Source organism: Globicephala melas, chromosome 15, assembly GCF_963455315.2.
Source record: "Globicephala melas chromosome 15, mGloMel1.2, whole genome shotgun sequence".
Taxonomy (NCBI): domain Eukaryota; kingdom Metazoa; phylum Chordata; class Mammalia; order Artiodactyla; family Delphinidae; genus Globicephala; species Globicephala melas.
The window spans coordinates 7662288-8199183 of record NC_083328.1 but is presented as its reverse complement, the minus strand read 5'-3'; the positions used below and the strand labels follow the sequence as shown (position 1 = coordinate 8199183).

Sequence of the window (536896 nt, the reverse complement as noted above, 5' to 3'; positions counted from 1 at the left end):
TTCTTGATGAGTCTGGCTAATGGTTAATCAAGTTTGTTTATCTTCTGAAAGAACCAGCTTTTAGTTTTAGTGATCTTTGTTATTGTTTTCTTTGTTTCTATTTCATTTATTTCTGCTCCGATCTTTATGATTTCTTTCCTTCTGCTAACTTTGGGTTGTGTTTGTTCTTTTCTCTCTAGTTCCTTTAGGTGTAAGGTTAGTTTGTTTACTTGAGATTTTTCTTGTTTCTTGAGGTAGGCTTGTATAGCTATAAACTTCCCTCTTAGAACTGCTTTTGTTGCATCCCATAGGTTTTGGATCGTCGTGTTTTCATTGTCATTTGTCTCTAGGTGTTTTTTGATCTCCTCTTTGGTTTCTTCAGTGATCTCTTGGTTATTTAGTAACGTACTGTTTAGCCTCCATGTGTTTGTGTTTTTACGGTTTTTTCCCTGTAATTCATTTCTAATCTCATAGCATTGTGGTCAGAAAAGATGCTTGATATGATTTCAATTTTCTTAAATTTACTGAGGCTTGATTTGTGACCCAAGATGTGATCTATCCTGGAGAATGTTCCATGTGCACTTGAGAAGAAATTGTAATCTGCTGTTTTTGGATGGAACGTCCTATAAATATCAATTAAATCTATCTGGTCTATTGTGTCATTTAAAGCTTCTGTTTCCTTATTTATTTAAATTTTGGATGATCTGTCCATTGATGTAAGTGAGGTGTTAAGGTCCCCCACTATTATTGTGTTACTGTCGATTTCCTCTTTTATAGCTGTTAGCAGTTGCCTTATGTATTGAGGTGCTCCTATGTTGGGTGCATATATACTTATAATTGTTATATCTTCTTCTTGGATTGATCCCTTGATCATTATGTAATATCCTTCCTTGTCTCTTGTAACATTCTTTATTTTAAAGTCTATTTTATCTGATATGCTTTCTTTTGATTTCTATTTGCATGGAATATCTTTTTCCATCCCCTCACTTTCAGTCTGTATGTGTCCCTAGGTCTGAAGTGGGTCTCTTGTAGACAGCATATATATGGGTCTTGTTTTTGTATCCATTCACGAAGCCTGTGTCTTTTGGTTGGAGCATTTAATCCATTCACGTTTAAGGTAATTATCTATATGTATGTTCCTATGACCATTTTCTTAATTGTTTTGGGTTTTTGTAGATCCTTTTCTTCTCTTGTGTTTCCCACTTAGAGAAGGTCCTTTAGCATTTGTTGTAGAGCTGGTTTGGTGGTGCTGAATTCTCTTAGCCTTTGCTTGTTTGTAAAGCTTTTGATTTCTCCATCAAATCTGAAAGAGATCCTTGCCGGTAGAGTAATCTTGGTTGTAGGTTCTTCCCTTTCATCACTTTAAGTATATCGTGCCACTCCTTTCTGGCTTGTAGAGATTCTGCTGAGAAATCAGCTGTTAACCTTATGGGAGTTCCCGTGTATGTTTTTTTTGTCATTTTTCCCTTGCTGCTTTCAATAATTTTTCTTTGTCTTTAATTTTTTGCCAGTTTGATTTACTGTGTGTCTCAGCGTGTTTCTCTTTGGGTTTATCTTGTATGGGACTCGCTGTGCTTCCTGGACTTGGGTGGCTCTTTCCTTTCCCATGCTAGGGAAGTTTTTGACTATAATCTCTTCATATATTTTCTCTGGTCCTTTCTCTCTCTCTTCGCCTTCGGGGACCCCCTATAATGTGAATGTTGGTTGTGTTTAATGTTGTCCTAGAGGTCTCTTAGGCTGTCTTCATTTCTTTTCATTCTTTTTTCTTTATTCTGTTCCACAGCAGTGAATTCCACCATTCTGTCTTCCAGGTCACTTATCCGTTCTTCTGCCTCAGTTGTTCTGCTATTGATTCCGTCTAGTGTAGTTTTCATTTCAGTTATGGTATTGTTCATCTCTGTTTGTTTGTTCTTTAATTCTTCTAGGTCTTTGTTAAACATTTCTTGCATCTTCTCGATCTTTGCCTCCATTCTTTTTCTGAGGTCCTGGATCATCTTCACTATCAATATTCTGAATTCTTTTTCTGGAAGGTTGCCTATCCCCACTTCATTTAGTTGTTTTTCTGGGATTTTATCTTGTTCCTTCATCTGGTACATAGCCCTCTGCCTTTTCTGCCTTTTCATCTTGTCTATCTTTCTGTGAATGTGGTTTTTGTTCCACAGGCTGCAGAATTGTAGTTCTTCTTGCTTCTGCTGTCTGCCCTCTGGTGGATGAGGCTATCTAAGAGGCTTGATGGGAGGGACTGGTGGTGGGTAGAGCTGACTGTTGCTCTGGTGGGCAGAGCTCAGTAAAACTTTAATCCACTTGACTGTTGATGGGTGGGGCTGGGTTCCCTCCCTGTTGGTTGTTTGGCCTGAGGCAACCCAACACTGGAACCTACCTGGGCGCTTTGGTGGGGCTAATGACAGACTCTGGGAAGGCTCACACCAAGGATTACTTCCCAGAACTTCTGCTGCCAGTGTCCTTGTCCCCACAGTGAGCCACAGCCACCCCCACCCCACCTCTGCAGGAGACCCTCCAACACTAGCAGGTAGGTCTGGGTAGTCTCCCCTGGGGCCCCTGCTCCTTCCCCTGGGTTCCGATTCGCACACTACTTTGTGTGTGCCCTCCAAGAGTGGAGTCTCTGTTTCCCGCGGTCCTGTTGAATTCCTGCAATCAATTCCCACTAGGCTTCCAAGTCTGATTCTCTAGGAACTCCTCCTCCCATTGCCGGACCCCCAGGTTGGGAAGCCTGACGTGGGGCTCAGAACCTTCAGTCCAGTGGGTGGACTTCTGTGGTATAAGTGTTCTCCAGTCTCTGAGTCACCCACCCAGTCGTTACGGGATTTGATTTTACTGTCATTGCGCCCCTCCTACTGTCTCATTGTGCCTTCTCCTTTGTCTTTGGAAGTGGGGTATCTTTTCTGGTGAGTTCCAGTGCCTTCCTGTTGATGACTGTCCAGCAGCTAGTTGTGATTCTGGTGTTCTTGCAAGAGGGAGTGAGAGCACGTCCTTCTACTCCACCATCTTGGTTCCTCCTCTCCATTATGGTTTGTCATAGGATATTGAATATAGTTCCCTGTGCTACACAGTAGGACCTTGGTGTTTATCCATCCTGTATATAATACATCCGCTAACCCCAACCTCCCACTCCATCCCTCCGCCAACCCCCCGCCTAGCCCAACCACCAATCTGTTTTCTATGTCCGTGATTCTGTTTCATAGATAGGTTCCTTTGTGTCATAGTTTAGATTCCAGATATAAGTGGTATCATATTGTATTTGGCTTTCTGACTTACTTCACTTAGTATGATAATTTCTAGGTCCATCCATGTTGCTGCAAATGGCATTATTTCATTCTTTTTCGTGGCTGAATAGTATTCCATCGTATGTGTGTGTGTGTGTGTGTGTGTGTATATATAACATCTTTATGCATTCATCTGTTGATGGACATTTAGGTTGTTTCATTGTCTTGGCTATTGTGAATAGTGCTGCTATGAACATAGGGGTGAATGTAGCTTTTAAAATTATAGTTTTGTGTGGATATATTCCCAGGAGTAGGATTGCTGGATCATATGGTAATTCCTTTTTTTTTTTTGGCTGCACCACATGGCATTTGGGATCTTAGTTCCCTGACCAGGGATTGAACCTGTGCCCCCTGCAGTGGAAGTGCAGAGTCTTAACCACTGGACTGCCAGGGAAGTCCCTCATATATGTGGTAATTCTATGTTTAGTTTTCTGAGGAACCTCCATACTGTTTTCCAAAGTGGCCGCACCAACTTACCTTCCCACCGACAGTGTAGGAGTGTTCGCTTTTCCAAAGAACAAATTTAATGAGATTGAGAAAATGCAGAAACAAAGGAAACCAGTCAAGCAAGACAAAATAATAGTTTAGCCATAAAACAAAGTCGAGAACCTTGAGTTCCTCCTCCAGGGATACAGATAATATCCTGAGCCATACCCTTGGGTTCTTTTGCAGAAACCCCCACCAGGTGGAGGAAGTTAACCGCATGCTGACCACCAGCACATAGACCCCAGACCAGTTGGAACCAGAAGGTTGATAACTGAGATTCTCGAAACATCATCCTGTTATGTCATCATCAACCAGAGAATTGTACAGGAGCTGATTACCAAACTGTGACCCTTTCCCTCACACCGTTTTTTTTGTTTTGTTTTTGTTTTTTTTGTACGTGGGCCTCTCACCACTGTGGCATCTCCCGTTGTGGAACACAGGCTCCAGACGCGCAGGCTCAGCAGCTATGGCTCACGGGCCCAGCCGCTCTGCGGTACATGGGATCCTCCTGGACCAGGGCACGAACCCACGTCCTCCACATTGGCAGGTGGGCTCCCAACAACTGTGCCACCAGGGAAGCCCCATCACACTTTTTTTTTTTTTTTTTTGTGGTACGTGGGCCTCTCATGTGACCACACCAGGATATTCTTCCCTACTGGGTTGCCTTGAATGGAATTTTTCCTTTGGGAGGTGGGGTGGGAGAAAGCATAGGACTTGGTGGTCTGGTTCTGAGCAAAATGCTTTTTTAAAAAAACTATATTTATTTTGGCTGCACCAGGTCTTTGTTGTGGCGTGTGGGATCTTTTAGTTGTGGCACACGGACTCTTAGTTGCAGCCTGCTTGTGGGATCTAGTTCCCCGACCAGGGATCGAACCCAGGGCCCCAGCACTGGGAGCACTGAGTCTTACCCACTGGGCCACCAGAGGAGTCCCCCAAATGCTGCTTTAATTGGAGTGTTCTCTTCTGGGTTGAGGAATGCTTCAGCCATCCCACACTGCCCTTGCGGTGACTGGGAAAGTCCCTGTTAAACCAGGGCTCGTTGGTACCCCCATCTGGAACAACAGGTAGGAATCTTCCATTCTTGTGCCAGGGAACTGTGATCCTGAGAGGCCTCTCAGCACTGGGTTGCCTGGTTCTGATCTGTTTCTGGTAATACCAGCTGTATGACAAAAAGGGAAATCAGAGCTCTATTGCATCTTGTAGTCCTCTGGGGTGTATTTTACAAAACTGGGAAATCTTCAGCTATGTTTCTATGAAAAGAAAGATGACTTTTTTTTTTTTTTAGAAACATGACTTTGTTCTAATACCACATGGCCAGAATGTTTAAACTGGAGAAAAATGGCTTTGCATTGTGGTGGACTCTCTTGTTGGGAGCATGGGCTCTAGGCGCGTGGGCTTCAGTAGTTGTGGCACACGGGCTCAGTAGCTGTGGCTCGCAGGCTCCAGAACGCAGGCTCAGTAGCTGTGGCCCACAGGCTTAGTTGTTCTGCGGCATGTGGGATCTTCCCAGACCAGGGCTCGAGCCCGTATCTCCTGCGTCGGCAGGTGGATTCTTAATCAGTGTGCCACCAGGGAAGCCCCAAAACTTTTTTTTTTTTTTTTTTTGCATATGCAGTTAGGGACGTCTGGCTTGATTTAAAAAAAAAATTCTTTTTTTGGGGGTGATGGTGGTAGGATGAATTGGGAGATTGGGATTGACATATATACACTAATATGTATACAACAGATAACTAATAACCTGCTGTATAAAGAAAGTAAAATTAAAAAAAAATTCTTTTCAAAATTCTGGCCCTGAGAGAGCAAAAGTTCTCCTAGGTAAAAGGTTAAGTTATAACTTATTTCCTTGAAATGCAAACACAGCTCACATTGTCTGAGACTATGGTCTCAGCTTACCTGGTAGAACCTGAAACTGAGAGGAAATGGGAGAAGAAGCGTTTTAAAACTCAAGTAAACTTATTCCAACTGTTATAAATTAATGTGTTTTAGACATCTAATTCATGACTGTTTTAAAATGAAACTATGGGATCTCTAGTTCTGTCTTTAAAAATTAATTTGTAAATGAGCTCTAATTGATTGGCTCAAAGGGAATTAAGTGCTTATATAAATTCTCAGGAATACAACAGAAATTAACCCAAATGAATTTCAAGTTCATGTGATCTGGGGGAATATTCAGTATTAACCTAAGTTTAATACCAGATATTAAGTTTGGTTTAATACAGACCTGTCTCTAGAGTCATCAATATTAAGTATAATACTTTTATTGTACTTAGGTTTACTGAAAATCAAATTCTCATTATCCCTGTTGCAAATTTTGTCAGCAAGAAAAGATTAACTTGGTATGATATTGTTATAAGTAATAGAGATAAATGGGATAAAAGCTTTTAGGTGAACTCTTTAGGAATAGTTGTTTGTTTTTCCAGATTTTTGGTAACTTGAGTTTTCCTAAATGAAGGTAAAATGATGAAAATTAACTGAATGTCTAAATCATTTTAAAATAAGATGAAATACTGGAACACTTGCTAAACAAGTCTGTTTACAGCAAGTTTGTTTACCTAATTTAGTTTTTCTCTAACGAGGACAAAGGTATGTCTAATAAACCCAAACATATTTTGTACCACATTGAAGAAACTGTGCTATGAGAAAATGTTTTTAGGTTATAGAAGATGTTCCTAAGTTTGCTAGTCAGAAAATGCTGGTATGATAAACATTTCACAGTTGCTTGCTTCTTGGTTTTTGCTAGAGATTAGTTTTTAAGGGTTAAAAATTGTGATAGGTAATTAAAAAGTACTAGAAATAAGGGAAACATTTCAGTATGTAAAGGAAGTAGGATATATGTTGTTGGCAAGAAGGTATGAAAAATGGAGATATTTTTGTTAAAGAGTAGATTTGTCCTAGAGCTGGTTGTTTCTGGATGGGGAAAGAATAAGGGACAAACTCATATGGATATAGGAAGTTGTGGAAGAGGAACCTTGAGAAAAGTTTTGTTCATGATCAGAACTGGATAAGATTAGACTGAATTCAATCTAAGTAAATTAATTTTATTATTAAAAGTAAGCTGATAGGGCTTCCCTGGTGGCGTGGTGGTTAACAATCCGCCTGCCAATGCAGGGGACACTGGTTCGAGCCCTGGTCCAGGAAGATCCCACATGCCGTGGAGCAACTAAGCCTGTGTGCCACACCTACTGAGCCTGTGCTCTGGAGCCTGTGAGCCACAACTCCTGAAGCCCATGTGCCTAGAGCCTGTGCCCTGCAACGAGAAGCCACTGCAATGAGAAGCTGATGCGCTGCATCAAAAAGTAGCCCCCCATCGCCGCAACTAGAGAAAGCCTGCATGCAACAACGACGACCCAATGCAGCCAAAAAGAAATTTATTTTAAAAAGTATGTTATTTATTTAAGCTGATACAAGACTGGAGCTTTTTTTTTTTTTTTTTTGCAGTACACGGGTCTCTCATTGTTGTGGCCTCTCCCGTTGCAGAGCACAGGCTCCAGACGCGCAGGCTCAGTGGCCATGGCTCACGGGCGTAGCCGCTCCGCGGTATGTGGGATCTTCCTGGACCAGGGCAAGAACCCATGTCCCCTGCATTGGCAGGTGGTCTCTGAACCACTGTGCCAACAGGGAAGCACTGGAGTTTGATTTTTTGTTATATGAGACAGTGTTCTTGCAATATTGAGCTACTTTAAGTAAGACTGTCTTTTATTATTTTTTAATATTTTGTCCGCACCATGCGGCTTATGGGATCTCAGTTCCCTGACCAGGGATTGAGCCTGGACCACAGCACAGTGACAGTGCTGAATCCTAACCACTAGAACACCATGGAACTCCCAATAAGACTTTCTTACGTGATCTGTTGTAACCTTCTGTATTTGCCTTTGAAATCTTCTCTGTCACTTTAGTTAAGTGAATACTTTCACAATACTTACGATTCTACTTGACCAAGTGTTTTAAAACTTTATTAAAAAAAAACTTTATTGAAATATAGTTGATTTAGAGTGCTGTTCGTTTCAGGTGTACAGCAAAGTGATTCAGTTATATATGTGTGTGTATATATGTATGAATACGTGTATTCTTTTTTAGACTCTTTTCCATTATAGTTCTTACAAGGTATTTTTAAAAAATTATTTTTGGCTGCGTTGAGTCTTCTTTGTGGTGAGCGGGAGCTACTCTTCATTGTGGTGTGTAGGCTTCTCATTGCAGTGGCTTCTCTTGTTGTGGAGCATGGGCTCTAGGTGCACGGACTTCAGTAGTTTTGGCTCGTGGACTCTAGAGTGCAGGCTCAGTAGTTGTGGCGCATGGGCTTAGTTGCTCTGTGGCATGTGGGATTGTCCCGGACCAGGGCTTGAACCCCCGTCCCCTGCATTAGCAGGTGGATTCTTTTTTTTTTCTTTGAAATAGGATTTACTTTTTTTTTTCTTTCTTTCTTTCTTTTGGCTGTGTTGGGTCTTCGTTTCTGTGCGAGGGCTTTCTTTAGTTGTGGCAAGCGGGGGCCACTCTTCATCACGGTGCGCAGGCCTCTCGCTATCGCGGCCTCTCGTTGCGGAGCGCAGGCTCCAGACGCGCAGGCTCAGTAGTTGTGGCGCACGGGCCTAGTTGCTCCGCGGCATGTGGGATCTTCCCAGACCAGGGCTTGGACCCGTGTCCCCTGCATTAGCAGGCAGATTCTCAACCACTGCGCCACCAGGGAAGCCCCTGGCAGGTGGATTCTTAACGACTGCACCACCAGAGAAGCCCCATTACAAGATATTGAGTACAGTTCCCTGTACTATACAGTAGGTCCTTGTTGGTTACCTATTTTATATTATAGATAGTAGTGTATATATTTTAATCCCAAACTTCTAATGTATCCCCCCCACTCCATTTCCCCTTTGGTAACCATACGTTTGTTTTCTATGTTTGAGTCTGTTTGTAAAATAAGTTCATTTGTAGGATTTTTTTAGATTCCACATATAAGCAATATCATATATTTGTCTTTCTCTGACTTTAGTATAATAATCTCTAGGTCTATCCATGTTGCTGCAAATGGCATTATCTCATTCTTTTTTATGGCTAATATTCCACTGTGTATATATATACCATATCGTCTTTATCCATTCGTTTGTCCATGGACACTTAGGTTATTTCCATGTCTTGGCTATTGTGAATAGTGCTCCTATGAACATTAGAGTGTGTGTATCTTTTTGAATTAATTTCTCCAGGTCACCAGATCATATGGTAACTCTATTTAGTCTCTTTTAAGGAACCTCCAAACTGTTCTCCATAGTGGCTGCACCAATCTACGTTCCTACCAACAGTGTAAGGCGTTTCCTTTTTCTCCACACCCTCTCCAGCATTTATTATTTGTAGACTTTTAAAAATTAATTAATTATGGCTCTGCGGGCTCTTCATTGCGGTGCACTGGCTTCTCTAGTTGTGGCACGCGGCCTTTAGAGGGCATGGGCTCTAGAGCGTGTGGGCTCAGTAGCTGCACCACAAGGGCTTAGTTGTGGTATGTGGGATCTTAGTGACCAGGGATGGAATCTGGGCCCCCTGCATTGGGCACATGGAGTCTTAACCCTGGACCACCAGGGAAATCCCTGTAGACTTCTTGATAGCCAATCTGACTGGTGTGAGATGATACCTCATTATAGTTTTGATTTGTATTTCTCTAATAATTAGTGATATTGAACATCTTTTCATGTACCTGTCGGCCACCTGTATGTCTTCTTTGGAGAAATGTCTATTTAAATCTTCTGCCCGTTTTTTGATTGGGTTGTTTTTTGGATATTGGGCTGTATGTATATTTTGGAAATTAAGCCCTGGTCAATCTCATCATTTGCAAATATTTTTTCCCATTCTGTAGGTTGTCTTTTCGTAAAGCTTTATTTTTTAAATATTTTCCTTATTTTTTTGGCTGCATTGGGTCTTAGTTGTGGCACATGGGATCTTTGTTGAGGAATATGGGATCTTTTTCGTTATGGCCCATGGTCTGCTTGGGTTTCTCTCTAGTTGTGGCACGCGGGCTCCAGAGTGCATGGGCTCTGTAGTATGTGGCACGCGGGTTCTCTCATTGAGGCACGTGGGTTCTCTCATTGAGGCACGCGAGCTCAATAGTTGCAGCACGTGGGATCTTAGTTTCCCAACCAGGGATGGAACCTGCGTCCCCGGCATTGGAAGGCAGATTCTTTACCACTGGACCACCAGGGGAGTCCCAGTAAAACTTTATTTTTGACAAACTTCCTCAAATCAAATTCTAAATTGAAGTTCTTTTGACCTCTAATTTGGGACCTTTCAAAGGCCCCTGAGGCATCTCAGAGAGAAAAATATTAAACTAATTCAGATTATTTGGTATGTTAAATTACACGAGAAGCAGTATCAAATGAGTGGTGATAAAACCTTCTTAGGTGGGCTTCCCTGGTGGCGCAGTGGTTGAGAGTCCGCCTGCCGATGCGGGGGACGCAGGTTCGTGCCCCGGTCCGGGAAGATCCCACATGCCGTGGAGCGGCTGGGCCTGTGAGCCATGGCCGCTGAGCGTGCACGTCCAGAGCTTGTGCTCTGCAACGGGAGAGGCCACAACAGTGAGAGGCCCGCCGTACTGCAACAAACAAACAAACAAAAACCTTCTTAGTTAATTTCTTAGGTAATACTGTATGGGTAAACATCATCAAGTGTTCTAAAAATTATATGAAGTTCCTAAAATTTGGAGATGTCCTGGTATTGTTATCAGTCTTAATTCTAGTTATCTGTAAAAGATTATATGTCACAGCAACTTGGTTAAGCTTCTTTGTCAATTGCATTGTAATCAGATCCTTAACTGTGCCTTTTCAAGTCTTCTGTCATTCACAGATAGTTCACTCATGCTTTTGCAAAATCTTAAGATTCACAGAAAGGACCTTTTGGCAAGTAAAAGATTGATAACTTCCAGATCATACTGCTGAACTAGTTAAGAAATTCTAATGGAAACCCTGATTGTTTCATAAAACTGTTAACAAGATTAAGATCAAGATTAGTTACATAGTACTGAGTAAACTAATGAATATGGTTATGTTTTTGTCTGAAACACTGCTGGCTTTTAGTCTGTGTTTTCTAGACATAAGGAAACCTTTCCCTTTATAACAATTTGGTAAGTTTGACCTCTGTAAGTGGAATTAAAACATTTATCTTTTCTCTTGACCTGATCCCTCCAGGAGTTGGAAACTCAGAGTCCCAACAGCTTTATCAGCTGAATAAGGAAGGTCACCTCCTGGCAGGAGCAGGAATATTGAGATATTTTAGGAACCTTGAGAAGGGAGGAATTCTCTCATATCTACGGATACTGCAGGCAAAATCCGATGGCACGTTGTTGATGATTTTCCTGGCCTCAAGAGGTTTTTAAAAGTTCAATTGATATTCCTTAAGAAAAGGTCTAGCACAGCCAACTGAAAGAGCCTATACGACCAGTTACACTTAGGTAAATCAGGCTGTTTACTGAAACTAGACTTAATTTGGCCCAATTTGGTAGAAAATGAGGATAAATTAGAGATTATGTTTTGATAATATACCTTTTGGATATTGAGGTTTTGTATATACTGAGGGTTTATTATCTACATCCAAGATGACCTTATTGCTATATTATAAAGTATTTTAATTAAGTTACTAAAGGAATATTCTAAGCTTGTTTCTGAAACTGATCATGGTAACCTATCTTTGGATGAAGATCAGATGCCCCATGACCCACAACCAGGAGATTATACGTACTGGAAAGGACATCACTTGTAAGGCTCCAACCTAAATGAAAGAGCCCCTTTCTCAGGTACTAAGTAGCTCATGCACAGTGAAACTGACTCTTGAATTAATATTTCCCACTCAAGGCCTTCTGTACTAGACTGGTCGATAGAAAGGACTGCTGACCTCAACACCCGCAAGAGAAAAAGACAACAGCAGTGGTAGACAGCAACCCAGGAATCTGGACCAGGTCTGTTAAGATCCATCCTAATTCAATGGAACTGTTCACCAAACGTGTCTCCCTACCAAAATGGAAAGTTTTTGTTTTATTTCTAATATACTTCTGACTCCAATGTTCAGGAAAGAAAGGAAATTCTCCAGTGAAGCTGAATAACTGCTCACGATGTGTATCACTGCTTGCTACTGAAAGGTCTGCAAACAAAGGGAAAATGATGGAGGAAACTTTCACGTATTGAGGTATGGAGAAGTCATTCTGGCTTATAAGGTAAGGCTGTTCTAGTTTATCAAACATACATTGTACATCTGCTTTAACCATTAAAGAATGCATTTAAAAAATCAGAATGAAGTAACTGTGGTTCAGGTATCCCAAATGGATCGGGGTGCCTAGTATGGACATGGTTTCAGACACACTCCTACATTACTGAGAACTTGAACGTTCTGAACTGTATCAGACTCAAGGACACTATCAGCTGCTATGAAACCTTTCTCTAGGAATGGTAACAAGCAAGACAGCTCCAGCTATAGCCTCCCAGCAGAAGGCACTAGATTCTTTAGGCAGAATAGTACTAGATACTAAAATTGCTTTAAATTATATTTTGACAACAAAAAAGACAGGTAGGGCTTCATACCTCCTGTTATGTATATGTTAATACCCTTATAGAGTTAATTCGAAATCCTGCTTACAGAATTTACATAAAAAGGACCCACTCTGAAACCTATCTTCCTGGCTGCCATCTGTAACAGGAAGACTTCTGGGGTATGTAGTACACGGGTGCATTTCGATCATTATCCTCATTATAATATGTCTACTAATTTTCACATGTTTGTCCAGGTGCTGTGACAAAGCAGTCAGAGAGAGAGGTAATGTTTTATAATACAGAATATTGATGCTAAGCAACTTGAGAATTGTTTAAAAATGAAGAGTCAGGGACTCGGGACTTCCCTCGTGGTCCACTGACTAAGACTCCGTGCTCCCAATGCAGGGAACTAGATCACACATGCTGTGACTAAGACCCGGTGCAGACAAATAAACATATTAAAAAAGTCAGTGACTCTCTCCTCTAATCCTGAAAAAGGTTGTTGCCTCTCTTCCCCTCAGGCTTGAGGTGTATCAAAGAAAGAGGCTGACTAAAACCAAACAGGACCCTGTGGGCCTTCCTAGAGAAAGACCCCCTGCCATGTCCCCTGTTTTAGCCTCCCAGGCCTTCCCTGAGTTCCAAAGAGCAAATTTAATTAGAAGAAAATGCAGAAACAAAGGAAAGCAGTCAACTAAGGCAAAATAATTTAGCCATAAAACAAAGTCAAGGACCTTTAGTGCCTCAAGGGCTATAACTAGTATCCTGAGCCATGCCCTTGAGTTGTTTTGCAGATATCAAGACCCCCACCAGGTAAAAGAAGTTAACTGCATGCTGACTACCAGCGTGTAGACCCCAGACTGGTTGGAACCAAAAGGCTGAGATTCCCAAAACATCACCCAATTATTCACCATTAACCAATCAGAACTGTATGAGCTGATTGCCCATCCTGTGACCTCTCCCTCCTCAGTCTTCAAAAGCCCTTCTCTGAAAGCCGCTGGGGAGTTTGGGTCTTTTGAGCACGAGCTGCCCATTCTCCTTGCTTGGCACCCTGCAAAAAACTGGGTTGTGATAACAAAGTACAATGTTAGTTGCTGAGCGTTGGGTGACCTGATCCAAGTTTCTGGTTGGTAACAGAAATACTAAGAGTCATTCAACCTAAGGTACTAATAACCCCCTAAATATCATCAGAAACCGTTGGAGGACGTTTTCCTCCTGAACATCATCTTCTGACATCTAGTAAAGGTAAAAACAACTCTCCAGTCTGGCACCCTCTCATCTGTCTAGTCATTTGCCCACCTGTCCAGCACATATGTGCTTTGGTATCTCATTGAGCTCTTGGCCAGGGGCACTGGGCAGATGCAGGGAGTGCCTCCAGTGTGAGAGACTCACTGAAGTGTGTGTCGTAACTCTTACTTTGAATCTGGGGAGAGAGAAAGAAACCAACAGTTCAAAGATAGGAGGGCTTCCCTGGTGGCGCAGTGGTTGGGAGTCCGCCTGCTGATGCAGGGGACACGGGTTCGTGCCCCGGTCCGGGAGGATCCCACATGCCGTGGAGCGGCTGGGCCTGCGTGTCCGGAGCCTGTGCTCCACAACGGGAGAGGCCACAGCAGTGAGAGGCCCACGTACTGCAAAAAAAAAAAAAAAAAAAAAGAGAGGAGGACACAAAACTAACCAGCCAGTCCCCAATGAAAGACAAACACGGCTTTCAAGATGTACAGTTAGGGTGTGTGCTAGTTTATTATGGCTGACTTGCCATTTCAGCTTCCTGGGAAAGAAAAATTCCTGTGACTTGAACTGCGGAAAGACAGAAGTTATCACAGATGTCACATGGCTCAGGGTGGAGCCAAGGAAATCAAGAAAAGTAAGATGTTTCTTAGTTTCCCTTCACTCAAAACCACTATTTTCCTAATTCTATCAAACTCCATAAAAGGCACAAAATAGAGCTAGAAACTTGGAAATATCCAAAAAGTGAGCAAAGGCTCTAAAATTAAGAGACCATCCCTGTTCCTCCTGTTGGCCCAAAAAGACACCCTCAGTCACCTCCCATTTTCTGTTTAGATCCCCTCTTAACTCCAGATGAAAATGCAGCTTTTGGCCAATGCATCTGCTTCCCCTGCAGTGCAGCTAGGATCCCCCAGGCCATCTCCTCTGCTCCAGCCCAGGCTGGATTCTCTCCCTGCTTATTTTCTACTCACCAGTTGTTTTTCCGAAGTTCCTCTCACACGTTAAGGTCCTCTCTTCTGGCTCAGCCTCAGTTAAGTCCCACATCTCCCTCTGCACATGTGTGCTGCGAGGGAGCATGTGTTCTGGGGTGCAGTCTGCACTCTCCGTTGAAGGAAATGGAGGTCATGTGCCCTGCAGTGAGTTAGCTCCACGGCCAAGGCCATTTCCTTCAACGAGTCTGGGAACAGGCCCCATCCCTCTCATGTCGTTTCACAGCCTTCTCTACAGTTTCTGTAATTAACATTCACAGGTCAGAACAAAACCTGGAGTTTTTCTGTTCTTTACTAAATAAACATTAGCTTCACAGAAACCAGCCCCAAACTCATCAGTGTCCAATTATGTGAGAACAGGCCCCAGGGGGACCAGGTCATACATCTCCCCCCTTGCAGCGAGAACATTAACGAACCCTGCCTGGCAGTGCCCTTGAGTGTCCAGGAGACGGTCCTCTCTCCCACAGGCCCAGTCCTGCCAACACGGGGGCTGTGAGCCCTTAGGGTGGACTCCTACTTGCTTCTATCCAGTGAGGCTTTGGGAGGGAAACTGAGCTGAAACAGATTGCTCCCTTCCCCTTGAGGCCTGTGGAGGATTTTCTGGGGTCCCGGTCACAGAGCGGGCCAGGCTCCAGACAGCTGCCGTGGCCAACCTCGTCATCGCCCCATGATGAAACTGGGCTCGTCCTCCTCCTCTGTTCCAGATGCCGCCTCAGAGCCACTGGATGACTGCTCCTGGGACTGACTGGATCCTGTAATCACACGACATTTGGATTAGAGAGGTACAAATCTTCGAGTATCCCCTGATTAGCAAATCAAGGGGTACTCCAAGAAAGGACTGCTGAGGAAAACCCAGGAACCAGCTGTTCCTGGACTGTACAGGGAGGAGCCAGAGAGGTCCTCATGTCCATCAGTCCCCAGTGCCACTCCCGGGTATAAAGGGCCAGTCACAGAACTGACCTACCACTGCTGGAGGATGGGCCTCATCCTTATGAAAAGGTCCAGCACACATGAGATCCTGACGCCCAGTAAATCAGGCCTCACTGCTTTTTATATGATCCCCCCAAAGTCTGTCACCTTGGCAGGGCGACGTCCACAGCAGCCCTTTAACATTTAGCGCTAGGCTGACAACACTCCTGCTGACGTCTCCAGCTCTCACCCCAGTCTGCAAAAGGAGTCTCAAAAACCTTGTAGCAGAGGGCTCTGCCTGCAACAGATATGTCAGCTTCCCGGCTCTTCCCACAGACGCAGAACGCCTCTCTGACACTCCCCGTGCAGCTCTGAATCCCACTGTCTTCCCTGGCGGTCTGCCAGTCTACCCTCAGTGCAGCTGAGCTGGCTAAGAGCAGAGCACAAAGACTACTTGTTCCCAACTCCTCCTCCCCTCTTCTCGGGAGCAGGGCAGCAGGCGAGAGCTGGGACGAGCCAGAGCCCACACCAGTCCTCCGGCTCCCCGTCCACGCCAGGAGGCCACTTGCAGGCACCGTGGGCCTCCTCCTGCAGACATGCAGAAACCCACAGGCACCCAGAGCTTTGCTACTGCTGTTGTCACAGGGCCGAAGAGCTTCAAGGCCTGGGGGTGCCCAGGGCACAGCACAGTCACCTGCATACCCTAGGATGGGACACTAAAGAGCACTCATGGCAAGGGGTTGACATCATCTCTATGATTCAATTATTTAGGAACTTTCCTCCATCTTAACCTCATGCCAAAAAGAACGAGAAATTTTGAAAGTACAAATGAGGAGCACGTTTTAGTAGCTAAGATTTGTTGAACATCTATTATGTGCCAGGCACTGTGCTTATTGTCTTTGCATATACGTACCGTCTTAACTCTAAACAACAGTCTATGAGATAAGTAACACTCCTCTATATCCATTTTACAGATGAGGAATAAAGCTCAGAGAGGTTAAGTAATTTGTTAACCAAGGTCTCATAACCAGTAAAACCAGGACCGAGGATTCAAACCTGGACTATCTGACTTTCAAGCCTCTGGTACCTTGCCTGCAGAAATGCATAAGGAAATGGAGGCAAAAGAAAAATGGCATGACAGCCATAGAAAAGAATGAAATAATGCCATCCACGGCAACATGGATGGACCTAGAGATTGTCATACTAAGTGAAGTCAGACAAAGACAAATACTATATGGTATCACTTATACGTGGAATCTAAAAAAAATGATACAAATGAACTTATTTACAAAACAAACAGACTTCAAAAACAAACTTATGGTTACCAAAAGGGAAGGGGGGGAGGGATAAGTTAGGAGGCTGGGATTAACATATACACACTACTATATATAAAACAGATAATCAACAAGAACCTACTATATAGCACAGGGAACTCTACTCAATCCTCTGTAATAACCTATATGGGAAACGAATCTGAAAAAGAATAGATATATGTATAACTGAATCACTTTGCTGTACACCTGAAACTAACAACGTTGTAAATCAACTATACTCCAATATAAAAAAGAAAAATGAAGTGAAAACAGGAATGAGGTGGGCCTACTGAATGGATAAGGAAAATGTGGTCTCTTCATACAGTGCAATGATTCAGCCTTTAAAAGGAAAAAAATTCTGACACAGGCTACAACATGGATGAACCCTGAGAACATTATGCTGAGTGAAACAGGCCAGTCACAGAATGACAAATACTATATGATCTCTCTTATAGGAGGTATTTAGGGTACCCAAATTCAGAGACAAAGTAGAAGGGGTGGTTGCTGGTGCTGGGAGGAGCAGGAAGTGGGGAGTTGTTGTTTAAAAGACAGTTTTTGTTTTACTAGATGGAAAGAGTTACGGGAATAGATGATGATAATGGTTGCACAATTTGTATTTAGTGCCACTGAACTGTACACTTAAAAATGGTTAAGATGATGAATTCCGTGTTATGTGTATTTTACCAAAATTTTACAAAAAGGAGGGGAAGAAAGAAAAAAAGGGAGAGAGAGAGGGAAGGGAGGAAGGGAGGGAGGGAGGGAGGGAGGGAATGCTATGCAGAGACTGAGTGAAAAACTACAGATGGATCAAAAACATAGCTCTGAGCTCCCTGAACTCCTAGGGCAGAACTCCCTAAGCGCTCTCATGTCATGGCACTCATGGAAAAGGACAGTATTTCTATGGCATGTGGGGCAACGGTCCAAGGCCATGGGCACTCAGTCTCCACCCTGAAGGCAAGGGGAGCCATGTGTAGTCCATTCCCCATATACCAGCGGGGGAGCTCTGCTCTAGAACCTGGGCTCCAAGGCTGAAACTGCTGCGTACTTGTTTTGTTCCATAACTTAGTCATACTTGGTCAGCCTGAAGCCTCTCTAAGGACCACCCGCCATATCCATAGAGATCTGAACACAGCAGGACAAGAGCATAGGCTTTGATCTTTCATTCTGATCTTAAAGAGACAGTAAAACAGGAGGCATCTTTGAGCTCACCGAGTAGACATCAAGAGCAAGGCTCCCCCTCCTGAGTGGAAGAAATTTGTGGAGAAGTTATCACTAAAATTAAGTGGTGGCAGACATGTCCAAGGAATATTGTGGGGCTCTGATCCCTTTATGAATCTTGTGATAGTTGAATGTGTGGAGGTGGAAACTAGTGGGCAACAGAATACTGGAGTGGTGGTAACACGAGGAAACAGTATCATCATGTTAGAAGCCCTGGAACCAGTATGAACAATGGCTGTGTTCAGCAGAGAAATCAACTGCTTCCACATGTCCCCTCCACATTTTACTATGATAAAAACTGGCTCGTGTACATTTTATTACTGAACATTTTTATTAAATAAACTTTTGTAATAGGGGAAAAATACTCATTAACCTGGATGTTTATGGAATGGGGTGTTCCGGATGCCTGAAGTGCTGACTGATAGAGGAGGACTCAAAGCACTCCTTGTGACTGAAAAGCTCCTGAAAATGTAATACCTCAATTAATAGTAAACAATTGTTTCCTGTGTGTCGGGTGTTGGGGCCTGGAAGTATCTCTCTCAAAGAGGAGAAACCTAGGAATCTGCTGCACATTCAAGTAACTTGGTAATTCAACAAAATCATTTCATTCTCCAATGAAAAGAAATAGGACTTAGAGAAAAAGCTGATTCTAGGTTAGGGACAGGAAATACACAAGACAAGTCTGGACTATCTTGTAGTACCAGAAACTAAGGAAGTGCTGTTAAAAACAAAACAAAACCCCTCAAAACACCAATAATGGGAGTACGTAAAAGGCACACGGGCCAGAAAGAGCTCCCAATGGCCAAAGCTGGAAGAGTTTGGGCAAGAAAATGAAGTAGTACTGGATTAAACCTAAAATATAAAATAAACAGCCCAGAGTCCATACTGATATAAAGAAATGAGGGAGAAGACAAATCCATGCAGAACAATTTCAAATAGCTTCTGTAGCTACCCCGCCCTCATGGAGGGGCTGTATAACCCGCCACGCCTTAAGCATGGGCTACGCATAGTGAATTCTTTCCGAAGAGTACAGCGTGGTAAGGGGAAGAAAAGAGTCACTTTACACACAGAACCCTGAAGAGCACTGCCTGAGCAGGTGATCAAGGGCAACATCAACTGTGACAAGCCATCCTGACAAGCACCCAGCCCTGACATAAGAATGGTACTTTATCTCTGTGGTCTTCCTCCCAAAAATAAATAACTCATGAGAAAAACGTCAGACAAATCCCAACTGAGGGACATTCTACAGAACATCTGACCCTCAAAACTCTCAAGGTCATCAAAACAAAGTCTGAGAAACTGTCAGCGCTAACAGGAGCCCAAGGCTACATGATGACTAAATGTAATGTGATATCCTACGTGGGATTCTGCAACAAGAAAAAGGCATTAGTTAAAAATTAAGGAAATGTAAATAAAGTATGGACTTTAGCTGCTCCATGTATCAACATTGGTTCATTAGCTACAGAGGAAACTGGGTATATGGGACTTCTTTGTACTATACTATCTTCGTAATATTTCAGTAAATCTAAAATCATTCTATCACACAGTTTATTTTAAAAAAAGACACTGCCTACCCTCATGGAACTGAGACTGCAACTGAATAGATAAGCACGTTATGTGATTCAGCAGATTCTGCAACCAAATATGTGCAAAACCCTGTGGAGCAAGGTGGAGGCTGGGTGGGGAGGGCGGCTCGAAAAGGCTTTACAAAGAGAGGAGGGTGCACGAGGAGAGGTGGGAGAACAGAGATGTTAAGCTTGGTGAGAGTAGAGGACACGTGCAAGGGAGTGGCCAGAACAAAATAGTGGAGAGACCAGAAAGGGCAGGAATGCAGGAGCTACTGGCTAGGTTTCAAGCAGGATCACCTCGCAGGTAAGCACAAGGCCCGTGGAGACACATTATCTGGGATCAAATCCCGGCCTGTCACTCACTCCCGCTAGCTCTACGGGTGCCATTGCCACTTGGTCCCTAAGGTCAACTGTAAAATGGGGATAACGTCACTGCCTATCTCACAGGGACGCTGTGAGGATTATGTTAGTTAATACCTGCAAAGCACCTTAGAACTGGGGCTACACAATCAATGTTCAATAAATGCTAAGTATTGTTATTGTACAAGCAGAAGAATGAATGACAATCCAATCTCTGTTTTAAAAGAGCTTTGGAGGCTGTTCAAGGTGGGCAGCGTCGGAGGGGTGGGAAGAGAGTGGAGGCTGCTACCATAGTCCTGACACATCTGGAGATATAGACATATACTGACTGATTGGCTGTGCCGGGTCTTAGTTGCAGCATGTGGACTTCTTAGCTGCGGCATGCATGTGGGATCTAGTTCCCCGACCAGGGATCGAACCTGGGTCCCTGCATTGGGAGCACGGAGTCTTACCCACTGGACCACCAGGGAAGTCCCCTGGATCTATATTTTTGTAAGGTTTTTTACTAAGTCCTCAATGAGACCTTGACTTCCTCTGAAATCATTCTTATCCATGTGGAGGAATACGGCAAGGATATGGTAAAAGTGTACACCATTGCACACTGCTGATGGCAGTAAAAACTGGTACTACTCCTTTGGTGAGAAACTGCCACTACTCCTCTGGAAAGAAACTGGCAATACATTTCAAGGGCCAGGAACTCTTTTTACACTCTGTGATCTAATTATTCCCACTGCTGGAAATTTATCTCAAGAAAATGACCCAGAAAGGGGGAAGGGAGACAGGTGCATAAATTCACTAAAATATCTTTTAAAGAGAAAAACTGGAATCAATCTAATGTCTAACAAAAGGGAAAATGTTAGCTGTATCATGGTGTGTCAATTGCTGGATATTATCAGTCACTTAAAAAATTATGAAGGACCAGAAATGCTTATAATGTTAAATAAAAACAAGCAAAGGGGAAACTGTTCATACACTACAATTGTCATTACATACAAATGACATGTGCATATGGAGAGATTAAAAGAAAATGGACAGAAAGAAAGGTGATCTATGAGGATGGTAATATTTGAGCTTTTTCCATTACTCTTATGCTACTGTTTACATAAAATTTTAAAATCTAAGAATCTGAGATTTTATTTAGACTATAGGAATACTAGGTAAAATGCCACTGAGTGTAATTGAAACTGATGTTAACTTTAAAAAAAAAAAAACCAGATGAATGGGGACTTCCCTGGTGGTCCAGTGGTAAAGAAGCTGCCCTCCAATGCAGGGGATGTGGGTTCGATCCCTGGTCAGGAAACTAGGTTCCTATATGCCGTGGGGCAGTTAAGTCTGCACACCGCAACTATTGAGCTCACGCGCCTCAACTAGAGAGCCTGCGTGCCACAAACTACAGAGCCCATATGCTCTCGTGCCCACGCGCCACAACTGTAGACCCATGCATCCTGGAGCCTGTGCACTACAACTACAGAAGAGAAGACCTACACGCCACAACTAGAGAAGCCTTCGCACCACAATGAAGAGCCCACACCACATTGAAAGATCCCGCATGCCGCAAATGAGACTTGGACAAAAAAATAACAAAGCAAAAACAAACAAACAGATGAATGAATACACTAGGGAAAATAAATCCTTTTGTACTATGGAATTGCAAGGACGTGGGAAAATATTTGTGATACAGTGTTATATGAAAAAGTAGGACAACTGTAAATATGATAATTATATAAATAGGTTTATATAATATTAAAATTGAAATAAAAACATCATGAAAATGTTAAAGTGATTATTTTTAGTAAGAATTATGGATAATTTTTATTTTTGGCTTTATTTTCTGCATATTCTAAAAATTTCTAAAATGATCATACATTACCTTTATTCTCAAAAGACACAAAGGCTATGGATAGTTTTCCAACATAATATGTATAAGAGTTTTGGCACTGAAACAAATGGTTCAATCCAAAACATAAATTGAGGGGCTTCCCTGGTGGTGCAGTGGTTAAGAATCCGCCTGCCAGTGCAGGGGACACGGGTTCGAGCCCTGGTCTGGGAAAACCCCATATACCGCGGAGCAACGGGGCACGTGCACCACAACTACTGAGCCTGTGCTCTAGAGCCCGCGAGCCACAGATACTGAGCCTGCGTGCCACAACTACTGAAGCCCGCGTGCCTAGAGCCCGTGCTCCACAAGAGAAGCCACTGCAACAAGAAGCCTGCGCACCGCAATGAACAGTAGCCCCCACTCGCCGCAACTAGAGAAATCCTGAGTGCAGCAACAAAGATCCAGTGCAGCCATAAATAAATAAATTAATTAATTAAAAAAAAACCCACATAAATTGAGTGCCTTTCAAACACCAGATACCAGCTGAGATACGAATTTTATTAGCTAGGGACAATTTTGCCCCCCTCCCCCACGAGGGAACACTTGGCAATGTCTGGGGACATTTTTGATTGTCAATAACTGAGGGGAGGGTGGGTGCTGCTGGCATCTAGTGGGTAGAAGCCATGATTCCCTTAAACATCCTACAATGAACAGGATATAGTCCCTTACAACAAAGAATTATCTGGCCCAAAGTGTCAACAGTGCTGAGGCTGAGAAACTGCTTCCCCCCACCCCCAGTTTTGAAATGATTACAACAGGTTTAGGGAACATCCATCATCTCATATAGATACAGCATTAAAGAAACAGAAAAAAAATTCTTGCTTTTGATGAGAAGTCTCTTAACTTTCATTCATGATGTACAGCAGTATTAATTATCCTTATCATGTTGTACATTACATCTCCGGTACTTATTTATCTTGTAACCAGAAGTTTGTACCTTTTGACTACCTTCATCTAATTCCCCTTCCTCCCATTCACCCACCTCTGTAGCCACAAATCTGATCTCTTTTCCTATGAGTGTTTGTTTGCTTGTTTTTGAAGTATAATTGACCTACAACATTATATTAGTTCCTAGTACACAACACAGTGATTCAATATTTCTATACATTTCAAAACGATCACCACGATAAATCTAGTTGTCGTCTGACACCATACAAAGATATTACACAGTTACTGACAATATTCCCCACATTTACACATTTCATAGCTGTGACTCATTTATTTTTTATTTATTTTAATTTTTTTTTTTTTTTGCGGTACGCGGGCCTCTCACTGTTGCGGCCTCTCCCGTTGCGGAGCACAGGCTCCGGACGCGCAGGCTCAGCGGCCATGGCTCACGGGCCCAGCCGCTCCGCGGCATGTGGGATCTTCCCGGACCGGGGCGCGAACCCATGTCCCCTGCATCGGCAGGTGGACTCTCAACCACTGCGCCACCAGGGAAACCCCGACTCATTTATTTTGTAACTGAAAGTCTGTACCTCAATCTCCCTCACCTATTTCTCTCCTCCCCGCCACTGTCAAGAAACTGCCCTTGACGTACTTAGTAACAAATCACCTTAAGGTCACCCTGGGTTTCTCTGGTAGGTGAGCCTGTGTCCGGATAAGTAACATTGGTATCAGAATACATCATTTTAGGAGTTCAAGGCGTCACAATAATCCAAACTGGCTTAACACCATCCTGTGGTATCATTCAGAGAAGTCCCGCACTGCAGGGCGTCTTCACTGAACTGCTGGACCAGCACGGACAATAGTGGGGATATTTCCTCTCCAACAACAGAACGGAACTCCTAGCCAGCTGCCCCTTACCACTTTATAGGAGAAGAGCCAAAAAGGTCGAGTAATTTATCTCCAAGTCCCTCAAGAACCCAGAAGTGCACAGAAGCCACCTTGTGGCACAACTGATCATCACCACACTAAATTTCTGTTCACTTCAACCACCTAGAAAACCTACTTTCCCTTTCACAAAATGAAAAATAAGGAAGGAAACTGACAGGGTGAGGTAAAAGGCACACAGAGCATCCTTATGAAGTTATCCCTACAGCACTCTCCATCCAGCTCATCTGGTGCGAAGCATATACAACCATGTATTATTATTAATCATTTTTTTAATAGGTACAGGTGCTAACTTCACAAGTAGACGAGCAGGGCTCATGAATCATAACAATGATTTTCAAATCTGTTTGACTGCACCACAGCCCACATAGCAACTGAAAGAAAATTTCACAAAACAGTTATTCAGGGTGTGATGCATTCTGATATTTTCTAGTCTATTTTATGTATGTTTGAAAAAACCAACATCTGTAACCTCTAAGCTGATTTCATGACCCAGTGAATAAAGGATCACATCCCTCAGTCTGAAAAAACGCTGTGCTACTATGATGCAACATGGGCACAAACATCTATCTTTCTGATAGAACTGAAGCTCAGGATGGGGGAGACCCAGTGAGAGGGCACAAGGCCGTTTTAAACAGGTTAGAGGTTCTGGATGAAATCTACCATCTCATATACTCTTCATAGCCTTGGGCAAATTAAAGAAAAGTGACTGAAAACTGCACGATCACATGCAACTAATGTGTAAGAGGGGCTAGAAAAGGGGGATTTAAGAAACCTCAGCTCTGGGGACTTCCCTGGTGGCGCAGTGGTTACGACTCTGTGCTCCCAGTTGCAGGGGGCCTGGGTTTGATCCCTGGTCAGGGAACTAGATCCCAGGGAACTAGATCCCACATGCATGCTGCAACTAAGGAGCCTGCCTGCCGCAACCAAAAGACCCAGCACAACCAAATAAATATTAAAAGAAAAGAAAAAGAAACCTCAGCTCTGGGATGTTGCCTCCTGTCTCCTTCAATTCTAGAACTGATTACTAAAAAGTTATTAAGTGATTCCAAAGACCCACTACAGGTTCATTTAAGTACAAATTCAGAGCAAACTAACCTGTTTCTTGTTCTGAAAGGGTTCTTAGATTTACTGGTGAGGGAACCGCCCCTCTTGCTGCCCAAATATGCTATATCTTCATTACAGCAAGGCGTTTGGAAAAGTTATCAAGCTGTGGAATTTTAGATCTAGAAAGAGTTTATCATTTTACAGACTAAAATTAAAAAAAAAACATCTGCTCAAACAGGAGATGCTAAGGTCAGGGTGAGCCAGAGTGAGAGCTGAGCCTAGAATCTATGCCTACTGTACTTACTCCCTGACCTCAAATTATCTTAGTTTAGAATGACACCTCTGTGGGTAAGAGGAAAGAAGAGTGAGTCTAGCTGATTCTTAGCTGGAGAATAACTCCACCCAGAGTTTTAGTGAACAGGTCCATGTTGGCCTAGATGGAGCTCACTAGTGGATGCTGCAGGGCTCTGGCCCTGGCCCTGTCTGGCTCAGCATTTTTACCAATGACAAAAGGAGGTATGTTTATCAAACCTGCCCCTGACATGGTAACATGGTTAATTCGAGAATCAGAATTCAGAAGGATTTTGGAAACCTGAATCAACGGAGCCAATAACACCAAGCTGAAATGCACAAGAGCTAAATATCAAGTCCTGTAATTGGATTCAAAAAACCAAATAGAGGGTGGGTTCCAGGTAAGACAGAGCAAGCACGTTTGACCCCGTTTCTCCACTGAACACAGCTATAGAACCTGGATAGAATGCATGGACTCTGAAAAGCACACAGACTGGGGAAAAAGACCAGAATACAAAGTACCACAATATTGTGTTTCCTGCTTTTTTCTTTCTTCCCTCCAGTATCCCCCAGCCTGGACTCAAGGTGATCCAATACGCAGAAGTGGAAACTGGGCACAGACACAGTTCCAAGAGAAACCTTCTACTTCTGATTCAAGGAGTGAGAAAGCGGACTCTTAATGCTCAGAGGAAGGGAAATTCTTGTGTTTCTTCTTTTCTCTCCATTCTCTCACACCCTAGCTCCCAGGCAATCCTGCCAGTGTCAGGATGGCCACAGCGACTGCGGTGCAATAGGGGCTTGCATGTGCAAAAACTTTGAAGGAGGGGAACCTTCCTCTCTGATCAGAGGAGCTGTGGTCCTAAGATGGCTGGGCAAACTCTGTTGCTTTTCTTCTCTGTCCTCCCACCACTCAGCCCTGGATGCAGGGGCAGCTGTACAAAGTATGTGGCAGAGTAGGTAACTAAAGCCCCAACTTTCTTAAATATTTATTTATTTGGCTGCGCCAGGTCTTAGTTGTGGCATGTGGAACCTTTAGTTTTGGCATGTGGGATCTAGTTTCCTGACCAGGGATCAAACCCGGACCCCCTGCATTGGGAGCTTGGAGTCTTAGCCACTGGACCACCAGGGAAGTCTCCATACAGGATCTTTTGTTTTAGTTGCGTCATGTGGGATCCAGTTTCCTGACGAGGGATTGAACCCAGGCCCCCTGCATTGGGAGCTTGGAGTCTTAACCACTGGACCGCCAGGAAAGTCCCAAGCCCCAGCTTTCTGGCTGGAGGTCTGAAAAGGGGAGCCCCAAGAAACCAGAACCTACAGGGGAGATCATGGAGAGAGGATTAGAAGAGACATCATAAAGTTGTTTGTAAACTCCTGGGCCCGCCCTGACAGCACATGCATGGATCTGGCCCTAATCGTCACGCCAAACACTTTGAGAACCGAACTCAAAGAACTAAACCCTGACTGGCCACTGGGTGGCACACACAGGACACACCTGAGAGCACAGCAAAAGCTTTAAAAGCCAAACTGACACAGGAACCACAATCTACAGAAGGCTGGTCAGAACCTGTGCTCCGAACACAACCAGGCTGACTGTCTGCTAAAACAAAATATCAGCAAGACCAGAGCCTCACGATATAATATTCAAAATGTCCCGGATCCACAGACAGTTACTCGACACGTGAAGAATCAGGGAAATCGCAGCTAGCGTGGGGAGAGACAATCAACAAATGCCAATGTCAAGATGCCCCAGATCCGGAAGTACCAAATACTTGAAAGTAGCTATTTAAATATCTTTCCTGGAAGAGTGAAGACTCTTGAAACAAATGGAAAGATAGAAGACTGCAGCAAAGAAATAGAAGGTATAAAGAAGAATCGAATGGAAATTGAAAAACTTTTCTGAAAAACATAATTCACTGGATAGAATCGATAAGCAGAATGGAGGTGACACAGGGAAGACACAGCTCAAAGTCAGATCAGTAGGACTTATCCAATGTGAACAACAGAGACAAAAAAAGATGGGAAAAAAAAAATCCCCTGGGCTTCCCTGGTGGCACAGTGGTTGAGAATCTGCCTGCCAATGCAGGGGACACGGGTTCGAGCCCTGGTCTGGGAAGATCCCACATGCTGCGGAGCAACTAGGCCGGTGAGCCACAACTGCTGAGCCTGCACGTCTGGAGCCTGTGCTCCACAACAAGAGAGGCCGCGATAGTGAGAGGCCCGCGCACCGCGATGAAGAGTGGCTCCCGCTTGCCACAACTAGAGAAAGCCCTCGCACAGAAACGAAGACCCAATACAGCAAAAATAAATAAATTAAAAAAAAAAATCCCCAATTTGACAAAGATACATGCTTACAGATTCAACTAGCTCAGTGAACTCCAAACCCAACTCCAGGATAAACCCAAGGAAATCCATGTGCAGACATATCATAATCAAATTCTCAAATTCCTGACATCTAAGGATCTTGAAAGCAGCCAGAGAAAAACAATGATAGGAGAACAATTTGAATAACTACATATTTTTAAAAAATCAGAAATCATGGAGGCCAGAGGAAATGGAACAGCATTTCAAAAGTGCTGAAATAAAAACTGCCAACCCAGAATTCTGTATCTAGTGAGAATGTCCTATAGGAATGAAGGTGAAATAAAGATAGCCTCATATGAAGAAAAGCTAAGATAGTTTATAGCCAGCAGACCTGTTCTAACTGAATGACTAAAGGAAGTTCTTCAGACATACGGGAAACAATACCAGATAGAGGTCTGGAACATCAGGAACAAAGAAAAAGCAACAGAAATGATAACTATCTGGTTACTATTCAAGACTATTCTCTTGAGATTTCTGAAATATATTTGATGACTGAAAACAAAAACAGTAACATCATAAAAACAGAACCACCATATGATCCAGCAGTTCCACTTCTGGGTATTTATCTGAAGAAAATGAAAACACTAATTCAAAAAGATATGTGCATCCCAATGCTCAGTGCAGCATTATCTACAATAACCAAGATATGGAAGCAACCTAAGTGTTCACTGACAGATGAATGGATAAAGATGTACACACACACACACGAATATTACTCAGCCATAAAAAAGAATGAAGTCTTGCCATTTGCAAGAACATGGATGAACCTAGAGGATATTACGCTAAGTGAAATAAGTCAGACAGAGAAAGACAAATACTGCATGTTTTCACTTATATGTGGAATCTAAAAAACAAACCAGAAACAGACTCCACTGACAGAACAAACTAGTGGTTGCCAGAGGGGAGGAGGATGGGGGAATGGGCAAAATAGGTGAAGGGGATTAACAGTTACAAACTACCAGTTATATAGTAAATACGTCACAGGGATGTAATGTATTGGGTTGGCCAAAAAGTTCGTTCGTTTCCCCATAAGGGGAAGGTGTTATGGAAAACCCCGAACACACTTTTTGGCCAACCCATACAGCATCAGGAATATAGCCAAAAATATTATAATAACTGTACAGTGCACAATCTATGAAAATATCAAGTCATTATGCTGTACACCTGAAACTGAAATAATATTGTGAGTCAACTATAGGTCAATTAAAAAAAAGTAAAATTATCTGAAGGAGTTTTCAATGTATGGAGATGTAATACCTAAGACAACTATAACATACAGAGTAAAGAAATCTATGTGATGAAAAGTTCTACATTCTACTTAAAGTGGTGAAATGCTGATTCCAAATAGACTGTGAAAGTGGTATAAATATAGTAATCTCTAGAGGAACAACTAAAAGACTATAAAAAAGGAAACAGTTAAAAACACAATAGATAAATTAAAATAGAATAATAATAATGTTCAAATAAATCCAAAAGAAGACAGGAAAGGAGAAGCAGAGAAACAAAAAACCAGAGAGAACAGGACTTCCCTGGTGGCACAGCGGTTAAGAATCCACCTGCCACTGCAGAGGACATGGGTTCGAGCCCTGGTCCCGGAAGATCCCACATGCTGCGGAGCAACTAAGCCCATGCACCACAACTACTGAGCCTGTGCTCTAGAGCCCGTGCTCTGCAACAAGAGAAGCCACCGCAATGAGAAGCCCGCACACTGCAACGAAGAGTAGCCCCCGCTCGCCACAACTAGAGAAAGCCCGCGCACAGCAACGAAGGTCCAACACAGCCAATAATAAATAAATAAAATAAATTTGTTTTAAAAAAAATTTGCCCTATTTCCTACTCCCTCGCCGCAGATCCAAGGTAGCCTCCCAATCAATAGCCTCCTACTCCCAGTAGCTGTGAAAACCAGCAGCCCAGCAGCCACTGGAGGAAGGAAACTGCCCTGGGACTTCCTCAGAAGTCCCACACCCAGAGCACTGTCCCTATTTGACCTGTCTGGCAGCTCTCCGGAAACTTCCACTGGCAAGGCTTGTCTTGTCTTTATTCAACCTGACTCAGTGAGAACAGCCTTTTCCTCAACGTATTTGTCAAAAACAATCAGTGGCAACTGTTTATCATCATAGCTGCCTGAGGCAGTGATAACAGTGGAAGCAAACAAGAAACTGACCAACAGTTTAAGAGGAAATGCTGGTAATCTAGAAGGCCACAGGCATGTGTAGAGCTGTGCACACGTCTAAGACAGACAAGTGATGGCCCTAATCTCACCTCTGGCTAAACTTGAGGCTCTGTGCAAGAAGGAAGTGAAGGCTAAGGCAAAACTGTAAACCGCCTGCCAGAATGGTGAAGGCATGCTCCACCACACACAGAAAGCCCCTTGGCAAAGATCAGGAGACTTACTGGTTCAAAGCATTTCAGGAAATCTCTGATCTTCAGCTGACCACTAAGCTAACCAAGCAAAGACTTCAGTTGCCACACACAACAAAGAATATAAGCTGTACAGAGTTAATTCAGGAAAGTCACTAAACACATAAACAGCAACAAAGACAACAAGCAGCAAAAACAACAAACCCTGGGCAGGGAGGGTCAGATTACCAACAGCCAAGGAGTCCTTTCTATTTCCCAATATAATGGGGTCCAAGCCACAGTACCTCCTTCAACGGAACATGAGACTGGTGGGCTGCCCAATCCTCCTGCCCTTGGACCAAGTACTTCCACATTCCTGTGTGTGGGGGGTGGCGGAAGGGCAGGGAACGTGATGAGGTGGCTTATTTGAGGGATGATGTCCTAGCAATCACATTTTGGTACTGTAAAATAATTTCTTTTCGGAAATGGTAGGGAACAGGCTAAAACCATACCATGTATAGTGTGTCACACAGTACATTTACAACTCATAAGCAAACTGGTCCTGGAAGGGGCCAATCATATTTCCGTATGTCAGTGCAGGTCTGATTTTATCTTAAGACCAAAAATCACAATTAGGAATCATGTCTGGTCAATCAGGGAACAGCCACCAATTCAGAGATGTGGCGACCAGTTGTCATTGTTCCGTCTCTTAGCATCCTTGGTCCTTTCCATCTGGGACCTCTCTCTCCCTGGTCTGCAGCCCAGGGGTTCCCAAAGGAGTGGCTGGCACCACTGGCCTTGTGATGGGTTCGGAAGTGGGCAGGAATGGCAGCATTGTGGGATGCTGACACATTACTCACCCCCTATTCCTCCTTCTAACAAATCTCAATTCTGTCTAGGGTGACAACGTACCCAGCATCCAGTGATGGATCACGATACGTTAAAGATAGTCATGACAATTCTGTCTTCTTTTCATCTAGCCTGATGACAGCAAGGGATGGCAAAGTGACCTATTACTGACCAATGAGATACAAGGTAATACGCGATGGGGGACATTTTGCTCTTCAGTTTAAAAAAAAAAACCACAACAGACAAGTACCACTTCTTTCCCCTCTTCTTCCTGCTTTAAACGTAAGTACGATGCCAGGAGCTGCAGCAGCCGTCTCATGCCCACAGGATAAAGGCCAAAAGAACCGCAGGGGTACTGGGCCTGACACTGCTGAGCTACTCAACCACACTGGGCTGCCACCTACCACCAGATTTCTTGTTATATGAGAAAAATAATTCCTCTTTGCTTAACTACTGCTAGTTTTCTATTTCTTGTAGCCAAAAGAATTCTTAACTGATTTGCCAAGTGACTCGATAAGAGCCAAAGAGACACAAAAACTCTTTTGCTAGGGACACCCCCGCAGTCTTTCCTACTAGGCAAGAATGAGCCAGGGTGTGGCCCGGAGCAGCTACTGGTACCTCACCACCACAAGGAGGAAACGAGCCTCCCTGAGGACAGGGAGCCAGGGGACAGAAGGAGACAGTGAATGCCAACATCAGAGCTCCTTTACCAGCCAGGCCCAAGAGGAGGTCTGTCCTGGACTAAACGTGAGGCAGTAGCTTTCTTTTTTGCTTAAACCAGTTTGGCTTCCTGACACTTGCAATTAAATGAGTCGAAACTAATAGAAACAAGCCGTCATTTCTTCAGAGGCCAGCCAACCTACTCCAAACTCTAAATCTCATTCTTGACAGGTCAACCACTGTGATCAGCACTAAGAAAGGTCATGAAAGAAAAGTGGGTACCACTCACCTTCTTTCTGTTTCTTCTGTTCAAGTTTCATCTTCTTTGCCAATAATTTCTTCTCTTTTAACTTCTGGCTGCAAATGCAAAATAATTAATTCCTTAACTACCTATTTTATATTTTAGAAAATAAACATCTACTTACAGAACCTTTAGCAACTTAGTAATTACACGAATACTATGATAAAATGAAAGAAATACTTCCTCATGACTCTGCTACTCCAACATCATCAACATTATCAACCTGTTTCCTTCATGAATCAAGATCAGATTCTTTGGAGTCCTGAGGTGATTAGCGCAATCCAGAAATACTGGAGATACTTTCTCATTCAGAGATATTTAGGGACTGTTTGTTTTTTTTTTCTTTTTTGCAGTACGCGGGCCTCTCACTGTTGCGGCCTCTCCCATTGCGGAGCACAGGCTCCGGACGCGCAGGCTCAGCGGCCATGGCTCACGGGCCCAGCCGCTCCGCGGCATGTGGGATCTTCCCGGACCGGGGCATGAACCCGTGTCCCCTGCATCGGCAGGCAGACTCTCAACCACTGTGCCACCAGGGAAGCCCTAGGGACTGTTTTTAGAATCCTGCTCAGCTCTCTGAAAGTTGAAGGAGCATTTATTAAAACAACACATACACATGCACGGGTGCAGTCTGTATACTCATGTAGTCACTTAGGGAGGTTACAGACCCTCCTTTAAGGGAGAAGCTAATCGGGAAGTTTGCTCATAGCAACTTATTAAACCTGATGTTAAAATACCGACATGGGACTTCCCTGGTGGCGCAAGTGGTTGGGAGTCCGCCTGCCGATGCAGGGGGCACGGGTTCGTGCCCCGGTCCAGGAGGATCCCGCATGCTGCAGAGTGGCTGGGCCCGTGAGCCATGGCCACTGAGCCTGCGCGTCCGGAGCCTGTGCTCCACAATGGGAGAGACCACTGCAGTGAGAGGCCTGCGTACCGCAGGAAAAAAAAAAAAAATACGGACATGAAGGAGACACAGAAATCCATGCGCTCACCACCAAAGTGCTGACCAGCAAGCTTTGGAGAATCTGTAGCAAGCTGGGGGCAGGGGCAGGGGGCAGTAAGTGACTTGATCTCTCCCCAGGTACTGGAAGAAAAGCCATTACTCTACGGGGGTGCTCCACTGTGGGTTTTTTTTTTTTTTTTTAGCTGCGTTGCACAGCATACGGGATCTTAGCTCCCCGACCAGGGATCAAACCCGCGCCCCCTGCATTGAAAGCATGGAGTCTTAACAACTGGACCGCCAGGGAAGTCCCCACTGTGGATCTTCACACCCAAGACCTATACAGGCCATACAGGTAAACTTTTGACTACAAGAAGGACTCGTTCACCAACTATTTACTTTTACATTTCCCGCCCTAAGTCTCAGTAGTTATGGGATGCCACAAAGCCCTCACCGCTTTTTCCGACGCTTTGCAGTCTGCTCCTCCGCAGCAATTTTATTCTTTTCCAGTCTTTTCTGAAATTCTGCATCCAATTTTTGCTGCAAAAAACCACATCAGTTAGACAAACTCTGGCCTGCCTGGGTATGAAAACTCTAGAAGTCGCACCACTGGGGGTGCTACAGGTACATCCAGGTCTCCAGGGCCACTTAAAGAAGTTGCCTCACAGGTGAGGCAGGAAATCAATATATGGATCTCTGATGGTGAAATAAGTCAGTTCATTAAGATACCGTTCGTGCACAAGTAAATGTAAGAGAGAGTAAGTATGAGAGGGAGCACGCTGAGGATTCCCTGAAGGCAGAGGCAGCACTACTGGCTCTGTTTCGCCAGGGCCTTGGAAAATGTGATACTGTGACTTGTAATATATACATATTTGGTCTTCATCTACTGTTTTTGGCACATTAAAACTCTTACAAATTTCCTATATGAGAGCCACAGGGGGATCTTTTATTATAATATTTAGTTTTGTTCCCAGTTCCTGAAATAACTCCAGAAATAAAGATGAAATGGGTATCTTTTGTTATTCATAACCAGCCCCTTTCAAGCACAGGAGTTTGAGTGACGTTGGGAAAGCACCTAAGGAACGGGGCTGGTTGCCAAGGGAACTTTCTGCTCCACCTCCTTGACCTCCAGGGAGGGGAGAGGGGCTGAGGGTTGAACTAATCACCAACAGTCAGTGATTTAATCATGTCCACATAATGAAGCCTTCAAAAACCCCAAAAGGCTGCGTTTGGATAGCTCCTGGGTTGGTGAACACTGGAGATGCTGGGAGAAGGAACGGAAGCTCTGCATCCCTTCCTCCATGCAGCTGTTCTGAGTTATATCCTTTTATACGACACCGGAAAACTAGTAAGCTGTTTTCCTGACTTCTGTGAGCCCCTCTAAGCCAATTACTTGAACCTGAGGACGGGGTCATGGGAAACCTCTGATTTATAGCCAGTGGGTCAGAAGCACAGGTGACAACGGGGACTTGTGGCTGGCCTCTGAAGTTGGGGGTGGGGCTCAGTCTTGCAGGACTGAGTCTTAACCTTCGAGATATGGCGCCATCTCCACGTAGACAGGGTCACAATTGAGTTGAATTGTAGGATACTCACCTGGTGTCACAGAACTGCTTGGTGTGGGGAAAATCCCCACACATCCGGTGCCCAGAAGTGTCAGAAATGCAGCAGAGTACTGACAGTAAGGAGACACACAGGAGTGTTGCTTCTTCAGAGACGGTGATGGGGGCTCACTGGGTGGAGCGGCCAGAGGGCTGCGACCATGGAATTTTCAAGTCCTAACTCGCTACGGTTATCAAATGACCGATTCTAAGGCAGCATAACATGCATTGCCATCACCTGCTACTAAACACACCTACACGTGTACATACGTATATGTGAGTACGTACATAAGTACAAATAAATATATATATCCATCCCTTGTGTTATTTCTTCCTAGCAGCTCCCTGTTTCTAAGCCTCAGCTTCCTCATCTATAAAATGGGGGAAACAATAATTTCTCTTTCCCTGAGCCTTTAGGAAGACTAATGAACTGCAATAACCTACAGGAAAGATCTTGTAAACTAAAGACATCTACTGATAAAAAACAAGCGCCATCCTTATTTCTTCTAGTTACAGCCATAAAGGCTGATGGAGCAAACAAGGAGCCAGCAGAGGAGACAGAGGTGGCTTCAACACCTCTGCTGGCCTGCACTGCCAGGCTCTGTGGATCTGCTCAGACGGATGCAGAAACTCTCTCTGAGAGCAGAATTATGAAATTAGAAAGAAGGGTCTCCCTTCCAAGAAAGGAATCAGCTTTAATTAGAGTTCAGCTAGAAAGCAATGACTTCAAACTAAAAGCACCTGATCTGTTTAGAAGCTGAGCTGGAAATGTCTGAAGCGCGACCAAAACAGAGCTCCCTGCTGGCTGCTGACCCCGCCAAGGGCTCAAGCAGGAGTCAGATGTGCTCTGTCAGTGGTGACAACCTATCAGTCGCTGTGGAAGGTAAGGATTCTCTTGCATCTCTTTTTTTCTTCTAACCTCAGAGCCTCTCTTTCACCACGTGAAATAAAACCTTTGCATTTGTGTGGTTTCAAGGTTTGTGAAACATTTTTCTGTATTTTCTCTGGGTCGTTAATCAATACATAAAAGCTTCAGACTAACTGATGGCATTTGAGACAACCGTCTACTCTATTTCCTCCCCTCTAAAGTAGTTTAAAAATAAAAAAGTGCTTCTGTTAGTTTCTACATACAGAGTTCTGTTTATTCCTAACAGCGCAAATCCTTCAGTGATCCTGTATAGCTGTGTGACAAGTCACCTGAAACTCCTCACTGGGATTGAGAAGCAGCTGGAGAAGAACCACCGACACCTGGGGGCCGAGTAAGGGCTGCAGGACAAGCAAATACCAGGTGAAAACCACCATGGCAATGATCCCTTCTGTTCAAAAATCATACAGGTATTTTTCAAACTCAATTTTGGCCATTCAAATAAATTTTTAAGGGACCACTCACCACCACTGCAATCAAAACACTTAAAATATCTTTGAAAAAACGTGGTGAGACATATGTAAAATCTCTATATATGATCACTGATACAAAAAGATTAGACAAAGAAAGAAGACAAAGTTTTAGAGGGGATGACTAAACACTATGACATCCATTCTCATTCAAGTTAAGTTACAGATTCAATTTAAATCTAGTAAAAAAAAAATCAAACAAAACTTTTGGAGTGGATAAAATGACTCCAAAACTCAATTCCAGAAAGAAGACAAGTGAAATGTCCAAAAGAATATTTCTTAAGAGCAATAGGAAAGAGGTTTCTGGCCTTTCCCATCAATCAATGGAGAGCTTAACAGTTCTTACAGTACAATTTCAAAAGCAATTCTCAATTCTTTAAAAAAATTTTTTTAATTTTAATTTTTATCTTTATTTATTTTTGCCACACTGCATGGCTTGCAAGATCTCAGTTCCCTGACCAGGGACTGAACCCGGGCCATAGCAGTGAAAGCACTGAATCCTAACCACTAGACCAGCAGGAAGCTGCCAGTAATTCTCCATTCTTAATCAATTATTATTTGACACCTGTCATGAAGAAATGCCAGTCTCAAAGCTAGAAAACTCAAAGAGGCAAAAACACCGGAAAGCACACCACTACTAGCACCAAACACACAGCTAACTGGAATTACAGGCATTCAGCCAAAAACAGAAACTATAAAGAAATGATAACTCAAGAGGTGTGAGATCCTGCTTCTATTCCATGGCAAATGGCCTGGAGGGGAAAGGGGACTCTGCTGGGCTCTCCACCACCTGGAAGACTCCCTCCCCTCATTCATTTCCTAGTGTGAGCATCCTGCCATGCTGGATCTGACCTAGAAGTACCCTGGACTCCACCTGACATCTGTTTCTCCTGCTGACTTTACAAGGCGGCCCTCACACAAGCCACAACCAGGTGTATCTACTCTTCTTCAAGTGTTTTTTTCTAAGGTTTAAGTGCACACTGCCTAAACCCAAGGGTTCAGCCAGCGTCCTGGCTCACTAACCTTCTCAGCCATGGCATCCATGTAGTCCTGTCGCTGGTACTCTCTCCGGCGCAGATGCCTGTACACATGGAACTCTCCGCTGCCAGCCCCAGCGCTTGAACCTAAAGCCAGGACAGTCCAGAGCTTTTGATGATATCCAGTTACCAACACAGGCTACTCTTAATCACAGGGAACCAAAGAAAGGTACTAGAAGTGATGGAAGGGACCAAGCCTGCCCTATTCCCCATTGTACCCCAGAAGCTAGCACACTGGCTGGTATATTGTAAATATCTGTTGTGTGAATGTTGAATGTGAAGTCACCAAAAATTCCACTCTAGCGCAGTATTAGGAGGACAAGCAGACTATCGTTCAGCGACCAGAAACCTAAAAGAGAGCCTGTGACCTTTCCCTCCCCCACCAGATGATTTCACATTTGACATGCTTTTCTACTTAGTTGAAAAGATGTCCATGATATATGAAGTGAAAAAAAGTAGATTATCAAATAGTATGTGTAGAACAACCATATTCTTGTAAACATTTTTTCTTAAGCATGAGTGGTTTTGACTATAAAGAGGTTTGGAGGACTACATCAAAATGTTACAAATAGAATGATAGATAACAGGTGGCTCTAATTTTTTACACCTGTTATTTATTCTCTTTATAGTTAGTTAACTTACAACCCAACAAAATAAAAACTGTTTCCATTTTGAAAAAACAAGGTATTAAAAACAATGCAGAAGAAAGTTCTCTAATGCCAGACCACAAGCAACAATACCCCTTCATTGTAAGAGCAAAATACTGGAAAAGCAAAGAACTTTTTTTTCTTCCTATCAGGGGTGTAATTAACAAATGCTAACTGCAGAGTTTTTAATACCTACACTTTAAAAACTGTATTTAAACACACACCCACATCCAAAAGACATTACCCATTACATCTCGGACAAATTCTGGGGGAGGTCGAGGTGCCCATTCACTCATTTTTTCTGGAATTGGAACTGCTTTGTCCTGCAACATTTAAACACGAAAGCGTTTGTATGTATAAACCGGCTGACAAAGTGACATCTTTTTCAACCAAAAAACTTTAACTGAAGTAGTGAAGTAAGGCTGCTTTGCTTCCTGGACCCAAAGCTGAGTTTGTTTTCTTCCCTCTGCCTTTACTTCATCCTGTATACTCTGGGTCCTATCAGAGCCCACAGCCTTGCCAGGGCTACACTCAACTTTTCAGGGCAGAACTCAGAAACGCGACTCATCGTTTATGGCTGGAAACCTCCAACCCCAGGTGTCTTGGCCAATGCCTCTCTAACAATTAGTGCTGTTTAGAAGAAAATAAACCCTTGTGCTAACCCACGGATTATATCTTTCCAGTCTAAGACTTCTGTTCACAAAGTTAAAGGGTCTTAGAGCACGAAAAGCCGCTTCGCAGCGCCCTCATCCAGGCTTGGCTCTAACATGAGAGCAGAAAATAGCTCACTATCTCCAGGGCCGCCTGCTCCTTCCTAAGGTCTGACCCTGGGGTTCGGGTACCGAGTTCCAGAGTTCGGAAGCGCGGAAAGAGGGCCCGCTAGCGCCCAGAGACGCCAGAAAGGAAGGGGGTAGGACTCGGAAGGGCCGTCAGCCCGCGCCTCGTCTCACCGGGTTCTTCATTAGCCGTTCCAGCTTGAGCTTCTGCTCCTCCGCCGCATTCTTGGGAATGACGAGCGCCTGCGGCTCTTTCTTGGGCCTCGGCGGTCGCACGGATGAGGCAGCCGGGCTCGCCATGAGAGCTCTGCAGCCGTCCGCTGCGCGCGTGCGTATGACGACAAAGCCGCGCGCCAGCGACGCAAGCGCAGTCTCCTAGCTGGGCGGGGCTGGAGCGGAGTTGCCAGCCGGAAGCAGGATGCTGAAAATTAATGAGCTTGAAGCCCCGGTGGGTTATTTTGATTAAAGCTGCTTGATTTCTTTTCATGTTTCTGAGCAATCAGCGCAGCGAATGCCCACGTCCCTGGGGGAGAGGTTGGCCCTGCGTGCCCGAGGGTCCGACCCCAGGCGACCTCTCCGACCCCAGGCGACCTCTCCAGCCCTCAACCCCGACCTCTTAGCATCCCCCACCCCCGCCCCCAGGCCTTTGTCCTGGTGGTTCCTTGGATCTGGTCCACTCCCCTTGCCATTTCTGACAACGTGTTTAAGACGGCACAGACGTCACTGCGAGCTCCCTTAGGACTGGGGCCGAATCTCTTTTGTCCACCTCGAATTACTCTGCACCTGGCTCCCAGCAAATATACCTCGGTCGAGTGAATGGGCCTTTCTTATGAGAAAGAGAACAGTTGCTCCTCGCATCTGGGAACTAGCCTGGTACTCACAGCTAGGCCTTGGTATTCTCCTGTTGGACATAAAACAATTTCCCAGAACACCACGGTAGTGCAAGGCCATTCCGAGACCATGATGGAGCAAGGCATAAACAAGACTGCTCTGTAATCATGTTCAAAGCCAGATGAAAACAAGAATATTGTTGGAACCAGAAAAAGACCAACTGTTTCCCCATTCTGACTTAAGTAACTGCTGCTTCCTTACAGCATTAGCCTTTCACTTTAAAGATTTAAGACTTGCAGTCGTAGAATTGTCCCCTCTTCCTGACATCTATTCCAGAGTAAAAGCCCACTTACTTGAACCCTCCCCCAAATCACCTAACGCGGGCCCAAATTCTATAAAAAGCCTTCCCCCCACCCCCAGATTTATTTATTTATTTATTTATTTTTGGCTGTGTTGGGTATTCGTTGATGCACATGGGCTTTCTCTAGTTGTGGCAAGCGGGCGCTACTCTTCGTTGCGGTGCGCAGGCTTCTTATTGCAGTGGCTTCTCGTTGCGGAGCACGGGCTCTAGGCACGTGGGCTTCAGTAGTTGTGGCACGTGGGCTCAGTAGTTGCGGCTCTCGGGCCCTAGAGTGTAGGCTCAGTAGTTGTGGCACACGGGCTTAGGTGCTCCGTGGCATCTTCCTGCACCAGGGCTCGAACCCGTGTCCTCTGCATTGGCAAGTCCCTATAATAAGCCTTTTTAAACACTTTTTTTTTTTGGCCACGCAGTGGGGCTTGCAGGATCTTCGTTCCCTGACCAGGGATCGAACCTGGACCCTAGGCAGTGAAAGCTCTGAGACCCAACCACTGGACTGCCAGGGAATCCCCTAAACACCCTCTTACTGAGGTACATGCTGTCTTCCTTCTCAAAAGAGGCAATAAACCCAATTCGTTCAACTACAGGTGTGTTCCTGGTGGTCTTCATAATTGCTTTTCTTGTTTATCATTTGTCAGCCCCTAGAGAGTGGGAGTTCTGTCCTGTTCATTGCTGCATTTCCAGTTATCTGGGGCAAGTCCTGGCCCACAGCCAGACACTCATGTTGCTGGATGAACATGGGATCTTGGGAGCCAGGCACCTCAGATACTACTGCTGCTGTTGCCTGCTCAGCCCGCCCAGCCTAGGACAGCTCTCCCACTGAGTCCCCAGAGGATGGACAGGTGGACAGGTGGTGGTTGCTTGGAGGGTGCTCTATTAATGCCCTAAGGCCATTCCTGGCCACTTGATAGTGGATGGTTTTCCAGGGGCCAAGGTTGCTGAATTAGGGGAAGTCCTTGAGTGACCCACGTCTGTCACTGGAACCCAGGGAGGGCTTGGTCTGGGTTGGGTCATGCACACATGACCCTACATCACAAACCCCAGGCACCTCACTTTTCCCCAAACACACCACGAGACAAAAACTAGGAGTGCCTTTTCCTCCCTGGAGAACTCCCCTACACCCTCCTTTGCCTGGCTTAAATGCTACTTCCTCCATGAAGCCTTCTCTGATTGCCCCCACCCAGCCTCCTCCTCCAGGCAGTCAGTTGCTCCCGTCTTGGTGCTCCCCCTGCTCTGAGTCCCAGTGGCTGGCATGTGGTAGTTACAGGGTGTCTTCACCATCTGCCTACCCACATGTCTGGGAGAGGGTTGTGCCAGAATCCCAGCATCTAATTCTGGCTTAGAGTGGTGCTTCCAGAATGTTTGCAGAACAGAGGATTGAGGGAGGGAGGGAGGAAGGAAGAGTCTGAAAAAATAAAGAATGAGTGAATGTGCAAATGAGATAACCTAGTGATGGATGAATGAGTGAATGAGGAAGTCAGTGCCTACGAGAAAGAATGAATGAACACTCAACAAAGAAATGGATACTCCATGAATGAAAGAGCACACAATACAGTGGATGAGCAGACAGTTACAGAGCTAGCAGGGCAACCGTCTCGATGATACCCCCAGCTCAGGGTCTGGCCCAGAGCTGGTACTTGGCAGACAGCTGCTGGATGGAAGTTAAATGAATGAATGAAATGAATGCGTGCACCAAGATGGGGGAGAGTTAAGGCATGTAGTTGTGAAGGAGCTGATAATAGCAACCTCAATGTCTAAGCCTAGTATAAGAGTGTTGACATGTTTGTCGTCCTGTTAAGGAACTGAGAGCCCCAGAGGGGTGAGTGACTGGCTCAGGGTCACCCAGACTCCAACCCAGCAGGCTGGGGCTGTGAGGGCCTGAGTGATCACATGACTCATGGATAGATGGACCAAGGCCCTCAAGCAGACCATGGTGGGGCCATCCAGGTGGCACCCTCCTAGGGCTGAAGCCAGATTTGAGGTCCTGCTCCCTGGGAGGAAAGGGTGCCTACCCACCCCCACTCCTCACCAACTGTCCCACAAGAGTGGACTCAGACTCTGAGTGACATCCTGTCCGCCACCAGAGGGCAGCAAAGCTCCACCCAGGCCCACGTGCCAGCAGCTGGTGCCCCTGAGGCACCAGCACTGGGCACTTAGGGAATGACGTCTACCGACCTGAAAGACACCAATGCTGTGGAGTCTGGCAGATCTGACGGCAAAGTTTGGCTCCACCTGCTCTGAAGCGTGGGCTGGGCAAGCAACCTAACCTCTCAAAGGCTGTTTCCTTACGTGCAGGCTGCGGACAAGCAAACCTACCCTTGACACTGGCCAGCGGATAAGATGATGTGACAGATGTGCAGCGCCCAGCACAGCGCCTGACACTCAATAACAGGGTGATCACCTGTCCCAGTTTGGTTCCAAGACTGAGAGATTTCCCAGGATGCCGGACTTCCAGTGCTAAAATGGGGAGAGTCTCGGGCAAAGCAGCACAGTTGGTCACCCAGGGGTGGGAATTCCCACCTCAATCCTTTGAGTTGCGATTGATACTTAAAGAACTAAAACAGCAAAAATGTTCACAACTATTCCATAGTTTCAGCTTCTCACTGAATTAGTGACTCAACGGTCTTTCTACAATGGTCTCTGTCAGTGACTAGAGAACAGTTCCACCAATGGAGATAAAAACAAAGAATACACCCACTTCAGAAAAGAGTTTGTCAGTTTCCTATAAAGATAAGTACCACACAACCCAGCAATCTCATTCCTAGAGAAATAAAGATATATGTCCACCAAGACCTGTATGTGAATACATACAGCAGCTTGATTCAAAACTGCCCCAAAACTGGAGACAACCCAAGTGTCCATCAAACTGTGATGTATCCATTCAGTGACACACACCTCAGCAATAAAAAGGAGGGAACCGTTGGTACTTGCAGCAGCATGGATGGATTTCAAAAGCATTATGCTTAAGGACTTCCCTGGCAGTCCAGTGGTTAAAGACTTCGCCTTCCAGGGCAGGGGGTGCGGGTTCGGTCCCTGGTTGGGGAGCTGAGATTCCACATGCCTTGCGGCCAAAAAAACCAAAACATAAAACAGAAGCAATATTGTAACAAATTCAATACAGACTTTAAAAATGGTCCACATTAAAAAAAAAAATCTTAAAAAAACCCCAACGTTATGCTTAGTGAATAAAGCCTGATCCAAAAGGCTACAACCTGAATGATTCCGTTACTTGACACTCTGGAAAGGGCAAAATGATAGAACACAGATCAGCAGTCACCACAGGCCAAGGATACGGGAAGGGGATAGACTGTAAAGGGCCCGAAGGAACTTTCTGGGGTGATGAACACGTTGTGTATCTGGATTGTGGTGGTAGGTACACAAACACACAATCTGTCCAACTCATTGAACTCTATACTTAAAAAGGGTGAATTTAATTGTATGAAAATGATAGATCTCAATAAACTAGATTTAGTTTATGTGCAATGATGACACTTGAAAGGCATGGGGGCGATGGAAAGTGTAAGTATTGTGCTGTTGGCTGCTTTTTGTTAACTGCTTTACAAGACTTGAAAGGAGAACATGCATGTTTAGGTTAACCAACCATCAACTCAAGGCATGAAGGTCAGAAGGCATCCAGATTGGCAGTCTGCACAGAGGCGGCGTTCATCACCGGGTAGACGAGATGGCTTGTTTAGTGGAGGTCATCCAGCCCTGTCCTAAGCCACTCCAGTGATTGTGCAATTAGTCCATGAACAGAGTAGCCATATGAAGGGTATGCACGGGCACAACAGATGGGCTCCCTCTCACCACGGCTGATATATTGCTGCTGCTGCTGAATGCCTGAGTGGAATGATCCTTCGTGTAGCATTATCCTTTAAGGAGCCCAGTCAACCTCCTGATGGCAAGTTTGTTACACTGACCACCTTTCGCCCTAGAGGCATTTGTCTTACTGTAATTTATTCTGTGCCATATAAGGGTTTGCCTCCCCTACCTGCAGTACCTCTGCCAGCACCATCATTCAAGGGCTTGCAGAATGTATTGGATTTGCCAGCAAGGGACCCGGCACAATATCTCTTTAGACCAGGGGATCATTTTATGGTAAAGGAGATGCAACATGGTGATGGGATTGTACACACCACAATACCCGAAAGCAGCTGACCTAATAGAACATAGAGTGGACTGTTATATTCTTAGATGAGGTGTGAGAGGTTGAAGGGATATCCACCAGGACGTGAAGTGTGCATGGAACCTACAGCTGATACATGGCCCTGCATGCCCTATAGTTAGAATTCATGGATTAGGGAACCAAAAGGTGGAAGAAGTAAGTGGTTCCTTTCACTACCACCCCTGAAATCTGCTTGCAAACCTGTACTTCTCATTTTTTCAAACTTAGTCTCGGCTGGATGAGAAATTCCGATTCCTACTAAATATTTGGTGGTGAGAACACTGTAGGGTACATAGAAGTAGAAACAGAATGTTGGGACTTCCCGGGTGGCACAGTGGTTGCGAATTGCCTGCCAATGCAGGGGACACGGGTTCGAGCCCGGGTCCAGGAAGATCCCACATGCCACGGAGCAACTAAGCCTGTGCGACACAGCTACTGAGCCTGTGCTCTACAGCCCACAAGCCACAACTACTGAGCCTGCGTGCCACAACTACTGAAGCCCACATGCCTAGAGCCTGTGCTCCGCAACAAAGAGAAGCGACCACAATGAGAAGCCTGTGCACTGCAATGAAGAATAGCCCCTGCTCGCTGCAACTAGAGAAAGCCCGCGTGCAGCAACGAAGACCCAATGCAGCCAAAAAGAAAGAAATAAACTAATTTTTAAAAAAAGAAATAGAATGTTGTACACATGAAACTTATATAATGCTATAAACCAATGTTACCTCAATACAAAAGTAAATCTAAAATAAAAAAGAAAAGAAATTCTGATTCCTGGGGGTCATGGAACACTGGGGGACACAGTAAGGGTTCCAGTGGATTTGAAGCTCTGATTACCACCTGTTCATTTGGGGCTTTTTGGCCCGGGGAAATAGCAGCAAAGGAAGGGGTGGGAATAAATGACCTTAATTATCGTGAGGAGCTAGGCAGCTACTGCATGATGGGGCTGTGGAGGAGTATGTCTAGAACTTGAGGGATTTATTAGGGACCATTTCATTCTTTTTTTTGCACCCATGTTTCTTGAAGCTGCAGCAGAGTGGGAAGGGGCCACGACAGGGACCTGATAATTCTCCCTGCTGAATTTCCTTGTGGGGATACCTCTGTCTCACTGGTGGGCCCAGATCGTCCTGGAACCGGAATGTGACTCACTCCTCTTCAGCTCCTTGGCAGCCCCAGAATGATGAGTAGGGCCTGCACCCTTGTCCTTAAGTGCCTCCCACCCAGCTTCAAGGAGCAGAGGCCACCAGACATCAGCCATAAGGCTGAATGTACTGCTCCCTCTTTCCCCTCCAATGGTTGAAATGTTACCCCCCCACCTTTCAGCCTGTCTCACAGCTATAAAGACCAGAAGATCTGGAGTATAGAAACTTTGTTTTAAATCCTGGATCTGCTATTTACTGATTATTTGACCCTGAGTGAGTCATCAATCTTTATAAGCCTTAATTCCTTATCTCTAAAATGGGAATAATTACACTCATTTCATGGAATAGTTGTAAGGGCCAATGAAGATGAAATTTGTGAACAGGACACAAGCTGGAATTCAGCTGATGGAGGCTGGAATATAATGTTACCCTTGACAAGGAAAAGCCTGCCACCTGGGTCCAGCATCCTATTTCCAAGGACCTTCCAGAACTGGCTCCATCAGTGATTTCATCTTTTCCCAGTGTTCTCACTCTCTCCTTCAGCATATGCTCCATCTCCCCAGACTCTACGTCCTTCTCTACATACTCTCCTTCCCTCTACCATCAAATCGCTTTTCAAAAATTTTAATTATGAAGATAAAAAGTAGCCGTAAGAAGAGCAAATACAAAGTAATTCCCATGCACCCATCACCTAACTTCAACAATTATCAACATTTTCCATCCTGCCCTTTCCCCCTTCCTGCTGGTAAAACAAATTCCAGAGATCAGATTATTTCATCTGTAAATGATTCTGGATGTATCCATAACAAATAAAAACCTTAAAAAATCCAGTATATTACTATCACACCTAAAAATATTAACAATAATTCCTTAGCATCAACTAATAGCCAATTTTTAAAATTTCCCAATTGTCTCAAAAAATTTTCTTTTACAGTTGGATTATCATCTTTAGTTCCCGTGTCTTATCTTACCCATATCATTTCCCCTCCTTCTTTCTTTTTCATGACAATTATTTGTTGAAGAAACAGAATATTTTTTCCTATAGAATTTCTCACTTTGGGATTTGGACAAATGCTTTTTTTGGCATCCTTTCATATGTCCTTCTATCCCCTTATTATTATTTATTTATTTATTTTTTTGCGGTACACGGGCCTCTCACTGTTGTGGCCTCTCCTGTTGCGGAGCACAGGCTCCGGACACGCAGGCTCAGCGGCCATGGCTCACGGGCCCAGCCGCTCCACAGCACGTGGGATTCTCCCGGACCAGGCACGAACCCATGTCCCCTGCATCGGCAGGCGGACTCTCAACCACTGCGCCACCAGGGAAGCCCCTATTATTATTTATTTTTGGGGTAAACTCATAATTAGATCTAGAGACTTGATTAAATTCAGGTTCAATTTTTGTTTGTTTGTGTGCTTCATAAGAGGTGCTGTGTTCTTTCCATCATCTAACCTCAGGATCCCCATTGTGACTGTTTGTCCTGCTTTTAGTCATGTTAGGATTGATTGGGGGTTAGACATTGGCAGTCTAATCTATCCATTAGAAAGCTCCAAAAATCTTACCTAATGGTTTTTGCAGCCTGTAATGGCTGTTCCTGGATCCATTATTTCATTGTGTGCTACAAAATGTTGAACTTCTAATTTCAGCATTCCTTATGCATTTTTAAGCTGGTATTTTTCTCTAAAGAACTTTCCTCATTGCCCATTATCCTGTATAGAAGATGCTATTTTTTCCTTTTTTTTGGCTGCATTGGGTCTTCATTGCTGCGCACGGGCTTTCTCTAGTTGCTGTGAGCAGGGGCTACTCTTCCTTGCGGGGCATGGTCTTCTCATTGCAGTGGTTTCTCTTGTTGCGAAGCATGGGCTCTAGGTGTGCGGGCTTCAGTAGTTGTGGCACGCGGGCTCAGCAGTTGTGGCTCTAGGGCTCTAGAGTGCAGGCTCAGTAGTTGTGGCACATAGGCTTAGTTGCTCTGCGGCATGTAGGATCTTCCTGGACTAGGGCTCAACCTGTGTCCCCAGCATTGGCAGGCGGATTCGCCACCAGGGAAGTCCCTAGAAGATGCTATTGATGCCACAACCCACGTCTCTTTGGCTTCCCTTTGAGTTTACTATATACACGGACAGCTGCCCACCTCAAGTGCCCATGTCTTTTTCTTCTCTGGATAGAGCATCACAGTTGCTAAGAATCTCACCTGAGGTGGATCACTTATGTTGTAGCCTTAGATCTTGAAGTATATGAAGGAAATGGCAATTATATGAGTTGTGGAGTTGCCTGGTTTTTCTTTACTGCCCTATAATATTTGAAAAAAGAGAATAACAGACTCAGGGCAGCCAATGAAACCCAGCACTAAAAGGCTGCCTACATAGCAACACCTAGAGAGACTCTCATCTCCAGTATCTGGAGGAAAGTCTATGCTGAAAATCAGACCCTGCAGGAGAGGATAGAAAGAAGGCAACAAAGTGATATTTGAGGAGATAATGGGACTTCCCTGGTGGCACAGTGGTTAAGAATACACTTGCCAATGCAGGGGACACAGGTTTGAGCCCTGGTCCTGGAAGATCCCACATTGCATGGAGCAGCTAAGCCCATGAGCCACAACTACTGAGCCTGTGCTCTAGAGCCTGTGAGCCACAACTACTGAGCCCATGTGCTGCAACTACTGAAGCCTGCTCACCTAGAGCCCGTGCTCCACAACGAGAAGCCACTGCAATGAGAAGCCTGCGCACCGCAACGAAGAGTAGCCCCCACTGGCTGCAAATAGAGAAGGCCCACGTGCAGCAACAAAGACCCAACACAGCCAAAGATAAAAATAAATAAATGAATTAAAAAAAAGAGATAATGGCTGAGAAATTTCTAAAATTAATGAAAGACATGAATCCACATATTCAAGAAGCTCAGTAAACTCTAAGCAGGATAAATACCAAAAAACCATACTTAGGCATTCCAGAGTCAAACTTCTGAAAGCCAAAGACATAAAGAGAAAATTCTAAAATAGCCAAAGGGACTTCCCTAGTGGTCCACTGGCTAAGAATCTGTGCTCCCAATGCAGGGGGCCCAGATTCGATCCCTGGTTAAGGAACTAGATCCCACATGCTGCAACTAAGACCCGGAGCAGCCAAATAAATAAATACTTAAAAATAAATAAATAAATAAAATAGCCAGAGGAAAAAAGACACATTATATTCAGGTGAACAATAACAACAATGGCTTACTCCTTAAGAGTAATTATAGAAATCAGAAGGAATGGAATGACATCTTTAAAGTGCTGAAAGGAGAAAACCCTGCTAACCTAACCATCTATGCCCAGTGAAAACATTCTTCAAAAACTAAGGCAAAATGTTTTAGACAAACAAAAGCTGAGAGTCTTTGTTTCTAGCAGACCCACACTATGAGACCCCCAGCTAGCTTGTATCTTCAGGAAGGAAAGAAGAAACCTGGAATGGGTAAGTAAATGGGAAAAAATTTTCAAGATATGGAAAATAGCACGGCAGTTCCTCAAAAAATTAAACACAGAATTCGCATATGATCCAGCAATTCAACTTCTGGGTATATACTTAAAAGAACTGAAAGCAGGGACTTGGACAGATAACTTGAACCCCAATATTCATAGCAGGTATTATTCACAATAGCCAAAAGTTGGAAAGCAGCTAAATGTCCAGCGACAGATGAATGGATAAACAAAGGTGGTATAAAAGCAGAAACTAACACACCATTGTAAAGCAATTATACCTCAATAAAGATGTTAAAAAAAAACAAAAAAAACAAAGGTGGTATATACATACAGTGGAATATTATTCAGCCTTAAAAAGGAAGGAAAGTCTGACACATGCTACAACATGGATAAACCTTAAAGCCACTATGTAAATGAAATAAGGCAGACACAGAAGACAAATATTGCATGTTCCTCTTATCTGAGGTACTTAGAGTAGCCAAATTCCTAGAGACAGAAAGTAGAATGGTGGCTGCTAGGAGCTGGGGGAGTGGGGAATGGGGAGTTAATGTTTAATGGGTACAGAGTTTTAGTTTGGGAAGATAGAAGGTTTTGGAAATTGATGGTCGTGTTGATTAAACAACGTCAATGTACTTAATGCCACTAAACTGTACACTTAAAAATGGTTAAAATGGTATACCTTATGTTTTGTATATTTTCCCACAGTAAAAAAAATGAAAAAGACTACCAACTGTTTAGGGCAACAATGATTACAGTGTATACTGAGGTTTCTAACACATGTAGAAGTAAACTATATGACAACACAGAAAGCTGGGGAAAGGAAGTGTAAATGGAATTGTACTATCAAGTTCTTACATTTTTCCTGAAGTTGCAAAATACGGTTTTAAGGTAGATTGTAATAAGGTAAAAGGCATATTATAATCTCCAGATTAACCATTTGAAAGAATTATAAAAAGGTATAACTAAAATGCCACAGAGGAGATAAAATAGAAGAAGAAAAATAATGCTTGATTCATCCAAAAGATTCAATAAAGGAAAGGAAGAACAAAAAACCAGATGGAACAAATGGAAAACAAGTAGTAAGATGATAGACATTAAATTTAGTGTTGTAAATAATGCAGTCTCCAAAAGACAGAGCTTGCCCAACTGGATTAAAAAAAATCAACAACAAACCAATTGTATGCTTTTTACAAGTGACATGCTTCAAGTATAAGGACATAGAGAGATTGAAAATATAAAGATACAAAAAGATATACTCGGGCTTCCCTGGTGGTGCAGTGGTTGAGAGTCCGCCTGCCGATGCAGGGGACACGGGTCCGTGGCCCGGTCCGGGAGGATCCCACATGCCGCGGAGCGGCTGGGCCCGTGAGCCATGGCCGCTGAGCCTGCGCGTCCGGAGCCTGTGCTCCGCAACGGGAGAGGCCACGACAGTGAGAGGCCCGCGTACCGCAAAAAAAAAAAAAGATATACTCTACGAAAAGCAACTATAAGAAAGCTGGGGTGATTCTATTAATAACAAAGTAGACTGTAAGACAGAATACGATCAGAGATAAAGAGGGACAGTTCTTAATGATAAAAGGGTCAGCTCAACAGAATGACATAACAAACCTAAACGTGTATAGTCTAATAACAGAGCGTCAAAGTACGGGGAGAAAAAAACCTGGCAGAACTAAAAGGAGAAACAGGCAAACCCACAATCGTATTTGGACATTTTAACGCTGCTCCCTTGGCAATTAGTTCAAAAAAAAGTAGACAAAAACATCAATGAGTATACAGAAGATTTGAACAGTACTCTCAATTAACTTGACCTAATTGACATTTATAGAACATTTCACCCAAGAAGAGCAGAATGCACATTCTTTTCAAGTGTACATGGAACAGCCACCAAGATAGACCAGGTACTTGGGTCATAAAACAAGTCTCACTATATTTCAAAAGAGTGAAATCATACCAAGCATATTTTCTGACCACAATGGAATTAAAGTAGAAATCAATAACAGAAGGATAACTGGAAAAATCCCTAACAGTTTGGAAATTAAGTAAAGCAGCTTCTGGTAGGCTACTAAGTCTCTGGAAGAAATTGAGTCTGTCTGTGGGAATCATGGTCAATGCAACCGGAGTGGCTGTCATGAGCTGGATACTATTAGATCCACTACGTCATAAGGTTAGGTGGGCACAGTACAATCATTGTATGATGGAAATGGTACCTTTGGGATCTGATTCAAGCAGGTCCGAAGGACACAAGTAAACAAAATGAATAGGCAGCTCACTTCTCTTCTGGTACACTAAGCACCTCTTAGTGTTCACCTATGTAGGAAGGGGTGGGTAATACCAAGACCGGCTGATGGAGGACGAAAAGTCTGGGCCTAGTTCAAAGTAGGTTGTCTTGATACGCTGGTGTGAGCCAAAAATGGCCTGCTGCTACACTACCTGCCCCACTCAGGGGTATCCCAAGTGGAGAATGGAATAGAAATTCTCCCAGTGGGCAGAACTTTGAGCACTACAGCTGCCATCAACTCTGTGTTCAGGGAGAAGTGGTCAGAGGCCAGGCTATACACAGACTCTTGGGTAGTGATGGATAGCTTGGCTGGGAAAAAGATTTGTAGATGATGTAGGGGAGTGGATACAAAAATGTATGGTTTCGGGCTTCCCTCGTGGCGCAGTGGTTAAGAATCCGCCTGCCAATGCAGGAGACACGGGTTTGAGCCCTGGTCCAGGAAGATCCCACATGACGCGGAAAGCCCATGTGCCACAACTACTGAGCCTGCGCTCTAGAGCCCGTGAGCCATAACTACTGAGCCTGTGTGCCACAACTACTGAAGCCCACACGCCCTAGAGCCCGTGCTCTGCAACAAGAGAAGCCACCGCAATGAGAAGCCTGTGCACTGCAACGAAGAGTAGCCCCCGCTCACTGCAACTAGAGAAGGCCCGCGTGCAGCAACGAAGACCCAATGCAGCCAAAAAAAAAAAAAAAAAAAAAAGTATGGTTTCTTGGAACTTCCCTCGTGGTCCAGTGGCTAAGATTCCATGCTCCCAATGCAGGGGGCCCAGGTTTGATCCCCATTCAGGAAACTAGATCCCACATGCTGCGACTAAGAGTTCGCATGCCGCAACTAAAGGATCTCGCAGGCCGCAACAAAGATCAAAGATCCCAAGTGCTGCAACTAAGACCCGGTGCAAACAAATAAATATTTTTTATAAGTATGGTTTCTTATGTCTCATGCCAATGCCCATCAGAATACACCTAGTACAGAGAGCGCACCTAACAAACAGAACAGGATGACTTGTCTGGTACACGTCAGCCAGCTTCTGTCCTTGGCCACCCCAGCGCTTGCACAGCAGAATAGCCACGGTAGCAGAGATGTAGGCTATGCATGGAGCCAATGGTGCAGGTTCCCTCTCACCAAGGCTGATCTAGATTCTGCAGCTACCGAGTGTTAAAACTATCAGTAGCAGAAACCAACACTGAGCCTTTGATATGGTACCTTATCTTGAGGAGACCAGGCCACTATTTTTTTTTAATTTATTTTATTTTTGGCTGCGTTGGGTCTTTGTTGCTGCGCGCAGGCTTTCTCTAGTTGCGGCGAGCGGGGGCTACTCTTCGTTGCGGTGCGCGGGCTTCTCACTGCAGTGGCTTCTCTTGTTGTGGAGCACAGGCTCTAGGCCTGCAGGCTTGTGGCTTGCGGGCTCTAGAGTGCAGGCTCAGTAGTTGTGGCGCACGGGCTTAGTTGCTCCGCAGCATGTGGGATCTTCCTGGACCAGGGCTCGAACCCGTGTCCCCTGCACTGGCAGGCGGATTCTTAACCACTGCGCCACCAGGGAAGCCCCCGGGCCACTATTGGATGGCACTTGAGTTTGTCTACCTTAGAAGAGGTAGAAATTCATCTTTACTAGGACTGAAAATTATTCAGGATATTGGCTTGCCTTCCCTACCTACAGTACCTCTCCCAGCTTACAGGGTACCTCATTTAGGGAATTCACATAATATTGCCTCGGAAAAGGGGGAACATTTTATTTTACTTTATCTTCTTTTTTGCCTTCTTTGGATTCACTGAATTTTTTTCAAGTTTAATGGAGATGTAATTGACATACATCACTGTTTAAGTTTAAGGTGTACAGCATAATGGTTTGAACTTACATATATTGTGAAATAATTCCAGCAAAATTTAATTAGCATCCATCACCCCTTATGGATACAATAAAAAAAAGTCCTCTTGTCCCTCTAAGTCACAGGACACAGCCCAATTCAGTGTGAGTTATGACTCCACCTCAAACTCACTAAGGGGTATCGAGCAAGGCTGGCAGATTTGGCTGGTAAAGCAACAAACCTTTTCAGATTCAGACAGTTCATCATTTACATCAGGAGCAAAAGCAAGGTCAGCCAAGGTGGCAGCTCCCTGGGACCCTTCTTCAACAGGATGACACCAAAACAAGAGAGGACAATGCAACACGAGGGGTGGGGCACCCTGATACTGAGGAGTCAGTTCTGTGTAGTTTGATAGCTGGCGGCTGTACCCTAAGACGGGGAACCTCATACCTCATTAGAACCCAGGAGGTAATGAGAAAATGTCTTCCTGGAAGATGGGGAGGCAGCTTCCTAAGTTCTCATGTTCTGGGAGGGCCACAGGGCATTCTGCCAAGCTTCAGGTCAGCTGTGGTTAAGTCTTGCCTACATGGCTCATGTAGAGACGCGCATGGTCGTCAGGGCAACAAGGAGGAAACTTTTCCTTTTCAGAGTTAAGATTTCTCTTCCTTCCCCAGCTAAGGCTGGTGGCAGGAGAAAGCCTTCAGTCCAGGAAGGTGATTGTGGGTGGATTCTGCCCCCTCTCCCTGCTTACATCCTCACTTACTAGTTACTGTTTTGATCCTGGTAGGGGCAAAAAAAGAGGAGGTAAGGGGATGAGATGGTTCCTCCCTGGCTGGATGCCTCGGCATTTCCTTAGCCTGGCCAGAGCCTAGAGCGGACTCCGCTTGTGGGCACCTTCTTGTATCCTTCAGAGGACCAAATACTGGGTCTTTCTGAGGCACTTCCTGTGATGTGATCTAAACGCTTTCCCGGAGAAACTCCACACATGCAGACTCCTCTATCCTGAAGCCGCAGGCTCCTTTAGCTTTTTCACACATGAGATGGAGAACAGGTCAGGCTTTCTCAACCTCAAGGGAGCAAGTGGAAAGCACCTCTCTCCTTGGGAGGAACTCAGCACAGCTGTAGCTCCCATCCTCCTTTTTCCTTCTCTCAACTCTTCCTTGTGCTTGAAATAGGGGAGTGGATTCGGAAGACCCAGAGTCAGCCCATGACCATTTCCTTTGTAAATTCTGCATTTGATGATCTGCCTCTGGAATTTCACATCTATTGAAATGTTGAGCCTCAGTGGAAATTTTTAACATCACGTTACTGACCTCCAAAAATATTTGTCTCTTTTGAGTATCACGGACTCACGGTCTGTCACAAACTCAACTTACTCCCATTGACCATAATTTTATTTTTGCTTTTGGCCAGTGGATAGCCCTTGAAGCTGGCTCTTTGTTCTTTGTAGTGATGGATCCCCAGTTAGCCTTGAAAGCCTTCTTGCTTTCTGACAGCAAGACGTTTTAGGCCCAGTTCGAGGTTTTCTGCCTCAAACATGGAATCAGCTACTCTTTCCAAGGAGCCTTGGTCTTGTATATTCAAACATGGTATTAGAGACCAAAACTTGGGCCTTAGGAATGCAGACTTTATGGTGTCACAGGAGTACTGGGGGCAATGCAGGATGACAGAACAGAAAAATTATCTTTTATTTAAAAACAAAAACGATCATCAATTTATGTAAATATTTTAAACTTAATTACAATTTTACTAAGCCCTTTCTTATACTGATATCAAAGTCTTTTAATTTTCTCCTCTTTTCTGAGAACACTTCCTCCCCTCTGTGACATATAACATCTTTTTACCAAATTTTATGTACTTTGCTTTAATATATTATACCAAATCATGTGTTTAAATAATAATGCTATTTAAAACTTCAGAAGGTTTTACTTTTCTAAAACAAAATTGGATCTTATCCAAGAGAATTATAAAAGAATACCCGTAATCTCTTAGCTGTTTTGCTATTTCATTTTTTAACAGCTTTACTGAGGTAAAATTGATACACAATAAACTGCATGTTTATAGTGTATAATTTGATAAGTTGTGACATATGTATACACTGTGAAACCATTAGCACATTCCAGATAATGAACATGGGCATTACCCGCAATAGTTTGTTTATACCCTTTTGTAATCTCTCCTTTTTGTTCCCCTCCCTGCCCACCCCCCATCTCCAGGCAACCACTGGTCTGCTTTCTGTCATTATAGATGGCCTTTTCTAGAATTTTATAGAAATGAAGCCATACAGTATGTACTCTCTTTTTGTCTGGCTACTTTTTTTTTTTTTTAATTAATTTATTTTATTTTTGGCTGCGTTGGGTCTTCGTTGCTGTACACGGGCTTTCTTCAGTTGCAGAGAGCGGGGGTTACGCTTCCTTTCGGTGTGCGGGCTTCTCATTGTGGTGGCTTCTCTTGTTGCCGAGCACGGGCTCTAGGTGCGTGGGCTTCAGGAGTTGTGGTGTGCGGGCTCAGTAGTTGTGGCTCGTGGGCTCTAGAGTGAAGGCTCAGTAGTTGTGGCACATGGGTTAGTTGCTCCGCGGCACGTGGGATCTTCCCGGACCAGGGCTTGAACCCGTGTCTCCTGCATTGGCAGGAGGCTTCTTAACCACTGCGCCACCAGGGAAGTCCCTGGCTACTTCCATTTAGAATAATCATGATGAGATTCATCCAAGTTGTTCATTCCCTTTTACTGATGAATAGTATTCCACTGTATAGTCACAGCATAATTTATTCATCTACTCAACTACTGATATACCTTTGAGCTGTTTCCAGTTTTTGGTCACAACAAATAAAGCTGCTATGGACATTCACGTGCAAGTCTTTCTATGGACAAATGCTTTCATCTATTTTGGTTGACTACTTTGGAGTGGAATGGCTGGGTCGTATGGTACTTATATTTTTAACTTTTTAAGAAGCTACTAAACTGTTTTCCAAAGCATTTTAAACATTTTACATTCCCACCAGCTGATGATGAGAATTCCAGTTGTTCCAGTCCTCACCAACACTCAGTACGTCAGTCTTTTTAATTTTAGACATTATACAGGTGCTTCAATTTGCATTTCGCTAACGACTAACGATGTTGAGCATCGTTGCATGTGCTTACTTGCCATCCATACATCCTGGATGAAGTGTCATTAAACGTTTGGTAGAATTTAGGAGTGAAACCATCTGGGTCTGGAGTCTTCTTTGTGGGGAGGTTTTAAGCCACATTGTCAAACTCTTTAATAGATATTAGGACTACTGGTATCTGTTATCTAATTTTTCTCAAATGAGCTTTGGTAGTTTGCATCTTTCAGGGAATTTGTCCATTTCATTTAAGCTGTCGAATTTATTGGCATAAAGTTGTTCACAATATTCCTTTATTATCCTTTAATTATCTGTAGAGCCTATAGTAATGTCACCTCTCTTGTTCCTGATGTTAATCTACTGTCTTTTTGCTTGCATTATTTCCAGTGAGAAAACTATTGTCATCCTAATACGTAATGTGTCTTTTTTCTCTGACTGCTTTTAAGATTTTCTCTTTATCACTGACTTTAAGCAATTTCAGTATGATATGTCTTGATATAATTTTCTTCATGTTTCTCGCACTTAGGGTTTGTTGAGTTTCTTGGATCTGTAGGTTTCCAGTTTGCATCAATTTTTGAAAAATTTTAGCCATTATTTCTTCATTTTGGGGGGTCCTCTTATCTCTTTCCTCTTCCCTCCTTTGGGGACTCCAATTACATGTATCAATATATTTAGCTGCTTGAAGTTGCCCCACATTTCACTGATGCGCTGGTCATTTTAAAACAGCTTATCTTACTTAATTTTATTTATTTTTACTGTGAATACATATTTCTCATAAAAGATGCCACTTCAAGCCATTTAAAAAATTGTATATGATACCATTCTTTATAGATTGGAAAAAGTAACCCTTTTTGTGAGTACATGATGAAAATTAATAAATTGTTCTCCTTACTAGGCAAAACGAAAGCAATACATTGTTGCTATTGTGAGGTTAAAACATTTCAACTTTTTAAACAGTGGAGCCGCAGCCCCTTCTAGATATAAGATCAATGTCTGATTATTGCTTTCTTTTTTTTTGATGTTAGCAGTTGTTGAAGCTTAATGCCTAGGTTCATTTATTTATTGGGAGTTGCAAAATAATATTCAAGTTATATCCCTTTTTCTTATTTATTAGCCGGAATAGATTTATAAAGAGATGCTTCCTCTCACCCACTAAAAAATATGGAACGCTTCACAAATTTGCATGTCATCCTTGCGCAGGGGCCACGCTAATCTTCTCTATATCGTTATAATTTTAGTATATGTGCTGCCAAAGCGAGCACCATTTTAGCCATTTTTAAGTGTACAATTCAGTGGCATTAATTACATTCATAATGTTGTGTAACCATCACCACAGCTATTTCCAGAACTTTTTCAACACCCCACACAGAAATTCTGTACCCATTAAGCAATAACTCTCTGCTTCCCTTTTCCCCAGACCCTGGTAACCTCTAATCTACTGTCTGTCTCTACGGATTGGATGGTGTTCTTTAAAGCTCCTGAGCACCAAATATCAGTCTCAATTAGTTTCCAAAACATTTGTCCAACTTAAAAAGCTCCAAGTTGAAAATTATAATACATAAACGACATGGGCATAAAACCTTTAATTTTGGGACTTCCCTGGTGGTTCAGTGGGTAAGACTCCGTGCTCCCAAGGCAGGGGGCCTGGGGTTCGATCGCTGGTCGGAGAACTAGATCCCACATGCATGCCGCAACTAAGAAGTCTGCATGTCACAACTAAAAGATCCCACATGCCGCAACTAAAGAAAAAAAAGAAGATCCCACATGCCATAACAAAGATCCGGCGTGCCACAACTAAGACCCGGCACAACCAAAATAAATAAAGAAATTTAAAAATAAAAACCTCTAATTTTTTTCCCCTTTAATTAGCTTTCTCCATCCAGTCCCAAACAGGGAGAACAAGCTCAGTGCGAGATCACACACAAGCCTCCTCTCCCTTCTAAGACCGGCTCCTTGTCCAATTTGTTTTGTAAGATCAGGATTCTTGATCATGTTAAAGTAGGAACCAGGAGGTTAATTCATGCTACAAGCCAACTGTTAGATCAGGGACCAGCTGAGGGCTTTTTTGATTCCTCATCACACCGTTTTTTTCTCTGCTATTTCTGAACATTCTATTTCAAATACAGGCAATGTATCTTCATTCTTTAGAGCAGGGCTGTTAACCTGAGGTCCTGGGATGGTCTGTGGATAAACCATTCAGTAAGTCCATTTACTTCAAGGGGAATAAAATGACATCTTTATTTTAATTAACCTCTAACTAAAAACTACGTTTCCTTCATTTAAGGAGAAACCACAGCAGTAGCAACAGCACCTGTCACTTGAGAAGCCCTCGTAGAAATCCGTGATATTTTCGTCGTACATCTTGGTTGCTGCAGAAACTCTGAAGTATCATTTACACTAACCCTACCTTGAAATCACCTTAATCCATAGACGCGCCACCAGAACTTGCTATTTAAAGTGTGAGTAAACAAACACATATATGATCACATCACAAGTTAAAAAAAATGTATTTTGATTACTTTTTGATTATGTTTAGTGTTTTGACTGAATTTCAGGATAATTGGTTTTCTCTGCAAGCCTACTTCATGAGTTTTAAAAAATGCTTCAAAACTGTGCGGGGGTCTCTATGCTTCACCAGGCTGCCAAGGGGTCTGAGGCACAAAAGAGGTTAAGAGCCCCTGGCCTTTGAGGGGGTCACTGTAGAGAACTTCCTACTTGCAGGATGGCAGTTTGGGCCAGATGCATCTTTTTTTTGGCCGTACGCGGGCCGCTCACCATTGTGGCCTCTCCCATTGCGGAGCACAGGCTCTGGACGCACAGGCTCAGCGGCCATGGCTCACGGGCCCAGCCCCTCCGCGGACCGGGGCACGAACCCGCGTCCCCTGCATTGGCAGGCGGACTCCCAACCGCTGCGCCACCAGGGAAGCCCCAGATGCATCTTTTTAAAGGATTTTGGGGGAATGATTGAGATTCACTACTCAACATTTACATTAGTGCACTACGCTGCTGTCTCTTAACACGAGGCATATAAGAACACTTCTTGGTGCCAGGAATTTTACTTCTTCTACCCCAAAAGGGCTCACACTTGGCTGAGTTAGAAGCGCCTGCCAGAAGAAAACGATTTGAATCATCACTGGTACACCAGTTCCATTTCGAAGGAAACTGACACCTTCAGGGCCATAAAATACCCAGCTTTCCATTTTGATGGGGCAGGCACAAGTGTGGACCCTCGTCCTCCCCCAGCATACATACCTCAATTCTATGGCAGTGACCTCCTTGGAGCAAGGTCAGCCTTATGTCTGGAGGCAGGACACAGCATTTGCCACTTCTTGGTCTGGCTGGGGGGTGGCTGCAGAAGGGAAAACCCACCCCATGTGGTCAGGCCTGGGCGCCCTCCCAGGGAGACCCTGCACCCTTGGTTTACCCTGGAACCCTGTTTCCAGGTCACCCTGGGTCAAGTGCAAGGGCCCAGATCTAGCCTCAGTGTGGATCTGCCTCTGGGTCGAGGGCCCCCTCCCAGAAGAGTGCATTGATGGTAGTGGCTTGCCTCTCCACGGCTCTGAGTGCTTTATCTTGGAGATTTTGGGGTAGCTGAAAGCATCCTTCTGTGGCTTATGTAGGGGGACATCTAACCCCACCTCTTACCTGAAGGAGAGCTGGGAGAGGACAGAAAAGGTTTGGATGGTGTAGTCCCGGGCTGGAGAGAGACCGACAGTCCTTTGGAGCTGCTTGGTGAAGACGGCAGACGTCTCTTCCTTCTCTTTAGGCATGGGGTTGGAGCTCGTGTTCTCCACAGCCCCCTTCAGGTGGAGCAATCCAAGTGGGTCCAGTAAGGGCTGTACTGTCCTCCGAAGCCTCAAACCGGAGATTCCCTTGCACCTCCCCCATCCTCCCCCTTCCCCGCTTCCATCAGTCTAGGGATGGTCTTTCCTCCATCACTGGTCTCCTCCTCACTCCCTTCTATCCTGGTCCAGCTCATCACCCCTCACCCCTCACTGCAGACTCCCTGGCCTCATTTTTGCCCCTTCCAATCCATCCTCTCCTCATCCTTGGGTCCCAGGGTGATCCGTCTCAAATAGAAAACTGCCCATCTCAGCCCCCATTTCAAACTGGCTCTGGTCCCCCCAAACCCTCCATCCCTCTCTGGCCTGGCACTCAAGGCCCTCTCAACCCAGCTGGTCTCATCTCCCACTCCCTGCCCCGGCCTCTGAAGGCTGCCATGTCCTCCCAGTCACCAGGGCACGTCCTCTGTGTGGTCCCAGCGCACGGCTCCTCTCTCTGGCCACCCACCCCCCTACCCCACGGGCCTGGCCGTGCATCAAGCAGGCATCTGAAATGCTTGCTGAGGGGCAAAATCTTGAGAATGTCGCCACCATCTGTGCAATTGCTATGGCTTCCCCAGAGTCCCGCCAAGTCTGGGCTTTCTGGAAGCACCACTTTGAGTGACAGCCCTGAGGGTCTCACCCTGGGGGCCACGCTGTGGAGACAGCGCCTCTTTTCCCTTGACCCCTTGCGGCCGGGCCTCCGTGCCACAGCCCTTGGAGAGCCCTCGGAGACGGCCATCCTCTCTTCCACCATTCTGCCCTGAATCCACTTTACCCTGGGAACACCTTAGGAACAGTGCCTGACTGCCGTCTTCAGAGTGGGCACAGTCCCTTTCCCACTTTGTCACGCTCTGGGTCCCTGGTTCAGCCTTCAGTGCCTTTTGCTTTCACTCCTGGGCCGATTCCTGCCTTGAGCTCTCAGCAGGTAAAGTGGCCTCCAAGGGGGCTGACTGTGTCAGGAGGGAGAGGCAGGAGGGCTGAAGAACGGCAGACCCCGTGTTCGAGTCTCAACGCCACCCCTGAGGCCACTGAACCCTTCCACTGAGGGAGCAAGGATGAAGCCTCAGGCTTGGGGGTGATGTCTGGGGCTCGGCCGTCTTGCCACTGGGGAGACTCCCGCTGCCGGAGAGGTAGAAGGCAGCCAAGCAGAGCTCTCACCAGCCCGCTGTCCTCTGCCCAGCCTGAGCCTCATCCCCACGACCCCCGAGGAGGATGGGGGCTTGCACTTGGCCTGGCACAGACCCCAAACCACCACGGCACACGGGCAACGGCACGGAGCAGCTCCAGCCGCAAGGATGGAGATGCCGGAAGCTGAGGTACGGGCTGTTCTGAGCACCAGCCTTGTACTCCCTCACCGTGATGGCAACAGGAGTACTGCTCGGTCACTTCCTGGTCATTTGGTGAGTCGGGACTGGGTAACTCAAGCAGAAAAGCTCTGGGAGCCCCCCAGGGGCGCTGGTGCCCCTCATACCGGGAAGGGCTTGCAGGTGCTGCAGTAGCAGTCCCAGGAGGATTAACTGTCTGGGAAATGCACATCATGGATGCAAGCCCTACAAGGGCGCTCCTGGGCAGAGGGACCGTGGGTCCATGGCCCCAGGCGGCGAGGCAGAGTTTGGACTTGGGGAGGGGAGGGTGCTTTGGTGCAGCAGGCACAAGATCCTTCTCAGGACCACTGCCTGAGGGCTGGGGTGCTGGGACCTCGAGCAGGCTGTGTCTCCAGGCAGGAGCCACAGCTGGACCTCCACCTGCAGGGCGGCAAGGGGTTGGGGTGGGGGGTGGGAGGACCCTCTAGGCCACTTGCAAGTTTGAATCTAGGTCAAAGGTGAGAAGCCCAGCCTCTTCCACTGCCCAATCCCCAAGTGGGCTCATGTGGGAAAATCCTGTCCACACTGCCAGGACCTCAATGACGAGCCCAAGGACACAGTTATTCTCTCCTCACCAGAGTCCAGCTCCTCACGCTGGCATTCAAGGCCCCCCATACCTGGCCTCGCTCCCATCCTTCACTGTGTCCCAGGATGAACCCTCCTTTCTCAGCTTTCCTCTACCCTCCCCTCATTCTTGCCCCCAAAGCCTCTGCTCAGTTATCCCTCCCCCCTTCCTCTCTCACAGCTCCGCCAAAGCCCCCTCCCCAATCCCTGTGGGCCTCTTGGGCCCAGCGCTTTAGCTCTGCACCTCCTTCAGGACTGCCGGTTTTCTCCCGGTTTCACTCGCCCAACGGGGTGCCGGGTCCCCTAAGACAGACCTGGGTGGGGGCCGGGCAGGCGCCAGGCCACGGTGGGCTTTACACGGGGGCCCGTGTGTGGCTCTCCCTCCTCCCTGGCAGGCCCAGGAGGAGCCGTGCCTGAGGCCAAGGCAGGAGAAAGGACGACGGAGAGCCAGGTGCAGTCCCTAAAACAGGCTCTTTAATAACATTATGTCTTCACTGAAGAGCTTCGCTTTTCCCACCCAGCGCCGGGCGGGGGCCGGCAGGGTCCGTGGGACGGACGGCCACGTGGGCCATCGCCCCGCGGCCGGGCGGGTCCGGGTGGCCCCAGGGCCTTGGCGCCGCCCGCGCCGGCCTAGTAGAAGGAGTACTGGTTCTCGACCGCGCGCGTGCGGCCCCGGGCGCCCTCTCCCGGCCCGGTCTCTGGGGGCTCGTCGGCGCCCCCGCCCGCCGCCTCCAGCAGGCGCTCGGCGCTGTTGCTGCGGCTGCGCGCGCTCAGCGGGCCCTCGACCGGGCGCGAGGCGCCGGGCACAGACGCTGCCGAGGACGACGAGGCGGATGAGGACGAGGCGCCGCCGGCCTCCGAGGGCGAGGCGGGCGGGCAGGCAGCCGCGGCGAGGCTGGAGAAGTAGTGCTGGCCGGCCGGCTCGCTCCAGCAGGTGGGGGGCGCGGGCGCGGCGCTGGGCGAGGGCCCCGGGTCTGCAACGGGAGACCGCGGGCCGTCAGCGCCAAGCCTGGGCCCTGGCCACCCCCCGACCCCCAGTCCCGGCGTGCAGACAAGGGCCAGAGCCCCGGAGGAACGGGATGGCCTGGCATCACACAGGGAGCCGGGAACCCGAATTCAGCGCGCCGGGTTCCAGCCCACCTCCCCGATAACTAAAGTCATGGGTATAGGCGACACCCGCGTGCCAGGCACCCTCACTCACCCCTCCAAGGCTTCCTTCCTTCAACAGCTCAGCGCTGAGCCCCACCTGCGCAGGGATCTAAGGGACTCCACCCCCTTCCACCTGCCGGGAATTACTCAGGACACGGCTCCCTCAGGGCTGCCACTCTCCCGCCAGTCCTGATGCCCGGGTTGCTTACAACTCGCCCAAGACCGGGTGCTCATCCCGCGGGTCTAGCAGGGTGGCAGCCTGAGGGTGACTCCCCCACTGCCCACCTGTCTGTTTGCACGGGCCAGGTAGGGGCGTCTTACCAGGTGGGGGGTCCTGGGCCCGCACATAGCTGCGAAGGGTGATGTCTGCAGAGCCCCCGGACTCCAGCGGGATGGGGTGGGTGTGGAAGTGGCGGAGCATGTCGAGCACAGACTGGAACCACAGGTGCTGCACATGGCACTGCCCGTGGCCGTTCAAGGACAGGCGCAGGTGCTGTGGGCACAGATGGGTGTGGTCAGTGTGGGGTGCGGGGGTCTCGGACTGGCCCCACGCTTGGCAAGTGCCTTGGAAGGTCACGGGGAGGACCAGGTCTCACAGAGGCCACAGGGGTGGTGTCAGAGTGGGGGCGCCTGACACATGAGCCCATCTTAGGGGGGGTCATGCCTATGGCGGGGATGGGGAATGAGGGCCACAGAGCCAGGCTGGGACTGGAGGGAGCATGCATCTGTCCCTATGCTGGAAGCGCCCACATCAGGCCCTTCGCACACCCCCTCCATCCCTAGTCTCCAAAAGCCCTAGAAGGTAGAGATTACAGCCTCCATATTAGAGATGGGGAAACCCAGGCCCAGGGAGGGGGAGACTCGCCCGCAGCCGCAGAGCACAGAGCTAGGAAGAGAACTCGTGTTTGGGTGACCCTCCCACCCCAGCAGCTAGGGGTCTGCCCACTGTCCCCGTACAGGCAAAGCCCAGCAGGCTGCAGACAACCCCCAGGGTGGCTGGGGACGAATGGCTGCAGACGCTGCTCAACTGTGCTGCAGCGGGAGAGCGTGCAGCACGGAGGAACAGTGCCCACCCGGGCCAGGCGCCTCAGGGAGAGAGGAGCCACAGGCCTGCGGTCTCTAGTGGTGAGCCACAGGTCTCTGGCTTCAGCCCTTTTTTGCTCCATGTGTATCTCACAAGGGGAAGAGTGGCCGTCTCTGGGGTGTGTGTGGCAACAGGGGTCATGATAGGAGGGTGCATGCGATGGGGGAGCTGGCCTCCTAGTACAGGAGAGAGAAACCCTGGGGAGGAGGGGAGTGTTCCCACGAGTGAGTTCTGCCACTCGGCAGGGCCAGAAGTTGCCAGAACAGTGTGGGCAAACCCGGGGAGCACTCATGGCAGCCCAGGGAAGGGGCTCAGCCCAAACCAGCATAGTGGGGTCACACCACAGCCTCAAGTCGGGGTGGGGCCTTTGGGGACAGAGACCCAGGGCAGAGCTGGGCCCCAGGGAGCGTGTGCCTCTCAGTCTTTGGAAAAACATTCCAGACATTTCTTATCTGAAGGTGAAAAGTGAGGCCTGGGAAGGCAGAGGTCTTCCTTCCCCGGAGGTGTATGAGTAGGAAGCGGCTCTATCCCACCACTAACTTCTCTAGCTCTGCACAGGACTCTGGACAGACACCGTGCTCTGAGAGGCACCAGCTGTGGTGAGTACAAAGTTCAGGGCTGGGTTTTGCCCTGGAAAGAGTGGAGCCTCCGGCTCTGTCTCCCCTCCAAACATCCTGACCCCACCCCCCGACCCCACCCGCCTGCCCCATGCCCCACGGTGGGCTGGGCACCATCTGAGCCTCTGGCTTGGGCAGGCATCAGACCCGGGCCCTCCGAGGAGGCTGCCCTGGGGCCGTGCTGGTTGAGAAGTAAACTCCGGGTCAGGCTGCCGGGGACAGCGTAAAGCGCCTGGTTGTCAGAGGAGCTGGTGAGAGCAGCTGCTTTCCAAGGAGGAGTCCCTAGGGAAGCGCTGCCCATGGGGCCAGCCGGGGGCTGGGACACTGGCTACCAGTGCAGGCCTGGAGCAGGAGTCCTAGGGTGCCCCCTCCTCCAGCAAGGACTGACGGGAACTGTGTCCTGGGCGGAGCCAGGGCTGGGTCTGTTTCCTTAGCGGAAACTCGGGATGGGGGGAGGGGAGTTTGAGGTTCCTGCCCACTCTGTCACACTGAAACCCCCCACGGTCACTGGACTTTCTGTCATGTGTTCCTTTGTGCCTTAGGTCTTTATTAGCACGCAGTGCCCTTCCTTGAGAGCCCGCCTTCTGGGTTCACAGCCGTGCCTTTGCCCTGCCCTGTCTGGACCACCCTTCCACTTGTCTTCACCTCAAGGATTCTCTGTCCATTGCACGTCTCAGGTCAAGGTCCTCTCCTACTCTGGCTGGTGGGGTCAGGAGCCTCCTCTGGCGCCCCCTGCTCTGTGGCCCTCCTGCCGGGCCCAGCTCCTCCTCTTCTGCCTGGTTCTCTAGGGCCCACTGTATGTGGTTCCCTTCCACAACCCCGGGCCTGGTCTGAGCACAGGCCTGGCCCGCAGCTGGGGACCACGAGGGGCTGGTGAGCTGTGCTGAGCAGGGGACAAGAGGGGCTCTTGCGTGCTTGGAGCACTGGTGGACCCCAGCCTTGTACGGAGGTGGCTCTCGGTGGAGACCCTCAGAAGCCCTAGTGCTACGTGATCCCCAATGCACAGGGTCAAAGTCAAACCCTCAGAAGGGCCCAGCCTCCTGGGGGCTCGGCCACCAGCAGAGAGGTGCAGGAGGGAGGCGAGTGATTCGGAGCATGGCCGGGGTAGGCCTGGCCTGTGGGAAGCCATGCCACCCCTACACCCGTGGAGCCTCCTCCTGGGCGCAGGTGCAGCCTCAGGACCAGGGCCACCTCAGCCCGCCTCCCCCTGGGCTGGATACTTCCCCGCTGTGCCCCCCACCCGCCTTCCCTGACTTACCTTGGCCTTGCCCTGGAAGTTGAAGGTCAGCACGTACTCGCCAGGCCGAGTCTCACTCTGGCGGATCACGAAGAGGCCGTGGCTCCGGGGCCCGCCTGCCAGAACCAGCTGAGCTGCCTTGACCCGTGACAGTGTCCCGTGGAACCAGGGGTAGTCAGAGAGCTCCAGCTCGGGCTCAGCCTCGGGCTCCGGCTCTGCTCCGTCCTCCACTGCAGAGGGATGACAGTGTGAGAGGCGTGGGGGAGAGAGGGGGCACGTAAACGAGAAAAGGGATGCATCATCTTGTTGGGTTTTTGCATGTAAGATGCTGCTGAGTAATTTAGAACGAGGCAGGGAGCTGACCCACCCACTAAACATGTGAGGTAAACTGAGGCACGGAGAGGAGAAAATGATAGAATAAGAGAATGTAGATTTAAGCTACAGACTGGTTTAGCAAATAGTTTAATGATAAGAATGTATCACGTGATGGAATGGGTGCCTTTTGTCTCAAGGAAAGACCATTAATAGCAATTGGTGGGATTTCCCTGGTGGCGCAGTGGTTAAGAATCCGCCTGCCAATGCAGGAGACACAGGTTCGAGCCCTGGTCCGGGAATATCCCATGTGCCGCGGAGCAACTAAGCCCGTGCGCCACAACTACCGAGCCTGCGCTCTAGAGCCCGCGAACCACAACTACTGAGCCCACGTGCCACAACTACGGAAGCCCACGCATCTAGAGCCCGTGCTCTGCAACAAGAGAAGCCACTGCAACGAAGAGTAGCCCCCGCTTGCTGCAACTAAAGAAAGCCTGCACGCAGCAACGAAGACCCAACACAGGCAAAAATAAATAAATTAATTAAAAAAAAAACAACTGGCAAATGGTTTCTGCTCTCACATAACACACATTAAATGTTTTTGCACCTCCTGAACCAGTAACAAAACTCCTCAGTACCCCAGCTGTGTCTGCTTGTATGTATAACATCAGAACATGCTTATTTCATAGTCATCGTCCGGTTTTCTCTGGTTTGGTGGGATCACTTAGTTTCCTGGGGTCACTCTCTAAGTCGGCAACAAACCTGGGAACAGATCAAGTGTCTGTGTCCCCAAGCCCTCGTTACAACCCTTTGCACCCCTTTCTGTGAGCGTTTTCTACTGAAACCAGGGCCCGTGGGAGGGGTCACATTCCCGGACTAGCCTGCAAAAGCCAGAACAACCGAGTAGCTGTGCAAAGGACCCAGTGGGATGAAATGTCACTGCTTCTGAGGCTCAGGAAGCGCTTGGGAGAGGCCTGGGGGTGCCTGTGGCCTCGGGCGGGGGCGCAGGGAGGGGCAGCAGGAAGAGTGCAGCCCCACTGCACCTGTGTTATTGCTGTCACTGCCGCTGCCACCTGGGGACTCCAGGGTCTCCAGGAAGGTCTCCAGTGGGACATGGACCAGGGACTCCCCGACGGCATCTCGAGCTCGGCTGTGTGGGGCTGTCACCACGGCTGCCGTTGTCTCTAGGGGCCGGGGCAGGTCCGCTGCTGGAGAAATGGCAGGTGAGAAGCACGTCTGTCTGTCTGACCATCTTTGAGCGACCGTCCCCTCCGACCCTGCCTCCACTACTCCAGCCAGCTCTGTCCCCACCTACCATCCGTCAGGAGCTCACAGCTGCAAGAGGCCACACGGCTGGCCAGACAGCTTCCCCGGGCACAGGGGAGATCGGCATCTTCCTCGCTGTCCCTGCGAAGGCAAGAAAGCGCAACCACGTCCTGCCATGGGACTCGGACCGCAGGCTCATGGAGCCGGGAGTGGCAGACAGTCCCGCGGCCAGCATCAGCCCTGTCCCTCTGCCACACCCTCAGCTTGCTCTGTGGCCGCCATGTGAGTGACCGGGCCATATGGAGATGTCTCCTGGTGGGTGCAGCTCTCCTGGAGGTCACATGACCCCTGCCCCCTAACCCTCGACAGGCTGCCCTCCTCCTAGGATCCCACGGAGGCCCTCATACAGGGGCAGGGCGGGGTGGGGGGGGGCCCTGGGAGGCGCTCAGGACTTTAATTGTGCTTCCTTAAATGAAGCTCTTAATCAGGAGGCAGCAGCCCCTCCCCCGGGGCCTGGCTCACCCCAGTAGCCGGAGCTCCTGCCAAGTGCTCAGCCTGCTGGCCTGCTGCCCCTCCTCCTCCGGCCTCGGGCCTCTCCCGCGCGGCGCCGCCAGCCTCCCTGCTGTTCCTCCCGCACACGGCTGACCACAGCTGCCCTTATTACCAGCCATGGCTCCCCACTGCCCCAACCTACCAGCTTCCGGCGCCCTCACGGAAGTCTCCTCCTCACGGGCTCTAATTCCAGTCACCCGAGGGCCTGACATTCCCTGCGAGTCCCAGGTCCTCGCACACCTCCACAGCCTTTGCTGGGCTGTTCTCTCTCTTCTTCCTCCCTGCCGCCCCCAGCCCCCTCTGCCAGGCTCAGGCCCGCCCTTTGTTTAAGCCGCAGAGAAGGGGGGCACCTCTACCACTACAGCTTCTCGGAGCCCCAGGACTGGGTTAGGGGCCTCCCGGTTGGTCCCCCACCCCTGGCACTTTGGGCTCACCCCATCACTACCCCTGTCCTAGTGGTTTCAGCCTCCCCTGGAGTGAGAACAAGACTTGATTTAACTTCCCTCCAGGTCCCCAGACCCTGAACCTACAGGGCCTGCTGGGAATGGGAGTGTGGGCGTTCTGGCCAGCACCCACCTGAGTTGGACTGCAATGGGAGAAGCCCATGTGTCAAGCTCAGCTCCTGCCCTCCCCGTGGAGGCTGGACCAAGGGCACAGCCGAGCTAGGCGCCCCCCACCCCGTCTTCCCATCCTAGGAGCACTTGGGCACTCACCCAGGGTCCACACAGCCCTGGATGTCAGCTACCCACGAGTGCTTCTGCAGGGAGTCGATGGTCTCCAGGATGTACTCTGCTCCGTTCTCCACCTGGGGAGGGGGTGGCGAGAGTCCAGATCACAGTCAGCACCCTCGGCAGGAGGCTCCGGAGCCCGGGACAAATGGCTCATCCCACCCCTCCCCCCTGGGGGCTCACTGGTGAGGGCAGCAGGAAAGACAATGGGGGCCCTGGGTGGAGCCCACACTCTCAGCAGCCCCTTCCTCCTGGGCCCCCCACTGGGGATCATGGAGATGATGTCCAGCCCTGCTGAGCTCAGGTCCTCAGGCCCTGGAGGAGGCCATGCTGGCTGGGCAAGGGATGGGGAGGTGGGGTGGAAGGGCATCACAACCCTCAAGTCTGTGAGGGGCCGGCTGGCCCAGCAGCGAGTTGAGGGCCCACACGCTTTTGCGCCTGGAACTCCACCTCTGTGGCCACGCCCCTGGGATAAGAAGCCTCCAGAAGGGAAACAAGGAGGAGAAAGCCGGGCCCAGAGTGTGATCCTGCACATACATTGTCTGATGAACTCTTCCCAACAGCCCCGTGAGGGGGGTGATGCTTTCCCCGTCGTACAGATGAGAAGACTGACGTTCAGAGGTTCAGGTAACTCGCTCAAAGTCACACTAGCGCTCGGTGGAGGTGTTGGGGCCCGAACCCAGGTCTCTAAGGCCAAGGCCTGGGCTCTGAGCTTCTTGTCGCGTGTCTCAGTAAAGAGCAGTTGGACTCCCAGCATCTCAGAGCTGGGACGGTCCTCGGAACTTCCTTCATCCCCTCTCTGAATGGATGGGGAAACTGAGGCCCACAGCGGGCCGGCAGGTGAGCCCGTTGGCCTCAGGTCTCCTGAGCATAATCAGAGACACAGAGGCCACCCAGCTGTCGGGGGCGAGGCTCTGACCTGTCTCATCCAGCAGATGAGAGTGCCAGGCAGGGAGGGGCCGTGTCCTCAGTCACCCGTCTGGGGTGACTCAGGGTATGGGGTTGGCAAACGTTTGCTAAATGAATAAGAGAGTTCATGACTAAACAAACAGGGACAGTAAAAACATAAACCCAACCGGGAGCCTGGAGAGGAGGTGCGGGGGGCCTCCATGCAGCTTCGGGTGGGTAGAACCAGGCCTCCTTGGGGACTTGGCCTCACAAACACGCTCTAATCCTCCAAGGAGGCACAGGGCCACAGCCCTGGCAGCCCGGAGCCGTGTCCTCAGCAACCCAAGCAGGCCACCCCGGCGATGTGGAGCCTGGGAAAAAGAGGAGCTGCCCCCAGACTCACTGGGGTGCCCCCCTGCCCACCCTCAGGGCCTTTGTGCCCTCTGTGGGACCAGGCAGGTTCCCACACTCCAGTGCTGGCGACAGGAGCATTTGCATAACTGCTGCAGGCTGGCTACCAGTTCCTGTCTGTGGGGTGGGTGCTCGCTGACTCCAGTGGGGGAAGGGAGGGGAGGAAGTGAAACTCAGGACCTTCACCCAGGCGCAGGAGGAAATGGGAACGGGGCCGCACATGGTGGACTTGGACGACACCTGGGGCATTTGGCTTTGGAGCCCAGGCCAGGATTCACATCCTAGCCATGTGCTTGACATCTGCGTAGGATCCTGGGACCCCCAACCAGGGCTCCCTCCCCCTGCCCTGCTGCTGGTCCTTTACCCTCACCTCCCCCGACACTGCCCTCAAGCTCTGCCACCCATGAGGGATCTGTGGGGCCCGGGGTGGGGCTCACCTTGAGCACGAACGTGTTGTCCTTCTCCGGCATCTCCAGGGGCATGGTGGTGCGGACCTCAATGATGGCCGACAGAGGGATGCTGACTTTGGGCCTGGAGGCCTGGGAGGCCAGAGGAAAGGGCAGTGAGACAGCGGCCCCAGGGCCTCCTGAAGCCCTCTCCCCCGTCCCCACTCCCAGAGGTCAGAGCAGCCCTCAGCTTAGGATGTCAGGCAGCCCTGGCACAGAGGTGTCCCAATCCCCATTTCACAGATGGGTAAGTTGAGGGAGTTCCTGGGAAACAGAGGGACCTCCCCATATAGTCACACAGCAAGTCAGGGACAGAGCTGGGACTGACATAAGTCTCCCACCTCTGAGCCCTGAGGGGGTGAACTCTGCCCCAGCTGCCCTTCCGCCCAGCGCACCTACCGGATCTGTGGTTTTCACATTTTTCACCTTGACCCATAGTAAGAAATACATTTGACGTTGTGACCCAGTACACACACACAGGTAAAAATATCTCTGAAACACATGTTTCACCAGACAATATTTACCCTGACTGTGTGATGGAGTGTGAGATTTTCTATTCTATTCTAGTTCATTTAAAAAAAAATGCTCATCTCCCCCTTCAGACTAGATTTTCCACAGCACAGGTCTGGAGCCTCAACTCAGAACAGGACTCCTGGAGCCGGGCAGGCCGTGTCTCTAGGTGGAGGCAAAGGGACCAGTGTGGGATTTAACCAAGGTGAGCTGGCAGGACTCCTGGGGACGGCCCTCTGCCCCAAAGCTCCTGGCCCTGGCCTGAAGGCCCCCCGGGGCTGCCTTGAGACTGAGATTCCTGGCAGGGCTTGGGCTTTGGGACAGGGGCTTTCTTAGGAGGAAAGGGAAGGGCCACACGTTGGGTGGGCAGGCGGATGGGAATTCCTGGCAGCACTGGCTGCCATCCAGCAGAGCAGGGCTGCGCTTGGGGCGGTGACTGCGAGGCTCGGCTGACCATGGCAGGCCACCAAGCCAGCCGGCGGGGCAGGGGCCGCGGTCCTGGAGTGGGTGGAGCGGACAGGTCTGCAGTGAAGGCTGGTCTGGGAACTACCGCTGGGCTCCCGCTGGCCACAGGCGGTGATTCCTCTGCCTTGCACTTGAGGCCCGTCTGTCCTGGCCTAGCTGCCTCTCACCCGGCTCCAGCTCACTGTTACCACTTCCCTGGACGGAGCCATCAGGATGTTTCACGACCCCAGACCTTGGCTCACTCAGCTTGAGTCTCCAGAAATGCCTGTCCTGGGGCCCTGCCACCTGGTGAGCACTCATGAAGCTTCTCCTCCTTGTGGCCCCCCGAGCATCCTGTGCTCACCCCACTGAGGTTTATTTTACCATCCAGTCCAGCAAATATCACTTGTCTGGTGGTTCCCTAATGGCAGGGGGCCAGCGTCATTGCTCCCTGGGCCCCAGGGCTGGCCGGCCTAGGGCTATGAGGGCACCTGGGGTCCAGGAGACTTTTCCTGCAGGGTGAGTGAGAGGGCAGGATGCTGGAAGCCTGACACACGGGGCTGTATGAAAGAGCAGGCTGGGGGTCCCCGAAACAGCCCCTAAGCCTGCAGACCCCAAGCCCCGGTCTGCTCCAAGGGTGCAGCTAGGCCTTCAGGGGCCAGAGGAGGAAGAAATCTGGACTGCGGATGGGTGAACAGGACTCAAAAGCAGGGGGAGTGTCAGCAGGGGCTCCCCGTGGGGCTCATACACCCTGGAACCAAACATATTTGGGAAACCGGACCTGAGCCCTCACCAGGCATGCTTCCCACCTGGCTCACTCCTGAATTCACAAACATTTGCACGAAAAAAGGAGGGTCTGAGGCCAGATCTGGGATAGGAACCCACCTGCCTTTCGCAGAGGTTGGGAAAGTGACCCCTCAGGAAGCCTGCCCTCTGCCCGTGGTGAATGGTGGGCTGCAGGGGGCACCGGCTGCTGTGTCCCCTCCCTCGAGGGCAGCAGACATGCTATTTACAGCTGAGCAGCTGTGGTTGCCACTCAGGGCCCAGAGGCATTGAAGCCCTGCCCTGTGGGTGACCTTGGGCAAGCCCCACCCCACTTCCCACCCCTCACTGGGCCTCGCTCTCCCTGTCTGACAAACGGTGGAGTTGGGCTTAGTGGCCCATGACTCTCTCAGGGACCTAAAGGTGGGGGCCTGGGCAGGCAAAAAGTTCTTGGTGAGTCTGGGCATCCTGGGACTTGGGGAGAAAGCTCTTCAGAGAGTCAGTGTGTCCCTGGGAGATCACCTCTCATGCGGCTCATGGGCACCCCGCCTTGGGGAGCCCACATCCTGCACCTCCAGGGGAGAAAGGCAAGGGGGAGCATCCAGCGTCCCGACAGACAGGGAGATGGAGAAGGAGGCGAGACGCAGGGTGGCTAAAGACAGCGGGGAAAGAATGGGCCCAGAGGTGGGTGAGGGCCCTGGGCGGACAACCCCGCACTCTTCCAAACCTCCCAGTGCACAAGGAGCTCCCAGCTCCACGCTCCTTTCATTCCCGAGACCACCAGGGTGATGGGTATAATTAGCTCAGCTCTGCCTCCTGCGAGCTGCGTGACTTTGGGCAGCCCACACCCCCTCCCTTCGTTCTCTTCTCTTCTTCTGTGACCTGGGGACCATGCTGCCCGCCTTGCCGGGGCAACTGGGAGGATGAGGGCTCTCAGAAAGCGGGCACTATTGTTAGAGTTATTCCCTCTTCCCAAATAAGGCAGATTTGCTCTGCTGGAGGAGACCCAAAGCTGCCCTCAGGGCTCTGACATTGAGCCCCCAAGAGAGGGGAGGGCACGGTGCACTCAGGTGAGCGGCCATGCTGGTGACAGCCAGGAGAAGCTTATGAAATCTGGGCCGGAAAGGGGCCACCTGGGCAGGGGCTGGGCTGGAGCGTGGCAGCTAAGCTGGGGGACAAGTAGATTTCCCCTGAGAAGGATGCAGACCCCCGGCAGGCCCTCTGTGAGTGTGCCAATGTCATTGCCTCCTTTCCTCTCTGGGGAGGCTCCAGCCACCCAGGGGCCCCAGGTGAGGAAGAGGAGTCCAGGCAGCCAGGCTCTCCAATACCTCCAAGAACAGTACCCAGAACCCCTTCTGTAGCCAGAGGGCCCTTCTGACACCTCACAAGCAGAAAAAGAGGGCCTGAGGGGTGACTCATCCCAGAGGCAGAGGGGGGCCCCTGGCATCCCAGGTTCCTGACCCTGAATACTCCATCCTGCCCATCAGATCAGGCAGTGCGGTCCCCGAAGCCAGCCCCTCCACGGTCCCCCCAGGTGGCGGTGGGCACTCACCTTGGGCGGCACGAAGAACTCTAGGCGGAAGCGCTCGCCTGCCACGGCCCTGCGCAGGAGCAGGCGACACTTCTGCCACTGGGCGACGCCCCCGGGACCCGCGGCCGCGTCGTCGGCCACCATGAAGCGCAGCGCGCCCTCGCGCTGGATGTCCAGCAGCTCCACCTTGGCCGCTAGCGTCCGCGACAGCCGCAGGCGCCGCGTCCACTTGTCGCGCGGCTCGGCTGGGGGCTCGGCGGCCCGCGGGGCGGCGTCGGGCTCGGGCGAGGAGCGCCGGTGCCACATGTCGCGCACGCCGTCCACCACGCACAGGCTCATATTGCGCAACGAGAAGCCCTTGCGGACGCGGGCCTTGGCCGCCGCGTGCGCCGACACGTCCTCGGAGCTCCGCGAGTGGCCGTAGGGCGCGGCTTTGAGCGCCGGGGTCCCCGAGGGCTCGGGCTCCATGGCGTCTGGGGGCTCGGCCGCTCCCCGGGGCGCCGGCCCGGCCACCAGCACGCGGCGCACCTCCTCGCTGAACACGTCCAGGAAGTTGGCGGCAAAGTGGCGGGAGAAGGAGGCCCCGGCGTCGGGCGTGTCGTAGGCCGGGTTGTCCCGCAGGAAACGGCAGAACTTGTGCGCGAAATCCACGGCGGCCGCCTGCGCGTGCAGTTCACAGAACTGCCGCCAGTCCGGGACCGGGGCGGCGGCGGCGGCGGGGCCGGGGGCGGCACCATTCATGGCTCCTGTCCCATCGCAGCCCCCGGAGGCTGCAGGTGAGAGGAGCGAGTGAGTGAATTCCTGACCCACGTCCAGAGCGCCCACCAGCCCCACTCCCCCAGGGCTGTGTGCAAGCTTCAATGTGTGAGGACAACCAGGCAGGGGGGACACGTGTCTGCAAGAGGGGCACTCTCCTTCAAGCAGCAGTCTCAGGGAACCCCAAGGTCATTCCTGGGCTTGGCGAGGGAGGCTGGGATGACAGACGCCTTCAAGTGGGGTCCCCAATGAGCCTCCAAGTGACCTCGCTTCCCTGAGTACCCTCTTCTGAGGGTCCCCAAAGTTTGGTGGACAGAAAGAAGTCATGCACAATCCTCTTGGCTCTGCCTTTGAAATATACCAGGAACCCCACCGCTCCGCTGCTCCCCGCCATCCGTGCTGCTGGCCTGGGACCCACACAACCCTTTCTCCTGCCTGCAGTATTTTAGCAGCCTCTTCATTGGTCCCCCGGAACCTGACCTCACCCCCTATAGCCTGTTCTCCACCCAGGAACCCAGTCATTTCTGAAACATAAGACAGATCAGGCCCTCCGCTGCTCAGAATCCTGCAATGGTTTCCCACCCCACTCAGAGTAGAAGCCAAAGTCCTACCCATGGCCCCCAAGGCCTCACGTGATCTGCCTCCATTTGACTCTCTGAGCTTATCTCCCGCCACTCTTCTTGCCCACTCTGCTCTGGTCACACCTAAGTCCCACCCCAGGGCCTTTGCACTTGCGATTTTCTTTTGTATTTGCCTGGAATGTCCTTTCCCCACACCCCCTCACGTTTTTCAGGTTTCTGTTCAAATACCATCTTGTCCGATAGCTCTCCTTGCCCACCGCTCTATTTAGAATAAGAAATTCTCCACCCAGCGCTGGTGTCTCCGTGCCCTCTGCCTGCTTACTTTTCTCCACAGTGCTTATCCCCATCTGACAGTCTGTTTATCCACTTGCTTCGTCTCGTTCCACCCCCCCCCCCCGGACCGCCACCCCCCCAAGCACCACACCCTCCCCGGAGAATACCAACTCCACAAGGCAGCGGTTTTGACAGTCTCATATGTGGCTGTGTCCCCAGTGCTGGGCACATGGCAGGCACTCAGTAAATGCTGAATGAATGAATGAACAAATGAATGTGCTCAGCACACCAGGCATGTCACAGCTGTCACTGCCCAAGCCGTCACATGGGGCCTGAGAACACACAGCTTGTTAGTGACACACCAGGGATTCTCACGCTGACTCTGAGACTTTGGGCGTCACCTCCCAGTGTGGATCCAGTATGACCAGTGTTTCAAACTGGCATTGAAGGTGCCGCCTCTTCAGACTCCTTTCCCTCACCGTGGACTGGCTGCCTGCTCTCCTTATGTTCCCCCCTCCTGGCACCCTGTTCCCTCCAGAGCTCCCATCCAAACAGGACCTTCCTGAAGAGGCCCTGACCGGGGAATCCCACCTTTCTCCTCCTGTCCCCAGGTGCCCCCACGCTTCCTCACTCCGGATCGCCAAACTGCATGGTGTGTGTCTAGTCATCTGGGGGCCTTGCCTCCTCATGCCCCATCACTCCTGGGGGCACAGGCCCAGCCATTCTGTTTATGCATCTCCTCCCCAACAGGCCAGGGTGAAAATTACTGGTGGAGAAGAAGTGGGGTGCTGCGGTCCTGCCCTGCCTTAGGGAGCCCCTGTCTGAGGGGGCCGGCCAGTGTTAGGGGAACTGAGACAGGGGGTCATGCCCTCGCCTGCCTTTGCAGGATCCCCACAATTCCAGCATGGCCCTTCCCTCACAGCTCCTGGCACCATCTCCTCTCTCCTCTGGGATCCAAACTCTGTAACTAATCACCAGGTGAAAATAGCTGCCCCACTTCTGTGAGATCATCTTTGGGGCCTCTGGGCCATAGGGTACCGTGGGAGTTCCCTCTCACCTTGGGGCAACCTCGGCCATCGATCTGCAGTCGATAACCACAGGACAGCCCCAGGGAGGAAACAGGCCACTTAGCACTGAGGACAGTTTTCCTTCCAAACCAGCAGGTCTCCTCAGAGGCTCTCACCCCAGCACTGGCGGGAGAGTAGCAGGGAGTTCAGAGAGCTTCCTGGAGGAGGCAGGGCTTGCACTGGGCTTCATGCTGGCAAAGAGGATGAAGAGTGACTTCACTGCAGCCATGAGCAGTAACTCGGAGGCAGACTTTTCAGGACATGGGGAAGGGGCTGGGGGAGAACAGGGGCTGAGGCACCCATGAATATGGCTCATTCTGGGCCTCTCTCCTGCCCTGCGCTTCCTCCTCATCTAGCTAACTCCTACTCATCCTTCAAGAATGAATCCAGCGGCCACTTCCTCCAGGAAGCCTTCCCTGACCTCCCCTGCCTCCCCAGCCCAGGAGACAGGTGTTTCCTCTGAGCTCCCACAGTCCCTGCCTGTGCACCCCTCTAACGAGGCGCCCACTGCAGGGTGCCCCAGGTATCTGCTTCCATGTCTGTCTCCCACCTGGCACAGGCACTCCTTGGGGGCAGAAGGCAGGCCTGAGTCATATGCCCGGAATGGGGGTGGAGGCAGGAATGCACCTGCCACCATCACCAAGGCCTTGGCCTGACCTGTGGAGAGCGGGCGTTTCTGAGGGTGGGGCGAGGACGAGGCCCTGCAGCTGAGTTTGTGAAGCCCCGTCCCTGGGCTCCAAGCCCATCCATTTACCCAGCAGGGCAGTGCTCCCCACAGGGGCCATCTCTCTCCCTCCTGAGACCACCAGGAGGGTCAGACTAGGTGACAGGGCAGCCTGGGAAGGGTTAGCACTGGAGCCAGCAGCGAAGTGTGCCCCACTTGCCATAATTTTGCCCTCCATGGGGCAGGTGGGGACAGGGAGGAAGTCGGTCCCAGTGCCACATCCTCAAGCGTCAGTCCCCGTCCCTCCCACCCTTCCTGCTGGTTGAGAATATTCCTGGCACGAAGGGGTAGAGCGGAGGGACAGGACCCAGGGCAGAGGCTTTCACTGGGTGAGGGGCAGGGGGAGGGTCCCATCTAGGCCGCACTGGAGGCAGGGGTGGAACTCGGAGAGGAATTTGCCAAGGGTAGGGGGCACATGCCCTAGGCAGGCACTGGCCTGGGATGCACAGAGGCTGGGGCTGCCTTGACCTCCCCCCTCCCCTGCCCTGACCTCTTGCTGACTGGCCAGGAGCCTATGGGCCCGATGCCCAGCACAGCAGCCCTCACTGTCCCCTGGGTCCAGCTGGGGCTACACAGAAGTGGCAGGGGCTGTACAGCCAGGGCTAGAAGTCACAAGCAGCCGGGCCAGCCCGGGAGCCCCAGCCCTAGTTACAGACCCAGGCCCAGGCATGGCTCTCTGTAAAGGGGGGGCCGCAAGCCAAGAGGAAGACGGCTCAGCCCCAGCAGGGCACGGGTGTGCTGCCCCCCTCATTTTTAAAGTGAGGAAACTGAGGGCCGTGGGCCAGAACTGGGGAGGAGACCGAGTGCAGGTACTCTGCTGACCTGGGCTCCAGGCCTGACCCCACTGCTCTCTGGGTGAAGGACGTTGACCTCAACTCCAGCCTCTGGGCCTCAGTTTCCTCACTTTAAAAATGAGGATGAGGGAATTCCCTGGCCGTCCAGTGGTTAGGAGTCCGCGCTTCCACTGCAGGGAGCACAGGTTCGATCCCTGGTCGGGGAACTAAGATCCCGCAAGCTGCGTGGCATGGTGAAGAAAAAAAAAAAAATGAGGATGAGGGGCCGCCCCTTCCTGGAAGGACAGCACAGGAAGTGGTCTCTGCTGTGTTATAATCCATGTGTACCTGTGGGCAGGACTAGGGCTCTCCAAACCTTTGGGTGGAGCCAGGAGGTCTCCAGGGACCAGTCAGTGTGACACCCAATCAATCATTCTGCAGGTAACCACAGACCCAGATGTGGGAAAAGCAGAGCTTCAGGGGGAGGGGAACCCAGAGGTACCAGAAGCAGGGTAGACGAACTCACCGGGCTCCTACTGTCTGGCCTGTCCGGGAAGGCTTATGGATTGACTCCAGCAGGCCCTGGGCTCTCCCTCCTCCAGTGGCTCCTTGGGAATTTCCGCCCGAGTCTCTGCCTGTGTCACTCTCCAGCCGGCTGGAACTTTCTTCCTCACTCCGCTGACTAGTCAAATTCTGCCCCACCTTTAGGCTATGTAAAACACTCTCCTCTTCCAGGAAGCCTTCCCCCTACACTGGCCCTTCCATCCTGAGCTCCCATGGCCCCTGTGGTCCTTGGCCCTCTCGCTTCCATGGGCCGGGTCCCAGCTCCCCCTCCTCTGGCCCCAGGGAGCCAGAAGAAACCTGCCGAGTCCGTGCAGGACAGCAATGGACTGGCCGGTGGGAGATGTGGGCTCTGTCTTGGGCTAGGCCCTATGTCTCCCGAGGCCTCGGCTTCCCATGGGGGGCTGGAGCAGTGGCCTCCAGCGGCCCCTGTCATGGCCCTTGGACACTGAAGACTGGGGCCCTACAGTCCCTCCAGGAGTGGGACCAGAGGCAGGCAGGAGGTTGCCTCTCACCTTCACGGGCTTCTTCTATGAGGACTCCGGTGGAGACAAAGCGAGCCCCACCCCCATTCCGCCTGGCCTGGGGATCAGGTGGTGGCCCCCCAGCGGCCCTGGGTGGGCAAACTACCCTCCCCAATCCATCACCCTGGGGTTCTTCCAGGCTCAGCTGGGCTGTCTGGCTTCTCCTCCTGGAGCAATGTTTTTTGTTCCCATCTTGCCAGGGCCAGAGGGTGATGGGATGGGGCTTCAGGGAGGCAGGGCAGGGGGTGGGATGGGGAGGGAAGCATAATCCAGTCCCTGCCTGTTGCCTTTCCAAGCCATGGACTCTCCTAACCCCTCTGCCAAGAACCAGACGGGAGAATCCCCCAACCCCCACCCGGTTAGACGCCTGGGAGAGGGGGCGGCTGGCCTTCCGGTGGTAAAAATAGCACTGACAATTGGAAAAGAGGAAAGAAAGCCAGCCATCAGCCCCCAGTGGCACGCAGTTCCGGACCCCATGGCCAGGTCATTCCTTAAAATATTAATGAGGCGGCCTAGCCACCCTGCTAATGGGCCGGTGACCAATCGATCCAGCGCACAGTGGGCAGTGGCCTGGAGGGGCGGGGAGGCACCGGCGTGGTCCAGGCCCACACCTGCGGGGGAGGGGGAGTGTTCCAGGGAGCCCCAGCTGGAGCTGGCCTCCCTACCACAGTCTCCTGCCCCCAGGGAGGGAAGGAGGCCCCCAGGGAGGGAAGGAGGCCCTGCAGAGCACACCAGCCGCCCGGCAACCTGAAAGGCTGCCCTCTGGGTGGGGGGCAAGGCCTGAGTGGCATCCTCCTCTGTGCTGTGTTCCGGGCTGGGCTGGACAGTGCTACCCGCCCTACCGCGAACCACTCCCGATGGGGAAACCGAGGCCTCTTCTTGGGGCCCCCCCAACACAAGGAGAGGAAAGAAGGCCTCCCTCGGCTGCCCCCTGCCCTCCAGGAAGCTGGCCCCTACCATGCTCACCGATGTCCTGTCCTCCAGGCTTCTCAGGACCACCGGCCCGGCCCAGCCCAGCCGACTGAGCACTTTACCACCAAGCCTCCTCCCAGCTGCCGTCCTGGCCTCTGTGGGACCGTAACCCCCGGTCGCCCCTCTGCACCCCGCCCCCTGCAGCACACAGACAACCTTCTGGCCCGCGACGGAGGCAGAGTACCCAGGGCTCAGTCTGTTTCACTGTTGGCGCCTGGGCGTTGGTTCTTAAGTCTACTCCCTCCCCCCTCCCCCCCCAGAAAGTGTCCTCACAGGGCAGGCCCTGAACCAAGGCCTCCTGCAAGAAGGACGTGCGGCTGGAATTCCCTGACCTTCCCCACCCAGAATATCTGTGCTCGACCCATGACCCTGGCAGGAGGCAGGAGTGGGCGTGATTTCTGGTCTTAATACTCTTGAACTGGCTGGGTCTTTGCTGCAGAGTGGGTCTGGGGAGGAGCTGATTAGCGACAGGGACAGGTGTGGATTAAGAACCCTTGGGACTCTGCCCCTGTCTGTGGGGGTCGGGGTGGGCGGAGGGAGGGGTGGCGCGGGACTCAGCTGGCCCTGGCTTTTCTGAGTATCAGTTTCCGCAGCTGTAAAGTGGGACCATCCTGCTCGCCCACTTAGGCCTGCCTGCTTCGTGGTCCAAGGCCTGTGCTGAGGAGCGTCGCTGGGAGGCGGCTGCTAAAAGCTGGCGGAGCAGCTCTGTGCCCTCACGCCTTCCACGCGACTGCCAGCCTTTGCCACCGTGGGAGTGGGGAAGCCCTTCTGCTGAGCCCCCGAGCTTTCACTGATGCCCCCGAGCCTGACAAGCCCCTCTGGCTCTGGGACCTGCAGACCCCTGGTCCGAGGGGGCCCCACAGCTGCTTCCATCACGGGGGCCCCGTGGCCGGGGCGTCTCCCCTCCTCCACATCTGACCATCTGACACATGGGACAGTGGAGTGGTTAAAAGCCTGAGATCTGGAGCCAGACCGGCTGGCTTTGCATCCCAGCTCCCCTGCTTCCTAGCCGTGTGACTCAGCCTCCTGGGGCCTCAGTTTCCTCATCTGTTAAAACAGAGGGTAAAAGAGCAATGACCTCAAAGGCTGTCATGAGGATTAAACAAGTGATTTGTTTAAGAATCAAAGCTCCTCTGCTTCTATTTCCTAAGTGTCTTGTATTCATTCCCTCTTTTCCTCCCACTCCTCTGGGCGGAGGACTCCTCCCAAACCTCCTTGTTTCTCACGATCCCCCCCAACCCCTGACAAATCCAGGCTCCACAGTGTGGCCAAGGTCAACTTTCTAGGACTCACATCCAATTGGGCTATGCCCCTGTTTAAAGCCCTTCTCCCCTCACATCTTCCCTGCCAGGAAGTGAGGATTCTCCCGTCATACAGATGAGGAAATGAGGTTCTGGCGAGGGAGGTGACGAGCCCATCATTCACTGGATTTGTACTGAACTCCCACCATGTGCCGAGAGCCATGCTGGCGGGTCCAGGGCCACAGACTGGTGAGGGGGGGAGTGTGAAGCCAAGTTCACATCTGTCCCTTTCTGTAGCACATGCTACTCCCAGCAGGGCTTTGTCACTGGGGAGCTCTCACTCTTGAGGGCACAGTAGGGGGACCCAGGCCCTGCCTGGGGAAAGGAGATGGCCATCCTCAGAGGAGAGGGCTCTCTGACAGGCTGGAGGGCAGGGGAATCCAGGGCTGGGCCCTGCAGGAAGTCGACATCAGATGAGCAGGGAGCGGGGGCCCCAGGACAATAAGCTGTGCCGGGGCCTGGGGGCTCAGGAGGGAAGCCTATCCTCCTTCAGGAGCACCTGGTGCTGGACAGCTCCTGGACAGGCTCTGTAGGTGGAGAGCAGGCTGGGATGGCTCTAGCTGCACTGGCCCTGCCATCCTGGCACTGCAGAGCAGACGCACCAACCCCTCTCCATCCTTGGCCTGAGCCTCGCGGTCTCTCCCTCTCTCCCGGTGTCATGGATCTCACCTAGGCCCTGATTCATAACCCTCCCAGACCTCCCTGGGCCATGGCCCAGCCCCGCAAATCTGCCGGACACCCCGTCAACCCCTTAGCCCACCAGTCTGCCTTCCGGCTTTTTTCACGATACACATACCAGCGACTCCTAACTGAGACCTCCAGTGCCTCCCCTCGGTTCTGAGTATCCCAGAACTCGGTACTGCAGATGCTTATAAAGCTTCCCCAGGCCTTTTCCCAAACAACTGAACTCCCAGCCTGGCTGAGCTCCGCCACCTCAAACTCCCCACATCCAAGTTTTAGTACATCCTCTTCCTCCAACCCCTGCTTGTCCACTGCTCGGAGTCTCAACGTGCAGCCCGGCACTGCCCCACCTGCTTCTCTGCCCCAGTAGCTGGCAGGCCCCTGAGCCCAAGGGGGCCCCGGGAACGCCCCCCTTTGTCCTGTCCCGGCCTCCACTCTGCCCCCCCTGCCCCTCGTCCCTCTACAACACCACATGGCTTGTGGCCTGTCTTCTCTACCAAACCGTGAGTCCCCAGCTGGGTGTTATACCCGCCCCTAGGTGGGCCCTAGACACAGAGGGTCGGAAGTATCTGGAGAATGGAGCCCAAACCCTGCTTCACCCAGAGGAGCCAAAAGATGCCGTACTCCCACACACTGCTCTGCCCAAACAGGTGTGGGCCGTGACCTCCTCTAGATGTTGAAGAGTCAGCCCTGCTCTCCCCTGGGACAGAGCACAGCCATAAAAACAGACGCACCCGGGCTTCCCTGGTGGCGCAGTGGTTGAGCGTCCGCCTGCTGATGCAGGGCACGCGGGTTCGTGCCCCGGTCCGGGAAGATCCACATGCCGCGGAGCGGCTGGGCCCGTGGGCCATGGCTGCTGAGCCTGCGCGTCCGGAGCCTGTGCTCCGCAGCGGGAGAGGCCACAACAGTGAGAGGCCCGCGTACCGCAAAACAAAACAAAACAAAAAACCCCAAAAAACAGACCCACACAGGTGAGTGGGGAAGAGAAACCTCCCCAGTTTCCAAAGCTGCCGCCGCCCCTCCAGCCCCACGTGGACAGTGAAAGAGCAGGAAGCGAGGCAGGCTCTAAGACTGGACCCGAATGGCATGGGGACAGCTGCCAGGAGGCCCAGTATACCTAAACTCCCAAGTCCCTACAACCCAGAATAGACAAGCAGTGCAGGAGGTAGAAACCAGATTCTTGTCAGAGAGAAGCGGTTTGGAAGCCTGGCTTGTTGGTTGAGTGACTTTGGGCAAGTCATTTCACTTCCTTGAATCTGTTTCCTTCTCTGCAAAATGGGGATAATAATAGAACCAAACCCCCAGGGTTGTTGTGAAGATTACATGAGAAACGCCACAGAGGCCCTTAGCCTGGCACGAGTCAGCTCGAAACCAAATGCTCAGCCCTGGGGGTCCAGGCTCCACCTGAGTGGGGGTCCCACCTCCTAGGGAAGCTCACCCTTGGGTATGTGCGGGGGGTTCTCCCTGGGAGACCCACAAAGTAGGGAGGAGGGGTCTAGAAATTTTAGACAGAGTTTTCACAGTAAGGGTAAGAAAAAAAGCATATGCATTAACTCGATTCCTCAGAACCATTCAATTATCCCGCATCAGGATCTCCTGCCCATCATCACTGACGCCCTCTAGAGGGGGAGAGGAGGCAGTCTGTGGGAAACTGTCTCTGAGAACCCCATAAACGCCCTGAACCTTGCCACTGCCCCCACGGCCAGACCTCCTCCAAAGTTCTTAGAGCTGAAGGGTTCTAGGTCACTCCCAGCCGACGGCCTCCTGGATGGGGCAGGGAGGCCAGGATGGAAGAGGTTTGTTCAAAGTGGGGGGCAAGGTTGGGGGGTGGTTCAGTTCACACCCCCAACAGAGGCAGCCAAAGTGTCTTAGGGTAGGCATCCCCTGGCTCCTCCGTTCTCTTAGGGGTGCCCTTTCACCCATGCTCAGCGACCTGTGCTGGAGGGGGCAGCTCTTGCTGGTCACCCAGCTAGGAGGTAGGCAGCACCATCCCCATTTCACAGGGTATTTAATGGAGGCTCAAAGGGCAGAGGTAGGGTTCAGTCCAGGTTTGACTCCCGGCCCTGAGGCTCTCCCCTGCACCTTGTCCACGGTCACTCCTGGGGCTGTCCAGTCAGCCCCGCGCGGCTCCTGAGGGGTCCCAGTCATTGCAGACTCCTCCCCCTGAAGACTTCACTTCGTGGGCTGCTGGGGTCCCTGCCTCTGCCCGGTCCTGGCCCGCTGGTTTGGCGCGGTGCCGGGCCCCGCGCTGCCCGCAGGTTCATCAATGGCCGAGGCCGAAGGGACTGAATGGAGGGCATGAACCCGCCCCTTCTTAAAGGCGCCGGCCTCTCCGGCACCCTCAGCGATCCTCCCCCCTACCGAGAGCTGCAGGAGAGTTCCCAGGGTGGGCGGGTCGAGAATGGAGACCGTGAGAAAGAAGGCCTGGGCCAAATGGAGGGCGTGCCGGCCCAGCGACGGTGGTCTGGGTAGGGTCCCTCCCGTGGCCGGCACCCTCCTTCCAGGTTGGCCCTCCCCCAGCCCCCGCAGCCTAGGGAAGAGACCCCAGCGCTCCAGCCCCCCCAGCCCCCAGCCAGAGACCCCTCCTCCAGGGGGCCCGCTGCGCTCGCCCCACCAAGGGGCCTGGGCCCTGGGAAGGGGCCTGGGCGCAGCTGCTCCGGAGGCGGCTCGGCCCCTCCCGCCACTCCCGCCCGGCCCGGCATGGGGGTCGGAGAGCCGATCCCCGCCGGGGGGCGCGTCTCCTCCGTCGCGCTCCCTCCCACCCGCGCACACAAAGACAACACGCGCGGACCGGGGCGCGTGCGGCCGCGCTCCCCAGAGCAGCAGTGCGCACACACACGCGCGCCCTCAGGGACGGATGGAGTCCGGGGTGATGGACGGGGGGACGAGGGAACTGAGGACAAGCAGGCCATACCTACAGGCGCGCAGCTGTGGCCGGGAGGGCCGGGGCGCCGGAGGAGCGCTGCCCGGACCGCGGCCGGCCTCCCGGGGCCCGGCGGCTCATGGCCAGCGGGGGGTTCGGGGTCCCTCCGGGAGGGAGCTGGCGTTGGCGGCGGCTCCTCCCTCCGTCGTCCACAACCTCGAAGGCTCGTGCGCTCCTCACTGGCCCAGCGCGGCCCCGGTTTGGCTCTCTCGGCGGCCGAGCCCGGCGCGCTCCGAGCCCAGCCCCGCGCAGCGCGCGCCCCGCCCGCTCCCCCTCCTACCCTCTGCCCGTGCGGCGCGCGCCTTCCCGGCCCCGCCCCCGCCTCGGGCTCGGCCCCCTCGCCCCTCGCAGGTCCCGCCCCCGCCGCGCCCCCCGCCCTCAGCACGAGCCTGTTCGGCGCCCGCCGCTGCTGCTCGCTGCCTCCGGGTGGCGGCGGTGGCGGCGGCTGGACTGCCGAGCCTTGGGGCCCAGAGGGGTTAGGAGCTGGCTTGCAGCCGCTGCATTTGGGGCGAGAGTCCGCGGCTGCCGGGTCTCGCGGAGCAGGCTCCAAGCCAGGCTCCGGAATCCCCGCCGTGCAGAGGCGTCCCCCGGAGCCGGGGGTGGCGGCCCCGGGAGCGTGGCGGGTGGAGGCCGGGTGGGTGGCCTGAGTAGTAGGGTAGTGGGGTGTATGGGGCGTGGGCGCCCGGCGGGGGCCCCAGACCCTCCGGCGTGGGGACAGTGGGCGTCTCGAGAAAGCCCAGATGTCGCAACGGGAGAAGTCAACGTCTGGTTCTCATAAATCCCAAGGGCGAGCACCACGCCCCCTCCCCCCAGCGCTCCGGTGCAGGAAATAGCCCCGGGGCTACAGGGCAGGGAAGACCCGAGCACAGGTCCCACCTCCCCACCTTCACAGTGATGGGGACACTGACGCCACCCGGGTAGGTCTTCAGAGGTCACACAGGGCTGATGGGGGGAGGGGAACACAGCCCTGTCTTCCTCACCCCTGCTTGGTTCTGCAACTCCAAAACCCGGGGCATAGGTTAGGGCAGATCCCAGTCTGGCTGAAAGAACAAAGACTGCTGCTGGCCTTTGCGAAAGCTTGTGGACTAACCCCTGGGGAGCTGGGGACCTCCAGGAGGCTTCCCAGAAGAGATGGAGGGGCTCCAGCAGGCCTGGAAGGCGCCCAAGAGGAGCAGAAGGGCATCAGTGTGAGCAGAAGTGTGGAAGGGCTGCTCAGAGATGAGACCTATTGCTTGCTCCTTGGGGGGTGCCGGACTCCTCCCCTCCTCTCCATTCTTGCCCCTGCCCCAGGCCCTCAGCTCCCACAGGCAGTTAGATCTGCGTCTCCCTGCCTTTGCTAAACTCTCTGCAACCCCACCTCTGGCCGTTCTGTGATCTACCATGGTCTTCCTGCTAGCTGGGAGTGCCTCCATATGTTGCCCTCCCCCACCCATGGTGACCTCTGACCTGTAGAGAGCTCTTTAACCTTTCCCAAAGCCATTTCGCATCTCTAATTTCCCAGCAAGCAGGACAGGCAAAGAAGGTTTTCTTCCCAGTCTTGTGGATGGAAAGGGTGGGGCCTAGAGAGGAGCGGTGGGCTGGTGAAGGTGGAGACTGCCCCGGAGTCCTCACCTCCGGCCTGCCAGCCCTGGGCTGCCCTCCACAGGGGCTCTAAAGCAAGGCAGGCCTGGTCTGAGGCCCTGGTACCCGGCCCCTACCCTTCCACACACAGACCGGCTGCTCTCTCGCCAGGACCTGGCTAGCAAACACTTCATGAAAGCTTAGGTGCGGACCAAACACCGTTTGGAGCTGCACAGAGGCCTGGACATCTGTCTGGGAACCTGACCTATGAAGGGGGCTGGGAGGCGTGTGGGAGTGTAGGGGTGGGTGCGTGACCGCCTGCAGAGTGGGAGAGAGGGAGGGAGGCTCCACGCTGCGGCCTGGCTGTGGACCCCACCCTCATGGGAGATGGGAGAGCCTGGTCCCCCAGTGGACTAACCTGGTTCCGAGTAGTGGGCTGAGCTCCACTGGTGGGCTGTCATTGGCCAGGGAGGGTCGTGGGGTGTGGAGCCCCGGGCAGGACAAGAGCGCTGATCGCCAGGGAGGAGGAAGTGAGGGGTACTCTGACCTACAAGGAGGAACTGGTGGGAGAAGTGGAAGTGGCTGGGGTGGGGAAAGGGCGGGCGGGGAGTGATTAACCAAGGGTAGCTCTGTCATGGGGACAGGAGCGAGGGTCAGGGAGGAGAGGTCTATCTGGTGTCCCCAAGGGCAGGAGGCTCTGTGGCCTTAGAGGACGTTCTGATGGGATAGATGATGAGGGACGCTGGGGTGGGACCCCAAAGGGGACCCCTGGAGTCACAAACTCTAGAGCATTCAGGGCTAAAGCTCAGACAGGGATAGCATGGGGGACTCTGGCCTGGTGGACTGCAGGGTGGGAGCTGGGTGTGGAGCCAGTCTCATGGGCCACCTGTCCAGTGGGATAACGCCAGCCACCACAGACCAAGAGGAAGCCTGGTGTCTGGGTGGGAGGGGACCCACACCAGTGGGGCTGGGCTGGAGGCCAGGTGGCCTAGAACCTGTGACTCAGCGGTGTCCCCATGCAAGCCTGGCACAGGGGGCTTGGTGGGCATGGGCTCTGCAGTGCGTGGCAGGCAGGGCCCAAGGGAAAGGGAGAGTACACGGCTCCAGGGTACACAGAAAGGGAAGCAGGTGTTCCCTAGGAGTTGACATCACACATCCAACCACAGCCTGACAGGCAGTTCTTAAAAAAGGAATGGATTTCTCTTTTTGATTGGGTTGTCTGCTCAAGAGAACTCAGACAAGGAATTCCCTGGCAGTCCAGCGGTTGCAGCTCTGCGCTTCCACTGCAGGGGTCACGGGTTTGATCCCTGGTTGGGGAACTAGGATCCCACATGCCGCGCAGTGTGGCCAAAAAAAAAAAAAAAGAGAACTCAGACACTGTGGGTTTGGGTTTGGGTTTCCACAAAGCTCTGGACCCACTCAGGGAATTCTTGGGGATGAGAAAAGGGGGAGAGGCCTCCCACGTGTGGGGGACTGTGCCCCATGTCAGCCGAGCAGCTGTGAGGTCTAGCCATAGCTCCTGGGGGTGTCGCTGCAGGAACCTGCCCACCAGCCTCCTGTACACTCAGAGTCACAGTGGGCAGGACACCGGCGTGGCTGCAACAATGGGTTTATTCAAAATTTGCAAAGCTGAACACGCAAGTGCAAATCTAAATTAGGAAGATCTGCCAGTGGCCCCAGGGTGGCCAGGCTAGGATGGCCCACAGCCAGTTCTGCTTGGCCAAGAAGCACTTGGGCCCCTCAGGCCAGTCCTTGGGTCTGAAGAGCCTGGGGCGTGGGTGCTCTTCCTCACCTAAAAGCCAGAAGAATACCTTGCTAAAGAAGAAAGCAAAAATCATAGTGTGTCTAAGGGGCTGGGAGCGGGTAAGAGAAACTATCCTGCCCTCTGGGGCTCCCTCTCTTCTTGGGGTGGGGTGGGGCCATGATAAAGGCAGGTGGCGGGGCTGGACTCAAAGCCTGCCGGCCTGCAAGGAAGGGCTTCCATGACTTGGTGGGATGGTGATGGATCCTAGGGGAGCCCAAGGGGATCCCGGGGCCTGGCACAGAGAGGCCCAGGGGATCCCAACTGGATTAACCACAGGCAGAATCAGTGGGAAAGCAGCATCATGGCTGGGAGGTCTCTGCCACCAGGGCTAGTGGTCAGGCTGCGGGTGGGACCCAGGCTGGGTCACCAGCCTGAGATGGGCCTGAAGGGGTCCCTTTGGCTCAATCTGGCTTGGCCTTGGGAGCTTTCTGGATTTAGGGAGCCGGATGTGGCTGAGACCATCTTTTAAGGGAGTCCAAGGAGACCTGGGGACCTCTGGCACTGGTGGCTGGAGGGCAAGGGCAGTCTACATTGGGGATTCTCCAGGGAAGCCTAAGTCATTAGAAGCAGCTGGACAAGCAGGGGTGGGGAGTACAGCCATCGCTGTCGTGTCGGGGAAGCCCCGGGACATCACTGCCACAGGTCACCGGCTGCCGCCCCGTTGTCATTCTCGTGGAACTTGTGCAGGTGATCGGCGAACCTGTGGGTCACAGAAACCTTTGCTGAGGCCGAGTGTGAAAAAGAGAGAAATGTAGGGGGTGGTGGGGGCCACGGAGATCTCCAAGGGGCGTGCACCTTGTGCTGGCATGGGGGCCGGGGACAGTGGGCTTGGCAGGGGCCGTGGGGTGGACCAGATGGGGGCAGTGATAGAAGGCTGGGGAAAGGCAGGGAGCATAAGAACGCGGTGGTGCTGGGGGCCGAGGGTGGGTCCTCACTTCTTGGCACAGAAGGTGGCACAGTCCCGCTCCACGCTCTCGCTCCACGCCAGCTTGTAGAGCACCTGCCCAAGGAGAGACATGGTGAGCTGCCTGGGCTGCTCACGGCCGCTCCTGCAGTCCACCTGTGGCCCCTGGGCTTGGCTTCCTGACACGGGAAGCTGCTCGTGGCCCAGGCTCCAGGATGGGTGGGCCTTAGAGATGCTCTCGGGCCCACCGGTTTCACAGATGGTCAGACAGGCCTGGGGATGCAGCTGCCACCCCTAGTGTTGCTGGGTGCACCACTGGCAGGGCCAGGACCTCTTGGGCCCTGGGGTCAGAGTGGAAGCCCAGGCTAGCCACGTAGGGGCCATCTTGACTGCCCTCGCTGGGGGCGGGGATCCCTGAGGCTGGAGCCTTCCGTAGGCGTGCCCTACCCCCACCTCTCCCCACACGTGGTGGACGCGCAGGCATCACTAGGCCCCTGTATGTGCTGTGTTCACTAACTGGAATGCCCCTCTGTACCTGAGGAGATTCAGCTCAAGATGTCCCTTCTCTGTGCAGCCCACCTGGCTGTCCCTCAGTAGAGTCAATTAGACCTGTCTTCCCACCTGTCAGCCTCCCACAGCGGCCCTTCCCTCTACCAAGCCCCTCCGGGACTGGGCCCTGGGTGGAGTCAGCCGGGCTGCTGCCCCGGCCAAAGAGCCTGATGGGTGGGCTTGTGGTCCCCAGGGTGGGATGAGGCCCCTGATGGGGAGAGAAGTAGCCAAGAGCAGACGCTGTGCCTGGGGGTAGATGGGGGGAGCGTGGTGAATGCATCCCTGGCCGCGCCTGGACACTCACCAGGAAGACCAGGCAGTGCAGGAAGAGTGTGTAGAAGAAGCCGATGGTGCGGGCCATCTTGTTGGAGAGAACCAGCCTCCCCTGGGGAACAAGCGAGGCGTGAGTAGGGCTGGGGCAGGCCTCACCCACCCCTGCAGGGCTCACCCATCCCAGGGCAGCAAGGGGAGGGAAGGGCAGGCAGCTGGCCTTTCACTCCAGTGTTTAGGCTGGGAACTTGGGCCACAGGAATTCTAGGGAAGGGCGCCCCCTGCGGCACAGTTCCAGAACCTACCATGAGTTATGCTGCTTTCCCTGTTTCGGGTCGCATAGCTACTCCTTTTTTTTTTTTTTTGCGGTACGTGGGCCTCTCACTGTTGTGGCCTCTCCCGCTGCGGAGCGCAGGCTCCGGACGCGCAGGCTCAGCGGCCATGGCTCTTCCCGGACCGGGGCACGAACCTGTGTCCCCTGCATCGGCAGGCAGACTCTCAACCACTGCGCCACCAGGGAAGCTCTCGCATAGCTACTCTTGACGGAGCCTGTGAGGGGCAGCGGGGTCCCTGGGGCTTTCCAGACTGGGCTGGAGGGCAGGTGACAAGGTGCCCAGAGTCAGAGGCCCAGGCCTGACACGGCGAGGGCATGGGGGCGGGGGGGGGGGGGACTCACCATGCTGAGTGTGGCCTTGTCCCAGGGGCTTAGGCTCAGGTATTTCCGCTGCCGCTCCTGAAGGAGGAGGAGGGATGAGGAGAGGACCCCAAAGGCTCCCCAATGCTCCAGCTCACTGCGGAGAGGGACCCTGCCCTGCTGTCCCTGCAGAATCCCGGGGGCCTTCCAGGGGCTCCCTGGTGCCCAGCCCCACTCAGGGTGACATCCTAGGCTCCCCCAACCTCTGTGTGAGCAGGGCCAGTGACGGGAGCTGCTGCCCCCTCTGCAGTGGCCGATTCTGCCTACAGCAGGAATGTCTTCAGGGCAGGGGGAGGGGGAGTTACAAGCTCCCCGCCCCCCCACCATTAAGTCACCTGACACTGGGAGCTCTTTGCTTGTCTGCCTACCCCCAGAGTGTGCACCCAGGGCTAAGCCGGTCGCTGTCACACACCCTCCCATAGCCCTCAGCGTGTGTTCCTGGCACTCTGGGCCCACCCGGGGTGGACCCCGGGCCTTCACGGTACCATAGCGAGCCTGGGGGCTGCCCTGATGGTCTGGTGTGTAAGGGTGCAGTGTGGGGGGCTGCAGGGTGAGACTGGGGCTGGCGGGGGGTGGGTCTGGAGGGAGGCTGAGGCCAGGTGAGCTGGTGGCGGCCGGGTCCACGCACCCGCTTGCTGAAGGACGAGAAGGGGTCCAGGCGTTCCTCGTATTGGGTCGAGTACCGCAGCTCTGTGTCGTCGCTGCCGCCGCCCTGCGAGCAAAGGAGGAGGAGAGACCCCTGTCCCAGTCAAGGGACCCAACAGGAAGGCCAGGGCCGAGGAGTGCAGGCCGACAGCATCATAGGGAACCCCAGTTTCCTCCTTAGCACGGTGGGGGCGGGGAGAAGGCCCCGGGTGACAGTGTGACATGGATGGTGCCACGTGTCCAGGGGCACTGCCCAGGGTCAGAGGTCTCCGCCTGGGGTCAGGGCCACGGTGCCTCAGGGCAGGTAGGGGAACTAAGGCCCAGAGGGGGGCTGGAATGTATAAGATGGACAGGGCGGGGCGCCGTACAGGGAGGTGGGTTTGGATGGGGCTTCGCTGGGAGTGTGCAGGGTCGCCGTGGAGCCCAGGCCAGCACCTGGGAGAGGAGGGAGCCCCAGACCTGCAGCGGGCCACCCACGGTGTAGTTTGCACGGAGTCTGGGCGCCCTCTGGTGGCCTGAGAACGGCTCCAACCGGTGGTTTGGGGGCCGGTGGCCGAGTCTTGTCCCAGGGAGGCCCCCAGCCAGCGTGTCACCGCTCCCTATCCTTCTACTGCCCATTCTGCCTCCCCACAGTCTCAGAAGGGTTTTCTTGCACAAGGTGGTCCCCTGTGAGGCCCGGGGGCTGAGAGAAGCCAGGGAGGGCCCTCCAGCTCAGAGCAGAATGGGTAGCTTTCTGTTGCATTCTCTTGATAGGTTTTTGGAATGTTGGACCAAATTCTGTTCTTTTGTTTTTTAATATAAGTTTAAAAGATAAGAATTCCCCCGGCCCAGGGACTTCCCTGGTGGCGCAGTGGTTAAGAATCCGCCTGCCAATGCAGGGGACACGGGTTCGAGCCCTGGTCCGGGCAGATCCCACATGCCACAGAGCAACTAAACCCGTGTGCCACAACTACTGAGCCCGCGCTCTAGATCCCGTGAACCACAACTACTGAGCCCGCGTGCCACAACTACGGAGCCTACGCTCTAGAGCCCGTGAGTCACAACTACTGAAGCCCGCACGCCTAGACCCCGTGCTCCGCAACAAGAGAAGCCACTGCAATGAGAAGCCCGCGCACCGCAACGAAGAGTAGCCCCTCCTCGCCGCAACTAGAGAAAGCCCGTGCGCAGCAACGAAGACCCAATGCAGCCAAAAATAAATAAATTAATTTATTAAAAAAAAAAAAAAAGAATTCCCCAGGCCTGTCCTGTATGTTCAACATCCCTGGGGTTAAATTCCCACATCCTGGGGTCAACTAGTGGGTCACCCCCATTTCACAGAGGAGTCACTGTGACTCCTGTGGGCCTGAGTCCTGTGAACCCCTGCCTCTTGCTGGACCTCACCACCTCCTGGCTGGTTCTGAGGAACGAACCTCCATAAGGGCTCCACTGTGGGAGGCTCTCCCCAGCCTAGGGAGGACAGCTGGCAGGCACGGGGGGTGGGGGGGTCGGATGCCCTCTGAGGGCCCTAGCAGGTCACTGCCCCGAAGCCTCCCGCCTGGATATGCCCGGACCACCCCTCTCCCTTGCCTGGTACACCTGGGGCTGAACTTGTGGAGGGCACTTACCCGGCCAGGGTAGCTCTGCAGGAACTTGATCTTCTCGAAGAGCTTGATGTTGTCAGCACGCAGGCTGTCCAACTCGCTCTGCAGGGCTTGGATGGTGTGCTGCGCCAGGCGGTTCTCCTGGGGGCAGGCGGGTGGGCAGGTGGGCAGGTGGGCAGGGCCAGCAGTGGAAAGCGTGTGGGGAGAGGCCTCTGTGCTGGCACAGGTCCTGCTCTGTCTACCTGGAACCCCTGCTTGGCCCGGGGCCATGTCCTTGACCTGCCAGCCTCTGCTCAGAGCTGCCTGCTTCGGGGAGACCCCGCACCAGGCAGAAGTCACAGTTCTCGGATCACTTTCTTCACGTTGTTTGTTTATGGTATTATCAGCTTAAAAATTATTACCGAGATATAATTCATATAACATAAACATCACCATTTTAATGTGTACAACTCAGTTTTTTTTTTTTTTGGTATATTCACAGTGTTATGTAACCATCCCCACTATTTAATTCCGGAATATCTCTATCACCCCAATAAGAAACCCCACACCCGTCATCAGTCGCTCCCCGTCCCCTCCTGCCCCAGCCCCCGGCAACCACTGATCCACTTCCTGCCTCTGTGGAATTGCCTCTTCTGGACATTTGGTATAAACGGAACCATACAATACGTGACTTTAATGTTTGCCAATCTAGGGGCCAAGTGAAATGTGAACTCATTTTCCAACTTATTAAAATGCTTAAACAGGTGTTTTCTTCACACTGCGAAAAATTCAAAAGGACAAGAAAAGTCCGTGGTAGTGTGGCAGTTCCTCAAAAAATTAAAAATAAAATTACCATATGATCCGGCAATTCCACTCTGGGCATACGCCCCAAAGAACTGAAAGCAGGGACTTTGAGATAATTTGCCTGCCCGTGTTCATAGCAGCATTATTCACAATAGCGAAAAAGGTGGAAGCAACCCAAGTGTCCATGGAAAGATGAAAGGATAAACAAAATGTGGTCCATCAATACAATGGAATATTATTCAGCCTGAAAAAGGAAGGAAGTTCTGACACACGCCATGACATGGATGACCCTGGAGGACATTATGCTGGGTGAAATAAGCTAGTCACAAAAAGACAAATGTTCTATGATTCCACCTATATGAGATGCCTAGAATAGTCAAATTCATAGAGTCAGGGTAGAATGGTGGTTACAGGAGGACAGGGGGACGGAAATGGGGAGTGAGTGTTTAATCGGTACAGAGTTTCAGTTTGGGATGATGAAGAAGTTCTGGGAATGGATGGTGGTGACTGTTGCCTAACAATGTGAATGTTCTTAATGCCACTGAGCTGTACACTTAAAAAGGGTTAAGATGGGGGCTTCCCTGGTGGCGCAGTGGTTGAGAGTCCGCCTGCCAATGCGGGGGACACGGGTTCGTGCCCCGGTCTGGGAAGATCCCACATGCCGCGGAGCGGCTAGGCCCGTGAGCCATGGCCGTTGAGCCTGCGTGTCCGGAGCCTGTGCTCCGCAACGGGAGAGGCCACAGCAGTGAGACGCCCGCGTACCGCAAAAGAAAAAAAAAAAAAAGGTTAAGATGGTAATTTTTTTTTTTGCGGTGCGCGGGCCTCTCACTGCTGTGGCCTCTCCCGTTGCGGAGCACAGGCTCCGGACGCGCAGGCTCAGCTGCACGTGGGATCTTCCCCGACCGGGGCACGATCCCACGTCCCCCGCATCGGCAGGCGGACTCTTAACCACTGTGCCACCAGGGAAGCCCTAAGATGGTAAATTTTAAGTGATGTGTCCTTTACCATGACTTAATACAAGTACATCGTAAAAAATCTAGATTTTTAAAGCAAAAGGTAGACTATTATAAATACTCTTTCCTCCCTATTTGATCTAATTTGAAGACCTTCTTTTAAGGGCTGTCTAGCCTTCCACAGTGACTGTCCCCTGTCCCCCAGGTGCGTGTGGGTATTCCCCGTCCACTGTCCATGAAGGCAGCTGTGAGGGGAGCAGTCCTGACGGCCCTTCATTTGAAGCCTCTTGCTCCAGAGCCCACATCACAGAGGGTCCCACTGGATCTGGTCCACCCTTGTCACCGGACCAGCACTGGGCCTGGCCCGCAGTGGGCGTTCAGTGAATGTCTCCCTCCCCAGGACCGCAGCCTGGAAACCCCATGGGGGAAGCTGTGGGTGTGGAGAGCAAGGGTCTAGACATTCCACCAACCACTCAAGCCGTGACTCTTTGAGAAGACAGAAACCTTCTTGACTCCTCTTTCTACTGGGAGAGTGATCGGGGGACCTGGGCTGGCTCTGTGGGATGCAGGGGGTGTGGGGGGGTCTGCAGAGTCCCTAAGGAGGCAGTGTGTGTGAGAGACTCACGTGCAGTCGGACGGTCACCTTTGCGGACTAGACTGCCCCTTTCCCTACGGGGCTCCTCCAGGAGGGCCACCAGCTGGGTGCTTGGCAGCCAGCAAGCTCTCTCAGACCCCACAGAGCTCCTGGCATCTGTACGCTCTTCCTCTTCATAGGGTTCAAAGACTCTCTTCCCTGGGACCTGCCCCTGCTAACTCCCACCTGACTGAGATGTTTCTTCCTGGATGATGGTGACCACCCCCAAATCGTCTTCCTGGGCCAGGCTTCTGTCCTGAACTGGCTGCCTGAGTGACCTTCTTACCATCCATCCTGGCAGTGTTGGTCCCCTGCTTAAACCCTTCGGTGGCGCCCCAGCCTGGCACTAGGGACCTTGCCTGGTGACTCTCTGTTTTGTCCCTGCACTCCCTTCCGGCTCCTTGGCCCCATGTTTCCACTCACTCCTTTACCTTGAATGTCTGAATCTTCTTTCAAAGCCCAGCGTGGCATCACCTCCTCTAGGAAGCCCTCCCTGATTGCACAGAACAAATCTAATCCCACTGAGGTTTATGGTCTGTGACACATCTTTCTCCCCCAAGCTTGTGTGTCCTCTACGGTGTCCTCAGGTCCAAGGAGTGTAGGGGAGAGAAGGATGTGACTCACAGACTCCAGCTCCTGGTTCCGGGCCCGGAAGCGCTCCCTCTGGCTGGAGATGATGCAGAGCAGCGAGTCCACCTGGCCCTCGGGGAGGGTGCTGCTGGCTGGTGCTGAGGGTCCTAGGAGGGAGGGGACAGTGGCTTGGAGTAGCGGGAGGCACAGCTCAGCAGTGGGCCCTCGGGTCACCAGCCCCGAGGGAGCTCAGGCCAAGTGCCATGGGGTGGAAGCCACAAGATGCTGAGAGGCCGGGGAAGGGGGAGAGGGGCCAGGGGAGCAGCAAGGGGTGGGGCATGAGAATAGGGGCCTCGGGAGGGGGGTGTCCCTGAGGTGGGCCCCTCCTGCCTGCACTGTCCGAGGGCCAGGCGCCAGTGACCCTCCCCTCGTTCTATACTTGGATCTGAGACCCTTGTATCTGTCAGACTGGGCCCCCACTTCCTGGGGAAAGCAAAGGGACACGGAGGGGACTGGGTACCCCCTACCACCGCCACCGTGTCCTGGCCCAGCAGCCCCGGGCTCTGGCCTCGACACCCAAGGAGGCACCTCCCCTCCAGTTCTCTGGCTGCATCTCAGGGCTGAGGCCTCCCCAGGGAGCCAATGCCCACCAGCCTTCTATGGCCCCTGGCAGGGCCGAGGGCGTCAGGGTCCCATGGTGGGGGGGTGAGGCCTAGAAGGGCAAGTGGGGGGCTCACCCCCTCTTTTAGGTTTCTGCTGCATTGCTGGCGTCGAGGCCTGACCTTTGAGGGAGGAGAGCGCTCTTTAGGGCCCAGGGCCCAGGCCATACCGCCTCTTCTCCCTTCCCGCCCTGCCCATCACTGCCTAGGCCCCTCCTCACCATAGAACAGGGCGGTGGCCTCCTTGATGGGCTCGGGGATCTTCTCCAGGCCGAGCTCGGCTGCGCCCTGCAGGTGAGAGGAAGAGGTCAGGGGGGCGCCTCCACACTGGGCACTGAGCACAGCCTCCCAGGGGGCCAAGCAAATAGGGGGCAAGGAGCAGAAGGGGCGGGCTGGAGGCAGGGGTTGGGCACAGCGGTGGCAGGACCTAAGAGGATGCCTCATGTGGGCCACTGAAGATAAGGCTGGGCCCCAGGTTCACCCCAAGGACAGAGCTCAGCGGTGGGGTTCACACTGGGTCTTTTGGCCCTGACGGGCGTCAGAGGCCGGGCGAACCGGGCCCTGCCAGCCAGCCTGCTGTGTGGCCCTGGGCCAGCCCAGCTTCTCTCCCTGAGCCCCATTTCTTCATCTGTAAAATGAGGTGGGTGATGTGATGACCTCTAAGGGTCCTTAGGGCTCCAGCCTTCCCTGACCTCGGGGCCTCAGGTCCTCTAGCTGTGAGATGGGTGGATAATCCCGGCCTTGCTTCGCCCAGAGCTCCCAGGGCAGAGGTCCAAGCCAGTGCCCGCACGCAGGGGGCTTCGTGCCCTGTGCCCTGTGGCTGGGCATCCCGAATTGGGCCTTTGTGGTGAGGTGAGCAGACGAAACCCAGAGGCTGTAGGTGACGGTCCCTGTGGGGCGGGGGGCGGGTCAGGCGGACACCAGCTGCCTGAGGAACGGGCCCGTATCCAGTGAGGCCGAGAGAGCCCTGGGCAGGTGGTGAGGGGGCGGGGTGGGGGGTGGGCTCACCTCGGCGTCCGGCCGCTGGATGGACTGGATGGTGCTGAGGTCCTGCTCCAGGCGGGCGATCAGGTCCCTCTGCTCGGCTGCTGTGGCCATGACCTCAGTGACGTGGACCTGCAGCTCTGCACAGCGCCCTGTGCCAAAGGAAGACGTGGCCGTCAGAGGCAGCCTGGTGGGACCCGCGGCGCTCTCCCGGCTCTGTGCCTCCCAGCCCACAGCCTGTGCCCCTGCCCGAGGGACCAGCATTAGCCCAGCCGGCAGGGGTGGGGCACTCCTGGCATGAGCTGCTCATGGAATTCTCTGAGTAGGGGAAGGGGCCCATGTCAAAGATTTAGGAGCAATGGGCAGCCCCCTCTCCGGCTCCGCTGTGACCAGCCCCTCTCCGTCTCCAGGCTTCACTGCTTCTGTCAAGCAGGGCAAGGAAGCTGAACCCAATGAGCCCCAAGTTTCTTCCCCCTGGGATAATGACCAGAGAGAGGCCGTGGTGGGGGTAGGAGTGGGGAGAAAGGTAAGGGAGGTGCAGAGGGGCGCAGGCCGGCCTCCCTCAGACCGAGCAGGGGCCGGGGGAATGAGGGCTCCCACTGACACCAGACTTGCACGGCCCCCTTCAGCGCAGCGTTAGGGGTGGAGCAGCTCCCTCAGGACTCCCCTGGCCCACAGCCCCGTCCCTCTCTCCCAGCCCGGTGCCAGGTGTCTTTACAACAAAGCGAATCCAAAATAATTCTGTGTGGGGACTTTCCTGCCTTTCTGGAGGGTGGGAGATGTTGCCGAGTCTCCCAGCACAGCCCCCGTGGGCGCCTTCAGCTGCTGTCGGCAGGGCGGACGGCGGTGGCCTGGCAGCTGGGCAGACCCGAGTTTGAGGTCTGGCCCTACTTCTGGTTGGCTGTGTGACGCTGGGCAGCGACTTGCCCTTTCTGGGCCTAATTTATAAAATGGCGACAGTAAACCCTGCTCAGAGCCGCGGAGAGGGTAGCAGAGGCCTGAGGCCTGAGGCCTGGAGTGCTGTGCTTTGGGGTAGACTGGGTGGCCACCAGGGGGCACTGTTGCCTCAGAAATGCCCCAAGGCCTCAGGCTGTGGGCAGTGCCAGGAGACTGGCCCAGGGCCCTCCTGGGCAGACTCACCCCTCACGGTGTGGCCTGCTCACTGGACAGCCTCACCCCCACCTGCTCCATCTCCTGGGTGCCTGCTGCACACCCAGCCCTTTACACACCTCACGACAGTCCCATCAGTCAGATCAGATGATTTCCATTTTACAGATGGAGGAACCGAGGCTTCCCGGCCTGGGACCGTCCAGACCCCAAGGTGTGCACCGCCGACTCTGTCTAAGCCCTCCCCACATCAGGGTCTCCTCGCTTCAGGCTCTGAGTGGATTTCTTCCATCAGACACCACTGAGCTCCTTCTGTACCTGGCGGGTAGGTGGTGTCGGCCGAAGTGAGGGGTCCAGTGGGGCTGGGGAAAGAGGCTGGAGCCGAGGGCAGGGCTGGGGTACGGGGGAGGAGAGTGGCTGGCAGGGCCGGGGCCTCCAGGAGCTTTAAGCAGAGCCCAGAGGGGAGAGGCCCAGAGAGGCCCCCCAAGTGTCATCACCCGCCAGCCTGGGCGACGGGGCCTTGGTGACCATCCCACATGCACAGGAGGAAGGTGGACGGGAGTCATGGTGAGGTGTATGTAGGGAGAGGGCATCATGATTAATTTTAAAAAATTAAAAAAAAATATTTTTTTTTCCACCGTACCGCACAGCATGTGGGATCTTAGTTCCCTGACTGGGGATCGAACCCACGCCCCCTGCAGTGGAAGCGTGGAGTCCTAACCACTGGACTGCCGGGGAAGTCTGAGGGCATCATTATTAGTGGTGAAGGACCTGGACTGAGGGAGGCGACAGGTTCAGTTCTGGGCACCGGGCGTCCATAGGGACAGCCACAAACAGGACCATGTCCAAAAATGGCTCTGGGTGGACAGACCCCCACCCCCCCACCCCGGGGATGAGTGGTAGGTGTGGAGCTCAGAGAGGGCTCAGGTGGGCAGCCTCCCACCTTGAGGGATGAGGGCCCCGGGGACACAAGGGACGGGGTGGAGGTCGGGGAGCCCGTGGAGAGGTGGCCTGCTGCTCAGTCCCGGGAGGTGTGCATGCAGCGTGGTTCCGAGGGGACCCAAGCACGGCACAAACGTTGGCTAAAATGTCAGTGAGACCATTCCTCGGCAGGCCCCTGGGTAAGGAGCGGCTTGAAGCTCCAGGAGCCGTCCGTGGGCGGAGGGGAGACGAGGGGACATCCGGGCCGGGTTCCCTGCATGTCTGTACCTGTCTGGTGCTGGGGGGTGGGTATCCAGGTCCCTGCCCGGGCACACGTGACACCCTGAGCACGTGTGACGGCCCTGCCAGCAAGCCCTCTGTGCTAGGCTGCCCCAGCCAGTGGGTGCCAGGCCACTCGCTTAGGCTGGTCTAGAGGGCCGGCCTCAGCCACTGCTGCAGACGCTGCCAGGCAGCGGGTGAGCGGCTGAGGAGACCTCCGGGGGTGCACGGCTGAGTGATGGCGGTGGCTGTTCCCCAAGAGGTGGCTCTGGGTGAACCTGAGGGCCGGCTGGCGTGCCCTCACGGCGCGTGCGGGGGTAGCTGCCCGTGGGGCACCGGGAAGAAGCCGGGCAAAGGCGGGGCAGCGGAGGTGATGGGGCAAGGCTGCGGGAAGGCGCTGGGTGGGCCCCGCCTCCCCTCACTTCCTTCCGTCTCCTCTGCTGGGGGCGGGAACGTGCAGACCCAGATTTGGGATCACGTCTCTGGGTGGCCACTTGGTGTCAAGGGAGCGTCCTGAGCTGGAGTCTGGCCGACCTGGGCTTGAATTCTGGCCCTGGGGCAAGGCAGTAGAAGGCCCTGGAAAGAGTCGTGACCCCCATTGTTGCGGAGAACCCAGGAGGGTAGGCCCGTGCTTGGAAGTGGCCGCCCAGATGGGGAAGGGGCGAGCCGCTGGGTGGTTGGGCTATGGCAGGTCTGAAGCGCTAGCGGAACGGCTAAGGGGACGTGTATGGCGGGGAGCGGGACCCACAGGCTGCAGATGCAGGCTGCGGAGACCTCCGGGTCTTGGGGTGACTGAGCGCCCAGCAGCGGACGTGGATGCCCAGAGCGTGCTGCGTGAGAACGGCCAGAACTTCTGGGGATGCTGACCTTTTCAGGAGTGTCCCGGAAAAGACCCGGAGAAGAGGTAGCAGGAAGCAGCGGGGAGATCAGGAGGAAGCGTGTTAAGACACCAAGTTGAACAGGGACCGTCAGTGAGTAAGGAGGGGTCACCGGGGTCTCAAGAAAGGCTGGAGCGTTCGGGCAGGGTCGTGGCGGAGCGGGGGAGCAGTAGGGGTGCAGAGGTGGGGACAAGCCCGCTCTGGACGGACGCCAGATGGGGGGGCGGCATGCTCAAGAGATGCTGCAGGATGGAGTGTCTGCAACCTGGGGAAAAGCCTGTGCAGAGAGACAGGCTGCGTCTTGGAGGGGGAGGGGCAACAGAGGGATGAGCGCGGGGCTTGGGGCTGGGGTGGTGGAGAGAGACCCCTCGCCTCTGAAAGGTGGCCCACGTCAGGTGGGTCTGAAGCTTTATGGGACCTCGTCCTTCTGGGAGAATCCGGGAAGGGCTTTCTAGGGGGTGCATTTCAATTTCACAGAGGGGAGAAAGAAAGCAAAGCGACGTCAAGGTCAAGACTTAAGAAGACAGGACTACGACTGCGGGTCAAGGCCTGATTTCTGAGTGCAGGGCGATCAAAGGCACAAACGTACCCCAATCGCGATCGGGTGGTGTCATACCCAGGGCTTTCCCGAACACGGGGGACCCCTTTATTAAATCAGCCACCTGCGAGCCAGGCGGGAGATGTGCACTGTCTCTGTGCCTGGAGGGATCTGAGGGGAGGTGAGCCGCTAGCACACCCGCCCCCTCCCCACCTCTGTGCCCGGGTATCCCCACGGGCGGCCAGAGATGCCTCCCTGTGCCTGCAGATGCCAGCGCCTCGCTCTGTGCGTCCTCAGCAAGTCTCCTCCGTGTCCTGCGGCCCTTGCTTCTCCCCACAAGCACACAAGCACATTATCCTCCCATCTGAAATGCACACCCTCCCATTCTCTTGACCCCACTGACCCCTCCAGCCAAACTCCCTGAAGAAGGTGCCTCGTCTCGAGTGTCCACTTCCGTAAACCCTCCCCGTCAGACTTGGACGCCCACTCCACCAACCGTCCTCGCCAAGGTCCCTGATGGCCTCACACCTCACTCCGTCCTCCTTTCTCAGCCCTCATCTTACTGAGCCATCAGCACCTGTTTCCAGGGAACTGTCCCGGGCCTCCTGCCCTGCTGGCCGCTCCTTCTCGGGTTCCTGTGCTGGCCCTTCTCCCCTCTACGGTCTGAACGGTGCTGCGCCCAGTGCGCCGCCCCTGCACGCTTTTCTCTCTCCTCTCATTCACTCTGGCCACCTCGGGCGCCATTTATAAGCCGATGACCTTCCAATGCACGCACATCCCCAGTCTACGCCTTCTCCTGGGCTTATCCTCCACTTGGCTGTCTAAGTGACGTCTCAAACTTAACGGGTCCGAACTGAAGCCTGATTCCGCCCCCCCACACCGCCCCACAGTCTGCTTCGCCCCAGCAGGAGCCCCAGTCCCATGGCCCTCTGGGCTGAGAGGAGCAGAAGCAAGGCCATTCTTCAGTGGCTCAGACCAAACCCCTGGGGCCATCCTTGCCCTTCTCCAACACTCCTTACATCTCATCTGTCACATGTCCTGCTTTTGGCTTTCTCTTCCAGATAGATCCAGAATCCAATCAGGTTCACCACTGCCACCACCTGGTCCGGGTCACAACCTCCCATCTGGATTGTGGCAACAGCCCCCGCACTGGCCTCCCTTCCTCCACCCTCACCCCTTCAATCTAGTCACGAAGCAACAGCCAGAGAGTCTTTTAAACAGTAAGATCAGACCACCCTCTGTCCAAATCCTACAGGCCCCCGCATCCCTCAGGGTAACAACAGCCAGAGCCGTACCAGGCCCCACCTGCCGCGCCTCCCCCTTGCCGCTCCGACCTCGTCGCCTCCCGCCCCTCCCCTTGGTCACTGTGCTCCAGCTGTACTGGTTTCCAGGCACGTTTGTACCACAGGACCTTTGCACTTGCTGTTCCCTCTGCCTGAAACGTTCTTCCCTTGGGCGTCTGTATGGTTCATTCCCTCACCTCTGTCAAGACTCCATCCACATGTTACCTTCTTAGTGGGGCCTACCCTGACCGCCTGTTTAAAACTTTAACCCCTCCACTTGCTCTTCCTGTCCCCTTGCCTGGTTTTACTCCCATAACACTTAGCACCGTCTAAGTGGCCATGTGATTCACTTATTCATTGATTATGTCTATCATCTTCCTCCCCCCACTAGAAGGTCAGCTCCTTGTTTGTCTCCTGCTATAACCCCAGCGCCCAGAGCAGTGGTCCACAGTGAACCCTCAGTGTGCGATTCGCTGGTGGATTCCGCCCAGCGGGGAAGCACCATTTCCTCTAGGTGGGAGGTTGCACAGGGATCCCCAGGGCTGCAGGGTCTCCCAGGTTGGGGCAGAGGTGGCTGGGCACAGGCGGCAGGAGCCTGGCAGGGCCAGCTGGCCTCTGCTGGACCCACCACCTGATAACTGCTCAGGCCTCACCCGGATCCCTCCAGGCTGTGCCCTGGCACTGGGCCAGCAGATCTGCCAGCGCAGAGCCCCAGGGCGACCCTGCACCCCAATCAGTGAGTGCATACTTGCTGGGGGGCTACAGGGGGTGGAGGGCACGTCCTCCCTGGCTGGGGCCCCCTCACTCCAAGTATGGTTGCAGACTCTGTCGGCTGCACCCGAATCTTTCCTGACATCAGAGAACAAGCATCACCTAGGGAAGCATCCCTCCAGACCTGGCTTTGTTCTTACGAACAGTACGGTCATCCGCCTCCCACCTCGCACGCCCTACCGCAGCACCGCGGCTTCCTGCTCCACTGACCCGACAGGTTGTCGCCCTTCTTCTGTGCACGTGCTGCCCCTCGATTTGGGTGTCCTCCCTGCCTGTCCGTCACAAATGCCACCTCCCACGTCAAGGCCACTCTGGTGAAATCTGCTAGCCTTTTCCCAAGTGCCCACCAACGTCACAACAGTTCTCCACAGCCCTCTGGGTTCTCACCCTGGCTCCCCACACGTGGGCCTGCAAATTGCGTGCCCCCCAAATCCAGCATCTAGGGCCATGGAGGAGATAGCAACACACCCCAAGGCAGCCACTTGAAAGCCCTTTGAAACACCAGCAGACCGACTGCTGTGGACGACTCACGCACTTTAATAATTACATCATCGTGTCGCCTTACCCCGTATAAACCTGCAATTCCCCAGTGCATCAAATAAGACACATAATTTTGCCCAGAGCCACTTAACCAGAGAGAAAGGAGAAAGGCCGCGCACAGGGAGGCGGAACGCTCTGCCTCCGTGGGGGCAGCACCCGACTGCAGTCAGAGCGTGAAATCTTGCTTGTTCTTCTGCCTCTGGAGCTGCCCGTTTACAAAAACAAGAGTCAGCCCTGCAAAACCATGTGCAACTGCAGTTCTGCTTAATTAAATCTCACGGCAAAAGCACTTGGGGGAGATCTTCTGGGTAAAAGGAGTTTGTGCTAAGTGCTTTTTTTTTTTTTTTACATTATATCTTTTAATTTAGTTAAAGGGTCTTTAAAAAGTGGGGGTGTGCCTCAACTAGAAACAGAAAAGGTTCCCAGTGAGGTTTAAGTTTCTCAGCGCCAACCTGGGAGAGCCTTACTGGTTTTATGCCAACTTCTCCCATGGAGGGTGGGTGGGCAGACACTCGGGGACAGCTCTACACTTCCACACCCGAGTGACGGGTTGAGACAGGGGCTGCTGGGAGCCCCTAGCGCGGGTGGGAGACTCTCCCTGCTCTGGGGTCTCCTATGGAGGGGAAATTGAGTCTCGTTTAGCTCACGGTTCTGTATCACGTGTGGCAGCTTCACATGCTGAAACCTACACATCAAGGCGCAACGAACTAATATACCCCCTCCACCCCCCGCACCAGTCATACATTGGTAAGGATGGCAATGCTTTTCCAATCCTGTAAATCTCGAGACGAGAAGCCTCCTCGGTCACAAGCGCATAGCAGCCAACTCTGCAGGGCTCTCCCACCTCCAGCCCCGAGCGCTGGCTGGAGAGGCCCTTTCTCAGGAGCCGATCATGCTGGAAGCCCACAAGACACGGTTCCTGCCTCCGTCTTCCCACCCATTCGCCTGTATTCACAGGTGCCCTGAGTTTGTCCTTCTTCACGTCACAGGAGTCAGGGACGAAGCAAGAGACCCCACAGAGCAGGCTGAGGCCAGGCCGCCGGCGCCACACCCTACACGGTCGCCCGCCATTCCTGGTCCTGTGAGACTCGCGATGGTACCCCCATTTCACAGACAAGGAGGCGGCTGCCAGGAGGGCCAGCGCTTCAAAGGTACCCGAACGGTAAGGGCGACACAACAGCAAGCAGCGATGCAGGCCGCGACGGGGCACGTCACCGTGTGCCCAGACGGCGACCTGAGGACCGCAGGGCCTGCTGGTCCCCAGATCCCCGCGCATCCTTCCCCCGGCCCAGGTTCCGGCCGACGCCTGCCCCGACGCCACACGCCCCAGGAAGCACGGGAAGGCGATTCTCGAGGTGCCCTTTGGACCCAAAATCAAAGTGTTTGCTGCTCCTCCTCAGGCCAGAGCCCTTTAAATAAAAACGACCCACACGTTCTTGTGTTTGTATAAAAGATATTTACTTCAATTATCACACCTACGGTGCTAGTGAATAATAATAATACATGGTGTGAGTTTCATACAGTGATATTGCTTCTCCATATCATATAGGGACCGTTGTACAGTGCTGAGAACAAACATCGTATGGCTAACCAAAGACAGAAGGGACAACGCCCAGGGGCCGACGGGTGCCTCCCCCACCCCCATGCCAGGCGGATCAACTTTTGACTTACCGTGTCGAAAACAAATAGCAGAAATAAAATGTTACTAGAGATGGCTCACAGCAACACAACAGAGACCTTCTCAAAGCTATTTGTACAAAAATGATGGTTTTTTTTTTTTTTTTTTTTTTTTTTGGTCAATCGGGTCGTTGTGAGGATTAAAAAAAAAAAGTCTGTGATTGTGAGTATGAACAAATGAGCTCTAAAAACATCTAAGACTTAGTGCATTACAGAAAATATAAAATACTGCTAAAATGTAAGACACCACAAGACACGGGGTGCGGGGGGGAAGCTGAGCTTATTAGGAGTCATCTGGAAGAGGCCCGCCGTGCGGCCGGCCGTCCTGCGCTGTGTTAGTTAGTAGTCTGGGCAGGAGCGTGGCCACCCGCTCTCATGGCAAGTAGTTTATTGCACAATCGCAAAGAGCTAGGTCTTACTCAGTGGAAAGGGACGTGGGGGACACCGCGTTTTCTTTTGCTTTTTCCCGCTTTTATTTTATAACAAGCTATCCGCAAATGCTTTTGGAAGTTTGAACGAATCCTCATGCCTCCAAACTGCACAGCATTTTCTGAGGGGGTCTCAGAGGGTGGGACATGAGATGCCCGTTTTTCCGAGGAGGCAGAAAACGGTTTGAGAGTGAGTGAGTGAGAGAGAGAGAGAGAGAGAGAGAGAGAGAGAGAGAGAGAGATGCATAGACTACTTGGAGGGAAATGAAAACCCTTTGGCGGGGGAGGGATGGGGGCCGTTATTTCATCAGAGGGCTTTCTTTCAAAGAGACAAGGACAGAAGCAGGACCCCAAATGACGTCAGAGGAGGGAAAGTCACGGCACGGAGAGTGAGTCGGCGGTCGGTGGGCCCTTTGGGAGCCCCACCTTGGCCTCCACCACCAGTCCCACTGCACCCCAACACCCGATGAGCAAGCAACTGGGTGTCTTGCTGGCTGTGCCTCTAGCCACAGAAAGCTGTGCCCCTGGTCCAAACTTCCTCCGCACTTGACCACGTGAAAGGGGATAAGGGACTCCACCCCACCCCCCTGGGGTGGGTCCTTAAGCCGCAGCCGGACTAAGAAACACGGTTGTTCCTCAAGAAGGTTCTGACCAACTTTGCAGGCAAGGAAAACAACAACAACAGAAACAAAAGCCAACCGAAACCTGTCAGCCCATGTGAGCCTTGCCGGAAACCTCTCTCACCCGAAGTCAGGCTCGACCAGGCCGCCGCACCCGCTCTGCCCGGGGCTCCTGAAACGTCATGAACCCAGAAGTCTGACCAGAGGCTCTAGGAGGCTTTGGGGAACTGAGCTTTGCTTTTTCTAAGTCTCCTCTATAGCTCCTCACGCAAGCGTCCTTCAACCCGCGTTTCCTTACATTGGTACATTTTTTTTTTTTTTTGTTCATCAACTCTCTCATTTTGAAAAGTTAGACGTGTGGAGACCACCAGTGTTTGGGTGGCTGCCCTGGAGACAGATGTCTGATTCTGCTGGAGAAGCCCCCGCTGGCCCCCCCCCGCCCCCGCATCTTCAGACCCTTGGGTTCTTTGGGGCGGGGGAGGGCAGGGGGCAGAAGACGGTAACCACTGGAGTGATAGCAAAAAGCATTTATGACAACAACAACGACACAAAATAACAATATACTCCTGGTAAGTACTTAAAGGACTAACCTAATAATAAATAGAAGAGGCTAGAAATAATTTTTTTTTTTTTCTCAAGGAAACATCCTTTTATAATTATCCTCACGCACGCTGGCGGGTCAGTAGCAATCCATCTCAACAAGAAAAGGTTAAGTGCTGGAAGGGATAGCTGTGGTCTCACACTGGGGAAGGTTCTCAGCTGCTGAGTCACAGACCCCCTCCGCCCGCCCTGCCACCCAGCCAGTTCTGGTGGGTGCCCGTGGGCCCTACACGCCTAGCTTGGCGGTCAGCAAGAGGCAAGCTGAGATGGGGGTGGGGGGGGATGCCGGGGAGGCCCGTTTTCCCTTCAGTTCATGAACACACGGAACTACAGTGGACAAACTTGTCCTACTCCTCCACAACCTGAATCGCCCTGGTCTAAAGCTTACTTTGAGTCATTTGGTGTGCAATACGTTACCTCTTAAAAATGAAGAAAAGTGATTTCTATTGCACAGAGCTTTCACACATAGTCATCTATTTAAGTGCTTTCTGTTTAAAGCAAAGTAGGCAAAAAAAAAAAAAAAAAAAAAAGAGAGAGAGAGAAAAGAACAAAAAAAGGAAAACGAAAAGGAGAAAAAAGGGAACCAGAAAACAAAAGCAGCCCCGTGCCACTTCAATGCATCTCGCTGACTGGTGTCTGGTTTCACCAACGGAAGTCCCAATGCTTCCGTACACACTGTGCTTCTGATTATTCTCCATAGGGGTGTAGCCATGACATTGGGATATAAGGCACCTTTCCTTTCTGATCACAGAAAGCTTGATTCATAGCATATAGCATATTTTGTGGTAGAGATGAAAGCCTAAACACTACAGAAATTACAGTAACACAGACTCTACACTATTGGATAAGCTAAGATGATCCATGAAAAGCAACTCAGAGCTGTTTTAGATGTTGAATGGCGGGGATGGAAGTGCGTATTTATGCCTAGCCTAATGTCTTTCTCTCACTAGCCTTTTTTTTTTTTTTAAGGTCCTTCACCTACAATGCCCAACTTTTAAAATTAGCATTTTGGAGGAGACTAGGCGCTTTGGAAATGTCTTGTTAAAGCTAAATGTCACTTCATCCAAAAATGAAAATGGGGAGGATGCCACTGACAGCGTGGACACAGTCTCTTTGGAGGGAAGGTGGTGACGGAAGGGGTGGTAGCAGGGCCTGGGCTGGTGGGGGCACTTCCTGCGATGGGACAGACGGTGGTGGTGGTGGTGGTGGGGAATTGCATGTCCTTCTTCCCAGGGATGAGGCGCCCAGGCTGCTAGGGCAGGGCAGACTCCAGGGCAGGGCTCATTTTATGCTCAGCTCGGCACTGCCCACGCCCCTTCCTCTGCCACCTCGATCAGCCCCGAGCGCTCTGGCCTCGGTTTTCTGCACATCTCTAAGGGTCTCAAAGCCTTGATCTTTTTGGAACTTTAATTTGCTTTCCCTTCGTTTCCCAGTAGTTTTCATCTACCAAAAGGCAGCGACGGATGGGAATGGGAATGAACATTGCCAAACTGGACCATCCTCTTAGCAAGCAGGTGTGCTGGCCGGACCGACATTCAGTGCACTGGGGAAACAGACGTACGGCATGTTGGAGTCCCAGGCCATCACCTTGACACTTAGGGCAGGAGCTCTGCCTCGGGGGGTCACAAAGGCTACCCTAACGCCATCAAGGCCCAAACGAGACCGCAGCAGCAGCCGGGGGATTTCTAAATGTAAGCTCCTCCTGGCGAGCGCTTCCAAGTTCTTTCCATCAGAACGCTCTGGCCACCACACCTAACCAGCAGCCCTAGGAGCTGGTTTTCTTCAGCACGGGGCGGAAACTGGCCTATTCTCTGGGGAAGAAAGGGTCACGTGACTGAAGACTGGGCATGAGGGCTGGAGAAGGCCGTATTCTCTCCTGTCCTTCAGAAGATTCCCACGGAGGTGCTGAAACGATAACCTCCCAGTGCCAGAGACAACAGAGCTCCCCGAGGCCAAGTGGGAATCCTGGGGAAGTGACCTCACGTGGCCATGGAGGGGCAGCCCAGGGCAAGGGAAATGGCTGTGACGGATCTTAACAGCTGACCAGGAATGGACAGAGTGCAGAGGCGGCCAAAGGCAAGGCCCTCTGAGGCCCGAGACGGCCCCTGCCTGCAAAGGAAACAGCTGTGAGAGCTTCAGGAACAGGTGGAAGCCACGAGGAGAGCCCCCGTGCCTCACAGAGAACAGCTGTCTGTCCGTGTTGTGCAAGAGCGAAGCCGCCTGGACTCACGGACGCCACGCCTCTAGGTTTTCCCTTCCCGGATCCCACTTGCCACACGCTTCTGAGGGGTGAGGGGTGAGATCGAGTGGGAGCATGGTTAGTGAGGTAGAAGGGGACACATGAGTGTGACAACAAAGGACATCAGGGAGGGAGCCACACCTCCAGGCTGAAGGGGCGCGGCCACCAGCCCACCACGCTGGCCAGGACCTCGCCCTGCTCTACCCCCTCCCTCCACGCAGCTGGCTTACTGGCCTCAGAGAGGAGCAGCTTGGGACGGCTAAGGACAGACTCTTGTTTTCACCGGCTCGTCGAGAGGTGCCTGCCACAGTGCATTTAAGGCAAAGGCTACTGTCCCCAAGTTCAAGACCTAGTAAATCACCATCGCTCTTTCACTCTGTGCTCATCCCTGAAGGACGGCCCGTTATGCTCCCCCTGGCTCCTCTGCTATTTTCAGGGAGGTTTGTTTTCCTACAATCAGAGGAATGAAAAACATTGCATAGAAAGTCAATAGAGTTCATTGATCACCCCTGCATGTAAGGACATGAATTCAGGGAGAACAAAGAAACCCAGGCCAACTTTAGCCGGAAAGGCACCTGCCTGCGGACAGAGCTGTCCGGTGACTCTCGTCCCGACCTCTTAGGGCACGACTGCTGGGTGATCTGAGGGTAGTTAGCTGATGCCAGAGCTTGCGTACAACCTGCCCTCTGCTTGGTCTGCTCAGGGCTGTGGGCTGATGTGGCCCCAGGCATGGAGGCGTTCGGGTGTTTCCTTCCTCCTGGAGCTGGCGGCTGGGCCTGGGGCTGGCTGGGGAGGGTCTCTCGCAGCCAGAGGGAGAACAGACGCACACTTAACCCAAAGCTCTGTCGTACTGTGGGTCGGGACCAACAACCAGCGTATCTGGCTTTTAAACGGGGGGAAAACAAAGAGGCCCACAGGAGGGAGGTGAGCAGGGAGGCATTTGTGCTTTGGAAGTTCAGGGAAACTGTCCCAGGGAGGCCATGAACTCTCATCTTTTTGCCTCGGTCACTTTCCCAGACGTAGTGGCCATGGCTTGAGAGTAGTCATACAAGATCCTGGCATTTCCTGGAGACTTCTCCCCAGTCTGCTGACCGTAAGCCACCTTGTGTCGTGATGTGCTTTGGGAAGGTAGGCTCTGAGGAAAACCGAGTTAGAGCTAGATGGCTGCGGTAATCCTTCCTAAAGAAGGGCGGTCTGGTAGACAGAGATCACAGACAACCGCAGGGCTGGGACAGAACCCACACCCCTTCCACCTCAGACACCACAGGAGAATGTGGGCGGGAACCAAGGGTCGAGAGGCTGAACGTGAACACTGATTGTATGCGGAGCCTCCACTCAGCCAGCTAAGTAATGGCAAAAACCTTAACTTACGAACACTGCCTTCAATTAACAAAAAGAAGCCATTTAAAATGGTATAATGGAGCTTGTAATTAAGTGTTAGTGTTTTGTACGAAACCGTTTTCCCCAGGGGAGAGGTACAAATCAGCTTTTTAAACTGATGGAGCGGAAAGAGGAAGAGGTCGGCTGCCTGTGGGAGCTGCTGCTTGGAACGCCAGCCAGCTGAAGGTAAAGCCCACGGAGAGGATGCTGTTCAAGGCACTTGAATATTGCTTCTCAGGATGAAAGACCAACCCTGGACTCAGAATGAGGGGCGCAAAGAGGAGGGGGACACTCCCCCCCGCCAGGTTTCTGTTATTTAGTGGCAGCTCTTAAAAGTATTATAGTGACAGCTTAACACAAGAGATCATAGTGTTGGGATCGCAATCAAAAAAAAAAAAAATAAAATAAATAGAGAAAAAATACAAACATGGAACTGCAAGCAAAATTTAACCAACTGATTGTATCGAGCACCCAGATGTAAGCCTGGCAAGAAAGATAGAATGGAAATCAACAATAACCTAGTTTAAAAACAAAGAAACGACAACAAAAATGACTAAATTGCCTGAAAGAGCCAAAGCGGCTGTTTTAGACGGTACTATTTGGCCACTAGGATGGACAGATTTATACTTTTTCAATTTCCTCAGATTTCACACCTTAGTAGGTAACAGTCATGCCTTTAAAACGAAAATACTACCCTAGTATTCCCTGTTAACGCCCTGCTTTTCGTTCTAATGAAAATCAGGCATTTGGAGATTGAGCGCACGTGGTGACCGCATCCCTCCGCGAGGTTTTCGTGGAGAGGGCCACACAGTGCTGTCAGGGGCTCTGCTGCTTGCTGTCCTGAGGGTCACGAATGCAAACTCGCTCTTCTCACCGCACCTGGATTCAGCCAGATGTGAATCCGTTTTCCCCTTAAGCTCCTCCATGTTGAATTCTCTGCTCACCGAACCAGATTTCAAGTTCAGAGATGATATGCAACCATCAAAAGACAAACGGCCTGCCTCCCAGCCTCCTAGAGCCTTCTGCAAACTTCTTATTCATGAAAAGGCATAGTCTTTAGTGTAGTGACTCTTAAACTTGTGAAAACTTGAACTAAGTGCTGCAGTTGCAGGTTAAAAGACTGTAAATGAAATACATAATTTCTAAAACATCATGCAAGAAATGTGGTTTCACATCTTACAGTCAAAGTCCTACAAGTTAATTAATACAAGCACACTGAGGTGTAATAGCGGGAGCATACCTTTAAAATTAGAACTCCCTCCCACCCCCCCAAATCAAAAAAAGGTAATATTAATTAAACGTAAGAAATAATGAATGCACCATTAAAATGTCATCCAAAGATGTTGACCTAAGACAAAGGTTTCAATGATACACAATACGGTCAAAAAGGTTTCAATCAGTAATATACAGTATGACAACTACATCTTGTAAATTATACCCAATACTGCCGGCAGTCTATCCCGCTAAAGAATATTTGCCCCTCTCATCCCTTCCTAACAATCAGATAATAAAATACAGCACCTATAAATAAGCAAAAAAAAAATATATATATATACCGAAATCATCTATTGTTAGTTTAAAGATATGGCAATAAAGGAGTCTAAATTAGCAAACTTGTAGAAGCCATAACTGATAAAACAGCTTATTGAAAAAAGGTGGCAGTAATGCACTCTATGTGTGCACAGGTACTTAAGAAAATACACAGACGTATAAAATTGCACACACGCACACACGCACACTCTCATCCACCTCTGTTCTCACGCATATACACATAGACGACAGGAGGAATCAGAGACAAGTTAGACTTTTGATTTGTACTTAGACTGCCCTAAACTGTGCATAAAAGAACGTTCCAAGAGGCAAAATGAATGGAGGGCCAACGGTCTGGTCTGGAAGTGAAGAGCATCAGCGTTTTGGTGTGAGTTTGGGCCATCTCTACGGGGGTGGGAGCCGAGCCCAGACTGCCACGTTCTCTCTTCTGCAGGGAAGGAAGGAGGCTTCCCACGACGTCAACAGTCATCAGTGCTTGTGGTGGGAAGAAAGGGAAGGAGGGAGGGAGGGAGGGAGGGAGGGAGGGGGAGGGGGGGAGAGAGAGAGAGAGAGAGAGAGAGAGAGAGAGAGAAAGAGAGAAAGGGAGGGAAGGAGGGAGGGAGGGAGGGGGGGAGAGAGAAAGAGAGATAGAGAGAGCGCGTGTGCGCATGCGCAAGCCCTGCCCAGGCCCAGGGAGCGGCGTCCCCTGGTGGGGCTCAGTCCATCAGGTGCCCGGGAGAGTGGTGTGAGGTGCGGTGCCTTCTGTGTCGTGGAAAGACTGCTGCCTACGAGGGGCCCTGTGTGGCCCCAGATCTGCCTGCGGCGACCTTCGCGGCCTACTCTTTCCTCCTTTCTTTCAACGCTCGTACGTGTGCAGGACGCACTAACACAGACGTAAGACACCATAAATTAAACAAAATGAACGGGTACATGCTACAGTTCTAACTTGTCTCCTACACCTCCGAGATATGAGGTCTGATCAGCGTGCTCTGCGGTTAGAGGTTAAAAAGCAGATTATAAAATACCTAGATTCGGATCTTTTCTTTTTGTCCTGATTTGGCCTAGAATGGAGTGTATTGAACAAACCCTGGTCAGCAAAAGCCCAGAGTCAGTTAAAGCTATGGATCAATGTGCACTACGTGTCAGGATTCTATTCACGCACGAGAAAACACTACGTCAGCTACCACAAAATCAGAGAGTTTCCTGATGTGACTTTTCTTTTTGTTAAAAAATATGTGAAGTAAATGTGTTTTACTTTAATTCAAAGTTTCAAAGGAGAAGATTCTTTGCTTGAAAATATTTAGGAATCCAAACTAGTGTGTTTAGAGTCGGTTTGACTGTGCAATCTCTTAGTGGCAACTGAACAGCTACAAAAACTTTCTTTTTAAATTTTTCTGAAAAATCCCCCCCCCCTTTTTTTCCTGGTTTAAGAAGATAATAGTGTATTATCGCTCTGAAGCCATTAGATGGCAGATAAAAAGCCCCCTTTTAATATGTGGGTTTGATTTTTTTTTTTTTTTAAAGCCCACACGAAAGAGGAGGGCGCAAGGCAAAGCTGTAAGAGTTATTCCAGAACCTGTGGAAATCACTTAGGGCAATAAAAAAAACACTTCAGGGTACAAAAAAGCTCGACTACACACTTCCGTTTTCTTCCTTGAAAACACGACATAGATTGGGCTTAATGCTCCTTTGTTTTCTATATGCACCTTGGCCTATGGCGATTTTGCCCTGTGGCCCGCAGGGCGGTAAGTGCGCAACAAGGTCCAGGCCGCGGAGTCGGCGCCCCCCCTCCTGCCCGGCCCGGTTCGGCCCGGCTCGGCCAGACTTGGCTCGACTCGGCCCAGCTCGGCTCGACTAGGCCCAGCTCGGCCCGACTCTGCCCTGCCCGGTCAGGCGCGGCCCGGCTCGGCCAGACTCGGCCCGGCTCGGCGGGACGGGCGGGCGGCGCCCTCTCAGAACTCCCATTCGATGGGCTCCTCCCGGCTGGCGGCCTTCTCCAGGCGGTGGATTATGCTGTTCAAGTTCGCGGCCTTCTTCTTCCTCAAGGGGTTGTCTCGCGAGTCCCTGGCGCCCGCTGCCTCCGGGAGGCCGAAGAGGCTCTGCAGCGAGCTGGGCCTGCGGGCGGCCGCGGGCGCGCTGGTGCTTGGCAAAGCGGAACTCCTGTCGGCGCCGTCCCGGGCCCTGCACGGGCCCTCCCCCGGCGGGGCGGCTGAGGTAGCGGCGTCCTCCCCGGCCGCGGGCGCGGCGGCGGCGGGGTTTGGCACGGGCCCCGGGCCGTCCGCGGGGCCCTCGGGCGGCGGCGGTGGCGCCTGGGGCCGGCTCTCGTCGGTGGCGGCGTCCGGGGCCGGGGTCCCCGAGGGCGGCGGCTCCGCCTTCTCCGCCGGCCGCGGCGCCTCCTCCCGCTCCTCCGGGGCCGCGGCTGCGGCCGCCTCGGCCGGCCCTCCTCCCTGAGACTTGGCGGCGGCCGCGGGGCCGCCCGACTCTTCGGCATCCGCGGCGCCCGGGCCCTCGGCGGCCTCCACGCCGTCGCAGCTGTCGCCCTCCGAGCTGGGCGCTGCCCGGCCGCTCCGGGCCGACGGCGAGTCGCTGGCCCCGGCCTGGCCCTGGCTCCCGGCCTGAATCTCCTCAATAAACAGTTCTCTGCGGATCCGAGACCTACGAGACACAAGCAGGGGGGCGCCATGAGGGGGCCGCCGCGCACGGGCGCTCTGCGCCCCTTCCCTTGCGGCCTGAGCCTCCTGCCATCTCCGCCCCGAGACGCCCTCTCTCCATCCACCGCACCGCATCTCACACTCCCACCCGCCGAACAGCCATTGAGGCCCCTGTGGGCCCCAGAGCAGAGCAGGGCCCGCTCCTGGGCGGCCCCTCTTTGAAGCCGCCCCGCCCTTCCCAGCCAGGAGCCAGCAAAGACCCCGCGGTTTCCTAAACTCGGTGCCTCTGCGTAACCTGTCCCTTGGCTGGCACGCCAGTCCCCTCTTCACAAGGATGGAGCGCCAGCGTTACTTATTTAATGGCACGGTTCCTCCGCCTCCGTGCCAGTCGACCTCCAACCAGGCTGGGAATGGCGAGGTCCCATTCTTAGCACACCCCAGGCTAGCATGGTGCTTGGTGTACAGTGATCAAGGGCGACTGAATTCATATGTGGAAGGAGAGCATGAACGATAACCACTGCTTCCTCATCTGGACTTCGTGACAGAGAACCAATTACTAGACGGCGCCCAAAGTGAAAATCTTCAGTGTCCCGCTCTGAGCCACGGGCCAGGCAGGGCCTCTGGTCAAGGCTGAGGCGGGATTCTGACAAATTATGTATTTCAACTAACTCCCTCGTCTAAAAGAAAACCAGGAAAGGGTCATTTCTGATCAAGCAGGAAGGAGACCAAATAACGTGCTCCAACGCACCAAGCATGTTTTAATCAAGCTGAGTTCAGCCTACGGTGGAAGGTGTGCTTCACTGTTTTGTGGGGTCTGGAGGAAACAGCTACAGAAGGGCCCTGGCCTTCCCTGTTTTTTTTTTTTTTTTTTTTTGCGGTACGCGGGCTTCTCACTGTTGTGGCCTCTCCGGCTGCGGAGCACAGGCTCCGGACGGGCAGGCTCAGCGGCCATGGTTCACGGGCCCAGCCGCTCTGCGGCATGTGGGATCCTCCCGGACCGGGGCACGAACCCGCGTCCCCTGCATCGGCAGGTGGACTCCCAACCGCTGCGCCACCAGGAACGGCCTGGCCTTCCCTGTTTTGGAGCCTTTGTGACGTGATGAAAGGGCTGTTGTTAAGTCTGTTTTGTCTTGTGTTGGAATTTCTCTTCCCATCACGCTCACAGTACTGGGCTCAATCAGAAGTCTCCCTAGGTGTTTCTTCCAAAGAGCTGAAAGAGCCTCTGATCGTGAGCCAACTGTTCGTGGAAAAGCATCTTCAGGGAAATGAGCACCAAGCCCAGTGTCCTGCAGAGACTGGGCCTGCAGAAAGCCCTGGGGTTAGGCATACACGAAGATATTTTATACGGTGCCTATAACTCAATAAAGGTAACATTTTTTGAGAACCCACGATATGCCAGCTCCTGTGCTGGACGTAGGGAGGCTGGGGCCAGGGAGAATCCGGCTGTAGTTGAGTCCAGTATATCAGAACTCTGGTCACGGTTATCTGCTACATAGTTTTTTGCTCCACGCATAGGGTGAGCTCTGACCCTTGTCCTGAAGATGATTCCTGAGCCAGAGCTACCCGGGTGAGATCCTGAGGCCCCCCAGAAGTTCCCAGGGATAACGGAAGACTTTTCTCCTTCCCTTGGGTGCCCTTGGGAGCCCGTGAAATGGCAGCTCCCATAAACGGGTTCCTGGGCACTTTGCTGGGAGGGCGAACCTGCTCTTTACTGGCTTTTATGCCCTTTGGCAGCCAGAAATGCCCATTCCACCCTGGTTACGGAGGTGGGAGGCTAGCCGGGCAGCTGAGGGTTTGGTCCCATCCAGGCCACAGGCCCACCCTGGACTAACTCTGAGTCTCAGGGGCAGCCTGGCCCGGCTTGGGGAACAGGCCTTTTGGAACCAGGCAAAACCTGGGTTTGAAATCTGGCTTGTCACTCCCTAGCCGGGCAACTTGGGCAAGTTCCTTAACCTTTATGAGCTTCAGTTTCCTTAGCAGAAAAATATGGAGAATAGTGTCTTCCCTGCAGAGATGTTACAATTAAATATTGATGTATACTACAGGACACAAAGTAGACCAGAAAAGAAAAAAAAAAAAGGAACTATTCTTCTGTTCTTACCATCTAGCTGCCTTTTTAACGACAAAGTCCCCGTTGTAAGCACTGAGGCTGAGACAGAAGGGCTGAGGGAGGAAAGGGACAACTTCATGCCCAGGGCCTGGGATCCAGGCTGCCACCCTCGCTGGCTCGGCTAACGTGTATAATAAATAACCTTTCTCTGTAGAACGGGGCTGGCAGCAAGCACTGAATTCGACTGCTGATCAGAGGAAGTGATGAGATAACATCTACAAAGCTCTTGGCCTGGTGCCTGGCACATGTTATATGCTCAGCAGATACGAGACGTCATCCTTCTTAGCCTAGATTTGTCTCCATGTCCCTGAGGAGGATCATCTTCTGGTCTAGAAAGATCAGGTCCCAGAAACAAATCTGCTTTTCAGACACACGTCATGCAAGGCTGACAGGACGCCATGGCTTTTAGGGCTTGGAAGAGTTTCTTCTAATGGACCTGTTCTTCTGCAGGAGACCAGGTGTCCTGTGCTGTGTTGCTCTGAAATTCCTGGGTAAATGGTCACCCTAGAGTACTTCTAAGTTCCTTAGGGTGAAAGGATAAGAGGAAGTAAAGTTTTATTTTATTTTTTTGATGGGGGCAAAAATCGACCCCAAACATTACGAAGGGTTCCAGTGGCGCAGTAAAAAATAAGTCAAGTTCTGTTTAACTCCTGTGGAAAGAACCTAAGAAACTGCCCTCTCGCTTAGGAATTAAAACGCGTTCAGCGCACGTGTGCTGAGTGCTACTGTGCGCTCGTCCTCGTGTGAATCTCTGAGGGATGTACCAGGTAAGCGGGTCTAGTCTAAGCATTTAAGCGGAAGAGCTAAAGCCACGGAGAGAGTGCTCGCTCAGCTGGAATCTCTGCTCTGCACTCTTCCTTTGGGTGACCTTAGGCAAGGGACTGCAATTCTTTGGGCTTTATGCCAGTTCTGAATGACCTGGTGTCGCTTCTCATCCAGCCTATTTTGTGGCTTATAAAATTCTTCTCTAGTTCAGTTCTTCTTTCAAGACTCTGCCGTATCATACCTCTTCCAGGATATTCCATCCAGATCTCTGCAGGTGAAACTCACCTCTGCCCTCGGTTGTGCCACTTGACTTCCCAGCCTGCTTTGTTGTGGAGTATGTTTGACAGAAAGCATTTATTGCGCATCCACCTACTCTAGGTCCGGACCTGAGCTCATGGCTAGCTTTTGAGGTTCTACTGCTATTCCTCCCATCTCCCCCTTCTCTCTTTATAGTTGAACTTGCTTAAATGCTCAAGCGAGGCATCTCCACAATGACCAGCTGGCATTACTGTGGTGGTCAGGAGGCCAGCTGGGAAACGTGGAGAGCACGTGCCCTGGCCAGGAGGCAGTGACTGCCACTCGACTGAGGCCTGTAGGAGGATCTGGAAAAAAAAAAAAGGTGGCCCCAGCAGGGCCGGGGGAAATGGCTTTGGAGATGTTTTGTGCGACTGGTAGCACCTTTACCCAGATACTCAGCCATCTACAGCTCCCGGCACCCCTGTCCAGGGTTATGATTCTTGGATTAAAATGGACATAACTCGCAGAAGACTCAAAAGTACACATTCAAACGCACCTTTGTGTCTAGAAAGTGAAAGGACGCCTGGCAAGGAGAGGCTCGGGTGAGCTTCTGCCCACGTTTCCATTCACTAGCCTTCACTGCACTTTAGTTTACTACTTCGGAGGTTTCCTTCCGTGCAGAGGGAGCTCTCCGTTATTGTAACTGCTGACCTTACTCTGCCTCTGTTTTCATCGGATTGGTAAGTTTAGGATGATAAGCTAGCCGTGCTCCGCTCATGTACTTTGTCTTCTTGGGAGCCAGCCTACACACGGGGAGGCCTGCGGGGGCCAGTGGTGCCGTGACGGATAAACTGGCCTGGTTTTCAGGGTCAGGGAGCAAGGCTGTTTGGCTCTCACACTAAGCTACATCTGCTAACGTGGCCTTCATCAGCAATAAAGGTATTATTTTGACTCCCATCTAATAGTTAAAAATTTTCCAATTTGTTCAGAACCTGGGAACAATTGTGCCCTGTCAGAAGCTCCAGCAGAGCCTATCCGATGAGGCAGGCCCCAGTCTGAGACACAACTCCTCCCTCTAGCCCCTGACCGTCTGTGATCTTCTGTTACCTGCCACTTACTTCAGGTGAGGAACCATGAGGGCTCCGCCTGCACTGGTTATACATGTGTACTTGTCACCTTGGTATAACCAGGAGCACCTACCCCAGTTCTGCTGAGCCCTAGGGAAAATGATGTTTTGATGGGAACTAGCGATCGAGATGGCCGCATACAAGGCACTAAACAGGCAGGAATTTCCATCAGGCCACTGAGAGTTCTTGGTTTCTAGCAGTAGGGAGTCTTGGTTTTAGCGGTGATCGCCAATTCATTATCTGTCAGTGGATCTCCGTTATCTAATCCAAACATTTTACCCCAGTCCTTTGTTCTAGAGGAGAGCACTGGGCCCTTCCCTCCTCAGGTAAGTTATTTAACCCCTCTGCGCTTTATGTTTTCATCTATAAAACGTGGAAAAAACTATATCTCTTACACAGTTGTGAGGATCAAGTGATACAGTGCTGGTTACAACACATAGCTCAGTGTCTGTAGACCTAGTAGATGCTCAATAAATCTTCATTAACTCATGACTTTCCCAGAAGAAAGGGTCTTACACTACCTAATTGATTTAATTACAAAACTAATCAAACTAATTTGGAAAACAATACTGTACAAGACCCTGAGAAAGCGTTAAAAAAATCACCAAATACACGGTCACTACTGTGGAACCATGAATGACTACACTCTCCCTTTTTAAATGATAGCCCTGAGAGATTTTTGTTCTGGTCTCTAACCATATGACCCTACGTCTTTGGGGTTTACAACGCCAATACGAATAAGAAGCCAATTAACTGACCAAACACCAAGTTATCAGTCCCCAGCACGTGTCCCTGTGCACGGTGATCAGCCAGCGTCTGCGGTACCCGTCGGCCTCTTCCCGGGGGCTGAGCGCGCGTCCTCTAAGCTGCAGCTGACCTACTGGGTGAACGCGCGTCCTCTAAGCTGCAGCTGACCTACTGGGTGAGAGCAGGGCCGTACCTGTAATTGTGGAACCAGTTGATGACGGTGCTGGTTTTCAAGTTGAGCTGGGTGGCGAGCTCCTCGATGGTTTTTGGTGACGGGTATGGCTTTTGCTGATATGCTCGTTTCAGAGCTTCCTTCTCCTCGGGAGCCAGCACCACTCGGGGTTTCTTCAGCTGGTGCTGGGGCTGGGGGCTGGCGCCCTGGCTGTAGTCGATGCCAGTGGAGGGGGGCTCGCAGGGCTGGCTGTCGCTGACCGAGCTGTGCCGCCGCTTCATGTAGGCTGAGGGAGGGAGAGGAGGCAGACTGAGGGGCAGGCCCAGCGGGGAGACCCGCCCCGGCCCGGCCCGCCACTACGCGGTACGCCCTCCGCCCTCCGCCCTCCACTCCCAGACATTGCCGTGTGGACTGTGGCAGCTCCCTGCTCTTCTGAGAGCATCTCGAAACACCTGGGCTAGAACCATTCTGAAACCGAACACACGCTCATCGAGGACCTGCTCTGTCGTGACGTGAGGTCCCCGTCTGTCCCTGCATGACCCATGGTTTAGTGGGGACACAGAGAAGTATACAGATAGGTGACCCCAGTAAGGCGTGATAAGGGAGGCAAGCGTGGGGCGCCACGGAGGTGGGCGCTGAGGGAGAGTACTCAGCTCAGCCTGGGGAGGGGGCCGGGGAGGCTTCCTGGGAGACGTGGTGATTATAAACTGAATCTTGAAGGACAAAGGGATTAACTAGAAAAACTAGGCAGCGAAGTGAAGATGGTAGGAGGCTGCTCCAGAAAGCGGGAATGGTGTGTGCAAAGACACACACAGAGGCACGAAACAGCACGGTCAAAGTGTGGTGTGTGTGTGTGTGTGTGTGTGTGTGTGCGCACGCGTGTGCACATGGGGTGTGGGGTGTGGTGGAGTTGTTGGACCTAAAGGTGGAGAGATGGGCGGCCAGGGTAGGCCACAAGTTTGGACATTACCTAGAAAGCAGTGGGAAGAGACGAAAAGATTTTAATGAGGGGAATGATGTGATCAGCTCTCTGTTTCTGAAAGGCTGCCTTGGCGACAGCTCGGAGGGTGGAGTGGGAAGGACTGGAAGGAAGGAGCCCAGTCGGGAGGAAAGAAGAATAAAGATTTGCACCAAGGCAGCGGTGATGGGGCCGGAGAAAAGCAGGCAGATGGTGGAGCTGTGAGGGGTGGGACTGACAGGACGTGGTGGCTGACTCGGCGAGGGACCAGAGTGAGCGGCGCTGAGGACGGCCCCCTGGGCTCAGGTGTGGGAGGTGAGGTGCGTGCTGGTGTCACTGGGCTGGGTATCACAGAAGGGGCAGATTAAAGGGAGAAGATGATGGTTCGTCTTGGGAACGTGGAGTTTGAGGGGTCTCTGGGTCACCCACGTCGAGATGTTCTGTAGGCAGTTGGAAAGACAGGTGTTAAGCTCAGAAGAATGGTCCGGGCTAGAGAGAGGAACTTGGAACCACTAGAACAGAACCTGTAGTTAAGTCAGCGACCTTGATGAAAAAGAGCAAGGCCGAGAATGGAATCCTGGAAAAGCCCCACATGCAGAGGGTACCCCAGGAAGCAGGAGCCGTGAAGGATACAGAGACGGGAGGCAAACCAGGAGACAGCAGTGTGAGGAAGGGATGAGTGAGCAGTGAGGGTCCCTGTGTCAGTGCTGCAGAAAGGAAGGTCCCACAAGCACCCAGGATGTCCTGGGTGCTTAGACATTAGGAGGTGACTGGAGGCCTCGGTGAGCAGATACAGCGGAGCTGTGGGAGCAGAAGCCAGACTGCAGTGGACTTAATAGTGAACAGGAGGTGAGAAAGTGGAGGTAGTGGGCAGGAGTTACTATTCTAAGAAGCCTAACTGTAAAAGAAAAGTGAGAGACAGGATGGCTTCTAGAAGGGCAGTCCCAGGTCGAGGGTGGCCCTTTAAAGATGAGAGAGAGCTGATGTTTCCAAGCTGATGGGGGAGAAGACAGAGAGAGCTGGGGCTACAGGTGAGGGAGGAGACGGCCACCGGAGGTGCATGAGGTGGGTCCTGAATACAGAAGCAGGAGCGGGGGACATACAGACACATTTATAGGGACTGAGGTGGGGAGAGTTGACAGCCTTGGTTTTCTTTATGAAGTAGGAAGGCAGGAGGAGAGGTGATCTGAAGAGATGGAAATGGAGTCTTGAGACAGGTCGGTGAGAAATGGTGGTGGGGATGGAGGGGGTGATGGCGGGGGTGGGGAGAAGCACAGAGGACCCTACTGAAACCGGAGATACAAATCTGAGGCGGCACCGACCCGCGTAGGTCCCAGACGCCAAGGAGGTTGGGTGAAGAAGACGGGCAGGGCGCTAAGTCAAGGCTGGGATTTGCAGAGAGAACCAAAGTGGGGATCAGGGCGGGGGCTGGTGTTCTGGGGAAGGAGAGAAGGGCAGCAGAGGGCAAGCTGCTGGGGGAAAGCCTGGGAGGGGATATCCAGGCTCTGGAGGCCATCTGGGGTCAGGTGGGATGAACGGAGAAACGTGGAAAGGTGGACGGACAGCGGAATGTGGTCAGTGACGGGGCACCTGAACTCAGGCTTCGAGAGGTAGAGTAGTTGTGGGCGAGGATGCAATTTGGGGAATCAGGGGTGGAGGAGGTCAAAGAACTTGAGGCCTGGGTGCTGCACAGGTCAGATGGGTCTTAAAATTCCCCTGGATGAGGCAGGACATGGGCGTGGAGGGAGGCGCTGATCCAGGGGCCACAGTCTTGAGAAAACGTAGACAGGGAGCAGGAGGTCGGCGGATGGAGGTGGGAAGGGCCTTCGAGAAAACCTGCTGGACCGAGCTTGGAGGAGGCTCCTAACCCAGGAGTGGAGGAGCGGCCAGAACAGGGCTCAGAGGTCAGGAAATGAGTGGCCTGGAGGGCAGAGCGGCTGGCGCGAGGGGAGGACGTGTGCTGTTCACATGTCTTTTTACTGTGGAATAAGGGTTAGGAGCGGTGGGCAGCGGGCTGAGACGAGGCTCAGGGACTCAGGGGCGACTGTCACCTGGGGATGTGCTGAGTGGGCTGCGAGGGAAATGGGGGGTGATTCCCGGGAGATATTTGCTCTACCAGTGCTACGTGTGCTTCGTCTGCTCCTTTCTGTTGTTACGTGTCATTAATCACCAGCTACGCTTCAACTCAAAAACCATTTGGACTTCTTGAGCAAACGAATAATCCACAGAGGTCATTCTAGTGAACTAATTTGGAATACGGTCTGAAAATTCCTCAAAACTTCTTACAACTGACGAAAGTTGAGAAACAGTGTTATTTAACTCCAACGGCACGGAGTAATAAGAGCAGTGTGTGTCAGCAGGGGCAGACATTGGTCATCTAGTTCTCACAGTTACCCTACGGGAGACAGACCGGTATCATCCCTACTTACAGGCGGAAAAACTGAAGCCTAAGAGTTCAGTGATTCACCTGAGGTCACACGGCTAGTGAGTGACAGAACTGAGGTTGACCTAAGTCTGCTCTGGGAAGCACTGCCTGCCCTGTGCAGCCAGATGGTGGCCAGCCCCGCTCCCCGCCTCCGCCCTGCCCCGCCACGGCACGGGAGCGGGGCCCGGGGCTGTGTCCACGGGAGCCGAGGGAAGTCAGGGAGACACACTTCAGCAGCACTGACATGTGGGTCTCAAATGTCTCAGAAGACTATCAGGGTCCACCTGTAGCTTCCGGGGAGGGGAGCCCAGCCCCCGAGCTAGCTGAGGCTGCGTGTGTGTGTCTCCACGTGCTTGGAACTGTGTGAACAGGTAGGTTCAGGGCTATCTCGTGAAGGGAACAGAAAGCAGAGGGCGGACTAGGGTAGAGAAAGAGATTTACAAGAACGAAAGAAAGGAGAACAATAAAAGATTTGCGCTAAAGGGAGAAGCAGCAAAAGCTTTACGGAAGAGGAGGAAGTGCAGCACACGTGGGAATTGTACAGTCTGCATTGCCTGCTGCAGAATTTTTAACGTAGGCTAGACTGGGGGGCAAAGCTTATTTTCATCTATTTTAAAGGGATACAAATTATTTTAATAACTCTCATTTAGTGAGCGCTTATATGTGCTGGTTGTTATACTAGGTACATTCTAATCCTTACAACTGGAAAAAGCATTACGTCCATTTTACAGATGCAGCAACTTAGACTAGGGAGTTACTTAACATGCCATTTTATGATTAGAACTCAGACAGAATTGAGAAGATGATCTTCTCCCCCTAAAATGAATGTGGTGAAGAGTCAAGAGGCTACAAAGAAATGAGCCTGGTCTGTCCAGCCAGCCCCCTCGCGCTGGGCGGGTGACCGATCGTCTATGGAGATCACAGGAAGTGCTGTGCCCTGGGTCACCCGCTGTTGTGTCTGAGGGGTCAGATGCCTCGGCCTCCCGCGGGGGCTGGTTATGAGCATCCCTACCAGTGAGAGTTGACGGGGGCCCTGCAGCTGCTCAGGGACTTTGGGATGTGAGGAGGGGCCTGGGCCCCAGTGAGACAGTAACTCTTCTGTGACACAAGATGGCGCCCAGAGCCTGTGCAGGAGGGAGTGGAGGCCTAGGAAGCCCCCAGAGATCTATTTGTGGAGGCTGAGGTCCTTTCCTGCTGGCCCAGGAGCAGCACAGCAGGGAGTGGTCCGGCCAGGGCCCGAGCACAGGAGGCGGCTTCGAGAGGGATGCCTTCTGGCAGAGCAGCAGCTCCAGAGCCGCGTGGGGCTCTTGTTGAAAGTGTGATGGACGTACTGGGTTCATGATACCATTCTCTCTGCTTTTATGTCTGAAATTTCCCATGATAAAAAGTCACAAAGTTTTGCGTGTGTGTGTGTGTGTGTGTGTGAGACGTGGCACCAGGCCTCTGGAGCCTGCAGCACTGCCGGCAGCTGCCTGGAGCTGCCCACGGCTGCGGCCTGTGTCAGAGCTTTGGTCTGCAGCCTGAGGGCGGGCAGGGCAGGAGCCCCCCAGAGGGCCCCGGCTGGCGTGGCAGCCGCTGCCTGGGCACGTGGTCCCGGCGTGGCAGGCACTCGGCCCAGGGCAGCAGAACACATGCATATCTGAGAGCACTGGCTGTGAAGCCTAACAGCCCACGTTTAGATTCCTGCTTAGGCCAGCTTGAAGTCAGGTAAGTTTCGTGATGCCAGAGCCCCGTTTTCCCTGGATAATAACATCTCTACCGGATGGAGTTTTGTGGGCTGAGTGAAGTCTCAGCACAGTGTCTGCAAATAGGAGGCACTCTGAAACTAGAAGTCTCTAGAGCAGAGACTCTCCCTCCCCCTAGGAGCCCAGCCCGCTCCCCGGTTGGGTGAGGACGGTGGTGCCCGGCTGGAGGTGAGCAGCACACGCCCCTGGTGAACTCAGAGGGTACGAGCCTGGGCTCCACCCGCCCCCGGCTCAGGCGCGCTGGCCGTGGGGCCGCGCACAGTCGCGCGGGTGGTCGTGATGCCCACTCTTTGGTGAGGTCCCCTGCAGAAGCTGAGGAAGGGGGGCGGTCACAGCTGCCTACGGCCAGACCAGCAGCTGGTGCCCACTCTTCCACATCTAAGGGATTCAGCAGCCACCAGGTGAGCTCGCAGCATTAAAGGCGACCCAGGACTGTCCCCTCCAAGGGGAGGACTCAATGACGAGGGGCGGCACGTGCAGTGCAAACCAGGACACGGAGCAGGTGTCACTTCCTGCCACCGAGGAAATCCCTCAGGGTTTCTCCTGTGTCGTAACCTGCAGCAGAACGCTGCTCAGCATTTGAGAGGGCTCAGGGTGCGTCTGGAGAAGAGAGCTGCCCTTAGCTCTCTAGGAGGTCGTATCCTCTACAGCCCCAGAGACTATAACGTAACGGCAAGAGAGAGGTCTGTCCTGGCAGGAATTTGCTCTGCTGTTCTCCGGGCTGGGTGACCTCCAAGGAGGCGGCTAACTTCTCTGAACCAGAGACTTCTTATTTACAAATGCATTTTTCAACCACCTCTTTGTGGAAGCCCTGCCATGTGGTACTCGTGCGATGAAGTGTTTTAATACCCCACCCATCCAACAAAACAAAAGACAACAAAGGAGCCACCACCAAGTGGCCTTATTCTCCTGAAGAAGAAGAAGGTGCACTGGTCGCCAGGGTGACTGAGGAATGATCACAGCCCCCCCCAGGGCTAAATGCCTTTGGGCTCAGGCTGCTGGGCAGAAAAAGCCACAAATCTTCCCAGTCCGTTTCGGTCCTCATCGGTGGATGACCGTCAGAAGATCCTTCACCCTGCCTTACAGTCCCTTGGGCATGGATCAGTGTGCCTCCTCAGCTCGGTGTGAAGGCTTTAAAAGCAACAGCGCGTTTATAAATGAGAAAGCGATTGGCTGGGGCAGGCGGCAGGGAGTTACCTTTCTTTTCCATCCGTTTCATGTCCATCAGCTTCTCCACGTTGTTGGGGTCGTTCAGCCACAGCTGCATCCGGACAAAGGGCTCCCGCCCCTTCAGACTGAGCTTGTGCCAGGGCTTTGGGCGAGCCAGGAGGTCGGAGACGGAGCCTTGGGTGAGCCCTAGGATGGTCTCCCCAAACAAGCGCTGACCTAGAGAGAGAACGCAACCAAGAGTGATGTCACTGCCGAGACCCAGAGATCTGGCGGAAGAAGCATGTGTCAGGTTAAAATCAGAAATGGGGGTTCGAGACCCACAGTCTGATCAGCTGGGTCCTGGCTTAGAGTGAGCACTTTGTAGAAGCACTTCCTCAACCAGACTGGTACCAGACTCCACTGGTGATGGAGTCAGTATTACTCTTGCGTTCTAGCTACACACAAGGTTTCTCTCAAAAAAGCCTCTGGGCTTCGGATGAACCGAGGCCTGGAGGACACCTGCGGCTTTTATCAGAGGTGGTTAATCCCAAATCCGAGCTCGGGAAGTTGAGCAGCTCATGGGGAGACCTTCCTTTTACAGCCTCAAACCACAGGGCCGTCTGCACTGGCTCCCTTCACGATTAGTGAGGTTACCAGGTCCTGCTGAGAAAACAGGCCACTTGACCCAAGGTCACAGCAGGAAAGAGAAGAAGAAAGAGCTCCTCAGCTTTATTTTCCTGAAAAGCAGGCCATTTCCAACTCTAAAGTCTGTGCCCGCAGTTCAAGCAGCCCGCTCCCCAGGCTGATCAGAGGCTACTGCGCTCTGGAGAGCACAGCGCCGTTAGGTCTGCAATGTTCGTCGGAGGCTTAGAAAGAAAATGTCTCTTCTCTGAGAGCCATTCAGCTGCCAGTGAAGAGCGGCCACCACTTTTTTTTTTTTTGCGGTACGCGGGCCTCTCACTGTCGTGGCCTCTCCTGTTGCGGGGCACAGGCTCCGGACGCGCAGGCTCAGCGGCCACGGCTCACGGGCCCAGCCGCTCCGCGGCATGTGGGATCTTCCCGGACCGGGTCACGAACCCGTGTCCCCCGCATCGGCAGGTGGACTCTCAACCACTGCGCCACCAGGGAAGCCCCCACCACTTTTAAAGGTACGCACGAGAACCAGGCACAACCTGAGGGCCTGGACGGGAGGACTTAAATGAACAGGACTGCTAGTGGAAGTGGAGACCGGGATCAGAGGCCAGTGTCTGGTACCATAAAGCCTATGGATCACGACACCGGCTCTGCCTCTTAGTGCAGGGGGACCGTGGACGACCGGCTTGTTCCCCCTGCGGCTCATGTCCTCCATCTGTGAGAGGGAAACACCCCCAGCTGCGCTCACAGCAGTTACAAGAGCACTGCCTCGTAAGAAGCGGGACTCTAAGCAAAAGTTTACTGTACGGAAAGCTTTGGATTTGAGAAGTGAAGTTTTTCTGATATCAGTCATTTTAACTGAGATATACATTTACTGATTTTGGTAAACCTGTGGTTTCTCTGCTTTTTAAACTCTCAGTTTAACCTATAAACACATCCTAGGTCCTTACTATTTTTTCGTTGTGGTAGTTTCCAACAAACTTTACCTAATTCTAACCTGGCAAGTGAATCTCATTTCATTCCAAGGAGCTTGTTATGTTCAGGAAAGCGATATATATGAACAGCTAGTTACTATTTGCTTGACCCACCCAGTTGCATGGGGCGGGGGGTGGGGGTGGGGGGCGGAAATCAAGAGATTATTCTTAGAAAATTATCTGTATTACTTTTAGAGGTTTCACAGCAGTGGCTCTCAATCATTTTTGAGTCCCAGACATATTTGAGAGCCTGAAGAAAGCTACTGGCCCTCATCCTTTAAAAAGTGTGCACACACACACAGCCTGCTATGACTTTAAGAGACTAACCCATGAACACCCCCAAGATCCCAGGTCAAAGGTTAAGAGGATGACTGAGTCTTGACCAAGTTGCCTAACTCATCTGTAACTTGGCCCCCTTCGTGGCTATTACTCCTCTCACACACCCTGGGAGTGGAGGCATCTTCTTTCCCGGAGAAGCCAAGACCAGCTGAGCAACCGTGAAGATGCCTCTCATCTCCAAATCCAGGGTGACGCTGCGATGGAGCCTCTTCTGCTCAAAGAGGAGGAGGTCGTCTCCCTGGTGTGAAAAGTTTCACCCCTCAGATCACAGATTTGCCTTCACAGCAAATCTGAACCCTGCCTGCCGGGCTCTCCCGTGACGCCATCCAGATGCTCCTGGGCTCAGCTGACTCTGCCCTGCTCTGCACAACCCCCACCCCCCCCCCCCCCAGGATTCAGAGCTCCACTGGGCACGCCCCCATCGGTGGTCAGAGTGTACCCCTCCCCCAGGATTCAGAGCTCCACTGGGCACGCCCCCATCGGTGGTCGGAGTGTATGGCCTGAGTTGGCTCCGGCCGGCATGCTTGTCTTCCAAGAGGTCCTGGTTGGGGCGCAGGGGTGGGGCGGGGCTGGGCTGGGACTGACCTTAGACCTCTAACACCCTCATGAACCCTTATTGCTCACAACTGTAGGACGTTTTAGGTTCTTACAGGCAGCCTGTGAATGTTTAAACCCTCTGGCTGGCTCAGCCTGAGGCCCCCCTTCCACCCTCTCCTCCTGAGAACTCCCGACGGGAGACGACCTGCCACCTCCTGACCCAGCAGCGGGGGAGGGAACCTACCCAGGTTGTTGTCGGTCAGCACCTCCTTGACCCGCTTGGTTATGCCGTAGGTGTCCAGCTCTGGAGACATGGCCACCAGCTCTTGAATGCTGAGAGCCGAGTGTCCGGAGAGAGGCAGTGGCGTGGTGGGCTGGGAGTCTGAAGCGGGCGGGTCGCTGGGTTCTGGAGGTTTGCCGTCCTTACTTGTTTCAATGGGGGGACAGGGCTGCTGGACCAGTTCAGTCAAACTCTTCACTGACTCGCTAGAGCTCATCGGTGATTCGGGTGCAGGGCTGCAGCTGGCAGAGGTCTTTGGAGTGCTTTCTGTAATCAAAGCACACAGAAAACCGAGGCTGAAAACAGCTGCCTTTCACCATGTGCGTCTACTTTCCTGATCTAGGAATTACTAATTAAACGTCTGTTTAAGAAGGAGACAGCATGGCGGTCTATGGATTTAAATGAATTGTTTCTTAGTTTTTTGGCTGAGAATTAACCTTTCATTTTCTGTATTAAAAAATAAAAAACAGCAACAGAAGAAGAACTAGGGGTTTAAAGAGAAGGTCTGAAGGCTCAATAAAGGGCATTCTGTTAAAAAATACGTCCTATTAGTCACGTGCTATCACTGTCATGATTTCTTCCGATGGAACCCCTTAATTCTATAATTCAGAAGTACCTTGGCTAGATTATAATTTGCATACGTATTTTGTCCATAATTTCCAGCACAAAATGAATAGACATAGTATTTTAAATGAGGGCTGCCTACGATGCATGGTCACCACAGCGATGAAGACCCTTGAAGATGAGACGTAAGCCCTCGGCCGCCTAGTGCTGAGCTGGGACCCCAGGTCGGTTCTCACTGTGATCCCGGAGGGCTCCATGGCGCCCTACCTGGAGGGAACCGATGGAAGAGGAGTGCCCACCCTGCTCTCTGCCAGAGCCCAGGATGTGCTTCTGAAAGCCTAGCTCTCTGTCTATGCCATGCTGTCACCAACACGGGAAGAGACGGGGCCAGCGTGGGCAGTCAGGTCTCCATGCTCTCCTTTCGTAAGAAGGAGCTGTCTTGTTGCAGGTGCCCGGCAGGGAGTGCCACCGTGCTCTGTTGCTGAGTGGTCCCTTCGGGCCTCTCATTACCCGTAACATCTGACATCCGTTCTAGTTTTGGGATGCCTGGAATAAGGGCTTTTGCCATTTCCTAATTTCCAAATACAGAGAAAACGCAAAGTGACCTAGCACTGCGGTCCTACCTGCCTTTGGCCCAGAGTCTGGGTTCAGTCTCTGCCCCCACTCCCCGCTCCCACCAGGCACGGCACACGGGGAGATCCCACAGCACCCTGTGTGAGGGGCCAGGCCGGGCGCTGTCACAGGGCTCTACAGCTCCAGAGAGATGACAGCTCATGAGGCCGGGCCACGCACTGAGCGTGAGCACACGTGGGCGCCCGCCCCACCCCCAATACCCGCGACCTGACTAAAGAAAATGTAAAACTAAGGAGCAACTGAATTGTAACTGATCGTATAACTGGAGGGTCCTTCGATGGACATACGATATCCAGGAGGACAACCTATTCTCAACTCAAGAGGATGGAAACTGTATTCCAGATACAAGGGATATTTTGTATAAATACCTAGAAAGAGAAAATCCCCAATAAAACAACTGCAATTCAACCGACAAACCCATCTGTCATCCTAAACCAGGACAGAGTTCCACCATCACATAAGGCTATGTCCTCAACCTGGAAAATCAGGTTAAAAATAAACCCCCCCCCAAAAAACACTGGTTTGTGAAGCTGTGAAGGAGACAGACGTAAACAGCAGAAATGGTCCATATAAATCCTTAAGGCAAGCTGAATCCTACAAATCGGATTTCTCCTCTCGGCTCACCTCCAGGTCATCGTACAACTGGATATAAAACCCAGCAAACGTTATTTTTGAATCTGAAGCAGCAATGGAATTGCACTGTGAACTTGCCCTGAGTCACCCAGGCGAGGGACCGATTTGGCAGATCATTTATCTTGCTCACTGTATACTGTCAAGGATGGCATGAATTCCCCACATGATAAACAGATTTCTTCTCAGGTTCGTGTCCTTTAACCCACAGCAAGGTCAGAATCATGGCTGCCTGGAGAACATACCGGCCGGCACTGCTGCCCGCACCACCCCTGTTTTGTTCTGGGCACCGGCGCAGGCGGGCGCCCTGAATAGCTCGAGTGGAGGCATGTTTCTTTCTTCCAGGCATCCTCAGCAAGACACTCACACGCATTTTTGCCAGGAAAACCCTCTGAGAGAACCGACCAGAGGTGCTCGCCACACGTTACTCGTGTCCCTCTGTGCTCCCAACCGTGACTGCAGACAAAGGTAACCCCGCCCCCCCGCCGAGATCAACACCCCACTGGGCCTGGGAACGTACTGGGTGGCTGGTATCTGCACCTCCACCCTGAGTCTGTGTCTAAACCGTACTGGCTGAGTGACAATTGTTCACCAACAGACACAGGTGCACACAGGTGCCACCGTGGTCTCAGGTCACCGGGAGCAGAATCGGGCCCACGTTTCTGGAGCGGCCTCGCTGGACACACCACGAATCCACAGGCTCGGAACATCATATTGGAAAGTAATTCAATTCTCTAGAAAGCTACTTCCAGTAAGCACCACAAAACCAGACCCATCAACCAGCTCCCATCGACCCCTGGGGAGGGGACCGGGCCCCTCGATGCCAGGAGGACAGGTGCCCGTATGATTCACCATCTTGACAGAGCAAGAAACATGGTCAACAGAGAAGAAGAAATATTTTCTTTTCCAAAAATTAGCAAATGGAGCCCTCTGATTAAAACAAGACTCTTTGAAAGAACAAGGCTTTGTGCTCTTCCGTGTAACTAAAAATAATTTAAACGAGAAAGAAAGGAGGAGCCCTGGGCTTGGCACTAAGGCACTGAGCCTGGGGACGGGGGCTGCCTCTACCAGCTGGCAGTGCTAACTTGAATAGGATTCCTAACTTCCCGCAACATCCCGGTTTCCTCATCTGAAAAATGCAGACAGGGTTGTAATGAGGAACGAATCTGCCACATGGTCAGTGCTAAGGAAACCTGATTTCGATGTTAAAAAAAAAAGAGTAGTTACTAAATTGAACATATTTGTCTATATAAAGGCCCCCTGGGACTTCCCTGGTGGTACAGTGGTTAAGAATCTGCCTGCCAATGCAGGGGACACGGGTTCAAGCCCTGGTCCCGGAAAACCCCACATGCCGCGGAGCAACTAAGCCCGTGGGCGACAACTACTGAGCCTGCGCTCTAGAGCCCGCGTGCCACAACTACTGAAGCCCACGTGCCTAGAGCCCGTGCTCTGCAACAAAGAGAAGCCACGGCAATGAGAAGCCCACGCACCACAACGAAGAGTAGCCCCCGCTCGCCACAACTAGAGAAAGCCCGCGTGCAGCAACGAAGACCCAACACGGCCAAAAAAAAAAAAAAAAAAAAAAAGGTCTCCCCTGCACGTAGTGTAAATCTCATGATTTATTGCTGTTTCTTCCATAGTTCCTGGCGCACGACTGAGATGCTGGTGATAGACTCAACAGCTACAGCTTGTGTGATACCATTTAGATGACATTCTGGAAAAGGTAAAACTACAGGGACAGAAAACAGAGCTAGTTTTGGAAATCTAGATCTAGATTTGGAAAAATCTAGATCTAGATTTGGAAAACAGATCTAGTTTAGGAAAACATCCCTAGTGTTGCTAGGGATGAAGGGAAGGAGTTGCCTACAAAGGGGCACGAGGGAATTTTGGGAGGCTGATGGAATTACTCTATATCTTGATTACTGAGATGCACAGAAGGCTTCTATGCGGGCAGAGTGAATTTTACTGTATGTGAATTACGTGTCATTATCAACTTACTTAGGACAAAAGCGCCAGCAGGAAGAACGAGTGAAGATGCATTATTCCATACTTCTTTCACTCATTCCCTAAGTGTGTGGAGTCAGGCCAGTGCGAATACGGCAGTGAACACAGCACACAGCAGGGGGGTGGGGACGCTGATGTGGCCTGGGGATCAGAGACCTCCTGGGAGGGTGACATTTCAGGGGGACTTCAGGCATGAACAGGAATTAGCCAGCTAAGTTGGGAGGAGTAGCAGTGACAAGGAAGGGAGATAGATTGTTCCAGACACCTGGTGGGTTTCAGTCATCAATAAAATTGAGTGTAGCAAGAATATGAGGCAAAGAGAGGTGGTCCCCAGGGGCTGGGTTGTGCAGGGCCTTTGAATTGGTTAAGGTGTCTGTTTTAATTTTGGGGCAGTCGGGAGCCAGGGCACGTTCATACGATATAACATGTGCTATAAACAGCGGCAAGAGGGTCAGGACTACAGCCACGTGGACCAGCATGAAAGCGTAATGGTGAGCCTACAAAGCAAGGCGCAGAACGAAACAGGTGACAACATTGGTGCACAGGCCGAAAGCCTGCACGCGCTATGTGCTGTGTGTGGCAGTTAGACCCGCAGTGAGGGTATAAAATCACGTCCAGGAAAGACAAAGTGCACGTTCAGGACGGACGGTAGCTGACTTCTAGGAGGAATGAGACTAGGGAGAGGCTGATGTTTTATTTCTTAAAAATACAGGATTGGGCTTCCCTGGTGGCGCAGTGGTTGAGAGTCCGCCTGCCGATGCAGGGGACACGGGTTCGATCCCTGGTCCGGGAAGATCCCACGTGCGAGGAGCAACTAAGCCCGTGCGCCACAACTACTGAGCCCGTGCACCTAGAGCCCGTGCTCCGCAACAAGAGAAGCCACCGCAGTGAATGAGAGGCCCGCGCACCGCAATGAAGAGTAACACCCGCTCGCCGCAACTAGAGAAAGCCCGCACTCAGCAATGAAGACCCAACACAGCCAATGATAAATAAAATAAATAAATAAATAAAAGAAACCCTATCCTATGACCTGTTGTAACAGCAGCTAGTGCTCAAGCAAACGTTTCTTGCACACTCACTGTGCGCCAGGCACTGCTGAGGCACGTATCCACGTGCCCGGACCTCAGAAATGCGACGGTGAGGCCCTCAAAGCCAACCCACCTGTAGGATGAGGGAAGGGAACTGAAGCACCTTTACAACCTCGCCTGAACGCAGCCGCGGGCTAAGGGCATTTACACGCTGGTTCATTCGATCCTCACGGTAGTCCTGTGGCGGAAATATAAACCCGGCGCTCCAGGCGAGGAAACCGAGGCTCCGACGGGCATTGTGACTTGGCCCAGGCCACTTGGGTGGAGCGAGGATCTGACCAGCTCAGGAGTGGAAAGCCCCCACCGGCCAGTCACTGCGGTATCACAACAGCCTGCCTCTGCCTTCATTCATTCATTCACTCGCCCAAGCAAACTCTTTTAGAGCACCTGCTCTGTGTCGTACACTCTGCTCAGCAGTGGGGATAAGACAAAATTTTTTGTTTTGCTTTATTTTGTTTTATTTTTGGCTGTGCCTCGCGGTTTGTGGGATCTTAGTTCCCCGACCAGGAACTGAACCAGGGGCCGCGTCCTAACCACTGGACCACCAGGGAAATCCCCAAGGATAAGAGAAATTAGAGACCTTGCTCTCAGAGAGTCTGCAGCCTGCGGGACTGGGGCAACTGAAAATGCACAATTCGCTTTAAGAGCCCAGCTACACAGACCATCTATCCAATTCTGATGGCAATAGTAAGGTGTTACATTTAAAAAGTGATCTGTGTGGATGAATTTTGGGGGGAAGGCGTCGAATCTTGCAGAAGAGTAGCCCGGTTAGTAAGACACAGATAGTGACTCAAGGCCCTCTGAAATACACAGAGCTTTCAGGAACTATAAAAGGATTACGAAAAATATTATATTCCAAAAACAGCAGGCAAACAACAGCTGCCTTAGGTTTTCATAGAAGCCAACTGAAAATCCATGCCCGCCGTCACTTCCAACTGAAAATCCACGCCCGCCGTAACTTCCAACTGAAAATCCACGCCCGCCGTAACTTCCAACTGAAAATCCACGCCCGCCGTGACTTCCAACTGAAAATCCACGCCCGCCATGATTTTCAGAGACAAATCTCTCCGCAGATTACCCAATCCTCTGTTTAAATCTCCATACCCAGCCCTCTATCTGCAGTAATAATATAACCCCAATTCCATTTAGTGTTCATTTGAGCAGTCAGGATAAAGTCATTTCTTATTATCTCCCCACTGTGTAAAAAACAGCTTGAAGGTAGGAAGTCAGTAAGCATTTTCACCAAAAAGTAATTATTGTAAGTGACATTTTTACTGCTGGCATGCCATAAGGCGCACTGCGCGTTCAGAAGGACAAGTTGCTGAAACAAAATGACAGGGTACTCTGTGACATTCTGACAAGAACCCAAACATTATTTAACTGGCGGCTGGTCTGATGCACCGCTTTTCATTATGTCCATAGTTTAGGCTTTGAGCCCGCGCCAAGCCAGGAAATTCCAAGCGACTCCACAGACTGTCAAGTATGGAAGATGGGAGAGAGAAGGAGAAGTCTGGGGGAGCAGTGGGGTCACGGCCTGGCGCATGGAAACACGACTGAGGGAGGGAGGAAGAGGGGTCCCAGGGAGGCAGAGGGCGGAGACGGAGCCCGAGGGGAGACGGGAGCCTCGGCGCTGCGAGCGGCACGGCCGTGCAAGGACCTACAGAAGGTTCTGGAGTGCCCGGTGCTGGCGTCCTCGGTCCAGCGGGAGCCCTGGTGGCCTGGAAGGACCCTGCCCAGCTTGAGGGGCCTCGGCAGGGAGGACAGCTCAGAGGCCACCGCAGGGTGACCGCCCGCCCGGGGCGCTTCCCAGCCGAGTTCAGATGTGGAGATCGTGGAGGGGACACAGAACCCAAGCCGAAACACAGGGACGTGCTCACGGCTCACGCGGCTCCTGTCTGAAGAGACCCCCCCCCCCACCACCACCTGAGGGTTCATGGCCGCCGGGCCTCTTTAGAAATAACGAGCTTCTCTGTGTCGAAAGTGAACGGCTGCCTAATTTGCCCGCCTGGGTTTTAGTGCCACATGGTGACGTCAGACCCTCTCTCTAACATCCCCGAGCACCAAACCTTTCCTGGGGGGCGGGGGGGGGGCTCCCTGCCTCCGAGTCTCCGAGCAGATGCTCGTCACCCATCGGGACCCCCATCCTATTTCTCCAGCCACATATCTCCGCCAGGCACAGCCAACATAAAAACATGGAGTTTTCGATTGGCATTGACATATACACACTGCTACATATAAAGCAGGTAACTAGTAAGGACTAGCGCTGTAGAGCACAGAGAACTCTACTCAATACTCTGTAACGGCCTATACGGGAAAAGAATCTAAAACAGAGCGGCTGTATGTATGTGTATAACTGATTCAGTTTGCTGTACACCTGAAACTAACACAACGTTGTAATTCAACTCCACTCCAGTAAAAATCCAAAAAACCCCGTAAAACACGGAGCATTTTGCTTTTGCGTATGTGTGGTCTTTGGACTGATTGGCAGAGGCTTGAAAGAAAATACGTGGAGACGTTCATAGACGTCTCGGAGACACGCAGGACCTTTCACACCCCTCCCGCCACGCCACTGCATGCTTGCTATGGAGAAAGGAACAGAAGTAACCTAACGACACACTAAGGCACGTCGGAGCGCGTGATGTGGCCCCACTACAGGACAGCCTGCTTTCCAAGGGCCTGCGCCTGACGCCGGTGCGGGGGTAACGGGGGATCTCGGGCCCCATCCCCAAGGGCCTGGGCGGGTCTCCCCCTAGCCCGGGGAAAGCCCGATCCCAAAGAGGCGGCATCACACACTGGCGCCCACCCCTCCCACGGCCAGGCCCGGCCTGCCCTCCTTGCTGGCCCCGGGCTGGCAGTACTCTTTGGCCCTCAGTCAGCCTGGGCATTGCCTTAAGTCACTGAAAATCCCAGCAAACCTACCAAATCACTCACTCTTTGTTTCAATAGTAAAAAGGAGACAGTAGGTGCTGGTGTATGTGTGTGAACATTTAAAAAAGTCTGCCTAAGGAACTCTTGTAGTGACTTAAAAGCCACAACAGTTTACTTATCAACAACGAAAACCCGTTTAATAAAAGCAAGGTTTGTATTTAACTTGTGCCAGCTTACATCCCCGAGCTTGACTTCCAAGCCACTTGAAGAGAGGGCCTGTGCCCTTCATTCACTAAGGGAAACTTCTAAGTGCCAGGCGGGGTGCTAGGAGGTGGGGCACAGTGGTGACCCAGGCAGACATCACTAAGCAGCTGGCTGTCACAAAGACCTAGGAGGGGGACGTCCAGGGGGTGATGGCAGCTCACAGCGCTGTGGCACTGAAGCTGAGGCTGGGGAGGAGGGAACAAGAAACAGACAGAGGTGGCGGGGCGGGGTGGGGGTGTGTGCGGCGGGCAGGGTCACACACTGAGAAGGCGGGACTTTAACCCCAGGGAAGGGGCTGAAGGAGGGGAGGGCCCAAGCCCGATGTGCGATCTGGAGGGATGGTTCTGGAGGTTTAGGAAACAGAAACTGTGTGAGTGTGAGTGTGTGAGCGTGTGAGTGTGTGTGTGTGTGAGAGAGAGAGGGGGCAGTGTTAAGAGGGAGGGGGGATTGAGGTGAGCTGCCCGGGCAGAGGCGGCAGGTGTAAGAGGGAGAGGGGGATCGAGGTGAGCTGCCCGGACCCTGGCTCAGGTGCCCACGGGGATGGCGGTGCTTTCACAGTTCTGGGGAGAAAAGGCTGAGCTCCATTTTGGTTGCGTTTCACCGGAGGGGACGACGAACCCGTGGCGGGAAGTCGGCGCTCGAGGGAGGGAGGAGGAGGGAGGGCCGTCCTTGGCAGGTCGCCTCTGTCCTGGCGCAGCACGGGGGGCAGAGGGTGAGGCTGTGATTCTCGAGTCTGTCGGGGCCCCTTCCGTCAGGCACCGCCTTGTGCCACCTGCGCTTCCCTCACTCTTGGGGTGCTTTCTCACCCTCCCCTTTTCTCCCTGAACCGAACCAGGAAAGCACATGGCGGGGAAGGATCTCAGCACCTGGGGAAGCTGCCCAGGTGACGGGGTCCTGAGCCCAGGAGCGCTCACCCGAGGGCTGGGCGCTGCCGGGCACTCGGGATTGCACATTTGCTGCCCCTCAGGCTTCCATGATTCTTCTTGTGTATCTTTTACGGGCTCTCAAGGAAATACGCGTGTCCAAAGCAGAGTTTGGGAATGTTGAAAATTAAAAACCTTCCTTAAGTTACAATTCAACCTTGGTAGTGAACCCCCAGGCTGGCGAGGCCGCGGGGCCGGCCTCAGGGGCAGTGCCCCCCCCCCGCTCCTGGCTTTGCTGCAGATCCATACTTTAGAAATAACGCTTTCAAATTACCGTCAATAACCTTATCACCGAACCAGCTGTGTGTATGAACACTTATCAGCGCGTCCCTGTGCATTAAGAGAAAATGTATGTCATACAAACAGTCTAAATATATATTACTGAGATGAGTAAAAACAAACTCCCTAGTTAAATTGCTCTGCTGTAATCAAAGATTAAGCACTGTGTGTGCGTGCGCGCGCACCCGTGTGCGTGTGTTTTCTTCCTCCAGGGTTCCTTTCTGGCTTTGGGCAGGCCGGCCCATCCTTCACCGGTAGCGATTCTCTCTGGCAGGCAGCTCATACTGCCATTCTGACGGTGGCGTTCATTTCCCCAGATTTCTAAGGCTTGGAGGAGCTAAGAGGCGGTTTTCAATAGTGTTTTACTTCTGAGTCTTTTAGGTCTGCAGCTCAGCAACTTTCCTTCCCTCCAGGCACCTGGTGGACAGCAGGCTTGCAAGTGCCCATCTGCGCAGAGGCTCCAGCATTGGCCCCAAGAGCAGCCCGTCCCCTCTCGATAACCCTGCCAGGCAGCTCGGCATGCAGGTGATGTCTGGCCTGTGATGGGATGTTCCTTAGAGAATCCTTCGCTGACTGAATAGCTGGTGTGGTGGGCTGCTGCTTCCCGCCTTCCCAACAACACGCAGGTTGAGTGCACTGATCTGGCCCTACACGGGCCCCAGGCCATGCCGAGCAGAACCAAGTGACATTTTCGTTGTATGTGATGGTATCAGAAAAACCTATTAAGGGGACTTCCCCAGTGGCGCAGTGGTTAAGAATCCGCCTGCCAATGCAGGGAACACGGGTTTGAGCCCTGGTCCGGGAAGACCCCACGTGCCGCGGAGCAACTAAGCCCGTGCGCCGTGACTACTGAGCCTGCGCTCTAGAGCCCACGAGCCACAACCACTGAGCCCGCGAGCCACAACTACTGAAGCCCGCGCACCTAGAGCCCGTGCTCTGCACCAAGAGAAGCCACCACAACGAGAAACCTGTGCACCGCGATGAAGAGTAGCCCCCGCTCGCTGCAACTAGAGAAAGCCCGCGCACAGCAACGAAGACCCAACGCAGCCAAAACCAGATAAATAAAATAAATTTATTAAAAAAAAAAAAGAAAGAAAAGCTATTAAGGTACATTATTTTACACATCCTCCTAATCTCTCCATACTGCTTTACTTAATTTGTGATGAAATTGTTGAGAAAGGGTACTTAATGTACGACAGTCAGTAAAAGTAATTTATCATCTTCCTGCTCCAGTGCTCACGTTATCAGCGAACTCATTTTCTGCATTCATCATGCAATCAGCCTATTATTTGCATATTAATCAGGCAGTGGACCATGAAAGAACTGCATCCCAGCCAAATGCTGCACTATCTCAGGAGAAACACTCAGTAATTATCATACATCAGTGTTATGATGTGGTAATTGATTATAACATCTTTCTGCTGCCCCTGGGGAGCCCCTCTGCTCACCCAGCTCCAGGCACTCTGGACAGATTGCTCTTTTCCTCCCCAAATCAAAGTCACCACTGCTGCTCTCTCCAAGCGCTATTTCTGTGGGGTACTGATCCTCCTCTTCCAATCTCATGAGGTATTTAAGCTACGTGGAACACACTGACTGTAACTCAGAGACGAGAGGGTCTAGCCAGGAGGAAAGCGCATCCCTCTGGACTCAGCCTCTTGGCTTCAGAGGTGCCGCTCCAGCTTCCGAGAAAGTTTCCTTGTCAAGAGAAATGCGGCAACTTCAGTCCCTCCTCATCGCAAAGTTGGTACAAAGGCAGTTTGGCTGCTTTATTTAGGTGCCAAATGACAGACTAATTTTGGCCCTCTTGTAAAGGACAAACCCAACATCTGCCAATTCAGACTCGGGCTATATTTAGGAATCCAGTTCCACAGGGAAGAACAAAACACAAAATCAAGATGAAGCCGGTGACGGAAGCCGCCTGGCTCGCTTCGTTCTCTCTGGGACGCCCTTTCTCACTCCTGAGCATGACCCTGGCCCAGGGACCAGTCAGCAGGGGGCTGGGCCCCAGGTCCTGGGCTGGCTGAGGGCCACTAGCAGGGAGAGGGCATGAAGCTGAAGGGCGGGGCTGTCCTTGCAGGGACAGAACCCTGGGCCCCTGCGCATACCTTCCTTGGATCTAGCCTGGAAGGGGTTTCAAAGCAGCATGGACCCACATCACAGGCCAGATGGGTCAACACTTTCTGTTGCAAAACTTCATAAACTGGGCTCTGACTATGCCACTGTTTTGTTGCTGGGTTCCCTTCCCTTCTGCCCAGCTCCCAGCCTGAACACAAGGGCATGCCTCTTGGGGTAACTGAGGCATCTGATTTCCTGTTAAGTGTTCATCTTGGATCTGATTTTATTTTATTATTATTTAATAAATTTATTTATAAATCATTTCCACTTTGATCCACTTAGGGATCAAAGGTATTAGTGCTGCGCTTGGCACATAAAAGGTGCAAGTATATGAGTTTCTTCATTGTACTCTTACCGCCTTTTAAAAATTACCTGAGGATTTTTAAGCATTTAAGCTTCTTCATCCTTCCCTGGAAGCAAACCATTGAAAACTGAAGTCCTCATTTGCACCTGTGACCTACTTTTGCCTCTTGGACTGAAATGCCCAATGTACTGCAAATTCCCTTCTCCAAAGAAAGTCTACGGGGAAGAGAAAGGAGCCGTGTCCAGAGGCCCGTGACGAAGGCCTGCCGGGGCCTTCTCCTAACGGGCAGCTGGGGCGTGCCAGCACCGAGGGCCCAGGCCACGCAGCCCAGCGCAGCCGAGCGGGACGGCGCTGCCGCTCCCCTGTGCCCATAGCCACCCCTGTATCCAGACGAGATGGCCTGGCTCGGCACTAGTTTGCCCCAAATGGCCTGAGCGATGACCTGTAGTCTTACTCTTTTTTTTTTTTTTTTTTTTTTTGCGGTACGCGGGCCTCTCACTGTTGCGGCCCCTCCCGCTGCGGAGCACAGGCTCCGGACGCGCAGGCTCAGCGGCCACGGCTCACGGGCCCAGCCGCTCCACGGCACGTGGGATCCTCCCGGACCGGGGCACGAACCCGCGTCCCCTGCATCGGCAGGCGGACTCTCAACCACTGCGCCACCAGGGAAGCCCTGTAGTCTTACTCTTGAAGCTCAAGATTTTGGGTGAACTTCATGGAATGGCAGGTGGACTGACAATGTTCAAAGATGGACGGCATTTCAGGGAAGCCAGGAATCTGGAGAACTGCATGAAGGTCATCCTGCAGCTGACCCTTTGCGCCGGCTGCCACCCAGCAAGGCTCTCCCTTGATAGTCTCCGCCCAAGGAGTGAGTGCTGGACCGGCTTTCTGCTTTAAAGCCAGGAGCCTGACGTTTCACGTGTGCACGTACATTGTTCTATAGCTATCTGTGTGCGCACGAAATGACATAATGGCAGTGGTTTCAAGGGCAGCAGTAGGAAAGCAAACACTCAACTAGCACTTCCTCTGTGCGAGCCACTGCCCTGGAGGCTTTTATACATGAACTCATTTAAAACTCCTGAAGGTCTAGGAGATAGGTACTTTATTTTTCCTATTTTAAAGAAGAAACGGAGACACGGAGAGGTCAAGTCACTCGCCCAAGGCCACACAGGTGCTCAGTGGCCGAGATGAGACGAGCCCTCTGCAGTTGGCTCTGAGCCACCGCGTCCTGCTGCTGCTCACACGTGCTCAAGGCTGCTCGCCGCAGGATCGTTTCTTAGGTTCTGCTGTTAAAAATCAATCTAGGGGGCTTCCCTGGTGGCGCAGTGGTTGAGAGTCCGCCTGCCGATGCAGGGGACGCGGGTTCGTGCCCCGGTCCGGGAAGATCCCACGTGCCGCGGAGCGGCTGGGCCCGTGAGCCGTGGCCGCTGAGCCTGCGCGTCCGGAGCCTGTGCTCCGCAACGGGAGAGGCCACAACAGTGAGAGGCCCGCGTACCGCAAAAAAAAAAAAAAAAAAAAAATTAATCTAAATATCTCTCACTAGTGATTGGTTAAATAAAGTATGGTATGTCCAGATACAGGAATTCCCTACAGCAGTGAAAAGAGGAGGAAATTCTTTATGTCCCAGCCTAGGGCAGTCTCTACAGACTATTGCCAGGTAAGAAAAGCAAAGCACACCTTGAGCACTGCGTGCTCCCTTCTGTGTGCAACGAACATCTAGATGCAGAGACTCTCTGAAGGAAACGAACAGGAGGGCCTTGGGGGAAAGCACCTGGGGGCCTGGGGATGAGGGAGGAGGGCGATTTATTTTTGAAAAAGGGTGTAAGCTCTTTTAAATCCTGCATTTTGTAGCCATGATGCATTTTACTTATTCAAAGGAAAAAAAAACAACCCCCCAAACCCACAAACCATAATTAAAAATAAAAGTTTCTTACTCTGGGTTACTCTGATTCTCTCGTCTTTTTTTGGAGAGACCCAGTGACAAATCCCACTTAAGGAACAGAGACCCTTGGGGGCTGATTTGTGCAGAAGCAGCCTTTCCCGGGGATCCTGGTGACAGCATTTGCTGCTTTGAGGCGAAAACGTCGAGTGGGCTGGCTGGCTCAGTGGCTGCTGCTCCAGGGATGCCTGTGCGGGGCCTGCGGGCGCAGTGTGCTCTAGGGGAGGGCAGGCTGGGCCGGCTCGGCTCCACCACCACCCTCACCACCCCCCACCCCACCCCGCAGCGTCCCAGGAGTGAAAGGGCCTCTCCGTGCTCCCTCTGCCTTCCTGGTTCATGCTGCAGGGAAGGAAGTTTCAGGGTCGTGCTCAGGCGCCACAAGGAATCCCACAAATGCCGGGAACCGCTAGGAGAGCTGAAAAGGCAGCGCAGGCGCGGAGGTGACGCAGGGAGGCGCAGCTTCCGGGCAGCTCACGAGAAGCCGTCCTACCTCGCTACAGCCTCGCCCCCGCCCTGCCCTCCGAGGCCGCTCTTGGGGGCGCTGGGTCCCAGCCTGCCTCTCCCTGCTCTGGAAGCCCACCTCCTCTCAATGAAGAGCCGCCCACGGGGCGGCAGCTGGGCATCCTGGGGCCCAGTGCCGCCACGGGGGCAGGTGACGGAGGGCACCTCAAAGGAGCAAGGAGGCCCCCTTCTGTCCCGATCTCCATACTTTTTTTCTTATCATAACGGGCCTTAAGGCGGCAACAGGAACCCTATTCTACATAAAGAAAAGACAAAACTCCTCCGTAATCTACCTTCCTCCTGTTATTTTAAAAGAAAAACAGAAGGCCTCTAAGTCGGGGCTTCTACTATTTTCGCTTTTTTTCAAAGGTTCCGCACGTGCCCCGTCCTCAGCCATCGATGAACGTTCGCACCCGCAGAGCTCTCCACCTGGAATGTTCTCCGCCCTGACCCCTTCGCCCTTCACGGCCCAGCCACCTCCTGGGGCGCCCTCAGCACCACGGGCCTCCCCACCGGCCTGCACCCACATGTACTGGATGACAGACAAACGTTAAGGTAGGTTGCGTCTGATTCCAGAAACCTGACTTTTCTGATCTTAGGACAGACAACTCCTTTATCGTGGCACTCCTGGTAACACTGAAATGCCATCGTACAGGGCACGACCAAGAAAGAGAGAAATGAATGCACACTTGGTTCTCCTGGCCGCCAAGTTCTGGCCGGTGAGTGGGGGGCGGAGGCTGAGCCCCAGGACTAATGATGAGCAGAGCAGCCACCTGCTCAGGAGGGGTCGCTTCCTAGCTCACACGTGGCTTTCCAGAATTCTCTTTTGTTTTTGATCTGTTGCCTACGGCCATGTATACATCAGTTATGTATATACAAATCTTTTCAGGTATTCAAAATAAATGACGAGTTAGAAGAGTTCTTTTCAGAGAGCACCAATAGTTACTTTCACTGACGTATTTCCATGAAAGAGAAGAAAAAAAAAGAAAGGAAAAAAAAAATCAACTCAGTTCTAGTCTAGGGCACTGAACAAAGCGTTCTGCCTCCTTTAGATGGTGCCACGGAATTCTCTGGGGGTTCGACCAGCCCTTCCTCTTCTTATTAATGTGCTATGCAAATGCCCCACCCTGACTTAGTCACCAAAACTGAGGAACTGATTGCTTATTCAAGGAAGCCGAGTTTAAAGCACTAAAGCCGTGGACGTGTTCTCCTGGTCATTTCATGGGTACCGACCAAGAGCCGCACATTAAAAAGGAAGGTTGGCCTGTCCCTAACTGGGAGCTGTGGCCCTGGGACTCTCTGGCTGCGTGAGGCCATGTGCAGCATACAGCCCCATGGTGCTCATGTCAGGGAGGGGGCACACGTGGGACCACCCACGTTAGAGAGGGACGCAGCTGCTATCTTCTCAAGAGGGAACTGGCGGTCGGCTGGGTGAGAACAGTGACGAGGAGCCATGGAATTCTCCACAGCCGGAGAAGATTCCGGAACCCGCAGTTCCTGCCTGACACGCTGGGAAAAAGCTGGGTATTTTATAATTAATCCGAGGAGACTGGGCCATCCTTTCGTCGGTATGGCTTGCAATAATCCATCTGGGCGTGGAAGCTTGTGAGCTACAGTAACGAAGTGCTCCCAGAGTAAAAAGTTACAAAGCTGAGCGCATGGGCAACTCCTGTCAATTCTCCATAAGGTGATGAGTGACTGAGTCGCATTTAGAAAAATCTGTTCCTTCCCCTTTCTTTCTCCCCGCTTTGGAGTTGTCTCTTGTCTCCTTCTTTCCCTTGGGGCAAAAAGATTAATCACACCAAGGAACCATGAATATGAAATGAGCTTTAAGGAATGAAAAGGAAAAAAAAAATCCAATTGTAGATCACATCTAACTAGGTACCTCCGTACTACCTACACGGATACACACACGTACACCTTCACTACATCTCAAGGTTTTCTTCTTTAAAAGAGAAACACCCTCCTAACTGATAGGCAATGACCACAGGCCACACTCAGAGAAAACAAGCCTTACTTGGTCCCTCCTTTCTCCTTCTCTGAGCGCTTCCTCTGCTTCTCCTGAGCACTGCTACTGCTACGCAGGGCGAGGGTAGCTGATGCGTGATAGCTGGGATGGGAGACAAACAAATGGGAGACTCGGAGAACCAATCCCAAAGGACTACCTGCACCTGTCTTGCCATATTATTAACGACAACCCAAGACACTGGGGACTTTGAAAGAAGCCAACAGAAACATGTGTATAGAGGGACTTCCCTGGTGGTGCAGTGGTTAAGAATCCGCCTGCCAATGCAGGGGACACGGGTTTGAGCCCTGGTCCGGGAAGATCGCACATGCTGCGGAGCAAGTAAGCCCGCGAGCCTAGAGTCCGCGCTCCGCAACAAGAGAAGCCACTGCAACGAGAAGCCCTCGCACCGCAACGAAGAGCTCGCCGCAAGTTTAGAAAGCCCGCGCGCAGCAACGGACAGCCAACGCAGCCAAAAATAAATAAATTGATATTAAAAAAAATGTGAAACTAGACCACCAGGAAATACAGGAACAGGTAACTGATCTGAAGTTCTGTCCTTTAAAAACCGGTTTTGTTTTTTTTTAAGTTACTCATATGACCGGTATGGAACCCTCCATTCTCCTCCTCAAGGCCTCAACAGCGCAGGTCACTCACTGAAAGTGGCATCAGTTCTCCTCAGCGTCCAAGGCCATCACCCCACGTCTCGAATCATCAAAGGAACGTTCAGAAATGGTTACAACCACCAGGAGGAAAAAGTGATGAGGCAGTGGAAACTTCAGTTTCTCTCTCCTTTATCATGAACCTGATCGGCAAGTTTGACACAGAAATCATTAAGGAAAATGGAGATGCTGAGGGCAACAGGGCTGGGCAGAAAGAGGCAGACAGGAATTCTTAGCGAGGAAAACAGAGTCCCGTGTCAGCAGTTTGCTGTTTAGTTGAGTGAGGCCCTCCACCCCCGGGGCACCTCATTGCCATGGAAACTAAGCACAGAGCCCTGCATTAGACCCACGCGATCTCTGCTCAGACCGAGGCTGTGGACAGAAGGTGGGTCTTCCAAAGTCCTTCCACACCTGGGAGGCTGAACCGATGGCCGGGCCAGTTCGGCAGCCTGGATTCTCAGACACTGAGTGTTTCTCACCAATATTCAGGAACAGACCAACCCAGGGTCAGAATTACCTTCCTGCAGCCATCTGCTGCCACCACGCTGAGCTGCCCTGGGCAGAGGCCTCATGGAGCCACCAAGGACAGAGCATCTTTCTGGGTCTGGGGGCCTCTTGGAAGGATTCCGTGGTAGCCACGGCGAGAGCAGGGAATCAGAATCCTGGAGAAATCCTAGGCCAGAGGCGTTGCTCCCCTGCCTTTTGGGGGGCAATGCTGAATGCTTCCTCCAAGACACTGTTTTTTTTTGGCCACACTGCGCGGCATGCGGGATCCTAGCTCCCCGCCTGCGCCCCCTGCGTTGGAAGCGCGGAGTCTTAACCACTGAACCGCCAGGGAAGTCCAGACACTGATTTTTTAGGCTGTCAAAGATCCCGGCGTCTCCAATAGTCACTCATCCCACTGATTTACCAACACTCATCATCATAAGAGAATTCTGTTTTTCAAATCTGAATTCCACATACCGAAAGGCACGGCTACTTTAATTTTTAGAAACACTCCTGAAAGGATAACGCTGATAGTAAAGAAATTTCAAACAAGGAAAGCTGCCACCCACAGTCTTGCCGCTATGTGATCATCTGTCTTTTCATTCTGACAAGCACTTTCTAGTCTCTCCTGATCCAGAGAAACATTTGCGCTTAGCTACCATCGTGACTTAAAAAAAAAAATTTCTGTTTTCCTAGAATGTAAGAAATAAGTTTTCCACCTTTCTCCACAATCACCATAATTATTACTTCTACGGATGGCTTCCCAACTGCTGACTCACAACAGGCGCGTTGAGTGAGAGGTCGGCCATCCACCTCCCGTCTTGCGGAGACGACACAGAGAGGCCTGCCTGGGCCTCTTCACAGAAAGCAGGGGAAAGTTCTGCAGCACTCACTTGTACCCAGGGGCTCACTGCCTCCTGCCTCCCTCCCTCCTTCAATCTGCAGGCTCCCCAAGAGTTTAGATCTCCTTATTTTATAAAGTAATTTGATTTCTTACAAATATCACTTACGTCCCTCCGAGGAGCCCTGTGAGCTGTTCCCAGGTTGGAAACGTGGCTGTCATAGGAATGTTGCAGCACAGCAGCGAGTGCTCGCTATACAATAGAAAGCAAAGAGCCATTCTTTAAGGATTTGTTCCGACACGGGGAAGGTTCTGGCATCCATCGCAGCCGACCTGGGGCTGCAGGAGGTTTCTTCTTTTATTTAGGAACGAGGGGTTTTGATCTAAAAACCGTTAGTCACATTCTGCCAAGTTGGGTCCTGACTCTGATGGGGCAGCGGGTACTCGGAGAGCTTAACAGGGCCCAGCTTTCCATTAGAGCAAGAGGCAAGGAGAACTTTCCATGCAAACGTCCGCAAAACTCTAGCACAAACAACCGCGTCCATTATTTTCTCTAATGTGTTTTGAACGGGCGCCAGTGCTGTGTAAGTTCTCCAGTACCTGCTAATGAAATTGGCCAACGCAGAAAGGCAGGGAGAAGGAAGTACACCTGATCCTTCTCAGAGGGCCAACCGCTCCATTTAGAGGTCCAGCCAAGAGAACCAAGAGCTTGGGCTAGACACAGCCTTCCACCCCTCAAGACGGAACACCCCGAATACAAGAGAACGTCAGCCGGGAGCTTAGCGGCGCCCGGCACTGGCTGCATCTGTGTGCGGGTTTGGAGTTCCGAGGCGGCGGAGGCCGCTGCCGCCCAGCTGTTCCCCTCACGACACGTGTTTTCCCTCGTCAAACTTCCAGCAGGCTGGCGGGCTCCACGCTCCGCACTTAGCTTTGTTTGTGTTTTCAATGCATCAATGGGATGTGGAGACTAATCAACATGTTTAGAGAAATAAAGAAAGAAAAACAGAGGAACAGCTCACGATGCTGGCTGCTCCTGGGAGCTGGGTGGGAAAAGCCTGGCACAGGCGGGCACACAGGAAGGACAAGGAGGGGCCAGGAATCAGGGGTGTGGGCCAGCCCGGGCTGCCGTGTCCAGGAGTCCGCGTGGTGGAGATGTGACCTCAAAGACCAGGCCTCGGGGCTCTCAGATGCCGCCGGAAGCAGCCCCAGCTCCTGGGCCCGGGCTCCAGGCCCTCCACCACCTGCTCCCAGGCTGGACCCCAACCTCAGTCCCACTCTCCTGAGTGTCACGCCCTGAACTGCAATGCCCGTTCCTTGTCCCCTGTCCCCTGCTATGAGACTGGAAGCCCCCTGAGCACAGAATCCGTCTCTGACTCGGACCCCAGCCCCCAGCCCCGAACACAGGGCCTCACACCTAGGAGCCGACGGACTGATGAAAGCCCACGGTGAGGAACAAGAAAACGCTGGAGGAACCTGAACTCGGCCGTAGACTCTCTCCTTCTTCGTTAGAAACTACGACCTCGACGAAGCCAGTTTGCCTAGAGGGTACCATGTTTTCAGCTCACCGGATCCAGAACGAGGGATCCTTCAAGTCTTCCCAGTACAGACCAGAGGAAAACACAAAAGGCAGGGAAATGTTTCATTCAAAACAGCGGACATGGCTAGTTACCTGAGCTCACGCAGCCCTGCTGCAGGGGGTCCTGGAGTGACGTCATGGAGTGCAGGACTAAACGAGAGAAATGGGTACAGTTAAACGAGGAAACAAACTTGGGGGGGGGGTTAGAGCTTCCTAATACCCGGAGCACAGCAATAAGGGCCCAAAGGCCCAAGGGAGGGCACCCACTCCTTCCGGGGAGGGCCAGAACGGGGCGGGGGGTGGGCGTCCACGCTGGCAGGCGAGGCGCTGCCGGTAGAAAGCTGGCCACTGGCTGGCGAGCCAGCGGAGGCCGTCACCCACGAGACCCTTCGTTCTGCTCCTCTGGCTGATTTCCTTTCCTGCTGCCCTGATTTAGCTACTTGACTCTTACCTATATTTATGTATAAACAGCATTTTCCTAATTGGTAACGCATTTTCTGCTGCTTATAAAATTAGCTAGGCACAATCTTCTCTCTCCCAAAAACTGAGTCAGTCCCATGGCAACAGGTGGTGGAGGAAGGGGGGCGGCTCTCAGGCAGCAGCTGACAGCGTGGCGGGTGGTCTCCCAGCACAGGCTCCCCTCCCCCACCGCCTGCAGCAGCCCAGGGCGGGGCTGCCCTTACCTGGCCCTTGCTGCTGTCCTTGGACAGGCAGGACGCCCTGGCCCAGCTCGCCGTTCAGCCAGAGCTGCATCCGGATGAAGGGTTCGCGGCCTTTCTGTGTCAGCTTGCTCCACGGCTTCGGCCGGGACAGCATGTCGCTGACGCTGCCCTGGGACAGGCCCAGCACCTGGAATGGCGACCAAAGACACACAGCATCAGCACCCCGGGTTCGGTGTGAGGCCGCAGAATGTTAGTGGTACACGCGAGGCCATGTGGAGGCGTGGTCGGGATGGGTGGCACGTGGGGAGCGCTCCTGGGGCCGAGCACGGAACCGGCCCCTGGGGGTGGGTGGCAACAGCCTGGGGTGGGGGATAAGCTTTTCAAGGTCACCAGTGGGCTGATGCCCTGACACGGGGAGCCACGGTCAGTCCCAGCTTTCAGCTCCCAGGGAGAGGAGGGTGGGCAAACGGAGGGGAGGGGCTCCCTCCAGGGTCTCGATCCTGCCAAGCCTGCAGGGTTGTCGTCCTGACAGCCCGAGGAGGAAGCACTGAAACTCTGTTGCTCTTTGCCTGGTGGCGCCAGCAAAGGCCGAGGTGCTGGGGGCCAAGGACCCCTTTAGAGCAGGAGCGACGGATGCTGGCGGGACGCGGGCGCCCGTCTCCTTTGCCGGCGCCGGGCCAGCCTGGCATTTAGAAAGGTCTGCTCTCTCTGATCACATCCTGCTCGATGGTAGGGGCCCAGAGGTGAGCTGGTGGCAACCAAGGAGCCAGCCTGGGAGTGAAGCTCACTGCAGACGATCGACAAGTTGCACGTACATACCCGACTTTGTTACGCTCACATATGGCCATACATATGTATGGGCACAAACACCCCCCACAGGACACAGATGCAGCCCAGAGATATTTAGGGGCCGCATCCGATCACTCTTTGAAAAGTTCTCAAGTTCCAGAATAAACTGCACTCACGGGCCAAACAAGTTCAATGCTATTAAGTCTCTGCTAAATTTAAGGCATGAGCACAAATGTCTATTTAAATGTTCTCAAATGATATTTTTACAACGCTGAACTAGAAATTTCAAGGGACTTGCAATTCTCATCCTCATTTCTATTCACCCCGTCACCTTTTGCGAAGTTGGGACAAAGAGCTCACAACCGTGTTTCGAGGATTCACAGCACAGTACGTGGCAAACATTGAACTCGAGGCAGGACCTGGGAAGGCGGGTAGGAAGGTGCGGGGCAGGCCCCTGCTGACCCAGCCACGTGGCCCTTGGGGAGGCCGTCTTTTGTTTTTTTTGCTGCATCGGGTCTTCGTTGCTGCACGAGGGCTTTCTCTAGTTGCGGTGAGCGGGGGCTACTCTTCGTGGCGGTGCGCTGGCTTCTCATTGCAGCAGCTTCTCTTGTGGAGCGCGGGCTCTAGGCGCGGAGGCTTCAGTAGTTGTGTCTCGCGGGCTCTAGAGTGCAGGTTCAGCAGTTGTGGCGCACGGGCTTAGCTGCCCCGCGGCATGTGGGATCTTCCCGGACCAGGGCTCGAACCCGTGTCCCCTGCACTGGCAGGCGGACTCTCAACCACTGCGCCACCAGGGAAGTCCCGGGGAGGCTGTCTTTTAGGGGACTGGAGCGCTTCTCATTATGCTCAGCAATTCATTGTTTAATCTAAGACTATCCCGGGGTATTACGTTTATCTTACATTCTGCAGGCCTGGTAAATCTCCATTATCCAGAATCTCAGTGACCAGGAAGTGCCAAGAACAGAAAGGGTCTGGTAGCCCATCCACAAACCATGGCCTTTTGTGAGCCAGGGAAGGCCGATGTGGAAACAAGGGTCTTCGAGGCCAGTCCTGGGCACAGCCTGGGCTCTGTGCAGCTCTGCCCGTGCCACCTCTAGCTGTGCATCCCTGGGCAGGTTGCTTCACCCCTCTGGTGCCCCAAGCACGTTCTGAATTATGAGAGAGGTACAACTACGCTTTACGTTGCTGCTTCTATCGAGTGCCTTCTGGTTCTCTGCACGCTGGCCGTCTCTCTCTGTGATCAGATCAGATCCTTTTGGCCGAAACAGCCTACAGAGGCGCCTCTGGGCTCCACTTGGCTGGGGGGACAGAACTCGATTCAGTCACCTGCTAGCTTGGGGCACATAGTTAACTTCCCTGAGCCTCGGTTTCCTCATCTGTCAAATGGCGACTTTGCCACCCCCTCACAGTGTGAGACAAGAGGTCTAAAGGACCATGGAGGGTGAGAGGGCCTCACCCAGAACCTGGCCCCCAACGGGGATGCCGCAAATGGAGCGTTCACCGGCCAGCCTCCCCGGAAGTTTGGGAGTGGACGAGCCACGATGCTCCTTGGTTAACTAAGTGGGTGACGGCCACACCCTCCAGACAGATACGCAGTCCTAAGCAGTGAAGGGAGATGGGAAGACCCAGGCTCCCACATCGAGTCCCTTACCTTCTCCCCGAAGATCCTCTGACAGATGCCGTTCTTGGCCAGCTTCTCCTTCACCTGCCGGGTGAGCTCGATGGTGTCCACCTCCTGGTACATGTAGATCTCGTACTGCTCAGGGGTCAGCGGAGGGACCGAGGGCTTGGTGGGCTTCGACAGGGGCACGATGGGGGAGGAGGGCAGAGGGCTGTTCTGGGGTGTCTCGCTGCGGCTGGCTCCGGTGAGGCTCAGCTCTGAGCTCTGGGAGTACGGCGACTCGGCGCTGGGCCAGTCCTTCCAGTACTCTGATGAGGAGGGGCCCTGGAGCTGGCCGCGCTCGGCCCGCGCCTGCCCGCCACTGCCGCCGCCGCCTTTTTCTTTCCCGCCGCTGGCTTCTTCAGCCTTGGGGTCTTCGGGGGGAGCGCTGCTCTTCCTCTCGGGCTGGACGGCGCTCCACCAGTGGTCTTTCCACACGCCGCTGCGGCCCAGCTCGCTCTTCACGTGTCTGAGGACCCCCTGTGCGGAGTCGGCCGCCCCCGGGAGGTCTGGCCCGGGCACGTCCTGGGACTCCTTCTTCAGGACCGGGGGGTTGGGCAGAGCGGGGGCGCTGGAGTCGGGAGCCGAGGGGGGCTTCTTCAGGGAGACGGCTAATGGAGAGTAACCGGACACTGACGAAATGGGCGAGGGGGGCATTAGCTTGGGGGTCAGGATGGCGATGTCTGTCTGGGACAGCGGCGCTGGCTTTAAGGCGGGGTCGAGGGCGGCCTGCTGGGCCTCCATCTCGCGGCGGGCCTGCTGCAGGATGGAGCGGATGGCGTCGTCGGAGCTCCCGCTGCTGGACGCCGAGGAAGGCTGGGCCGGCTCTGCTGCGGAGCAAACACAGAGGTGAGACGGTGGCGGCACCGCCCCGTGCTTTTTCACTCCACTTCATCCTGACCCGACCTGCCACCGCATGCAGGTTACTGGGGAGAACCTCACGGCTCTGTTTTTCCAACGTTTCCCCCGTCGTGAAACGTTCACGCACCCTGTCCGAGCAGTGATAGAGGGGCCAACGCGCCTGCTGTGCGACCACACGGCCTCCGCGACACACCAGCCGAAGGGGTAAGTTATGATCACGAGTGTGATGGGGGGCGGGGCCGGGGGGGTTACGTGTGCAAATGCTCTGTGACTCTCTTTCCGGGATCACTTTAGACTTAACATTCTCATGTGCTATATCCCAAATTCCAGTGGTTTTGTTAGCTCAGATCCCCTTCCGGGTGGGTGACTACGGTGTGGCCACCAAGGGGGAGGGGGGGGAGGGCCAGTGTGTGTGTGGGGCAGTGGGCAGGCCCTAGCTCAGGAACCCAGGGGAGTGACCAGGTGGTGGCAGGTGCTAAGCGGTCACAGCTGCCTGCAGCCAGGCCTGGTGGGGCCTCGCGGCCACGTCTGTGGCGGAAGGACTCCACAGAGCAGGGGCTTCGTGGGCACAGGGCAGGGGTGTGTCTGTATTGAGCCCTGGGTAGAGCACTCAGGTTTCCTCTCCAGCGGAAGGTCTGAGCTGAATCTACAGCCTGGTGCGCCTCTCAAGCAAAGTTCAGCCACAGGAAAGCTGAAATGTGGGTGTTCTCTTACACAACGCAGCTCTCAGGGGGCTATGAGGGCCGATTCCTGCAGCCGACTGACTGCAGAGGTGGGGCCATCCACCCTTTAACACTTCCTGCTCCTCTCTGGCAACGTCTGTTCCATAAAGCAGCTGTGGTCAGTATATACCCAAGTAGCAAAAGCCTGTGTTGCATTTAAAAAAGGGAATCTGGGGGCTTCCCTGGTGGCGCAGTGGTTGAGAGTCCGCCTGCCGATGCAGGGGACACGGGTTCGTGCCCCGGTCCGGGAAGATCCCACATGCTGCGGAGCGGCTGGGCCCGTGAGCCATGGCCACTGAGGCTGCGCGTCCGGAGCCTGTGCCCCGCCGCAACGGGAGAGGTCACAACAGTGAGAGGCCCGCGTACCGCAAAAAAAAAAAAAAAAAAAAGGAATCTGATACAAAGTACTTGCTAATTTAAGTCACGGAGATTCTAGGCCAGGGGTACATTCTTGAGTCAATGCTAGGGAATGACCTAGAATGGTAACTACTAGCAAAATAGACATCACACAGACCTGCTGCCCTCTGTGCTTGCCTAAAGGCTTGAAAACATACATTCAATTTTTTTTTTTTTAAACAAAGTTAATTACTGCTGACCAGAACGCTCATGACAATTCTTTCAACTAAGTGTGGAAGACAGCGGTCGAAGGCCTGGACTCCGTACCGGTTTTCTGTACTTGCAGCTCCCTTTTGGCCTGTTCCAGGATGGACTTGATTGCCTCATCGGACCCGGTCTCTGAGGCTCGGATCCGGGTGGTGATGTTACCTGCAGGGAGAAACCACACCAACGACATCAGACCCACACCTGGAACAAGACTCAGGGCTGCACAAAGATGTCATTCTGATAACCAGCGGCCGAGTGGAGGCCGGTGACGACACGGAGGCAGGCGTGGCCTCCCGTTTACCTGTACCTGCTGTGCGTGCAACTCCACAGCAGGTACCGCGGCCCCGGGGCAGGAAGGGCTTCCCACTGACTCCACCTGGCGTCAGACAGTACTCGGCCAGTGGGACAAGCTCTCACATTATCCAAGCTGGACGTCACCCGTGGGGTGGGACCAGGGAGAGCGAATCATTTAATCCGGTATAAGAAACAAGATGAAGGATTAAAAGGCAACGCTTTGTTTGTGAGTCATTTAAAAACAACTCCAGCAGCTGCTTTGGCTTGGGACTACGTTCAAGGCTTTGTACGTGTCCTTGAGGCCAGTATCCCAGAGCAGAAAAATGGGCAGAGAGGGCAAGGGGTGGAGGCTGATTCTGTCGCTATCGTTTGCTCTACAAGGTGAAGAGGCTGAAGGCTTAAGTTAAAATTTTCGGGTCTCTTATCACATACTATCTTTTTAAAATTTATGAACAAGGAGAGAGGCCTGCGGACATGCCTAAAGGACAAGAATCCCGTCTTTCGGTCACATGGTGATGCTCCGCCGCGCAGCCACGTGCACAGATGCGCTGAAGCTACTACGGCCCGGGGGCTGGCCCGGTTCTTCCCGGAAGCCGTCCACGTGTTTGAATCGGTCACTACCTCACTCAGTGTGAACCGCCACATTAAACCATTTAAAAACAGGCAAGCCACCGGGACAAAACCCCATCGAAGCTGCGACTCCGAGGAGTGCCACGGGGGCTGGCGAGCAGGTTCCATCTGGGATCTGTCCCCTCTGTCATGTCCTCGACACATTTCAGAGTTCAGGGAAGGTACAAGGAAGCAGCAGTATCTCATCTGACTCAGTCACCTGATTCTTCTCAGAGCAACAAATGACTCTTTCACCTGCTTCTTGGGAAATGGGGAAAGGCGTAATTTGAATCTAAGAGGGGGGCGGGTGTGGGATTCGCGTTTTGGGGCTCATCTTAGTGGTGCCGCCCCCTCCTGCGCTCGGTAGAGCGCGGGCAGCTCAGGGGGAAGGGGCCGTGCGTACTTGAACCCGTGCTTTGTTTTATACTTACTAGCTCTGTTTTTCCATCAGGTTCCAGGCCAGAATCACACTGTACAGTTTTAACCCAAATACACAGCTAAGGACATGCTGCTTCCTAGGTTACTAACTGCAAAGAAAAACACCTGCCTGCGACATACCTTCAGACCCATTTCTTCGTTTCGGTACCTCCTGAAATAGTCTGTTCAGGCTCTGGCCTGGATTCTCTGTTGAAAAACAAGTGTGGTAAGAACAAAACAATCAGGGGGATGGTGCTGTTGACGTTATGGGCTGCGTGATATGAAATCTGAGCCGCTGTCACTACAGAGAGGGCTCAGGGCTGCCTGTGCCACTTGGGAGTCGCTAGAAACTTTGGAGAGGCCCTTCCCTGGCTGACCGGCTCACAGAGGCCACGGCTCTGCCACCACAGGGGATCAGATGGACCTAGGTGGCGGCCTGCGGCACCAGCGCCACGGGGGTCAAACGGAGGGAGCAGGGCCGCCAAGCGGATCGCCCACCAGCCCCGGAACAAAGCTCGCATAAATCATGCAGAGACAGTCAATTTCGGCTAACATCGCCGTGAGAGCCTCGGTGCCCTTCGTGCGAACGGACGCTGTTTGAAGCGTCTCCCTTCTCCGAGTCTACATCTCCAGTGCGTCTGAGAAGAGCCCCTTTCTCTGTCGCTGCTGACTTAGCAGAAGGATCCCCTGTCGTTAAAGAGGGAAGGAGTTCTGGCAGTTAGGGACTGGACGGACTTTTTATCTTTTTATGGGCGGGGGGGGGGGGGTAGGAAGCGTGTTTTAATGCAACTTTCATGTATTTTACTCAAGGCAGGCATGTTTCGCCGGTAACGCTAGACAGATCGCCAGCGGGACGTAAACACGGGGACTGTGACCGTGGGCCTCGCTCCCGCTGGTGCGGAGGGAGGAGGGGGGCGCACGTGGTCGGCTTGCCCTCCGCGTGGACCCAGCGTTGCGTGAGGACCGCCCCCGGCCAATGCTGCTGCTCTAGGGCCGGGTGGTACCCACGGGCCCCTCCCCACGTGAGGCCGGCACCTAAGGCCGGAAGGATCGCTGGACACGAAACGCATCAGAACGTCGAGCGTGAGGTAATTCCCTCCGACTCAGTACGTGGTACTGAAATAGCGAGTCTACTACGCGTGAGGTGCTGAACGATTTTCAGAGGCCAGACCCCCCCCCCGCCCCCGCAAGTCTAACAGCCTTAGCTCATGCCCCTCGGCCCTGAGCTCCGGCAATGGCAGGACTGAGAGCTGTACCTGATGTGTGATGCACAACAGATGTCTCATCACACACACACACACACACACACACACACACACACACACAGCTCTCCATGACGGGCTCACGCATGGGCACCAACCCATGAGTCTCTCACCTCTTTGTCTGCCTTGGATGCTGCGAAGAGCCAGGATGTTCTGCTCGTCCGAGAGGAACTGCTTCATCTTGTGAAACGGCTCCTTGCCGCGCACCGTCAGTTTATTCCACGGCTTGGGCCGGGCCAGAATCTCGCTCACGGACCCTTGGGACAGTCCCAGGACGTAGTGTCCGAAAATACGCTGCCCGATGTTGTGCTTGATGAGCTGCTCTTTCACCTGCCGGGCGATTTCTGCAGTGTCCATCTCCTCGCCCTCGGAGACGCTCCCAGCACTTTCTGACTGGCTGGGAGACGGGGCCATGCCATTTACATCTGGGCTTTGTTGTAATGGACTTTGGGAAGATATGGAGTTTGTGCTGTATGGACCTGTTGAAAAAATCATGCTTGTGCTTCCTGCTTCCTGCATGGCCTTGGAGTAGAAGGACTGCATTAGCTGTCGTTGGAGGAGAGAGTTTAGTGCAAATTTTCCCGTAGAAGCCAGGGGCAGGCTGGGGCTTGCCAGGGATGAGCTGAAAAAGTCTTGCGTTAACCCCGCTGGTGAGAACTGGTGTGTACCATTAGTATTGGAAGCCTGCTCCCCCGTGTTGCGGGGCAACTGAGAAGGAGGGGAGGCCGGCAAAGGTCCAGGACGCCGACTCTCAGGCTGGTCTTTCCCTTTTCTCCTGGCTGACCCTACAAGGAAGGGCAAACATAATGCATTATGGGGGATTCAAAAGGGAAAAAAAACCAAGACCAGGATGCAAAGTTTGCCCCGCAAAAGGGAAAAAAAAAAAGTGCAGATTTTTTTTTTTTTTTTTTTTAACAAGGGCCAATGAGGTGTGTTGGTTTGTTTTTCAATTGAATTTTTAAATTAGCCAAACGAGGCCCCCCGGAAACAAGCAACATGCATTTCATGTTTGCACCTTTCTTGTACGTTGCAGCCTGGAGAGTTCCCCTTGACATAGACTCAAACTCCTAACGTGACAAGGAGCCGGTACCACACACAGTAAAGAGTCGGCAGGTCGCGGGCCTCTCATCGGGCCTCTAGCGTTTGAGCTATAACCAGAAGGGCCCCACCTGAGGAGCAGCAAACACTGACATTTTGGGACCAACGGATTCTCACACCACTTGCTCTGAGGCGAACGCACCGCACCGAGTCCGCTCGATCGAAGGCACGCACATTTTAAGAATGAAATATCATCGGAGCCCGAGACACTCTTAAACGCTTTACCAGCTGCCAAACCCGAAGCAGTCAGTGACGCCACCACTTCGGGACGAGCAAAGAAAGGCTAAGGATGGGGGAGGCGTTCCCAAGGAAAACCTGACAAAGGAAGAAAAGCTCCACTGAGCCGGGAAGGGCAGGGCCTGGCCCTGGAAGCAGCCCCGGAAACACCACGGGAGAGGCCGCACAACCAAGAAGAGACCAGAAAAGCCACCGTCCGCGAGCGAGCGCCCGCGTGGGCTCTCCCGCAGCACGGCCCTGCCTGCGCTCCGCAGACGCCCGGCGGCCTCGCGCCTCGCCTGGACCGTCTCGGAGCAGGTGGGGGCGGGTGGGGGGTGAGGAGGAGACGGACACTCGTTAGTCAAGGTTCTCATCGCCCGGTGACGCCCGCCATGCATCGGCCCAGACTCACGGTTCGTCTTCTTCTTCCTCGACCCCGGGAGGGGCCAAGCGGACGCGAGACCCTGTCAACCTACCACTCAGGTCGCTGTTGGAGATGCGCAGCGCGGCGTTCTCGGACTGCAGCGAGCGGTTCTTCTCCAGCAGGAGTACCTCCAGGGGCCTGGATGAGTCCTAGACGGGGCAGAGCGGGGCTCACTGCGGGGCCGCCGGACCCCCAGGCTCCCGGCTCTGACCTGACCACCGCCCGCCCTCTCCCCGAAGATGCTCCACGCACGTGGAGAACACTCGAGCTCCTTTCTGAGATAACTCATTCCGGCTGAAGTAATTTCTCTCTTTCTAGGCTCACACAGCTTCCAGACAGCTCATCGTTCCCTCTTCTGTACCCAAATCCGCGCATCTAGACCTCTGCTTTGTTAGGCAAGGGAGCCACAGCCCTGTCAGGAAGGCCTGCAAAGGGGATCGCTTTTGGGCGCCAGCCACCAAGAGTCAGAGGCTGCCTTCTGGGCATCGGGAGCGGGCTTCCGCGTGATGACTGAAAATTTTAACTGGCCGCTGGGTTACCGTGCGCCATTGTCATCTTGCCCGTTTCTTGTCCACGTGAGGCAGTAGCTAATAAAAATTCCTAAGTCAGTCAGTCCACTTGGGGCTGCTCGTTTAACACAACCTGAAATCGTTTGTACCCACGTTCTCAGGACCTGCCCAAGTTAAACTGCAATTTCACGTGAACGCGGTTACCAGTTTCAAAGACACTAACTTTTCTCTTCTTGCCCCTTTTAAGTTAAAGATAATTTGCTTTAACTTGGCGAAATATCCTTGAGGAGAAACACCGCGACGGCGAAGCAGTGACGCGGATGCTCACGCACACGGAAAGCAAAGGGAGACCATGTACCTGCGTCCCAGCTCCCTCGGCCGGAGCAAACTCCATGGACTTCAGGATGCTGCGGAGAGCAAGATAGAGCCGTTAGCCCTGCTCGGACCTTTGGGGGCAGCCGCGCTAACGAGCGGCCACGTCACCGCTTCCTGCTCTCCAGGAACCGAGGAGCTGACAACTTTAACAACTTCCCTGGCAGCTTTATCATCTGATAGCGTCTCTGGAATAACTATTCGACTAGCAGTTGGCCAGTGAAAGTTTCTTGCCCAGCATGTAAATCATTCCATATGGAATCACACCAGGTCTGTTCAGAGTATAATTTTAAAGTTAAGTTGAACGCAGACGTAACACTGCTGCAAGTGGAATGTATTTGTAAAGCTGAGAAGGGCTGAAAAAGCTGTAACGAGGAAGCCGGGGAGAGGAACCGATGCCCCTGGCCGCTGCCGCCCGGGGATGGGCCAGGAGCGAGGTCCCACCGCTGGGTGGCTCAAAGGCGGCAGCGGACCGTCTGCAGCCCAGGCTGGGGAAGGAGCCACTACCAAGGTGTGGGCGCGAGGGCTCACGTCTCCTTTGTTCTCCTTACCATGGAAACTGCTCCGGTCTCGGCCTGTGTCAACAAGTCCGAGAGCTGAGTGAGCACGGGTACCCAGGACTGCTGTTCACAGCGTTCCGCACACGTGGACACTCCTTTCTTCCTGTGGGTCCATGTGGCCCCAAGGAGCCCAGGCGTTCCCCTCACGCTCGAGGCGGGAAGGTGAGAAAGTGGGCAGCTTCCATCCCGGGCACCGGGCCTCCTGCACTCTCCCAGCTGGGACTCTAGCCTCGGCCCTTCTACAAGATCAATGGCAGTGCCATCCGGAGAGCACAGCGTGCCCAGGGCCCAGGGGGCTCTCTGTGCCACGGCCCCCAGGAGGTTCAGTGAGGAGCCGACCGCTCTTAGCTCCCCCGTGGTTGTATCTTTGTAGTGGCCCCTGTCGTGTAAACTAACAAAACGGGAACGAGGAGCTCATAATTCTGTTTTATGATGAGCTGCTACCGAGAATCATAAGAGCCTCGGGCCGCACTGCATCAGCCAGGAGAGAAGAGGCGAGCAGTCTGGACAAGCCTGTCTTTTCTTTGTGGCTGTCACATTGTTTGCAGCTATATTCTTGTCTGAGGGCCTCTTTAGGATCATGTAAGAAAAGACTAAGTGCGTCTGAATTTATACTGAAAACATCAGTGTCTCTTCATTTATTTATTTTAATTTATTTTTTTGCGGTACACGGGCCTCTCACTGTTGTGGCCTCTCCCGCGGCAGAGCACAGGCTCCAGACGCGCAGGCTCAGTGGCCATGGCTCACGGGCCCAGCCGCTCCGCGGCATGTGGGATCTTCCCGGACCGGGGCACGAACCCACGTCCCCTGCATCGGCAGGCGGACCCTCAACCACTGCGCCACCAGGGAAGCCCTCTCTTCATTTATTCACCAAGTTTACCGACAGCCTACTACGTGCCTGGCGCTGTGCAGACTCAGAACCACTTCTCATCCTCAGGGACCCTACAGTGATTCTGGGTGGAAGACAAAATCCAAACAGGACCAGCGGGAGAAAACCCGGGCAGGAGACGGGTGTGTCTCATGAGATGTCAGTGTTTGTGAAGGGCCTTGAAGGAGCAAAATGCTTTACAGACTCCTGGGGTGGGGCACGGTGGGGACCTCAGGGGAAGAAATGGGACGGAACGGGCGCTGGCGTGCATCCAGAGGGCGTGTGGATCACCAGGAACTGGGAAGCCAGGGACACCTTCTAGCAGAAGAGCCACCTGAATGGGGCTGCGCTGGGGCCGTGTTGGGCAGATGTAGCAGAAGCCCTGGCAGGAATATGGGCGGCTGTCCTGGGAGAGGGTGAGGGCCGGCGAGTGGCCGGGCAGGCGGACCTGGGAGGGAGCAGCCTGGGGCCAAGAAGCCTTGGTTCTCGGTGAGAGAGGTGAGCTCAGAGGAGGGGGTGTGGGCCTGGCCTCAGCCTGGGAAGGGCGGGGGCTCCGGAGAAGGCCTTCAAGTCAGTTTTTTCGATTCAACACTAGGGAGGGCACACATTGTTTTTGTTTTCGTTTTTTTTTGCGGTACGCGGGCTTCTCACTGTTGTGGCCTCTCCCATTGCAGAGCACAGGCTCCGGACGCGCAGGCCCAGCGGCCATGGCTCACGGGCCCAGCCGCTCCGCGGCATGTGGGATCTTCCCGGACCGGGGCACGAACCTGTGTCCCCTGCACTGGCAGGTGGACTCTCAATCACTGCGCCACCAGGGAAGCCCTTTTTTTTTTTTTCTTTTGAGGCGGGAACAAGAGGGAAAGGGATGAGGAGGCGGGTAGAGAAGTAAAAAATATACCTCCCGGAAATGCGGTGGGGGAGAGGACAGAGCTCAAAGAAGCTGGACCTGCAGAGAGTTGAGGGGGTGTCCAAGGAGGCGTGCAGAGGCCCGCTGTGTCAGGGGGGTGAGGATGCTCGGGGAGAGAAGTGAGTGGAGCCCCCGGGAGTCACCCCGCCAGGGAGGAGGCTGCTGACGCAGGGGGCGAGAAGGTCGAAGAGGCCTTCACGTGGGCTTTTTTAGCAAACCCGAGGGAATGGAATTAAGAATCCGAAGAACAGCATGGGGAGTGGGTGTAGGCTTATTTTAAAAGGAGAAATTAAAAATGTCAGCAAGAGCGAAACGAGCTGATGGGAGGAGTAGGAAGGAAGGGACCAGCGTGGCGGGGTCAGCCTGGAGAGACGGGAGGGAGAAGCCGAGACCAGAGGAGTCGTTTCGAGGCAGGGGCTCCGGGAGCCGCGGGCGTCTGTCCCCTCCGTCAGGCAGAGCACTGGGGGGTCTGCTGAGGGGTCGGGGTGCAGCTGGGGGCAGAAGGGTATGCCGAGGGCGTGGCAAGGCCCCCGGGAAGCAGAGGCGGCCAGCAGCAGGGGAGAGGCCCGGAGCCTGCAGGGACCCAGGCCCAGGGACCCCTCTGCAGTGTTTGCCAACCTGGCTGGGGAGGAGAGGGCAGCTCGGGTGAGACTCTTCGAGGCGAGGGAGGGCAAGGGGCGGCCGTGTGCACTGTCGGGGCACTGCCCGTGAGCTCTAGGCGGGCCAAGGGCAGCTCAGGGGAAGGAGTTTGAGGCGGGAGGGTCAGGCTGGGCGCCGGGGCCCGAGGAGGGAGCTTCTAAGCGTGGGAACGTGAGCATCAGCTCCAAGGGTGACAAGCTTTCAGCTGCTGCCTCTCGGGTGGAGGCCGGGGGATCAAAGTCCCATAGTTTAAGCCAGGGAGGCGTGAGGCCTCAACTGGAAAATGTTTCCTTGCTCTGTTCTCCTTCTGTTTGGGGGACTTACAGCTAAAAAGTAAGCTCGTATTTTATATTTCCTACAAAGGCAGTATCTCCCCTGATTCCGTGCAGACTGGTAACTTTTATGCACAGAGTTCCATAAAAAGTCCAAAGAATTCAGGCACAGGCCTGAGTGCAAACACCCGCCACGGCGAGTAGCCCCGGATGTGGCCCCGTGGTGGAGCCTGAGCCAGGGGCCCCGCAGCTGCCCCCCCGCTGACACGGGGTTTCCTTAGCACATGGCCCCAACGAGCCCTGGCTCGTGAATGGCCGAGCTGCATCTCCAAACTTACTTTAGCTCTTTCTTCACCTCTTCATAGTCAGCCTGTCCTTTGAGTTTTTCTTCCAGTTGCTGAAAACAGAGAGGGATTTTATTAGTGCTCGTGTCTGAAGAAGGCTGCTGGGCTTTGCCATGGACTGAATGTGGTGTCCCCACAAATTCCAATGTTGAGATCCTAACCCCCAACACGGTGATGGCATCAGGAGGTGGCGCTATTGGGAGGTGTCGAGGTCATGACTGGAATTAGTGACTTAAAAGAGACCCCTGAGAGGCCCCGCTCGGGGCCATGTGAGGACACAGCGGGAAGACGGCAGTCTGTGAACCAAGAAGGGAGCCCTCAACGTACACAGAAAATGCTGGAGCCTCATCTTGGACTTCCAGCTTCAGAACTGTTTACATCACCTGGTCTCTGGTATCCCGTCATGGCAGCCCCAACGGGCTAAGACCCTTCACTGACTACATCCCCTGTAAAGCATCCAGCAGCCCCGAGGGAGCCCAGACATGCACAGTGAAAGGTGACAACTGTGGAGTCGTCCCTTGTCCTTTGCTCGTTGCCTGATGTTGAGTGGGCACAGGCGTGCGTGCACACCACACACACACACACACACACACACACACGGCAACCATAAGGTTGTAACAAACCCCAATGAAAGTAGAAGGAAAAGGCTTTACAGAAGTGGAAAACCGAACAATGAAAAGGCCATTTTGTATGAAATCCCACAAAATGGCCAACAGGATGAAGAGACGCTCTCCTGGTGTTTGAAAAGCAGCGTGTGGCCAGCTGACACGTATGGTTAGTTATCAACACCTTTGGTGGGACCCTGCTGATAAGAGATACGGCCCTTTTGTCACTGAGGTCAGCATCAGATAGGCACCAGGGAAAATGCGTTTGTATTTCTGGAAGGGTCCCCCCAGACGCGGGGGATTTTAGCAGCGGAGGCCGGTCCACTGGGTGGTCACTGCTTTCTCCGACAGATGGTCCTGCAGGTAGGGCCCTGGCAGGGCACCCTGGCCAGCAGGGCCATGGCTGGGCATGGCTGACTCCCTGGCCCTAGAATGCCCTTCAGAGGGAAGGTCAGGGGCCCTCTGGCAAGCTTCCCAGGTGCAGTGATGCTCTGCTGTGCTCCATTCACCTCTGTGAGCTCACGTGGTACCCACGTGGCTGTTTGTGCCCGGAGCCCTGCGGGGCCTTCTTGCCAGGAAGAGCCTTTGCTGTAGAGTGGGTGGCAGAGGGTGCTTGCTTCTCTGAAGGTGCTTTTGGCCTAGTTTGTTTTTGCCCTTCCCCCCTCCACCAAAGGAGTTCTCTGTGGGAAGGAAGACAGCTTGACATAAAACGCAAAGACTCAGCCAGCAGGGGGTCCTGCCCCTTTAGCATCCTTCCAAGCCTGGGGCGAACAAATTCCGATTCTTGAATCAACAGGCCCTTCCCATCCCCAGGGCTTCTAGTTACCTTTTTAGGCTCTACTTGACCAGCCACGTCTATGATCACAGTTTAAAGCCGGCTGAGAACATTCTAGAATTTGGGGAGAAGATTCCCACCTGAACCCCACGTGGCCCCATTTAGCCCGTCTTTTCCTTTTGCCTTTGCTGGCGGTTTCTCGTGTGTGTATTTCCCATTGTGTAGAATTGCTCTGCCCTAGTTCCTTTTTAAGACCTCTTGCCTGTATTACAATGGTTTCTCCTCATAATCAAACAGGGTAGCATGCACTCATTTTCCGACAAAAGATGCTGAGAAGGTGCTCATGAAGACACGATTCTTTCATTCTCCTCCCTGTGGTCGGAGAGTGGGAAGCCTTTCCTAACACAAGATTGCCCAGCGCTGCCGGGACGCAAAGCACCTTCGGAGGGTGGGACTCACTGACGCTGCACGCGGAGCACGCATAAAAAGCGGTCACGTTCAGAGAACAGGAGACGGGCAGGAAGAACGGCAGACATGAAGCTTCTGGACCTGGCACGGCCCAGAACCTGGAGTCAGCTCTGTTACTCACGAGCCGGGCCCTTTGGGCACGTCAATCAGCGGCTCATCTGTGAGACGGGAAGACCGGTGACCTCCGAGTACCGAGCGAAGGGGCACGAGACAAGGAGCCGGTGCAGATGCTGGCGCCGAGGGGCCTTCGATGCGGGACCACTGTCGCTGCCAGGTCCTGCTGCGGGTTCCCTGAGAGCACGGCTGCAGGCCTTCGATCAGCCCAGATCAGAAGGTTTTCGGGCTGGAATCTGTCTGGTTAAATATGAGTTTTCACTGAGAACCAAACAGCTTCCACTGAAATTTCTGCCATCTGCCTGGGGGGCAGCATAGTCAGGAAGAAATCAACATGGCGGCTGCAAACCTCTGTGGAGCAGACACCTGGACGGGGGCCTGGCGGGGGGCGCCTCACAAAGCCCGTCCCCACCGAGCTCCCAGCGGAGCGCCGTCTCAGGACCCCGCGTGTGGCGGCAGGCTGGGGGTGGGCCGGGGCAGGAGGCAGGCAGCAGGCGGCGTGGGCCCACACAGGCAAGAGCCCAAGTGCCCTCAGCTCCGTTCTTTGGCCAGAAACTCCTTGCTGGGCGCCCGTAACGTCTGGTTTCAGGGGGTCCTGCCCGGAAAGGGCAGCAGGTGCTCCTAAATCCCAGGCCCGGCTCCGCACCTCACATGTCATCTTATCCAGTTATCGCGACACGTCTGCAGAGCATCTGTCTGTCCGTCCAGAGAAACAAAGGAAAAAAAAAAACCCACAGGGGGTCTGCACCAAAGGCCGTGGCAGAGCCCGAGGCTGCCCAGAGCAAGTGCAGGAAGCAGTGAGGCGGATCTGGCTCCAGGACCCCTGTGGTACCAAGTCTGCAGATGCTCTAGCCCCTTACACAGAATGGCGCAGGGCACTTGGCCCTCCGAGTCTGTGGATGTGGAACGTGCAGAGACAAGAGCCCCAACTGCAATACTGAGGGCTTAGCCTGTGGTAAAGCACTCAGTAACGATGGTGACTGTTACTACTGTAGTTATGACTACTTTATCCCTGGTGGGTGGTACTGAATACAACGAAAGGGTTCTGAAGACACTCTGTGGTCCTCGATCCAGGCGCTCCATTTACGAAGTTCTCCACAGCCCAGTCTGCCACCTCCGAGCGTCCCTGCGGCTCTTTGGCAGATCCATGGAGGAGGACGGAGGCCCAGAGCAGCTCTGGCTGTCTGATGCTGATGGCAGGAAAGGCAGCCCCACATCCTGCGCCATGAATGCAGAATCCGGCAGGCGGGTCGCCTTCCTGAAAAGGGGCTCTTGTAAAGGAACCCACTCTGACCTTGTATAGAGAGGGGAGGAAAGGTCTAGGGCGGAGCTGGGCTTCGAGCTCAGTCCCACTTTGCTGTGACCCTGGGTGACGGGCTTAGGCTGTCGGGCCCCACGCTCCTCATATGGGAAGGGGGGAAGAGTAAGAAGAAGGGTTTCCAGAGGACAGTGGTGAGGAAATGTCGGATGCACAAGTGCAGGCTGCAAGCACCCCTCAAACACGGTGGTTTTATGATACATTAATCACACACGTTTGATACTATAGAGCACGTATGTGGTTCCAGACTTAGTAGGAGCTCATCAAATGGTTCTTGAATTGCTAGAAGCATTACCTATCTGAAGTTCTTAAAATCCTGGCTACGACTCAAATAATGAGGTAATTTAATTTAAAATGCAAAGCATTTTGGTGTGCAGCAAATTAGGTACTGAATTTATAAAAGATATCTGTCTTAGTCAAGTTATAACATGGGGCCTAGGGCTACCAACTTAAGGGACCTCTGGCACAGAGACTAATGCAAAGACCCTCGAAAGACCTCGTCCTCCAGGTTGCACAGCAAGGGGTCAAGGTAGCAACACGCCTTTGCCACACAACGGACGGGACCGGAGAGGCGACTGTTGCGGTTTACAGGCAGCTCTGTCTTCTTCCTCTGGGATAATCGGAGCCAGGCTTTCGGCAGTGCTGTCTGAAGACCCACAGCTCAGGTTAGGGGCATCGGTGTGTGACCCCTCACCCTGACGTGGACCCCGGGGCTGAGGGGCCACCAGTCAGAACCCAGCGGGTGTGACTGGGCTCCCTGGTCCGGGCAGGGGTCTGAGGTTGACTCTGCCTCTCTGGGGTCTGGAACTAGGCAGCGTGCCCCTCCTTTTCACCTGAACGGGGACCCCCTCAGGTCTCCCCTGTTCCTTGGTGAGAGGTGGCAGTTACGTAAATTTAGGATCTGCTGAGGCTGGCCTGGGGGAGAAGCCCAGGGACGCCCAAGGCTGAGAACGCAAGACAAAAAGGGGAGACCCCCCCGCCCCCAGGCCAGGGGGTGGGGAGAGCGACCATGACATTGGAGGCCTTGCTGCCAGCTGGAGAAGCGTGGCTCTGGAGACACAAGGGGGACCCCTGTGTGGCAACCCCATCACAAGTCACCTCCAACCTCCATGAACTGTGACCCAGGCACAGGGCGGACGGGAGCAGCTCCTTCTCACGGAATCGTGCCACCATCGTCCAGGAAGGTCCTGGCTCAATATTTCAGCTACTTGGACACTGTATGGTTGGCTAAGTGGGCTACAAGCTGGGGATCACCTGCAGGTGAGTATCTAGATTTACTCACCCAGTGACCAGGGGCATGTGTGTCTAAGAGGATTCACCGTAGATTCCCACAATTAGCTCCCTGAAGCATTTCCAGTAATGCCCACCGGTTTGCAGCGATTTACTTATGACCTCGATGCAGATAACTGGTCTTGAGGCCTCTAGCACGATGCCCCAGAGGGAAGAGGCCCTCGGTTTCTTCCCTCTGGGGCATCTCCGCTGCTGCCTTCCTTCCCGGGGCCCCCTTCGCCCCCCTCCTCCCTGTGGAAGGCTCACTGCTTCCTTCAATTGCACAGATGGCTTCCTTCAATCTGTGCTCACAGTGCCTTCAAGATGCAGCCAGGACGAGGCTCAGGGAGGCTCGGCTCCCGGGCTCTCCGATACCGGGATGTGTGAGGTTAAAACTCACTCGTGCCGTCCAGGGAGGGCAGGGGCCATGGAGGGACACACAGGCCTCCCCGCTACAGCCACGGGCTGGCTGGCACCCCCTCCCCGAGACAGCGATTATCATCCTGCCCACCCACGGCAAGCGACCAACGGAACGTGGATGTCGGAGCTTCACACCCTGAGACGATGATGAGATGCTCGTTAAAACGCGGCCAAGGGCAGCCCCGGTGCAGAGGAAACACACGGCCGGTGAGGGAACTTATGTAACCAAAGAGGCAGCGTCCAGAATTAAAGGCGCTGAACGAGTGCAGAGAAGTGCTTGTCGGTCTTTGGTCCTGTTCCCACCCCGCGAGGGACACAGTGTGCCCCACAGTGGCTCAAAAGGACCCATCGGAACCTCGGGAGGTGGCGTGAGGGGTGCGGAGGGTTGGGGAGGCTTGTGCAATTCGGAAAAAGGCCCCCAGGTGAATGGAGCACACCTGCCCACCCGCCCACCCGCCCAGTGAGAAGTACTGATCTTTAAAGCAACTGCAGAAAATATCATTTCTCCCTAGGGGAGATGGGCCTCAGTCAGTCCTTACAAACACCCATCTTAGACCTGAGCTATTGGTAGCACTGTCTCCTGTGCCCTAGCGAGTAGAGCGCAGGTGACTGCCGCGTCACACCGCCTCTGTACTGAAGCGTTCCAACAGAAGGCCCCAGAATAGTGTTATCAAAAGCAGCAGCCTCGCAATGGCAGTCGCGTTATTTCACTAATTATGAACACAGGATTATCCTCGACAAGCGGCACGGTGCTGCAGTACTTGTCAGATCAGGCGGGAGGAAACAGCTCCCACTTCTGAGCTGGTTTTCATGTCTATCTGAAGGTTAGAGGATGCACCGCTGTATGCGGCTAGTGATGGTGAACTTGGCTTGAAAAAGCAGAGTATGGGGAGAGAGACTGGTAAACAGCCAACTGGCAATTTATCCTCATAATTATCAATCAGTTACGAAGGTGAAGGAAAGAAAGCATTAGTCGCAAAGAGAGGGAGTGTTTCAAGGTGCTCGGAAAAGCAAACCACTTAGTCCCCAAACGTGTTCCATTACAGAGTGCACCCCCAGGGGGTCCTGGTGGAGGAGACCCCCAGTCAGCTCAAGACTCCATAATCTCAAGACTTGTCCGTGGGACTTCCCTGGTGGTCCAGTGGTTGAGACGCCGCTCTTCCACTGGGAGCGGGCGCGGGTTCAATCCCTGGCCGGGATCCTGCATGCCACACAGCATGGCCAAAAAAAAAAAAAAGACTTGTCCATTATGCCTCCTGCCCTTGTGAGACCAGTGCCCCGCATCCCTTCAGTCACGGTCATCAAGCACATTAGCATTTCTCTCCGAGGCCATGGTCAGCGTCCATGGTGAAACCACCCACCACGCCAGGATGTGGAGAGACAGCTGGAGGCTGGAGCATCTTCAGACGTAGATCCCAACCCGAGCCCATAAGCTGGACAGCACCGTCCAAGATGGAAAAGACGGGGTGTCGGGGGGTTGGGGATGGTGGAAGCGGGAGGAGGAGGAAATGGGAAGCTCAGGGGCGGCTCCCGGCTGCTTCCAGCGGTCACCACGGCTGGGCCCCAGACCCCCGCCACAAAAGCATCAGGTGGTCGATTTGACAGGTCTCATTCATAAAATATTTTTCTAGTAATTGTTTCACTGCTTAGTTTAGATTTGAGACTATAAATTATACACGTTAGGAGAAAAAAAAAGCCCAGGGAAGTATTTCATTCAATTAACCTTATTCCCTTGGGCGAGGGAGGCTGACAGGCCCGTTTGGGGAAGGCGGATACCTTCTGTGTGTGGGTTCGATATCAGGGAGAGCTTCACTCCTGGCGACAAGGGGTTAAGATAATTAAAATCAGAGAAGTCTTGTTACTAGAGGACATGTTTTGATTATTAGATCAGATGAAGATAAGGGAGTAATAATTTTGGAAGAAGTATTGCCGAATTGTTTCATTAACTGCACAGTATTAAAGAATTCCCCCAAGATACAGATAAAGAACATTAATTTGTGAAACTGCGTTTCATTTTTGGTGAAGGCAAACATTAAAACCTTAACTGATTTAGAAGAAATTGCTCTGTAATAAAAAACGTAAGGCCTACAGCCTCCCTCTCATGTAGTCAAACGCATCATGCACTTGAGTCGAAGCCTTTAACTGTAACAAAGGAGGGGAAGGCCAATTATCCAATAGCAGGGCCACTGCTGGGGTCAGAAATGGCTATAACGCGAGGAAATGACACTGAATCTGGAAATAAAAAGTGAGTACTGGCGCTCAGTGGGCAGGCTGATGAGCGCCTCAATGTGACCGGGCCTCAAGCATCTCCCCATCCCGGCAGGACCGTCTCCTCCGCGGGGCCCGGGCACCCGGCAGTTTCTCAGACAGTGGATGAAATCCACCCAAAGAGGCAGAGAAGGATCTAGTGAGGCTGAGCTGTGGGTGCCCCGGCGCCAGCGAGGTCAGGCCAGGGGGCTGCCGGGAGGACAAGACTTGCTGGAGACTGAGTTCTGCCTCAGAAACATGGTCATGCGTGGAGGAAAAAAGAAAATCTCAATTAAAAAAAAAAATCAAAATGGGCCTAACCACATTCTGGAATTACCTTACATGAGAAAAAGTTTTCCAGACATTTTTACAACCAACTCTGATCCACTTTCTTTAGAGCACAGAGACTACAATTGGCAGTCGGTCACTTATCCATTCACACCCGCCTCGAATGGGCGCTGAGCGGGGGCGGGGGGGCCCGGTGGAGCGGGGATGCCAGAGCCGATGCCGCGCCTTCGCCGGTCCTGTCTCTTCCCTGTCAAATAAGATACCACCGAGGAGTCTCTGCTGGCTCTGACGTGTGAATCTGGGGTGCCACGACTATCTCCACATTATGCTAACTTCAACAGATTGGGAATACCTTAAATAAAGTGTAATTAAAAAAATATAATGTAAAAGGTTCTGGGTTCTGAATGTGGGGCACCAATTTATGAGAAGCCCCTAGAGGATCTAGCTTTTGGCTAGACTGCTAAAGACGCCGGAGGGAGACCAGCGGCTGATGGTGGGAGCTCCCCGTGCTGAAGCAACACCACGCTCCGGGCCCCGGCGCCTGGACAGGCCTGAGGGTCAAAACCATCCCTGCAGGTGGGGAGCAGGGCCCACGGGGCTCGGTCAGATGTGCCCTCCACGAACCCCTGGCTTTCATGTCGTTTAGGCACAGGGCGGGCTGGGGTCTCGGTGTGCTGGGTTCTCCTGCCGGCACCTTCTCCAGGAGCCAGGGAAGGCTGGCAGAGCTGCACTAACGCGTCTGCGGATGGCCTGCGCCCCGACGGCGCTCCAGCCCAGGCGGCGTGCTGTGGGCAGGTGGGCACCTAGGATCGGGGTTTCTACAATGGCCTGTGTGCGAGGACAGCTGACCAGGAGGGACGTGCCGCCTGGGCAGGGGCTGACGGGAGGGGTCACGGCCCATCCCGCCTCGCTGCCTTGGGCTTCAGGGCTCTGCTTCTGGCTGCCTCACAGAGGTCAAGGCTGCCATGCCTGCTGTCAGTCAGGACAAGGTGTTCTCCAGACAAGAGCCCTGATGGAGCTTCTGAGTGACGTGTCCAGGGGACCTCACGCCTCCTTATACTGGTCTCACTGGAGGGAAAGACTTAGCTGATGGCTGGAGCTCACCTGAGATAAAACCCCAACAGTCACTTCTGCTTTCAAAAGAGAAGGAATTTTAACCATGACCTTTGCAGACGACAAAAACGAGATCCATGTGTGCAACGGCTACGGCGGGGCAAATGAGTTAGTTGGCTTTGAGGCGAGACCCTCCTGCCGTGGTCACTACACTGGGGGCCGAAGTGCCCCGCTGAAGAGCTCGGGGTGTCGGCGGGGAGCCGGACCCCCCGTGCCGAGCCCGGGCTCCTTCCGGGGCCACGTGGGAGGGAGGTGGGGTGTGCGCGTGCGGCCCTCCCCCGGCCCCTGGGGCCCCCGGCGCCCTTACTTTGAGGGTGCTGTTCTTGGCACTCAGCTGCTGCTCGAGCTGGGAGATCTGGCTGGCCGAGTTCTCGCGCAGCTTCGTGAGGCTGGCCTGGAGTCTCTGCACGTCCTCCACCAGCTGTGCGATCTCCCGCTCTTTGGCGGCCAACTCAACTTCCAGGCTGGAGCGGGTGAGGACCTCTATGGCCTGCTCCTGCGGAGGAGAAAGGAGATGACAAAACCGCGCCGGCCTCGGACGGGCGCTTGGGGTTGCTGGTGCTGGCAACCGAGGCGAGAAGCAGGCAGTGGGAAGGATGTGGTTGGTGGTGTGGATGATACGGTATCACGTCCTGCCTCTGCTTGGACCGCACCTGCCCGTCGCCCTCCCCCCGACCTTCTCGTCTGCACGGGGAGCTGCCACCTGGATTCGCCTGTTCGACAAGCATTTACTGAGTACCCACCATGTAGCAGGCACACAGCAGGGGACAAAAGGACAGAAGTCCCTGTCCTCACAGGGCTTCTGGTCCAGTGGGATGGGGCAGGGATGAGATGCCTTAAATATGCTTATTAGTAGCAGAGAGTGTGTCGGATGATGATAAATGCCACGGAAAAACTGAAGCAGGGAAGGGGCAGCTGGGGCTTTTAATAATGTGGTCGGGAAAAACCGCATTGAGATGGTGACATTTGAGCAGAGACCTGAAGGAGGTGGTGGAAAGGGCCTTGCTGATGGCTGGGGACGCCAGAGGGGAAGGCTCTGAGGACAGCTCCTGGAATGTGCCAAAGCATTCGGACTTTTTACCACAAGATGAGATGCAATGTCCTTTTGATTCATTACTCTGTTATCTAGAAGCTGAGATACTGTTTGACAAATTGATTCTCAGAGTTAGCATTTTAAAAAAAAGAGTTAAAAGACGTGGAAGGTGCATATTTGGGTTCCTTTGCGCAGGAATTCTTTTGATAATTGCTGTTTTAAAAAACTTACTCCCCACCCCTCAGATGTGCTCATTTTGGAAAAAATGCAAAACAGGGAAAAGGTATTTTTTTTAAAGTCAAATTCTTATTTCCCCTTCCCAAGGATGAAAGCAGTACTTTTCTCAAGTTTTAGAAGTAATCATAGCTCCTGAATGGTTCTGGAAGCTTGTCTGGAAGCTTGTCTGGAAGTGCCGGGCGGAGCACTTCTGGGCATGACTGAGGGGGACAGGAAGGGCAGGACCGCAAGGTCCCTGTGACGGCAGCGACCTGGGGACGCGGCTCACACTGCAGCGTAGAACGCCACCATTCCTCGCTGTTGTCCCCTTGCCCCCGGAAGTGCACCGCTGCACACCTTGATTTGGCCTATACTGGGGCGGAAACACTGGCAGCTACAGCCCCAGTTGGCAGGGGCAGCCCTGCCATTCCATGCATGATGTGCCTGTCACAGGGTTTTCACCATTTGGGGACAGCCAGTCACCATGGAAATAATTTTTCACGCCTCCCTCCCAGGAAATTAAGGCCTTTACCATGTAAGAATGGGAAGTTTTGTGGGCGAAGAAGGGAGCCCGTCTGTCTCTGGTTTGTATAATGTTATAGAGTAAGTCCTTCACTTCCCCTAACTTCTGGCGGATCTGCCCGTGGCCCTGGGGCCCCAGTGAGCATCTTCCCGCCAACTTATTAAAGAGGCACATGCTGTCCAGACCCGTTCTGTTCAGCGTGGGCTCCACGGACTGGTGCCAACTCACACACCGTGGCTGGTACACAGTGAGACAAGCACGGAAATTGAGAGTAAGTGTTTAGAAACTTTTATAGCAATCTGACTTTGCTGTGACATTTTTATTGTCTTTTGTAAAACTATCAGTCTGCAACAGATTGGAAATTCAAAACAAAACAAAACAAAACAAATAAAACCATCCTTCACCACAGAGAATTTAGGAAGCGCCGCCCTAGACAACTCTGGCCAGAACCCAGGTCAGGAGCCAAGGGACCGCAGACAAGTCCCGCCAGCAGTGAGGACAGGGGAGGAGCGCGTGGGGGGGGGGTCCTGAGGAGGGACGGGGGGTGTAGGCGGGCTGGTGGATCTTGCTCCGTCTCAGGGCGGGGACCCCACAGGCGGGCACAGGGGTGGGAGGGGCAGGGAGCAGGGCACGAGCACGGGGTGATCAATGCCGAGAGGCTGGCTCGAAGAGGACTGAGCATGTTGGCACCTGAAAGTGACCGCTCGGGGGGGTGGCAGGAGGGGCCTGGACTCAGCAGGGGGACACGATGAAAGTGATACCCAGGGAGGTTGGCCTCATGGTGCGTCTAGGCTGTGGCACGGTATCTAATTTAACTTATTTATCCATCGTCCAACCTGAGGGATGGCAGCCATAGCAACTGTTTAAAGTGCTCTTAGGGAAAGAATCTGTAACACAAGCCCAAAGGTGATCTGGGGTTTTCAGTGGGCGAGTGCAAATCACAGCAGGGATGAGGGTTCAGAGAACCTGCGTAAAAACAGGAGCTCTCAGTGTGGCCCTAGGTCCAGGATGGGTACCGGGGCACGGGCAGTCCCAGGGTACAGTTGGCTGCTCAACTCTTGGGGCCCAGCCTGGTCTGGCCACAAGCTGACCTTGTGACCTCAGGCACATCAATTAACTCACGAACCCGGGCCACAGATTCCTCATTCATAACAGAGCAGACACATTTGTGTCTCGCATAAACTAAGCTGAGGTGAGACAATATACCCCAAAGCAGCAAGACCTTGGAATTAAGATAGAAAACACCATCCTACTCCGAGCCCAAACGTGCTCGCTCCCACCTGCAACACGAGGGCGTCCTGTTGTCCCACCGTGAAGGCGCAGCAGGAAATGGAGGAACAGACAGACAAGGTCCCGGGAGTTGACCAGGGGCTGCGGGTGGAGGGAGAGGCCCGCACCTGGGTGATGGAGCTGGGCCTGTCGGTCCGTGGGCACCAGCTAAAAGGAGATGGTACGACAGGGTGCACAAGGTGCTGGGTAAGGTGGGGGGGGGGTGAGGTGGGGCGTGGAAAACTGCAGGGGGGTCGGCGTCTGGCAGTTCAGGTGCCCTTGAGATCATTACTGAGAAGGGAAGCAAAGGTGGATTCAGGGACTCAGGACCACTGGCTCCCTCGTGTCTGTCCAGGCCTCGACTCAGCCCCCCCCCCAAACCCCTTGGGAGCTGGGCCCTGCCCTGGCAGCTGTGGTTCAGGGGGCTGGGGTAGGGCCCAAGGACTCCCTCGTCATTCTGATGGGGTCCAGGGTCAGGACCCTGGCTCGGACAAGCCTTGGAAGGAAGGAACAGAAACTGACTTCCCTCAGTCTGACAACAGGTCCCGGTGGGCACCAGAATGGGGTCCCGAGAGTCTGTCCCAGGGGGACCTGCCCAGGCTCCAGGCTTCAGAGGTAAGGGCCTGCGTTCCTCACGGTGCCCCATGTTTCCCAAGGGGAGAATGAACCCAGAAACCGAAGTCGCTGAGGGAGTACCCCATTAAACTTTGTCCCTCGGAACCGCCCGCCCCCTTCTGCCAAACCGCTTGTGTGAACTATCACAGGTCACGTAAATCCTCCTACAGAGACCAGAACACCGAGGCCGGAAGAAGCCAGATAATGATCTCTGTTACCTTGCAGCCATTTTCACACGAGATGCAGGAGGATCACTGAACACAAGGGAAACCTGATGTGCGGTGACTGTGGGCCGGGACCCCAGCCTACGAGGCAAACACTCGGAGTCTAGGCTAATCTCCCCGGGGAGGGTTGAGGGAACGAGAGGCTCAGTTTTCCTTCCTTCTCATCACCCCGCTATTCCTGCCAACACTAAGTGGCCAACATATGCCGACTATGTCCAGTATATTCACCCGATGGACAGACAGACGTTTAGGTTTAAGGCGGCCTGCTGTGGTGCACCAGAGCCCCAAACTAACATTTGCCTGTAAATACTTGACAAAGGGCCTGCATGCCTCCTGTCTCCTTGACTGCGCATGAAGCAGGGGTGGCTCGATGGAGGGGTAAAGAGTGGACTTGGGAGCAGGACAAACTCGGGATCATATTCCAGCTCGGTCATTTCCTAGCTGTGTGACCTTGGGCAGATTACTTAACTCCTCTGAGCCTGTTTGCTTACCTACAAAATGAAGGTAATAAAACCGTGCTCTAACGACTGTGGCATCACGACGCAGCAAAGACACAACTGCACAGAGTCCCGCCCGGCCTCTGATGCGGAGCAGGGGCTGGCTGACTGGCGGCTCGCCTTCCAGAATTGGTGATTCCAATGGCCCAATGGCCCGGTTTTGGCTTTTGCTGGATCTACAGACTCCACCGTTTCTCTACCTAGTTCTGCCAGCCAAGCCCAACAGACATCGTGCTGCTGGCCTGGTTTCCTACGCTTGCTCGTTTGCTCCCCAGCGGGCTGGGGCTGGGGCTGGGGCTGGAGCTGCCGGGCTACACGGGAACGTGTCCCTGAGGGGAGCCCTGGCAGGGCCGGCTCGCGGGAGGCTGAAGCGGGACCATGTAAACACTGCACTTAGCCGATGCCGCAGTGTTTAAGCACCCCGAGGACCCACAACTTGCTCTACCTGCGAAAACATTCATTTCCTTCTGAAATGTTTCGGTTGCTGCAGTCCAGGCTGGTGCCAGAAATCCTTTCAATCAAAACATTTAGCTCAGGAGCCCCGGGCAGACACAGGATGCACGGCTTTCTCTAGAGGACCCTGCGCGACCACAGAGGCCAGGAGAAGCTGCACCGATTCCATCCTCGAGGGCTTCCTCCCGCCGCGGCTCCGGTGCTGGGTCCAGTCCAGGTAAACTTGGACAAGGGCACCGTGACACAGCCAAGGGGACATTTCAGGCAAAATTAATACCAGAGTCCATGAAGTATAAAGGTTGTGATGGTTCCTTAAATGGAAAACTTTTCTCTGTAGCCTGAAACACTTAAGTCATGTTTTAGTTAAGGTGAACTTAAAGACAGAAAACAAAAATCCAGTCTTAAAAGGGGTCCTCACACTAAAACTTTGCTTTGGACCCATTCCTGGGGAATAATTTAAAAGCTCCGGTCTGGGGCGGCAGAGGCCCCTGCTGAGTCCTGGCTTGGCCGCTGGGGCCAAGCGTTCTGGGGCGAGGGGCTTACATCCAGGGAGCTTCCGTTTCCTCATCTATATAAAGAAATAACAATGCCCTGCTTCATGGGTCGGGTGGGGGTAGTGGTAGTCAAACTGATGTGTGACCTTATTACAGCAGCACATCTCCCACTGGACTGTCCTCTCTCCAGGAAGGGCCTGGCTCGTCCCTCCTGGCTCTCCCAGGATCCACTGCGGGTCCCGGCACACAGCAAGGGCTCTCCAACCCTTTATTAAATAAAAGGACAGCTACAAGTGCAATTCACCCATCACAGGCCATCAGAGCTGCAGGGACCTCAGGATCACTTACTTCCTCCTCATTCTGCACACCAGGCCTCGTAAGCGCCACCACCTGAGTTAATCACTGTATGTGAACTAGTGACGGAGTTGGCTCTGAAACCGGGGCTCCTGGACCAGAGCGCTGATGCCAACCACAGCCAGCCTAACCGCTAAGGTTGGCTGAGGACGGATTACGTGGCAGGACCTGCTCTAGAGGCTTCGCTCAGAGTAATTTCCAGAACCCTTGTAAAAACCCATTTTATGGATGATGCAACTGAGACTCGGGGAGGTTAAGCCACTTGCCCCAAGTCACACAGCTGATAAGCTGCAGAGCTGGGTTCGGAACCCAGGGGTTTGGCTCCAGTGGCCACGGTCTTAATGACACCGCCGCTCTGTACTGCTGCACAGCATTGAAGGAAAGTCTGGAGTCCGACAGTTCAAAGCCGCCTTGATCGAGCTGGGCAAGTTCCAGCTAAGAGCAATTTTCATTAGCCTTAGAAAAGTCAAGAGGCAAAGGTCTGAGATGTGTGCCTGGCTCCTCTTGAATGCCCGCACGTCAGGCGAGACCCTGACTATCACGCGGACTCAGAGCGGGTTGTGTTATTACCTCCCCCGCTCCTCCCACGTCATGAACTGTTTTCCACTCCGGAAGGACACATCCAGAAGACCAAACCTCCAATTTTCCTGTGCAGTCCTGCAAGCCTCCAGCCTCGGATCGCCACCCATCTGCCAGCGGTCCACCCACCAGTCTAACTGGGAAGATGCTCTCTCGGTGAGGGGCTCTCCACTGGGTGGGCGTCACGCTGACCACCGGGCACCGATGCACAACCAGTAAAGCTCTTCCCTCTGACGCTACTGGCTTCCATCCCCAGACTGTTACACGCACTCCCCACCGAGGCAGCAGGACTGTTTCAAACGTTACCCCCGAAAAGGGATGCTCTAAAGCCAAAGAAGAAAGCGGCTGTTAACACACAGAGGTACAGATGCGAGGCGACGGGGTCCCCGCGGGGCTGGGCTACCCACCACGTCCGGCGCCTTCTGGATCTGGGAGGCCAGCTGGAGAGAGTGGTTGGCCGACAAGAGCTGCTCCCTCAAGGTCTCCGCCTCTCTCTGAGCCACCTCTGCCCTCTGAAGGAAGTGAAAAGGGTGGAAAGAGAAAGTACATTCAGTTTAACAACTGACAATTATTACAAGAAACATTCATCAATTCATGCCTGACTGACTATAATTGATTTTCCTAAACACTCAACCTAATAAATGCTAGAAAAAAACAGAATGTGATGGATTTTTATTTTAAACAGTACAAGGAAGAAATAATTGAGCGATTATGACAGTAATTTAACGCTAGGAGCAAGGAATCCCCTGCTGATACTAGCGCTCCGGCCCACTGAATTTCCCAGACTGAATAAATACAAGTGGAAATGGAGTCTTTTGATTCAATTTCTTTCTATTCTCATAGCCCAAGAAGATTTTATTGCAGGATTACTCCTGGGAGTAATTCTCACGGGTAAACAGTGAATTAAAGACACTCTGGCCATTCTCCTCCTAAAAACATGCACAATGTTGTGGTTGTTTTCCTCCAGCAAGTATTTCCATCAACGGACGGGGTGTAAATACCACTTCTTTTGTGAGGACCAGGCTTATTTCAACGTATTTAACCCTTCACCCGACCAAGTTTTCTAATGCTGAGGCTGGCATTTCCAGCCAGCCAGGCCAACGAGGGGCTGCTGAGGGGGTGAGGCCGAACAGAGCCGCCACAGGGAGGAGGCTGCAAGAGGAACGAGTGGACGCTGCTGTCATTTGCTGTAATTCCCGGACAAGGACACCAGCGCTCCGGAGAGCAAACCAGTATTTCCCACTGGTCAGCGAGAACAGTCACTCCAGTGCCCACCTCCCAAGAGGACACCGTGGTGCAGTGGGCAGGAGCCGGGCATTTGGGACCAGAGGGATGAGAGCAGGTCACCTAACTCAGCTCACCAGGCCTCCACCTTCCCGTCTGTAAAATGGGAACACCGTCTCCCTCCCAGGGACCTCGCGAGGATTAACACCCAGAAGCGCCCTCATTCATAAGTGCTTTGTTAACGGGCTTGTCCTGATTTTACAATGACTGAGACGAAATGCAAGGATGGGTGGGGAGCTGTAGCTAATTGCACTGGGCACGTGGACCGAGGAGCGATCACTGCTTCTTCCTACCAGACGTACATTCTGCTCATAGAAAAGATGAACGAGAAAAGCCTGGCTGACTAAGGCTATTTCGTGTGTTTTCTTATTTTGTGGTGTGACAGTGCGTGCCTACTAACTGCTAAGAAAGAACGGAAAAGAGAAGCAAGAAGTTAGCCTGCCCGGTACTCGCCAATCCACCTAGTTGTACGACGACTGGGTTTGGCAGCCTTAAGTGGTTCTACGACGGCGGCGCGGCCCTATCTGCTCTGCATCCAGACATATTAGGGTATTTCTAACAGTAGCTGCTCCTGCCCAGGGTGGTGCTGGTGGCTGCCCGCCCCGCCGCTCCAGGAGCTCCTGGAATTGCACTCAATCTAATTCCCTTGGCGCCTGGGCGGGCCTGTCTGTGCTCAAGCAGCCACTTCCCACCCTCCACTGCAAACCGTCTAGAGGCGCCCGTGTCAGGAAAGGCGGTGATGTGACCGGTATGGCCAAGATGCCAGGGGTGACTTCTGGTTCACGATAACTGCAGGAAGCTCTCCCCTTCAGTGAAAAAGATTTCCCCTAGTTTGTTTCCAGATGAGCCACTCCACGTTTTTCTGATAATCGAGTCATATTACTGAAAAGTTTACTCTCGTCTTTCTCGTCAGTTATACTCTTGGGCATAAAACCTCCATGGCTCTGCCAGGAAGAAGGTGTATTTTGACATATTTCTAGCCTTTCTGACTAAGGAAAACAGTGCTTAGCCTAGTGGAGAAGCAGTTCTGGTGGCAGCCAATGAGGCAGCATCCCCCCGCCCCCGCCCGCTAACACTGGCTGTGAAATGTTCCAGAAGCACCAGAGCTGGGGCAGCCCAGGCAGGGGCTTCGTGGCCAGGATCTCATGTGGGCATTTCGCTGTTGGGAGCAGAGTGCTGCCCCATCAAAGGCTGGGGGCTCACAGAATAAGGGATCTTAGCTGTGGATGATTTCACCCTCGGTTTTCATAATTTCTCCAGAGCTTCTGCACTTTGTTCAGTTTCCAAGTTCACGTCCAGTCATGAACCTGGGGCCTGTCCTCGGTGGTCACAGCCTCTCATCACGTTTAAGTTGACTCGGCTGCTTCACTGTAACTCTTTTAAAAAAAATCAATTAATTAACTAATTAATTAATTAATTAGGTTGTGGCGGGTCTTAGTCGCGGCAGGCGGGCTCCTCAGTTGCGGCATGCAAACAGTCGCGGCAGGTGGGATCTAGTTCCCTGGCCAGGGATCGAACCCCGGCCCCCTGCATTGGGAGTGCGGAGTCTTAACCACTGTGCCACCAGGGAAGTCCCACCCCGTAACTTCTTGATTGTTTAGGATTTTTATTATTTATTCAGGATTTATAGCCTGAGTACATCAAAAACAAAACAAAACAAAACGAGTTGAGGTGTTTGTGCCGCTAAACGTGTGCAAAGCAGAACAGCTGAAAGTCAAAGTGGGCCTGAGAGCTGCTGAAGGAGGGAGCGGGTACTGGATGCCGGGAGCTGCTGCGGTGAGTCTGTAGCTGTAAATGCAGCCCAGCCGCTGGCGGCTGAGGCGGAAGGAAGGGGGTGCTGTGCTGGGTTGGCTCCGCAGCCTCCCTCGTTGCCAGGGTTTCCTATCTTCCCCACGACCACAGTCCGGCCAGATGAAGTTGTGTTTCTAGAACTGGAATCAACGTGGGGAGGGGGCAAGCTCTGGTGCTGGTCTCTGATCTGGACGCCCAGACACGGGGCCGTAGCTGCCAGGAGACACCCAGCTCCCCGTTCCCACTGACGGGACTCCTCCTCCCCTGTCCCTGCAGAGGCAGAGCCTGGGGACCGCGGCCAGGGCCCCGGTGGGCAGCTGGCGGCATCGTGGGTGTGACTCAGCGGCCACCCCACGGTGAGAACAGAGCCTGGCCAAGCCTGAGCTGCCCTCCTGAGAGATTTGCTGGCTGTTTCTTACTTTCTGTCCTTTGCCGAGAAGGGAGGGTGAATGCTGGAAGCGTGAGGGGAAGGAGAGCGCACGTGAATGAGTGAGGGCGCTGCTTTGCATTTTGGTGGTAACTCCAAAGATAGAAAGGGCGGCCCTACGGGACAACTGGGGACCAGTGAGATAACACGAGCCCGGTGCCCAGCGGTGCCACCACGCGGCGACAGGCGTCCAGTGAAGAATTATTATTATTATCTTGGGCCCTGGTGTGTGCTTCCTCGGGTGGTCACGATTCTTTCCTTATCTTAAAATGAGGAAAAACTTTTTTTTTAGTTAATTTATTTTTGGCTGCGTTGGGTCTTTGTTGCTGCATGCGGGCTTTCTCTAGTTGCGGCGATCGGGGGCTGCTCTTCGTTGTGGTGCACGGGCTTCTCATTGCAGTGGCTTCTCTTGTTGCGGAGCACAGGCTCTAGGCGCGTGGGCTTCAGTAGTTGCGGCACACGGGCTTAGCTGCTCCGTGGCATGTGCGATCTTCCCGGACCAGGGCTCGAACCCGTGTCTCCCGCATTGGCAGGCAGATTCTTAACCACTGTGCCACCAGGGAAGTCCCGAGGAAAAATTTTAAAATTTTAAATCTTAAAATTTTTAGGGGAAAATTACTAAAGACTGTAGCTGGTCTTCAGGTTAAACTCCAGCTTCCTTCAGCTGTCACCAGGAAGTCATAAAATGTGGAGAAGCACGGCCGGTGGGGCAGACAGAGGAGGCAAAGGCAGAGGCTCAGGCGGCTGCAGCCTGCAGGGGACGGCTGGTGAGGCCGGTCACAGCCCTGGGCCCGGGGCCCAGGGAGAGGGGGCTGTGCTCAGGGGTTCCCTTGCGGGGGGTGTTTCCTTCTCCCCCAGCACCAAGGCTGGGATGTGAGGGAATCCTCACCACCTCCTCTGTCGGGCCGGCTTTCCCCAGTTTACCCATTTAAGGTGTGGCTTTGAGTCCCCTGGTTTTATATGGTGGTGGTGGAGGCAGGTGGGGGGGTGTCTCTGATCCAGCCTTCTGCCCAACCTGGCCCTAGGCTTTGTCTCTTGTCCCTTTTATATGTGTGGCCATGAAAGCCCACCTCTGGGGCCACCAGAGGTGAGCAAGTCCCTTTAGTGACACAGCAGCCATGTGAGCTGGCCAAGGGCAGTGCCCCCAGGGAGACGGGCCGCGGCTGGGCACACGGGTCTGCTGGCGGGCTGTCCCTCCTGCAGTAACTTCCCAAGGCTGCTGGAGCAAACGACCACAGATTCAGTAGATTCAAACAAGACCAGCTTATTACGTCATAGTTCTGAGGTCAGGCGTCCGCTGTGGGTCTCACTGGGGTAAGATCAAGGCGCTGCAGGGCCGGTCCCTTCCTGAGGCTCCGGGGCAGGATCTGTTTTCAGCTCCTAGAGGCTGCCCGCATTCCTCAGCTTGCGACCCCTTCCTCAACCTCAGAGCCCGCAGTGGCCACAGTCAAATCCTTCTCACATCCCATCGCTCTGACTCTTCTGTCTCCCTCTCTGCACCTATGGACCCTGGTGATTATGGAGGGCCCACCTGCATAACCCCAGGGACCCTCCCATCTCAAGGTCAGCAGATGAACAGCCTTAACTGTGCTCTGCAGGCAAGTGGACCTATGCACAGGTTGTGGAGATTGGGCTGTGGACACCTCTGGGGGCCGTTCTTCTGGCCACCGCAGTCCTCAAGGACAAATAACACATTTGGACCATTTCCAGGAGAAGGCAAGCTCTCCTCGGGGATGACTCCTCAACCCGCTCCCCTCAAAGCCCCGGACTCTGGAGGGAGAGAAAAGGGGAGCACGACTACGGAGACCAGCAAGCGACCTTCCAAGGGAACAGATGCCATCGCTGTGGAAAGTGCACAGCTAACTCCGGTCACCCTCCCAGATCAACACCCACACTCGACTGCAGAGGACAGCTAGGGCCCAGAGGTGGACCCGCTTCAGTGATGCTGCACGAGAGAGGTCGGAAAGGTCCACCGAGAGAGTTACCGCCACACATCCCAAGCCGGCCCCGTGCTGGTGGCCGGAGTCCCGTTTGGACCCCCCGCCTGTGTTTCTGGGGGACGCGATGGGTACTGATTTGGATTTCTTTTCTCGGGTCGGCCAGGCTGAAAGCTGGACCTCCCCCAGCATCACACCACCTGCATAGACGCAGATTGTTACGGCCCACAGGCTGCTGAGCCACGATTCCAGAAAAGCCGTGAGAGCGAATTTCCCTACCCCCTCCTCCCCGAAAAGCTCTGAACCTTTACTGTCACCAACTAAGACAGTATTAACACAAGCACCTCCAAGTCGGACAAAGAGGTGTTAAGTGAGACCCAGCCCTAACTGCCCGTCACCAGTCGGACTCTCTTGCACTTCTCCTCGCTAGAAACACAAGTACTTCAGCGATAAGATAGAGCTTCAGGTCTCAGTAGAACATTTTGACCATAAACCAGTGCAAAAATAATGTTATATGCCAATGCAGTAGTAAATTGCTCCTCCCGGGGCTCTCCCCTGATGGGCAAGGCATGCAACCAGATATCTGGCGGCGCCCGGCCCCGGTACCCCTCCTCCGGCCCGGCCCGCCTCCACCTCGTCGCCATGGGCCCCGCCTCATCCCTGCCCTGACACATCACAACAGCTGCCTACTGCTCCCCCGGCTTCCAGGCTTTTCACTCCCCTCTGTTCTCTGGATGTCTAGCCAGAGCGATCCTTCTAGAACTCGAATCTGATGTCTCACTCCCGCCCGTGATTCTCCACTGTTCTCAGGGTGAGGCCCTCCCCACACCTGGCTAGACCCCCTCCTCTGGGCCCACCTTTCCGCAGGGGCTTTACGGAACAGCCTGGAGCCCCCAGAGCTCACGGAGCCCTTCCGTACAGGCCCTTCCTTGCCTGCCTGGGCGCTGCCCTCCTCCTTGTCCCCCGGGGGAGTTTTTCTCCTCATTGAGTCATCCCTGTTGAGCCGCTGAGCCACCGAGTCAGCCCCTTCTGTTTGCTCTGTGTCTGACCCTCCACCTCATACTCTCAGCGAGGGCTGGCCCACATCTGCCTGCACAGCTCTGGTGACGGGGAGCTCACTCCCTTCGGAGGCAGCTCCAGGCACCTCTGCATCGGGAGGAAGTTCCCTCCCATCAGCCTCTGCACTTGGCCGTGAAAAAGCCCGACCCCTTCCCTGGCCAGCCCTGGACAGCTGCAAGGCCAGAATCCACAACCGCTGCCCTAGGCCTTCCCCTTTCTAATCTCTTAACATCCCAAGTTCCTGATGTGTCAAGTCTTTCTGTCTTCTTTCCCTGCTCCCCAAAGAACAGGGATGTCCCCAGACCTCCCTGTTTCTTTCGTGTGAGGGCCCCTTCCCCGTCCTGGCCATGGAGTGGAGCCTGAATGCATTGCATGTGCCTGATTTCCTTCTAGTGTGTGTGGTTTTCCAGGACAAACGATAATTCCCCGGGCATGAACTAACTGCTACAGCCGGCTGCAGAATCACCACCCCCTTCACTCCAGAGACTGTTTCTACTAATGCAGCCTGAGTGGCTGGTGAGACTCTCCTATACCTCTCCCCACCCGCACTGTGCTGCTATCTTCCTGGGCAGGACTTCAGAATTCTCCCTGCGAACCCAGGCTTCCTTGGCAACTACAGAGCATGAATTTAAGCACGCACTTACAGGTGTTTTACCTCTAATCCGCGAAACAACCTTGTGAAGGACGTACAAGCAGACCTCGTTCTACTGCGCCTCACTTTATTGTGTTTTTTACTAACTGAAGGTTTGTGGCAACCCTGTGTTGAGCAAGTCCACTGGCGCTATTTTTCCAACAGCATTATTTTAAAGTTCAGGTATGTGCATTGCTTGTTTAGACATAATGCTACTGCACACTTAAGAGACTACAGTGTAGCATAAACTTAACTTTTATATGCACGGGGAAGCCAAGAAATCTGTGTGACTGCCATCCTGATACCCACTCTTGCGGTGGTCTGGGACCTGAAATCTCTCCGAGGTCTGCCTGTACGAGTTATCATTCCCTCCCTCCCTTTCTCTCGTACATAAACAATTTTTTTAAATTAACAAAAAATGGAATTGTAAAATACAGTCACACAAAACATACCATCTTAACCATTTTTAAGCGCACAGTTTAAAGTAGTGTTAGGTATGTTCGCATTGTCGGGCAACCACCTCTAGAAATTTTCAACTTGCAAAACTGAAACTCTGTCCCCATTAAACACTGTAATTCCCCATTCCCCGCTCCCCCAGCCGCTGACACCCACCTACCCTTCTTTTTAAAATTAATTAATTAATTTTTGGCTGCGTTGGGTCTTTGTTGCTGTGCGTGGGCTTTCTCCAGCTGTGGCAAGGGGGGGCCACCCACCACAGCTGCGGTGTGCGGGCCTCTCACTGCAGTGGCCTCTCCCGTTGCGGAGCATGGGCTCCAGGCACGCGGGTTTCAGTAGTTGCGGTGTGTGGGCTCAGTAGTTGTGGCTCGCGGGCTCTAGAGCGCAGGCTCAGTGGTTGTGGCGCACGGGCTTAGTTGCTCCGCGGCATGTGGGATCCGCCCGGACCAGGGCTCGAACCTTCATCCCCTGCATTGGCAGGCGGCCTCCCAACCCCTGCGCCACCAGGGAAGGGAAGTCCCCCCCACCTACCCTTCTACTACTCTCTGTCTCTATGAATTCGACGACCCTAGGGATTTCATGTAGGTGGAATCACACAGTCTGTTTTTTTGTGACCGGTTTAATTTTCCTTAGCATAATGTCTGCAAAGTTCATCTTTTTCTTTTCCTTTTTTTAAAAGAAATGTAAGCAGTGGAGAGACTTGTCCAAGGCCATCTATGGCCAGGAAGTACCGAGTGCGGACCTGAACCAACTGTCACCGTGGAGACGGCACCTTTCTTCAGGGTCCTGTCTGGTGTCTCCGAGGACCCGAATCCACCCAGTGGCCTTCAGCACTTTGAGAAGCACATCAACTGTGCCAAACGTCCTAGTACCTGGGGCCTAACTGGATGGAGCCTGACCACTTGATATGCACAGAGTCAGCTCATCTGTCTAACAAGCTAGAGCTTACCCCAAAGTGCCGCCAAAAGGGGAAGCAGCCCGCGATGGGCCTGGAGGGAGGGAGAGGGTGGGGGAGTGGAAACTGAGAAATGCGAATGATAATCCCGTGACAGGGAAGGTTCACCAATAAGGTTTCTGCAAAGTCGAGCAGTGCTACCTGAGTAAGAACAAAGGGGCCAAACTAAATTCGTTTAGCAAATTAAGGTAAATAAATGCTTAGGCACCTCTATGAGGTGAAGCGAAGTAGTGCTTTAGGGCAAGGAGCTGAATGGGTGTATTTGGGACATAAAGAAAGGCCAAGTGAGCCCCCAGGCTCTATCCTTGCTTCCGAGTGTGGTGAATGGCACAGGCGCCAGGCCTGGCTCTGCAATTGACCGGCCACTGACCTCAGTTTCCTCATCTGTAAGATGGGAGTCATAACTACACTGACCTTGGTGGAAAACAGTGAGGTTTAAGTGACTCGGTTCGTGTGAAGTTCGGTACAATCGGTACAAAATAAGTTACTCGACAACGGTCAGCTCTTCTCACCGTGACCAGCATAGCTACTACACAAAGATGCTACCTCGGGTGGTGCAGTCCACGCATCTCTACTGAGCAACCCCTATGGACCAGGCCCAGGATACTCAGGGGTGAGTCTGAGTGTGCAACACCGAACACACAAAGTCTTCCTTAAAGAAGAAAGGAATCCACACGTTCCATGATCATTCTTATGCATACACTGACTTTCATATTTTAATCAGATTTCAGGATATTTTCATGGGCCAAAGAATGGACAGGGCCGCTCTTTGCTGAGTGTTTGCCAAGGTCCGGGTTAGCAATGCCAGTCAGGGGCACAGGCACCCCGTGGGACCCTCACAAGGTGGAGAGCTGAGACCGTGGATCCGAGAAAGATTTTCATCCCATGGGGCCACTCGAGGCAAACCGCTAAGCTTCCAAGTGCCTGGAGTGACCCAGCTGTAAAACTGAGTGGGGAGAGGCCACCACTGCCCCGGCCTTCTGCGGCTGAGACACGCAACCCAGCCCTGGCTGCTTCTCCCTGCAAATAAATAAACTAAAACGAGAGACCCCTCTCTTCTCAAAGCAGGAGCACCATATGCTGAAGCAGAATGTTCTCCTGCTCTGCAGAGTCCTTGGGGAGGGGCGGGGCCCTGTAGGGCGGCCAAATTTCCCAGGCAGCTGAGTGTTTAGAGCCACTGGATACCGTGTGCCTACTTCATGCCGGACACGGTGCTGGGGGTACTTTGCGCAGAGCATTGTGACAACTAAGTATCAACCACGAGGGGCTGTCAGCTGGCAGCCCTCTGCAGAGCAAGTGGCTTCATCCCGTCAGAAGGTGGAGAGACAGACTTTGCTACGGGGTAACGCACTGGTACAAACTCTATGGCATAACGGCTGTCACGGGAACAGAGCGGAGATTTAAGAGACGGATTAAGGAAAAGAAAAAGCATCACCACAGGGTGCCTGGGATGCTGGGACCACGTCAGAGACTTTCCCAAGGAAATCACGCCTGGGACTTTTCACGTATTTCTCATGACATCAGAAAAAGCGTCAACGTGGACAGCTGTATGTGAAAGGTACAAGACTAACCGGCCTCCTGGCTTAGAGAAGCCTCTTGTGAGAGAACAGAAAGGGCTACGCTCTTGTGATTGCGCGCCTGAAGCCATCAAACGTCCTACCTGGTTTGCTCTTTCAAGGTCCGTCATGATCATTTCAATTTCGTCGGCCCTGGGGAGGTGAGAGGGAGACAGCACGTTAGTCAGCGGCGAGGGAGGCTCGGGGGCCACCGCGGTTCCAACTCGGCAGCATGACCCACAGGCACGCAGGTCGGTGTCGGGGGAGAGGGGCCACGCAGAAGGGGACTCTGCCACCCACTGGGAGGAGGTGGGCTTGCATCGGCGGGAGAGCCCGCCTGCCCTTGAGGGGCGCCAGTCTCTTTGGGGAGACAGCGCCTCCTGCCAAGAGAGCGAACAGAACTCTGAACAGAATGCTCTGGAAAAACAGAGGTGGCAGAGATGAATTCTCTTTGGGGGGAGGGAATCAGGAAGGTTTCAGAGGAGGTGATGTGTGAACTGGGTTTTGAAGGATGCGTAGAAGTTTGCTAGGACCAAGAGAACCACGAGCAGGTGGGGGAGGCGGGAGGAGGCTGGGGACGCAGGCTGGGGGGCTCCGCAGTCTGTGCGATAAAACTACCTGGGTCTCCGTCACCCTCCCTCAGCCTGCTCACACACAGGGGGTTTCCAGGTGTTGTTTGTTCTTTCTCTTTTTTTCTGCTCTGAAAGTACTTTCTTGAGTAATTTGAAGGCACATACATGCTTCCAACACACAACAGCACGAGAGAGAGAGCGATGCTCAGAGTTCTACCGAGAAGGTCAGTTCCAAAAGTCTGTGGCAGGTTTGAACAGAACGCCCAGGGAAGTCACTGCCCCAGACGAGTCTCGATGACGGCCCCTGTGACGAGGAGGCCACGGCCGAGACTGCTGCCCGAGGAAGGTTCAGCCCACCCATGGAAGGGGGGGCGGAATGTTACAGCTGCAGACCAGCAGTGGGCGTGTGCGCCCCCTCCTGCCGCGGCCGCCTCATTCCACGCCCCACGGGGACCTGAGCTGGCTCTGCCGCCTGCAGGACTGAGCTCCACCCCTCCCCGCCCGGCCTCTCTGCCTGCTGAATCCCCCTGGCTGCCCTTCGGGGCCGAGGCTCCTGCCCCCCTCCCACCCCCGCAGCCCTGTGCTCAGGCAGCTCCCACCACGTGGCGGGCCCTACATAGCCTGGACGTCTGCCCCGTCACCCTCCACTCCTGGGAACCTCATCCCCTACTTCCACCCCCACCCCCCAGCCCTCCTCCAACCCTGCCAGGGGCTCCATCTCAGGAGGTAGCACAGCTCTCCCTCCCTGCCAGGGTGCGTCTCTTTCACCCTCATCCCTGCCGGCACAGGGCCTGGCATCAAGCTGGAGGCCAGGGTCCTGAACGCGGCCTGTCCTGCGAGCAACGGGCCAGTGGGCCAGTCTATTCCCTGGGACAGGTTGGGGCACTCGGACGGGCCGACTCCAGGGTTCTTCTGTCCCCCAAACCTACTTCTCTGGTCTTGGCCATCCACCCTTAACATAGAGAGTGGGACAAACTACCCAGGCCCTGGCCGGTCCGGTTTTGCCATTTGCTGCATCGTGTGTTCTCTCCTCTGGCCCCGAGGCTTTTCCAGCCTTCACGGCGCCCTGCGATTCAAGGCCATCTCGTCAACTCCCAGCAGCCCACACGGGGTAACAGATGCCTTGTGATCAGGTTCACCGATCGTCGTATCTGTTTGAAATAGTATCCTGCTTGCAGACTCGTCCGGGAAAAGTCCGAAACAACTCATCAAATGGCCTAGTTACACGAAGCTCTTTTTAGGACAACTTCGTGAAGCAGGCAGTGTCTCTAAGACAAACACCCAAACTGGGCCCCCGCAGAGAAATGCTGGGGGCCGGGGGCGGCTTCAATTACAAAACATCTTAATGCACCATGGCAAACAGAAACCTCCAAGATCTCAGAGAGAAACTGCCTTGACTCCAGAGGGTAAAACCGTCACTGAAAGTGTTTGGTCTTCAAGTGACAGAAAAGGGGACCTGACGGCGGCCAGGACAGAAAGCTTTCTTGACAACCTGCTGATGGAGTGCAAATTTCATTGCGTATGAGAGGCAATCAAAAGTTAACAAACTTCTCTTTTAAGGCAAGTCACAACTGTTAAGTGAAGTTTTGAACTTTAATCAAACAGTTATGCACTAGGTATTTACAAAGTCCAGATCTACACGGCCACCCGCCCAGCCTGCCGGCGGCTGGCGTCATCCGAGCACTCTCCCCCTCGGTCCGTGAATGTTTTCCGACACCTACAAGCTCCCTGGCCCCGGCAGGGGCCACGGGAAAGGCGCAGGCAGACGTGGCTCCTGCACAGCCCCCGGTGCCGCGTTTACAGAGGGGGACAGGAGCCCCCCGCCGTGGCTGCTGAACACCTGAAGCGAGACCTCCAGGTGCCCCATCTTCTTCTCTGGCGCACGTCAGGGAGCTGGTGGCCAGGGGAACGGCCTGGGCTGGGGGAGCAGAGATCCCGAGCATGGGGTCTCAGGGAGGGTTTTCCGAATCTCTCCTGTTGGGTCCTTCGTGAGCCCTTTCGTCTTTAATTCTGGCTAATTTATCTTCGTCATTCAGATGTTTCTGCTGCTTGGTTTGGGTCTCCTACTATCTGGCTACTGTTGGCCCGTCTACTTCCGTCCTCCATGTCGTCCAACTTTTCCTTACATTTGCTATGTCCTGATCCTTTCCTGCTCCTTCTGGGTGGTTCTTCAACTTGACCCCCCTGCAGCTGTGCTCAACCTGTGATCCATCTCTTCTCTCTGCTTCCTTAGTTTAGTTATTCTGTTCTTGATACCTGTCATTCCCACTCCGTTCATTATTAAAATTATTCCTTGGTTTTGCTTTATGTTTCCTCGAGTGTATTTCTCATGCTTATTTTGTACGTGGGGCCCATCTGCCTGTCTTCAGATCACATACGCTGATGGGTTTGGGGGTCTGTCTTCCAGACAGGGGTGTGCTCCTCTGGAGCCTTGCTGTTTTCCCCGGGGGAGCCAGCTACTCTTCTTGGCAGTGTATATGGGGGAGGAGGGAGGACAGAGAGGCAGCCCCGCTGTGTGTCTCTCAGGATGAACTGAAGGCACACAGCAGTGTTCAATGTCTTTTGCCGAGTGAAGGAGGAGAGGCAGGGGATGACCCCAGGCCCCCGGAGTAAACCCTGATAGCTCCCCTCCACCAGAAAAATCCTCTGGCCAGAGCTTCACCTTCAGTTCTCAGCATTAGGAGCAGGGGATCCTCCCGGTACAACTCCCCAGCCTCTGCTCTGGAGATAAGGGGCAGAGATGTGGCTGCCTGGGGGCCCACCCTCCCCTGTTTTTATCCACTCCTCACTCCTTGCCTGGCCACTGCCATTGGCCATGGGGCCAGGACAGGGTCAGACACAGGCCTGGGCTAAAAAAGAGAGGGATTCCCAGGGGTCTGGCTTCACCTAGAGGCTAGACTGGCAAAGCTGGGACCTGCCGGGTCTGCGAAGTGGCACCCAGACCTGGCCAGGGTCAGGGGGCCTGGGTGGGCTCGAGCGCCTCCTCAGGTGAATGGCTTTGGATGGTCATTACAATGCTTAATATCCAGAAAACAACGTATCATCTCCAAAAGATGTCACGTCACTTATTAAAAATTAGTCACATTTAAACAGGAAGGTGTCTTCTTGGCAGTCTGAGGCAATCCCTGGAAATGAATTTCAAGTTTTTCCATCTTCTCATCAGTTTAACTTTGGTTACTAAGCAACTGCTAAGCTGACCAAAATATTGAATGTGATAACAAGTGCGGCCCTTACCTTTCATTACGAGAGCAAGTCTCATATTTCCAGAGCTTTCAGCCGATAATGCCCACATTGAGCCCTGCTGTTACAGAGTCGGGCAGTTCAAAACCAGGTACCCTGGCGACTGTGGGGCCCAGAGGGGCTGCAGTTCCCCTTCACGGATGGGACCAGAAGCCCCGGAAGGAGGCAGTGGAAGGAAGCAGGGATGCAGCGGGTGAGGAAAAGTTCAGATGATCATTTTAAAAGTCTGTAGGCTCGTGATTCACTTTCCCAAGGGGCACGCTTTTTAAAAGGTGAGAGAAAAATACAACTGGCTGGGTACTGAAATGTGATCAGGGCTTCTGGAGACGGGAAGCGCAGCCCTTGGTGCTGGCCGACCCGCCGGTGCCGGCTGCATTTTAGAACCCGTCTGCCACCGGGCCTGTACGACCCACTTCTCGCCAAACTGCGGCTCGCACCCGCCCCTCAACAACACGACTCCTACCAGACAGCTGCCCTCAATAAGTAACATGAAAGCGCGCAGAGGTTAATACTGCCAACTATAAACGTTATCTGAAAAGTACAGCGATGAATTAAACGGCATGTGCTTTCACAGCAGGATCGTCAACAAGACTCCGAGGGGCTTTTCATTCTTTTCATTTCGCAGGCTCAACTACCACGTCAGGATCTGGAGCCTGACATTAGTCTAAATCATTTATTTTCCAAAGTCCGTAATAACCACAGGTATTGTTTGCTCAGCAGAACTATTTATTATAAAAACTTAGTTCTCTCACCTTTTTATGAGCTGACAGAACAGTTTTCACTGATCTATTAACCTGTGCTGCTGTATGCTCTGCTCTGGCTTCAAACCGCGGATCACTTTGGCCTGGGCTGGAATATGCAGTTCATTCGATCGGTTCCCCACAGATCATTCCAGGGTATTCTCTGGGCTGGCATGTGATTTTTATGAGGAACTTAAAAGGACACGGCCAAGGCCAACGGCCGGGAAATTGTGTCCACTGTCCCCGATGGAAACCCTGTGTTTCCTTTCACACTAGCCTCCCGAGTGCTGAGGGGTGGCCCCAGGGCAAGGGTGGGGCCTATTTCAACCCCAATCTTACGACATCGGGAGCTGTTAAAACAAAGTACGTCTACAAGACAGTTGAAAAAGCGTCCAGGGTGACCTTCAAAGGTCAGTGTACCTTCTTGGACCCAGGTCAAGAGCCAGTAGTCTCAGTACTAGGTTGTAAAGTTCTTAGGCATGAAAAGAAGAAATATGTGGGCCTCCCTGGCGGTCCAGTGGTTAGGGCTCCACGCGTCCACTGCAGGGGGCACGGGTTCGATCCCGGGTCGGGGAACCAAGATCCCGCAAGCTGCGAGGCACGGCCGAAAAAGGAAGAATATCTAAAGATTAATTCTCCCTGCTTTAAAAACAAACAAAAAATTTCAGTATGTTTGGTAAAGCAAACGCTCCCCCCACCACCGGATGCTGCGTCTGACGCCTGGGCCGTCAGGAAGGCGGGTCACTTTCCAGGCGGGACTCTGAGTGCCCGAAGCAGGGCTCACTGGACGGTGCACAGAAAGAGCAGGTGGGAAAACGAAGAGAAGGAGGCAGAGGACCAGGGGTGAGGAAGGTCTCTTGGCTCTGGGACTGGCATCTCCTCGATGGGGGGCGGGACCCAAGCTCCCAGGTGCCAGGTTGGCAGCGCACTGGGCAATGGCATTCGCCTTATCGGGAGCACACGGGACAGAGGATGCCCATCCCAGGAGCTCAAAGACATGAGACCCTGTAACTGCCTGCTCAGGGTGGGCGCAGGGAGGTGAAGGCGCCCAAGGAATTTTGGTCCAGTGACAGCCCAGACGAAGGGACAGCGGGCTTTGCAAACAGGAGGAGGGAGCCTCTTGGAGAAGTGGACATCTGGTCTGCATCCTGGAGGATGAGTCTGCTGGGTAGAGAACAGCAGGGCAGAGGGACGGACAACCAGACCACAACGCGGTGGGGGCCCTTCAATCTTGTGTTTCCATGGCGTCGAGCCCCCTGCCCCCTCCCCGCCCATCATGACAGGGCAGCCTCTTTCTGCCCCTTCTATGCTTCCTATTTCTTTCTCTCGTGATGGCAGAAGCCATGCAGAGCCCTGTCACACAGCGAGGGTGACAGTGGAAACCCTGCCTGTTGTCTGACGTCACGGGCGATGCCTCCAATGGTTCACCGTCAAGCACCTTAATCATTTTGGACTTTAGATACATATGTTTGTATTTTGTTAACGTGACAGCCACCTGTTCCTATGTTATTGAGGCTTTTTAATAGAAGACGGACATTGATTTGATTAAGTACCTTTTAAGCATTTATGGAGCTAGTTAGCTGGTTTTCCTCCTCTGACTCGCTGAAAAGGTAAATTATACTGACAGTCACCTGCTTCCATTTGGTTGTGGGTATTATGCATTTAATGTGCTCCTGAGTTCTATCTGCTAGTATTTTGTTGAACATTTTTTCCCCATAAGTATTGATAGATGAGATCGCCTCTCGTTTCTTTGGTCTTCTCTCTGTCAGCTAGTCACACGAAACACTTGGAAGGCATTTCCTTCTTTCCATAGACAGAGTGAAGCTGTCACAGACTGGTTGCCGTCACTCTATAAAACCTGAACCCACATCCCACCTGTATGGTCTCAACACGTCGCCTGGCAGGCGAGGCGAGCCCCGCGGAGTCTGCACCCCGGCCTGGCTCCACTCGGCCGCCTCCCGCCGTCGTCCCCAGGCCCGCGGAGCCTGGGCCCCCACCTCCCCTCCTGGTCTGCGGCCTCCTCTGCCTGCACTTGACTGTCCTGCTCTCTCCTGGGGCAGGGCTCACAGCCAGTGTGCCCTCGATGGCGCGGTGGGCTCCACGAGCTGTTCCTTGGCCCCCTCCCTGCTGGTTAGACCCGAAGTGTCTTCTGGGCCAGGATCCCTGCAGGGAGCAGAACCCACTAGAGAACTACCTCCCATCAACACCTCACTCCTCTTCCAGCTTCGTTTCCCACTTTTCCAACCCTCCAGTCTTTCAGACAAGGAGGCCTAAGTGCAGAACTGCTTCTTCAGAGCTGCTGAGCTGGGGCTGAGCCTTCACCCTGTTAGTGACACGCATTCTGTGCATGTCTCCTTTGGCGGCTCAATCAGCATACACCCTTATGGGTTCTTCAGTCTTGTTCTGTTCCTTGAAGCCACCACACTTGCCCGCACGTCTGTCCCCTCTGCTGAGGTCCCCATGGGGGGCTGCTGTCTACATCCGGTCCTCAGCTCCAGGGGCCGTCGTCCTCTGAGGGTCTCCCGGCAGCCCTGCCCCGCATTGTCCGCTCATTTATTTTTATTTTTTTGCGGTACGCAGGCCTCTCACTGTTGTGGCCTCTCCCGTTGCGGAGCACAGGCTCCGGACGCGCAGGCTCAGCGGTCATGGCTCACGGGCCCAGCCGCTCCGCGGCATGTGGGATCCTCCCGGACCGGGGCACGAACCCGTGTCCCCTGCATCGGCAGGCGGACTCCCAACCACTGCGCCACCAGGGAAGCCCTGCTCATTTATTTTTACTGCACTTATTCCTGCCTCTGAGTATCTTGTTCAGATATTGATGACGTGTTTATTCACGGTGATGATCCCAGAGAACACAGCAGGCGCTCCCTAAATCCTGGCTGATGAACGATGCAGACCTGCGACGGCTTTGCTTCCTCAAGTCCACCCGGCGTGTGACAGGCAACAACTCAATGGCTGGTAATTTATAAATTTATTTATTTTATTTTATTTATTTTTGGCTGCGTTGGATCTTTGTTGCTGCGCATGGGTTTTCTCTAGTTGCGGCGAGCAGGGGCTACTCTTTGTTGTGGTGCGGGAGCCTCTCACTGCGGTGGCTTCTCTTGTTGTGGAGCACGGGCCCTAGGCATGCGGGCTTCAGTAGTTGTGGCTCGCGGGCTCTAGAGCACAGGCTCAGTAGTTGAGGCTCTAGAGTGCAGGATCAGTAGTTGTGACGCACGGGCTTAGTTGCTCCACGGTATGTGGAATCTTCCCAGACCAGGGCTCGAACCCGTGTCCCCTGCATTGGCAGGCAGATTCTTAACCACTGCGTCACCAGGGAAGTCCCTGGCTGGTATCTTAAAGAGCAGAAAGTATAGGCCTGTTTTGCCAAATCGTAAATATGACTTTCAGGGAAAGAGTCTGTAAGTTGTTTTGGCAGAAGAAAAATAATTCGCTTTTCTTACCACTTTTTGTAGCCCTTGAAAAAGAGGCAACACTCTCCCTGGAAGAAAAAGTATATATAGACCCAGGTCCATGGGACTGTGAGCTCCCGGAGGGCAGGCCCATCGGCCTAGCTCCCCGATCCTCCCCGTGCCCACGGAGCTGGGTGCAAATCGGACTCAACACAGATTGGCCGGGGAGGCAGGAGGAGAAAGCATCATTTGTGGAAGGGTTTTCTTGACAACCTCCAGCTGTATGATTTGTCCTCCCTCTCATTTTCCACCCAGTGAAGCCACCTCTGCTTGTGGGGGCGGGGGGTGTGAAACTACCTGGCATCCTTCCAAGCCCCCGATCCAATGTGTCACCCAGGAGCCGACCCTCCCTCTCTGATCAAATCGAGGTCTAGGCAGAGACGGTTGTAGAGCTTGACTGCTGTCAAACCCTCTGGGAAAAAAAAAAACCCTCTGAAACCCTCTGAAAAAAAAAAAAGTGGTTTTTACTCTTCTTGGAAGTGAAACTGTATCGAGAGACAGTTAAATGGCCAGAAGGTCACCTCTGCCTGCTCAGAAATTGACCACAATTTATTCCTTTTTATGACCATCATATTTAAATGTAAATGATACAAGTAACAGTTAAAAATCAATGTTTGTTAAGCCTCATCAACCCCGAATGGGAAGAAAATTTCCCTTCTCGCCCCACTATTTAACTGACTTGTTTACATGAAATAATTTAAATAAAATCCTACTTTGGTTTAATCTGAGTCTCTAACTGACCAATGAAGTGGTCTGCTACTGCCCACATGAGGCAAATTTCCCACCTGTGCCAAACCAACAGGGCAGCTCCAGCAGGCTGGTCACTCCCTGAAGTATGACCCTGGTGTGATCAGAAACAGCCTGTGACCATCACTCAGGCTTCAGTCCTCTCCGGGCAGGGACCCAGGACAGCTGTGGCCGGAGAGTTAGTTTACAAGCTGCTGCTTCTGAGATCATGGAAGCCTCTTGGGATAAGCGTCTGGATTACTCTTCGATGCTTTTCGCCATTTCTCTAACATTCTCTAAAACCGTTGCTCTAAAAGCAGTGGGGAGCAGGCTGGATGTGAAAATCCTTTTCTTCCCTTAAATCAAGTGCCATGAGGTCCTAAGTGGGATGGAGTGACTGGAGGTAAAATCAGGGAAACCAAGGGCTAGAGCCACCAGAGTGTGGCTGGCACCGCAAACGGGCCGGACCCTCCCCCACTGCCTTCTGGTCCTTTGACCTTGCGCAGATCTGGGCGCGCGACAGCCATCCGTACGGGAGGAATAATGTGGCCTTTCTCAAAGAAACTGGCACGAGGCTAGAATAAGAGTACTGATGGGGAGTAAAAAAAAGAAACTTCGTAAACCCACGCACATACTCATTATTATTGTCGTGCACGAAAATCAGGATCTTTCTCTTCTGGTCAGAGCTAATTTTCAACATCCAAGACCATTAGGTGATAATCAAAACCACCTGTGAAGTGGGTTTTGCCCCCCCCCCGCCCCCCCCCCCCAGATCTCCAGCCTCAATCTGATCAGACCTCTAGGTTCAACTACAAACTCGCAGGAGTGAGAAGACAGAGGAATAAGCTAAACTACATCTGGGGATGCCAAGGGCAAGATCTAGACTGTGGGAAACTCTCCAGGACAAGTGAGCTGGTTTCTTTTGCAAACAGATTGAAAGGAAAAGAAAAAGAGACAGAGGGAGATCTATAAGGTGAATGAGACTTAAAGATATACCAACCAATCGCAACGTGCGGGTCTTATTTGGATGCTAACTCCAAACAAGGAAAAAGATCCCATTTATGATGCTTAGGGGTAGTTTGAAATTTCAGCATTGATGATATTAAGAAATTATTTTTTTAATGTGATAATAGTATGGTGGCTATATTAAAGAGTCCTTAATGTGAGGCTCTACACGCTAAACCATTTAGAGGTGAAAGGAAAGGATTCTTGAAGAAGCCTCAAGAGAAAATGGGGGTAGGGGTGGGGACAGGCAGGCCAGGGATGGGATGACTGGGATCGCCCAGTAGGAACCCAGGGGCTCTGTCCTCTACTGTCTGTTGGAAATTTAACATAATAAAAAGTAAACAAACAAACAAAAGTATAAGGTGATAAAAAAGCATAGACCATCACAGTTTTGTGTCTCTCCATCGGTGCTTGTCAACTATAACGTCGGTATGCATGACGTTGACCACTGTTTGCAGAGAAATGAGGCGACAGGCAGGCCTGTGCCTGGGACGAGGCTGCAGAGGGCCCCCTTGGAAAGAATACCGATTAGGAGTACTTTGCTAATCTTAGTCAAGTCAGCTAACCTCTCAGAACCTCAGTGTATTCATTAAAGGGGAGGGAAAAACACAGGCACGAAAAGCCCATCTCTGCAAAGAGAACATGCTTGAACAATCATCCGTGGATACTCTTCTTTGCTACAGAAAATGTGGATCCTGGAGGGGACAGCCGAGCCCGCCCTGCATCCCACTGCGAAAGGGGCTCTCAGGAGGAGCGGCTTCCGTGAGGGCTCTGGAGGGAACCGAGGCTGCCACCCTGAGCGCCCGGACCCCAGGAGCTGGCTGATGGTTTTGGGAGTCTTGGGCACAGGACACGGCCAGCAGGGCTGCGGACCCAGGTTGCTGCTTCTTTCCTCCAGATTTTGACGGAATGTTCCGGAAGGGCTGCTGGTGCGCCGCCTACACGTATTTTTCAAGCTCTACTTCACGTATTTAGTGTAAAGTTTGTCAGCACGTCTTTCTGGCAGCTGGAGAACTGCCTGCCCCACTTGAGCTTCTGCTCTTTCAAAACCGCCTTTCAGATTTCGTTTCCCTTTCCCTGTCGACTTAACCTGTAAGCGCCCTGCCTCTGGCCGACAGGTGCCTCTGATCCTGGGCAGCGAACCTGCTGCTCTTAACGCCTCCCGCGGGACAGGGACGTGCCACCACCACAGGTGGACAGGAGGACACTGCTCGGACTTCATAGGTGGGGAAACTGAGGCCGGGGCCGAGTGGTGGCCAAGGAGCTCAAGGCTGCAGCGAGTAGCGGTCTAGGGTAAGAACGCTGCTTTTATGCCCGAGTGTGAGGGATTCTAATTACCCCCTTTCTCCCCTAAGTGCTACTTCATAGGGGCTGTTAAGAAAAGGCTGGGTGGCAGAGAAGCTAAAACTAAGAATAAGAAAAGCTCTCCAGCTGCATTCTAGTTATTACACTCAGGTCCCTTCCCCTCCAAGCCTAAGGCCGAGATGACTTCCTGGGCCCTCCTGGGCCCATCTAGAGGCTCGGGCTGTTCTCTGATCACACCTGCACCCCGGGGCCTTCTGACTACACATCTCCTGCCGGTCCTTCAAAGCTGCTTCCAGAGCCTCCCCTCCACCTGGTCTTTCCCCGGTCAATTCGGTGCTCAGCTCACCTGTGGCTTCGGAGGCCCTCGCAGCATCTGTCCACAGCCCCTGCCCCCTTAACTGCCCTGCACTTAAGGCAGCTGGTGGTTTGTCTCCTTCCCCCCGCAGGGCTGGGAAGTGAAACTGGAGAACCAGGCGGCCAAAGGCAGCAGCGCATCCCGAGGAAAGACGGCATCCTTCCTCTTCCTCTCATTGGCACCGAAAGTCTGCATTTCGGCAGCATAAGTGCCTTTTTTAGGGCAACTTGAGAATGAATAATTCAGCGGTTCCTCTTCTGCTTGTGAAGTGTTAGACAAACAATTCAGACGGGGCCAGACTTGCTGGCCCCACAAAGACCGTCCCTTCCCTTTGGTCTGACATCATCGGATTTGGCCATGAATCTCTCAGAACACCCTCCATCCTGTCTAATCACTAAAATACCACAAAGGAAGTCCACAATACTTAGACATAGGGAAAAAAATAGCAAGGTTAACTGCAACATAAAGTTTTCCCTCGTTGCCAAGCAAACAGTACATCAGGGTGTCACAGGAACACTGAACTCTGAAAATCCTATGTGGGGAATGTCTTAGTCACATCAGGTTATTGAGTCGTTGAGCTTCTAATTCAAATCCAAGCCTTAAAGAGGTACCTTCCCCGTGGAGCTCGAAGCCCGAACTCCCGGGTTTTGCTCTGAGAGCCTCATTGATTGTGTCTTGTATTAAAGGTACCTGGAATACTTTTTGGACGTAGGTGTGATGAAAATTTGAAGTTAAACAAACAAACAACCTTCCCGGTTTTATGAGAGAACTCATTTTGGAAGGATTCTTACTGGACAAGTCAAACCCTCTTCCATACATTCATGGTTGGTTGGAACCTTCAGTGGATGGAACCCCGAGGATCCTCGGTCGGGAAGACACAGTCAGCAAATAACTGTCTTACAGCTCAGCTAGCTGTGCTCGTGACCACTGAGGTACAACGCAGCTGGGATTCTGGGCAGGAAACTGGATCCAGTCACTTCCCAAATGACGAAGTTGGCCGCTCCCTGGGTTTAATCCTTATGGAAGGACCCAGGTGGTATATTTCTGAGTTTAGGAGAAGTTAAACAATGTGATGATAAGAACGTATCTCTGTGCTTTGGGGTCTGCCTGGCAAGCCTCAAGTTTGTGCAAAATCTTTACTGTACGCCAGGGAATAAAGGATGCTTATCCCCATAGCTGATGATCCTGCTAAGCAGGAGTTGCTTTCTGAAGGCAATAGAAGACTCTTGGAAAATCCAAATAACCTTAAGGAATTCACCAGCAGGAATGTGTAGGTTCAGAGTATTCTATAAAGGACTGTGTCTCACTGCAGAGGGCGGTGGTGAGGTTAATGTAGTGGAATACAACTCGCTGCTGTGCTTGACATATAATGCGATAAGGGTACAGTACGGTAAGAGATTGTAAAATAAATATATGGCTTTTAGAAGGTTTCAGAAGGGCTCAATCGTTCTGCATCTGACACTGAATTTCAGGAAAAAGAGGGGACCTGGAGCAGGGCTGGACTGGAAGGCTCAGGACATTCAGAGAGTCAGTTAAGCTCTGTGGTCCATCTTCCTTAAATAGATCAGAAAGTTTATGACAGAGATGCTGTGAATTAGAAAAAAAAAAAAAAGAGGATTAAGAATAAAGAAAAATGTTAAGAGAAGAGTGATACTGGCAAATGTAACTAGGCCAAATTCACCTATAAAAATAAAATACATATTTGAAGAAAATCCTAAACCTAACAAAATGTTGGAGAAACACACTTCAAGTAAAGAGGAAATGATTAACTAGATTTTTTCAAAAGGCTACGGTAAGGTTTTAAAGCCACACTAACCAATGTTATATGTAGCAAAATAACATTACAGAGAAAGAAGTCATACTAAGAGGCACAGTAAACAATAAAACACCACAAGCTGGAACTTGTCTTAAGTCACAAGGCGAGAAAATCTATAAAATACATAATATAAAAATGGAAAGAAATGCAATATATAGAAGTATCATCCTACTAGAAAACGAACTACACCATATGATGTAGGTAAGGGGTTCCAGTCACATGGAACCCGAAAGCCAGGTCACATCTGAATTTAAACGGGGATCACAAGAGTGCGGGGGTCTCACATAGGACAGACACTTAAACCAAGAGCCTCCACTGCTCTCCACAGACAAATAAGAGAGGTGCCCAGGAAAGATGAAGATCAGATATCCTGGCTGTCACAAAAGCACAAAAATTCACTCCTTGTAGGTAATATGGTCACATGCTCACCAAATCCAAGGGATTCACTTGAGCAAATGGGCACAGATGACCCAAGAATTCAGCAGAGTCCCACGTTTTTTGGTAAAGACAAAACACTAAGCTCCTATGTACCAGTAATAAATATCTAGAAAATGAAATAAAAGACTATCTCATCTACAACAGGGATACAAATATCAAACATGTGGGAATTAAGACAACATGGTATAAATTCCATCTATATAAAATCAAATTACAAAATGCTAGTGGCAAAGAAAGCTAACGATGACATTTACTATTTGCGGTTGCGTTAAAGATAAATGTAAGTTTAGCTCCCAAGTTGATTTATAAAACTTGGTAAAATGACAAGATGCATATAGAAAAATTAGGTGAGCCCAATAACAGTAAACTAATTGTAGGTATTAAGCTAGAAAACAAAGAAACATTATTAAAACAGTTTGGTACTTACGAGAATGAAAAGTCAGATCAATGGCATGAAACTTCAGACAGAAATCCAGAGACACATGTAATTACTTACATCTGATTTGTCCAAAGTTAAATACTGAAGGAAGGAATCATCAACATTGTTGGTCAAACAGAATTAGTATGAAGAATAATAAACAGACACATACCTTAACCTCATATGCTATAAAAAATTCCAGGTTAAAGATACAATAAATCATAAAAAAAACATAAGAAAATGGATTGGGAAGGAAAGACTATTTATTATTATTATTATTATTATTTATTTATTTTTTTTTGCGGTACGCAGGCCTCTCACTGTTGTGGCCTCTCCCGTTGCAGAGCACAGGCTCCAGACGCGCAGGCTCAGCGGCCATGGCTCACGGGCCCAGCCGCTCCGCGGCATGTGGGATCTTCCCGGACCGCAGCATGAACCCGTGTCCCCTGCATCGGCAGGCGGACTCTCAACCACTGCGCCACCAGGGAAGCCCCCATTTTCTATTATTGAAACCATATTAATAATGATTAACAACAAGGTTGATGGGACCTATCTCATATATTTATACTACTGAACAATGAAATCACTAAAACTCAAAAGAAAATCAATTGCTAGGTAAAAGTAATGATAAATGCGAGTGAGTAGTTAAAATACAGAATACATGTAGAATTACTACGCTGTTCCCACTGTACCCACGTTCATGGGTGATAAGGAAACACATGGAGAGGAAATACGCAGATGGGAGAATGTCGAGTCTTGTGCTAACGAGTATCAAGTTAAGCACCGACGAGCATCCGCGTGGCACAGCAGAGAGACGGCGGGAATCGCTGCCACCCACTGCAGCCCATCTCCTGGACTTGGCGCAAAAGTCCGAGACAAGCAGTGTAAGCGCCCCAGGCCAGGCCGAGCTCGGGGTACACCTTGGAAATTGGGGCTGTGGGAGGGGAGAGAGCCTGTAGCACCTGCTGCAGCTGTTTAAATGGGTTCTTCCCCCTGCAAAGGACACGCTAAGGAGCCTTGAAACAGCATCCTTTTTGCCCCAATGATCTCTCTTCTTGAAAAATATATAAATACAGTTTTTGGCCGTGCCACACAGCATGCAGGATCTTAGCTCCCTGACTGGGGATTGAACCCGTGTCTCCTGCAGTGGAAGCGAGGAGTCTTAAGCACTGGACCGCCAGGGAAGTCCCCTGGAAAGTATCTTAAAAAATTATTTTTCTAAACAAAAAATTCATTATGAAAAACCGAAAAAACCAAAATGCTGGCAGGCAAATCAAGAATGGTTACGTGAAGTCCAATTCATCGGGAGAGGAGAACAAAATCCTGCCGTCAAAGCGACAGATCAGCAGATCAGCAGGGGTGCTAAAGACTGTAGGAAAGGGACTTCTCTGGTGGCGCAGTGGTTAAGAATCCGCCTGCCGATGCAGGGAACATGAGTTCGAGCCCCGGTCTGGGAAGATCCCACATGCCCCGGAGCAGCTAAGCCCGTGCGCCACAACTACTGGGCCCACGTGCCACAACTACTGAAGCCCACGTGCCTAGAGCCCGTGCTCCACAATGAGAGAAGCCACCGCAATGAGAAGCCTGCACACCGCAGTGAGGAGTAGCCCCCGCTCGCCGCAACTAGAGAAAGCCTGCGTGCAGCAACGAAGACCCAACGCAGCCAAAAATTGAAAAACAAACAAATAAACAAACAAAAAACTGTAGGAAATAATATCAGGCCGAAAGGACAAAGGGGAGTGAGCAGAGTGGGATGTCCTGAGCACGTCCAGCCGCAGTGGCAAAGTGGGCACAGCCACGTGACACACGCGTGCAGAGCCGTGCGCATCCGAGATGTGTACAAACGTGTGTGTTCCTGGTCACAGAACTGGTTAGGTAGTGACAGAGCACATCTCAGATTTTCTTTTTTGCTACAAGGATGGCTAATTATTTAACTGCAAACGACAGAGACAGGTCCAGTGGACGTGCACTTGGCATTCGTGGTCACTGCCAGCTTTCCAACGGGAGTCAGCCTGGAGGGTATCAGATATTAATAATGATAGTGGCAGCTAATATGGCCTGAACCCTGGCGAGGGGACCACAGAGCACTTTATTCACTCCTAGGAACTCATGGGGTGGCAGACGCCATTACAGGACGGAAACCCAGGCCAGGAGAGGTTAAGAGACCTGCCCGAGGGGCCGCTGTCGGAAGGGAGGTGGAAGCAGGTGCACCCCCGGATGTGGCTCCCGCACATCGTACCTCCTCTCTTGGGGTCTGGAGGCACGTTTAACTAAAAATCCAGCACAAATTGCTTTAAAGATACGCGCGTTCACAAAGATGGTTCAAAAGTGCTTGCTTGTTTAATCCTGGTGATTCTGAGCTACGGAGAGGAGGGGCTCCTGATGGCTCCAGGGCTGGAGGGACTAAATAGGTTCCAATTTACTTATTTACTTATTTTTGGCCACGGGATCTCAGTTCACCGACCAGGGATGGAAGCCGTGCCACCTGCAGTGGAAGCGAGGAGTCCTAACCACTGGACCACCAGGGAAGTCCAATAGGTTCTCATTTAATCTGATATTCAAAATTCAGAAAAGGTTACAGTGAAAGAGCGTCTCTCTCCCTGTCCCCCAGATCTCCTTCTAGACATTCAAATTTTGTGTGTGTGTGTGAATGCACAAGCAGATGTAGCATACTAGACACACAGTTCTGAACCTGGCTGTTTTCACTGAATCACATACGTAAAAGACCTTTCCATAGCACTATATAAGAGCTTCCGCATTCATTGTTTAAAGAGTAATAAAAGACAGACTAACCTAGCAATTAAAACTCAGATGGATTCTAGAAGACCAGAGCAGAGGGCTTTAGTGGTCTTCACCCAGCCCTGGCCCAGCGAGCCCTTCACATCACTTTGGAGCTTCTCAGACCCTGGGGTTCCCCCAGGCCACCGAGTGAACTCTGCCAGCCTTGAACCAGCAACCTGGCTGCCTCCTGAGAATTATGAATCAGAAAACCCCTCATCTGGTATTTTCACACTTGGCCCTGGGACTCCTCAAAGGTGTGCTGGAGACCACACAGCAGAGCCTCACAGAGCTGCCTGGGATGGGCAGGCGGTGGGGACAGGAGTGGTGGCCGCGCCGGCTGCAGCCATCATCCATGCCGTGAGCGTGTACCTTCCACCTGTGCCCTCACCTTTGCTGGCTCTAAAGACACGTTCTGGGTGGGAGGGAGGGAGACGCGAGAGGGAAGAGATATGGGAACATATGTATATGTATAACTGATTCACTTTGTTATAAAGCAGAGACTAACAGAGCATTGTGAAGCAATTACACTCCAATAAAGATGTTTAAAAAAAAAAAAAGCCACGTTCTAACAAATAATGTTCCAAGAATCTCGCTCTTTAGACCCTTGGGTAAGGGGTGGGACGTAGCGGCTGTGTGAGAGCCCTAAAGGCAATGACCCGAGACGATGAGGGGAAGGTGTCCGCACATCCCGGCACATTAACTCAAGGATGACTCAGATGCTTGCTGTGTGCCAGGCACAGCCCCAGACCCTTGGATCCCAGAGATGAGCCCCCGAGGAGCTCCCATTCTGGTACGTCAGACGGGAAGATCAGACGCTGGGTCTGACACACCTGGTGGCCCGTAGAGGTGAGCACCTGAGCACTGGGACAGAGATAAGGGGTCCCAGGGGAGGCCATCAGAGCGCTGTCCTTTTGTCCTTATTTGGACAACTCTTTCCTTAAACCAAAAATCAACGATCAAACAAGAGCAACTGGATCGGAGTTTCCCACAGTGTGGTCAGCAGACCCCACGTGCGTGGAGTGCCGAAGAGTCCTGGGTCCCCTCCCAGACCTACTGAGTCAGACACCCCGGGGTGTGGCCCAGGGATCAGCATTCTACACCAATGCTCTGAGGAATCCACTCAAGTCCAGGAGTCACTGACCTGTGTGACGAGGGGCGATTTACCGAATTCCAGTGCCTCCAAAGTAGGGGCTGGAGCTGCAGTGTCACAGGTTGCAGATGTGCGGGACCTCCCCGGCACCGCACACCCCGCCCTTCTAGAAGGCGTCTGCAACTGCCATCTATTTTCTCGTCTGACCGGACTGGGGGAGTTCTATGTTTCAGCACGAGCCTTCTCACGTCGGGGCCGGGCCCGAGGTTCCCGCTCATTTAAAATAATCTGAGTAGATGCCCATAATAAAGACGAATAGCAGAGCAAGCACACACGGGTTCCATTTAAACACCGCACAGAGCAGAGCCCCTGCTACAGGCTGTGACGTTTAATTCTCAGCCAAGTGACTCTCCCTGACCACCCACCTCAGCCAGCCGCTCCCGTCCCCTTCATGCCACGCCCCCTTCCTTTTACTTGCTTTAATTTTCTTGGCAGGACTGGACACTAACTCAACTTTTATTATTATGTGGCAGCCGGCTTTTTGCTCAGAGACTGCTTCCAGGAGAGCAGGCCCTCTGTTTGCATTCATCCAGGGAACATCTTTCAAGTGCCCAGCAGGCCCTGTGCTAGGCACTGGGGACACAGTGGTGAACACGGTAACACGATTCACGGAACCTGGAGCCTGGTGAGTAGAGAGAGCTCAGCACACCAGGAAACACAGGGTGTGGGAAAGAGGACAGAGCCCGCCAGGAGGAGGCCATCAGGGATCCGAGAGCAGTGACGGGACCAGCTTACAATGTGGGAGGATCACCCTGGCCGCCCCTTTGCCAGGTGTTATGGGAAAGATCAGGACTTGGTCTTCGTCTGGGTGCAGCTGAGATGACGCCTAAGGGCAGCTGCTGAGCCTGGAGGTGAAGGGGGAGGTTTGGGCTGGAAACATGAGCACAGGAGTCAGCGCCAGGGAGATGGAATTTAGTTACAGCAGTGAGTGAGCCTCCCAGGGAGAGGGTTAAGCAAGTGCAAAGACTGAGCCCTGACGCACCATGACCCCACCAGTGCCCGAACAGTGCCCTGTGCAAAGGAGGCCCTCAGGAGACACTTACTGAATCGACGACATAGGTGGCACTGACACCTATGACATAGGTGACACGGCCTGATATAGGTGGCACTGCCTCCATTTTTATGAAAGGAGAAATGTCCCTTAGCTTGGACTGAAAATACACTTAACGCCTCCTGTTCATTACCACTGCCGGCCGCAGGCTCTCTGATGCTTGTCCTTTTCCCGTGGCTGACTTAAAGTCACGGCCCATGTCATGCTAATGGTGTATGCCCTCCGGTGACCTAAATACCCACGTCGCCTCACACGGGGGTCGAGGTGTGTGAGGTGCAGACCCCGGGGGGCCAGCAGGCATCCTCGGTCCCTCAAGGAAGCATTCACACCACAGAGCCAGCAGGGACCACCTGCTTCCGTGCATGTGCAGATCTGACCCAGGCCCATCTCAGCCCCAACCATTTCCTACCCGGAAAAGGTAGGTTTTATGAAAACCACGTGAACAAACTATTACTGGGAGCCTGTGTAATGTAGGAAGCACTGTGCAAAGTGCCAGGGCAAAAAATTAGGAAGGTCCAGTTGCCACCCTCAAGACGCCGCCAATCTGACGAGGATGCTTGACCTTTCTGGTGCCGTGGTCCCTCTGGTGAAGAGAATGGACCTCCTTCCTGGAATAATGTTTTAAATACATCAGTCTACTGGGGAAAGTAAATATTTGGAAGTGCATTTACTACAATACTAGAAAACCCCCAAGTCTGTGATCTAGTAACAGATGTTCTTTTTTTTTTTGCGGTACGTGGGCCTCTCACTGTTGTGGCCTCTCCCGTTGCGGAGCACAGGCTCCGGACGCGCAGGCTCAGCGGCCATGGCTCACAGGCCTAGCCGCTCTGTGGCATGTGGGATCTTCCCGGACCGGGGCACGAACCCATGTCCCCTGCATCGGCAGGCGGACTCTCGACCGCTGTGCCACCAGGGAAGCCCACAGATGTTCTTTTTTTTTTTTAAAAAAATATTTATTTATTTATTTGGTTGCACCAGGTCTTAGTTGTGACAGGCAGGCTCCTTTTGCAGCTCCAGGGCTCCTTAGTTGCGGCACGTGGGCTCCTTAGTTGTGGCATGCGAACTCTTAGTTGCGGCACGCATGTGGGATCTGGTTCCCTGACCAGGGATCGAACCCGGGCCCCCTGCATTGGGAGCGTGGAGTCTTATAGACACTGGACCACCAGGGAAGTCCCCGTAACAAACGTTCTTCTTTTCTGATGCGCCATATAACGAATCTCGTGGCAGGTCTAAGAACTACTGACATTTTGAAGCAGCGATGGAGATAACCAGTCTTTGAGGTATCTGCAAGGACTGTGATGTGATGTGAAAATACTAGGATTTCCGCTTGCAGCAAAGTCACAGGTGTGTTCTTGTTCTGGTCTGTTGACTTGATTTGCAATGGAAAGAAATGCTACATTGCAGTCAGATTTAGTGAAAATCGAGACCCCTGAATTCTCTCCATGGAATGGGAGAGACCAGAGCCCCCCTCTCACAGGCACACAGAGGCTGTCAGTGTGGGCGCAGGAATGGGGCGTGCAGGGAGAGGGATGCAGGAACGGGGGCTGGAGGGGCAGGGATGTGCTTGTGAAGAAAGGCTGGTAGCTACATATCGGGATGTGGGAGCATGGTGAGCTGGGGAAAGGCCCACGATTCTACCGAGGGGGTCAGAATCGGTAGGAAATGAGGTTATGAAGGCAGAGCTGTGTCATGAAGCATCTCGGGCGCCGTGGCATCATTTTTTCAGTGGTGGCAAGAAAGAACCGTGGAGATTCTAAGGACTCATTTCAACAGAATCAAATTTATATTTTGGAAAGATACTTTTAGCAGATACTTGGAGGATGGCTTAGTCCAGGGAGAAATTGGCAGCAGGGAGATCCGATGTTAAGATATTGAAGGAGCGAAGCCAAGGGATGAAAAAAGCCCAGTTATTGCAGTGACAGTGGAGACAAAGACTTGAGGAATGAGAAGGTCTCAAGGAAGTGTAATTAATATGGATTAGACAGCAGGGACAAGGAGGACCTTCCGTCTCTGGAATAAAGGAAGACCACGTATGCTCGAGGGAGGGAAAAAAATGGAAGGGAAGCTGCCTGCAGGTTAGAGGGAAGTCAGAAGGGATCATGAGTTTGCTTGAGTTTGAGATGCCTATGTCTAGCAAGGAGTTGGATTTGAAAATATAAAGCTTTCTTTACTGTACAGTAGAAACTAACACAACATTTTAAAGCAACTATACTCCAATAAAAACTAAAAAAAAAAAAGAAAATGGAGAGCTTTCTCTTTGGGTATTAAATTTTTTCTTATTGCTTTGTAAGGGCTCTTTATATATACAGGCATACCTCGGAGATACTGAGGTCTTGGTTTCAGACCACCGCCATAAAGTAAATACTGCAATAAAGTGAATCACACGAATTTTTAGGTTTCCCAGTGCAAATAAAAATTATGTTTACACTAGACTGTGGTCTGTTACATGCACAACAGCATTATGTCTAAAACACGTACATATTTTAATTGAAAAAATACTTGAACGCTAAAAAAATGCTCACCATCATCTGACCCTTCAGCGAGTCGTAATATTTTTGCAATGGTAACATCAAAGATCGCTGGCCACAGATCACCATAAGAAATAAAATAACGATGAAAAAGTCTGAAATTTTGAAGTCTGAATTACCAACGTGTGACAAAGAGACACAAAGTAAAGCAAATACTTTTGGAAAATGGCACCAATAGATTTGCTCGATGCAGGGTTGCCACAAACCTTCAATTTGTGAAAATGCATTATCTCTGAAGCACAATAAAGCAAAGTGCAATAAGACGACGTGTGCCTGTATACACACACACACACACACACACACACACACACACACTCACACACACACACACACACACACTCTCTGTCATACACAAGGCAAATATTTTTGCCAGTTTATCTACCAGTCAGTCATCAATCACCAGCAGGCTGTGAGTTTCCTGTGTGAGCTCTACCTTTGCCATGGTGCTTAGAAAGGGTTTCCCCACCCCCACATTATAAAAATATCCATCGACAATTTCTCCTAATGCTTTTATGGCTTTGTTTTTCATATGTAAATATTGAAAACATCTAGGCTTGACTCTGCACGGGGCTCTGCCCTGACTCTCGTCTTCTGGGTGTTAGCTAGCTATTCTAGCACCACCGCTGATCGAAGGCTTCATCCTTCCCTAACGCATTTAAACTCAAGCCATTTTTATAGACAACTTTTTCTAAAAATTTTTCCCCTTAATTTGGAAACTTTCAAAAATACAGAAAGCTACCAGAAGAAAGGGCCAATCAACCATATGCCTACACACAGAATTAACCACTTACGTAACTGGTCCTTTTTCCATTATCGACGACAAATTCTAAATTTCTAATTACGTTGGGGCTTTCCATGGAAAACGGAAGTGTCTAATAATCTTTATGTTCTGTAAATCCTACAAACTGGCTTTTTTTCCAGGGTTGGAAAGATCACAGAAATGCATCAAAGTGAAAACAGTCCAACTTAAAAAAGATAAATGAAAAGCTAAAAATATACGCTATCCCATGAAATTTCAAGATTATGCTCTGTTTCTATGCCTAGGCTATGTTGATAACATTCCAAACACTACATAGTTCTAATTTTTTTCTCGCAACTCCTTTAGGTTTACCTTGAGGGACATCAGAGGGTACACGTGTGGTCACTTGGGGGTTAATCCTCACTGACGCTGAATGCCCCCAGTCTTTGCTCTGTTCAGCAGAGCATGAAATCTCAAAGCTCAGGAGAGCAATGCGGCCGGGCTGCCAGAGTGATGCCATAAAGCTCTGCATTAAAAATTCATACTGCAGGCTCGCCTCAGAGCTCGGCTCTAGCTGAAAGGAGAGCTGGTGGGGAAATAGGAGACACCCCACTGTCTTTCTGGCAATTGGAGACATTCCTCAACAAACAGCACCTCAGGAAGAGAATGAAAGGGCAAACAAGCCGTGAAGGAAATCAGTGAGTTCAATTATCTAGCTCCCTCGCGCTTTCCTATAGGAAACTTCTCATTCTGAAGGCTGGTTCCCAAAAGTTTGTTTTTTTTTTTAATACGATATCCCAGGACAAAAGCCCTAGACATCCTTGCCTGTGCCCAGATGTTGGGCACCTCTCTTAATTTGTTTTACACCAGCCCAGGGACCCCCAAATTCTCCAGGACGCGTGGAGTCAGGTCTCTGCTGAACCTAAGAGTTGCCCCGATGTGTGGCTGGAGGGGACCACGCTGTTCTCGCTTTAGAAAGTGGGTCCCACACACACATGGCACGTAGATTTCTGAAGGTGGTTATTTCATGGTTAAGGCACTAACGGTCCTGCAATCATTTGAACTCAGAACTTTTTACGCCCAGTGTTAGCAGCACCCAAATGGTAACTGGTTAAGATTTTAAAATTCAGTCTCTTAGGATGATGATGTGACACGAAACAGTGCACTTCAGTCCACAGCTGTGGCATGCAAATACAGACAGAGGTCTTGTGATGCAGACAGACTGATCTTCCCAGGTCACACATGGAAAATGACGGGGTTCTTTAGGGTTGGAAGAGACCTGATGGTGGGGGAAGTGAACGAGCGTTTTTCCAGTGGGCCAGGCAGGGGGCCTTGCAGCTGACAGCAGTGCCGCAGCCCTGTTTCCCGAGGGCATGCCTTCAGATGCTGCGCCCGGCTCTCTGCGGCGGACTGCACACCGCTCGGGAGGAAACTAAGGCCAGAGTAAGGCAAGGGAGCCCTGCACAAGGTTTCTGCACTCACAGCACCAGGAATCAAACCCTGTAGTGACCCTGAGACCTGGGCTCTTCCCCTGAGGCTCACACCACCCCCACATGCTGGACAGCCCCTTCCCCGAAGGCCCCTCCGCGGATGGCTGTGCAGGCCCTGCTGGGAGAGGATCGGAGATCCCAGCTTCTGGCAAGAACCTGGGTGATAAAGTTCAAGAGGCCGAGAAACGGTCAGGCTCTTCAAACCTGCCTGTGGGTTAGTCCAATCTTCCCGTTTTGCTAATGAGGACACTGCCGCTGCCCAGGCAGGGAGCTGTGCTGGCCACACGCAGTGACAGAGCTGGGATCCGACCCAGGGTCTCCTGACTCTAGGCCCAGCACCTTCCACTGTCCACCAACCAGGGGAGGCTGGGACATCTATTAGATCACCGAACAGCAGTCTGCGAACGGGGCCCTCAGAGAATTCTGGCGTCCCAAACTCCCTCGTCCGATGATACCATAGGGAAGCCACCGGAAGATGCCACAGCCACTGGCAGAATGTAAAGGCACAAAAAGACAGGGCAAGGGTGAAGCTTCCTAGTTTAAACCTGTGCGGCAATGACGGCAGTATGACAAATCAGGCTCCCAAACGAGAGGGAACTCAAGGGGTAACCGTCTCATGGTACACCTACTGATGGGAATACTGTGCGGCACGCATCACATTTCTGAAGAATAGGTAATGACAAGAAAGACATATTTACATGGCAAGTAAAAAAAGAAAAAAAACAAACTAGAAATGAAAACTGAGTATCAGTCTGATGCCATTGGTAAAAAGTTAAAAAAAAAAAAATAGAGCACCATATAGAAAAAAGACTGGAAGGAAATATGCCCAAATGTTAAGTTATCTGTGTGTTGTGGGATATAAGTGATGATCTATTTTTAAAAATCTAGAATTTTCTAAATTTCATATAATAAACATGTGTGGCTTTCGTGATTAAAAATAATACATGTCACATAAAAGGAATTAGTCTTCACTGATGTGGGGCGATTCCAAGCGAAAGATAGTTTCCCACTTCCGCCAGCTTTCCTGCCTCCCTTCAAAGGGCGCTTGACTGGTCAGAGTGCGTCAAATCCCCTTCTTCCCGACACTGTGGAAGCAAAGATGTGCAGTGTCACAATGACCAGTGAGGCCACGGCCCCCACTGCAGCCAGGGACTCCCGGGGGTGGGGGTCAGAAATGCACGGCTTCGGGAGGAATCTCACTGAGGGCAGAAGGCAGCGTGAACATTCCAGCCTGGCCTCCATTACAATTCTGTCTTCATGAAGCACTTCAAAGGTTCAGGTGGCTCCTGCCTTCTTCCTAGACCCCAACAGCTTCCTTAGTTTGCCCTTCCAGAGAGCAAAAGGACTTCCTGGTCGGGCTCTCAGCACTGCCGAGACTGGTCCCTCGGCTGCACCCCTGATCCACCGGTCTCCACAGCGGAGGCACCCGCGGAGTGATTCATTCAACAAAAGCCCCGCGTGTCGATGATGCCAGTGGGCCCGTGGTGTGCAGGGACCGAGGTGAGGGCCCTCCTCTGAGGCAGGTCAGGCGACGTTGCCAACTCTGGGCGGTCTGCAGGGACACGCCCATCCTGTTCCTCGAGCCCCACAAGCAGGAAAGTGCCCCTGATGATGCCCATTTTGCAGCTCATTTGCTGTGCTTTGATCTTCTACAAATTGACGTTTTCTCCAACAGTCCCTTACCCGTTTCCTTTAGCCTCAAACTGTGAGTTCTCCAAGACTGTCCTTCACAGTGGATCAGAAGAACTTCAAGGATCATTAAAAACTCAAAATTTGGGGGCTTCCCTGGTGGCCCAGTGGTTGAGAGTCCGCCTGCCGATGCAGGGGACACAGGTTCGTGCCCCGGTCCGGGAAGATCCCACATGCCGCGGAGCGGCTGGGCCCTTGAGCCATGGCTGCTGAGCCTGCGCGTCCGGAGCCTGTGCTCCGCAACGGGAGAGGCCCGTGTACCACAAAAAAAAAAAAACCAAAAAAAACAAAAACCCAAAATTTGTATAAAAGCACGCCAAACCCAGGTGACAGCCTGTGAACACTTTTCTCTACACTACCCCCTCCAAGGACGCTGGATGAATGTGATTGCTATCTCCATATTCATAAACATGTTTGCACACACACGCACATAGGACAGCTATATGCACACATGTGTGGCATGTGTTTTTGTGTGCAGAGCGTGAGCCATGTCTGTGTGCATATCACACCTGTTAACTCTCCCTGCCCGCTTTACTCTGTAGTTCTAGCACCTGATACAATGCCCGCATTTTAACACAGAGTTTTAATATTAGCCGAAGGGGGACTTCCCTGGTGGCGCAGTGGTTAAGAATCCGCCTGCCAGTGCAGGGGACACAGGTTCGAGCCCTGGTCCAGGAAGATCCCATATGCCAGGGAGCAGCTAAGCCCGTGCGCCACAACTACTGAGCCTGCGCTCTAGAGCCCGCAAGCCACAACTACTGAAGCCCACGCACCTAGAGCCCGTGCTCCACAAGAGAAGCCACCGCAATGAGAAGCCCATGCATCGCAACGAAGAGTAGCCCCTGCTCGCCGCAACTAAAGAAAGCCTGTGCGCAGCAACGAAGACCCAACGCAGCCAGAAATAAATATATATATATATACACACACACATATATATATATATAAAAAGATTAGCTGAAGGGAGGAAAGGTAAAGATTGTCAATTCTCACCGATGCCTTATAATTTCTAGACCACGGAGTCCATGGAACAGGTGAAGAATCCTTGGCACTCAGAGGTCTTTCTACTGGATTTGAAAATATGAAGCCACGCCCTTCTTTCTACGCAGTTCCCAGACTGGGGAAAACTCCAGATCAGGGCTGTACTGCTTGGAAAAGGCAAAACAGATTCAGTCAGTGCAAAAGCCTAGGAAAGCCCTTTAGGGCTCATGCAGGCACTGACTTTTAGGTGTGAAGAAAAATGCCTGGACAGAGAGGGAAAATCCCAGGAATTCTACAAAATGCACACACCCTTTTGCAGATAAGGTATGGGGAAAAAAAGGCATCATTTGTTCCCAGCAAGTTTGATTTCTTTCTCAGGTTTAAGGGACAGGGGTTTCTTTATTCAAGTCCATCCCCTCGAAACCATCAAAGTAGCTGCTTCTCTATTTTTAGGGAAATTAATCTAACCAGGATAATTACAGCAACCCGTACTGGAAACTGATGACTCATCAGAAAGCCAGGAAACAGAAAATGCTACATTCTTAAAGGTACAGCAGGGAGACTCCACTTCCGGACACTGAGGTTGGTCTTTGTAAATGCAGCCGGGGAAGCACAATCTGTCTAACGCGCGTATGCCGCTTACTGAGCTCTACCTGGCCCAGTTTCCTGAGTCTTGCATGTGGAACTGTAATAAAAATAAATAAAAGAGAAATCGGTCTGCGAGGGTACATACCGCGGGGCTCGTGGGGAGGGAGAGAAGACGTGAAACCCTTCAAGAAGGCCGGTCACCCAGGGAGCCGGCACTCCCTAACTCAGCCCTTTGAAGAGAGCACAGGAAGAGACTTTCTAGGCCACGGTGGGAGTGCAGAGAGCACTGGATTCTGAGTCCAAAGGACTGGATTTGAGGCCTGCCTCTGTGTTCCCAGCACTGTTTCCTTGTCTATGCAATGAACACCACAAACACTTCCTCCACGACTGCTGGAAAGAATAGACAAGGTATCATGCACAAAGGTGCCATGACACAGTGCAGAGTGACCCGGATGCGTGCACCGTCTTGGTCCCCGTCGAATCTTCAACTGTGGGCATCCTCACATTCTCAAATCTCGTTTGAGGTCCTCCACGCCCATTCCTGGCACACACGCACCCCCTACCTCCAAAACACGGGGTGCAGGGTACAGGCTCCCTTAAACAATTTCAGTAAAGCCCTGAGCCAAGCTCGCCTGGGAGTTTCCTGCTTTCTCAGAGCATAATGCATTTGGTGATTATACATCGGTTTATATACATGCTAGAGAGTAAATACTCTAAAATGCACCCAAGTGAAGTTCCTCATGAACGTCTCTTTTGTAATGTACTATGTAAGTATGTGTGCATACGATGTGGTTCTTTTTAAAAAGCATACAGGCAAGGAATACAACATGAGTAACCTTAAGAAATATGAATTTTACCGGCAGGAAAGGTTTGCGAGGTGCAAATTCTTCTAAGACTAACATTAGCTATAAAAAATGCAGCATTTCAGTGCAATTCAATATTTTCTTTCATCAGAGGCTCAGAGCCTCCGCCCACAAGTCAAGAGGAATGTAATAAGCTGACTGTGTGTGTTACAACTGAAGCTCCTTCTGCAACCAGGACTCTGGGGGACAGAGCAAAGAGGTGGTCGTGGACTTGAGCGAAAATGGGACTTCCTGCACTTTCCCCCAGAATGCTGGTATCTTGGCTGGGAGGGCAACACTGCTCCCACCGTGGGCAGCGGCCGCCTAAGCGCAACTACAAGCGAACAGCTGCAGGAGACAGGCGTGGAGTCGGGGGGCAGGTGGAGCTTCCAGGCCTCTCTCCCGGGGCCCAAAAAGCTGTCTGCCCTCCTTCTCCAAGGCCATCCCGGGGAACCACTGAAATCTTAAAATCCAACCTGCTCGACGTTGCTAGAATCTCCACGTTAATGTCAAGTGGGGTGCTAAATCTCTATTTGCTAAGAGAAGGCAGAAGATCTGTACACAGCCTGACCAGCTGAGGAGGACATACGTTTTTAACTTAAAAAAAAAAAAAGCTGAGAAATAATTCATTTATTTAACCCAGAAATGGCTATAATCTGAAACCCTGCAACCCTCTTCCACAGCAACTGTTTTGGCAAGCCCCCCAATGTTCCAACAAATAGTAAACTGTGCTTGCCGTTTGTCTAAGGGACCTTGCATTAATAAACATGAAGAAGAGCACTTTACCTCCCACTCTCAATGACAGGACAAAACAAAGACCAGCTGTATTCATCAATGAGGCCTTGTTCTGCACATAAAGGCTAATTACATTTCGCTTCAAGCCTACACATGGAAAACTTTCCTGCTGCTGTACCCGCCACAGCCAGCCGGGCCGGTCCAGCTGACGCAGGCCGAGGGCTGCACCCAGTCAACGGGGGCTCCCGACGGCCTCGCTGCCTTTGACCTGCAGGCTTCGGTCCCAAGTGGGGGCGGGGATGGTCACCCCAGTGACATCTCCCAGGGACGGACAGGCGACGTGGGCTCTTCCAACCTCCTGTGGAGATGATGCCGTTCAGGCCCGTCTAATTTCAGAAACGCACGCACCCGAGCCCAGGGCAAGCTTGTTGGGAACAGCTTCTACTCGTTGACAATAGAATAGCTTACAGCCATTAGTGACAGTGACCACAGCTGTCACCGTGCTGGGCGCTGCACACACACCTCCTCATTACTCTCCACAGCCACCCGGCGTCCTGACTACTATTATGCCCATTGTACAGGCGAGAAAAGAGAGTCACGGAGGTCAATTAGCTTATCCAGGGACACACAGAGGGTGAGCAGCGGACCCCTCCGGCAATCCACTCAAAGCCCACCTTCCACAGGGCCTCCCCCATCCCCTTCCTGCATTTTCTGTCAACACATTTTTTTAAAAGCCCTCCTTTCGAAGGGAGAAGATAACACTGTTTTGAAATGTTTTAAGACCATTTGTGAGATTTGCCCCTGGGGGGCTTATATTCGTAGGTATTAATGAAAAGCTGTCTAGTCTAAGACAGTGTACGTCAGTCGGGCCGGAAGCAGATGGTAAAGTGACAGACCTTTCCCAGAAAATGAAAGCGGGGAGGAATGCGGAGGGGGCAGCTCCGTGTGGGATGTCCAAGATCGAAGCGATTGTCTCCGAAGTTAAAAGAAAGTAGCAATTATTATCTCAGGCCATTCTCTACATTTTTTGTGGCTTACTTATTCTGGGAACCATTTACAGTAAGGGTTTGGCCCTAGGCTGCCCTGTGGTAGCCGTCCATCTATTTGGGAAATGCCGATCCCCATCCGAGCCTCAGTCCAGCCCCTGCGCCCACCATGCCCACCTGCCCTGGCAGGTCCACCCGCCGGAGCTTGGGGCTGGTCCTCCAGGAGATCGGCCTCGCCGCCTGGTGTTTTCACAGAGGGCGCTCCTCCTTTGCCTCTAGCAACGCCTCAAACCCCTGGTCATTCCTTTCAGGAAGGCTTCCTCCAGTCCCTTCCTTTGGCTCCAGCGGGGTGGGGTCGTGTGCACTGGAGACCCGCCATCCCCGGCGCCAGCTCCCTCTCCCCCTGCCCCTCCCCTGGCCGGGGAGGGGAGGAGGGTAAGGTCAGGGGTTGCTGGCGCTGCCGGGATCCCCATCACCTCCCAGAGGTCACAGCTCCTCTCCAGGTGGCCCCTCCAAACGGAGGTGGGGTGAGGCCCGGCCAGTGCTCGCTCAGGGTGCCCGGACCCCGCTGGTCTCCCTCGTCCCCGCTGTGTCCACGTTAAACTCTCTTCTGACCGACATAGCTAGAGTGGGCTGTCTTCTGTGGACACCCTGACGGCACAGGTGCTGCGCTAACTAACGTCCCCTCCATCACAGCAGGGGTCACGCTGGCTCACAACAGCTTTTCTCCCCCGCATCCCTCCACCGAGCCTCCCTGAGGAGGCCTCCAGGAATGCTAGCGCCGCTGACGAGTGGCTCTGAGGTGTGCCCATGAGGCTCGCTCTCTCTCTGCGCCCACGTGCACGCCACACCTCTGCCTCCCCGCCTGTCTGTGGAGACAAGGACCTCCTGCTATGATCACAGGAGGGGACACACCCCGAGAGCACCCATGGCCCCGTCAGCAGTTGGTAACAAGAGCCACAGCCCAGAGGCAAAGCATTTTACGTGACAGAACAACTGACCCCCATGCTTTTTTATTCCATTCTCCGTTTACTCTAGTTCAGTGAAAATGAGCAAGTAACGTGTGGGTTTTCACTCATCTGGATTTGGAGGGAAAAGCAGCTTTCTGGACTCAAGATACGCTGATGTGACGGGAAACAGTCTAGAGACATTTCTCCCCGAGCCCTGTCCACCACCACCGCTTCTCGTCAAAGGCCGGCGGGCTCAGAGTTCAAGGAGAGGTCTGGGGGCAGGAGGCCCGGCCTCTGGTGCTCCCCTGGGTAGCCCTGCTGACGCAGGTGACCCGAGATTTAATGATCTTACCTGTCAGATGACAGAGCTGGCGGCTTAGAAACAGCCCAGGGTCCCTGCATCTATAGATGGTAACTTAGGACAAGACTGAAGACTGAAAATCAGCCCGACATCTCCAGGCACCTCTGACCCCTCCCAGGAAGCAGGATGACCTGGGAGCAGGTGACTGAGCTCTTTGCTGGCTGAGAGACGGGAATCATCCCCAAGCATCACCCTGGCCCCGAGCACAGGGAGGCAGGGAGAGGGTGGGCACAGGGACAAGATGGCCCCTCCTCCCTCTCTCTGTCTCCCAGGCACTCCTGGCCGCCACGTGCCCTCCCTAGAGAAGACCTACAGCTGTGAGCTGGGGAAGGTTAAGTCCTTCCTAGACGGCTGTTCTCGGTGCCGTTGCTGCCTCGAGCCCTAAGGCACACCAGTTACGTGGACACAAATTTTCTGTGTGGCTTTTTGGAAGGCCAAGAAGGAAGGAAGAAGTTGTGGCTCTCAGCCAGGGCCCAGTACTTAGCCATCATATGACAGGTGGCATTCCTGGCTGTCAACTCCCAATAGTTTCTGCAGATGCTTGGTGTCACCAGGCGGTAGGTACCCCCCCCCCCCCCCCCCGCCCCGTGCACGCAGGGAACACGGCGGGAGACACTGGCTTCTGGAAGTTGAGCTCTGGTGACAGTCTCTGAGCAGAGGCTTTCAAAATGGTTTTTGACTGAGATGCACAGGAAGAACTACATTTTATGCGGTGGCTCAATAACTCTGTACTTTCAGATTTACACACGAGCTAAAAGGGTCACAAAACAATGCCTAACTTTACTGTGTGCCACGAGCCATGACATTTTCTATTCTATTCCATTATTTTGTTTTATATTCTATTTATTACCCAACTAGCCAGTCGCCACTCGCTAAAGTGACTTGGCGATTGTGACCCAGTTTGAAAACCATGGGCTTAGACGGGCTTAGAGGTTGCGTTCACAGAAGTTTTTTTAAAGTGTATAATAGAGCCAACTTTGGTTGACTGTAGATATGCAAGATGTATCTATGCCTTTCAGAAAGAGATGTGGTTTAACAAAAATAAATTAACAGAAACTAATGAAATAATCCCATGTATCACCCCCGAAGTCATCATGAATTTTGTCAGCAAGTAAGATGAGGTGGATAAGAGTGAATGAATCAGGGAACTAGCACAGCAACTTCAGATCAAAGTCTTTTAGAAAAGAAATGCTATAAACTTAAGGCTAGAGCTATGTATCAGACTAAAACATTATAATTAAAAAAATCGAATTTACTGAGAAAAACAACCTACATAGTAGAATAGAGTCCAGGCGGAAACAGTAGAAAAACAAGGATGACACGCGGGCAGAAGAGGGAACCCGCACACGGACACCGAGGAACCCCAGGGTGACAGCAGCTGGCGTGGTGCCTCGGAGGGTATGTCTTGGGAGGTGAGGAACTCTCAGGCTGTGGGCTCAGAGGGGAGGGCGGAGACGCGCGCCTGCCGGCCCACTGACAGTGATGCCCGGGGTCGGAAGCGTTAATACCAGAACCACCAGTTTTCAAAGCGCAATGTTAACGGTCACGGGACCTTAGAACCGGCTCTTTCTGTACCACCTGAAGTCTCATTTCAGCACACCGAGACGGGACAGTGATCTGGCGGGGTCCCCCGGGATTAGACATGCCAACAAGTCAGCCGGAGTCGCCAAGACGGACCAGGATGTTTTAGTCTTTGCGCAGAAGATCTCTGCTCATGATCAAAATTGGTTCTGACCACCAGACCTGGGTAGCTGGGCTCTCAAGATCTCGAGCTGCTAAACAACCCAGAGCAAAGGTCAAGGGCCGCCCTACTGCCCCCTCAACGTGCCCTGAGAGCAGCTGGCCCAGCAGCAACCTCAAAGGCCAAGGGCAAAGGTGATGGGACTGAGGGGTGCAGAGTACCAGAGCCCCACACGGAGCAGGCGCCGGGGAGGAGGGCGACGCTGTTCAGAGCCACCTCCCCACTCGCCAGCGCCCACTGAGGCCCGGTGTGAGCACAGCAGGAGATGCTTCTCACTGGAGACACAGCTGTCAGGGCTGGGGTGGGGTGGGTGTTGGGGACGCATGGGTTTCTGGGGGAGGTGGGACAGGAAAAAGTTGTTCGGACTCTAGCCTGGTGTTGTCAGGGGATGATCTGTTGCTCCTTCATCTTTCTTGATTTACGTCAGCATTATTTCTTGCTTCCTGGTGTTCCGCGTGGAGGGTAGGCTAGCCACAGCGTACCCGCAGTGCATCACTGATTTCTTCCCCACAAGACCCTTGTGTGATACACCTGCCCAAAGATACACGCCCCCTCTGGGTGTGTCCGCACTCGGACGCCCAGCACCATAAGGTGGGATTTGAACAAATGCACCTGTGTGGGAGTGAAGGCACAGGTAAGAGGTGATGCTACTGGCGCAGACCAAGCTCCGCAAAATGTCCCAAGTATCACATCTTCTCTACACTGGCTCTTTTTCAAACTTTCTTAGACAAAGGCACAGTGGTGGCCAGGCTTCATAATAATTAAGGAAAGAAGTTTCAGTTGGAAGGCTTGTTCTGAGAGCACCAGATAGAGCTTACTGTCACATCTTGGGTTTTAAACTGATGCAAGCAAGTCATGGGAATGAAACCCTGTTCCTTACACCAGCTCAGAGGCCGAACATCTTCGAAACCCCGTACCGCTTTGCAAAGTCAATAAACAGGAGGGTGACGCAGGGAAATCTTTCATGGATTAGCAAAATCGGGTGACACCTGACCAAATAATGTCAATGGAGGGAGCCAGGCAGAGACTTACTTGGCGGTAATTTCTTCATCATATTTGGTTTTCAGGTCAAATAATTCTGTTCGAGTTTTTTCCAGCGCTGAAAGGCAGAGGACATAAAACCATAATATACTAATTGTTCACATTAAGTCAGAAAGAAAAAGTATACATGTAATACATTCTCATTTCAAAGGAGGCAAAGATTGCAAAAGTATACACAGCATCCAACAGAAAAATCCCCTTCCACTGCCACCTCACCTCACCCCATGCGCCTCTTCTGAGATAACCACCGTTACTAGTTTATTGTGTAAGTTTCTTGCTTTTAAATAAACTTCACTATTTAAAAAATATTTCCATACCTAACTGCATACATATTTAAGTGTATGTGTGTGTATATATATATATTTCACACCCCTCCCCCTTCATAAATAGGATGATACCAAAATCTTCTGAGATTTGCCCTTTGCCCTTAGCAGGCATATGGACATCTCTCCATGCTGGGACATTGGCAATGACAGTAACAACTTAGCTCTTGTACAGGGCTTGCCACACGCCCGGGGAGTCAGGACACCTAGAAAGGAAGGTGCTGGGTAAAGAGCATGGATGTTTCAACTTCAGATAAATCTCACTCGGCTGGCCTCCCAAGAGTCGATTTACATCCACGTCAATACTAAGAGTGTGACTATTTTCCTATACTCCCACCAACACTGTAAATTATCAATTAAAAAAAAAATTCGACAGTCTGACAGGCAAAACAATCTTTTACTGATTTAATTAGCATTTCCCTGCCTGTTCAAAATTAACATTTTTTCATATGTGTATTGGCCGCGTGTACGTCTTCCGCAAACTGCCTGTTTTCATCCTTAGCCCATTGTTCTCCTGGACGGTTTATCTATTTTTTTTTGATTTGTAGGTGAGCTTTACATTCTTTGGATATTATTTGACTGTGAATTTGTTATGATTAGTTTCTCCCACTCTGTCACTTGTGTTTTTTTAAAACTTGGACTCTGATGTCTTCTGATTTTTTCCCCCACATTTAAATTAAATATATAGCGCCATTTCTCTTTCAGAACAAAAAGAAAAAAGGCAGGAAGAAGTTCAAAGAAGCGATAAAAACTCAAGCATAACCTTTTTTGGCATCTAAAGTTTTAAAGGTCTGCTATTACTGTTCTCTTTAACTTCACAGGGTAGAAATAAGGGTTTTTCTTGCCCTCATTATTGCTCCAAATGAGGTGTCAGCCCTTGACAGTTTGGTGATTTAGACTTGTTTGTTGGAAAAAGAGCAGGAAGAAAGGATGGCTTGTGGCAGCGATGCAAATGGGATTCAGAGCCTCCCACCTCAACGACTCAGTGTGGGTGACTCATGCAGTCGAGGTGGGGAGCTGTGGAGGAGGGGGTCTGAGGCACGCTGGGGCGAAGGCTCCCTCCCTCCTCCAGGCTCACCACGGCGGCGGCGGTGACAGGTGTCAGAGGGGACCTGGAGGGACTGGGAGGTGGCGCAAACCTGCCCTAGGTCAGCCCGGCCTGTAGCAGCTTGACCGGCAGGCAGAATAGCACACCTGTTTGCAGAGTCTGGACTTTATGTTCGGCTTCTTCCAGCTTTGAGGTGGTGGACATCTGGGTCTCCTGCAGTTTTCTGAAAAGGAAGAGGAAGAAGCCAGATTGGTCATCTTGTTTAGCAACTCACACATCTTGTGTGTTCTGGAGCTACGGCGATGAGCCATCTTCGCACGGCTGGTGAGAGGCTCGCGGCCGGTTACAACTCGTAATGCCAGGAGCCCTGATGCCTTGCTCTTTAACACCCAGACTTTGTACCCGCACATCACACGAGGGGAGGTGTATTTCCCGTGGGACTTGACGTGAGGCAACTGATCTAGAAGGTTATCCTAAATGTAGCTTGTTCTTGAAATGCCAGATATTAAAAAAAAAAAAGGAAGAAAAACCATCATCACGCACTCATTGTTTCCTGAAGTTAGCCCAAGAAGAACGATACATTTACATTTTGCTGACACAATGAAGGAATTTGCTGGAATAAAGGATGTACTGAAGAGATTCGACAGCTGTTCCGTTTCTGTTGGAATGGAATGCAAATGCAACTCTAATACCTAATGGGGACGTGCGGAATGTTTGCAGCCACATTCCACGTATTTATATTTCCCATGATCTCCAAATGAATTCCCTGGTCAATAAATAGCATTCCTTCCTCCTCATCGGCAGAAAAATCTCTAAAAATAAGTTTATTATTTTTACATCATATGAATATAACACATGCTCTCATAAAGAAGAAACCTGGGAATACGGAAAAGCAGAAATGGTACAGTTAAAAAAGGCACCCAAATTTATGGAAATCTATGGAAAAGCACTGCTTGCGCTTGCATATATTTCAATTATAAAACTAATAAATGCTCTGCGTTAAAAAAAAACGAAAAAAACCACCACCACAAATACCATAAGAGCATGGAAGGTAAAATGTCCTTTCCCTTGGGCTCCACCGGCACTCCTCAAAGTTCTTTTGTAGCTCTCTAGAATTTTTCTTTACTTTTTTTTTTTAATACAATAAAGGGCTTCCTCATTTTTTTTTCTTTTTTTAAAATAAATTTATTTATTTATTTTATTTTTGGCTGCGTTGGGTCTTTGTTGGGGCGTGCGGGCTTTTTCTAGCTGTGGAGAGCTCTTTGTTGCGGTGTGCGGGCTTCTCACTGCAGTGGCTTCTTTTGTTGCGGAGCACAGGCTCCAGGTGCGTGGGCTTCAGTAGCTGTGGCTCGCGGGCTCAGTGGCTGTGGCTCGCGGGCTCTAGAGCGCAGGCTCAGCAGTTGTGGCGCACGGCCTTAGTTGCTCCGCGGCATGTGGGATCTTCCTGGATCAGGGCTCGAACCCGTGTTCCCTGCATTGGCAGGTGGATTCTTAACCACTGCGCCACCAGGGAAGTCCTAGAATTTTTCTATACGTATAGAAATACAATGTAATATGTAACATACTGTAGCATAATATAAACTCAGATGTGATATATTATAGTGTAATAAACACTCCCCGCCCCTTTCTTTTAATACTAAAGGGATCAGAGCACACATGGTATCCTGCAGCTAGCTTTTTCACTTATCTCCGTACTGTGGAACTGTTCTACCCCAGCATATGTAGTTCGTCCTCATTCTTATTAAACAACTGACTTAACCAAGCCTCTATGGACATTTAGATGGTTTACCACCCGTTTCTACTGAACAATTCCACAATGATCATCATAGGTACTGGTGCATAATTCTGACAATGAATCTGTTGGATAAAATTCTAACAGAGGAACTACACTGGTGAAAGGGTATGTGCAACTGTTTTTGTTGTTTTGATAGATATTGAGAAACTTTCCAACAAAAAGCCTCACCAGTTTAAACTCTTGCCAACAGCATTTGAGAGTGTTCTGCTGTGCCAACACTGGATAAAATTAAACTTAGTTTTAGTCTGGAGTAAAGCTGAGAATTTCTCTTTGTATGAACTGTCTGCTCAACTCCTTTACCCATTTTTTGCAGCGCTGGGTTTTTTTCTTATTAATTTGTAAGAGTTCTTTGTTTATAAAGAAAATTAGCCCTTTTTCTTATGTGGTGCAAATATTTCTTCCCAGATTTTTGATGGTTTAAAAATGTTGTCCACTGTTACTTGTTTTCAAAAGTCTGTGTGAAATTTTAGGCAGCTGCATTTATGTACCTTTTCTTTTATGTTTAGAAAGATCTCTCGATTCCAAAATTATTAAAAACAAAGTAAATGCGCACGTTTTCTTCCAATACGTACATGATTTAATTACTAATACTTAAATCCTAATCTGTTTCAATTTTTTGGTGTAAAGAATGAGATAAAGATCTAGCTTCATCCCCCACCCCCAGTGGTCAGTTATTTGCATCTTTTAATATAATCAATCCTTTTACCTAGTTTGAAAAATCAACTTAATAATATTAAAGTCCTATAGAAATTTATTTCCCTACTTTTGTAACGCATAAGTTTGCTCTCTGCAGATGTAATCACGCTGTCTATAATTCAGTATCATGCATTTTTCACTTCGCATTATGCTGGATACATTTCTGGTATAATTGCAAATTCAACAAAACTATTAGTTTATAATGGCTGTATAACATTCCCGTTAGGGGTGGACACTTTTACGCACCCATTTCCTGTTGGCGAGGCATTTCAATGGCTTGCATTCCCCCCTCCCCTCCATTATCAGTAATATGGTGAGAAATCTCTTTGGGCACAGAGTGCTTTCCTAGGAGACATATTTAGTGCCAGTTCCACGTCTGCTGGGTCAAGAACCCACATCTGCTGGGTCACAGAACCCCGACTCTGTGGGGCTCACTTTCTTCCCAGGGGCTGTACCCAGCCCTGCTCTCCCAGCAGCGTAGATGTGACATCCCCTGTAGATCTGGGCTTGGCCCCGAGGGACTGGCTTTGGTCCTGCAGTGAGGGCTTTGGGAGGCCAAGTCTGAGCGCAAAGGGAGGCCAGGGCCATAGCGGTGGGTCAGGCTCTGCCCCCACCTCTGGGTACCTCGCTGGGAGAGTGTGGGCAGGTGCCTAATCTGTAAAATGAGATGGTCTGCTCGACAGGTCTATCCTGGGCACTTGCTGAGACAACATCTCGAGAGGGCCCGGCAATGAGTGTAGCGGGCATTCTTCTTCTTTTCTAAATGAAGCCAGTTTAACGGTGGCCCAGAGAGGCCTTGGTGATGCCCGAGATCTCCACGGAGCCTGCCTCATAGAAGTCCGAGCAGCTGCATTCCAAGTCCACGGGAAACACCCACAAAACCCCACCACGGGGCCTGCCTCTTAACTTGTAACCAGACTTTTAGTGCCTCTCGTTAATGGACTCACGTTTCTTCATGACAGGCTTAGATTTTTAAACCTTAGCGTCACCAGAGTTCTGAGAGATCTGACTCAATGCAGTTTGAATTGGTAAGTTCGACACTCCTATGGTTTTTATAAGAAATCTAACTTTCATTAAGTCATCACACTAGTGAAAAAGCAACTCATTATTTGTGGCAAAGTTTTGGGGGAAGCAGGCCCGTGGAAACCTAACACTCACAGCCCTTGGATGGTGCATTAAGATATCTTGCTGATACTAACTCCTTGGTGTATGGAGCACTGTGAGGTAATGAAAAGAGGCAAGAGACAAAAAAAATTAAAAAAAAAAAAGATATTGTGTGTGTGTGTGTGTGTGTGTGTGTGTGAGAGAGAGAGAGAGAGAGAGACAGACAGACAGACAGACAGACAGACAGACAGACAGAGATGTTAAATATCAAAATTCACTTAAGAAGGTATCAGGAGCTCAGCATCGCCCTGGGTTCCCAGAGAAGACACACGGCAGGGGACAGTCCCACCCGTCTCATCTTACCTCGGGTACCACCCCTATGTGCCAAGCACACACATTCTGTGCTCAAGCCCCGGCACCATGTGGCCCCGACAGACACGCCCTTTGACACACCTGACACTACCCACCAAAGGGCAAGACTGGTACATTTCACTCAAGGTCATCTCACAATCTCACAAATTACAGAACAAGGGACACCTTTGTTTTTCAAACAAAATTGTGCCTTAGAGCCCCTAGGATTTTGGTTTCCAACCTGGGCTTATTTCACAGGTCCATTTAAAAAAAGCTGTCTTGTGATGTGAAGTGTACAAGTAAAACGTTACGTCAGCACGCCAGTGCGTGCAGATCCCAACACGTGCTCACCTCTCCTTTTCTGCAAAATCATTTTGTAACTTTTGTTCCTTTTCGAGAGCTATGGTCTCGGCTTGGTTCTTCAGAGTCTGTTCATATTCTCGGATTTTCTCTTTAAGTGCTTTTATCGTTACCTCTGCAGAAGGGGGAAAAAAATACTCCAGTAAGAGAAGCATGGTTCCATGTGGCTATATATACTAGGCTTTCATAACCTAGGAGGATTGGTGTGTTTTAAACTTTAGCTCTTCAACTCTGACACAAAATCAATGGTTACAAGTCCCTTCGGAGACCTTTTACTCCCTAAATGTTAAATTGAACTTTAAACATTTAGGTTGAGGAGGATCAATGGACTTTGCTGGGAAGAAGAACTATGTCTCTCTAATACAACTTAAGAAAAAGAGGGGGGAATCAACGGTAAAATACAGTATCATCCTATTGACGAGGCTTCAATTAGTCCTCTACTGAGGGGAGATTAATAACATTTTAGTGTGGGTTTAAGTACTTTCTTACAAAGAAAACGGTTCATAATTGTGCGTACATTTTGGAAGAAGCCTACTGACCTCCCTGGCCATGGGCTGCAGCTTTGCTGTTTCCCAAGTGATGAGACACACGGTGCGCTAAGTGGATGGGGCACCTGTCTCCTCGGCTGGAAGGGACCAGCCCCAGAGCCTGGGTGCTGAGAGCACCCTCCACCGGGGCCAGAGTCTGGCAGACCCAGGCTGTGTGTGCAGAACCGACGACGGGCCCAGGGGAGCCGCAGCTGAGGGAGGGGGAGTGCCAGAGGCGTGGGAAGCAGTGCTGTGTGACGAAGCCCTGCAGTGCCCGGTGTTCAGGACGCAGGGTCCCTTGGGGGTCAGGGCCGCCCCTGGAAAGCCCAGGTTCCCCCACCACCAAGTGCGTGTTTACAGCAGTTGCTTCAGTGACCCAAAACAGGAACACAAGAGCAGATGCAACGAACAGGGCAGGGTCCTAACTCAGACTCGTAAGTGGCTCTAGGGTGGGACCACTCCACCTGCTCCTGCCCCATTCACCCCCACCCCCCTGGGCGGGCCAGCCAGCCCCAGGCAGAGCACCGAGGCCCCGGCTCCAAGGCTGGTGGAGCTCTTGGGGGACCGCACCTGCCTGGGCGTGGGTCCATCTCGTGGGAGGCAAGGCTGAGTTTCTTGGTCGTCCCAGCACCTGACACAGTGGGTGCTCGGAAAGTGGCTGAGGCATGAGGCTGGGCTGAGCAGGGTGAGGCCTCGACGGGGTTGTGACAACGGGGCTCCAGGCCCACGCGACAATGTCGCCTGCCAGGTCTCTGCCCATGTAAGTGCTTGGACTGGCGGCCCTTGTTCCTTCGGGCTGTAGCTCACGTCAGCTTCTGCTCCCTGAGCTGCACAGACACGCCGGGCCGAGCGGGAGCCAGGCAGCCGGGCATTTGTACCCACGTGGCTTGGTGCATAAAAGCTAGGGGCTCCTTCGTTAAGATAAGAAACTGGCCTTTTTCATCCAGTGGAACCAGAGGGTTCTCCTCAGAGGAGGAGACAGGGAATTAAGACCAATGACCTTGGCAGGGCATTTGAGAGACGAACAGGGGGCTTCCAGGCTTGGGGCCTGGAAGAAACGCTCTGTGAGCACAATGGTTAACATGGAGTGACGGGGCCCAGGCTGGGAGGGAGCGGAACACGTCCAAAGCGGACACGACAGGTCACCTCTGGAAACATCTGCACATTCTTTTTAGTCGATGGTCAGTGCGGCTGTAAACACGCAGCATTTCTGCCTTGAGCAATGGGTTGGAAACATCTGGGCAGCCCCTGGGCCCTGGTGCTCAACCCAATGGGTTTCTCAGTGTGACCCATCTATGCTCCTTCCAGAGGAGTTTGGGGCACTAGCCTGGGGCTCCCACTCTGTCTGGTGGGGATCTGCCTTCAACGACAGATGCGTTGCCTGCGGGTGACACCTGTCAGAGAGCCAGCTCATGATCAAAGTAGGGTCACATCCAGCCCAGGTGGGCTGCTCAGTGAGCCAGGGGCGGATTTGTCCTGGAGCCTCGGTCTCTCCTCTGGCACCTGGGCCCAGGTCCAGGACATTGCCCTGGGCGTGTCCCAGCTGGGTCCCCTCCGTGTGAGCAGGGGAGAAGGGAGAGCGGCGTGGAGGAGAGGACACCAAAGACCTCTGCTCCCACGGGCTGTGCCTGGGCCCCGTTCACTCACCTTTACCTGGAGTGGGGGAGAGTTACAGCATGTGATAAAGAAACTCCTGTCCTGCTCTAACACTTGATCCATCCACACTACAGCTGTGATGACTAAAACAAGTGATGTGCGCCTCAACCCCTTCCAAATTCAAATCATTTTTATACTGGGGAGAGAAGAGAGGAAAGCGCATGTTCCTGGCAGCGGGAAATCGGTAAAGACGTCAATAAACAGAGAGAAGGACGGGGGGCGACTTCCGGAAAAAGCCACGGCGCTGAGGTAAGAGCAGCTGGTATTTGCTGAGTGTTGGGAACAGCGCATCTCATCTGATCCTACAACAGCCCTTCAGGGTTAGTACGAGAATTCTGCCCCCACCCAAGAAAACGAGGCTTCAACAATGTGAGACCACTTGCTCCAGGTCACACAGCGAAGTGGTGGCAACCAAGGGACCCTGGCCCGGTCTGCTGGCCTTTGGAGCCTTTGTTCTTGAGTCTTGGACTCTGCATTTCTTTCTCTCGCTCTCCCTTTTTTTTCTTTTTTTTTTGCCACGCCACGTGGCTTGTGGGATCTTAGTTCCCCAACCAGGGATCGAACCCGTGCCCCCTACAGTGAAAGCGCCAAGTCCAGTCCTAACCACTGGACAGCCAGGGAAGTCCCTTAGGCTCTGCATTTCATTTAGAAATGTCCATCAGGTGAGGCCTTTGGGGAGGCAATGACCCTGCACTGGGCAATTGGCCCTGGGGCGCTGACAGAACAGAGGGGGGAAGGCGACCGCGTCCTACAACGAAACCAAATCAAGCTGAAGGAGACCCAAGCGGTGGAGCTGCCAAAACAAGATGCCAGAGGCCACCGGAAGGAAACGTGCAGAACCAGAATCCACAGGTTCTCTTTCCCCCGGGCGCTGGGTGGTTCTGACCAGAGCCAAGTCCCGCAGGGGGAAGGGAGCATTTCTCTCACTGGACCCCAAGTTCCTAAGTCCTCACCTCGCTCCCCAGCAGGACCAAACTGTCCCTTGTGTCCCACAGGCTCACAGCTCCCTGTGGGCCAGAACGAGGTGGCATCCCCGAGGAAGGGGCCCTCGGGCCTGCCGTCCTCACTGCCCAGGCCTGGACCTTCCTGCCTCTTCCCGGGTCCTTTCTGCGCACGACCCCTCCTTGCCAGCCGGTGTCCAAAGGTCTCAAAACCCAAGGATGCTTTTTTTTTTCTTTTTTTTTTTTTGCGGTACGCGGGCCTCTCACTGCTGTGGCCTCTCCCGTTGCGGAGCACAGGCTCCGGACGCGCAGGCTCAGCGGCCCTGGCTCACGGGCCCAGCTGCTCCGCGGCATGTGGGATCTTCCCGGACCGGGGCATGAACCCGTGTCCCCTGCATCTGCAGGCGGACTCCCAACCACTGCGCCACCAGGGAAGCCCCAAGGATGCTTTTAACAATCGTCATCAGGGACTTCCCTGGTGGCACAGTAGTTAAGAATCCACCTGCCAACGCAGGCAACACGGGTTCGATCCCTGGTCTTGGAAGATCCCACATACCTCGGGGCAACTAAGCCTGGGCGCCACAACTACTGAAGCCCATGTGCCATAGAGCCCGTGCACAACAACGAAGACCCAGCACAGCAAAAAAAAAAAAAAATCGTCATCAGGTAATTCTTTCTCCAGCCCTCAGAAGTCCCCCAAGCCGTTTGCTCTCTTTTCTGTCACCTTCCTCACCCACACCCCCAACAAAACCAAACAGGCCCACTTCTACTTGGACTTGGCTGAGAAACCTAGAGCGGCTGTCACATGGGGCAGTGATTTTCCTCAAGACGAGGAAGCCACGAGGTTCCCGACTGGGACACGTCTGGATTTTAGGTGTGGGAGAGATTTCTTTGTTCTTCCCTGACAGGAAAAGCCAGGCGACCTTTGCCCTCTTTCCTTGTTGCCAGAAAGCTGTTTTGTTTTCCTTCGTTAACTTCGTCACGAATAGGTGACAGTGACCAGGACGCCACGGGGCTTACGCGTGGGGATGTGGAGGCTGCGCCTAAAGCCTTACTGTATGGCCTCAGTTATTAAAGGGCTTACTGGCTGTGACCCTTTGATCATAAGCTGGCTCTCTGACAGGTGTCACCCGCAGGCAACGCATCCATCTTTGAAAAGGCAGATCCTATCACATGATGATTCAGGAAGAACTTTAACAGAATCCTGCTCCGTCCGGAGGGAGGGCAATACAATCATACGCGGTCGTTTTGCAGAGGTAAAGTTTTCCTTCTCAATTGCTAAGCATTATTATCATCTCTCTTTCATGACTCTGATTCTTGCCCCACCCGGACTTTATGATGAAGGTGACAATCAGAGCTAGTTCCAACAGTATGGGGAAGGCAATTAAAAAAGAAAGAAAGAAAGAAAAGAAAAAAGAAGAAAGAAAGAAAAGAAAAAAGAGAAGAAAAGAAAAAGCAAGAAAAAGCAAGGAATGAGTACATTTTCCACCAACCTTGATTTTTCACTTCAGCAAATTCCTTGTTGTACTCTTCGAGAGTTTCCCTAAGTTTCTGGTTCTCTGTTTCAATGTCATGTAGGCGCTGCACTTTGAGCTGGAGCTGCTGCCCGAGGTCCAGAGCCGGAACAGGATCTGCACGAGAGGGAAACACACGTCACCCCCCTCTGGACACATTCGAGCCACCTTCCTGGCCTCGAGGAGGCTGGGAGTAGGTCACCCAGCTCCCAGGGAGTCAGCTCCCCAAGGCCCCGCGGCTGGATGGACTGGGTGCTTCTCTGCGGCTGCTAAGGGATGTGCACGCAGACCGACCCAGTACATGAAAACGGGGTGGGAATGGCCACGGGCTCCCTGGGATTTGCCCACTTCCCTGGCCTAATGTGACACTTAAAGGATTTTCCATTCCCTGATCTGATAGGAAGAAAGATACACGCGGCGGCAAGGGGAGGAGCCCGGGAAAATCACCTATCACCTAGCGCCCACGCGGAGGAAGCAGCGAGTGGGAAGGTGCCGAAGGCCTCAAGTTTCCAATAATTCTTAAGAAGTTGGAAATAACACCTGATACCTGGAGAGCGTCTGGCCATCACAGAACACTTTTACGGACATTTTCTCATTTGAGCCCCAGGACACTCCTGGGAGAGAGATGTGACACACAGATCATGTTCCTTTCACAGAAGAGGGAACTAAAGCTCATTGAGGCGGGGTGATGGGCCCAGGTTACCGGCTGGTTAGCTGGGCAGAGAGATCTCAAACCCAAGTCTGTGAGATCCAGTGACTGTCCTTCCAAAGAGGAAGGTCCCCTGAGGGGGCGGGCTCCCCTTTCTGTCACGGCCCTCCTTTACTGATGAAGCATGCTCAGGAAAGAGTCAGGGCTTACCAGCTAGTGATCTAAAGATGGGAGAACCCCGGGTTTCTGCTCTCGGTGGTTCTGTCTTTCCTCAGAGGCACAGCTGGTGACCCAGCTGCTGTGACCCGTCCTGCGCCAGCAGGCCAGCCCGCCAGGAGGCCACCACACTGCTGGTTATAGTACAAACAGCAGGAGAAGGGCATCTGGGCCAGTCATGAGAGGTCCTGCAGCCAATTCAATGTGCTCTCCACCATCAGATTCACTTACAGAAAAACTGGATTTGTGAGGGGAACCACTGACCGAAACCGCCCACCCCGGCCAGGCACAACAGTAGCCACTCGCATGAGTTCTCTTACAACAGGAGGTCCTGGTAAGGAATGCGGAACTAACAAGCTACCACCAACCGGAAGAATTCGGGCAAGGTCAAAAGGAGAGAGGCGACGCCAGTCCTTAAGTCCTACCAGCCTCCCAGAATCCTTGCTGGAATCCATCTTGGCTGAGCGACGGATGTGCTACCAGGAAGGACCCTGAGTCAGAGTGATTGGCCAGAGACAACCCGGAAACTCACCCCATCACCATAAAACCCGAGACTGGGAGCCACGTGGCAGAGCAGTGCTCCGGGGTTCCCTGTCCCTGCTGCTCTCCGCCCGGGCGCCCCTTCCCAATAAAGTCTCTTGTTTTGCCAGCACCTGTGTCTCCTCGGACAATTCATTTCCGAGTGTTAGACAAGAGCCCACTCTCGGGCCATGGAAGGGGTCCCCTTTCCTGCAACAGATTTGGACCTAAAATCGGACACTGCAGATGTGGAATTCGGGGTACAGGCGCGGACTTTGCCTTTACCATTCATTCAGCACAAAATGGAGAGACATTCAATGTTCTTCTGGCATCAGCTGGGTCTTTATTTTTATTTCTGCTGCACTTATAATCCACCTGCCGGGCCCCAGTGGGGCACTTCCTCTGGGACTCTGGGGCCCCGTCGGAGTAGAAGCATCCCCGAGTCTGCTGGGCTTAGAAGAGATTACGGAAGGTATTTCTGGTATGGACGCCAGCGTCACTTGTGAGACGGCTGCGAAGATTTAGTCTCCGGTTGAGGAATGCTAAACACAGAGCCCAGTGGATCAACAAGGGTATATATCCAGGCGCGCACTGAATTTTCAAATACCAGAGCAGTTCATTTTTCAGACCACCCTTGGTTCCTGGAGACGAGGGCTCCGTCTACCACGCCTCAGTCGGCGGGGCCACCAGGAGCCAGGAGCCAGGAGCGCTTTGAGGAGCCAGCGTCTTGGTGGGGTTTACAAAAGGCAGGCCCCGCGGCACGTCCAGCACAGCCTTTAGCACCGCCCATCACGCGAAACCCCGGCAGCCGGGCACTGATTCTGCGCGTATATACAGTTTATGACTACCTCATTGCCTTCTCATTTGTGGCCTCTCATTATTATTTTTATCAGCATTGAAATATTTATATTAAATTAGATTTCAAAAGCTATTTCGGGGAGACGGTTCCCTGTAAGTAGGAGCGGTAATAGCGCTACAGAATGGACATCCTCAGAACATTCCAGGTGCAGCTTTTTTTTTTTTTTTTTTTTAATTTCAGTATCTTCTCTGGACACCTTCCCACCCCCACTCCTCTTCCCACTCCCCACATGGCCTTATGCTGGGCAAATGACGCGAAGGAGATAAAAGAGAGTATTGCCCGTGGCCCCGTCCATGTAGAACGACAGCTTTAACTTGAAACAGGGGTCAGGGAAGAACTGAGGAGAAGGAGAGCCACTGTGCTTCTACAGAATTCTATGAATGTTCATCGCTGTAGGTTTCCCAGCACAACTGCCAGTACAAATTATATTTTAAAGAGCTAAGCTAGTATGCTGCCCTCCATCCCCCAAATTTCTCTTGACAACTTTTCCAGTCCATTCCTTTTAAGAGGCCAGGACCCACTGTGTCTGCTTCGAATAAAAAATAGTTTCCCTCGTTAGATTCAGCAAGGAATTCAGTAACATGTAAAAATAATACGCACATTATCAAGTGAATGGTAACTAGGACCTTTAGACAAATTTTCAAAGCATTATATTGTAAATGAAAATTCTGGCAATCTTGTAATTATTCATTACGGCATATATATTTCATTGAACATGATTAAAGGTTAATGCCTAAGTAGCAGAACTGGTCATAGAATAAAGAATGAACTGAATGTTCAAAAATCTCTATGTATTAAACTTCAAACTTTACTATAGTACAGTTGAATGACTCAACGCCTACAGCATTTGAATATCGTTTTGGATTATGTAAAAGGCATTGCTAAATACCTCTCAGGCTTAATATTTATTACTTGTATTAAAGGAACAGTTAATTACCACATGACAATATAATGACTCTAGCATGTTTGGGCTAGAGACCAAAACAGTGAATTTCGGCATGCCAAACCCCAGCCTGCATGTTAATCTAGGGGAAATCATAGCTTTTTGTCTCATTAATGATTCCCAATGCCATTTAAACCCCACACAAGTATTGTTAGGTCTTATTCTGAACGTCACAAGCCTCTGATCTCAGCAGCTCAATTAGGGAATTGTCTGGGGGAGGCAAGAGCACACACCCATACGGGGAACAGCATCACACGGAAACCTGCAGCCCATCTTCCCTGCCGCCTCCAATTCAACATGCCTTACTGCCAGTGCCATGCACCCGATGCGACAAGCTTGCCAAGTGCTCTACAATCACTTCATAGTTCATTCCTAAAACACTCTGAGGCATTCCGCAGCTCACTATGCAACACAGGACTCAAAGAACATAATTATAACAAACAACAACAAGTCACCTGCATTTATTCAGCACTTTCCCCTAAGTACATGGAACGTCATCTCGTTGATTCCAGCCATCACAGCCAGAGGTCGGGGTGGGGGTGGGGGGAGGGGGCTCTGCAGCGAGTCAGGCGCTGGCATCTCACCCAGGGACAGGGGGAGGAGAGAAGTCGGCCAGGCAAACAGGTATGCAAAAGTCTAATTAAGATTTCTGCCTTCTGAGCCGGCAGCCGACGAAATTATACTGTCTCTTCGAGTACCAATGTAACAAGTAGGTCCTAAGCATCTGTCTGCCCCGCGCAAGGCACTGATTCACTGGGATGGACATTCAGCAGAGTCAGCTGGGCCCAACTTCACAGAGATAAACCATGTTCACAAATAACTAAGATAAAGCAAGAAGGGCCACATGGAAGACCATTCCCACATAGAGAAACTGGGAAAAGGAGATTTTTTTTTTTTCTAAAAAGAAGAGTCAGTGTTTAGACCCGTAGAGACTGTGGGGCAGTCGATCCCTGTGGAAGAAACAGCATGCAGGGGAGCAAGAAGCAGGGAAGGGTCAGGCACAGCCACAAAAATACTTCAGTCCAACTGCCGCTGCCCACGTACACATTCTATGACGTCAGGACCGTTCTAGGTGCTGGGGGGACACGGTGGCGAACAAGAGAAAATCCTTGTTCTCAGAGACTTGACATTCCACTGAAGTGAGGGAGACAGACGAACAGTAAAACCAAACAAATCAGAATGCTCTCAGTACTGCCAAGCATGAAGAAGAGAGGAGACAGGGTGTGGAGAATGGGGAATGGGTCCTGGAGACAGAAGGACAGGGAGGGCCTCTGAGGAGGTGACCCTGGGATTGAGATCTGGATGTCGAAGAGGAGAGAACATGAAGACTCTTGGCAGAGGGAATGGCAGTGCAAAGGTCCACAGCTGGGTGCCAGGATGGGCACATACAAGGCGTAGAGAGAAGCCAGTGAGGTATGATGAAGGGAAGGGAAAGCGGCCAAGGACAAGTGGTCAGAGTGGGAGGCCTGTGCTCAAGGATTTAAAGAAAAATATGAACACAATTAAGGAGAGAAAGAGATGATATAAAGAAGAATCGAACTGAATTCTAGAGCTGAAAATACAATGTCGGAGGCGTCCTGTTGCACAGTAGGTAGCAGGTCAGTCTCATGAAAATAGTGTCTACAGTGAGCTAAGGGATGGAGTTTGGATTCAATTCTACTCCTGATGGGAAAAGCCACCAGATAATAGGACTCTTGCAAAATGAGCCACTGTGGCGCGAGAAGAAAACTGCAGTACTCTGAACCACGAAAATGTTTGTTGGTTTTCTAGTTGCAAAGTATTTAAGAGTTTTAAGCTTAAAGATGAGTTATACAATTTTTCTTTTAAAAAGCTAAGTGTTCTAAATTAGCTGCCCTGTTCTGTGATGACAGATGGCTATCAGTAATATGCTGCCTGGCAGACATTTAAAAAATATAAACACATAATCTATGTCTTTGAAGTAAATGTGATGTTTTAATACTTAGTGGGAAAAAAAAACTACTTGAATGAAGCTCATCTACAGTGACAGCACTCTAAAAGTGGCTATTTGGAAATGTTCCCATCATCATATAAACTTATGGGCAAAGATAACACTGTCTACAAAAATGTCTCAATGCCTCATATCAGACAAGAGGGAGTGGAGGGTCATTGTTTAGAGTGTGGGCCAGACTATATGCGACTGAATCCCAGCTCTGCCACTTATGGGTTGTGCAACCTTTGACAAGCTACTTAATATCTCTGTATCTTACTTTCTTCATCTATAAATTGGGCATAATAATCGTGCCAATATCATTAGGTTGTTGTAAGGATTAACTATGATAATATGTGATACACCACCAGGCACGGAGTTAACACCCAATAGATGTTACCTATTACCAACCGACTCAAACCTGATGAAATATTTGCCAAAAGGAGTTTCAAACCCATTTGTTAATATATAAAAAATACAGTATCTTCTGACTAGTTAGCAAGAAAAATTGATATACCATGATAAATAAAAATTTACTAGCTGAATTTCAACTAATACTTTCTTATAACTGCTATACAGGTTTCAAAAATATGAATCATATTTTTGTAAAGTTAGCTAATAATGCACCGCTTTGGTTTGGATCTATGTATCTTTGTGAGTTATCTTTTCCAGCCATTTATGACAGCCATTAAAATCAAGAACAACGTTAACAAAACTTGGGAGATTTCTACTCCTGGCCATGACAGATTAACTGGCACTGGAGCTGCCCTCTGGCCATAAACAACTAGAATACTAGGCAATCTAAACGAAACAAAGAACCATTTACAGGTGTTGTACAACCAGCAGAGCAGGAATGGTGATCCCCGAAAGAGGGAAACAAGTAAGGTGAGCCCTATGATCACCCTGACTTTCTGCCAGGAAACACTTTCTGGACTGCAGCACAGGGAAGGGGGAACTCAAGCAGAGGATGATGGTCTTCTTGGATTGAGAAGATAGAGATCAAAAGATCAGGAGATTTAGTTACCTGGAATTTATAGGGCAGAGCCCTGGAAAGGAGGGAGATATGCAGAGAAAGAGCTAGAGAAATCTGCAGAGGAGTCATATAAAATCTGTTGCTAAAAGATAAGGTACATACATACACGCAGGGTGAAACTCCACAAGGCTGCGCAAAGAACTACAAGGAAGGTCTAAGTAAACAACTCCTAGAGTTCGCAGTGTTGGGAGGCTTTCAAGTTGCAACCAGCCAGAGAAGAGAGGCTTGTTGAACAGGGAGGACATTCAGTAGAAGACATCAGAGGGCCACACCAGAGTGGAGGGCTAAGCTAATCCTAAAGTAAAGGCTAGTCTGGACCTGTCCCTAAAAGCTTAAAAACATGTCTCAGAATAATTGAGTTGATCTGCAAGCAATTTAACTGCCTGCCCCAAATACTTCAACGCTCTTAAGAAAGACAACAAAATCCAGTTAACTACAATGTCCAACATCCAATCAAAAATTACTAGACATGCAAAGAATCAGGAGAATAAGGGAAAAAAGCATCAGTTAATAAACACAGAACCAGAAATTACAAGACATAATGGGAGTAGCTGACAAAGACTAAAACAATTATAAGCATGTTCAAGGATTTAAAGAAAAACATGAACACAATAAGGAGAGAAACAGAAGCTAAAAAGACCCAGATGGAATTCTAGAGCTTAAAATACAGTATCTGAAATGAAAAAAATTCCCTAGATTGGCTTAAAAGCACATTAGACACTGCAAAATCGAGAAGATCAGAGAACTAACTCAAAGACATAGTCACAGAAACTGCCGAAATAGAAGCACAGAGAAGAGACTGAAAAAAAAAAAGTTACTTAAACCTCAGCAGCCTGTAAAACAGTATCAAGCAATCTAACATACATGTCCCAGAAAGGGGCAAGGGATGTATTGGAAAGAAGTGGCAAAATTTCCAAATTTGGTGAAAGCTATAAACCCCCAAATCCAAGAAACTCAACAAAATCCAAGCAGAATAAATGCAAAGAACACTAACACAATCAAATTGCTGAAAAGAGGGATAAAAAGAAAATCTTAAAAACCAGAAAAAAGGGACTTCACTGGTGGTGCATTGGTTAAGAATCCGTCTGCCAAGGCAGGGGACACAGGTTTGAGCCCTGGTCCAGGAAGATCCCACATGTCGTGGAGCAACTAAGCCCGTGTGCCACAACTACCGAGCCTGCGCTCTAGAGGCTGCGAACCACAACTACTGAGCCCGTGCGCCACAACTACTGAAGCCCGCATGCCCTAGAGCCCACGCGCCTCAACTACTGAGCCTGCGTGCTTCTAGGGCCCGCGCACCACAACTACTCAGCCCACATGCTCTAGGGCCCGCATGCCACAACTACTGAGCCCGCATGCTGCAACTACTGAAGCCTGCACTCCTAGAGCCCACGCTCTGCAACAAGAGAAGCCACCACAATGAGAAGCCCACACACTGCAACAAAGAGTAGCCCCTGCTCGCCACAACTAGAGAAAGCCTGCACGCGGCAGTGAAGACCCAATGCAGCCAAAAAAAAAAAAAAAAAAAAAAAAGCCAGAGAAAAGAAGACTCTTAGGGAAGAAAGATAAGGGTGATGAAGATCTCCTGTCAGAAATGATGTCAGTCAGTCCAGAGAGAGAAAAACTGAAACAAAAACTGCCAATATATAGTTTTATACCCAACAAAAAATATCTTTCAAAAATGAGGGTGAGGGCTTCCCTGGTGGTGCAGTGGTTAAGAATCCGCCTGCCAATGCAGGGGACACGGGTTTGAGCCCTGGTCCTGGAAGACCCCACATGCTGCGGAGCAACTAAGCCCGTGCGTCACAACTACTGAGCCTGCGCTCTAGAGCCCATGAGCCACAACTACTGAAAGCCGTGTGCCTAGGGCCCGTGCTCTGCAACAAGAGAAGCCACCGCAATGAGAAGCCCACACACCGCAACGAAGAGTAGCCCCCGCTCACCGCAACTAGAGAAAGCCCACTTGCAGCAACGAAGACCCAACGCAGCCAAAAATTAAATAAATAAATAAATTTTAAAAAAATTAATTAAAAAAATGAAGGTGAGATAGATATTTTGTTTGTGTGTTTCAAATGAACAAGAGCTGGCAGAATTCATTGCCAGTGAACCTACACTATAAGATATGTTAAAGGAAATGCTACATACCAAAAGAAAGTGATTGCAGACAGAAACCTGCATCTACACAAAGGAATAAACAACACTGGAAATGGTAAATATATGGGTAAAAATAAAGTACTACTTTTCTCATTTTTAATTTCTTTAAAAGATAATTGACCATTTAAAAGCAAAAACAGTACAATGTATTGTAGGGTTATAACATATGGGGAAGTAAAATAAATAACAATACACAAAGCACAGGAAGGAGAGAGTGAAAGTGTACTGTAAGATTCTTACATTGTATGTGAAGTGGTATAATATTATTTGAAAGTATAGTGTGAGAAATTAAAGACACTTAATGTAAACCTTAAAGTAACCCCTAAGAAAATAAAACAAAGAGCTATAGCTAATAAGACAACTGAGGAGATAAAATAAGATCACAAAAAATAATCAAAATAAAGCAAGAAAGACACAACAAAAAAATAGGTAAGACAAGAAGAAAGCGAATAGTAAGATGGTAGACTTATGCCTCTCTTTATCCATAATTACATGAAACATAAAATATCTAACATTCCACTTAAAAGGCAGATTGTCAGACTGGATTAAAAAAAAACACGACAGAGCTGTTTACAAGAAATACAACTTAAATAAAACAAAAAGATAGGTTAATAGTAAAAGGATAGAAAATGATATAACATGAAAACACTAATCAAAAGAAAGCTGCAGTGCCTATATCAAAATGAAACAAAGCAAACTTTAGTACAAGGAATATTAACAAAAATAAAATCAGTGTATAAACTTGAAAGTATCAAATCATTGAGAAGATATAACAATCCTAAAAGTAAATGTACTACAAAACAAAGCTTCAAAACCATGAATTAAAAACTAATATAAGTGAAACAAGAAAAAGAAAAATCCACAATAATAAAGATTTCAAAATGCTGTGCTTGCTAATTAATAGTACAACTAAATATAAAATCAGTAATGGATACAAAAGACTTGAACAACACTGTTGACCAACTTGACCTAATTGACATTTATAGAACACTCCACTCAGCAAACTACAGAAAAACACATTCCCTTCAAGTGCACATGGGACACTCACCAAGATAGAAATATACTGGACCATAAAACAAGTCTCAATAGACTTAAAAGAACAGAAATCATACCAAGCACATTCCCTGGCCACAGTGAAATAAATCAGTGACCTAAGCCTCCACTTTAAGAAACTCCAGAAAGCTCTAGCCAGACTGATGAAGGAAAGAAAAAAAGAATTCACAAATTCCAAGATCAGGAATGAAAAAAGGGACATGACTACCCATCCTACAGATATTTAATTAATTAATTTATTTTTTGTCTGTGTTGGGTCTTCGTTTCCATGCGAGGGCTTTCTCCAGTTGCGGCAAGCGGGGGCTACTCTTCATCGCGGTGCGCGGGCCTCTCACTGTTACAGCCTCTCTTGTTGCGGAGCACAGGCTCCAGACGCGCAGGCTCAGTAGTTGTGGCTCACGGGCCTAGTTGCTCCATGGCATGTGGGATCTTCCCAGACCAGGGCTCGAACCCGTGTCCCCTGCATCGGCAGGCAGATTCTCAACCACTGCGCCACCAGGGAAGCCCAGATATTTAAAAGGTAATGAAATATCATCAACACATTATGCTAATAAATTTACATGAAGTGGATCATTCCTTGAAAAATTACCGAAACTGACTCAAGAAGAAATAAAACATCTTAATAGACCTCTATCTGTTAAAGAAGTAAAATTTATAATGAAAATCCTTGCTAGAAGTCAAAAAGATACATGTACCCCTATGTTCATAGCAGCACTATTCACAATAGCCAAGACATGGTAACAACCTAAATGTCCCTCAACAGAGGAATAGATAAAGAAGATGTGGTACGTATATACAATGGAATACTACTTAGCCATACAAAAGAATGAAATAATGCCATTTGCAGCAACATGAATGGACCTGGAGATTATCACACTAAATGAAGTCAGAAAGAGAGAGACAAATACCATATGATATCACTTATGTGTGGAATCTAAAATATAACACAAATGAAGTTATTACAAAACAGAAAGAGATTCAGAGACACAGAGAACAGAGTTGTGGTTCACAATGGGGAGAGGGGGTGTGGAAGCGATGGAAGAACAAACAAACACCTTGCAACAAAGAAAATCCCAGGCCTGGATGGCTTCACTGGTGAACTAGAGATGATTTAGGAAGAAGTAATGGCAATCTTACATAGACTCTTTCAGCACTTGACTCATTTGGTAAGACCAGCACTACTACCTTTATACCAAAACTCATAAAAACATTAAAAGGAAAAAAAAAAACAGGCAAAAAACAACAGTGCTATATTCCTAATGAACTTAAATACAGAAATCCTTAGTAAAATATCAGGAAATTAAATCCAGCAAATTCTAAAAATACATCATAACCAAGTAAGCCTTATCCTAGGAAGGCAAAGTTGGTTTAACACTAGAAAAGTAAACTAGTTCACCATATTAAGAGAATAAAAGAGAAAAATCATATGATTAGCTCAATTGAGGCAGAAAAAAATCTGACAAAATTCAATACCCATTTGTGACAAAAACTCTCAGCAAACTAGGACTAAAAGGGACTTTTCTCAAACTTTTAAGGGTGTCTACAAAAACCCACTACAGCTAACATCTTATTCAATGTTGAAACAGCGAATGATTTCCCTAAGGTTGGGACCAACACAAGGATGTTTGCTTTTTCTACTTCTATTCAACATTGTACTGGAGGTCCTGGCCAGTGTGGAAAAAAAAGAAAAAGAAAAGGAAAAAGAAATACATGATATTACAGATTGGAAATCAATATGGACATAAAAAACTTGAGTAACACTATCAACCAAGTTGACCTGAAATTTACAGAACATTCCATCCAACAATTGTAAAGTGCATAATCTCTTCAAGGGCACAAGGGACATTCAAGATAGAACGGTCTAGGGAATCTCCAAAAAAACTTCCAGAACTAAGAAGTAAGTTTTAAAAGGTCACAAATATAATATTACTATATAAAAATTCATCATGGGCTTCCCTGGTGGCGCAGTGGTTGAGAGTTTGCCTGCCGATGCAGGGGACGCGGGTTCGTGCCCCGGTCCGGGAGGATCCCACGTGCCGTGGGGCGGCTGGGCCCATGAGCCATGGCCGCTGAGCCTGTGCGTCCGGAACCTGTGCTCCGCAACGGGAGAGGCCACAACAGTGAGGGGCCCGCGTACCACAAAAAAAAAAAAAAAAAAAAAAAAAAAAAAAAAAAAAATCATCACACTTCTATATAAAAGCATCGAAGAATTGGAAAAAAATTACCAAAAAAAATACCACTTACTACAGCATCCAAAAACATGACCTATTTAGGGATAAACTGAATACTATGGGCCAGGCCTGTATATTGAAAACTACAAAATACTGCTGAGGGAAATTAAAGACATAAAGAAATATACAATGCTTGGACTGGAAGACTCAATAGTGTTGTCAATTTTCCGCAAATTGATCTATAGATAAAGTGGAATCCAGATCAAAATCCTGGCAGGCTTGTTCGTAAAAACTGATGAGACGAGTCTAAGATTTACATAGAAACTCAATTAGCCAAAATGATTTTGAAAAAGAAGACCAAAGAAAAAGGACTTGTATTACCTGATTTCAAGACTGATTATAAAGCTACAAGAATCAAGATAGTACGATATTAACATAAGGATACACATACAGATCAGTGAAATAAATAGAGGGTCCAGAAAAAAAGACTCAAACATATACCAGCCATTAATTTTCAAGGAAACTCAACCCTTATCTCATATCATACATAAAAATTAACCCAAAATGTATCATAGGCCTAAAGGTAAAAGATAAAACTATGTAACTTCACACACACACACACAAAACCCACACACGAAGGAGAAAAGAATTTATGACTTTGGACTAGGCAATGATTTCTTAGAACATAAAAAGCAAGAACCAATAGAAGGAAAAATTAATAAACTGGACTTTATTAAAATGAAAACTTCTGCTCTTCAAAAGACAAGAAAATGGGAGAAAATATTTGCAGTGCATGTATTTGACAAAGGACTTGTATCTAGACTACAGCAAAGCTACAGTTCAATAGTAAGCCAAACACCCCATAAGAAAAACGGGCAGAAGATTTAAACAGATACCTTACGAGTGAAGATCTATGAAGGACCAAAAGCACATGAATAAAAATTCACCATCATTAGTCATCAAGAAAAATGCAAATTAAAGTCACAGCGAAATACGTTCTACACTCACTAGAATGTCTAAAATCTAAAACACTGACAAGAAGACACAGAGCAACTGGAACTCCCGCGCATATTGGGGGTGGGGGTGGGGGTAAAACGACACAACTGCTTGGAAAAACCGTTTGCGGTTTCTTATCAAGCTAAACATGCACCTGCCCCACGCCTCGGGAATTCTAGTCCTAAGTATTTACCTAAAAGAAATGAAAACAAATGTCCATATACAACTGTCTATGAACGCTTATAGCAGGTTTATTCACGATAGCCACCAACTGGAAACAATCCAAACGTCCATGAAGAGGTGGATGGGTAGGCAAATCGTTATACATCCACACAGTGGAATACCACTCCCCAGTGAACGTGGGTGAATAATCCCCAACACGCCACGCTGAGTCAAGGATGCCAGACGCATCAGAGAACCTCCCCAAGGACCCCATTTATGTGAAACTCCAGAAACAATGAACCTAAGCTAGATCAACAGAAAGCAGATCAGCGGTTGCCGGCATCTGGGATCATAAGGGAACTTTCGAGAGGTTATGAATGTTCTATATCTTGATTGTGTGGTTGGCCACTGTATCAAATTGTACACAAAACAGGTGTGTTTTATTGTATATACGTTATGCCTCAATGAGGTGGATTTAAAAATTTTTTTTCTAGTGAGAGCAAAATGTTTTCTGCACTGCTAATAAAATGTAAATTTTAAGTCCTTTTTTACTCTTCATCATGTCCTTTTAATTCTGTTTTTAGTATATGATTTGCAATGTATTTCACACTACTACAGTTACACATGTACATCATTTAAATAAATAAGTAGTATATATGGGGGGTACACATTTGAAATTTTTTACAGTTGGGGGACACGAACAAAAGTAGCTCAAAGACCACTCAGACCCGTGGGCTGTGTGCAAAGGATGGGCGGAGGAAGTGGATTCAAGCGGTGAGAGGTAACGGAGGCTTGCACTAGGGGCGGCTGACAGGGTGAGTGGTCAAATTCGGGGTGCCTTCTGGAGGCGAGGTCAGCAGGAGTTACTGACAGATCAGCTCTAAAGTGTGAGGGAGGGAAAGGAAAGCAAGCTGACTCCTGCCTTTGTGGCCGAAGCAACTGCATGAATGGTGATGCCATTTACTTTCTGGGGTTGGGGGTAGGGGAGGCTGGGGGGGATCAGCTGCTCTCTTGTGCTCATGTGGAGTTTGAGAGTCTAACAGACATCAGGAGAAGCAAGAAGAACTACAGTCCTGCAGCCTGTGGAACAAAAACCACATGCACAGAAAGACAGACAACATGAAAAGGCAGAGGGCTATGTACCAGATGAAGGAACAAGATAAAACCCCAGAAAAACAACTAAATGAAGTGGAGATAGGCAACCTTTCAGAAAAAGAATTCAGAATAATAATAGTGAAGATGATCTGGGACCTCAGAAAAAGAATGGAGGCAAAGATCGAGAAGACGCAAGAAATGTTTAACAAAGACCTAGAAGGATTAAAGAACAAACAAACAGAGATGAACAATAAAATAACTAGAATGAAAAATACACTAGAAGGAATCAATAGCAGAATAATTGAGGCAGAAGAACGGATAAGTGACCTGGAAGACAGAATGGTGGAATTCACTGCTGTGGAACAGAATAAAGAAAAAAGAATGAAAAGAAATGAAGACAGCCTCAGAGACCTCTGGGACAACATTAAATGCAAGAGCCTTCGCATTATAGGGGGTCCCAGAAGGAGAAGAGAGAGAGAAAGGACCCGAGAAAATATCTGAAGAGACTATAGTCGAAAACTTCCCTAACATGGGAAAGGAAATAGCCACCCAAGTCCAGGAAGTGCAGAGAGTCCCATACAGGATAAACTCAAGGAGAAACAGGCCGAGACACATAGCAATCAAATTGGCAAAAATTAAAGACAAAGAAAAATTACTGAAAGCAGCAAGGGAAAAATGACAAATAACATACAAGGGAACTCCCATAAGGTTAACAGCTGATTTCTCAGCAGAAACTCTACAAGCCAGAAGGGAGTGGCATGATATACTTAAAGTGATGAAAGGGAAGAACCTACAACCAAGACTACTCTACCCGGCAAGGATCTCATTCAGATTCGATGGAGAAATCAAAAGCTTTACAGACAAGCAAAGGCTAAGAGAATTCAGCACCACCAAACCAGCTCTACAACAAATGCTAAAGGACCTTCTCTAAGTGGGAAACACAAGAGAAGAAAAGGACCTACAAACACAAACCCAAAACAATTAAGAAAATGGTCATAGGAACATACACATCAATAATTACCTTAAACGTGAATGGATTAAATGCTCCAACCAAAAGACACAGGTTTCATGAACGGATACAAAAACAAGACCCACATACATCTGTCTACAAGAGACCCACTTCAGACATAGGGACACATACAGACTGCAAGTGAGGGGATGGAAAAAGATATTCAATGCAAATGGAAATCAAAAGAAAGCTGGAGTAGCAATACTCATATCAGATAAAATAGACTTTAAAATAAAGAATGTAACGAGAGACAAGGAAGGACACTACATAATGATCAAGGGATCAATCCAAGAAGAAGAGATAACAACTATAAATATTTATGCACCCAACATAGGAGCACCTCAGTACATAAGGCAACTGCTAACAGCTCTAAAAGAGGAAATCAACAGTAACACAATAATAGTGGGGGACCTTAACACCTCACTTACACCAATGGACAGATCATCACAAATGAAAATAAATAAGGAAACAGAAGCTTTAAATGACACAATAGACCAGATAGATTTAATTGACATTTACAGGACATTCCATCCAAAAACAGCAGATTACATTTTCTTCTCAAGTGTGCGTGGAACATTCTCCAGGATAGATCACATCTTGGGTCACACATCAAGTCTCAGTAAATTTAAGAAAATTGCAATCATATCAAGCATCTTTTCTGACCACAACGCTATGAGATTAGAAATGAACTACAGGGGGAAAAAAGGTAAAAAACACAAACACATGGAGGCTAAACAATATGTTACTAAATAACCAAGAGGTCACTGAAGAAATCAAAGAGGAAATCAAAAAATACCTGGAGACAAATGACAATGAAAACATGATGATCCAAAACCTATGGGATGCAGCAAAAGCAGTTCTAAGAGGGAAGTTTATAGCTATACAAGCCTACCCCAAGAAACAAGAAAAATCTCAAATAAACAATCTAACCTTACACCTAAAGGAACTAGAGAAAGAAGAACAAACACAACCCAAAGTTAGCAGAAGGAGAGAAATCATAAAGATCGGAGCAGAAATGAGTGAAACAGAAACAAAGAAAACAATAGCAAAGATCAATAAAACTAAAAGTTGGTTCATTGAGAAGATAAACAAAATTGATAAACCATTAGCCAGACTCATCAAGAAAAAGAGGAAGAGGACTCAAATCAATAAAATTAGAAATGAAAAGGGAGAAATTACAACAGACACTGCAGAAATACAAAGCATCCTAAGAGACTACTACAAGCAACTCTATGCCAATAAAATGGACAACCTGGAAGAAATGGACAAATTCTTAGAAAGGCATAACCTTCCAAGACTGAACCAGGAAGAAATAGAAAATATGAACAGACCAATCACAAGTAATGAAATTGAAACTGTGATTAAAAATCTTCCAACAAACAAAAGCCCAGGACCAGATGGCTTCACAAGTGAATTCTATCAAACATTTAGAGAACAGCTAAGACCCATCCTTCTTAAACTCTTCCAAAAAATTACAGAGGAAGGAACACTCCCAAACTCATTCTATGAGGCCACCATCACCCTGATACCAAAACCAGACAAGGATACTACAAAACAAGAAAATTACAGACCAATATCACTGATGAATATAGATGCAAAAATCCTAACAAAATACTAGCAAACAGAATCCAACAACACATTAAAAGAATCACACACCATGATGAAGTGGGATTATCCCGGGGATGCAAGGATTCTTCAATATACGCAAATCAATGTGATTCACCATGTTAACAAATTGAAGGAGACGAACCATATGATCATCTCAATAGATGCAGAAAAAGCTTTTGCAAAATTCAATACCCATTTATGATAAAAACTCTCCAGACAGTGGGCACAGAGGGAACCTACCTCAACATAATAAAGGCCATATATGACAAACCCACAGCAAACATCATACTCAATGGTGAAAAACTGAAAGCCTTTCCTCTAAGATCAGGAACGAGACAAGGATGTCCACTCTCACCACTATTATTCAACATAGTTTTGGAAGTCCTAGCTAGGGCAATCAGAGAAGAAAAAGAAATAAAAGGAATACAAATTGGAAAAGAAGAAGTAAAACTGTCACTGTTTGCAGGTGACATGATACTATACATAGAGAATCCTAAAGATGCCACCAGAAAACTACTAGAGCTAATCAATGAATCTGGTAAAGTTGCAGGATACAAAATTAATGCACAGAAATCTCTTGCATTCCTATATACTAATGATGAAAAATCTGAAAGAGAAATTAAGGAAACACTCCCATTTACCATTGCAATAAAAAGAATAAAATACCTAGGAATAAACCTACCTAGGGAGACAAAAGACCTGTATGCAGAAAACGATACGACACTGATGAAAGAAATTAAAGATGATACCAACAGATGGAGAGATATACCATGTTCTTGGGTTGGAAGAATCAATATTGTGAAAATGACTATACTACCCAAAGCAATCTACAGATTCAATGCAATCCCTATCAAATTACCGATGGCGTTTTTTACGGAACTAGAACAAAAAATCTTGAAATTTGTATGGAGACACAAAAGACCCCGAATAGCCAAAGCAGTCTTGAGGGAAAAAAACGGAGCTGGAGGAATCAGTCTCCCTGACTTCAGACTATACTACAAAGCTACAGTAATCAAGACAATATGGTACGGCCACAAAACCAGAAACACAGATCAAGGGGACAAGATAGAAAGCCCAGAGATAAACCCACGCACCTATGGTCAACTAATCTATGACAAAGGAGGCAAGGATATACAATGGAGAAAAGACAGTCTCTTCAATAAGTGGTGCCGGGAAAACTGGACACCTACATGTAAAAGAATGAAATTAGAATACTCCCTAACACCACACACAAAAATAAACTCAAAATGGATTAGAGACCTAAATGTAAGACCGGATACTATAAAACTCTTAGAGGAAAACATAGGAAGAACATTCTTTTGACATAAATCACAGCATGATCTTTTTTGATCCACCTCCTAGAGTAATGGAAATGAAAACAAAAATAAACACATGGGACCTAATGAAATTTCAAAGCTTTTGCACAGCAGAGGAGACCGTAAACAAGACGAAAAGACAACCCTCAGAGTGGGAGAAAATATTTGCAAACGAATCAACGGACAAAGGATTAATCTCCAAAATAAATAAACAGCTCGTGCAGCTCAATATCATAAAAACAAACAACCCATTCGAAAAATGGGCAGAAGACCTAAACAGACATTTCTCCAAAGAAGACATACAGATGGCCAAGAAGCACATGAAAAGCTGCTCAACATCACTAATTATTAGAGAAATGCAAATCAAAACTACAGTGAGGTATCACCTCACACCAGTTAGAATGGGCATGATGAGAAAATCTACAAACAAAAACAAATATCGTATATTAACGCATATATGTGGAACCTAGAAAAATAGCACAGATGAACGGTTCTCCAGGGCAGAAACTGAGACACAGATGTAGAGAACAAACGTATGGACACCAAGGGGGGGGAAGCGGCAGGGTGGTGGGGGTGGTGGTGTGAGGAATTGGGATTGACATGTATACACTGATGTGTATAAAACTGATGACTAATAAGAAACTGGTGTATAAAAAAATAAATTAAATAAAATTCAAAAATTAAAAAAAAAAAAAGAGACATCAGAGTCACCCAGGGGGAGTCTAGGGTACCCCACACTCAGAGTCCTACAGAGGAAGAGAGGGTCTGAGGAGGAGCACAACCAGGGGGGAGGTGGGTTCTGCAGGCCCAGTGGACTCTCAGAGGAGACAGCTGGCCAGCGGAGAGAGACGTCATCCTCCGAGCACATGTATTTTCTCAGTGAAATACGAGGTGTGCAGAGATCAGGGAGGAAAGAAGGTGTGAAACAGCACCTGTAAGGGGGATGGTGGCAATAAGGGCGGGGCCAGCCTGGGCTGTTCTGACTTTATGTAAACCAGTGCAGTGTGGTCCTGCAGGGACTTTGGGACACTGGTGAGGACGCCCTGGATCACCGTCACACCAACAGTCCCGGGGCAGGACATCCCGGGAGGAGGAAGAGGCGCTGCTGCACCGCATGGAAGGCAGCGGGGCTGCGGAGCGGGGCTCCGATTCCATCGGGCCGTGGGGTGCCGGGGCGTGTGTGTGTAGGGCGGGCAGGCGGTGGTGGCTGCTTCTGTCGTGAGGACCGCAAGGACCATCCCCGGACCCCTGCCCACGTGTGCACAGAGCCCCTGCCACCGGCCAGAGTGTGGACAGCACCGTGAGCGCCATCCCCGCAATGACATCAGAGCGCGGCAGACGCTCCCCTCCGCCAGGGCACTCTAGGCTAATGTAATCATACGATTACATAATTAACCCAGCTGTCTCATTAAGAAAATCAACTGGAATTCAGGGCATAATTAGTCATACAGCAATTAGCATGCTGATGAGCAACTGATGAGAAGCTGTCTAGATAGCGCGTGTGCCAGGACCACCACAGTCACAGCAGAGGGAGGAAGACGCCAGCCCCACACCCCACACCCCCCGCCGGGCCACACCGAAAGCCAAGTCACCGAGTCACCTCCCGTGAGTTCTCCAGATGGGTCGGGGGCCCGGGACAGGAGGCCGGGGGAGAGCGCTGAAGGTGGGGCAGCAGGCGACTCAGACGCCCATCTCGTCAGGCTGGCCTTCGTTTAACACGCGTGGAGCTGCTGCCTCAGCCTGCGAAGGATCAGCTCCTTGGGCCCCAGGTTTTTTTTCAAGCTGATCAAGGAGGGTGGAGAGGTTGCCGGCTCATCTGGGTTGCAGTTACCCCAGCACTGGTCAGAGTGTGACTGTCCCTTGTCCCCTCCTCCCCCGAGGCTGCTCTGGACCAGCTCTGGTCCTGCAGCCCAGCAGAGGGGACGGGGCGGGGCGGGGGGGGCACCTGCAGCCCACAGCTTCATCCCATGGCCACGGCCCTGGTCCCTCTCTTGTCCGTTTTGGTGCTGGTGGTTGATTCTCACGTGTGAATGAAGATGTCTCAGGAAGGTCAACTGAAAACGTGCAAAGGGGGGCTCCGAGGTAAGAGTTCTCTCTGGAGGGGCCTGGTCACCAGCAGCCGCCAACCGGGGCGACTAGAAGACACGGACTGGAGCAGCCTCACGGGAGCAGGCTGGGGCGGCCACACGGCACAGCCTTCAAAAACGCCGCCAGGACGCATGTCCGTGAAAAGCTTGGTATGAGAAGCAAGGGATATTTCTAACTAATCACAAGATTTTGTCCCTTTTTGCCAGGAGTGCTTACTACACAGCCTTGATCGGGGGACAGATGGGGAAGAAAGAAAAAGAATGGAGAGGACAGTGTTTTCTGGTTTTAACTGAGAGCGTGTCCTCACTTAAAACAGCTTGACAGGCACAAAGGACCGGCTCACTATTTCAGTCTTAGGCAGAAACGTTAAAAAGCAGCTCTCGGGACTTCCCTGGCGGTCCAGTGGTTAAGACTCTGCGCTTCCAGTGCAGGGGGCGCAGGTTCGATCCCTGGTCGGGGAACTGACACCCCACATGCCACGCGGTGCGGCCAAAAGAGCGAGCAGCTCTCAGAACTGATGATGTCCCTCTTCACTTCCGGATCCTCAGATGCAGGGCTGATGGCGATATTCTCCAGCAGAGAAGGTTTTCCTAAATCCCGACTGAAACGTCCGACCGCCCCTCAGCAGCACCCGGGAGCGGGGGCATCTTGGCGTGGGTGCTGAAAACGGAGCAGCCTACAAAACGGGCTCCCTTCTGCTGGTTCTCTTTCAAGGCTTCTGAAAACTAACACCTTCTACTTCTGATCGCAGGCCAGTTATCCGAGGGAAATGAAGTGAGCGGAGCCAGTCAGGGAACGCTGAGCACCAGCGGAGTTTCACGAGTCCATGAATATTTTATATCACTGGTCATGTGCTCCCTTAGATTTAAATCTTAAAATCAATCCTTCTGGGCACTGCCTTTGTGTTTGAAGGGTTTGTGTCTGTAGGACCTAAACTACACCTTAACGAGGAGTGAAAGATGACTCTCTGTTGGGGGTGGGGGTGCCCAGAGAGAGGCCAGGAGGTGATGAGAACAAGCAGGGCCTCTTCCAATGGACTCGGCAGCCAGAGAACAGAAGTTCTGCAGCACCAATGCCCAGCTCACCAACCTTGTCTCCTTTCTAGGAACGTCCCCCAAAAATACCTTTGCCAAGATGCTTCTGAGACTGAAAAGGCACAGTTGTGTTTTATACCAATTATTAAGTGTGGACAAATACTCCACCGACTACTGCTCACGGTCCTATCTGGAATCCATCACTAAAGGCTATTCAGAAACTGAGATTGCAAGTTGAATATTTTACAAATTTATGCTTCCCCGCACCCCCCGACTGTAGAGATAAAGACATGCTCATTGTAAAAAATCTGAAAAGTATCAAGAAGCAAGAGCAGGTCACCCACGCGACGTGAATTCCTGGCAGATTATGCATACCGTGGTAATTCTGCTCAGAACACAGTAAAATTCCAGTTATGCAAGGGCCTTTAAGAGGAGGTCATTCCAGAATTTTCCCAGCTATCTGAGAGGGTCACACTTTAAGACTCGAGACACTTATTTCTCCTTCCATTACAGTAAGGGAAGAAGGCTGCCTATTTCACCTGTTTAATTATGGGATATTCTCTCAAAGGTGCTGTACAGTCTCCCACCCACCCCCAAGTAGGAGCCACATGAGGGAGGGCAGGGGCCACGTCTCAGCTGCATTTGCATCTTGGGTGCACGGTGCCGGGCCTGGCACCAGAAGTGCTGGCCGAGGGAATGTGTGAGTATGATTTCTGAACAGCACACCTTGAACTGTTTCTTGCACAGCCAGGGGTCACTGTGGCTAACAGCCACTGACCTCTGCTCTCACCCACAGATACAGATTCCAGTGCAGAAGGACGCTGGTCTCCCGGTTAGGGAGTCAGTCGCAGAGGGCTCCCCATCCCAGGGGGCCTCGCCCAGGGGTCCTCAACCAAGTCCCGCTGTTAGCAGACGCCTACGATGCTTTTCCTCATGTGAGTCACCATTAGCAAATTAATGCATATAAATCTCTATCAGAGGTTATTAAAATAAAAAATGTAAATATTTGCAAGTGTAAGGTATCGCTATGTTGATCATATAAATTACGATATAAAATCTGTGATGAGAATCACAGATGAAGCCATCTGGGTTAATGATGTAAAACTTTATGAATCGAACTGTAGAACGACTTTCCTACTGCCGTGAATGTCGACAATAAAGGCAAAGAGCACTTTCAACTAGAACAACGAGGGATGATAATCGAATTAGGGACAGGAGGCTAATTTGGCAAACTTTTTATTGGCCTTCCTTTTAATTTTGTAAACCAGATGGAACGATGTGAACAATACTGCAACCAAAGATGGAGGAAGTACTGTTGCGTTAACTGGGTCCTGGGTTAGAGTCATCCAAGTCGCCTTCCTCAAGCGTCTGTTCCTCTCCAACTTCACCACCACCAGCTGAAACCAGGCGACCTCATCTCTCCTGCCCCACATCACCTTGGACCCCTTTCCGATCTGTTTCCAAACTGCAGTCAGGATGACTTTTTTTTTTTTTAAATTAGTTAATCTATCATTTATTTTTGGTTGCACTGGGTCTTTGTGCTGCGCGCGGGGCCTTCTCTAGCTGCGGCGAGCGGGGGGTGCTGTTCATTGAGGTGTGCGGGCTTATTGCAGTAGCTTCGCTTGTTGCAGAGCACGGGCTCTAGGTGCGTGGGCTTCAGTAGTTGTGGCGCACGGGCTCAGTAGTTGTGGCGCACAGGCTTAGCTGCTTCGCAGCATGTGGAATCTTCCTGGACCAGGGCTCGAACCCGTGTCCCCTGCACTGGCAGGCGGATTCTTAACCACTGCGTCACCAGGGAAGTCCCTGGCTGGTATTTTAAAGAGCAGAAAGTATAGGGCTGTTTTTTGCCAAATTGTGCTGTGCGGCCTGTGGGAATCTTAGTTCCCCGACCAGGGATGGAACCCGTGCCCCCTGCATTGGAAGCACAAAGTCTTAACCACTGGACCGCCAGGGAAGTCCCTGTGTGAAGACTTTTGGATGCCCACATTCCCACCAGACTCTCGAGCCCACGAGAACAGGAAGCTCTCAGTGGATCTGCTCCCGGCTCCACCCCCAGCACTCAGCAGGGTTCCTGAGACACAGCAGGGGTGGGGGGGGGACAGTGTCTCCAGTGCTGGACGGTAGCCCCACAGAGCCGAGGGTCACAGCAGCGGGGAAGCAGCGGCAGGACATTTCTGATAAAAAGCATCTTAAAATACCCTCAAAACTCACGAGGGAATGAGGAGCATCTGCTGACACGTGAGAAAGAGGTAAACGTGGGGTCTTAACTATGGCAACTGTTCAGAGGATGCATCAGGACAACTAGGTCTTTCAATGTCTACTCAGTGTCTTTAATCTGAAGGAGCCTTTGGAAGGAGAAATAACACTACTTGGGATTTTCAGGCGTGGAAGATGAGAAGAGGAAGGAGCCGGGTGACCCCACTGCTTCTTTTGCCTTGAACAATGGAGTCGCACCACCGGGGGAAGGAAAGGGCTGGGGTGGAGGGGGGCCCCCTGCTCCATGCTCAGGGCTGGGTGTGTAAAGCCTGGGATGCCAGCCGGACAGCTGCTCAACCCAACACAGATTCTGGACGTCAGTACTGACCACCAAAACCCAAGGCCTCTGAAACCGCACACGCTGGTCTGATGAACCCCGAACGCTAAGCTTCATATAAATGTCCCTGCAGGCAGGCAAATCTTTACAGAGTGACAGCAAGGCGAAGGGCGAGTTCAGAGAGCTAGTAAACTGCTCCATCTCCAGGAAAGATACACTCGGTTCTCTCGTAACTTAGGTGGTTAGGTGTGCCAGAGGGCTCTTCCCCAACGGCAAGCTGTCAATCTCAGGATAGGGTTCGATGCGAACAATTACGGTACGACACCGATAAGCCTCAGGAAGATCCTGAAGGAATAATTGGATCCATTAGTTTAGTCATTCATTCGACAAATATTTTTCGAGTTTCTGCTACGTGACAGGCGCCGGGGTAGAGACCAGGCACATAACCAGGGACGAGACCACCCTGCGCCAGTGTCCGCCCAGCCAGGAAGGAAGAGGGCTGAGGAGCAAGTGCGGTGAGTCCCCTGCCTACGAGCCTTCGAGTTGCGAACGTTCGAAGATGCGAACGTGCCCCTGTGCCAGCTGTTGCACGGTACTTGTGTGCTTTTCAAGGTGCTGTGAGATTAAAAGCGGTTTCTTTTAGTTTTTGTGTTTGTTTTTTATGTATTATTTGTGTGAAAAGTATTATAAACCGATCACAGTACAGTACTATATAGCCGATCGTGTTAGTTGGGTACCTAGGCCAACTTCGCTGGACTTATGAACAAACTGGACTTATAAATGTGCTCTCAGAACAGAACTCGTTCGTATGTAGGGGACTTACTGTAGTTATAACAGAGGTAAACAGACACAGGGTGTGGGGAGTGGGGTGTGTGTGTGTGTGTGCGAAGGGCACCCCCAGGCCAGACCTGGGAGGTCAAGAAGCAGCGTCTCAACAAGTCAATCTGGAGGAGCTGGAAGAGATCAGCTCAGAATGGGCTGGGCCTGCCCACGGCGAGGAGAAGGACCCATTCCTGCCGGTGGGAAGCCTGGCATCGCCACACTGTGGACACGGGAGAGGTGGCCTGAACCGCAGAGTGGAGGGCGGAGGTTGGGATGGAGAGAAGTGGATGGAATCGAGGACCTTCTGGGGGTAGGACAGCCAGGGCTTGTTGACCCAGTGCTCTGGCGTGAGCAGCTGGGTGGCAGGTGGTGTCGCTCGCCAAGAGAAGGAGACTGTTTCCTCTGGACACACTGGGCTGTTTCAGGTGCCCCTCAGTCAGCCCAGCGGGGACGTCCAGGAGAATATACAGGCTGACACTCAGGGGCGAGAACCGAACTGAAACAAAGCTCCAGCAGCCACCAGCGTGACCCCTGGTGCACTCCGCTGCCAAGGACCCTGGGTGGCTCTGGGTCAACAGCCTCATGTCACATGTCAACAGTGGTGCTGTGCCAGGCCCTACTCCAGGTGCTAGGCGCAGAGCAATCAAGCAAAACTGTCCTCAGAGAGCTTTCACTCTAGTAGGACCAGCAGATAAGGAACAAGAAAACACACAGGTAAATAAAATGTCCAGAACTGTGGCAGGGGTGGTGGTGATGTGCTAGGGCTGACTGGTCACCTCCTCCCGGGCTCCTGGAGCTGGGCCACATGGCCAAAATACCCTTCCCATTATTTCCAAGAGCTTCCTCTATTTTCCCGAGATAGCATAAGTTGCTGTTTCTTGAAACCAGAACTTGACACACCCCACCTACATTTCTGGATTCAGCTGGATCGAAGCCTGGAGCACACAGACAGTTAAGGCCCCCCGAGTCTCCCCAGCGGTGTGGCTGACCGTCAGTGAATGCACTGCTATTGACCAGGCCCTTCCTGTAAGCCTCGGCCACACGATGACTTCATCTGAGCGATGAGCGGACTCCAAAACACAGGCTGAGGGCTCCAAGCTCCATTCCTGCTCTTCAAGTAGCTGTTAGATGTGTCAGACCACAGTGTTTGTAAGAGAGATACCTGGGAGGTGGGTAAAAGTGATCTACGTGGTGTGCAAATGTACTCTGATTAACTCATCATTACAGACAACGTCAAACATTATTTGCCCCCACCACCTGAAATTAAAACTGCCAGCCAAAAATGATAATTACAAAGAATACCACCAACGTAAGGAAAATGCTGATGGGATAACATTAAGTGAAAAAAGCAGACTATAACGATATAGTCATGTTATGATCAGAGTTCCATAAGAATTATGTATGTATATGAATAAGGACCGCTCAGGCAGACGAGTGTTGATGAGAAAAGTGGTCTCGTTTTTGTCTGTAAGAAGTCAAGACGGAAAATAACTGCAGAAGAAACCCAACGAGTCGTTCAAGTGGCTTCCCGGTGGAGAAACCTCAGTAAGGGAAAACCCAGAGACACATCAGACTTTTAAAAAGAGTGTAGGTTATTTAGAAAACGGTAGCGGCAGGCTCTCTGGGTCTTGGGCAAAGGCAAAATAAACCAGGCGCCTTTCAACTAAGTCACCAACACAAAACTAGCACTTGCACAAGAAAATGCAAGTGGGTCCACCAAACTGCTGATGCCTGAGAAAGAGAGCCCTGAACGGTCCACTTATTGTGAAGGAGCCTCCACGTGAGCCTCTGGACGTCAGAGTATTCAGGAAACCCCTAGGTGGATACGAAGTCCTGCAGAAAATCAAAGGGGCAGCATTTGGAACTAAGAGCAGGGTAAGCTCATAAGACAGCAGAAGGTTAGAACAAAGACAAATCCTGTCCATCACTAGGCTGTTCCCCTACCTTATTCCGTTTTACAGATGAGAAAACTGAGGTTCAGAGAGGGAAAAGGGATGTGACCAAGACCTCACAACAAGGCCCTGGCGGGAGAATCTGGATCTCCCTACCCCCTTGTCCGAAGTGTCTAAGGTACTTTCTGCTGTCCGTAGCTTGGTGTGGCCTCTGTTAACCCCGGCTCCCAGAGGGCACAGCAAAGCCCTCAGTGGACCTGAATTAGAATCCAATACAGAAACCAAGGAGACTTGTTTCTGCTTCGCTTGGTTAAAGCAGTTCTAGTAATATCAGTGACGCGCAGAGGATTCCTAATGAGGGCAAACGCGCAGCTCTAATGGGTGGGGAGGGGAGGGTGGTGGTAACTGGGTTTCCTTGGTCAGCGGAGGATGACATTCAAGTGGCTAATTTTCAGATCTGAGTCTTTTCAGGACTGAGTTGGGACCCATGTGATCGTGTCCATCACCTCCCCACGGATTACGTGAGTGGACCACCGAGAACAGAGGATCGATGGGACCAGCGGGTGCTCCAAATTCCGCCTCACTTTTCTAGAATAAGGAACGGGGAGCCATTCTCTCTCGGAATGCGTAGCAAGCATTATTAAAATTTTAACTCTTTAGTTCCTTCAAAAGAAAAAACAACCCACATACACCGTAGTTAGATGGGCTACCGCTTGCCCTTGGATATTAAGTGAAAGACTTGGCCAGAGGCCACTGATTCCCTGGATGACCTGGCAGGGGAGCCAGGCATTCCAGGTGCCCTATCAGGGCCGTTCCTGAACGTGGGATTGGTCAGCCCAGAATAGTGACTATCCAGGACGTCTGCATAGCGCACACACGGGTTCTCCTTCTTCTCTGTGAAACGTGCAGCATTTTAAACCAAAGCTAAAGGTAGCCCCGCAGGTCTGGGTTTCTGCAGTTCCAAAGGCATCCCCTGGAGGCAACTCTATTACTTCAGCAAATACGCATCTGATTTCCATACTCATCCCAAGTCTGGGTTTTGGAGAATTCATATTCCCAGAACTCCCCAGTTTCCTGGGGAAGTTGCCTTAGGGAGGCTGGGAAGAATCAGCCAGAAGCCCACTGACTCACCAGACACAATACCCACAGGTGGGCTACAAGCGCTGGGCTTACCTGGAACATCAATCAATCTCTTGTAGACATTCAAGAAGGCTGCCTCAGCTTCTTTGCTTCTTTTACTCAGTGCATCAATCTGAAAAGGAATGGGAGAAAGAAAAGAAAAACAAAGAGCTCAAAATTTGTCAAGAGGTAATTTAAAAATCATCACACATCAAATGCAAGTCTGATTGCTCCATGTAAATGCCGGACAGCTGGGCCTTCAACCTCTTAAACGTCTGCAAACATGCGAGAGGGAGGCAACCCACGCGGCCCCCCCCCCCCCCCGTGAGGGGGAGCGAGGCAGGAGCGGTCCCATGGCTTGACAGAGTGGAGACTCTCCACGGAGAATGTGGTCTCTTTCCTTCTTCCACCAGTGTAGACTACGAGCTGACCACATGCCAGACGCTGTGCCGGAGGCGGGACACAGAGGGACAGCGCTCAGCCCCAGGGGCTCGGCATCTAGCAGAGGAACAGGTGATGTGAATGACTAGTGGAATCCCAGCTGGGAAAGTGCTCGGTAAGCAGAGCCGTGGGGACACCGAGAAGGGGACGTCAAGCAAGAATGCAGGTGACACTTGAGCAGAGTCCTCAAGAGCAGCGCACCTGGTGAAGAGGCGACACGAAAGGGGAGGAACACATTCAAACACCAAAGTTCTGAAACTGGGGGTCCTTAGGTCCTCTTTAAGAATTTTATGAAAGCCGGGGCTTCCCTGGTGGCACAGTGGTTAAGAATCCGCCTGCCAATGCAGGGGACACGGGTTCGAGCCCTGGTTCGGGAAGATCCCACATGCCGCGCAGGAACTAAGCCCGTGTGCCGCAACTACTGAGCCCACGCGGCACAACTACTGAAGCCCGCGTGCCTACAGCCCATGCTCCACAACAAGAGAAGCCACTGCAAGGAGAAGCCCTCGCACCGCAGCAAACAGTGGCCCCCACAAACCGCAACTAGAGAAAGCCCGCGTGCAGCAACGGAGACCCAAAGCAGCCAAAAATTAAAGTAAAATAAATTAAAAAAAAAAAAGAATTTTATGAAAGCTGAGGACCCTCTCCTAGAAACACACACACACAGGGTTACACACTCTAGGACACTCACGTGTCCACGTGTGTTCTGTTCATAGAATCCAGATTAAGAACTGTGGATCGGGCTGTAACCCCAGGGAATGTGGGGCTGCTCGGGGGAGGAGGGGGTGGACATGGATACATGGGTGTGAGACTGGACAGGTGAGGGAGTCGGTGCAGGTGGGGGAGGATGACCTTCACCGTCTGGGCCTGAGTCAGAGTGGAAGGAGGACAGGAGGGGCCAGGAAGGAGGTGACCATTCCTAGGTTGTTGCCGCTGCCCTGGTGAGAATGTGCAGGGCAGTGGCGCTGGGGACTGAGGGAAGGAGGCCAAGCAGAGAGATTAGGTCCAGCTGAGCTGATGTGCGACATGGAGGGTCCAGGTGAGTTAAGGACGGTGCCCAGGTTTCTAGCTTCGGCAACGGCGAGTTCCTGTGACGGTGGCCAGGATCAGTGTGTCTCATAAACAAACCCAGCTGAGCTGGTTTCCCTCCAGTGAAAAGTCTCTTCGTCAAAGAAAGGTGACGCGTCCCAAGCAAGCTGGACACACATCCAAAGAGGCTTCTGTGGTTGGATGGACTCAGTATGTATTTTGCTCCCATAACATGCGTGCTGAGACAACAGATCACTTTTTACCCCTGAAGCGTGCAAGATGCCACATGCACGGAGTTCACATTGGCTCAGGAAAAGGACACTAAATTATATATTCCTCTGTCCCCTCACGGAATTATACTCTGTCTCCAACGTTATTAAAGAGGCAAAAGGAAGTGGCGTAATTACAGGGCCTCTCACCTGAGCCAACCAACAATTTGTTAAGGGCTGAGAGAGGTCACCTGATTAAGGATGGGAAGACCCTGGGGAGGGGGACACAAAGGCTGTGGGAAGGGGAGCAGGGCAGGTCTCAGGAAATCCAATACAGAGCAAAAAGGGCAATGCATGCATTTCCAACTTCTACCAAGTTGTGCTGGAAAGTTCCTACTTGAAGTCAGTCGCTGAGAACTCTGCCACGTCCCCCCACCCCCCGATAAAATAAGCTTGTGATTTAGGCATGTTTTCTGAAAAATCCACAAGGACTACTTAAAAACGATAAGATGGCTCTCTATTTTTAAAATGTTTTTTTCTTTTCCCCTCTGATTCTTAGCAGTCCATGCTCATTGTACAATTAGAAATATATCAAAAAATAAAGAGAAAATTAATACCATAATCCTGCCATTCACCAGTGGAAGTCATGCTTCTGTCTCTAGTTCCCTTTAATTCTGAATGAAATGTAGGCGTGTAGGCAAACTATAGAGACGGTAGATTAGTGGTTGTCTAGAGTTGGGGACTGGGAGGATGACGGCTAAGGGGTGTGGGTTTCTTTCTGGGGTGATGAAAAGCTCTACAATTGATCGGGACTGTAGTAAAAGTCAATGAACTGCTGAGTTCAAATGGGTGAATTACATGGTATGTGAGTTACATCTCAATAAAGCTGTCACAAATGTCTGCGTGTATATTTGAAATCAAACCATATGGAAAATTTTGTACTGTGCTTTCATGAACATGTAAAGTCTTTCCAAATGTCTATTACAAAATTTGGGAAATGTCTTAATAGCATTATTTCAGCTGTACCTAACCACCACCTACATAGATGCTGAGAGTAAAACTGGGTATCTGGAGTTGCCTTTCCAGACGTCCGGAGCTTTCCCTGCGCTCCGGGCCTTTCTGCCACCTCCTAAGAGAGGTGCCACGGGCAGCAGTCTGCCCAGGAAGCAAGACAGAGGCCCTGGCGGCTCTCTGCGCCTCTCAACACCCAGAGGGTTCTCTGCTCGGCTCCGGATCTGCCTAGGGAGGGCCCCCTGCTCCCTAGGGGTTCTGAGCCCACAAAGGCGGCTGCCTCTAGAGTGGGCAGAGGAGGGGATCTGGAAGGATCCTGAACACTGTCTTCTCTCTCCCTTATGGGCTGTCGAGGGGGGAAGTGGGATCGGCAGTCTACGCACACACTTGGGGCCGTTGCAGATTGCACTGTGCCCTGCCCCGAAGGTTCTAACCCTCAGTACCCGCGAACGTGGCTTTATTTGGAAATGGGGTCTTGGCAGATGACCAGGTTAAGATGAGGTCCTTAAGGGGAGCCCTAATCCAACAGGACCTGTCCTTCTAAAAAGGGGAGATCTGGACACAGAGACAGTCACGCACACAGGAGAAGCCCACGTGAACGTGAAGGCGGCGATTGGGGTGACGCACCTACAAACCAAGGAACGCCAGGGATGGCCAGCAAACCTTCAGAAGCCGGGGGGGGGCCTGGAGGGGCCTCTAAGCCCCTCACACTCCTCGGAAGGCCAGAGATGGCCAGCAAACCTTCAGAAGCCGGGGGGGGGGGGCCTGGAGGGGCCTCTAAGCCCCTCACACTCCTCGGAAGGAACCAGCCCTGCCGACGCCTTGACCCTGGCCTTCTGGTCTCCAGACTGTGAGAAGCAAACATCTGCTGTTTGAGCTGCTCAGTGTGCGGTACTCGGTTACGGCGGCTCTAGCAAATTAGTACGGGAACCATGAATCTGCGTCGTCCTCCCGTCCCCTTTCCACAGAAGCAGGAACATTCGACCCAGTCCTGAGAGAACAAGGCCAGGTTGCTGAGTTTAACTCATTAGGCGACTGGACTGAGGTTTCTTAAGAGAGCTGGCGAGAACCCCACACGTGGGTGAGTTGCTCCTCGTGAGGTCTCCCAAGCCTCCTTCTAAGGTTTCCAAGCCCGGAAGAAGTTGTTGATTCTGGTGATTCTGAGGCTCTCTGCTCGCTCACTCTTTGACTCCCCCCACGGCCTCTGCCCTTGCCCAAGAACAGGCCTCGGGCTCTGAGTTTTGGTCTGTCCTCTCCCCTTCCCAGCCCCACCTTTGCTGGGGTGGGCCTTCCCTAGAAGGCCTAGCCATGCTTCCAGAGCCAGTGCAGGTCTCACTGGCCCCAGGATGCGTGTGCCGGGTTCCCCTGGGGCCAGGCTGGCCGGCCTTGCATGGTCCGGGGCTGGGCAGGTGAAGCGCTGAGTGCCTGGCGCAGGGAAGTAGAGCCCTGTCTGTCCTCCTTATCCTTCAGTGAGGGAGGAAAGAGATGGGGTCATCTTCATCCTCACGCCCTCTGCGCCCACCTTGGAGCCAGGACTCGGCACGGCACCCCCTCACATGGGGGGAGAGGTTTGTGAATGAGAAGAGGTTTGGGGTGAGGTCTTAGGCACAGATGGTTGAAAGTCGGATCCTAGGTTAGAACATTCTGGCTGCTTAATGTGCAAAGATAACCCGAGGGAGAGATCCTTTCTACCATCCCCAGACCCGCAAGGCCACTGTGAGGGGCGGCAAAGGACAGAGGGGCTGCTGGCAGCGGAGCTGGGACAGATCTGCAGAAGCTCTGACGGCGCTCAGGCCCTGGGTAAAACCTGTTCTGCTCCGGGGATCGACCTCACCTCCTGCCACGCCTCACACTTCAGCCACGCCCGGCTACTCCCTGTTCCCTGAATACACGAGAGCAGAGCGATTTCCCCGCAGCCTGGAAGGCACCTCCTTGGAATGTTCCTCTGATCCTCCAGGCTCAGTTGATCCATCTCTGGGCTGCCGGCCACTCCCGTCACCATATGGGATTGCCCGGAAGGTCCAGGACTGCAGACAAGGCTCCGTTGGGAGATCTTAGATTCCTTGAGAGCCCACCCTAGGCTTTCCTTCCGATGACCAGTACGTAGTAGGTGTTTAATACATCTTTGTTGTGTGAATGAAAATTTACCTAAATTGGTCAACTGTTTTACCTGCAGAAGTGATCGAATGGTTAAGGGATGCAGTGTTAAGTCTTTATGAAAATGCTCAACACGTAGAGTTCTTTGATTTTCGGCGTGTGTTTCACGTGTTCCTATGATGACGGTGGCTTGGCTGAAGCCAGCGCACGGGAGGCCTCCTTCCCCACCGCGCATGCCTGGCGAGCCCTGGCCAGCCTCCTGCAGGGAGCTCCGTGTCCCCACTCTACAGAGAGGCCCAGTGCTTCTGTCGTGAGTTTCCTGGATCCAACAGTTACCCTTTCAACAGCATCACTTTTATAATGCGGAGTTTGGTTCTTCTGTAATAAGGATGAAAATTCAAGAGAAAGGTCTACAGAAAGGTTATCTTATTCCGAATCTCAATCAATATTTGCTTCCAACAGGATGAAAAGTCAGAGGCCAGGGTTAGAGGCCAAGTTCATGGAAATCGACTGCAAGACCCCCGAGATTTAGAAGGGGTGAGGGAGCACCCGACCACCTGGGAGCCAGCAGAACTGTGCTGTGGGGCTTGGGGCGTTGTGTGCAGTACGAGTCACCGCCCTCCTCACTGTCCACCCTCCCTGTGGGGGCATTGCACGTCTCTGCCCACTGCCACGTGACCTGTGGGGGGCTTCCCGGCCCACGGGTGGCAGACTTGACCACGTGGAATATAAGTGGTGGTGCCGCACACTTTGAGCGTAGATTTAAGGGTGTGTGTGTGGTTCAGCTCCGGTGTGCTCTCTTTCTCTGCCGTGAGAATAGCGTGACCTTAGAGGAGCCGCTTCTTCCCCTGGGATCTCTGAGTAAAGACAACACACGGTTCCAGAGCCATCCCGCCAACCCACAGCCCACATGTAGCACGAATGAGAAATCGTCTCTTGTTGCCATTAGCCGCTGGGATCTAGGGCTGCTTGTTACTGCAGAGCGATCCAGCAGAGCGGCCTATTCCAAGTCCTAACAGGTGATGACGTCTCTAAGATGACAGCACAAAGTAAAAATAAGGAATAAACGACCAATATCGTGAGGGCCAAAGGATTTCTCTTTGTCTGCTGTGAAGCCTGACTGTTTATCTTTGCCAGGGGCAGGGCAGGGGTGAAGATGGTATGTGATCAAGGGGGAAAGGGCACAGGATTTAAAATCAGGACAATGGATTTAAGACATGGCTCTATCATGCAGTTGGGAATAAATACTGGGCCAGCTGCATACCCTATGCCTCTATGAATTTCATTTTCTATGTGTCTAGGAAAAGATACTGATGAGAATACCTGCCTCGTAGGAACCCTAAGAGAATCGAATGAGACAGAAGATGTGACAACAGTGCAGAGCTAGTCACAAGCTGGTTTTCAGTGTTGGGGATAATTACTGACCTATGCTGTATATAGGAGGAGAAACAGCACACAATTACAACTAAATTAAGCATCAAAATTTCAGGGGGTTAAAGGAGAATTCACAAAGCATTAGTTTTGGTATGAAAGAAATCACCACTTTTAAAAGAATTAGCCTGTTGAGACCGCCTCTTACACAGCATTTCCAGAGGGTCGCTGCAACGTTTCAGGGGCTTACCTATGTCTTAAAGGACATTCCCTGCAGGAACTCCCCCACCCACCTATAACTCAGAACATGAATGGGTTTGAGGCTCTGGGGTTTGTTACTCGAATTTTCAGTAGGAGTCTCCAGTTCTCTGCAGAGGAAGGAAACGTGGGGAGATCAAATACAAGCCCGAATTTTTTTTTTTCTTTGCAGTACGCGGGCCTCTCACTGTTGTGGCCTCTCCCGTTGCGGAGCACAGGCTCCGGACGCGCAGGCTCAGCGGCCATGGCTCACAGGCCCAGCCGCTCCGCGGCATGTGGGATCTTCCCGGACCGGGGCACGAACCCATGTCCCCTGCATCGGCAGGTGGACTCTCAACCACTGCGCCACCAGGGAAGCCCTACAAGCCTGAATTTTAACTGGAAGATGTTTTGTTTAGAACTGAGAAAAGGATCAAATAGTGTAATACTGACAGACGTGTAGATCTTCCTCTTCCAGCCTCAACCAATGATCGGTCAAGAAGTCCTGCTCACCCGGCCTTAGAAATCAATTTCACAATTAAAGTCTCTTTCTCTCCTTTGATGGAGGGAAAGCCTTAATTGAAGCCCCCACTCCGTGACTTCCAGTTTGGACACTGCAGACCAGTACTCAGAGGATCTCCCTGACGGCAGCCTCTCCTTGCCATGGAGCGTGAGGTGTCCTCCATGGTGGCCTTGGGTCATCGTCCCAGAGCCCAGAAGGAACACGCATCCGCCCTGCCCTAATGGCTTCTCCTGGCTCCCCAACTACAATCCACACTCCTTGGGCTGCGCTTCCAGATCCCTTCCCAACACGGCCCTTGTTTACGCTGCCACCTTCACCTCCCACCAAATCCCACCACTGCCCGTGCTTCTCCACACCAGGCCTCGCCCGCCCGCCAATGCCCTGCCCCTTAACCCTCCGGTCTTCATACACTAGGTCCTCCACCCGCCTGGAACGTTCTTCACCCCAGGCACAGGGGACCCAGTGCTCCCTTCATGGGTTGGCCTACGTGACACCTCCTCTGGGGGGTCCTCCCGACTTCCCCAGACACTGCTGGTCGCCTGGCTCTTGTGCCACCCGAGCTTGTTGTGAATTCCTCTCTGCCCACTTCCCGCACCGAGCGACGATGCCTCCCATCTGGAAGCTTCCTTTCCACCACCCTGTGGTCCGTCCCAGGCCAGGCCAGCGGCACCTTCGTCTCTCGATTCCCGGCACCCAGGTCCTGACTAACACAGGAGACCGCCTGGGGGCGTGTCTGTGAATGAACGAGGGTAGATTCCAGGCTGCCCAGGCCAGGGGATTCCTCGAAACTCACTGGTGACTCCTGCAGCATCGATGACTGTGGAAGCTCAGGGTGGAGAAGGTAGTTTCCTACCCTCGAGAGCTTCAAGAAGGCTGTTGCTATCCACCGCACTTTAGTCCAAGAAGAGGGGAGTCATGAGAGTCCAGCTCTGATCTGGTTTAGGGGAGCCAACTGCCCTTGTCAGAACTAGAGGACCCTAGGGAGGCGGCGTCAGTGGAGGGGAGGGCAGGTAGGGGCTTTGCGGGTGGAGAGGAACCAGCCAGGGGATGTCGTCTCTAAAACGGAGAAAATTAGACCTCCTCATGGGCTTGTTGTAAGTGTTAAAGAAACGTGCGCAAAGTGCCTGCAAGTGGGCCCAGCTCTTGGGAGGGACGGAGCCCTGCGGCGGCTGCTGTTAGCGCAGAGGCTCTGCTCGCGGGCCGGTGACTCTAGCATCTCCCCGGGGGTGGCCTGAGTCTGGGGGCCACGCCTGTTGCTCACCCAGCTCATGGTGAAAGGGATGCTATTCACTGGGTACCCTGAGCGGAGCGCTGTGGACACCGGGCACAGTCCAGCTGGGCCACACATCCACCCCCCACCGCCCCGGCCACACACAGAGAGCCCTGTCATACCAGCTGTGCAGCACAGACGGACAACGGCGTGGACTTGGTGCAAGGGCCCAGGGATCACCAAAAAGATACCGAACAGAATGACGGGTCTTGATGTCTGCCCAGTGCAGCGTATTTTGAAATGGAAATGGCTCATCCTTTCAGGGCGTCGTCCAGCCTTGCCACGCACAGGTGGCAGGCAGGGCAGAGGCACCCGGGCCAGGACCTGGCTACGGCGCCAGAAGGGCAGGGCCGAGCCCCAGCTCCAGCACTAACAGAGGTACGCTACCTCAACCCAAGTCAACCTCTTGGTGCCTCCAAGAGGTTTGTCTGCAAGATGGGGAGAACCCTTGTGCTGTGCAATGGTGATGGGGCCGCTGTGCTGGCAGCGCCACTTCTCAGATGCAGAAACCAACCAAGTCACTCAGAACCAGGTCCCCAAGCAACCCCTCCTCCCCATATGATGACACCCCAGCACAGTGCTGAGGCTGGGGGCTGCACGGCCGGGGGAAAGAATGCGTGCTGTGAAGGAACGCAGACTTGGGTTTGAATCCAGCCCTGGTGCTGGTTACTGGAGGATCTGGAGGCGGGTCACTTAAACTATTTATGCCTCTGTCTCTTCATCTGTTTGGTGAATTGCTGAGCTGTGAAATAAAATGTGAGTGTCTGTATGCTCGGGAGCTTGCAGCAGGTGAGTAAACATCTTTGCCTTCCTGAATAAATCCAAATCAGCACTCTTCCCACTACACCACAGCCCATCCCCCCCTCAAACTGAGCAGGAAGCCAAAATGCTTAAGGTTTTGGAGGACAGAGACACTTAAACAACATTTAAGATACCACGGTAGCAATGGCACATTCAGAAACAATCCGTAAGCCTACACCCTGGGAACTTACAAGCTAATGATGTAGAAATAAACACAGACCATTAACGGAATGTTCAAATCGATGTGCAATGCTGGACGATGGGCCAGTGAGGAGCAGCGAGAGCTGCAGGGAAAAGAGAGGACAGTTTTGTCTCTACGTCTGGCTGCAGAATTCCTTCCAGAGCAAGACATGATGTGAAGAGCCACGTGGAATTCCAGAAGGCATGAGGCTGACCAAGGTCCTGTCCAAAGCAGAAGCGGACGCAGCCACAGCTTCCGAGTTCTAATTTTAACTGAACCCGGCCACGTAAGAGAGGAACATATTTTCTGAAAGAAGATCGCAGTAGCCGAGAGCCCAGTAATTCTTCTCTAAGTGCACATCTACTTAATGCTTGGCAAGTACCGGTCCTGCTACTGCCGTGAGAGCTCTATGGGGAGACGAGAGAGGACGCCAGAGGGGAGGGGACCCTCTTCCGGCCCCCTGGCCACCTCTGGAGTGATGTGTAGAGAAGAGAGACTGGAAACGGGAGTGGGAGCCCGGCTGCCACCACCAGCTTCGGTTCTCAAGGTCACGTTCCCTCATGACTTCCAACCCGCACACAGAGCGCAGGGAGGAAGAATCATGCTGGAGATACTCCCCATCGCAGAGAACTGAACAGGACTTGTTGCAAATCCCTACACTGCTCAGAGCAGGGGGCACAAAGCCCAGAGGACAGTTTTGGTCGTAAAGGCAGTGCAGTGTAGACCTGGGTAATGACACAAAATCACGTCTTATATAAACTGACGGCATATTCCTTAACTATGCCCCCAACCCCAAAGCTCCTAAGAGAAGAAGCCTGGAGAATTCCAGAAGAGAGCGCCACGAAGAGTGAGTGGGGACGCGGGACCACAGAGAAGGCCTGTGGCAGAGGCGACAGCAAGGGAGGAGTAAAGACAATACAACAGCCGCACGCATGACATTCTTCCTTCACAGTTTACCACGTCCTTTCACGTACGTCTGACATCCTGGCTGTCGACATATACCTGAAGGGCTGTTGTGGGGAAGAAGGATTAGCCGGCTTCTCTCCCCCTGGAGCACAAACAGAATCAACAGGTAGAGGTTACAGGAAGGCAGATCACAGCTTAACACAGCAGGAAAACCTCTGCAAACAGCACAGCGCTTCCGAGGAGGACTGTGACTCACCAGTCTGTGCATCCCTTCACTCTGTCGATACAATCGTTCAAGGAGTGGCTAAACCGTGCCAGGAGGTGTGCTAGCCTAGCCCCCGGGGCCACAGCCTCCACTTCTGCCCCCAGAGGACACAGGGTGGAGGGTGCCGCCCCCCCTAACCCCCATAGGCAAATCGCAGCAGGGCTGTGGAGAGGCCTCCCAGAGGACGAATGCCTACCCGAGATTTTTAAAACACTATTTTGTGAACAGATGATATGTGTATAGTGTAAAAAAAAAAAAAAATTTTAGGTATAAAAACATATATAGCGTTCAGCAAAGTTGCACAAGACAAGATCAATATACGAAAATCAGCTGTCTTTCTATATACACCAGCCAAAAACAAGCTGGAAGTGAAATTAAGAAGTGTTCGTGGATTGGAAGGCTTAATATTGTTAAGATGGCAAAAGTCCCAAATTGGTCCACAGGTACAATGCAATGCCTATCAAAATCCCAGCTGGCTTCACTGAGAATAAGACAAGGCAATCCTAAGGTTCATGTGGAAAAGCCAAAACAATCTTGAAAAAGAGAAACAAAGTTGGAAGACTCACACCAATCTCAAAACTTACTACAAAGCTACATTAACCAAGACTGTGTGGCACTGGCTTAAGGACAGACGTACAGAACAATGGAACGGAGTAGAGAGTCAAGAAGTAAACCCTGACCTTATGGCCAACCGATTTTTGACAAGGGAGAAAGAACAGTGGGGAAAGAAGAGTCTTTGAACAGATGATAGTGGGACATGTGGTTATCTATGTGCAAAAGAACAAAGGTGGACCCCAATCTCACATTGGAGACAAAAATGAACTCAAGATGAATCAAAGACCAAGATGTAAAAGCTAAAACTACAGAACTCTAAAAGGGAAACACAGGTGTAATTCTTCATGACCTTAGCTATGCCACCAAAAGCACAAACGACAAGTGAAAAATGGATAAATTGGGTTTTACCAAATTTAAAACTATTGTGCTTCAAAGGACACTATCAAGAAAATGAAAAGACAACCCACAGAATGGGAGAAACTTTTTGCAAATCATATACCTGATAAGGGATTAGTATCCAAATCCAAAAAGACTTCTTAGAACTCAACAATAAAAAGACAAGCTGAATTTAAAAATGGACAAAGGTTCTGAATACATAGTTCTCCAAAGATACACAAATGTCCAATAAGCACATGAAAAGATAGTCAATATCACTAGTCATTAGGGAAATGTAAATCAAAACCACCGTGAGATACCACTGCACACCCACTAGGATGGTTATAATAAAAAAGACAGTTAATAAGCATTACAGAGGATGTAGAGAAATTGGAACCCTCACACACTGATGATGGAAATGTAGAATGACACACACTGGAAAACAGCCTGGCAGTTCCTCAAAACGTTAAACCTATTCCATTCCTAGGTACATACCCCCCAAAATGAAAATGTGTATCTATGAAAAAACTTGTATATGAATGTTCTTAGCAGCGTTATTCAAAAGAGCCAAAGAGCAGAAAAAGCCCAACTGGCTATCAACTGATAATGGATAAATAAAATGTGTTATATCCACACAATGGAATATTATTCAGCCATAAAAAGGAATAAAAGTACTGATACATGCTACAGCATGGATGAATCTTGAAAACACGCTAAGTGAAAGAATCCAGTCACAAAAGACCACATGTTGCATGATTTCATTTACGTGAAATGTCGAGCATGGTGATCAGTGGTTGCCGGGGCTGGGGGTGGAGTGAATGCGGGAGTGACAGCTAACGGGTAGGGGCTTTCTTTGTGAGGTGATGAAAATGCTCTGGAATTGGATTGTGGTGATGGCTGCACAACTGTGTGAATATAATCAAACCCATTTAATTGCAAAAAAGAAAAGAGAGACAAAAACAAAAGTATAACTATACAGTGAAAAGTAGGTCTCCTTCACATCCACGTCCACCTGTCACTCAGCTGCCTGGCTGGGAGGCAAAGACTCACTTGAGTATCTTTCCAGAAATATTTTATGCATTTACAAGCATCTTTATACACACATTTGTCTCCCTTAAAACACACACACACGCACACAGTAGGATATTATAGATACTGTTCTGCATCTCGTGTTTTTTGCACACTTTAGGTCAGCTTCCTTCGTGGTGGGAGGGGCAGGGCTTTGGGGCAAGGGGAGCCTGTGCAAACACAGAGTGGCCTGTTTGAAGTGCAGGATCTGCTGTGCCTGGTGCCTAGCTGGGGGTTGGGGTGGAGTGGGAGGACCTGGGGGCTAAGCAGGGGGTGGGGGTGGGGGTGGGAACTTTATCCAGAAAGGTACCGTAGTCCCAGAGGCTGTCAACCGGGAAGTGACGAGCTTGCTCTGGACCGGAAGGCCACGCCCCAGGAGGCAAGGAGACCTTGGCAGGTGGCAGCACAGCCCAGGAAAGAGGGTAACCTCACCAGGGACAGGGCAGGCGTGCGGTGAGAGGCCCCGAGAGCTGGGGCTGATTCCCGGGGGAATTTAAGAGGGCGAAGGAACTGGAAGATTCTGTGATCAATACCTAGAACTTCCACTTTTCCAGCCCTGCTTTACGCCATGATCTTTAAATACATACACATACACTCACCGTCTCTGCTCTGCAGGGTGGGTTTTCCATTCTAAGGAGGAGACACGGAGAAGCTAAAATGACTCATTCAAGGTCACCCTGGTAAAAGGCGATGTCAGGACTCACATCCAGATCTGTCTAATCTCAAAATCTGGGACGTGTCTGTTTGGTTTTCTCTGCTACTCCAAGCTGTCACCCTGGAGAGGAGGTGCCAGAGGAGCGGGTGGTCACACAGGAGAGAAGCCAGGGGGAGCAGGAAGGAGCAGTGCGTGTGTCCAGTACCCCGAGTAGGCTGCCACACCCCTGGAGGTGTCAGCCCACAGTGCAGCCCCGGATGGGGACGCCAGGAGGTGCTCCCAGCTGGGCCTCTGAGCCCTGCGTGTCCCGCGGGGCACGACTGCTCCCAGGGCAGTGATGCTCATCTGCTGCTTCTCAAGAGAACACTCACTCAGAGGTTTGCCCTGGGACAATGCCTGGCCCTGCGTCCCACACTTGCCCTCCCAAGTCCCCAGACAGCCGTGGTCTCAGGCCTGAAGATGAATGGGGCTTGAGGGCCCCAGGGTAGTAGGGGGCAGGGTGGGATCTGAACCAGTAGCTGCAGGGGCTCCCTGAGGATCACAGGCACGAGGGAGCCACAGATCCCACAACGGGACCAGGAGGCGGCAAGAGGCGAGGAGAGCCGAGAGCCTGGAGCTGGGGGTGCAGACCTCCCCCCAGGAACCCACTCCACTCCTCGCACTACTGCCCTCCCACCCACTCACTCTGGGTGGCGATAATGTCCCCTGAACAGGGTGGGGTGGGGGCAAGGCTTCGTGAGATCATGGAGATGGTATTTGTAGAAGCAAAATGCTATGCAAATAATTACTGGCCAAGAGAGCAGGGGCACAGTCTGAAGATTTGGGAGAAGTGGAACATGGAATGACCCACGTTCAAGCAACAGAACTTCCCTGGGCTATTATCGTGCTCCCCCGCTCCAAGTCACGCACATGGGTTCACAGTCCTTCTTTCGACCATCTGGTCCTGGTGTCATTTTAGGAATTACTGCATTAAATTGATGGAGCATTAGTAAAACCTAATTAACATCCAGATTGAGTTTTTCCAAGGGGAGGGAGATCTGCAGAAAATAAAATACCCTAATAATTTAAATTCCACGGTATTCAAATAAATATTATATGACCAAATGTTACAAGCTGGATAATTTTAGTCCAGGAAAAAAACTATTAGAGTCAGTCTACTCTCACAGACAAATACTACTTCTAATCCTCATTCGAATCTATTGCCCCCAATTCTTCACATTTATCATATGAGGAAACAGGCACTGAGAGAGATCAGCTGACTTGGTGAAGGTCAAGGTCACTGGCAAGTCAGGCCTCAAACCTAGGCCTTCTAACTCTAGGTCCAGTGCTTTTAACCTTCATATCACAACTGCCTCCTGGTATCACATGATTTCCTGAATGGGGTTGGGAATGTAAACACACAGAATTGAGCCATTTTTTAATCAATAGAGATTGCTTTTGATTTATACACGAGGGGTGTTAACTCTCCATCTATCCATCCTTTCAACCAGCCATCCATCCATCCTCATCCATCCACCAATCCACCTCCCTGCCCATCCATCTACTTGTCCCGTCATCCATCCATCTATCCATCCATCCATTCAACCATCCATCCATCTATGCATCCAGCCAGCCATTCACCCTGATCCACCCACTTGCCCCTACCCAACCATCCACCTGCCCCTACCCAACCATCTACACACCCATCCATCCATCCATCCATCCACCTGCCCCTACCCAACCATCTACACACCCATCCATCCATCCATCCATCCATCCACCTGCCCCTACCCAACCATCTACACACCCATCCATCCATCCATCCATCCACCTGCCCCTACCCAACCATCCACCTGCCCCTACCCAACCATTTACACACCCATCCATCCATCAATCCATCCACCTGCCCCTACCCAACCATCTACACACCCATCCATCCATCCATCCATCCATCCACCTGCCCCTACCCAACCATCTACACACCCATCCATCCATCCATCCATCCACCTGCCCCTACCCAACCATCCACCTGCCCCTACCCAACCATCCACCTGCCCCTACCCAACCATCCACCTGCCCCTACCCAACCATCTACACACCCATCCATCCATCCATCCATCCACCTGCCCCTACCCAACCATCCACCTGCCCCTACCCAACCACCCACCTGCCCCTACCCAACCATCCACCTGCCCCTACCCAACCATCCACCTGCCCCTACCCAACCACCCACCTGCCCCTACCCAACCATCCACCTGCCCCTACCCAACCATCTACACGCCCATCCATCCATCCATCCAGCCATTCACCCTGCTCCATCCACCTGCCCCTACCCAACCACCCACCTGCCCCTACCCAACCATCCACCTGCCCCTACCCAACCATCTACACGCCCATCCATCCATCCATCCAGCCATTCACCCTGCTCCATCCACCTGCCCCTACCCAACCATCTACACGCCCATCCATCCATCCATCCATCCACCTGCCCCTACCCAACCATCTACACGCCCATCCATCCATCCATCCACCCACCTGCCCGCACACCCGTCTACACGCCTGCCCATCCCTCCATCCAGCCATTCACCCTGCTCCACCCACCTGCCCCTACCCAACCATCTACACGCCCATCCATCCATCCATCCATCCACCTACCCGCACACCCGTCTACACGCCTGCCCATCCCTCCATCCAGCCATCCCTCCATCCATCCCCATCCATCCATTGTTTCCGGAGGGCCTACTATGTGCCAAGCACTGTGCCACGTGGGGATACAGATCCTGCTCAACTGTTAAGCGCCATGAAAGCCGCATCTGAGTTAATTACCTAGAACCACAAACTAGGGTCTCGTTCGGGTCTTGTCTGGCACACAGTAGATGTTCAGTAAACACTCACTGAATGAAAGAATGAATGAGTAGACCCTGTCCTCCAGAAGCTCACGGTCTGGGAGAAAGACATAATTCGGCATGACCAGGATCACAGCTTGGCTACAAACAGAGCAGTGGAGCGGTCCAGGAGCGTGTGGTGGCCCTTGCCGAAGTGACCCCCACCCGGCTGGCTACAAGATCACTTTGGTGGCTCCATCGGTGTGGGTTCCCTGATGCAGACCCTCTTTCCCGAGCTGTCAGGGAATGTAAGTACAATTGGGCAGGTCCTGGGGCTCCTCTGGGCACTGGCACCAGTCCCTCTGTCACGTGGGGCCTCGAATTAATTACCTGTGACCCTGTGATCTCTAGAGCCTCAGGTTCTGAGTCAGCTTTGCCAGCGTATCTTCTTACTAATTTATTCTAGAGCTCTCTGAGCTCCCTTTTCTGCATTTCAACTCAGTTCATTTCAACAAACATTTCCCAGGCAACTACTGGGCGCCAGGCCCTGGGAGAGCAGCCCGGAGCCCTCCGTGGCCTTGTTCCGGAGCAGGGTCTGCTGTTGGACCCTCAGGGAGCGCCACGTCCAAGGGCACTTGACGCGGGTCCTCTGGCAGAGAAGCCAAGGAAGGCCGGGGAGGGCCTGCCGCGCGCGGCTGTGCGCTGTAAACATCCACGAACTCTGCCGACGGTTACCGAGAGGATGTTAAAAATAATTATCTGCTGAAAATATTAGATTTGCTCTGGATTGTTCATTACATACAATGGCTTAATAGGACTTTTATTGAAGAGCTGCAGAGCTCTGGGCCGAAATCAATTTGCCGTACCCTCGGAATCTTCATGTGTGCTGTTGGCTTCCCCGGCGCGGAGCAATTTGTAATAGCTTTGGCGGGCTGTTGTTTTCAAAGCTCCGGCTCCATCACAAGCATTTCTTTCTGACCACAAAATTACATTTATTCAACAGAAAGCAGCCCCAGGTCTTTAAGAGGTTAACTTCTGGAGCGCTTGGCTGCGGTCCAGCCACGGCCCAGGCGCAGCGGGCGCGGTGGCGCAGGCGGCGGCGGCGGAGGCAGCACCGGGCGGGCGGCCGTGATGAATGGGCTGCCGAGCGCACCCCCTCCACGTGCGCTCGGCTCGCTCACCGGCTTCCATAGATCACGGGCTTAGCCTCAACGTATCTGACTGAAATTGAATTTGGCTTCTCTCTCAACCGTTCATTTCCTATGTTATGCAAGGTTATATCCTTTTCTGCATGAGCAGAACCAAACCAGCTGCAGCTTTGCAGGAGAAAATGTGTTTTCAATTAGGAAGCTGGCCTGAATATTGAACCACAGTCCTACTGCTAATTGAGCCATCATGGAGAGGGCCTACAGGAAGACGCTGCAGCCACCAGGCCGCTGGGTTTCGGAGGAAGAGAGTTAAAACACACGGTCGTCGTCACTGCCACGACCGTCACCACTGCCACCACAGTCACCCTGACTACCAGGCGCGTAAAAAGGCCCAAGAGTCTGAAGATGGTCGTGTTGGCTGAGAAGGAAGTTCCCCTGGAAATGGGTCAGGACGGCAGCCTCCCCTGACCTCCAGCCAGAGCCTGCCGTGTCCTCAGGGTGCCTGGCCCGCCCTGTGCTCACCTGTCAAATGAACTTATTTACAAAACAGAAACAGACTCACAGACTTAGAGAACAAACTTACAGTTACCAGGGGGGAAGGACAGATTGAGAGTTTGGGATTGACATGTACACACTGCTATATTTAACATAGATAACCAACAAGGACCTACTGTAGAGCACAGAGAACTCTGCTCAATATTCTGTGGTAGCTTAAATGGGAAAAGAATTTGAAAAAGAACAGATACATGTATATGTATAACTGAATCACTTTGCTGTACATCTGAAACTAACACAACATTGTTTTGTTTTGTGAATAAATTTTATCTATTTTATTTTTGGCTGCGTTGGGTCTTCGTTGGTACGCGCAGGCTTTCTCTAGTTGTGGTGAGCAGGGGCTACTCTTCGTTGTGGTGCATGGGCTTCTCATTGTGGTGGCTTCTCTTGTCGCGGAGCACGGGCTCTAGGCGTGCGGGCTTCAGTAGTTGTGGCGCGCGGGCTTAGTTGCTCCGTGGCATGTGGGATCTTCCCAGGCCAGGGCTCAAACCCATGTCCCCTGCATTGGCAGGTGGATTCCTAACCACTGCACCACCAGGGAAGTCCTAAGACAACACTGCTAATCAACTGTACTCCAATATAAAATAAAAATTAAAAAAAAAAGGGGAGGGACACTGGGCTCAAACTGGCAGATGCCTTTGGGGCCCCAGGGAGGGGAGGCCACCTTACTTTTCTTGTGGGTCACTAGGAACCTGGTGCAAAGCCTCAAACACAGGACTCGGTGAGTCTTTGCTGCCGAAGAGAAGGTAAGAGGGAGGAAACTTCAGCTGCGAATACCTCCCTCAACCAGCTCGGTCAGGCAAAGAGGGAGATACACAGTCGGGGAGAAGATGCAGGGCCTTGAAAGGAAAAAGTTAGCAGCAGGCTGAGATGGTCTGCAAAAGGAACGAAGGGGGCAGACTTGTAGCTCGGTCTTAAAGGATGGAAATGATCTTTATAGGTGAGGAAGAGCAAAAGGTTATAATAGCGGAGGCCGTGACTTTAGGAAAAGGGCAGAGGCAGGAAACCACAAGGCACGTTCGGTGACGGTAAATAGACCAGCCTGGCCGGAGCAGAAGCCAAGGGCATGACGCCTGGAAATACATTTTAAAGCGAAATCACGGAGCTCCTGACACACGGATCAAGGGTGCTTGAGCGGGGCGCTCAGAACCAGAACTTGACCTAGAGGAACTGCCCTTGGGGAGAGCCTAGCCCGTGGGTCCTACAATCAGCCACGCGTGAGAATCAGTGGGGATTTCGTAAAAGGACAGATTCTTAGGTCCCCTCCCCAGTCTGCTGAATCAGAACCTTGGAGGGAGGAGCCCGGGGAGCTGTATTTCTGGAAACGTGTGGGTGATTCTCAGGCAGCCGGCTGGGCTATCCGGGGACCAGCTTTGGGACCCACCTGTCTGGCCCAATTTTCTCGACTACCAGCCTGCCCACAACGCTTAACGTGGTACTTGCTGAGTACAGGTATGATGGGGACGTAAGTACGCGTGTGTGTGCATGTGTAACACACACAGTCCCTATCATCGAGATTTCAGAAGCATAAGGCTTAGTATAGCGCTAGTTAAACTGTGTTCCAGTAACTAGAAAATAAAGACAATGTCTCCAGGCTCAAAAATCACAAGACAGATACAAACGAGGCCCCACCAGAGATGAGGAGGGAAGGGTTTGTTTCTGGCGAGGGTACCCTGAGATGACTCGGAGGCTCCAAAGTTTGGGTTGGGCCTTGAAGACTGGGTAGGAGCTGAAAATCCCTGACAGGGGGTCCCCCGGCCTTTGTCTGAACGCTCCCAGTAACGGGAAACTCGCTACCTTGAACGGCCGCTCCTTCAAGGAACAGATGTGATTGCTGGAAAATGTCCCCTCTTCCGTTCCGCTGATGGTCAACCCACGCACCCGGCCACTGAGCCACACGGGACTTCAGAGCCACGGGGCCCCCTGCCGACTCCCTCGTTCACCCACTTGCTTTACAGATGCGCAGAGTCACAGCAGACGGAGCGGCAGCGCCTGGGCCGGCACGCAGTGCCTCTAACCGCCTGCGAACTGTCCTTGGGAGTAAAGCACTCGGACCTCCTGGCTTTATTTAGCCGTGGCCTTTAGAGCTGAACGCATAAATGTGTGACAGGACAACAGACCCAGGCCACAGGGCACCCTGGAAACTCAGTCACTTTTAACTAATTCATGGACTATTTACACAACTCAATCCATTTCGTCTACTTTTTTATTAAATCTATCAGACGGACCTGCAGGTGTGCACAGTCCTCTGCTTTATACCGCACTCAGACGTCTTTGGACGAGAGCCTTTCAAGGCAGTTTCCCATCTCGTGGCCCGTGAGACCCCTGCCCACCCGCCGCACGCTGGCTGCTCTGGCCTGGCTTCCTCGCTCCCTCGGCCCAGCCCCCCCACCCCCGCACGCGGGCCTCCTTTCCGGTCCCCACTCATCCCGAGCACTGTCCGTCCTCGGGGCCTTGGCACCTCCCCGCTCTGCCCGACACTCCCAGCTCCGTGCTTGGCTGGCCCTTCTCATCACGCAGGTCTTCCCCCAACGTCACCTCCCATGAGGACCGTCTCTGGAGGAGTCTGCGCTTCTCCGTTCCTGTCACTTCCCCCACAGCACTGTCACCATCTGACATCACTCCTGGGTCCCTTCACTAGGACACAGGCGCCTGTCAGCTGTATCCACGGCTGCGTCCTCAGCTCCTATTTGGCCCAGAGCTGCACGCAGTCGGCTCTCGGGGGTTTTACTGAATGAAGAAATGAACAGAGAGAGTGAAACTCAGCATCAGAGCCCATGTGGGGTCTCACACGGCCAGACTGAGGCTCTGAATACCACTGGCGCTAAGTATACAGTGGACCTTTGGTATAAAGGAAGGCTCCAAATGATGGCTTGGTCCCTCCCGTGGCCACGTCAGCAGGTGACACTGCGACATCGGCTAACACGCACCCCACTCCTCCAAGGGGCACAGGTTGCGTTGCACCAAAGGATCTGCACACAGTTATGGATGTGTATGTCTACGGGGACCAGGCATGCAGCACCAGGTCTGATACAGGAGGGGCTGGCTGGAAGGGGAGGGAGCCTGACGTTGTGTTTGCCAAGCGCTTTACGCTAAATGAACATCAACTGTCCTTATCAAAGCCCAGGGAGCTGACTGAGGGGAGGGAGGGGCAGAGGGCGCCACCTCCCCGCTCCCCAAGCACCATCACTGGAGAACACGGTCTGGGAGGCCAGACAGCCCAGGCCCGCCGTTATCACCCACGTGACGATGGGTGCCTTACTTACCTGCTGGGCTTCGTCTCCTCATCTGTGAAATGAGGATGCTGCTTCTACCCACCCATCCAACGGGCACCTACCGCATGCTCAACGGGGCCAGGTCTAGGTATAGAAAGGAGGCCAACACAGATGGAAAATCTAGAGAGAGTGGCGGACGTGAAAGCTCACATGCACAGAGGAAGGCACTCTGAACGGAACAACTTGCTACAAGAGAAATAAAGGGGCCTCAGTTTGGACTGACCGTCAGAGGACACCTCTGTGAGGGGTGACACCTACAGGATGAGTAGGAGAGGGCCGGTCGGGGGGCTGGGGGAACAGCTGGGGCTGGGAGGCAGGCAGCGGCCAGGCCAGGGCACCCCGAAGGCCCAGGGCACTGGAGAGGCCCTGGAAGCAAGGAAGGAGCCAATCCTTGCTGATGCACAGAGGAGAGGAGGGGGTAGGGTGGGTAAGAGAGGGAACAGAGACCAGTTAGGGAACCACTGGTCTCGGTGACACACGACACGGCACTGGACAAGCATGTGGGAGACGGCGACGGTGCACTCTGGAGATGGGATGGAGGAGGTGGGGGCATGGGAGAGAGGAGGCCTGGATTTCCACCTGAGGCGGCCAGGCCCCCTGGGGCGTTATGCCCAAGAAGGTGAAGGTCGGAGGAGGAGGGAACTTCAGCAGGCACGGAAGCCAGAGAAGGGGAGGTGGGTTGTGGGTTAAGAGGTCTTTCCTGCGGAAAACGGCGAGGTCGTGTCACACAGGCATTCTCGAAGGAGCTGGGACTCCAAAGAGAAGACCAAGTTAGAGAGAGAAAGCTGAGTTTTCCGCAGGCAGATCCTGAGAGATGATACAGCAAAGAAGGCTGTTCTTCAGAGGTCTGAAGGGAAAAGGAGGAACAGCCCAAGGAGACTAAAAATCAATAGGCAGAGAAGTGAACAGAAAACTCAGCGGGCACAGCATCACGGGACATCAAAAGAAGAGGTTATCACGAGAGGGTCGGGTGGGCTGAATGTCACTGGGGTAAGAGAGCTGAGGACTTAAAGGGTCAAGGAAGAGCGGGGTGGACGCCAGACAGGGGTGGGTATACGCACAGGATGGACGGACGGCTCTCTGGAGAAGCTTGGCTGAGCGCCTGGGGGAGAAAGGAGTCTGTCTCCCTCCCTACCTCCACTTGTAGGAATGCTGCTGAGAACACTCCAGGAACTAGCAGAGACTGAAGACACAGGAGGGGGTCCCTGCAGGACTGTGGTTCCTGAGAAAGCAGGAGCTGGGCTCCAAGCCCCGGGGTGGTGGGGGAACCAGTGTTTGAGGAAGGGGCACGTCCTCCCACAGTGGGAGCCAACAGGAGAGATGGATACAGCTCTGGAGATCCGCCGGCAGGAAGGTCAAAGCAGCGGCTCCTTTCCGGGATGGCGAAGACCGGGCAGCACATGCCTGAGAAGCGCTGAACACAGCGCTTGCTAACTGTCCCACAAATGCCATTTTGAACAGCTTCACAAGCGTGCTTTATCACAGAAGAAAAATGCAAAGAGATGGGAGAAAATAATACTCAGCTTCTGACATGCAAAAATAGAATTATGTAGCTACTGCCTTGTAAGCACGATTCTCTCTTTTGGAAAGAAGTAGTTCATACTTACAAAAGAGTATGTAAATTACAGATCACAAAACGAACACCTGTGAGTGACAACATTCCCATGACCTTTGAAACCACCTTTGTGCCTGTATGCGGCAACCTCTGTTCTGGATTTCCTGTTTAACCTTCGCGTTATGGTTCTATTATATAACAATACAAATGCATCTTAAACAGTATCAGCTCAGTATTGCACCATTTTGCATTTCATTCACTTTCCCCTGCTGTGTTGTATTCCACCGTACGACTACATCATTCTTTACTTATTCTTCCTACTGCTGATGGAAAGCGGGTTGTTTCCACTTGTTTATCATTTGCAAACATTCCTCACCTTGTTTCCTGGGGCCCATGTTTGAGTTCATTTAGGGTGTATGTCTGGGAGTGGAAATGCTCTGTCAAAGTATACGTACTTCTTCAGCTGGAGAATCTGATGCCAGATAGGTTTTCAAAAAGGTTGCACCCGTTTCTGCACTTATCTTGACTTTTGAATTTTGGCCAGCCTGGTAGATATGCATAAGGTGCGTTTAGATTATTTTAATTTGCGTTTCCTTGATTATACGGTTGAGCATCTCTTCATGTGTGTACTGACCATCCTGATTTTCTCTTCTGAGAACGCTGTTCATGGTTTTGCCCATTTTCCTATTGGGATGTATGTTTCTTTTCTTATTAATAGGTAAAAGTTAAAAAAAAAAAATTCCTGAATACTAATCCTTTGTCGGCTATGTGCATGGCAACTACCCCATGTATGATGGGTTCACAGTATGGTCCAAGGGGGCAACATTCACATCAGGGGCATTTGATCTTTATTATGAAAAAACGTTCAGATAGGTTTGAATCTTTATTATGATAAGTTTCCAACAGATAAGGAAAATGTCTTGAGGGAGGTGGCGCCCTTTCCTAGTTCATAAAGGTGAAACTGAGCTAGCAGCACTGGGCTGGCCTTTCACTTCATTTAGGCTGTCTTTCCATGAGAAAAAGAAAGCTATTACTTTAAAATTTTAATGTAGTTGAATGTAACGATGTCTTCCTTTATGGTTTCCTGTTTAAGAAATCCTACCCAACCTAAGGTCATCATATTCTATATTTTCTTCTGAAAGGTTGAAAGTTTCACCTTAAGTCTTTACCTGTAATTTGTGTTTGCATATGGTGTGAGGTAGGGATCTAATTTCATTTAATTCCATAAGGATAACCAATGGTCAGGAGACCATTTATTGAAAAGTCCACGCTTTCCTCACTGATCTGCAATGCCATGTTTGCAATATATTTGGCTTCTGTATATGCACAGGTCAGTTCCTGATTTCTTTACTACGTCCCCCTGGTGTATTTATCTGTCCCTGTGCCAATTACTGTAGCTTTGATAATCTGGTTGGGCAAATTCTCTGTCTTATTCTTATTTACTATTATCTTTGTCATTATTGACCATTTGCTCTTGCATATAAATTCTGGAATCAGCTTTTCAAGTTTCATGAAAAATACTGTTAGAATTTTGATTGAAACTACAATGACTCACTCTATCATCAATTTGGGGAAAACTGATGTCTTTAATAATACAGTAGTGGGAATTTCTTTCCTTGAACACCTTGACTTTCTCCATTTAACTCTTCTTTAATATTGTTCAATAAGAATGTTATACTTTTCTCCAGAATGAGTTCCTATGTGTTGTCATATTTACTTCTAGGTATCCTTTATTTTTTTGTTGCTATCTGCAGTGGTATCCTTTTTCAGTTTCCTATTGATGTAGAGATATGCAATTACTTTTTTATATTGATCTTGTATCTAGTAACCTTGTTACATAATTGAGGCTCACCTGAAAAATGACAGTTTTATTTCTTCTGCTCTAATACTTGTACTTTATTTCCTTTTCTAGTCTTCCATGAAGACTAGTCTTCTAAGACTTCCAGTACAATGTTAAATAAAAGTGGCAACAGTAGCCATTTTTGTCTTGTTCCTGATTTCATAGGTAATGTTTTTAACATCACTGAATATGACGACTGATGTAGGTTTTTGATAAATGCCTTTTCCCAGGTTAACAAATTTCCCCTCTATTCCTGGTTTGCTGGTAGTTTTTTTGTTTTTTTAAATCGTGAATGAATGTTGAAATTTACTAAATTCTTTTCCTGTAACTTTTGAGATTTTCCCTTTTTAATCTGAGAATGGTTATTACTAACTTGCATAACTAATTTTTTCTGTTAAACCACACAGCGTTCTTGGGATACATGGGGCTTGATGGAGTCAACTTATTGATACTTTTTTAAAGACTTCTGCATTATCTATTCATAAACAAGACAGGTTTTAATTTTCTTTTCTTATACTGTTCCTGTCTGGTTTTGGTATGAAGGTTACACTAGCTTCATAAAATGAGTTAGGAAGTGTTCTCTTTTTCTGTTTTCTGAAGGAAAAGAAATTTTCCCAAAGTGCAAAAGAAGAGAACTATCTGTTTCATGAGTGACTGATAGGACTCTCCCATAAAACTGTCTAGACCTTGTGGAAATATTTCTGCAATAGTTATAAGGCTATTCAGATTTTCTACTTCTTCTTTAATCAGCTTTGGTACATCACAGCATACCAGAAATTTGTCTATTTTGCCTAGGTTTTAACATTCATTGGCATAAAATTGATTATAATATTCCCTTACTATCTCTTTAATCTCTGCTGCAGCTGCGAAGTTACCCTGTTTTCCTTCCTACCTTTTTCCCCTTGATTTAGGAAGGTGGTTTGTCTACTGTAGTAGTTTTTTCAAAGAACCAACTTTTGGGCTCTTTCTTGGGTCTTTCTTTCTTTTTCATTTAGTTTAATTTATACACTATTACTGCACTTTGTATTTACTTCCTCCTCTTTTCTTTGAGCTCATTCTATCACGCTTTTATAACTTTTTAAGCTGGATGCTAAGCTCATGGATTTTTAGTCTTTTATTTCCCCTCTAATATAAGCAACTAAGTTATTTCTTAAGAGGATTTTCCTCCCTGAGGACACGTGGGTTGAATACGCAGCTCCCCTACAGCCAAGAGAAGTGGGGCCTAAGCCGACTCCTCACCCCTCAACCTCTGCACGAGGACCCTCCTCAGGGACAGGAGCCAGGAGCGGGGGAGGCAATTTGGAAGACTTAGCGTCTTCCTAGACAGTGTGACTGTCACTTCACTGAAGGGACTGCCTGATTACTGGACTAAAATAAACCTTAAATTGGACTGACCCTCCCCACCTCTGCCTCGCCAATCAGCTGGCTGGGTGTAAGAGTTAAACTTGATGACTTTGCTATAACAATTATGAATAACCATTATGACTGTATGATCCCAAACCTTTCAATCAAGGGCAACAAATCGTTATTTCCTAGTTTCTTCTAAAGGTATTTCCCGAGCATACCTTCCAGGGTCCCTCTCACCTTATGAACAGCAACAGATCCTGAAGAAAGGAGAGAGGCAAAGTGCTTTAGAAACTGCCCCGGGGGAACCTGGCTGCCCCATCATTTATCAATAACCACTCTGAGAGCCCAAACACTTTTTGCCTCTCACTTGCTGCGTTGGGTGCTGGGAACACAGGGGCCAACAGAACAACATACAGTGGCTGCCTTCACACATTTTACAGACAAAAGGAGAACCGAGACAAAGTGACAGGTGGCTCTCGGGTATGATGACAAATGTGTCACAAATAGCTCGGAGCACACGATGGGGGGGTACCTGGCCCATCCTTTGGGGCTCAGGGAAGACCTTCCTTGAGGAAGTGAGCCAGGTAAAGAGGAAGGAAGAGGAACGTTTCAGGAAGCAGGTCAGCCGTGCGAAGGCCTGGGGGCCAGTGAGGACGCCCAGTGCACAAGGACCTGTCAGAGACTCAGGATGGCCATGTATGCTGGGACAGGAGGAAGGAGTGAGCGGACCCTAGAGAGGTGAGCAGTTAGTGAACCACGTGGGCCCCACAAACCACAGGCAGGGGGGCGTCTGGATTTACACCGAGGACCGTGAGAAAACACCTAAGGGCGTAAACGGCACCCTGGCCCGGCTAGCGTTTCCCGTGACGTTATGACACACAATAAAGAAGTCTTCACGCGGGAATTCTAAAAGCCTCTGTCTGTGAATTTCTCGCTGTCCGAAAACTTTATTTTGATTTTGTTTTGTTTTTTTCTTTTGGGGATCTCAAGCAAGGAAGAAATCTGTACAGATTCTGAGGCGAAGATTACCTTTTCACTCACACGGTACTTTCTTCTAGGGGAACTCAAGCACATCGGGATGAACTCAAAGAATATATCCGATAAATAAAACTGCAGCAGCAGACACTCGAGTGATGGGTACGAGAATGAGCCTCTGGTTACTAGAGAAGGTGGCTTTTTAGAAAAACAACGGGTCCCGCCCCATCTAAGCATCAGGACACGCTGCCCCTGGTCATCCCTGCACTCGTGGTCCCCATGTGCAGTTACCCGCTGCTATGCAAGCTCAGTCTTCAGAAACGAGCAGGATTTAGCCCCCTCTGCTCAAATCAGCTTATTGGAAAGCACACATTATTTAACATAAATATAGCAATTAGCAGCAGCTTGGTAGATATTAACGGTGCTATAAAAATATTTACTTTTCAAATAGCCTTAAAAAAAATCAGGCAAATAGGAAGCCTAGATGTCTCACAGGCATTTTTAATTTAATATATGTTGCCAGAAGTAAGCCCATCGCCCCAACAGAATGTGGGCTAATCTACACAACTGGCTTAGATTCTTTAAAAAAAAAATCAGTAACAAAGGTGAGGGGGTGGAGAGAGTGTCTATATTAAAAGAGATATATATATATATATATATATATATCCCTCAAATGCAATGTCGAGCAGTTATAAAAGACATTTTAGGGGTAACGGGAAATTTGATTTTGGATAGAATATCAGATATTATGAAATTCGTGTTATTTTCCCAATTGTGATACTCGGGGTTACTGTGGAAATGCCCTTAATTTTAGGAGACGCCCATGCCGCTGAGGGTGTGGGGTGGCCGGCTGGCTGCAACTCACTTCCAAATGTTGAGCAAAGGGGTGGGGGGAGGGGAGCAAACGTGGCACAACGCTGACAGGTGAGGAGTCTGGGTAAAGGGCGCTCGGCCCTTCGTTATACCAGTCTTTCTACTTTTAGGTAGGTTGGAAATTTTTCAGAAAGAATGAAAAACAAGCAACCAACAGAAAGAGCACCCTGAGCTATTTCAACCAGAGAAACACTAAGCTGATGGGTCTCACAAAAGCTGCTGAACAGGTAGAAGAAGAGCTTCGATCACACGTGGGCAGGTGTAAGGTGATGGCTTTACTCAGAAGATGAGGGTCTGGACATGTAATTCTGAGGAAAGGGCAATTCAAGTCCTTCCGAGACCTGGGCTACTGATGTCCTTCTGTGCCTCAGGGAGCCAGGCACGGGGGACGACTTCCTGCGGCAGGAAATGATAAACAGAGAGAGGAGCCCCGCCTGCACTGCTCTCAAATCTGCAGCGGCTGCTGCCCTCACATGCAACCCTCGCCGTCCGGGAATCGCCCCTCCGCCCTCCGCCGCCTCCTTGGATCCCGCACCTTCTGCTGTCACCCGCGCACTGAAGAGTTGGCCAAACGGCAGCCCCGATCTCTTGCTGGGAGCTCGGGGGGCCGGGATCCCAGCCTCTCGGCACTCCCCAACTCGCCCCCTCACTTCCCCGCATCCAGCCCCTCCTCCCGGGCTCTCTGTGAGCTGGGAAGCTGCAGGGACACGAAATTTCTAAGGCCCCACCGGCGTGGGTTCCTTAGAGGGCTTGAAAACAGCCTTGCTCCCCCTCGCTGCTGTTACTAGGTCATCGTTCCTACAGGAGAAGCGGGGAGCGAATAATCCCCCGACACTAACATCGTTTCTGGTTTTCTGAAGTTCACCGAGTGTCTACACAAACGGCAGAGAAGGAGCAGGCGTGTCACCCACCCAGACCGCCCGCATAACCTGTGACGAACAGCATTCAGGGCACACAGGTCTCAGATGACTGGCCGCCTGCCTGCCACCTTGCCTGGCCCTTCTCTGGAAGGATCCACGAGAAAACGTTCCTTATACTGAGCCCAAACCTACTCCCCGTGGCTTCTGCCTGTGAAGTTCCTATTTCCCCCACGGCTGTGCAGGAAGGCACCAGACTGACAGAGCACATCCTTTCTGTGCGGGAGACTTCGTGGCTGCAGCCCCCATCCAGCTCAGGGGACCAGTGAGCTCCGGGAGGTCTGTGGGCTCCCAGGCTGGGGTCTGAACAAGTCCAATCCACCGTGGGAAGTGCGATACGCCGGCCACTACTCCCCGGATTCCTCCGCCGCTTCTGACATCCCTAATCCCGCCTCCCCTCCCACGTGGGCTTTAATGGAGGAATCGGTGGAAACCTCACTTTGAGGAGCCCGTCACCTGCACGTGGATGGGTCGGGGCGGCTGGGGAGGCTCCCTCCAAGCAAGCACCTTCCGCCAGTGGCACTTACTTTACGAGAACAGAAAGAAAGCGTGATGAACAGGAAGGCGGCTCAGGATGCGAGAGAAACATAAACGCTTACCTCCCCCTGGAAGCTCTTCAGCAGCGGCGCTACCTGCTTGCGCAAATCCTGGAGTGAGAAGGTGGGTCAGGAAGCAGCCATGGGAGAAGAAAAGAGAAGGAAACATTCGTTAAGGTCTCCTAAAAACTGCTTCGAATGTGGTGCTGGTTACCATTACATAAAGCAATCCCGGCGCCTCTCCTGCCCCGTTCCCTCCCTCATACACGTAAATAATGCCAACTGTGCCCCGCTGTTTAAATGAACTCACTTAAGAACACCACTAAGCTTTATTTTCCCTGAATGTGCTGTGGACTACAGTTTTTGCTGGTGTCAGTCTAAGACAATTTGCTTAGAATACCATCGAATATTATAAGGTAGGTTCGATTTGCTTGTATCTGAAGTGGATTGGGGTCACCATCCTGCATTTTAGCTGCTACTTTGGGGCACGATGCATGGGAGATACATGGATTTTGAAGCCATGTCTGATAGTCACTGGAAATTTTATCCTAAGCCACCAGTACCCGTTTCAGAACCTGCGAACATTTTATCTTATTTAAAATGAAGTAATTGACTAACACACAACATAGTGATTATAGTCAACAACGCTGTATTATAAACTTCAGAGTTGCTAGGAGATTAGATCTTAACTGTTCTCAGCATAAAAGGAATACTAACGACGTGACGTGATAAAGGTGTGAGCTAATGCTACTATGGCCATTATACTGTAATACATAAGTGGTTGTACAAACCAACATGTTGTACACCTCAAACTTGCACAATCTTACATGTCAACTCTATCTCAACTTTTAAAAAATAGAAAAAAAATGAAGTAACGGAGAAAATACTTCAAACACTTTGAAAGGACTCGTATACGGCAACATCTCCTTTACTGAGAGCTGGGGCATATAAGGTATTTACTGAGCCTGATCTATGTGCCAGACCCAGTTCAGCAAGTCTGGGCCAAGGCCTAAGCTTCTACGTTTTCTTGAAGCTCCGAGGCCGATGCAGACGCCCAAGTAAAACTGACTAGTATTGGTAAAGGTGTACCAATCCAACCATAACATGGGGAGAAAGTAAAACATTATTTCAGAAGAAGAGCCCCTGTGCTGTGGGAGAACATAAGAGGAAGGATAAATTCAGGTTAAAGAGATGAAGAGCAGTGTCGCAGAGGAGGCAGCATCTGAGCTGGGAAGACAGGTAGGATTTTTGTAGGGGCCAAGGAGAGGGCTCGGGACACGAATCCTCGGCCTCTCTGCCTCTGGAACGCTGCAGCTCTCTACGTAGCTCCGGCCCTGGGCCTACTCAGGCCCTGAGCTGAGCTGTGTGTACACACGGGCTCGCTGGCGTCTGCTCTTTTGGTAACTGCCTTTTGTGTTCCTCTGGCCAAGCACCCAAACGAAAGGGGCCTCCATCCCACGCTCTGAATCCAGCTCGAGACCACAGCGCACAGCTCTGCGGCGTTAGGAAGAACGACGGCTCCAGGTATCCTGTGCTCCACTGTTCTTTGTGGTTTCCCTCTGGACAGGGGCCTGTGACATTTTGGGGTCAGGAAGCCCTTCTAAGAATCTGAGGACAGCTATTGACCTTCGCCTCTGGGAGAAAACTCTGCAAATTACTTCACTGAGGGCTTCCTAACGCCTACCTACAGACCCAGGTGAGGCTCCCTTGTTCCAGCCCATGCGGTTGTATACAGTTGTCACCAGCTCTTTATGTTCAAATGTAACTCGATTAAATTTAAAAATTCAGCTTCTCAGTTGCAGGAGCCACATTTCAAGTACTCAGTAGACACATGAGGCTGGTGGCCACGGCACTGGACCGCAAAGACACAGGACATCTCCACCACTGCAGAGTGACTTAACAGACAGGGTTGTACCATAAGCTCTTTGCCAAACATAATTAACCCACACTGATTTGTATTGTAACCTGTGAAAGTATTTGCTCAAGAGGAATTATAGTTTCCCCTTTGATTATTCATTTTCCTATAGGTTGCGTCCTTAAAGGTGACTTCCTTGGAGAAGTCCTTTTGTTCCTCCATTGGGTCATTTTCTCTATTTTTACACCAAACTCCATGGCAAAAAAATAATCAAACTCTTTGCCAGCCTCTTCTTAAATAAATAAGGCTATGTGCGGTGAGCACGGTAACGGCCCCCAAAGGTGTCCATGTTCTCACGCCCAGAACCTGTGACTCTGTTAGGTTACGTGGTAAAAGGAACTCGGCAGATGTGATTAGGTTAGGGACCCTGAGTTGGGGAGATGACCCTGCAGTATCCAGGTGGGCCTGATGTAATCACAACGGTCCTGATGAGAGGGAGGAGGCGGGTGAGAGTCAGAGGGGATGTGAGATGGAAGCAGAGGTCGGAACAACGGAGGGCACAAGCCAAGGCCTGCAGGCGGCCTGAGAAGCTGGAGCCTCTACAGGAACGCAGCTCTGCCCGGTAAAACCCATCCTGGACTCTGACCTCTGGCGCTGTCAGATGACAAGCTTCCATTGTTCTCGGCCACCCAAGTCTGGTAGTTTGTTACAGCGGCAATAGGAAACTAATGCACTATCTCATTTAGCCCACTGTGCTTTTTGGCAACATAGACGATAAGATAGAACACCGAAAGGGAGAGTGAGGGGCAAGAGGCTGCCGGGGGTGGAGGAAAGATTACGGGCTGGCCCCAGGCAGGGTCAGTAAAGCCTGCATTTCCATCACGAGGAATAAGCCTGGCTTCTTTGGGAGAAACTCAGCCACTGCAGGTGACTACTTGGGAGGTCTGCGCACAGGGAGCTCACTGTGTCCCCGGGAGGGGGTGACATGGCCTGGATTCTCTGTGTGTGTGTGGGGGGGGGGACGTGAAGGTGGAAACAGCCCTCAGGACTCTGAGGGGGGTGGGCCAGTCCCCTTGCCTCCCTCAGGAGGCGACAAGCAGGCAGCATGACTGCACTGAGGTACTTTGGTCACAAACTGCAAACACAAGACGATGGATGGAGTTTGCTGTTTGATTGCCCAAAAGGCTGACTGTGAGGAAGGCGACTCGTGAATGAGGTGTCAGGCATCCCCGGGGTCCACACTGACCACAGGTGGGGAGTACAGAGCGTTAACGGTGCGCGCCCTCGCTCGCACGGGGCTGTGGCGAGTCTTCCCCTCAAAAGGCCACAGACTCATATTAATCGAATTTAAAAATAAGACATGAACATGTCAAGGATAAGAACCTCTACGCAGTGCTTGCCTCCCAACTGCTGGTGGGAAGCCATGGGCTTCGGGTGGTCTTTGACTTACCAGGGAGGCCTCAGATGGTCTGGGAGCCCTGGGCGTGGGCTGAGGGCCTGTCTTGCTCCACCTGACAGCTGGTGGCACCTGATGGCCCTCGGGCTCTTGAAAGGGGGACCCCTAAGGCCTCCGACACACCTGAATTGGCTACTGCAGAACCGGAAGCAGCCAGGCTCCGATGTCAGGCATGGGATACGCTTCCCGCCCCCTCTCACCCCGAGTCTGTGAAGGGGGCTGTGATCAGAGTGAGGAACGTGCCCTCCTCCTTCCAGACTGGGGCTCGCGTGAGGGCAGGGGATGGGTCTTGGTCACGCCCCCCCCCTCAAACTCCAGCATCCAACGCGGGGCCGGGAGATATTTTGCTGAGGAAACCTAGGCCCGAGGGGCCTGAAATCCAGAAGGGTGGGGACTGTGGAAGCTGGCTGTAGTCCCGCCAGGGCCCTTGTCCCGGAGAGGCCCCCCACGCAGTCTGCTCCCCACAGCGCACAGCAGGGAGGGCTGCAGGGCGGCCCTGGGCTTGGTGCACAAGGCACCCTCTGAGGCCACGGGCCGGTCAGCAGAAAGACCTCTGTTGCCTCTGCCTAGAACAGGCTGGTCACACCGAGGGGGAACTCCCAGGGCATGGAATGGGTGCATGAGCAAATAAATTAAAGAGCAAACAATCTCTCAAAGCGTGTTAAGAACCGGGCAAGTGAGAGACTGCCCCGCCTGGATGTGAGCCCTCAAGGCTGGGGTCCATGTCCCAGGCCAGCGCTGCCAGCAGAGTGCGAGCCACCTGCGTGACTGACGACGTTCAACAGCTCCGTTCGAGATGCAAAAAGAAACAGGAAATCAATTTTAGTTTCACTTCACCCGATATACCCAAAATATTGTCACTTTCTATGTAACCAGTATAAAAATTATTAATGAGATAGTGTACATTCTTTGTCGGCATTAAGTCTTTGAAACCAGGGGCGCATCCCCCGCCTCTCCGTTTGCACTGGCTGCACGTCAAGTGGCCCCTCGTAGCCGCACATGGCCGGTGGCCACCACGTCGGGCAGCTCGGGGCTAAGCGATGTGCTCACGGATCAGGGCTCTCCTGGGGGAGACGGTTAAGGCCGGCGAGCCCCCCACCCCCTGATGGCCAGAGGCAGCGAGCGGTGAAAGAGCCAGAATCCGGAAAAGTAGGAGAGTCGGGGGAACACAAGGTCAAAAGGAGGCAGTTTCAGGAGGGAAAAGGTACTGGTGTCAAATGTCGCCACAGACGCCGGGCCTGGGAACACCGTCGGGTCGAACATCCAGGCAGCGCCGGAAACCAACGTGTGAGGTGCTGAGGAAGAGGCTGCAGTGAGTGAGGTGGAGGAAGAAGCGAGACAGGGCTGGGGAGCCCCACGGGGAAGGGGGTCGCGGGCGGAAGTTAATGACAGTTCCCATTTGGCGAGTGTCTGAGTGAGGGGCTTCAGGTACAGGACGTTCATTTGCTTTTCACTATAACTCTGCCAACCAAAGGGACTGGTACCCACACGTCACAGACAGGGATGCCCGAGGCTCTGAAAGGGAAGGAGATTTGTCCAAGGTCGCACAGCGGGAAGAGTCAGGATGTGAACCCAGAGCTCTCCCCAAGGCCCACGCCACACGGACATTTTGTAAAGGAATCCATCAGCTTGGACACCAGCACTGTGAGGGGCACACACGGACCACTCAAAAGGCTTGTAATGGGCCCAAACTCGGAGGGGAAACGGTGAAGCTGGATGGGGTCATGGAATGTGAGAGCTGGTAGGGGGCCAAGGCATTTGAGACCCTGCGAAGACAAGAGGAGGGAGAGCCGGAGTGGAGGTGCAGCCTTGGGGGCAGGCACCCGGGAGCCCTGGCGCTCAGCCCACAAAAGAGTGCCTCTTACTCGGCTCGCCCCGGGTCCACCCCAAGCCCCGCCAGACTGCACAGGGCCAGCCTCATGAGATAGCGTCCAGAGACGTCCAGAGACGTCCCTGCATTGTCCTTTTAGAACAGGGTGCTCTTTTGCTCTCTGAACAGCACCAAAAGCTACGGCTGTTACCACTCCCCGTCATTGCAGGGGACCACGTGCCCTTCTGTGCAACTGCAAACTGAAGAAAACGGGGTCCACGCCAATCAAAACCCCACTGGCGGGACTTCCCTGGTGGCGCAGTGGTTAAGAATCCGCCTGCCATTGCAGGGGACACGGGTTTGAGCCCTGGTCTGGGCAGATCCCACATGCCGCGGAGCAACTAAGCCCCTGAGCCACAACTACGGAGCCTGTGCTCTAGAGCCCACGAGCCACAACTACTGAAGCCCGCGTGCCTAGAGCCTGTGCTCCACAGTAAGAGAAGCCATCGCAATGAGAAGCCCGCGCACCACAACGAAGAGAAGCCCCCGGTTGCCGCAACTAGAGAAAGCCCGTGCGCAGCAACAAAGACCCAACGCAGCCAAAAATAAATAAATTAATAAATTTAAAAAAACAAACAAACAAAAAACCCACTGGCGTGAATGAGAATTAGGAAATTAACACAAGGTCAAGAAACTTAAATGTAGGATTACCACACTTAATTCAGCAACAGGTTTTCAGTGCTGTTTCAAATTTTCTTCAATTCTGTATCATTTACTGAGCAGAAAGCAGCGAACATCTTAACACGCAGACAGCGATGCCCTTGAGATTATTAATATCGGATGTCTGTTGGCAAAACCAGAGCACTGCATTGCTACCTTCTCTCCCTGGAGCACGTGGCAAATAATAAGCGATGTTTATCGAGAGGAGCTTCTATGTGAAAAGCATTTTCATTAGTCTCCAAACCACTGATTCACAACTCATTTTTCAGGTCAGAAAACTGAACAGTAAAATGCTATTGAGGAATTTTCTGTCTAATGACTACTGCTGGAGAAACCATTCTGATTTAAAAGCAAAACAGAAATGAAATTATGAAATCACCACGCAGGATTCAGTCACACCTGTGAGGTGGCAGCGAGTAACACAAGACACACAGTCTCTGAACCCAGATGGCCTGAATCTTTGACTCTCTGCCCATTCTGAGCACTTGGGTGGTCTCTGGAAGGCTCTGTTCCCTCTTCGGGACCTGGCACTCCCAATACCCATGACACTTCTCCCATCCACACTGACACGTGATGCCAGGGCCGGCATCACAGAATCTCATACCGTGGATTCAAATCTGGTGGCCACCCGGGCCCACCTCTGAGTCTTGGAAGGAACGGTGCCCAGGACATGGCTGTTTAGGTTTGGAAGGACAAGCAGATGAAGGGGAATAGCCAGGCCTCACGTGTAAACAAAAAGAGGCTATGAATTACAAATGCATCTTCCAGGAACTCCCTGGCGGTCCAGTGGTTAGGACTTGGCACTCTCACTGCCGGGGCTCAGGTTCAATCCCTGGTGGGGGACAAGCCACATGGCTCGGGGGTGGGGGTGGGGGGGAATGCGTCTTCCAAGCCATAAAATGATCTCTATTTCCAGAAGATTCTAAAGTCCAGATTTCCCGACATGTTCTACTCAGTTTTACAATGCCCTTTTCCCCCTCCCTTTTGCTTCTCTGTAACTCAGGTGTGTTTCTCTGGAACGACTCTGCCTACACTGAAGACTCCGACCGTCTGACTGCATCTCAGTGGCACCTTGTCCTCTGTGGCACAGACCAGGAGCGGGGCCCTGTTTTCTTCGGTGACAACAGGGTCTCCCCGAGAGCACTGGGGGCAGCGTGGAGGCAACCTGTTAAAGGCTCTCCTTTGCGGCTCCCGCAGGGCTGCCAGCATCCCCGCCCCGTGCGGGTACGGCAGTCGTTAGGGACCCAGCCCTGCGGCATCTGCAGAAGTGGCCTCATCCCTCCGGCTTCTGTTTCAGAACCACCTCGGCCCGGGTAACTCTCGGCCTCCCCCCTCTCCTGGTCTTAGCTCGCATTTCCTTCACTGTGTTCAGGTGCGGAAGGAGTTCAACCGTTGACAGGGGCCAGGCAAAAATATAAGCCTGGCCGGCATTTAAAACCCTAGGAAATGCTTATGCATGAGGAGGTCCCGTGCTACAAACCCGCCCGGAGCTGAAAATAGCTCCATATGAATTCACTAATCCCTCCTCGTTACTCAGGCCTCAAAACAAGGACATTCTGACTGGAAAATGTTTTAGGTGTTTATTCAAAGAAAATCATTCCATAACATAGCCTACTTCACTAAGTTTGATACCGTCAAGTGTAAGAGGTACTGTTATTTCATGCCACCCCAAGGGGAAAAAAATGCTGCTTATTCAACTGTGATGTCATTGATTTTCATCCTCGCTCTAATGTTGAAGACGGTGAAATGTGTAAAAGTGTATGTATTATAATTGATAAAATATGGCCACACAATGAACTAAAGTTAAAACAGATCCCAAGTTGTTTTTGTTTTTAAATGACGTGGCCTGTACTTTAGGTGGTGCAGCCGCGTGTTTTAAAAAGGGCTCTTGTCTTTTAGAGACGCCTACTAAAATATTTATGGATGAAATATGGTTTCTGTTTCAAAATAATTTAATGGGAAGGGGTAACGGGTGAGAATAAGGATGACACAAGTGTGTGTTGATCGGCGGATGATTGTTATAGATGGAGGATGGGACATGGGGTTCATTGTATTCTTCACCTTGGCCTGTGTATGTTTGAAATATAAAAGGTTTCCAAAACACTGTATTTCACTCTGAGACCCGCGAAGCTTTCCGCTGACCAATCGCATAGGACAGGCCCGGAGAGAATTACGAGACTGGGGTGAGGGACTGCTGCTCTTAAATTACAGCCAAGCAACTAGTTAATTGTCTCCTTCATCGGGTAAACCTGGAAATCTAGGGTCGTCTGGTCCAATCTCCTGCCCGAGGTAGGGGACCCGTGGTGTCCTGGCCACACGGCTCACCCTCCCAAGGCCACTGTCCCTCCCGGGACAGTCCTGGTGCGAGACTGTGCCTCATTGTGGAATGGGGGGTTTTCAAGTACCGGCTCCAGGCACCACCTACCAAAGGCTGACGCTCAGAGGGAAGCTCTCCTGAGCACAAATGATGTTATTACTAGTAGCAATTTGTTGGTAAATAAATCACTTTAAAAAAAAAAAAAGAAAAGAAGAAAGATCAGATTCGAAGTGATTGCACTGTCACTGACTTGCTTAATAACGCATTTTCTTAGGGAGATCAGAGAAGCAGTTCCCCGCACCCCCGGGTTGAGCAGGGGACCGAGAATGGCTGAGCCTTCCCTCTTCTGGGCCTGGTGACGGAGCCCTGCAGGTATCTGAGGGCCCAGCTCACGTCTTTCCAACACCTCCCTCTGCGCCCCGAATCTTCTCTCTGGACCAAGTGCCACTCTCCCCACTCCTGTGTGACAAATCTCGGCACAGCCCTCGCTGGGGTCCTCGCTCCAGGGTCTCATGCTCCCCATTCTGGACACATTGTACGAGAAGCACCTAACAAGCCCTCGGTCGTGTTGGAACAAAGTTCTAGAGAAGAAGAAAGCAATGGGGTCCTCAAAACGGCCACGGACAATACTCACTGCATCTCCCAGAGACCTTGGCTACCCCAGAATAAAGGTTCTAGGCGCTAGATATATAGATTATACAGATGCCAGATAGGAGCATTTGAATGGAATAATTTCTTTTTAAATCAAGAAATTTCCACAGAGAGTGTTTTCATAAAGAGAAATGCAAAAAAGTTTAATTTCAGAAACGGGGTCCATCATTTATAAATACATTAAAACACAGTAAATACAACATTGGATATAAGTACTGCAGTTTAACAACTGCAGCTCTGCTAAAAAGTAAGAATAGCAAATTGGTGACTTTTTTTTCAACCAAGATATTTAATCAAACTGAAACAAGAAAACGACCCCCTTTCTGCAACTTAGAGCCCAAACACTGAAGACATATTGTTCAAAAGCATCTAGCTACTGATTCTCCCTTCGGATGTCCTTGGGATTCTAGAATATCCTGCTGATGGCCGAATCATCCTTATGAATAAAGAAAACCCTACCGGTGTGTCACATCTAGGGCCAGCCTTATTGACTGCAGTACACCAACCTGCTTTCTTATTGATAAGCCATCTGTTCCTAAACTAACCTCTCTGCATATCTGTCAAGTGTATTTTTATAAGGTCCTAATGGCATCAATGAGAGAATCATAATTATCCACAAAAGAAAGATAGTTCTTGGTACTTATGTCACTGAAGATGGCTGGAATTCTCCCTTTATCGTGTATACAAGAGCACAGACCAGGTATGAAGTTTTTCAGGCAAGACAATATATATTGTATAATGCACGCATCGTAGAACTCAACTTAAAATGCAGTTCAGTGGAAAGTGAAGTTTCTCTTTGTTCCAGGATCCTGAAACCTTCGCTTCCCACCCTCATCATCTGGAGATGAGTCATGCAGCTATCAATGGAGCACCCTACTTCTGGTTACTTTTAGAGATGAACACATACTCCTTCCAGTCTTTGTGATAGAAAAGAGTAATTTTAAATGGCATTTAAGCTGAAGTGTTAAATAAAAAATATCTTTCTATACAACAGCAGACAGTATGTCCTGGCAATTTCTCAAAGACTTTAGTTCACAGATTTGAGAAAATTCCATTAGCTTTAATTATTTATCAGCAGTCAATTTAGATTATGGTTCTTGACCTATTTTTACAGTGTATGGGCCACCCGGCAATGAAATAAATGAATAGTCCTTTTTCTACAATGGTTGATTTTTCTGAGATAATAGAAATCGAGTTGAAAGGAGAAATGAAACCCCAAACATGTAATTACCACAATATATAACCTGCCACGCCGCCTTTGTAGCTGGATAGAATGCACATCTTTGTGAGTTTTTTGGTTATTAAATAAGATTATCTTGAAAGGGATAAACTCACTCATGCTATAATTTCTTCCCATTTAAATTTCTTTGCTCCATTTAAAACATGTTCCGTATCTCGGCAGAAAGGCTCTAATACTGATGGATGTGTCTTCAGCGCTGTGCCTAATAAAACTGCATAATGGGAAGGCCTGGCTCTGTGGAGCTGAGCGGAGGGGAGCTCGTGCAGGGCTTGCACGGAGGGTTCCTGGGTTTGAGTGGCAAGGACCAGCTAAGGGCATCCGCAGGCAGAGGATGGACACCCAAGGAGCCAGGCAGCGCAGAGGACCGCTGAGCTCCTGGGTGACAGCCAGTGGCGGTCTTCTTTAGCGAGACTCGTTTGACGATGAAAAGTGGCAGGTTTATCAGACGGGTGATGCCCAAACCTGGCCCTAAGGTGATGAAGGCTGAGCATGGTGCCTGGGACACAGGTTCGAGATGCACAGAGGCTCTGGTTTGAAGGCAGCACGTGGCGGCAGCTCAGTGGTACGGGAGAGCCCGAATGCCCCTAACGGTGGAGTCTGGGACCACTGGATGCCTCAGACCCTTCCAGGGGTCCATGAGGTCAGAACTATTTTTGCTGTTTTCCTTTTCTGCTCTCATTCTCATAGACATGCCCAGTGGAGTTTTCCAGACACTGTGTCACGTGTGATGATGTCATCACCCTGAAGTGTGGCACGTGTGCTTGTGATTTCTTGTGCTTTAAAAACATCTCTAACATGGTCACTACTGATAGATATCCACACGGACACAAACGCTCTCTGGAACCCTCAATATTAAGAGACCAAAATGTTTGAGAAATAGCAGCTTTAAGGTTTTAGTCTCGGAGCGGAGGACTGGTCGCTGTCCAGAGGTCAGGCCTGTGGGTCCGCTGATGACTTGCTGGCGTCCCTTGAAGCAGCTGGGCCAGCCAGCCACCTCTGGGCCCTGGAACCCTCCCCTGCGTCTCGTGGCACCTGGCTCTCCTGGCCTGAGATGGCATCACGCCTGCCGGTGGCGCAGAGACTTCCTGCAGGACTCTTTTTGGCCAGGAGTTCAGTGGTGGGGCCGGGAAGGAGGCCACCTCAGGTTCCTCTAATTCTCTAATTATGTCTGATTTGCCTTTAGGTCTGATTTCAAAATATTCTTCCAGGTCCCTTTCTGAAAAAAATGCTCGTGTCTAAACCTTGAGTTTTATTTCAGAACTATGAAAATACTGCTGTGGTTTCTTTATGTATCTACACATCAATAGGTTTTGAGTTTGTCAAAGAGAAAAGAAGCACGTATTATACACGTAATGTATTATAAAACCATTTGAGCATTTACTCCGTGCAGTGAATGAGCTCACTGCAGTCCCTGCCCTCCTGGGGCTTACCTCCTAGTGCGAATGATGAACCAAGTCTAGACAGATGCCCAGTAGACTGTTGAGGGGCCTACACACCCCGACTCCAGTCCTGGGACCATTGATGGTGCCAGGCCCAGAGGAGACACTCGTGAATACTTGTGGATCGAATGAGTGAACAAAAGATGCTCTTCCCAGAATCACAGCCAAGCTGACCCTTCACGGGACCTGCTGCAAAGGGGATCCACGTGCTAGACGGGACGTGCCTGAAGTGCCTTTTTACCCTGGGACCCTCCGGAAGGAACCAGGAAGCGTGACTCTCACTTCCCCGCACACCCGCACCGTGTCGTTTACTCCGGACCTTCGGCCCTGCTGACATTTAGACAAACGAGCTATTTTGGATTAGAACGCAGATTAAGCCTTCAGTTTAGTGCTTCTAATTCTAGGAATTTATCCATCAGGAAGATCAGAGATGTAGGCAGAGATCTATGTATAAGAATGCTTAGCATGTGTTTGGAAGAGAGAAAAACCAGAAATAATGTAGATGCCGACAGTAGGGGGTTACTTATTACATAAACGTTCGTAAAGCAATACAGCGGCACATTAGGTAGTCAGTAAGATTATTTTTCAAAGGACGGCTGATACCACGGACTAAGGCACACGACTGCCACCTGTTCAACAAATATTTGTCAAGTAGATGTTATAGGCCCCCAGGCACCGCTACAGGTGCTCCTTCAATCATGAGCGAAACCAATCGGTCCCTGCACCTCGTGGGGCGCCTGTTCAGCAGGGAGAGGGACGTCAGTCACTGACCACCCACAGGAGTGCACTCCACGCGGTCAGCCCTGTAAGGAGGAGGGTCGTGGCGCTGGGGGTCCGTTTATGAAGCCGACCTGGCTGGGGCAGCAGGCACTTCCTGCAGGACGGAGGAAGGGGCGCCTGATCCCAGATCTGGAGGATGATCAGGGGTTAAATGGGGAGAAAGAGGGGAAAAGAAGCCACAAACTGCAAGATGGGTTTACAGTATGACCCCCACGCTGTAAAAATGGATAAACGCACATCTGTACGTGTCTGGAAAAGGATGGTGAGAACTGCGTGAGGGTTAAACAGTAGATGAATGGGAGTAGGGCTTATTTTTCACTTCTTCGGCTTAAAATAAATTATATCCTTTTAACCTCAAAAGCGTTCTTTTAAAAATTAAGGATGAGGGTTGAGTGATAGCTCAAAAAAGTAAGATGACCTTAAGGTTTACAAAGCAACTGGGTTACCGCCCGCTGTGGCTCCCCGGCGGCAGAATCCCCAGACTCGGTGCCGTCCACAGGGCCAAGCAAACAGCCAGGCATTATTTCAGCCTGTGCTCAGCCCACAAAGAAAATAAATACGGTACCTGCGAATGCAGAGCTCAACTAGACATATGTCTCCAAAGGAGAATTATTTTATAAGTACAATAAATATTAGCAGGAAACCTACTGGCCCACCACATGCTTTACATTTTTTTCATTATATAAGATACTACGGTTGCGGGAAAACCATGCTACAAACGATATGTACAGCATAATCTCTATTGTTTTAACGTATGTAATATTTATGAACCAAAAAAGATGAGAAAGATCTAAAGCATCAGCGCTAACATTTATGTCTTGGATTACAGGTGATTGATTACTATCTTCTTTAAATGCAAATCTCTGTAATGAACATTCATACGTTTTGTAAATCAGAAGATAAAGTCTCAGATCTCAGACAATAATGGGGACACTTAAAACATCATCTCACCAATAAAGATGTTAAAAAAATATATGTATGCTACCAAACTTACTCAAAAAGGAATAAAAGTCAGAACCATGAAAAACAAAACAAAACAAAACAAAACATCACCTCAAACCAGCACCAAAGGGGCAGAGACAGACCCTACACACAGATCCTGGACTCAGCAGGCAAATCGTAAAACAAGGACAGATTTCACCAGGGAGACCGAGAAAGAAAAGGTTTAAAATCAGATCTCATACAGAATGGATAAACAATAAGGTCCTACTGTAAAGAACAAGGGATTATATTCAATATTCTGTGATAAACCACAATGGAAAAGGATTTTAAAAAAAGAATGTGTGTGTGTGTATATATATATATATATACACACACACACACACACATACACACACACACACCTGAATCACTTTGCTGTACAGCAGAAATTAACACAACATTGTAAATCAACTATATTTCAATTTAAAAAAAAATCAGATCTCAGTTGCGGCGTGTGGGACCTTCGGTTCCGCCTGAAGGATCTTTAGTAGCGGCATGTGGGATCTAGTTCCCTGACCAGGGGTCGAACCTGGGCCCCCTGCATTGGGAACACGGAGTCTTAGCCACCGGACCACCAGGAGAGTCCCTCTTTCCCGGATCTGATCTCAGTTTTCTTTGTTTTCCCACCCGAAGGCCTTACTTCAAGTTTATTCATCAGCTGTGTGCAACTAGCTTACCTAAAATTAAGCAGCATGGAGAAGATATACCTTTGTCTTGGCTTAAAAATCAGTACATATTGTTTACTAACATTTACTCCCTTCATAGAGCTGCTCAGAGGAATAATTAATAATGTACGATGGGAAAATCTACTAGCAGATGCAGAGCACACTGTAAATGCTTTTTCAGACACCCACTCAAACGCACACGTGGAAACAAAGGCAGGATCCTTCAGCCACAGGGTCCTGTGCTTTAGCAGCAGAACGAGGTTCCTAGTGCCCCCCAGGCAACCAGAAAGCCCCACAGACAAGGGGTCCAAACAGGGATATTATAATTTCTTCATGCATTTTCTTTTTTGGAAAATACTACTGCATATGAAATGCAGGCCATAATTTCTTAATTTCTAAATGGAATTATTTATATCATATGGCTGAAAACCAAGCCTAAGAAACATGTGACTCAGTGGCAACCAGGGAATTTAAACCTTTGGAATCAGACTTTATGTTTAAAGATGCTCAGAGGCTTCCCAAGGGATTACCCCAACCTAGCAATTGAGGAGAAACAAAAGCTTCCAGAGTAAAGAGAGACTCCCTGGGGGCTTCCTGGCCTGGGTACACTTCGGCATCCCGGATGGCCCGGCTAGCACGCTCCAGGGAGGGGACCCGACTTCACTCCAGCAAAGGAAGTCCATTCGAGAGCACCAAGGAAGCACCTCCTTAGTTTCACCCAGGCTTCTCCAGCAGGCCCTCAGAGACCCCAGAGGTCAGGGATGAGGACTATGATGCCCGGCAAGGGCAGGGAGGAAAGGTGAGTTACCCATCCCGCTGATCGAGCTGTGGCCTCGAAGAGACTCTCCCGTCTGGTTAGTCTGCACAGCTCGAGAACCCTGTTTAAAACGACATCTTCTTGGTAATTCCGAAGCATGTGTGTCATTTCAAAATTAGCACATTTCACGGGAAATCCTGGGGGGCATGCGGTTGCCGTGTCGTGGGGATACCCAGCGTCCCTCACGCTTGCTCTCTGGGATGCTGTAATGTCGCTTCTACAGGCGTGGGGAGCAGCAACCCACTGAGAAGTCCAGAGAGGTCGGGCCCGTCCAGGTCTGCTGCTCGGACCAGTGCTGCGGGCCTGGATGGCAGGAACCAGGCACAGCTCGGAAGCCGCTGGGCTGGAAGGAGGTACACGCCTAGGTGCTCATCTGTAACCCTGTCCCTGGAAATGGAGCCCTGAGTTACACCTACCTACCTACACACCTCAGCAAGAAGGGTGTGTCCGTGAGCAGCTCAGCCGCAAAAGCTCAGACCCCTGTTTCTGGCATGAGAGGAAGAGCTGCTGCTGCGGGAACCTACAGAGAATCTACAGAAAGTTGCTAACGCTTAGAGAGTGATTCTGCTTTGGTAAACAAATGGCTTTCCAATACTTTTGGAATCCCTCTTTCTCAGGCCTGTTACCAAATGCTTTTACACAGTCGTGGAATTTTCTTTTGAATTCACAGCATGGCCTCTCTGTAGTGAAACCATTCAGGAGAGAGATCAGTTTAACAGATTCTATATCTCTTGGCTGAAGGCTTTAGTCCTGCTGATGAATCACTGAGAAGTCCATAAATGCCAAGAGCATCTGCTTGGACTTCTTTTATTACCATATATGGCAAATATACATCTATTTATCTCCCAGCATCTCCAATTGAGCTTTGGTGTTTTTCCTACCTTATTATTGTTCTTAAAACTTTCTCTTGACCTACAGCTTGGCCACACAAGACAGTACTGCCGGTGGCAGTCCTGACGTAACCCCGGGCTGGGGCGGTTGTGCTTTTTTCTGGTTTGTTTTTTTTTTTTTTTGGTACGAGGACAGAATGTCTCACGTCAGCGAATACTTGAGGTAGGTCAAAGTACCTGGCTGTTTAGAGTCTTGCTACATCTCAGCTGAACACTATGAGGCTGTAAGAATTTAACCTGAACAGGTTTTCTCCCCCAAGGAATCGTGCTTCTCATCACACGTTCAGGAATCAGTTGAGAAACAGTGGTTGGCGCTTTTTTTTTTTTTAACATATTCGTTAAAGAGATAAATATCAAAAATACTTTCAGGCTTCTAAAAGCTGGCTGCAGGGAAATTCCACGACTGGCTAAGAGTTTAAGAATTCTCTGGTGGGACGCTTCCTGCGTGCATGCATTCATTCATTCATTCATTCACTCACCCAATAAACGTGTACTGAGAATCAAGCTTATAGAGATGTGAAGATGAGCGGCCCCAGGCCTGCCCACCCCCGAGGACAGAGTGGGAGCAGGACACATGGGCGGTGGGGGGCGGGGGGCAGGGACGACAGAGTGCATCAGGTTTCAGAGAGAGATAGCTTTGCAAGTGCCAAGTCTTTTTTTTTTTTTGCGGTACGCAGGCCTCTCACTGTTGTGGCCTCTCCCGTTGCGGAGCACAGGCTCCGGATGCGCAGGCTCAGAGGCCATGGCTCACGGGCCCAGCCGTTCCACGGCATGTGGGATCTCCCTGGACCGGGGCACGAACCCATGTCCCCTGCATCGGCAGGCGGACTCTCAACCACTGCGCCACCAGGGAAGTCCAAGTCTTTTTTTAAAAAAAAATTAATTTTATTTATTTATTTTTGGCTGTGTTGGGTCTTTGTTGCTGTGCGCCGGCTTTCTCTAGTTGCGGTGAGCGGGGGCTGCTCTTCGTTGCAGTGCACGGGCTCTAGGCATGCAGGCTTCAGCAGTTGTGGCATGTGGGCTCAGTAGTTGTGGCTCACGGGCTCCAGAGCACAGGCTCAGTAGCTGTGGCTCAAGGGCTCTAGAACGCAGGCTCAGTAGTTGTGGCACGCAGGCTCAGTAGTTGTGGCACGCGGGCTCAGTAGTTGTGGCTCGAGGGCTCTAGAGCGCAGGCTCAGTAGTTGTGGCGCGCGGGCTTAGTTGCTCTGTGGCATGTGGGATCTTCCCGGACCAGGGCTCAAACCCGAGTCCCCTGTCTTGGCAGGTGGATTCTTAACCACTGCGCCACCAGGGAAGCTCCGAAGCGCAAAGTCTTCAGACATAACCTTTAAAAGACGCTGAAGGCCCGCAAAAGAGAAGTGAAGAAAACCGGCTGGAGAGCACGGCGTTCAAACATTCAGGTGCCCAACCTGAGGCTGGAAAGATGCGCCTGCAGATGTGCACGGGAGCCTAAGACACGTGACTCCGTTTCATCAGGTGGCTCCTTGAGAAGCTACATAAACAAAAGGTGTCTGATGGGAACGTTCATATACCTGGAGGACCACTGGAAGGTCCATTTATAAAAACAAATCACACAAAACCAACAAGATGGTAACCTAAGCTTAAAACTTAATGTGGTGAAATTATTTTGAAAGACCCCTTAGAGGAGTCCTTTCTGGAGTCGTCCAAAATTACCTGTAACAAAGTATGTATTTCAAATCCAAGTGTCTGGGCAGAATAATAAAAACTCCCCCCTCGAGTGAGGGGGCATAACTCAGTCTCCTGCCCTGACCTCGTACCAGCTCCACACGGCAGTTCCCTCCCAGACGGGGTTAACAGAAGAGGTCGCCTCTGACTCCCAAATACCAGCGCCATCCTCAGGAAGCGTCAGGTCAGACCTTTTGAGAAAGGCATTTCTTTCTGGTGGTCCTGGAGAAAGAGTTCAGGGGAATGAATGGTTTCTGCAGGACAGGGGATCATGGGATCACACACGCCCTCGTCCGAATGTCCCCCCACGTCACGCCTGGGCTCGCAGCGCTCTGATGCACCTGCTCTGATGGACATCTTAGGATTCTTTCTTTGTAACACGAGGCTCTTACCCAGCCCCCCCCGACGTGGTAGCAATGCCGTGAGAATAGGTGGCACTGTGGATCTGCTATAAGATGATATATTCAGAGAGGGCTTCTAGACAAAACATCCTTCGGAGGAGTTATAGAAATAAATTTCAATAAATTCAAATGTAATACATGCCTTGGGCCAAGCAATGTAAACTGACAGTGTCTGAATGGTACCTTCTGGAAGAGTTCTCAGGTTAGCAAGTCACTGGGGTCCACACACACGATTCCCCCCCCCCCCCCGCCCCGAGCTCCATCAGTGCTTCACCGGGGCCTCTTTTGGACACTCTTTTCATGTAGCTACGCACACACACACAGACACACAGGGACACGCGCCAACAAACCAACTACCCCATCACTACCTGTCTCCTTCCTCTTCCCTCCAGACTACACACTCCCCTGGGTGTGGCCTTGTAAACAACAGACGCCCAATACCCTACTGCCTGAACGCAGATCTGATTCACGAAATGCTGTGCACGGTTCAGTCACTCCGTGAAATCTCCCTTTCTTATGTAAGTACATCTGCAAAGTCATCCTCACAGAAAAATTCAACTTGACCTGGGCTGGAATCTCAGCTCTGCCCTTGAATAGCTGAGTGAATTAGGCTGCTTACTAAACTCCCACCTCTCTGCACCTCAGCCTTCCCTCCTGTTAGGTAGGAAGGATGTCGCTAGCCTATGAGAACACTGTCTGGCACACAGTAGGCAGCCTGGAAACATTTCTGAATGAATGAACACAGTAGGTCCCGAACGTGGCTGTTACCATGACGATGGCGACGAAGATCATGACCTTGTCCGCGTCCACAGACGCCAACGCTCAGAGCCCCTGAACCTCTACATGGTCTGCAAAGTGTACCTTGCTCCAGGTGGGCACTCAGGTAGTCTCGCCTGATTGACAACAAGGCTGTCATTTCTTCCCCAGCACTTAGTCGAGGGACTGGCATTTACGGGGCGCTCCCTCCAGGCTGCTGACGTCGGGGTGGCCAGCGCGCTCTCTCAAACCCCCGGGCTCTCGAGGTCTACCCTAGCCGCTCCCTCAGGCCGCCAAGTGCGGCTCATGGCATCTTCCGCAGGGCTTGGCAGACAGGGCTTTCCCAGACAGAGATTTCCAAAGGTGACGCCTGCCTGCTACTCTGCGGCCAGGGAAGGCCGGTTTCCTCCAGTGTTACCCCAAACTCGGCGCCTTGCCCTCTTCCCCAGAGGAAATGGAATGACTTCCCATCCCCGTCCCGAGGGCACCCGGCATTTCTATGTCAGGGAGCCGGCGCTGACAGCATGGGAGGCCGTTCACCATGTTTTTTTCTTTTTTAAGAGGCCCACCATTCGGAAAGTTTGGATCAGAGGGATCTTTCGCTTTCAAGCTCCCCATGTGTGCTGGAGACACTCTCTTCATATGTTGTAACATGTACCGAAGAGAGATTAAGCTAAGTGAGGCACGCCATTCGCGAAGGCGCGCTGAAATGACGCTGGCTAGAACGTTATGCAATACAAAAGGAATCTTAGTCATTCTAAAGCTTTTACCCAACGAAGGAACTTTAAATTTATAGAAGCACACACTAGAGATAAAGAGGTTGAGAAAGGCTGGGCGAACCGTGTCCCCCACCCTAGTGTGGGGAAGCATAACGACCCCGTGGTAAGAGAGAAGGGGCAGAGGGCAGAGGGCAGAGGCCAAGGCCTAGCCTGGGTCCTAGCTCGCTTGAATCATTTCACTTATGGAAAAAGCCTCGGCTCCCTGGTCTGGACTGAGTGGCCCTGCTGCCCCCGCACGCCTTTCTGTCGCAGGTCCTTTAGAGTGATGGGGACACCTGGCCGCATTCCCCGAGGCGTGCTCAGGGCACCGCTCCTGAGGCCAGCCTGGTGGCGGGCACTGTACGGGGCCATCTCCTGTCTGCGTCGGAACAGCCCTGCAGGTGCCTGCGATTATCCTAACCGTGTAAAGAGGAAATCTGGGGCTTGGAGAGGCTGTGTTTCACCTGAGGCCATTTGGCTATGATGCAGACTCGGGGCCCGGCTGGCGCCAAAGCCGCTGCGCCGTGCTGTCTCCAAAGCTATATTTCACCCAAAGCTGCCACCCGTAGCAGGCCCCACCTGGCTGCTACGACTCGGGACATCCCTGGACCTGCTGGAGCACGCAGCCCAGGGGTTCCCGAGCTGCGTCCTCTGCCGGCTCTCTGGAACCCTGACCTCTGCCCTGGGGAACAGGAAGTCTGCTCCTCTGGAAGGTCAGTAGCAGAGGTGCAGAGCGTGGCCCCAAGGTGGCTCCCTGGGGGCCACTGCCATGAGGAGGATGACAACAAAATCGAAAAGAGATACATTTCTTGGTGGAAAAGCTGGAAAAGCGAAGGTTCCCCTGCAGCCTCGTCTCCTTGCTGCTCAGTGCCTCGTGCCCCCAGTGCACAGCGGTCTCTTGCTGTGGTCGAGGCAGTGATGCTGAATCTGATGACTGGATGGCTTTATGCCATCTCTGCCACACGCATCTCGTTCCAGATTAAATCAGTTTCTGAACATGGAGGGCCAAACTCATTCACTGAGAACATTACTTTGCCTGAAAAAACAAATCCCTTCTACCTGGATTCTAACAAGCGCCGGTGTTCCAGGGTTCCCCTTAAAGGCAAGAGTGTGGTGTGTTTAGCAACAAGCGATTCTAATAAGGTTTCCCTGTTTAAACAGTAATGAGACGACTGTCCTGGTGGTTAAAAAACAGGTTCCCAACTGGAGCTTCTAGAGCTGGTCTAAACCAACGGAGGTGGCCCCCTGCGTGCCAATCAACCCCCGCCAGGCTTTTTTCTTCTCCATTCCCAGGTTAAAAGGAGAGATGCTGAAATGAAACTTATGTGGCTTTCTTTCTGAAAGGCGGCAGCTCCTCCCGGGAACGTTACTGCTTCCCTAGATCTGAGACTTTGACTCCGGGGCCTTATCTTCCGGAGCTAGTCTTCCATCATCTCTCCACTCTTCATGAAAAAGATCGCTCTGGTAACACCCATCCACACGTCCACCCCCATTTCTGCCCGTCCTCACTCCCTTTCTCTCCGGGACCTCTGGAGATGATCTTTCTTCTGGGAAAGGGCCTAACAGGAGCAGGTTCCAGAAGGAGCACGATCTTTCCAGAAGGCCAAATGATCTATGTGCTTCCCACAGCCTGTGCTGCTGACTGTCTCCTCAAGAGCCCCCAGGCTCAGTCAGGAGGCGGCCCGGCATCCACAGTGGAGGGAGCGGAGACGGACCCTGAATGGGTGGGGCAGGGCTTTGGGAACCACATGGGCAGGAAAACTGCACACAAGGAAAGAGGCCAGCAGTCCAGACCTGGGTCTTAAATGAGCCCCGGCTGGATGCAAAGGTGGCTCCACCCAGGGGTCGAAAGCTGCCAAACCCAGCTGGCTGCCCTGCCAGTGTTTTTATGGCCCTTGAGCTAGGAATGGTTTTTTACACTTTTAAATGGTTGCGTTTAAAATGAACAGATAAGTACGTACATAATATCCTGATTTTGCCTCTTGGATGGCCAGGCCTAAAATATTTAGTAACCGGCCCTTTAAGAGAAAGTCTGGGGCCTCCATCCATCCTGTCCTTCTCTTCCTTTCCTCTGGCCTCACCATGCCCCCAACACAGGTGGGTGCACCTGTGACAAGGATGAGCGCTGCTTCACATCCAGGAACCCAGGCCACGTGGACAGAGCCAGGAGACCACAGCCCATGCCAGCCTCATCACTCTCTCCCCGTGGAACCCGGGTAGGCCTTGCGCCCGGCCCCAGCCTCAGTCCCACCCCCCACCCAATGACTCCAGCTAAAAGGGTGCTGTGAACATCATATGAGTTGTGGGATATGAATGCATTTTGTTTTCAAAGCTCAGAAGACTCTGGGGATAAAAGCCTATTGTCATCTGAGGTTATACATGAGCTGGTTTATTAGCCAAATTTCTTTTCCTTTCTCGTAAACGTGGAAGCCTGACGTTCTCTCCCAGTCCACACAAATACAGAGCGCGCGGGGGCCTCGCTCAGCTGACCCGAGCTGTCTATCCTGCGGCTCCCTGATCCAATTTCACCAGCAGGTCAGGCTGACCTCCCCGCTCCTCCCTGGCTGAGCCCACCTCCCCGGGGAAAGCGTGCTGGCCCGCACCCTGCCGTTTGGAAAATCTTTCTGACTCTGCATCCAGACGTGTGTGAAGGGAGACACAGGACTGAGCCATATTTTTTAGGAAATGCAGACTATCTAGACATCGTATCCATAAAGCACTGGATAGCAACTCAGGGAGCAATCCAGGGAGACGGGTGATTTTTACATCTGAGATCATTCTGAAATCGGGGGTCGCAATTTAGGTTTAATTTAAGTGACACCGTGGTGACCTTACTACCTCATGAATCCCGGTCACTTAATGGCCTATGATGGACAAGCACGCCACCCCGAGGGTGAGAAATCTGCGGCTTACAGAGCCTCGGGCGGCCTGACAGAGGGTGGGGCTGGCACGGAGCCCGGGACGCCCAGCTCTGACCATGCGCTCCCCCTCCCTCCGATCCCAGGCCCCTTTTGATGCGGAGGATGGACTCTACTATTTGCAAATACAAGGCAGGCGGTCAGCCCCTCCAGGTCCCTCTCTGAGCAGCTGAGAAGTAACCTCCTTTATTAGGACAGCTCCCCCCAGACCCAGTCACGGAGTGTGACAGGAGGTGGGACAGAGACACGCCCCGCCCCCCCACCCGGGGATCTGGAGAGTCGCTCACAGGTGGCCGCATCAAAGACCTCCCCCCTCCCCGCGGGGCGGGGCAGGCTGTTACCAACTCAGATGCTAGGCTGTTACCAACTCAGATGCTGCGGGTGGGAGAGGCTGGGTGGCCCACAGCTGTGCTCAGATCCACAGTGCACCCCCCTTTCCCTGGAGGCCCGCAAAGACGCTGTGATTCTTAGACGACGGGGAGCCCCATCCCAAACAACCAAGTAGACCTTGCGTCAGCCTCAAGCAAGGAAGGAGCTGAGCTCACGGAGGACTGTGACCCCACCTCCAGGCGTCCTTGGGCTGGGACAGCGGGGGAGGCCACCACCTGGAATTCTACCCGAGCTGCCAAGGGCCAGACGACACCCCACGGGGGCAAGATCTGCGAGGAAACGTGAGCGCGGGTGAGCCACGGAGCAACAGAACCAACCCAAACCCCAGGGCTGTGGGAGCCAGAGGGAAGCCAGCAACCCAAACTCTACCCCCGCCCCCGCCCTGAGCTCAAGGCCGCGTGCAGAGCTCAAGACCACACGCCATCCTACCTCATTTTATACGATGGTTCTCAAACCACCTTTTTTAGTCAAATTTTTGTAAAGTAATCCCACTTTTCCTTCGACACAACTAAAGAATGAACAGTGATGTCTCAAACTGGAGGAGATTCAGTAAAAGCAGTTAAGCCCCTTCTGAGCAGGGGCGAGGTAACCGGTGACAACTCTCTCCAAAAGGAAGGAGTGGATTTGCTCAGCACACACTCACTGTCTGCTGTGCGCCCTGCGTGTGCACGGCCAGGAAGATCGCCTGCCTCTACAGCTGGAGTTCCACAAGGAGGAAAAACGTGCAAATCATGGCAACATAGTGTGAAAAAGGCAAAACAAGAGCAGGTCTAAGACACAGAGTTAAGGGGAGGGCGGGCCTTACCACACAGCAGGGCTGCCCTAGAGCTCCACCAGCTGGGTAACCTCCTATACGAAAGGCCGCCCAACCGCCCCCCACGGAGGCCTGAGGGCTGGTCCTGGGCCCCCAAGGCACCCTGTTTCCAGGCCCGAGGCCCCCCTGAGAGGCCCCTGCGGGCTGGGCAATGCCTTGCTGATGTTTCTACTCTCAGCGCAGGGCCTGGCAAATAGGACGCATTTAATACAGATGTTTATTAAAGAACGTAACGGTGGAGAAAGGGGATTTCCACTCCCCGTGCTTCCTCCTCCCCCCACCATCACAGCTTAATAAACAAGGGCTTTTCAGTTAAAAGACAAGGAACCCAAAACTTAAACATCATTCTGTTCAAGAGGGAGAGGTCAGCTGGAGCTATAGGCAGTATCTGAGATAAATGCTCACGGAGGTCCTTCCAGCCTGAGGCTGGCAGGTGGGTAGGCTCTGTCATTTTTAAAAGACCTCGAGCTATCCTGTGAATTTTGCAACTGAAGGTTGCAGGACATTGGCCGAAAGTAAATCATGTTTAAAAACACCTTTCCCGGGCTTCCCTGGTGGCGCAGTGGTTGAGAGTCCGCCTGCCGATGCAGGGGACACGGGTTCGTGCCCCGGTCCGGGAAGATCCCACATGCCGCGGAGCGGCTGGGCCCGTGGGCCATGGCCGCTGAGCCTGCGCGTCCGGAGCCTGTGCTCCGCAATGGGAGAAGCCACAACAGTGAGAGGACCGCGTACCACAAAAAAAAAAAAAACACCTTTCCCTGAACACTGGCGAACCCTCACCCAGCCTGTCAGCGTTCCGGGGAACTGCACGGACCCAATCCCATAAACAGTCTGCTAAAGTGCAAACGAACGTTTGCAGGAGGAAGCCAGGTGCACACAGAGCAACGGTGCACGCGCTGCCGTGGCCTCGAGGGGCCCACAGCCCGGTGGTTTCTGGAGGATTCTAATGCAGGACGGGGGTGACTGATGCTACCAGGAATTTTTCTAAGTTCACTGTATATGGAATAGATGTTGCTCTCCAGAGAAGAAAGTGTTGAAAACTCTTTAGAACCAAAAATGTTACCTTCCACACGAGGCGGATGAGAAGCCGGTGGAACCAACGTGCTTGGGGAAAACATTTGGAAGCGGTTTCATTGATGAGTTGCCTGCGAGAGAGGCTGCAGACAGAGACCGGTTTCTATTTTAGTGCTAACGTCGGGAAGCGAGCTGGAGACACATGTGTCTCGAATCAGGGCAGCTGCTTTTCCAAACAGCTCAAAATAGAGACGCTTGAAAACACGCTGCACGCACGTGACGCTGACAAGACCAACGGGCCCCGGTTTGGGCCAAAGGTTTCATTTCCTTACCAAACCTAAAAACTTCAAAACCTAGACAGTTTTAAACCAGATCCGACTCCATACGTTCACCAGTAATCTTAATCCCACAGCCCGACGGCTCACGGGGCAGCGCAGACCCCACGGGATGGTTAACCTTGGAAGCGATCGGGCTGCAGTGGCCCCGCCGCGATGAACGCATCACACTGTCAGGAGGTCCTCTCGGGCGATCTGTCGCAGGCCTCAGGGGAGCAGAAACCACACTCAAACGCTCTAACTGTGGGGGTTTGCCCTGGGAAGGGTGGCAATCCCGCCGTCTGGATGCGGCCGACATAAATCAGAGGAGAGCCGGCCCCCGAGTTGGTGTCTTTGCTGGAGAATTGAGATTTCAAAGTAATCTTCTAACACGCTTGTCATCAGTAAAGTTCAAAGGGGTGTGTGGAGGCGCAGCCAATGGGGGTGGGCGGCGGGGGGGGGTGCCCAGGGGCGGGGAGGAGTCACCTCTCAGGCGAGCACAGCCATGGCGCACCCTAGGAACTGGCCCTTCCCTCCCCGGCAATCAGCTCTCCCCACCTCGAGCTGGCATGGGACAGCAGATGCTCCAAGGTGCAGGTTTGGTGGCGCAGCGGAGCCATGAGCCATGGGCCGTGAGCCATGGCGTCCTTCCTGCCTGTCTGCAGGGCCTGGAGGAAGCTGGCCGGGGGCGTGCCAGGCTCTCAGGAGGGAAGCGCCACAGGAGGCCATGCAGAGGTGTGGCCCAAGGGCCGAGAGGAAACACACTTCAAAGCCCTGCCATAAACCTGGGAGGGTCAGGGGCCTTTATCTGTCGTCCCCCGACATAACAGCTTCCCTGGACTTCAGAAAAGGAGGAAGAAAGAGCTGGACACAGGCATTCAGACCAGGAAGCAGCTCCCTGCCCACCAGGGCCACGGAGCCCCGTGAAGCTCCTGGGCTTGCTTGGGGACCAGATGCCGAGGCCGCCTCGCGGCTCCAAAAGGACAATTTTTTTCACCAGGGATGGGTTCACCTTCAGGAAGACCGAAGTGGGCAAAGCCAACCCCTCCCTTTCTCTCCTTCCTGAAACCCCACAGACCTCCTTCTCCCACGACAGGGACAGGGATGGACGGGGCTGGCGGCAGATGAAATGACGATGCCTTTCAGGCAGTCCTGGGTGACCCTCGGCCAGGGGTACGTCCTGGGCTGGGACACCACCCCCCAGCCCCCCCGGGGCAGGAGCGGCTGCCTCGTCTCTACAGGCCAGGCTCTGCTCTGCAGTGGGCACCGTGGGTGCCCAGGAAACGGGATGAAGCGGAGAGGAACACACAGCCCCAAGCCTGAGCCCGGCGATTTAAGTCACGGTGACTGGGCAGCATGTGCTCCCGTGGCCTGGAATCCCTGAGCTGGGGGCGGAGGCCAGGCCGGTGAGAACTGCTGCGTGGGTGCCAGCAGGGCCAGCAGAGCTGGGGGGGGGGGGAGGGGGAGGGGTGGGACTAAGACCAGGCATTCTGACCCAGAGTGAGCCTCCCTGACATCGTCGTCCTGGGAAGGGAGAAGCCTGGCCCCCAAGCTGGGCTCTGAGCTACGCTCATCCGCCTCCTCCACTCACGGGCTGGTGCTTCCAGCAGCTTCCTCATCACAAGTCTGTTCTCTCGCCTGTAAGATGGGGAGGAAATAAGACAAGTGCCCAGACAGGGACAACCCAGGGCAGGGCTGAAGCACACTCAGTGCTGAGGAGAGGTCCCAGGAAGAGCGGCCCCATCTAGATGGGTGAGTCAGAGAAGTTTCTATAGGAGGCTGCTTTGGGCAGGCACACGAAGCGGGTGCACGGTGTTTCTGGGTGGACGGCGGAGGGCAAGGTCAGGACAGGGCCACAGTAAAGGAGAAAGAGAAGACAGCAAGGAGGCTGTGTCGACAAGAGGGAGGGACGGAGGGAGTCATAATGAAAGCTGTGGATTTGGGGATCGTCATTTCATTTTCTCTCTTGCTGTGTTCGCTGTGGTACTGCCACCTCCAGACCTGCTCGGGGCCCCCAGGCTTGGTCACACCCGGTGAGGCAGAGACAAACCAGAAAGAATGACTCATCGCAAAATGCCTGAGCAGCTGGGCCCGGCTGCCGAGAGGCGAGGGCCACTGTCCACTCAGAAGGGGGTCAGCTGGGACCCGATTCGGGACCCGATTCAGAGCAGCCTTCCTCCCGGCCCCCTGCCCGCAGTCACCGTCCAGCCACCCTCACGTGCACGCTCTCCCTGGGAACTCTCCTCCACGAGAAGGTCAGACATCTCCACCAAAATGCAAACGAGGCAGATGGCCCCGCAGCTCTGGGATAAATATGAACAAGCACTGCCAAGCTTACTGCAAACTACCCACCAATCTGCTAAGTCCCCGTAAACACAAGTCGCTCTGTGTTCACCAGGATGTCGGCCTGCCTGTGGGACCAGGGCCAGACCCATGTGCTTTTCAACATCGACCAGAGTTCTGTACATGTAAACTGAGCCTCTTACAAGTACCATCTAAGACATTTTATAATAGTCTGTGGGGTTCTTTCTTGCACTTTTGAATCTTGTGACCAAAATTACTTCCCAAGTAAACCACGATCTGACATTCTGACAGCATTGATCTTAAATGACCCTTACCTCAGAGATATTTAAGGTCATTTCATCAAAAGGCATAAGGCCACAATTTAACACAAGCAGGTTCAGCTGGTTGTCTTATAAGAAGAAGGGACCCAAGGGCTTCCCTGGTGGCGCAGTGGTTGAGAGGCCGCCTGCTGATGCAGGGGACGCGGGTTCGTGCCCCGGTCCGGAAGGATCCCACATGCCACGGAGCGGCTGGGCCCGTGAGCCATGTCCGCTGAGCCTGCGCGTCCGGAGCCTGTGCTCCGCAATGGGAGAGGCCGCAACAGTGAGAGGCCCGCGTACTGCAAAAAAAAAAAAAAAAAAAAAAAAAAGAAGGGACCCAGACTCATTCATTTTTAAAAGAACGACAGAAAGAACAGGAAGAGCCTGACGCAGTGGGCAACGTGCTGGTCACTGTGCAGGCGGTCTGCCTTCTAGAGTCTACAGGGCGGGAATAAGCAAGTCGGGGTGGCTCTAAGGGGTCTTGAGGCGGGGTCCCACGAAATCCAAGCGAAACGGCAGGAGCTGGTGGGGGCAGTGTGCCTGGAGACCCCAAACCGCAACGGCTCCCAACAACGGCCCTCAGTCAGGTGCTAAAAGCACCACGTTTCTCTTCTGCACAAACCAGACAGCACCCTGAGGTCTTGAATGCCCTCCAGAAACCAAACCAAGGTCTTCTGCAACAGCCCTGGAAGGCAGGTAACAAGTGTCCTCAAGGCAACGACAGAGAAAGCCGAAGCCTTCGGCGCAGGTCCAAGGGCAAGTCTCTGGGCAGAAAAGGCCGATTCAAGGTGTGCAGGCGGCCAGGCTGTCCCAGGGAGATTACTGCCAAGGTCAGACTAGCAGATCTAGGAGTTCTACAGAAAATAATAGTAAAACATAAAACGTTGGTGACTCCTAAGGTACGATGGAGAGAAAATGAAACGAACCGAGGCCATGAGGAGCTAGAGTCGGCAAGTCCTGGTACCACGTTGGTAAGGGAGGAGCTGTCACGAGGCCACTCCCAGGCTTCAGGCGGGCACAGCTCTGTGGGCCATGGGGCTGCCAGCAGGGCGGCGGAAAGCTCGAGCAAGCAGAGAGGACTCCACCAGCCGCGGCCACGCTGGCTGTGAGGCACACGAGGCAGCTGGGTAGGTGGACCCAGAGCTGGGCGGGTTAGGAGCTGAGAGGACAGAGATTAACTAGAGCTCTGGGAAGGGCCTGGCCTCCTGCAGGGAAGGAAGGTGCCAAGGGCTGCGTGGTGCTCCCAGGAGCATCAGGGAGACAGAGACTGGGGACCCCAGGAAGCCGGGGAGGGTGTGATGAGGTGGGGGAGAAGCCAGGCAGGGGCGGTCCCAGAGGGAGGAGCGCATCTTCCAGGTGAAGGTGCCGGAGACGAGGCCTGAGAGTGTCCTCTGGGCTTGGAGACAGGGTTCGGGGACAGTGGCCAAGGCCGGAGGGAAGGGGTTGGGGAAAGAGTGGGCGGCGAGGAGGGGATGACAGCCAGGAGGACCAACCCCGCCCAAACTGCTCAGAGAGGTTCAGAAGCCTGTGCAGGCCACACAGCAAGGAAGTGTGGAGCTGCTCCTACTCTGCCCTGGGTGTGCGGAGGGATGGATGGATGGATGAATGAATGAATGAATGAATGAGTGGGTGAACAAACCAGCGGCCCAGTCTCGTTGAGTGGCAATTTGCTTCTTTCCTGCGTCAGCAGTTCTCGGACAAACTGTGAAATGGAAAAGTATGTGCTCCCTGGGGAGGCCTCTCTCCCCCTCATCAGAGCAGCTGCAGCTCTCAGCCCCCACCTCCCATTTCCGAGCTGGGCCCCTGTCTTCCGAGTTCCCTGAAACCTGCCCTGGACCGGCCAAGTGTATTCTCCACATCTGACGGCCTTCGTGTGACCTACCACCACGCACAGAAGCTGGCGAACGTCAGAAAGGGTGAGGACTTGAGGCCAAGCCCTTCTGTCGTACAGGGAAAAGCTGAGCCCTGGGGAGGCGGATCCTGAACTGGATGTGGCTGGCGTGGAGCCCGGGCCTCCTCGGGGTGCTCAGAGGACCCCCAGACCCGAAGACTGGAGGGATGACATACCTGTGCATTTTTTATCATTCTCTATTGAAACTGGAACTTTCCTCTTCTAAAAGTATGTAGCTGCCGTAAACAAAAAACCCCTCGATGCAAGAAAAGACCAAAGACTGAAGCCTGGGCAGCCCAGCCCCAGCCCGATGCTCCTCCTGCAGAGCAAGTACCGAGGTCAGACTCGTGCTCTTCTGTATCTGAGTTTCCCTCTCTGAAGACACAAGACCTAAATCACTGTCACCCTGTGGTCCACACGGCCCCCCAGGAGACACCCATTTACTTCATTTACCAACATGGACGGACCCCTTGCTGGGCACTGGGCACACAGGACGCTGCCCTGCCCTCGGGGACCCAGCAGCCACGGGTGGCATCTGAGATGAGGTGACAGCCTAGACCCAGCTCACTAGCTGGTCACCTCCCTCCTGTGGGCTCAAGTTTCCCAAATCAAAAAACAAACAGGCTGGAGCCTACGTTAGTGATTTTCAAACTTTTTTGTGTCTTCAGTGGTAGAAGACCGTTTTCAAGCGAAACTTTACAGGGCTGCACAAAACTGCGGAACGGATGAGAACGGAGCGGCTCTGCTGGGAGACAGGTACGGGTGGGTTTTAGGCCGGCCCCCTCCCCACTCGCCCTTGAGGGTCAAGGAACTTAGCGTGAAATCCCCGGGCCCTTTTCCGCCCTGAGCCCCAGTGGCCCTGGCCACGAGGCCCACGTGCCTGGCATCTCTTGGGTACAACATTTAGCTGCTTGCGGTGCTGGTGGGGAGCCCAGTGTTTCAGCCTTTTTCTTTTTAATGACGTGAGACTAGAGGTGCTGGGTCTCAGGAGACCCCCCCACCGCCCCGCCGCGGGAAAGTGCTTCCCCTCTGACCCCAGGGTGGGGATGGAGATGGCCTGCCGCACCACCTGTGTCTCCATGCACTAGTTCACATCCGGCGGGAGGTGTAAAAAACGTTGAATGGGCTCAGTCGCGATGAAAAACTACATACTGAAGGGAAAAGGGAATTTTGGAATCCTCCTGTGGCCTTTATCCTGAGGCTGCAACTGGCCCCCCGCCCCCGCGGGTCCCGGGTGCAAAGGCTAAGAGCTGGGGATGATGGCAGAGGAGAGGCAGCCAAGAGGTTCCCCCCCAGCGCCCTGACCACACGCGGGGAAATCCCCGTTCCTGTGACTCCCGTGCAGCAGCTCTTGTACTTACCTGGTCTTGTCTCAAGTTCATTTTCTCCATTTACCGCCCCCTCCCCCGAGTCTTATTTGCATGCGGATGCTATTCTAACACAAAACCCTGTTTGCATTTATCTACAGCAGACGCACCCAGAAACACGCACGAAAAGGGAAGAACAGGGGCCAAAGAGGCTGCCTCTCCAACCAACTATCGGGCCCTGGGCCCGACGAAGCCTTAGGGGTCCTCATCTGTCAAAGGGGGCCATAAGGATCTGTGCTCGGACAAGCTATGGGGCAGATGAGCGGGGACATATGCAGACTGGGGCTTACATAACTGCCACGTGTACTGCTCCTCCTGGCAGGGCCGAGGCTGTAGGAACCCATGGTGTGGAGGGACACGTTCCGCCTCCCAGCCTCCCTCATCACGTCCCGTCTCCACTGTGGTGAGGCTGTCATTTCACTGAGAGTTGATCCCCAGAGCATAAGACCCCACACGCAAATGACAGCCACAGAAAGTGCGTGCAAACAGACGTTACGTTCCAGTGTCTACCCCGGTCTACTCATGTAGCTGCCCTCCTGCTCTCCACACCCCTGGAACCAGCGTAGCAGGGATGACAGAGGACCGGGGCAGGAGCTGAGAATGTGGAGGAAACTGTGCTGGAGGTCAGGACGGCACCTGCCCTCTGGGTGCGCCCTATCACTTCGGGAACCCAGGGAATCACCGTGCCAGCCTCAGCCTCCATCAAACCACAGTGCCGCGCCAACCTCCAAAGTGCCTGTAACTCTTAAACACCAGGGCCTTCAGCTGGAACCAACACTGAGCATGGCCAGTGGTGGAAAGCTCGGGTTTGGGTTTGGGCTCTGCCCCTTAGCAGTTCTGTGACCTTCTGTAGAAGCCTGGAAATTTTCCTAGGGCTTCTGAGCCTGGCGGGTTATCGTGTCTTGATTCCCACCTGAAATCAAGAGACGATGACCCACCGCACTGGGATGCTGCGAGGTTCCATGAAATAATGGCTGTAGAGGGCTGAGCACTGCGCCTGAGCGTAACGCCAGCCATGCAGGCTATTAACGTCACCGTTACCGTGCTCAGTGCACGCAAAGTCCTAGGCAAGGGGCCACTCGGGACAACGCTGGGATCAAACACCATTTGGGGTCTCTGGTTCCACGTCTGGGGGAAGAGGGGGGGCCCACAACTGCAGGGAGGCAGGACGGAGCGAGGAAGGAGCTACAGGAGGAGAGAGGGTCTGGGAAGGCTCACAGAGGGGCCTTGGAGGATGAATGAGCAGTATTCTGACGGGCAGGAGGAGGAGGAGGAGGAAAGCCCAAAGGCCTCGGAATACGGGAGCCCTTGCTTCCAGAGGGGATCCCAGCGTCCTGAGCCCGGGATGCCTGAGCTCTCAGCAGAGGCTGTGTCTGTCTAGTACCGGCGTGCGGGATGCATCTCAAAGAGGCTCGGGGTGCGGGCAGAGTGTGGAGGTCTCATTCCAAAGGCCCTGGTAAGCGGGAAGATCCTGGGGACAGTGGTGACGGAAAGGGTTGGCCAGGCCACATCCAGAGACCGGGAGGCTGTTTGCAAGCTGCAGGGTAGCCTGAGCAGCGCTGTGGACTTGGGCATGAAAAGGAAACAGCAGCCGAGAGCCCTGGGACTTTGGGGAGATGGGGCGGGAGGGGTGGGGGAGAGAGGCGCTGACTCATCTGAGAGGAGCGCCCGGGGCTTGGACACCACAAATAGAGCTTCGAGCTTTCACAGCCAGGAGAGGTGACCCTTTCTTCGCGGCTCACCGAGAACTTCAGGGTTCAGCCTGGATTTCTCACCTCCCACCCCAGCCCCCTAACGGGATGATGTGAGCTGTGAGGAATGAGCTGGGGACACTTAGCAGACACCCGGGTGACTCACGCGGAGCAGCTTCTGCCACTAAGACCTTCCCCTTTCCTGACCTTGGCGTTTCCCCGTCAACAGTTAAGGCTTCTTTCCGAGGCAAAGTACATTGTATGTTTGTTTTTAATCTGCGTGAGGAATGACACCGGGCCAGAGCGATTCTGTTAACTTGCTCTTTCCTGTCTGACAAGTGCTCCCAAGTCCCCTCCAGTCACCAGGACAACGCAGTGACCCAGAGACGCTGTCCCTGCCCTTGCTTCTTGCAGGGGAGCCCGAGGGTCTCCACCGTCATATGGAGCAACCAGGATAACGGCCCCTAACGCTCGACCCATAAAACAAAATTCTCTTTAATTCAAAAAAAAATGCAGATCTACAACGGACTTCAACACAAGCAGTGGCCCTGGATGCGTCATTTCGTCCATGAAAATCTATTAGGAACTATCACCGGTAAACTACTGTGCTCTCAGAGTATCTGAGCTGTAACAGATCGGCAGGCCCTACGCACGCCCTCCCCACGAAGAATCTCATGGTTGGGATAAAAGCAGCACCGCTCAGGCCACGAGGGCTCATGCACCCACATCCGCAGGCGCCTCCACTCCCCGCATGCGGTACCTGTTGGGTGCCGGGTGCTGTCGCAGGAGGAGAGGGAGCTGACCCGAAGGTAAACAGGATCACAGCCCCCTGTGTTCCAGAGGCTCCTGGGTGGCAGCGTCTCAGCAGAGCTGTGGGCGAAGCAAAGTGGGGTGCAGGGGCGGAGGGCGGGCGGACCGGGGCGCAGGAAGTGCCCAGAGAAATGGACTTGGGATTCCACGGAGGCCAGCAAGGCTGGAGACACGCTGGGGCCAAGTCACCACGGCTCCCAGGGAAGGAGTCGGACTTGGCCTCAGGCTGCAGGGAGATGCCGAAAGATCTGGAGCAGGGCCCTGAGGAGATGAGCTTACTGCTGGAGAAAGAACATTCTAGCTCACTAAATGGGGAAGAGTCTAGAAAGATACCTTCTCTGGAGCAGTATGGTCCAGCGTCTGGCCCTGGTCTCCATATGCCAACCCAGTACTACTTCTCATCTCCAAACCACCCCCGCTTGACAAGAACTTGTAGGGGAACGACCACTCAACCAGTTCTGTGCTACAGCCTGAACCCAAGCTGCAGGCAATGGTGCCCACGGCGCCGGCCTCCAGAGCTCATCCCTGGGATCCTCCACGGAGGCAGACGAGCAGAGACGGCGCCTGTCACTCAACGGCACAGGGATGGGGCCTCGGGAAGGGCCCCGCCTCTCACCCTCCTTGGGAGGACAGAGTAAAAGGACAAAGTGCAGCACATAATAGGTGTTTGGGAAACACTGCTGGTTCTCTCTTAAGTGAGTCACGAGATGCAGTTTTTTTTATCCAATCAATCGAGAGCTCAAACACTTGTATATTTTCTTTCCTTATGGAAGGAGCTTCGTATTCTAAGTAATAAATAAATGCCTTGAAAACAAGCTCTTGGATCACGACCTAAACAAGGAAATACACGAAATTCAACCTTTTTCTTGGAGAAGATAGAACCACCGCTCTCAACTGATGAAATTTTACAAAAAGCTTAAGATCAAACCCTAAGTACATCATTACCAATTCCAACTACCAAGCGTTATTATCGCTTGTGCAAAATTACACATAAAACCAGACACCGTTTCCTACCTGTAAGGGTTCCCGAATTGTCTAGCTGGGGCTCTGGTTCACATGTCAACAGTTTAACAAGCTCCAGGCTTCTGTCGGAGATGCACTGGCCTCAGTGGCCATCGGGCCAGAGACAGCCGTGGTCCTCCTCCCGGGAGGGCACCTCTGAGGCCAACACCACAGAGACACTTGGCAGTGTTACTGCGTCAGGTGCCTAGCTCCATGGAAGCCACGTTCCTTTAAAAGGTTCTGGAAAGTAAATTTCTGCAGCCCTAACGCGCAGCCCGTTTAAAGAACCCCTGTGGGAACCTGCCCTAAAGAACAAAAAAGCTTTTGTAACGCTAAGAATCACCCCACTCCGATCTGCTTTGTAATCTCTGCTGCTCACGCTCAGCGGCACCACCATTACTGGGCACTGTGCTTTGTGCCCTGCGCTGCGCTAAGTGCTGTTGTACGGGATCGTTTCATTCAATCCCCATAACGGGGGTGTGTGTGTGTGTGTCGGGGAGTGTGGGTGGGCGGTTTCTGCTGTCATTCACACTTTACAGATGAGGAAACTGAGATCAGGGATCTCAGGGTCTCTCCCAAGGTCACCCAGCCGGTCAAGGGCAGTCAGGCCAGGGCCTCGAGCCACTTGGCTCCAGAACCCCAGCTCTTAATCTCTCTCCTGCAGGGCGCACACAACTCGTCTCCGCTGCATCTCTCTGCCTGCTCTAGAGGGACTGTGAGGTCTGCAGTGCGCGTGGTCTCGGGCTGTCACACTCAGCAAGGCTGCGGGTGCTGCCTCAGAGCCGCCACCGTGACCTTGGATGAGCCGCTTCCAAAGGCAGCTGGCTCCCAACGCGCGGCCTGACCTGCAGGTACCGGCTGAGTCTGGGGCACAGCACTTGCCTGTGATCTGATTCTGAACCACAGCTGAAACCCTGGGGGGCCTGGCTGGGTCTCCCCCGGAGCAGGAAGCCCCTTCCCAGAGACGCTGTGTCTCCCCCCAACTCCCCCGCACCGGCTGCCAGTGGCAGGGCAGCTCGGAACCAAAGGTGAAAGTGTCTGAAAGCCAAGACTGGAGACTGTATACACACAGCAATTTGTTACTGTGAAAAACCATCTGCTTCTCGGTATTACAATCCTCAGAGGGCAAATTATAGCTAGCGTTCCACATAAAACATCAATTTAAACCATCAACTATTCATAATTTCAATTCTTTATTGGAAACCAAGGACATAAATGTCAGGGAATAAAGCAATATTTCTTTTATTAACTGTTCCATTCATCTGGCTATTAAATAAAACCAGGGCCCCAATAAATGACATGAGTCCTTGCCTGACAGCCACACCAAATAGCTCTATAATTCTCAGCCATTTTGAAACAACGAAAACGGCATTATTTGAAAAGTTGCAAACTTTAATATGTAATAAAATTAAAATTAATGTGCTCTTAGTACCTTGCGAAACTGCAGTGCCCTTGTATTCAAATATATTGCTTCTTGTACATTTTATTTTTAACAGTGCTCATTCTGTACTGAGAACGCACCGGGTTTATGACCAGGTGTGGCGGATGCCAACCGCCTCTGGCATTTTTCACTGACATCTACTTTTCCCAGGCTGCAGCCGCCTCCCCCTGCTGGGTCTGGGCTGCACAGGGCACCGTGTTGAAAGTGCAGCTCAGGGAGTGCGTGGTCTGTGGGACACTCACAAAACAGTTAAGTAAAAGCCTGATTGGGCTTCCCTGGTGGCGCAGTGGTTGAGAGTCCGCCTGCCGATGCAGTGGACACGGGTTCGTGCCCCGGTCCGGGAGGATCCCACATGCCATGGAGCGGCTGCGCCCGTGAGCCATGGCCGCTGAGCCTGTGCGTCCGGAGCCTGTGCTCCGCAACGGGAGAGGCCACAACAGTGAGAGGCAAGTGTACGGCAAAAAAAAGAAAAAAAAAAAAGCCTGACTGAGTGCAGGGCGGGTTCTGGTTACAGGCCTTTTTTTTTTTTTAAGAGAATAATCTGAGCACTCGAAAATGAAAGGCACAGAAGATGGAAGAGGATATTTACTGATGGATTGATTTTTTTTTTGGCCACACTGTACTGCATGTGGGATCTTAGTTCCCCAACCAGGGATCGGACCCATGCCCCCTGCAGTGAAAGCTCGGAGTCTTAACCACTGGACCTCCAAGGAAGCCCCAAAGAGGATATTTCTTGAGTGTCCTTTGTGGACTAGGACCTAGACTGAGATTTTCATATGTGTTGTCTTGCAACCATCCTGCAGGGTGGGTACACTTTACAGATTAGGAAACAGGTTTAGAAGGGTGGCTCACGAACTTATCTTATCCCTAGGAGGTACACCTACATGTTAACCAACGAGGAAATAAACAGAAATAAGACACAGGGTCCATACCCAGCACCTTACAGTCTCCTGGCTGTGATCCACACAGAAGTAACTGTTGAGTGCGGTCAGCAGCAGCAGGGGCAGGAGGACAAGGGCTCAAGCCCACACCCCTCGGAGGGAGGAGCACCAGGTGATGCGGGGGAGGCGGGGCGGGTAGGGGGAGCTCCCGGGGAGAGACTGCACTTGGGCCGAGTCTTCTGCAAATCCTTGCTTTTCCCTTTCTTTTCAAGATTTAATTTCTACAAGAGATGTTGCCACCCTAAGAATAATTATTTTAAGGAAAACACAAACAACAGCATTAATGAAAGATTTTGTATTTGAAACACCCACAACGCATCCCGCGTGAACATATTCACGACTCTAGGTTTTTGTGGCTGTGTGATACTTCTTCCTGTTCAGGTCCATAACTACTGGTTGAATGAATGACTTGGGTAAACGACAGGGGCTTCACTTGGGCACAGCACACCGCCACCCACAGCATCCTCTGCGGCTGCCCTGTCACCGCCCAGGGAGGGGATTAACCATCCTTGTTTTGCAGATGAGGAAACTCAAGGGGCCCTGTGACCTTTCCTTCCTTCTCCTGACACCAGTCCCTCCTGCACTGTCTACGGAGCACGGAGCATGTTCGGGGATTTTGGTGTTGGTGGTGGTGGTGGTGGAGGAGGGGAAGGCCGACAGCTCCGGGCTCCCGCACCCACGAGCGCGCAGAGCAGGCCAAGGTGGGGGTGTGACCACCGCCCGGCACCAGCTCTGGGCCTCCCCCTCCAGCCCACAAGACCTCGGCGAGGAAGAGGCCCTCAGAGCCAACCAGGGCTCCCAACTACAGGAGGGAAAGCTCGAAGGGTAAACGACTTTTTATTGGTGTGTTATTGGCCACAGCCGAGTCATAGCTTTTAGCCTGAAATGCAGGTAAAGAGAAGATCCAGCAGTCAACAAGGCAAGAAGATACCTGCAAATGTACACGAGTACGACCTCCCAGGGCTTGCTTTTCTTCCTTGCGTTTGCTTCTTTCTTACTTCAGGTCATCTTGGTGAATACGGAAAAAAACAGTTGACTTTCCCTCCTGCTTATGTGACTAAGAGAAACCTCCCTGGATTCATTAGAGTCAAGACTTGAAACTTCAGAGTTCCCGACTTTGCCTTCACAATTTAAACACCATTCGGAACCCTTTAGACGCAATAAACACGTATCTGTCAAAGAGAATAACTGAGAGCCCCTCGTGGGAATGGCTTACCAGCCACTTATCAACGGGTGGTTCCAGGAAGCCCAGGCCAGACCACCTTCTGTGCTCTGACCTGAGAGTCATCATTCATGAAACGGAGGTTTCAGTGCCAGCCACTCTGGTGGCTGCAGAAATGCAACCAGTTTTGGTATTCATGGAACTTACATCCTAACGGGGAGAGACAGGTGACAAAAAGATAGATAATGGATCAGGAGACGGTAAGGGCAGTGGAGAAAAGACAGCAAAGTAAAGGGAATGGGGGTGTGTATGGGGGGGAGTAGGAGATAGTGCTGGGCCAGGATTCACGAAAGGGAGGGGAGGAGTGCCCATGCCACACGCCTACCCCTGCTCAGCTCTGTGGCAAGGGAGGGGCATCTGTAGCGCTCCAGGGACAAGCCTGATGGGCACACGTTAATTTTCCGTTTATTTTCAAAATTCCGAAAGACACAGCATGTAACTTGGTGGCTTTGAAACAACACCAACAAAATCAGCAGGGCTTACCTGGCAGCCCAGTGTTTTTAGACTCTGCGCTGCCAAGGCAGGGTGCGTGGGTTCGATCCCTGGTCAGGGAACGAAGACCCCACATGCCGCGATGCGCGGCCAAAAAAAAATTAAAAAGAAAAAAAATTAACAACAACTCTGGAGTCAAGAACCTAGGAGACCGATGCATAGGCTGGATTCAGACAGAGGAGAGGAAGGGCATGTGGGTTCCTCTTGGGGAGAGAGAGAGTCCTGCATGGTGCAGGGAGCCACGGCTTCTGGCACCACAAGGACCAGGGCGTTGCCCATCTGGCTGGGGAAGCAAACAGTAAAGGGCTGAGTAAGAGCAGGAGGGGGCTGCCAACATCACAGCAGCTGTCCCTTGGGTGAGAGGAGAGGAAAAGCCGAAGTCTCAGGGCCCCTGGGAAGCAACCCGCCACTTCCTTTGTACTGGCATTTGCTGCTCCAGCACCAGATAGGGAACGGTCGGATGTGTTCACATGAAAGTTCTTAGGCTGTAAGATCTTGTTCTCGAGAGGCAGCAACACCGCCCTGGGCGGCCCTCTTTTTATCACAATATTAATCACGACTCCGCGGCCCAGTTACCCCACTGGTCTCTGCTTCGTTAGCACGGCGCTGTCTGGAAGACCCTTGTTCACCAGCTCACTAAAGAGGCCCTGCTCACCGTGCTCCGGCACCTGCCCCTGGGCCTGGCATCCACAGGTGCTCAAATCACAGTTCCTGATTGAACAAATGCATGAAGACGAAAGAAACCCGAACCCAGTGAGGGGGCGCTGCCTCGCCCAAACTCACAGGCTTATTAAGGCCCACCAGGTCTCTTTTACTTCCAGCTGTTTCTGAGTTACTGTTACGTGCGTAAGACTGTAGAAGTGATCCTTTTAACCCAATATTTGATTTACCATAGTACACTGATAATTAATTACATGGTTTCTCTAACTGCAATTCAAGATCTAATAACATCAATTTTCTGTGCTTGGGCTTTTCATTAACTTGGGCTTTTGCCAAAGACTCAAACTTTCGAGCCTTACCAAATTTTAACTTGGCTCCACTTCTGTGTGTGATGACCTGCTCCGGGGTGACAGCCCCAAAGGCCTCCCCTTCGAAGCCTATCTTCTGCCAGGGAGCCCGTGTACCAGCCTGCTTCATGGGGAGCCCAGAACCCACTTCCAGCCTGGAACCCATTCCCCAGCCTTGCAGGCTGGGGCATGTTAGTGTCTCTCTAGTCGCCTGCTGGAACATTTTCTGAGCAGTAAAAATGTTCCTCTGAGAGCTTACATCCGTACGTACAGCTTGCCCAGGAGTTAAGTTCCTCGCAGATTAAACGGACCCTCCCGGCTTTGTGGGCAAGGGTGGGTAGCCCCCCTGTAACTTGTGTTCCCTGGTCATTATCCCCCCCACAAGAATATCCAGCCAGTCAGTCAATGGATATTTAGTGAGCACCTACTATTATGTCCCAGGCTCTGTGCCAGGGGCTGGAGGTACAGCGTGAAATGACCGCGGAGGGTTCCTGCTCTTGTGGGACTAACGTTCAAGCCGGGGTAGACAGGAGAGACAGCTTGTGGCCAGCGCAGGATAACGACCTTAGATTGGGGTGTCAGTGGTGGGATTCCCGGGAGTACCGGGGAGAAGGAACCACAGGGCACAGACAGGCAAGGTCAGGTGATGCCAACGGGGCTGGAGCGGCTGTGATGGTGCAGGCGCTCCGCAGCCCAGGGAAGGGCGGGCAGGAAGGCATCAGAGGGTCCAAGCTGGGCGGCTGTACGAGCTGAACTCCATTATTAATGGGAAGTGAAAAGGAGAAAAGGAAAAGGATATTCAAATTCTAGTTTCAGTGCCGACTAAATGGAACAAAGCCTAATTTCAATAATTCTCGGTAACGTTGAGTTCTAGTTACTTTTGTTTCCCCTGAACCGTGATACAACCAGACGGCTGTACAAAAGAGGCCCATGAAATTTTTACGCCTGCAGTATAATGAGACACAGTAGACCAAGCGATGTAAATTTAGAGTTTTTCGATATGTGTGATTACGCCACCATCCTGAATGCCAAAATGCTGTCACATTCACCCCCGTCATCAGATCTTTAATGGCTGCTCGAAAAAGGGAAAGAGGAGGGAAGACCGATGGTAGAAACCTTTCAGTTACAGCTTTCTGGAAAGCCCTCGGGCAACTACTTCTAAGAGTTTCGGCTTTTAGGGAATATTCATTAAAATGAATTTAATGACCTGCTCCTGCTGCCGGTCTGGATTTTTAAGTAAAAATTGCTATGCATGTTTTTGGGTTCACAATCCCCATCTCTCAAAGACAAAATTTTATTCTCTTATTTAGGCTATTTAAAAGAATACTGCATGGGGAGAATCACCTATCCACTTGGGGGGAAAAACCCCGTTAGATCCTACACCTCAAACCACATACACAAAACTGCTGTCAGATGAAAAAAAAATCAAATGAAAAACCAGAATTCCTTAATTACTATAAGAGGATGTAGAAAAACATGTTTATATTTACAAGACAGATGACAGGCTTGGGGAAAATATCTGGAATTTATAAGATATGAGAAAATATTAATACCACACTCTCTAAACACCAAAATGGACCAAGAAGATGAGGCAAACAGCCCACTAAAAAAATTAGCAAAGGACGTTGAGACAGTTTACACAAGAGATACTACTGGCTGATAAACATAGTATAAGATGTTCAACCTCACTGTTGATTGAGGAAGTATGAACTTCAAGGAATATACATACATTTTTTACCAGTGGAAGATGCAGTAACTGACTTATCCAGTGCTAGTGAGGTCATGAGGAAAAGGACAGTCCCACTGTCCTGTCTGTCACCTGGTGAAGAGTCAGTGACAGCTGAGGACACCGTTTTGGATGCCAAATCGGCAGAACCAGAAAAGGAAAACACATACATACCCTTTGGCCCAGCAATGTCACACCCAAGAATCTGTCCTGCAGTCATACTTGCACAAATGGTCAAGGACTCATGTACAAAGACGTCTGCTGCGGTGTCCACGCACCCCACAGACACCGACACACCACCTGCTTCGTGCAAAATACTGTTCTCTAGGCCTAAGATGCATCACTGAACAAGACATAGGGAAAAAAATGTTCTCATAGGGAAGAAACAATAATCAAAACAAATAATTACATACTATGTAACTGATAGTGGTGACCTCTGAAACTGGGGGGTGGGGGTGGGGGAAGGGGGACGACTTTAAATTTTGTTATGTCTTGCACGTCTGGAATGGTTTAACTTTTATAAGCATGTTAATTTTGTAATCAAACATGTTTAAAATAAAAGAGCCCTTGCCACGCAAAGGCCAATGAGCTAGTCAACTCCGGGGGAGGGGGTGCTCTGTGTCCCTGGGACAGGCGACAGCAGCTGACACCTTCACCCTCCATCGTCACTAATGTGGGAAAGGCAAAGGCTACCCGCAAACCTCCTGTCCACACTGAAAACACTCTGCTAAGAGTCTTCCCTCTGGCCCTTTAAATTCGTGTATTACACATGTAATGCACAAATACATTCTTATTACGAAATTTAAGAAAATAAAGACTAAGGTATAAAAAAGTCAAAGCCCCTCCTTGCCTTTCTGGGCCGTCACCCTGGCCAGCCGCTCTTCTCTATGACACAAAGGGCACTTTTTAGAGTGAACGATCCTCTCCCAAGCTGAAAAGGCCAACCTGTAATATATCTACATCTATATTTAGATTATAGAATTAGATCCCAATTTAGCTGACTTTCATCTCAGAGCGGTGTGATGTTTCCCAGGACTGCCTGAATTAGATTTCCTACTAGTTAGAATTTCCTGTAAGCTGGGATTAAAAGCTCTCATTTCCTAGTTCCTAGTTGCCATCTTAATCATTACACAACACTTCAAAATTTCACAAGAAGTTTTGGAAATATTAATATGCTATCTCACTTCCCAACAATCTATAAAAGACAGGGAGAGAATGAAAGTCAGGAGCAGGGTTTAGATGAAATGCATTGTGTTGGGATTTGAGGAGACCTGGTTCTGTGGCCGTGGCTTTGGTCAGGTCACCTGTCCCTTCCTGGGTCTGATTCCTCATCTTTCAAATGAGGATTTGGGGCAATGTGGAGAGTATGCACAGAGCCTGTTCCATAAAAGCTAATTAGTAAATGTTGTTTTCCTTTCCCTCTTTCTTTAAAACTTTTTCCGATTCTGGGGCCCCAAAGAGGGGCTTCTGCGGGTGCTGGTAGCGCTCTTGATCTGGCTGTTGGTACACGGATGAGCTCGGTTTGGGGAGGGTGACTGAGTGTGTACCTAATGAAGCAGGCATCTTCCTGTAGGTATATCAACCCTAACTGAAACGGCCAAAGCAAAAAAAGGACTTAGTCCCTTCAGTCCCCAACTCTCCCATCAGCGGGCTGCATCCTGGCGTTGGCTTGGTGGGGAGGGGTTGAGAGAGACTCTGGTGGAAAACGCGTGCCTCCTAGGGGCTGTGACGTGAGCGTGAGCCGAGTCCCGCTGAGGTCACAGAGCCACCGGGAGGGGGTCATGTCATCTAGAGGCCTTGTGTGTCCAGTGGGGAAGGACACACAAGGTCCCTGGTGAGTTTAGACTCACCTCCCAGGTGAGTTCAGACTACAGGGAAAATCCAAAGGTGCCCAGCCTCTGCCTGAGGAAGCCAGCCCGGCTTTCCACTCTGCCTGGACCAGGACAAAAGGAAGCCACCTGATTCTTCTCTCCTGAAATGTACCAGAACGTGGGAGCAGTGATTTCAGCTGCCTGAGAAGCAATCCTCTAAAACCCAGGTATCATTTTTAGAGTCAAATAAAGGAAGGCAGAAGCTGGCTAGACTTGTCGGTAATCAGAGCTTCTCACCTTAAGGTCACTGGTTGGAAGCCTGCTGGGGTCAGAGGTGACGGGAAGGTGTGGCTCCTTGCAGGCATCAGACATCTCTGAGTGTGGAAAAGGGGCAGCATCTGTTGGTCACCACGCAACGGGGCTCCTGGGCCCCTCCTGACACCCCCTCTGACACCCACCGATGCCTCTACAGACAGTGTCTGGGAGGGGTCCTGGGTCACCGGGGGCCGCCTCATCTGGGACATGCCCCTTCTCCCTCCCATCATGTCAGCACGCGACCTGCCTGCTGCCCACCGCACACCGGTCTAAATGAGACATGGGCCCTGCACTGGGCCAGGGTTCCTCCCAGGAGTTTCGGAAATGGAACTAAGGGTTGTGAGAAGGGAGGAATCTCTCTCTCTCGTTCAGTGGCTGAACCCAAACCCCTACAAAGAATGTGCTGAGAGTAAGTTCCGCCACGAATGAGGCAGAACAGGCCACTGGTGAGCTAAAGTCAGGGCAGAGTCAGAGAAAGCAGATGTGCCCCCAGGTCGCAGCCTCCCTGGGCCCCCTTGCACTCTGGGCCCCTCCCAGGCTGTCAGTAGTGTGGGCTCCGGAAGACCACCCAAGCCCCACTCAGAACCAAGCCGATTCAAGCGAGGTGGGTTGGGGCTTCTTTTCCACTTCCGATGATCAGTATTTTTACACACCGCATTTGCCCTGTATCTGAAATCAAAGGGTCACCCACACCTCATAAATCCAGACAGAAGTGTCTCTACCTCTAGAAATGTGTCCACTCCAAATAATGGGCCTGCAATTTTCTTTCCTTCATCTTTCAGATAAATGCAACGCTACCTCTATTAATCCAGAAGATACATGTCAATGGCATTGGTTGCCAGAAACATGTAAGCAATAAAACCGAGCAAAGGGCTTCCCTGGTGGCACAGTGGTTGAGAGTCTGCCTGCCGATGCAGGGGACACGGGTTCGTGCCCCGCTCCGGGAAGATCCCACATGCCGCGGAGCGGCTGGGCCCGTGAGCCATGGCCGCTAAGCCTGCGCGTCCGGAGCCTATGCTCCGCAACGGGAGAGGCCACAACAGTGAGAAGCCCACGTACCACAAAAAAAAAAAAAAAAAACGAGCAAAAAATACTCTTTATGAGGATCCTGGGAAGACAGTTTACCAACACTAGAGGCTCTGTGCTTTTCCTAAAGGAATGCTTTGTTTTTGTGTCTGTGAGTCATGTGACTCATCTGGTTGCCCTCTTTACACTGGGTGCTAGGAAGCTCACAATCAAGTCTGTGTCTCATCACTATGAGCATACAGTGTCTGGGGAACATGACTTTGGATTTTTTTCCCTCCCTTTCTTTCTTTTCCTTCCCCCCTTTCTTTCTTTTCCTTCCCACTAGCTCCCAGCCTCACTGCCTTGCTTGTTACACCTTTGCAAGCCACCTGAAATCTTTTTGGAAGTAGGCAGAACACAACCAGCCAACAGGGCAGGGATGGCACGGTGGCAAGAGCATGGTTTTAGGGTCAGACAAACCTGGACGCAGTATTAGCTCCACCACTTACCGGCCGCACCACCCTGGGCAGGCCGGGAACCTCTCTGAGCCTCAGCCTCCTCAGATGCAAAATGGGGAAAGTATATTTTCAGGGATGTTGTGACGATTTAATTAGCTGACGCGCGTGAATGTGCTCAGCCTGGCGCCTGGCACAAAGTACGTGCTTAAGAAAAGTCACTTCCCCTTCTTTCCCCTGTACTGTTCCCTTGTCCCCTCTCCTCTTAACAAGGCAAAACTGGCAGAGATCCCGCCCAAAGTCCCTGGACAGCCCTGGGCACCTCGGCACTCCCAGGAGAGGCCTGGGGAACCGTGGCCCACTCCTGGAGGTTAGGGTCTGCAATCCTGGGTGTGTGGCCCACTGCCCATTCCCCTGTACCCCATCTGGCTGGAGTCTGGCCTGTCTACATGAAGCCTGTATCAGAGATGGTGTTTCCCTCAACGACCACAGTGGGAGAGCCGCCTCCCCCGTGCGCCCCGCGGCCAGCTAGGTATGGCAAGGAGCTCTGTCTCTGAAACATCTGTAATGGAAGCACTGAAAGTCAAGGCTAGCTACTCCGAATGGTCTGTCCTACCCCAGGCCGGCCCGGCCCCCCATTCACCAGGATTCTGGGCCATTTTCTGTGACTGTCAGTCAACATTTGTTAGGAAAGCTAAAACTAATTTAAATTTTAACAAGCACGGCAATTAGAAAGGCCAATCTGCTACAGAGAGCATCATATCACACATTTGCAACCCAAATACAAATATTTCAGCTTATGCCCTAAGTAGGAGTATCCATTTTAACTTCTGACATGGAAGCTGAAGGCTCAGTCCCGTGTCTGTTCATCTTGGTTTTCAAGAATATAACCTGGACCACAGCAAACTCCTGCAAGACAGGGCTGAACTCAAGAAAGGGAAAGGGAGGAGGTCTTGGTCTACCCTGTGGAATCCTGACACCGGGGGAGGGGAAAGTCAACGGCAGAGAAAGTGACTTTCTTAGCGCAGGTCAAACGCCTCATTTTTCAGGGTAAATGCTAATATCAATGGATACATTTAAGGAGGCTCCAGGAGCCCACACTGCACACATTTTTCAACTAAAGATAGAAACTATGCTTAAAAAGCTAATTTGGTATTTTTAGAAGTTTGGGTTTCTTTGATCCCGCCAAAAGAGGCTTAAAATTCAGCTTCAGACTATTTTAGTCTACGAACTTGCATGCTGGAAAAGCCGAAAATTTAGGACTTAAAAAAAAAAAAAGTAAGTGGAATTTACAAAAGTATGATTTGGTCACTTTGGTTTGTAACAGAATTGGGCCTTCCCAATCTAGTCTCAAGCTTTCTTTAAGGCTGGGGGAAATCTGGGGGTCTATTCATTTAAGTTGGCTTCAGTAGCCTGACTTTCTTAGGGTGATGAGAGCCGTCAGCTGCTGAGTGCTCCCCATAACACCCCAGGCTCCAGCTCCAGGAGTTGTCAGGCCCAGAAGGGGCCTGGCCAGCCCTCTCTCCCCATGAGGGAGGGGGCGGGGAAAGGACACACAGGGAGGCCCAAGGCCACACAGCTGACGGGCTGCAGAGCCGGACCAGCCTCCGGGTTCCTCCTCCACAGCCTTGCCTCCCATCCGGCAGCAGGGACATCCCGGAAAGGCCTGAAGGATTCTCAAGACTCTTCCGGTGCCCTCGCCACCCACATATCCAGGGTTCTGAGCCACTTTAAAAGCAAAGGCCAAGCCTGGACAGGGTTGACCAGGAGAACCACTTGGGCCATCATCTTGGTCCCTTGATTCTCATATTTTGAACCTGCATTCGATAAGGGAATCTCCTACCGTTTCAAGGGAAGATAGAGGGGGGGAAATGGATAAAACCCTAAGGCATTACAATTATTCCAAGTAACAGCGAATCTTCACACTGCATTACCCCAAGGATTCTGTGGGTGTCCCAGGCCTGCTACCTCATTTTACAGATGAGGAAACAGGTCCAGAGAGAGGAAATGACTTGTCTAGGATAAATTCTGGTTATTTGTTTCTGGGGACCCTTGACATATCTTTTCAGAAAGTGTGGTGCCCATACTGTCCCTTCACATGGCTCGGATCATTTCAAGGATGTGGTTTAATTAAACAATTCAGCCAACAGAACGTGTGTTTGTGGTTCTACCACTGACAGATACACGCCCCGGCCAAGCAAGCGGAGTTTATTTCTTTAAAGCACTTGCAGGCCATTGTTTGCAAAAGAATCTGTGTCCGATGAACATTACACAAACAAGAAGCTTTTCAAAGCTCCTCAAACCTGCAGTGTCGAATCTTTCCCACTGGAGACGGAATCCAAACTGTCAGCCTATCTCAGGTCTAGTGCGGTGTCTTAGAAGCTGTTAAGGCTTTATTAGCGTTTGAAAAAGACACTTAGCTAAGTTGCAAATGTGTTAAATGGAAAAAGATTCCAAACAGGCCCTTTCAAAGGCAGCTGCGACCCAAGTCCTGGGACTGGGTGCAGGCACTGGGACAGATGTGTCAAGTCCCTCTCTCATGGTGGGGACGGCCTGGCATGAGGCCAGCTCAGGGTAGATGCTCAGGAAAAGGGCCACGTCACGGCCTTCTGTAAAGGTCCCTCTACTCGTCCATCCAGCCCGCCCTTAGGCATTATCCCAGCAGATCTCAGCCAGAATCATGCTGATGGCGTGCTGTTACCCGTTCAGAGGGAAGCCCTGTAGGAGCATGGATTAAAACAGGTAGAGAGCAGCAGTGGGTGATGAGCCCTGGGAGACACAGGGGGAAGCCACCGAGGCCACCCATGCCCTCCCTTCTCAACTGTGTCTCAGAGGGGACTTTGGAATATCGAAGCCGGGGCACGTGGCAGCACCGAGAGGCCCCAAGCGCGACTGGGGAGTCGGCCAGCCAGGCCCTGCCAGTTGCCAGCTGTGTGACAAAAGGCAAGCCCCTCGCTGCTCATCGCCACCTGCCCCAGAGTGGCCTTTCCGGGGCACAGATCGGATCAGGTCACCACCACGCGTGAGAGAGAAACTGGGTCCTGATCACCTAGCACAGTCGCTGGTCACCATGAATGCTCGGGACATTGGGGCGCAAAAAGGCTCGTCTGAGGAAAGACACAGACACAGGACAGTCACCTCGAAAACCGTGAGGACAGCTCTTGGGGGAAAAGCATCTATAAACCCAGGCACGGCAGTCCTCCCCTCGCATTACTTCTCCCTCTGGCTCCAGCTCCTCCCAAGGACACAGACTGCCTGCTGGAAGTGCCACCTGAGGGGAGCCCTGGCGCCCACTGGGGGAGGGGCAGGGCGGGCCTCGGCCGTCCGCACAGCCGTCCCACCAACATCCTTCCCTCCCTCGACAGCCCTCCACAGGGACACCCCCCACGCACCGGCCTTCTCTCTCTCCTCCTCCCTCTCTTGCTCCATAAGCAATAAAGAGCTTTTCGATCACATCACACACATTACTCCATGTCTTCCCCGTGCCCGAGAGTCCAGCGATACAGGACGGCTCACAACTCCCTGCAGACTATACTTCCCTTCCTCTAGAATGTTCCCCACTTTAAATGCTAGTAGCCAGCGAAAAACACAGGGTCAAGGGTCAAGACAACCCCAAACTACGGAAGGTAAGCTTTTACCCTCTGAGAATAAAACCGTGGAAAAAATAAGAGATGAGCCGTCCATTAAAGGGACTCACGCTAGACCAGGATCTAAAAATGGGTGGCTGAGAAGTCTCAGTCAGTCCAGCTGCGGCGAACTGGGCATGGCCTCTGGGGCCCGATGGGAAGTGAGTTGACCACGCTGGGCTCTGGGAGCAGGTGGCAGCAGGTGGGAGGCGCAGTGGGGCTCTGGTACTGGCGTGGGCACTGGTGGGAGATGCTCTTGCTGCTAGTTGTCTAGCCCAGGCCCCCAGCCACAAAGGCCCTCGGGCCCCCACGAAGCCTGCTGACCTGGATGGATTTCCGTCAGGGACCCGCCTGAAAGGTGGGAGAGCCAGCCTGGAGGAGGTGAGGGAAGGAACCCGCTGACAATGGCACTGGGTCACTGGGCTGCCAGCGAGGCTCCTGTCTGAGTCTGGATGCCTGAATCTACCCTCCAGGGACCTGCCGGCTCGAGATCAACTGGGGGTGGGGTGGGGGGGTGGACTCGCTTCCTGGTCAATATCTCCAGATAACACCCTCTGACGCCCCCTAACTGGAGCAACACCCACTGGGGCAGCTCACCCTCGCGGGTGGAACTCAAATATTATCTTCTCAGATCCCCTAGTTGAAATTAACCTCTCATTCTGCCCCTCACTGCCTTTTATCGGCTTACACTGGTACTGTACCCTATTGTATCTTTAAAAACCACATGTCTGTTCTCAGGTCTGCCCCCTGCCTGGCACTGTGAGGTGCCAAGAGCAGGGACCGATTTGGGACCCAGAGTGCTGGTGTCCAGCGCAGACAACCACCAGTGTCCACGAGAGAGACGCACCCAGAGGTGCTTCCTGGGCTCCTGGCTTCTCCCTAAATCTCAGTAGCAAGTGGTGCATCTTCTTCTCTGCACGTCACCTCCTCTGATCACTGGGAGTTACGTGGATGTCAAGCCTCTGCCACATCAGTAACCGATGCTTACGTGCCCTTACTCTAGGCCACACTCTGCTCTAAATGCTTATCTGCACGGACTCATTAAAAGCACGTGACATGGGCTTCCCTGGTGGCACAGCGGTTGAGAGTCCGCCTGCCGATGCAGGGGACATGGGTTTGTGCCCCGGTCCGGGAAGATCCCACATGCCGCGGAGCGGCTGGGCCCTTGAGCCATGGCCGCTGAGCCTGTGCGTCCGGAGCCTGTGCTCCGCAATGGGAGAGGCCACAACAGTGAGAGGCTCGCGTACCGCAAAAAAAAAAAAAGCGCGTGACAATGTCCTGGTCACCCCCGTTTTTTCAGTTCAGGACACGGAGGCATGGCGTCCTCAAGTCACTGTGCAGTGAAAGTGCTGGAGCCGGGTGCAAACCAGGGAGCTGGCCCCTCATTCCACACCGGACGGCACCAAGCGCCCTCTTCAATGCTCAGAATGTCCCAATAAAACCAGGTGCCGCGAATTCTTCCTCTCTCAACTCTCACAGTGAAGAAGGTCACGGACAGGGCACCGTTCACGGCCTGAGGAGGACGCTTTTGAAAAGGATGATCCCAATTTTGTAAGCACATCAAAAACTGGAAGAACTACCTTGTATCTTCACTGCATAAAGACGGCAGAGGCCTTCTCTTCCCAGGGATTTGAGACTGCTAAGACCTCAAAACTCGAAGACAGCCCCCAACATGATTAAATACCTAATTTTTATTATGTCCCAACAGACCTGTTTTAGATAGGTCACATTTGTGATGCATTAAAGCTGTATTCTTTGTGGCTTCCACTTATAATTGATAGCTCATCAGGGCCCTCCATGGAATCACTGTGGACACAACACTGATGCCCATTCCCACGAACCTGAACATGAGCTGATTACCTCAGGCGGCTGTGGGGGGCTGGCGGACGTCGCAGCTCTTGTGGGATCCACAAAGCTGAGGCAGGAAGGCAACCCTAACTACACGCTGCTGCGTGAGGAGGACACGATTCCTCACACACAGACCTGCCGTCCCCCAGGACGTGCGGAGGCAAAGCGTGGGAACGACTCTCCTCCTCGGCTGGAAATAGGTTCATCGTCGTGCTCTCTGGGGTGGGCCTGACATAGAACAAAAGGTGACAGTGGGCTACCCTGGTGGCACAGTGGTTGAGAGTCCGCCTGCCGATGCAGGGGACATGGGTTCATGCCCCAGTCCGGGAAGATCCCACATGCCGCGGAGCGGCTGGGCCCGTGAGCCATGGCCGCTGAGCCTGCGCGTCCAGAGCCTGTGCTCCGCAACGGGAGAGGCCGCAGCAATGAGAGGCCCGTGTACCGCAAAAAAACAAACAAACAAAAAAAAGGTGTGAGGGCCCTGACGAAGGGCAAAGGTGTGAGGGCCCTGACGAAGGGCAAAGGTGGGGAGGGCCCTGATGAAATCCACCGTCACCGTGAAACCTTACACACGCCCACACTCACACCCACACACCGTGAAACCACAACATGACAGCACCATTAAAGTTCACATACACAAAAACACACACACGCACACTCAAATACCATGAAACCACACACACCCCACCACCGTTAAACTCTACGCACACCCACACGTACACCTAATTACCATCAAACCACACACACACACACCCCATCACCATTAAACCACACACACACACCCCATCACCATTAAACCCTACACACACACACATACACCTAAATACATGAAACCAGACACACACGCACCCCATAACCATCAAACCACACGCACCCCATCATCACTAAACCCTGCACACGCACGCACACACACACACACCACCATTAAACCCTACACACCCACACGTACACCTAAATACCATTAAAGCACACACACACCCCACATCACCATCAAACTTATACACACACCCAAATACCACTAACCCCCCCCCCCACACACACACACGTGTTGGGAAGGGAAAGGACCCCTCTCCTCCTGCTTCACAAGCCCTTCTATTTCTTTGGTAGGCTGTAGGAAAGAGATCGCTCTTCTGCTGTGGTCCAAATAAAACTGTCCTCCGTGGGAGGCCTGCAACCAAACAGGTGGGCTGGTAGACGGCTGTGGCCCTTCCAACTCTGACACAACGACAGTCCACTGCCTGGGGACGGTGTGAAGGCACTGAGGTCGGCTTGCTGGATCCTGAGGCTGTGCAAAGTCGTCACAACCACCTGTGCCAGTACTTCCACAGCGTGTCCCGTGGAGCTGAGGCTTCTACATGCAGGTGGGTGTTTTTGTGATCAAACGAGTATGATGGCAAAAGAGAAGGGGAAACTTTGGAGAAAACAAAGCCAGCATTCTCTGCTTTGACTTCTCAGAAGCCGGGTGTGTTTTGAGCCATTCTATGCCCTGAGCCAATACCAGCAATGACAATGACAGCAATAATAATAGCCAACAGGCACCAGGCACCTACCAGGTGCCAGCTACTGTGCTGAGTACTTTACTCGTATGAACCCATCTAATTCTCATAACAACCCAAAGAGGGAAATTATTCACAGCCGAGATGGCTGAGACACAGAGGGGGTTAAGTGCTCGCCCAGGGTCACACAGTAACTGGCAGGACCAGAATCCCCACTTTGCAGCCTTTAACCACAACTCTGCGCTGCCTCCTGGGCATCTGGGGAGCCTGTGTTAAATCCACGGACAAAGCCCCGAGAGAAGGATTAACACCATCGTGGACCGGGCCCTGGTCCTCGGCGCCCAGTGCTTCCTAAAGTCACCTGGTCACTAAGCCTTTCTCCCAGGAACGCCTTTTGCAACTCGGCCTCTTTGGAACACACTTTGGGAAACGGTCATCCAAGCCAGTCTGCTGTTCAGTGTAACAAGAAGAGTGCAGGCCTTGGTCACCAAGACTGGGTCCAAATTCCTGCTCTACCATTTTGTGATTTATCTGTGAGCTTCGGGTTCTTTGAAGGTGACATAGGGACAAAATAAGCCAACCTGTATCGCAGGGCTGCAGAGAAGGTAAAGTGCAATTACATGAGTGAAGGGCCGGTTAAGATACTGGCCTGTGCTGATGGGCAATAAGCAACTGGTAGCCTTACCATGGTTACTGTTCCATTTCAGACAGGGAAACTGACAGGTTAGTGGACCAAATCAGGACTGGACCCGGTCTGCCACTCCAGCCCTGACCCTCAGCTTTTCCTTTCTTCCACATAATGCCCACCTGCCTCTGCTCTCCACCCCATAAGCAGCAGCAATGACCTCTGAAGCGTGAGAAGAGGCGAGAGGAACGCCAGTCCCTGGATCTAGGCCCCAAAATGGGGGCAGGATCTGTGTCCGCCTTGTTTGCCATTCCCACCGCACACTGCCCCCGCCCCAGCACCCAGCATGAAGAGATGAAGAAATGAGCGTGGGGATGAGCAATTAACCAACGTGGTTTCTCCCCCACCCGATCAGCAGCACAGTACCACTTAAAAGGAGAGGACTGGCTATCCACGCACAGTGAGGCCAGCACACTTTCTGGCACTAAAATTGGTGGCAGGGGTAACGGCTACAGGGAGAATTTTCCTGCGGGGTGAGACAAGGGGATGGTTTTGGAGAAAGTGGCAGGTGACAGCACAGCAGGCACTGGGAAAAACCACAGGATGTAGAGGGCAACAGTCAAGGTAGGAGCAAGAGCCCTAGAGGGGGGTGAAGAGGGAGACCCCAAAGGCAGAAAAGAGGCACACGTGACAGCCACACCTAAACAGGAAGTGCCCCAGGCCAAATCTGAAATCTGAAATGATGACTAATCCTTGTAATGAAAGGGAGGGGTCAAGAATTATGAAAGAGCTGGAGAAACCCACTTCTCCTAGAAAAGAATACTCAGCACACTTCTCCCATCCTCTTATGCGTGCCAGGGGGACACATGAATGCATCCACTTCCACATGCCTGCAAACCGGATTGCATGGCTCACAAGGGCAAAACAGAAGATACGTAACAATCCGTTATCTCTGGTCTCTACAGGCTGCCGAATACATTCTACACTAAATAGACATTCTAGACATCCTACGCTACATAGAAATGCGAGATTAATACACAATAGCTTTAGCTGAAGTCAGGATCAAATTTCATTACCAAAAAATTTAGGCAGGAGGTCCCAAGAGGGCAGAGCAATTCGAGACTCTGCTAGGGGATATTTCGCTTTGGTCACTACCGTTTCTGTGCAGAGTCCCATTTTCTCTGCCAGATGAAAACAGTGTTGAAGGGAAGACGAACCAGGAAAATATTAAAAAGATGAAATCAATACGTTTGTCCTTTTAGTTCTTCAAGCATCTAATTCTCACCTGTACTGGGTGGGGAAGCGGGGGTGGTGAGGGGCTGTTGTTTTGTTCATGAATTTATCTTTTCGATTACAGAAGTAATGTAAGGGCATGGCAATGTATGCTTAAAGCACAGAAAAGTATAACAAAGACGAAAAATTACTCCAAGTCCCACGCCCTAAGGTACCCACTTACTATTTTGGCATAGATCCTTCAAGTATTTTTTTCTGTGCGTTTCTTTTATAATTGTAATAATATACCCTATATACTCCCTAAGCTGCTTGCTTTGTTGAAGCCTGCCCAGACACTTCACTCCCTCTGCAAACATAATTTTTAATGCTTGTATAACACTTCCGAGAATGGCTACTCCTGGTTGCTTTCTGAAATATACTGCTTTAGTTCTAATATAAATCAGTACGGTGAGCAAACCACTGAACGAACAGACAACAATATGCATACTACAAGTCTCCAAGTGGGGCTAGTGTGCAATGCTTCCCAAATGGTTTGGGCAGATTACATTTTAATGTAAGAATGATAATAACAATAATAACTAATATTTCTAGCTAGCTTAGAGTTTCTAAAGCACTTTCACCTGCATTCAGCTCATTCGAGCCTCACAGCAACCATGTACAGGAGCTCTTTTTCTGTCTACTTCACGGACAGAGAAAACCAAAGATTAGGGGTTAAACGATGTTCCCATGCTCACACTGCCAGAAGTGACATGGGACACAGAGGTGGGACCTGTCACCACTCTCCCGATATCTCTCTCTCTCTCTCTCCCTCCCTCCCGCTCTCTCTCTCTCTCCCCCTCCCTCCCTCTCCCTCCCCCACCCACTCTCCAGGTCTCCATGTATATGTCTCTATCTACTATACCACTGGTATTTCAAACTCTCTGAATTCCAAGCTCATTCTACATCTATGCCCCCAAATAATCCCTTTTGGATTCTCATTAATGGTGCCACCTACAACAGCCCCAGCCAGGAAGCTCCCTCCTCCCTCACCCCTACATCCAACCACCCCCAAAGCCCAGGCCCCACTACACAGAAAGGCCTTCGCTGAGCTCATCTTCTGTCACAGGGCACAGTGATGGGCAAGTAAGGGGCCTTTAATGTACATCAGGAGGGAGGGATGGATCTTCATACACTGCACACTCTGTCACCACGACACACTGCCTTACAGTGGAAGTAAAGTTGTAAACGCACAGGGAGAAAAAAAATCCTCTGTCGCACGGAATTCTCTTTACGTAACCAGATTCTTTAAATATAAGATTTTTTTTAAAGAAGTATTAAGGGCTCATTACGAATTTTATCTGAAGCCCCGAGTTCCATAGCTTTTCTTGATAAGAATAAGAATCTCGCAATTAATCATCCAATTAATTTCCAACTCTCCTTTACAAAATGAATCTCATTAGTGAAAACTGGAGTGGGGCAAGACAAACACAGTGAACCTCACTCTAAGCTGAAAAGATAGTGAGCGATGCGATTGACGAGCACATTAGGGTAAACAGAGTTACTGACCACGGTCCAGAGCGGAAGTGGCGTCTAGCCGAGGCCGGCTTCAACAACCGGGCAGCCGTAAAGTGCTCTCTCAAGTTCATTGCAAGGGGCCAAGCTATTCCACAGCCACTGTGCCAATTTAAGGCGTCTCGACGGCATTCGAGTCTTATTAAAACAGCAAACCTATTCTTTTAAAAAGAAAATTGGTATTCAAAAAGCACTACAGAATTAATCTAGTTATTGCCCTATAAAGAGTCAAGGATGTAACTATGTTTTAAAGGGGCGGGGCTTCCCTGGTGGCGCAGGGGTTGAGAGTCCGCCTGCCGATGCAGGGGACGCGGGTTCGTGCCCCGGTCCGGGAGGATCCCACATGCCGCGGAGCGGCTGGGCCTGTGAGCCATGGCCGCTGAGCCTGCGCGTCCGGAGCCTGTGCTCCGCAACGGGAGAGGCCACAGCAGTGAGAGGCCCGAGTACCGCAAAAAAAAAAAATAATAATAAATAAATAAATAAATAAAGGGGCCACGGGTTGTACCATGTTCAAACAGAGAATCCGTCCACAACGAAATCCTCCACAGAAAGTCTCCCCATTAATTAGGCAATGAAAACAGCAGCCTCCCCGAATCAAGCAGGAACAAACAGGAAAGAAAAGAATATACTTCTTGTGGGGGGGGGGGGGAATACGTGCACACAAAGAAATGAAAGGCAATGCGCTCCACCCTCGGTATAATCAGTTTCAACAGAAATAATTAGAGCTCTTACTTGAGCTTCCATGGTTTCTGCTCCCTGCTCTAAGGGGCGCCGGGGGCGGGGGGAAGGGCAGGGCACCCGGCCTCCTCTGCGCCTGTCCCGGGGCAGGAGCGCCCTCTGCTCTGGAAAAGCCAGGTGCTCGGGGGAACAGAGGAAGCTTCTCCTTCGATGGGGTGGGGTGACAAGGAATAGCAAACAGCACTGGGGGGGGGTGAGTTAAAGTGGGGGGGGCAGAAAAAGTGGGCGACTCAGAAATGGTGACGCCAGGCGAATGGCCCTGTCACAGCCACACTCCCTCTCCTGTTACACACACACACACGTACACACACACTCAGGTGCAGTGAACATTCTGAAAGAGAGTCTGGTTTTCCTTAAAATAAAGGTATCACCTCCTTCTGATATAAAAAGAACGCTCTCTAGCATAGATGCCCCAGCGAAAGCCTCAGTGTCACCACAGGCTCCCTTTTGGTCGCCCCTCCCACCGAGTCAAGTTTGTCTCCTCAATGCTCTGGACTCTCGCTGCGGCCTCGGCCGGCCCTGAGCTGGCTGGCAGGGGCGACCTTCACCCCTCTGTTCCTCCTGGGTTCCCATGACACCCCGTTCCCACCCTCCCGGAGACCCCCGCATTGGCAGGCACGCCCTCCCTGACTCCAGCGCTGCGTTTCTCGGCCCCGTGCGCCCCCTCCCACCGCCAGGTCCCAGGCTCCCGGGAGTGGGACTGTTTTTACCCACTTTCACATTGGTCGCACTTCACACGGAGTCTGGCGCACGGCTGGGGCTTCAACCACAATGACAAGAGTAGGAGCGATAACAGCAGATGGTCTGGACCCGTGTTCCCGCCAGGGGCTGGAGGAGTACCTTGTCTCATTTCATCACCCCAACAACTCTAAGAGGCGGACACTCCCATTTTACAGATGGGGACACTGAGATTTAGAGGCTGATATTCTCGCCTAGGGACCACAGTGAGTAAATGGCAGGCTGAGATTCCAGTCTTAACCTGTTTCCCACTTAAAGATGCCTGGTGAACGGGTCACCACATACCAGAGCCTTCCAAAAAGAGTCTTTTCTCTTCTGCAAAAAGTTGAACATTTTTTTATTGTGTTCAAATTAAAGAGTAATAACATTCTCACTACAGAAAATGTGGAGAATATAGAAAGGCATGACAAAGAATTTTTTTAAAAAAAAAAATCAGTCTCAAAAAAAAATCAGTCTCACACCGTCCAGAAATCATCCCTGCTAAGACTCTGAATTATCTTCTTCCAGTCTTTCTTCTACGTACCTATGTACACGAGGCCTTCTGTATACATAATAGGTATTTTTATATATTATGCTGAATGTGTATGTATTCATGTCGTTTATTATTTTTGTTCATTTCTCTTTCATAAAACTAGGGTGATATAGTATCTTAGTTTATATCATGATCATTTTCCATGTTATTAAATATTCTTGGAGAAGAATATCAGTTACATAATCATTTCATTGAATGAATTTAACATAAATTAACGATTCCTGTCTATTGGACATTAGGCTGCTCCCATGTTTTGTATTATAAACAACTCTATAGTGAGCATTCTTGCTCCCAAAGCTTTGAGCACCTTTCTAATTTTTTTCCCTGAGGGGGGAAAAGAAAACCAGATTGTTGAGTCAATGGAGTATGTTTAAGGTCACAGTTTCCAGAAAGGTCTGAACTAACATTCCTATTAGACCATTTCACAAAGTTTTCTGGGGGAAAAGCTGGATTCCACAATCCATTTGATTTCTTAAAGCTGATCTACTTTACCATCAAGTCATGAACTATCTATTCTTTGATGAGTCAGGTTACAATTTTGTGTATCTGGTGTTGTAAGCTGATAAGTTAGCTGGTGATAAATATAACCGGTATCTGCAAAAGGCCATTCCCAACCCAGAAATGGAAATGACCTAAGCCTGGCACGGTCGAAGGCGCGGCGTAACGGGGGCCCTGCGATGCTCCTGTCGGACGTGGCTGTGTGCGCAGCATCCCTCCTGTGAGGTGTGGGGAGACGCCCTCGCTTTCCTTTCTGACTTTTAGAAACAGGGCTTGCTTGGCAAGTCCCGGCTGCTTTAGGGTGGAGGGTAGGTCGTGACTCTCAGCTCTGTCGCACGTTGGCCCCCCGTGGGCAGCTTCAAATCCCAGGTCCCAACCTGGGCACCCAACCTCTGCTGCTCCCTCACATGGCTGCCCTTAGCGGGTCCGGCTCCTCGGCCCCTTCCCAGGCCAACCCCGCTCTGAGCCCTGGGGCCGGGGTGCCTGGTGATGGGGCCAGCAGTCGGCTGCAGCCTGGGACTCCTGAGCTGGAGCCCTGGGCCGAGCCGGCTGTTGGGGACGGCAGAGGGAGGCCCAGCTCTGCCGATCACCAGCTCAGGGGCTTGCGTGAGTCTCTCGGTTTCCTCACCTGTGAAGTAGTCAGGAAACTATGCCCGCCTTACAGGGAGTTGTCAAGACTAAGTAAGAGAAGGAATGTAAAGGGCTCAGCGCGGGTTTACTGCCTTCACTACTGACAATGAGAGGCAGTAATGCCAGTGAGAGGCTCCTCCTCCTTCACCCCTTCCCGGTGGCAGCAGAGCCGGGAGCAGGGGACCCAGCAGGGAGAAGGGACAAAGTGGGTCCCACGTTGTCTTCTCCCTTCCAGGATTCTGCACTTAAACAGCTCCCCGGTTAAAATACTCGCGTGTGATCCAGTTTTTACTTGGTGAGACTCCTGGCATCAGCACCAGGGAAGCCAGAGCGCCGTGGAGCTGGGTCCTGCCCAGCAGAGAGCGCGGCACACAGGCCCAGGTGTGCATCCCGGCTTCACCTGCGGACGCCGTGCAACCAGAAGCAAGTCCCTGTCCCTCTAAGCCTCAGCGTCCTCTCCCTACGGGGAGAGCACGGCACCTGCCTTGCAAGGCCGTTTTGCACGTGAAATTAAATAAGACAGCAAGGTACCTGCCTAGACGCCAGGCATTATGCCTGGCAGATAAGAAGGATGGCAGTAATAAAATAATTACAACTAACATTTGTTGAGCCCTTACTTAGAGTCACATTCTGAAAAGATGCTCATTTCACTGGTTAAGTTTTCCAGAACCAAGAGCCTAACACATTTAGGACGTGCTGATCGTGAAGAGAATAAAAGGTCAACGAGAGATGCCAAGCTTTAATTCCAATACTACAGTGATAAGTGAACTAACGCCTTTTTTTTTTTTTTTTTGTATTTTCCAGGAGGAGACTCTTAAAAGTCAAGGCCATGCGTCCACTTCAATCGTCAGTGTCATGAGACAAAACAGGCATCATCAGGTTCAACTGTGTTCTGGCACTGGCCTGAGCCCGGGGCCTCGAGTCCAGCTGATCCAGGCTTTATCTATATTTGGTACATGATGTCAACCCAGAACATCTTATTCCTTCACGTTTAATAAACCAGCTTAAGACATCATTACTCACCACCCCGGTGGATTCATTTTGAAACTCTGAAGGCGGAGAGGGTACACCTCACATTTCTTACTAAAAGAGAAGTAGCTTAACCATCCACTGCTAAAACGTGAACTGCCACAAATACCTTTTTTTTGGGGGGGGGGGCGGTTGTGCAATTCCCACACCAGCTCACTTTATGATTTTTACAGACAAGAAGGTTGAAAACAGATACACAAGAAAGTTTTTTTCTTCTAATAAGCACCTTTCTACAAGAAGCTACCAATTATGAAAACCAGAAATGCATTTAAATGCTTCTTATTGCACCAAGCAGAATGTCAGCCGCTTTTACTTATTGCTTTTATGAAAGGGAGGGAGGGAGAGCAGAGTAAAATTTCCTTTTTCTTCTGTAACGAGGTGAGTCACAATTTCCAAACATCAATCAATCAGTGAGTCACAGGCGGGGAGAGGAGGAAATGACCCAGAGGCTCCCACCGTGAGCCTCTCCAGAACCCGGCCGAGCCAGGAACTCCTGGTGGGGACTCGACTTCCCTGTCCTCGCACCTGGGGACCAGGCGCCTCCGTCAGACACCAAGAGCCACGCCCCAAGCATAGGGTTCATTTGCTCATTGAGCAAACTCAGCAAACATTTCAGGGCGCCCACTGCGTGCTGGGAATACAGAGAAGAATAAAATGGCGCCATCTGAGGAGTCCCCATCCAAGCCACTAACTGCATCATGACACACAGGAGAAGCACGGGCAGGTACAGAAGCGCAGAGGAGGAAAACCCTGCAGGTGGGGCAGTGGTGGGGCCGGGACCAAACATGCTTCCGAGACAGGGAACACCTGGGTTGAGTCATCAATGACTAGAAGTTTGACACGAGGCCGGCGGCAGCAAGACAACGGAGCTGCCCCAAACGGAAAGGCTCCTGCGCAGACGCGTGGGTTGGGGAAAGGAGGCCACGTTCCAGAACCTACAGGTAGTTCACCTGGAGCACAGAATGTGCTCGCGAGGGAGGGACATTGGACAGAGACCAGCTCTCGAAGGGCCTTCCATCCCTGCTAATGTTGGCTTTGTTCCTGGGGTGTTCCTCAAGTGTGTTCTGTGCTTCTGCATCAGGGGTGCCTCACACCTTAGCTGGCAGGTAGGGCTGGTTAAGATGCAGACTGTGGGGCCACCCCCAGAGCTCCCAATTCATCAGGTCTGGAGCAGGCACAGGTGACGTGATGCTGCGGGTCTGGGACCACACTGGGGACCACTGTTGTGTAAGGGCAGGGCTCAGCATACCCAATCTAGCCCGCGGCCTGTTTTACTTTTCTACATGAAATATTGCTGGACCATGGCCATCAATTCACGTATTATCTATGGCGACTTCCCAGCAGAGTTGAGTAGTTGCAAAGAGATCGGATTGCCCACAAAGCCTATGGTATTTTACCACCTGGCCCTTCACAGTGCAAGTTTGCCAACCAACCCCTGCTGTTGGTTGTTCTAGGTGATTAGGAAAAAACAATGATAATTTTGCACCAGTTCATTTTGGATGATACTGGATTAATCAACGCTCGGCAGGTTTCTTTTCTGCAGGACTTTTCAGAGCCTTTAATAACTTACTTTTCTGGGTGTTCCCAGCAACACAACATTAGTCTGTGAGATGCCACTACAGGATTTTAACGGAGGTTCATCGATAGACTAGTCTCTTAGGAAAACCGCCCAAGGGCAGACAGACTGGAAAGGAATGAAAGCGGAGGTCAGGAGACCAGTTAGATGGTTGCTACGGTAACTACACAGGACGTGACAAGAATATGCACTAGGGCAGGGTTCAGCAAACTTCTTCTGGAAAGGGCCAGAGAGTAAATATTTCTGGCTTTGCAGGCCATGATGTCTCTGTTGCAACTACTCAACTCTGCCCTGGCAGCACAAAAGCAGGCAGACACAACAGGCAAACAAGCGAGTGTGGCCGCGTTCCAATAAAACTTTATTTACAGAGTCTCAGTCTGGGATGATGGATGGTGGCGATGGTTGCACAACCACCTGAATGTTCTTAACACCCCCGGACTGTACGCTCAAAATGGTTAAAATGGTAAATTTTACGTTAGGTATCTTTTATCACAATTAACAAAAACAAAAAACTTTATGGACACAAATTTCTTTTTTTAATTAATTAATTGATTGATCGATTATTTATTTATTTATTTATTTTTGGCTGCATTGGGTCTTCGTTGCTGCGCGCGGGCTTTCTCTAGTTGCGGCGAGCGGGGGCTACTCTTTGTTGCAGTGTGCGGGCTTCTCACTGCAGTGGCTTCTCTTGTTGCAGAGCACGGGCTCTAGGCGCACGGGCTTCAGCAGTCGTGGCACTCGGGCTCAGCAGTTGTTGCATGCAGGCTCTAGAGCGCAGGCTCAGTAGTTGTGGTGCACAGGCTTAGTTGCTGCACGGCACATGGGATCTTCCCGGACCAGGGCTCTAACCCGTGTCCCCTGCATTGGCAGGCGGATTCTTAAGCACTGCACCACCAGGGTAGTCCCGAGAAATTTAAATTTCTTAGTTTTCATATATCATAACATACTCTTGTTTTCTTTTAACCATTAAAAAACGTAGACACCATTCTTGGCTCGTGGGGCACGCAAACACAGGCGGTGGGCTGGACGTGGTTTGCCGACCCCGGCACAGGGCAGTGGGCACAGAGGAGGCAGCAGATGTGAGAGCCGGTCAGGAGCTCCCATCAGGAACTGGTGACTGACTAGCTGAGGGGGAGGGAGGAATCCGGGCCCCCGTCTCTGGGCTGCTGCGCCCCATCCTCCCCATCAGGGTCTGGGAATTGTGAAAGCAGGCAGGTGGGGTCCAGATGCCCAGCCAGCACGTGAAAGGAAAGGTCTGGGGCTCAAGAGAGAAGCGGGGTCCTGATGGACACGCACGGGGGACACCAGCACCCCCGGACAGGCCCGCACCTCGGCTGCCAGCCCCTGAGGGTCATCGGTCTCCTCCAAGGGTCCCTGTCTGCACCTGGGGACGCCTGCCTTCTCCTTTCAGAAGCCCCTCCCCTCAATGACTGTGCCCTGCGGTCCCCGGCCTAGCAGAAAAAGAAAATAGTCTGTCTTATCCAGAATAAACCATTACCACGCAACCCAGTCAGGGGTTGGGGTTGAATAATGATCAATGCCTCTCAAACCATCTGTAGGGAAGGACGCGCCACAGGTTTCTAAATTTCCAATCTGCTGTGGACTGGTATTTTTATAAAATACAATAAACACGCCACGTGGACGTCACTGCAATATCGAGAGGCTGTGAACGTTTCTTAACGCCTGCTCTGAACCCCTGTGCTTATCTAGTTGCAGGCCAATAACGGCCGTTTCCTGGTTCTCGGGCCGCACTCTGACACACTTTGAGTGGCACACTGGCCTAGATCATGCCTCCTGAAGTTTCTCTGCTGAAAAGAGCAAAATGTACAACCCAACCAGGCCAGCCGGCCCAATCCCCCGGGGACAAGCCTCTCTGGAACGCTGGGGACCTCGCTGTGTGCCAGCAGGAAAACCAACTGTCACTGCCGCCGCACAGACTGGAGGTCGGAGGAGAAGCTGTGGCCGCCCGTCCGGGCGCAGACCAGACCCTCAGCGGTTGCGCTGGCCGGCAAAGCCACCAGAGCGCCCGCCCCAGGGGACCTCAGGGAGACAGAGGGCTGGGGCCGCTCCCCGCTCTCATTAGGAGATGGGACAACGCGCGCGCACGCACGCCGAGAATCTACAGAACGGGCAACCTTCGCAGGCTGCTCCTTATCTTAAACCCTCACCGTTATTACACAGTCCCAGGGCATTTCGGTCTCCTACGAGACGCTGATCCCTGCAGTGAACCTAGGGCACAGAGGGAATGCACTGCTCACTCCATCGGGGCGGACATGAGTGTTGCATTTAAGAGACGTAATTGCAAATCATCTCAGAAACTGCTCGGCAACTAATTGTCGTTATAATACCAAGTTTACATTGCCAAAATAATGGACAAATATCGCCATGTAATAGAACAGCACAAAAATGGTAATTTTACTATGGAAAGTTGGAACTTGCCATTTCAAATTAGCAGAAGCTGTGAAGTGGGCATTACTGACAATGTGAATATAGTAATTGGGGCTGATTTCTTGGCGCCTGGCCGAATCCGGCTGCCTGGTCCTGTGAGTTAATTATAGCTCTGCTAACGGAGCGGGAACACTTAGCAAAGAGACGCAGAGATAAAACTCTGCTCAGGTCTCTCTACAGATGAGGCAAAATGTGAATGTTTTGGCTAGCGACCTGGTGCAACAGACGTTATTCCCAATTAATATCTTGAGCAGCGGCCCTAAGAAAATACAGACAGTTTCCTGCTAGGGGTCAAAAATCTGCAGAGGCCAAACTTTGTGAGGGTGTCCTCGCTCACCCCAAACCCGTCTTCACACTTTCCGTGCTGTTGATGGAATGGCTGAGTCGGTCATCTTAGCCTACGTCCAAAAATATTTAATTTACGGCTTAAAAAGTTGCCTTTAAAAAAAATTCCAGAAATCAAAATAGGGGATTCTTCCCAAATTAGCTCTATCCGCAGACTGAGACAGTTATTTCACTGTAGACTTAAAAAAATAATAATACATCTTTCTTTCAATTTTAGAGATTTTACGGTGTCCTTTCAAATTCAGGACTGGATTCTTTCCCTCCCTCCGCCCGAGGCACTGCCTATCGGGTCCATCAGCACACCCTACACCGATCAGCTCCTTTCTTCAGGAAAGGGGTGGACTCAGGCACAGCACTACCTAATGGATCTGCAGGGAAAACGTTCAAGCCCGGGGTCATTCCTGGGAGAGTGAGATCATTTGGAGTGAAGTTAGTCACGTTTAGGTCTGTCACCAAAGCATCTGAAATAAAGGCTGGTCATCGAGTGCTTGGTCTTCAGACCTGCTTCCATCCTCCTCACCACCGGCACCGTGCCCCCTCAACCCGCCCCGCTGCACACAGGGCCTATGAGCTGACGCTTTCGTGCTTGCCTTCGCTCTGCACCTCCTGCTTACCGCCGAGCCCGCAGGGAGACTGGTCCAGGAGCGCTGCCTCTTCGGGCTGACTTGACACGCGCCCCAGCCGTCCCTGGCTGCAGCCTAGGGTTAGGGGAACCAGTCTGGACTCCAGCTGAAGGCCCAGGGCAAGCTCTCCCTGTACAGCTAAGACTCCAAGGCCCGCCTCGGATGACCACAGGGGATGCATGCGACGGCCCAGCACCGCCCTTGGCTTTGGGGCTCAGCAAACGAGACCCTTCCTTTCTCCTGCCCCTTTGCATTACAGTCTGGCCCACTCCCCACCCGCCTCAAAACTCCAAATCTAACACTCGCTCTGCAGCGTTTGCCACCACCGCAAACCCTCCTGAAACCCTCCTCTTCCTAAGCAGCCCCGCCTCGGTCCTCAGAGCTTCCCCCCGACTCGCCGGCCGCTTCACCACTGCTCTCGCGTCTATGTCTCACGCTAGAAAAGGCCAGCCCCTCCCCGGTCCCCAACCACTGGCTTCATCTGGGGCCTCCCTTGCCATCCCCTTCCAAACCCACAACTCTACTTTGCCTCCCTCCGAGTCCCAGCCCTCTGGCCCAGTGGGGAAAGATCTAGAACTCATTCTTTGTGAAAGCAAATGTGTCAGCTTGACTCCCAAGGCACTCCTTTCACCTCTGGTGTTCCCAGCCTCAAGGGACACAGCCAACACTGTCACCCAGACCCAAGGGAAGGAAGCAAGGAAGACACATGCCCCAGACGTGACCTCCAGAGTCAGAACGGTGCTCCTGTGCGCAGCGGGTCAGGACCACAGACACGCCGACCTACCTGAGCCTGGCCCAGGCCAGCCCCTGCAGCTCCTCTTTCAGGCCCGCAGCCCAGGGGTTCAGAATCATGTGGATTCTGCCCATTTCTTCCACTGTCCAGTTCCTCCCCTCGGTATCCCCAGCCCCAGCCAGAATCAGGCTCTCAGGATGCTCCCAGGAGACCCTACTCCCAGGCAGAACATCAGCCCCTGGTACCCCAGCCCCGAGCACAGCGCCTGGCACAGAGAGGGCACTCATTAGAGACACGGTTCCCATGAGTTCTTGTGCAATTTTAAATAGCAATAAATTAACTCCTGGATATAATTTACAAAATGCAACAAACAGAGAGGGAATTTACTCACAATTTAAAGCAAATTATTAATGACTGCTTTGATTTATTCTATTTTCCTGGCATGAACTCTAAATTCCATTGACTAGCTTCAGGCGTGTTATGCTTTGTATCTCAATGATAGTGGATGTGTCGAAAGCAAACAGATCCTGGAGCTAAACCCTCAGAACTGGGGCCCGGCTTGGGTTGGAGCGGGCTGTGGTCCAAGTCCTTGGGTGGCTCTGCCCCGCATGCTCGGGACGGCCCATGCCGACCCCCTTCCTGGCACACACCCAGCACCTGCCCCAGGGCTCGGTAGTTTCCGGGCGACTGTGAGCTGAATGGGAAGTTCCAAAGCTGTCTCGGGGGTTGGGGACGGCACCCAGGAGTGACAGCACTTTGCAAAAGTGCACTGCTTTTTGCAGCCACGCGGCATTCGGCTTTAACTCTGGGTAATGGAAGGAGCGGGGCTGACCTTGACCCACATGCTCTTCGCCAGGCCAGCCTGTAGTGCCTCGCTCCAGAAAAGAGGCTCCCTCATCTTGCAGCTGGCAGGCACAAGCGTGGGTGGGGGGCTCCGGCTCTCCCAGGAGCAACCTGGCCACAGCCGCCTGCTCTCTGGGGAGACCGGGGTGTCCGCTGGAGGCCGCTGGGACCCTGGAAGAGTCAGAGCACCAACCAACAGGCACGGGGTTTTATTAAAAACAAAAGCAGAATCACCAACAGACAGACACACGGAGGCAGATGACGACGAGGCGGGGGTGCGCACACAGCACGCTCGCTCAGTGGGAAGATTCTGGCCCAGCTGCAGGGCTCGATTTAATAACTCACTGAAGTGCACCCATGAGCAGCTCCCCATTCCCCTCACCTGTGGAGGAAGAGGGGTGGACCAGGTCACTGGGCTCAACTGGGGGTTCAGGGGCCACCACTGGAAAGCAGAGGTGAGTCTGGGCAGAACAGAGAGCTCCTAACAGTGACGGGTCACTCTCCTCGGCTGCCGTGAGTCCGTCTGCCCAGAGCACCCATCTCCCTGGGGCCCTGGGCCGGTGAGCTGGCCTGTGACACCAAGTGTTTTCCAGCCTCGTTCCCCAGCTCCCAGCGGGTAGGCTTAGGTAACTGCTACCACTAAGACGGCGGGGGTGCATCACCTACAGCTAATGCCATCCTATCACTGAGCAACACCCTCCTCGGGAAAAGCAGGCGTTTCCCACCATTCTGGGGCCGCGGGAGCTGCAGACCAGCAGGCTCCGAGGGCCCCTCCCGCTCTAACACGGAGGCCCCTCTCACTCAGCCAGCCCTACTGCCTACCGCCCCCTTTCTGGAAAGAGCCACCGGGAGGGGCTGGCGCCGTCCCTTCCTGCGGGGACAGGGCCCCCTCCCATGCCTCTGGCAGTCAATTACTTGCTCTCCGGGCCTGGGTCACTCACACCTGGGAATGGCCGAGCCCAGTAACCGAAGGAAAAAGCAAGCATTCTTTCCTGAGTCAGGGCACTAATGGAGGTTTTGGCAAGAACCCGCGGGTGGCTCACGCCGTCATGTTGTGTGATTAGACACGGTTTACTTAAAATAACAAGCAACCTGAACTTCCACCAAGAGGAGACTGGCTAAATGCACCTGGGGGGAGCCAAGCACTGGCGCACTACATAGCCGTGAAAAGTGCAGGCTGGCCAGGCCAGGGCAGACCCACCGGACAGACGTCCCCAACACACGAGCTCGCAGAAGAGCACGTAAGCGGCAGGACCCCGGGGTCCCTGGCACACAGTCGGCGCCTTTTAATATCACTGAGCAGAACTGAGCCTGGGTGTGCACGTAAGCACAGAGACGTCCGAAACGCTGCTTGCGAAATGCTAACGGTGGCGAGCTCGGGACGGCAGAATTTAGGGTGACTCTGTTTCTTCATTAATTGAATGTTTTACAGCTGGCCCCTAACGATGAGGAAAAAACGAAACTCCCTCCCCCCGCTGCCCCACCCGCATTCTGAAAAGGCAAAGGTGCGCTCTATAGGTGGTGCTCTATACAGATTTCCACGCACCACTGCAGGGCAGCACGAAGACACAATCAACAAAAAGGTGCAATCAGGTGTCTGTGTAAAAGGCAAGAGCATTAGCCGTATTTCCACAAGTTACTTATTCATCTCTTTTAATGGTATTTATTGAATGCCTATGTGGCAGGCACTGCGCTGTGTTTACGGCAGTGACCAAAATACATTCTGAACCTCCAAAGGCCGACAGGTGCCCACAAACCTATCACTGCCTTTTTTAAAAAAACGAAAATTCAAACTGTTAGAGGACATTGCTCCCACCGACATCTGGCCCCGCTACTCCTTTCACCCCCAATATCTCTGAGCCTGGCTCTCAATTAGCGTCCTGCCTATGCCGCGTAATACTGAAAAGAGCCCACCGGAGAGAAAACACCGAAACTGGGCCAGAAGATGCCCCAAGAATGGCTGAGCTCAGCCACATGTGTGTCGGAAAGCATCACTTAACTTTTCCAGATTAGATGAATTGTTCATTTTCCTGCAGCTCAGTATATAAGCATTTACTAGGTTGGGAAGGAAAGCAAATGTTCCCCAGACACCTGTGCACAGGGTGCTAAGCGACATTGAGCAGGGAAGCGACCTTGATTATTTAATCACAGCCACCGTAAGGAGGACAGATTCCCATCCAGGTTGAACTGAGTTGCAGAGACGTTAAGTGATAGACCAGCAGCTGGTGGAGGCAACATTTGGACCCAGGACTGTGTTGCTCCAAAGCCCCCCCCCCCCCCCACACACACACACTACACAACGTACACCGCACGCTGGCTCTCAGAGGGCCAGGGGTGCATCACCAGCCGCCAGCTGCTAACGAGAAGAGGAGAACCGACAGCAGGGGAGGGAAAGAGCAGGGTCCTGGGGTGGCCGGTGGAGGGGGGCAAAGATGCTGCTCACTTTCTGCCCTAAGACAGGTGGTTGGCAGAGTGATCGGGCAACACTCCCCTTTCCAGACAGCCAGCTGTTTGGTTTGGAGCAGACACGGCATGAAGTGTAAACTGTTTGATATAATACCGGATACAAAAGTTGGGACCGAAAGACACACCTGCAGAAACTGGGCCTTTGGGAATGAGAACTCAGAAAACTTTGTTCCATTTCACTTATTCTGTGAAAGCAAATCTATGACCCAGCGTGTCTGCATTACAGACAAGACGGTTTCCCTGCTGGGAAATTTTCCTATCCCGGCTGCAATGCTCCACCCTGTTAGCTCTGGGAGTCGCCCTTTTCTCCCTTAGTCATACTTTTCTGGAAGCCCTCCAGCCCTCAAGCTAAACCTGCAATACCCTAAAAAGGTAGGTGAGTGGTGCTTCTGGGACTGAAGCATCCTTCTCCACCTACTGGAACAGAGGTTGGGTGCGTTTAATGCAAAAACAGACCTGGAAACAATGTGCGCTGGCACGTCTGATAAAAGTGCACTCACACCACCGGCCGAAGGCATGAAAAACAGGATTAGGGGAGGGGCAGGAAGGGGGAGGAAGCGGGGAACTCTCCCGGGTCTGTGACTTCACAAGTTGCTCCTAGCATTTTCTAGTCTTTTAAGGTTTGCAATCAACTCTGGAATTCAGCAATGCAAAAATGCCCCTTAGAACCCGTGTGTCCAAAGGCTTAAGCGGGGTAATTAAAAACTCAGGAGTCTTCAAAGAATGTTATCTGTTGACGAGTGAATATAATAAAGGCTTCATTACTGAGCCGTGATCCCAGCATGAGACGAAGCAGACCCGGCTCAGGAATGCCAAAACATTAAAACTGCCGGACAGGAGAGAAGGCAAATCTGCTCTCACGATCGGGTTATCACAGCACAACCGCTGAACGGCAATCTCAGCGAGAAAGAAAAGCCAGTAGCTTGATGAAATTAACTTCAAGAACTAGATTCCACTGAGAGTTCGCTTGCAGCACAAAATAAACGTACTGGATAGTTCTTTTTCCATCTTCGAGATTCTCCAGGAATGATGGGAGGGCCATATAGTCTACAGAGGGAGCCCACCTCTAAGCAGGGCTCCCAAAGGAGGTCTCCCCAGAGCAGTGACGAAGTCTACCCCGTGCGAGTCCTTGGGAAAGCGCAGGCTGGGGCTAGCGATGCACTAACTTTCCCTTCACGCCGCCGAGCTCCTGCAGCAAAAAGCAAGGTGGAAAGAGCCTCTGGCGGGGCTCCTGGGTCCCCTCCTCCAAGGGAGCAAGCCGGCGAGCTGTCAGGGGCTGAGGCTCCACCAGACCTCAGGGGGACAGGAACAAGCTGCCCCCGCTGGCTGCTTCCATGGAAACGAGGTCAGATTGGCAACAAGCCCCAGCTTTAAAAGAGCCACCTGCCTCAAGGAAGCCCAGCACGCTGCCCTTTTCCTTCAGACTTTTCGAATTTACAGCGTGGAGATGAGCTGTGTGGGGCAGTGGACTGCGGGTGGGGGAAGCGGGGAAGCAGACCCTTCCGCCATGTCCCGGCCCCTCTGCTGACCTGGCGTGTGACTCTGGGCAAGCTGGTGTCCCTCTCTGGCCTCAGTTTTCTCCAGAAGAACATGACAAGGTGGGCTAGTGATTGCTAAGCCCCTCTCCCTCCCCCACCCCGTCCGCAGCGGTGAGGACAGCATTCTTGCGGGGCGGGGGGGCTGGATCACTCTGCACATCTGCATTACAGCATGTAATCAATCAACCAACCCCAGATCCAACCAAGGCAGGAGGAGGATCTGAGGTATTGTTCTTACCTTCCCAGAACATACAAAGTAGGAGAAAGCACATCACAGAGGGATGAAATAACAACATAAGGAAATACTAGAAGAGCATCTACAATTCAGAGCACAAAGGGGGCGAGATGCCTGGTTTACTGAAGCGCTACACCTGGCCCTCAGCGCAGGTGCAGCCTCCGTCAACAGGGGGCTGGCATCCTCTGTGTGAGCTTGTTTCCAGCAACTCTCAAATCCTTTTCCCCTTTGGGGCACAGGACCAGAAAACGGTCAGCTTTGCCAACTTAGTACTAACCCCGCCTCCTTCAAGGAAGACCCCTCGCGCTCAGAAGGAGGGTGGGTTTGCAAGCAGAAACGGCAGAGCACTGACGCGACCATTCTTGGCAGGGATCAAAGTGCACTTGCCCGGCCTCCCTATCAAACCAATCAGGGTACCAGGCAGCACTGGGTGTGAGGCCGTGTGCAGCTTTAAACACCCCGGGGGCCTGGATGTTGGGGGTCCTGAGATAAAGTGCAGCACAAACCTCACCCCACTGTGGTACATCCATACAAAGAAACTCTACTCAGCACTAAAGAGGGAGGAGCTGCAGGTACTTTCAAGCACGGCTGAGTTTCAAACGCATTACAGTGAAGGAAAGAAGCCAGACTCAGGGGCTGTAGGATCCGTTTATGCGACATCCTGGAAAATGCAGAACTGGAACAGAAAAACAGATCAGTGGCCACCAAGAGCTTGGGGGTAGGGAAGGGCCTGACTATAAAGAGGCACAGAAGAATCTGGGGGACGAGGGCGCTGTGCTACGCGATCACTGTGGTGGTGGTTCGTAAAGGCACGCATCTGCCAAAATTCCCAGAAGCGGGCCCCTAGAAAGGGGTGAGTGAGTAACACCTGACTAAAACCCTCTCCTCAAGCGGAGGACGGAGCTCCCACCAACCTCGCCACGCCAGTACTGCAAAAGGAATGAGTGCAGCCAGAAAGATGAAAACCATTCTCACTGACCGGTATCTTTAAAGCCTCGTGAGTAGCTAGACCAGGATACTCACTATGATAACTATTATTCGCCCTTCTCCCAGCTTCTGTGGGAGGTGGGGATGCGTAGGTGGTAAAAGTGTGGGTAGAAGAGAGAAAGAATTTTCTCAAGACGGTCTCCCATGATTTATAAAAATCTATGGTGCCCGGGGCTTCCCTGGTGGCGCAGTGGTTGAGAGTCCGCCTGCCGATGCAGGGGACACGGGTTCGTGCCCCGGTCCGGGAAGATCCCACATGCCGCGGAGTGGCTGGGCCCGTGAGCCATGGCCGCTGAGCCTGCGCGTCCGGAGCCTGTGCCCCGCAACAGGAGAGGCCACAACAGTGAGAGGCCCTCGTACCGCAAAAAAAAAAAAAAAAAAACTATGGTGCCCGTTAAACTCAAATCCGCTAGAAAGTGTCGTGAGGATAAAATAAATAAGCAGAAAACCACTAACATCATTAATGGAAAAGACAGGAGACTCGCTCGGCCTGAGCGCTTAGCGGCGTAGGGTCCCGTACTCCAGGGGTGGAGAGCAGAGCGCACAGAGTGGGGGCTCTGGGGCCGGGCTGGCCGGCTCCGACGTCCTGATTCTGCCACGTCCTGGCCGGGCGACCCCAGGCAACTTCAACCTCGGGCTCCTCCTCTGCAGGACGGGGGTGAGACAGCTGGCCTCCGGGGCCTGTTGTGAGGAGTGCGTGGAAGACACGTGCAGAGCATGTGAGCACAGTGCCTGGTGGGCCGTGAGCTCTGAGCGCTAGCACCCATGATCAGTATTAAAACCGTACTTTCTGCTTGTGAAACTGCTTTAAGTCACCCAAAGAACACACACACGCACGTGCACACACAAGCACGCTCGTACTTGGAGGTGTTGTCAAGGGAGCACCACAGAGACCATCACCACCAAGTCCTCTTCTGGGCGGGGCCTTGCAGACCTGGTTCCTACCCTTCACCATACTCCAAAGCAGAGTCATCTCTACAGGATGCCGGCCCACTCTCCCGCTGAGGTCGTGGGACTTCCCTCCGGGGCACCGCCTACCAGGGGCTCGGACATGTGAACAACCCTGGCCTAATCCAAAGCTTGGTGATCTCTGGTCAAAAACAATCCTACAGATGCCCGGCACCGCCCCTGCACAGAGTGGAGCCTCGGCCGGCCACAGACCTCAGCTTCCTCACATGCGTGATAAGGAGACTGGACCAGACAACCTGGAGAACGCTTCCAGGTCTGCCCGTTCGTGACGATGCTCATTTCCACAGGCCTTCCGGAACCCTGAGATCATTCCCAGCCTCCCCCAGGAGTGACAGCACTAACATCGTTCACAGGCTGCTTTTCCACGCTCACGACTGAGGCTGACCCCGCCCGCACGCCCTGACCACCCAAGGTCTCAGGTGGTCACTGGACACACGCTCCCCGAGCATCGCTGTGGGGAGATGGAGAAATGCCAACCACAGCCTTGGCTTTCTACATCCTACATCCTCATGGAGGAAGAAATCAGCCAAGTTGTGGGCAGATCAAGGGAGGCTGGGTGCCCCAACAGGCTCCTGAGTAAGAATTCGAGGCGCTGATTCTAAGTGCAGGTCCCCAGGCCCTTACTGGGAGATTATGTCTCGCTCCGTGTAGGGTGAGGCCCAGGGATGGTAGTTTTATTTAACAAGCACACACCCAGGAGACTTTTATAATTAGCTAACTTAGGAAAATACTGACATAGGGTGGCTCCTGCGTGGCTAGAAGTGAAGCTGATTTCTTAACCTTTAAAATTTGGAGACACGAGAACCTTGGCTTTGCGACCTGTAAGTAACTGGTCTGGCGTGATTTCAAAAGCATCCAGACTGAAGCAAGTCAATGAAGAGACAGGAAGCCCGAATGCAACCAGCAGGGCTGGCCACCTGTCCTTCACCATCCTCAACAGGACACCCACCGTCTCCTTCTGCACACCTGGTGGCCAGGTGCCACCACACATCCGAGACCTCCCACCGCCCCATCCTGCTGGCTGCGCTTTGCCAAATCCCTATCCCACCGTCTTCACGACCACAGTAAGCCTGTCCACTCTCCCCTAGCACGCAGCCCCCTGCTCACCCTTCAAGGACAACTTCTCCTACTTCTCTGGGAGAGCGGATGCCGCTCCCTGGAACGTAGAGTCCCTCTCCTCCCACCTCTGTGACCTTGACCTTGCTCTGGAATTACACCCCACCACACATGGATTCTCCTTTTCCCCCATCCTACCCCCACCTAGAACAAGCTCCGGCCCCCTCGGGGTGGGGAAAACCACCCCCTTAAAACTTGTCCTTCCCTAGTTACCCGCGCCTCTTTCCTGCCCTTCTCAGCCAAGCATTTTCAAATTCACCGTCTCTCCTCCCCCCAATCCCACGATCAGCACCGCCTGGAACTCAGTCCTATCTATTCACTGGTGGTCTGTCTCCTCCCTTTGAAGGCGGCACTGCGAGGGCAGGGGCTTGGCACTCTGTTCACTGCTGCATCCTCAGCGCCTGGCCCAGAGAAGGTGCACGACAGGTATTTGTTGAATGGATATGACATCACCTGCTTGTGGAGAGAGCAGCCGTTTCCCACGGAGCCCCCCAGAGCAGGGGCCCAGCGGTTCCGGTCCCACCTCTGCTCCCGGGGCATCCACGCTCCACGCCACAGCGTGGGCACCAGCTCTGCGACGTGTAGGCCAGGCCGGGTCACTCCTGGGCATGCACCCTGTGGCCCTCTGGCAAGGCCTTAGGCAGAGCAAGGTCCTTGTTCCGCAGCCTCGCTCTGGAACCTCTCCAGCAGCGGCCAGAGCCCCACCATGTGCCACCCCCTCCCACCCCCATGGACTGATCACTCCTGGTGACCGCCCCACGCTGGCCCCAGCCCGGGTCAGGACTCCTGCATCTCCCCCGGAGCCCCTTCTCTTTGCTCCAAGTGTCCTCTGGGCACTGCCCTCACCATTTGGTCACTTATTACTCTTTATCCAAACAGTCTAACTCCACACCGATCTCTGGCTGGGCCAGGGGTGCCCGCGGGGAGCTCTGGATACCCCAGTGCCTTTCAGGGGCCCAGCCCGCAGCCGACTCTCAATCTCAACTGTCGTCCCCCCCCCCCGCCCCCAGCTGTCACTCGGATCCCTCCCCTTCCCTAAGCGAACAGGCCGCCACCTCGTCCTCGCCCAGGGTGATGCTGTTTTCACCTCTCCCCCTAGAGGACACAGCAAACCCAACTGTACTTTGGCCAGAAGTGACTTGAAACAAACCCGAAAGTTTACTTTGGAAAGGAGTTAATAATAAAAGTTGGAAGGCGTCTTCGGGACGATAAACACCTCCTTTTTCCTTTCTCCCGACTTCTGGCTCAGCACCCTTGCCTGGTGGAAACGCTTTCTGGGACACGACCACAGGGTTCAGGACGACGGGGCCACCAACTCCAGGGAGGATGGGGCGGGGGAGGAAAACCTCACAAAAAGCCAGAAAGTGTGTTTCTTGTCTCCTGAAAGCTGCGATACCATTTCTGTAATCTATGTTCATTGTTCTTGTAAGGAAAGGCTCTGGTCTGAGAGCTGGGTTTTTAGAACTCGGACAGATTCTCGAAACCCTGCACCTTGCCAGGAGGAGCGAATAAGAGCCCAAAGTTTCCAGAAATAAATGCAGAAATGGAAGAGGCACCTCTGGAACCCAAAAGAAATTATTCCGTAAGTGTAGAAGGTTGTCAGAGCAATACCACCAGAATAAACGTCTCTGATAAGGAGCTAAAACTGTAATGAAAATAAGGCACTTTAAAAATGTCACATTAGCTATGTTTAACATAAACAAAAACAAAAGAAAGCTGTCATTTCTTTTAGTGCCTAACTTAAGTAGGAGGAAGACAGAGAGACTTTCAAACTTCTACAGCACGAGTGGACTTTTAGAAGAGAGTTTGAACAGGTTAAACTCTGAATTTTTAAACATATCCTTTGAACAATAACCTGTATTCTGTTTCACAAAGAGACTGAGGGGGCTACAGACTTCCTGGTAAATATATTAAGGCTCCCCGGCGGGAGAAACAATTCCTCTTCTGAGTGGCCACAGAGATTTCAATGCGCTGAAATACATATTTTATACTGAAAACGTTTTATTAACCAGTTGATGGGAGTTGGGGAAAGAGAAGGGAAGAACGAGCGAATAAAACAAACTTTTTCCAAAAACCGTAAGTGGCCCTTCCAGCTTTCTAACTACCATAAAGATCACGTAAAAAAAATTTATTTATTTATTTATTTTTTTACAATACAAAACAGAAATAACTTTTTTTCATCATTTCAGAGTAAGGCCCTAAAAGTTTCCCTAACCTAGGGCTAGAAGACACAATGATTATTTTTAAATGTCTGCTTAAAAATTAGAAAGTCTCAACGGTAAGCCACAAGTATGAGAACTAACCCTGAACGTTGCTATTTCTGTTCAAGCACCAAACAGTGTAAATGAATGAATACATTCATCTTCACTTTATAACTAAGATAGTCAATGGCATTTAAGAAATGTAAAAATTAGGGAAACAAATTTTTATTTTCTGTGCAACATGAAACCTATGGAAAATTGTCTAGAAATTAGTATGATCTTAACATCACTATCTTCTGCCGATTTTAACTTTAAAAAGAAAGAGGGCTTCCCTGGTGGCGCAGTGGTTGAGAATCCGCCTGCCAATGCAGGGGACACGGGTTCGAGCCCTGGTCTGGGAAGATCCCACATGCCACGGAGCAACTGGGCCCGTGAGCCACAACTACTGAGCCTGCGCGTCTGGAGCCTGTGCTCCGCAACAAGAGAGGCCGCGACAGTGAGAGGCCTGCGCACCGCGATGAAGAGTGGCCCCCGCTCACCGCAACTACAGAAATCCCTTGCACAGAAACGAAGACCCAACACAGCCAAAAAATAAAAATAAATTTAAAAATAAAAAAAAATAGTGCGGTTCCATAACATTTTAAAAAAAAAAAGAAAGAAAAACAATAAAGTCTGTTAAGAAATCCACGCCTATCGATAACGTGGGAATACGGGCTTTAATGTTGTTGGCTTAAGAAAAAGGTAAACAGCCAGCTCCAGGTTCTTTCTTTTTTTTTTTTTTCCGGGGAAGTGTCCACTTACATATAAATACTAACAGAGGCTCTGTAGTTTTTGTTTTTTTTTTTAAGATCCTCAGAATCCCTGGAATAATGCCTGCCAACTAAAACACCTACTATGAGTTTAGTAATGGGTTATGCAAACATAAATTACAAGGCCAGACATTTTAAAAGGGAAAAAAAAGGTGATTTATTGATGTACTGGAGACACAGCAGGATAGAAGCACTATTTCAATTTTCCATATATTCCTCAACATTGCAGATGTGTTAATGCAAAAAGAATTTTTAAATAAAAATGACTCTCAACTCTTTTGGTTCTAACATATGAGTTCATTTACTTAAGAAGGGTTACCATGGAACTCCTTTCCCACACTTATAATCAAGAAAATTAATACAGTCCAACATTTTATCTAGTTTCAACTACGAATGGATTTGAAAGGAAAAGACAAAGAGAGAAAGAAAGATAAACATTTCCCTTATACCAGCAAAAAGAATTAAACCCCAAGTTCTACTCTTCACTTTATTAGCCCAACCTGCCCTGGTCCTATTTTTCACTTTAATTTCTTCATCCCTATTCACAGGTCATTTTTTCCTTTTCTAGTCTCCTGTCACTGTTGGAACCAGCATTTTTTTTTTCCTTTACTGTGGCAAAGTAATCATCTGAATATACATGGAATACTTTTCATGGGTTGTTTATACGTAAACAAAATAAATAAGAATATTCTCATCATCAACTTTTAATGAAAGGAAACAGAAGCTTTCACCCTTCCCCGAACAGGTCATGGGAACTGCATTGGGCTAATGAAAACCCCTGAACACACATCAACAGAAAAGCCATCTTCATTTTTCTTCAGTTTGCATGTGGTTGACAGCATCACAAACGGTCATTTTCCAAGGCACATGTGACTGTGGCTGAACAAGCCTGCCTCAAAAGTAAGCTCGAAAACACTCTACTAATAAAGGACGCACATTTTAAAATGCAAAGGCACAAAAGGGCATCTCTGTGTCCTGGCGCTGTGCATTCCTCCCCAGAGAAGGCTACTTTGTGTACGTACACACACACACGCATACGATATGGGGTCCTGGCACTTTGATTATGTGAACACACCTGACCCCAGGGAAACAGGCTGAGACCAGCCCCATATTTCAGACAAACCAAACAGCCAATAGACAGTAATGGCTTTAAGCTACTGATGACCTGGGCCAAAAATGAAGAACCACTTAATCTTCTGAAGGAAACTGTCAATGTGAGGAGGCCCACAGCCGACCTTTCGCCTGATCGTAATCACAGCCACCTACGATAACAGAGCGGGGTTTATTTTTATGCCTGGCTCCAGGCTGCAATGATCAATCCTGCAGTGTTGACTGTTTTGGATCCACACGACGAACAGAGTGAGTTAAGCGTGTGTCATTTTCATGGATCCCTGGAGTCGGGCATGGAATGAAATCCACCTAAGAATAAGGTCTAGAGTAATTCCACCCAAACTCTAAACACCGTATAAAGTCTCCCCAGATTAATCTACAAATTCAACACTTTTCCAATAAAAATCCCGAGAGAATTTTTCAAATGGCACCGAATAAATGATTCTAAAAGTCATACGGAAGCACAGTCTAGATGGTTTTGAAGAACCATGAGGACGGGCCTTCCTCTACTAGATATCAAGACTTAGTAACAGTATGGAAATAATTATGGCAATAATATAGTAATAATATAGTAATAACCATCCAGACAGTGTTGGGTTGGACAGACTGGGGGCCTAGGGGCGGGCGTGGTGCCTGGCAGAGGTGCAGAAGTTAACCCTCGGGAAAGGGGGACTCCACGGTAAATGGTTCTGCGTCGAGGGGCCCTCAATGGACAAAGATAAAATTATAGCCTCACCCAGTCGCCATCCACACAATACTTTACAGGCCTGATGTAAAAAGCAAAACCAAAAAACTGTTGAAGGAAAACACCAGAGACTGTTTTTGTGACATCAGCATAGGGAGAATTTCTGAAATAAGATTAGAAAACCCACACTTTACATCAAAAACTGGAAAAATAAAAGCCACCTGCATTAAAATTAAAATCTTCCATGTGACCGAGGACAACATAAACACAGTGAAAAGACAGGCCACGGCCTAGGAGGAGAGAGCAGCCATGTACACACGCAACAAAGGATCCAGATTCTGGGTATGAAAATTTCCTACAAGTCGGTAAGAAAACAGCCAACAGCCCGATAGGAAAATGGGCAAAAGATACAAGCAGTTAAGACACAAAAGAGGAAACTGTATAGGCCAGTCATTGTACAAAAGGATGTTCTCCCACGTTAGAAATAAGGAAATATAGCAAAACCCAACGAGGATGTGGCCGGAACAGGTACTGGGAGATGGGGGGGCATGACAGCATGTAGCCACTGAGGGCAACTAACTGGCAACACCCACCTGGCCAAGCTGTGACCGGGGACCACACTTCTGGGGGGTTCACCTCGGTAAATTCCTGAACCCACTCCCCAGGACGGGTATAATAATAAAGAAAGAGTGTCAACAACAACCAAAAATCCACGTGCCGTCTCAGGAGGGCAATGGATCTGTGGCTCACACACACAGCGGAATGAATTTTTAAAAGACCAGGTGGCAGAAGATATATACAGATATCGCAAGATACCATTTGCCTACCATGTGTGTAAATAGTAAAATAGATATATATATATATAAAACAATATCTATTGTTTATGAGTGCATAAACATTGCTACGAATGCAAAAAGCATACAGGGATGAAACACCAGTTTCAGGATGGATTTATATCTAAGGAAGAAAGGAGGGGAAGGCAGGGAGGTGGAATCTTAGCTGCAAATATAACAGTTTATTTCTGTTTGAAAAAGAGGCATCAGAAGCAAATGGACGAAACGTTAACATCTTTCCAGTCGTCATGAAGGGCACAGAAACCTGTGTTTTGTTTTTATACTTTTCGGTATGCTAGAAATACTTCATATAAAAAATAATAATAATAAACCCGGTCACACGGCTTTGCATATAAAAGAACTATGTCATGCAGGTAAGATCCTGTGTGAGGCCTGTGAGTGGGACCCAGGGGAGGCAAAGGCAGCCGTACCTTCTGGGTCTTTCTACCCAAGGGCCACTCCCTCGCACAAGAAGTTCTTGGAAGATGTGTGTGCCGGGGTCTGTTTGACTCAAAACGTTTGCAGGTTAAAATTTACCCAGTACCTTACAAATGCAAGAGCTTCTTGTGACACAACGTTGAAGGCGGAGTGGGAGGTGTTAGGAGCTGAGGTTGCCCCGCCTCCCCAAGGCTGGGGGGCGGGGGGGTCCCCCAGGAAGACAACTGTCCTAACTGTCCAATCTCAGGATACCTGACGGCAGACGCTCTTGGCAACGGTGCGGAGACAGTGAACGGATGAATAAATACGGGGTGAAATTGGGGCCCCAACTGGACTTCAGAACTACAACAGTGACCTTTTAAATGTGAAGTAGGGAACCGCCAAGGGGGGGCCCTGCAGCTGAAGTGGCCCAGGATGCAAGTTACCCATGTGAGAAGTAATCCAGCCTCTGTGCCCTCCCAGGACTGTGCTGGGGAGTCTGGCTGCCAGGGAGGCAGTTGCCGGGGGGCTGCGGGGGGCAGGGAAGGCGGCTCCGGGGACCCATCCCACCCCAGGGGCCTCAGACCTGCCACCAGCGGGCCTGCATTCCCAACCTCCAGGCAGCTTCTCCGCTTCTGAGCTGTGACGCCCTAGTGGACCTCCTCCCTCCTCTAAGGGGCTCAGTTTTCCTCTCGTTGAAATGGAGAAAAATATTGTACCTATTTCACAGGGATCCTGTGTGTTAAATCAGCCAATACGGTTAAAGTCTTTAGAACAGTGTTTGGTACACAGTAAGCGCTCAGGAAGTGTCAGCTGTTGTTATGAGCTCTTCCCGCTGTGTCCCTGCAGTGACCAGAGCCCTCAACACAGAGCTGCCCGGGTATACCCCAACCCACATACAATGGGATCGCCATAACGTTCTGCTGTGTGCAGAATGAATTCTGAATAGAAAAACCCCAAGAGGTAAAGTAGGTGAGGCCTGTTGAGAAGAAAGGGCAGCCCGGAAGTCTTGGGCCCATGGAGGGTGAACAGGAGTGAGCCGGACGGGGAGGGAGTGGGCCCAGCTCAGCGCCCTCGGATCTCGGCCACGCTGCACGGCCATCAAACAACAGAGGGGACCTGGCCTGCTCAGCCTTCAAATCCAGTCAGTGGCAGGACCAGAATCAGGATCCAAGTGTCCTGGTTCCCGATACAACTGTCCTTTTAACTGTATCAACAATACCATAATGTCTTCCTGCTAAAATACTGGACCACAAAGAAAATTATCACCCTCTGCACGGTAGGCGCATAATGCTCCCTGTAGATTACTTTTTCTGCAACTTACATTTTCTGCAACTTACATTTTCAAGTTAAAACCAAGACCCGACAATAGTTAATAATCAGTGTTCAGGACTTCCCTGGCGATCCAGTGGTTGAGACTCCACGCTGCCACTGCCGTGGGCCCAGGTTCAATCCCTGGTTGGGGAACTGGGATCCCGCATGCCGTACGGCGTGGCAAAAAAAAAAAAACAGTGTTCAATGATTAGCCCCAACTATTCCCGCCCGTAGCCGCCTTGGGCAAAGAAAGAAAAACTTAAGACAACAGATCTCAGGGTCAGCAGGACCTGTCATCTGTCTCTTTCTTGACTGACAAAAATCTCAAAACAGAAGGGGAGATATTCCCGTGCTTTGGGTTATAAAAACTCCCGTAAGGCAACCAGTGTTTTCAAGTAAACGTCAGATTAGCCTAACCGCTCTTCCCTGGGTATAATCCCGCAAAACGCACACCCAGCACATACAACACCCTTTAAATGGGTATGTCACTTCAGAGCGATACTCAAAAAAAAAAAAAATATATATATATATATATATATATATATTCTTTTGGTTGTTTTTTTAACTAACAGAAGAGAAACCGCTTACAATTAACTGACTAAAAATCGACTTTTGGAAGCTAAAAGGGGGCAGTCTGACACAATGGTTATGGCCTCGTTCTTGGGAGTCTGTCTGCCTGGGAGGCAGCTGGCTTGCACTCTGTAAAGTGGCACTAAGGACACCCACCTCCTTGGGTGACCGTGATGCACTTAGCATAATGCTTGGCTCTTGGTAAGTACTCGATAAATATTAATAAATAACAGTTCACCACAATTTCAACCAAATTTTATGGCTTTCCCATTTAACCATCATACCTGACAAACTGCACACAGCAAGGATGTTTACTGAGAAGAGCTGTGAGCTCCGGTCTATACCCGGGTTATTACTACATCCTATGTAGAATGACATTCTCTACCCAAAATGTACTTCGCTTGAGGTTATTGACCAGAAAGACAAGCTACGGGGCTGCTCCCAAAGAACAGCTTCCAAAGAGAGAGCTTAGGCAAGTATTTCCACTCCATGAACAGTAGCACCAATGCAAAGGGAGAGAAAATGACCATCTAGACACACATGGAAGGAGTGTATTTTAATTTAACTGAATCTATTCAAGTCTGCCCTAGAAACCAGGTCTATAGCTTATAGACCTATACATCTACTTAATGCTTTAAGAGTATTTTTGTGTGAGGGGACTTCCCTGGCGGTCCAGTGGTTAGGACCTCGTGTCTTCCACTGCAGGGGGCACAGGTCTGATCTCTGGTCGGAACTAAGATCCCACGTGCTGAGCGGCGAGGCCCCCCTGCCGCCCCAAAAGAGTTTTGTTTTGTTTTTTTAAATTTTAGTGCTCATTTATAGCTTTCAAATTCACTCGTGAACACAATTTCTCCTTTTAAAAGATTCGATTCCTATAACATACACTCAACAGGCCATTTATTGAGCTCCCGCTATTTGCCAAGGTTACTCTGGTCCGTCTACAGCGTTCTGTCTGACTCATAATTACCCTGCAAGAGTTGTCATCACTCCCATTTTCTGGATAAGAAAATGGAGGCTTGGAGGTTATACAACTCAGAGTGGTCTCGACTAAACTTCCACGCCACATGCATCTAATTACAGCCTTTTCCTTCTGACAGTTATTAAACTCTCAGAGAATCTGTCTGTTATACTTAAAATGGCCCTTTGAAAACTGCTAGACACATAGAGGAAGCGGCACACGGGCTCAGGAAGGAAAGGGAACGGCAGCCCTGCGACATTTCAGTGAGTGAGTTGGGACAGGCCGCTCCCGGGAAGCAACCGGGTCCTGAGGGCTCTGCAGATGCCACACGCAGCCCCCAGGTCAGGGCTCCTGGAGCAGTTCTGCCTGCTTCCTGTGTAACCAACACGGACCAAGAGATTAACTCTTCATTGATTACCTTCGAATTCACTTTTCTGGGCCAAAGGCAGTCAAACAAAACAAGGCCTCCCTCCAACTCAAATGTTTACCGACTGAAGTTTCTGACAATCCGAATGGAAAAGCTCCCGGTCTTAGGAAGCAGAGGGACCGAATCTGGTGTCTCAAAGTCACTAAGTGATAAGAGCAAACACAGGCCATCAGGCGTTTAGCTGAAAGAAATTACAGGGACCCCGCAGCTAAGCAATCTGCCCAAATTCAGCAAGGGTAGCAGCAGGGAGCTGTGCAAAAGGTCATTTTCCATTTTTTGATTCAAGAAACTGTCCTAACTTCCTGAAGATCCTTCCACCCATCCATACTCACTGCCGTACTGTCCTGTTTTCATTCTTACCACCACCTGAAATTATCCTGTGTGTCACTTGTTTACGTGGTCACTGTCTGCCTACTCCCCACATGAGCCAGAACCTTCTTTCGGTGTCTTGCTGTATCTCAGAACCTCAGACGGCCCCTGGCCCAGGAAAGGGCTCAGAAGGAAGGAAGGAAGGAAGGAAGGAAGGAAGGGAGGGAGGAAAGAATGCAGGAAGAAAAGTGTTTATTGAGCACCTACTATATGTTCCTTACAATTGAATTCATTTCACCTGCCCAGCAGCTGGGATATTGTCAGTTCCATTTATACACATGGGGTCTGCGTCCCAGAATGCCTGGTGATCTTGGTCAAGGTAACTTAGCCCAAAGATCCTGGTCACCACTTACTGGCTTGTCCACTCCACTCCAGCCCAGGACTGGCCACTTACTTCCCAGGAATCTCACATGTTCCTCAACATGGTCTCTTGAAGTAAGCAGAATATACTTTTGCAGATGGAGGAGCTGAGGTTAAGTTTCTGTCCCAATGCCACTGAGCCATGGAGCTAGACTCACTCCATGTGGCCAAGTCTGAGCTAAGTCCTCTTCTGCTCCAGAGGCCTCCCTGGTGCCTTGGGAGCACACTGCAGGGTCTCTCTGGAATGAGGGGGAATAACGTGGCCACCAGCCATTACCGACTGGGGGCTGAATGACATTTGTGTTGCATTCATTACTCTATCTATCACCCTCAAGGCAGGTTTTCTCTCCTAGGGACCCAGAAGAAACCAGAAAATAACCTCTTGGGTTGATAAACTGGCTTAAAGAGTTTAATTGGTAACAGTTAAAAGTTCACTTTTAATTTTTAAACTTTTTCTAGTTAAAGTCTTCTTATAACTTAACGGTGGGTGATTCTGGAATGATTAAACACCCAAGTTGATTATTTGGGCTTTATAATCTGGCCAAATATTGGAGCAGCCTTTTCCAAACCAAGCTGGCCACTGCCCAAATGAAATCCACAAGACCCTTTTATGTAGGGAATTTCTTCAGAGGATAAGAGAGAACAAGTGTGGGCTTCCCTGGTGGCACAGTGGTTGAGAGTCCGCCTGCCGATGCAGGGGACACGGGTTCGTGCCCCGGTCCGGGAAGATCCCACATGCCGCGGAGTGGCTAGGCCCATGAGCCATGGCTGCTGAGCCTGCGCGTCTGGAGCCTGTGCTCCGCAACGGGAGAGGCCACAACACTGAGAGGCCCGCGTACCGCAAAAGAAAAAAAAAAGAGAGAGAGAGAGAGAGAGAACAAGTGAACAGACCACCTGTGCAGGGATTTCCCACACCCCACAAAGAAAGGCATTATAAAAAAAAAACCCTTAACTGAGATATAATTCACATACCATAAAGTTTATCTTGTTAAAGTGTACAGTTCAGGGCTTCCTTGGTGGCGCAGTGGTTGAGGGTCTGCCTGCCGATGCACGGGACACGGGTTCGTGCCCCAGTCCGGGAAGGTCCCACATGCCGCAGAGTGGCTAGGCCCGTGAGCCATGGCCGCTGAGCCTACGCATCCGGAGCCTGTGCTCCGCAACAGGAGAGGCCACAACAGTGAGAGGCCCGCGTATCGCAAGGAAAAAAGAGAATCTGCCTGCCAATGCAGGGGACACGGGTTCGAGCCCTGGTCCGGGAAGATCCGACATGCTATGCAGCAACTAAGCCCGTGCACCGCGACTACTGAGCCTGCGCCATAGAGCCCGCGAGCCACAACTACTGAAGCCCGTGTGCCTAAAGCCCACGCTCCGTAACAAGAGAAGTCACTGAAATGAGAAGCCCACGCACCGCAACAAAGAGTAGCCCCTGCTCACAACTAGAGAAAGCCCGTGTGCAGCAATGAAGGCCCAACACAGCCAAAAAAAAAATAAAAATAAAGAAAGTGTACAGTTCAGTGGTGTTTGGCATATACACAAAGTTGTGCAACCATCACTACTATCTAATTCCAGAGCGTTTCCATCATCCCCCCAAAAAACCCATAAGCATTAGCAGTCTCGCCCCATCCCCCGGCCACTCCCAATCTACTTCTATGGATTTGCCTATTACGGACATTTCATATAAATGCAATCACGTGGCATTGTGTGTCTAGCTTCTTTTACTGAGCAAAATGACTCAAAGTTCATCTATATTATAACATGTTATTCCTTTTTATAGCTGAATAATATTCCATTGTATGGCTATATCACATTTTGTTTATTGATTCATCTCTTGATGGATGCCTGGGTCGTTTCTACTTTTTGACTATCTTGAACAGCACTGCTATAAACATTCACATGCAAGTCTTTGCGCGGACATGTTTTCAGTTCTTTTGGATATATACCTAGGAGTGGAAGTGCTGGGTCATAGGGTAACTCTGTGTTTAACATTTTGAGGAACTGCCAGAGAAAGGCAGTTCTTGAAATTTTTTTAAAATTCTGTACAGAAAATAAAATTAAAGTGCTAAGTAAAATTTTATCTGCCTGTTTGAGAAATGAATCTTGTAGAGCAGTACAGTTAACATTTTTTAAAACTGGAGTATAGTTGCTTTACAATGTCGTGTCAGTTTCTGCTGTACAACGAAGTGAATCAGCTATACCTATACACATATCCCCTCCCTCTTGGACCTCCCTCCCATCCCGCCCCACATCCCACCCCTCGGTCATCACAGAGCACTGAGCTGAGCTCCCTGTGCTATACAGCAGGTTCCCACTAGCTATCTACTTTACACATGGTAGTGCGTTTATGTCAATCCTAATCTCCCAGCTCATCCCACCCTCTCCTTCCCCCACTGTGTCTACATGGCCGTTCTCTACGTCTGTGTCTCTATTCCTGCCCTGCAAATACGTTCATCTGAACCATTTTTCTAGATTCCACACACATGCGTTAATATATATCTCAAAGATTCTGTTTTGTAAAGAAAAGATTCCTAAACTAATGCTATAAATATGGTCACCCAGCGTCCATGGTGCTCAAGGTGCACAGCTAAGTACACATGATGGATGGAGCCACAGCTCCGGCCTACAGGCCTTTCCCCTTCCGAAGTGGGAGGAAGTCATTGTACCAGAGCTGCAGACTCAGCAGAGGGGCTGCGTCTAGATTCCTGGGTCCCCGATGTGAGCGGTCTGCGGGGCACTGGGGGTGTCCGTGTTCCTGGATGGTGTCCGCCTGCATCCCCCGGTCTTCAAGCTTACAGGCCTCCTCCCCACCACTACCCTTCCTGAAAGGCCCGTGTCCCTAGAGGCACGTCTGGTCTGCCCTTCTCTTTAAAAGTCACAATTTGTTAGGGCTTCCCTGGTGGTCCGACAGTTAAGACTCCGCACTCCCAACGCAGGGGTCCTGGGTTTGATCCCTGGTCTGGGAACTAAGATCCTACATACCGCAATTAAGCCCGCGCACCACAACGAAGACCCAGCACAGCCTAAATAAATACATAAGACTTAAAAAGCAAGAAACCATGACTGTATTCCAATAAAACTTAAAAAAAAAAAAAGTCCTAGTTATGGTTTAAAAAAAAGTCACAATTTGTTGACAGTATAGAAGAACAGGAAGGAGACAATGAATGTCACCTGTACCCCTCCCCTACTCCCTACAGAAATAATATAAGGTTAGCATTTTGGTGATTAACCCTCCAGGCTTTGGGCTCTGTATGATTATGTGTATTTAATAAAGTGGGATTAAACTAGTAAAAAAAGGTCACAATTTGTCAAATCAGTGCAGTGGGTCGTCAATGAACGTATTCCCGTGTCCAGTGAGGCACCAGGAAAACTAAGCTCGCACTTCTAGTCTCCCATGTGCCTGAAGCCACACAGGCCTCCACAGTCTGTCCATTTCTTGAAAACAAGAGAAGAGCGAAGAATTCAGTCACTGCTCAACACGCAAGCATGTCCAGTTGTAGCGAAGAACGTCTGAACACTGTTTGATAGTTTAAAAAGCTTGGGGAGTCATTCGTGAGCTCGTTCAATCCTCATGCCAATTCCACGATGCAGCTGTAAGGACCATCCTCACCTTGGCCACCTGACCGGCCTGGGACCCCTACAGGGCCATGTGGGGCAAAGACACCCACCCCCACCTCAGGTTTCTCACCAATCCCCAGCCACGCCGTCTGGAGGCAGCCTGTGCAGGACGTGTCCATCTGAGTTGCAACTTTATTTTTAAGTGACGCTCTTTTTCCAGGCTGAGTCACTCCCTGCAGTGTCTATATAAAGGCTGTAGAGGCAGTGACTAAATGCATTTGGGCCCGGGCCACAACTATATTACTGCCCCCTCCTTCCCTCCCCCAGCCTGCTGACTCCTTTCTCACAGGGAGCGCAAAAGGAGCCACAAGGTTTGCAGCGTCTTTCCGTCCTTCTGTCCCCCTCACCTCCGCAGAAGGGGAGCAGCTGGCTCACGCGTGCTGGAGACGGGCTGGGGGCACGTGACTTTTTATCTCACTCAGAAGGAGTCCATCCTGATCAATAAGAAAGTGACTGGGGACTTAAAGAAGGCGCCCTCGCTCTGCCCCCACCTGCCAGAGTTGGGGAGAAATCCACAAATCCAGTTCATTTCAGCCGTGGTGCAAGATTGCTTCCCGAGTTGTATGTCAAGACGACTCCTGACTATTCTATAACTGTTTCCTAAGAATGTAAAAATCAGAAAAACACTCCAGCCAGAGACAGAGAGGGCAAATTAAGATTCTGGCGCTCAGGAAATGAACGCCCGCGAACAGGCGGTTATGTCAGCAGGAAAGAGAACGTTCCCTTCACGGAGCCAGGCCTGCTGACCCGGGAGGCGGGGCTGTGAAGCTGTGGGTGGTGCCAGGCCCAGGGCCACCTTCCCCATCAGGGATCGAGGGTGGTCAGGGAGCCGAGCCCTGGTCAGGGCGGGCACTGAGCTCTGTCTGTCACGACGGGAGCGAGAGATGGTGACGGAAGAAAGAGGCCACGTGCGTTTGCGCAGGAGAAATGTGGGAAACAGACCCAGGATGTGAGCCTGGTGGACCAGGTGTCACGAGGATTAACACTCAAGAGAGCAAGAAATGTTGAGGCAAAAATACATCAGGGGAAAAAAATGACCAAGGAGAGCTCCCGAATTGCAGCTGCGTTTTAAACCTCACAGAAGAGATGTGACCCCTTTCATAAGAAGCATAGATTAATCCAGCGAAGTCTGACAGTCAGGTGCCTAAGACACATTCTGGGTTAGGAGCTGGACACTCTGCCGGGACAAAAATGAGGCCCAGAGATGGTTCTATGATAAAACTGCAGCATCTCCAGGCGGAGGTTTTCCTTTCCTCCTCCCCATAAAGGATGGTCCTTCTGTTGTTGAAAAGAAAGGCAACAAAACAAAAACCATCCCTTGTGCTCCGTCTGGAAGCAAGTCTAATCTAACACTGAAGACCCTTCTTCTGATGGTTGAGCATCATATTCAAATAGCTGGAGCCGCTGAGCTGGGACAGCACCCCCTGCACACCTCCCGTGACCTGACTCTGTGGGCCTGCACCACTCCAGATGCTCAGCGCATCGAGGAGGCAGCTAAAAGCACCAACTCAGGAGCCAGGCTGCCTGGTTTCAAGTCCCAGCCTGGCGAGTAGCAGCTGAGAGATGGTGGTCAAGACAAACGTTTGTCCCAGGAGCAAACTTAAAAGTTAATCAAACAGAAAACCAAGAAAAAAAGCAATTCCTAGGTAGAATCATGAAACCCTAGCGTTGCAGTTCCTGTCTCCGTCCCCACCCGCCATGGGAAGTAACTCAGTTTCCAGGAGTAAGGAGCCGCGTGTGCCCTAGGAGGGTTCTGGGCAGGGCCCTCCACATCCCTGGTCCTCTAATCTGCCATTAGGTTTATCAACACTGAGGCATCAAAGGTAATCCCGCCCACACCCTGGCTCTCTGATCAAAGCAACAGAAAAGCAAAAGGCACAGGGTTTTGGCCTGCACTGAACCCACAGCTCTGGCTTCAAGAGCTTCAAGAAAGCTGCCGCCAGCCTAGCCATGCTCTTCACCAGCCTCGGGCAGGGAGGATGTGCCACCCAGCGTGGAGGCACCTGCCCCTGCCGCCAGCCTGCAGGGCCCCGCATCAGCGGGGGTGGCCCAGCTCCTCTACCACCTCCCGGTCCCCAAAATCCAGCCCGGGGGCCGAAGTGCAGTGGCCTCTGCCCAGAGGTCAAGGCCCCAGCATTCATCTGTCACGCAGCCCCTTTCCCCCATCTTTCATCCCCCCACCCCCCAGTCTGGGCACAACTAGGAGGAAGGTGAAGGGGGAGACACGTACAGAGCTCCCAGGGTGGTGCGCTGAGACCACTGAGACCACCAAAGCGTGCCCTGCAGCTGTGCATTAAGCCAGGGGCTGCTGGATGAGTTTCAGAGGGTCCAGGAGAAACTAAACTATGTGCAAACGTGTGCATTTCTCAGGGGGCAGGTCCTTCCCCAATGCTTCAAAGGTTGAGAACCAAGGCTCAAAAAGCAGCCCTGCTCACCTACAGTAAGAATCACTGTGACACACGCGGCTTGGAATTTACCAGCACTGATCTAAGAGTGCTTCTGGGGGAGAGTCTGCGTTCAGAAGATTCCAGAGACACTGTCCTATACTTAACATGCCTTATCAGGATGGTGTACTTGCTTGGTAAGAATATAAGGAACTTTTTAAGAACGGGGGTAGGATTTTATCCCCAGGGCCAAACCATCCGGCACGTGGAAGGAGCTCAAAAATACTTGTAAAATGATTACCTGTTGTTACACACCAACTTCTGGAACACTTCGGGTGAAAACAGCCTATATTTGTTGTGGGTTGTTTTTTTTTTTTAAGTTCCTTGAACTGGCTTTGAGGAGCAGAAGACAACTGTATCTCATGTGTTTCGTAGTATGTTTTCCAAGTTAATGCTCATTAACAAACACATACTAGACTCTCGGTGCTGGGCCTGTGGAGCTCTCCCCCCCACACACACACTACTCACTACACACACATTACATACTACACACACTACATACCACACACACACACACGAACACTACACACACATAGCAACCCTGTGAGCTGGGCCCTGCCAATTACACTTTTTACAGATGATGAAACTGAGACTTTGGGAGGTTAAGTCATTTGCCCAATGACACCAGCCAGTAAGTCACCTGCAGCAATAAATACAAAGAGTGAAACAACCTAGAAACACCCCCCCCCCCGTCTTTTACGTTCAATTATCAATCATAAACTCAACAGGGAATGGATGTTTAGTCACAGAATTCAAATTCAAAACGCTTTCCTTCGAAAGGGACTCTTTTCTGAGTCAAAGAAAGGCATGAACTTCATATGCAGAGTAACTGCATCTCCTTCAGATTAACTACAATCTTGAGTTGAAAAGGACAGAAGCGAGACTATCAATTGACTAGGAATGTATTCATTAATGACACAAAACTGAAACTGAAAGAACTGCATTCTAAACAAAAAGTCTTCAAGGCTCCGGCCTCCCTCCGCGGTGCCTCGTGTGCTCCTGGCTGGTGGGGTGGGCACTGACCCACCCCTGGACCCGGGCTTTCCCAGCTGCCCTTGGGCAGCACCAGTCCAGGAAAACACAAACTCCCTGTCGGCAGACGGCTTCACTCACCTCTGACTGCCCCCTGAAGCCTGAACCTGCCTAACAGACTTACTCGACACTCAACAGACTCCTTTCCCAGAACAAAGAGGGACATCAGGGTTTTCATCCAGAATCAACGCACTTGGTGTGACGCCAGCAAGACCAGTGGCACTGGCTCTGCCCTGCCAGCCCGGTCCTCACTCAGTTGACTGTGTGAGGCGTGAGGATGCTGGTCTGTGTCCACACCCAGAGATGCCCCCCGCCATCAACAAGCCAACTTTTTTTTTTTTACCCCTGAGAACAAAGTTCTAAGCAACCTTCATCTTCACACGTCCAATTTCCTGAAGTGTTCCCTCGACAGTAAGTGTTAATCTGTCCTCAGTTGTTTAATAATCAGAAGAAATGACTGATGTCACAGACGGGTCACGCTCCTCTGGCCTGAAGCTCCAAACAAGGTGATGACCCCATACCTGACCTGGGTCCCGGGCCCCACACTCGTCAGAGCCCCCAGACACCCCCACACCATAGGACCCCTAAGTCCCGCCATCATGTACCCCGGAGGACCTCGCTGAAGCTACCCACCCCCACCTCCACTGCAGCCTTAAGAGGTCTCAAATCCGCAGAAGGCGCCGGATGGCTGGCAGCACAGGTGAGCCCGCCTTCTCCACAGGGTCTTGCCTCAAGTTCCCATGGGAGCCCCACACCAAATTCAAGGATGGGTCCGGGATTGGGAAACGCAGGGGAGCCGTCAGGGCAACGGCCGGTGAGCGGCTTCCCCCTCCCACGCGTCTGGGGAATGTGTGCCGCAGCGAGGCCTCCTGACTGTGACGGGAGGAGCCCGAGAGGGCACCAGCCCCGGCCAGCTGGCAGAGCCGGGGACAAACAGGATGGCAACGTCCATCCCTTCCAGGCGGGGTTCTGCGTCCCCTTCTCCGTGGAAGACGGTGTCTAAAAACGTGCCCTGGCAAAACCTGCAGAGAGATTTCCCAACCCACATCCTACAGCCCCGCCCCCCAAAACCAAAAAAAATCAAGAACACCATATCCTATAGCCCCCCCCCAAAAAATCCAAAAAAATCAAGAACAAACAAACAAAACGTGCCCCGGAAAGCAATGCCCCAAATGGCTCTTCCCCACCAGGCTGCTCCTCCCCAAGCCTCTTCCACTTACTGGGATTAGGAGATAAAATGCAAAGTTTGAGGCTAGGTTTCAAGTAACTGGCTTGGGATTCAACATAGGCCATGGATGGGGGCCGGCGGCCAGTTCCTGCCCGACGAGCCCTGTTTAGATGTCAATGGAGGGACGGGCCGGGTCGCTGAGCCCGAGGGGGCTGGAGGGGACACGCCCTTCCCCGGCACCACCTTTAGCTGACAGGACCTTGGGACCCAAGAGGAACACCCAGGCATCCAGTTCTCTTCAGCGCACTTCCTCACAGGACGAATTGTATTCACCTGCTGTTGCCTGACGCCTCAGAAGCGTGACCTCGCCTCCTTCTTAGATTTTTCTATGGCCACCCCTGGACATATGGTCACCAAGGGAAGGACAGTGAGAACACGGGACAGCGGTGACAGCTAGTTGCTAGATCAGCGCTGAAGGTGGCTCGAGAGACACACCTGACCCGGGCTGGTCTAGTGAAACAAAGTCAAAGACAAGAGCGCGAGAAACCCCGCGGCGAGACCCTCCGGGAAGGTCTGCTCTGAGCAGCCCAAGAGGAGGAAGGTGGCCTGTCGCTCGACTGCCTTCTCTGATCCTGCCTTTGCTCATGACATGACGAGGTGGAACGTGGAGACCAGCAGTCCACCCCCAACCCCAGCGGCACGGAGGACAGCAACCCCCAAGCCTGAATCACTCTGACCCGCGTGTCTGGTCCTGATACAACACGGAAGATCCACGTTTCAGGGCAGGGTGGGTGGAGAGGGTAAGCAATGAACCTAAAACTCAGGTGGGTCTGCCCCTACAGCCTTACTTCTTTCCACTGGACTACCACGATTTTTTCTCCTAAAATACTTATTCTGAAAATAGCGGGTTAATTACTTGTTTCCCCAAATGATTCACAGTAACACTCCCTTAAACAGCAAGCTCCTCTGGAGCACTTAAAATGGGTCCACTTTTAAGCAAATTCAATTCACACATCATTTTCCAGGACTATTATAAAAGTTAGAAGCATCCCTCCCAGAAAGCAGCTTTTCTTCCAGGCCTGTTCCTTTGTTCTCCATGGAAGAATCTGGAGGCCTGGCAGCCAGGGCTGAAGCTCTGAACACCCGCCACGCGCTCACACCTGAGTGGAGGGTGCAGGAGGCTGGGTACGAGCCCTTGGCACAAGCATCACTGTGGGTCCAACTGGCAGAAGCTCACGGAAAGCAATCCTCACGTCTGCTCAACTGTCTGTAAAACTCTCCTGTCTTTTTATTTCTTCTGAAGCCTTTGATAAGGACTCAGGGAACAAGGGACCAAGAAAATAGGGCAGGAAAAGGCTGCCCCAGCCACTCTAAACACTGTCCTCTGAACACATACTTCCAAAAAAGAAAAATCAGGAGCTCACGAAGTGCACATTTCCAGTGCCCTTTAAAGCATATTTCAGGAAACACAGAGGCAAGTAAAAGGCCAGACCAGACTAAACGTCTGTTTCGCAAGAAGCGTCGGCATACTGCATCCTTGGATGCGTGCAGCCTGCAGGTGCCCCTCTGAGGCCCTGCCACCCGGCTCTGTCCCTGTACTCACGCTCCCTAAGGACCCGGGGTGAGGTCCTGCCTACAGACAGGAGCACACGGCATGGTGGGGCTGGGGTCCCGCCCCTGGCTCCCCAGCTGGTTCAGCGTCTGCATCTAGAATTCACTCGGGCTTTAATCTGGTCCCCAGCCCGCACAGGGGCTCGCTGTTGGGGCCAAGGGCAGCCGAAAGGAAGGAGCAGACGGCCCGTCTGCTAGGAATGAAGTGCTCACGACACAGCCTCCGAACGCGCGCTGGGACGGTAAGACGCCCCCTCTCCCGAGAGCCGGGGAGGGAGACGCCGCTGCTCACCTCTGGGGTGTTCTTCTTGAACTCTCGGCTCTGCTCGATGAGCCGCTTTCTCGACTGCTCGCTTTCATCCTGCCGGTTCGCCAATACTGTTGCGGTGGCATCGAGTTCCCTCTGCGGAGAGAAACAAGAAGGGACGACGAGATTGTAATTGCACTTTGTACGGGAGGAGAGCACATTTGCACCCGACCAGGGCACCGGGTGGCGGGGCGGTGGGGGAGCCCGTGGCTCCAGGGATCACCACCTCGTGGCCCAGGAGGGGCTGGGGGCGAGCGGAAAGGGACCGGGGCACCACCAGGAGGCTCCCATCCACCCCCGTGCACTGACTGGCTTGAAAAAACCAAACCCGCTCGGCTTGACATGCTGTGTATCGACAGGCGCACCACAAGTGACTGCTCCCATGACAGGACACGCAGATGCATTTTTCTTGGCTAAAACCAGAGTCAGGCCAGTGCCCAAACACCACCCCTCCCCGGAGTCACTCGCTTCTGCTCTTCACGAGCGTCTTTCCTGCCACGTCTCTGGGCCCCAGTCCTGCTGCTTGACTCCGGGCTGCTCCCCGGGGCATCCTGTCTGACTCTCTGGGCCTGGCATCTTCTGTAGTCACATCTGATTTGCTTTTGTTCAACAGATACTTATTGTGGGCTTACTAGAGGCCAGACATCATGTTCAGGACCTGTTAGTTGTTTTCAAAAGGGACCTTAAGAGGCAAGTCCCAAGAATAAGGATCTCCAGCGCCGTGTCAACTTGGGAAGCGAGGCACCTGGGAACAGTGTTATCTCCCAACCCCTAGACTTGCCCCTGAGCCTCTGAGAACCAACAGGAGCGGGTGGGCCCCTGTCGCACACAACAAACCGGCACGCGGAGCGTCAGAGAACCTGGGTCCTAGCGTTGGAAGCTCTGGGAGGAGACGCCAAGAGGCTCCGTTTGAAACAAGCCTGCGGCAGATGGGCCCAGGAGGGTGGTGTCCTGGGCGGACAGCAGGAGTGCAAGGACACATTCCCGAAGCCACCGAGAGTTGCATTCTCGTGCCGGGTGGCTTTGGCTACTGAAGACACACACGGGCACATTCTGCTTAGGATGCGAGCGGCGGCTCCAAGTGGCTTCTCAGTGGTACAGCCCATCGCCCCGAGGCCCAGCAGAGCTAAGGGAGGCGAGGAAACTCCAAGCTGAAGATCCATGCACAGACATCCAGGAAGCCAAGAGGCCTTCTACGCCCACCCTCCACCCACCCGGCTTCCTTTTTGGCGGAAGTAACCAAAGGCGTCTGCGAACCCTGCTGCTGAGCACTTCGTTCGTTCCGCTACAGGGTGGGCCGCTGCCAGACGGGGCGGCGGAGTGCTGGAACAAACATCTAGGGTGCTGTCAACTTGGAAATGGCAGAGAGTTTTTAAAGGGGTGGGGGGTTGGGGGGAGGAACAAGGGGGTGGGGGAGATGCCACCACACCGCACTCTCTCCCTCCCTCCGCGCTTCTGGCATTGCGGCAATTCTTGGGCAAGCAAGTCCAAAAGAATAACGTGGGCTCGGATTCAAGAACAGATGTCAAAGCTACTGCAGAAAAGAGGGAAACACTGCACATTTTGATAGACCACATTTGAAACACATCCCAGTCAAGTGAAGGCAGGGGGGGAAAAAAAGAGCAACTGAAACCAATGTGGCAGCGTGGGGATGGAGACAGAGGAGAGAGCAATCGCAGATAAGCAGAAGGCTTCTCAAAAATATAAACAATCTGGTAAGGAGGAGGACTTAGACATCTATATTTAAGCAGCAGCAGCAGAAGTTATAAAAGGAGATTTCAAGAAAGGGGGTAAAAAGCCAATATTGAAATACGACAAAAAAAGGAAAGTTGATGTTTGGTTCCAATCACACACAGATGCAGAAAACTTAGAGAAAAACAAAGAGCTTTCAGTGAAGACCCTACTTCCTGGGGCGGGGTGGGGGTGGGGGGGCGGCGGGGGAGGGGTCACTTAATCAGAGGGTGTCTAGTGACTTCTGCCGACAGGTGCTGGATGCTGGAGGCACACGGCCGACTGCAGGGCCCCAGACCTAGTGGGAAGAACTCGGGGACCATGGGGGTAGCACTGCAGGAGATGTCGAAGAGCACACGGTCTGTGGGCCTCCCTGGGCCCCTCGGTCCCCCCACCTCTCACTCTGAGGTCTGTCCCAGCCCGGCATCAAGGGGTTCCATGGGCAGATCCATCAGAAAGCCTGACTGCGGAGGGCTGAACCTGGCACAGGTCGCTTGATGGAAGGGAAACTGACCCACCCCTATCGCGGGGTAGCAGGGCCAGGGCACCCAAGGTGACCTGCTACTGGCATGCAGGGACCCAGGTGGCGGGGGGCCGCGGGGGGCATGCCACACCCCCTTCGCCATGTGTGCAGACATACGCAGGCCCGAGTGAGAAACCAACAGGGCTCTCCGAAGTGCACCGGGTGCCGCCACCCACCGAGCATGAGCCTCTGCCACACTGGGTCTGGCTGCTCAGGTTCAAGGCTCACAGTCTCAGTCCTGGAGGACATCAAGGCTTTCTAAGGCTCTGGGGACAACACAAAGGCAGGAGATGGCTATGAAACATAAGCCAAATACTGTTTTATTATCCACCCAGCCAGTCTATCCTCCAAATGTCACATATAATGATCCGTTAACAAGGGAACTGAATGTTTCAGGGGAGTGGCAGTGGGGCTCTAAAATACAGAACCCTCAGCCCCTGAGTCACTGGTCACATGTAACAAGGAGCACAGAGAGGCCCCACATCTGAAAGGCATTAAAAATTCACAAAGGGGATGTCCCTGGTGGTGCAGTGGTTAAGAATCCGCCTGCCACGGGTTCGAGCCCTGGTCCGGGAAGATCCCACATGCCGTGGAGCAACTAAGCCCGTGCGCCACAACTACTGAGCCTGTGCTCTAGAGCCCTCGAGCAACAACTACTGAGCCCACGCACCTGGAGCCCATGCTCTGCAACAAGAGAAGCCACCGCACCGCAACGAAGAGTAGCCCCCGCTCACCACAACTAGAGAAAGCCCACGCGCAGCCACGAAGACCCAACGCAGCCTAAATAAACAAATAAATAAATGAAATGTATTTAAAAACAAAGAACAAAAAAAAAACCAACCAAACAAAAAAAAGTGTAGAACCAACCTCAATGTCCAGCGATAGCACATAGTGTATCGGCATATACACTCAAGAATTATTTTGCAAAAATGCAATCCTACATACACACAATATGAGATGGAATGATATTCAAGATATATTTAAGCAAAAAAAAGCAAAGGGCAAAACAATGTCACATTGTTTAAAAGAGTATCTATACACATGTTTGCATATGCTCTGCTTGTCTCTAGAAAGATGGAGAAACTTGAAACTGTGCTTGGCTCTGAGGAGGCCCGGTGGGGAGGGGACTTGCTCTCCAGGTATCTTTTGGCTATTCTGCTATGTATATGAATTACCTGATTGGAAAAGTCGCAATATATATTAATTTTATACATATTTAAAAACTGCTAATGTGAACAAAACGCACACGCATACAGTTACACAAACATATTTTACATGCTGCGTCCCCATATATGCGTGTGCGTGGTCTCCGTGTCCACCTGCCCAGGGACAGAGGCCTGGGCTAGATGACCCCTGACTCACTCTGGTGATTCAAAAAGTGAGGCAAGTGCGTCCTTTGTCAAAACAACAGCTGTTTCTTGCACAACGTGCTGCACGCTGGCCAGTCTCAGGGCTTACAGACGAGTAGGAGGTGGCCGGTCACCGAAAACACCACTCAAGTCAAGCCCCAACCTTCCCAGGGAAGGGCAGAGGAGGGCGTCCTCTCTGAACTGTTCACAACTGTCCTCCTGCCGGAAACACCTGGCGACCAGGTCCCAGGTGACGGACACTGGTAGCAAACCCATGGGCTCTGAACAGGGGGCATTTCCAACTAGGCCGAAAGAGCTAGAAATGGTAACGACAAAGCATCTTGCAAGGACGGCACCTGGCTGCAGAAACTCTGGGGTTTTCTTTCAAAGTCATCATGGGATGACTGATGTCAGGGGGTGACAAGGTCCAGGGAAAGACCTCTGGCTTTGGACACCTCACCCCATGAAACTGGGGAGCTGCCCCCAAGAGCTGTGGACGCTGCAATCCTGTTTTCCTCACTGGCTTTGATTTCTGCGATGCTGCTTCTCCATTTCTGACAGATCCTCAGAGGGCAGAGCTCCCAACACTGGAAGTTTCTCTCTGCCTGAACCCCAGCCTCCCAGCCAAGTATTAAAGGCTCACTAAACACACACACAAGTAAAAAGCGACCACGTAGCTGCCCATTTAAAAGGAACTTTGGGGGAAGTGTGTCCCAAAGAAACCCTCGCCTTTAAAGTGAGTGGTTAGCTGCTGGTTTTAAACGGGTGTGTGTGTGTGTGTGTGTGTGTCTGCAATGCTGCCACAATTTCTGTGAGATCCTCTCTTCCTGAGGCCCCCAGGCCAGGCCTGCTCTGGGCAGATGCACACAGGCCCTCTTTGCCCCTGGGGCCCCCGGGGCCCCCGGGCTGGTGGGGAAAACACACCAGCCAACTGCATCAGAGATGCGAGTAAAGTATTGTCTTTTCACTGTCGCTAACTTTGACTCAAAGAGTTGGTTCATCTGAGGCTTCTTCAGGGCTTATCTGTCAACTAATTAACGGCAAATCCTATATAAGAATTTAAAGTGGCTTTATTAGGGAAAATACAGAGAGAGCACCTGTGCAGAAAGGGGAAGGCCAGCCATGGTTTCTGCACGAAGAAGGCCTTGGAACATTTTCTGTTTCGTTTCCTGCAATGGAATCGCTGGACAAATGGAAGCTACTCTGACTAGAAAGGGGTGAAAGGCCCAAGCCCACCCACCTGCCTCCTTCCATCACCCCCTCCCTGGCCTCCTACACGGAACATCTGGAGACCCTTCAGACAGTGGCCTTAGAGAACCCTGGTTTGGATTCCAGGCCCCACCCCTTTTCTAACCTGTGTGGTTTGGGGAGGTAACTAAGGCAATGCATGTCCACCTTGAGGCATGGCGAGCACTCCATCGAGGGGAGTTTTTCTGTCCCATCAGAGCCACACGCTTGACCTCAGGCTAGAATGCATTCCGCCACCAGTATCCCCAACTCAGCCGGGGGGCTCCAGGGATGCACAGGTGAATTGGAAGTTGACCCTGACCTCCAGGTACCCACAGTCCAGCTGAGGAAACTAGGCAGGCATGGAAGAGCGACAAGACAGAGGGGACCAGGCTGGTGGAACGAAAGCAGGCAGAGGTTAGATAAGGCAGGACACACTGCCAGCAAGAAGGGGCTCCAGGTTTTCGTGAAAGACGCCCATCTCGGTTGGGGCCTGTGTACGGGTCGGCCTGCGTCCGCCGGTCACCCTCCACCTCTTCCTCCTCGTCTTCCTCACCAAATCCCCAGTACAACTTCTGGTTGTGACTGCTGCTGTCAGAGACCATGAAAGGGGGCTTAGATGGAGCAGGACCCAGGTCAGGTCCCCCCGGGGAGGCTGGCTTGGGCACAGAAGTGGTGAAAGGGCTGCTGAGAGGGGGCTGGGGCTAGAATGGACACACTGTGTTCAGTTAGAAGTCACAGACACTGACCAGGACACCCACTGTGAGCGTGCGCGCGCGCGCGCGCGCACACACACACACACTGTGCTCATACACGAGATCGCTCTGGAAGGCTCCCCGGGTTCAAGATCCTGGTGCCATTTCTCATACTGGGGAGGAAAATGAATGGGCGGGGGGCCCGGGGTGGGGGGTGGGAGGTCCTTTCACTGTCTCCCCTTTTGTATCTTGTGGATTTTGGACACGTAAATGTAATGACCACTCCTAAAAAGTAAACATTTATCTTTTAAAATCTCATTTTTCCCCCTATAATGAGACGTGGGCTTTGAAGGACTGATAAGAGCCTATGAATGCCTCATTCCCAGCAGAGCCCTCACGTGGTCCTGCAGGAAGTGCGTTTTGTCCTGCTCCCGGGTGTGTGGACAGATGATGGTCTCTGTTTCAAGGAGAACCTTGCAGAATTCCCTAGGGAAACGTTAATGTTCTCACTTATTTTATAAGTTTAGGCAGGGAACCAAGTCTGACCCCATATCTCCCAAGTGTTCCTTCAGACACTTAATTCTTACCCATCACCTTCCCACTCACGGTCTTTGATTCACCACCGGGCGATACAAGGATCTGAATTCCGGCTACAGTGTTCTGTCACGTGATGTCAGGCTGCAGGCCAGCAGTCAGCATCCCCACCCAGGAAGCCACAGTCCTACAGAATCAGATGGACCTGGACGCGGCCCAGGAGAATCTCAACAGAAGGCAGGCGGTGCAGGAAAGGGGAACAAACGGAGAAAAGCAGAGCAACCGAAGGCGGGATGGCAGGAGGTGCTGGCGTGTGTACAGGGGGCTGCAACGAGGGTCCCTCGATGCCAGACCAAGGCGCCCTTGCCCCCTCATGGGTGTGAATCGCCACACAGCTCTAAGGTCACCAGGACACACACACGCACCCTGCAGGAAAGGGGACCTGTCATCCCTGCTCAAAAGCCTTCAGGGGCTTCCCAGGGGGTCTGGGTGAGACCACAAGGGCCCACCAGGCCCCTCACTCACCTCAGGCCCTCAGCACAGGCTCTTCCCTCTGCTTGGAAGACTTTCCCTTCTCTCTCTCATGGAACCTGTCAGATCTCTGCTCAAACACTGCTTCCCCTGCCCCTCATGCCCCTCCCGCCCCAGAAGGTGTGCACCCGACTCCCTAAACTGTGCCTGTCTGCAATTCCGTACTGGCCTGGGTGCCTGTTTAACTCTGGGCGCCCCACAGGCTGTAAGCTCTGGGAAGAAGTGTTTTTGCCCACTTCACCTGGTGCTGGGGCACATCGTGGTCGGCCCTCCGTACCTGTGGGCACTGCATCCAGGGATCCAATCCACCAGGGGCTGAAAATATTCGAGGAAAAAAATTTCCAGAAAGTTCCCAAAAGCAAAACTAGAATTCACCACAATCCCGCAACTATTTACACAGCATTTACATTGTGTAAGGTAGTATAAATAATCTAGAGAGGGTTTAAAGTATACGGGAGGGCGGACTTAAGATTATATGCAAATACTATGCCATATTATTTAAGGGACTTGAGCAAATCCCCATGGATACCGAGGGACTACTGTAGTCAGAACTTGCCAAAAGAAAGCGTAAGCTAAAAACAAAACAAAAAAAAAAACAAGGAAAAATTAAAAGAATCACAAAATAAACTAAATGCTCCAACAGAAGTTCAGAGTAAGTGTAAAAGGGTTCAAAGGAAGAGAGGTTACTTCTGTTCGGGGAAAAAAAATCAGAAACAGCTTCAAGAAAATAATAGCACCTTTGAGAGAATTCTGGGGTGGGCAAGGATGCACACCGGACAGAGGGACCAACAGAGGGGGAGGGCACAAATTTAAGAACTGCAGACAGCAAGGCTTCCAGTCGGAAAGAGAGAGGCTGCCAGAAAAAGGCCGGCCCAAGCACTGACCCTTGAATGAAAGAGAACAGTCTAGAACAGTTCAAGAGGCTGTGGAGGAAGGGGACAAGTTGACAGCGGCACCTTCTTGAAGGCAAGAAGGGATGAGGAGGGAGGGCAGGGGCGCCTGGAGGAGACCCACAGCGTCCTCCAGCTCAGCTTCAAAGGACCGTGGGTGGTTCCTTGGATGGTACCATTTTTCTAAGAATTAGGATCATCTGGCTACGAGGGGCTCAGCTCTGCTGAAGGCGCCGGGGCAAGGTCTCCCTGCAGCCGAGGAAGCCACTGTCATCACAGCTCCACCGTGAGAACAGGAAACAGGAAAAACAGGGACAGGAAAAGTCCGTGCCAACAGTGCTTTGGGTAAAATAGGGAGCAGCAAAGCAGACGTGGAGGGCTCGCTGTTGCGGCTCCTCCAGGCCTGTTGGCAGGGCCCATGTCTGCTTCCCCAGGAGGGAGATCCCAGGAGGAGGCCCTCACGCAGGGAATGCACAGCTCCTGGGGGCACCCAGCACAGAGTCCAGCACGCAGCAGGCGGGCAGCACACGCGGGCGCGCTGGGCGGACAGGAGGCGAGCTCTCTGGGTTAATCACACCCTGAGGTTCTCAGGGAACATGCAAGGGACTGCCTACAGTTGAAGTTTCTAGTTGTCTGGGGGCTTAATCAAAAACACCGTTTCAACCCTTGCGGAAACCTGCATGGTGTAGTTAGCTATCTTCTCCCGTCTGGGAGTTTAGAGTTGAATGAACAGAAGGTAACCTCTTGGCGGGGTCTCACAGAGCACAGTGGGGTTCCCTGTGCCCAGGGAAAGCAGAGAGAACGGCCAGGGACTAGGAACTGGGTGGGAGGGTGGGGAAGCTGGCAGGGCGGCGCAGAGGCCAGTCTGCATACAGACTCCCATCACCTTTTAGCTCTGGACCAAGCCAGCCCTCGAACCTAAAAGGGGAACGCTGATACACACAGAGCTGCTGTGAGGATTAAATGAGATGAGATGCCTGGTACGAGTGAGGGCGTTAGAGCCCACCTGAAATAAAGATCGTTTTCTCATGTTCCTTTAACTCTGAAGAAAAGGCTATTGTGTGTCGAGTATGTATCATACATCTAGTAGGCACTTGATATTTCTTGATTCCGGGAGATGACTTGATATTAATTCCCAATCTAAGAAATTCAAGTGAAACAATTCACTCCAACATACACTTACTGCCTGAGGTCTTTCCATCTAAAGGCGGGCTGGCACAGAGGTGGGGGGCAGAGTTCTTACGTTTTTAAATAGAACTCTGATTTTGGATCGAGTGAATGCGTTACCTATTCAGAAACTAAAATTGAACAAAAATAAATAAATCATCCTAACAAAAGCTACGAGCCTTTCTGTGAATTCCTCGGCACAGAGAAATTTCAAGAGAGAACAAGATTTTGTTTCTTATTGTTTTTCACCCCGTCGGAAACCCACTACGCAGAGACAAAAATGCCAGATGTATCTAACCAGCATTGCACTACATGTAATACTTGACAGACTCTCATTTAAAGAATGAGATGTGAGAGACGGCATCTCGGTGATGCATAATGAAACACAGGCGATCAGAGGCCTGGGTCGCTGTGGCCCGGGACCGGTGCAGGGAGAGGGAAGGACGCCTTTTAACCCTAACTAACAGGATTCTGTTACTAATCAAAACGAACGAAACTGCTGTCGTCTGCCCGGCTCTGAACTACAACAGTGTCTGTTGCGTAAGTTGCATTCTCTACTGTTCTTTGGCCACATGGCAAAGCAAAACGAAATTCTGCCTTGGCAGCCTCAGCATTTCAGGCACACACAGCTCCAAATGGCGGGAGTGCTCTCCCTCTCTGATCTTAAACTTCTCCAAGGAGCCCAAAAGCCTTTCATGCCCCACCCTCCACCCCCACCCCAAGGTGCCACTAGGGTTGGTCCTTGCTGTCTGGTTGTCTCTTTTTCCTGGGCTATCACCTTCTCCCCTGGCCGTCTTGTTCCTGGGTGAGTCTCTTTTCTTCTGCTTGTCCCCCAGGTCACAGCCTCTGCCATCCCCTCCTGAGGTGGCCGCTGCCACTCCCCGTCCCGTGGGCCTCAGCCCACTTGGGGAAGAGGCAGCCACAGGAGCTTGGCTAATCCCATGTCACGGATGAGGAGACCAAGGCCGGGCGCGGACGCGACGTACTTGCTAACAAATGCCCAGGGAAGAGGCCCTTGACTCCGTGTCTTTTTCTCAATCTTCTTATGCTTACTATACATTATGAGACAAATTCCAAAACGAAGTGGAATCTTGTTAAAATGTGAAATGTCCATGAAGGCTGATCTGGTTGCGGGGTGGGGGAGATCTTTGGCTAAAGCGTTCATTTCCCTGCCGAGCTCAGTGCAACTGGCCCACTGGTCTGGCTGCAGGACAGGAGACGGACGTCAGAGAGAACAGATCCGCCTAAACTCCCGGATTCACAATGGAGAGAGAGAGACTCGAGAGATCTCCAGTGGGCTGAGCTGCCAACCAATGAACTGGAACCAGGGACCAATTAGTGGAGTGAAGCGGACGAATGGGGAAGGCATCCTCCAAAACAGTGGCCACTAGCCACGTGTGAATCGAAATTAAATTACAAATTCCTCAGTCGCAGTAGCCGCACGTTGAGGGCTACTGACAACTGTATTCAATGGCACAGACACAGACCGTTCCATCAATGTGGGAAGTTCTGCTGGACAGCGACAGTCTAGAAGGACTCCCCAGGTTCTGAGGGTAACATTATTAACTGCTACAAAGCAGAGACTGCTGCCCCATTTCACAAACTGAGTAAACTGATGATCAGATGACCGGGCTTTGCCCAAGTCACACCACGAAGTGGTTGGAAATGAGATCTGAATCCAGCTCTGGGTAACTAACTCCATGCAAGCCGGAGCTCCTTGAGGTAAACCCCAGCAGTGCCTCTTTCCCAAGCTCCGGCTTAACGCACTTGACTTTCTCTAGGAAACAGGAGGCAAGGCCATGGGCTAAAAATGAGGCAGGAGCAGGAAAAACGTGTTTTAATCTCAAAAATAATTATGCCACTGCCAAAAGGAGTGATTCCAATCTCATCTACGCTGGTAAATGTTTTCCTCCTAAAGTATTTGTTTCAGAAATAAGCCTTTAATTTGAATACTTTAAGAGCCAAAATTTCTGTCTGTTGAAAATATTTATTTCTATTGTTTGGCAGGAATCAATTTGTTAGGGCACCAGCCACTCTGGCAAAGGTTCCCTTCCACTTCTCTGGGAAAACACTTGGCGGCAAAGCCATCCACCGCCCTGCAGCTCACTCGCTCTCTGCCGGGGCTGCCCCGGCCACAAACATCTGCCGGCGCAGACGCAGGCTGTGAATCAAACCCAGTGTGTGTGCAAGGAAAGACGCGCTTTGGGGGTTACTAGGAATACATAGCTGGGCTCAGTGGGCAATCAGCTGAAAGTGATTTCCAGGAGCAGAGGACATTTTCTTTAATTATTCTGAAGGTGGTAGAAGACCTGGGGCCCAATATCAGGTGATTTTTCACATAGCCCCGTCTCTCCCACCGTTAGTGAAGTCTAGGAAGCAAGCAGCAGAGTTTCAGGAAGAGCCCGCTCCATCCTGCCTACAAGAATCTGGACGGGCCACCAGGATGCCCTGAGCCTTGGTTTCCGCATCTGTAAGATATGCCACCTACCCTGGCTCGAAGGGTTGTTGGAAAACTGCATGACATGAAGAATAAGAAAAACTCTTGCAAGTTAAAGAACTTCCACAGAAATGGTAGTTCTTCTTATCTCCTGCGAGGATAAAGTATCCTACAATTTCCTCACTTAGCTCCCTTTTTTATACACTACGGGGGTGGAGGGGGGCTTAAGAGACAGAGCATGAAAGTTAAAAGCTATCACAGTTACAGGTGAAGTGCTAATAACTTCATTTTGGAACTGTCAGGCTTGGTTTTTTTTAAATCACAGCCGTGGCTTGCACTAGCACTCTACCTGTAGCTGTGTTCCCTTCTCACATTTTAATTAGCAAATAAGAACTCCAGAAAGCTCTCAGAATGTTTTCGCCTGGAGTTTGTAAGCAAAGGTTGAAAGCTGCCAAGTGGTTCCTGGGGGCAACCAACCCCCTAATAGACATCTACCAACGACGCTGAGCAGGTTCATCTGAACAGCTCATTTCAGGCCAAGAGATGCCACCTCTGAGCCAGCTTTGATTTCAGTTTTGCGTTAATTTTCAAGCGAGCAAGGTTTACAACATCCTGCCACTGGCTGGATGGCAATGGAGAACCGCTGCCCGCCAGACAGCCCGGCACAGTGACACTCGTGTGGCAAAGTGAATGTCGCACGTGATTCCTTCACGCTCTCCTGGCACCAGGGCTGCTGGCCGCTATCAGGGAACCGGGGTGCTGGGCGGCAACAGGTGACATCACGTGAGGGCTCCCAGTGCCGAGAGCCGCGGTGTGATCTTAAAGGGGCCGTTTCAATCCTCAAAGAGTTCCACCTCTGGCTATGCTAGAGGGACACCCGGGAAGAAAAAAAGGGCTGCTCCGGGAGCTGCCCTGGAAGTACCGTTCCAGTCTGCCCACTCCACCCTGTCCGGGGAGCTTTCTAAGAAAAAGCTGGAGGGGCACTTCATTTATTTTAATATTTATTTATTTGGTTGCATCAGGTCTTAGTTGCGGCTTGCCAGCTCCTTAGTTGCTGCACATGGGCTCCTTAGTTGTGGCATGCATGTGGGATCTAGTTCCCTGACCAGGGATCGAACCCGGGCCCCCTGCACTGGGAGCGCAGAGTCCTATCCACTGCGCCACCAGGGAAGTCCCTGGAGGGGCACTTTAACTCAGACTTTATCGAGCCAGCTACAGAGCTATTGTTAACTCTCTAAACTCACGTGAAAGGATGAGGACACACAATTGACCAGCACAATTACGGCAAACTACTACTGACTCTGGAATGGGTTCAGATACTCGCATCCAGAGCCCTCAGCCAGTGCAAGCTGTTGCCCGGTGTGGACAGGTGACCCACGGCCTCCTGAGCGCCCCACGAGGGCTGGGGGTGGGGGGAGGTTGTGTGTGTGCACATAGAAGGGGGGCTAGTTCTTGAGGCAGAAAACCGATGCCAATTACAAAGCGTTCCCAACCTCTCTGTGACCCCTCCAAGTTCAGGGTCTCATCACCTGTTTTCCCCTAACTCTGGGTGTTATTTCTTAACTACACAGACACCTAGAAGAGTTCTGAGCTCAGTAAAATGACGCCACTTGTTTTGGCCCAGGAATGACATTTCCCTATACCCTCTGTTCTTGGTTTTCTGTGTGATTTCTTGAGGAGCAGCGCGGAGGAGGTGGTCCTGATCTGCTCTGGGGTCAAAAGGCAGCTCCCAGTAGAGTGTGATTTATAAAAGGACACCTCTCACCCCGTGGCCTCCTCGGCAATATCAGTCAGAGGCGGGGACCCCAGGGCGCTGCCCACGCAGCATCCGAAGCAATGCTGGCCAAGCGGCCTTCGTCACACTCTCTGGCTCTTCCTCTGACCACATCATCCCATCACAGGCAGGAAGCCGCAGGCAGTACTGTACAAGCAGCAGCCACTGTCTTCTATGCCAGCAAACACTTGATCCTGCCAGGCTAACGTAAACATAAAGGAAATATTGCCATAGATCCGAAATGAGAATCAAACTCGTCAATCATCAAAAACAAAAGCAATCAGTCGTGTCCCGCATCCTCTACTTCCTAATCCTGGAACGCACAGCCATATATTGATCCTGTCAAGATTTTCAGCAAGAACTGAGACAAAAGAGGATTTCCTGCTTTACTCCTAGCTATAGAACTCCATCCCTAAGTGTCCGCTCAACAGGTCTCACTGGATTTCTAGACACCTGTATTATGCTAAAGAAACTGCACATAATCGCCACTAGCAAAGGCTTGTTATGCACGGCTGCAGCAGGAAGCCCTGAACTGGGGAGGTCCAATGAATCATGGACTAACCATGAAGACTCCGCTTGCATCCCAAAGACTCTCAGAAGAAAGGATGGGACTGGTTTCAGAGACGGTGGGATCAAGCGTGCACACCTGTGTGAAACGAGGGCCAAAGGAAACCAAAAGCTTCCCTCCCCTAGAACAGCCATTCGGCCCAAGTGCCCCAGGACGCTGCTCCCCTCCTATCCGGCCCCTTTGTCAACTCATCCGTCCAGCAGGGGCATTCCTGAGCTCCTCCTGGAAGGACAAGACAGGGCACAAAAGGGCAACAAACCACACCAGTGCTCAGAGCTTACAACCAAGGAAGACAGCCAGACGCTGTGAGGCGGGACATGCCAGGAGTGGTTCTGAGACAGCTGGGAGTTGATAGCGAAGATCGGGGAAGACTTGGGACTTCCCTGGCGGTCCAGTGGTTAACACTCCACGCTTCCAACTGCAGGGGGCACGGGTTCAATCCCTGCTCGCGGAACTAAGATCCCACATGCCCTGCAGCGCGGCCAAAAAATTTTTGAAAAGCAAACAAAAACAAATACGAAAACAAAAGATCGCGGAAGACTTCATAGGAAAGGTTAGCAGGGGACGGCCCCAAAGGATGGGTGTGATTTCACTGAGGGGGGGAGCTGGGAGGATTCCAGAAGGCAAAGAATGGGCAGAGAGACATGATAAAAACCGCTGCAGCTACAGTTTATCAACTCATGCTCTACGCCCCTTGTCATTTTTCATGGCCACGGTGATCCTACAACAGCCATCACTCCTGTTCCACCAATGAGCGAGGATACCGACGTTCAGAGGTGAAGGGGACCTGACCGAGATCACACATTTACGGAGGGAGACGTAAAAGGCCACGTTTTCTGCACCTAACGCTGCTCCCTCCGCTACAGAAGGACGCTCTTGGAAGCGCACCAGGCTTGGGGCTGACGTGGGGACGGTGGGCTCTGGGGGCACAAAGGGGGACACCCTGGGGTTCCTGCCTCTTCTAAAGCTCTGTGATGACGTCCTAACGGTGGAACTGGTGACACGGTTCTTCAAATCCCCCAGGCTCCCTTTTCTGTCATCCGCCCCCCTCCCCTACCCCGGGGATGGGAGCAGTTCCCTCAGCTTACTGGTGAAAGAAACAAGACAGTGGGGTCTCGAGACCAGAGCTACTTGTTATTTGCGGGGTCACTAAGGCAGGCAGGAAGTGGATCTAGGGACAGCGCGGGGGCGCCTCATCGGAGCCCTGAACGTGCATCTGACTCTGTGCTGAACCCACGTGTGGCTGACTCCAGGCTACTGTGCTTTAGAAAGATCACGCTGGCGGCGACGGGGAGAATGGATTTGAGCGAGGAGAGGCTGAGAGCTGGTCACGCGGTTCAGAAAAGCAGCCACGGGGCGAGGGAGTTTGCCACCCCGTAAAATCTGCTGCGAGATCAAGAAAAAGGAAAGGAACCAGAAACGTCTCTAAAAGAATCCTGAATTGGCTTCAGTCAATAAAGTAATACAGGAAGCCGCCGCAAGAAGGGAAAATAGGATATACTAAAATGGAATTACAAGCCTGGCACTGAAAGGCGGTGGGGACTCTCTCCACCCCGGCTGCTGCCAGCTTCTGCTCCCGTCCCCCCTGATTTACATGCTCACGGGGGTCCCAGAGCCAATCGGCAGCGGACCTGTCAAATCTGACTGCTGGAATAAAAATGGAAAGGCCGAGTGGCAGCCGTAACGTGGAATTTCCTTGTTTTTATTAGTTTAAGGCTCTTAGAGTAACTTTTACATTGGGGAAAACTTTTCAAATATGTACTACTCGCAACGTAGATCCAGTTACCTCTCACATGTTTTCAATCATTCTGCTTGCCAATTCTACTAGTTATCAAAAGACATTTGTGGTTTAAAGCAGGGGAACGGGCTTCCCCCTCCCGGCACATCTGCCCTTCCCGCGGTGACCTCACCCTGCTGGATCCCGAGCCCGGCCGGCTGCCAGAGGCCTGATGGGGCAGACAGGGGCGCGCTACTGGGTCCCACAGCTGGAGGATGGTGTGACGGATTATTCGGCAGCTCTGGCACTACAGGGACACCTGGGTGTGGACTTCTTTTTTTTGAAACAAAAACTATTGATAAAATCCAGCTTTTCTGCATTACTGTTCCTACTTAAATGAATCCGGGAACGCAAGTTTCTCTTGAACCGCACACACACACCTCGGTTTTCGATTCTTACAGCTAAACCTATTGAGATCTGGGGATGGAAAGGGGCTGGTCGTGCTGCGTTCTGGGTGTTATTCAACACTGAAGCCGGGCATGAAAAGAGCCAAGTGTTTACGATGCCCCCACGTGCGATGCTTAAACCAGCAAAACTAAGGAAGCCTAGCTCGTTCTTCGCTGTTAGAAGTCTCCTCGTTAACTGGGAGCAGAATCCCCGGACTCCAAATAAAGAGCCTCTTGTTCTCTTCTTGCTGTGTTAACCCAACACACCCAGGAGTGGCTGAGCCTTCAAGGTGTCAAACCACAGATGTCTAATATCCAATGACGTGGAGCTCCGTGCTGTTACTCAGAGGACAGAGATGGGCGGCGGAAGTCTGACACCCCACTGAGAACAAAATGAAACACACACCGTGTCCTGAATGGTTTACTTGACGTACATTCAGAGGAAGACCTAGGAAGATGAGAGGAAATCGCGTGGGTGTGCTGGCTGGAAGGAGGCTGCCCTCCCGGTACCACGTGCTCCACACGTGGCAGCACGTGCGTGACCTGCTTTGTACCAGGGTCAGAGTCCCCCTTGGAGCCAGGTGGCATCTTATTCTTCACGTGGACCGAAAGCAGGCCTCAGGCATAAAAGACTAAAGGACTGGCAGCTCGTGAGAGGCCGCTGCCGGTGGGCCATGGCTAGTGGTCTGTGCATTTCTGGTGTGAACATGTACTTTCCCCCCGTAAAGACAAAGAGGCAAACAGACCCTCTGAGATGAAAAAGAACCACACATTCGGTTTGTTAGGGACGGGCTCCAAACTTCCGGCACAAACATTTATTTTTTAATCAAGCCAATTTTTTTTCCCATTTGAAACCTGTTAATTCCATGACTGAGAATTCATCAAGTTTCAGACTGGAATTAATTTTAACAAGGCTTTATATCAGAAATATTAGTCGATGGAGCTGTGGAAGTGGCCTCACTTCACACACTGTCACGGGAAAGTCTGTGCGTTCGAGATCCCTTCAGATGGTGGGGTTCACGGCGATGGAGTGGGGGGGCCGCCGTGAAGCTGAAGTGTGTGAGCTCCCCGACTTGCTCCTGGGGACTTGCGGAGCTGGGGGAAGCCACGCTGGCAGCCTGGTCCCTGGCCCTTCGCACACAAAGCTGACTGTGGTTACTTCCCTGGGCGGGGAGGGGACTGTCACCGCACACACCCTCTTTCTTTTCACCTACTCTGGGTGAGGACCACCCCAACCCCACCCCCGTGCTTGGTGGTTCTTTGTCCTATAGCCGCTTCCCCACCAACGCCCTTTCTGAGACTTCACTGCTGTCACAAACATCTCTGCCCCGCCCTGGAAAGCAGCTGCGCTGTTTCAGGCAAGCTGGAAATCGGGAGGCTGTCGATGCGGTCCGCTCTCCGGGGGCGTGGATCCTGCTTCATCCTGTTGGTGATACAAGGAACTGCGGCCCCTGAATCCTCAGGAATCTGTCCTCTTACTCACTGCCACCACTACAATAATTAGGCAACAGCTGTCACCTCTTCACTGATTCTGCCTGAAAGATCACTGCGACATCTTTTGGAGGCAGGCTTGGCTGGGCACATCACTGCAGGGAGCCCCGCGAGTTCCATCCTGAGGGCTTCAGAACTTCCGTCGCTCTCCCTGTCCGCCTTCCCTAGATTCTCTAAGAATTTGGGTTCCTCTTGCCCTTGCCCTGCTATGGGGCAGCCGCTCAGCAAATCTCACTGACAGGCCTGCATCCGTGGACACACATTCTGACCAAAGTCTCCACACCCCGACCCTTCTCCCTGTGACTCTGGGCCTCGAAGAGCAGTCAGCACCCCAGGGCAGGCTCCGTGTTCCTACGGCCGCGCCCTTGCGAGTCCCACCGTAGCTATACTGGGGTGGCCTCGCTGAGGAGTTCCGCCTTTTCCTGCAAATGTCCAGGAAAAGCATTTCCCACGTCATTTCTAAAATGCCCAGCCTCTAAGGAGCCTGGAAAGCCGCCCAGGGCTCAGCCCGGGGCGTAAGGCTCAACGAGGCCACCGTCCCCGCGCTCAGGCAGCAGCCACTGCCCGAGCACAGAGAGCATCGGGGGTGGGGACGAGAGGCCAGCAGAGCACATGCTAGGCCTACAGACGATGCTTCCGCTCACAATCAAAGCAGCTCCTCGCCTCCAGGGCTGTCTGTTCAAAAGACATCCGTCGGGAGCCCCCCCCAAACGCTCACACGGTTCCCCCTTCGCAGCAGCTGCGCCTCCTTTACTCCCTTGGAGTTTTATGCAAGGCCGGTGCTAAAGCACGCCATGACTTGGGAATCTGAGGGGCTGCAAAGGTCCAAAACCCGCTCTGCACTTGATACTGCATTGCCAGAGCACTTCCGCTCTTTAAAAGCTGGGCCATAATTCACGTACCTCTGCAGGCTGGCATATTCTGGTCACACCTTGCCCAAGTTGCTGAGGAATGGGGATACTTCTGGACTTGTTAGCGGATTTAAATTTTTTTAAGAAATCAACACTGTCCCCACAGAAGACATCTTCCTACCTGGCAACCTGACCGCGGTGATGACACACCGAACCCGTGCAACCTCATAAGTGTGCCGAGCGGAGACATGGGCCCAACGTTGGCGGAGCCAACTTCAGAGCAGAGAATTTGCCGCTCATTTACATCCCCAAAGCGGTTCGGATTCTAACTTGAATGTATATTTCACACAGTACCCAGACTTTTAAATATCCACAAGAAGATTTCATTTTTATAGGCAATAAACATTAAATCTAAAGGACTGGGACATAAAACGTGTTTTAATACCATATAAATCACCTTCCCCTAGAACAGACTACATCTCTGAAGGCTTTAAGGACTGCGATATAAATTTTTATGGCAAATTATCTACATAGAAATTATCTGCACGAGATGCACTTTTGCTTTCCTTCTCATTTACATACTGCTGACAATCTTTTCCATCACAACAGCCAATCCATTTTGGGGGATCCAACGGAGGGGAAAAATACTGAAGCTCCGGTGGGTGGAGGTCTCCCTTCCTTCCTTCTGCCCCTCATCTTGGTTTGATGCAACTAGGTCTGACCATCTTTCTACAGCAGAGTCTTTGGCTAACCCGCAGCCCAAATGGGGTATCGCTGGTCAAATGATGAGAGGAACATTCTCGGGCTGGGCCCCCAGACGTGCTTTCCTCCAAGCTTTTCTCGAGCCAGAAGCCAGCCAGCCTGGTTCCACAGCCCTGGAACTGGTGTTTTTAGAACTTTCCGTGGACGAGGCAAGTCTCTCACATGCACATGGTTTTGTTTTCTGGATTAAAACTGCAAAAGGAATCCCAATAAAAGGAGAGACTAGGATTCTTCTACCAGAGAGCAAAATTGGATAATGTGACCAACAAACATTTTATTATATTAGTGAGTTATAAAGTTTACAACCTGACCCCCAAATACAAGGAGACTGAGTGTCTGTTCCTTGGAGAGTTATTTTCTAGTAACAGAACAAGGAAAAGCAGCAAATGTGCCTGCTTTCTGGCCTGCTATTAATCGGAGCCAGCTGTCTGAACAAGGAAAAAGAGAAAGGTTTCTGGAAGTATTCTCCCTCTTGGTTTTATTCATATAATAAATAGTAAAGTTAATTTTTTGAGCTTTTCATCTAGGATAGTTTGAGGCTCTTCAGTGGTCTAAAAATTTATATACAGCTCTCCCTTATTTCCTTGCAGGGCCTAATTAAACAAAAATAGATCTAGCAACACAAAATCCTGCACCAAAAATAAAAAGCAGCGTTCTGGCAAAGGGGCACCAATTTTAACTGCCTCTAGCTTGGATATATGAGCATTAACAACAGACTGACGGGGAGGGAAAAGGACGCTTCAACGACATTTGTCAATTAAACAGTCACATTCTCACGAAAGAAAAATCCACATAGATGTTTAGGCTGCATATATATAACAGGGTAATGACCAGCCCATTTCCTCTGGCTCATTACAAAATTTTCTTGTTGAAGTGGCAATTTCTGCCCTGGACGTCTAAATACGCGTGATCAGAAGCCCACAGTAAGTTTTGAACCGGGACAACCAGAAGATACTCTGGGATACGGTGACAGAAACATGCTGTTGCGCAAATGAAGGAAGTAACGTTTTCTCTCCAGATTAAAAGACACTTGAAGCCAGCTAACAGCAGCTTGCGTAATCCTATTTAAGATGTGCTAGAGCATCACACCACTTCACCAAATGGAAGAAAGAGGAGCATCCCTAGCCCTAAAATCATCTGACCAACGGTCTGCTTCTACATGCAGCTTCCTTAAGAAGTCCAACCGCCCTCGGCTTGCCGGCGGCCGGCTCAGAGCAAGGAGAGGGACAGAAAGAACGGGGACAAACTCTCCCCTAAAACCCAAAAAAGATGCTCTGGGCTCCGACTCATTCAGTGAGCCCTGAGTGAGTCCCCCACCTCTGACAAGTCAATTTGTAGGAAGAAAAAGCTAAAACGTGCACTGCCCTACCCAGCTGGGACTTCCAGTCTACAGTGCGCCAAACAAAAAGGTACAGCCCAGATCATTAACAGTGACAACCACAAGAAAGCCTTCGAAATAATTCAACATTTATTGACACTCTGCAGTGGAGGAGACAGGGAAAAAACGAGCAGACGCTCTCCGTACAGAAATCCAACACCCACACCAACTAGTTGAAAAACCAAAATGCCACCACTTCTTCGAATTTAGGGGGGAACTAAATATAAAGGACTATTGCCCCAAGATTATCATGGAACCCAACAACCCCAAATATGGAATTCGAATGCCACCAGCTCCATGAACCCTGTTCTATCCTACCGCTGGTCAGAACCACTTCCCCCGTGCCTGCACTTCGCAGCGTGTGTCACATTCCATGTGCTTTCCGGTCATTAGTGGGCCTTCTTGACGCCACTGACACGGCTGCTAGAAGATGGGAGCTGTCCTGCTTATCTCTGGATTCCCCACAGCACCTAGTGCAGGTCAGATGTACACCCCGGTCACGAAGTGAGTCTGAACGTCCGCTCTGCACTCAAAGGAGATCCGGTCCGAGACTCTGGGGCACATTCCAGACAGTCTCCCTGGACTGCAAGTTCTAAATGAAATGATTGAAGAAAGTGTTTTTGGTGTTTACATCTAACAGTTAAATGTCTTTGAGAAGAGAATTACAGGATCTATATAATTCTAAAACATGCCTCCTTAAGAAAGTATTCAAAATGCAACACAAAACCATATTAAAAAAGAGGAAAAAAGCAAAAAAAAAAAATCCTGCTAAATAATCTAACACAAAATAAGAATTAAGACATCCTACTTAAGTGACAAAAGAAGAGTCGAAAATAAGAAGCAAACAACAGCTTAAACAATGTCAAGCCACACTTCCGAATAAAAAAGATCTCATGTTCGCGTGTAAAGTGAGAAGGGGTAGATGGTAAAAACCACAGCTATGGAAAGGTTCAAGGTTAACCTGTCCAATTCATTAAGTAAATAACGATTAAATTACAATTTAATCAGATAATTACAATTCAGAAAGGAGGAAGACAGATTTGTGTTCTAAGCAATGAGCAAAAACGCACAAATAGAATTGAGCTGCTACTTTTCCAACCAACCTTTAGATAAATGTTTCATAAGAGATCCACCATTTTGCTCCATGCTGACCCACAAAAGCAGCAGCTTAAAAACGTTAAGGGGTGCGTTTCACTGACCCCAAGAATCAATCTGGCGTAGGGCTCTGCCAGGCACTTTGCACCCTCCAGCCCCGACTCCTGCCCAGGACAGACAGTGGGGTCCAGGGTTGGGCTGGTTGCCCAGCCAGCTCTGACCCAAGGCAGGGGAAGACAGAGGGAGGGGGAAGATGGAGAAGAGGCAGAGCAGAGGAGCCCTCCTGCAGGTCTGCTCTGACTCCTAAGCTCTCATGTCCCCATTTTGGTCACCAGCTGGGATTTCGGTTCCCCTGGAACCGACGCCCTGCTCTGTCCAACCAGGGCCCTCTTACCTCATGTGCCAGGGTGGGGTTCCTGCTCTGAGCAGACAGACTCTGGATCTCTGAACACTCACCTGTCTCCTATCCCACATTAGGCCTCCCTGATACTAAAACCCATCCATCCGTGACCCCACGTTTTTCCTAGCACTCTCCTTCTTCCAGTCCGTTCCTACCACTGGCTTCTCCTCTCCCCAGATCCTTGGGGACACCCCACCATGTGCCAGTAGGCATGGTTCTATTGTCAGGGCAGCTGTGTCTCTGCTGCAAAGACCCTGGAACCCTGTCTAAGCGAAGCAGGGGTGGGAAAGCTTGGATTTCCAGAAAACAGAGCATCTCCAATCATTTGGATTAACGGAGAGTTTCAGTGCCCTGCATGCAACCAGTAAAAATATTGTATTTGCAATTGCAGGGTTCCTTCTTCTAAGAAATTATTTCCTGAACACTTCACAAGCACTGGATGCTTTAGAAGAAAATTCTGGTTTACTCCTCTCAAGTCTATTTTATGAATCCTTTAGAGCTTAAAGTGAAGAACCAAAGTAAGTGGGAAAAAAAAACCCCAACTGCTAATGTGCACCTGGAGACAGGCTGTGTGGTACAGGGGAGAAGGCATCAGACAGGGGAAAGGGGGTGGCTCTTCCACAAACCATCCTGGGGGAAAGATTCTTGCTCTCTGAGCATCAATTTTCTAATCTGAAAAATAAGAGTGATAGCAACTTGGTAGGGTTTTGCGAGGACTGATTAAACTCAGCAGTCTTTAATGACCATCTCCTGTGTGCCAGACCCTGGGGCAAAAGGAAAAAATGGGCCTCATTCATTCATTCAAACACGCGTGCAGGCATGCAGTTTGGGAACTGAAATGATCACAGGGAACAAGACAGTCAAGCTGACAGTACAGACAGGGAGAAGGACAATAAACCAATGTGTTCAATACATTTCTTTGTAAGTAAATATGAGTATACAGATGTCCGTGAGTCTAGAGACAAATATGAATTTCATGTATTATCCAGTGGAATTGAAAGAGACCAAGCAGAGTGGCAGGTACAAGGGAAACACTGAAAAATGTTTACTGAACTTATCGACCTAACCCTCAATGAGCTTTATCCTCTAAGTCCCTAAATCCAACTTCACACGTCGGTGTCTTGGCACTGGATGTGTTCTCCTGGGGTGAGCATGCATAGGGCCCCATAATTGCTGGGGGGCACATACACCAGAAGACACCTGAGAATTGTAAGCTTCAAGGCAAAATAAAGGTCATTTTCAGCACCAGATACAGTGGTAGGATTTGGTTTTTCAATCCCCAGATACTAAGAGCAAGGAACGCCACAGAGGAGGACACTTGTTTTACTGGCTTGTACACATGGCAGTTGTGGATTCTGTCCTGCCCACTGGCTCCTCCTGGAAGCCCTCATCCAGGTCAGGAGACATCTCGGCCTTGGGTTCACGAGGGTGGCCCTGACACTGATCCTGGTGTCCTGGATGGCTCCTACCCGCTTCGTGCACACACGATTCAGAAAGAGAGGGGACGAGGAGTGGTTAAAAAGAGAGGTGAGATTGTGTCCACGTCTCAAAGAGGGGAGGAAGGGCAGCAGCATCTCTGCTGCCCGGCCAGGGGTGCCTCCTAGAAACTTCCAGCAGCAGAGCCCCTTGAAAGCTTCACCAGCTGCGCTCAGCAGCCCAGAGGCGACTCCCAAATGGTGTTCCTCACTGACCCCGTTTGCAAGAACACACGTTCCTGGGCACAGCTGCTTTCCCTGATCTGCAGTTGGGATGGGGTGGGGGAAGCCTGGGGCCGAGTCCCGAGGGCTCCTTTGTCACCGCAGAGCAGCATTAGACCTGAGAGGGCCAGAAAACGCGCCTGAGCTGTCTCCACATCACAACAGGAGAAAGTGACCCAGGGCCAGTGGGAGGAAAGAGGGGCAGGAGGGGCCGGGCGGGCCTCCTCCAAAAGCCAGGCCCACCTGACCTCCGAGCGCTGCAGCATCTCAAGGATGGTAAGTCCCTGCAGTCCCCAAGGCTGGGACTGGTGTTCAGGAAGGTGACACACGGCAGGCTCATGACAGCGTGGGCATTTGGGTCATCTGGGAGACGGGAGAGGCTCAGAAACTGCGTCTCCCAGCATGTCTTCCTGAGGGGCGAGGGGACCCCAGGGCCAGCTGAGCACTGGTCCCCAGCCTCGCTTCCCTCCGCTGTGGACGAAGCTTATGAGGACCGACGGAGCTAGAAGGTGTGAGGCACTCGGAACAGCCCAAACACAGAGGAAACGTTCTCTAAGTGTGAGCTGTGGTGATGACTCCTTGAAGCCCAAAGCCTCATCAGAAAACGCCAGGCGACATACCCTTGGAAAACATGGGTATCTCTTAAATGAGTCACGAAATACGAAGAGGAAATCTCAACAGCACTGAGCTGGGCCTTTAAGGACAGGGGCCTCTGCGGTCGGGGGTCCTCTGGGCACATTCCTCCTCTCTCCCCTCCTCCCCTCCGGGCCGCAGGAGGAACCTGCTCTTTGGAGCAGCATCACTGCGAGGGCCTCCTAGACTCCCCCAACACTGCAGCGGGGACCATGGGAGGATGTGGGCGCCCGTCTCGGCCCCCTCTCCTGGCTGGAGATCCTCCTGGCGAGACGGGGCGCACCCAGCCCCGTGCAGCGCACCCCTGGACCTGAAGCCATCATCACTCCTCGGTGAACTGGAAGGTTTCTCCCAGCCTCCAGCCAAAGGAAACAGACCTCAGAACACTGGCCATATGAAAGGCCCGTGTGTAAAAATAATTCGGTTCAACAAATATTTCCGCTACATGCAAATCACAGAAATAGGCACAGCGGCAGAGGGCACACGGAGAGAGGGGAGGAGGCCCGGGCTTCAGAGAGCCTGGAACCCAGTGAGGACGTGAGCGGAGCGTTCTGGCTGCTACGGCACCACCAGAACAAGGCAGAAGAGGAGCCCCGGATTCCACAAGGCAAGGGGGGAAACGGCTTTGAATCGCTGAAGGTCTCATTTGAACAGATGCCCTGTTCATCCCACATCTGTGGTGTCACTGTATAAATACCCATTTAAGCGCCAAATCAAGTTTGAAGCGCTTCTGTGCTCAAGTCGATATTCTATAATGCACAGGACTTGGCAAAAAGGGAGGGGAAAAGGACATCAAACAGAATTAACTGTAATCCATGAAACTGACAATCGCATGTAGTTTTGTCTCAAAACCCCACCCATTAGCTGTTCTCTCTGGGAGAAGTCTGTTTTCCCAGGTGCTCTGCACAGCCAACGCGCAGGGTGGGCTGGGACACCGGAGCTGGGAGTTTAACGCACACCCACCCTGCAGGGGGGCTCAAACAATGACCTGCCCGAAACACAGGAGGCCCCCACGGGGGTACACTGCCTTCCCACCCCATCTACAAACCAGGGCTGCAGCAATTATGGATCCAGACATGGCAGAGGAGAAAGGAGTTCTGGAATCAGAAACTCCTGGGACGCCGCCGGGGGACGACGCTACAGACAAGACGGGAGATCTCAAGGTCCACAGCTAGGTACTCCAATCCCCTGTATTTCCCAACAGCACCTGGCCCGCTCTGCAACATTAGCTCATAAAAGCACAACAGAAAGAAACAGCCTTCTGAACTAAAGCCAACTTTGTCTGCATGTACATATTATAAAAATCGCACGCAAGCCAACAGTTTCTATACTATGCTAGTTTCACCCCAATATAATTTTCAATAGCTCTATTGTAAACAGAAACTACTGGCAGGATTCTGATTAAAAGGATGGCAACATTCCGCATTCAGACCATGTGACAGACTCTCCCCATAATATAAATAACTTGATTTAAAAAAAAAACAAAACAGGGTGAAGAGCACCACTCCCACGTATGAAAAATCGGTGAAATATGAAGATTAAATGAACAGCCATCCCTTTCACGGCCTAGAACTTATAAACTGAGCCAGCCAGGCTGAGGTTTGGAATAAGTTGCTGATATAGATTCTCTAGTCGTGGTTTCCACTGACTCAGGGCCATGCATAAATTAAACGACAAAGGTGGCACACCACCACGCAGAGGTGCTGTTACTTGCATTACGCAGAATCAACGGGGACTTTGAGGTCTGCAAAGCCTTTATCCCTGACTTTCAAATCCCGGGACAACCTGAGAGCTGGGGAGGCAGGGGCCAGCCTGTCCACTGCCACCAGGGGGTCCAGGCGTCCAGTGACTCTGGAGGCCACCAGGTCATCAGGAAAGCCAGATTCCGACCAAGGAGACCCGCTCAGAGAAGGGACCCCCACAGATTCTTCTTCTGGGTCCTCCTGAACCCGTGCACGAAGGGCTGCGCCGTGTTGTGGGTAGCACACTGCTCAAGGCCCTGAGTCTCAAAGTCAAAAGGTAACAAGAGAAAGAGAGAGGCCACCAAACACAGGTTCTGAATGGAGAGCAAAAAGCGCACCCTGGCTTTATTTCCACGCACCGCTTCCTTTATGGTTTTTTTTCCCCTACAACTAAGTCACACTGAAGGTATTTGATAATTATCACATTTTCACTTTATTTTAATTTCAGGAAAATAGGTCTCCGGTAAGAGCCATCTTCGCTAACTAGGCTAACCCCGAAGCTCGGCGTGGGGCGGCTCCGGGCGCTCCTGTGGACCAGGCATCCCCCTCCAGCAGGGAACACTCGGGGACCAGTCACTGCCACTTCACCAAGTCAGCGGACTGAATGGCTTTCTGTGTTCTGCTCCCTTATTTGCCAGCCTTATCGGCCTCTCTCCGTAGGAAGTAAGTTCCTGTCTCAGCAACTGACTGTGCTCCTAACGTGTGCAACTCGCGGTGCTGGGCAACGTGAACCCCCTCATCTAATTCCCCAACCCTGGAGGCTGACAACAGTAGACATACACTGCCTTGCCCCATACGTGTCCGGCATTGTGCTCGGGCAGCGTTACGCTGAGCGGCCCCGCGAGGTCCTTTCTCAGACGAGGACCTGGGCTCAGAGATGTTGAAGGCCCGGCCCTAGGCCCCACAGCCAGAGCCCAGCCCTGCCAGCCTTCGAGGCCAACCTTTCCATTCCACACTGGCCTGCCTCTCGGGAGGGCAGGGACAGGGCAGTCACGGCAGATGCTGGCCTGATCTGGGCCCAGTGTGCCATGCTGCAGTGCTTTCCTGCAGAGGTTCGCCCAGCCGGGTGAGGGCAGGTGATGGACCCATCTCCCTCCCCGTTACAGGGAGCCTCCCCCCAGCACAGGGCCTGGCGCCAGGGGACCAAGGCCTGCGGGTGTGCGAGGACACAGTAGGTGGCCAGGGACAGCCAGGGCGCTGTTACCGCTGTGGCCCCTTCTCCCCAGCGCACTGCCCTGGTGCAGAGGCGCTCGGCCTGTTTTAAGGAACTGAGTTTCACTAGATTCAGACTATGACTAGGCTCTGGTATGACAGGATGACTCAGCCGTCCTATAGAAGTGTAGGGATGAGCCAGTATCATTCTTCTCCCCTCCTTCCTCAAAATTCACCCCCTGCAAGGAGGTTTCTGGATGCCCAAGCGACAAGGCCCTGGTTCCCCTTTCTTGGCCGGCAGAGGACCCCATCACAGGATGCGGTGGTCCAACAGGTTCTGTCAAATCGCTGAAAAAGCACGCGGAATTCTTGACAAGTCGGCGGCGTCAGAAAATCAATTCCCAGATGCCACGTAATGCAGTGACAAGCCCACCGGGGCATTCGGATTGAATAGGAACGGATTTCTTTCCTTAAAAAGGACCAAGATAAGCGCAAGAAACACATTTCCATTTTGTCTGCAGACCCGGGCTCTCGAGCCGGCAAGCAGGAGTGATGAGTACGGTGCGTCACAAACAACCCGGGCCTGCCAGCGATGGAAATTAATGGGAAGGTAAAGAGCTTCTTTTGATACTGGAAAGGCTCCAGTAAAAACTGGTCTGTACATGGAACACAGTGTCAGACTAAGAGAGAATCAGCTTGTCTGACTTGCGGTTTTCTCGACAACATTCATCTTCTCTTGGCCTGATACGGAGCAATTAGTGCTTGTCAGCTGAATCATGTGTTATTAACATCATTCAGGCATTTTTTAATTACGGTGAGCTAGACAGACAGTAATGAGATCTCCAGCAACTTTAACTTCCCACTTCCTTTTCAGATAAATCTGAAGCTTTTTTTTTTTTTTCCTCGTGATGTGTTAAAAGAATTATTTATTCCTGCAGGTAGATACGTGTAACCCGACCCCAGCTTCCCCCACCTCCACATAAAACATCAACTGCTGGGGGCCTCCCCCCAAATCAATCAGACAAAGACACCTTTCTTAAACATCTGCTCCCTCTGGTCGGACACGGGACGGGCATTTTTTTTGCTCGAGAAAATGCTCCTAACAGAGGATTCCGTTCCGGAGGCTTCTCTGGATCCGTGGGGCTCTCCATCCTGGGCCCTTGCTGGCCGGCTTCTTCCTTCTGTTCCTCAAGGATCACAGCCTGTGCTTGATCTCACGTGAGCCCCACCGTCCTCCATCCAAAACCCGCTCTTCTCTCCGTTAGCTCTTCCATCCACGTGACACCAAAAGCCCAGGAAGCATAAAAATGATTTAATTTGCTTTTATGGTCTGTATTTCATTCTGTTTGCTTTTAAATTAACAATTCTCAAAAAGGTTACAGTGCAGTATCTGGTTCGACTTGAGTCTGGCTTCATAATTTTTGTCGTTTTAAATGCTCCCCTTCCATCGATATTTCATTGAGGAAATAATTGTCTTTCCTGGGACATTTCAAATTTTTATGGTCCCCGTCCTTTCCCTTTACACAGCCAGGAGCCGACGTGAGTTCGGAGCTATTCCTGGGGCGCCATCTGTTTCTTTACAAGGCCAGTGAGAGGGGTCTGGGGGATGTGTGATAAGGAGGAAGGCCCCCCAAAGCCCACGCCTGCACACCCTCCTCCCGACACTCTGTACACAGCCGTCCGTAACAAGGCCACTCCTAAGGAATACGGGCTTCTGAACATTTCACAACAGGATTCCATCAACAATCTCCATGCCAGCTTAGGGCCTTCTGAAGGCAAGCTCTCCAAACCCTCTGACCCATTCCTAGGAGTATTTTAGGAAAGCCATTTTAAAAGATCCTTTTCCTAAGCTAGTTCACGATGTTCCTTTCAATGGAGCACATTATATAATGCATTCTGTATATGCTTTGAGTCTTGTGCGCCTTTAGCTGTTGTTTTTCAAGCAAGCCTCTTCCTGTAGGTGCTCCGACCGTTCCGGACCAGGCGTGCGCTGCATCCACAAGCACATCCCTTTCTCCTCCCACCCCCAGCAAAGGCACCTTTCCCTTCTGTCCCAGTTGATTCCTGTTTGTCCCCACCCATCACTAGTGTCCACAGGTGGGGCATGATCCTACAGTCCCCCCAGCTCGAACCCACGTGTGCTAGGTGACCATGGATCACCCACCAGGATGCCGTCCATGAAGCCGCTGTGCTGCCTTCTGGGCGGGAGCAGACCAATGCTACATCTGCAACTCCACCAGGGGCCCCGCAGGCAGCCCGCCAAGCACCTGGCGAGACCACGTCACCTCCTGGCAGGGCTAGGCTACGGGAGAAGAGAACCACGCTGGGTCTCAGAAGAAAGCAGATCAGCCCTCGGGCGGGCCAGACGAGCCGACTGTGGGGTCCACTGCCTGAGGAGACTGCTAGCTGGCTGGGCCCCCAGAGTGGGTGGCAGCAAGCCCAAGGAAAACGCTGAACACCACTGAGGCCACGCAAGACCACCCGCCTCACCCAGGAAGGGGCTAAATGTCCCCGAGAACGAAACTTTGAAATGCCAATGGTTAGAATGTGTTTATCCAGAAGAACAGAGCAGAAAGTTACATTACACTAAATGGCTCCAACCTAGAAATAAAATAGGGAGAAGGGAGGGAGGGATCCACCCTAACTTCAAAGTGTTTTTCAGAGGAGACCACTCTTGCACAGGGTAGATGATTTACAAATATTTGTACGTTAAAGCCATCAGAAAGGGAAACGGAGAGGGGCAGGGAGAGAGTCAAGGTCACCCTAAGCTACCAGGTGGTGCCCTGCGTTCCGACGGACGCCCCTGAACTCCTCCTGGACTCAGCTCCACTGCACAAGTCAGCCGCGGGGACACCGTCTCCCAGGGGAGTTTGGAAAGGCCCTGAAATCCAACGATCCCAGATACTCAAGCATGTAGGTTTGTATCATTTACAAAGAACAGATAGGGCAAGTACCCCCTTATCACAAGGCAAACAGGCTTCTGACCCTAACAGTATTTTGAAGAAAAGAGTTTCTTCTACTTAAAAGCTTGTTAAGTCGTCATTTCATCTTTCTCTTCATTCATAAAATTTTTTAAAACCACATGGTGTTAAAAAGTATCAGTTTGCTTTTGTGGTTTGCAATCTGCACTGTTTTGATCAAAACTGCGTGAAGGTGGGCTTGTCTGGGCCACCCAAATCCTGGCTGGAGCCTGACTGCTGACTCTTGCTACCAGTGGGGCTACGTCCAACAGGGACATGGCCACCACTTGCCTTCACGGGGCCCTGACTGCATTTTGTCACAGTCTCAGCTGTGATCATTTCGGTTCCTCAAGCTCTGCACTGTCGGACCGTTTACCTCAAACCCCAGTTTGCCACACTACAGGCCATGGCTGGCTCCTTGTGAGGTCAGGCTCTAAAAGAACTCATTGCTTTCCTGGTGGCACACAGAGAGCCACTGCCTGCCGTAAAAGGAAGTGGCATTATTTCAGTGGGGAGGGGAGGAGGGCTCTCACACTGGGGTCCAGAGGGGAGGGTCCTCACAATAACTGATGCACGGCTAGAGGGATCATGAAAGAACTAGAGCCCAGTGTGGACTCTGTGGCGGGGCAGCAGAGAGAGGAGCTGCGCTGGGGGGAGTCTAAAGGGACACATGAGGGGAAGGTGGCAGCACCGATCACATCACAGATGCTCGTGTGCAGGGACCCCGCAACTCTCCTTGCAGGTACACGCGCACCAGTGTCAGACGGTGTACACACAGGGCCCTTCAAGGCAGCGTTGCTGTCAGAGCACAGACTTAGAAGCAACGCAAATATCTATCCATGGGAAACCTGGTACATCAGGTATGGCCATCCATATCAGGGAATATCACGGAGCTGAGAGAGAGAGAGAGAGAGAGAGAGAGAGAGAAAAATAGAATTCTCAGCTTTCATGTACTGATTTGGAAAGCCTAAGGAACGCTGATAATTTTTAAAAAGTAAAAAGCAAGATGCAGAAGAGTATGTACAGCACGCCAGACTATGGGTATATAAGGGGAAAACAACATGTATTCGTATTTGTTTCTGTGTATAAAGAAACTCAGGAAGATACACAAAGAAATCAGCGATGTGGGGGAGGAGTGGGCGGTGCAGGGCAGGTAGGAGACTTCTCTTTAGGTCTTTTTTTTTTTTTTTCCGTGGGGGGAACCATGAGATGTTACTCAGGAAAAAAGTATTACAGGGAATTTAGTGCAACTGCTGCTATAAATTGGTCCAACTTTTCTGGGAAGTTTGGGTAACACGTACCCAAAGTCTTAAAAATATACACACACTGTTCACTCAGCACTTCTGCTTTTAGAAATTTAACCTAAGGAAATAATCAAACATTAAAAGTACTATAATTAAAAAAGCAGGGCTTCCCTGGTGGCGCAGTGGTTGAGAGTCCGCCTGCCGATGCAGGGGACACCGGTTCGTGCCCCGGTCCGGGAAGATCCCACATGCCACGAAGCAGCTGGGCCCGTGAGCCATGGCCGCTGAGCCTTCGCGTCCGGAGCCTGTGCTCCGCAACGGGAGGGGCCACAACAGTGAGAGGCGCCTGTGCTCCGCAACGGGAGGGGCCACAACAGTGAGAGGCCCGCGTACAGCAAAACAAACAAAAAAAAAAGCAAAACCATGCATAGATGCACAAAGATGTTCATCCCAGTGTAGTCTAAGGTAGTACAAATTGAAAAAGAGAAGAAGAATTTAATGAAACATGGGAAATCAGTGGAATACTATGTAACGTGTAAGTTCAACAAAGAGCATGTTAATTTTTCTAAACTAACATTGAAAGATATTCTTAGTAGCACAGTGAACTCTAGGTTGGGGAGGGATTGTTACCAAACAGTATCCAAAGTGTTTATTCCACTCACCTAGTTTTGTAAACCCACAGTCAGGGAAACGTCTGGAAGAACGTATACCAAAATGTTAACAGGAATAAGATTAGTGGTGAATTTTATCTCCTTCATCATATGTTTTCATAGTTTCTTCATTTTTACTAGCATTTCTTACTTTTTCAAATCACAAAGTCACTTCCACTTTGCAAAACAAACAAACAAACAAACAAAAACCAAGGCCAAGTTCAGTAGCTGATTTTCCTCTCTCAGTGCTGTAACGTTAGAAGGCCTACACAACCAAGGATGAAAGGCCAGGAAGACATGAGCACTGGCTCAGGAAGGGAGGGAGATGCACCTGAGCCCCCCGGGGAGGGTCTCCCCCATCACAGGTCCTGATCAGCCTCCAGACCAGGTGCAGTAAACAGAAACTAGACCCAACACAGCAAACACAAGACCGCGGGCTCCAACGGGGAGCTGGACGAGCAGAAGGGTTGTCATCCCCGCTTCACTTTCCTTCTGTGTCTGGCACAAAACGTTCTCTGGCTTATCACAGGGCAGTGTGACAAAAATATATTCAACAGCAATTAAACACCACATCTAAGAGCCAAGTGTTTTCGGTTAATAAAGAGCCCTGCTTATAACAAGAGCAATACTTGTCCAATTCTAAGTGGCTCAAATCGAAGCCTTCATCCTCATTTCTCATGAATGATCAGCAATATTAAAAAAAAACAAAACATCAGCTGGCCAAAGGCATGGTCGCAGGTTTATCGCACCCGAGAGACGGTGAGCTCTGAAATCCAAGAGGTCTGGGTCTGGACCCCAGCTCTGTCACTGAATAACACGCGGCCCTGCACAAGTTCATCATCCTGACCGCCTCTTCCTCACCTGTAAATCAGCCTGGCTCGAAGGACGGGTCAGGACACGGAGACACAGCGGCGACGACCACAGGCCCCCATCAGCCTTGTTTCCTTTTCTTGACCCTCCTCACAACTTCTAACCAGAATCGTTCGAGATTGATCTGGCCCCGGCAAATGGTTTAAGCAACAGAATAAAGTCTATCAGCAGATGCCACGCGAGTCACATCTGTTCTTGACGCTCGAGGGTGGCAGCCCTGCCCGGGGTCGAGAAGTGGGAGGTGGGATGCCCTAAACCCTCTCTGCTCCACGATCCCAAGTTACTTTCAAGTGAAGCCGTGTTCAGTGGTCTTAACCACGTGACAGCCAGCACAACGGAGTCGCCGGCTTTGCTTCAAGTATGTTGAAGCTTCATTTTCTCAGAGGACAGATCCTGATGGATCCCCACCGCTCCCCCTACGCCCGCCCCGGGGCTGGACGCAAGGCCTCGTGACCAGGTGGGAACCTAGGGTCTGGCGGGGCAGAGCCAAGCCTGCCGCTGACCAGCCTGGGGACTCGGGCCAGGGACTTGGACGTCCCGAGGAGAAGCCGGGATGACCCCACCGACGGCCTCACAGGACTGTCCTCAGGATCAAAAGTGATCGTGACCCTGAGACTCCCCAGCAGGGCCGGGCTCGGAGGCCACACATCCTGAGTGCTTCCTTCCTCCCCCGTGAGCTGCGTTGACCATGACCCTGGCCAGAGCTCGGAGAGGAGGGTGGAGGCTCCCGGGGAGCTCAGGCTCGTCATGTTTCAGCCCCTTTTTGAGTAAAAGGGAGATAATACTACCTGCCTCCTATTCACCTTTTCAAGGATGTTGTCAGGATTAATTGAACGGGGCACATTAAGCTCCTGTTTCCTCAGAGCAAGACAGCAAGTGAGTAAAGGATATTAGTCCATCAGCGGCCGGCTTTAATATCATCCCCCACAACAACTGGCACGACAGGAATGTACCATCTCACTCCCGTCCTGACTGCAAGGATGCTAAGTCAATTAAGCCAGAAATCTCATTCTGAGAAGCATCTCTTGTTCCAGTGACAATATGAAACCATCCCAGACCCACGGCCTGGACAACATTAGGTATAACGTATAGTTTATTTCTGCCAAGGATCCCGAGAATCCTAAGGGCTATCCGTAAGGAGACGCGGGCATCGTGGGTCTCTTCCCTTCAGTTCTCCTGTCCTTGTTTTTCTAGAAAATTCATCGTGATGACACAGAGAGGCAAGGACCCATTTTTCTATCAAGAGGCATAATCCAAAGGAGAAAATACACCTTAAAATTGTCTTCTTAAAATGTACAGAGACCTGAAAAGTTGCACCAACCTTCCGATATTTAAAACAAGGGACCATAAAAGTTCTTCAACAAATAAAATTAAAACCACCATAATTTTAGAATTCTCTAAGAGAACAGGAAGAAGAGAGATATAAAAGGGTCCCACATAAGACGCCCCAATCTTGAGAACTTTAGGCTATAAATACAATAGATTACTAAAGCCTGTTCACATACGTTCAGACAGCTAGTATACATTATTTTTTTAAATAATAATATATTTCAACCGTACAGAAAAGCATAAATTCCTACATACCTATACCCAGCGTCATCAAATTTCAACATTCTGCCATATTTGCTGCTTTTAAAGGGTTAAGATATTATAGTTGGCACTCCCATCGCACCCTCTTCAGTCCCATTTTCTCCCTTCCTTCCCCCTCGAATAATCACATCTCCAGAACCTGGCATTTATCTTTCTCCCAAAAAGTCTTTCTATGTTCACTAGCTCTTCATGGGGGCATGAACAACACGAGGTACGGCTTCACACATCTAACTCCATGTGAACAGGACGACGCTGTGTGCGCCCTCCGGCTGGCCCCTTCCACTCTCTGCTGTGCCGGTGAGGTCCCCCAGCACGTGAAGCCTGCCTTCTACAACTCCCCTGGGCAACACCACTCTCCCCCAACGACCTCTCCGTTCTCCCCAGGTGTTTACTCCTGTTCTTGTACACGTCTCCCGGAACACACGCCCGAGAACACCTCTAAGGGTACATTCCACCTCGGAGGGAGACTGCCCCCCTGTACCTGTGCACCTTCAAAATCCCGCTCCGAAGCGGGTGTTCTGGCTCACACGCCCACCGACAGGACACAGAGATCACACTGCGAACCCTCCATAGCTTCAGACTTAAAATCCTGCCACTCTGATGGGTGTGTTGTTTTGTTTTGTTTTGTTTAAAGGCTTTTAGTTTTAAAAAGCCATCATGTAACTGAATCCATCCCCTATTAGTCCTCATGACGGGACCAAATTAAATGGAGCTGAGGCCTATGCTCTGCTGATGAAACTGCAGGAGGACTAACTTCACAATCTCCCCCACCTTGGGTGCTATGATCACAGACTAAAATCAATCTTCTCTTTCCGAGCAGAAAACGTCAGAGAGAACAGCGGCGCCCACCCACTCTGAGTCACTTCCACACACCCTGGAGACCCGCTCGGCCCCCCCCGAGGCAGACAGGTGAGTCCAGCTACGTAAATATTTATTAAAACTGATACGAGAGCCAGGATGGGAGGCGAGTTTGGGGGAGAATGGATACATGTATATGTACAGCCGAGTCCCTTTGCTGTGCACCTGAAACTAACACTGTTAATCGGCTATACTCCAATATAAAATAAAAAGTTAAAAAAAAAAACTGGTATGAGCATGGCACTAGGCAAGGGTTTTTAAATGATTATTTCCAGACCTCATAAGCATCTATCCTAAAATTACTAGCTACCAACTTAAAAAAGAAAAACTCTATACCACCCTCACAGCTTTATCTGAACAACTTTAAAAGGGGAAAAATGAAAACTCCACCACAAAGAGAAACATCTTGTTAAACCAGCTCTGCCACTTAAGGTTAAGGAATTTACGTCCCACAGTCTCAATGAGATAGCTATGATGTTTCCCTTTAAGTTCGTATTTTCGAGATTTCTTCAAGGTATCACTGGACAAGGTTCCCTAGATCCTCTCGTCCACTAATTTCTAGACAAGAGTTTTACGAAGGGCAGTGAAGGAGCTCTGACTTCCCCTCTGCTCCCTGGGACACCCCACTGTGGGCCGGGGGGCGAATGGACAACACGGTCCCGGCTGTAAAACAAGACATCGGGACCAAGCAGCTGCTCCGGCCGGCCGATGTGACCTCGTCCAGGCTCCAGGTGGTGGCGGCTCCTGGCTCCGGGAGGTGGGGGGCGTGAGGCTGGTGGGTGCACGTGGCGGGTGGACACTGCAGCCCATGAAGCAGCGTCCCGGAAGAGAAGTGGGAAATGAGGCTCTGGGGGGAGCAGGACGAGAGCGGGTGTCGGCAACAGTGTTTGGGTTCGGCAGAGGCGGCCGGGGGGAGGCACTGGAAAGCCAAGCCCTTCCTCTACCCTCTCTGCGGCCCACTGCCTCGTCCGCCTTCTCCATGGTGAGGACACAGGCTTCCTGTACCCACGTCACCACCGTCTCCCAGGAGCCTCCTGACCTCGGCTGACCCTGCACCCTCCCGCCTCCACTGCACCCCTAACTGCAGGCTCCCCGCACCAGCACTCAGCTCTTGGCCCCTCTTCCCTTTAATCCTATCCCTTGGGAAACTCATTCACTGCCACGGAGTCAACAAACGCTCAGGTGGAGGGAGGACCTGCGGCCAGTTCTGACTCCGCTCAACCTCGTGTGTTTGATCCACGGGTTTATTAAGCATCTACTGTGTCCCAGGCACTGGGAATCGGGCAAAGACAGGACAGACCCACCCTTGTCTCTCAAGCAGTTCTCTTTACTCAGGATGTCTGAAAGGGAGCATGACCTCCCCACATACCTCCCATCTGGGTCTCTGACCGAAACCCTTCGTGCCCAGGTGCACTTCTGGGTTCACCCAGGTGTCCTCCCTCCCTGCCTCCTAACAAGTTACCACGACCTGGGTGGGGTTCCTCTGACTCCTTCTCGCCCCTGCCACCATCACAGGCCCTCTGCCTGTTCATCTGCGAAGCCGGGTAGGCTCCCTGACGCGTCCCTGCAGCCGAACCACCTCCCGGCGGGTCAGGCCTAAAGCACTGTTCCCGGCACTCAAGGCCCTTTACTCTCCAGCTCCCACTAACGCTTCGCCCCCTCCCCAGCGCGCTTTCAGATCAGCCCAGCATCCTCGCTTGCACAGGGACCTTTCTCCCGTCGATGCCTAAAGCACTTGTTATCTGTCTGCTCTGAGATTTTTGCTGCTCATGGTGTTTCCTGCACAGTTAGCTCAGAGCAAGTTCTCCACGGTGAGCTCTTCCCGTAAACAGCCGGCGCCCCGGGCAGTGAGGGGCTCCCTGAGGGCGGCCCAGCTTGCGGTTGTTGAGGGTCACGGTGCTGTGTGTCCGGTCGGCAGTCCACACGCCAGGAGTGCAGGCAGCTCGCACGTCCCCAGTGCAAGACAGACTGAGGGGGGGAGCGCCTCCCAACACCCCGACACTGCCTGCAACTGGGAGAGCCTCAGGGACCAGAGGGGGCAAGTTCAAGACCCTCTGCCGGTCAGAGGAGGTGCCGGGCCACAACCAGGCCAGGGCTCGGCGGCCCGCGGGAAGACCTCAGAAGCTGGCTCTGCAGAGGGGGATGGAAATGGATGAGACCGGTCCCAATCGACCGAAGGGAGGGTGGGCCACCCAGGGACCAAGTCGGACTTCTGACACCTGGACATCGAGGTGACAGTTAAAGCTACGAGTGAGTGATTCTACAAAGAGGTTGGCTTAAAACGAGAGCAAATTATCTGAAGTCTGAGCTTCTGGGGACACCCAGAGATGAAGGTCCAGAGGAAAAGAACCCAGCAGGTGAAGTGTTGGTCAGCTGACACACTCACTGGTTCCTGTGAGGCGCCCCCCCAGCCCAGGTGTCAGGGGAGGACGCACAGAGAATTTCGCTAGTGTCCTACATGCCCGTCCTCAACAGCCTCCCTCCCCCTCTCTCCCCTGCAGCAGAGCCTCAGGTCTGTGACAGCCATGCACTCGACACTGGGCGAGACCTCATCCTGGTGGCTGCCGGCACCCCAGGACAAGGCGGGCTTCTGTGAGGCTCTGGCTGTGAGACTCACCACTTGGAGGCCAGACTTAATAAATAATCTGCCGTTAAAACTGAGCATCCGAAGAGCCCCCTGAATGACCTGGATGCTGCCATCTGAGCTGGCTCCATCACACACATCTGTGCGAGGAACCACCATCACTTCATCCACTGCTGTGCGACTCTTCTCCACTTTGGAAAATTCAGCACACACAAGAAAACAGAAAGTAAAATGCTTGTAGTGATACGCGGCATATTAATTATCCCCATGGACAATCAAATCACACTGAAACTCCAAATCACCTTTTAGGAAACTTTTTGAACTTTCTTACACTTTTCCCAAAGGCCCCAGTGGTGCCTTCTTTATAAGCTTTGAAATCAATCAGATGCTTCGAGGACAAAGGAGAATCACCTTTAACTCAACGTTTCATGGTTTGTGTGGTTCAGAGTGTCTCAGGGTTGAAATTCTCATGACTACATTTGTTACCAACAATTTAATGAGTTGCTCATGGTATCAGCCATGAATGATCAGCAAACGAGGCCTGCTCATTTATCTCCTCTAGTTTAATTTGAGTCCTTAGAATAAATGTTCATGTCTGCAACAGAGGGTCTGATAGGATTCTTTTGTCTGGCGACTGTAAAATAAGCATGCCAACTCCTGCGGCCTTTGGTAGATTTCAAGGTCATGTGCGTTGCCAAGGTCCCTTAAAAACAAGTGCTGCTTTCCCTTGAAACCACCAAAATGTCAGTCCCATGAGGGCAGGCGCTGTCGTTTTCTCAGTGCTAATCCCAGATACCCAGCATCGTGCCTGGTCCTTACTAACCAAACAATAAAGATTAGCGTAACTACTGCATGAGTGAATTTTCCATCACGGCCATCGTACACGTAGGTGTAGGTATATACCTCCCACTTTCATAAATATCTGTGTTCAGAGACTACACAGAAACATGAAAATGGATGTGCTGCCCCCAGAGGGACATGCTACATGGCTGCTTGCAGTTGGACTGTCAGACCACCCTTCCACCCCGTCCTGCCCACGTGCGTCGGGCACCGGCACTGTCCCCCACCGCGATAAGCAGGGTAAGGTTTAACTAACATCAGACTCGAACACCGCGTAAGTAAGGTTTAACTAACATCAGACTTTAACACCGGCTCTACCAAGGGGTCCTACTGTCATCTGAAAGTAATAACCTAATTTATATGGGGCTACTAAAAAACGTCTAACAACAGGACAAGGAAACACAGTACCTCTGCAAAGTGGAATTCTTAAAGGGGCAGAGGCAGTTTTCAGCTGAAAGAAAGATTTAACTTAGCTAATCTGCATGAACATCAGTGCCTCTGCAGCAGCCAGAAATATGTTCTCAAAAGGTCATGTGCATAAGCATCCACTGTGAAGAATAAAAACAGTTGTTCTGAGTTTCTCGACAAATGAGAATAACTGCTCTATAATAAGAGCAACTGCTGGTGGGCATGTGTAGCCAAACAAACAGGGCTTTGTGCACCTGGCCCTCCCCACCGAAGGACCACAGCCGGGCCTAGAAGTGGGGAGGAAGGACAAGGAGGCCAGGGCCAGCAGGAGATTTGGACGTCGGACCCGGGAACTTGGGGCCCAGCCTCATCTTCCCTCTCCCACGGCTGAGGCCACGGACAAAGACCCAGCCCAGGTGGGTCTCAGTTTCTTTGTGGTTAACTGAGAGGATTGGTCTAATTTTGGTAATGCTACAAAACATTTCAAACAAATGATATGTATTGTGAATACTGTTGGGGAAATAGTGTTTCCCCCATTTATTTTTTAAAGAAATAATTAAGGTGGCTCACTAAATACATGCCCCACCTTGAAGTGCCCCCAGATGAAATATAAAGTTTAAATATGTTATTAAAAATAAGTGCCGTCATTACGGAAATGCAAATCCAAATTACAATGAAATACTACCTCACACCCATTAGGATGGCTTCTATCAAAAAACCAGAAAATAGGGCTTCCCTTGTGGCGCAGTGGTTAAGAATCCGCCTGCCAATGCAGGGGACACGGGTTCGAGCCCTGGCCCAGTAAGATCCCACGTGCCGCGGAGCAACTAAGCCCGTGCGCCACAACTACTGAGCCTGTGTGCCACAACTACTGAGGCTGTGTGCCACAACTACTGAATCCCACGCGCCTAGAGCCTGTGCTCCGCAACAAGAGAAGCCACCGCAATGAGAAGCCCGCGCACCACAACGAAGACGAGCCCCCGCTCGCTGCAACTAGAGAAAGCCCGCGTGCAGCAACGAAGACCCAACGCAGCCAAATAAATAAATAAAATTTTAAAAAGAGTAGGAGTATAAATTTAAAAAAAAAAACAGAAAATGTGTGTTGGCGAGTATGTGGAGAATCAGAAACCTGGTGCCCGGGCTTCCCTGGTGGCACAGTGGTTAAGAATCCGCCTGCCAATGCAAGGGACACGGGTTCGAGCCCTGGCCCGGGAAGATCCCACATGCTGCAGAGCAACTAAGCCCGTGCGCCACAACTACTGAGCCTGCACTCCAGAGGCCACGAGCCACAACTACTGAATCCTGTGTGCCTAGAGCCCGTTCTCTGCAACAAGAGAAGCCACCACAATGAGAAGCCCACACACCGCAACGAAGAGTAGCCCCTCCTCACCGAAACTGGAGAAAGCCCGTGCACAGCAACGAAGACCCAACGCAGCCAAAAATAAATAAATTAAATAAATAAATTTTTTAAAAAAGAAAGAAACCTGGTACCCTGTTGATGGGAACATAAAATGGTGCAGCCACTGTGGAAAAGAGCATGGCGGTTCGTCAAGTTGTTAAAAATAGAATACCATGTGATTCAGCAAATCCACTCCTAGGTGTAGATATATTCAAAAGAAGTGAAAGCAAGGTCTCAAAGAGTTATTTGTACACCCTTGTTCAGAGCAGCATTATTCACAATAGCTACAACGTGGAAGCAACCCAAGTGTCCACCCATGCATGAAAGGATAAACAAAATGTGGTCCATCCATACAATGGAATATTATGCAGCCTTAAAAAGGAAGGACATTCTGGCACCTGCTACAACACGATGAGCCTTGAGGACAACAAGCTGAGTGAAATAAGTGAGTCACAAAAAGACAAATACTGCAAGATTCCACTTCTATGAGGTCCCTACGGTAGTCAAACTCACAGATACACAAAGTAGAATGGTGGGTGCCAAGGGCTGGGAGGAGGGAGGAGATGGGGACTTAGTGTGTAATGGGTACAGTTTCTGTTTTGCAAGATGAGAAGAGTGCTGTGAATGGAAGCTGCGGATGGTTACACAATATGAATGTACTTAATGCCACTGAACTGTACACTTAAAAATAGTTAAGATGGTACATTTTATATGTATTCTGTAATTTAAAACATTAGAAAGGAAAAAACCCTGTATTACACATAAATAGCGTACCCCTGACCTCCTGAAACACATACCATCGCCTAGGAAGGAACCTAGCCAAAAAAATGAAAAACAAACAAAAAATGCAAATCTGATCTTCAGATTCAGAAACAGATTACAAAGGGGGGGGGGTGGGAACCGGCTGATTAAGAGACTTAAAAGACTAAAAGATGTACGAACCAATCCCAATATAGGGATCTTACTTGGATTCTCATTCAAACAGATTTTTTTAAATGACATTTATGAGAAAACAGAAATTTGAGTACGGACTGGATAGTTGATATTACCGATTTTCTGCCATTTGCGGGGTAGATATGATAATGGTACTGTGGTTTAAAGTCCTTATCTTTTAAAGATACACACTGAAATATTTATGGATGAAGTAAGAATATGGGGCCTGGGATTGGTTTCAAAATTAAGTTGGGTAGAGAAGGACAAAGTCCAGCTAAAACAAAGTTGGCCATAAGTGAAAAATGACTGAAGCTGGGTAGTGGGTACAAAGGGCTTCATTCTGCTCTTCTGTTTGGGTTTGTATTCGAATTTGGAGCCACATTTTCCAGGTACACTGAACAGTAAAGGCTCTTATCCTTTCTGGGCATTAAACTTCAGATGTGACATTTTCGAGCACATAAACTGTAAACTGTAAGAAAACCAACACAACACTCGCCCCCATGCCAACCCTGGCAATGAAATGATTTAAGGGCATGCTTGGGTTGCAAATCATACCCGGATTTTAAATATGTTCCTCGATGCATACAGAGTCAGTATAATTACTCAAAAAGAGGAAAACCCCACCCTTTTACAGGCAACTTAAAGGGAAAGGGGGCAGGTCCGGAGCCCACCAGCTGAAAGCCTTCCCTGAACACCTTCTGAGCCTGGGTTGGGGGATGGGGGCGGGGAGCGGGCTGGCCTGTCAGGGTCACATTTCACAGACAGCTGTTCTCTGTCAAGCTGAAGGGCAACAGCAGGCTGGAAGGGCAGGCGAGTAATCCATGCGCAGCCTAGTGTAATCTGTAAAGTGAACTAAACAGAATACAAATGGCATCTACTACATGGTACGATGCACCATGTAAACCTTCCAGAGTGTAAGCTCCTTGAGGGCAGGAATCGCCTCGACCTCTCCTACCACCCCAGAACCAAGAAGAGAGTCTGGCATGTAGATGCTCAAGACGTGTTTCTTGAGTTGCTGACCGCATGAGTGGAGAGCAGAAATCCATGTATCCATGCAGAAATATCCAAATGAATCACAGCGTTAACGGCGATCCTAACCCTGGTAGTGGGATTACGGGTGTCAGACACATGACTACCCACCACCGCCCAACAGCCTGGATGTACAGAAATCCCACTCATGCTTCAAGGCCCAGCAGCACCGTTACCACCAAATCGGGACCTGCTGCCCACCCCGCCCCAGCCCTGCACCCAAGCCCTACACCTGGTGAGGCCTCCCCCCGTAGCAGTTAAGGCACTGGGCACCCGTCCTCTCCCCGCAGACGGGGCTCCCGGAGGTCCAGCCAGCACCAAACGAGCTTTGTAGCCCCAGCATCTGCGGCAGTGCCAGGCAGTCTGTTCGATTCAAATAACTAAAACGTTTCAGTTCCAAAAGACTGGGGTGAAAATGGGTTGCAAATGTGACACCTGTTCCTGACCCTTAACCGCTAACCACTAAATATGGAAAACAGCCTCCACTTTGAGAAGCAACTATTACGCAGAGTTTCAGATGATCAGCACGGGCAACAAAGGAGAATCCGTGGCCCGTGAAACACTGCCAGGATAAAAGAGATGACCGGGAGCACCCGTCCAGCTACCAGATGGAAGCAGCTGGAGTCAAACATTCAAACTCCCACAGCTGGCAGGAAGGAGGCAGAACCCGACACAGTAAAGCGCCTGCCCATCCCCTCCTTCCCCGGGGCTGGGGGACCGATTCTGAAGCAAGGCAGCACCTCACACGTTCAGAGACTCAAGATTTTCAGAGATGAGTCAACTATACACAATAAGAAATAAACTAAAAAATATATACATACGTGTGAAATATTTTTTAGAAGAAGGAAGATTAAGGGGCGTCCCTGGTGGCGCAGTGGTTGAGAGTCCACCTGACGATGCAGGGGACACGGGTTCGTGCCGCGGAGCGGCTGGGCCCGTGAGCCATGGCCGCTGAGCCTGCGCGTCCGGAGCCTGTGCTCCGCAGCGGGAGAGGCCACAACAGTGAGAGGCCCGCGTACCGCAAAAAAAAAAAGATAAAGAAATAAAAAAGGAAGATTTTCAGAGACAGACAGAAGAACTAGTGCATCTGGTTTTCTGGATGAAGCAACTAAGTCTCGAGAAAGAGCAGTAACCAGCCGCAGGCCCTGGAGCAGGTGAGGGCAGAGCCCTGGGCCAGGCCACCTCTCCCCCGAGACACCCACGGACTGTCTCACTTCTGTGCCACTCAGGTGAAACGCCTTTTTCACAGCGTTATCTTTTAGGTGTGGTCATGGTATTACGGTGTTTTAAAAAAAAGACAGACGCATCATCTTCCAGAGATACATACTGAAATGTTTATGGATAAAATAATACGATAGCCTTTTCAAAATTCTAGAAACAGGTGAGGGTAGGGATGAAATTAGACAGGCCGTGAGCCGTTAACTGGTAAAGCCGGTGATGGTACATGGGGGTTCACTAGAGCTGCCTCTGCTCTGGTGTATATTTGAAAGGTTTCACTAGGAAAAACTGTCTTAAGTACTCTCCAAAATACCAGGCAGCAGCAACGCCAGCTTCTTCAAGGAGAGTTTTGTTACCATCTAGGTCTTCTCCAAAAAAAGAAAGAGGAGGAAGGAAAGGGAGGGGGTGGGGGAAGAAGAAGAAGGAAGAAAAAAAAAAAACCTTTCTATGACTGTCTTTAAGACACTGGGAATTCCCTGGTGGTCCAGTGGTTAGGACTCCGTGCTTCCACTGCAGGGGGCACGGGTTTGATCCCTGGTCAGGGAACTAAGATCCCACAAGGCAAAAGAAAAATAAAAAATAAAAAAGACACTTGCCCCATAAAGCTTATGGCAAGAAAAAAAAAGAGGGCAGCTTATTGAACAAGTTATCAAGTCAGCAGAGAAAACAAGCCATGTCAGTATTAGATCATTAAACCAGCGTTCTGGCAAACAACAGTATTTCCAAACATTCTGATGACAGCTGGATCAAACCCGCCAATACTTGACAGTAATAAATATAGTTATTTGGGAAGAAAAATAGGGAGTGACCTTACAGTTCCACTGAAATATGCCAAATAAGGAAAGCTTGAAGCTGTAGGAAATGGAAAAGAACGGCTAATATTTGGCAAGCTTCCTTTATGATCAACAAATTAAAATGTTAAGGAAGCAATCTGTTGAGAAAAGATATTTTTAAAAGGAGCTGAATCATGCAGGTTCGGCCCCGGATATGGTCAATTGGTAATTTTAAATCATTTTTAAAAGTTAATGTTTTCAGCCCCCAGAAATTGCATTTAAGACAGCGCTGAGTTAATCATAAGCCCGCCTCCCTCGCAGCTCAGGTGGAGGGAGGGAAGCCTTAACTTAGTTTCCCTGCAGCTCTGCCCTTAACCCCTGGTTGGCAGCCACTGCAAACGCAGCCTCCGCCCAGTCACTTGAATGATAAGGGGATAAACAAAAACACAGCCTCAAAGACTTTAGCTTCCCATTTCCAAAGACACGCTGGATGCCGATCGCTAGCCATCTGACCTACTTTGAATCTATAAAGCCTAACGTTACTGGATTTCTTCAACAAAGAAAAGGTACAAGTGTTTTCACAATCCATGGATAAGTAAGAGGACATTCTTGCGATTAAAAGCCGTTGCAGTTCTAAGGGCCAATGTGTACCTTCATTAAGGCACCACAGTTCACACAGGGGGGAGGGGGCAGCTTTTATAAATAGTGGCTCACGTGACAATAAGTCACTGCAGAAGAAAAGGTCGGGGGGCGGGGTGAGGGGCCAAGAGGGGGTGCTAGTTTATAAGGGGCGGGAAGGGGACATCTGAGACCTGAAGGAAGTAAAACACATCGAGGCAAACCAAAGCCGGCCCTGCAGTGGAACCCCCGTCACCACCCCCAAAACAGAAACCAAAACGCTGTGGGCGAGACTTCTGTCCATTTGCCTGCTTACAAGCTGCCGCAGCTTTGCCACAGCCTTCGGGAATCTAGATACTGTATTTTTTTTTTCATCAGTTCCCTGGTAATGAGCCCTCCTCCTCGGTAACAACTGAAATACAGTGTCGGGTTTTAAAATCCTCTTGGTTCCAGCATTAGCCCTGTACTGAGCGGAGCCGATCTCGGCACTCAGTTAAGGATTTCCCTGGTGGTCCAGTGGTTAAGACGCCGAGCTTCCAATGCAGGGGGCGTGGGATCGAGAAAAAAAATTTTAAAAGCCCTCAGTTAAAACGTCAGACCCAGGGTCGTTGATGCAAACACTGACCCACACTGGACCGCACTCCTGAAACAGCCCCAGGTGACCCTCTAGACGGCACCGCGGGAACGGCTGGCTGTATGGGGGCCACTCAGCTCCCGTGAGAACTGCCAGCGCCCGGCGCCCACCCGCCCACAGGGGACAGGCCTGACGGGAGGGACCACATGGGAGCAAAGTCAGCGGCAGCGCTGTCCACACGATCCGCGGCAAGTCGGCCAACCTGGAGGCCCCAGAATCTTCCAGGGTCAGTTCTATCAGCTGACCAACGCCAAGGCCTTGGCTCGTCCCCAGCCAGAATGGAGACAAGAAGCCCCACTCACCTGTTGGTGAAGTTTATGAAACAGCCTGCCTCAGGCAGGGGAGAGTCACCTCCACCACTTTCACGATCAGACTGGGGCTGCCTGGCCTCACTGAGACAGAGGTCAGTTCAGCATGTCCTGAAAGGCCTGAGTAGGTTGGCTTCATATTTAGTGATTTTATTTTATTTTGTCTCTTTATTCATTCATTCATTTACTTTTTGGCTGCACCGTGCGGCTTGCGGGATCTTAGTTCCCAGATGAGGGACTGAACGCGCACCCTCAGCAGTGAAAGCACCGAGTCCTAACCACTGGACCACCAGGGAATTCCCATCGTATTTAGTGTCGCTAGTCTGTTTTCACATGGACAGCTAAACATGCAGACTCTGCAAAGTTGGCTACTGGACGCAGAGCATCCAAGCCCCCATGCTCAGGTGGAGCAGGCAGGGAAACTGAGAGCACGGGACACGGACGCACAGTCCATCCAGTGCAAACACATGTCCACGGAGCAGCGAGGGCCTGGGGCCTCCTCGCTCCCTGGCCCCAGCATCCTTACTGATGAAGCTGATCTCCGAAAATCACCAGGAAGAACAGCTAAGGGAAAAAACCCTGACCCCCCCCATCCCCCCAAAAAAACCCAAAAGAAATAAGAAAAAAAAAATCCTAGAAACTTCCTTGCAATTCTGCGAAGCCGCAGGAGGGCTAAGTCGTTCTGACCTAAGTCCAGGTAAGGGGGTAACAGGCTGGTCGGGGGAGGAGTGGGGCCAGCCCAGCCCTGTCCGTCCCTTCCCATCTCATGTGTGGGAAGACAGGCCCTCAGAGCTCCAAGGTACCCAGCACGTTAATCCTCCTCTGGTTAAATCCCATCCTCTCACTTCACCTGATTCCATCCTCACTCTGCTTTATTTAATTCAAAACAGCTGATTTCAGAGGGGCTCATCCTCATCTTTCACTCTAGTCCACATCATTCCAGAAGCTGACTATTAAGAGCAGTGAAAGGCCTTTCTGTGTTGAAAACATCTTTTATGTGTTGAAAGTGGATGAAAGCCATGCATTTTGACTCCTGGAAAAAAAAAAAAAGCATTTCTTTTTATTTCAACAGATATTTCAAAACTATGACATTTATTGAATGCTATGCCTATTCTATGCGAGGCACCGTGGGAGGTGCTGAGTCCCAGCGAAGCACAGCTCGCGCTGATAAGCTGACCCGGCATAAAACAAGGACCCGGAGGGCCGTAATCCTAGGTGCAGTGAGGGCAGAAATATAGGGCAGGCCAGGAGCGCCCCTGGGGGTCAGAGGAGGACAGATTCCATCTGCTGGAGGGGATCGGAAGGGCTTCATTCAAACAGAAACAGGAACTTAATCCGGGCAGCAGGACTTCAGAGGCCGAGGGGAGAAGGATGCAGAGGGAGGGAGGGGGCAGCACGAGCAGAGGCCTGACCGGGGAGGGTGGGTTCTGACACCCGGGGCCGGGCCGTCTGCACACGTGGGAGCCCGAGGAGGCGGGGGTCACGGAGGACGAGGCCCGAGGAGGGACTGCAGCACTCGCCCCGCTGCAGGAAAGCAGTTTCGGTTTAATGATGAAGAGGGAACCAGAGAGGAGAGGGGTAAGAAGGAGGCTTCTCCTCAAAGCGCGACAGGCTGCCCCAACGTCCCCAAAATTGGAGAAACAGTTGAACTTTGTGTGACTGGGGCTGCTTTTGAAGTCACTAACCGCAAGGAGGAAGCATTCCCTCGGGCCTGCAGGAAACAGATTGCGTGGCTGCGTCTGTCCGGCTGAGAGAGGCCCAGCCCTCGGAAGGGTTTCCATCCAGAGGGAATGGAGTATGCTGCCACCATCTTTCTGTGGCGTCCCCGTTACTTTCCAGACCCACCAGACTCCTGGCTGGGCCGGCCTGCAGAGCCTTCAGTTAGGGAACGGGGAACACTGGCTCCGATAAAACATCAAGGATAGGGCAGAGGAAGGATGAAGATGCGATGCCAGTGAAAGAAACAAACTGCAACTGAGGAGTAACATTCTGGTCATGATGGATCATTGACAACTTAAAACTTACGGTCAGCACAAAGTACCAGTCTGAATGTTGTGACTTAAATGGCAAAATTCCCGCAAACCCACGGGCGACTCCCCCATTGTGCCGCCTGTACATTCAGGCAAAACCCTAACCTCCCCCCAGGTCTTGTTTCCTTGGTCAGTTGAGGAGAGATGACCAGTCTCTACGGAGAGAGCCGCGCCCCTCACGGCGGCCCCTGGCAGGCAAGGCCACCGAGACAGATGAACGGGGCTCAGTATCACCACAGAGGAAGGAGGGGTTTCCGAGGAGATGGAGCTCCTGGGGCTGGGAAGGCAGAAAGGCCTTCACAGGGAGGCAGGGCCTGAGCTGGGGGCTCCAAGGGATGGGGTCCACCCGCAGCAAAAGGGGGGAAGAGTGAGCTCTGAGGCAGGAAGTGGAGCATCAACGTGTTGGGGAAGATTACAGGCGAGAGGCAAGACGACGGAACAGCAGGGAGGGAGGGACGTGACCCCTGCAGCTGAGCACTACCGTCCAGGCCAAGTCCGTTCTGAGTTCCTCTGAGTGTGTGTGTGAATAACCACTACTGAGAATGAGGTGCCACCTAAATGCAAGACGCGGGTGCCACTGCTCAGTCCGGTGAGGATGTTCCGGTTAATAACAGCTCCCATTTACAGAGCAGCTACCGGCAGACACTTCACATATATTCCCTTTTTGTTTTTATGACAACCCAGTTAGGAAGGTGGAGGATTTGAACCCAGGCCTTGGGCTCCAAAGCCCACACGGCTTCTTTCTTCCCATCACAATCAAGGCTCTTACGCTAGTGAGCCCACGGTTCGAGGCATTTCACAAAGCCCTCTGAAGATGATCCCCAGCGTGTGTTAATGACGTGTCGCTCAGGGCAGGCTGGCTGGAAGGAGCTCCCGGAAGATTGCTGTGACGTGTCTCCTAGAAAACCGGTGTCGTCACAGACACAAACAGCTTTACCCCATACATTAAGTGAGGCATCTTGAAAACGTGTGACTTCCAGCTTAAAAAACGGCATCTTGACACCCAAGCTCTCTCTGCTCCCTCCGGAACAGTAAGGTCTAGTCTCACAGGAGAGAGTTGCAAAGGAGAAGTCCACCGAATCCTAGAAGCTTTCCAGCTGCTGAACCCGCCACAGCTGACTTCACAGACCAGAGGAAGCTCACAGCTCAGCCTCAAGAGACAGGCCGTCAGACTTCCAGGCTCAACGACCCCACCAGGCAGGGAACCCAGGACATTCAAGGGAGAAACTGTCAAGCCCAGGAGAAAAGAGCACAGACACGGACACTTGGGGGACTCCCCCCAGCAAAGCACCGGGGCTGATCACTTACAGCGAAGGCCACCAGTCGACTGCCCCCCAAAACCACCCCTTCAAGACACACATACATGAGCTTCCATCATAAGCATGCTAGTGCCTTGCTCTTATATAGAGACAGATGATGAAATGTCACCAGACATTTCAGGAAATTTCTAACTGGGACCAAAACAAGAGAAAAAAGGAGCAGAGACGAACCAAGAGGAGACTTCCTGGACTTCCCTGGCGGACCAGTGGTTAGGACTCCGTGCTTCCACTGCAGGGGGCAAGGGTTCGATCCCCGGTCGGGGGAACTTAGATCCCGCAAGCTATGAGGCATGGCCCAAAAAATAAAAATTAAAAAAAAAAAAAAATTTTTAATAATTAAGAAAAAAATACTGAGCCTTAGAGAACTCTGAGAAAAAATGAAAATTAAGTGTTCTGAAAGAAAGAAAATATACAAAAACAATGACTACCTTTCGACAATTTTTTATTTTAAGATTAAATACACTCAAGATGTACAACTTTTTTTTTTGGAACCTTGAACAATTTTAAACTGTGATAACCATAGGGGCCACGTGGAAAAGCATTAATTCTGCCTTATAACTGTTTCCACTCCCAAACCTCTCTCATCCGTGACCTATTTGCAAATGGCTGAACCTGGGAGCTTTGCCCCTACCTGGGTTGGAAATGTCAGGTGGAGGAGGCTGCCCAGGGCCGCCAGGCCTGAAACCGTAGCCCAGGAGGCCTGCACATGTGAGCCAACCTTGGCCTCCACTTCCTGGAGTTCTGGGCCTGCCAGACACCTCGGGGCACCTGCGCAGCAGGGAACCATGGAGGCTTGAGCGTTGCATTCTTTTCTCCTTGTCACCCAAGATCTTTTACCAGATTTTTCTGACTTTGCTTCTGAAACCCTTGCTGATCGCATATTCTGTACAACTATCTGACCACCTTCTCCAAATTTCAGTTCTATCATCTATCTACAAGTCAGATCAAAGCGTGCTTTATATGAACTTCCTACGTTCAAAATTCAGCCAGTGGCGCCGCTCCATTCAAAACTACTTGAGGACAGAGCACCCGCATTAGCCGCTCTGCCCACTCTCCCAAACCCCCAACTCAGCTCCCCTGCAGACAAGGACAGGGTTGACCACCCAAGAGCCCAAATCTCCTGCCAAGGAAGAAAAACCTACTTGGAAACAGTCTTCAAGATCTTTGCCAAGAAAACAGAACTCCAAGCCCGACAGGTAAGTCACAAGGCACAGTACCTTTTCCTGCTCATGGCTGGAAGAAGAGCCAGAAAAAAAAAGAAAAGAAGAAGAAGTTGTACATCTTGAATGTATTTAATCTTAAATACACCAGAGAGAGCAAACCCAAGCTCTCTACACGGGCAGGGAGATGCCCTGCAAGTATTCTATTGGTCTACACACTCTCCGGCTTCTATCTGCTGTGCATTTTAGAAGGTACCAGAAATGGTTCTCATCCTTAGGGGGAAGCCCATCCGGGGAGCACAGAGCCTCAGTCTGCACAGAAGTGGTAAATTCGGGATGAATTTGGCCCCCGTGTAGGCCCAGCAGGCTGAGAAAACAGGAGGAGGAAAAATATTCAAATAATCACTCGTCCCAGTCAGTGCTGAGAATGAAGCGGCTTCTCTGGAAGGATCCTCTCACTGTCTGGAACCGAGAGCGTTTCCACTCAGCAATTCCTCCTCTCTGTCGGAAGTCTGCCACCAAATGCCAGAAGCCAAAGGTGACAAGTACTGCATGACTCACATTTTTCATTCGCCTGCTGAACACGCAGTGTGCGAGCTCCTCACACCCAGAGGCACGCTTTTGCCTTAATGCGTTATTCAAACTGAGGTGGGTTTAACGTGTAGGCAGATATTTTTCATCGTATAAGGGGAAAACAATCTCTGGGGAAAAGCATAAAAGAAATAAAAGTAGTAAACAACACACCGACACGTAGTCGGTGACCCAGACGGCGGTACTGACACTGTGACATAGGACACTGCCATCTGGGTCACCGGTATTACGCTTTTACTAGAAGGCGGTGGTGTCTCTTGGTGAGCTGCCAACACTACATCCTTTCCTTGACTTCGTCATTTTGAGGCTAAAAGACACTTAGGATAGTGTATCGGGTTCTGTCCTAAACTGAGTCTCAGCAAGTCCCCTAGAGAGTAAGTAGCTTTATTATCACCATTGTACAGAGGAAGCAGGTTAAGTGCCCAAGGTCACACAGCCAGTAAATGGAGATGCCAAGTGAGATGGGCCGGTGGGTCTGGGCCACCCAAAGGCAGGCCACCTAGGAACCCCACGTTCTCACGCTGAGAGCTGCCACCACCAGGGGACACTGTGCCAGGGACCCAGCACAATGAGTGGAGGAGACGCTCCCCAAAGTGCATTCTCCAAACAAGCGTTTGTCTCCGGTCTTGGCCCTGACACGTGCTACGTCACTGGTGACAATACTACCTTCCCCACGCGATGGCTGTGGTAGGTATATTCATCACAACGTCAGCTAGTCCCTTCCTAGTGGCTCAGACAAATCATACTGAAGGTCAGTGCTGAAATCTGCAGTGAATCCCTATGTTCCTCAACAACCTCCACAGGGGAGGAGCTGCCTCTCCAGCAAACAGCCCCAGCCTGCAATCTTGTCTTCTGGTCTCCTACTCCCAAGCGGACCTCTGGTACTGCCACTGGGACTTCCCTTGCCTTCTTCCAATTTGTTGTTTTAATACGTTAGGACCTTGAATATCAGATAATTAATACTATCAGAACTGTGCGTCAAAAAGGAGATAGGTTTACAGAGTAATGAGAGTAAAGATGATCCAAAATCTCGGAAACAGAATGGAGCAAATACAAGAAACATTTAAGAAGGATCTAGAAGAACTAAAGAGCAAACAAACAGTGATGAACAACACAATTACTGAAATTAAAAATACTCTAGGGGCTTCCCTGGTGGCGCGGTGGTTGGGAGTCCACCTGCCGATGCAGGGGACGCGGGCTCGTGCCCCGGTCTGGGAGGATCCCATGTGCCGCGGAGCGGCTGGGCCCATGGGCCATGGCCACTGGGCCTGCGCGTCTGGAGCCTGTGCTCCGCGGCGGGAGAGGCCGCAGTGGTGAGAGACCCGCGTACCGCAAAAAAAAAAAAAATTTACAAAAAATACTCTAGAAGGAATCAATAACAGAATAACTGAGGCAGAAGAACAGATGAGTGAGCTGGAAGTTAAAATGGTGGAAATAACCGCCAGGGAGCAGAATAAAGAAAAGAGAATGAAAAGAACTGAGGACAGTCTGAGAGCCTCTGGGACAACACTAATCGCACCAACCTTTGAATTACAGGGGTCCCAGAAGAAGAAGAGAAAAAGAAGGGTCTGAAAAAATATTTGAAGAGATTGTAGTCAAAAACTTCCCTAACATGGGAAAGGAAATAGTCAATCAAGTCCAGGAAGCACAGGGAGTCCCATACAGGATAAACCCAAACAGAAACACGCCGAGACACATATTAATCAAAATATTAAAAATTAAAGAAAAAGTATTAAAAGCAGCAAGGGAATAGCAACAGATAACATACAAGGGAATCCCCATAAGGTTAACAGCTGATTTTTCAGCAGAAACTCTGCAAGCCAGAAGGGACTGGCAGGACATATTTAAAGTGTTGAAAGGGAAAAACCTACAACCAAGATTCCTCTACCCAGCAAGGATCTCATTCAGATTCAACAAAGAAATTAAAATCTTTACAGATCAGCAAAAGTTAAGAGAATTCAACACCACCAAACCAGCTTTACAACAAATGCTAAAAGAACTTTGCTAGGCAGGAAACACAAGAGAAGGAAAAGACCTACAAAAACAAACCCAAAACAATTAAGAAAATGGTAATAGGAACATACGTATCGATAATTACCTTAAATGTAAATGGATTAAATGTTCCAACCAAAAGACATAGCCTGGCTGAATGGATACAAAAACAAGACCTGTACATATGCTGTCTACAAGAGACCCACTTCAGACCTAGGGACACATACAGACTGAAAGTGAGGGGATGGAAAAAGATATTCTATGCAAATGGAAGTCAAAAGAAAGCTGGAGTAGCAATTCTCATATCAGACAAAAAAGATTTCAAAATAAAGACTATTACAAGAGACAAAGAAGGACACTACATAATGATCAAGGGATCAATCCAAGAAGAAGATATAACAGTTGTAAATATTTATGCATCCAACACAGGAGCACCTCAATACATAAGGCAAATGCTAACAGCTATAAAAGGGGAAATTGACAGTAACACAATAATAGTAGGGGACTTTAACACCCCACTTTCACCAATGGACAGATCATACAAAATGAAAATACATAAGGAAAACAAGCTTTAAATGACACATTGAACAAGATGGACTTAACTGATATTTATGGGACATTCCATCCAAAAACAACAGGATACACTTTCTTCTCAAGTGCTCACAGAACATTCTCCAGGATAGACCATATCTTGGGTCACAAATCAAGCCTCAGTAAATTTAAGAAAACTGAAATCGTATCAAGTATCTTTTCCAACCACAACGCTATGAGACTAGATATCAATTACAGGAAAAAATCTGTAAAAAATACAAACACATGGAGGCTAAACAATACACTACTAAATAACCAAGAGATCACTGAAGAAATCAAAGAGGAAATCAGAAAATACCTAGAAACAAATCACAATGAAAACACGACGACCCAAAACCTATGGGATGCAGCAAAAGCAGTTCTAAGAGGGAAGTTTATAGCCATACAATCCTACCACAGGAAACAAGAAAAATCTCCAACAAACACCCTAACCTCACACCTAAAGCAATTAGAGAAGGAAGAACCGAAAAACCCAAAGTTAGCAGAAGGAAAGAAATCATAAAGATCAGATGAGAAATAAATGAAAAAGAAATGAAGCAAACAATAGCAAAGATCAATAAAACTGAAAGTTGGTTCTTTGAGAAGACAAACAAAATGGATAAACCATTAGCCAGACTCATCAAGAAAAAAAGGGAGAGGACTCAAATCAATAGAATTAGAAATGAAAAAGGAGAAGTAACAACTGACACTGCAGAAATACAAAGGATCATGAGAGATTACTACAAGCAACTCTATGCCAATAAAAAGGACAACCTGGAAGGAATGGACAAATTCTTAGAAAAGCACAACATTCTGAGACTGAACCAGGAAGAAATAGAAAATATAAACAGACCAATCACAAGCACTGAAATTGAAACTGTGATTAAAAATCTTCCAACAAACAAAAGCCCAGGACCAGATGGATTCACAGGCGAATTCTATCCAACATTTAGAGAAGACCTAACACCTATCCTTCTCAAACTCTTCCAAAATATAGCAGAGGGAGGAACACTCTCCAACTCACTCTATGAGGCCACCATCACTCTGATACCAAAACCAGACAAAGATGTCACATAAAAAAGAAAATTACAGGCCAATATCTCTGATGAACATAGATGCAAAAATCCTCAACAAAATACTAGCAAACAAAATCCAACAGCACATTAAAAGGATCATACACCATGATCAAGTGGGGTTTATCCCAGGAATGCAAGGATTCTTCAATATATGCAAATCAGGCAATGTGATACACCATGTTAACAAACTGAAGGATAAAAACCATATGATAATCTCAATAGATGTAGAAAAAGCTTTTGACAAAATTCAATACCCACTTATGATAAAAACTCTCCAGAAAGTAGGCACAGAGGGAACCTACCTCAACATAACAAAGGCCATATATGACAAACCCACAGCCAACATCGTTCTCAATGGTGAAAAACTGAAACCATTTCCTCTAAGATCAGGAACAAGACAAGGTTGCCCACTCTCACCATTATTATTCAACATAGTTTTGGAAGTTTTAGCCACAGCAAACAGAGAAGAGAAAGAAATAAAAGGAATCCAAATCGGAAAAGAAGAAGTAAAACTGTCACTGCAGATGACATGATACTATACATAGAGAATCCTAAAGATGCTACCAGAAAACTACTAGAGCTAATCAATAAATTTGGTAAAGTAGCTGGATACAAAATTAATACACAGAAATCTCTTGCATTCCTGTACACTCTGAAAGAGAAATTAAGGAAGCACTCCCATTTACCATTGCAACAAAAAGAATAAAATACCTAGGAATAAACCTACCTAAGGAGACAAAAGACCTGTATTCAGAAAACTATAAGACACTGATGAAAGAAATTAAAGATGATAAAACAGATGGAGAGATATACTATGTTCTTGGGTTGGAAGAATCAACACTGTGAAAATGACTCTACTACCCAAAGCAATCTACAGATTTAATGAAATCCCTATCAAACTACCAATGGCATTTTTCACAGAACTAGAACAAAAAAATTGCACAATTTGTATGGAAACACAAAAGACCCCAAATAGCCAAAACAATTTTAACAAAGAAAAATGGAGCTGGAGGAATCAGGCTCCCAGACTTCAGACTATACTATAAAGCTACAGTAATCGAGACAGTATGGTACTGGCACAAAAACAGAAATATACATCAATGGAACAGGACAGAAAGCCCAGAGATAAACCCATGCACATATGGTCACCTTATCTATGATAAAGGAGGCAAGAATATACAAGGGAGAAAAGACAGCCTCTTCAATAAACGGTGCTGGGAAAACTGGACAGCTACATGTAAAAGAATGAAATTAAAACACTCCCTAACACCTTACACAAAAATAAACTCAAAATGGATTAAAGACCGAAATGTAAGGCCAGACAGCATAAAACTCTTAGACGAAAACACAGGCAGAACACTCTATGACATCAATCACAGCAAGATCCTTTTTGACCCACCTCCTAGAGAAATGGAAATAAAAATAAACAAATGGTACCTAATGAAACCTACAAGCTTTTGCACAGCAAAGGAAACCATAAACAAGACGAAAAGACAACCCTCAGAATGGGAGAAAATCTTTGCAAACGAAGCAACGGACAAAGGATTAATCTCCAAAATATATAAGCAGCCCATACAGCTCAGTATCAAAAAAACAAACAACCCAATCCAAAAATGGGCAGAAGACCTAAACAGATATTTCTCCAAAGATATACAGATTACCAACAAACACATGAAAAGATGCTCAACATCACTAATCATTAGAGAAATGCAAATCAAAACTACAATGAGGTATCACCTCACACAGGTCAGAATGGCCATCACCAAAAAATCTACAAACAATAAATGCTGGAGAGGGTGTGGAAAAAAGGGAACCCTTCTGCAATGTTGGTGGGAATGTAAATTGATACAGCCACTATGGAGAACAGTATGGAGCTTCCTTAAAGAACTAAGAATAGAACTACCATATGAACCAGCAATCTCACTACTGGGCATATACCCGGAGAAAACCATAATTCAAAGAGTCATGTACCAAAATGTTCACTGCAGCACTATTTACAATAGGCAGGACATGGAAGCAACCTAAGTGCCCATCAACAGATGAATGTATAAAGAAGATGTGGTACATATACACAATGGAATATTAGCCATAAAAAGAAATGAAACTGAGTAATTTGTAGTGAGGTGGATGGGCCTAGAGTCTGTCATACAGAGTGAAGTAAGTCAGAAAGAGAAAAACAAATACTATATGCTAACACATATATATGGAATCTAAAAAAAAAAAAAAGGTCATGAAGAACCTAGGGGCAAGACGGGAATAAAGACACAGACCTAATAGAGAATGGACTTGAGGACATGGGGAGGGGGAAGGGTAAGCTGGGACGAAGTAAGAGAGTGGCATGGACATATATACACTACCAAATGTAAAATAGATAGCTAGTGGGAAGCAACCGCATAGCACAGGGACATCAGCTGGTGCTTTGTGACCACCTAGAGGGGTGGGATAAGGAGGGTAGGAGGGAGACACAAGAGGGAGGGGATACGGGGATATATGCATCTGTATAGCTGATTCACTTCCTTATACAGCAGAAACTAACACAACACTGTAAAGCAATTATACTCCAATAAAGATGTTAAAAAAGAAAGAAAAAAAAGGAGGTAGATTTAAAACAGGCTTGGGAGAGGGCCTGAGCGCCTCCCTTGCATAACCGCATAGACGGTGTGCACCTTTCCTAGCTGCTCAGAGCACTGGCTGAGCAGTTCTGAGCAGTTCTCTGTTCTGGAAAGCTCCACTGGGATGATAAGGGAGGAGTCACTCTTATTAAAATAGGAATTAAATGAAACCAACCATCCCTTTAAAAAGACCTAGACCAGTGCTTCTCAAACTTTAATGTGCATATGAATCACCTAGGATTTCATAAAAATGTGGATTCTGACTCAGTCCGTCTGGGGTGGGGCCTGAGGCTCTGCATTCCTCACAAGTTCCCAGCTGCTGCTGCTGCTGCTGCTGCTGCTGGTTCATGGACCACTGGAGAACCAGGGTCTAGATGAAACAGCGCTTTCCAAGAGAAATAGAATACATGCCACCTAAGTCATCGTCAATGTCTGGCAGCCCCAGCTAGCCTCTTCTATTCCTGACGTGGAAAACTCGGTCTCTGTGCACTGTGCCAAATCGAATCTCGGAGACAGAGTTCTGGGTTAAGTAGAAAAGAATAGCTTTATTGCTCTGCCAGGCAAAGGGGCACACAGCAGGCTCGTGCCCCTCAAAACTGTGTGTCCCGGGCTTCCCTGGTGGCGCAGTGGTTGAGAGTCCACCTGCCGATGCAGGGGACGCAGGTTCGTGCCCCGGTCCGGGAAGATCCCACATACTGCGGAGCGGCTGGGCCCGTGAGCCATGGCCGCTGAGCCTGCGCGTCCGCAGCCTGTGCTCCGCAACGGGAGAGGCCACAGCAGTGAGAGGCCCACGTACCGCAAAAATAAAAAAAAATTAAATTAAATTAAAAAAACCCGTGTCCCTAAACCCTAAACCGGGAGGATTTGGTGAGGAGTTTTATACCAATGGTTCAAGGGCGGGTTGCTGAAAAAGATTACGGGTGTGTGCAGGGCCTGCAGCTCATTTAATCTGGTCCCAGGTGGTCTCCTGATGAGTTTCTCAAGATTATCAAACTGTGACCTCCTCTGGAATGAAGAATGCTAACATCTTCCATTTGTTGGGGGTTTTAGTTCTGTAAAGAGCTCAAAGATATTGTTATGTGTATCTCTTGAGGGGGAACCAGGACCTGCCCCAAGGCTGCACTATTGTTTCTTGGCCGCTCCTCCCTAGTCTCTGCATCCCCTCCCTTCCCTGATTAGCAACTGTTTGAAAGGCTTCCTGCCCAGGAGCCCCACAGGTTCTTGCTAGGTTTCATTCCCCACCCCTCACCTCTATCCAGTACCAAGGGTCAGTGTCAAGTCAGTCTCAGCCAGGAGGTAATCAGACTTGCAGCTGTACACAGACAGTACCTCAAACGTAAACAGAGAGTATAATGAACCCCTAAGCACCCATCTCCCAGCTTCAACACTGATCAACCAGAGCCAGTCTATATCATACCCCACTGCTGTCTTGAGAAGCTTTGAAAAAAAATACCAGTGCCCACCCAAGACTAGCAGGATCAGAATCTCTGCGGGTGACCCCTCCCCCAGGGGATCCCGAAACACAGTGAAGGTTGGGCAATAACATCAGAGGGAGGCAGCCCCAGGAGAACAGGTGTGGCTGGAGCAAGGCATCAGGAGCTCGCCCCAGGGGCCAACTGCACCCAGCCTAAGCCCTCCACCCTGGGCACACCCCTTTCCACCGAACTCCTCCCCACCCAGGACAAGGAATCAGCTGATACCCTGGGGCCTAGGCGACAACAGGTCACAGGGAAAAACAGCCAGCACTAGAAGAGACAGGCCAACTAGTCCAACAGCCTGAGGAGTGAAGGCAGAGTTCAAGAACAAGAACATGAAACGAGCATGTGGTCAAAACCAGAAGAGAGAGAAGGAAGGCTGGTGAAACAGGAAACAGGACAGAGGTATTGACAAACTTTAGAAACTGACAGGAAAAAATAAACACATGGATGGGTCTTAATAATTTCGGGAATAATCCAGATTCTGAATTTCAGAAGAATAAAATAGACCACACAATTTTAAAATCCAGCAGAGGAAATTCACCCCGATGAAACACTACAAGAAAAGATACCCCCATAAATGTATAACTAAATCATTCTGCTGTACACCTGAAACTAACAAAACATTGTAAATCAACTATACTCCAATATAAAAATTTTTTTCAAAGAAGAACCCCCTCCCAAAAAAGGAATGGTAAAAAGAAAACATAAAATTGCATTAGCCCTAATATAATCACAATTTTCATAAATGTACATGAGTTAAATTCACTAATCAGACTCTCATCCTGGGTTTAAAAAACAAGATCCTGCATCATGCATCTATAATAGACATATTTAAAGCAAAAGGACATGGAAAGATTGGAAACAATGAAAGCGAAGGAGCTTTATCGGGCAAACAGAAACTAAAAACAAAGGAAAAAACAAACAAAAAGGAGAATAATTTTAACATCAAAACAAATAGAATTTAAGGTGATAAACATCATAAAGGATGAAGAGTACCTATACACCAGAAAAGGGAACAATTAATTAGGAAGATATAAAGATAATAATCATATGTGCACCTAACAATATAGCCTTAACATAATATAACATGACAGCTGTCAAAACTATAAGGAAAAAACTAAGATACGGAAGAATTAAGTAACATGAAAAAGCTCAAAATAATATAGGGAAAAATGTATCCCCAAACAAAAAACACATTATTTTTGAGCACATGTGGAACATTCACAAAAACACACTCTGAGTAAATGCACCCAAAGTTCTCTTACATGTTCCAAGGGAGTCAGTGTCACGTTAACTATATTCTCTGACCATATGCAATAAAAACAGACATCAACAGCATAAGAAAAGTTATTAAAGAAAAATGTCAAAACTCTAAAAGATGGACGCTATTAAATAACCTTTCGGTTAAAAAGGAAATTATAATGGAAATTACAAAATAAATACAAAATTACAAAGTGAATAAAAATGAAAGCACTACAGGTCAAAATTTGTGGACCACCACTAAAGTAATACTTAGAAGAAATGTTACAGCTTTGAATATATTTATCAGAAAATGAGAAAGAAGTCAAATCAAAAGGCTGAGCCTTCAAAAAAAAGAAGTTAGGAAAAGAGCGTGACCTCAAAGAGACAAGAGCGAAATAAAGGTGAGAAGTCAGCCACGTAAACAAAAAATAGAGACGAAGAGGTTAAAAAGAGCAAAAGCTGGGTTTTCTTTAAAGATTAGTAAGATGAACAAAACTCTACATGAGCCTGAAAATAAACAAGCTTTAGACAAATTCAGAAATACAGATGCAGAAAGAAAAATGAAGTAGCAAGAGCCGAAAAACAGATTTACAAAAATAATGGAAATACTATGAACAATCACACAAGAATAAAACTTAAAGCCTAGATGAAATGGATATACGTCTAGAAAATTATAAAATGCCAAAATCAGTCCATGGACAGAAAACTCAGATAGACTAATAACAAGGAAAATAAAATGATAAATGTCTCCCAGCACACTCTCAGGCTCAGGTCCCACGGTTTTACAGGTGAGCCCTATCAGATTTCAGATACAGATCATCTTCATCTTATACAGATGGTTCCAAAACCATTTTAACCCATTTTATGAGACCAGCATAACCTCAATTCCAACCAGATAAGAATAAGAAAATTGTAGGCCAATTTTATTTAATAAGACAGATGTGACAACTACACATCTAATCCAACAATGTTTTAAAATACAAGACAAAGAAGGGTTGATCAAACAACGCAACGGATGCTTTAACATCAGAGCATCAATCACTGTAATTTACCACATTCATGGACTGAGGGATAAAAATCACCCAGACATGAATAGACTTAAAGGAAAAGGTCAACAGATATTTATGATGAAAGCTCTCAGAAAGTGGAGACAATGGAGTCCTGTAGTTCCTTAACCCGATTAAAGCTGCTATCAAAAATCTCCATTACACACATTCTCAGACTAGGAAAGAAGAGGCAAAGCCCCATCACTACTCTGCAACAGAGTCCTTGGGTTCCAGCTGACAATACAAGTCACTCTGGTATAAGGAGTCGCAGGAATGGGACAAACAAAAGTGTCATTTTTTTGCATGTGATATCGTCCCCAGAGAAATGCAACAGATTCAAGTGAACTTTTAGTAAAACCAATGAGAGATTCAGCAAGCTGGCCAGTTTCAAAATCAGTGAACAAAAACAGATGTTTTCCTCCACACCACAATAACCAATCAGAAAAAAATTTAAGAATAAAAAAAGTCACTGTTCGCAATACTACAGAAACTGTACAGAACTAGGAATTAACCTAATGACGAAGGCTCAAAACCTTTCTGGAGAAAGACCTAAGCAGATGGAGAAATATTCTCGGTCACGGGACAACTTGAAAGTTCTTAATTCTCTCCCAGATTAATCTGTATATTTGATCCAAATCCAATATAACTCCAGCAGAACTTAAGGGGAACTTGATAGAAATGGGCACAAAAGTATAACAGACCTTGAGGAGCCAAGATATTTTGAAAGAGAAAAGCAAAGATCAAATTCACCTGATCAGAAAGTAAAACATGTATAAAGCCACGAAATTAAAACGGTGTGGCACCAGTGCAAGAAGAAACACATAGGGTTTTGGAACAAAAGAACAACCCAGAAACATACCCAACGTGTATATGGGGACTTGGCATACAGTGGAGGTAACTTCCCAAATCACTGGGTAGGAAACTGGACCACTTGGCAGGCGGTGCTGGAAAAACTGAGTATCTCACATTTTACACAAAAAAGCCATCTCCAACCTAAAAATCTAAACGAATCTCTATGGCCGTCCAAGTATGAGTATCTTTGAGATCTTGAGTGGGGAAAGATTTTCTCAAGACTGAAATGAAAAATTGATAGATTTGACTTCATCAAAATTAGGTTTTTCTGTTTATTGAAGGACACTACAGACAAATGAACAAAACGAGTGAAAGACTGGGAGAATATGCTTACAAACATGAAAACCAACACAGGGTGAGCATGCAAACACACAAGAAACTCTTGCAAATCAACAAAAGGACGGTAAACCATTTTAAAAAAGAAAAAAGGGACAAAATATATGACGAGACAATTTACAAAAAAGTAAATCTGAAAACCTAAACAAGTATAAAATGAGGTTTATAGAAGTAGAAAACTTACCGGTGATCAGAGAAAAATCACAACGCTGAAGTGCCACTTTCAAACCATCAGGCAGAAGCCTCTAGGAAGCGCTAATGAGGCTGTGGGAGAGAAGCATGGTGCGGCGCTCTGGCGAGCAAGCTGGTAGTGCTCAGTGAAATTAAGAACACTTTTCACCCTGGGACTCAGCAATCCTACTCCTGGGTATCTGTTAGGAGACACGTGTAATGATGCCCGAGGCCACCAAAGGGGGCCATTCCCCAGGGAAGTGGACATGTGAGCTAGAGTGGTGCTAGGGACTGAATGGTGTGTCCCCCAAATTCATATGTTGAAGTCCTAGCCCTCGATGTGATGGTGTTTGGAGGTGGGGCCTTTGGGAGGTTTAGATGAGGTCATGAGGGTGGAATCCCCATGACGGGATTAGTGTCCTTATGAAAAGACTCACTCTCTCTCAAGACCCTTCATCATGTTGAGGACAGAGCAAGATGGCTGTCTGCAAGCTAGGGAGAGGGCTGTCCTCAGGAACTGAATCTGCAGGCACCTTGACCTTGGGCTTCCCAGCCTCCAGAACTGTGAGCAATAAATGTCTGCTATTTAACCCACCCCCACTCCTGTGTGTGGTATTTTGTTATAGCAGCCTGAGCTGACTAAGACAAGTGGATTCTTAAGGTGGAATCCGATGTAGCTCTCACGAATGATGAAATTTATGGGGGGTAACATGGACAGATCTCAAAAACAGTGAGAAGTGAAAGGGAAGGAGAGAAAGATTTATAGCACGATGCCACGCTTAAGAATTATAACTACTTATACATACAAAACAGGCCACATACTTTACAAGAATACATCCGTATAGAGGCATACTAAACACGTTAGAATGAGGAGAGGAGGAGACTAGAAATGGGGATAGAGCAGAAAGGAGAAAAAATTTAGTAAGATGAATCATGATGTGCTGTGAACTGAGAAGTGATTACTGCAACTCGTGTGGGGGGAGACACACGTGTGTGTACACATGCACACACAAGACACATACATATACACACACACACACACGCCCTGAAGGCAGGCAGAAAATAGGGGTTTGATCTTTCCTGCCCAATGAGAGCGTTGGGGCTTCCCTGGTGGCGCAGTGGTTGAGAGTCCGCCTGCCGATGCAGGGGACACGGGTTCGTACCCCGGTCTGGGAAGATCCCACATGCCGCGGAGCGGCTGGGCCCGCGAGCCATGGCCGCTGAGCCTGCGCGTCCGGAGCCTGTGTGCTCCGCAATGGGAGAGGCCACGGCAGTGAGAGGCCCGTGTACCGCAAAAAAAAAAAAGAAAAAAAGAAATGAGAGCGTTAAAGTTCTTACAACTTGACTTAAGGATTTCAATCTTTGACATAAAACAACTGGCAAGATGTCCCTAAACTTTCAGAATTATAGTGAACTGGGTTGATAGCAGCCCCTCATTTCTATTCCAAGGAGGTAAGATGATACACCTGTCTGGGTTGACAGACCACAGAGATACACGTACATCTTCTACTTGAAGAAGATTTGGTATTTTGCTGTAACTTATGGAACCTGTCAATTTCATTCACAATTTACACCAGCTTCTAACTGTACTTAACTTATATTAACCATTCTAAATGCTCAGTGCTTTATCGGCTGGATCTAAAGTACTGCAGGACATCTGGCTTGGCAAATGGGATTCTGCTTGCTATCAGAAAAGAGAGCTTCAAGCGCTCACTTTCTTCTCACACCCTCAGGTCTGCCTTCAGCCAGGACCAGCGCATCTCAGAAAACATGACTTGCATGTCCACACCCAGACAAAGCAGTCAGGAGAAGCTTTCTGTGGTCTGGACTTCAGCTATAATGCTCGTTTGGCATCACAGAGAGCTGGGGGAGGGCGGCTGCAGGAGCCAGGGCCCAGGTTCCCGCCACCTCCCTGCTCCACGTCCTCCGTGGTTGCCGTCATCCTGGGCTTCCCCCTTTGGTGCTAAGATGATGGCAGCAGGCCTGGGCAGCCTCTTCTCCCGCAGGCGTGTTCACAGGCAGAAAATGGCAGTCTGTCCTGGCTTTTATCAAAGCAGCAGCACCATAAGCAAATCTGCCTGACAGTCCCCATCTCTCTGGCCAAAATGAAGTGAAATACCCAGCACACTTGGCCACGGGAGAGGCCCCTTGCTGGTGAGTAAGGAGGGAAGGCGGGGAGGGGAGAGATGAGGGGAGGGGGGCGGCCAACAGTGTGTGCTCTCATTCAAACTGCTCCCAGCCTCTCCACAATGCATCTGCACGTAACAGTGGTCCCGGGGGCGGGGGGGCGATCCCCATCAGTAAGGCACCCGAGAAAGAGTCAAGAGGAAGACCAGAGCAGAACAGAGCTAAGATGGAACAGTCTGGACCTTAAAATGAGCACCCCCAGAGAAAACAGCAGTCACAGAGAAGAAGCCACAAAGGAACAGACTCAAAACGCTCAACAGAGTCACCACCTACCACCCAGCAACTCCACTCTTAAGTATATACCTAAGAAAACTGAAAACCTACGGTCACATAAACACTTACACAGAGTTGTTCACAGCAGCCTTCTTCATACTAGTCCCAAAGTGGAAACAATCCAAATGCCCATCAATTTATGAAAGCACAAACAAGAAGTTGTATATCCACACCATGGGATATTATTCAGCCATGAAAAAGAACGAAGTGGTGATACCTGCTACAACGTGGATGAACCGGCAGAACATCACAGTGAGTGAAAGAAGCCAGACGCGAAGGGCCACATACATACTGTATGATTCCGTTTATACGTGAAATACCCAGAGTAGACAAACCCACAGAGACAGGAAGTAGATTAAAGGTTACACAGAGCTTGGGGGACGTGGGGCAGGTGAGGAGTGACTGCTGACAGGTATGGGGTTCTCGATGGGGTGTTGGAAACGTTCTGGAATTAGACTGTGGTGATGGTTGCACCACATTGTGAATATACCAAAAAATAATGAATTGTGTACTTTAAAAAGGTTAAAATGGTGAGTTTTATATCAATTTTATCTTAAAAAGTAATGGAGCAGAGGTATCAGGCATCATGTCCAGGGAGCTGCCCTGTGCACCAGGACAGCAAGCAGCATGTTCAACGGGGAAAAGTTTTCCAAGCACGTGCTGCGCCATCACGCTCCCTCTCCGAAGTGTAAAACTAACTCTCCCTTAAAGAACAGAAATCCCTAAGACACTTAGGGGCCCTCATGGCCTAACTCAAAACTCCGCCTCAGCTTGCGCTTCTGACACAGCCCCTTGGCCAGCACGATCCCAACGGGAAATGCTGGAAAACTTACAGATGAGCATCAGGAAAACCTCCCTAGTCTCAGATATAAGAATCAGCTTTTGAAAAAATACCCTGAGCCTCTCAAATTAACAGGCCACTGGACACTGGATGCCACCCGCGGGCACCACTGCTGAAAGTCCATTCCAAGAAGCTTCCCTGGAGGACAGCAGGATGGCAGGAGCGTCTGGAGACAGGCTGTGCGGGTAGGGGCGGGAGGCCCGCCATGGCGCCCTCAAGCGAACATGCACCCCCCAGCCCAGTTCTGGGAAGGGCTGCGATTCCCCATCAGCGGGAGATGGGAGTGCCCAGCTTCGGGGGCAACGGTGGATCGGGGTACAGATTTCTCAGCAAGACCCCCTCCTCCTAACACAAAATAAAACCACCACCACATGCAAAGAGGAAGCCCACAAACACAAGCTCCATTGTGAGGGCTGAGGCGGTTTCCTGGTCCCAGAGCCCTGCACACTGGCCACCTGGGAATAGTTCCCACAGTGACATTTTTAAACCTGGCTTCCACCCCACCCCCTCCTTTCACCCCAAGGTGGTTCTTGCACCTTTTCCTTTCTCCCTAAACCATCCTGCCCGTTCTTCAGGCCGTGTTCACCCTGACTTAAGTGCGACCTCCCTCCAATATCCCAGAGTAAGTAGAGGAATCCCGCAGTAGTGCCCTGCTCCTCCCGTGTGGCCTCCCCCAGACTTGCTTTCCTAGCTCTCTGACCTGAAAACAAGTTTGAGCCTTTGCGTCCTAAAATAGGCCTCCCCACCCACCACCCCCATCCCTGCACCTCCCCCATGCTGCACACCTCACAGGTCCTGGAGCTGCCCCTGGTGGGGTGGGACAGAGGCACCGGGCAGCCCCAAAGGCAGCCGCACCCCTGGTGACAGAGAGTGGCCATCCTAATAGCTGGCAGACAGGAACAGGCCAGCAGGATGTACCTGACTTGCCACCAGGTATCACGCTATAATTAGCCATTGTAATTGAAGCCGAACGTAATTAATTACAAATTGAAGTGTTCAAGTTTAATTCCATTAAAATTACACCATGAAACTAGGGAATTACAAAGGATTACCGACAAAAAGCAAATAGGGATGAATAAAAGAAACGACGGGCTGACTCCATGCATGTCTGGGTCACACCCAACGCTCAAGTAGGGCGGACGGCACCCCACCTGCTTTTAATCAACCTCTGGGGCCCAGCCCAGCGGCCGTGTGCATGGGCCACCTCTGGAAGGGCCAGCGCCAGGCACCAGGTGACACAGGCCTGCTGCCCGCTCAGCATCTACCGGAACCTGAAGACCACTCCTTCCTCCAGGCACTGCTCCCAGCCCCTCCCCCAGCCCCAGTCTCCTCAGCTGACACCTCTCCCCCAGAAGGCCTGTCCAAATGCCACTCACTGGGCCCATCTCTGCCACGGCCACCACGACCCCAGCAGCCTCCCTGGACACGCCAGGACCCGGGCGCCGCCTCCTCCCTCGGCCACCAGCACTCAGCCTGGCATCTTTTCTCCTGGCCCAGTCCCTCTCCACCCCTTACTGGACTAGGACGTCCTACCCTCCCGGCTCCATCCCTCACCACCTCTCCCCCTCACACTCTGATCAGCCTGTCCTAAGGAGCTTCTGGAAGAATTCTCCTAAACACAAATCTATGTGCTGAATTGGCCCTCTCGCATTTAAAAGCAGCATCTTTCAGGGCCCTCAGAACACAGAACTGACTCAGCAGGGCTTTGCACAGAGGCTGTCTGGGCCCAGGCCCTGGGCACGTACTTGCACTCTGTAACGTACTTATTCCTTCTGTGTTTACTTTCTGTCTCCCCTGCTGGATCGTAAGCTCCCTGAGGGCAGGGACGTCCTGTTGCTCTGGTCACTAGAAGGCTGTGCTGGAACAGCGCCTGGCTCACAGGGGAGGTCAGTGCAGCACGATGTCCCAGGCCCATCTTTCCAGGCCCCTGTCCTGCCCTCCGCACACATCAGACACCCCCGGCCCTGAATCTGATGCCTGCGGATGCCCTGTGTCCTGCAGTTCTGACCAGTGGGGCCGCGGGCTCAGTCCTCTTGGTACCCCAGGGGCTTGAACAGGATCCAGTGCGGACACTGGGCACCACGGAGACCCGCTCAATAAATGAATGAATGAGAGGCCCCAACAGTCCACGAAAAAGAATGAGTCATTCAAAAAACAAACAAAACTGCAAACCCCCTCACTCAAACACGCTGCATTATTTCTGAGACCAGCCCACCTTTGCGCATATTCTCTTACTAAATGTACAACTTCATTACAAAACAAGTCGCATCATCTCCAAAAAACCAGGCCTGCAGAATAATCATGTGAATTCAGAGTGGCCTGAACGCTCAGCTTTTCCATGAGGACTCCCTGAGGAAAGTAAGGCGCGTCAGCTGATCAGGCTTCTCATCAAGGGATGGATGTCCACCTGAAGACCCCTTACGGAGCCGGCCTCCTACTGAACACACCCCAGCACCGCCTTCACCTGCAACTGGGAACAAAACCCTGTGTGGTTGATGCTTTTCGGGTGATATGAGTGGATTTGAATCCAGTATCACTACGGTGGCTAAAGCAACTAGATTCCCAGGGGCTGAGGGGGGCGGTTTCGTCTTGGCCGAATATTTGCATCTCACAGCGAATTGCTCCCCAGCACCAGCATCAGGCCAGGTGTGTCACAGAACAGTCTTGGTTAGAGACCCATGCTCCACAGCCCAGTGCTCAGGGCAGTTCCGCTGGACAGTGCCTGGCCTCCCCTGAGTCAGCTCGCTCCCTCCCTCCCTCCCTCCCTCCCTCCCTCCCGCCCAGGCCCCACCATCAGGCCTCTCTCCTGCCTTCCATTTCCCCAAAACCTTCCCACAAATTTGCTCTGTGCACAGATGGGGCGTTGAGGGCAGCAGGTGACACAAGGAGGGTTATGTTCAGCCCAACGCTGGAACTGTACCCCTACTATCAAGATAAAGTTTGCTAACGGGAGTACTCACTGCCTGGGGAAGGACTCTCTCTCAGATAATTCTCTTTGGAGCTCTATTGCTGGGAGCTGACTCTGAAGTCTCAGGGCAGGGGAGGCTCTAGAAAATGTCTCGGATCCAGCGAGGTCTTGGCCAGAAGGTGTCTGTCCACCGGTCACCCAAGTACCTTCATGTGCACCTCAGAAACTCTACTCAATCCCCAGCTGCTCACATTCAGTGACTCACCCACCCCCAAGCTCACCCCTGGCAGCTTGTGGACAGGGGACCCCTTCTGCTCCCCCTGTCGCCTCATCACGACGACCCCACTTCAAGGGAGAGCTCCTCTCAGGGACAGCAGGGGTGGCAGGGAAAGTGTGGACGGGACAGAGGCAGCCCCAGGCATCCACCTTCTCCTCGCAGCTTCTCACCTTCCAGCCCGGATCGTAGCTCCTCCACTGGACTGTGGTGTGGACGACAGGAAAGAAATCAACAGCCTAAACCAGATCCTGCCCAGGGTCAATACTCAGGAAATGAGAGCTGATACCATATATATATATATATATATATATATATATATATATATATATATATATATATATGTATATATATGTGTATATATATGTATATATGGCATAAAAAAAAATTTTTTTAAGCATCTGTCTTGTCACTAGTGGACATAAAACCAGCTACAATAAGAGGAATCCAATGCTTTCCTTCTCTTCTCTGCCTTTTCCTGAAGCAACACTGCAATCCCAGCTCCAGAAATGGGGAAGTTAAGACACAAGGTGGGAGCGGGGGGGGGGACCAGATTAATCCTTCAGCCCTCCCCACCGCAAATGATGGCCAACTCTCAAGCACCAACCAAAACGCAAACAGATCCTCCACAGGCTTCAACCCACCTTGGAGACTCAACATCAAAACCTCTCCACTGCACTTCACCCCTCCTTTTTCCCAGGGCTCAGCCCCTGAATTCCCGCCACTCCCCCCAAAACCCACAAAGCCCAACAAAGGAGCGTGTCTTCTTCCACTGCCTCCTCCCCGTCCCTCTGGACACCAGGCCGTGCCCCCCTCATCAGCCACCCAGGCTGGACCCCAGGGACGGTGGCTCCTCTCAGCGCCCCCCCTTGGTGAGGTCCTGGCAGCCCTCACTTCCCCAAATCCATGCAAATGCTGATGCAGCCAGACACTGACGTCACCCCTACAAAAATACCCTAGGTACTTTCTTTGTAAATGAAGAAGCAGAGAAAGCATGCAGGCTATGAAGGCCACTGCTGTGAAACGAGCTGCTCGGGAGCCTTTGCCCAGGCCCACGGGACAGCTTCTGGGGGCCGAGCCCGCCTGAGACGTTTCTCCAGCGCTGACCCCAAGCCTTCGTGTTTCTTGCTACTCGCTTTCTCTTGCATTGGTGGAGTCCTGACCGTTGCAATACCAACTTTCCCCATTCATATGGGGAAGTTTCCTCCCATTCAGGCTGTGAGCAGAGTCAGAGAATAAATCTCTGTCAAAGAATTGTTCTGCCCGATTCTATTTTTAAAAACGTGAATTTTCTGTGTTATGTGCCACAAATACAATTATGTATATTTTAACCAACGTATATGTCACTTTGCAAAGAAGGAGTTTAATAAACGGGAATAAAAAAAGAAATACATGTTCTATCAGTGTGTATCTGTCAGTACCTTTCAAAACACAGCCATTTTAATATACCCTGCCTATCTTTCACAATTCTAAGAAGAATTCCGTTTGCTTTCTTAAACTAACTAGCTGAGTGAGTCCCAAATCAGAAATACACAGGACTGCTCCCTAAAAGACGCCCTCAGTTCTCGTGCAGCAGGACTCGCTGGGTGCCAAGATTTGTGGTGGGTGCCACAGCAGAGGGCAGAGTGAACAGCAGGTGCGTGCCTGGGAAGCTCAGTGGGTGCTATGTGGGGGCCATCAGAAACAGCAAAGGAGACAGCCAGAGCTCAGCGACCACCGGCCACCCCCCAACTGCTCTGCTGGCACACCCTCTCCCACGCTTCGCCAGGTGCACAGAACTCGGCTCAAGCTTTACCGGCCTCTGGGCGCTTTCCCTGCCCACTCCACCCGGCTCTGGACGCCCATCCTCTGCAGCCCTCCACCGATCCACGCGCATGCTCCGTGACGGCTGCCTCCCAGCCACCCGGCGCACCTCTGCCCATAGCAGGCTGCCCGCTCTTCCAGCGGGGAGCCGCGGCTCTCTCACCCTGCATCACAGTGCCTGGCACACAGGGGCTCCCTTGGCGTTGGTGAAAATGAAGAAGAAGTGCATAAACTAGGCTACAGACTCAGATGTGCAGAGGGAGGAGTTTCCCCAGTGGACCGGGGATCTGGGATCCTCCTAAGCGGGGAGGGGGTAGGGGGAGGGTTAGGCGGGGTGGAGACAGCCGTCAGGAACTCTGCCTCCTAAGGAATGTGGCCGCCATTCTGTGCCAACGTGAGCCACTGTGGGTCTTTAAGGAGAGGAATGACATGATGAAATCAATGATTTGGGAAGATTCATCTGGCAGCCACATACATAATGGATCGCGACCCGTTTCAGACAATTTTCAAACAAGTAAAGGCTACACTCAGCTCTTGTAGTTAGGAAGCTTTGGCTCTCACACACAAGCAGCCTTCAAAACTAACTGCGCGCGCACACGCACACACAAGATTTATTAAAGTATCAGTGTGTCTTAAAATGACAGCATAATTACACACCAACACAGAGCAACGTGAAACAATCACCACAAACCACTTCTTACTCCTCCTGACGATGACATTCAACCGTAACTGGCAATATCCTTCCTCTTCCAATCCCATATCAATGCTGACAAATTGGGGTGCCAGGGTTGAGGAACCATAGGGGGAAGAGCATGTGTCCCTCCCCCTCCCCCAACCCCCAGGGATGGTCGGCTCCAGGTGACAGCTTCCTGCCATGCTCTCCAAGGTAAGTGCTCGCCAGGCCCTGGCCGCCTCACTGGTCCTCTGCGCTTGCCCCTGAGGTCCCTGGCAGACCACGTCACCTGGACAGGGCGCTCTGGCAGCAGCCTGGGCTTCCCGTCTGGCTGCTGGGTCCCACACATGCCTGTGGAGCAGAAGCATGACTCTGAACCTGACCTGTCTCCGACTTGGCTGACGGGTGTGACAGCGCACTGTGTTATGTAAACGAGTCGAGGTACAAGTGAAACAAAGCGATTCCAGTAAACTGAGGTTTCTACACTGGTTTACATGAACCCTCTGATTCTCACAGCTTTCTGTTTCAAAAACGTACAACTTACACCACCTCTTCCTGTGTGAACGGTAAGGGAAGGTGGAATTTTATTTGCAGGTCTACGTATTTTAGCTGTAACTTCTGCACGGTGATGACCCAAAATTTTTTCCCCTTTAAAAGGTTTGTGTCCTATGGGCAGCTGGGCACAGTAGAACAATGTGAAACAAAGAATTCACTGTACACAGAACCGCATGGGTTCAAGTTCTAGGGCAACTATCATGGTGAAAAACAGAAAATAAAGGATGCGTTTCACCATTATCTGCCACACCTTTCCGAATGAAGCAAAAACGGTGACAGGAGCAACAGAATGTTCTTATTTTCAGGGTAAGGAGAAAAAAAATCTTTTCCAAACCTAATCAAAAAATTGAATGTACAATCCCCTCCAGCAAGAATTTTATTTTTAATTTTCATTTACATAGTATCTTTCTTCCAAGAATCTCAAAATAATGGAGCTCCACAGATACTTTTAAAAAAACAACAACAACAACAGTTGTCACACGAAGGAGGGGACAGGCTTGGCAGGGCGGGAGCTCAGAGAGGGACAAGAAGTGGCAAGCAGGGTGGCAGCAGGCACTCGGCTGGCAGCACCCAGGCTGAGCGCGGCTCCGAAGCGGCCCTTCCTTTGCCAGCAGCTCACCGGCCTTGCTTCTATTTGCATCTTCCAGCTCTTCAAGACAAGGATTTACCTTTGGTGTCACTTACTAGCTTTACATCAAATTATTTTGATCTAAACAGCAATTTCTCCTCCAAAAATCCAAGGGAAGGTGGCAATAAACCAAAGACCCTTGCAGGTCCAAAATAACAACTGAACCAAGATGCCTAAAATGAGTTCATATTCTTTTGGGTCTTAAAAATATAAAACTATGTTAGAAAATAAAATGTTAACAATTTATTAGGGGAAGAGACCTGGTGATTAAGAAAGACCATCTTGCTTTTTGGGGGAAATTGGAAAGAAGCTTTTGAGCTGGTTGGGTTTTTTGTTTTTTACAGCTGGGTGGACAGGATCTGAACGCCTTACATTTGGCAAAAAGCTGTCAACACCCAAATAAAATTTTAATGACAGTAAGAATGGCATTCTATTTCTCACAATTTCGCAATGTTCACTTAAGAAAGAGCTAATTTGTCAATATGTTTTTCCCTTAACCAAACTCAAGACACCACACAACTATGCATAACTTTTTAAAGAAATGTTAACTCCTTTAACTTATTTGATAAACACAGTCAAAGAGAAAGATGTCTAAGAAAACGGCCGCAGGCTGGTATACCCAGGGTAATGCTAAGAGAGCACAAGCTTCAGAGAGAGTTCTGGTAATTTCTCCCGACATTAACTTCACAAATCACAGTCAAAAGCATCCAGGATTTCAACTGTCAGCTGAGTGAGTCGGCCACAAGCAAGACTGGGTAGGCCCTGCTGTGGCCTCTTGTGTTTTATAAAAGGTGTGGACCACATAGCTGGTGTTCCCAACTTCACAAGTGCCTCAAAGAAGGAAGCAGAATCTAGTCAGTTTCACGTGCACCTCCTACCTATTCTTCCAGTGGCTCTGCAGTGTTGGATAAATTCTTGGAAGGACTGAACACTCCCAACCCCGCTCCTTTCCGGTCACCTGTCCCATGGTGTTCCTGAGAATGGGGCGGGGGGGGGGGGAACCTCTGCGTAGGGATCCCACCAAGCATACATTTGAAGAACTTCCCTGGCTGCCCCAGGCCCAGGGCTCTAATAAACACAAAAATTCTGCTGTCTGCCCGGGGCCTCCTGCCTAAGGAAAGGCCTTCAGATTCAAATGAAGAAACTGACAACATTTATTTTGCACACTAACATCATCGTATCAGAATTTAATTACAGCAAGAATTAGAATTATTTTTATTAGAAAGTTGTTTACTTTTCAAAGGAAAGGTTCTTGATGGGGTTTGCAACAAATCAGACGTCTTTCAGGAAGAGCTGTTCGCCTTCAAACTATGTCACATTATATGAACAGGGTAGCGCACAGACTTTTTAAGTCACAGGTACATTATCCCAGGTGCTTAGCCCAGGTGCTTCAAAGCAGCTTCAAGCCATGGTACAAATGAAGGCTATGCCACAGGTACCCCGTCAATCCCAGGTAAGTCCCTGCAGGAACACCTCCTGCCCAGCCAAAGACCGTTCTCCTCTACCAGCGTTCTCAGAGGAGAGCCGAAAAGCAGGACTGATTACAGCTCAGCAAATCCAAGACTGTGAGAACCGACAGCTCGACACAAATCAGCACCTAAACACCAACCGAAACTTGGTTCTTAAACATAAAGCAAAACCAAGGCTATTAGCTGGCTTTGAAAAGTAGAATAGGAAGAATGACTGAGATAATTCAGAGGGCCCCACCGTGAACATTTTACTGAAATATCCTCCTAACCTGGTGTTTGGTTTGGTCTGGTTTGGTTGCTATTTAAGGTTACATCTCTAAATGTACTTAGGGAAAGTAATTTCTTTCTGAATTTGAAATGTTTATCAGGGTATAAGAAAAGGTACCCAAATGCTCATGTCAACAAATGCTTATTAAATCAGAAATCACAAATTTCTTTGCTCTATTAGTTATATAATACAGATATTAAATCGCTCGTCTAATTATGCCATTAAAGTTCCCCTTTCACTCCGTGATCCACACATGCACAGTTCTCCTGGGTGTCCAAGCACACACAGGTATCCCGTCCCTAAAACGCCCAGCACAGCTGAACATCAGGTAAACAGCAGTGGGGCACAGGGAGAGGTCACAGAGCCCCATTTCAAACAGCTTCAACAAAATGAATGGCCATAAGTAAGGAGTGTCTCTGTGCTCTGCTATAATAAGATTCAAACACAGGATTCCAAGAATTCCACCTGTTTCCAATTAGATACCAGAACTGCTTGAGTGTTTAAACCACATTCACTTGCTACTTATACAAAACAATTCTTCCGGGTTTTCTGAACATTTTAAGTATGTTAAAATAAGATTAAGGGTCTGGTTTAGACAATCAGAGGCAGGGGAATTTCAGCTGAAACCAAAACTATCTCTCTGCAGCCATAATGCAGAGCTTCAGACAAAACAACAGGATGAAATACACGAATTTCTATCTTTGACAATTACTTGTAAAAATCAGAACTTTCATAGGGAAAGCTACTATATATATATAATGTATGTATAATATGTTAAATAGGTTTTTAAATAATTTCTAAAAATATATGATCCTGTATATTTAATGTTTATAGTAACTTTTAGTCAGCATTTATGTTACAGTCCATCAGATATACCTGTCTTAAATATGTGACACTTACATGAAGCCAAACGTGTGACCTGAAAAAGACGGAAGCACAGGTAGGAATCTGGCTTAGCTCTGCAGGATTTTTCACACGATGAATTTCTCTTTTTAAAAATGTACAACTTTTCCTCTAACAAATTTGTCCTTCCTTCCTTTCACTGAGGATGTTCCTTGTGCTTTTATAAAGGAGCTGAAAGGCACATGGATTTTCTACTTGGAGCCCTGTTTTCTCTCCTAAGACACAGAATATGAGCACAGCCTCAGGAGCAGTTTAGACTGCTGACTGCTCCAGGTAGCCTCGGAGTGGAGGGTCTCCAAGCACAGCCTGGTGCTTCTGCACAGGGACATCCCCCCCTCCACACCACCCCCCCCCCCCGGCCCCGCATGAACCCTAGTGGGTTCGTCTGAATTGCATACAACAGGGCAGAGAACTTCTTCAACAGCCACTAAAGGCCTTGGGCTCCATCAGCTCACCAGACAGTATTTTTAATTTTAAGGTTAGCTCAGTGGATTAGGAGAGAGTCATTCCTGAGGGGACTAGCAATCTGTCCGTTTCATGTCACTAACTACTGGCAGGAGATGGGTGAAATTGGGGAAGCAGAAGAGGGCCTCTATGGACCCAACTGCCCAGGAGGTGCTGCGTAACTCAACCCCTTCACTGACTTACACCTTTAAAAAAAAAAAAAAAAAAGGCAAAACAAAAACCCAAAAAAAAACCCTACACATAGTTTTGTATAAAAGAAAAAGAAAAAAAAAACTTTAATCAACTGATAATGACCCCCTTCCCACACTCAATCTCAAAGACAATGATATTAAGAGAACCAAGAAAACAAAAACAGCAGTTGTGTGGAACCCCTCCATTTGTTTACTCATTATTTTATAAAGGGTCCTAGATGAGATACATACTTTAATCAAAATAATATACTTCCTAGAGGGAAGAGTTCTGGAGGGCTGGTAACATACACACTTCCTTAACAGGAGAAAACAAAATAAAAGCAACCAGAAAATGGACTTGCAGCAAAAATGAAATTGTTTTCTTATTTTGAAAAAGAGGAAAACATTTAAAGGTTACTTTTGCAGAGGTTCCTTAAAGGGAAAGGCTAGTCACCACGGAGGAATAACGAACGCCCTAGCCAGGCACTGGCAAAAAGCTACCCTAACATACAGAGTTACATGAGCTCATTTTAGAAAGTGTCCTCTTTCCAAACGTGTATTTAAAAGACAAATTTATACAATAGTGGTTTTCTTATTAAAAAAAAAAAAAATCCTGGTTTTTACAAGTCTGGGATAGGATAAAAACTTGTCCAACTAGTCTTAACAAGGCCAGATCACTGAAATTCCCATACCAACAAGACTTTGGGACTAAAAAGGAAACAAAATAGAGCTCAGTCTTCAGAAACTCTCTTCCTGGGCACTCACTGCACAGCCCAAGGCAGCTTCAAGTCAGACCGAGCAGAGGGCCCGGAACTCTGCCCCGGCTCCCCGCATTGTGGCCAGGGGCACAATTGCCTCAACTCACCTGGACCCTCCGAGACCCAGCCTCTTTACCACAACCCTCGCTGGGCTCTGCAGGCAACCCGATCTCGGTGTAAGGGGCTCTGGAAAGATGAGAAGAGTCTGAAACTAATGAATTCTCTCTTCTCAAACTGCAGTCCCACTGGCTCACTTACTGTCTGAGAATAGAGGTGACGCTAAACTAGATATCATTTCAAAAGGCCTCTTCAGGGCCCAGAGAAAGAACTAGTTTAGCCTTCTCCTGGAACTTGGGCGTTCCACAGGCAATGAAGGTTTTCAAACAGGCGACGAAGCGGCAATAGGAAATCATCGAAGGCCAAGTCCTTATCTATCACCAAAAGCCAATGGCTGCTCAGTAAAAAAACGATGCTCAAAGAATAAGATTCAAGATGAACATCTGAAAGCGCATTCACATGAACTGATAGGGAAACTTTTCAGTAAAGTTACACAGTTAACCATGCTACCCTGAAGAACTAGCTAATCACCAAGGTGGGGGGGAACGGGGTCAACGAGTTCATATGATAACTCCCTAGAAACCAAATCCACCTCCCAGGCAGTTTTGCCAGGATGCTTCAAGAAGAAACCGCATTGGTGTTAAGCTAGAATGTCACGTTTAGGAAGACAAGAAAAAAAAAATATTAAGGTTTGTCTCCTAAAACTCCACAACGGGTTTTACAGTAAGCTCAGGAATTAAATTATGGTAAAAGGGAGCTATTTTTACTAAAACAGGGTAGACCAATTTATCAAAAATGCCATTCAGCTGTGTTCATTACATTCAGGAATCAAATTTACACAATAGACACTTTGGAGTAATCTATTTTAGTCAATAAACACGAACTCCTTTAAGTTTTAATCTTATCGGAAATACATATTTCACATAGTCTTCTTGCTAGTTAAGTGAGAAATCTGAAGAAATTTCATAACGACTATGAGTCTGCTTTACCGCTCTTACGTAGGCAGAGCAGAAAACAAGCACACACAATTAAAGTTGTCATACTCCGTTTATATACATTTTAATCCAATCCGCTTCACTTCATACAAGCCCGCATCTGGAGTTCATTTGCTTTCCTCCTAAAAGTACTGTAGGTCACTATCACCAGTCCTCCGGGTTAGGAAAGTTAGGCCAAGTTTACCTTCAAGCACACCTTTGAGTTGGGAGCAACAGCCGTCCCCCCGGGACGCCGAGGGCCCACACCCCCGCCCCGGAGCGCCAGGCCGCCCAGGGTCTCTAAGACGCAGACACCCCCCCCAACACCACCGCCAGCGCTCGCGGAGTTTCTGGCCCACACGCCGCTCACCTTCAACTTGGCTCCGGCTACGCACAACATCCACCTGGCAGAGTCCCGGGGCCGTCCCGGCGCCGCGAGCGCGGAGCTGGCAGGTCCCGGGCGGACCCCGAGGGCGCGCCGCTCCCCTGGGTGGGGGTTGGCAGGCAGGAACGCGCCCCCTGGGCACGCCTGCGGCTCGGGCGCCGGTTGTGGAGCCCCAGCACGATGCCCCCTCGGCGCCCGGGGCTCGGCGCGTGGTCCACGGCCCGGTATACCACAGTCCAGCGAGGCCCCGGGGGCTTTGGTTTCGAGAACCCGATCGGAGTAGGCATTTCGAAGCGGACCCGCCGCGCGGTCCATTGCCCCCCGCAGGCCCTGCTGGGAGGACAGGGCCTCGGAGGAGAGGATCAGAGAGAAGCGGGGGGGTGGGATATTTAGTGGGGTCCGCGGGAGCCCCTGGGCGCGGGGAGAGGACCGCCCGGACAGGCGCCGGGGAGCAAGCGCCCCCGGCCCGGACAGACCGCGCAACCGGGCGCAGAGCCGGGCCTGCGTTCGGGGAAAGTTGCAGCCCTCCTCCGGCGCCCGTACCCGCGCCCCCGGGACACCCGACACCCGGGCTCCGCGTGCGCGGCGCCCGCCGCCCCCAGCAAGTTTCCCCAAGCGCCCCTACCGGGGTTCCCGGCCGCGGAGGGGCCGGCTCCGCGCCGCTCCTGCAGGCACACAAAAGAGCGGGGCGGCTGCGGGGTCTGCGGGTGGCCCCCGGGCACCCGCCCGGACGTAAACAAACCCCGGGGTCCGCGCTGGGCGCCCCACGCCTGGCGGGGGAGCGGCGGCGCGGTCCCCGCCCGCTGACAGCCGGGGGCCGCGGCTGGGGGCCGCGGCCGGGGCCCGGGCCGGCCGGGTAGCGCGGACGCCCGCCCGGCCACCCGCCCGCCTGGCCGGAGCCCGGCCGCGCCGCCGCCGCCGCCGCCGCCGCCGCCGGTGGCCGCTCTGACCCTCCCCCGAGCCGGCGGCACCACAGCGCCACCAGCCCCAGCTCCGCCGCGCCGGCGGCAGTGGCGGCGGCTGCTCCTCCTGGAGAGGCAGGCGCTTCACCCCCACAGCAACTCCCCACAAACTTTCCCCGGGAATACGGCGGGCAGGGGGCGCGGGGCGCGCGGCCGGGCGCCGCCGCCGGGCCGCAGCCCCCTCCCGGCGCAGCGCCCGCCGCCGCCGCCCGCCGCCCGCTCCCCGCTCGCGCGCGCACCCCGCGGACCGCCGGGGCCGCCCCCTCCCCGGTCCCGCGGCGGCGGCGGCGGCGGTGGCGGCGGCGGCGCAGGGCCGGGGGGGCGCCCGGGGTGGGGGCCGACACCGGGGGCAGCGGTGGCGGCGGCGGCTCCCGGCGCCATCTTGGGCTGATCGATGAATTGAACAAAGAGGATCAATTTCTGATCAAGCGAGTTATCAATGGGGGCCGGGGAGCGAGAGGGACTTATCCCCGACTCGGCCCCGCTTTCCCCGGCACCCCCCTCCTCCCCTCCGCCGCGGCCCCCCGGCGGCCGGGCAGCCCGGAGCCCCGGGGGAGGCCGCGACCGCCCGCAGCCCCCACCCCCGGGCGAGAGGCCGAGCGAGGAGAAGCCTGACCTGCAGCTGCTGTAAATCAAAGCGCTTCCAATATTGAAACATCGATCCCACATTGGCCGCCATCTTGAGACATATTGAGACGGAGTGAGAGGCTGATAGAGAGGGGGCTGGAGTTCAGGAGCCGCCAGGAGGCAGCAGGCGGGCGGCGCCAAAACCCGGCCTGGAGCCGGCCGCCGCCGCCGCCACGGAGGACGCGGACTCCTCCTCACGGCGCCGCCGCAGCCATGGCGAGCCCGAGCCGGAGCCGGAGTCGGAGCCCGAGGGCGCGGCGGCGGCCGCCGGGCCTCGCGTGCGCGGCCCCTGCCCCCTTCCCCCGCGCCCGCCGCCAGGCCCACGACCCCCGCCCCTCCCGAGCCCCCGGCCCCTGCGGGCGGCGGCCGCCTCCCCGGCCCCGAGGGGGCGCTGGCGGGCGACGGGAGGGGCGCCCCGGGCCCCCGCAGGAGGCCCCGGGCCCGGCTCACCTGGGGCGGTTTTCGGGCGCCGGGGGTCGCGGTCTCGGGCGGCGACGCAGCGCAGCCCCTTCTGGGCCCTCTGTTGGGAGCGGGCGGCCGTTTGGGAAGGGCACCGGCCCCGCGCCGCTTTCACTCGCCCTCCGGCAGGGCGCCGAGCGCGCGGAGCCGCCGCGACCACCTGCCCGAGCCCCGACCCCGCGTGGACCCGGCCCACGGCTGCGGCGCTGGTGTGAGGCGCTCTGGCGGTCGGCTGCCGCACACCCGCTCCCTGCGACCCAGCCGGATTCAGAGACCGAGCCAGACACGAACGACGTTTCATGTTGGGGGCACTGGAGCCGGGGGAAAGCAGCCCTGACCCCCGTGTCGCTGCACACGTTAATGTCCCGCACAGTGGCCGCGCGGTCCCCGCGCCGCACCGCGCCCCTGGTGGCCGGGGGTCCCGATGGCCCCTGTCCGCCGGAGCTGCGCCAGCTTAGGCCACGACAGGAAAAGTCTTGGAGCCCAGTTCTGTATCCCCCCGCACCGCTTAAGCGGAACAGCCTTAGAAACTTCCTGTAGTTCAGACACATCGGTTTGGGTGCAAAAACTTGGAAAGTGTGGGTACGCTCATAACAAAAAGCATGGTCCCTAGTTTACAGGAATGCTAAAATATAAACCCCAAAGTCAATTCTCTTTTGATTTCTTTCTTCGAAGAAACCTGGCAAGAAGTACGCGTTTTATGGTCGTCATCTTTAATTGATTATAACACACGTGAGTTTGAGTTTCCAGTAGGAATACTGTACTTTTACTCTCCCGCCCTTCTTTTAACGTGTAATTAGTTAAAACAAATACCCACATTCCTCAATCTCGAAAATTATATGTAAATAAAATCTGTAAGGAACACAAAACATGTAAGTGGGATATAATTGCATTTCAACTGAGTTCGAGGGTTTAGCGTTGATCGTTGGAGTGAACTCAACATTTTTGAATGAAGGGACTGGAAGTGAAAGTCCCCGAGATTTGGAGAACACACTTGCCCCCAGGTCTGCCACTGGCGACCAGGAGCCTCAGTTTCGACAACGCGCGACTCCCGAGGTCTTTAGGGGGGTTCCCTGGGCGTCCCGGCGGCAGCTTTGAGCCGCAGCAAGGGCAGGAAGCAGGTGGGTGGGAGCGGGCGGGCGCCGGGAGCCTTGGCCCCAGATGCAGTGACGCCGCGCCAAGCAGGGCACTCCCGACCTCGGGACGCCTAGGGCCGGCTCGGCGTGGGGCGCCCGAGCCCGCGCGCGCAGGCGGCTAGCGACCGCGCTGCAGCTCCGACGGCGCCGCCCGGTAGAGGGCAGCGGCGCCCCGACACTCGCGTCCTCTGGTCCCAGCGCACGTGCCCACCCGCGCGCCCCGCGCTTGGCCACGCCCTGTCCCAAAGCCAGGCCCCTAGCGGGAAACAGCAGTGCCACCTCTAGCGATTCCCGTCCCGACGAAATGCCACATGTAAAGATTCCTCCCGCTCCCACACTTGAGGGTACGTCTGCCTTCCCCTCCTATTTGTGCAGTGGCAGGCAGGTGAGACCTCGGAATTGCCCGAAAGGTACCTAGACAAATAAAATGTGCAAGGGCTTAAAAAAAAAAAAAAAAACCCTCCCGTGAGGAAGGCTCAAGGAAGGATCAGGGAAATGGTTTGGATTTGGTGCAGATGTTCTCAATCTAATTATCGTGTCGATCCCCAGGGTTTGAACCAAAAAAAAAGTGAAATATATATGACCTGTGTAATACTCCAGAAATACATCTGGTTGGAATTCAGGATTCTGAATCCACGGCAATATTTCAGAAATAAATTTGAATGAGTATTAAATACCCTTGTTACATTTCAGGTTATACTTACGTTATTTACATGCTAACTGGACTTAGTCGAAAAAGCACTACGTTGAATGGCCCAAATGTTAAGCTCTATTTAAATAAAGTTTAGATTTCTTCTACCAAAGTTTTGAGATATACAAGGCTAATTGCTCTCTACAGGGGGAAAAGGGTTTAGAATAACTTTACCAGCACCACAAAATGTTACCATTTTAAAGGAAAAGCACTTCAGATAAATCACTGATCAAAAATTCCCTTAGCTGCCTGAAAGAATCAGCAGAGACCTAAAAAAACTTGTTAAAGTACATTATCTTTTTCTTGAGTGTAGACATAGAATAAGAACAAATTATATCTATTTCAAAAGGCTATTTTCTTTCTTTCTTTCTTTTTCTTTCTTTCTTTTTATACTGACTTTCAGCCTCCCCTTGGTAGATCAGGAGGACCTGCTGACATCCAAATATAGTGGATCTATACAAGCTGTGTACTGTATAAAATATTCAGAAAATGGAAAGGTTTTAGGACCTAGATCTCTATTAGCGTCTACAAAGACAATGGAATAATGGCTATAAGAACCCAGAGTGAAGTGTGAGACAGAGGCAGGTTAGTAAGATAACTGGCCCAGGAAATGAGAAGTGTCTTGACTTGAAAACAATATTACTTAGAATGAAGCACAAGAAAAACAACCCGGAGACACTGATGTTCTGACTCTCCCTTTAGGGAAAGAAAGCTCACAGTTCCCAAGTATATGACTAATTCACCATCCCAATCTTTCAAAAATCAAGCCCCAAGTAATCAGATGGGAAGACTGACCAAAATGATGTTTGTTCCTGAACCCTTTAAATAATTACAGTTTCGCACCAGATCAGACAAATAAATATGCATCCAGAATGCCTAAATTTCTTTTCTGACCCATTTTATTTTGCCTATAATGGGGATGTGATAATACTAATGAATGTAACTTACAGAACACTGTAAAGCACTTTCAGAAGTTCACACTTTCCTGCCCTCCCGGCGTTGGTGGACCCTCCTGTCTCCCAACAGCTACATATAGTTGATTAAATCAATTAAGGTGAAAATTGGCAAATTCTCTAAAATGCCATATGGGTTGATTATTACTAAATTGGTCCTCCTTTGATAGCCCCAAGAAAGGAAAATATATTACCCTGTTTCCTAAAGATTCTAATTTAGTAATCGTTCTGATATAGTTAACCTAATTCCTTGAAGGAATTAACCATCAAGAATTTCTTCCAAACTGAAAAATGTCTTACAATTAGGGCATTATAAAAAAAGCCATCCTCTTTATCCCTCACAAAAGAGTCTCTATGTTCTAAGATCTTATTTATAATGAACTCATAAAATTAAGTTTCACTTAGAAACTTTATCTCCAGAAAAAGTTGGAGAATAGAGTTTTTAAGCCAATGCCAAGAATAATGAAAAAATTCAGAAATCTTCTGTCCTATGTGATATGCTTAAAAAGAAAACTCAAAAGAGATTCAGCTCTAAAACCTTAATTCACTTTCTGAATATTTTTGCATCCAAATTAGAACTGGTTTTGAATTGTTTCCAACAAGAAATACGTCAGATAACCAGAGACAATATATAATGCTAAATGTTTCCTTCATAACTTATTCACAGATAAACATAAAGACATGGCTACTTTTTGATGCACGGTAAAAAAATTATTCATACTCCTAATGAGTCATACAAGAGTCTCAGTTTTACAAATATAGAAGCTGAAAATTTATATCTTGGTATTCATTCAAGTTGACTGAATTTGAAAATGTTTTAAATTTAGGAATATCTAAGGCCAGACAGAAGTATTGAGACACTTTAAATTTGAAAAGGCCTTTTCCTTAAATCAAAAGACGATGAACAACAGAGGGAAATTACAGTGTCTTCCTTTTGTCTTTGGCGATGGCCTTCCAGAACAATTTGGCATGGACTATTGGAATAAATGAAAGGAAGATTCCAGATTCTTTTTTTTTCTGAAGCTCGAGAAAAACCAAACAACTTTTTTTTTGTTTTTTAAATAATACTTTATGCTAATTATTTCTGAGTACACGATTCCCTGTACTATGTAAATACCCACCAAATAAAAGTACACATTTTGCTACATGTAATTACATGCAGAATACATAATTCATCTCTATATGCCAAATGTATGTGTAGTTGTATAATTGTACCAAGAACCTGCCAAACTTGTAAGAACAAACTATAATGATTTCTAAACAATTAGACTCTCCTATTCACCAACCCCCTCAGCCTCTCTCTGGTGACAGCGTCGCTCAGTTCCAAGACCCTTTTTGGAATCTTCAAAGACTTAATTTCTGGCCCACCATTTAAGTCTGCTTTCCACTTCTGGACAGCATATGTCAGTGCCACTAGCTCTAGGTGTCTTTCCACACCTCTAACGATTACGTTCTGTTCTCTGCGTGTCTTAAACAAAAAAGCTCGCAGTTGGATCTTTCAGACAGAGCTCCGTCTTACGCTTGGAAAATACATCTAGCTTAATGGACTCAAGGGCTCACTACCTTGGGACTTCCAAACCCCTAACAGGGACCCATGGCTTCTCACCCCCCCCCAAGCGCCCATACCCCATCTCACCGGCCACACAGCCCCCTGCCCCAGTCTCTTTGTTACCAAACTTATATTCTAATATAAACTTTCTCGAAATTTAGAGTTTATTAGAATATCACATCTCATTTTCCCCTTTTTACTTCTTCCTCCTCATGAGAGGCCCACATACGTGTCATATTACATATTTCCTGTATGCTATTGAAATACATACCATCCTATATGACTCTCACTGATGACATTGCTGAACCACTAGGAATTAAGAGTGTACATCATCATAGCATGAAAGGCTTGAAGTATGGAAAGGACTATATAAATATTATTATTATCTTGTTTAATGCAAGTTCAAGTTCTGTGCTAAGACCATATATTAGTTCCTTTTCTTTCCTCCTGGGAGATATGACCCCTATGCATTCTATTTATATTGACCTTTCATTATTAATATTGTTCTTATGATATCAGTTTGCCATCCAATATTTTAAACACACAACTATGTCCCTGGTGCCAGGACATATAGGGCAGGGACACCACAGTTTTGGTTTTTTTTAATTGTATTCATGACATGAAGCAAAATATTGTTGTTTCTCCCCAAGATCCTTGATGACACATCTCTGCAGTTGTACAGTTGGAGTTGAATGAAGACTTGTTTTCACGAAATGTAATTAGATTTTCTTTTGTCATAAGCACTGTCAGACTGTATATTATATTTTTCCTGGGTAAGTGTGGTTTGTAAGATTTTGAAAGCTTGTTCCTATGGAAAAGAGGGAAGCTGATCTATCTAGCGGGGAGTACAAAACTTTTTTCATTCCCTCAAGCTTCATTCACAGTAAATATTTGATCTAGTGTCAGCTTTGAGAATCTGTATTAGGATATCTTTAGAGGTTTAAGTAGCTAGCAGAATCTCCTAGGATGTCAAAATTTTGTTTGTGTGTGAGATAGAAGGGAGAAGCCAGGAAAGTGGGCCTCTAATCTAGCAATAATTTTTTCTTATTAAAATGCTCTCTCACTCACACACACACACACACACACACACACACACACACACACACACAATCTGGAAAGCATATATGTTAAAGAAAAGAATAAAATGCAAATACTTTCATCCCAGAAGTATTTCTGGTAACAAAACAAACAAACCAAAAACAACGAAATGGGACAACATAAAAGTCCAACAGTACCGAAATGATTAAATAAATGACGAAAGTGTGTAGCCATTAAAAATTATGTTTAGTAAAATACATAGCGACATGGAGAAATGTTTAGTACTTAAGAGGAAAACAGGATATATGGTGAGCTCAGTCACAAAGAATAACGTGTTCCACAGACACGTAGGATACCAAAAGAACAGTAGGTGTCTCTGGACAATGAATTTATGGGTAAGTGTTATCTTCTTTAATATTTCTGTATTTTATATAATTTCTACATGAGCATAGGCTACTTTTATAATGCAGGAAAAGAGCAAATATTATTTAAAGTAAGGCTGGTGAAAAGCTTGGTGTGTCGTGTCTTTCAACAGTAATTTAACTCTAACCTAGAAGGGATAGCATGATCTAGTGATTACGTAGACAATTGAAAACAAAGAAAAAAATCATGTCCTAATTTTGCCACTGAGCCACTGTTTGATTTTGCCTCGGGTTTCCTGCCTGTGAAATGGGAATCATTAATATTTCCTTGTAAAATGCTTTTGAGTTCTCTAAGGAAAGATCCTATAAAGGTGCGAAGTGTTATTCTATTAATGCTAATTGAAGTCCACAATTTTGGATGATGAGCCGTGGTAATGCCAAGTGACCTGAAGTTCCTGCAAATGACCCATTCCCACTGAGCTCCCATTCCCAGTTCACCAAGTCAAAAAAGACCCTTGCCGTATCTGTCCAGGCAGCATCTAAACGGCAGAGCTAAGGTGAAGCGGTTTTACTGACGCATATAACCACAGGGTCGGACGTGGGCTGAAATTCTGGTGAAAAGCGCTTTGACCTTGAGCACGATGTCTAACCTTGCGAAGTCTGTTTCCACAGCAGGAAAGACAAAAGGTGTTTGAGAGAAACTGAAGTCAGATATGAGGCCAGATGCCAAAAAGACAAAGGTGTTTGAGAGAAATTGAAGTCAGATATGAGGCCACATGCCAAACTGGCTGTGCAGGATTCTGTGTTCTTTAAAAAGGTTTGGGGGTTGGGGAGCAGATAAGGATGTAACCAGGAATGCTGGGATGTCCACTGTCCAATCACCAATCACTATCTCTTGAGCAAAGCACTCTGTCAGACACTATAAAGAAACACAGAAACAGTGGAAAAGGTCTCTGCCCTTAGAAGCTTACAGTTTTGGGGGGAATAGAGCAATAACGTGTGGGTGGGGTGAGGAACAATGATTCAACTTAAGCAGAAGACAAACAATATCCAGGAAAGGAACTGATAAAAGGCTGATACATGCCATAGCATGAGCTTGGATGTGAGCAATGAACTGAGATTCATTCTCAGTTTAGATGAGCGAAAGATTTCGGAAATGATGGGGTGCTGGACAGGGCAGGATGTAAGAGCTGGAAAGAAGGATGGAGGGTATTTGGGGTCAGGAAAAGCAGGCACAATGCAGCACAGACTAAACTCATACAAAGAAGGGAAATGGTGCGTGGGCTGTTCAGCTGGGAGCTCAGAAGGTGGAGAGCAGGCTGGGATCTTAAAGGCTGGCCAAATGGGAAGATGCTGGTGGTATCTTGGAAGAGGCAAGTGGGAGTCCTCCACTGTGGATGACGAGCTGTGGTGATGCCAAGTGACGTGCAGTTGCTGCGAATGACCCATTCCTACTGAGCTCCCATTTCCAACTCACCACGTCAAAAAAGACCCTTGTCCGATCAGTCGAGCCAGCATCTCAACAGCAGAGCTAAGGAGAAGCAGTTTGCATTGAAGCACATAACCACAGGGTCAGACATGGACTGAAAGTCTGGTGAAAAGCGCTTTGACTTTGAGCATGATGTCTAACCTTGCGTAGTCTCAGTTTCCACAGCAGAAGTGCATGCTTCATTACGTGCAGGAGACTTCAACAAGAAAATCCACAGAAAATGCTTTGAGCTCTACCTGCATACACTAAGCGCCCAATAAAAGTCAGCTGTTATTATTTAATCTCATTCAACTGCATTATATCCACCTACCCTAACTTTGTTTCTCTGTACTCCCGCTTATATCTTAATACCATTTTACAGAAGAGCAAACTGAGGTTCAGAGCACCAAAAAGTTGTTTGATGGAGAGGTTGAATTTCTCAGTCAGGCTTCCAAGCACCTGTTCAATTTTCTGATCACCTCTTAATGTCATGATCTCAGCTGCACCCTCCCAAATGCCTTTCTGAAGCAACTGATGTGTTTATTTATTTATTCCTCCAGCAAATATTTACTGAGGGCCTACTGTGTGCCGGGTCTGGAGCCTGAGGGAGTTCCCTACTCCTTCTCCGTTGGACAGCTGAGCACCGTGAGAAGAAATCTCAGAGTGAGAGGGGAACTCTCCTCATGGCCTTCCCATCCTGTGCCATGTCATTGCTGGTTATTAAACCCCTTTCACTTTCCTGACTTATATTCTTCATGCCACAGCGCACTGTAATCCTTCAGCCTTCTTTGTTTTGGCAATGTAAGCCCTCATTACCAGAATAAAATCTTTCATAGGTCTGACCTTGGGGAGGGCTATCCTAATATTCTGCTTCCAGGCCTGTTTACCTGGGATCTTTCATTTCAGAAATCAGGGCTGAGACCACAACCACCAACAGAGAAGCCAAGTTTCCTGCTTTCCCAAATGCAACGTGAAATAAAGTCAATTCAAATCTGCAGTTGCTCCTGAAGTCTGTATCAGGCTGGTATGGTGTGTGTGTGTGTGTGTGTGTGTGTGTGTACACGGGCATGTGCACTAGGGGAGCAGGTGGGATGGCAAGGTGGCGGGGCGGGGGGTGTACATAAAGCCACATGAAATGCAGTAGCTCCTGCCCTGGTGAGAGTCTAAAATCTGGCTGAAAAGACTTTAAAAACATGTAACTGGTTCCATCTTACAGGTTATTTGATGGGATAAGAAAATAATATCTGATGGAGGTAAAGGCCCTGAAAACCCAAACACACGCAGGTGCGTTGCCATAGCTCATAGATACGGCTCCTGAGACACCTAGATCCGAGGCACCCAGCCCCGTTCTGCCTTAGCCATGCACCTCCCTTGGACATCTTTCCCCTCTGGGGACTTCTCAGGTCTGACCTCCCCCAAATAAAACATATTTATGGAAACTCTTGGAAGGGGGCTGGGGATAGAGCCAATGCAGGACATCCTATTATCTGCTGATGTCCTGAGGGTGGAAAGGCCAGATTGAAAGGCACATGCCTGGAAGAGTTATCTCTACTTGTAAAACCACCTGATAACAATAATTATTATCCATCCAGCATCTGCCCTCTGTCCTGCGCTTTACACACCTTTATCTCTGATCCTCGAAGCAGGTTTGCAAGGCAGGAAGCCTTATTCCCCTTTTACATATAAGAAGACTGAGGCTCGGAGAGATGAAGAGACTTCTCCAATGTGACCTGCTCACTGATGAGTCAAATCTGGGCTTTCTGCACCGCCATAGGCTTACCTGCAGCTGCTCCGTCACACCTGAGCCCCAACCTGGTCAGAGCTTACCTGGGTCGTCGGACAGGTCGCCTCTCTTTCACGCCTTCAGGAAGTCCAGAGTATTACCTGCCCAGGAGGGATCCCTCCATCTTACCTTGCAGCAGCCTGCTGGCGAGTAATCCTTCTCGGCGGAGCTGTCGTCTCCAGACATATTTCTCTGCCGCAGTGGAGGCTCCAGACACCCTGGTCCAGGGCATCTATAATAAAGATTGATCACCTGACCTTGGTCTTGAATGAGACATCGATTGCAAATGAGAGACAATGGCAGAGTCAAAAGTCCCTCTTAAGTCCAGGAAGACAGGATGTTTGGCAACCTAAGCGGCTGGCGACGGGTGTGTTTCCCTAGTCATCGCTGGGAATCTCTTTGCTAACTGCCCAGGGTTCTGACTTCTTCACCTTAGGGGAGTCTGGTCTAATGGACTGTCGGGGGAAGTATCTGATTAACAATCCCTTTCTGGCTACGCGTCTGGCTGGGAGGGTGGGGTCGTGGATACACTATCAGAGTTGAAGGCATGCAGTTTAGTAAAGTGATTGCAAGTAATCCCAAGTTCGGTATCTTCCCCTCTCTCGTTCCAAAATTTAATGCTGACTTGTGAGTGGGAGGTGGGATTCGTTTACACAAGCTCCGTTCATCCGATAGCATTTTATTACCAACCGAGTCGGACCAGGTGGCGGGTTTGGTTTTGTTTTCTGTTGCAACTGCTCTGCATTTTACTGTTGAGCCGGTCGCCTCCTATCCCCACATTTGGATGCTATGTTTTCCTTCAAAAACGGGCTCCCGTAGGAAACTAAAGAATGATCCCTGGCCCCCTGCTTCTGTCCTCTGTAGCCTGATCTATTTAAGACGTTCCCTTCAAACAAATCCTGCCCCAGTTTCTCCGAGGGCCGCCTCTTCCCCTCCTGCCCTCCGCCGTGCGCATTTGACACCAGCTCAGGAATCTTGTAGCTTCTCGCCTTTCCATTCCCAGCAGAATTTGGTATTCAGCACTTCAAAGAGGAGACTTGTTTGCACCTCTTGTTTCAAACAATAGACCAAATTTCCTGTCGCTGCTTCTCTTAAAAACTGCCTCCCTCGAGCTCCCTGGAACAATTGCATCGACCACTATTCAGAGAAGCAGAAGAGCGAAATCCTCACCCACCCTCCTTCTCAGAGGAGACCGGGCCAAGGGGCAGAGAAGGTCACGGGCGTGGACTTCAGACGGGACAGACCTGTGTGCAAACCCTAGGCTCCGTAGCTTTGTAGCTGGGCGGCTTCGAGCTGCTTACCTAAACTCTCTGAGCCTCTCTGTCCTCACCTGGAATATCTGAATCATAACTGACCCATCCCATAGGGCTGGGGTGAAGTTGAGAGGAAGTGATGTAGCAAACTTCCGCCTAACGATGGAGGTTAAGAGCACATTCCCTGATACCGGGCTGCCTGAATTCAAATCCTAGTTCCTAAACAGGAAAATCTGTTTCCTTGGACTTAACGCTGCTTAAACTCCCTGCCTGTACCTCCTTATCTGCGAAAGAGAATAATTATTGCACCTACCTTGTAAGATTAAAGAGTTAATACACCGGAAGCATTAGAGGTGGGCATGGACATCCCTCAGTGAAGTTTTAGGCTTCCTCCACCTTATTCCTCACTCCAGAAGGGATTTTTGGCCTCACTATCCCTCAGTAACCGTTTTTTACTTTTCTGTCTCTAACTCTTTCCATAGCTATCACAGTGTTTGTTCACCAGCCCAGCTCCACGTCATAGAATGTTCACAGCCCATCGGAGGATAACACTGGTCCATACGTTCTTGTTCCAGGAGTATGGTTTCTGCTAAATTTCAGGATGATCAAACTGCCTGAGGAATGGGTCCACAACACTGCAGTTTTAGGGCGGGGAAAGTATTCTGTATGATGCTGCAATGGTGGATACCTACCCTATGCATTTCTCAAAACCCAAAGAATATATAACAAAGAGTGAACCCTAGGGTGGGGGAGGGAGTCCTAATCCCTAATTAGGAGTTTGGGATTAAAATATACACACTACTGTATATAAAATAGATAACCAACAAGGACCTACTGTATAGCACAGGGAACTGTACTCAATATCTTTTAATAACCTATAAGGGTAGAGAAAGTGAAAAAATAATATATTGTGTATATATACACACACACATAACTGAATCAGTTTGCTGTACACCTAAAACTAACACACACTGTAAATCAACAATATTTCAATAAAAATTTTTAAATAAATAATGAATTTTTTTAAAAAGAGTGAACCCTAATGTAAACTGTGGACTTTAGTTAATAATAGCACATCAATACGGGTCATTAATTGTAACAAATGTACCATACTAACGCGAGATGTTGATGGGGATCCTAATATGGAAATTCTCTGAGTTATCTGTTCAATATTTCTGCACATCTAAACCGTTCTAGGGAATTCCCTGGCAGTCCAGAGGTTAGGACTCGGCGCTTTCACTGCCGTGGGCTCGGGTTCAATCCCTGGTCAGGGAACTGAGATCCCGCAAGCCATGTCACACGGCCAAAAAATTAAAATAAAACTAAAAAATAAAGTATATATATATATATATATATTTTTTTTTTGGTGGGACGCTGGCCTCTCACTGCTGTGGCCTCTCCTGTTGCGGAGCACAGGCTCCGGACGCGCAGGCCCAGCGGCCACGGCCCACGGGCCCAGCCGCTCTGCGGCATGTGGGATCTTCCCGGACCGGGGCATGAACCCGCGCCCCCTGCATCGGCAGGTGGACTCCCAGCCACTGCGCCACCAGGGAAGCCCATAAAGTATATTTTTTAAAAAAGGAAAAGCAGGTGCTCTTATGTGCCCCTGGCCCTCCTGAATACTCACAAATAATGACCCGCAGCTGGAAGTGACAGCATCCCTTCTTGGAGGACCTGAAATTAACAACTGTTATTTTGTCCTCAAGTCATATAGTAAGGGCCCACGGTGAGTCACCTTTGTCCCTGGAGGTAGTGAATGAGACCCCTGGCCAGGGGTCTGTGGATCAATGTTCCTTCAATGTCTTGTAAGTTCTGGAAGAGTAAATAGTACTGGGAGTGGAAGGCCCTGTCTCCTTGTCCCCCAGTTCACAAAGCAGGAGGGACCATATGTCATTTCCCACCATCCCCTCCCCCACCCCCACGCCCCCGTGGCCACACGCACACATACAACCTTTCAAATTCTGGGCTCTGCTGTAACCACGGGTAATGGTCTTGCCTTTCTCAGACTCTGGGCCTCTACTCTTGAGCCACTGGCCTCATCACCCTGACTTGCCAGCACGGTGCTGAGGTTGAGCGAATCCCTGAAGCTTCTCCCTGAGTCCAAAGGCTCTGAAGCCCAAACTCAATGAAAGCAGCAATGGATTCTGTGGAATAAACACAGCCTTCCCACCCAACATAGATCCCATCGAGGAACTGAGGTCTGATTGCTTAGTGCCCCGAGGCCGAGATTACAATAACCATCAAGTAGAAAGCAACCACAAAAGGACAGGAGAAACTTCAAAAACATATTTTAAACGTAGACAGAAACTTCCCCCAGCACATCCTGTCTGGTTGCCAGGTCCCCAAACTCTTACCCTGTGAGACTGAATTTCCATGGCGTATCACTGGTTAATAAAACCAACAATTTAGAGACACTCAGACAGCATCTCATGGAAGGGGGTCGGCCCCACTCCTGTTATCAGGCGTTAAGGTTGCTACTGAGCCAACAAAAGCCAGATCAATGGAATATGGCAATGGAATTTGATGTGAACAACGATGCTGAGAATTAGAGTAGGTAATTATTACAAGTTGCCCTAGCAGTGTGTTTTCATGGAGAAAGCAGAAAATGGTGAGGCGGGACGCGTGGGGTCAGATCAGGCTGCTTACTGGCTGTGACATCCTCAAGCCTCTCTTTTCCTGTCTATAAAGTGGGGGCAATAATACTTGCCTCAGGGACTTGTTGCAAAGAGTAATAAGAGATGTCCACTCTCTGGGAAGATACCTAGCTCGTGTACCAGCACAAGCTAGCTGTAGACCATTGTGAATGATGTTTCTTTAAAATTGGCCTGAGCCCAAGAAGATATAGTAGGTGAAAAATAAACTTAAAATGACGCATCCATGACAACTGCCCTAGTTTGCTTTGTGTTTCCAGGATTCCGATGTAAATAATTTACAGTGTTAAAAATGAGTTCTCAGCAGGTCTTTGAGGGACCGAAGAGAATTCTTTCTAAAATGAGGGATAGTCTTCATCATGAGGGACTGCTGAACGGAGGGGAAATATAGAATTTAGACGAGCATCTTTTACACAGTTATTAATCTGGTTGGATAGGATTTTTAATAATTAAATGGTATTACTGCAATCTAAGTGATATTTTATTAAACTTAAATGAAATGTACATTTAGGAACTTAATTTGAAACATTGCCTACTTTGTTATTCTATTTTTCATAATTGCATATACTGGGAAATTATCTTTGCCTTTCTGCATTGCATTCTCTCCCTCCGTGCTGAGCCTTGTGCTTTATTTATAGCAGTGATGTTTCTTGTGTTTTACAGTAAATTGACATGAAAGCCCTCAACGACAAACTCCAAAGCTAGCTTCAAAAGTTTCTGACTAATTGCTAATGAAATATCCATAATAGACGAGGAGGAAAGCCGAAATCGCAATGAAACGCCACTTCATTTCACAAATGTCTCGTGTTTGACAGCTCTGGAAATTTTCTTTGTCATTTTGGAAATCAATACAAAATACAGCTAAACACCAGACTTAGCTGCTCAGCCCGAGACAGAAAAAAAGATTGAAAGCCCCTCTATCACCAGCTGTCCATTGCTGGGGATCATATTGCCACACGCAGTCTTTTTTTTTTTTCCTCCCTCCAGACGTTACTCAGCCTCCATGAACTCTCGTGAAGGGCCAGATGCACACACATTATGGCTGTGAATTCACGGCACAAAGGGATGGAGACAGCTGGCGGTTATCGGTTTAGTTGATCAATACAGACAGGCCAGGGAGGAACCACCACGGTCGCCTACCCCGCCCTCCCATTTCTCCCATCTTGAGACTAAATCACGCACCCGAGCCCGGACTAACCGACTAGTCTAACTTTCCTTTTCCTTCTGTGCTAAGACTCTTCCTTTATCAACAAATCTGCCATCGCAGCAACATTCTCCCGTGGAATGCTTTCGCCCTGGACACCTTCGCCTCTTTCCCTGAGGAGCCCCCTTCCAATGCTTGCAAAGTTTACAGTTATTCTTGTGAACCTCCTCCACCCCTGCAGCCACTGTCTGCCCTGGAATCCCATACCTGAGCCCCAGGGAGGACACTCTTGTAGTTTCCCTTCCACTCTGGTTTCCCATTGGGTTGGGCTAATGGAGGTGCCTGCTTTGTAGGAGGTTGGAGAGTGGAGACTGGAGGAAGGAGTGGCTGGGACTTTGCTTCCCCACTCCCGCTCTGCCTCTGGAATTTGAGCATCCTCCCACAACTCTGGCTTCCATCAGGCCCCCATGGCCATGTCCCCTTGCCCAGGCCTCGGGGTAGTAACCGCTTCCTGCTTTTACTGTTACTGCTGATGGCGGGGGACACAGGGGAGGGCCTCAACACCCTTAGTTGGCTCCCTTAATTTTGCCCACACGTCATACCTAGTCCCTTCTTCACTTCCCTTGAATCATCTGCATTTGATTCTGTTTCCCCGCTAGACCCCTGACTGATACAGCAGGAATTTCAAAATATAAATTTAATTTATATTTAAGTGAATGAAAATGAATAAAGAAAACAAATTCGACTCAGCAATGTGGAATTCAATTGGGATTGGGTTCATTTTTACCCCCGTTCTCAGTATGCATAATACCAACCTTTTAAAGCATCCCTGATTTGCTTATCTTTTCTGTTAACCTCAGGTGAGGCAGGGACAAGGTCTGTCTTCCTTCCTCTCCCTGTTTTGTCCCCAGGGCCTGGCTCTGTCAATAATGATGTGTAGAATGAGAGAAGGCATCAGTGGCCATCTTATTCAACAACACTTTCTCTTGCTGGGGCTGAGAAATGCAATGGTCCTTTGCAGTTTTGATCTGAAGGCATTTAGGATTAAGAGAGGAGATACTCAGAAAATGTACTCAAAGGGTGGGATGGTTTGATTCCTGTTTCTGGCCGCACACAGAGTGGAAAGGGCAGCTAAGAATTATAGACTCTTGGAAATGCCGGGACTTCCCTGATGGTCCAGTGCTTAAGAATCGCCTTCCAATGCAGGGGACGCGGGTTAGATCTAGGAACTAAGATCCCACATGCTGCGGGGCAACTAAGCCCACGCGCCACAACTACAGAGCCCGTGTATTGCAACGAAGTGCTCACGCACTGCAATGAAAGATCTCACGTGCCGCAACTAAGACCTGACACGTGTGACACATGGGCTTAGTTGCTCCACGGCATGTGGGATCTTCCGGACCAGGGCTCGAACCCATGTCCCCTGCACTGGCAGGTGGATTCTTAACCACTGCACCACCAGGGAAGTCCTGGGAAGTCTTATAGGAGACCCCCCGCTCTCCAGGAAGACTTGCGGTTTCTGAGCCTGGGTGGCAATTGGAATAGATTCTACTACAAGTAAGGCTTCCTCATCTATAACGTGATGATAATTCCATAGACCCTCAGCACAGGTGAACTTAACGTTTGTGGGTTCCAGGATTTGGGAGCAACTCTGAAGGTCTGTGATCTGGGCTAATTTGCAGTTTTACTGGAGGCCAGCAGGCAAGTGCACGGGAGCTGGTCACACTGCCAAAGACTTATCTAGCGTATGGCCTGGCATCCTTGCTGGGCTCCACCCACCACTGTGGACCCATTTTGAGGAGTATATTCTGTGGCTTTGTGATTTGGAGGAGGGCCTACTTAAAACATAGGTAATGCATGGAAAATACCTGCTATGGTGTCTGGTGCATAGCAGAAGTTCAAGTTCTTGGGGCTAGGACTTATGGCTGTGGTTCCACCTTGATGTCATTAGTGTGCTCACGGTGCACTGGGGCTGTCTCAAGTCCTCTGGCCAAACTCTTAAAGGAGGCCAGGTGGAGGCAGCGCCCCCAAGGGTCATGGTAAGTTCGGACTTCTCTTCCAGGCCGGGCTGGGCTGCATCAGGTCTTAGGGAGAGCTGAAAAAAAAGGGGACTGGAAGATGATGTGGCAATCGGGTCCGCACAGGCTTGTCCTTGCTTTCGGCTTCTAGGTCATGGACAAGGGTGACGTGAGGGAAGTGGACATCAAGTAACTGGATGCTGGGAATTCCCTCGTGGTCCAGTGGTTAGGACTGCGCTTTCACTGCCAAGGGCCCCGGTTCTATGCCTGGTCAGGGAACTAAGATCCTGCAAGCCGCACCACGCGGCCCAGAAAAAAAAATAGTAGCTGGATGCTGGCTTTGCATTTACAAAGAGTGGAAGATGGAGACCGATGGCCCAGGCCCCTCTGCTTTTCACATCCCTTCATTCCCTCAAATCTGGCTTCTGTATTCTCAAGTACACAGGACACAGGGACCGATTCACCCACCTGGCACTCCACGGGGCCACGCAGGTGAGCATCCTGAAATGCTCTCATCTGGTCTCTCTCCTGCTAATCTTTCAGGCTCTCCTCCCATTGTCATCGCCCACCATCTCAGCCTCCATGCTGCCTCTCCCCGTCTGCAGTCAGCGTTCCAGCCACACTAGACTCTTCCTTGCTTCTCAAACATTCACACCAGTGTAGCCTGGCTGGTCCTCTGATAGTCAGTGTGCACTCTGATTGGTCAGTGCCCATCTATTCTGCTTGAGTTTTTAAAGTTTTCTAACATGAGGGCACCAGATTTGTTACTGACTTCTTTCTTTCTTTCTTTTCTTTTTCTTTTTCTTCCTTTTCTTTCCCTACAGCTTGCGGGATCTTAGTTCCCCAACTGGGGACTGAACCCGCACCCTCGGCAATTTCTGGGGCAGGCAGGTGGTCTTGACTCCTGAGGCCAAGGCCATCCTTTGGCCCCCAGTGCACGTCACAGATTCCATCCCAGAATCTAACGTTACCCGCAATCTCTTTGACCACGTTTTGGTAATTTTTTAGTTTCTCCCACCAGACTAAGCTATCTGAGGAGATGACCTAGTCTTATTTCTCTTTGCATTCCCATCCACCTACAGGCCTGGCACATAGTAGCGGTTTAAAGAACGTTTGATGAGGGAAGGAAGGAACAAGCCTGGTTCACTCCTCAGTTAAGAGTCAAAGGTCAAGGGTCATGAGGTCTATGTCTATCTCGCCATACCCTTCATTTCCAGGGTTTCTCTTTCTCCATATTTAAGAGTGGGAGACTGATACCAGCCACAGCCCACTGTGGTCACTGGTGACCAGCCTGGTTCTCCACAGTTCCTTGAGCCTGTGAAAGGAGCCAGCTGAGCCTTGGAGCCAGCATTAGGCCATCAGCAAGCTCTGAACCTGATAAAATCCTGACAGTCCCAGAAGCCAAGCTGGACTGGGACGTGAGATCATCAGATGCCTAAGATACTTGAATCAACTTGTTCACAGCTCTCCCTAGTCATGTTTCCCATAATTCATGATTCACATGAGATTTTTAATAACAAAAACACTCAGATTAAATTTATATGAGATGTTTTTCACTCCTCATACAAGCGTAATCAACCATTTCAATCGCAGAAAAAGCTCTGCCCACTTCCATAATTATTTAAAGATTTTTTTTTTTAGCTTGTTTTTCTACTTAATTTTATTTGGAGGTAGGAACTCTGGGTATTGGAAGGTGGCTTCTCAGATGACTCAGGCAATCTGATGATCCAGTTTGGTTTCATGTGTGGGACAGAGCATTGTATATTATTATTTTTTTTAAGCTGCTGCAATACCGTAAATTCAGTACGGAAAAACCCTCCTTTTTCGCTGAAAGAATATTCAAAGGAAGAGCCCATTTCTTTTTATTTCACATGAATGTTTTTCAGTGGTTTATATACATAACCAAGAAGGGACATATTATAACTTAGCTGAGAATCCCATCTCTTTGAATAAGGAGTGACTTCTTATTTCTCCAATAAGTAGCAAGTCAGCTCATGACTGTCATTATTATTGCCATTTTTAAATGCTCCACTGATCTTTATTTCTCTACTGTCAGAGGTGTTGCTGCTTCAAGGGTGAGCCTTGTACCCAAACGCCTTCAAACAGTAGAAGGCGAGAAAAGAAGATTTAAAAACAAGGAGGAATGAATTCTATGTTATGTGAATTTTATCTCAGTTAAAAAAAAACAAAACAAAGAAGACATGGAAGAGATGTCAAGAACTGGGTTCCAGAAATGTTCTATAATGCAGTTGTTTTTAAAGAATATCCTATAACAGTCCTTTCAAACCAAGTTTGCCTTCTTTTTTTTTTTTTTTCTGTACGCGGGCCTCTCACTGTTGTGGCCTCTCCCGTTGCGGAGCACAGGCTCCGGACGCGCAGGCTCAGCGGCCATGGCTCACGGGCCCAGCCACTCCGCGGCATGTGGGATCTTCCCGGACCGGGGCACGAACCCGCGTCCTCTGCATCGGCAGGCGGACTCTCAACCACTGCGCCACCAGGGAAGCCCGCCTTCTCTCATTTTATTTGTGCTGTGAGGCCAAGGGGACAGGTCCAGTTATTGGAGATGAAGCTCCTCTTAACCAGGTGAAGGGTGGATCGGCCAGCCCTTTGGAAGAACCACATAGTGAATAATGGGAGCACTGCCTAGGTCCTCCCTTCAGGACTGACAGTCTCTGTCCCACCTACTGCTGGGAGAGCTCAGCTGAATTCTTTCCCAAGGACGTCCCTTTCCCAAAGACATCCACCTTGTTCAAGGTCATACCCCTCCCCAGGGGCAGCCCTCATCCTATGACTGGTTACCGTAGAGGGTATAGAGGCCCAGCCCCCTTGCCTCAAAGTGAGACAATTCCAGCGAGGGCTTCCCTGGAGGCGCAGTGGTTGAGGGTCCGCCTGACGATGCAGGGGACACGGGTTCGTGCCCCGGTCTGGGAAGATCCCACATGCCGCGGAGCGGCCGGGCCCGTGAGCCATGGCCACTGAGCCTGCGCGTCCGGAGCCTGTGCTCTGCAATGGGAGAGGCCACAACAGTGAGAGGCCCGCGTACCACAAAAAAAATAAAAAGTGAGACAATTCCGATGGGTCATCCCAGTTTCAGTGGACCCCATGGGATTGGCTGAGGCCTTTTTTGTGACTGCATTGCAGCTCGATCCTTCCCCCTGCTCAAACCTGCTTCCCTTAAAAATCTTGATCCATTCCCAGTAGACTTCCTGGGCCCAAATTTCTGCCTCAGATTCTGCTTCCTGGGGAACATGACCTAATACAAGCAGGAAGGTAGGAAGGGATGAGACTGAAAATTGGCTGCTGAGGGGACCAGGGCTGCCTTTCAAGGGTAAAGCTCTAAGAACATGACTGCTGACTCTTAGACCAAGAACTACCCTTGTGCTCCCTCTTCTTTTCTTTTTCAGCAGCTTTTTGAGATACAATTCACATGCCATAGAATCCACCCATTCAGATCGTACCATTCAATGGTTTGTTTGCAATTCACCAAGTTGTATAACCATCACCTCAATCATATTTGGAACATTTTCATCACCCCAAAAAGAAACCCCGTACCCATTAACAGTCACCCCCCTTTTCCTCCCCAGCTCCAGCCCCCTCCCCAGCTCCTGGCAACCACTAACCTGCGTTCTGTCTCCATAGATTTCCCTGTTCTGGAAATTTCATATAAATGGTATCAAACAATATGTGGTCCTTTGTGTCTGGCTCCTTTCACTTGACATGATGTTTTCAAGGTTCATTCACCTTGTAGCCTGTGTCAGTGCTTCATTCTTTTTTATGGCTGAATAATATTCCATTGCATGGATACATCACATTTTGTTTATCCATTCACTAGGTGATGGACATTTGGATTGTTTCCAGTATTTGGCTATTGTGAATAATGCTGCTATTAACATTTGTGTACAAGTTTCCATGGGACGATTTGATTTCTTCTTTCTTGGGTACATACGTAGGAGCGGAATTGCTGGGTCAAAGGTTAACTCTATGTTTAACCTTTGGAGGAACTTCAGACTATTTTCCAAAGCACGAGGGGCTTCTTGAATAGGCTTTTCCTGTGGGAGTCTTTCTGGGACATGCATTCTTCACCCCCTCCCCATCCTCACCTCTGATCTACTTCCGTGATCTTTAGCTTTATCATCCTTGAGGCCTACCTGAAATCTCACCTCCTCTAGGAAGCCTTCATTGATTAACCCAGTCCACAGGGGTCTTCCTCTGTTTCTCTGTGTACTGATTGCTTTGTCTTCATGGTACAACGTGAGGCGAAGCCCTGTGCTTTGTCCACCTCTGTGCTCCCTTCCACCAGTCCTGCTACCTGGCCAGAGGAGGGAAACCTCTGGAAAATACGTGCTGGATCCAAAGTGACGGAGTTCAGGGTTGACGCGGAGTGAACAGGAGTGAGCTGGGCTTGGACAGGGATGGAGCCTCAGGCAACAAAAACAGCATTGCAGAAACAAGGTCATGTTCACTAAGTCCCTCAGCCCGACCAGCCAGTTACCTGTGGGCACAATGACCTTCTTCTCACTTGCTCTCTTTTGTTCACCTTGACTGTGGAAAGGACCTTTGTCTCTGAAACCGACTGGCCACACCATCCCCAGCCTCTGTGGATGCCTTTTGGGGCCGAGCTTTCCAAACAGCCCAACTCCAAGAGTCCCAAATGTCCACAGTGAGGAGGGTCAGAAGCAACTGGTGTCCCTCTTATTAATCACAAAACAGAAAACCACTGGTCTAAGAGGATGCAGGTGGGAGGCACTAGAAAGAATACCCCCTGGAGGGAGGCCCTTGAACTCCCCTTAGGTGCCTTCCCTTGCCCAAGCCGACCAGGACCCCTGGGGAATTAACTCAGAGGTCATCTGATCACAGTATCACAGAAGTGCAGGAACTTGGGGCTGGCGGAGGCGTCAAAGATCAGCTGGTCCTAAGTGTGGTCCTGGGACCAGCAGCCTCAGCCCCAGAGCTGCATAGAAATACAGAGTCTCAGCCCCACCTTGGACCTGCTAAGTCGAATTTGCCTTTTAACAGGCTGATTCATGTACATACTGAAGGATAATAGTAATGTTTCCCTAGAGCAGTCTGATCAACTAGCCATCTTTCCAGAGAGGCATGGCCCATCTCTTAGGGCACCATCAGAAAACCCCACCTTCCAAAGAGCTGAATCTGGGTTCACTACAGCTTCCACCATGGGTTCTAGCACCATACCTTGGATCCGTTCACAATAGATTTGATATCTCTCCACATGACACCCATCAAACAGAGAGGGACCCTCCTGCCATTTTTGAGCTGAGCTGGTAAGATTGTTATGAAAGAGTACAGCATGCTCTTCAGAAACATGGTGTAAATACTATTTCTGAAGCCCCCAGGAGTAGAGAAAACAGAGTAGAAGACAGGTCCCAAGCAGTATGTATCTATTTGGACCTAATCAGGGTGGAATGCTGGTTGACAAGTTTCACCTCGTGTAGGTATTTATAAGAAGACCCTTAACGTACTTGGCCTCCCCATCCAAAGGCTGCTGGAAGGTAGTTCACAAATCCGTAATTATCATGCAAGTGTTCTGTGAAAGAGAGAGACATCACATACCCATTTTACAGCAGTAAAAAGAAACACATAGAGACTGACACCCCACTCAGAAGCGATGGAGGTGGAATTGGTATCTGGGAACCTGGCCTGCAAGCCTCTCGCTCTGGCCGGGAGGATCGGGAAACGATAGCTTTTGTCATCAATTAACCAGGAAGGATTCTGAAACTGAGCAGTTGCCTGGAGAATGCAGTTTAGATAAACCCCAAGATGCACACAAGATGGAAATAGAGACGGAGCTGGAGCATACACCACACTTTGCCCACAAGAGACGCAACACATTTTCATAGTTGAAATTTACATAGTTCTTTATTCATGAAAATTATGAACAGCTGCTATTTCGCTGCATTCCCAAGAAGAGTTGAAAAGGCAGCAAAGAAGAGAACAGACACATTAGGCAAACTCCATCTGCCCCTCGTGTCTAACACTTTCTTCCCTGCAGATAGCAGACAATGGGGTTACCAGATGTCATTGCCTGCTTGGGAAGGACCCAGAAATTTCGTGTGACCATGAGCCAGCCAGCGCAGACAATGCCTCTTTTTTTTTTTTTAAATGATAAATGTACCAACTCCTGTCCACTCCTCAGTGACTGTTCTAAGACACAGCCTCTTCCCTGAGGAATGCGGATGGTGGTGGATTCTCAGGGGAACTTCAGAAATGTCACTCCAGTCTGGACCAATGTCTACTCACCCTGGCGTCCTCCTGACTTTTGAAGAGGGTTTGACAGAGTGCAAGGCTCCTGCATGCCCATCACACTTGACCTTCTAGGAACTCTGGGAGGTCAGTTATCACCTCTTATTACAGAGCGGGACTCCGAGGCCAGAGACCAGAAGTAACAGCATGAGGTCATCCAGCCAGTGGTATCAGGTTCTCCATGTGACATTTTCCCCATCACTCTGTGTCCATGGAGTGGGCCCATGTGGGCTAAATGTTCTGAGTGGGTCTCCGGCTGTCTTAGCCACTGTGAAGCACTCCTTTTCCAGCGCCTTTATCCCAGGTCCTGCTTCTTGGCAAATCCCCGTTGGACACCTGCAAGCCTGCTTCCAATGGGGTCACTCAAAGTTCCCCTGGGAAATCAGGAAGGGCCTCTTCCTCCCATCATAGTGGATATCGAATGCCAGAGACATAGCAATGTCGACCCCCACTTCACAGTTGTCTTTCTGTTTCCATGCATTTGCCTCTGGACCTTTATTCCAGAGGCCACAGCCTGGCTTCCATGGCTACTCGGGACAGAAGACTCTGGAATTTCATCCAGCAGGAAGAAGCTGGGACAGATCCAGTTGAAAAGGTCCCTGGACAACACAGGGACCCTCAGGGGCCCTCTCTGTTTACAAGCACAGAAAAGGCCTGTAGCCATTTTGCACACTGATTAACAGGAGGATGTGTTTTTCTTGCTTCTTCTCCACACCTTGAGGCTGAAATTAAAGCAGGGAGGAGCCCATTCTGAAAGATGTCGCAAGGCAGGTCAATGACCCCACTTCCTTTGCCAATGCAAGCACTGGGCTGCCATCTCGGGACATCAAAATACCAGGAGGGTGACAAGAGGATATCATCTTATCTCCTTACAGCTTGTTTGTGCCTCAGGCTTGCTTGTTCTCTCTCTCTCTCTCTCTTTTTTAGAGGAACAGAAAAGAAAAGAGGGATGAGCTGGGAAACCCCATGTCTCTTCTGCCTGGGCAGAAACCTCATAGGGCTGGGGTAAACCCCAAATCCAGGATGCTGGCTTAAGGCGAGGGTTGACGACCTTTGACATTACCTTTGGGGCTTTGATCTTTATCAAAGCAAGGAAGGAAAGCTAGATATTATTTTGTCTCAATGTCAGGTTCGGATGGTTAAAGAGGTGGCGGGCCAGGCAGTTAGGTTAACTGGGGAGGCCACTTTCTGGTAAGGAGTTAGCAAGCACCCAGCTAGTACCCATGGTGCAAGGAAGGGGGTGGGATCCACTCTCTGGAGATAAACTTTCAATATATGCATCGAGATTTCCCGACTGGGGGTCATCTGGGGGAAGAAGGACCCACAGATCAAGGATTAGGCATGATGTTTGCAGTTCTGAAGGCTGCCCCTACTGCCCATCAGCCATGTGGCCTTGGGCTGGTCACCTCAGTTCTCATCTCTGCTTCTTAGTTTCCTCATTTGTAAGAAAGAGAAGACACTCAGGACGCCTTCCCCACGGGTGGTTGCACATCTCAACCGTGACAATGTGGATGAAAGCACTTTGCAACCTGCATCTCTGGACGCAGCTAGGAGCTTTCTACGGGCAGGAGGGCAGTGGGTTACTTTTCTCATTTCCCTGTAAGGCGGAGCCTCTTCGAAAGGTACTGGGGGGATCTTGCCAGCAATCCTCAGTCTATCCCATCAGTTGACAAACAGGACACCGGCACAGAGCACGTCACCAGGGTTGACCCAGAAAGCTGCCATTGGGAATAATCAATGGAGGTTCCCAGTTCCAGACGGGAACTGTCTGTCTTAGGCTGTGGTCTTGTCGCCTGAGAGAGAGACAGACTCGCTCAGCTCTGGACAAGAAAACCCAAGGGCCCATTGGCGTCCACATCGGAGGGTCCCCTCTCAGCGGCTAGCATGATTGTGAGATGGTGATGATGATCTAACTTGCTTCCAGGAACACAGCTTTTCATTCCCCCCTCCCAGCCCCCAATTAGAAGAGACCCCAACCAGATGGCAAAGAGCCAGTGTTGCCGTGTTGAGGTTCCAGTGACTCCACGCTTGACGGTCACGGAATTAGAAGAATGAATCGGTTGCAAAGCCCTCACCACGCGTGCTCTCGGCCTCACCCTTTGGGATGCTCTCTCACTTAGAAGGAAGTTGAAAGCCCATCTGTCCTCTTTTCAAAGTCACATAGTAACAAAATAAATCAAAGCACATATGAAAATGGTCTCCTCTAAACCATAACTCAGCCTGGGCTAGTAGCTACGTACAAGGCTGGCTTATCTTTCAAAGCAGTTCATGGGACCAGCACATTCCTGGACCATGGCATCCCTGCCCGTGTGCTGACCTGAGGAATCAGGTCAGAGCTCCATCTGCCAGCCCGGGGGTACCGCCAGGTGCCAGGTTGAGGCTGAAGCTGGTGTTGAGTTAAGATCAAGGACCCACTGGCCACCCAGATGTTCAGTGTTATAAAACCCTTGACATTCTCACCTGGATCTGCCATACCTGGAAATGGAGGCTGACATGAGGATTTGGGCTCTGGTGAGCAGGACCTCTTGTACCCTAGAGCCCCGAACACTCCTTTGAGAGAGAAGAGGAATGCTCCTGACTGGCCTTTGAGATGGGATAACCAGGGAGCCTGCAGTGACCTAGGAGAGCCTAGGAGGGGCCTAGGGGACCCTGAGCTGTTGGTTCAAGGTAGAAGTTGACACAAGCCCTGCTCCAGGACCCCATCAGATTTGGCTGTGGGGAATTGGAAGACTCAACTCTCTCCTGCCAGGAGCCGAGGTGGGAAAAAAGAACCAGGAAAGCGTCTCTCTCCTGTTCTCAACCCTGACCACCTCTCCCCTGAGACCCACCTGCTCTTTGAGATAGGAGGAGAGAAAAATGAGGGAAGAGGAAGAGGGAGAGGGGAGCGGGAGAGAGGGGAGCCTGCCCTGGAAGGTCTGGGGTAAATGAACTGTGCTGCATGTGCACCCTGGTGGGTTGACCCCTGCCTCTCCGCCAAAGCCCCCAGCCCTCACCAGGGACCCATCCTTGAGCTTCCCTGCAGCCCTGCCAGCAGCCCAATCTTTGCGACAGCCTTTTTCTAGTTCTGCTCTTTTCTGAAGCTTCCATTCAAACACTTTTAGCACAGATGCCTCATGCATCAGTCCAATGCTAAAAAGATGCAGTAAGTGAAATTTTTGCCATATGTTAATACACATGTTTTAGTTTCCATAAATGCTCAGCGTGGTTTTTATGATACTCAGGATGGTGGTGTTTATACTGGTTTGAGGGGCTTTGAATTCAAATGTGCAAATGATTCTTTACAAGATGTGGTTCAAGGACGAGCCTCAGCCAGGGTCGCCTGCTCTCCAGACAGAGGAGGCGCTTGGCTGCCTTCAGCCTGCCACTTGTGACTCTGGGCAAAGCTCTGGTGCCCCCTCCCCGCCACTTCTCACTGCTGGTGGATGGGCTTGGGGACTGGTTCCAGAAGCCGGGCAGGACCTGGCTGTTCTCAGATCAGGTTAGAGAACCACCCCGACTTCACACACCAGCTGTGACCAGACCTTCTGGTTGGACCTCAAGGAGGGGGTATCACAGAGGAGGGGTCCCTGAGCTGGAGCCTGAAGGGGACCCAGGCCTGGGCGGGCAGGAGGAGGAAGGGAGAAGGACCCGTGGAGTGTACAGGGAGCTGAGGGGACGCCGAGGGGTCTGGTGGGTCGAGTGGAGGTTTGCACCAGGAAGAACAGGCAGTGAGGAGGGATGGGATGGGACTGGTCCTATCCAGGGAGGAGGCAGCCTCCCCTCCCCCCACTGCCCTGCTAGCCCCGTGTGTCCTGCAGGAACTCCCTCAATGCCTGAACATACCAGACTGTCTCATCCATCCCTTTATGCCTTTATGGGTGGGGGTGGGGGGGAGTCTCTCTGTTCAAAATCTCCTCTGCCCACCTGGAAAATCCCTACCCATCTCTCGAATCCCTGCTTCTGCCTTCTCGACCCGTCCCACCCCATGTCCCCCTGTTCTGCCCCAGAGTCCTGCCCAGGAATCACATTTCTCACAGGGTAGGGACTCCTTGGGCCATGAGCTCCCTAAGGACCGGCCTGTGCCCTTTTCATGGCTACTTCCCAGAGCCTGGCTCGGAGCTGCAAAGGAGGCCCACGGAAGGAAAGGAGGTAGGAAGGGAGGAGTGGACTGCAGGCTCCTGCACCCAGTGGGGAGCTGAGGGTGCAACCTGGAGGAGCACTGCTTGGCATGTTCCCACCTCCAGCTTGCCAGCTCCCTGGGCTCAGCACCCCCCAGCTCCCTGTCGTCAGCCGAGAGGCCAGAGGGTCCATGGCCCACCTCAGCCAGGTCCAGCCTGGGGGGCCAGGGCCCCCTGTGGGGATATGGGTATTGCCAGACCACTGCCAGGGCCTGGGGATTGCCCCCATGGAGTGAGGGCATCTCGGAGGGCACCCATGCTCAGCTAGTCCTGGGAGGCAGAGATGTCCTTGAGTGTGTTTTCCAAGGCCCGAGGGAGCCGCAGGGCTTTTGTTCCACCGAGTTGCAGTGTCCCAGGGTCTCTTCCTTCTGTCCCTTCCCCCTAGAACTCCCCCTGCCAGGGCCCTTCTGCTCTCAGTCTCCCCCGGAGAGTTTGCCCTCACATGTCCGGATTTGTCCATGCCAACGTCTCAGGCTGTCTGCACTCTCTGGGGAGAGCTGATCCACTCTTGGGGAGCCCGGGGGTGCGTGCACGAAGATGGGAGGGGGCCTCTCTGTTTGTTTGAACCAAGAGTCTCTGGTATTTGGAAGAAGGTAACCTCTCCTCTTGGCAACCAGGCTTTTTTCCCAAGGGACCGAGGGGCGGGGGGGGGGGGGGGGGGGGCGGTACTTAATCTTGGAGCCTCAGTCTCCTTCAGGGGGATTCATATAGATGTTGCCTGTAATTACAGGTTGATAATGATATAATTTATAGTATGTATATCATCATTTGTGAGTGACTGGACAAGCTGGCAGGCGAGGAGGGTGAAACCACGTCATAAGCTCGTAAAAAGGTAATTATATTTCCTTCTGATCTCCCTTTTGCCTACCTGGTCAAGTGTCGAGGTATTGTGAAATAGTGACGATGGTGATCGTGGAATTGTCGGAGATTCAGTAACACGGGGGAGCTTGACATCGGAGGCCCAGCTGCCCTTTCTTCATTCTTTTTTTTTTTTTTTTGCGGTACGCGGGCCTCTCAGTGTTGTGGCCTCTCCCGTTGCGGAGCACAGACTCGGGACGCGCAGGCTCAGCGGCCGTGGCTCACGGGCCCAGCCGCTCCGCGGCACGTGGGATCTTCCCGGACCGGGGCACGAGCCCGTGTCCCCTGTATTGGCAGGCAGACTCTCAACCACTGCGCCACCAGGGAAGCCTCCCTTTCTTTGTTGTTTTTTTTTTTTTTTTGGTCTCAAGTTGGGGCCAGGGGCATTGTGGGAAGGGACCCCACCAGGACTCCAATTTAACACAAAGAGGGCACCCCTGAAAGAGAAAGCTTGGCCAGATGACCCAGGGTCAGACTGGCCTATAGGGTCTAGCCTCTGGATGAATTCAGAATAGCCCCCGATCTCCTAAGACCCCCCCAGAACTGCTGCTCTCAGGAGGAGACACTGTGTCTCCCTGCCCCTGGGGAATTCTGGGCTGCAGACGCTTGTCATGTCTTCCAAGCCTGATGAAATCTCCGGGAGTTTAGATCTGGATGGAGTTTGGCTGGAGTTTGGAACAACGGTTGGAGGAGATTGGGTTTTATCTACACCCCATCTCCCGTTCTGGGTAATAAGCGAAGCTGCAGAAAACCCTTGGCCTGAGATATAACAGTGTAATGTAATTACAGTAACGATACTTTGTAGTTCTATAGCACCTGTCATCTGTGGATCTCCAGGTCCTTTATAAACATTAATTAATTCTCAACTCGGCGATGAGGTAGGTAAGTATCATCATCCCCATTTTACAGATGAGAAAACCAAGACACAAAGGGGGTGAGTGATGAGCTCGAGGTCACCCGGAGAGCCCACTGGTTCAGCTGACCCTGTGGAGTCTGTTCTCCCGTGCTGGGTCCCCCACCTTGGAGGGAGGTTGGCAGAGCACTCCTGGGGTGCCCCCTCCATAGGCCTTGCAGGGATTTTTGTGTATTGCCTCTCTCCAGAGGTTAGGAGGATCATTCCCTGGTGTCCCCACACCCTGGCCTTGTGGACCAGGGAGGTCTCTGAAGCCATTTGGATCCCTAGGGGCCCTCAGCAGCTTGACCCCTGGAGGAGATGCTCTGGAATAACGCCCCCTTACATCGGACAGGTGGAACCCTGCCCCGACTTCTTCTCCTTACTGCCTATTCTGGAATACCTCCTTATCACCACCAACCTAGGCCAGGAAGCACATCGAACCAAGTTTACATTTATTTTTTGAACAACTATTAGGTGCCAAGGTCTGAGTTGCCCCCTGGGAAGGCCCATGAAAGAGAAAGGCATCTGGGCTGATTTTTTTTTTTTTTTTTTTGGCTGAGCTGTGTGGCTTGTGGGATCTTGGTTCCCTGACCAGGGATTGAACCCAGGCTCTCAACAGTGAAAGTGCAGATCCTAACCACTGGACTGCCAGGGAATTCCTTGGGCTGAAAATTAAAAAAAAAAAAAATCATGTCTGGTCCAGGCTCTGTTCCTTGATGGCTGTGTGACCTTGGACAAGTCACTTTCCCTCTCTGGGCCCGAATGTTCTCACCATGGATGATGGGAGATGTAGATCATTCGTTATCTTTCCAGGGGGATGTTTTATAATTCCTCATTTCCCGCTTAGATGGCAGGGCAAACTCCTTCCCACCGCACACACCCCAACAGCCCATCCCATAAACTTTCTGAATCAAGGGCCATCATGTCACCTTGCTAACAAAGCTTCAGTCACATCTCTTGACCTGCAAGGAGTCCAAACCCCCGAACCTGTCATTCAAGGCTTTGCACAATCTGTCCCAACTTACCTGTTCATGAACACTTGTCTTGGCCAGATCTACTTTTCCTCCAAGTAGGCCGTGGTCATTCCCGACTTCACAGCTTTGGCCAAACTAATCTCTCTGCTTATTTTATATGTACTTTTGAGACCAAAAACCTGCTCATCACTGTGTTAGATGCTGGATTAAAATCCTGTCATTCTTCAAAGCTCAGCTCCCAAATTCCACGCTCTAGGGGATGGCCGCCCAGAGAACAAATGTGAATATAGGCTACATTACTAGAGGCCTAGTACCTAAAAAAAGGGAGGTGACAGTCCTGTTCTCTAGAATATGTGTTTTTAGAGAAGGAGCAGGGTGATGCGGGAGCTCTGTCATGTGTGGAACAGTTAGGGGACCCACAATCATTTCACTGGGAGGAAACTCAGTGGGACAGGAGAGCCTCCCTCCCCTGAAGAAAGATTGTTCTTTCAGGCCATAAAGCTTCCAGGAAGAAGGGTTTCAGTTCAACATAAAGAAGAACATTCTTTCCCTTTCCCACCAGAGCTGTCAGGAAATGTGATGGAATAATGAGTTGTCTGTCACTGCTTACTTGCCGAGGCTGAGAACAGGCTTGTCGTGGAGGTAGGGCCGGACCTATTCTTTGCAGCATCAGGACCCAAGGAGAGAGGCTGCTCAGGATGGTGGCTGGGACCCTGCTTGGGTTGCCTGGTTACTCACCCAGCCCCTCTGCTCCTGACCGTTGAGTCATCTACAGAACCGGAGGAGCAGTACCCAGTGTGGTGTGACCTCATAGCCTCTTACCTCCTGTTTCCCTGAGTCCCACATGTTCCCAGTGGGTGTTCTAAAAGTAGGGACCAAAGAGGGTTGCCTGACCTGTCAGACAACATTCCAGGAGAGCAGACTCCATGAGCAGAGCCCTGTCTGTGTTCTCAGGCCCTCGCCCAGACCCCAGCACTGACATCCACTGGGACAGATAGACGACAGAACTCAGGGAACTTAGGTTCGAGTCTCCGCTCTGTTTCTTTAATAGCTGTGTGGCCTCAGGGAAGTTACTTAACCTTTCTGAGCCTTGATTCTGTGTGTAATTGTGTCTGCCTCCTCGGGTGATTGTGAGGATTAAAGGGGCCAATGAGGCTGAATTACAAGCTCTCTGGCACTTCGCCTGGGACATGGGAGAGAACATTCTCAGATGGGGAAAGAAGGACCCAGGGGATGGAGGTACTGCCGGTGGTTAGGGCGACATGGGGAAGGGAAAGATCAGCCAGCCAAGGTCAAGAGGAGGATGAGGTTCCTAATCTCCCTGGGAACAGTGATGTGTGACAGGCTAAATCTGCAAACCACAGAGGAGTTAGAGGGTGGAAATAAGGATGCGTTCACCAAAATCCAGACACACTGATGAGGGAATTCCTCACTACCCTCAAAACCTGACAGCCGGGTTGAATTCATTCAGTCATTCGACAAATGTTTAGTGAGTGCTTCTTCCATGTCAAGTACTGTTGGGCCCTGGAGAACACAGCAATTAGCAAAACGAAACAAAGTCCCTACCATTCTGGCTTTTCTATTCAGGTCAGGGCAGACAGAAAGTCTACAAAATAAAACAATTAATATACAACATAATATTAGGGGATGTTCAGAGCTGTGAACACCGTGAGGGGAGCTGTTTTGCAAAGGGAGCTCACAGAGGACCTTTCCGACGAGCCCATTTGTGAGCAGAGACCAGTGTGTCCTGAGAAAATAAGCCCAGGCTACCACCTAAGGGCTGGGGCGCCCCATGTAGGCCCCCCACCCCGTCCGTCCCTTTTGCTTTTCTTGTGGGCTTAAGTGTTCACAGCTGTGGGCGTTTCATGGGCGCTATTCCAGGCCCCTTAAATCAGCACTTCTCAAACTTTGACATGTGTAGGGATCACCTGGGGATCTCATTGATGTGAACGCTCTGGGCAATAGGTCTGGGGTGGAACCTGAGATCTAGCAGTTTCTAACAAGCCCCTGGTATTAAAGAAAAATTATTCAGTGACTCTTGTTAAAGATAGTTAAGGAAGATTTTATTCAAGGGACTGTTGTGCTAGGTAGATGGACCACCGCAGTGGGGTCTTGCAGCAGGAGAGATTGGGCTCAAGTCTGAATACCACAAGGAAAAGTGGGAATTTGTAGCCAAGGAGCAGGGTGGAGGGCGAGTGTATGGAAAACTACTAAAGGGGCACATCAGGGGTCAGGGGGCTCTGGTTAAACCACCCTCACGGGATACTTGCAGAAGGCAGGCCAGGGGGATAAGCCATCACCTGGGGGATGATGGAAGGGGATGAGGAATTTGGTCAAATATCGAGGGTGATCAGATACAGAGAATGTAGGATTCTGGTTAAACTGACTTAGCAGGATTCTTGCTAAAATTCAACCACGTAGAAACAAACACGAAAGCCCAAAATCAGGGCCGAGTTGAAAAAGTTCTGGGGAGCCTGAGTAGACTTTGGTCAAGCACAGTCTTTGTTACCAGGTGACACTGATGCTGCGGGTTCAAGGTGGTGCTTTTAGAGGAAGACCACAAACACCTGCAAGTCAGCATATTCGAAATGGAGCTCAGAATCTTCCCTTCCACACCCCCTCCTGCCCTTACGCGATATTCCCCACGGCACTCACAAGCAAGCGCAGCCGTTTTCTTCCGCTCCAGGGCTTTAAAAAAAAAAAATCAACTTCAGGGGCTTCCCTGGTGGTGCAGTGGTTGAGAGTCCACCTGCCGATGCAGGGGACGCAGGTTCGTGCCCCGGTCTGGGAAGATCCCACATGCCGCGGAGCGGCTGGGCCCATGAGCCATGGTCGCTGAGCCTGTGCGTCCGGAGCCTGTGCTCCGCAACGGGAGAGGCCACAACAGTGGGAGGCCCACGTACTGCAAAAAAAAAAAAAAAAAAAAAATCAACTTTATTGAGATAAAATTTATACACAATAAAATATACCCATTTTTAAGTGTATGTTGACAATTGTATACACTCTTGTAACCATCACTCCATCAAGTTCTAGAATTTTCCCTCATCGAGTTCTAGAACTTTACGTGATCCCAAGAAGTTCCCTTTTGATGTTGGTGGCCCCCACCCAATCTCCTCAAGGTTGTTGCCCCTGCATTTCTCTCCCACCTGGTCCACCTCATCTCCCTTGCTGCTAAGTCTTTGCCTGTTGCCTGTTAACCTGTGGCGCCCTTGAAGGCAGGGATTGAGTTTTGATTTCTCATCATATCCTTCAAGATCAAGAAGCACTTGTTGAAGGGAGGAAGCTTGTTTTTCCAAGCTCCAACTTTTGTGTTGATTACGCATTGTTCGACAGAGAGATGATTGTCTATTTTGAGCGTGAACATCCAGTTGTTTCCATAGATACCTGATCATAATGACTAATTAAACAAAAAAGGTTTTAAAAAAAAGGTTTTCTATTTGATTATCTCTCTAATATTAAAAAAAAGTCCAACATTTTCTCGAGTTGTTCACATTTTTCTTCTTTTTGACAACATTAGTGAGTCTTTTACAACTTGAAGAGAGATGGCAGAAGTAGAAATCAGGTTTCTCCTTTATGTGCTCTTGAGAGTTTATTCTCAAAGATGATACCGGCTAAAAATCTACTATCACCGTTTCTGAAATTTTACTCATTCATTCAACCAGCCGGCCCTGTGGGCATCAGGGAAGGGCGAGTAGGACTCAGTCTAGTCAAGGAGGTGGATAAGTAAGTGGACTCAGGGCTCCATGTGACATATGTTGGCATGGAGGTGGACGGAACACAGAAGGGAGTATACAGCCCAAAGCAGTCACAGAGGGCTCCACAGCTGGACTTTGCATATTTTTTTTTTGAGGAAACTCCTGTTTCTTTTCCCTTCTTTATTTTAAAGATTTTTTTTTTGACATGGACCACTTTTAAAGTCTTTATTGAATTTGTTACAATATTGCTTCTGTTTTATGTTTCGGCCTTTCAGCAGCAAGGCATGTGGGATCTTTTTTGCGGTACGTGGCCTCTGTCTGTTGTGGCCTCTCCCGCTGCGGAGCACAGGCTCCGGACGCGCAGGCTCAGCGGCCATGGCTCACGGGCCCAGCCGCTCTGCGGCATGTGGGATCTTCCCGGACCGGAGCACGAACCCGTGTCCCCTGCATCGGCAGGTGGACTCTCAACCACTGCACCACTAGGGAAGCCCAAGGCATGTGGGATCTTAGCTCTCCCACCAGGGATCAAACCCGAACTCCCCGCATCGGAAGGCGAAGTCTCAGCAACTGGACCACCAGGGAAGTCCCTGCGTTTTGTTTTGAAGGATGAATTGGAGTTCACAAAGTAACAGGAGTGGAAGGCATGCAGGTGGAAGGAGAAGGGTGAGCAAAGACACAATCATAAGAGCAAATATTTGTTGGATGCTTACTTTGCGCCAGGCATGCTTCCAGAGGCTTTATACGTGTTGAATCTTTTAGTCCTAACACAATCCCATGACACAGGAATCTTTATCATCCTCATTTTACAGATGTGGCAATTGAGACACATTCGCCAACAAAATGCACCTGTAGAGGAGAATTATTCACAAGGAGTTTCTGTTTAGGGGGGGAGAAGTCTCTGTAAAAATTCTGAAAACACAGAAGACGTAAAATGCACCTGAAATCGTTGCAGTTGGGAGGGAGAGAATATTGATTTTCTGGTGAAACTGTCACTAACAGATTATTGTCTGTTCACTCACAACAGCTTGAGGAAACTAGAACATACCTGCAATTCAGAGTTAAACGTATTTTATTCTTTGGAAAACAGTGTTTATTGTTAAGAAGTCATGACGAATCTATTTCATCTGTGAATAAAGGCAATTTGGAGGGAGTTGCCAAAAGAGATAAAGTGAGGTAGTCTAACGTATAAATCAGGTGATGCCTATAGAAGTTAGCAAATTCAAAATGAAATCAGCAGAAAAAGAAAACCTGCAACGTTAGAAGACACAGCAGGTGAAATCATTAGTTCCTGATTCAATAACATGTGACAAGGCCACTGGCTGGGTAGTGAAAAAATCACTGTAGTTTATGTAAGAAAAATCTCCATCACTTTCCCAATTATAGAGATGCATGGATTTTGGTAGTATTGAAAAGACGATGGAGATCAACTTAGATGTGGTCATACAGAGTTATCTGCAGCAAATCAAAGTGGGGTTCAAAACAAAGTAGGGCTCAGATCCACCACTGAAGGCTTGACATCGTGGGGAAAATTTGGCCACCCTGCAGCATGGCGTGAGAAGGAATCACACCTATTGGTTGGATGGTGCAATGCTGATGACTTTATAGAAACAGGAAAAAACTTCGATGTGCTTTCACAGCGTTCAACTCTTTGATCTACGCTATACATTCATCTGTGAAAAGATTGGCCATTACCCAAAACACATGTAACAGGAGTGGCAAAGCGACACGAAGGTAGTTTGCTGAAGTTACACTGGGTCATCCATCACCAGGCTTTGTCTGCTGTGACTGAGCGGCTTCCAAAGATTAGTGAAACTTTGGAAGCATCATTAAATGATTATCAGACACGCAGGTGGCCCATGAACCGAGAATTCCTGTACACGTGCTAAGTGTTATAGGAGGGTTCTAGTTTTTTTCCTGATGAGCTTCAAAGTGAAACCATAGACATATTTTCATTGCCTTCAAAAGTAAAAGCAATCTTTTAGTGTTTGTCATCTAGAGAAATGATAACTATTTCAAAACCATTTGGTAGAGAGTAAAGGAAACTTGCCAAAGACTAATCTCAGGGGTTCAAAGTAAAAACAAAACAAAAGGAAAAAACCCTTCACTTCAGAGAAGAAAAATTCTGGCGTGCGGCAGTGTGTGTGTGGCGGGGGGAAAATCTTGGAAATTCAGATGGTGAATATTTCTCTAATTTGTCAGAACAGCATCCGACAATAGTCAACTCATAAAGGTTTGGTTACTGTATTACTAAATTTAAAGGCATACTTTTCAGCCAGTGATTACAGCAAAACCAATTATGTTTTTAAATAACTGTTTAAATGCAATGAACAGGTATGTGAAGCAATGGCCAGACATATGGGATACATTTGCAGACCCCACGTAAGGAAGATCCTAGAACCTGAGTCTCACCATAGCTCAGCCTCTGTCACGATGGCTTGTCCCAACTGAGGGTCAACACCATCACCCACTAAGCGCCTACATCTTAGCCCTGCACTTGACTCCGGCTTGGCCAAGCCATGCGGCAGGTGAGGAGATCCATTTTTGTTTGTTTGTTTTTATAAATAAAGTTTTATTGGAACAAAGTCACACTCGTTTGTTTACATATTGTCTATGGCCATTTTTGTGCTACAACCAGAGTTGAGTAGTCACAATCAAAACCCTGAAACTTGCACAGTTGAAATATTTACTATCTGGGCCTTCATAGGAGAGGAGATTCATTTTTGACCCTGTGTTAGACCTGACGGCTGATACTAAGAGCATCTGGGCAGGTGCTGGCATCAAAACTGGGGAAACAAGGAGCTTGGTGGTGCCTCAGAGAACCGTGTGGCCCCGTCTAAGAGGTGGGTGGGCTTTGCGAGTTCTGTCTCACCTCTGAGAAGCTGACCCTGGGATGGGCCCAATTTCCATAATTTACCCTTGAAACCTTAACTCACAGGTCCCCAAACTGGCTGCCCCAGTTCAGTTGAATGAGGTGTGGTTGAGGGAATCACCTCATAATAGGAATCACCATGTCATTTTGTGAAACCGTTCACAGCTTCTTTAAAAAAAAAAGAAGAACCGGAGACACCTCATCCACCTTTTGCTCAGGTCCCCTGCTGGAGAGGGAGTTATCACTGCATGCCAGTAAGCTGTCATCATTCAAACATTCGATCAAATTCCACTGAATGAATGAATGAATGGATGGGTGACAGGGCAAGTCTCCAGGGTGGCTGAAGGCAGGCAGACAGGAAGGTCTGGTGGGCTAGAGGCAAAGAGCCGGGGCCCAGGAGGAGTGTCGGGGTGGCAGGGCGACCGGTCCAGCCTCCTTCCCACAGACTCAAGATTTGGGGTCTGACTCCTTCGAGGATACAGCACTGGGCTCCAGGTGGCGGCTGCCACTGGGTGAGACAGAGCAGCTTTGCGGAGCTGGAGGGCTGGGCAGGGTTTGCCAGCTCAGGGATGCCTACTCTCCTGTTCGCAGTGCCTTGGCAGCCAGCTCCCGTTGCGCCATGCCGTGCTGCCACCACCTGCGGCTGTGTCCTCCCCACGTGTCGCACCTGAGGGTGCGCTGGCCTGCCACTTCTTTCTTCCTCTGCCTTTTTGTTCTATTCAGGCCCTTGATGGAGTGGATGCTTCCCACCTGCCTCGGGGAGGGCAACTTGCTTTCCTCAGGCTACTGATTCAAACGCTAAACTCATCCAGAAACACCCTCACAGACACACCCAGGAATCAAAGATCTGGGCGCCTCATATCCTGGTCAAACTGATGCGTAAAATGAACCGTCGCAGAGATAGAGGATGGACCCCGAGCACTGGAGCTGCGGGCTGGTAGGCCCTGTCCTGGAGCCCCATTTGTGGGTCTGTTGGGGTCTCAAAGAGAGGAGTGGGGGAGAGCCTCCCCTGAAGCCCAGACGCTGAGACTGAGTTCTGACTCTGCGCCTTGTCAGCTGGCTGGGGGCCCTGGATCTCTCTGAGACTGTTTCTCCAACACTGAAATGGGTCATTGTGTTTTCACGGGTTTTTCACTGTTGGTGGGAATGTAAACTGGTACAGCCACTATGGAGAACAGAATGGAGGTTCCTTAAAAAACTAAAAATAGAGTTACCATATGATCCTGCAATCCCACTCCTGGGCATATATCCAGAGAAAACTATAATTCGAAAAGATACATGCAGCCCAATGTTCACAGCAGCACTATTTACAATAGTCAAGACGTGGAAGTGACCTAAATATTCATTGACAGATGAATGGATAAAGAAGTTGTGGTACATATACACAATGGAGTACTACTCAGCCATAAAAAAGAATGCAGTAATGCCATTTGCAGCAACATAGATGGATGTAGAGATTATCATACTAAGTGAAGTAAGCCAGACAGAGAAAGACAAATATCATGTGATATCACTTTTAAGTGGAATCATAAAAAAAAAAGATACAAATGAACTTATTTACAAGACAGAAATAGACCCACAGACATAGAAAACAAACCTATGGCCACCAAAGGGGAAAGAGGGTGGGGAGGGATAAATTAGGAGGATGGGATTAACATATATACACTACTATATATAAAATAGATAACCAACAAGGACCTACTGTGTAGCACAGGGAACTATACTCAATATTTTCTAATAACCTATGAGGGAAAAGAATCTGAAAAAAACTGAATTACTGTGCTGTACACCTGAAACTAACATGACATTGTAAGTCAACTATACTTCAGTGAATTAATGAATGAATGAATAAATAAAATGAGAATAAAACACTACTCTTCTGGAGGGTGACAGAGAGTCTTAAGTGAGATGACGGACAGAAGAACACTTTGTGAAATCCAGAGAACAGCACAAACATGAGACTTTACTATCAAAAATCCCAACTTGGTTCTGAACTTCTGGCGTGAGTCCTTTCCTAGGGCTCTGTTTCCCCACCTTGCCAGGTAACTACAGACTGAATGATGTTTTTAGCATAAGCGTGTCCCAAATACTGCACGAGACATACTTATACTGAAAAATGGGTTTATCCCAAGTTCAAATTTAACTGGGTGTCCTGTAGTTTTACTTGCTACATCTGACAACTTCATGCCTGCAGGAAAGCCAAGGTGAGTGCAGGCCTAGTCGTGGGGAGTCTGCACTACACCCTCAGATGGCTGGGAGAGCAGAGGTATTCTTGCTTCTCATTATCCCTGCCTCAGGTGCGGAGAAAGCTCAGGGCTCTAGGGACTGACCAGGTCACACAGAGAGTAAGGCAGAAGAGCTGGGCCTCACCCCAACCCAGCCCCAGTTCCTCCTGACCTGCCTTCTGCAAGGAGGGTGGGGCTGCGGGTTGCTTTTCTCAGGGGTAAGGGCAGCCTCTGGCTTCTTGAAGACTATTAAAAACAATTTTTGGGGCTTCCCTGGTGGCGCAGTGGTTGAGAGTCTGCCTGCCGCTGCAGGGGACGCGGGTTCGTGCCCTGGTCCGGGAGGATCCCGCGTGCCGCGGAGCGGCTGGGCCCATGAGCCATGGCCACTGAGCCTGCACGTCCGGAGCCTGTGCTCTGCGGCGGGAGAGGCCACGGCAGTGAGAGGCCCGCGTACCGCAAAAAAAAACAATTTTTCCTGACACGCACGTTGAAATATTTAGGGGGAAGTGTACTGTTGTCTGCAGTTTACTTTAAAATGCATAAGAAAAAAAATAATGTGGATTTATGGGTGGCTAGAGGGAGGGATAGATGGATGGTTACAGAATAAAGTATTATAAAAAAAACTCAGTGGTGGAACCTAGGAAGAGGTATGGGTACTTCACTGCGACATCATCTCAACTTTGCTGTAGGTTTAACATTTTTCATCATAAAATGCTGGGAAAAAATTTAACTAATGAAAAAGAATTTAAAACACAACCACTCATTGTCGAAAATTTGGCAAATTTGGAAAAATGAACTCCCCAATCTCCAGTCTCACAGCTCAGCAATATTCTGTTGCATTTCCTTCCTGCCTTTTTCTGTGCATTTGTGAGGTGGTTGTTTTACAAGATTGGGATTGTTCTGCGTATGCTTTTTTCAATCCTGCTTTTATCACACCCCACCTGGGGTCACCAGTCTGTGAGTGTTTGTGACAGGCAGGCACTGCGATGGGTCCTTTAAGAAAATTAGCATACACACATTACTGTATATAAAGTAAGTAAACAACGAGGACCTACTGTATAGCACAGGGAACTCTACTCAATATCTTGCAATAACCTACAATGGAAAGGAATCTGAAAAAGAATATATAGATGTATAACTGAATCACTTTGCTGTACACTTGAAACTAACACAACACTGTAAGTTAACTATACTTCGATTTTTAAAAAAACAACAAAAAAAGAGGAAATTAGCTTATCTAACCCTTAAGTCTTATTGACAGCATTTCCTCCACATCGATAAACCAAATCCACGAGCATAATTTGTAACGGCTACATGATGTTCCACCACATGAAATTATTTAACTGTTATTGGAAGTTTAGGTTGTTTCCCGTTTTTTTTTTTTTTTTGCGGTATGCAGGCCTCTCACTGTTGTGGCCTCTCCCGTTGCGGAGCACAGGCTCCGGACGCGCAGGCTCAGCGGCCATGGCTCACGGGCCCAGCCGCTCCGCGGCATGTGGGATCTTCCCGGACCGGGGCACGAACCCGTGTCCCCTGCATTGGCAGGCGGACTCTCAACCACTGCGCCACCAGGGAAGCCCTGTTTCCCATTTTTCACCATTATAGTACACGCATACCTTGGAGATATTGCAGGTTCGCTTCCAGACCATCCCAATCAAGCGAACACCCCAGTAAAGCAAGTCACACAAATGTGTTGGTTTCCAGCACATATAAAAGTTATGTTTACACCATAGTCTATTCAGTGTGCAGTAGTATTATGTCTAAGAAAACAATGTACATACCCGAATGTAAAAAATATTTTAGGGAAGTCCTGGTGGTCCAGTGGTTAGGACTCAGCACCCTCACTGCCAGGGGTCCGGTTCGATCCCTAGTTGGGGAACTAAGATCCCACAAGCCATGCTGTGCTGCCACAAAAAAGAAAAAAAGAAAAAAAATTTTTATTGCTAAAAATTGCTAACCGTCATCTGAGCCTTCAGGGAATTGTCAACTTTTGGTGATGTTTATTTTGAGAAATATCAAGATGGGATCAGAAACCCAAAGCGAGCAAATGCTGTTGGAAAAAGGGTGACAACAGACTTGCTTGACGCAGGGTCGACATAAACCTTCAATTTGTAAGAAACGCAGTCTCTGCGAAGTGCCCTAAAGTGAAGTGTGATGAAATGAGGTCTGTCTGGGAAGCTTCTGGAACACCCTTGGGCAGAAGTCTGGTCACTCATTCCTGTCTCCCTTCCCTCAGGGCGGCTTCCTAGCCTGAGCATTTATCTGGCATTTTTGTGTCCCATGAAAGAATCATCACCCCCCTCCCCCCTTGCAGACATTTTAATGTCCTTCCTGGGCTCCCTCTAGGGGCCCCCTGGGGGCTGGAGGCAGGGGGTCACTAAGGCAGAGCCCCTCCTTCCCTTGTCAAGCACTGAAGCCCAGGGAGGGGCAGGACCACACCCAGGTGGCCCCCAGCGAGTTGGGGACTGTGGCTCCAGCTCCGCTCTGTCCCCTAGAGAGAGGGGCTAGTTGGAGAGCGTGGGCGTCAGATGCCACCTTTGGGGGTGCAGGACATCTCTGGAATTGGGGGGTGCATATAGAAAGAACGTGGTCATCAGTGAAAAGCAGCAGGATGGGAAAGATCTTTCAGCTGTATTTTTCGAGTTGAAGGTGTCATTTACATCCCATTCCTGTCCGCGCGTACCTCCACTTCCCAATACTTAGAAGATAGTTCTGCATTGTTTCTCTACCTCTGTGTTTAACCTGGAGTTAATAATCAGACCACCGCCTCGGTGCTGCCCGCCAACGGGGAGATATGAGGATGGAGAACTTGGGGAGCCCAATATTCCTTTCGCTCTGCCTTTTCAGGGATGCGCTGAAGCTCTGGGGATCAGGGCACCTGGCCTTGAACCCCAGCTCTGATTTGCGCTTCTGTGGCTGGTGAGACAGGGCCCAGGCAGGTGTGCGGCATGGGGGCCAGACACACAGTAGGCCCTCACCTCGTGGGCGGGATTGCTTCCTCCCCACCCCAACCTCCTCCCGCCTCCCTGGGGAGGGCGAGCTGACTTGCAGACTTGGCCGTGCTCCATCTCCTGCGGCTCTCTTCCCTGGAGCCCGAGTGGAATGTTTTCTCTTCCTCCCCCTCCTCTTCCTGTGCACTGTCTGTGGGACCCCTCCAGTGCCCTGGGCTCCCCCCAGGCGGCCCGAGCCCTCTCCCCGCCCGGCTCCTACCCCATAGCCCACCAGGCTGTTTCCAATTTGGACACGATGCATCTTACCCCCTCAGATCATAGCCGCCTCTTGGATGGAACTAATGATGATCTAGGGGCTCTGGGGCCCCAGACCTCCCCAAACTGAGATAAATCCTGCCTCTGCGCAGACAGGGGGCCTCCATCCCCGCATCTGATCCCCCTCCTTCAGGCTGCACTGGAAGGGGAGGCAGCTCTGGGAGATGCTGTGAAGGCTGCGGCTGACCCAAGGAGACAGGAAGACAGGGGTTTCTCCAAGTCTCCGAAGAGGGTCCTGACACCCATTGGGGGTGCAGGGAGGGGGGTTGGCAGGCTTGCGAAGAGCCACCTGGGCACGCCTCATCCCAGCAAGACTCAGGGCCACAAGCCGAGGCAGGAGGGAAATCCCTTAGGCTGGCTCTTGGTTCCCCAAACAGTCACTGACAGCTTCTTTGCACTGCTGGGGACACAGGGAAGAATGGGAGCCCACTTCCTGCTACCATGGGCTCACGGTGAGGGAGAGGGGTCGGCAAACAGACTGTGTGCTGGGGTGGCAACAGTGGAAGTCTGGGGGCTGTGGGAGCATGACAGAGGGAACCTGACCCAGCCTGGGGAGCCCGGAAGGCTTCCTGGAGGCGGCAGCCCTGATCTGGGCCTTGTGCAAGCCCCATAGTGGGCAGATGATGTGCCCCCCCACCCGTAGAGAACTGAAAATAGAAAAAGCTTTTAAACCCTAAATCATAAAACTTATACATATGTGAAAAATGAAAGAGATCTTTCTAAAGATTTTCTGATTTGAAAATTTGGGATGAGCTTTTTTTTTAAGACCTGCAAAGTAAATTTATTAAGTGGCTGCTAGTTAAATTGCCAAATGATGCATTTCATATACCATTTACAGAATCACAAATTTCAACAGAATTTACATTGCCACTTAGCAGTGGTGGACATATACAAAGAGAAGAGTTGATCATCTCAGAATATTTCAGGGCAAGGAAAATGTAGAACACTTTTTTTCTGTCTTTGTTTTTTTCATTCTGCTGGTGCTATATGCAAACGCTTGGGCGTTTTCTGGCCCTGGCTGAGTGGAGACTGGGCAGAAAAGGTGGATGAGTACAGGAGTGTGCATGGGTTGGGGGGTTCCACAGAAGGGCGTGAGAAAATGCAACGCAGAGGGCGTCAGGGCTGGCAATGGCTCTGAGATCTGGGTGCCTGGTGGTGGCACTACTACTAGGTGGGGAGTCTGCCCTAATAACCCTCTGGCTTTCCCTGAACCCAGAGGGACTCTGGGGCAGGGAATGTGTCACCTCTACTGCACCAATCAGGCCAAGGCAGGAGCTGGTACAGGTCCGTCTAAGGGACAGATAGAAGAGGGGGCCCATGAGGCCCCACTGAGAGACTGGTTTTATCTCGTGAAGGATGAGGAACCACTGTCGGTTAACAGGTTGGGGCCCCCCAGGCCACCCGGAAATCCTCTCTGGGCACTGGGGCTGTTGCCACACCTCTCACCCTGCTCCCTGATTTTGCTCAAGAACACTCCTTTCTGGAGAGGCAGCCCCCCAGCCAGCACCCCTTTCTTCCCAGCACCCCCGGCCCTGCTCCTCTGCCTTCCCATCCTTTCACTTCCTCCTCTTTCACCCCCTGCGGCTGGCTGCCCAAATTCCATCTCAAATGTATTAATTTTAAAACTTAAACTTAATTCAGGGTAACAAAAGCACTTTGGGCTCTCTGGGGATGTAACTGAGCTGAGCGTGGACTCACGAACCCAGGGAAGGGCTCCGCTCAAACCACTGTGGCTTAGCGTCAAAAAACACACGTGATCCTCAGGTGGGGAAGCAGGTGCTCAGCTCTCCAGCCAACTTCTCCCTTTGGGGGGCAAACTCCAAACAGATTTAGTGCTTCTGTTGGGGGCCTGCCTCTCAGTCATCCGCTTGGGTGGCTTCAGAGAACCTGGGCCCTGCCCCTATGTACCCGCACCTGGGGGGTAGGTATTTTCTGAGCCCTGTAGCTTCTTAGAAGAGGCTCTGAGAGGCCTTCATCCAGGCTGGCGGCGGCCCTTTGCAGGGGTCAGAGGAAGGGATGAAGGTGATGGGTGCCGGGGGAGCTCTGTCGTCGTGGAGCTCTCCTTGTGGAGCCCTGCCACTTCGAGCTGCTTCTGTCCACAATTCCACCCTGGAAGCCCCTCTCATCTTTCCAGATGAGGGGTGTGTGGCCCCAGACTCCTCTGGGCCGGGAGCCCTGAGGGCAGAGGCTGCTCTTGCTTGTGTTTGAGGCCAGCGCTTTGCTCAGGGCCTGTGAATACAGTAAGTGCCTAATAAATGTTTGCAGCATGGAAGTCTGGACCCAGCACACCCTCTCTGTTCAGTCATCCATCAGACAGCCACGTCCCCTGGAGAGTGGACTTTGGGAGAAGTGACCTTGGGTGGTGGGTCATACAGAGGCCTCATGGGGGGCAGTTGGGGGTCGTCCTGCTGGGTTGGCCTGGGCCAGACCCGGACCTCGACCCTGGCTTTGCAGAAGGCGCCCGGGCAGTGGCTTCTTGCCTGGGTCGGCAGCCCTGCATCCGGAGGAGGAGGCGTCTGCAGTCTGTGCCCATCACCTGAGCTGCACCGGGCGGGGAGGATAACAATTATTTGGAGAGTTAAAAAAAAAAAAAAAATCATTATCAAATAACTACAGCTTGAGAAAGTTGGCGGGCGGGACGCAAAACGCGGCCTGGATCGCGCTGTGGCCGCCTCCGCTCCAGGCGCGCCGCGCGGTAGCCAAAAATGGGAGGAAGAACATCTGTAACGCATTTAAGTGATGTTCACCTTTGAGACCGCGCGGCTGGATGGAGGCGGTAAGTTCACGCGAAAGGAAAAACTCTTTAAGAGGGTTTCCCATAGGGGACCTGCCTGGCGCGGGCAGAACGGGGGGGGGGGGTGGGCAGAGCACGGGGGGGGGGGGGGCGGGGGGAGGGGCGGCTGGGACCACCTCTTTGAGCCTCAGTTTCCCAGTCGGTACAACAGGTGGCTGCATTTTTAAGGGCCCTTCCAGTGGGGACATTCGAAGAGTCCGTTCTGGTCACTTGTGGTTCTGTAAAGTGTGCCTGATGAAAGAAGAAGGACCAGCCTTTGGGCGGGGATGGGCGGGCCCTCCTCCTGTCCTGCGGGGTGCCAGGCCCCTGTCATTGCATTCCCAGCCCTCTCTCCACATTCCAGAGCCCATGACGTCTTCTGGGTGAGCATTTGTCTCCTGAGTGAGGCCAAACCCACCTTCCTGAACAGTCACTGCTCTGTCCATGCAGAGGAGAGCAAGGGGCCCTCCCTTCTCAGGGGGGAGGTGACCCTGCCCCTCCAACATTCTCATTTCTGGTCATTCTCACCTCTTGGGTCTTCAACACACCCCTTTCTCCCTCGGGCCCTGTCTCCCCTAAAGCACCTTTGCCCAGATCCCCACCAACCACCCACCCTCCGCATGGGGATTTCCATCCCAGAGTGGGCAGCATGGGGTCCAGCCCTGCCCCGCTCCCTCCCCCAGTCACTTTGAAGGCGGCTCAAGCTTCCCCACCCTCACATCTCAGGGGCTGGTCCTGCCTCTGGAGCAAAAGCAGACTGCAGGCTGACTCAGGCTTCCAGAAGGGCCTCTGAGCTTTTCAAAGTTAGAGGAGAGGCTGGGGAGGTGCAGAAGTTAAGTGCAGGGACTCTTCCCCAGGGACGCCCCCTACACACACACACACACACACACACACACACACACACACACACACCCCACTTGCCCAAGAGAGGCACAGCTGGAACAACCCCAAGGCCCAGGATTTCTATCCGTAATATTACGTCCCTCCCAGTCTTTGCCCACCAGGAGACAGAAAGCACTGGAAAGATATTGTTAGGTGGAGCGAGAAGCACAGACATTCCCTTTGCACAGACTGTGGTCAAGCGCTCACTGAGAAATAGTTAAGATGGTAAATTTTATGTTATATGTATTTTGCAACAATAAACAAAAATTGCAGGGCTGGGGGGGAACAAAGCAAGTTTGGCCCCAGGGTCTATGCTCTTATCTCTGCACTGGACTATAAACCTAGAAGATGTTCGATAAATATTTGTTGAAGGAATGAATGGGAAAGTGAATGAGTGACTTCAGAAACTGTCAAACAAGTCAGTTTCCTTCTACTCCCTGGGGCCTCGGTGTCCCCATCTTACCCACCGTCCCGGGGCACGTGAGGTCCCCACGTGTGTCTTCACGGTGTGTTTTGTGAGCAGTAGTCTGCATGCTCAGCTGTCTCTCTCCTTCCTGTGGCTTTCTCTGTCCTCCCTCAAGCACCTTCTGGACAGTGCTGCACTGCGTGGCTCTGTGTGTGTGTGTGTGTGTGTGTGTGTGTGTGTGTATTGGGGGGTGAGGTGGGGTGCCAGGCTGCAGAGGCACTGACTGAGGACTGCCACCTGGGGCTCTCACGCCTTCTCCTCCCTCCTCAGGTATCACTTTTTCACTTACCTTCTACATGGCCCTCTTGGGCACTGACTTCTTTCCTGAATCTCAGAGTTCTAGAGTGGTGGGTTAGTAAGGCTGTTGGGGTCCCATCTGGGCCATTTCCCTGAGTTTTGGTTGCACCTGAACTAAAATCAGGACTCCAAGGGTCTAGCTCCCCCTCCTGGCTGTGGGAATCTGTTTCTACATAACAGGTGAGAAATTTTCCTTTTCCATCCCTGGTTAGAGTTTGGCCGACCCGGCCTGAGACCATGCCTCTGCCTCTGGTTACTGTACGAGAATTTCTTCCAATGAACCCAACTCCGCTCTACCTCTCTGTTCATTCATTGCACCTGTTCCTTGCATGGTGGGAGGATTGGACAGAGGTTAAGGATTAGTGAGATCTGGGTCAGCCTTGAACATGAACCCTGGACAGGCCCAGAGGGCTCTTCAGGGTGCTTGGGAGCTGGCTGGCTTACAGGTGATCGGTGATCAGGAATCCAGACCCTTACCCTTCCAGGATGAGAGGCAGAGCAATGTTTGGTTAGGATGTGTCACGGGTGAATGGGCATCTGGGGACAGGAGCTGACAGGAGGAGGTGGGAGAAGCCTGGCAATGCTGAGTGAGGCTGAGGAGGGGCTCTGGTGTCTGGGAGGGTTGAGGATGGCCAGGTGTGGATGTGGCCCCAGAATGCCAAGGGTTCTGAGCAGATTGATGAGGACAAGATGGGGTCCGATGTGCTGTGGAGCCCAGGGCTAGGGGCTGGGCTATACCCTGGAGACACCGTGAGCATGGAAGACACTCATTAGAACTGGGCCACAGGGTCAGACAGAGCTCATCCTGCTGGGCATCAGGAAGTCTTTTTTTTTTTTAGTTGATGTGCTTTATTTTATTTATTTATTTATCTATCTATCTATTTATTTATTTATGGCTGCGTTGGGTCTTCGTTGCTGCACGCGGGCTTTCTCTAGTTGCGGCGAGCGGGGGCTACTCTTTGTTGCAGTGCGTGGGCTTCTCATTGCAGTGGCTTCTCTTGTTGCGGAGCACAGGCTCTAGGTACGTGGGCTTCAGTAGTCATGGCTCGTGGGCCCTAGAGCACGGGCTCAGTAATTGTGGCACACAGGCTCAGTTGCTCCACAGCATGTGGGATCTTCCCAGACCAGGGATCGAACCCGAGTCCCCTGCATTGGCAGGTGGATTCTTAACCACTGCGCCACCAGGGAAGCCCCCATCAGGAAGTCTTGACCCAAGGAGTGCTAGGAAGTGGGAGGCGGAGGCAGGACCAGTTTCTGCAGCCAATCCTCTCACTTCGCATGGTCACAAAGAACCCAGAGCTCCTAATTCACAGACCAAAGCCAGCCCCTGGGCCCAGCAGACCCAGCCGCCTCTCACTCATCTATTTGGTGGATTCTTTTATTTGCAGCTCCCTGCCTGCTCGCCGCAGCTGGAGGAGCTCAGGGCAGGCCAACTCACTTCCACTCGCCTAAGTCAACCCCATGCAGGAGATAGAGCCTGACACAGCAGGGCAGCCGGACGGGGCTTTGGTCCTTGACCGCATGGGGCCCGCTTGTCCCATTCAGCCGTGCAGGTGACTGAGGGGGCTTGCTTTGCTCCGCCTTGCTTGTCCCAAGAGGCTGGTTCTGGCACCAACTGTCACCAAATGGTAAACAGCCGGCACAAACCCCCTAAGAAGTTTAAGATAAGAGACACCCCTGCGGGGGAAGGAAGAAAAAACCTAACAGGAAGCCAAGTGGGTAAACCGTTGCTGGTGTCGATGTGAGGGTTGCACCTCTCTGTCCCAGGCTGGAGACACCATGCCTCTGGCTTTCAGGCTAGCCTGGGGGGAGTCACAGAGGGGAGACTGCGGTGCACCTGCCGGGGTGCGGGGCTGGGGAGCGGAGTCACTGTCATGTGATTTCCTCCCGTGATTCTCTGGGTGCTACTCAGGTCCCTCCACGTGGCAAGTGGAGGCAAAGTGACCAGGAACAGGGACCCTGAGGCCAGACAAGTCACTCCGAGGTTGCTGAGTACCCTTGGGAAGTCACTGACCTTCCCGATCCTCTGACCCTTCTGAAGGTATCTCCTGAACCACGGCATGGGGAGATGAGTGCCCACGTCATGGGGGCGTTGACAGGATCACCAAGATAAGGCAGGTGAAGAGCCTAGCACGGCGCCTGCCATACAGGAGCGCCACGGCTCAGCAAGGCTCGGGGGCTGGAGATAGGCTGGGTGGTGCATTTTGCAGACCTGGCACCTGGTGAGAAAACAAGTTCCTTAAGCATCCAGAGGTGGGGCAATCTCCTGGAGAAGCAGCCCTCCACCTCAGTCCCGGACAGCATCGTCTCAGAGAGCGAGAGGAGGGAGAGAGAGAGAGAGAGAGATCTTAATCATAGCTCGAGAAATACGAACCAAGCGCTTTTAGTTGAACACACCACACACTGATTCAGCCGCTGAGAGGTTGAAAAGATGCCGAGGCTGCCCAGGATGTGTCCTCAGCCGCTCACCATCTGGTGGAAGGACTGGAAATGGGTGCTCTCATGTAGACTGTGGGGAGGGGGCATGGAGAACGGAGGAGGGCCTCGCATACAGGTGGGAAGCCAAAGGAAGGAGGGGAAAGGACTCTGGGCCTGGGGAGGCGGCTGGGAGGGAGCAGGGAGGAGAGGGCATGCTAGGTGCAGGGGGGCTGTTCGAGGGGCTCAGAGAAGCAAGGGAGGACGGAGAGAGGAGGAGAGTCCCCAGGGCCAGGGCTTGGTCACCGAGTTCCCTACCTTACAGCAATTGCCCTCCCCTGGAGGTGGAGGGAGAGAAGGGCAGCCGGTGAGGCACTCTGCCCAGCTTGGCCTGGACAGCTGTGCAAACAGACTGAGGAAGGGGCTTCCAGGCCACGCCTCTGGGCGCCTCTCTTCTCCTCCCCCTCGTAGCTGGAGACTGCCTCCATCCTCCTTCCTCGAAGGATGCCTCTGCTCTCCTTGAAACTGCAGGAATGTCTTCAGCGCCCCTGAGCTGTTGACCTTGGAGGACTGAGGAACTGGAGGTGGGAGGAGGGGCTGCACCGTCCAGGTCCCCCTGCACGGAGAGTCTCCCCTCCTAGGTCCTCTGAAGAGTGACTCCAGGGCTCAGACCCCTAGCAACAGCGCCCACTTGCCCATCCATCCCCCAGCTGACCCCTTCGGTCATTCATTCATCCTCTCGCCCACTGGCACTCACACCTGAGCCAGACCCACACACCTTGTGGCCCCAACACCTCCTCCTGGCTGTCTCTAGGCTTTGCCCAACTCCCCATGTCCCAAACTCACCTCTTACTCTTTCCCCTCTCAGGAAATATCACCACTGGGAGTTCCCTGGTGGTCCAGTGGTTAGGTTAGGACTCCACGCTTTCACTGCCCTGGCCCGGGTTCAATTCCTGGTCGGGGAACTACGATCCCGCAATCCGCACAGAAGGGCCAAAAAAAATAAAAGGAAATATCACCATCCTCCACCGAGTTGCTCAGGCCAGAAACTTGGGAATCGTTCTGACACCTCCGTGTAGGTTCCAGCTCCAAAATGTACCCCGTCCACTAGTCACCGTCTCCATGGCCACCACCCCGGTCTCCTCTGCCCTCGTCCATTGCCTGCACATTGTACGGCCACAGCCCCTCCACCTGCCGTCCGTTCTTTACACAGCAGTCTGAGTAATTAAAACATGTCAATCAGATCCTTTCTCCCTGCTGAGAACATTGGGGATGGGAGGGCTTGTGTAGGGAGCCAGTGAGGGGAGTGGGGGTGGGCTGGGAAGGTTAGAGTTCGTGTTTCCTTGAAAACAGCCCTGGGCTAAAAAGCAGAGAGCCTGGCTTCCTTATACAAGTTACTGCCTTTCTCTGAGACTCAGTTCCCTCATCTGTAAAATGGGCATAATTAGTCCTCCCCGCCAAGGGTTGGAGTGAGGACAGAATGAATCAAACTGTGGGTGCTAATGCCTGGGCCGATGGTGCGCCCCTCACAAGGGCTGGACGTGAGCAGACGAATCTGTCTTGAATTCCCCCCGCCGAAACTGGAACAGAAGTCTGTTTTCCTGGCCACTGTTTCCTTCCCTGGTGTTTCTGCTGAAGTTTGACAGTTCGCAAGGCTTTCCACCGCCCGACTAATGATTAAGCAGGTACTTGTTTGATCCCTTCCGAGAGCAGGGCCCCAATCCTGCTGCTTCCTCTGCCATTTATCCCCTCTCTACTGTCGGGGGACTTAGGAAAGCCCAGAGGAGTCGACAAGGGAAACAGCACAGACACCCCCTCCCCCTGCAGTCTGACCAGTCGGCTCCCCATTGGCTATAACTTTGCTCCAGTTTACTCATCCAGAAAGTGCAGAGAACTCGGCCTCCCTGATACGAGGGTGAGACGTGTAGAGGTCAGGGACGAGGGGAGTGCGTGGCAGAGGGAACAGCCAGGAAGAATGTTCGGAGGCTCTTCCTGTTTTGCTCTTATCCCCCCTCCTCCTCCAACAGCACCATCTCCCAGCATCCTCCCAGCCTCTACAGAGGCTCAGAAGAAGGGTCCAGGATGCCCATGCTTATCACAGGGGAAGCTGACAGATCCTGTGGGGATGGCATAGCCCTTCCCAAGCCCCAGTCCAGAAAGCCTGTTACTGCTTGAACTCCTGCAGTTGGACCACGTCACTGAGTCCCCACTCCCCTCCCTGGCAGGAAATGACTGTCCTGCCCAGCCATGTGGGGTGACATAAAATTCATGCCTGTGTCTGCCTTCTCCCATATCAGGTAGCGCCAAAGGGGTGAACATGATATTGCAGCCTCCCTCTTCCTACACTTGACCGAGAGGGGAATGAACAGTGGACATCGTCCCGCAGAGCAGGGTCGTGTTAAGTGGGGGGCACCGGGTGCAGGCGGTAAGGGGGCGCATCATCTGTCGAGAATTTAGTAACAATAACAAAATTGACTCAGGGTTGGCCTGCTCTGTGTCATCACCGTATGCGGGCAATTCTAAACCGTGTCAGGGATAAAACGTGCCTTTGCACAGGGGCGGCCGGTGCCCACCCTCCACCTCTTGCTGTCCCATGGGGGTGCTGGCCCCGCACAGGTGACTCTTGAGCTTGTCCTCAGTGCTGGCCCTCCTTTCTGATTGATTTGGCATGAGGTTGAGATGGAAATGAACTTGGAGAGGTCAAAGGGCACAAAGAGGTCAAAGTGGCAGGTCAGAAGGCAAAGCCGTTCTCGGCTTATCTCCCTCCAGGGCCTTCCCCTGATGACATAAGAGAGAGGTGCGGGGCCCAGGCCCTGCACGGCCCTGTCCCTCAAGGCAGGGAGTTTGGATTTTATTATCGTTATGGTGAGACGCCCTTGGAGGGTTCTAGGCATGGAAAGGATGTGATCTGATCTATGTTTGGGAGGAATGGGAAAATTCAGGAAGCTGAACATGAGAATGGGCTTCATGGAGACTTCAGAACAACATTCTTTTGTTCTATCTACAAGGCTTTTTGAACGGCTGCCGTGTGCCAGGCTCTGGGACAGCCGTGGTGGGTGTCAGTGTGGGTGAAGCAGACAGACCCCTGCCCTCAGGGGGTGCACAGCCTGAAGGGGGAGCAGACATTAATTCAATAATCTCAGCGACGCTGACACGCTGACCAGTGCTGGAAAGAGACGTGCAAGAGTCCTGGGGCATCAGGGAAGGCTTCCTTGAAGGGTGAGTTTTAGCAGGGGTCTCAAGACAGAGTGAACTAACTAACCAGGTGGTCCACGGGCTGGAGGTGAGAGGGGACAGAGGGACTTGGAGGAGCTGAAGTGAGGCCAGTGTGGTCGGGAGTATGAAGGCCGTGAGCTGACAAGTCCTCGGGTGGGCGGTGCTCTGAGAAGACACATCAGGCCAGGTTCAGGAGCCCTGTCTTTATCTTGGGAAGGGCTTCAACCAAAGGAAGTGGCCCTGATTTGAGTTGTGTTTTTTGTTTATTTTAGATACAATTGACCTATAACATCGGATTAGTTTCAGGTGTACAACATAGTAATTCGATATTTGTATATATTGCAAAATGATCACCACGATAAGACTAGTTAACATCCGTCACCACACAGTTACAAAAAATTTTTTTTCATGTGATGTGATGAAAACTTTTAAGATCTATTCTCTTAGCAACTTTCAAATAGACAATATAGTCTGATTAACTATAGTCCCCACACTGTACATCCCATCCCCAGGACTTACTTATTTTATGGCTGGGAGTCTGTACTTTTTTTTTTTGCGGTACGCGGGTCTCTCACTGCTGTGGCCTCTCCCGCTGCGGAGCACAGGCTCCAGACGCGCAGGCTCAGCGGCCATGGCTCACGGGCCCAGCCGCTCCGCGGCATGTGGGATCTTCCCGGACCGGGGCACGAACCCGCGTCCCCTGCATCGGCAGGTGGACTCTCAACCACTGCGCCACCAGGGAAGCCCGGAGTCTGTACTTTTTAACCCCCTTCTCCTAGTTCATCCACCCCTCATGGTGTTGTGTTTTACAATATCACGTAAACAAGAGCGAGAAAGCCAAAGCCAGAGAAACCAGCGCCGGCCTGGCCCGGCCTAGGTCGCTCACCAGGGGTCACTGAACCGGCAAGTGGGGAATCAGGCTGCCAGGCTCCGAGTGGCACAGCCGTGCCGGCTGTGGGAAAGGTATGGTCCGGGCCAGTGTGTGGTTAGTCCAGCAGGTTCATGGGCACCAGGGTGCGGCCCAGCACCCAGTGGGCACCAGGGTGCGGCCCAGCACTCTGGCATGAAGGCGCCGAGAAATATGAGTAGCTCCTCCTGCAGGCACAGTGGCCTCCTGCAGGCACGGTGACCTCCTGCAGGCACGGTGACCTCCTGCAGGCGCGGTGACCGCAGCCTTCGGTCTTGATAAGTAGCTGATGTTGATTCATGACCTTGGACTTCAAGTCACGAAACCACAGTCTGGCTCAGGATATTTCACTGGGGAGTACAGAGATAGCTGCTCAAGATGCAGCTGTGCGTCTCCCTGAACTGAATCACGAGAAACACTGTCCGGTGGCTGCCGGGTTTGCCCGGCCTGAGACGATGCCGCTTTTCTGCTTGGCTTGTCGGGAGCAAGTAACCTTTGTAAGCAAACAGTGGCTGCTGCAGACAGGAACTAGGGGGGCTGGGTGGGGCGGGGCTGTGGAGGCCTCCTCTTCCCAGGAGGCTCCCGGAGGGGCTGTCGCTGGTGTGTGTGTGTGTGAGTGTGTGTGTTTTAAATAACAGCCTTACTGAGATATAATTCACATACCATACAATCCGCCCATTTAAGGTGTAAGATTAACGGTTTTTAGTATATTCATGGAATTGTGCAACCATCACCACCATTTTTAAGCATTTCCATCACCCCCAAAAGAAACCCTGTACCTATGAGCAGTCACGTCCCGCTCCCTCCCTGGCCTCAGCCCCCGGTAACCACGAATCTACTTTCTGTCTCTATAAATGTGCTTATTCTGGACATTTCATAAACGGAATCATACAGTATGTGGTCCTCTGTGGCTGGCTTCTTTGACTTAGTGTCGTGTTTTCAAGATTTAGCCACGTTGTAGCGTGTATCAGTACATTCTTTCTTTCTATTGCTCAAAGTATTCCATTGCATGGATAGACCACATCTTATTTATTCATTTATCATTTGATGGGCACTGGATTGTTTCCACTTTTTGGAATTAATAATGCTGCTCTGAACATTTGTGTACAAGTTTTCATATAGACGTATGTTTTTATTTCTCTTGGGTATATACCTAGGAGTGGAATTGCTGGGTCATACGGTAATTCTGTATTTAACCTTTGAGGAAAGGCTAGACTGTTTCCCAAAGCAGCTGCATCGTTTTACATTCCTATCAGCAGCATATGAGGGTTCCAGTTTCTCCAACACTTGTTATCTGCTTATTTTATTCTTTTTGTATTATAGCCATCCAAGGGGATAGGAAGTGACATCTCACTGTGGCTTTGATTTTCATTTCCCTAATGACTAATGATGTTGAACATCTTTTCATGTGCTTGTTGTTCATTTGTAAAAAAAAAAATTTGGAGGAATGTCTATTCAGCTCCTTTGCCCTTTTAAAAATTGGGTTATTTGTCTTTTTATTATTGAGTTGTGAGAATTTTTTATATATTCTAGATACAAGTCCCTTATCAGGTATACGATTTGCAATATATCGGGCAGGCTGTTTTGATGCCTGCAGGCCATCTTCTATTGGGTAGATATCCTGCTTTTCTTTTCCTTACAGTGGAATTTCAACTAATAAACGTAGAAGGAGTGATGGGCTTGAGAACCACCATTTGGCAAATACCACAGTAAGAACCGTTTCCGGCAAGAATCATTAATGGATGTTAAAACTGGTGGGTAAAATGTATATGAGAAACAGGGTAGAGTCTTAAAGTATTCTCCCCACAGGATACTTATTAATAACAAAGGGAAAAAATAGCAACTTTACACTGGAGAAACTTGGCAGACAACATCTAGATCAAATAGGCAAAATTAATATCAACAGTATTGGGGGCAAACTCACATCACTTTCCTCCTGGTATGATGCACTGACAAAGACACAACCTCGCTTTTGCGGCATCTTTACCCAAAATGCCTACCCTGAAGAAACATCAGGTGAAGAAACATCAGAAAAAACCACATAGAGAGGCATTCTAGAAAACAAGTGGCCAGTACTGTTTCCACGTGTCAAGGTCATGAGAGACAAAGATGAGAAACTGTTTCTGTTTGAAGGAGGTAAGACTCATGGCAACTAAAAGCAAGGTGATTCTACAGTGAATCCTGGGCCAGAAAAAGACAAGGGTGGGACCACCTGGGAAATTCAAATAAGCTTTTTGATGAGGTCATAGTATTTCCTGATTTTGATCATTATACTGTGTAAGATGTTAATATTTAGAGAATCTGGATAGAGGTCACATGGGAATTCTTTATACTATTTTTGCAACTTTTTGGGAAGTCTGAAATATCTCAAAACGAAAAGTTAACAAGAACAACAACAAAATCCTGCTTTCAAAACTCCTGTACTGTCCCACTGCCTAAGGAGGGAGGCCCAGTTCCTTAGCCAGACTGTCAGCCAACATTGAGGTCTGGCTCCAGCTCTCCTGGAGCAGGTACGGACCTCGGGAGCTCACAGGGCAAGGCTGCCTGTTATCCTGAAGGCATGGGGGGCCTGGAAGGGTTTCCGCTAGGAAGGGCCATCCACGGTCAAGCCCAACTGCATCTTGGCGGGTGGATTTGACTGCACACAGAGAAGCCAGCTGAGAAATCATTTGCAATAGTCCAGAGGAGAGAAAATGGAGACAGCGAAGGGGATGGACTCCAGAAATGTTTGGAAGGTGACTTGGTGATGGACTACGGGAGAAGAACAAGAGTGAAGAATAAGCATGGCTTTTTTGGCCACTCGGCTTGTGGGATCTTAGTTCCCCAACCAGGGATCGAACCGGGGCCCCGGCAGTGAGAGCGCCGAGTCCTACCCACTGAACCGCCAGGGAACTCCCAAGGATGACTTTAAAGTTACTGCCCCTGAGTGAAGGCGGCTGAGAGGCTAGAGTCCTTGGGTGGATGCCCAATGTACAGGACTCACATTTGTTCCTTCGGACGTATTTTCCGTGCTTCTCCACCTGCTCTGGGTCTGGAAGCCTGACCACTATGGATTGCATCACTTGGGCTCTCTCTGGCTTCCAGATATGCTCAGCCAGTGAGGGATTAGAGGACCAGGCCGAGAGATCGGTGGATGTATCCCTCCAGTGCCTCTTCTTTCAGGATTGGCGGTGACTGCATTCATCCAGCTAAGGCAGCCATGAGTTGGGCAACCCTCTCCCATGCTCCACTTTTGCGGACCTCCCGTGCCCTTTCACGCCTGGAGAGGCGGGTGTAACAGTTAATCCTCGGTGCCTCGCCATCTTCGTTGATTCTCTTCGTTTTCACCTTTGTAATTAGTCTCGTTATTAAGTTTCTTCAATTACCCCTTCAGTGCCAGATCTGTTTCTTTCTAGGTCTCTAACTAATACACCCAGTTAACAAAAATACATTCTCCTTCAGACAGAGAAAGACAAATATCATAGGATATCACTATATGTGGAATCTAAAAAAATGATACAAATGAACTTATTTACAAAACAGAAATAGGGGCTTCCCTGGTGGCGCAGTGGTTAACAATCCGCCTGCCAATGCAGGGGACACGGGTTCAAGCCCTGGTCCGGGAAGATCCCACATGCCGCGGAGCAACTAAGCCCACATGCCACGACTACTGAAGCCCGTGCTCCTAGAGCCTGTGCTCGGCAACAAGAGAAGCCACTGCAATGAGAAGCCCGCGCACCACAACGAAGAGTAACCCCTGCTCGCCGCAACTAGAGAAAGCCTGCGCGCAGCAATGAAGACCCAACACAGCCAAAAATAAATAAATTAATTACATAAATTTAAAAAAAGAAATAGACTCACAGACGTAGAAGACAAACTTATGGTTACCAAAGGGGATAGCGGGGGTGGGGTAGGGGGATAAATTAGAAGTTTGGGACGAACACATACACACTACTATATATAAAATAGATAAACAACAAGGACCTACTGTATAGCACAGGGATCTATACTCAGTATCTTGTAATAACCTATAATGGAAAAGAATCTGAAAAAGAATAGATATACGTGTAACTGAATCACTTTGCTGTACACTTGAAACTAACACAACGTTGTAAATAAAAAAAATGCCCTCTCTGGATTTTGCTGTTATTGTCATTATTCATCTAACTCTATAAATGGTTAGTCTTTGGGGGAAAAAAGATTGTTAAAGATACGGCGGCTTTACTCCGCCATCTTAAATGGAGTCCCTTTGCCTCTATATGAGAATGGGCCCTAGCAGCCCTTTCTGTGCTACATGACCCCATGCCCCTGGCCTCAGCTGATTGGTGTAGGGCAGACACTTGACCAGGCCAATCAGAGTCCTTCCCTAGCATGTTTCAGCATGAAGAGATGTGGTCCTTCGTGATGTTAGTGAGTCTTAGAGCCAAATGCCCCTTGGACCCACCTGTATCCTCTACCCCACGGCTACAGATGATACGCCAAATCCTTCCATTGCCTGGACTAGTTCCAGTTGGTTTCCCATCATGGATAGCCTCAAGCACGTGACTGATACCGCTGTTCAGTACGGTGGTGGTACCACTCACCAAGGTCCTGGTACGGATGGAGCTCTGTACTGTATGCGTCTGTCCCTGGAGACTAAAGTCTCTCTGGGCTGGATGTTGAGATTTAAGAACCATCTGATGCAGTGGAGAATGGAGGCTTTTGGGGTGGATGAGATCAGAAAAGGAACAAAACTTAGTACCAAGAGCCGGGCTCCCAGGGACATATTTCCCAGGAGCATTTGCTGCACTTGTGGCAGGAGATGCTACAGCAGACGTTCTCAGCCCTTGCTGCACACTAGAATGATCACTTTAGATTAATAGAATACTGATGCCCGGGCCCTACCTCAGACCAGTTAAATCCGTCTCCTTGGAGGCGGAGCCCAGGCGTCAGTATTTTAGCAGACCTCTCAGACGAGTCTGATGAGTAGCCAGTGTGCAGAGGAAGCAGCTGACCCCGCTGGGTTTGAAGGTGCGCTGTGGACCTGCTTGAGGGCTGGCACTGAGGGGGGTGGAGGACGGGGCGGTGGTGGGCCCAGAGAAGATGCAAGAAGTACATCCTCTGCCCTCGAGGGTCCAGTACAGATGAGGAGCCTCCCAATCCTGAAAGGGTCGTTAGAGAGCAAGGTAGGGCAGCCTGTAGTTAACTGCCACGCTGCCCACTCTCACTGCTTTGCAAGTTCCAGGAACAGGGGAACAGCAGGGACCCGGGACCCTCCTGACTAATAATCTCACGAAGTGCGGAGCCTAGAGCTTACCTTGTGTTTCCTGGCCATCCTCTCCCTCCGTTCTGTAGGGTCCGCACCTTGATTCCACTGAGCTCATGGGCATTGAAGCGTCTTCCTACCATAAAGTGCTGGACAGATGTGAGCCCATGGCTCCTGTCAGCACAGAGGGCTTGTGATGGGATTGTTGGTGGGTCACGAGTGCTTGATGTCGAAGCCTTTCATAGGCGTGGCCCAAGGACCTGCCGGCCCCCTGCCCTGTTTACTTTCAGTGAAGTGATCGCGTCCACTGCCACGTGGAGGATGCAGATCCAGCCGGTTCCGCCTCTTGTCTCTGCCCAGCATCAGGGGTCCTGTGGCCTTGGGTGCCCGGGGACTCTATGCAGCTCCCACCCCTACTTGTCTTCCTCCCTTTCTTCCTCCTGGGGCTGAGATTGATTGAACTTGGCCCTGGAAGGGAGATCACCTTCCAGGAGCTCCCAGTCTGTTGGAGAAGGCAGACACAAAATCTGACTCTGACAGCGCAGAGTGAGCAGTTCCTCTTAGACAGGAACTGATGGCAGACTCTGTCCCAGCTGCTTCCTCTCCTCGTGAAGCCCGTTCAAGGCTGTCGTTCCCATCACCTCGTCGGTGAAGCCCTTTCTGGCTCCTCCAAGTAGAGGGAGCGGCCCCTCATCCGTCTTCCCTGGGTCTGTGTCCTGGGTTCCTCCTCCCAGCATCACCTGTCTGCTCTGCCCGGGTGGCCTCCTGAGGGCTTCTCCATCCCAGGGCCCCATGACGTCTGGATCTGTGTTCCATTCAGTTCTGGGTCCCCGTGATGCAAGAGGTGCTGGGAACTGCATCTTCTGTGAAGATGAGTCTGGTTCCAGGGCAGTGAGATAAAAACCCATCGTTTTGAAAACTGGTACAAAATTCCCCTTGGAAATGAATCCTCCTGTTTCAGAAAATTGATTAGATTCTCTAGAAAACGGGACCCCAGGGGCTTGGGCTGTTGTGCTTTGACAGGAGGCAGAATTTTAGGGGCAGGAGGAAGAAGGAGAAGGGGGTGTCAGGCAGAGATAGCAGAGACACATCTAGGGGGAAGGACTTCAGTAGGTTCCTGTAATTGCACAGCACATGCCCCCGCCTCTCCAACCATCAGTAAATCTTCTATCCACACAAATGCCTGGTGTGAGTGGGTTTGGGGATGGAAAGTAAGGAAAAGGATTTCTACATCTGGATGGCGGTGGTGGAGGACTGAGCCACCTTGAGCCGAGACCATCCCCAACCTGATGTTCAGCAGAAGCAGGGTTCCAGGTCAAGGGCAACCGAGATGTGACCGGTCTTGCCCCCACCCAAGACTCTGCAGACCTCTTGGGAAATGAGTTCACGTTCCTCGACCATCCAGGGGCCGGGGTGGCTGCGAATCACCCTGGCGCAGCCTTGCAGGGTTGCATGACCCTGCTGACCCCAGCTTGCAACACTGGGGCGTGAATCTCTGGTGGCCGCCGCCTGGAGGAGCAGAGACCCCTCACACTTTGACTCTTGCAGCCCGGTTGGTGGGGTACAGTGGCCTGATTTCCTCCAAGGAACTTCTGAGGAACCTCCCCTGCCTACATGTCGGGGGAGGAAGAGTGATTCCGAAGGGATGCACTTGACTTCTACTCAATGCTGCTCAGGGAACCACTACTGCTGCCTTGTGCCTGGACATCTGCTTGACAAGTGTCCCTGGCAAACCAACGGAGAGGTTGAAATGGCCGAGATTCAGATCAGTGTGGGAGAACGGGGGCCTTGAAGCCAGCCGGGGGCTCCAGATTTATTTCCTGGGAAATTTTTTTCCATTGGATTTGCTGAGAAGCCCATGGGAGATGGAACGGCAGGTGTTACCCCATCCTATACACCCGCTTTGCACGGACACAGCCGAGCCTGGCCCAGGCGGGTTCTGGCAGGGGTGGGCTTGGCCGCCAAGCCCCAGGGCCACCCTGTAACTGCTCTTCTCTCTGCTGCTCTCACGGAGCCTGGAGACCGCCAGCTTCTCCCAAGGGCAAGCACATTCACTAACACTCACTCAGTCATTCAGCAAACACTCCCTGATTGTCTCCTAAGTGCCAGGACTGTGCTTGGTGCAACTGCTCAGGGTGGACCAGACATGACCCCCATCCCCAGGGAGTCACCATCTAGCAGGGAGACAGATAGATGTGGCGATGGGCAGTTACCACGCAGTGTGGAAGGGTGCTGGCCGATGTGACCTGGCAGCACCGTGGAGGCACCTAGCCCCAAAGGGATGGGCCTGGAAGCTTCCTGAGAGAGATCATGAGAAGCTGGGTCTTAAAGGATGAGAGAAGGAGTTAGTGGAGGTTGTGGGGAGAGGAGCAGAGGCATGGCAGGGAGAGCCTCGCCCCGTAGCCATGGGGTGGCCTCGGGACCTCAAGGCAGCCCCTGCTCAGACCCTTGTCTTGGTCCCGCTTTAGTGGGTGGGCATCTCACAGGCCAGGGAGGACTCGGCCTGCTGACCTCTGCTCCCTCCTGCCCCAGCCTGCTGTCCCACACAGAGCCCAGCCTACATGAGGCTTCCTGGGGCATTTGCTCCATCACTGGGAGATGAACACCCCAGAGTCTAGAAACCAACTCCAGCTGGGTAAGGCACACAAGGAATTTATTCAAGGATACCCCATAGCCCAGACTCTCCAGAAAGCCAGAGTACCAGAACCAGGATCCCACTGCAGATGGCATACCCAGGGCAAGCCCCCCGATGGGCTCCCACACCAGTCACAGCACTGTCCCCGGAAACTGGACACGGGAGTCCACCTCTCCCCAGGTAGAATGGATTCCACAGGGAATCTGCTTCCTGGGTCACCCCCTCCCATCTGAGTCTGGTGGGTGTGTGATTGGCAGAGCCCGGGTCACACGATTAAACCCTAGCTGCAAGGGAGGCTGGAAGGTGGCAGGCTGGCTCTTGTGAAAGAAGTTAGAAACTCATAAGGTGGGGTATTCCGCAAACATAGGAGACACGTTTAGCGGCATTGGGCAGGCAAAGGAATGATGAATAGGCCCCATTTGACATATAGGGTGAGGCTCTGGCTGGTGAGGGAGCCCCGCTGTCTGGCATGACCTGACCTTATGGCCCAACCCGAAGGTTTGTCGTGGGCCATCTGTTTCCTCTTCTTTCATGTGTCCTTTTGCTCCTTCATCCATTTGGCCAATCATTGATGACAGCTCTTGGGTCCCACCTCCATCAACCTTTCTTTTTCTTTTTCTTTGTTGTCATGGTGACAGCTGTTGACCTGCCTTGGCAATCCAGGGAACATGTGTGCACCAGAAATCACAAATTGCATGGAGGAGGGGATCAGGGCCACAGAGGAAGGGAGGGCAGGAGAGGCATCCTACACGGGACCACAGTGAGCATTTCGTGGACCCTTCTGCTGTCACCCAGGACCCCTTTTTCTCCTGCCTGGGAAGGCAGGTGCACTGGGCGTAGGGAACCCGCCTCTTGTTATTTCTTGGAGGGATGGCTGTTTCCTTCTACCCCTTCTGGTCTTTGGGGTTCCCATCTGGAAAACAGCAGCTTCCCTCTGGAGAAGCACCTCTGTTGTTGAACTCGATTATTCCCGCTCACGCTTTGTTCGCTGTTTCTGGAGCCTGGAATGAAATGTTTGCCATGGCTATTGACAGAAATGGCTATGACCACGGAGTCCCACCCGACTCCCCCCCATTCCGTAGGTGCGTCTTTTCCCATCCCAGGGCGGCGCGGTGGGGAACAGACACAAGGTCTGGAGTCAAGCCCCTGGGCATCTCTAGCTTTGTGATGTTGGAGAGGCCACTTCACCTCTGGGAGCCTCAGTTTCTCATCTGTATAATGGGGATACTATTACTCAGCCGGCAGGGGGAGGAGAAGGACATGGTTTATGAGCCCAGGGCGGGTGGGGTGCACTGAGGGGGTGCTGTCCTGAGTCACCGGCTCGTGGGGACCGCCGTCTTCCTGCCCCCGGGGTGAGACCTGTCTGACTTGTGTGGGCCATTTGTCCTTTTCCTAGAGACCTCGTGGGAGGAGACAGCCCTGTGCCCTGTCCCCTGTCCTGGGTCTCCACCTGAGGGAGCCTGAGGCACCTTCCCCAAGGAGGAAGAGATGAGCTCCGTCACCCTCTCAGCTCCCCAAGGGAGCAGCAACCACTCTGCCTGCGAGCTGGAGGAGTGGAGAGAGAAAATGTGGAACTAAAATAGCTCTTTTCCATAAACAAAGCTGCTTTTCGTTGGGGGAATGTAAACAGGCAGATGCATTAGGAGATGGTACCATCCGGCAGAGCAGTGGGGGAGGCGGCAATGGGAGGCCCGGGGCCTGGGCTGCCAGCGTCTTTGCTGCCCCTCTGCCAGCAGGAGACTAGGCCACCAGGCCGCCCCGGTGCCCCGGGGATCAGGGCAGACTGGGCGCCCTTCTGGGTCTCACACCACACCACGGCTGCCCTGCTGGCCCCATTTGGACAGGGCTGGGGGCCTCTCCTTCTCCTGGGTGCTGCCCCTCCATGGGCTGAGAGTGCCTCCTGGAGGGTGGGGAGCAGGGACCTCTGACCCCAGAGGCTGGCACTGAGCCAGGAGGAGGGGATGTGGCCATTCCTGTCCGCCACTGTCCCAGCCCTGGTGCGGGGCAGGCTCCCCCTTCTCTGCACCCCATCTAGTGCATTTGCCTCCCTTTGTATTTGGTGTGTGAGTCAGTCTCAAATCCCTTGAATGTGCCTTACACTGGGAGGGACGTGTCAAGTGCAAAGAAGAGCTCCCGGTGCGGCATCCACTGGGGTGGGGGTATCGGAGAGGATGAGCGAGCGAGAGAGAGACTCAGCTGCTCTGCCCGCCCTGGGTGGGCAGGGGCTTGTGGTGCCTCCTGAGCTGTTGCCCAGCCTCAGGGGTGTCGAGCCCCCTCCCCCAGAGACCCCTGGATTTGCCTCTGGTAGCTCTGTGAGGGCTCCTGGGGGAAGGGCTCATTTCTGGTTTTCCCGCTGTGGCTTTACTGAGATCACGGGCCTGTTTTTGGCGAGGGGTTGGTGGTTCAGCCTCAGAGGTGCTGAGCTGTCCCTGGGGAGATGGTCTGTTAAGGAACAATAGATGGTTCTAGAACCAGATGGAACCTTGACCATCCCGCTGAAAACATCACACAGTACCCCCGGTGTACCCGCCCTGGGCTATGTATGAGAGAGATGTTATTATACCCCATTTACAGATGAGAAAGCAAGGCCCGGAACAGCGAGGGAGCCCAGCTTTAAGAGACAGAGCTGAAACCCCAGCGGCCAGCCTGTCCACAGAGGCCTTCCTCCACCATGCCCCGATGCCATGTCCTGACCAGAGAAATGGAGGCCACTACATCGTTTTGCATGGGAGGAGGCAGAAACCCCGTGATGATAAATAACTCCCCAAGATGATGGCCCAAAACTCAAGGGCAGAGCCGGGACTGCCACCCCCAAGGCCGGGTCACATCCACTTCGAGGCTACTTCATTGTGGTCAAGGGTATCCCAGGCATTGAAGACCAGGGTTGACTGGACAGGGCCCTGCCACATGGGAGAGGCGCGTCCATCATCTATAAAATGGGATGATGACAGCCCCTGCCACACAGGACAAGTGTGAGTATCAACTTGACCCAGGCACCAGTCAGAGGAAACCGTCCCCCTACCCAGTCTTTGCCTATCTGGAGGTGGTGATACAATACCACCATTGTAAAGACAATACTTGGAAAACAGCCTCTGGCAGAGGGGATGTGACAGTTCTGCTGACAGGTCCCTGCCCCAGGACAGCCAGTGGCTGGTTGAGGGCAAGGTGGCGACACTTCCTATGGACTTGGCCCCGAGGAGGCTGCAGTGGGAGCCCGGGGAGCAGGCAGGGGCCGAGGTGCGGGCTGAGCAGTGGAGGGGCAGGCGTGGGCTGTGCGGAGGTCTCTGTAGAGCCAGCTGAGGGGGCTGGCAGGCTGGGGAAGGCTGCTCTGGTGACCCTACAGGGGACCTTGAACGAAGCCCTTGAGAGGCCAATGGACGGGAATCTGCAGGAAGAGGAGATGGGCCAGGAGATGGGATCCGGGGAGAGAAGACTTTGCGGGGAGGAAGGGGTTTGGGTCCTGGAGTAGCAGCTAAGAACCTTACAGAACCGTTGCCTTGGTTGATGTGTCCCTCGGGGAGTGTCTGACTGTCTCCAAAGTTCTGATCGAAGCGGAGGGTCAGCATCACTGCTGGTGGAGGGGCGCGGCACCAGCTGGGGTCCTCTGGGGGCCGATTTCCACAAAGAGCCCCGAAGTCCCCTGTGAACCCCTCCCCGCCTCTGCGGCCCATTTCTGGGGAGGGCCCCCTCCTGGTCCCAGCCCTCCCAGCGTGGAACCCGATCCAGGGGGTCCACTCCCGAATGTCCTCCGGCCCACACCCCCTCTGCTTCTCCTCCACCCCCTCATTCTGGCCCTTGACCCCACCTGGCTGTTGTCCAGCTTCCTTGCCTTCCTCTAACTTTCCCCGGAACCCGTCACCCTCTTTTTTGCTGCCAGATGGAGCCTAAGAAAGGGCTCAAAGCACCTCGGTGCCCCTGGAACCCCCGTGGTCGAAGACCTTCTGTGGCTCCCCGGTGCCCACTCAAAGGAATCCTCGCCCCTGGGCCTCCCCTACCAGAGGCCCCGGCCTTGGGGGGGTCTGCGTGCTCCCCACCTAGCCTGCGACGCGTCCCAGACCCCGTGTCTTTCTCCACACTCTTCCCTCTCCGGGGCGTCCTCTTCCTGTACCTCCCGCCCCTCCTCTCCAGGGGCGGGACCCCTTGGCGCCCTTCCTGTCCTCCGCGAGGTCCTGCCAGTGAGACACCCAGACCCTCTCCTGGAGCACTTTGGAGATGTGTGTGTTGGGGGCGGGGTGGGCATGGGGGTGGAGGCTCAGGAGGGCGGTGGGGGGCGCTTCGCACCCTGGTCGAGCTCGGCATGGCTCCACTGGGCTTTGGGGCGCGGTCTCTGCCCACTCATCTCTCCCCTTTGCCAGCTGGGGGCAATGCCTCTGATTCGCCCCGTGAGAGCTGGGAAGCTGGGGCTGAGGACTCAGCATTGCCCCCCATCCAGGTGTCTCTGTGTTGGTTGGCGTTCCCCTCCCCTGGGCCTCACGTCCCTGCTGCAGCTGACGCTACCCCTCCTCCATCCTCCACTTGGCGTCCTAAAGGCGGAGGGGCTGGGGTTCAGACGAAATCTTGGATGGGGGCTGAGCCAGGTCAAGGATTCCGCGTTGTGACTCTGATCTGCTGCAGAGGCCGGCGGGGTTCGGGAGCCTCCGCGCGGCTCTTCGGAGACGCCGCCGTCATGGCAAGGGGGTCAGCTGCGGGCGTTGAGCCGTACCTCTGAGGACCCACACGCCCGCCCACCCCCAGGGAAGTGGGAATGTGGTCAGGGCGGTGATTCACCGCTGCTGCTTCCATGAGGTCATCTGCGGCCTCCTCCCCGCAGGGGGCTGGGGGAAGTGGGGGAGGCCGGGTGGGACGGGACAGGCCGGCCCTCCCTCTCCCTGGCGGGCAGGAGGGCAGGCGGGAAGGCAGGAAGGTGCGCGATCTACCTCTGCCACCATCTAATTACCCCGAGAGGTAATTGCTCTGGGTTTTCTCTGACACCTTGAGATTTCTCTCCGGGGCCTTGGTGGTGGAGCCAGAATAACCCAGAGGAGGCTGCGGGCCCCAAGACAGCGCCTATCTCGAAATCCCAACAGACGCCCGGCAGCCCCGCCGCGACGTGCCCGGGCTTTGAGACGGCGTGAGTTTATGACAGGTCCCATTATGTCTCTTGCACAAGCACTGAGTGTTGAAATACCCAACGGATGATGACAGTGTTGAAATAACCTGTCGTCTCAGCACTTTCCCCGTCATTAGCCAGATGTCCCAGCCCTCAGAAGCGTTTGCAGCCTTTTGCAGGGAGGGAGGGGGCCTGGATGGAGGCAGCCGGCGAGGCCTAGGTGGGTGGGAGGATGGGGGAGGATGGGGCTGGGGCCTGCAGTTCCCCGGAGAACAGGGCGAGGGTGGGTCAGCCTTGGAGGAATGTGGGTACAGATCTACGGGGAGGTGGGGGCGCCCTGGAGGACTTCCCTGGACCACCAGGGAAGTCCCTAAAGTTTTTTTTTTTTTTTTTTTTGTGGTACGCGGGCCTCTCACTGCTGTGGCCTCTCCCGTTGCGGAGCACAGGCTCCGGACGCGCAGGCTCAGCAGCCATGGCTCATGGGCCCAGCCGCTCCGCGGCATGTGGGATCTTCCCGGACCGGGGCACGAACCCGCGTCCCCTGCATCGGCAGGCCGACTCTCAACCACTGCGCCACCAGGGAAGCCCCCTAAAGTTTTTAAAAATTTTATTTATTTATTTTAAAAAATTGTAGTGGAGTATAGTTGATTTGCAATGTTGTGTTAGTTTCAGAGGTATAGCAGAGTGATTCAGTTATACATATACATGTACTCATTTCTTTTCAGATTCTTTTCTCAGACCGTTTATCGCAGAGTATTGAGTAGAGTTCCCCATGCTATCCAGTAGGTCCTTGTTGGTTATCTATCTCATACATAGTAGTGTGTATATGTGAACCCCATATACACACTTTGGTAACCATAAGTTTGTTTTTGGTATCTGTAAGTCTGTTTCTGTTTTGTAAATAAGTTCATTTGTATCATTTTTAAATTAGATTCCACATATGAATGATATCCTATGATATTTGTCTTTCTGTGCCTGACTTACTTCTCTTAGTATGATAATCTCTAGGTCCATCTATGTTGCTGCAGGTGGCATTATTTCATTCTTTTTTATGGCTGAGTAATATTCCATTGTATATATGTACCACATCCTCTTTTGCATCATTTTTTAAAAATTGGATTCCACATATGAGTGATATCATATGGTATTTGGCTTTCTCTGACTTACTTCGCCCTTTATCCCAGAGTCCCATAGTCACTGCGGGGGGTGTGGGGGGGAACCCGTGTGTGCTCTGCATGGGGGGCGGTCCTAGGAGGACCCACACGAGCCAGTCACATGAGCTCTGTTTTGTTCAGAGTGCGGCTCAGAGAGGTGACATCCCGAGGCCTCGTCCTGAATCTGACTCTGGTCTCTGAGGCCGGTGTCCCTATTACACAGTGTCCCACACCTTCACCCCGCAGTGGCCTTTGGGAGACCATACTTTAACCAAAAGGACTGCTAATGAGGGAGCAAGTGGTCCAGGATCCAACCTCTGAAAGGAACTTTCTGGTAGCTGTTGTCAAATAACACAAACTCCCTTGGTAAGCATAAGGCCCTGTCACTGGTGGCGTCCGAGCCAGGGGAGGGACAGCCACCAACGGTGAAGGGGACCCCAGCAGTAGCGAGGGGTGGACAAGAGGCTGAGTTCCTACATTTGTTGTTGATTTGGGGAATTAAGTGGAAGAGTTTGCAGCTAATAACTGAGCCCCAAGGGGTTACAGCTGCCTAGAGCGTACAACTGGGGATGGAGGAAGGTTCAAAGTTTTTATCTTTAGTGCCTTCTCATTTCTCCTCCTTCTGGAACCAAATGTATGACCCGGTGTGCTCTCTGCCTTTCAGGAAAGGGCTAGAGCTGTCAGTCATTCACACCTTAGTGAGAATGGCTATCCTGGGAGCCTGGTCTCCCTGGGCTGCGGTCCCGGCACTCTGGAGGTGGAAGTGCTGCCATCTTCAGGCTATGTCGACCCAGCCTGGCTCGGGCTGTCGGTCCTGCCCCTGTTTGTCAGGAGCACCAGGGTAGCTTTCTGCCAGCACCTCCCTTCGGCCTCCTGGCTCAGAGGAAGAGGTGGGCTCCAGTTAGGGACCCAGCCTGGGCCGGTCCGTCCTGGGTTCCACTTGCTGTGTGATGTTGAGTGAATGCCTTCTCCTCTCTGAACTTCGGTTTCCCCATTGGTATTAGGGACTCCAAGGGCACGTAACTCACAGGGTTAACGTGGACATGGTATGTTAAGACCTGTGGGTGCCTCTGCAGGAGGGGACCTTGTGGCCAAGAGGATGCTAGGCTGGGGGCAGGAGGGCTCTCACAGCAGGCACTGGCTGAATGTGAAACGGCACTTAGGCCCTGCTGCCCAGCAAAGGGACTGGTGGTGAGAGCGGGGCTGCCAGGGGGCTGCTGACCCCAGACCTCGGCTCAACACAGAGGCCCGTTTCAACGCGTCGACACGTCGTCTCCTCTGTTGCCGCCTCTCTGGTCCAGGCCACCATCATCTGCCTCCCAGACAGAGCTAGGAGCCTCCTAGGAGCTCCCCAGTGATCAATCTCCACTTGGCCACAGTGATCTTTTTGTTTCCCAGAGATCTTTGAAAATCCAAAGTTAGATCAGAGATCATCCCCCAGCCCCTGTCTGCCTCAGCTCCCGTTGAAGTCTTCCCACTGCGCACAAAATGAAATCACAACTCCTCATCGTGGCCCTTCTCCCACACTCCATCCCTCCCTGTGGCTGCAGGGCTGCCTCAGGGCTCTGGCACATGCCGTTCTCTCTGTATCATGTCCTCCTGTCCACACTGCAGCTGTTCCCAGACCTCCTCCAGCTGTGTCTCACCTCTGGACCTTTGCACAGGTTGTTCTCCTGCCTGAGACACGGCTCTCCTCCTTGCCCCGCTTCCCGCCACTCTTCCTCCAGGACACAGAGTCAGGCACGCATCACCCTTTCTGCACCATCAAACTGGTCCTATGCCTGCTCTGGAAAGGGAGGGGCACCCCTTGGGCTTCCCTTGATGGTACTTGCCACCTGCCTTGTGTCACCTGTTACTGCTCTGGGTCTCCTCTCTGGCCGGACTGTGAGCCCCTTGAGGGCAGGGATTTGGTCTCCAGATCCCTGGCCCGTAGCACATGGAGGCGTTTGGTTAGTATTTATGGAATGGATGAAAAATGGACTCCAAAGCCCCTGGCTCTTTCTGCTGCTCTGTGCACCTACTGTGCGCACAGGGTAAAGAAACATGTCTGTAAAACTGCACTAAGTGCAGCAGGGCCTGAGGAGGACTCAGCATTGGTGGAACGTCTACTAAGTAGCAGGCATTTCACTCCATTGGCAGCACAGTCTCCCCCCAACAATGTCATTATACAGAAAAGAAGATGGAAGCTCAGAGAGGTGAAGTGACTTGTCTGGGGTCACACAGCGGGTTCGTACCAGAGCCTGCGGGATGCCAGAGCACACGCACTAGCCACTACCCCACACAACCTCTTCACACCCAACTAGATGGACAGTGCCTTGTTCAGATGCAGAGCTCCCTACGGGCCCCAAATCTGGTGGCTTTACGTGGCCTTTTTCGTGTCATTAATTGCCCTCCAGACCCTGCCTCTTTGGGTGTTTCTGTTATAGTTAAAAGAGCAGTAAAAAACAACATAATTAGAAGAAAAAGGCGACTGCCCAGACAGCTCGCCCTAAGGAGCAGAGTGCCAGTAAACTGGGTGTGACCCTACCTGTGATTCACGCAGAAAAATTACAACCTTCCATGTACAGGTGTGTACAAGCCGCCGGGTGGGGTGCAAGCGAACATGGCATTTAGTGTGGGCAGAAAACCCAGGCCCACGGTTGGGAACCGAGTCAGACCGCCTCCTGCTCTCCTTCCCCCTCACCCCAGGGAGGCGTTACTGGTGCACGGCCCTTTAAAGTTTGCACAGTGTTCCTGCTGGTGTGTTTATATGGACAGCAGAGCCCCACCCATGCTGGGGCCAGGACGGGGAGGGCTGGGTGCTCCAGGTCGGGGGACCGAGAGGCTCCTGGGATGTGCCATCAGGATCCAGGGTCCCAGCCCTGGGCAGGTTGCAGCCCGCCCAGCAGAAGGGGTCCGAAGAGGTGTCCCACCATTCTGATGGACCCAGGAAGGCTTCCTGAAGGAGGGGGTGTGGAGAGCCATCTAGGAATCCCTTCTTCCCCACCTATCCCTTGTCTGTGGCGAGAAGGAAATCTTCATTTTGAAAGAGAGGAAGAAGAGAGACCCAGCAGGTCCCCACTGAGCGCCAGGGCTTCTTCCCTGGCCACCTGCTCTCATATTGGCTGAGGGCCCTGGGTCCTGCCAGCCGAGTCCCTGGACCCTGGGCTCAGAACCTGGCTCTCATGGGCTTATTTGAGCCACTGAGGTGGCTGCTCTCTCCCCAGATCAGGGAATCCTCCTTAGTAGAAAGAAGCCTGCAGAGAAGCCAGGAGCTGTGCGCCAAGCTGCCTCCAGGGAAATTGGACTTTGAGATTGAGGGGTGTGGCGTCTTGGGCCGGTGGAGGTCCCGCCTGGATCCGGAGCTGCCCGCAGTGCTCCGGCCACAGGGGCCCTTGCCCTGCAGATGTCCCTTGGCTCTGAGCCCTGGCCGAGGGGCTGTGGGCTTCCTTGCCCACGCGCGTCTACCCTGCTCCGAACCCTCAGCGGCTCCCCACTGCCTACAGCCCTTTACCCAAATTGAGGGACAGGTTCCTATGGGCCTAGGTCTTAGGGACAAACAAATACCTGTAAACATCGATGTTTACTTACCTGGTAAGTTATTTACTTTAACATCATTGTCAAAGTTTGAATGTGTAATACAGTCTCATGGTTTGAAATCCACGTGCGAAAGCATCCGTCAGAAGCTCCCTTTCCACCCATGTCCCCGCCCACCCGTCCCGCTGCTCCCTAGAGAAACACTCACTTTCTTGCGTGTCCTTCAGTATTTCTTTAGGTAAATGCATCAGGCAGTATGTATTTGCTTCCATATTTGCTGTTCTACTCCAACAATATATCCTGGAGGTTGCATACGAGAACATACAGAGCTGTCTTCTCCTCCCCTTCTTCCTCCCCTCCCCCTCCTTCTCCCATAGCTGCATAGTATTCCACTGTGTGGATGTACCATTGTTTATCTCCCTGGTCCTTTTCCATAGACACTTGGGTTGTCGCCAGCTTTTTGCTGCTCCACACGGCCGCGACCAGTATGCTTGTACCTACCTCCTTTCTCACGTGTTCATGGTGTCCGTTGAGCAAATTCCCAGAAGTGGGATTGTTGGGTCACAGGGTAAGAGCATCTGTAACATTGACAAGAAATGACTAAATCATCTCTCATCGGGGTTGTATCATTTTGCATTCCTACCAGCCACACATGACGGTGTCTGTTTCCCAACATGACAACTTTACCAACAGGCTGTGTTGTCCTAGTTTTGGATTTTTGCCTATCTGATAGGTAAGAAATGGCATCCTGGTGTAATTTTAATCCATATTTCTTTTCACGTGAACGAGGCGGGGTATCTTTTCATATGTTTAAGGGCCACTTATATTTCTTTTCCTCTGAACGCTCTGTTCAAATCTGCCCACTTGTCTATCTGATTGTTGGTCTTTTTCTTCTTGTTTTCCGAATTACATATTTGGGAGATTAGCCCCTTGGCTATGATGTGAGTTGCAAATATTTTCTCCCTGTTTGTCTTTGACTTTGCTTATGGTGTTCTTTATCATGTAGAATTTGTTATTATTATTATTATTTAACTCATCGTATTTTCTTTTCTGGCTTTTGGGTTTCCAGTCGTTAGAAGACTTTCCCCATGCCACAGTTATAAAGGGATTCACTCATGTTTTCCTCTGATTCTCTTATGGTTTTAATTTCTACATCAAAATCTTGGATCCACTTGGAGTTTCTCCTGGTGTTCTAGTGAGGAACAGATCCAACTTTATTGCTCTCCAGATGGTTTCCCGGTTGTGCTGACACCACTTATTAAAACTCTCATCTTTACCGTCCTGATTTAAGAGGCCACCTCTATTGTACGCTAAACTCCAGTGTGTTTTAGCGTGTGTTTCTGGGCTTGCCTTTCTGTCCCATGTGTCTGTCTACTCATGAGTGTGATAAATAATCTGAAAACGTATTTTCAAGATAAAACCCTAAGCTTTGAGGCAATTTGGAGCTTGCCCCCAGCCCTGTATCCCCCCCCCCCGCCTCCACCTCCACTGCCCCAGCCCCTCTCTCCTCCACACAGCTGACCCACCCCAGGGTGTAAATCACCATCTTCCATCAGGAGAATCGCAGTCCAAGTGCCCCCAATGGTTATTAGCTGAGTTGTCCTCTCTTCCAGGAAGTCTTCCTGGCTGTCTCCTTGCCTCTGGGCAGAGCTAGTAACTTGCTCAGCAAGCCCTCTGAGCTTCTTTTTCTCTCACAGCACCTATTAGAGTTACTGGGCTGCATTGTAATCGCCTGTTAACTTGTCTCTGGCTGGATTCCTCCTGGTCGTGAATCAGTCAACGTGCTTCTTACTCATTTATAAGGCAATAATCTGGCTGCAGCCCAGACTGCCACGAGCAAAGTGTTTGATTCTTGTAAAGTGTCAATCAATCCTTGGACGTCTTCTAGTTCCCCCTGGGGGCTTGGCGCTGGATGGGTCTCCTCTTCCCCGTTGCCCCCACTCTTCAGCCTTGGGGAGAAGGCTTTGCAGAGTGGCTGGGGCCCGGACCTCCTCTTGTCCTGGAGAGCTGAAGGGCTGCCGTCATTTCTTTTTGGACGCCTTGCTACGACACGCGGGCCCAGCTGACACATATCCAGCCCCAATCACAGGTTCACGCAGCTTCATGGGCTACAAGTCACAAGGGTGATGCACTGGCCACGACTGAGACGTAGAGGATGGAGGGGTGGGGTCTCACCTTGTTGCAGAAGCCCCTTCCTTCATCTTTCAGAGCAGGAAGCTGAGGCTGTGTCGGGGAGGGATCAAAGGGGACCAGAATCAGGGCCCCCTGCTTCTCAGGCTGGGCAGACTGGGGGCAGGTTTTGGCAGTGCACCCCCGTCCCACAACAGGCCTCCTTGGGTAACCCTGATTTCCCAGCTAGTGCCTGGGGCCTGGGAGAACGGGTCCAGAGGGCTCAGCATGGTCAGGGCTGGGCCCACAGCAGGGCTAGAGACCAGCTAGTGCTGGTCCTGAGCAGGTGACGTGAAGCTGGGGAGAGAAGAGGGTGGCGGGAACTGGGCACGGCTACCCAGTGCCAGGGACAAAGCCTTGCTCTTCCAGGCCCCTCCCCCCACCACCTCTATATGAGGCCCCAATGTCCTCATCTGAGAAATGGGACGGTAGCCCTGACCTGGGTTTCCTAACCCACAGGATTGTGTGTTGAGCAGACGGTGGACGAGAGGGTACTCTGGGAGCCATGGAGCTGCCTCTGAGATTTGGCGGGATTGCGTTGCTGGATGACCACTGTCTTAAGAATCCCCAGAAGAATGGCTCAACGAAGAGGCCGGACTTACAGAGGGGCTGAGTCCACTTCATCTACAGTCAGAGCTGTAAGGTAGACTGAGTGGGCTTGGGAGGGGGTGAGCTCCCCATCACTGGCAGGGTGAAAACAAAGGCCAGAGGTTCCCCCGAATGGGAGGCTCTGCATCTGATGCTGGTCTGTCCTCTCCAGCCCCAGAAAGCTCTGGTGTGCGCTTTTAAGATGTATTTCCTTTACTCTACCTTGCAGTGTACCCCACCTCCAGGCCCTCTCCTCTCCCGCCTTGCAGTGGGGGGAGCAGAGGCGGACACCAGGAGCCTCATACTTACCCAATGCCTGTGGGTCTGCTACTTTATTTTATTTTTATTTTTAAAAATATTTATTTATTTGGCTGCGCTGGGTCTCCGTTGCGGCGTGCAGGATCTTTAGCTGCAGCATGTGGGATCTAGTTCCCTGACCAGAGACGGAACCCGGGCCCCCTGCACTGGGAGCGACGAGTCGTAGCCACTGGACCACCAGGGAAGTCCCGCTTCTGCTACTTTAATAAGCTTTGTGACCTTGGGCAAGTTACTCAGTCTCTCTGAGTTCCAGCCCACGTGCCCACCTCCCTCGCCAGCTTGTTGGCGGCTGAGATGAGTTAGTAAGAGGAAAGTCCTTGGCTCTGGTCAGCCAGACAGTAGCTGCTCAATGAAGAGAGCCGAAACCCCAGCCTCTGCGCCCCACTCTCCGTCCCCCCGACCCCCTACCTTCAGAGTCCCCTTTCCGGCTCCAGGACACAGACATTCCCTTCTCTCCGTGCTCCCCACCCCCACCCCATTAGAGCCAGGTCATAAAATCGCCAGGGGAGGGAGGCTGGTGACATCTTTAGTGGCGACATTTGGGTGAAAAATTCATGGCCATCAGTGACTCGAGGAAGGGTGGGGGAAATGAGCTATTTCCGCGGCTCAGGAACGTGGCTCTCCCTGGCTGCGAGTCCACAAATCTATTTTATGTGACGAGATCTATAGTTTAATAGAAGGAGCTTATCACAGACTTAAGAAAAAGTGCACAATAACGCGCCGCTCTCTCTCCACCTGTCAGTCCCACGAGGCGCCCTTTTGGAAAATGAGGGCAACGGCACCTCCGGGAGCAGCGGACAGTTCCCGGACCAGCAGAGTCCTGAGGGGTCCTTGACCCTCAGATTGAGTCAAGCTCCTCCCATGTGCCCCCAAAGCCTCCCCTCCTGCCCTCATGAGTGCACATATGGCTCCAGGCTGGGGTTGTCTACATCCTTCCCATCATCCACTCACACCGCACGGAGGAAGCAGCTTTGCCTCACCCGGGCCCCATCATGTCCCTGGTACCCAGCACAGGGCCTGGCCCATAGGTGATGTTGAGTGAATGAACCACTGAGTGGCTGGCTGTCACTTGGGCAGTCATGGGAGGTGGTCCCCGGTCCAGTCTGTCCCAGGTGCAGGCAGGGGCAGTGGGGGGCAGGTCTCAACAACCCAGCATCCCGTTGATTTGGTAGAGGCTGTACCAGAAACATCATTGCTACAGAGATGCCCTGGAGCAGTAGAGGGGAGAGAGCCACCAACAGCCAGAAAACAAGAACATTCTGTCTGGAGGTTTCTGGAAGTATCCACAGAGTCAACAGAGGCCAAGTGGCTAAAGGTGGAGCCCAGGAAGATGAGGAACCCCAGTTCTGGGGATTGCTATTGTAACCCCCAGCTTCCGTTTCTTGTATTTTTTTTTTTTTTAACAACCGCATGTTAGAGTGACCTGTAAACCTGGGCTCCCGGATGAAGGGAAGAATCAGGCCTCAGGGGAAATCAAAGTTATTAAAGCTGGAAGACTCCGGGAAGGTCCAGGAAGAGGGGCGGCTGCAACACGCATGTCACCTGGAGCTGCTCTGTTCTCATCCGTTTACATCCCAGGGTCCTGCCCATGATTTCACGTGTAAAGCAAGTTCGATGGCTGAAACAGAATGAAAAGCCAGTGATCTCGTCCAGAGCAGGCAGTTACTGGCTTTCCTCCCCCGGGCCCTGCTGCCAGCCGCTTTCTTGAGGTGTGAGCTGGACAAGTCAGCATGCATCGTGGGGCGAGTGAGACCGAGACCGGAAGTCAGCCATGGCGCCTGCGTACCTGGAGGTCTAATGGCCTGTGGTCTGATGCGCTCAGATCCCACCGCAGGGGTGGCAGGGCCAATGTGACACACAAAGTGTCCGAGTGTGTGGACTCATCAGGGCTTACCCACAGCTGTCATTGAAGAAATGTTGCTAAATGGGAAAGAGCAAAGCTGGCTGGCCGAACACGTGGCTGGATGTTCTTAAGAGGGAGTTTTATTAACATTCAGCAGGAACAGCAATTCTGCCTTCTGGGTAGAGCTAAGGAGGCCGTCAACCTCTAGGAACAAAGGGCAGTCATAATCAGGCTATCAGTTTGGGGAGTGCTCAAATGCATGCCTTCAAAGTGTTTGAGGGGCCTTCCCTGGTGGCGCAGTGGTTGAGAGTCTGCCTGCTAGTGCAGGGGACGCGGGTTCGAGCCCTGGTCTGGGAAGATCCCACATGCCGCGGAGCAACTAGGCCCGTGAGCCACAACTACTGAGCCTGCGCGTCTGGAGCCTGTGCTCCGCAACAAGAGAGGTCGCGACAGTGAGAGGCCCGTGCACCGCGATGAAGAGTGGCCCCCACTTGCCACAACTAGAGAAAGCCCTCGCACAGAGGCGAGGACCCAACACACCAAAAAAAAAAAGTGTTTGAAAGTGATCATTTTCCTTGAGCAGGTTAAGCATGTCCATCGCCATCCTGCTTATAGTTTAGCAAAGCCTTTTTTTTTTCTTCTTTTTCCCTTAGAGTACTCGAAGGCCAGGTTTAGCTGAGCCCGTGTCCAAATTAGGCCAGCTCCGCACTGGGGCTGCACAAATTCACGAGAGCCCTGCCTTCCAAGCTCACTGATTGATCACCCTGCAGTCCCTCGGGGAGGAGTGAACAGGCGCTCTGAGGCTCGGGTATACGGCTGCGTGCCCCCCCGCCCCCAAGATGAACCTTGCAAGCCCTCTCCCCTTGTTTTTGATGGCCCGTGTGAGGCCTGGCAGTGACTCTGTTAAAAGTATTGTCTCTTCCAGGGACACGCTGGGACCAGACAAGCTTGGGGCACATGGCAAATAGGGTGGGGGGATCAGCTTGGTTTCTTGCGCTCGTGCAAGAGAAAGAAGAAAGCAAGCAAGTGGCAAGACAGATGTTGCCTTGTTCCGTGCGCCCTGGCAGGCCCAGGGGCACCAGAGGGCCCAGGCCCGCTGCTGGGAGGTGCCGGCTGGCTTCCTGGGCCGGCCTGTCCCGTCGATGGAGGAGGAATGTGCCTCTCTCCCAGGCCCTGAAGGTAAATGATTAACAACCAGCTCTAAAAAAAAGAGAGACAGAGGCAGAGATGGAGAGAAAGAAGGAAAGAAAGAGAGGAAAAAGCAGTAGTGTTTGCTGCTTTCTGTGGTGTAAATTTTCCTGCCGTGGCCGGGGGCACAGCATCTCTCTATAGTGGGGGATGAGCTGCCTCCAGCACATTGCTACTCAGAGCCTCCTCCCCCTCCCAGCCTGTTGTTGTATTGATGAAACTCAAAGAAGGGCCCAGGGCTACCCAGGGGCAGAGCAGGGCCAGAACCTAACTCCAACCCCCAGCCCGGGGCTGGCTCCATCATGCCATCTTTTTTGTGTTTTTTGGGGGGGGGCTGTGCCACGCAGCATGTGGGATCTTAGTTCCCCCATCAGCGATCAGACCTGTGCCCCTGCAATGGAAGTGTTGAGTTCTAACCACTGGACCGCCAGGGAAGTCCCACATGATGCTGTCTTGGGGGCAATTTCAAGAATGCCCGATGAATTCAGCCTGAGATGCTAAGATGATGACGTTAGTGGGTTTCTGCTGTAGCAGGGGCTGGTCCGGCCTGAACCAGCCCAGCATACCTATAGGTGGTCAGGGGCATCCATCCTGGTGACTGGACGGCAGAGCTTTCTCGGTTACACAAACTGGGTGATGATGTGCGATGGCGGGACAGAGGCCTGGGGCCCAGCGCAGGGCACCCCCAGCACAGTTACCTCCTCTCCCAGCTGTATTCTACCACTTTACTTTGCCCTGCCCCTTGAGTGAGTGTGGTTTTTTTTTTTTTTTTTTTTTTTGGCCTCACCTCGTGGCATGCAGAACTTCCCTGACCAGGGATCGAACTCACTCCCCCTGCAGTGGAAGTGCAGAGTCTTAACCACTGCACCGCCAGGGAAGCCTATTTTTTCCTTTTCTTAAAAAAAATTAATATTTATTTATTTGGCTCTGTGGGGTCTTAGCTGAGGCACTCGGGATCTTTGTTGTGGCATGTGGGCTCAGTAGACGTGTGGGCTTAGTTGCCTCATGGCACGTGGGATCTTAGTTCCCCGGCCAGGGATCCAACCCGCATTCCTTGAATCGGAAGGCGGATTCTTAACCACTGGACCACCAGGGAAGTCCCTTTTCTTTTTTTTTTTAACCTTGGTTTGTGTCTAGTCTCTGCTCTGGTTTGCTGTGTGACTGTGCTGGTCACTTGGCCCCTCTGAGACGTGGTTTCATCATCTACCCTGTCTTGGTCACCTTGGGCTACTGTAAGAAAATACCATAGGCTGGGGGGCTTAAACAACAGACATTC

General features: G+C 51.0%; 3 protein-coding genes, 1 long non-coding RNA gene, 1 other non-coding gene and 1 pseudogene across 13 annotated transcripts; 2 read left to right on the top strand and 4 right to left on the bottom strand.

Annotated features, from left to right (window-relative positions):
• Positions 1-11518: 11518 nt before the first annotated feature.
• Positions 11519-14846, top strand: LOC115861341 (uncharacterized). Its single transcript, XR_009559084.1, has 3 exons — positions 11519-11679; positions 11790-11934; positions 14009-14846. It is a non-coding gene; the product is annotated as an uncharacterized lncRNA (long non-coding RNA).
• Positions 13961-38106, bottom strand: PRKRIP1 (PRKR interacting protein 1). The gene is made up of 6 exons (XM_030872081.2): positions 37954-38106; positions 37248-37326; positions 36343-36443; positions 32781-32866; positions 31378-31445; positions 13961-15212 (listed from the first exon to the last, which is right to left on the bottom strand). The coding sequence occupies exons 1-6, from the start codon at positions 38077-38079 to the stop codon at positions 15118-15120; spliced, it is 555 nt and encodes a 184-aa protein (XP_030727941.1). The 5' UTR covers positions 38080-38106; the 3' UTR covers positions 13961-15117.
• LOC115861044 (small nuclear ribonucleoprotein G pseudogene) lies at positions 17553-21597 on the top strand (annotated as a pseudogene).
• A 17964-nt stretch (positions 38107-56070) lies between the features above and the next one.
• On the bottom strand, positions 56071-56177 carry LOC115861396 (U6 spliceosomal RNA). Its single transcript, XR_004042779.1, has one exon. It is a non-coding gene; the product is annotated as a U6 spliceosomal RNA (small nuclear RNA).
• Positions 56178-61175: 4998 nt separating this feature from the next.
• Positions 61176-83994, bottom strand: SH2B2 (SH2B adaptor protein 2). Of its 4 annotated transcripts, none has more exons than XM_030872085.2 (9): positions 83732-83994; positions 72626-73374; positions 69349-69450; positions 67598-67689; positions 66382-66473; positions 66110-66274; positions 64776-64984; positions 62138-62309; positions 61176-61641 (listed from the first exon to the last, which is right to left on the bottom strand). In XM_030872085.2, the coding sequence occupies exons 2-9, from the start codon at positions 73343-73345 to the stop codon at positions 61298-61300; spliced, it is 1896 nt and encodes a 631-aa protein (XP_030727945.1). In that variant the 5' UTR covers positions 73346-73374; positions 83732-83994; the 3' UTR covers positions 61176-61297. The 4 variants fall into 4 exon arrangements, with proteins under 4 accessions (XP_030727945.1, XP_069899696.1, XP_030727946.1 ...); XM_070043595.1 differs by having other exon boundaries at positions 66110-66271; positions 83732-83862; XM_030872086.3 differs by having other exon boundaries at positions 83736-83797.
• Positions 83995-86899: 2905 nt separating this feature from the next.
• On the bottom strand, positions 86900-459468 carry CUX1 (cut like homeobox 1). Of its 6 annotated transcripts, none has more exons than XM_030872089.3 (24): positions 457632-458236; positions 379860-379970; positions 286837-286884; positions 258009-258087; positions 230715-230852; positions 226089-226212; positions 221938-222014; positions 220412-220478; positions 186808-186856; positions 177015-177119; positions 170658-170840; positions 161728-161786; positions 158130-158178; positions 157315-157411; positions 155638-156309; positions 154404-154469; positions 153003-153104; positions 150748-151586; positions 148332-148497; positions 147742-147798; positions 127934-128236; positions 125255-125443; positions 118951-119215; positions 110852-113775 (listed from the first exon to the last, which is right to left on the bottom strand). In XM_030872089.3, exons 1-24 carry the CDS (start codon positions 457959-457961, stop codon positions 113073-113075), a joined length of 4878 nt encoding a protein of 1625 aa, XP_030727949.2. In that variant the 5' UTR covers positions 457962-458236; the 3' UTR covers positions 110852-113072. The 6 variants fall into 6 exon arrangements, with proteins under 6 accessions (XP_060141734.1, XP_060141733.1, XP_060141732.1 ...); XM_030872088.3 differs by having other exon boundaries at positions 111679-113775; positions 170658-170846; positions 457632-458210; XM_030872090.3 differs by lacking the exon at positions 457632-458236 and adding an exon at positions 459225-459468 and having other exon boundaries at positions 111685-113775; positions 170658-170846.
• Between the last annotated feature and the right edge of the window lie 77428 nt (positions 459469-536896).

Bases quoted from the DNA above. Each gene is read 5' to 3' on its own strand.
- CUX1 (XM_030872088.3), bottom strand. From the start codon at position 457,961: ATGGACCGCGCGGCGGGTCCGCTTCGAAATGCCTACTCCGATCGGGTT. The intron at 230,853-258,008 runs GTAAGCCCAGCG...CCTCTCGTGCAG, and splicing joins GAGATTGATTGATGTTCCAG to ATCCTGTTCCGGCTCTGGAC. The intron at 128,237-147,741 runs GTAACTAGCCAT...CTTTGATTACAG, and splicing joins GCAGGGCTGCGTGAGCTCAG to AAAGCACTCCAAAGACCTCT.
- PRKRIP1 (XM_030872081.2), bottom strand. From the start codon at position 38,079: ATGGCGAGCCCGGCTGCCTCATCCGTGCGACCGCCGAGGCCCAAGAAA. The intron at 37,327-37,953 runs GTGAGACGAGGC...TAAATGTTGCAG, and splicing joins AACGGCTAATGAAGAACCCG to GACAAAGCAGTTCCAATTCC. The intron at 31,446-32,780 runs GTGAGGGCTTTG...TTGCATTTGCAG, and splicing joins GCAAAGCGTCGGAAAAAGCG to CCAGAAGTTAAAAGAGAAGA.
- SH2B2 (XM_030872085.2), bottom strand. From the start codon at position 73,345: ATGAATGGTGCCGCCCCCGGCCCCGCCGCCGCCGCCGCCCCGGTCCCG. The intron at 66,275-66,381 runs GTAGGTGGGGAC...CCATTTCTCCAG, and splicing joins CTGTGAGCTCCTGACGGATG to CAGCGGACCTGCCCCGGCCC. The intron at 64,985-66,109 runs GTGCAGTGGGGC...ATCCCTCTGCAG, and splicing joins CAGTGACAGCAATAACACAG to TGGAGGACGGAGCAGAGCCG.